Source organism: Abramis brama (assembly GCF_963993115.1).
Source record: "Abramis brama genome assembly, chromosome: 10".
In the NCBI taxonomy this organism is placed as follows: domain Eukaryota; kingdom Metazoa; phylum Chordata; class Actinopteri; order Cypriniformes; family Leuciscidae; genus Abramis; species Abramis brama.
In genome coordinates, this window is record NC_139972.1 from 20,217,336 (window position 1) to 20,742,119 (window position 524,784).

Sequence of the window (524,784 nt, forward strand, 5' to 3'; positions counted from 1 at the left end):
AGAGGTAAACAGAGCACACTCCAACACAGAGAAACTCTGCTGACCCTCTGGAGTCATCCGACACTTGGTCATGAGATATTTGAACTTTCATGACCTTTGAGAGTGTGCTGCATACATCTAAGAGATTTCTGCATTTCTAAACATCTTACCGTCCGTCACACTGTGTGAAAGTCAGGTCCATGTTATGGCGTGTGAGGAAAGTGCTGCTGTCCAGTGGGAATTCAACGCTGGAAGGGTGAGGAATGGGCTCGCACAGCAATGTCAGGAAGCTGCCAGCAGGGAACAAGTTCTTTTCATCACCGCTGAACGTCTGAATGTGTCCTGTGCAATGAAGGACCTGGAGAAGACATGAATAAAAATAATTTGAAATGATAAACTTAGTCCAATCTGCACTTTGGATTAATAAAGCAAGAATGCATCAAATTGATAAAAAGTGACAGTAAAGGCATTTAAAATATTAAAAAGAATCCATATCAATCAGTATAACATCTGACATGAACATTCCTTGCCGCTAAAGCCTTTCATGCTGCCATTATCCTCTGAGGTTCAGAGGAATTTCCATCACAGCAATAAATTACATTTTAAAATAGATCATATAAAAAATTTTTTTAAATTGTAATTTTATTTTACGATATTCATGTATTTTTGTTCAAATAAATGCAGCCTTGGTGAGCATTCAAAAACGTATATATTCTGAGTTCAGAAAGTTTACAACTGTTTGTTCATTTCTCAACAAAATACAGATGCCAAATATGAAAAACACAATATTGTGTAACATGATGTGCGAAACAAGCTGGACTAGTGCCTTCTGTCTTGGCACTGAATGTAGTTGGACCTCTGCCTTCTGTGTATTCGTGTCCTGTTTTATGCACTCATGGGACCTCAACAAAGAGCCAAGCTGATGTGAAGCTGTAATTCTGATACAGCCCTGCATACCACTCAGAGCAATCTACACGCGCTAAAGATAAGCTAACAGGTGCTGCGTATGAAAATAGCAAAAGGAAGTCCAACACCAATATTGATTAAACCATGTCACTCCATCAAATTTTCTATAAAAACAAAACTGGTGCACATGGACACACACTGTACATTTGCTATTCTGTGAGTATGGATGAAGCTTGGGTCATTTACAGACCCCTTCTTCCTACAGTTTCCTGTCTTAACACATTAAAAAGTGTGTCCATGGATAAAAAACACACCCTTTTTTAACAATATTTACAGTTTGTGTACCTTCCAGTTTGCAGACTTGATATTAACTGTTCTTCCCGTGTGGGTGAGTGTGCTCTTCATCCGAAGGAAAAAATTATGTTCAACCGACTTCTCTGTCTTTTTCTTTGAAATACCTGAGGATGAAAAATTCTCCTGGTCAGTCCCAAACATGTTCAGTAACACATAAGTCTTCATAAAATAATTCAATAAACAGTAGGTCACTGCATAGCAGCTAAAATCCAGCCCAAAAATATCCTTTGGGCAAGAAATCTTTTATTACCTGGTCTTGTGGTGAGGATCTCTCGCAATTCTTCTTGGTCACAGGGATGAACAAACTCATACACACTCTGTCCAAGCAGCTCCAGCTGTACAACACCACATCAAAATAATCAGGAATTTAAAATGTCTTCAAAACAATACCATGACACTAGAGACATGATTTAAAACAAAAAGAGAAAACATTTACATTTATGTATTTTGCAGATTAATTTATCCAAAATAATGTCAACTTTTTTTCACTTTAATTTTATTCCATTTACTATTTTTTTTTCTTCATTTTTTCCATTTACTTTAATTATTGTTTGGAATATGCATTTGACTGACTCCCAGAAATTAATCACCTGAACTTAGATGAACTCTATAATTGCATTTCAAAGAGTGAATATAGGTCATCTGTATAAGATTTCATGACCTTTCCATCAAGTCACCCAATACTATCATACTTTAAATGCCTTCACTGTAACAAAATTATTTAGACAACTAAAAATACAATTAAGAGATAATATTTTACTATATCTTATAATAATATAACATTACATTACATTATAAACTCGTTCAGTGTCATGTCTGTTGGATTTCAGCACTAATCAATCTCTTTTATCATTGCATCAATACTAACCTAGATAAAAACAAAAACTCAAGAGCTCAAAAGCACACTAGACTGCATGTGTTCCCTCAGGAATGGATCTATTCTAAGGGGTCTGGTCACACACGTAACCAGAACATTATGCCTCGAACCACAGGGGAGGAATCCAAAGTGACAATATTCTTGAGCCATGTGTTACTCCACTACATGTTTGAATGCTTCACATTGTGAAATTCACACTGAGGTTTTTATGCAGTACTTCAATATGTAGGGACGACACTCACCTGTGTTATGCCGATGTATTTGCTGACACTCTCCGAGAGGAAGATCATGTCTCCTTCCTCGGTCATCACCAGAATAAAGCCAGCCAGTGCCTGCTGATAAAAGCCATCAGTGGGATTCTCCGTTTCCTCCGTCTTTTTTTCTGTCGGCCCTGCTGGATGCGACAAGAACCAAATATTAGCACTAGCATATATTTGCCAAAGGAAAAGTATTTGAACATGCTCCAACACAAACTAAATACACTCAAGTTTTAGTATTTTAAATACTAAAAACTTAAATACTACCCCCCCCCCACCTCAACCTTTTCTACCATCAACAACCCCCAGCATTATTATATTTATGCACTTATTACTGACATTTAACATTGTTTTCCCCCGCTGTCAAACTATTAAAACAGAACCGAGACCCATTTTTGGGTTTTGAGCAACCAATTGAGGATCACAGATACACATCATACAATTTCCTGGTTGATATCAGCAGAACCCACCGGATTGGATCAAGCGGTTCATGCGCAGATAGCTGAGCGCCACCCTCATGATGGCAGCTTTGTCCAGGTGGGAGGCGATACGTCGTGGAAGGGGTAGTGAGTGTGCCAGCTCGTAAAACACCTCAGTCTCCTGGCTCCTCCTACAGCGCGCCGCGTCACGAGAACGCACCTTCCGCTGCTCCAAACTGGGCCTAAATAAGGAAAAACAAGAAAAACAAACTTATTTAACATCCAAATTCAGAATATCCAATCCTTGTCAACAAGCAAAAGTTTAGAAAATAACGTTTTTGCAATGACATATCTTTGCATAAAGCTTTTTTAATTTGTGGGAGGTTTTTCTTCCCAGAGTTTTTCTTCATCTAAAATTAGGACATCAACAGAAAAAAACAACAACATTGCGTCCATCTTACATCTTTGCTCTCTGTTCCTCCTAAAATATGTCCCAGCTGTAATTGGTGTGTTCTGGTGCTCCGTATATCCTAGTCTTACCAAAAGAGAGTCCAAGATAAACTTTTTAAAATGAAGGGGGGAAAAGCCCTCACTCTGTGCCTTTCACTCCCGTTCCCCTCCTCCACATGCTTTAAGTATGTAGAAGAACTCGCTCAGAAGGTCGTTTATGACATTAAAGCCTGTCCCACAGCCCTCCCCCTGGCTTCCTATCTGACAGAGGCCCTCCCAGCCCCCCTCAGTCTGTGACCTCCTTTGTGCTCTGAACAGGACTGAACTCTGCCATTACAAAATGACAGTTGCCAAACTCTCAGCACAGACTTTATGAACAAAGAACATAATTAAAGCACAACTATCAGCACCGATTTATTGTGTTATTGTAATTCATGTAATTTTTTAGGTAAAACTGAGTTAAAAAAAATTCTGGATTCTTTGATGACTATCAATTTAATGCATCCTTGCTGATTAAGTTAATTTCTTCCAAAACTGACTCCAAACTTTGATAATGACTTTTTTGGGGGGGCATAGTCCAGCACTGTATTCCTTTATATATAAGTTACAGCGCTGGATTAACCTTTCTGCTGCCAGAACATAATTAGCAAGCCTACCGGCATTGATTTATTGCGTTATTGTATTTCATGGTGCAGTAAACAGGACAGAAATGTGCACAGCATGTCTGCCCAATCTGGGCTTCAGCCACACGGTTTCATTTGGCACGTAGTCTGTGGTCAGTCAAGTCAGACTCTGTGCACTTTGGTAAAGAAAAACATTCCTCTCCCAAAACATACTCGAAAGACGTGTAGAGTACTAAAATACATCAACACACAGGAATAAGTCTGTATAATGACTCAATCAGGATTAGGGTTGTAAAATTCCAGGAATTGTCAAAGCTGCAAACTTTCCATAGGAATATATGGGAATAACGGGAATAAACTGGAACTTTGCAAAATTGCAGGTTAACCAATAACCGGGAACTTAAAAAAAACATCTTGCGGCATATTCTTGGTTAACACAACCAGATTTAATGCAAATTCAGTTGAATTTCTATGCTGCACATTTCTCAATCACATGCACACAACATACAGCAGGGCTAATGCGGCCACACCCCCTGCATGCACTGTGCATTCCTCGATCACATGCACAGATCATTTCTAATATCCTGGGGCATCATTTATACAATGTGCATATACATAGATTTGAACAGAGTGTGTGTATGCTAAAATCCACGGCAACGTTATAGTATTTATAAAAAAAAAGTCTTTGATGTGGGAAAAGTGCTTAGCGCCACATCAGGGTCAGAGGGTTTAAGCAGACGTACACACTTTTCCTAATGGCAGAGAGTCGGAGTATGGTAGGTATTTGGAAATGTAAGCAATTCTTACTGCTCGCCATTCTCAAGTAAAGGATTTAGACGTTGACTGGTGCTCTGTTATATATTCAGATGCACACAATTTCAATATAATTTGTGATTTATACATTTCACATATGAAAGAGCGACAATTATTTGTGTGCGTACATTTGTTCTCTGAATCACGTGCGCACATTGGAGAAATTATCGTAAGATCAAATGTAGGATGGTTTCTACATAAAATTTTATAAATGAAGTCCCTGGTCCCTTTGGAATCACAGGACATTTGACTTTTTTGAATATTTCCAAAATTCCCCAGCTTAGCCTAACTTCCCTGAAGCTTAAGTTTCCAGAAATGTACAGGCCCTTTGCAACTTGCACCGATATGAAAATTTTGGTCGATACCGATAACCGATAATTCTTTATATTTGAAAGCCAATAACAGATATATTGGCCGATAAATCTAAATCCAAATTTTTTAATCCTGATTACAAAAACAAGTCTCACCATTAAAAGCCATGTCCCAAGCACACAATTATAATGTAATCATAATTTTATGTAGCCTATATGACACTTGCGGTGCACATGTTGCACTTAAGTGTATTTTCCCATTTGAAGTGATTTAAATCATATTTAAAACCATCATGGCAACCAGTGAGCATCTGAAGTGTCTCAACTGAAGGAAATAATCCATTATTTATCGGCTTTTAATATATCGGGTAAATTTTTTAATCGGGACAATTAAAAATGAACATATATCAGCGGATACTGATATGGTGGCCTATCTGGCATCCCTATTTGCAACCCTAGTCAGGATAAACATAAACTGTCATGTATCACCGTCCAGGATCAAAACGACTATTTGTAACCATATGACTAATAAAACAACGGGGCATAAAACCAACCAAATAAAAAAATATATTATTGCAATCTCAATTCAAAGACCCACACAATCTTATTCCTAAATGTCAACAATTCGGCTACATCTATCTTTAAGAGAGCAATTATCATTTATAGGTATGGAACAGTTTCACAAACCTTATTTTCAAACACACACACATTATTTCTGTTACAATAATTAAAATTATCACAGAAGAGAGATAATTAGAAGTAAATTATCAAAATAGAGTAAATCACCTTTTGAATTGGGATCTCTATTTTAAACAAACAAAAAAATGTGTTATTCTCAATTTATTCAGAATCATGCAGCTCTATAACCATATAAACACAGCGATCGCGGTTTATGAAAAAGGAGCACTGAAGAACAGATCTGGTGATAATCATCTCACAGAAATGTTATTCTAACTTCAAAACATAAAACATTCAAATATAGAGTATATAGAGTTAAGCAGAACAAGCAATGGAAAACTGCCAATGCTAGCATGTTGTTTTATGCATCTACACACACATTTAACAAGCTTTAAACAAACATTTTGCAAGTCTTTATTTCACCAATAAAACAGGATTTTATTGTAACCAGCAATAATCTGAACATAAAACACTGAAAGTCAAATATTACGCAATAAAACACCTTTTTGTTCTTTGTGTGATAAAAAAACAACTGATTACTATGATGATCCTTGTATAAAACATAAATCTTGTCAAGATGAAACTCAGTCAACATACATTAGGTAAGAACAAAAAGCGAAATATCTGAGACAAGCTGAAGCAAGGCCCAGCATCAAATTTCAAGCCCCAGGCGAGCACATCTGATTCCACAAGAATCCGCTCTCAGCCGGTGGTCACTGTGGGAGAAACTCGTACAGAATGACCATTCCAAACACCTTCAGCAACCCCTTCTAAAAATAACTCACAGAAAGAGCTCACCCATCACATTCATGACAACACTGGAGATTATTTGTTCTGTGGGACAGTTTAAAAAAAAAAGAAAGAAAGAAAACGGTTTTAATTTAATTACCCTTTTGGGCTTTGCATATTCTGGGAATGTATTAGTAGGATAAACTGGTTGTACTGCACATTGCTAATCCAATCTGTGAGTAATAAGATCTAGAGAGGGAATTATATTTAAAGTCCTCAAATCCATCCGAGATAAACCTAATCATAACGACGAACAGTTTTAAGTCGACTATCTGAATGCTAAACAAATCTACTTCATATTGTACATTATAGGCTATTGTTGAGAATGTGATGTCTAATCTTTTTTTAAACAAGTGTTTTATGCTCACCAAGGCTACATTCAGTTGATCAAAAACAGTAAAAACAGTAATATTGTTAAATATGCTGATTTGGTGCTAGAGACAATTCTTATTAATTATCAATGTTGAAACTGTTTTTTAAAAAAAAAAAGAATTTTGATTAATAGAAAGTTTAAAAGAACCGCATTTAGTTGAAATAGAAATCTTTCGTGACATTATAAATGTCTTCACTGATACTTTTGATCAATTTAATGCATCCTTGCTTAAAGGATTAGCATTCATTTCTTTCAAAACTGACCCCCAAACTTTGATAATGATTTTAAAAGCAGTGCACGCAGTCTTGTGCCAAAGCTTCAATAAACAAATGCAGGAACACTGTGTCCTTCGGCCACGTCACAACAGTCAAGCCCATCCCTTCTGGTGTTTGGATGGCTAGGGATTTACAGCGAGTGTTATTATGTATTCTGGTAAAATATCAACACCACATATCAGCGTAGGCGGGACTGGAAGTGCAACCCATCCCAGCCCGTTCAAATGAACTCCTCTGAACCTCACAGGATAACGGCTGCCATTAGTCGGGAGGAATGTTCACATCAGATGTTATACTGATTGATATGAAACTGGTGGTACATCAGGGTATGAATATGAAGCTGTATGACCTGTGACATTTACACTAGATAACATTCCCTATAACTATTTCTACACTGACCTACACTACAGGTCAACCTTCCTGATCCTTGCAAAGCATCAAAATCAACGTGCCCATATCATCCATAAGAGAAAATGTTTTGAGAGGAACACTTTTTTCTTTGTAAACTTAATGCAGTAGATTTACTTAATTGTAAACAGAAATCTAGATGAACATCTCTTTTTACACTAACGTTCAAATGTTTGAGGCCTGTAAGATTTTTAATGTTATTAAACTTTCTTATGTTCACCAGGACTGCATCAATTTGATCAAAACGTATGGTAAAACAGTAATAATGTGTAATATTATTACAATTAAAAACAACTTTTCTATTCAAATATTATTAATAATGTAATTTATTTTTGTGATTTACAACAGTCTTCAGTGTCACATGATCCTTCAGAAATCATTCTAATATGCTGATTTGGTAATCAGGAAACATTTGTTGTAACAACAGTTGTGCTACCTAATATTTCTGAGGAAACCATGATTTAAAAAAAAAAAAAAAAAAAGATTCTTTGATGAATAGGAAGTTTATCATAACAGCATTTATTTAAAAGTTTATTTAAAATAAAATAAAAATCCTTGCAAAGCAACAATATCAATGTTTCCATATGAGAAATGTTCTTGAGAGTCTGTTTTCTCATATTGGTTGCTTCAGGAACACAGTGTTCTCTTTGCAAACTCTTAGAGGATATGCAGTCAATTTGCAGCAGATATTCTTTATTGTCACTTGTCAACGCCGTGGTTCAAGTCAGTTTGTCAGACAAGAGCCATGGGATGTTTGTTTTCTAATAAGATTGCTTCTGTAAGACTCTTTGGACTCGTTCCAACTGCAGTTCCCTGTACTGACTGAGCGAGAGGTTCAGCGAAGTTCGTTTGAACGGTGATGGGAGGGGGTGACTATGGGAGCCATGCCAAGAGTAAGGTTGAACACAGGCTGTAAGACAACGGAGAACAAAATGTACTCAGGACTATTTACTTCATTCTGAAAGTGTTTGCATCATTTCCTTCAGATATGTAGGTTGCTGACAGAAATAAGTTTGGGAAGTCTTGCGGTGTTATGTGCAGTACTCCTTTTTAAAGAGCATTTTGATCATACCTTTTTGAAATATTATGTAGCTTTAAGCTTCATAACTTACTTTACATTAAGTGTCTTTTTACTACTATGTACTAACATTTAAATTGATACAATGCCTGAATGTAATTACATCTGTAATTAACATCTGAACACGATAAGTACATTGTACCAAACAATAAATGTATTTTTGATTCAAGTACATAACACATAATTAAACACATATCCTATTAGCCTAATTAAAATTGTTTAGAGAAGACATTATGCTCAGCTAATGAAAGATTAAAGTTAGTTATGTTAGTTTTAATCAAATATATTAAGCTACAATGTCAAATACTTTTACTAAGGAACTTACAGTCTTTTGCATAAAAGGGGACAACAGAAGTTGATGTTTTGGCACAGACAAAACTTCCATTTTTAGCCCATCTGATGAGAGATACATTTACTTTTGATGGATTTCTAAGCATTATTTCAATAACCTTATATATATATATATATATATATATATATATATATATATATATATATATATATATATATAAGGTAAATTCATGCAATTTGGTCACTCTTTGACAGTCATATTAATGTCAATAATTGACACAATTTACCTGAAGTCACCCTTTATGTATCCTTACACCACTAAAAGAGCTCAGTGTTGGCCAGATTTCTTAATGAAACATCAACCATTATAAACAAACAGCTTATGATGATGATATGGATTGTGCATGATTGTAGTATCCTAGAACAAAGTAGTAGCACCATTAAAGGTCCTATATTGTACACCTTTCTGAAGTTTTATTTTAGGTTTTGATGTCCTTAAGAATATATATTTGCGGTAAGTTACTATAAGTACCAAAAACCATCTCAATATATTTTTTTGATAAAAGCCAGGAAATTTCATTCTTGACAATATGGGACCTTTAAATGACTTTATCATTCTTATGACTGAGTAAACAAACCCCAAGAACATTGCCTTCACTTCAAGCAGTTTTATTGACCATGTGGTCCTAAAGACCACTAAGGTCCTGTTTTTATTGTCTACAGACATTACTAAAACACTGCTGGAACAAAAAAATATAAATTTAAGAGTTCAATGCCTCTAGTTGATTATTATAAATGGTATATTTGGTATCTGTATACAATAAAATCGATAGCCTATTGTCTTTACAAATATGATAAAAACAAACCAAATCAAGCGCAAAACCCACTCAAAAGCTCACATCAAGATAGATATGAAAATTATAAAACGGATCTATTTCTATGAACTAACACCAGAACCAATAAATATCTATGACCGACTGCACGCTGATGAGGCCATGCATGCATCCATCGACTGGAGGAACCCATTTCCCCTTTTATCCCTTATTATTAAATCCATACGCCATACCTTCTATGAAGGCTTTTGGAAGATAAACGCCTTAACTTACCCTTTCATCGCAGAGTTCACCATCTCTCAAATGAAATCACTGCAAATCCGAGTTTTGAGTTCTGTATCTGTAAAGCTTGAATGGACGGCAGACGTCGTCTCGTCTGCTGCTTGTTGTTTATCTCTGTTCTTCTGATCTGAAGAGGCTCGACTACTAACCTTTGAAAAAGAGCTGCGTGTCAAAATAAAAGTCACGGCGGGCACGAGCAATCATAACAAACAAAATGATCGTCGAATGGGTCTGATATGAACATTGGTAAAATAGGTCTGGTTTCACAGACCGGGCATAGATTAAACCAGGATTAAGCCTTTAATTAGGACATTTAAGTAGCTTTTATAAAAAGTGCCTTAGAAAGCTCAACATGCATTTTAGTCTGGGACTAGGCTTGTCTTTGAAACCGGGGGAGTTTTAACTCATTTTTACTGCAGAGGTATTTTTGACATTTGTGGACAATAATACACACAAACCCCTATTTACTATCTTCATTAATCCATATCTATCATATATTATAGAATAATGTATACTATACCGGTCAAATGTTTGGAAACATTACAATTTTAAATGCTTTTTAAAGTAGTCTCTTACACTCATCAAGCCTACATTTATTTGATAATATTTTGTGAAATATTATTACAATTTAAAATAATGTTTTTTCTATTTTAATATACTTTAAAATATAATTTATTTCTGTGATGAATTTTCATCAGCACCATTACTCCAATCTTCATTGTCACATGATCCTTCAGAATTCATTCTAATATGCTGATTTATTATCAATATATATATATTTTATATATATATATATATATATATATATATATATATATATATATATATATATATATATATATATATATATATATATATAATACTATACTCACACACATCAGTTACAGTAGCAGAATGCAGAAAAGAGATATATATTTTTAAATATATATTTACTTATATATATACTTAAAATATTAGAGAGTTCTGCTAAATGTCAGCTCAAAAAGTGAAAAAGCTGAAAAACTACTTTCCCCTTTATTTCCTTTCGAATTTTACACAAACAATATCCGGGTCACAGGAGGCGAATTTCCGCGCCTTTTCGCAGTGGAGATGGATGAGAGAGCAAAACAACCTGCAATATTTCAACTACATTATCACATTATGGACTAATTTAATCTCTAATACTCATACTTTAAATGCAGACTGTTTGCTGACACAAGGTAACATTGAAGAATGTTGCTCCCGTCTGACGTCGCCAGACTTGTGCTGGGTAAGTTCACACTGTTTTGTTGTGTCCCTCTCAAGGAGAAGCTAGCGAGCTAATACCCTGTTTCTAATTATAGTGTATATAATTATGTGGTTTGTCTCCAATGCTGCGGTGTTGTTGTAAATATTTAGACCATTATGAAATAGAGACACTTGTGTCATATCACTGTGCCGTTCTTTGTGATGTGTCAAATTGCAGAGATGATCGATAACCGTAATGGCTAATTCAGTCTTACCATTCGCAAATGAAGATATTTATTTATCTGTTAAATTATTTATCATTCTTTTTCAACTTTAGGCTACCTGCAGCAAGAAGGGCTCACTGCCACAAGTCGAGCCTTCATCTATGAAAGTCCAAACCTGAAGGAATATGCCGAGCACAGCTCGGAGGATGGGATCATCCCTGCCTGTGTGTTTGTATGTGTCAAGTTCATGATTAATAACAGGGTCCTAAAATCACTGCATTACTGGAGTCTGTTAAGAAGACATGTTTACTAGATGACGATAAATTATATGTTTGTTTATTACTCTTTTTCAGTCTCTATTTGGAAAAAACCTGATCACGATTTTAAATGAATATGTTGCCGTTAAAGCAAAAGGTGAGTTCCCACGAAAGAAAATGAAACATTTTGGGATACACAGTGAATCTGTTTCCATTATAACATGCTTGTATCATTTCTTCTGTAGAAACAATTCAAGAAAATGAAATCCCCGTAGTGATGACATCATTATGGAAAAAGCTTGACTTCACACTCAACCAAATCAAGTGAATGAATATTTGTTTACGCTGTTACATTGGGTGTTTTCATTTTTTAAGCACGGGTCAGAATAAAGCGTCTTTATTAAAATCTTTCTGTGTTGTCCACAGGTCTCTGCAAAATTCTCCTGCCGTGCAACTGAATCAGCGACGTGAGTTTTGCTCTTTGTTTAAAAGAGAAATTGTATTTGTGATGACTTGGAGTTTTTGAAATTAGCCAAATACAATGCACATATAATACAAGTATAATGCATAGATACGGCATGATATAACATGTCCAGTGAAATAACACAAAATACAAGAAGTTTGGGGTCAGTAAGATCTTGTTTTTAAAAAAAGTATCTTATATTCACTAAGGCTGCATTTATTTGATCAAAGATAAAGTATGAACTTTAAATGTACAGTTTAATGAAATATACAATTTAAAATAAAACATTTCTGTTTTAATTTGTTTAAAAAAAATTATGTGATGGCAAAGCTGACTTTTTTATGATTTTTTTTTTTAGTCTAAAGTTCAAAAGAATTTAAGCATTTATTGAAATATATGTCATTACTGTCACTTGCTCATTTTAATGTATTCTTGCTTAATAAAAGTATTAGTTACTTTTACAAACCCCAAATTTTTGAAAGGTAGTGTACATCAGTGTTATTTTAGTATCATCGATAATAAAGTATTATAGTTAAGGTTTTAGTAATTTTGTAGTTATTTCAGTTAATGTTTCTTATATTTCAAGTAATCTTTTTTATGGTTTTAGTTTGAGTTAACAATAATAACCCCTTTTCTTTCTGTCATTAAGTGCGCACTCGGAATAGCATTCAAAACATGAGACGTCAACAGAGACCCTTATTGGTATCACAGTCTCCCATCTCTGGGCACCCCCCAGTGACTCCAGCCGGCCAATATGTCCCCGGCTCTGTGTCCACCCCTCAAGGCTTGCTGGGACATTCTACCCCAATGTCTTACACTTCTCAGCATACCAGACTCTCTACTCTCTGCCTTAGTCAGCCAGGTGAGTCCTGAAAAACATGTTTAAACACATTGATATTTGTAAGTACCCTCTTTCCATTTTGCTATCTTACATGTTTATAGGGGAGTCACCGTTGCAGATCCTGGTCCCTGATAATAGACTGAATCCTGGACCTTTGTCTCCGGCCCGCAGAAAATGGTACGGTTAAAATGATGGCAACACCAGCAGTATGTTACAGCTTAGCTCTTTCTATCTTTTCCAGATCAGTCTGTAACAACAATAATTGATTTTAAAGTGTAATTCTGTTTTCTGCTGCAGTGACTCTCCGAGGCGGCGAGGAGGTGGTCAGTTGGGTGGCAGCGGGGCCAGCAGGGCCACAGTAGTGTCCAGTACTCTCATCATGGAAACTCAGAGTGAAGAGACTGTGACGGAGAACTTATCTGTGAGTTAGGCCGATTCATCCCTCTGTTTGTTTTAAATGCTTTCAATGAGTTTCTATATACTCCTGCATAACTGAAGATGATATTTTTATTTTTTTAACAGCAAATAGTTATAGAAAATGCCAGAGATAAAATTCTCAATGATAGATCCTTACAAGAAAAACTTGCTGAAAACATCAACAAGATCTTGGCAAGGTAAATTCTGAATAACTGGGCAAAAAACTAGTTAAAATAATAAAGAAAAACTTTGAGATCTTATATGTTGTAATATCACTCTTACAGCGATAATAGCCCTCAGACATCAAAAACTGCCTGCAGTGCTATGGAACAAGAGCAGTCGATCGATGAAATCCTGGGCCTCCAGGTGTGTGAATGCACATCTTTTACTCTTCCGTTGTTGTTTGTGAGAATGTAATCTTGACAGCCATATCAAGACTTAACCTGCAAAATTATTTAAGGGGGAAATTCATATGACGGATGTTGCCATCCAAGACATACTGGCACAGACGGAGTCAGACCCGGCATTTCAGGCGCTCTTTGATCTCTTTGACTATGGTAGGTTTGAGCAATTGATCAAGCAGAACAACTAATTGTTATACAAGCTGAACTGATTTTTTATTTAAATAGGTTCCTTCTAATTATAACCTTTCATCTCTTTTATAGGGAAAAGTAATACGACTGAAGGCAGTGAACAGGCTGATGGGAGTTTCAGTACCAGTACAAGTGCACAGGAGAGTGATAAGACTGGGTTTGTAGACAGCGCCTCTGAAACAGGTAAGATGGGTCAGCTTTACATCATAAAGCAGCATTGACCATTTTAAAATACAGTAATATTGTGAAATATTATTACAATTTAAAATAACTGTTTTCTATTTTAATATATTTTGAAATGCAATTTATTCATGTGATGCAAAGCTGAATTTTTAGCATCATTACTCCAGTCCTCAGTCTCACATGATCCTTCAGAAATCATCCTGAATCATTGATATGCTGATTTGGTGCTCAAAAAATGTCTAAATGTTATCAATGAGGGAAATTGTTGTGCTGCTGAATATTTTTGTGGAAACCATGATACATATTTGAAAAATTCTTTGAATACTAGAAAGTTTAAAAGAACAGCATTTCTTTGAAATAGAAATGTTGTAACATTACAAATGTATTTACTGTCACAGTTGATCAATTGAATGTATCCTTGCTGAATAAAAGTTATTCTTAAAAAAAGAAAAGAAATTACTGGCTCCAAGATTTTGAACGGTAGTGTGTAAAATGTTAATTGTATTGTTCTTTTTTAATACAAGGTACTGGACAGGAGGATACCACATCAGGAGGAGAAAGTAGTGCACAAAACTTAAGCATCCAAAATACGTCAAAAAGTCAAAAGAAATCTTCCGGCCTTCGTAATGTGGCAAAGTCTTCTTCCACAGCTCCGCAGCCACGTATTATAACCAAACAAACAGCAGAAGGATCCACAAACTCCAAGACAGGGGTAGTCAGGGCTAGAGTTTTATCTGGCAATAAACAATCCAGAGGTGCCCCTTCAACTTCTCCAAAGTTGAACGATAAAGCGGATTCACGTCCACCTGACCAAATCGTATCAAGCTCCTCTTTCGCTGAAGAAGGAGTTGGCATGGATATAGATGAACCAGAAAGTGAAACCTCTGATAGAGTAAATGTTCAGAATCAACAGCTAGTTCATCTGGAGAGCTCTCACACAACTGAAACAATCAATGAAAACGCAAGCAGTCAAATTCTTTTGTCAAATAAGACGCCACAAACCACACTCATTACTGAAATCTCAGATAATACATCTGTAAATGAGTCTGGGAGAGTAACAGGAATGACCATCGGACAGAATGTGGATATGGGAACCTCTTTATCCATTCAAAGTGAGGCTGTGACCTCACTTAACCCACCCCAACCTGACATGGACACATCCGCCAAAACAGCTTCTCTGTCCTCCTCAAATAAAACGCCTTTAACTCCTTCCTGCACACAAACTCAGCCCAGCACTATCAGGAACAATCTCCCTACAGCAGCTTCTTCATCTTCTGCCACTACGCCGATTACCTCCACGTGCGTTTCTGACGCCCAGGCCAAGGAGCCTGACCCCAGTAAGATTGTGTCTCTGAAAATCATCATCAGTGATGAGCAGGACGAACTCACTACTGATGCAGCACTGAACCAGGCTGTTTCCAGCATCACCAGTGACCACATTCCCACCATCTTCCTGTCCTCCCCTGCCAAGACTTTGCCTGCAAGCTCTACGGTCATAACACAAGATGAAACGGCTCAGGCTGTGAGCTGCTTGCAGGGGGCGGAGGGTGTTGGATCGTTTGGAACACCTACGAGGAGCATGCAGAATAATGGGCAGGCTCCACTGGCACGTCCCGCAGGCCAGGAAACCGGTTTCATTCAGCTTTTACAAGCCAACACAGCCTTTGGGTCTCCAGGTAGCTATTTTGTCGTAACAGATCCGGCTGCTGCCGAGCAGCGGGCAAATGTCATGCTGCTTTCAAGTAATGTGCCTCAAGGGACTCTGTCTTCGTTGCAACATGTGGTAACGACTCCACCTCGCCAGAGGACTGTGGTGTCCATGGGATCAAATGTCTCTCAGACTTTTTCGCCTGGTGAGTGAAGAGTTAGTTTGATTGTATAAGACACTTTATACCTTTATTTGGGTTATATGTTTCGTGTTTACGTTGAAGCACTCATTTGCAGACTTTTAGTCTTCCTCAGGATTAAGACTGCATCTTTAAAATTCCAACTGTATTTTTTAGGCTCCACAATCATTATATCCTCGCCAGTTTCGCCCATGTTACAAAATGTAATGCTTCCAGTGTCTGTAATGGGGCAGAATACTGGAAAACTCACAGTTCTTCCCAATCAGGTTAGTAACTTTGACGCTTACAAGCATTGTCAGATTTCCAACACAATTATAGTTTTGTTCTATTTATAACCACTACCTTTTTATATACAGATAACTTTGCCATGTTCAGCCACTGTAAGGCAACCTGCAAACATTATTTCTCAACCTAAATTGGCACCCAAGGGAAACCCTGACATGGGTAGGACATCTTTAATTTACAAATGTATTTTATTTTTAATTATATTAATTATATTTTTATTACACAAATATGAACTGTTTTGTTTTAATCTTGAGGTTACAGTTTCTGTAATGCATTTTTGTGGTTATGCATCACTGTAATTCAGTGACATGATTTGATTTGCTGATTTTCAGGCAAAACTGGCACATCTGGGTCCGGACAAGTTTCAAAAGTACTTCCCCAGACGTCTGAGCAACAAAAGTGTGTGAGTGGAACAAGTCCCAGCCATCGGCGAATACTTTGCTTTGACGTCACACCTGAAAACTGCGCAGTTGGGCAAAATTCCTTACAGACAAACACACCTGCGTCCTCTGCTGTTACATCCTCCCCAACTCAGCAGATTCAGAAAGAAATCACACCCACTGAACCGAAACAGCCTTTAGTTTCTGACAATTGTAAAAGAAGAATAGAAACGATTAGATTGCCAGAAGTACATCCCAATGCAGTTATAAAGAACTCTGAAAAAATCACTATATTTCATCAACAAAAAGAACGGCCAAAAAGTAGAGTAACTGAAAAGGGATTAAATCAAATCATTGTAAATACCAAGTCTTCCAACAAAGCTGCAACTGAGCCAGAGTCTCACATTAGATCAGAATCACAGAAAAAATCACAAGCATCACAGGAGGAGGATGGCGGAGTGGTTTCACAGAGTTCAAAATCATCTGCTCCCGGGCCAAAGCAGAAACCAATAGGCAACACAAAGGACAGCACACAAGAAGAATCTCGTGGAAGTAAGCTTTTAAAACCAGCAGAGAGTTCCTCAGAGAAAGCTTCCTTACAGAACTCTCCTGGCATCACTGCAAATAAAGAAAATGAGCTGGAGAGCTGCCATCATCAGACATCTGCACGCCCCGCTGAGGATCTCGTATCTTCTACAGCAAAATCGCCGGCACCCGTATCGAGCTCTTCCAATAAAACTTTATGCAAGACGAGTCCGCTGACTAAACAAGCCGCCGAGATGCTGCAGGACATACAGGGCCAGGCTCCTGCGGACACTCCGCCGAAGAGGCCGGCAGCGAGAGGTCCAGATCTCCCTCTCCCAAGAACACCTGGACCAGGACGTGCACAGGAGGAGCAGACGGAGGGATTGAGAACCCCGTCACGGCAAAGACTTAGGAGGGAGGGTGAAAGCACGCCGAGGCATCTCCCCCCTCCCGCCACACCTGATATCCCCTCCTGCAGTCCCGCCAGCGAGGCGGGGAGTGAGAACAGCATCAATATGGCCGCCCACACTCTCATGATCCTGTCACGCGCCGCCAGGACAGGAGGTCCTCTGAAAGACAGCTTGCGTCAAGAGGAGGCCAGTGCTGGGAAATCCGCCATCCCTAAAGCAAAGAAACGAAAGCAACTTGAAACAAGCCCTCTGGCAAAGAAAGAGCTACAGCTTTCCTCAAGCAGTAAAAAGAAATCTAAGGTGAGTTGATATTGAATTGGCTGTTTGTGAAAAACCATCAAGATTGACCATGTCTCAACCTACCCAGCTGCCTAGATAGCTTTTTTTAATATCATAGCCATGCAGCAATAGTAGCGAAATTATGCTTTTGAAATAGCTTATTTATGCCAAATCTGAAGCAACATCACATATCCTACATTTTAAGGCAATTTCAAAATATGATGTGAGAAACTTTGTGGCTACGTCCACTACCTTGGATCAAATCTTTTTTTTATTTTTTATTATATACTTATTATTATTATTATTATTATTACTATACAATTATATACAAGTACTTTTATTTTACAAAATACTGATAGGGAACGTTTCTTATGTTATATTACAAATTAAATACAATTTTACTAACTTAAATTTAGTTTTTTTTAAACAATGGTAAATTATATGTGTGTGTGTGTGTGTGTGTGTGTGTGTGTGTGTGTGTAATTTCAAAGAGCATCTCAGACCAGTTGTTTAATTTGTATACCTATACCATTGAGTATGCATTCTGTGTAGACAATAATAGGCAGTAGACAGTGTGTCAGCTTACTGTAGCCCACCCAATCAGAGAAGTCTGACTCATTTCTGTCTAATTCTGTACCTCAGCATGCATTGTCTGTTATGTTGACATTGTCCGGCTGAATTCGAATTCCTTTTTCTTTTTCAGAAACAGAAGAAGCTGCTGGACTCATTTCCCGATGACTTAGATGTGGACAAATTCCTGTCATCCCTGCACTATGATGAGTAACAACGCTGAGGACAAGCCATGCTGCTCGCCAGCATTTCAGGGACATAACAAGCCATGTGTGCTACTGAGAGTGATCTATTCAGCAGAGTTGCCGATTCTAAATAGCTGCTTTCTGTTTTACATCCAGAATGTGAGATATTGTACATAATACACCATTGTAGCCTAGTAATCATTTGAATACTTTAAAGATGTTTATATGCTGGCCCCGACTAATTCGGCACTCTTCAAAACAAAAAAGGAAATAATTTAAGACTAAACTGTAATTATTGACTATGTATGTGAAAGAGTGTCAGTTCATTTGTTTCACTGCACCAGCTGTTATTAAGTTCATTGCCTTTTTTTTCTCTTTTTTTTTACTTAACTGGACCTTTTCCATCAGCTGCACTATGTGACTACATTTCTGTGAACATGATTTCCTCTGTACATCCTCTAGGTGGTATTCTTCCTTTACAGTACTGAGAGGGAAGTTAAATGTTATTGTTTTCTGTCATTTAGATGGTTTATTATTTTATGTATTTTAATAAATCACTATTTTATTGAATATGTCATGTCTAATAATTGATTCTATGTGTTACTCTGTCCAACTATAGCATGTTTATTTGGAGCAGTTCTGCAGCAGTTGCATGACCATATATACATTATATATACAGTGAGGAAAATAAGTATTTGAACACCCTGCTATTTTGCAAGTTCTCCCACTTAGAAATCATGGAGGGGTCTGAAATTGTCATCGTAGGTGCATGTCCACTGTGAGAGACATAATCTAAAAAAATAAATCCAGAAATCACAATGTATGATTTTTTAACTATTTATTTGTATGATACAGCTGCAAATAAGTATTTGAACACCTGAGAAAATCAATGTTAATATTTGGTACAGTAGCCTTTGTTTGCAATTACAGAGGTCAAACGTTTCCTGTAGTTTTTCACCAGGTTTGCACACACTGCAGGAGGGATTTTGGCCCACTCCTCCACACAGATCTTCTCTAGATCAGTCAGGTTTCTGGGCTGTCGCTGAGAAACACGGAGTTTGAGCTCCCTCCAAAGATTCTCTATTGGGTTTAGGTCTGGAGACTGGCTAGGCCACGCCAGAACCTTGATATGCTTCTTACAGAGCCACTCCTTGGTTATCCTGGCTGTGTGCTTCGGGTCATTGTCATGTTGGAAGACCCAGCCTCGACCCATCTTCAATGCTCTAACTGAGGGAAGGAGGTTGTTCCCCAAAATCTCACAATACATGGCCCCGGTCATCCTCTCCTTAATACAGTGCAGTCGCCCTGTCCCATGTGCAGAAAAACACCCCCAAAGCATGATGCTACCACCCCCATGCTTCACAGTAGGGATGGTGTTCTTGGGATGGTACTCATCATTCTTCTTCCTCCAAACAGTTTAGTGGAATTATGACCAAAAAGTTCTATTTTGGTCTCATCTGACCACATGACTTTCTCCCATGACTCCTCTGGATCATCCAAATGGTCATTGGCAAACTTAAGATGGGCCTTGACATGTGCTGGTTTAAGCAGGGGAACCTTCCGTGCCATGCATGATTTCAAACCATGACGTCTTAGTGTATTACCAACAGTAACCTTGGAAACGGTGGTCCCAGCTCTTTTCAGGTCATTGACCAGCTCCTCCCGTGTAGTTCAGGGCTGATTTCTCACCTTTCTTAGGATCATTGAGACCCCACGAGGTGAGATCTTGCATGGAGCCCCAGTCCGAGGGAGATTGACAGTCATGTTTAGCTTCTTCCATTTTCTAATGATTGCTCCAACAGTGGACCTTTTTTCACCAAGCTGCTTGGCAATTTCCCCGTAGCCCTTTCCAGCCTTGTGGAGGTGTACAATTTTGTCTCTAGTGTCTTTGGACAGCTCTTTGGTCTTGGCCATGTTAGTAGTTGGATTCTTACTGATTGTATGGGGTGGACAGGTGTCTTTATGCAGCTAATGACCTCAAACAGGTGCATCTAATTTAGGATAATAAATGGAGTGGAGGTGGACATTTTAAAGGCAGACTAACAGGTCTTTGAGGGTCAGAATTCTAGCTGATAGACAGGTGTTCAAATACTTATTTGCAGCTGTATCATACAAATAAATAGTTAAAAAATCATATATTGTGATTTCTGGATTTTTTTTTTTAGATTATGTCTCTCACAGTGGACATGCACCTACGATGACAATTTCAGACCCCTCCATGATTTCCAAGTGGGAGAACTTGCAAAATAGCAGGGTGTTCAAATACTTATTTTCCTCACTGTATATATATATATATATGTGTATTTATATATATATACAGTATATGTATTTATATGTATATGTATTTATATATATATTTTATATATATATATATGTATTTATACATATATATATATGTATATATATATATATATGTATTTATATATATATATATATATATATATATATATGTGTGTGTATTTATTTATATATATATATATATATATATGTATTTATATATATATATACACACATATACACACCATTAATAATAAGAAGAAATGTTAGCAAAAAGCAAATCAGCATATTAAAATTTCTGAAGGATCATGTGACACTGAAGGCTGAAGTAATGATGCTGAATATTCAGCTTTACCATCACAGGAATGAATTACATTTTAAAATATATTCAAGTAGAAAAAGGTTATTATAAATTGTAATATTTAACAGTATTGCTGTTTTTACTGTATTTTTGGTCATGAATACATCATTGGTGAGCATAAATTATCTAAAATGTTACACAACATGTTTTGGTAAGCTAACATAATGCATTTAAATGTGATATGTATTGTGGCTTGTATGTAAAATGTAGTCACTGAGAAAGTCAGGGCAAGCAAGGTCCTGTTAGCTGCAGGCTACAATAAATCATTTTCCCAGCTCTTTAACATTCTTTATACTCGTATATGGTCTGAACCCATTTATTTTGATTACTAATCCAAACTATTTAGGTTAAGAAGCCATATCAGTTTAAATCAGAGACGCCATGTCTTGCTTTTAGTTCAGTTACGTCAGTCTTTTTTGCCTATTTTCTCATGACTTCCAGGCCAGGACTGCATCATCTTGTTTTTTTTTTAAGTGTCAAATGTAAAATTGAAATATAAACCAAAACTGAAATAGCAACATAATACCTTATTAGGCACACCCATGAACTAAAAGTCAAGTGAAAATTAAAATGGTTTTACTTATTTTCTCACATAATGTTGTTCACTAAACTGGAGTTTACTACCGTAATGATGATGCTTTATGTTCAAAGTTATTTAAAAAGCACTGCATGTGTGCATTTAATTTTAAGTAGTCAATCAGAGATATGCAGATATGTTTTCAAAGATACTGAATATATATAATTCTAGAAAATGTATAAATTCACTGATAATTCTGACCACATGGCATTTCATAACTCTTGATACTGTACAACTAAACTTATTTAACAATTTGATGTATGAGGCACAATAGTCAGTCATACATTTCCTTCCTGTACTTGTGATCTGTTGTTTTCTTCTCATTTTTCAATTCTTAGCAGCCAAGCCAAGCATTAGTGTTTATAACACGCAGCAAACGTCTTTTCTGCTGGCTGAAGATAAATGACTTTGATCTGCAGAAGAGGTGAATGTGGCCTGTTGAGAAAAACATGCATATAAATCCAAGGGAAAATGTTTTACAGAGAAAACTGATACTATGTTAAACTGTCCATTACCACTGAGTTCAAAAGCTGCATCCACCTTCCCAAAAATGCTAGGCCAATCCGGATGAATTTTCCTTGGAAATCCAGGATCCATCACACTTCTTTTCTCATCATAACTACAAAATATGGAATTTTAGTTCTCTAGTTTAATTACACTGCATTATTTCCTAATAATTCAACAGACAGGAGTCAATTATTCCACAATTATACTACATTTACCACACCTTAAAGACAAGGTATAATGCGTCGTAGCGGGTGTGCATTATTTTCTAACAATTCAATGGCCTGTCGTCAGTTATTGTTTACATATAGGTGGGTTTTGTCTAAAATGAGAGATATCTTGGATATCTATATTCTAATGGTTGAATTTAGCTATTTTCTCCTTGTATGATCGTTAGTTCATGACATTTTGGGAAAAAAATAAAAAATTCTACCTGTAATAGTAGTCTCCTGTGAAAAAGTAGGTCTTTTCGCGGTCACTGACATGAACAGCAGCATCTATTTTTTTTACCGTTTCTGGAAATCCAAACTCATAGATGGAGCCATAATAGCACTTTGACTCCAGTTTGTGAACCACACAATATTTAGGACCTAATAAACAGAAGAATAAAGGAAAATCATCATTTTTTTAATGATTTTGAAAGAGGTCTCTTATGCTCACTGCATTTGGATAAACATAAATACAGTAAAACAAAAAATTTTGTCAAATATTATTACAATTTTAAATAACTGTTTTCTATTTTACCATATTTTAAAATGTAATTTATTCCTGTGATGACATTATATTCATAACATCATCACATAATTTATATTCATAACATCATCACATAATCCTTTAGAAATCATTAATATGCTGATTTGGCGCTCAATATTTCTTATTTTTATTATTAAAATAGTTGTGCTGCTTAATATTTTTTATATAATAACTACTTATTTGAAATAGAAATCTTTCGTAATATTATATATTTCGTAACATTATGTCTTTACATTCACTTTTGATCACTTTTAATGCATCTTTAAAAGTATTAATTTCCTTAAAGAAATCTTACTGAACCTAAACTTTTGAATGTAGAAAAGAACAATGACTGAATCGATCAAGAACACAACTATATTATAATAAAACAATGTATAAAGCTGCAGTCCGTAGTTTTTCCTCTTTGTCGCCATCTCTGTTCGAAATCTGCAATTGCAGTTATTCGCGGAATTATCAACTTTACGTGGGTTGTGCCTCGGCACGGCACAGCGCGGATGAATCCACTGTTTTGAGGAGAATGTTCGGCTGTCAGTCGCCGCGCCGGTGTGGATACTATCATTCGGAATCACAGATTCTACTTTGTGGAAGTTTGACCAACATAAGAATTTCCACCGGACAATGTCGTCTAACAAGTAAGTAACATCCACTTTTGTTCTGACCAAAGCTAAGGGAAAAAACATTGCAGTAAATCGCGCTGCTTATCATATCACGTCAAACCGTGCAAATTATACGTTGTTCTCAAATTGTTAATGTTAACAACATCAGCATTGCATGACTACATTTAATGCCCTTCCGATATTTATCCTTGTTTTAGCATGGGCCCGGTTGCAGCCTCTTTTTTTCTGTAGCCATTCCATAGTCTTTTGCGTTTTACAACGGGCGAATCTCCAGGGGCACGTTCAAGTTCAAAACGGTGCGCAACGTTTTGCTACGGTTTCCGGGTTGAACGTCATGTTTCCTGGAAACGGCGTGCAACGGTGTGCAACGGGGTTTGAGATACGTTTTCTCTTGTTTGGTGGGTGTGTCAGAACTGCAGTCCAATCAGCAGCAACATGTATATAAAGCATGCAGTATTAAAGTGAACTCGCACAATGGGTTCAAGGAAAGTAATTTACAAATGTGTTCGATGCAGCTCGGTATACGCAACAACTGAGGATATTAGAAGACATGTTTGTCGTAAGTTTTATTGTAAAAATATAGGATATCAACATAATGATGTAATTGTTTATATTTTTAGCTTCATTGCAAGTGTATGACATTTGGTATAGAAATAAACTGGTAATTAAGTGCTTTTACTAAAAATGAGAAAGAAAATACAGGGTATTAAAACAGTATGAACTACAAATAAAGTCAGTATGTGAGGCTAAATAGATGCGTTTTAGTCTGAATTAGGTAAGACGTGCTTCCATTTCAGTTTCAGCAATCCCTTCACTCGATTGGGATGTTCTCTTTTGTTCTGGGCGGCAAGTGCAGTAACTGTAACATCGGGCATATTTTGTAGTATTAAACACATATTTATACCGACTTCATCAGGCTCCAAAAATTCTTCACAAAGAACACAAAGAATGGCCTTCTCAGCTGCCATAGTTGCAACTCTTGCGTCATCAGAACAGTGTGTTCAACGCATCATCGTTTCTGTTTAAAAAACGTTGTGCAACGTTTTGTCGGGGCTGAACGCAGCCCAGTTGTCACTGGTGATTGTCGTTTGAATCTTTCTGGGTCCGCCATAAAATTCAAGTTAAATTGTATCAAGTGCTGTGAGAAAAGGCTATAAATCTCCACCTCCAACATCCTCACACGCAACATAGCCTACTAGCCGAGACGCCTTCTTTATGTGTACGGATGTGACGTAATGACGCAATGACATGCTCGAATTTCCCGCGGAAATCCACCAGTACCACTGGAATTAAAAACATTATTACAAGCTTATCGCTTTGGAATCGAGCTAAGGCAAGCAGATAGTTTTGAACACTGGCTGATTATGTACTTGCTCAAAAATTTATTTTGGATCATTTTTAACCCAAAAAAGTTACGCACTGCTGCCCAATCAAGGTTCAAAATAACATTCAATACATCAGAATTATCAAATTCAGCAAAGCCTTCAATTTATGAAAATTCTTTCTTTAATGATAATGTTGATTTGGCAGCATGCTATTATTTATTTATGTATTTATTTTTACCTGTGAACACATATACCACTCGTTTTGAAGGAATGTCATAGGCTGCATCTACTGGCGAGGTGATGCTCGGTAGAAGAACACTCTGAGGACCTTCTCTTAGTCTGTTCCAGTATGTCTTCCAGTTTGTTCTCATCCACATGTAACTAGAGACATGTAAAATACTTTATACCTTGAACATTTATCATCTACATGTTTAATTTGTCAGTAGAGATGATTAAATGCTTCACCTGTTTTTAAAGAAAATGATTTCTTTTCCGAATATCGTCGCTGCATCAACAGAAAAATTGGGATCACACTTATTGGGGATTTCAGGTGTCTTCTGTTGTTTTGTTTTCTTTCCTTTCAAAAAAAGAGAAAAAGGGAAACAAATGACCATTTCGTTCAGTATAACAACAAAAAAATGTTTCTTTGGTAAAGTGACTCACCATACAGAGCCTGAATCCCCAGTGTGTCGTCTCTTGGCAGTTTGTATGTTGCAGCGTTGATGAACTTGTACTTTGGATACATAAGAGCAGTGGGGTCCCTTGAGTGAGACAGACCCAAAGAGTGGCCGACCTCGTGCGCTGCCACCGTGAACAGATTGTATCCTGGAGTGCCATCCACATCAACACAATTAATGATTATTAAATATTATTTACATAAATGTATTACAAATACATTTATTTATTTAAATAATAATATTTTTTTTAAAAAGAAAGATTTGTTTTAGTTCAATACAATAATACAAATATTATTATCATTGTTATTATTAGTTAAATAAAAAAATATTTATTTATTTATAAAAATACATTAACAATAATACTTATTAATATTATTTAATTAAATAAACTCAGTCTATTTTTTATTTATCTATAACAACACATTAATAATAATAATAATTTATTATTATTGGCATTATTATTTAATTAAATAAAAAGTATGTTTTATTTATTTATAACAATACATTACTACTACTACAACTAATAATACTTCATGAATACTTCATTATTATTATTATTATTATTATTATTAAATAAAAATCAGCCTGTATGTTTGAATTATTTATAACAATAATAATAATAATAATTAATAATAATAAAAATAATATTTTTATGTTTTTCTTAAATAAAAATTAGTCTGTATTTATTTATAACAGTACATTAAGAATATTTATATTCTAAATACAATAAGAATACTTATTATTATTTAATAAAAATCAGTCTGTATTTATTTATTTATTTATTTATTTATTAATTAATTAATTTATAACAACACATTAATAAGAATAATACTTTATTATTGTTATCATTATTATTTAATTAAATGAAAATCAGTCTGTATTTTTATTTTTATTTATGTTGTAAATAAAAATTTACAACAACAACAACAATAATAATAATAATAATAATTATTATTATTATTATTTTAAAATCTGGACCATCATTCTTAAATCATGCTCACCCACCCATGGTGCTGCATTGCTATTGCAACTCTTTACGAATACCCCTTAGCTAATTGAACAGTTGCATTATGTGAATGATTCAATGTTTACCGTGCTGTACCTGATCTGCTGTGTCTCGCTGTCCATGTTTCATCCTCGTCAAAGTGAACATCTCCTCCAGTGCCCTCTCCAGGCTCAAAAGCGTGAGCTAGCACCCCTCCAGGCCCATCAAAAGAGAAAAAGTCTCCATGTGCTGTAGGTGAACAAAATTTCAGGTTTTCACATGTGTTTCCAAAGTATAAAAGTGAAGAAAATACATTACATTAGTTTAAAATGTACCTTTGGAGAGAAAAGAGAAGGTAATGTCTGCATTGCCGTGGTTTACTTGGACAAACTTCAGAGGAGCAGCATCACTCCATATATTCAGAGCCAAACGCAAGGAGTTCTCCACCTCTCCTCGCCTGAGATCAGGGGTATATCTCGCAATCCTGCAGGATTCATATGAGCCACATTTTACAAAAGACATGCTGCAACCTGAGAGACTCCATGGGAGGAATAACAAACAAACAAAATCCATAGGCTTTAACACTAGTTGACTATTCTCAGTCAATAACACTAGAACCTATTAAAAACCAAGACACTTTTCAAGACACAATTTTTGAAGGAATACTCATACAAATTTGGATGATAACACTCTAAATTTATAAAACAAGTAAGAGGCAACTCTGCCGGACCTGTAAGTGATGGTGTTGCTCTTCCATTTGGACCGTCCATGATAAACGCTGAAGTTCTCCACATCAGGTACTCCACATCTGGCCTCTTTCATCACATGCACAGTTTTCTGATCCAGAAGACCACTTTCCTTCAGGTCAAAGAAATGCTGCATTACTCTGATCTTCTCCTTCATGAGTTCTGCATGCCTTTTACTGCGACTGCGCATCTTCAGGTGATAGAACTGCCGCAGATATTCCTGTGGGAATTATTCCAGTCAGATATTCCAGTCAGAAAATCAGCTTTAGTCTATATTTTCAACATTTACATTTCAAATGAACATAGATCATTATTATTAACTTTAAATAAATACTAAATATTAAATTAGGCTTAATTAAGGATATTTAAGTTTAATTCACTGTAAAATCATAATAATAATTCAATCATTATAATCACTGATATTATTAAGTATTCACCAATGGAATTTTTTACATGATGTTGCACCATCTACACCAAATGTATCTTTGAAAAGTTAGTTATATGACTCAAACACTATGCAATCTGTCTAATACAAATCAAAGATGATCAGTGAAGTAAAAGATGTTGGATATGTAGCTTAGAGATACACATAATGCCATACAAACCTCGGCATGTTGGATGTCCTGTGGGCTGGGGCTCTGAAGAGTCACGCGTGAAGTCCTCACAGTGTCTGTATTCACCATCCAACACAGCAAGATCCAAGGCCACAACCAGCTCATTTTGACCATGGCACGCTCATGTTCTCGCTTTTATGTCTGTGTCTTATGCAACTCAAGCATACCTTAAGGTATAAGCGATCACGTGGGACCCGGGCCCTCAAACAAGAATTTACTGTCAGGCATTTAGTGGCTTTTGTCATCCACAAAATGAGGTCACGTCTAGCTTTTCATCAGAAGTCTTAGTGGGGTTTATAGAGGAGTGAAGAGGATTATGATTGTGTCATGATTTGTAGTAAATGATTTTATATACATATTCTTAAATGTTAATTTTGCATGAAAAGCAAGTACAAGTACTTTTCTTTATTGCAATCATAAATACACACCGATTAGTGCATATTCAGGCTAAATACTTTGGTTTACCTCAAGTATGCAAGTGCAGAACTGAATGCAAACAAGTTCTTTTCTTTAGAAGTTAATGATACAGTCATAAATTTTGATTATCATTTTGTCAGATGAAAAATACATTTTAATTTATACCACATTCTGACTATTTTGATACATTTGCATGATATTACAGATATTCCAAAGACAAACAGTTGATGCATTTATCACATGAAATTCAATGCTATACAATTCAATACAACATAATTAATATCATCTTTACAGGTGAAGTGTGTCATTTCTAAACCACTTTAGCGGCACTAAACACAGAATCGCAAAAATAATGATTAAAATTAGATTTAGGAACTATAGACCTTATGTAGCCCCGCCCCTTTTCAGCGCTGCGCTCGTTGTCTTTTGACTTCCGGTCTGTATTTTCACAGCTATTTTGCGTGTTTATTAATGAACGGCTCGTTTTAAAATCTTCCCGGTCGACTGACATTTGTTAAGTCATCTGCTTTAAACATCACAGTCTTCATGATAACTTTCGTTAACTTTACATTAAGTAAATCCACTTCAAAAGCTAATTACTCCTGAACAGCAATGCCATAGAAATATACAGAGCAAAAACCGAAGTTAAAAGACAATATTCTAAAGATGGCGGCGCCCTCGTTTCTCTGGCGCATAAGGTCTATAATAAATATCCATTAACATCCAAGCCAGGAAGTTGTTTTATCTGCTCCAATAATTTCCTTATGTTTGACGTCATATTTGTACACATCTGAGCCAACAAAGAAATGAAGAGAACCTGAAAAAAGTACAGAGATGGATAAAAGTTATGTGACAGAAAATACAGATAAATTATAGACCAAGTGTAATCAATCTAATACGCACCATCTTTATAAATTGCTGCACTTATGGGTCCATTTATTTCTGAGAAATCATGAGAAATGTTCCGCGGGCTTGAGTCATGCATTGTCTTGTTGTGTTCGTTATACCTATGAAAAAAAACATTTTCAATGTCATTCACGTTAAAGCTGATTTTAGTGATACATTGCTGTTGTATCTCTATAGTTCACCTCCAGTACTGATGTTGGGTGAAGAACAGGGTGTGTACAGTTTTGTGAATGTGGACCGCAGCATCTATCTTCTCTACCCATGACGGGAACCCCAGACTGCTGATGTTTTTCGCTCTGCCTTTTACTTGAGATCCTTTCACGGTCCAGAAAATCGTACCTGTGTTGAAGGTAGCACTGAGAATTTATGTTGTTTAACATCTTGGATGCAATACAGAGATGCACAATGTCTGTACCGTTGAACAGATATGCTGTTGACCGCTGTGGGACCCAATAAGCAGCGTCGATATGACAATCAATTTTTGGCATGAAATTGCTGATGGGGCCTTCCTTTATATCATTTTGATTGTTGTGCTTGATCCACAAGTACCTAAAATGATACAAAGAGTTATATTAAATAACCCTATTTAATAAAAACTGTACACCTGATAGCCTATAAGCAAGAAAATATTCCAAAGAATGTATTCAAGAGCATGATAACCTTTATATATATATATATATATATTATTATTATTATTATATATATATATTTTTTTAAATGCATTATGCCATCCAGGAGTCTTAAGAAGTTAGGTGGAGATATTTGACACACTGTAATATTATGGCACCATGGACTTGTTTCTATTACAATTTTTTGTTTAATTGTGAGCAGTTTAAAATTGTGAAATATAAAGTTACAATGGTAAATACTTGCAACTGTGAGAAATATAGACACAATTATGAGATATAAAGACACAATTGCGAGAAACAAAGTCGCAATTGTGAAATAAAGTCAAAGTTGTTAGAAACACTCGCAGTTGTGAGAAAAAGTCGCAATAGGAAAGAGATGCAATTACAAGAAAAACTGTGAGATAAAGTTGTAATTATAAGAAATAAATTTGCAACTGTGAGAAATAAAGTCATAATTGTGAGATAGAATTGTAAAGAAGACTTGATCTTCACAATCAGTCACAATTATGAGAAATTATAGTAAAAATTATGAGATAAAGTTGCAACTGTGAGAAATAAAGATGCAATTGTGAAATATAAAGTCGCAATTATAAAAAATAAAGTCCCAATTACAAGAAAACTTGTGATACAAACTGTGAGATATAAAGTTGCTAATGTTAAAGATAAAGTTGCAATTATGAGAACAAAAGTCAAACAAACAGAAGATTAATACTTCATACTTCACAAGCTCATATTCATTCTCTCTCTCTCTCTCTCTCTCTCTCTCTTTTTTAACAAATGGATTTTTTTTCAAATGGAAGTGGCAGCCAACACTATGTGATCAACATACTTGTCCCTGAAGAAGAAAATAGCCTCTCCTACAGTAGTCACAGCATCAAAAGTCAGATCGGGATTACATGTGTCCTTGAATGACACAGGGAAATATGAACCGCTGAACCAGGGGTTGCTGGGATAGCCCCAGCTAAACCTTGAAGAAGGAAAGGGCCTTTTGTCCCTTGGCCCTGTTGGAGAGAAAAAAAAAAACATAGACATGTGATCTCTCATAAATGTGGAAACTGAACGCTGCCTCTGTTCCCACAATATTACAATTTCACAGTCATAGACTTTGAAACATGATTTATTTTTACCATAGAGTGTGTTGATGTTTATGATATCTTCACTGGAGAGCAGATTGTGTGCTTTACTCTGTTTATATGTCGGATACATCACCGATTCTGGGTTTTGCGAATGTTTCAAACCAAGCGCATGACCAAACTCGTGTGCAGCTACCACATAGAGGTTAAATCCTGAACGAAAAAAAGAGAAAACAAGTTAACTGTTTTCTTATTAATACCAAGCCCTATATTATTTGAGTATGTACATTACCTTTGAACCCTGCTGTCCATGTTTCAGCTTCATCAAAATGAACGTCCCCACCGATGCCTTCCCCTGGGCCAAAAGCATGGGCCAGTGTGCCGTCTGGACCATCAAATGGGAAGGAGTCGCCATGTTCTAGATATTTAATGCAGAATAAATGACATGGCGGATGAGAAACGTTGTCTTCAAAAGTAAATGTGCATATAAGTGGATGCTAACTTACCGTTTCCAACAAACTCCACCATGATGTCCGCCTGGTGAGAATATGACCGCAGGAAAGTGAGAGGGCTGGCCTTTTCCCATGCATCCAGAGCCGACGCGATCAGAGCGTCCACTGTATTCACTGGTAAGTCACTGGTGTACCTCCCAACACTGTAAGATTGTACCGCTTGCATTACCATACATGGTGGGCGATCAAAATGAAGATTCATTTTATGTAACATATACAAGTTAAATATGGTATTTACCCATAAGTGATGAGGTTTTTCTTCCACCTGTTTCCACGTCTGTGACTGTAATCCTCCACATCTGAGACACCACATCGAGGAGTCCTCATGACAGCGAGGGTTTCTGGGTTCAGGGTTCCTGTCCTATTCAGCTCAAAAAAGCTCTGCATATCCTTCAGTTTGGAAGAGAAAGAGGGACGACTCCTCCTCCTGCGGCCTGCAGGATCCTCTTGGAAACTGTAGAAGTGCTGCAGGTATTTCTGCAAGGAAACGTGCGGGAACCACCACAGGAAGTATCAGCTATTGTCTTTTCCCCCTCCGTTACTGTGTTTAACCCACTTCATAAGCTTCGTTTTAACTCATATATGCTTTTAGGTTTAGGGAAAAATCTGTTGCGCTTGTATATTTTCATTGTATCAAACATTCACATTAGACAAAAACAAATAAACATGATAAATGTGAGGTTATTTGTATTTTAGATCATATATGCATCAATAGAATGGATGAATAAAACACACCAGTTACTAATGAAATACTTGATATTGAGAATGGAAGATGACACAAAATCACTTATAGAATTGTGGATTGTTCCTCCCAAGTTCATGAAGAACAAATAAACACACACACACACACACACACATATATATATATATATATATATATATATATGAGCTGGGTTACAGTTCTAACCCAGTTGCATTAAAAAGGTGCAAATGCAGGACTTACTGTTGCCAGGGACAGGTCATTCTGAGCAGGAACCGATCCATCATCTTCAAGTGGTAAAGGTGCAGAATGATACTGACCAAAAATGCCAAAGGCACAAACTAGACCGAGTAAAACATGCATCTCCCCTCTTCAGACCACAGAAGCTTCTGAATATGACCAGTCCAAGGAGACATTGAAAGTCTTAGCTGATGCGAACCCTTTTTAACATATTATTATGACTCAGACAGTGCCAAAACCAGGAAAACCTCAAGCTTAGGGAGTGGTTTGCTCTGGTCACAAGAAAAGAGGGATCCTGTGTAAGATGTGTCAAATTATAGGCATCAAAGGAGGCATTTACCTAAAAAAAAACAATTCCTAGATTTCACATGGGATTGTCTGAGTGATATCCATAGTTCCTGCAGTATTTCATGGCCAGTGACATGTATCTTCCATTATGTGCTGTTTGTTGGCGAGAATAGAATAAATAAATATAAAAACATCTGGAAATGTTTTTTCCTCCCCATAAATAACTTTAATATCAACAATGTTTTGTACAGTGGAGTGTTACTTGCAGTATATCTGGTGATCTGGACCATTTATGAATGCAGTTTTTTCCTTTCCTTGAGAATCTGGCAGAAGTCTAATTGTGTAAATATTTTCTTGTTTTTTTTTTTCTTTACTTAAAAAAAAAAAAAAAGCTGATACAACAGTTTATGCATAAATACTTTTTGGTACATTCTGTACATTATTTACAAAAGACGAAAGTTTTAGCTTTTTACAGCAACATTTGCTCATAAACTTTGCTTCATTATTAAACTGTTCATTGCAAAAATGTTATTTGGAATACATCCTCACTGGAATTTTAATACTTTCATAGTTTTGAGACCAATCAGAGAGTCATAGTATTCAGTATTCAATTCATAGTAGTCCTGTCTTTGAAGGCTTATAAGTCATAGTTAAAAAAAAAAAAATTTCCATATGGAGAAAATGAATGGGATCCTGACTATTGCACTCTATCAAACCGCTCATCCCTAAAACAGGTGACACTACTTTCATTGTATTTCACCATGAATTCACTCATTTATTTCATAAAAACACAACTGTCACACATTTTTGGGTCTCTGTTATCAACTAGTGAAAATGACTGCATTGTTATAACGTTAATATTATTGTAATATAACTGTTCGTATATACATTTTTTCTGGCAAGTATGCATAACAAGCAGAATAATGTACAGCCAGATATTAAACCAGCTTACCTCACATTATTTCTTACATGCAGTTAGTATTAGTAATGCTTCCATAGTTTTGAGGCCTTTAGTTTTCCATTTTCCATTCAATTTCTATATACTTCGTTTTAGGAGAATGAAGAGATGTGTCTCGACACATTCTTCAGTGTTGGATTCAGTAAAGCAGACCCTCTATAAATGCTTTTGTGCTAAAATGGGTAACCTGAATGAGTAGGAGGACAGTATTTAAAGAAACGTGTAATTTTAAGTTACCGTCTAAGAAATGCCAGCAAAAGAATGTTTGCAGCAGATGTAATTGTGGTCTTACTGCCTTTCTGCCATAAAATGCTAAAGTGGCTAATTGTAAAATTGTTTGTGGTGAGAAGAATACATAAAATAAAATTCCTTCCATGTACAACTGGGCTCAATTTGTAGCATGTAGAGTACAATGCAAGCGGACTCCAGACAACCCAGGGACTGTCTAAAAGGGTAGAAAACATTGTTCTTTCTCACGTTTATCAAACATACAGGCAAAAAAGGGACAAAGAAAAATACATCCTGAAACATGCAAGAGCATTTCACCCTTCAATCACCCTTCTTGGACACACTGAGCCTCACATGCCTGCCAAGAGCCCTGCCAGGGTGACTTAAAGCAGCTAAACATAAAGTACCATCAACAGCTCGTCTCATATGTCTCTGTGGCGTCTCATTTTCTGCAATGGTTTCACAATACATAGCCGTGAGCCAGTAATCCAGATTGAGTTGCATTCCTTATTTTGCTTTCAAAGGACTTCCATTGCACAACTCAAAACCACTCAAACTTGCAAAAGACGATCCTGGTTATCATTGAGGCAATCATTCGGTTAATTCATTTGAACAGTCTGTTCAACAGTTGCTTTAGGCCTCATAAGAACTGCTAGAAGATCTAACATACGAGGGGTGAGAAGGACATACGATGAGTACAAATGCTAAAAATGATGAGTATTTTCAAATGAATGTCACTCAGGATATCTCTTTCACATAGGATCAATATTAGGCAACAACATTTGTCATTATAGGATAATGTATTGGCAATGTTATTTTGGAGCTTGTTTTGCTGTTTTTAATAGATCTGTCTCGTCCTCATAGCGACTGGATAAGCAAGGTTTTGCAAGACTATATCCACATGATGGCCTGGACAATGCCCTTATCCTTCAGTGAGAAATCATTGGAATATGGAATAATGTGATTCACTGTGATCTTTAAATGCACAAAAATGAATGAATTTTTGGACCTGCTGTCCAATCCTTGTACTTCCTGCAGAACTTCAGTCTGTCCTTGATGCTTTTCTTGGATAGAAGTGCCTTCATTGCTGACCTTCTTGACACCAGGCCATTGTCCAAAGGTCTTCACCTCACTGTGCATGCAGATTCACCATCTGTAGCCAATATTGAGTAGTCCTGGACTGGTGGTGACATGATTCCATAGCCGACTCCTCAGGAGATGGTCCTCCTGACGCTTGCTGGACGTCCTGAATCCTTCTTCACTGCAACTGAACCTCTCTCCTTGAAGTTCTTGATGATCTGGTAAATGGTTATTTCATGTGCAATATTCTTTTCAGCAATTTCCTTGCACGTGAGGTCATTTTAATGCAAAGCAATGATGGTCAGCTGGTTCTTAGCAATCATCATGTTAGCTGGTCATTTTGTGCCAGGGCCAAAAAACTGTGAAATTTGTCTGTTTTTTGTTTTTGTTTTGGCCAGTGAAGCTTTTTGCAATTATTTAAAATGCATCTGCACAATAATCTAGAAACAATGTTAATGAACACCACAACAAATGAAGCAGCAAACTTTGCAAACACAAAATTAGGTCACTGACAAAACTGCTATGACTGTTCTCCTTCACTAGTTTGCTTTCTGTCCTATACAATTAGTATGCTAAACACTCCTGGATGACAAAGCATCTGCTCAACTTTAGTGCCAGTGGAACCGGAGAGGTCTCTACTGCCACCTCCTTGTGTCAAGTCATGTCATACAAAAACCACAGGCATTCTCACCAACAGACGGGGCTATAGAGTAAAAAACGCATCATGTTTTCATCCAAACTTATCAGAAGAAGCTTTTAACCCATTTAAAGGGATAGAATTTCACTTTTTGTCATTGTTTATTCACCCTCTTGTTGTAAAGCTGTATCAATTTCTTTCTTCTGTGGAACATAAAAAACTAGGTTATCAACGTTCTTTAAAATATCTTTCTTTGTGTTCCACAGAAGAAAGAAAGTCTTACAGTTTTGACTGATGACAGCATTTTAGAAACCTCCCATTAGGAAAAAAGTGCAATATTCAAGCTGGAAAAAAATGCTTTAATGTACCTAAAACATTCCATATTATTTATAAGTTGGCATGAAATGAAACATTTCTCAATGCATGTTAAAGATTGCATTGTGAACAGTTCATCCTTGTACGCGTTTCTTATTTTTCATAATGTTTAATCAGAATGTCATAACTAGACCTTCGGGGCAAAATGTCATACTTCTCTCTGGAGACGTATGCAGGACTTCTCCAATCCTTTAGTCTGCTTGAACCTAGTCTTGCATAGCCAGATCTTCAGACTGATGGCAGAAAGTCTGGACTCCATAGCAGCTTTCATTGGCCAAAGACCGCCCAGAGGCCGTCTGACTGACATGTAAAGCAACTGATCACAGTTTGTTTTGTTCTGCGTCATGTTTAGGGGTGTGAAAATGTAACTTTGATGTCCCTACAATAACAGACCACTGTGCAAAACTCTTGGATGTATTTTAAAGAGTCTATGCCACAAACTTTACATACTTAAAGGGATACTCCACTTTAAAATGAAAATTCTGTCATCATATACTCACCCTCATGTTGTTTCAAACCTGTATGAATTTCTTTCTTCTGCTGAACAGAAAAGAAGATATTTAGAAGAATGTCAGTAACCAGACAGTTTCTGGTCTCACTGACTTCCATAGTAGGGAAAAAACATACTATGGAAGTCAATGAGACCAGAAACTGTCTGGTTACTGATATTCTTCTAAATATCTTCCTTTCTGTTCAGCAGAAGAAAGAAATTCATACAGGTTTGAAACAACATGAGGGTGAGTATATGATGACAGAATTTTCATTTTAAAGTGGAGTATCCCTTTAAAATGCTTTTAAAAATCCAGCATTTAGTTGATCCTGATAAGTGCTGATTGTGACAGTTGTTTTCACAAAAAAGTATTTTCCTTGAGGGGGCTCAGCGTCATGTCATCTTTTTTTCCAAGCGGACTGTTAAAGAACTCGACATGCGTCTCCCGGATGTCCTGTAGAATTCAACCAATCAGATGACGACTCTGAAAAATCCCTGAAGTGTTTCCAGTTGTGGGCCAAATGCATCAGACGTTCTATATTGTAAAAGGTATTTCTATATTGAATGGTAGTAAAATTACTGTAGAGATTAAGTGATAAACTTTTATCACTTAATTGTGTCACTATATGAAATACCATGTCATACCACATGATTGGGCAGATATTCCAATAGAGTTCAAATAGTGTGTGAGATTACAAGTGTTCACCAATCGCCTCAGCTAGTCAGAGTTCTCCTCATTGCTGGAGTGCAACAGTGCACATTCCTGTCTCCTGCTCTGGCTGCTTCTCCTCTTCCTCCGGCCAACCATCCTAAGCCTTCGGCGGATGATGTCTGGAACACAAACGACACCTCTGTTGAGCCAACATCCATGGTAAAAATGTGACTGAATAAATGGTTTACGCAACATGAAGAACTCGAGAGTGTGTACTCACCACCCACGTTCTCATAGTCTTGCTGGTTGTCGTGCCAGTAGAGACTGGAGGAAGATCGGCAGTGGCGATAGAGACGTGTATGGAGCACAGACAGGGTGAGAAGCACTAAGAGGAAGCCCAGAGCGCCTGCTGCCCACACGGCCTCATCAGTTCGTGGGATGGGTATCTTCTCCCCCCTCAGCGGCCCTCCTATATGAGGAGACACTGAGTCTGGGACTCCACACTGTCCAAGCTCCCCGCACTCAGATCCAGATCTCTGCGCCGTTGTGTCAGTCTTGATGCGATGCCTCTTTTCTTCCGCTATAGTTTTCTTGTGCGTTTTTCTGTCTATCTGATATTTGATATTCTTTGTCTTCTCAGAGTCCTTTGCTGAACTGAGAGATTGTGTAACAGTTAGCAGTGAGAGGGAGGCCATTTCCTTTGTGTTGTTTTGTGGCAGTGTGTCTGTACGATTCAGTTTTGCACTCTCTGTGCGGTTAAGTTTGTCTGGTTTGACGTCATATTTCAGTTCCACTTTCTCTGGTGGTTGTTTGAGGACATTTCTGATTTTTCTGGTTTTCCTTCTAGTCCTCTGTACCTCAGTGAGACTGAGAGCCTCCATGCAGCAGCGTTTAAGAGACTAGCGATTAAAGGAGAAGACGAGCATAGAAGGTTAACATTAGCATTTCTATTTACATAAATGACTGCATTATCATACAAATCTTGACCGATATATATTGATCAATGTAAGGCAATTTCTTCACCTTTAATCTTTCCACTTTGGACATCTCTTGACTGGTGTTCACTGGTTTGTGGACAGGTGCTGGTTTTGTCAAATACAGATTGTACTTTGCTCTTTGGCTTGTACTAGCTTGACTAATATTGGAGGAAATGGAAAGCAGCCAATCACAAACCCCAATTGTGATGCGGGACATCTCTAGTGAGCGACCCCACGAGACCACAGCTAAAGGCTTTGAGAAAGATAACAGACATGAGATATTTGTCAGAAATGGTGCTTTTTAAATGCATAAAAAATAACTGGTAACATTTTATAGTAAGGTTCAATTTGTTACCAGTTAATGCATTAGCTATTGTGAACTAATGGATCTTGACAAACAACAATTCAAATGTTTGGGGTCAGTAAGATTTTTTAAAAGAAATAAATACTTTTGTTCAGCAAGGATTCATTAAATTGATCAAGTGACAGTTCTAGTAAAATTATATTTAAAATAACCAGTTCTTTTGAGCTTTCTATTCATCAAAGATGTTTCCACAAAAATATTAAGCAGCAAATATTAAGCAGAACTTCTTATTAATAATAATAAAAATGTTTCTTGAGCACCAAATCAGCATTTTAAAATGATTTCTGAAGGATCATGTGACACTGAAGACTGGAGTAATGATGCTGAAAATTCAGCTTTGCCACCACAAGAATAAATTACATTTTAAAATATATTATAATAGAAAAATGTTATTTTAAATTTGAATAATATTTCACAATGTTACTGTTTTTACTGTATTTTTGATTAAATAAATGCAGCCTTGGTGAGCAGAAGATACTTCTTTCATTAACATTTAAAAAATCTTACTGACCCCAAACTTTTGAACAGTAGTAAATAGTAATACATATCAAAATGAACCTAAAATGCATATTTGAGCTGTTTTAACTGCTGTTTTAATCTTAAAATATGTCAGTGCCATTGTTTTGTCTCAAGATGCACACAAATAATGTTTTTTCCTAAGGCACGTTTATAAAAGATACTTAAATGTCCTAATTAAACTGAGGCTTAATCCTGGCTTAATCTAAGCCCTGTCTGTGAAACCAGCCATAAAGTTGTATAAATTAACATTATTTAATGTATTATGAATTATAATGTATTAACAATGAACAATAATTTAAAAATTAGCCTAGATTAATGAAAGCGAATTATTAGTAAATTACACACAATGCATTAATGTTGAGTGAAATTGATTGTAAAATGTTACAAAATAATTCTGATACTAAATGTAATTTACATTTGTTTGACGTCAGTCACAAACAACCATCCAGTGCTCACACCTGTGTCTACTGTGAGCTACTGTTGTGAATGGTGACTCACTGTGTGTTGGCTGAGCCACGGGTGAGGTGTGATGATGTAATGAGGCAGACACGAATGAGCCAACACCGCCAGACTCCTGTGAGCTTCCGCTGAGACACACGGGTGATACAGAAACACCAGCGCTCCATTCTGTCAGAAACAACACGTTCAGAGCTCATTTATAAAAATAGCTTTAGCTTTAGATTTACAGTTTGAATACTGTGATTGTTTGGCAATAGTACGAATACTGGGATTACTTTGAGGTTGTTTAGCCAGCGCTGAGGGGGGCAGTAGAGGTACTCTCCACTTGCGGCCTCAACAGGCCGGTAAGGTCCACTGAAAAAACAAAACAAAAACAACTTATTTAAAAAAAAATAATTTTAAAGTGTCCTTGTTACACATGTAGTTACTGTAGTAATAACTATAAATTATAATTCATAATTTTATATAGCGCTTTTCTGGGTACTCAAAGCGCTTTCCATCGAGGGGGTGGGGTGGGGGGGTGGGTGGGTGTTTAAACTCAACAATTTAAACTGATAATGCACAACTACACATCTGAATAGGGTTGGGAATTCTAATCAAATGACATTCTGATCTGTTAACGGCTTACCATAGTGAATCAGGGTAAGACAAAAACACGTTTTGAAAGAAGGATTGATGATGTATTGACTCATTATTTCAATTTTGTTCATTTTGAGCAAAAAAAAAGTTGATGGGCCCCATTGACTTCCATAGTATGGGGAAAAATATACTATGGAACAACTGTTTGGTTACCCATATTCTTCAAAACATCTTTTGTGTTCAGCAGAAGAAAGAAATGCATACAGGTTTAGAGCAACTTGAGGGTGAGTAAATGATGAAAGAAAACTATACCCCTTTAAGAAGAATCTGAACCAGAACCGGATTATATTCTTTACAACCCTTTTATTAGAAGTAAAAACAGATAAGAAATGACAGGTACAGGATCTGAGAGTGTGTCATAGCTTACTGGGTGGGAATACGGTCATTGTATGTAATGGGTGTGTCCATACAGATGGAATCAGCAGCCTGCACGGGACAAAAGTCAAAGTTACAAGATACGCACTTTTATTAAAAGGCCTACTTTATTAGATAAGATGCACAAATATAGCATCCTGCTATTTTAAATGTATAATACAGAGTTGAATTGGTCATAACATTACAGTGCACAATGCCATGCTTGAGAGTGAACAAAGTTTTCAACATGTCCCATTTGAGATTCATTTACCTTTATAATATGTTTTGTATCAATATCAGGGATAATCTGAAATAACAAAAAGGAACATCCGTCAGTCATGTTTTTATTAGGGATGCACGATATATAGCCTAGGCCACCATATCGGTATCGGACGATATATGTTCATTTTTAATATTGTTGTTATTGGCTCGATAAGAAAATTTGGCCGATATATTAAAGCCGATAAATAATGCATTATTTCCTTCAGCTGAGACACTTCAGATGCACACTGTTCGCCATGATGGTTTTGAATTGCTTGAAATATGATTGAAATCACTTCAAAAAGAAAATATACAGTAAAGTGCAATATACAATATGAAGTCGGACATATAGGCTACATAAAATTAGAATGAGAACATTATAATTGTGTGCTTTTAATAGTGAGACTTTTATTTTTGTAACTAATCAGGCCCTCAAAAATTATATAAAAATTTGGATTTAGAGTTTTCGTCCAATATATCGGTTATTGGCTTTCAAAAGAATTATCGGTATCGGCCAAAACGTTCATATCGGTGCATCCCTAGTTTTTATCATCACTGTGCATTTGGTACTGAGTAGTTTAGTTTTGCACTGTATAGTAAACGCATATTTTACCGTCTGTGACTGTGGCCAGAGCTCTTGACACACAAGCTCTTCAGGTCCTGGTAGGTCTGTGACTAGATTTGTCTGAAATAATTGTAATAAGAAAATTTGATCTTTTAGTTACCACAGATCGTGCCAAACATAGTTGTAGAAGTCATCTAGCAGGACTGCGGCTTAAATTGTTTACTATGGTTGGTTACCATTTAATAATTTCTAACGTGGTGTAGAGTGAATTGAGCAAATACCTTGCCATTGTCGCAGTGTGTCAGTCTGGAGGGGCAACACTGTGTCACACAGAGACAAATTAATCCAGACAGGAGAATCACTCGACGGCTCATGACTTCATCGGAGTCCAGTTAAATACATTCAATACGGTAAGGTTTACGGTATCTCTGCCACATAACTACAACACCCTGTAGGACTTTGTTAAATGAGAAGACCGTGTTTAAAAGCGTCTGATGATCCATGCTGAGCTCGAGGATAAAACACAAGTTCACTGTTGAAAAGTTATTACTTAAAGAAACACGAAACCAACAAGCTATGGACTCGTTCGACGACTGAGAAAGCCATCGCGATTCGTAATAAAGTCAGAGATGTTTTGAAACCAAGTGTTTAGTCTTGGGTTTCTATAAACATTTGAAGTTTCTCTTTTGACAAGTTAAAAGTTGACAATACGGATCGGATTATCGCGAGCTGTAAACACATCTACACCTTCCACGCACGTACATGTCTTCTGTTTATAATTGTTTGTCAGTACAGCCTAAGATCACGTAACTTTTATACACATAACATCATGAGTCTTCAGGGATACACACACATATTTTGTCTACGGTGGCTCACATGGTTCAAAATTCGTTTCCGTCCTTTCGGATTCCTCGGCGTCATACCAACAAGGAAGTCTATTATCAGTAAAAAATGTTGCAACTTGCAAGATATGTTGTTTATCAATAATAATGAAAAATCAATAAGAGAAAAACGCAATGCTAAATTTCCCGTAAAGCGAGCACATGTCATTTAAGTGAAAGTATGTGAAACTAAAATTGCGTGGTTGGTCAATAAAACCCAATGGTAAGTTGCAAATAGTAAAGTTACAGTTTTATTTATTTATTCATTCATTTACCTATTGGTAGTTGCTCTGGAAAAGTGAATGAAAATTGAAAATAATGAATATAATGTGACTAAATCAGCTTTAAATTCAAAATAGGCCTCTGCGTTTCCCTCTGGACACAATATGTCTTTGACACGTTTATTACATGTATTGTCATCATAATTTCTAGAGCTTTATAATACATGAATAGTTGAACCTTTAAACATTATAAGCATATATGTTCTGCATGCTAAACTGTATCTAAAATGGCATTAAACAGCTATATACACAACTATGTAAAATGTTCCCATGAATTTAAGTATTTTTAGTTTTAGTTTAAAATGTTTTAAGTTTTGTTTTTAGACTTCAAACTCAATTAGTAAATTTTGTCTGTTTTACCGGTGGGATTAAACTGTCTTCTGCTGTGGAACAAAATTGAAAATCAAGCATACTGTTTTTCAGAACAACATTATACCTAAATAAAGGACACTGGGAAAATGATTACACTGAAAAAGATTATTTAGGTTCAGGGAAAAAAAAAAATTTTTTTTTTACCACATTAAATAAAATGTTCTGGTGGCCAAGAATAACGATTGTTGCCATTTCATCTAACAAGAAGACAAAAGTGAACAGACATTAGAAATGTAGTGTGTGCAAGCAACTTAAGGAAAACATCAAGCTGTCAATATAATAATCAATATTGTAAAGAAAATCTCCATTTGAAATGAGATCTCTGCCCCAGCTGACACATATAAAGCTTCAATGCAACCATCCAACTGCTAGTAATCATAATTCCATGAATAAAAAGTCAGACATAATGTACTAAATTTATATTTATTACACTGACCAGTGTTCCTCCATCAACACAACAGTAATTACAGAACAGAAAAAAATAGTTCATTTATCCCTAGACTTTTGTCTTCTCTGATTCATGAATACTTTAATACAATTTCAAGCCATTTATTCTGTATTTTTAAACTTTTGTATAATCTTTTTAGACATTCAATAACATGATACACGATCTATACATTTTGATACAGGTTACATATGAGTTATAGTGGTGATGCTGAGCCAGAGGACAATGGGTGCGTGTGAAAACGGCATACTAACATACTACTTTTAAAAAGGATTTCAGTATGGAGTACGTTAGTATGCCATTTCGACCACAGCAATCGAATACTGATGTTCTTTACAAGAAATGTAGCCCTTCCCCGTAGACCAGCCCCTCTCTATCGCTCCCTGTTTCATTTCTTTGTAGTGTTGGCGATAGGAGTGTTCAGGTCCATCAAAACTGAAATAACCATCACTCTTTCATAGCCTGTCAACAGGAGAATGCAGTAGTGACCGGGCTTGGCAGCTGTGGGATGGCACAGTGTTTGACCAGAGGTTTGAACCTCCATTATTTAGAAAATAAGATTGCATTCCATTCTAGTATTTCTCATATATCAGTATTACTTACATATCCCCTAAATTCAGTCAGTAGGACAAGTTTAAAACTAGGATAGAATAAAAAATAAAATGTGTAATCTATATCGATGGCAGGTATGTCAAATAAAACCACAATTATAAGTAATGGCAACCAAATTCAAACAGCCCTCACCCAAAAGGTACTAAAAAACAAAACTGATCATTTGTTGGGAAGAATAAAACTAGAAACATTTGCCTGTATCCTTTTAGAACTATTTTCTGTGCCTTGTATAGTTCTTATGCTGCACCTTCTGACATTCACATGAATGGAGGGTTCAGAATAAAGGTGGCGAGAATACAGAGGACCCGAAACGTTCCTATGAATTTCAAATACTAATGGAAACACAAAGTGTGCAGAGGTGACATGTAAACACACACTACTCCCTGAAGTTCAACTCCCCGAGGCTCCTAGTACACGGGCCAATAACCCCTTTAAAAGCGTAAGGTACATAGTTTACAATTCTTAATATTTCTCTTTTAAAACCTTTTGTCTATACGCACAGAATCTTGATGGGGGGGGGGGGGGACGCATGTCGCCATCAATTTAGTTAATTTCTATTTTAAATCTTTATTTTAAATCAAATATACAATATGAACACTCTCCCCAGACAACGACCCTGGAGTTTGTTAGGTACACTTTATACTTGCTCTTTCACATTAGAGCCGGATCCATTTGGTAATAAGTGGATTTGGACAGTGGGATATTAAGGAAAGGACACGTCCTGCCGGGAGAGTTTTGTCTTCACCAATGATTGCACAATGGATTTAGAAGGGTGGGGAGGTAACAATGTCCTCCATCAGAAGTGTTAAAACGTGAGTAAAAAATTCACAAGGATGAGTCAGTCAACGTGATTCCTGCAGTCAAAGTGATGTAACGCAAACCAACTAGACAAACTCGCTTATGGGGGGGGGGTTAGCTTGAAAAATTCCCCGAAAAAGTGCATTCAGGCATCCGTGCGTTCAAACGCTGGATCCAGGCGGAGCTTGGCTTGGGGTGATGGCATGTAAAGCAGAGGGGGAGAGCAAGGGCAGGCAGGGGCATCGGCAGCACAGCTCAAATCCTCACAATACTAGGCACTGACACCTGTGGTACGGGCGGCACAGAGGACAGAAAGAGAGCAGGGGGAAAGGGTTAAAAGATCCCTGCCTATATGGGATGAAATTCTACTCACCGACTTGGTCATCTCAGTCACTTATAACAGCCAACAAATGAGGGAGGAAATGAAAATATATATATTTTTTGCCTGGTAAATCTTTGGGGCAGCTATTGATTTAATAAAATACATGTAATTACTGGTACCGACACTACCAGTCAAACGTTTGTTTGGATAGATCTGACTGAATGCAAGTGTTAACTTTTCTTAATACTATTTAAAAAGAATCCCAGGATGAAAATCTGGCCATTAACTTTCCTAAAGACCATGTAAATCGAAAAGATATGATTTATTCTACCAAAAATTTGATTCATTTCTGTGAATCATTTTCAGTGTACCGATTATAAACTCAAAATCAAGCGAGTCATCACAAAAAAAGTCTCTGCATGGCATTTCTCCTATGCCTTTGTACACATAAATGTAGGTAAAAGATAAAAGATAGGACACAAATATTTTGTGTGACTATTTTACTAAAACTTTACAACATAAAACATTCTGAATCTACTTGGCAACAGCTGTTTGGTTGAAATAATGCTACTCTCCTCTGATATACACTACCATTCAATAGTTTGAGGTCAGTGAATTTTTTCCCCATAGAAATAAAGAGCCAGAGGACACATTTAATTGATAAAAAGTGGCAGTAAATACATGTATAATGTTAAATATATGTATATTTCAAATAAATGCTGTTACTTTTATCAAAAAATCCTGAATAAAAAGAAAATTATCATGGTTTTCACAAAAAGCAGCACAACTGTGTTCAACATTGAAAATAATAAATGTTTCTTGAGCACCAAATCAGCATATTAGAATGATTTTTGAAGGATCATGTGACACTGAGGACTGGAGTAATGATTCAGAAAATTCAGCTTTTATGTAAAATACATAAAAATAGAAAACAGTTCTTTTAAATTGAATAACATTTCCCAATATTACTACTTTCACTGTAAATGCAGCTTTGATGAGACTTCTTTCAAAAACTCTTTCTGACCCCAAACTTTTGAATGGTAGTGTATACTCAATATACTATTATTTTAAATATGGAAAATAGTAATAATAAATAAACAGTAGATGTGTCCAAATGTATGACTGGTAGTGAATGAGTGTGAAACAGTGCTATTTAGTGTGGAGGTCATGAGACCATCAAGAGTGTTTGCCTGCTCCCATTAAGTGTCACAAAACTAAGCCTGCTGTCACGACCTTCCGAGAAAAATAAAAATAAAAATCAAGTCATTCACACTCATTACATTCCTAGAGTGCCAAAAACACAACATAAACCTGTCGAAGGTCAGGATACATTCAAACAGGTTCTACATTGTTTTTCTTATGCATTGACAAATCATGACAACACAAAGAATTCATATCTACCACTTTCTTAAAATTACCACACAGACCTTTTGAAAAGAGTAACAGTAAACATACTGGACATCCGCCATCACACACACTACAGTTTACGCCTGCATTAATCATTGCCACAACTGAGAACGCTTGTAAAAATATTCCTCGAAACATGACACACTACATAAAGTGCTTCTGCTTGGCAGCTATTAAAAGGCACCTCAAAAGTTTAACACAAGTATTTAGCGTTACATTAAGCACATTTTTATAAGTACAACCAAATTTATTCATAACAACCCACACTCATGATCCAGACCTTAAATGGACCTTCATTACATTGGTGGAATATGTTTAGACTCTAAATTTGGGAGTGTTTTTTTTCAGCTACATGAGAACATTCATCTTGGCATGTCTCTACTTAATATTTCAATTATTAACGCATTCAAGGCACTGAACATATATCAGATATCTTAAAGCTGGCATTGTACGCATTAAACATCACATATAATGAATAATCAAGAAAGCACCACATCTTAATGTGTCTGGACACCCAATCCAGATGAAAGCTGGCTGACCTAATAAAATTACGAAGACTGAAGAAGCCATAACTAAGTTTCTTAATGCAAATACAGCCCAAAAAAAATATGCAGGAGATATGAAAAGATTTGTGCTTGCTTGCACGATTTAAAATCCTAAACTCAGCAAAAACACACTGCTTGGGCAACACGGCCCCATTGACCTTTACCTGCACACTAAACATGACAAAAAGGTCTGTAAGGTATTGTCAAAATAAAACTAACGAAATGTGTATTTATATTCACATTATTCTCTGCAAAAATACAGTACTTGATGTAGGCAAACTCCTAAATCTTCTCTGCAAATGAATCGTCAAACTTAAAAAAAAATCTAAGAACGAAAACGCTTTCCCTCAAATCAACAGATTGGCCAACTCTCTTCCTAACAGACATTACATATACTGCGCACACTCAATCCATCTTGATTTCATTATTTGTTTTTCCTAAGAGCATGACAGCAGGCTGACAGCTTAGATTCTATTCTTACATAATTATGGATTTATATGCAAATGTTAAGAATTATGGCCAACATCTCCTTTCAACATCCTTTTGGTTTATGAATCCACACATTAAGTGGGTAAAGCTAAACCAATAAAATATTTATGTTAGATTTTATATATATTTCTTTATAATATAAGCATGAAATGAATCTCATCAAGTGTTTTTGACTCAAGCTCTGCATGGCTGTCAAACAAGCTTCATGCAAAGTTAGAATACCTATTGACCTGAGTGATATTTACTATAGTTTACCTGCACATCTGCATGTAGGAAAGTGAAATGAGAGAGAAAGAGAAGGAGAAGAGAGGGAGGTGAGTAGACGAGTGCAGTTAGCTCTGCTCTCTGTGCCAGTCTTTAGTGTGGGCCAGTGCGTTCCCCTACCCTGTGTGTGTTTGTGTGTGCAGGGTTGGCACAAACGCACTGGTGTCTATGTAAAGGACAGGTGTGAACCGTTGGATATCTGAGATGTGATGCTGGTGCTCCTACTCATGCCTGGCTCAGTGCGCCCCGCTGAGGTGGTCCTCCTAAGCGCCTGGGGGCTGTTACGCATCCCCACACTGCTTTTTGGCATGGCCCCTGGAGGGCCCGAGGAAGAGTGGCCCCACGGAGGAAGCCCACCTCCTGGGATGGCTTGGCCCCAGCCCTGCTGGGCCTGTGGTCCTCCCTGACTGGAGTGGTAGTGGTGGCTGGGCCCTGAACCAGTGCTGCTGCCCCACTGTGTCCCCTGAGAGCCATCTGAGTGATGCTGATGGGGGATCCAACTGGCCGGGGCCCCAGGAAAGCTGTGGCTGAGGCCCTCAGGTGAGATGTTAGCCAACACCATGTTGCTAAAGCCTAAGCGCATGCTTTCTGAGTCGAAAGCCTCAATCTCTCGGGCCTGGCGCTCCAGCAGGCTACGGATACGCTCCGTGCGCTCGTTCTGCAAGGTAAACATCTCCTCTTCGATCTGTGAGACACAGCAGAGGACAGACATATGAATATTTAATATTTATCTCAGACATATTCAACTTTTTTTTAACAATGTCTGTCTAAACAGATCATACAGCACTTGTGGAGTGGAGAAATTAAACAAAACCAAAATATGAAGCTGGAATGTTTTTTTTCTCCATGATTCATATATTATTTTTTCATTTCTCCACTCCACAAGTACAGCTGGTTTTGTATTTGTGTTGTATTTTTGTCTTTTCCACGCACCTTGTTGGTTTTGTGAAGTTGTACCAGAATAGCCCCATAAGACTTATTATAGAATATATCCTACTCAGCTGCATGACCACAATATGACAATACTAAATTGGACATATTTTACAAGAACATATAGGAATTAAAACAAAGCTTTTTCGTTGTGTGTTGAGGTGTAGGACCTTGGTCTCCAGCAGGGCTCTCCGCAGAGACACTCTCTGCTCCAGCTCCTTCCTCTCTCGCTCCTGCTGGGCGTCCGTCTGCATCTTGATCTTGCTCTGATACGCATTCAATAGCTCCAACTCTTGCTGCAGCTGCATCCTCAGCACCTGACACTCCGCCTCCTGCGCCTCGTCCAGGCGCAACTGAGAGAGAGCGAGAGCATCGTGTCATTAGATCAGGCATTGATGGTCAAACAGTTTTAGTGTATTGTTTTCTGTCTTGTACTCACTGCCTGTGTGGAGAGCATGTTGTTGATGGTGTGGTCGTACTGCTCGGCGAGGATGGCTAGTTTCCTGGTTTGCTCCTCCTTCAGTCTCTTCAGCATGGTCTTGTGTTCGGGTTTTGGCGTGCTCTCCAGCAGGTGGTTTCGCAGGGCTTTGTACTGCCGGGTCTGGATCTTACATGTATCCTGAAACTGTTTCTTGATCTGGAGCTCTTTGGACTGTCAGAGGAACAACACAATGGCAGAAACATCAGTAAACAGAATTAGTTAGAAAATAAATTAAGTAATTAGAGATGTGTAAAAGGTTTCTTCAAGGACATTCAAATAGGACGCTTTAATGTGTTCAAAAACAGCTGGATTGAACACAAAAGAATGAAATTGAATGCAGCGGTCCTCACTAATTAACTAGTTGGTTGATGGATGGTTAGCTAATCTAATTAATGAATGCATAATTACAAGTTACTAGCCCTAAACCAAACTCTAACCCTAACCTTAACTCTATAGTAAGTACATGTAGTTCATCAATATTACTCAGAACTTATTTGAGTAAGTACAATGTAACTATGTTACTATAAAATAAAGTGTTATTCAAAAAATTCTAAAACTAGTCGACCATTGTGACCCGTTCATATAGAAGCAATCAGCTGGGTCAAATTTTTCATGACCAAACTAATCTTATTTTTATTTATTTAATCAGTTTGGTTGCCAGCCCAGTTCAAGCACTATGCAATACACCCACCAAACTTCTTCTTCCTAAAGGACTTTGCAACTTACAACCTTGACTGGAAAACTAGAGTGATTTTACCTTGAGGCTCTTAGGCTGCTGTCGGACCTCCATGACGTGTTTGCGTCTGAGCTCCCTCTCCCTGCGCTTGTTGTACTCCAGCTGGTTGGTGAGCTCGGTTTGGTGCTGCAGGCGGATCTGCTCCGCCCGCATCTTCTGGATATTGCTCAGGTGCCTGAACTCCAGCTCCTGCATGGACTCATGGTGTCGGAGCAGCATGGCGTGCTCCAGATCCTTCTGCGTCTGACGCTTGTTCAACTCCTGAGAACAGACACATGTCAGACTGATTAATGTCACTTATTTCTGGCTTAGATTTGTGAGTTTAATATGTACATGCAAGCTCTCTGCGTGCTGACCTCTCTCATGAGATCTTGCTCCACGTTGTGACGTGCAATAAGAATGCGCCGTTTGAACCTGCGGCACTCGAGCTCTAGATACTGCCGCTGTCGGCGGAGTAGGTTGGCCTCCTCCTCTGCCTGGAAGTGCTGGAAGTTCTCCTTCTTCTTGGACAGCCACTCCTGCTTCTCCTTCTTTGGTGTGGACTGGTTCTCATTCAGCTCCTGCAATGAAAAATTGCAATAAATGGGAATGTGTAATGGAATATAACGAGGATGAGAGTGAGGCTGTCCTGTCCTGGCTTCCTGACCTCTTTGAGCTGTTCCTTGCGCAGTTTGTACTCGCGTTTCTGAGACTCCAGGAAGCTGTTGAGCTCCTTCTTCTGCTGGCTCTGAATATGCTGCATAAATTTCTTTTCATCGTTGGTAAAAGTCTTGGCCTGATAGGCAGAATAATGCATTATAAACAGATCATTAATTCTGTCAGTTCAATTTTTTTAAACTATAAACATCAATCATTTATGATGTTTAAATACACATTCAGCTCTTTTATGGTTTGGTTTTGTATGATAATGTTTCATTACATCTTTCTCCATGGTGCCTTGGTGCTTCTTGATGAGTTTGTCCATCTCGGCAGCAAAGCTGTTCCTCTGATTCTCCAGTTCTTTGTCTAGCTTGAGTCTGTGCTCGTCCATCTCACCCTTCAGCTTGTTCTCGAGGGCCAGGAGGTGTTTCTGGTGCTGCCTGCGCATACGTTTGTAGCCAGACATCTGCTCGCGCACCTCAGAGTCCTGCTCGTGTTCTTGAATCTGACGCGTCACCTAAGACACACAATGACAAGCGCTTGACCAGCAGAACAGAAAGTAGCTTTGTGTTGTAGAAACAGTGAACCGTTAAACTTGAAGTGATCAGAGAGCAAACAGACTCCCTGACTCTGTTCTTGGGTGGTAATCTGGCTCTCACCAGGGAGGCTGTGCGGATGGTGGCAAAGTGCTCTCGATTCCGGTACTGACGTCGTGGTGTCTGTGCTGGGGGAGACTGGGGCTCTGTGGGCTGTTTCTGAGCCTCAGTTTCTTCCTGGTAGCTTTCTTCCTCCTTCAGACACATTAAGCATATTATTACCAAATAGGCCATGCATATGTTCAATGTACTTTAGAATTCAAAGACAGTCAATCAGCGGTTGCAAAGGTCTCACTTCTTAAACTTAAAGTTTAGTGTCCTGCATTAATACTTCAAGCATTTTAGTACTCAACTTTGACTACTAAAACTTTCATTTAACTTTTAGCGGTTTTGGCTTTAATAATTTAGTTAAGCCATTGACCAAACTGCAAAATCTGGGCCACAATGCAGTTTATTCTGTCCAAAAACGACTGATTGAAATGTAATTGTTTTTTGTGATGTTTAGCGGTCTGTAACTACAATACGGTGCTAAAATAATGGGGAAAATTGATTTAAATAACAATATGAAAGGTTGTACAGAAAACACTGAAAAATGCACGTAGGTGATCAGAATTTCTGTCCATCCATAAGTAACAAGTACTGTTTTTTTTATTATATTTTCACATAAGTGAAAAAGGCAGTACCTTGTAGGCTTGGGCGGTATCCAAATTTTGATACCGTCAAACCTCCTCCCTATTTTACCGGGGTATACGGTATTATCGTGACTAATTAAAAATTATGACATAAGGCTCAGCGTCACCAAACTGTTGGCTTGTGCCTACACCGTTCAGAAACTGAATACCAGATTGGGCAAAAAAATAAATAAAAATAAATAAATAAATCAAGCCCAACCGTGCACGTTGTGTCCAAGCCCGGCTGACGGCATTAAATGCAATTATGAGCCGGAGCCCAATTTAGACTTGACTATTTTTAATATGTGGGCCGTTATAATATGGCGGCGCCAAATATTTTTTAACGCAGGTGCTGAGGGGGTGCTAGATAATATAAATACTATTAATAAATTATCAAAAATGGGACACTTAATATATAATATTTAATTATTTTAATTATCACAATTAAAGTATTAATTTTATTAAATTAAACAAGCACAACATTCAACATTCAAACAAATATTATTAAAGATTTATTATTATTAATACATTTTTTCAACATAATATCTCAGTATTTTGAAATGTGTGCGTGCAACAAGCAAGAAGTGCATTTGTTAATCTGGTGACACGCGTCCATTGATTTTTATTAATACAACTTTTCTGTCATGTGTCTGCTGCAAAGATTAAGTTGACAATCGCCATCTCCTAGTGAACGCGCATAGAGAGAAATGCAAATCATGGATTACATAATCAGAAGGTATAGGCTAGCCTTTTTCTTTTCGTTTTGAATTGTTTCGTTTAAAGAAATTGACGATCGGCATCTCCGTAGTGAACGCGCGCGCGCCTATAGAGAGAAATGCACATCATGAGAGTATGCTGCCTATATTTCTTTTTCGTTTTGAATTGTTTCGTTTAAAGAAATTGACGATCGCCATCTCCATAGTGAACGATAGAGAGAAATGCACATCATGGATTAATCAGAGAGTAGGCTAGCCTATTTCTTTTCGTTTTGAATAGTTTCGTTTAGTGAATTTGATGATCGCCATCTCCGTATGAACGCGCATAGAGAGAAATGCACATCATGGATTAAATAATCAGCGAGTGGCCTATTTCTTTTCGTTTTGAATTGTTTCGTTTAATGAAATTTCAAGCTTTATTTAGATATGCATCCCATCTTACTCGTGCTGTTCACTTTTCATTATCAACATAGATGAAAAAAATAACATTATAATATTTTAACAAATGAACTAATGCATTTATTTAATGAACTCGGGGCAAAATGCATCCTCGCAGCAGTGAGTGGGTGGTTGTTTCGGAGATGCGACATTAGGTTAGAGGTGTTTCCATCTCTCGCGGTCACCTTTTTATTGCACAATTTACAAATTGCCTCGTCAGTATTTACTGCCTCTCCCTTCTCTCTCTCTCTCTTTCTCCTCCACACTGTCACTTGATGACAACCACACATAAGCATTTTTAGGCATTAAATAAATTATATTTATATATTATATATAAGTGCCGGTAATGACAGTATTGAAACTAATACCGTTGCTATTTTAAGACCCCGCGGTATACGATATTACCGTAATACCGCCCAACCCTAGTACCTTGTAAACAACTTTTTTTACTGTAAAAACACGAATGGTGTCAGCCAATCAGATTAGAGCTGGCCAGATCGAGAAAGTGGTAAACAGTCTGTAGGAGTATCCTCTGTGACTGATCAACCTACGTCTTACGTGCTGAAGTAATGGTGACTGAGTGATGCATGCACTTTGCATATAATACAAGCAAGAGAATAAATGTGAATGTAAATATAGTGGACGTGCACGAACCGGTTTGACGTGGATCATGGAGCTGTTGGGTATGATGGTTTGGTCTTTTTCCATCAGGTCCACCTCGCTCTTGTTGTCATCGGTGGCGTCTGTGGCGTCAGGCAGGCTGTTAACCGAGCTGCTCTGTGAACTCGCACTGATGGACATGCTAGGGATGGACTGGTTACTGCCCACACTGTTCACTGTGCCCGTGCGGCCAGCACTGTGCTCCACTTCCTACAACACAATAAATAAATAGAAACATCTCTTCAGTAAAAACAGTGTTAAGGCAATGCATGTCTAAAGGCCAAGGACAAAAAACTTCCCCCCTCAGCAGGAAGACTGTAAAACACATTTGAGAGAGCACCAATGGTTGAAGGAGGACCTCCTCCAACGACTGACCTCCTCGTCATCTGGGACTTCTGCCGCAGGGCCATTGTGGGCCTCCTGGAAGAGGATCTTTTTCATCTTGCGGTACTGCAGGTTGTCCAGCTCTCTCACAGCATCTTTGGTGCGCTGGATCAGGTCCATAAGCACCGACTCTGGCCGCTCGCGCTGGACAAATGCATGCTGCACACAACAAGACAAAGTTATGATGATCAAGATAAGGAGGATCAAATGCTTTAAAAGAAACTGAGTGAGAATTTTTACTTTAAAATATGATCAGCTTGAATTGAACAGGTAGATTAAACACCCACGCTGTAAATTCTCCTAATTTTGTTAATTATGTACACTACCGTTCAAAGGTTTATGGTCAATAAGATCTTTTTTTAAAGAAATTAATAATTTTACAAACAACTGTTTCCAACATTTATAATAATAAGAAATGTTTCTTGAGTAGCAAATCAGCATATTAGAATGATTTCTGAAGTATCATGTGACACTGAAGACTGAAAGAAAATTTATTTCAAATAAAAAATAATAGTATTTTACACTGTAATAATATTTCATATTATTGCTTGTTTTTTTATTTTTATGCAAACGCATTTTTGTCTCAGTGCATGCATTGTTTTAGTTTGGCAGCGCCGCCGATAGCTTAGCTTAGCATAATGAATGGAATCCTTTGTTGCCAGCTAGCATGTCGTGAGTAAAAGTGATAAAAAATGAAAAATAAAAAAAACGAATTACTTCTTGTGGCCTGCGTATTCACAACGAGTACAAATGGCAATGCAGATTAAGACTAGGCGATCTCCTAGGCAGATATTGACATGGGACTATATTGGGGTGAAGCACAGGCGAAGCACTGCTACACTGCGAAGCACTGCTAAAGACGGTGAATAAGCCCTATTTCAAAAAACTTCTAAAAAAAAACTTTCTAAAAATTCCTTTAAGAATAACACGCATCAGAGCGCAGCGAAGATAAAAAAAGATCACATTAAAATAAATGAATTCTCACAGCGTCCCTGAGCAAGTATCCTCAGGAAGAACTCACTGAACTCCATACTTCTGTTTGAACAGACTTTCTTTAACTTACTTTCAGGAGTTCTTCAGAGTTGGGTCTGTCCTGGGGCAACTTCTGTAAGCAGGAGTCCACAAAGTTTCTGAAGTAGTCCGTCCTGGGAAAAGAAAGAGCAGGATATTTTTAAATAACACTGCATTTCTCTAGTGTTCATTAACCTTCCTCAACTCGAAGCTATCAACTCACCATTCACTGGACTGTAGGGATGGACTCTCATTCTGCGCGATATGGTATAAGGCACTCATTGCATTCATGTTGAAGAGCGGAGGTTTCCTTTCAGCTAGAGGAGAAAAAGACTATTAGAAACTATTAGAAAAAAAATTAAGTCTATATGAATCATATTATTTAATCTCACCTAATTCAATACAGGTTATTCCTAGAGACCAGATGTCAACCTTTCCATCATACTGACCCTCATCCATGGCCAGGATCACCTCTGGGGCCATCCTAAAATAGAAGAAAAAGCAAATATTGGTGAAAAACAGAAGATTTCAGTGTTATGTAATGCAAGCATAAACTATTAATATTTCATTTTAGTAGTTGGCAGGCCTAGGCAGAATCTAATAACAACTTTTAATGCTTAAAATCTGATTAACCAACATTTAGGCTCTCCAGGCACGACATGCAGACTTGCCTATGATTGATTAATTTATATAGTTTGATGAGGTCTATGAAATTTATAACTGTTGAAATTCTCAGTGTTAAATAGGAAAAAATGTGCGACTCACCAATAAGGAGTCCCAACAAATGAATTAGCAGGAGAAGCGATAGAAGCAGAACCGAAATCTGCCAGCTTCACCTGTCCAGGCTCTGTGAGCAGGATGTTCCCAGCCTTGATATCCCTGTCAAACAGCGGGGTAAAGGGTGAACTTACAAAACTGAACTGAACCCCTGTGATGGCATCATTACTCCAGTCTTCAGTGTCACATGATCCTTCAGAAATCATTCTAATATGATGATTTGGTGCTCAAGAAAAATGTCTTATTATTATCAATGTTGAAAAAGTTTTTCCTGATTAATCTTTGTGGAAACCATGATACATCTCCATTCAGAAGTTTGGGGTAAGAAAGATAAGAAAAAAAAAAATATATATTTTTTTTAAAAGAGCACCAACAATAATTGATAGAAAAATATCTATATGTTATTATTATTCAGGTTTGATACTAAGAAACTAACTATTATATGTTTATGTATATATATATATGTATATGTATATATATACACATAAACCATAACCATATATATAGCCAGATTTGGTACAAATAAACTCTTCACTAACATGAGAACTCACCTGTGAATCATGTTGTGAGAGTGGAGGTATGCCAACCCCTGCAAAGCACCATGAGTAATCGCCGCTATCTCCATCTCTTGTAAAGGTTTTTTGTGTACTGCGAGTAAAAAAAACAACTGGTTTATAGTATTCTCTCTGGAGATAAACAAATACTTCCATAAATAAATGCTTCTTTTTGCTTGTAACTGGAGGATGTATATAGAGACCACATATCTTTGCAGCTAATCATCACATTAAGCAAGCATCAAAACATCCAAGCATACCCTCGAGAAGATCTGAGGCGGACCCCAGACAGTACTCCATAGCCAGCTAGAGAGACAGAGACACATGTGAGCATGTAATCCAACAAATATAATTACATCATATGCAGAACTGCCACCGATATAGATGTTCACAGGTCAGGTTTCTTACCCATGCTGTGTGCTCTCGCAGGTAGCATCCTTTATATTCTATGCTGTTTGGATGCTTTATCCTCTGAAGGAATTTCACCTCCTTTATTATATCTTGCCATTTCTGGAAAAAAAAGATGAGAGAAGATTAGAAAGTAATCAGTTTTGTCAATTAATCAATTCATATGAAACAACACATAATGCGATTAGACCTGCATATACAGTAGTTATGCAAGGAAAACGCCTTTCTGGGCGACAGGAGCAATATATTTTTTTTTTACCCTGATTAGAAGTGCAGGTTAAAAAGACATGACATGATTTGTCATCAATTCAAAAAGAGTTTATTCCTGTCTTTTTATGAAAAGATAGGATTCATATGAACAGTGAATGGATCATTTTCTTTTTGTTTTCTGTCTATAAGAACTGTCCTCTTTGAGCCATAAGTTACAGTCCTCCAGTGTTACTTTAGTTTTATTTATATATTATTATTGTATTATTCATGTTTTGAATTAGATTTAATTTGAGTATAAACTGAGTATACATTTTAGTCATTTTGTTATGTGCTTTTGTCATTTTATCCATTCTATTTATCATTATTTTTATTTATTTATGTCAGTTTTAGTAATTTTAGTTCTTCAACTTGAACTTATTTTATTTTAATTATTTGCCAAGGCAACACTTCTAATTTTTGTTGAAGTTCTTTTAAGTGTAAGTTTTTTTATTATATATATAAAAAAATAAATAAATTCAAATTCCATTTATAATTAAAAAACACACTTTTTAGTTAATAACATTTTTTATATATTTTAGTTAACAATAACAACATTACTGCACATTCACCTCATTAAACCTTTAACGTGTCTACTCGTGAATAAAAAAATACAGTGTGCATCAGAGCTCTGATTAAATAATGAATCATGGGATATATGCATAGGCTACAGTCTGGAGGGAGACACAGTCATGTGTAATCTCTCTTAACTCAGCATAGCATAATAGCATTATAAATAGCATTTATTTTCACCTCATTAGACTGTTTTCCACTATATGACATTTTCTTGATGGCCACCACCTCTGAGGTCCGCACATCCCGTGCCTGTAAAAATAAATAAACACATCAATTCAGTAGAAGTACGATTGACTTCAGTGTTTCCTCACAACCTAAAATAAGCTAACAGAGTTTTTAAAGCCATTTTCTGGGAGATGCAAAAGTACTCACAAAGTATACAGCACCGAAGCTGCCATGACCGATCTCCCTCAGGTCTGAGAATAGTTTTTCGGGGTCTTCTTTAAAAAAGAGATCTGAGATCTCGGGGTCTTTCAGACTCCCCGCGCGAACAGCGTTGGGCATGCTGGGAGGGGGCGGGGCCTGGGCCGCAGCCGCCAGTCACTATCTGGGTCTGCGACACGACAGCCCCCACTGATGGCTCATCTGCAAGACAGTGGCCTCATATGGACCAAAACCTGACAGAAAGAGAGAGAGAGACACAATCATTAGCATTTCATTGATAAAAATAGGGATTCAAAATATGCAGTGGGATTTATATAAGAATCTAAGTGATAACTCTGTTTTTTAAAATTCTGAATCCCAAATTTTCAATGGGGACTCAGACGTTAGGACTTCACAGTATGTGTCAACACTCCTGTGCTAAGAATTATGAAAACAGAAAGGGGGAATCATAAAAGTTCTGTTCACTAGACAACTCTAAGAGAAACTGCTGTTTGCAGCAAAAGACCCCAGGTCGATGCACCGGGTTTGCGCATTACAGCAGATGTGGTCACTGAGCTTGACAGTGAGTTCCTCTTGTGAGCTAAGAGAGAGGGAGAGAGGAAGTGTGCGGGAGACAACCAAGAGCTGCAGTCATAACACCAGTGGCCCTCCCATTCTTACAAACACACCGCTCCCACGACACAGTTTTCAACTGAAAACAGAAAACGTTTTATGCATTTTGGCTGTTCATTTACACGACAACAGCATTTTGGGGGCCTGAAAATGCAAACTTTTGAAAACTTTTTTGAAAACATTACCGTTATCGTCTTGTAAAAACGGAGATGCTATGAGCGTTACGTGTTCAGTCTACATGTGCGTAGTTTCTTTACAAAGTGACATCGCCAACTGGACTGGCATGCATAACCCAGCGTTTGTAGTCGTTTGGCGGATCGGTGTGAACGGTTATCGTTTTGACAGTGCTTTTGTCTCTACGTGAAAAACCCAAAGGAAAAACTTTTAAGTACTTTGTTGTCGGGTAAACGTACCCAGAATGTCAAACTCCTGAATGACACCACAGCCCTCAGCTTCCTCACCCAGCCTTCTGCTCCATTTTAAACCATTCTGACCGCAGAATATGCCAAGCCATCCCTTACACAGCTGACCAAGTCAATCATTTTCATTTTCAGTTCAAAATGTGTTTCAACTATTCAAATCTGATTTAACAGTTCGTTTGTCACCACTCAAAACCCCACTTCACAAGTCTCCACAAGGCACTTTTTATACATCATATTATAATTAAAGCAACACTATGTATCTTTTCAACCTTCATAATATATTTCCAAGACCCTTGTGATGGTACATCGACTTACAATAGGTTGAATGACACGTCTGCCATAGCCTGACGGGGTCTGTATCGCTTTTACTGGCACTGCGTAACTTCGGGGTTCGGGTAGTAACCAGAGCACAAAAAGAACAACAAAATTCGACTGCTTTACGGCATACGTCACTTCCCCCACCACTTCCTCAAATTTGGATGTGAGAGGCCAACCAGCATTTGTTTTCAGCTTTCGTGCGTATGTTTTTGTCATGGGGGCTGTTTACACCTGGCCACTTCATGCGTTTTCTCAGATGGGATAGCTATCCGATTGTGAAAAGACCAGGTGTAAATGCCCTCCGAAACGCATTCGAGATGGATTTGAATCCGATCGCTCAAACCACTTCAGGAGGAGGTCTGAGACGCATTCCAGACGAAACTGGACAAGTGTAAATGCATCTGGTTGTTGAAACCACATATGTGAATTGTACTCATCCCAAAAAAAAAGAAAAAAAAAGAAAAAAAAGAAAAAGAAAACCGTATGAGAGCGTGTTATAGGCTATATGTTATTGCCAGATATGACGACGCTACTGGAACACGCATCACCGCAGATGAGCAACTAAGCATATTCATCAAGACAACGTGCAAACTATCGCAAATCAAAGTGAAAGTAAGTCGCAGACGCTTATCACACAATCATCATCATTAAAAGTAAAGAAATGAAGTGATCTTACCAGGGCTGTTGCTGCTGCTCTCTCTTATTGCGGTCTTTGATTTTGAAATTTTAGCTGATGATCAATAAAATGCAGCTCATATCTGTTGCTTTTGGTGACGTGCACTCCATTAAATCTGCATATAGCGCGAGAATTGAAGATCGGATATAAATCCGTTTCGCAAAAACACATTTATGTGACCAGGTGTAAATAGAATAGTTATGATAAATCAGAAATCCGATCTGAGAAAACGCATGAAGTGGCCAGTAAATAAATCTCTTATTTGTAAACTTGTTTGCAGTCTATGTTGTAACTTGTATGTTGTTGCGCTTGCTTGTAGTATGTCATTTTTTTACATGCTGTTCATTCATCCATTGCTGATAATTAGACCAGTCCAATAATTTCCACATATGTCTAGCTAGCTTTCGATTATCAGAGCTGTTAACAGACTTGCTAACAAACACTCGTTTCTCTTTCGTGTTTTTTGCGTTATGTTTTATTGCCTAGCTTGCCAGCTGAACTCGGGTGTTGTGAGGTGTATTTATCACGTAGTCCTGAGGGATATCAGACGATGCTGTTGGGGGGTTGGGGGTGGGGGGGTGGAGGGGTATTTACGACAGTGCAAGTATTCCAAAGCGACTCTAGGGGTCGCTGTTTGACAAAAACACAATTTCTCCACAGTGTGCCTTTAATATATAATATGAACATGCTATAACGCAACTGTTTTCAACAATAAGAAATGTTTCTTAGGCACTAAATCGCCATTGATTTCTGAGGGATCATGTGACACTGAAGACTGGAGTAATGATGCTGAAAATTCAGCTTTGCTATCAAATGAATAAATTAAAATATAGATTAAAATAGAAAACAGTTAAATTGTATTTACTGTATTTGTGAATTGTACATCAATTAAAAAATATAAGTATATAAAAAATATATAGGCACAAACATAGAAGGTTTTGGGATTCACATGGGAACAAACTTGATTACTATTTATAGAGTACTATAATTCACTTTGTATACAATCACTAATTAATTAAAAATAAAAATGTCTGATAGAGATCATCACGATGTATATAAAAGAGACAGAAATATCCAATTTCCTCTGATGGGGCCAGGTGGAGTGGTTTATTGGCGAGAGGCTGATGTTAATAAGCGGAGTGTCAGAGCAGTCAAGCACACTCCGGCCAAAACTCAGGAGAGGGATCGCTTCCAGCACCGGCTCCCATCTGAAGCCCAGCAACAACTAGCACACCAGTTTCCATGGCAACATCATCTCTTAGCCAATGGCCAAGAAGCTGCAAACTACCCTCTCGAACGATGTTTATCTGCTTACGTGCATGACTGACTAACTGACAGAGCGATATAATAAGAGACATCATGACACCTGGTTCACAGCTGTACGCGTCTGAACTGAATCATTCCAGATATATGCACCTTATAATCTTTCTGTTGAGAAATTCTTCAGCTCCGCTGCGTCACAGTGACTAACATCCGTCACTATTCAAAATGCAAACCCTGGGAGTTTGCATAACTATGTCACCTTGTCCATAATTAGCCAGACTTCTGGACTTCTGGACAGGACTGAGTGAACAGCTAAAATCTACACATAAAAGAAAATATGCCATCATCATAAAACACAATTATTATTACATCAGTTGGTTTTGGACTAGAAGTTACTGGCTCATACATAAGACTGAGTAGTGATGAACGAAATTGACTTGATACACTAAGGCTATGTTCACACTGTCAGTCCAAATCCGACTGGAATCTGCTCTAAATTTTGACTGTCCACACTGTGAATCGCAATTTGTGTGTCCCATGCCGCTCTTTCATTTTCTGGAATATCTGCATTGGTTTATGGCAATGACGCTGCATTGGTAGGTATGTGCCAAAAACAACAACAACAACAACCACAACATGGAGGGGTTTGCAATACAGATGTTGTCTTAGTTTACAACATGACAATGTGAAGCCGCCGCACTGGACTACTGTGTCTTATCAGCAGAGGCGGACAGAGTACACAGCTTCATTACTCGAGTAAAAGTACAGATACCCCTTGCTAAATTTTACTCAAGTACAAGTAAAAGTACTACAGTCAGATGTCTACTTAAGTAAAAGTACTAAAGTACTTGTTTTTAAAAGTACTTGAGTATCAAGAGTACAAGAGTACATTTTCTAAATATTGCATTACTACTGCCACAGTGCTTACATTGGTAAACACAGCAAACGCTTGAAGCGAAAACTATCATTAACTTGTTCAGAAAATTGAAATAGTCTGGCGAGGTGGGGCCACGGGTTTTCCCAGGCTGGTAGGGGAAGACTCATGAATATTCATTAGGGAAGTCATCCCTGATTGGTCTGATGACCTACCCCTAACCACACCCCTAAACCTACCCGTCACTGGGGGTCTTATGACCTCCCTAACCCCGCCCCTAAACCTACCCCTCACTGGGGTTAAGACCAATCAGGGATGACTTCCCTAATGAATATTCATGAGTCTTCCCCTACCATCCTGGGAAAAAAAATACTCCCGGGATGGACCTGCTGCGTCTTCATCCATTGTTTCGTCCATGGTTTCGTCTCTTATCTAAATCTGACCATGGAGTTGACTTTGGCGGAAAGCTGAAGGTGATTGCTGATAGGCTGTCCCAATCAGTGGCGCCTGCACAATCCAATCACATTTGAGAGGGAAACAACAAATTGAGGGTTTCCGAGATGTTTCTTTTTTCCTTTTTTTTATTTATTTTTTTTTTTAGAAGAAGTAATGGGTACTCACAGTTATGGATAGAAATGTAGTGGAGTAAAGAGTACAATATTTGCCTCTCAAATGTACTTGAGTAAAGTCATGAGTACTCCCCAAGAATGATACTCGAGTAAAGTACAGATCCCTCAAAATTGTACTTAAGTACTGTACTCAAGTAAATGTACTCCGTTACTGTCCGGCTCTGCTTATCAGGCAACAGCAGAAACATAGAAGGCTGGTGTGCGTAGCTTTAATTTGTGCTGTCATTTCCGCCGATTTCAAAACATATCTCTTTATATTGTCATTTTCTGCACATCCGGTGCACAAGTCAGTGGGGTCCAAAAAAACATTAGCTGTTTCCATCCACCTATTTTTATGCGCATTTTAGGATATTGCATAAAAAATAAAAACACTGAATGGATACACCAAGATGTGCATAAATTCTAAAAATTACACAAAAAACGTATATGCTCAATCGAGGTGGATACTTTTTTTTTTTTTTTTTTACAGATAAGAAGAAATGAGTATAAACCAAGATGGAAACCCACACTATTACTGAAAAAAATAAAAAAACTCACGTGACAGTGTTGGTCTGATCATTGGTCTGATCATTCTGTTGGTCTGATCATTCTGAAATGCCTGAGCCATCAGAATGTCATCATAATGATTTGGCATAATGACCTCCCAGAAGTGTCTCACATGATTGCATTCCTAAACACCACGCATCCGAATGCAAGATATCATGATAGCATTTATTGCATTTCGTCTGTGCGCTCTGAGACGCAAATCATTTATGATGTAGGAAAAAAGAGCCACACACAATGGCTTCCCCCATTGCAGCAACTTCCATTTTTACTACAGATATTTTGCACCAATTTCTCAGGAAATTATGACTTTGTTCTCTTAAACACATGGGAAGGAAACACTGCGTTATTCACAAATGTTTTATGCAATATTCCAATTTTTTTGCACAAACAGCTACTGAGACACAAAAAACATTGTGACATCTTAAAATAACTTCTCTTTTGTCTTCTTTTCAGTGTCAAGCATTTTGAAAGGTTGTTAGAACCTGAATTTATATATATTTTGACAGCAGTTACCCATAAGGCACTTTGTATTAAGTGAAGCGTAATTATAAAGTAAAAAGCTCTCCACATGGCATGAAGGTAAATGTGACGGTCACATTAGGAATTATATCATTTATGATCACATGACCCTGGGTGGCACATCCTTGGGATTCATTTTGAAAACAGAACATGAGGATGAGTAAATGATGACACAATTGACATTTTTGGACAAACTGTCCCTTTAAGATAGTTATGTCGATAACATCAAACACTGTTATAATTCATCTAAACTTTAACGCTCTCATTAATAACCATGTGGTCATAGTTATGCAAACAGCCTGCATCCCCACTGTGTGCTTTATTAGTAAACACCATCATAGCCACATAGGAATGACCTCATTCTAAAATAGCGCTTTGTTTGTTGCTGGAGCTCGTTGGGTTCTGGACGCCTCTCCCCCCTCAGAGAGACGCTCAGATGATCGGCTGCACAGACACAATGCTGAGAGCTCAGGGCTGATGTCTCAGTCACAAGACCGGCCCGAGTGCCGTCCTCCCACCACACCAGCTGCCTCACACTCTCTCTGCCCACACACACACCAATCAACCCACTCAAATCACACCATCCCGTTCACCTTTACACAAGCGTGAGCACTATAGATGCAGAGCTGACAGATACACTAACTATATCTGAAAGTGCTCACTGTCAGTGGGCCACATCATGCACTATTTAGGGTGTCGGGCATTTAAAAAAGGCTGTTTGAACTTGAATTTATACATTTGTTTATATATTTTGACACCAATTAACCATAAGGCACTGATGAATGAGTTAAGTGTAATGATAAATGTCCACATAGCATGAAGGTAAATGCGATCACGGTCACGGAGCATTAAAGGTGCTCTAAGCGATGTTGGGTGACGTCACTTCTTGTTGACATTCGAAGTATCGTCAAACAAAACGGAGGCTAGCTCGACCCTCCCTCCTCCTCATCCCGTCTCATGATCCTGGGTGGCGCATCCTCGGGATTCATTTTAAAAAATGACATCCTTTATTTGAGATGTTACTTTTTTTAAATAAAGCCATTTAAGCCCAATATTTTTTATATTTAAATATTCTTTAAATTATTATAGTTTAAAATAAGTGTTTTCTATTTTTTATTTTTTTTTATTAAAGAATTGTTTTTATAGTTTTACAATATCAAAACCGTGGTTTCTCATGGCGGCATATACAATCATCCATCGACTGGTAGTTCAAGGATCGGGTGAAGGGTAATAGCAAAAAAAACGTGTCAAGGAATAAAGACATTCAACATACATTCTCAAGAAAATTCCAAAGAGGGGACCAAACACACCAGAAATCATTAAACCTCCGGCGTAAGTTTCAAGTTAGTTTTTCTAAAGGAAGGAAAATAGCAATTTGATTCATCCACATATTAACAGAAGGGACATGAGGAGTGGACCACAACAGAAGTATACATTTTCTCGCTATACACAGATGTAAAACACATTCTAGATCATGGTTGAGGAGAAATTCATTTTTACAATTAAAGAGATAGATACTCAGGGATAGTGCAAAATATTTACCAATGATCCTCTGAACAATTTTAGGTATTTCTTTCCAGTAGACCTTGATCATGCATGTCACAGCTCCAGAACATATGCATCACAGTGCCAATATTAGACTTACACTTGAAACACAATTGGGAAACATTTGGAAAAATCTTATGTTAAATAAGTCCTGTAAATGGACTTAAGTTTTGCTCATGATTCGATATTGAAGAAGTGTTTTCTATTTTAATATATATTAAAATTAAATTAATTCCTGTGATGGCAAAGCTGAATTTCATTTTCAGTTTTGGAAAAGCATCATTACTCCAGTCTTCAGTGTCACATGATCCTTCAGAAATCATTCTAATATGCTGATTTGGTGCTCAAGAAACATTTTTTATTATTATCGATTTTTCAACTTCGAATAGAAAGTTAAAAAGGACAGTATTTATTAGAAATGGAAATCTTTTGTAACACTATAAAAGTATTTACTGTCACTTTTTATCAATTGAATGCATCCTTGGTGAATATTGTTTTTTAAACTCCGATCCAAATCTTTTGAATGGTAGGGTGTATATAATATTTTTAACATGTAAATGTTCTTTTAAATAAATGCTTGTTCATTCCTACCTCCTTAAATTAACATTCAAATGACAGTTCTGTGATGCATCCTATTTGATACCTCAATTCATATTCATGACATGGAATTTAAGAAATCAAATCAGAGATGCAAAGCAATCACGCTAGCTGCCAGATGCTTAGCATGTGACACAGGCTGTGAGGGCAGGACTTTGAAAGACAGAAAGAGATGACACCCCATCATGCCATTCAACAGACACACACAGAAGGAATGTGGCAGGACAGGACGACACAACAGGAGGGCAGGAACTGCCTACATGATGTCGTTTTCTTTCACTCACGGTTTCTCTGCTTCCTGTTCACTCAGCTCATGTGCTAATGGCACTTCAAATCTCCCATCAACCGTTTCAGTGCTAATCAGCTCTTTAAGTCAACATCGACATTCTTCACTCCTTCACTCATTTCCTTCGGACTTTATCTCATTTTCCAATGAACTGACAAGTTTCAACAAAACTCAAAGTCAACACAAAGCCGAGCCACACAAATGGAGAAATGCTGAGTTGCTATTCAGGAATGTGTGAAAAGCTGAAAAACAGAACTGCAACTTGGGTCTGCTACCGCAAAGATGTGAAATACAAGGAAATAGCTCTATCGGTCCAAAAACCCAGCTTACACTTTAGATATTACTATTACTGTACTACACCTATATATCCCCGTCCATAGACACCGTCCGGTTAGGACTAGCCTGAAAGAATTCGTTAGGATATCAAATAACTTACCCCTCTCCTTAATCGAGTTTCACAACATCCTTTAAATTGAGATGAGGAGGAATGTCTAGGAAACTCCTCTGTCCGAGAAGGGAGTTCCCCTCATTTGCCAGACAAACAGCAGCACAACTCTGAGTCTGACCCAGTCCTTCTCCACAGGGAGAGCTTTAGAGATGCCGTCCCGTGCCGGCGGTGCACCGCTGCGTATTTATAAACACTGAGTATGACCTTGCGAGTGATTAGGCCCTGCGTCCTAGCTGCACCTGTGGAGATCATTTCATTTGGAAATAGTACCATGGCCATTATTTTGTAGACCATTCTAGCTGCTAAGTATTTATATTATTGTTCTTTCCAAGCAAAACATTATCTAAACAAAAATGTCTTTATGTTATACTTCCATAAAACAGGCCAAATAATAACAAAGCTGTACACATGACGATAGTACTCACTGCTGTAAATATTACTACTAATAATTTAATTTATATAGTATTTCATTATTATAATAATAATAAAAAAAATTATCCTTTGTGACAAATATAAAGATATAAGTTTATAATTTTGCGATGGTCCCAGTGAAAATATTGGGCTAGCAATAATAATATATTTTTTAATAATAATAAACAAACATAAATAAAAGAATATGTAAATATTACGACTAACAATTTAATTAGTTATAATAAATAATATAATATATGTAAAATGTATACATTTATTATACTATAATATGTACAATTCTGAACTACTGGGCTAGCAATAATAATAAAAATAATAATAATAATAGTAGTAGTAGTAATATTAATGATAATACACATACATAAAAGCATTTTATGCAAATATTAAGACTAACCATTTATTTATACATTTTAACATTAGTTATAATAAATAATATAATAAATGTATAATTATATATAAATGGATACTATAAGATCAACGCAAGTAAAATTCTGAACTAATGGGACTGAACTAATAATACTACTAATAATAATAAATAAACTATTTTTGAGCACTGAAATAATAACCATAATTAATTGACAAAACTCAAATCTGGTCAGTGCAACACCAAAGCTCTCACTGTGCGAGAACAGCTATACATTTCGGATATTTGAGACAATTACCATCCTGCATGGAAAGAATCAAAATTGATAGCCCAAACTTGTGCTAGTCACTTGATGACATCAATGATAATCAGAGGTCTGATATCAGATGGATGTGGGAGTGGAGACCCCGAGGGCTCAGTGTAACGGATGCTGGACAGAGGCAGCAATGAGGTCAGAGAAAGACAATCACGGTGGAGAAAGCAGCCAGTGTCTCTCAACAACAGAGGCACTATTCAGCCTCTCAATCACATACCACCAGTTTGCATGTTTATGAGCAATGCAAAGCCATAAACAAATGCAGCAGAGCTTCACTGCATTACAATCAGAGATGCCATTTCCACTGTGGCAGGGCAAACTCAGCATATGGGCATCAATATACAAGTAGCAGAAGCAATGATAATGTCTAAGAGCCATTTATGTATCATCAGATCTATAACAATAAAGGCAGCATCCCGCTGACAGATAGTCATCATGGAAACTTCAAAATGTAAACAGTAGGTCCATCCATCATTATAATTCAGTCTGTAGTACATCTCAACTGTACAAATACATCTAATTGAACGGCTGTTTACACACACACACATATACATCAGCCTGGAGATGATAAACTGCACGTTCACTTAACATGAACAGCATGTTTTAAGTATTTCAGATAACAATAAATCTATACATCTTAATAGATATGACACATGTGATCATAATGGACAGAAATAGACAAGCTCTCCTGGTGACATCCCTATTAACTTACACACATATTAACGTTACACACCCCAGAGCTACAATCCTAACATACACATGCATTTCTACATGGTGAATATGAAGATGATTTGTTAAATGCTTCATCACCTGCAGCCAAACTTCTAACTTACAGTCAAATCCATGACTTGGGTGGAAACTAATAAACTTAGATCAAAACAGTTGCGTTTTAATGTTAATTTACTGGAATCGGTTACAGTAAACTGATAAAGGTTTATCTAAACCCTTCTGTTGTGTTGAAAAACAGGAAGTGTTTATTTTGACATGAACTTAAGTTAGCAGAAGAGCTAACAGCTCACTTACCCTCCCAATAGGCCAGGATGAGCAGCCAGCCCGAGAAAACTCCTCCGACCACAACAACAACAAACCCAAGGGACAGAAACACGCCTACCGACCCAAAATCAGACCCCAAAAACGTATCGATCGCTGTCAAGCATGAGAGTCCGCTGAAGAAACTCCTCCAGCCCGGTGCTGGTTAACGGTGGCCCAGCAGCTCTTCACTCTCCCGGGCTACTGCTGCTAAAGATGGCGTCCGAGACAGATCCACTCCCTAACGGCTTAAAAACAGAGATAAACACGGTCCTTTTTCAGACCGACGGCGGGACCACTTCACAGATTCGGTCCGAAATGCTCGAGACTGTTGTTTTTTGAACCAGTGTGTTTGGGCTGCGGGGTGATGATCATGTTGTGATGGTGGCTGTGATTTTTCTCTCTCTGCCCTCCTCTAGTGATGTCCGATTCGCCAACGAATCATTATTTTTGAACTGAATCATTTTTGACTCACTCGAGCCGATTCGTAATGCGCTTAAGAATCTTACCAGGGTGCGAACGCGAATTATTGTTCTTTTAAAAAAATAAAATAATTATCCCCCAAAAAAACAGATTTAAAATAGGTTACATATTATCTATATACAGTACTACGCGTTTATATCCGCACAGGTTTTTCTGTACAGAAGTCGTTTGTCTGTGGAGGTAATAAATTGTAGCCCACGTAGCTCTATATTTTGGCTAATTAAACAAAACTTAATACAAAACAAAAAACAGTGATAAACAGTGGTGTTTTTCCAAAACGTATTTACTATAATCGTAATGTCGCGCGAGTATTTCTAGAGCGCCTTGGAGTGGCGACTTAAATGATTCTATGATTCGGGTATTTTGAACCTGTTCACTAAGCGAGCTGATTCGCTTTCGCCTTGGTTCCTGGAACGCCAGTTCCGCCCTCCCAATGTGGAAAACTCCCACCGGCCCCAAGAGACAGAGCATTAAAACCTCTATAATAAACAGCTAGTCTATGCACATAAATATGTCCCATATCAATATTTAAGACATTGTTTGCTGAGGCTGCCAAAATCTTTGAGGAATAAGTTCTGTCATGGACTGACATTCTTTATTTTCCTATAGAGTATTAAGATGTCCCACCCTGATCCATTATGATGTTAATTGCAGCATGGCAGTTCTGGAGAGGTAAACAGATGAAATCAGAGGAAAATGAAATGAAACGTGGTTCCTGTAAAATAAGCAGCTGAGTAAAGTTCAGCATTATGATTATATTTGTTGGAATTTTTTGAGTAACACATTTAAAAAAGTGTATCGCATAAAGTTATCAGTTAAACATATGGGAGTATCTTGGAAACATTTGGAAATTTAGAGATTATAATTATGATACTATATGCTAGTGTGCGTATGATGATGACGATGATGTCTTTTCAAAGAAATGTAAATGATTATGATGGTTTTTTCTTGTGTGTCTGAAGTTTGAAACCCCACCACCACTCACACAGATGGATTTGAAGATAACTAGGACAAGCAGAGAACAACTCATACAAATCAAATGTAAAGGATTACAGCTTGCCTCTGTTGTAATCCCAACTACACTCTATGATGGCAATACATTTCACCACAGTTTAAGCCTAAAATGCACAGAGCTGTAAGTTTTCTTGGTATTGTTCAATATTGGTAATCATTGCTTTTATGGATCAGTAAGAGGTTAAAGTTGATCCCTGGGCAAAATTATTACAGTGATGTCAACAAGCCTGCAAGCAACCAATTGGTAAACAGAGCAAAGAACTAGCGCTCTGGGTTGGTTCTGAAGCAGCCTTCTCTCTCAGCCAATGAGAGCGCAGGATGCTGTCACTGTATCCAGGCGAACAGAGGGGTTTGAGATGTATGGAGCCTGTTTTATGAATGGGATTTAAAGAGCCATGCTTCATCCTGTTGATGAGTTAGAGAGACACTGGTGTGTTATAATAATTGAACACAAAACAACAAAGAAATTCTCTAGGGACTAAATGACCCAGTTGACATCCCATATGGCTAAATGAACTCTTGGTGTTTATCAAATGTTTGGATAAGATCTAAAATAGCTTTTTGTGTGTGTGTGTGCTGGGAATGATTTATCATTTCCTCTTTATAATCTATTTTTAAAATGGACTATGACTATGGAGGACACATTGGTTTGTTTTCTTATTTTATGGCATTTTTATGACAATACAACATACAAAAATGACATGTATCAGAAAGCTTGTTGAAATTAAATGGCTCAAGAAAATGTAAGCTCTGTCCAGCATAGATGGTAATGAGAAATTAATATGTGCTTTGTCTCTACCTCCCAGGATTTCCTGAGAAAAACAGAGAATGAACCCACCTACGCTATAAACCCAGCTCACAGTCTTTAAAAAAAATAAAAAAATAAATAAAATAAAATAAATATATATATATATATATACAGGATTTTGTGCCTTTTATTTATAGGGCAATGGAATGAGGAAGAAAAAAATGCATGGGATCAAGATATGATGCTGGATTAGAACCAGCATGTAAAAGCTCAGTATATCTTGCAGATATATTTAATGGTGTAAATAACTGCGTGCATTTATGTTTGTTTATTAAGAAACAAAAAAGCTAGAGATATCCTGTAGAAAAGTTTTTTATTTATTTATTTAATATCAAAAACAATAATTAAAATTAAAGCATAAATTAAATTCAGTATGACAAATACTACCATGATGTATATACTAACAATTGTGCTTTAAAAATGTACTTAATTTGTAAAGTATAGCCTACATTAACAGACAAAAAAAAGTGATTTAAAAAATATATATATATTATCACATTGCCATAACAGTTAAAAAAATCTTACTGGTCCTAAAAATCCTTTAAGATACATTTTTGGGAGTAAAGATGTCCATTGACAGTTCACCAAATTGTTTAGTGAATCTCATGAAACGGGTCCTTGTCTCCATGGCACGATAGTTCAGCTGAACAACACTAGGTGGCACTCGGGCACTTTATCACTCAGTGGCGAATGCGATTCTGCAGAAGGAAAGCCAGGCGCGTGGATATGACGTCAATAAAGTTTACATGTGCGGCATGACAGAAAATGGCTGCTGCAGATGAACAGCAGCAGGTTCACAGACCTGGAGCTTATAAGCAGAAAAACAAGCAGCACAAGCATGGAAAACACCGAACTAAAGGCGAGATCGGGCGGGAGAATAAGGGTATGTCTGATGGGTTTATTCACAACTATATATGCGCGAACCGTCACGTGGGCAATGCCTGTCTGACTGAACACGTGTTTAAAGGTCCCAGCAGTAATCAGTGAGACTAATGAAAAAATGTATGTCTGTGTGTGAATAAAGGTAGCAGACAATATATATACATATATAGGGAGAGAGAGAGAGTATACGTTTAACTTTTACGTTTATGTTTATAATAACTTAAGCCAGCCTAAGATGTCTGCTAGTTTTAGCTGGTTTAAGCTGGTCTCAGCCTGAACGTATCAAAAGCACCAAAGCCCCTCTAAAACCAGTCTGAGAGACCAGCATTGATACTATTCTTACTTTTTTTATGATCATTATGCAGTGTATTTGTATATTCATTCTTAATGTAACACTGTAAACTTGACCCTGTACACATCAATCAAATTAGGTAGAGTTGCTGTCATGGCTCTCACCAAGAAACAGAGAAGAGTGATAAGGAAATTGGACCGCAGAAACAAAGCCAACCAGCTGCGTCGCAACAAAAAAGACTCGGTAAAGTGACATTATTAGACTTCTGCTTGGTTTACAGATTGGCCATTAGTTGAAGAACTAAACTCCTTTGGGTTGTTGATGATGACAGGTGCTGACAGAGAAAAGGAAGCTGGGCAGCAGGGATGGACCCCCTCATCTGGTGGCAGTCATAGCCCTTCACGCACGAGTGGATCCTGGAGCTGTCACCAAAATATTGAGAGGTGAAGGACTTGATGGCGTGGTGCACGAGGATCAAGGAGTCACTGGGGCTAAGAACAGTTTTGGTCTCGTTCTACCCCGCTTTAAACAGAGATTCACTTTCTACACTCCAGACACAGGTAACACTTTTAGCAAAGGAACAAATGATGGTTAAGCACAATTAAATTTCATTTCTAACTTCTGACAGTATACAGTGGTCACAAAAATATTTAAACTACCTTTCAAATGTTTGGGGTTGGTAAGATAAAAAAAAAAATGTTTTTGCACATTTAATTGATAAAAAATACAGTAAGAATATAAATATATTGTAACATTATAAATGTTTTTACTATAACATTTGATCAATGTTATGCCTCCCAGTTGAATAAAATCTTACTGACCCCAACCTTTTGAACATTAGTGTCGATTTAAGCCATGCTCTCAAATGTTTGAATTTAATTGCATTCGATAAGACATTGAACCAAGTGAAAAAATTATGCTAATTAAAATTATTTTCATTTTTCAGTTGCTTTTAATTAGCTCGTTTAATTTTTAGTGTATGTATGAAGTCAGTAACCTGTTTTTGTAAAATGTTTTACCTGAAAAGTATGTTTGTGTTTATGGGATGCACAATATAAAGATTATACTATATATTGGCTCTAAATCAGTTATCAGCTGATATTGGAGTTTTTTATTATTTACATTTAACACTTAACAATATCAGTTGATATTGGATACCTAATTGTGCATGCTTATATTTTTATATTACAGTTGTTGTCATCTAATGGTAATGAAATAACAAAAAATGTAATAACATTGTTAAATGTGATCTTTTAGCAAATTTCAAAATAAATATCTATTTTTCCTACTGTCTTTTTTAATGTTGTAGTGTTTGATAGTAATGGCCTAATGTTTTAGGCAATTTGAACTCTTTCAAGTGTGGTTTAAGCCCTTTTTTGTCTTAAAGGGCTGTAAAAGGGGCTGAAAAAAATCTTCTTTTGTCTCACTTCAGCTGATATGCATTCACTCCTGGATGTGGCGAAGATTGCAGACAGTTTGGTGTTTGTGTTAGAGTCCACTGAAGGTTGGGACAGCTATGGAGACTACTGCCTGTCCAGTCTCTTTGCCCAGGGGTTACCGAGTCATGGTGAGAACAATCAGTTTACCACTCGTTCTGCACAAATATTTGAGTGTCACGATTGACAAATCGTAATCAATTCTTCTTCCTCTTTGCCCTGCAGCTCTGGTGTGTCAGGGAGTGGCTGATCTAGCGGTGAAGAAACGCACTGAGTCTCGAAGGGCGCTCTCTCGTTTGGTAGAGTCTCGTTTCCCAGAATCGCGTCTCTTCCCAGCGGACAGCGAGCAGGATGCCACGCTATTGCTGAGGCACCTGTCGGCACAGAAACAGAGACGGCTGGGTTTCCGCTCTCGCCGCTCATACCTGCTGGCTCAGAGAGCCACATATATACCAAACTCCAGCCAGAATGGGACAGGGGGCCCAGCCACAGGGTTAGGAACCCTCTGCGTGTCAGGATATGTTCGAGGCTGTCCTCTACAAGTCAACAGGCTGGTGCATATCACAGGTCATGGAGACTTCCAGCTCAGCCAGATCGATGCTCCTGTAGACCCTCTACCCATAGTGACCGCAGCCCCTCGCCCAGCAAAGACAGGACGAGACGTAGAGATGACGGTTAGGAGGCTACGTTACTGTTCACTTTTGAAGACTGCATTTTTTGTTGTAATGGTGAATTTATAGTGCAATTTATTATTAATTAATTAATTAATTAATTAATTAATTCCAAGTTCAACACCAAATCCTAACTAGGAGCAACAAGCATTAAAAGCAGTTGTTCTCAACTTTTTTGACTCCAAGACCCCCTATTGTCCACAACAATATTAGAAGCCCCCTCCTCACATAATTTGAAGACTTAATGATGCCCATAATATTAATGATCCTGTTAATTCATGGAATAATAATGTTCCCCTGAAGGAATTATGGTTACTCTTTACAATAAGGTCCCATTTGGAATGCATTGACTATCAGTAACACAAAGCAATACATTTGTTACAGTATTTTGTTAATCTTTGTAGTGTTTTCATTGTTAGTTCATTAGCCGAAGTCCATTAAATATTAAAATAAACAACTTTTCAATTAAACCAAACTTAGATTAATAAACCAAATTGTGTTCTTATTGGCTGTTATGTGGCATCATCTTTTCACTTTCATTTTGGATGGACTAATTAATTGATGCTGGAGTGTTGTCTCACCTGATATATTTATTATTTGTGATGTTTATTGGTTTATTTATTAAGATCGTTATATCTTTGTCTCTCTGTATGTCGTGTAGGATGGTGGGGATGGAGATATGAACGGGGAAGTTCGGGTGTTGATGAAAGCAGACCCTGAGAAGAGAGAGAGCCTGCAGGCGGAGGCAGAGGTTGATCCCATGGATGGGGAGCAGACGTGGCCCACAGAAGCAGAGCTGGAGGAGGCAGAAGGTACTGTATTACCATGAGCTCTTGAGCCATGTTCACACCAGTGTCTACTGACTATGCAAATGAGCAACAATGTAATGTGGCGGCTGTCAAGTGTTGGCAAGACAGAGAAGTTAATATTAGTGAGTGGTTTCATTGTTCTATATGATTTTCTAGATTGATTCATGGCATGCATTTATAACTTTTCATCTTGTTAATGATATGAGGCATTATGCACTGTTGCAACTCCCATGCAAACTCTTTCTCTTCCAGAATATTTGTATTTAGCTCAAGAAAATTAAGATTGTCAAAACAGAATGAGATCTTTTTTTGTTTGTGGCAATACATCTCATTAATGATTAGAGTTTTAAAAGTTATGGTTAATGTACTGTCTGTATGTATGTATGTATGTATGTTATAGTGATTGATATGTATTTATTTTTGTTCAGGTGGCATAAAGAACAGGAGAGTGATGAAGGTACCAAAGGGGACATCTGACTATCAGGCCATATGGATCAAAGATGATGCAGAGGAGGAAGAGGATGATGATGATGTTGACAGCTGTGATGATGATGAAGATGGGATGATGGATGATGAAATGGATGGTGATAATGAATCTCAGGTGAGTTTTTATTATTTTGACACAAGCTGTCACAAGTTTTTGATGAAGCATTTCCTTTAGAGAAAAATCAAACTACAGCCTCCTCTGCCGTAACCAAATACCTACAAATAGGAAGCTATTAAAGATAGTCCACCAAAATAAATCCCACGGGTACTGTGAACAAGCATGAATATAGATGAGGGATTTTACAGATTTCCTATTTTTTTTCCGCCATGAGATGTATGACACAGGTGAATTGCATTAATCACACAGAGAACCTAATGTACATGTCAAATATAATTTTTTTCCATACATGTTTTCAGTGTCTTGTATTGGCTCCGTTCACAATAAATGCAGCTCCATCTCTGCAAGCATTGTGAGTTTGGGTAGAGTACATTTGAAAACGCAACGTGCGCCTCCCGTAATGAGAATATAAATAAATCTGCAAAATGTATGCAAAAGAGAAGTTTTAAGGTCTACTTGCAGCCAAAATAAAAGCTCTGTTGTTTAACGTTTAAAAGCAAAGAAATTGACACAGTCTTGAATATTAATATTTAAATGTTATTGTTGTTCTGTAAAAAAAAAAGATTTATTATTATTATTAATAAAAAAACTAAAAAATTAGCATGAATAAATACTGTATTTATTTTACAGTAGTATTATTGTAATAGTGATATAATCTATCTATAAATTACAGAAACGTCTGTCTGTGTGACTGTCTGTCTGTTATTCGCATATCTCTCGAACCGTTAGTTACGTGGATTTCAAACTTGACAGGTGTCTTGCTACGTGCACGAGTAAGTGCAGTGCCAAGTTTGACGTTGTTTGGATTATAAATACAAAAGATATCGTTAAATATATCGGTAAAAGAAGCACTTAGAAGGTTGTGGTTTAAAAATAAACATTCTGACATAAACACTGTCAGCTAAACACTCTGTCAGCTACACTGTTTACTTCTGAATATTATATTTTATTCACGGCAATCATTTGTAGTAGCCTATTCACAAACTGTTTGCTCAAGCGTAGCGTTTTATCGGAGTTCACTGTGTAGCCTGCTCCCTGAATTGTCGCGCTTATTCATTTGTGGATGTTAACTGAATCCGTAAGTCAGCTGCACTGTTTATCTCTGAATATTATATTGTATTCTGGTGCGCTTAACGTTATCACTACTGTGTAATAGTAGTCTATGCTATTCACCAACTAAACATATCCTATTCAATGCGTTCACAATCTCTTTCACGGCCATCATTTGTAGTAGCCTATTCACAAACTGTTTGCTCAAGCGTAGCGTTTTCTCGGAGTTCACTGTGTAGCCTGCTCCCTCAATCGTGTAGTTCAATTTTCCATATTTATTTTATGTCAGTATCAGTATTTGCTTTCTACCATGCACAAATAAAAATGTCACTGAACTTTTGCTGTGTAATTGTAACAGTGAGCACTCAAACACACCAAACCAACAATTACTAAAAACACACACAAAAACTGATTTTGCACGGGCACTTTGCACTAGTAATAATAAAATACAATTTAATTAATAAAATAATTTTAATAATGATAATTATTGTTATTTTATAGTTGTAATGGGGGTGATGGAGTAAGCATATTTTCCTTTTTTTATGTTCTTAGATGATCACATTCCTGATTCTAGGTTTGTTTTTTATAAATGTATATACAATTGACCATTCGCAAAGACCCACCCCCTTTAGTTACTGCTGCTATGTCCGACAAGGGACGCCGCTCTCACGCCACACACCATGTTCTCACACAGTGAAAAATACATCGCGGAGCAAAGAGGACACTGACAACACGCTGACAGACAGGACAGACCAGCTTACTTTTGATATGAAACAAAGTCTCAACTTTCAAATTTGGTCATTTAAAAAAAAAGAATTTTAAACAACAAATACCGTTTTGTGGCCCTTTAATGTGTCTGACAGATTGCTGTAGAGCCTCAGTTAAAGCTGCTCGTGAACCGATCATCTCTTCCTTCTAGTTCATTTATAGCATCAAATAAACATGAATGAACATAAGAAGGAATGTTGTTTTAACTGCGGAAAGACGTCAGTACACTCAGTTTTTCAAGTTCAAATCCTCCAACGTTAATCTACTAACTCTCCTGACTGCTTTGTCGGACAAAAATGGCAGATTCGGCGGATGGCGGATTATGATTGTTCTGATCGCCTGTCAATCAAACTCCCTGCGAAGGGTCAATTGCATCTCAAACCCTAGGAAGCAAACATGGTTTGTTTTTGTATATCTGTTATGGCAACCTGCGAGGTGGCAGCAGAACTTGACAAAAGCGTGTTAAACCCAAGTACATCTGACTGCCTGATAATGATTGAAGGTCTAAATAAAGTCAGAAGGATGAGATGGAGGGTGGGCACGGCGCGGGCGGAACACTGCATACGTGACTATGCGCTGTGTGGCGGAGAGGCACTGTTTGTTTTCTCAACGTCTGCTGCTTGGCCTTAGTGCCAGGCATCTCGACGCAACAATAGTGTTTGGAGAGGGTGTCCCGAGAGAAGCCTTCTGTCTTCCTGCTCTTTAGACAGAACTTCCTGTCGAGACTTGTGGGGGGGGCGGACATTTATTTATACCAGCTGGGCTTGAAAGAACAAGGGGAAGCTTGACACATATGGAAGCTCTGGTCCATTTATTTTCTTTAATCATAATTAGCATGTGTTTGATGTCTTGGGGCGCACCAAAGGAGACTTTTCAATGCGAGATGTTAACAATAGGGAAGTGGTACTACAGATGATTACGGAGATTATTTTTATTACTGCACCTGCGATTGTTCTACAGGTTGACCCCACAGGGGGGTGAATGCACCCCAGCGGTATGTCTTGTCTTTTTCCCTATCTCAGCCACTATGCTGTCTGTTTAGTGGACTTCAAAGAAATGGCCTGTTTTGTTTGGGTTTGCTAGACTCTATGTGGATGTATGTTTAGAGAAATGTTTTTACGTTTTACATGCTTCTCTTCCTCTCTAAGGATGCTGAATCTGAATGCGCATCTGAAGGAGATGATGACGATGTGGAAGAAGAAGAAGAAGAGGAGGAGATCAGTTCCTCTGGACACACCGGAGGCGATCAGAAGTATGACAAAGAAATTGACGAGGCTGAAGAGGGAGAGGGGTTGAGGAGGTACAGAGAGGCGCGTGCCAATGAGATGTTCCCCGATGAAGTCGACACTCCCCTAGACGTCCCAGCCAAGACACGGTAAGAACCACAACAGTTCCAACAATGTATCTGTCAATATTCGATTTTAAAGGCATAGTTCACCTAAATTTTTTAATTTGTATCTAATTTTACTTGCCATCATGTTGTTCCAACCTATGTGTTTTTTTTTCGCCCCATGAAACACAAAAATTACTAAAATAAGCTATTTTCATTATTGAAAATGATGGTTAGTGATGGTTCATTATTGGCATTAGGGATGAGCATATATTAAAATTGGCTGTTACAGATAAACCGATAATTATTTTTATGTAATGGCCATTATTAAAATTCAGCAAATGTAAAAATAAAACACTAAATACTAAAATCCATCCTTTTGAATGCTACAATTGAATTTAGGCATCACAACATTATAATAATATTATAGTATGGAAATATGGGTATTCAATGGGATTACATTTAACAGTGTTAAGTTTTATAGTAAGTGTTAAGGTAATATAAATGTTGCAAACAGTTCAAATAAACATGGTTGATATGATAAATAAAAAAAAAACTCTAATATATGCTGATAACCGATATGGTACCGATATATTGAATTGTATTTATGTATGTGTGCGTATTATGTATATGTGTATGTATGTATTTATGTATGATGTATATGAACTGGCTGTTTTACCAGTAGTTGACTGTGCTGTCAAACTCCAAAAAAGACAAAAAACACCATAAAGGTCTTTTAAATATAGCTTTACATTGCTGTTTAAAAAAAAAAAAAAAATCGTACTGATGCCAGACTTTTGAACAGTCATGTACACAAGGTTTCTACCCAGCTTACTGGTCTGTTCTGCATGCTCAGGTTCCAGAGGTACAGAGGTCTGAAGAGTTTCCGTTCCTCCCCATGGGACCCCCTGGAGAACTTGCCCCCCAACTACTCGCGCATCTACCAATTCCAGAATTTTGAGCGCATGCGTCGCCGAATATTAGCAGATGCTGCTAGAGAGGAGGAAGGAGCGATGGTTTGTATGGGGGACTGGGTGTGGGCTAGAGAGTTCTCACAAATAAACCTTGGTTTTGTTCCAAAAACGTTGGTGTTTCACGGTTTACCCAAGGAATTTGTTTGGAAATGTCCGTCTTTTATTCCTGCAGGTAGGCTGGTATGTGACTCTTCATATTGTGGACGTTCCTCCCTCAGTAATGGAGAGCTTTCTGTCCGGAAAACCATTAGTGATGGTGTCCCTGCTACCACATGAACAGAAGGTACTTACAGCTTCTCAAACATTTTAAGTGATTAACATAAAATTCCCAAAGGGTAGAATGTAATTGAGATGTTTCAAAATACAGTGCTACTGCTCAGTTTAAATGTGCTTTCACAAATAATTATAGTCAGTTTTGAAATGGCCATCTCTTTGCAGATGTCAGTGATGCAAATGTTGGTGCGGCAGCACCCGAGCAACACAGAACCCATCAAGTCTAAAGAAGAGCTGGTGTTTCAGTGCGGTTTCAGGCGCTTCAGAGCTTCAGCCATCTTTTCACAGCACACTTCTGGTAATAAAAGCCTATAGAGAGCATCATGTTTTTCAGAGGACTTCTTTTATAGCAGGGCCTTTCAAACATTTTGATGCCACGGACCCCTAAATAGGATGTTCCCTTTGCGAGGGACCCCTTTCTTAACCAATAAAATAAAAATACACACACAGAAATGTTGAAAATGTGTACATTATTATCTGGAAAATATTTACATAGCTGTATCCTTTTTTCTACCCACCATTAGTGTACTGTGTTTAGTGTTTATAAGTGTAATGAAGATAAAATATAAAAGAGTGGTAACACTTTAGTTTAGGGTCCAATTCTCATTATTAACTAGTTGCTTATTAGCATGCATATTACTATGATATTGGCTGTTTATTAGTACTTATAATGCACATATTAATGCCTTATTCTGCATGACCATATTCTATAACCCTTAATCCTAGCCAATACCTAAACCTAACAACTACCTTACTAACTATTAATAAAGCAGTAATTAGGAGTTTGAGGCAGAAGGAATAGTTGATAGTTATTTAATAGTAATAATTGGAGCCTAGTCTAAAGTGTGACCAAAACAGTTACTGTCATTAATCTCATGAACACAGACTAATCTTTGAAAAACAGAATAAAACAGTAATGTAATTATTTATTTAATGATATCTTTTTATTTTTTGTTTATAAATATTATAATAATTTGGTTTAATTAATTTATTTGTGTTTTTAAATTTTAAATTATCAGTCTCTGGGTCTCCACACCCCTGCTTTAAAGGACTGCCAAGTCTAGCACTATGGTTGATTTGTATCTGAAAAAAATGATGGGTCATTTAGGTCAACGATCCCTTCAAACGAAGCCTTTTTGTCTGTCCACATGATGAATCTGACAGGGTTAAATCCATTTTTCTGTGTCCTCAGCTGATAAACACAAGTTGGAGCGGTTCCTGCGTCCTGATGCTCCTACAGTGATGTCTGTCTATGCTCCCATTACTTTCCCCACAGCTGGTGTCTTGGTCTTCAAACAGAGAGACAATGGTGGGGAGAATCAGACACAACATTTGATTCAAAAAGAGAACTGCCTTCACCAGTACAGCATGTGGTTCAGCTTTTTGGTTTTGCCTTAACCACAGGTATGCAGGACCTGGTGGCCACAGGCACTCTTTTGAGCTGCGACCCTCGGCGTGTGGTTTTGAAGAGAATCGTGCTGAGTGGACACCCTTTCAAAATCAACCGGCGCTCTGCTGTGGTCCGTTACATGTTCTTCAACAGAGGTGAGAACGGAGGCGTTAGTCATTTCCTCTGTTTACCTTCAGATGTGTGTGTGGTGTTAAATGAATCATTCTGTTGAGATATAACATTTGAGTCCAACATTAAAGCATTTCTTTTTTTGCAGATGATATTCTGTGGTTTAAGCCAGTAGAACTACGTACAAAATGGGGACGAAGAGGACACATCAAGGAAGCTTTAGGTATGAAAAACAACAAAAAAACTCCGCTGTGGAGAGAAACGTTTAGTACTGGTTTCACAGACAGGGCTTAGATTAAGCCAGGATTAGGCCTTAGTTCAATTAGACATTTAAGTAGCCTTTTTAAAATGTTCCTTAGGAAAAAAACATTACTGATGTGCATCTTGAGACAAAAACAATGACACTGGCATATTTTAAGATATGTCACTGAAGTTGCTTTCAGTTAAAACGGCTCAAAAATGCATTTTAGTCTGGGATTATCTTAAGCCTTGTCTGTGAAACCAGGGGATAATGAACTTAATATTTACTAAAGAATTTACTAGCATTTTAAACTTGACAATACAAACATGGCTCAAAATATACATTTTCGACCAATTAGATCACAAAATATTTTTTCATGATGATAATTTTACTATTATTATTATTATTAAGAATAATTCAAATTGATTTTATCAATAAAATAATAAGCTTACAATAATAAACAATATTATCATCATTAGTAATAGTATTTTTTATTAAATAAAATTATTTCATAATAAATATTTTAAATATTAAGCATTTAATTAAACTTAATATTAATGATGATAAACACAATCTAATAATCATAATAACTATTATTAGTTATTATTATAGTTATAATTATAATAGTTATAATTTGTGTATTTAAGATTAATAATAATAAATATTCATAATGCTTATTTTATTGTCTATGATTCTTTAGATATTCATCAAGACCAGTAATAAAACTGATTTAAAAAAGTCTCAGTTCTGAATATATTTACACAAAGTAATGAGTTTTGTTCGTATATAATATTGGTTGAAATAATATTTATAGATTAATACTTTACTGGGCTGAAAATATACATAGGAATGATTGTAACAAAATGGCTAACAAAACTGCATTTTAATTGGGGAGACAAAGAGGGAAAAAGTACATTCTTAAAAAATGGGTGTTTGGTACTCTTGAGTATTTTATGACACTTCTATTTGTGCTTTTGCAGGTACTCACGGCCACATGAAGTGTGTATTTGACAGTCAGATGCCCTCGCAGGACACTGTGCTGATGAATCTGTATAAGAGGGTGTATCCTCGCTGGACCTACGACCCCTATGTTCCCGCCCCTCTACCCTGGGTCAAGAGAGAGGAGCCACCGGCGTTCTGTGACATTGACATGGACTAGAGGCAGGAAGTTATGAACTGAAAGCAATGGAAGCATAACATGACACTGACTGCTTGTGTCACAGCTACTCGGATATTGATTCTCTGTACTTTAATTGACAAATAAATGTCTATATATAATTTCTGTGCTTGTTTGAGTGTTCTTCAAGCATTTCCCATAGTTTCATTTGATCAAGTCCCTCAGTGACCACTAGATGGCAAACATGTATTAAAGTGAAAATGGTTTCTTTCCACAGAGTAAGAGTTTGACATTCCTTTTTGAGTCTGGGATGTTTTTAACCAATATCAGTACAGACATAATGGCGTTTGTTATTTATAGCCTCAGGTTGACAAATTAACCCATGAAATAATTTCTTAAACACAAAAAATGTTTGTTAACCAGCAAAACGCATCCTTAGCAGTGTTGTGGAGGAGCATAGGAAAAAAAAAAAAGTGTGAACTGAACTAAATTCCTGTCAAAACCCAAAGTGAGAGTGTCTTGTGTTTTTATGAGGGAGGCAGTGGCGCAAACCCGCATCTAAACTCATTGTAAATACTGTCATTGCAATCTTTTATTTCTCATCATTTAGCTCAAACCAAACCTCACGCTGGAATATTATCTCCCTCAAGTATGTCCTCAACAACAACTGCAGCCCTTACTGTCCTCTGGCTGCCATCGTTCAGAATCGCTGGCAACGGTGAGGGATGATTATCGCTGGTGAACGAATGCATAGCGACTATAATTTATGCTGCGATGCTGCCATATGCAGATGACAGTGAGGTTCAATGGGCCTTTATGGCGCAGATGGAGTGTGTATGTGCGCCGTCTGCACTGTTATTCTCCTTCATTCCTACAGACTCTTCCACCACTCCCTCTCCCTGGTGGTTCCCTGACCTGAAGCCCCCTTTCACCACCATCTACACTCTCTCACACAGGGAGCGTGACCCTCCGTTGTTTTCTCGCCGGATCCCCAAATGTTTTACAGTTCTCTCTCTCTCTCTCTCTCTCTCTCTCTCTCTCTCTCTCTCTACCCCCTCCCCTCGCTCTTTTGCTCTTCGGAGAAACAATGATTTATGAATTGTAATATTTATCATAAAACAGTGCTCTTGCATGCTTGCAGCTACATGATTCATCCCCAGGTTCTGTTGGGACCACACCACAGACGCATGCCAATATGTCTGGGAAAAGAGAAGGTAAAGCTTTGGGCTCAAAAAACACAATGTGATCCAAGAAACGGGGTATCAAAAGTTCAATATGTACATTTTTATCCTGCGCTGTGAATTTGATTATGGTGGAAAAAGTCAAATAATGATAAAACAATCGCACTAGGGTAATACTTCTTTATTGCCTAGGGGTGCACTCGAAGCTCTGGACGGTTTAAGTTGAGGCACTCCATTTATTTTCTCGTTCATTTTTTAAGCCATAGTGCACCGGGGGCATTGAGCGGGGATGTGTTAAACACATCTTGTTTAAAGCTGAATGGGGTGTGGTATGCCTGGCCAAATGTTCATGATCTAGAGAGGAAATCTAATCCTCCCACACTGGAGATTGTCCTTAAAGGAATATTCTGGGTTCAACACAAGTTAAGCTCAATCGACAGCATTTGTGGCGTAATGTTGATTAGCAGTAAAAATTAACTTTGTTTCAAAAAAAAAAAAAAAAAGAAGCAAAAATCTGTTACAGTAAGGCACTTTCATTGGAAGTCAATGGGGCCAATCTGTAATACACAGATTAATACACTTACCCCTGGTTTCACAGACAGGGCTTAAGACTAGTCCTAGACTAAAATGTAAGTCTGAGCTGTTTCCACTGAAATAAACTTGCACTGACTGATCTTAAAAATATATCAGTGCCTTTTTAGTTTTAAGATGCACATCGGTAATGTTTTTTTCTAAGCATGTTTATAAAAATTACTTAAATGTCCTAATTGATCTATGGTCTAATCCTGGCTTAGTCTAAGCCCTGTCTGTGAAACCGGGCCATAGTGTTTCAGTAGTATAGCCACAAAACATTATATGCGTGATAACATGATATTGTGTGTGAGAATTCAGTTAACTTTTTCTGTGTGAAGTTATATCTTATTTTACACTTACACAAGGAAAACCCTAAAACGACCATAAAAATCAGTTTCTGCATTTAAATCTGCCAAAAATTGCCTCAATGTAACCTTGAACGCAGAAATGTGATGCTTGAAATTTCATAAAAGCACTAATTCTTCTGTTAAAACTTGAGCTGTAAAATTGTTCTTGTTATTTTTAAGATCGTTTTAGGGATTTTGTCATGCCAACAAAGTTGTAAAATTGAAGTTAAGTTTATGCAGAAATGATTTTTTTTACACTAAAATCATAATGTTTATATTTTGTGGCTTTACTTTTGAAACTGAGTATTTTAATCTTTACGAATTGGCCCCATTCACTTCCATTGAAAGGGCCTTATTGTAACCTTGTTTTTTTTTGTTTTTTTAAAGAAAACAAGGGACATGTCAAAATAATTATGTGGTAATCATCTTTATGCCACAAAAACTGTGAACTGAGCTTCACTTGTATTGACCCCTGAATATTCCTCTAAAAACATGCGTGGAATGTGATTGTCGAGTTTTTCCTCCACTTGAGCTCCACCGCTTACCAGAAGCATCCGCTTGAGATTAACGTGGAAATGTTGAATTGTGTTTTGGCTGATCGAAAGCAAAATGTTTGGGACAGTGAGGGACAAACTACATGGAGGTATATTGGACAGCGCTCATATGAGCATGTGATTGGTTTCGACCACAGTCAGAAGGAGTTAATGCTGGTGGCTTGGGGCCTCTTGGACCAGGAATGTCCTGTGGTTCCCAGTTCACTGCCACCACACACAGCTGGATCCCACTAAAGACATAACGGGTGAAAGATTTTTCCAGTGGAAGAGGAGATGGAGTAAAAAAAGGAGAGAGAGAGAGATGGATTGCAGGGAGGAAGAGATAAGAGGAGAACCACTGAGTGTTTAAATTGAATGTAAAACAGAGATTGTGCAGGAGTATAATTTAAGTGCCGCTCAGTTGGGAAAACAAGAATAAGCAAATATGTTTGGGAGGAGGAGGAGGAGGAGGGGGAGGAGGGGGAAGGGGATGGAGGGGTGTGAGAAGGAGATGGAGAGCAAGAGTGGCTGGCGTTTATGGATAGCAGATGTGGCGCTGTGGGATTTTGGCAGGGGCCAATGGTGCCTGAGTCCTGCACTGGCTGGGTGGCACCAGGGTGAGAGCGAGGTCAGAGCACCGCAGCACACAGCCCATAAAACACCGCAAGAGAGACGCACACACAGAGGGCCGCAAGCTTGGGACGGCAATACGCCGCAGAACCCTTCAATAGGGCAACAGCATAAGATGCAACTCATCTGCTAGCTAGCAGAAGAAAGAAAACTATGAAATCATGATCTATCCACTCACATGTAAGGTTTTAAATCAGTACATGTCATTTCTGTGTCACTAGCCAAACAGTATTGGAAAAAAATAAGTTGCATCCTAATGCTGCATTCAAACAACTTTGAGCACTAAATTATAGTATAAATTCTATAAATATGCAGGTCTAGCATTAATACAATCTGATGTTTTGAAAGCATTCCCTTTGCTGAAATATCAATTTATTGGCCTAGATAGGGTAGTGCATGATTAGAAGTGTTATAAAATAGCTTTATGGTCTGTTTATTCTTAATCATGAAAAATATGTTACTTAATGTCTTTTAAATATCACATTAAGTTACCAAAGCTAAAACATTTCACTTTCTGTTTTTAGTTAGCCTTGGTTAGCATGCTAACAGTTTAGCTTAGTCTAGTCTTTTAAAATGACATATTATGTCAACAAAGCTTAGCTATTTTAATTAGCTAGAACAAGATATCACGATAACACGCCATGTTTCCAATCGTTGAGGAAGGAGGGGATGTTGCATAATTCCAACATTTTCGAATATAACGACTTTTTCCTGTGATGTCAAAGCTGATTTTTTAACAGCCATTACTCCAGACCTCAGTGTCACATGATCCTTCAGAAATCATTCTAATATGCTGATTTGCTGCTCAAGAAACATTTCTTATTATTATCAATGTTAAAAACAGTGCTGCTTTATATTTTTTTGCGGGAACACTTTTACATTGTTTCAGGATTCTTTGATGAATAGAAAGTTCAAAAGAACAGCATTTTATTTGAAATAGAAAACTTTTGTAGCATTACAAATGTCTTTACTGTCGCGGGAGGAGGAAAAGCGCTACTATTACACTTCATACTCTTCTGTTATTTCTTAGGCACCCTTTTCTTGCCACATCTAGTTGTCTCAACCATAACCTCTCAAAATTCCTCAGTAAAATCAAACATCCTGTCATTTTCTGTACACTCGCTCTCCCTTTATCTCTTTCTGTCTCTCTCGCTGTCTTGTTCCCCCTTCCTCTCCCCTTACCCTGGCCCTGACTCCCTGGTTCCTGGGGCCTGGCCAAGGCGTGTGTCCCCGAAGGAGCCAGTGAGGAGATGGAGAGAGGGGGCAGAGCAGGGGCTGAGAGACAGGCTCCAAAACCACAGCTGCGGCAGCCCTGCCTCGCCTTCCTCTCTCCTGTCCTCTCTCTCTCTCTCTCACTTCACTTGAGTTTGTGAGGAGCTGGCCTGGCACACGCCCCAGCTCTGCCATTAATCAGAGGAGAGGGGTAGTGTGTGTGTTTGTGCTGATAGAGAGCTGGCTGGAACGGGGGTGGTATGGAGACCAGGACCTCCCAACAAAGCAGTGGAGTTCACCCAGCGAGCGAACAGGGGAGGGAGTCTGACAGACAAAAAGCCTGGTGCGCAGATCGTGACTCTTCGGCGAGAGAGACGGAGATGAGATAGACGAGGAGAAGTTGGATGCGTTTAGGTGAGGCATGAGGGAGTGCGAGGCAATAGGCTAGCGGAAATGGACCTGGGGTCCGTCGAGGAGGAAGAGAGGAGATCCAAGATTCTGTCTATCATTGCATATAAACATGGAAAATCTCATGGTTCAATGCAAACAGCTGTAGAATGTGCACTTTTGTCTCATTAAGGCAACTCAGTGAAAAGAGTTGGCCACAGTGCATTACGCTCATGGTTAATGCATATCCCAGATACCAGGCCTGAACCGCTGCCCAAGGTCTCGGTGCATTACTGTACCACACAAATCAAAGCTGCTATACAGAATGAAATTAAATACAGTTCTAGTCAAACGTTTGGACGCACCTGACCGGATTTATGTTCCTCATGAAACTTTTCCTCTAAAGGCTTATGCTTATTTTTTAATTATGCTTTTGCACAAATTTCTTTTCCTTAAAATCTTTAAAAAATTGTTTTAATATATGAGTTGGAATGGATAGTGTGGGAAAAAGCAGCCAACCAGTGCTCAGCATATACGGAAGCTACTGTTTAAAACGCGATGCACCTCATCAAGTTAGTGAAAAGAATGAATGGAATGTGCCGAGTCTGGGGACCACAAAAAAATTATTGAAAAAATTGTGTAAAAATGTATTTTCATTATTACGATTGACTGCACATTCCATTCATTCTCTTAACTTAATTTCATGAGGTGCATTGCGTTTAAAACATTAGTTTCCATGTATGCTGAGCACTTTTCAGTGCAAAAAGGCTGCTTTTTCTGCACTAACTCAAAAACAAAAAAAAGTACAATTCATGCATAAGATAAATAGTGTTAGTGTTGGATAAAAGTGTTAAATAATATGTATATGTATTTTTTTTATTTATATATTTTTCGTTTTTCATTGTATAAATGGATCTTTATACATATAAATGTATCTATTTTAGGAAGAGTAGCTACTTTGAAGAAGCTAAAATATAAGAGTTTTGATTTCGTGAGCTTAGAATTATAAGGTTCTATCTCCACATTTGGTCGAAATTGAGTTTTCTGAATCTGATCCATTAGGTGTTTATTAATGCCTGTGTGGTGTTATTTTTGTAAAAAATATATTTTTTATTAGTAGTTATTAAAAAAATAGATTATACTACATAACAGTTTTGCCAGCTGGGATGTAAAAACTTTGATGCTCAATATCTCCCTATACCCTAAACGGAGATAGAACCTTATAATTCTAAGCTGTCGATTTGTTTATTATCATTATTAATTATTCGGTTTGGTGACTGTACTGTTATTCTAAGATGTGGAATAGCAGCTATAGTCATAATAAAGAATCTGCAGGTGTGTCCAAACTTTTGATTAGTAGTTTACATGTTGAAACTACCCTGTACCCTATGGGTCTATCCAGCAGGAGAAATGCTAGAGGCAGATTCACCCCAACTAAGAGTGCAGCATTAGGAATGGATTTCCTTTATAATGCCTTTTTGATTGGACATGATAGGTGCCCTAGTTGTTATAGCTGTCCTAGACTGATTGTACCTCAGAGTGTATTTTGTGCATATTAGATTGGACAATGTTAAAATGTGACTGGTAAATGAGGGCAGACATTCTCTATTACAGCACGGGGACAGGTCCCTAAAGGAAAACGGTTCACACAAAGTCCACAAGATCTTCCCCCCCACCCGCGTCCATTTTCCCCTTGATTATCCAGGTGGGAGTGAAATATAAAAAAAAAACCCAAAGCACTTCCAACCTGCTCCCCCCACTGGGCCTCCCTGCATGCCTGTCTGCTGACATCACCAGTCCGATCTCTCTCCTCTGCTCTATCCTTCCCTTTAGCTCGGCTTCCTGCCCCCATGATGTCACATGCCATATGGTTTTCAGCGAGAATCAAGCCGGAAAAGAGATTTAGTTGGAAGAGAGGAGAGAAAAGGAGGAGGTTCGGCGTAGAGTGTGCGTAGGCCACAGAAAACAAAAGGCCGCTCTTCCCTTGTGTGTGTGTGTGTGTCTGGAGTGGCTCTGAGGGGCTAATGAGCAGAGACCACGAGCGGACAGCCATGTGCTCCACAGATGGATCATTTGCTCAAACACCAAGACGACCAGTGACCGCTGGTGCCAACATGTTGCTTGCAGCCCTCGGGCCAGGGTGGCACAGTGACCCTGGTCTCACTGACTCACTGAGTCGGGTTCCACTGTGTCTACAACAGATGCGAGCGATGTGATGCGACGAGACAAAAGCCAATAGAACCTTTTATAAAAGGTGATGCTGTCTACACTAGATGCGACAAGTCCCAGACATGAAACTGTTCTGTTTCTGATGTACTCCGTGCACTTGAACTATTTCTGACACGAAAGACAAATGGATATACAATGGTTGCTTTAATGCATCCAGTTAGACATCCTTAAGGCCCATTCACACCAATAACGATAACTATAGCGATATCTATATTAGCGTCCACATCAACGCTCGATGACATTCTGATTATAAACATGCGCTGCAATTTTGTTATCTGCCGCTTTTAAAGGGGTGGTATAATGCCCTTTTCACAAGATGTAAAATAAGTCTCTGATGTCCCCAGAGTGTGTATGTGAAGTTTTAGCTCAAAATACCTTAAAAAGTTGTAATAGTTAAAGTTGTCACTTTTTGAGGGTGAGCAAAAACGCACCGTTTTTGTGTCTGTCCCTTTAAATGCAAATGAGCTGCTGCTTCCGGTACAGAGGGGGCAGAGCTTCAAGAGCTTGTGTCCTTTTACCTCACACACACATGCACTGAAAATTTCAGTAACTTTTAGCCTTTTATGTTCAAATCGAATTCAGACAATGATGGAGAGACTCAAGAAGAAGTGACAACATGTAGAAGCAACAGGACATTTCTGAATGGTTATTGATGAATTTATGTAGCTGATGTGTAGTTATCTTTTAGTCATTGATTAGCATATTCTGTCATGATAATCTATAAATCGTGTTCCCGGGGGCGGGGTTTAAATTTTAGGGTTGGTGATGTCACTAACCCGGGAGGAATGTCGTGTAGTCCCTACCAGCCATTTGTTGTAGTCCTTAAAAAGCGATTTCTTTAAAAGCAAATATCTCCCTTTGCTTTGAACTTTGAGCATTGTAACTTTGCAGATGTTGTTTATAATCAAAAAGCAACATTACACACTAACTAAAGTTAGAAAAGTAAAATCATAATCAACCACCCCTTTAAAGTTTTTCACGCGAACTATGACTATAACTACTACGATAAAGATATAGTTTAAAAATGGGTCTAAATTTAAAACAATAGCAGAGTCCACACCACAACTGTAACGATAACAGAGGAACGACATTGTTTCATAGCAGGGATTGAATAACTTTTTCCAGCTGATGAACGATGAAAACATTGACAGCCAATCAGAATCCATCTTGCTTTAACGAGGTCAAGCATTTAAAGAAGCAGATGACAAGAGTAAACAGAACGTAATTTTGTGTTGGTGTGGACGCTATATTTATCCTTGGTCGCTGTGATTTTTCCAAGTAAGACATGTTCCAGGATCAACATCTTTTGTTGATCCTGGAACAACATTCCTGTCTAAAAACCTATCCCTATCCCTATCCCTAAACCTAACCCTACACATAACTTCTCCCCAAAATCAGAGGGAAATGATAGATGAATAACACTAATGTGTAAGAACCTAACCCTAGTTGTAAGCATAAACTTGACATCAATTAAACTTGTCCCTCAAATCTGATTGGTTGATTGGAATGTTGTTCTAGGAACATGTTGCACTTGGTGAAATCACGTTCACCATTTATCCTTATAGTTATCGTTTTATAGTTATGGTTCTTGGTGTGAACGGGCCTTTACTCTCAAATGCTGTAGGCCTACATTAGTGTGTGCTGGAAAGTTAGAATGACATCTGGTAACAATAGACACGCTCTGCGAAGGTATTTTGAGGAAGTCGCACCATCACAGGCTCTAAAAAGAGTGGTTGTTTTGCGCAAGTGGTGCACATGCCTTTCCCTCCAACGCAAGTGTTTGAATCACAACATGCCCAGTTCAAACCCACACTTACATTCTCCCAATCAATCATGACAGCTTCTCATTTAGCTTTCATCTCCAGAAAACGGCAACACTGCCAGCGGAGGACGCTTCCGCGTGTCGGCCAGGACGCGCACAAAAGGCAGAGGATGCAAATGACCTGTCTTTGCGTGCCTATCTACTAAAGCTGTCTCGCAGCATCTCATTAGAGTGAATTAGGAGAGGGTGTGCGTAAATGTTGGGCCTACCGCTCAATTTCTGGTGAGATGTTGGTTCTCAGGGGTGTGTCTGGCATAAGGGCCCGGTGATCTTGCATGTGGTAAATTGAGCGGTTGTACCCACAAAGATAGAAACAGTGCTCATCACGCTGCCATAGAGAGAACACTCTGGTTGGGTGTCTGGCCAAGGGCGCAAGGCAACAAACAGCTCAACCGCTAAATAGCTGTTCCCATGGTGCATTATTCTGACACAAGGACGCATTATGGAGCGGGGATATATAGCCCAGTGCCACGGGGCGTCTGACGATCAGGGGTCTCAAACTGAGAGAAACCTATAGAAACATGCCACAACAAATGTAAAATTGAACACATTATTGCAGCTTATATCGTATATAATGTCCATTTTGCACGGTGTTATACAAATAAAGTATTTGCTACTTTTTATTTTGCCATGATGAGAAAAATTACTCTTACAAAATGATTTATTTATTTATTTATTTATTTATCGATTTAATTGTGTTTTATTATTTATCAATTAATTGATATTGATATGTTTATTTTTTTTTAGGGCTGTCAAAAGATTAATCGCGATTAATCACATCCAAAATAAAAGTTTGTTTAAATAATATATGTGAGTGTACTGTGTATAATTAAATTTGTATCTAGAAATACACACACATGCATGTATATATTTAAGAAAAATGTGTTAATTATATATAAAAACATTATATTTATATATAATATAAATTATATATAAATATATACAGTATATGTATGCAAATATTTCTTAAATATATACATGCATGTGTGTGTATTTATATATACAAAATAATTATACACAGTACACTCACATATATTATTTAAACACAAACTTTTATTTTGGATGCGATTAATCGCGATTAATCGTTTGACAGCCCTAATTTTTTTGTCTTTTTTGTTAATTCTGTTGGCTATTTTTTATTTATGCTTTATTATTACTGGTATTTATGTATTTTTCAATTGTTATAATTTTTTATGATCAATTATTATTTACATTTATTTATTAATTCATTTGTTTATATTGATATATTTATAATTTATAATAATGTTTTTTCTATTTATTAATAGGTTATAAATCTCTATTATGGTTCATTATTTTCTAATTAGGATATTCATTTATTGATTTATTTTTATTTATATTATTGTTATTCTTATCTATGTTATTATTATTTATTATTTATTTTTTACAATTATTATAATTCTATATTATGGTTTATAATTGTCTGTTGATTTATTTAAATTGTATATTATTATTTATTATTAAATGATTATAATTTATTTATTTATATAAGGATTTTTCTCATAATTGCAACAACAGGGGGCCTCCAGCGACACTGGTGCACCTGAGATTTGCAGGACCGTAATTCGCCCTTGCTTTAACTGTAGGCCTTATGCTGGGAAACAACAATGTTATAGTAAATTGAGTGGAATGCTATTAGTCATTCCCTATGCATACTTAAACTTGATGCGTTGGTCCCAAGTCAGGCATTCCTCAGATTATTCTCAACTTTGACAGAAAAGTGCAGTCTCACAGACCCACTTACAGACCAATATCACTCATGCACACGGCCAATAAAGTTTAACATGCAGCACATAAACATCCCACTTGTTAAAACAAAATTTGTTCAGCTCTCTTGCACTCTCTCCATCTCTTACACACACACAATCCTGTCACACTTTTTCACACATACAAATGTTTCTGACACACACGTGTGCACATTCAAATAAACAATACTAGGTGTGTTGTTTAGTAGGTGACGGCTGATTGTTAAGTGTCAGTGGTTGTGCAAGTGTGCTCTGTGATCCAGTGGCAGGCCTGGTTAACGTTTTAACACAGCTTTCATTCACTTAATTACTGTTAACACCAGTGAGTAGGAGGCATTGTCCTGTTGTTGACTCATTAGGAATTCAGATCAGTTTCTAATAGATGTTAAAGTGCGTATTCACTAGCTAGCTGGCTGCGGGGAGGTAACTGTGATTGCTGAGTAGTTCACTTCCTCTCTGTCGATCAGAGAGACTAGCTATGTGATGTCCAGTGTTTCCAAATCCCTCACTTTAACGTATATCCAAATCAACTAAATTTAAATTTTGCTTGTGCGCGTACTGGGCCTCATTCATGAAACACAAGCAGAACAAATTTGTGTGTACATTTTTTATGTTAATTGAATGTGACTATTATGTAAGTGGTTAAAAATTCGTTCTGCTCATGTTGCATGAATGAGGCCCAATGTGTCCTCAAGAAAGCGAAAGAGTTGACTTTGGCAAATATAACAAGCCAGTAAACAAACAATAAACATAACAGAGCCAAATGACTTTGGTGTCACATGAGTCAAGGTCAGTGAGTCACAGGGGTCAAATTCGGCAATTATATTTAACAACTTAGCTATTTCGAGCAACTGATTCCCATTGTTTCTCTCCGACATATGGGCAGTGAATTTTATACCACACCGTAACATTAAAAGTGAACTGAAAAACATCCAGGTGCTGTTTGGACCATGATCTGTCCTTTGTCTAGCTCTGCCTATCTCTGTTTTTGAGGTTATCATAAGTTCATCAAGAGAAACTGGAAGTTAAAGACAATACATTCACCTCAGTAAAGCCAGACTGCTATGAGTTTGACAATTCTAATTAAAAAGCAGCATCTAGAACTGCAGTAATTTCAGGAGAGAGACGAGGAAACAGATGTCAGTCAGCTGTTAGAGTAATTCAAGGTCCTGTGGGGCAGGTTGCGACATGAAAAGGCTTCTGCCAGCTGAGTGCCCGACGAAAAACCACTTTCATCTCAGCGATCAACAACAAACGAGAGACGCCACAAAGCGATAGCAAAAATAATGACAAAACATGACACCATGGGAATCTCTGTCTTAAATTCATAGGCAGTCAGACTGAAGGTGTATATAGTTGTCATGTTTCTTACAATACGAAATACTCGTAAAACTGTGTGCAGCAAGATTATGCATGAATGAAGGCCTTATAAAACATAAATTACTCCAAAGTCTCAAAAGAAAAAAAGTCCTTAAAGACACCTGGCATCTATTTTCTACCACAACAGAAGGCTATTTAATAAAAATAAAACTAATAAAAAATTAATTGGATATTCGATAAATAAAGGGGAATAGGATAAATAAATAAAAAAACAGAAAGAAAGAAAGTTATTAAGAACTTTCTTATTAAAGAATTTAACACCCTTCAAAAAACAAGAACAGGTGAAATTTTTCATGTGGTTACAATAATCTGTAACAAAAACTTAAATTTTGCTGCAGAGCAAAATTAAACATTTATAAAACTAATCAGAAAATTAAAGGAAATTAATCCTAACTTTACAATATCAACCTGGAGGGTGAACGTGATTTCACCACGGGCAAGAAGTTCCTGGATCAACATTTTTGTTGGTCCTGGAACAACATTCCAATCAACCAATCAGATTTGAGGGACAAGATTACAGTTTATGTCAAGTTTAGGCTTACAACCAGTTATGTGCTTATTAACCTATCATTTCCCTCTGATTTTAGGGATAACTTATGGGTAGGGTTAGGTTTAGGGGTAGAGATAGGGTTAGGAGGACAACATTTTTGGGCAGGAATGTTGTTCCAGGATCGACAAAATATGTTGATCCAGGAACATTGGCAAATGCAATTTTACTTGCCATATGCAATTTTAATACAACTTGGTATAATGACACTATTTTCTTTTTTATATATTTTTTACAGCAGAACTGAATTCTGTTTGTATTATTGATCATTATTTTCCTGTTTATCACTGCAAAGCTGAAACAGTGCTATAAAGCTGACTTGACACGAGAATTTCACAATAGTTTTGCTTCGTTACAGACACCGTAGATATTTTATTTTGAATTATACCACTATTAATTACATTCATCTAACAAAAAAAATCGAATTTGCTTATGTTAGTTTAGAAATGCATGCCACATTATTTCCATTTTATGAAGAACGTATGTATTTGATATAATATAAGCCATTAGGTGTCGCTGCGCGCGCAGCCTGCAGTGATTCTGAAGACGAACGCCAATCAGAGTCCATCCAGATTCTCAAGTGTCCGATCCATTCTAACACGAGGAGAGGGAGAGAGAAGGGGAGAAGGGTAAAGGACAAGGGACAACACGGAAGAAGCTGGAAACACCGGGAAAGGTTTACGTTTTAAAGAGGAATTTGGACGATTGGGGATCTTTGGACAGGGGAAATCCCGTAAAGGGAAAGTCAAGATCGGCAAGAGCATCAGACATGAATCCGAGGTGAGTTTATGTTAATGCATGTATCGTGTGAGTTACCTGCGGCGCGTTCAGGTGTGCTAAGTGAGCGCGTGCCAACAAACTTACCTGATAGATTACGATAACTGGCGCTCGTGCGTGCAGGCGTGTCTGGACAGCAGGAAAACTTATTGTACTTTTTGGTCGGATTTTCTTTTTTAAATACTACTTAGTATGCATCTTAAAATACATATATACAAAATATCTTAAAATGTTTTCATCCCAAAATTTGACAACAAATAAAACAAAACAATATACAACTTGCCAACCAGAGTGACTACTATCACATAGCCTACTATCACTATTAGGCTACATACTACAACATATTTCATTCCGTCTAGCTGTTAGAACAAAACTGATCCATATACATGCTTAAAAATAAAGGTTCTTCAAGAGTTCTTAAGTTCAGCAAGGAGTTCAAGTAGGAACTCTATCCTGATGAAGAACCGTTTTAAAAAAAAAACTGTGTATGGTTTTGTATGAGTTACATTGTTTTTTTGAAGATTAAAAAAAATTATTGTTATTGATGTCACATTATGGGTTCTTAAGAGTGGTTTCTGGGTTCTTTAAAGCACCAGTACATGGATGGTTGTCTAAACAACTAATTTAATTCAAAACTTTTTTTGTTAAGAGTGTGTGCAAGAAACTGCGATCTGTCAATAGGCCATGGCATCTATTACACTGACATTAGACCTGCTAATAAAAAGAATAATCTTACTTGAGCCTTAATTTTCAGAATAAATAATTAGCTAAATAAATGAAAATGACACATATCTATTATTGAAGCTCACAAAATTTCCAGTGGTGTATAGTTACATCATAGGACTACATTTTTTTGTCAGTGTGTTGGGTGATGAAGTCTATGCATAATTTCTGCAGCTTTTCTGTCTAAATATCGGGATCAAATAAATGTGTAAAAGTGTGTGAGTTAAGACTTATGAATTGTGTCACTATAGATAGTATAGTACTGATGCTACAGATACACCAATAAATTAGCTTACAAATAATTAAACTAATCTTAAATTTGTCCAGATAATAATTATAGATTGAATTTTTCAACTTCAGTGTCAAGGGCATCTAATTGTTTGAGATCAAAACATTGCTTACCATCTAAGTTCCCGTACAAAAAACTACTGTAGCACTTTATTTTAAGGGGACGTATTTACACTTTACTGCATTGTAATAACAGTAAATTATGCATAATTACAAGTAACTAACCCTAAAGCAAACCAAACCTTAACTGTCACTGTTTAGTAGCCTAAGTACATGTTAAATTAATATGACTCAGCCTACTTATTTGAGTAAGTAACTACGTCACCTTAAAATAAAGTGTAGCCAAAAGTATTAAGGCAGTACCAAGGTGCTTTGATATATAGGCTATATACCATGGTACATATTCCTCAAGGCTCTTCCAAAAATACCATGGTACAGCCATACAATATTAATGACATGATGTTAGGCTACTTTTTTGTTGTGCAACTGTATTAAATTAATCAAATTTAAATAAGAAATACATTTTTATGCAAAAGTTAATCAGTGTATTTGTGAGTAAACATACAGACAGGGGTGTGCCGTTTCACTATTTATTTTCCTGAATAACATTATCACGAACTCAATACAGAAGTTATGGCCACCAGGCTATCTGTATTTAAGTAGTTCACAGTCATAATAACAGCTACTCTATAACGTAAAAATATGTTGTGATACGATAAAACGCCTGTCTCTTTAAGACGAAGCCTCGATGTGTTGAGAAGTTCAAGTTGGGGTCACTGTAAGTTCCTGCCCTCGATTTTACCTTTTAGTTTTATTGTAGACTGACATCACACGAGGCGCTAAAACACTCACACAGCCCAGAAGCCCATTATCATCTCCAGTCGCGTTATTACATCCATGCAAAAATAGCCAAGGAAATTACAAAACATACAAAAAAACCGAGGAAAACTGATGGAGGAGTACGCACGTATTTTTATAGGAGGAGTGAGTGAGAGAGAAAGAGAGAGAGAGCGAGAGAGAGAGAGATAGGAGGAGGAGGGACAGAGAGCAAGAGGGAGGGTGAGCAACACGAAATTCATTGCAATTAATAATAAAAAAGAGTTGGCAGTCGTGCTCGGAAAACTGGCATGGTTTTTGGGAGGCTGGCAGTTCAAAGTTGAAACGTCAGAAATGACTCCAAAAGACTGTTGAGATGATCATTAAGGGAGACTTAGATCGGATGGCAGAAGAGATCGGGCATCCAGGTAACGTTCAATGCTCTTAACATTTTAACCATAGCCTCTTCATCAACACTTTATTCATAGTTATACACAATATTATTCCGAGATTAAACTGTTTAAATTGTCAGCACTTTTAGAGTTGGATGTAAATGTTTAAAAAAAAAATTAAGACCCGATTGTTTGCCTTTCGGTATTTTGTATTGCACATTTTAGTAGGCTATTATTAACCCCACGATTATTTTCAGCATGCAAATACTTACTTTTTTGGAGAGATCAAAAGTTTTCAAATATTTAGAAACGTTAAAGTTTTCATTTATTGCCTTGAGAAAGCGAACAAGGGACTTTACAAAGTACAAGTTTAATCGCATTATGAATCCAGAAGTGTTGTGATCGGTGATTGGCGGTGTGATCATCACAATGTTGACGGGGCTCTCAGCTCATCCTTAATTGAGAATTCATGGTGTTTCACATGCGAGTGATTTGACTTTAAAGAGAATGATTCGATTTTAAAGACAGCTACACGATGTCTTGCTTAAAGTTCAGTCTGAACGTAAATGAACAATTTAAATTCTGCATGTTTTGAGAGTCTTAGATTGTTGATGTCACTTAGGCTATTTTAGATTAGATTCTCTGTTTAGACTGAACAACATTTCGCACGTTTATTGACTAGCTCTCAATAATGCATTTTGTTTAATGAAAACTAAAGGATTTAATGGAGTGATATAATTTAGTTTTACACGGAGTCAAACAAATATTTTTTAAAAGACCTACCCTAATCATAGATGTAAAACTAAGAAATAATTGTATGGCATAATAGATTTTTTTTAATTAACATTTAAAAGTGTAACATGCTCATAGAGAGAATGAGAATATTCACATGCTTGCCTAGATTTTTTATTTTTATTTTGAACTTCTCTAATGCACTCCATCCAAGAGAGTATTATGGTAGGTAGCCTACTCTACCGAACATAAAACCGATATAGGCCTAGATTATGTGATATGTGGTTAGAATATTTCCATCTCATCCCTGACCATAGAGGCCACATATAGGGGATGGTGAGCAAATCCTCCCAGTAGTATTTATGAATGAATATCCAGAGCTGCGTGTGCTGATGGAGCGCGCGAGAGAATATGATCGCAATAAGACAAGCTGTGGAAGAGGAATCTGTAACACATGATATGCACTTTTCCAAGCTCCTACCTTCAAAATATATGCAAAATGGTCGATAAATCTCAGTTGTTTTGCTGTTTGACTTTAAACCACTTTAAACAGGCACGATCCAAGACAAACGCTCACTTCTTGGTGCCAAGAGGTTTTGCGCAGGTTTTACCTTCCATTCACAAAACGAGCATGTCTTAGGAAACAGTAAAACTTGAAAAATAAGTTATGGCAAACTCTTTTAAAACACTTAAAACTGACATTAATTAAAAACTAATTTAAAACATTTTTATTCTCTTTTTATTTCTTGAACAAGTGTTGGCTACCTGAACTTTAATTAGGCTATTTCAAATTATAGGGCCAACATTCTTTAAATTATGCTTGCCATTTTAATGTATATGTTTTTCTGTTTTATGTGCCATTCCTTTTCCTGAAACAACAACAACAACAACAACAAACAAACAAAATACAGCTAGGCCTATAAATATTTATTGTGTTTCTCATGTTTACAACGTCTATACGCCACTTCAGGAATTTTGAAAGATATGCTTTATGACTGATTGACTGTATGTTCCTTAAAGGCACATTAGACTAATTCTACGGGATAAATCTCTAAGGGAGGACGCTTTTGCGGTAAAAAAAAAAAGAAAGAAAAAAAGAAAGAAAGATGACAGACCGAGGGCGGAGAGAGAGAGAGAGAGAGTGAGTGAGAGAGAGGAAGTCTTAAGAACACGAGCAGACCCCTGCCTCGCCCCTAAACCAGCAAAATGACAACAGAGACAAAACACAGGGCTAATGAATACCAAAGCACCTAAAATATGACCCATGCACTGTCTTTAATCCAGTCCATACCATACCAAATATAGCAAATAGACCAAGCTGTCGCATGATGCGCTGCACACCCAAACAAGTGACATTTTATTGAGCGTCGATAGCGTTTGTATTTATATTCAAATTAGTTATTCAAATTAACTTTATTTATTCAGTAAAATGTTTTTGAGATTGACGACCCATTTAGGCTAATGTTTTCTAAAGTCAAAACCACTTTTGTTGAGACGTTTTAGAAAAAGGCTTATTCATTTAAATGATTCGATTCTCATATGGAATCATATTCACTCAAATTATCGGATGCATAAAAGTGTGTTTTAAAGATGCGTAATGTAAATCCGCAAGGTCATAGGCTATGATTGAGAGGAAGTATAGGCTGAGTGTTTACGCGTTAAGTTCAAACAGTCGTTTTAAAACACGTCTTTCATCACTTCCCTTTTAATCTTAACACGTTGAAGGTCTGAAAGGATTTTTATTATGTTTGTTGACAACGCTTGCTGTCTGACTGATTTTCGTTCTTTGTATTTCTAATAAAAACTTTCAGGTGTAGGTTTAACCACAGCCCTCTTTCCATTTCCCCCCCCCCCCCGTTTCTTTCTTTATTGTTTACATTTTTACATCCTTCTATTTTGTCATCTTCTTGTGCTTAATAGAAGTTGTTATAAGCAGCACGTGCAGGACAGTGCGGCACGAATCGTTGTAAATCATGCGCTCATATCTGCTGTTTTGTCAAACTCTCACAGCTAATGGAAAGACCATGAGCCAAAAATGGCTATTCACCTTAAAATACACCTGTCAGTGATGAGACGTGTCCGTGGGCAGCAGGGGAGGAGAGGAGTTACACAACGTTAGTGCTTTATTAAGACAGATGCGGCCTGAGAGGAAATTTTGCGGGTAATGTTTGTTTGGTTGAGGCGCTTCATTGTGGTAACTTTGCCTGCAACAGGCAATTGATATTATTTCGTCTCTTTGTTTCTGTGCGTTCGTGAAAGTGTATCCTCTTTTATATTGGCCTAATTGCAAATTATGCAATTATATAATCGTTTAAAAAACTATAAATGACGCGCAGTTAGAAATTAAACGGAATAGGCCTACATGATTTATGAATTAGGAAAATTGTATTGAATAACCTGTAACTCGAGTGTTCAGGCTGACATAAAGGAGGAAGGTAGCCTACAGGTGCACTGCAGACCGAAAATAACCAGCTCCGGCATTATTTCCACAAGACGGAAATGTTCAAAAATAATTTAAAACCATGACTTCTGATTTTAAGCGTTGTTGTTTTTCCCTGATGTGCAAATGTTTTTTGGCACCGGGCTAAATTAATTATTTTGACACAAAAAATGTACACAGATAGGCTAATTGTTTTATAAATGTATGTTGTCAGTAATTTTTTATTTTATTTTATTATTTTATTTTATTTTAATAGACGAACTTTAATTCTGTCCATGTATGGTTTCTCTGCCTCACTTTGTTTATTTCTATAGTGGAGATACCAGAATGACAAGCGCGTCCTCGTGCGTCTCTACAGTGCGCAGTTGCTCTTTACTTTAAAGAGAGACAGAGATGCAGCTTTTTTGTGCATCACATTTTACTGTTTTAATTTTAATAAATAGGAATAGTGGAAACCAGAACCCCTCCCCCCCTCCCCTCCCCCTCCCCCTCCCCTTTGTTGTAGTTTTACACACATGCACACACACAGGAAGCATCCTCATAAACCATATTTACGTTGTAATACCCATGTTATTATACAAATTTGTGTCCTCATAAACCATATACAAGAACACACACAAATATATATATATATATATATATATATATATATATTAGTAAATTCCTGAATGTTGTTTAAATGGGTTGTAGGAGATGAATAACCAGAAAATTAATGACAGGAATTTCTTTAAAAAGGCAAACCACTAAAAGTCATTGAATAATTCACACATTGTGTATAACACTGATTTTCTGGCATTGTGGTTGTGGTTGAATTTATAGGGTAGATTGCGTTGCTGGATTTAAGGGCTAATTAAATGGAAGCTTATGACTACAAACTACAGTATTCATCTAAGAGGATTATTTTATACAATGAAATAAACAATGAGAGGAGGAACTGATGTTGTGATGACTGTATTTATTTATCTTCTTGTTTCCCATCAGTGAAACCAGCCCCTGAGGGACCCTAAATATCCATTTTATCTACAGACTATCCTTACGTAGCAGGGTTTAAACAATAAACATTACACATTTACCAGAAAATATTATGTTTGCGAATTGTTGCATTCAGCTTAGAATTTAAACTTGCCATTGTTGGTTGAATGTTTATGCAGTAACTTGTAGGAACCCTCTGACAAGTGATCTTTTGAAAATGGTTTGATTTGTAAGTCACACTTCTATACAGTATACTACAGCAGAGTGTCCTGTCATGAATTTGCTGCATTTTTTGTCCCTGCTGGTTTATGCCTGCTGTTCATCACACTTGCAAAACCTTCAGTCTGACTTTGTTTAAAACTCCACACACCACCTCTGGAATTCTTTATCAGGAAGACAGCAATATGAAAACATGTTTATACTGGCATTTGTCCTCTGTCTTTTTTCTTTCTTTTTTTGTTAACTACTTCACTGTAAGTTTTAAACATGTGGGTTTGTATCTTGATAATGACAAAACCATTGCAGTTTCACTCGGTCAGCTATAGCTCACTTTTATGGAGTTCTTCTGATGCTTGTTGTATTAAAGGAAAAGCTGAATTGTTTGCCCTCAATTCTCTACCTGAAAGTCTACAAAGATATCAAAGAGTAAATGAAGAACCATATTCAGGCTCAAGAAAATGCACACAAGCTTAAGTGTTCTTTTTCATATCTTTAAGGGCTGCCAGTCAAGTTTTACAAGGTAGTCTAACACGAACAGATGTGTCAGTAATGTGTGTTATATTTCAAAAGACAGCTATTTAAAAAAAACGGGAATAGGCATGGCCTTTTATACCACTGTATTCAAATAAGTAAGCAAAATTCAGCTGCATTTGATAAGCATCTAAATCTGGTAGTTTATATTTGTCTGCAACACATTTCTGGCTTCTAATTGTTGCATTTCTCTTCTGTTTCAGGTATTGGTCTGAAGTCGATGCTGGATGCCATGGAAGTCCCAAGTCATGCTAGGCACCTCCTCTTGCAATTGAACACACAACGAACCAAAGGCTTCTTATGTGATGTTATCATTGTGGTGCAGAATGCACTGTTCCGTGCTCACAAGAACATCCTGGCAGCCAGTAGCCTCTACCTTAAGTCTCTTGTTGTTCATGACAACCTCATCAATCTGGACCATGAAATGGTCAGTCCGGGTGTGTTTCGAGTCATTCTTGACTATATTTACACAGGACGCTTAAGTGAAGGTGACCCCACCTCACCAACTGAGCCAAATATAGGTGCAGTGCTGGCGGCTGCAAGTTACCTGCAACTGCTGGATCTGGTGACTCTATGCAAGAAGAAGCTGAAGAGGAATGGGAAGTACCATTTACGTCCTAACCCTGGGTTTTTACCTTACAAGATAGACCCCAGTGGCATGGGGGGAAGGCGGTTTCGAATATCTCCCCCTGTCATCCACTCAGTAATGAGCACCCCTCGACCTACACCATTAGAGGACCTGCCCTCCCTCCCACTGCCCCCCCATGGCGGAGAGATTTATGCACCAGCTCACACCCAGGGTCCACCACCATACCCCCCAGCAAAGGCATCCCTGTCGCCACAGTCAGGCCTGCGCTTGGCCCCTACTGACAGGAACTGCTCATCTGTCTATGGCCTTGACTTGTCCAAGAAAAGCCCCCAATCTCAGCATCCTTCTGGTCATCCCCACTTGATCTCCTCACTTCACCCAGAGGAGGAGCCTGAGGGGGAGCTAGACCCAAGCACCAGCCCCCTGATCAGTCCTAACGATGGCTCCAGAAAAATGGAGGCAGCCCATCATGCGGGGTCTCTCACCCCACACCCCTTCCCCCTACCCAATCATCCACTTGCACCCCATCTTCCCCACCTGCACCGTCCTCATGGCCAAGAACCTTACCCCTGCCCTCCCAGCCCAGAACCCATGGAGGACTCCAGAGAACAAGGTCGAGATGGGTCCAGCATCTATCGGTGGGTGAAGAATGAGCCTTCCAACCCAGAGGATGAAGATGAGGAGGATGAAGAGGATGACAGTGGAGGAATGGGTGAGCAGGATAAAGAGAGACACCACCAGCACATGAACCACCATAAGAATAGCGAGGAAAAGCTGAACATGAGCGAACGGGGCTATGACAGGGGGACTTGCGATGATGCAGAGGATGAGAATGGGACCGGCAGCGAGGAGACGGGGAGCAGTGAAGGTCGTCCATCTCCATCTGTCCCAGGTGGAAGATATCACATGCCGTACGAGCCAGAGAGTTTCGGGGATAACTTGTACGTGTGCATCCCTTGCGACAAAGGCTTTCCCAGCTCAGAGCAGCTTAATGCCCATGTGGAAACGCATAATGAGGAAGAGCTAAACAATGGGAGTGAGGTGGACAACAACGGCAGCAAACCCATCAATGCCCATGGACCTACAAGCTTGAACAGCACTAGTGGCCTCCACAGCCCTTTCCTAGACAACAAATCGGCACAAAACCTCCATTCCATTGGACTTGGGGAGATCATACGACCATATCGCTGTTCTTCCTGTGACAAGTCTTATAAAGATCCCGCCACCCTGAGGCAGCATGAAAAAACCCACTGGCTTACACGCCCATACCCCTGTAGCATCTGTGGCAAGAAGTTCACCCAACGTGGTACCATGACACGCCACATGCGCAGCCATTTGGGCTTAAAACCCTTTGCCTGTGACGCCTGCGGCATGCGCTTTACTCGGCAGTACCGTCTGACGGAGCACATGCGCATCCACTCCGGAGAGAAGCCCTACGAGTGCCAGGTGTGCGGTGGCAAGTTTGCACAGCAGCGCAACCTCATCAGTCACATGAAGATGCACAGCAGTGGAGCAGCTGGTGGAGGACTGACTCCTGATGGCAAGCTGAAGATGGACTTCTCCGAGGGGATTTATCCCCTGAGCAAGTACGCAGCTGAGCATTTGGGTCTGAAGCAGGAGAAAACCTCAGACCTTTTTGCAGCTTCTCAGCACCTGCTGGCTGACGCCAAGGTCATGGAGAGCCTCTACCCGCTGTCAAAGCTGGCTGTGGAACACCTCGGCCTCACTCACAACAAGATGGACATCCTGAACCCGTCTTTGCCGCCCACTTCCCAGCAGCTCTCGGCAGAGTCCCGCACCATTGACCGCTACTCTCCCAGCTAGAGGGGGGAACCACTAACTATACTTTCTAAAGAGACATCACTGTATACCATTCACAGTATTCAACTCTCACCTCATCTTCATTTGAACCTGCACCTCAAAGTGTGGAGGCCGGAATGTGTTGGCCATAAAAATGCACAAAGCTGTTTAATTCTGAACGTGCCTTTCTTTGCAGATTTTGCAGTACGTGCATTTCTTAAAATTACTTTTCTAAAAGGAGGAAACTGCTTTATTTATAATCTGTTTTGACCGTTGGACACTCAGACAATGCAGTATTTATAAAAAAAAAACAACTTCTTTTTTGTTCAATCACCGAGCCAAACAACCAATTGAAAACCAAAAAGAGATTGTTTTTATTTATTTTTATTTTCCTTTTTTTTTTGTATGATGAAAAGCCAAAGAAAAAATGTCAAATGTTACAAAAGAGAGTTGCAATCGTACCCTAAACCTGTGTACTAAGTATTATTGGTGTATATAGAATGAAAAAGCACATATGAACAATATTCAGGGCTTCTGTCCAGAATGGAGAGAGTAATCTGGACAAAAGAAAAAGCCAAATCTTTGGGATTTTATAGTAATTGGAGGACTTTTTATAGACTATTTTTCGGAGTACTGGATCACCTGTATCTGATTTTCCAGCTTTGTGAATGGCCCAGTTTTTTTCCATACTAAAGGGAGCAACTAACTGAAGAGTGTTTGTTCCAGGACTTAGGTAAAGTGATCTAAGCTTTTCTCTGCATTGATGTAGTTATCCCCTTCAGCGTGGAATGATAGTTCACAGAGAGTGCCATTTTTTATTTTTTTTTACCTTCAGGTGTATGGTCCCGAGCTATTTAGTGTCTTTGTTCCATTTCCTTTCCTCAAATGCCAAGTGCCTTAAGCTTATTGAAAAAGTAGCAAGTACTGCCCTGTGATCTCACAACTGGAATATCTTTGTGCATATTCCGATCATGATATAACAATCTGTGTCCACGTGTTTCGGTCCATCTGGTGCAACAGACTAAGCATGGGTGGTGCCTTTGAAAAGTCCATATGCTTCAGTTGCATTGCAGTCGACCCCTTTGAAAGATTCTCTGCATGACTAGATGTTTAACGGTCACAGCGAAGGCACTTTTGTGTATATAAACAGTGACATTTTGTAAGTGATTGATTCAGCAACACCTTTAAGACCTTTCCTTATGTGAAATGTTTGAGAGGGCCTCCTCACCCCTATTACAGTGCAGTTAATTTCAGGCTAATGTGACGGCTTTGACCCCGTGGTGCCTCACACACACACACACACACACGTACGTAGAGCTGTTAATGTGACAACCATCTGAACATGAGGAGCAGGGCTCTCTCTCTCTCTATCTGATACTGTGAGCGCAGATAGCAGCAGCTGGTCCACTCAGGGTAAGCCCTGTGAAATCTCAGATTTTCGAAGACTATCCGCGCTTGTCTTTCCCACTAATGTTAGATTTTATGCCAGTTGACCAGGCCCTGTGATCTGATCATACACCCTAATCCCCCAGCTACCGCACTAACATATCATAAGCTACACTTACAACAATCAATCCTTCATTTCTTTCAAGCAACATGAAACACAGTAGCCTTTTAGGGTTGCTTCCTGTATGTCTTACAATTCATCTGCTTTGACTCTAAATAAATCGTTTTACCGTAGATGTAAATGCTCTAATAAGATACGGCACCTGCTGTTTTTTATTCCAAAGACCATGTTGACATTTTTGTCTTTTCCTCTGCCAGACCTTAAGTGAAAATTTTTCGTTAACCACTAGTTACAATTACAACCTCAGTTGGTGAATGTGAAAACTTAAACCACAAATGCACTGTGAAAGAACTAGTGAATCTTAAAGCTTTAGAGCTTAGTGAATATTGAACATGTAATTTGGGACAAATTACCTGGGCTTTACTCTGTAGAATGTCAGCTATACAAAGTGTTTCTGTTTTCTTTTTTTGTATTTTGGTCAGATTGAACTCTCTTAATCAAAGCGAAATGACATTGGTGCTTACCTCAGGACTGAGCCTTTCAAAGGGTGGGTGACACAATGCTTTAGCAATAGTTTAACATAAAAACACAAACATATTTGCTGTCTGTGGCTTATACATTATAATTCAAGCACACTTTCTGAAGGGATCTTATTGTTTTTTAAACATGTGGTTATTTCACAATGCAAAAAAATGTATTTTTTCCCCCTTGAAATTATTATTTGATTTGTTTTTTTTCTGATTAGCCTATGCAACTGTCTACTATTTTTACATTACAGAATACTGTAGTTACACAATGAAACGGTAAATGACTTAATTACCATAAAAGGCAAATTTGTAAATTAAAAATGATTTCTTGATAAGAATTCTGTATGTTTCTCTGTACACTTGAAGGTACTTAGAGTTATAAAGCACAGTTTGAAACTCACACATGCACTAAAAGAAATTGCCAGACAGCAAGTCCGATTACTGTTAACGTTATGCTGTATAAGAAATGTTGTGTGTTTATCAATAATTCGCCGCAATGATAAACACTTGGCCGGGTTGGTAAGGAGGGAAGCATAGTTTCTGAAGTTGATTGACCAATTTGTTCTGGGCGGGCCTGCAGAAACTTTAGCTGACCTTTTTGCCGAGAGGCAGGATTAGACTCCCAGTGAGGTTTTGTATACATGTACTATTAAACCACACGCATGAAACCAGCTTGTTTGGGGCGAGACAGATGCTGAAATTTCCCAACACTCTTAAGTGGACAGCCGAGATCCAGAAATTCCTCTCAACTTAATTTTGCAAAACACATGAAAACAGTCTGGGCACAGAGGTTTGTTTGTATCCAAATGAAACCCGGAGCGTAAACGGAATACAAATCTTCTGACTCGAGGCATAGAACAATATTACAGCTATCATAACAGTTAAAACTTTGACCGCAGACATATTAATACTCGCTGAGGAGATGTGGCAGTCCGTTTGAAGTGGATTTCAGTGGTGGGAAAATAAATCTCACACTCCCCTTCTCCACCATTCATTAGCTCGCTCTCATCGAAAATCTATCGCTCTCTCTTTCCTGCTCCCCGACAGACAAAACAAGAGAAAAAAAGAAAGAAATTTTCCACTTCGGTTCCAAAAGCATAGAGAAAAGAAAGCGAAATATTAAGTGCCTCTGCATTCACTGACGGCTCTGGGAACGTAGAGGTGTGTGAGTCGGGGTCAGGGGGCAGGTGAGATGTTTGGTTGTGTTTTTTACGCTCCAGCAATCCGAACCTACGAAAAGTGCTTCTGTTAATGGAACGGTTACAAAGGAGTAAAGTTGAGCTGGGGAAGTGAACTTTTGACTCTGTAGTAGCAGTGAGCAGGATGTTTGGTGTGGTTCTGCTCAAAAGCAGATAGGCAGATGATGATAGAGAGGGACAGAGAAAGCAAAGGACGGTGAGAGAGAACAGAGCAGGACTACAGACATTGTCTATCTGTGGATAAGCAGATTGAAAACCTCCATCCTTGATTTGTGCTCCTCAAAGATGTTTCTTAAAGGGATTCGATACCAGTTTACCCAAATTTACAGCATTTGTGGCATAGTGCTGATTACAAAAATGGTATCGAATCCCTTTCAGGGTCAGGTTCAGGTTCAGGTTCAGCACTTATGATGCAACCGAATGGGGCCAATCCGTAAACATTAAAATTACTCACTGTTTCAAAAGTATAGCCCAAACGACAATGGGTGTTTTAACATGATTTTAATGTGAAAGTAGAATGTTATATCTAGTATTAAAACTTTGTGGCCATGACAGCATAACACACCCTAGGGCTATAAAAAATGATCAGATAATACACAAGTTTTAACAGAAGAAGTGCTTTTATAAAATCAAGTTTAAAAACATTTCAGAAAGTTTCCCATTTACTTCTACTGCAAGTGCCGTATTGAATCACCATAATCTTATTTTTTAAAAGAAAGGGGGCCAATTAAGATGGTTAATCAAAAAATGCTGTCGATTTAGCTTGACTTGTATTGAACCTCGAATAATCATTTGATAATCTTCTCTTCCTTTGGGTTTTTGGCGGTGTTTGGCATCTCTGAGTCATTAACCCTCTGCTTGTCCTCATCACGGGCTCTGCGAAGAGAAACAAAACTTGAGATATGGAGTAAAAAATGTGGAACAATATACTCTGAGTCTGACCATGCTTCATAAATGTGTCCAAAGGAAATATTCCTCTCAGTTTCAGGAAACCCCACTCAGTGAGAGCTGAAAACCAAAGCTGCTCATAAAGTGTAGAAGGAACCAATATACTCTTTGAATGTTTAAATAGCAATTTTTAGTTAGTTAGAAGTTTCTATTGTAGGTTCATCACAAGTATGATTAAATGCATCATTTTCAGTTTTGTGCATATCCTCTCAGAGAGATAATCTTCACAGGTTCAAAGCATTGAGATTCTTAGAAATTCTTATCAATAAAATAGCCTTGCTCACTTCCTTCATACAGCTGGTACTTTTTTTTTTACCCATCTAGATTTAACATAAATTGTTGATCTTGACTCATGTACAGCAGTTTGCAGTGAGTCATGTGGAATCTTCCATGATTGTGGGATGTCTTGGTGTCAGTGGTGTGGCCCACAATGCACCTGTCCATCTGTCTGTTTCATTGTCTCATTGTTTAGAAGAAGGATAATAGTTCAATAGGGAGTGAGGGTGCTTTGACACATTCATCTGTTTTACATCATCATTTTTGTGGTTTCATATTTGAATCATGACTTCGATCACTCGTCTTTCTCAGTGGTCTTCTCGTTCGCGCCACTCCTTCTTCTTCCTCCCACTCAATCTCCTCCCTTCATTCTCTATACACGTTTCCCAAAATGACCTCGAGCCGTTGTTCTCCCTCTCCTGTAGCCTGACCCACGATGCTCAGCTCTTGCCCACACCTCTGATGAAGAGGCACCCAACTGTTTTTCATGCTGAAGAAGACAGTTGTCTAAATGTTTATGTGAATGACTTCTCTTTAAGCCCCGATCGAGTTCCCAAGTGAACTTAAAGGCATGTGTTAATATCCTCCACTAGGCAACGTAAACTATGTAAACCTTACACGGAGGCTATTGTCTCTGACTAAATAACTATAAATATATCCCAGAGATGCAGATTAAAGAGGAAGTTTGTGATTAAGGAAACTTGACCATATAAAAGGGAAATGAACATACTAATGCCGCCCGCACTTGCCAGTAAGGCCAACATGTTTATGGTTGCACAATTTTTGCCGGGTCACACAGATGTTTTTGCCTCCCACTGAATCTGTGGAAATATTAAAATGACATGCTTTTTAAAAAAAGAAAGGTTCTTCATTTATTTTTATAGTTCAATATAGTTCACGTCAATGACGTGATTTTTTTTGGGGGGGATTGGGGGATTGGGGGGTCTGGAATCTATTGATATTGAAGAATATATTAAAAAACAATGACAGACACATTTCTGACAAGGACTTGAATGCTGTTCAATTAATATGTATTCTAAGTGTAAGGGAAATATTTGATTACTTTTTACTTGATAGATACACCATTTTAGATTTTTAGATTTGTAAAATATTTTTTCTTTTCATTATCCAAGTCGTCATTATTTGTCATTGACCCATATACCTAAAGAACCCATTTTTGCTGAAATGTTGGTTCTTTCAGGCATTTTTCATAAGGCAAGAGCAAAGTTCATTGCGAGTCATTTTCTGTCAGTCCTTTGGGACTGATTTTACAAAACAAATCTGTCTTGTGTTCTTGACCTTGTAATGGGTCACTAAACAGCAAGCAGAGAAACATTTTTGAGAGTGTCAAGTTACGTTTTAGTTGTTTTCTCAGAGTGGCACTGAGGCATAATTGTGATGGCGGATCACATTTCTATTGCAAAGCTTATGCGCGGACTATCACGATACTTTCACCAGGCCCTAAAATGATCACCTCATCTCAGTGTGACAGGAACAGGCTGTCTTTGTGCTGGCAGTGAGGTACCGCAGCTACCAGTGTCTCCTTCTGCATGTTTAGATTGGAACGCAGGCACAGCCGAAACTCTGGAAGCGGACACCCGAATCAGTGAAAGTCCAGGACACACAATCCCGAGCTCTGTTTGTATTTATCATCCTTGATTAGACATGCTTAAAAATTCTGTACAGCCTAACCAAACAAGTAAACAACAGAAAGCGTCAGCAAAACGACTGCCTGATAGGACCGTGCCGCTGTAATCATGCATGACCACACACACTTGCAGCTGGATGGCAGACAGCCCTGTCACTGCTCTCTGTTCCAGATTAGGTCAGATTTAATTAGGCTGCCCTGCTCCTTTTGGAGTGTCGCTTTGAGTTGAAAAAGCCATAAGTAAAACACAGCCAGTGTAACTGACGAGACACAGCAAGAAAGAGACCATCCAGAACTCTGAATCTCTGAGATGGCTACAAGGTTTACACACACACATACAGAGGCTTGTAAGTAGTGTGATGAGGGAAAATAAGTGGGGTGAAGTTGTGATAAAGGGCAGAAAAAAGGGCTAGTACATTAACCAGACACCAACCAAAGACCAAAACAATTGTAGGCATTTAGAAGTAAAAAAAAAAAAAAAAGTGTGAACAGTGAAAAAGAGGAAAAGGCACAAACTCAACTCAACCACCCAGCTCACTGTGAATGTTCCCATTACTCTCCAGCCAAGTAATACACCAGCATGCCTGTTTTGATATCACTGATCACCATTACTTCTTGTTCTGAACTTGTTTCAAATATAACACAATTTAATATGCCACTTTCAAGTGCTTTTTTTGCGAGATTTACTTGACCAAAAAAAGGCAATAAAAACACATTTGAGCAGTATTTTTTTATATTGCGTTGTCGATAGTTTTCTTTTTTCCCTTTCCTTTTTTTTCCCCCCTCCAACAAAATGCTTTTACTGAAATGAATGTATTTATTGCATGTCAAATGTTTTATAAGATTTTTTGTATAAAATTAATTTGTGGGGTATTAAAATTGTGTTATTTAGTTCCAAAATCTTAATGAATGACTTTGATTGGGCTTTTAATTGCTTTAAAAGCCATTGTGAAAATGTCATTTTTTTTTCCATTTATTATCTGAATCAACTTGGCAATAAAATAACTTTCACTGAATGTTCAAAGATTTGTTTGTTTTTAATTTCTATCTATCTATCTATCCATCTATCCATCTATCCATCTATCCGGTTCACATTTCGGCACTCCTCACACTATAAGTAATGTTTATTTTACAAGGAAAATTGTAACTGAGACATGAATTTACATTTGATTTTGCATCCTCATTTCAGAACACCACTGCACAGCACTGATATAGATTGATATATACTGTTTAATTTAATAATATATTATTAACCAAACTACAGTTCTCTTAATGTTCATTTGGGTCATCAGGCTGTGCTTGTATTGGAGATGAATGATTAAAGCTGAGCGTGAAGGCGGGTCAGATACTCCCATCTGGACTTGAGTTCAGCTAACCAGCTGAGTTTAGTTCAGAAGAAAGACAGGAAAAATTCTGAATGAATCTCATAACTTACAAAAGATCCACATTCTTCATAGCAATTACTATGTCAGCTGGAGTTCATGCAGAAACCCTCCCAGAGCACATCTGAAAACACCTTGAAACCAACAACCTCTTAATCGCACAGACAAACACTTGATCATCTCTCGATTAACATTTCGACAGCGCTGGAGAAAATATTTCCTGGAAATATCAGCAACATAATCACATCCAGCACTCTGCCACGTGTGGCTTATTGAGATGCGGGGGAAAAAAAAAATAACAGAGTCCAATTTTGAGATCTGTAATGAAGTCACAAAAAGTTTATAAAAACAAGTAGGGGCAGACAGGAGGAGAGGTTCCAGGAGTTTCAACGGAATAAATGTAACTCTTCAGAACTGTGAACTGGGACTCCATCTGTTACAAGTCTGCAGCCAAGACCCTGAACTTTAAGGGCTTCGACGTGTTAAGGCAAATTACAGCAAGCCCTGCGTTTTACTCCGTACACTGATGAGATTCAATCTGCATATTTTGAAGACCTCGTCACCTTTGAAACAGGCTGATATCATTTATGTGACTGGCAAAATGGTGACGCTTACATTTACATTAAACACAGATGCGTTTCTGATTTTAGTCAGCAGTTTATCATTTAATTTTTTTTTATATTATATTACTCAAACACACAGTTTCCATTTTTATGGGGACTTTACATAGACATAATGGTTTTTATACTGTACAAACTGTATATTCTATTCCCCTACACTAACCCTACTGCTAAACTTACTTTATGCGTTTTTACATTTTCAAAAGCATCACTTACTATGATTTATAAGCTGTTTTCCTCATGGGGACCAAAAAATGTCCCCACAATGATTTCAGATATTGGATGAGAGGATCTTGGTTTCCCACATTCTCTACTCATTTTTAACAAGGAGTGACGAGAGTGTGTGGCTCTGATAAAATGCTGATAGTGCCACTCCGCAGATCCGAGTGCCCATGCAGGCTGGATTCTTTGGCATAATGCCCTTGCCTCCTGCCGCTGGGTGTCATCGCAGCTCAAATGCCAGAGGTCTGAAGTATCTGGTGTCGTGTAATGAGTGGTGCCCCATGCCCATGTCAGATAATGTCATAGGGCGCAGAGTTCTGGCATGGTTACATCAACATACAAAGTCTGAACATAGCAGTGCACCAACACACAGTAAACAAACCCTAACGGCAGATTCACACGCCTGCAAAAAAAGAGAATCATAGATGAGCTCTACATTCATAATGCATGTCAACAATGGTTTCATCTAAAACTGTCCATTTTGGAAGAAAACAAACATCATTTATATTTTCAATTAAAAACACATCTGCAGGCTTTGTTTTCTCTCTTATTCCATTGGAGGAAATGTCCAGGGACTTGTGTGGCGGATGAGGGTAAAGGGCACAGGGGCGGATTGTGCTGATGGAATCACATCTCACACAGCAAGAACCTGGGCTGAATAAACTCTGCCAACACAGCATGCTTCACAAAACAGCTGAAAGATGCTGGCAGACAGAGACAGGGTGTGTACATCGCACAAACACGCTCTGAAACTCTCCTTCAGAAAATGTTGACTGTCAGCCTCAGGAGCTCAAAATTACTTGATCTCTTATATTTTAATGATTTTATTTTTATATGATATTTGCTTTTTTTTGTAACCACGATCCATTAAAGATTAAACTTTGAGACTAAATAAAGTTTATCAATTTAATACAATAAAATAAAATAGAGGGCAGTTTAGCAGAAAATCTAATGTGGGGCAAAAAAACTAAACCTGCCCAATCTGACCCTGCATTGCCTGACTTTCAAAGTAGACTTAAAGTGTTTCTTGTTATGCATTATATATGTGTATGCACTCTGCCCTTACTTGCTCTGAATTAAAATGGAAAAAAAGTGAATTTGAAGGTGAAATATGGCATTTAACCTCACTCTCATTGGTCCATCCAGCACACACATTAATATACAAATGTAAAACGAGAAAAATCTTGATCTGTAGACGTATTATTTTCAGCTTCAAAAATTCTCTCTGCCCAATCCTTTTCTCACTATTTCCCCCCCATGAGGTGGGAAATTCAGCTCTCTATGTTCGGAAAAAAAGGCAACTCTCTGATTGTAATGAATAAGAAGTGCTTTCTACCACAGACGTGCTCTTAGCCAAGCTGTCATGATGAGGAAGGCCGAGGGATCGAGGATGAGAATGAGAGGTAATATAAAGTAGGTAGCGGTGTGAAGTGTGAACACATCCTTAAATGGTCATCATCAGGTCATCATTAAGGGTGTGTTCACACTTCAAACAGACAGAGACTGCTACCTACTCCCTTAATGATGACCTAATTATGACATTTTAGGGTGAACTATCCCTTTAAGGGTGTGTTCACACTTGGCATGTTTGGGTTTTTTAAACGAACCCTGGTGTGATTGCTCCGTTAGTGCGGTTCATTTGAATAAGTGTGAACGCTGCCATCTGAACCCTGGTGCGCAACAAACAAGCAGACAGAGACCGCTGAAAAGATAGGTCTCGGTCCGCTTCCAAATATACAATATCATACAATATAATATCATATATCAATATCAGTCATACAATATGAACGCAACACAGACCAAAGACATGTAACAAAAACAGGACAAAATGCGACCCTAAAAAGGACAGAATGCAGTACAATTATTTTACAATATTTGTAAATGTGTGCTTTTTTCATATTTCATTTGACATTTGAGTAAACACCACCGATTATTCTATAGATTAGCCTATACTTCTTTTCCACACAGAATGCACTTTTGCTTTTAAAAACGCGAGATGCAGGGTAGTGGAATAAAAAAAACAAAAGGCATGCAAAAATGCATTCTGTATTAACGGCCCCTTATGTTGTTGACTGCATAAAAGCCGTTGGCTTTCTTAAGTAATCATAGCATCTTTAGCAGGCATGTACAACAAAACGGCAGTATGCTTGCAACTTTTATGGCCTATTGTAAATTGGGAGACTACATTGAATATTTGAATTTAAAAAACTTAGGACCATTTTTAACTAAAGAAGGTAAAAAGGTGATTATACAATGTTTATAACTTACAAATACAGACTCATACACTTTCCCGTTAGGCTAGACATTATGTAGATTTGAACCTGAAATCTTGATGTTGATCAACATAAATGCATAAACTACCCAAATAAAAAGTCTAGGTTCTAAATAAGCATAACAGGTTTGCAGCTACAGTAGGCTAAATACATGTGCCACACACAGCAACATGTGTGCAATCTATGCTTTTTATTAGAGTAAAGGGTGTGTGGGTGGGTGTGTGTGTGTGAACGTGAGAGGGTGTAAGCTTTCAGTGCCACTTCCTGTCTTATGATTGACACACATCTGTGGGTACCTACCCAAACAGAACCACCCATCCTGTGACATTACCAGAGGAGTTGTGTCAAAACAAGTGAGAGAGATCAGAGTTTTTTAACACTCACACAAAAACTTACGAAAACACCTTCACGCTGATATGCAAACACATTTACCTGTATTTGTTTTTACACAGAATTAAAGTTTCAAAAAGAGACTGTAGAAGAGAGAGAATAGTGAATAGATAATGCTGTAGCACTGAGATGGTGAAAAAGAGAATTATGATGAAGCGCCTGAGGTCTAAGCTCAATGTAGATTGTACAAGTCCAGACTGTGGAGTACTAAGGGGCCTGAGGCCAGTAAACACAGGGGAGCCCCTGCTTCGGAGTACAGAGTGCACGCACACACACACACACACACACACACACACACACACACACACACACACACACACACACACACACACACACACACACACACACACCATTATGACACCACCTTCAGATCTCCTCTGCCATACTGCTCATGCCCGGAGGTGAGTGAGACTACCAATGCACTACTGAACAGAGTGAGTGAGTGTGTTTCAGAATGTACGATAATTTACATCTTAAATATTAAGAATATATAGGTATACTGGGGTGAAGATAGCCTTTGGTACTGTCAGGTCAGGTGAGTTTGTGTCCAAACGGGGCTCTGACAGTCAGTGAAGCGCAGTGATCTCAGAGCGTATAGAGTTACTGATGGGCTATCAGCTCCACTATCACTTTCACTGCCTGTATCTGTGCTGGAAGAAGGGTGTTGGTGTATCTACAAATGTGTGAAAGCTCTCGACTTGGGTGTTACATCTTTAGTAACACACTTTTAACAAACACACGCACATCCGTTCGCCACATTACAAGGGCATGGAATAAGGTAGAATGATGACTTTTTTGGTAATCATACCAAGTTAAGAAGAAGAAAGTACGTTTTCAAGTGTCATGTCCAGAAGATCTGATCATGACCTTGAACTTGAACTTTCAGATAAATTTTGGTATAATGTGTATGTATGTATTTAATTAATTGATTTATTTATTTATACTTACTAACCCAACAAGTTAGCTTTGCAGGCAATTAACTTTGAATGTATCAAAATAAACTGAAAGTGATTGTTTTTTTGAATAAAAAAATCTACTGATTGTTAAAAGATAATATTAATAATATATGTATACATATATATGTATATATAATATATGTATATATACAGTGAGGAAAATAAGTATTTGAACACCCTGCTATTTTGCAAGTTCTCCCACTTGGAAATCATGGAGGGGTCTGTAATTGTCATCGTAGGTGCATGTCCACTGTGAGAGACATAATCTAAAAAAATAATAATCCAGAAATCACAATATATGATTTTTTAACTATTTATTTGTATGATACAGCTGCAAATAAGTATTTGAACACCTGTCTATCAGCTAGAATTCTGACCCTCAAAGACCTGTTAGTCTGCCTTTAAAATGTCCACCTCCACTCCATTTATTATCCTAAATTAGATGCACCTGTTTGAGGTCGTTAGCTGCATAAAGACACCTGTCCACCCCATACAATCAGTAAGAATCCAACTACTAACATGGCCAAGACCAAAGAGCTGTCCAAAGACACTAGAGACAAAATTGTACACCTCCACAAGGCTGGAAAGGGCTACGGGGAAATTGCCAAGCAGCTTGGTGAAAAAAGGTCCACTGTTGGAGCAATCATTAGATGGAAGAAGCTAAACATGACTGTCAATCTCCCTCGGACTGGGGCTCCATGCAAGATCTCACCTCGTGGGGTCTCAATGATCCTAAGAAAGGTGAGAAATCAGCCCAGAACTACACGGATCTCATCACGGCTGGTCAATGACCTGAAAAGAGCTGGGACCACCGTTTCCAAGGTTACTGTTGGTAATACACTAAGACGTCATGGTTTGAAATCATGCATGGCACGGAAGGTTCCCCTGCTTAAACCAGCACATGTCAAGGCCCGTCTTAAGTTTGCCAATGACCATTTGGATGATCCAGAGGAGTCATGGGAGAAAGTCATGTGGTCAGATGAGACCAAAATAGAACTTTTTGGTCATAATTCCACTAAATGTGTTTGGAGGAAGAAGAATGATGAGTACCATCCCAAGAACACCATCCCTACTGTGAAGCATGGGGGTGGTAGCATCATGCTTTGGGGGTGTTTTTCTGCACATGGGACAGGGCGACTGCACTGTATTAAGGAGAGGATGACCGGGGCCATGTACTGCGAGATTTTGGGGAACAACCTCCTTCCCTCAGTTAGAGCATTGAAGATGGGTCGAGGCTGGGTCTTCCAACATGACAATGACCTGAAGCACACAGCCAGGATAACCAAGGAGTGGCTCTGTAAGAAGCATATCAAGGTTCTGGCGTGGCCTAGCCAGTCTCCAGACCTAAACCCAATAGAGAATCTTTGGAGGGAGCTCAAACTCCGTGTTTCTCACCGACAGCCGAGAAACATGACTGATCTAGAGAAGATCTGTGTGGAGGAGTGGGCCAAAATCCCTCCTGCAGTGTGTGCAAACCTGGTGAAAAACTACAGGAAACGTTTGACCTCTGTAATTGCAAACAAAGGCTACTGTACCAAATATTAACATTGATTTTCTCAGGTGTTCAAATACTTATTTGCAGCTGTATCATACAAATAAATAGTTAAAAAATCATACATTGTGATTTCTGGATTTTTTTTTTAGATTATGTCTCTCACAGTGGACATGCACCTACGATGACAATTTCAGACCCCTCCATGATTTCTAAGTGGGAGAACTTGCAAAATAGCAGGGTGTTCAAATACTTATTTTCCTCACTGTATATATATATATATATATATATATATATATATATATATATATATATATATTTTTTTTTTTTTTTTTAAGTTTAAAGTTCTTGGGAAAAAGTGCAACACTCCAAATGTAACATTTCAAAAAACTCGTGCAAGAAGAAAAAAATATTTAAAAGTCTAATAAATAAGTTTATATCTGTGATAATTTATTTTTTAAGCATCCCAGGGGATTGAAAAGTTGAAAAATCACATGTGTATGATATATTGAACTCCATGTATGAGATCATGAGATTTATGCTATCTCACCAAGATCTGACAAAGACGGGTGCGGCGCTGAAATCTCATGGAGGAGTGCAATGTTCGCATATTTTTGCTGTAAATTTCTATTATATTAGTAATTCTGAGACGTGTTGAATGTATTCAGGATGATGTGGTGTAGTGTCAGTACAACCGTGGGTAAAATGATCACAGACTTCAAGAACATGTGTCTCTGGGAATATGTATCAAAAAAGGAGGACAGGGAGTGGAGGAGAGATGTGTGTGGTGGAAATGGAGATTAGCACTCACATTAGTAATACTAACTGCCCTGTGTTTTGGTAAATGGTAAACACAGATGACTGAGTTCCACTGTGGGTTCATCCTCAGCATATTAACAAAGAGGATGACTGCACAGACACTACAGGGAAGACCTGAACTAGTCTTTCTTTCTTTTGCTTACTGTTGTTGATAAGGACAGTAAAGAAAGGACGAGATATTAAATAAGGAAAAAAGGGGGAATGGGACACAAGGCCAAAATTTAACATGTGTTTTCTGCATGAGCACTATGAGTCATGGGTCTAGAATACACTGTAAAAAATTATCGTGATTTTAACGGTAAAAGAGAAAGTAAAAATGCTACAGTGAAAAACTGTTAATTGGTTAACAGAAAGTTTCCGTACTATATACGGTAAATAACTGTGATAGATCTAATGGTACATTTTACAGATAAATTTACAGTTTTTGAAAGTGAAAAAGAACAACTCATTGTATAATTTACAGTGAAAAACCGTAAATTGACATTCCCACAATTCCCTGTGTGACACTTCACATTTGATCTATTTTTGTTGAAATAACTATGTTTCTTCATAGTTTTCTTCGTTTTTTTCTAATCAGTTATGTACATTAGGGTTTTATGTTACATTTAATGTTGTTAAATTAATGTTCATTGCATTTCATGTGTGTTACCATGATGGTGTTTAATGTTTGTGTGAATGACACTGTGCAGCTTCTATTATATTAGTATTACATTTCTTGTGGAAGAGCTGCTTGTGATAAGCTTTGATTGATCATGTGACTCTCATCACTGCTGTGATTGTTGGTTATCAGTGTATTACAATGGTACAAAACAGATATTAATACTTCAATAGGACGTTAAATTCACATTATATCAGATAATGAATTACGGTTTATTACTGTGCATTTTAAGTTAAGTCTGTAAAACCAATAACGTTGCTACCGTATTTTTGATGGTAAAGTAATGGCAACCACAGCTGCAGTTTTTTTACCGTAAAAATCACGGTTTAATTTTTTACAGTGTATATGTATTAAACACTGAGTATTTTCCTGATTTCATGAAATAAAAATTGCACATTTGAACCCAAACATAATGAAAATAGTTAAAATGCCCTCATGCATGTATGTTTATGTGTTCATTATTTTACTCACAACTACATAAAATTGTGTTGTTGACTGGCAGGTTGGCAAGGTTGAGCTGAAGGTGACATTTGTTCTCTCAGGCCATGAAGATATCTGAAAGAAAAGCAGAGATATGAGATCAGATACAGGTAGAGCTGTGAACCTATATAGTGAGGTTTTGTATAGCATGGAAATGACTTTTCTGTAATTTCTTCATACATACATTCTGGTATACACAACTTATCTGCACATTTGTACATTATTGTAGACATACTCTTGTAGACATACTCTATGTTTATATTCTATTTGCAGGAATAGGTTAATACTTAGGCTATAGAGGGCTATAATTAGTATGAAGGTGTACAGAAAGTATCTAATGATATATGATGACCTGGGATTTAGTCAATGATATACATTTCTCCAAAAAAGATTCATATTATAAATTCCATACTATGTACTTCAGCTATCGACTACCTGTAGGAGTAAAAATATGTTTATTTAGACTATCATTTAATTCAAATACATTTTTAAAAGAAATCAGATCGTTTACACTAATACACTGGGATTGATACACATTCACTTTTTCTCTTGAACCCAAAAGAGACGCTGTAATCTCATGCATTCTTCTGTGTGAATGACTTTGCCAGCTATGGCTTGATCCCTTCTTTCTCTTTCATTCTCACAAATGTTCTCTCTCACTTCTCTGTTCCCAAGATCACATGTCTGTCTTTTGATCCATGCAACTCAGGAAAAACATCACAACAAAGTAATTCTAGATTCAGCGCTTCAGAAGCCTGATAAGTGACATAACTTAAAGTCCCTATCTCTCTCTCTCATTAAATCTGAGCGCATGGCTCATTGACATTAAGTGTCTGTGTGTCAGAGAATGACTGAGAGATGGATAGAAAGCATGAGAGTGTGAGGCAGAGATAAGAATAGAGATACGATTCTTCACTCGGTAAGGATGAGAAATGTGATTTGGAGTGTGGAATGCTAGTTGCATTATTAAAATGTCTTTAAATTGGAAAGGCCATTGTAACATGGTGAAGTTTAAAGAATTAACTAGTGTTTCTGTAGCTCAAAGAAATAGCGAAAAACATAGCACATGCAACGGCAAGGACATTTGATTCCCAGAGAAAATATGAACGGATAAAATGGATATTTGTTTATTTGTTTTATAAATATATATATGCTAACTGTATATTCTTTACATACATTTGAATAAAATACATTTGTTATAAATGTATTATATACAATGTATAAACACATTAAAAAAGGTATGTTACAGTATACAAAAAGTATACAGAATATGAATATAAATGGATTTTCAGGGGTAAATCTGTAGTCTGTTGTCAATTACCATAGAAAATAAAGATGACTCATCCCTCAGTTTGTAAAACATGTCTACAATAATACTTACAATGGCCATGGTTGCTTCAAATGCATAACCATAACACTTGTTTTCACTGAGTGTAATGGTTACCATAACTTTCAGTAGCAATCAACATTAGGCCAAAGACTCGGTGGAGTCTAATCTAGAATATTTCTTTAAGACTAAATCCTAGTATTCTTGTTAGTTGATGTGAAATAGCTAACCAGTGTTTAGGGAAGAGACAGTACATTAGTGTGTGCCCTATTACATCTACATGTGTCCGTGTGTGTGTGCGCTCATCTCTCGCCTCTCTGCCCCAGATTATTGGCAACAGCCCCAATGTCTGTGCTAAAAGTCACGTCGCGAAGAGAGAGAGAGATGTGGAGAAAGAGGGGGAGGTTGAAAGAGGGGGCGTGAGAGGGCACGGGGTGCAAGACACAGGAAGTGGAGAAAGATGAAGAGACCAGAGACAATGAGATGTACAAGGGTGCTGAGGCAGAGGAAAGGAGAGAAGGAAACGCAAGCAGAGAAGAGAGAAGAACAGAGGAGAGAGGGAGAGGAGGAACGTGGGAAGAGCAGGAGGGTCCAGGGCATGTGTGTATGTGTGTGCGTCTGGCACTCGCAGGCGGAGAGATAGCTTGGGTCAGGCTGGCCGGACGTGTGTGTTTGTGTTTGGCTGAAGAGGGATGTGAAACCAAGAAAGCCCTACTGGCTAAGCTGAGAGTTGGAACGCAGCCATCGGTGAGATGGACATGAATGCACAAATTATAACGGTCAAGAGCGTCTCCCTCAGAAGCAAACAGATGCGGTGTAAAGTATCAGAGCGACCGGCTAACATCGTTGTGTGGGGTACAAACATGACGCGGGAATGATAACAGCTGACTGTTTTCGAGCGAGATGCAGGAAAGTCAAAACGCTCAAGGTTACAGCAGAATCCCAAAACAGGATGAGCCCTGCTTAAGTTTAGCCCGCTATCTAGGGGGCTCTTGAGCAGAGATGCCCTCTGTTTGGCACCAGGAAGTAAACAGACGTCTGTCCTGAAATACTGAGGGGGCTCGGTGTGAGTGACTCATCCATGACCTATTTATAAAAATCTAACTTATATTTAATGTGTAATTATATATATATATATATATATATATATATATATATATATATATATATATATATATATATATATATATATATGTGTACAGTATATACTTTATTAAATATAATGTATAATGTAACATATACATATGTTTTATATCGTCACCTTCTTAAAATAATTGCCTAAGTCAGTTTTTGAGTCATTAAGTCATTTCCTCATGATGCTGGCCACCTCTGGTAAAATCGCCCACATCCTCAGTTGAAAAGATCATGCAGTTCTACCCCTGTAGTATAGAGTGTGACTTAGGCCGTTTTATTTTGCCTAAGTCAAAAGACAATGAAACTTATGCAATTTTACAAGCTTTTCAAGATGGCAGCAGCATCAAGAAGAACGAAAATCTACTCAACCTCTGAAGTTAGGTTCAGTTTTTTGTGTTTTCTGAGAAACGTGAAAAAATTACTTGGGCAATTATTTTAGGAATGTGAAGATATATATATATTCACTCACTGGCCACTTTATTAGGAACACCTGTTCAACTGCTCGTTAACGCAAACATCTAATCAGCCAATCAAATGGCACCAATATAAAAATGTATTTAGGCATGTATACATGTTCAAGACGATCTGCTGAAGTTCAAACTGAGCATCAGAATGGGGAAGAAAGCTGATTTAAGTGACTTTGAACGTGGCGTGGTTGTTGGTGCCAGACGTACTTGTCTGAGTATTTCAGAAACAACCGATCTACTGGGATTTTCAACATGAACCATCTCCAGGGTTTACAGAGAATGATCCGGAAAAAAGAAAATATCCAGTGAGTGGCAGTTCTGTGGGTGAAAATGCCTTGTTGATGCCAGAGATCAGAGGTGAATGGCTAGACTGGTTCGAGTTCGAGCAAGAGTAACTTAAATGACCACTCTTTACAACCGAGGTCTGCAGAAGAGCATCTCTGAACGCATAACATGTTGAACCTTGAAGCAGATGAGCCACAGCAGCAGAAGACACACCGGTGCCAGTCCTGTAACCTAAGAACAGGAAAATAAGGCTACAATTCACACTGACTCACCAAATTAGAACAATAGAAGATTGGAAAAATGTTGCTGGGTCTGATGGGTTTCGATTTCTGCTGCGACATTCAGATGGTAGGGTTAGAATTTGCCATAAACAACATGAAAGAATGGATCCATCCTGCCTTGTATCAGCGGTTCAGGCTGCTGCTGTAATGCAGGCTGGTGGTGTAATGGTGTGAGGGATATTTTCTTTGCACACTTTAGGCACCTCTTAGTCCCAATTGAGCATTGTTTAAATGCCACAGACTACATGAGTGGTGTTGCTGACCATGTTTATCCCTTTATGACCACAGTTTACCATCTTCTGATGGCTACTTCCAGCAAGAAAACGCGTCAAGTCACAAAGCTCAAATCATCTTAAACTGGTTTCTTGAACATGACATTGAGTTCATTAAACTCAAATGGCCACCACAGTCACCAGTTGCATAAACTTAGCCACTATGTTAAGACTGTGTCTTAAGAACTAATTTGGCCAACTAGAAATTAGTCAAGAGGTAATCAGTCTTACTTTTCTGATAGACCGATCTACCCTTTTATGTAACTGACTTTTATGTAACTGATAAAAAATTAGCACCAGTCTTGAAGAAAAAAATTAGATGACTAACTTTTAAGACTAGTCTAAGCAGTTTATGCAACCGGCCCCAGATCTTAGTCCAATAAAGCACCGTTGAGATGTGGTAGCCGACAAATTTGCAGCAACTGCGTGATGCTATCATGTCAATATGGACCAAAATCTCTGAGGAATGTTTCCAGCACCTTGTTGAATCTATGCCACAAAGTATTAAGGCAATTCTGAAGGCAAAAGGGGGTCCAACCCGGTACTAGCAAGATGCACCTAATAAAGTGGCCGGTAAGTTTATATAACGTTTTTTATGGGGCTTGATGTGAGTGGTTCATCAATGACATATTTATATAAATCCATTACGCTGAACAACATAAACATGGCCCTGTACAGACCACCACTTCCTGCAGGCTGTTGATGGCACATCACAACATCATTTGCTTTCCAAAAACGTCAACCTTTCCTCATGGACCCCTGCCGTCTGAGAATTCCTTCACTCTGAGAGTCACTTCCTGTCCACTTATTCCAGTGCGCAGTGTCCTCGTGGCCAGAGGAGCGCTGAAGTCCCCCTTCCTTACTGCACTCTAGAGAGGCCATCGGTCGAGGAACTGGGAGAAGGAGCCATTATGGCAGGGAACACAGGGGTGCTGCGTTACATGATGAAGGTGTTGCTTCACATTGTTTCCAGTCTGAAAGGCTGGACTGTCACACCCAGGGCGAGGAGGAGCACTAGAAGAGACTAAAATTAGAAAGCAAATACCAAACATTCTTATGAGGACTTGTGTTACTTCCTGTGATTATGGATAGATGAATGATATAATATGATATTGCATAATACACTACTGTTCAAAAGTTTGGGGTCAGTAGGTTTTTTGTTTAAATACTTTTATTCAGAAAGGGGGAAAAAAAGTCAGTTAAGACATTTATAATGTTACAAAAGATCTCTATTTCAAATAAATGCTGAACTTTTGAACTTTCTATATATCAAAGAATCCAGAAAAAAATTATCACGGTTTCCACAGAAATATTAAAGGGTTAGTTCACCCCGAAATGAAAGAACTGTCATCAATTACTCACCCTCATGTCATTCCAAACCCGGAAGCCTTAGAATGATTTCTGAAGGATCATGTGACACTGAAGACTGGAGTAATGATGCTGACAATTCAGCTTTGAATTTTGTCATTACATTTTAAAATACAATGTTTAAAATGTAATCAAGGTTATTATCATTACCTAAAACTAAACCTAACCGTTGCTTAAAATAAATATTAACTGAAATAAAATATATAATAAACAAATAACATTAGGCTATTTCAGCAGGTTGCCAAGGCAAATTTTAATTTAGTTTAAGTAGGCTACTAAAATAAGTAATTCATATAAATACAAATTAATACCATTTAGACATATAAAAAAAAAAAAACGAATAAAAATGTCAAAAACTCACTACAAACTTACTAAAACTTTAAAGCTGCAGTCCGTAACTTTTTTCGCTCTAGCGGTAAATAAACAGAACTGCATGCGTCTTGCGGAAGAACATTGTAGCCGGAGTTACTTCTCTCTGTTTATGTCTATGACGAGTCATGCTGGTACTGGGCTACTCGGCTGTGGTACTACCCGTACCAGTCTAAAACATAAAGTCCGAATATAAACACTTAGGTGTACCGTACTGACTCAGGATAAGACAAAAACATGGTATGGAAAATGGATTCATGATGTACTCGCTTATAATATAAATTCTTTACATTTTGAACACAACAAAAGGTACGGACTGCAGCTAAAATTACAGTGAAAAAAAAATCGAATTCTAAATATTAACATTAACTATACGACTAATGATACTAAAATAACACTGAATGTAAATATTTCACATTATTACTATTTGCAGCTTTGCATAAGAGACTTCTTTCAAAAAACATTTGAACAAAATCATACGATTCCAAACTTTTGAACGATACATAGTCATACAGATTTGGAAAAGCATGAGGGTGGGTAAATGATGACAGAATTTCCATTTTTGGTTGAACTATCCCTTTAACAAAGCATATGTCAGTAACAAAATGTAGCATATGCACTGTAAGTTCAGTTGGAAAGAGTTGTATTCGGGAGTCTCAGTTCCGGCAACAGTGTGAGCCCGACCAGGCTGGCAGTGCAAGGGTTAAGTCCTCCAGCACTGGGCCAGAATGTCTTGGCCGTTTCCTGTGGGCTGCCCAACCCTGACCTGCTGGCCCAGGCCCGGCTGCACTCACACGTAGACAGTTGACCCAAGCATCCTGTCAGACAGTGACACCCCCGCGACTCCTCACAAACTTACATAAAAACACACGCATTAAATGTCTCCATGAGTTTCCCTGATATAGACAGCTCTCTGCATGGGATAGCATGGGACTCATCTGATCCGAGGCTAGGGGCAGTATTACACAAATAGCATCAACCATCCACCCACACACCAAGTCAACAAAAAGTCCTTTACCTCTCCTTGGCTACATACGATTGTCTATGCCTCTCTATTTGGGTCTGGACAGGCAGAGTGGGCGCACTTGCTCCTGCACATCCATGGCCATCTGTGTGCGAGCCCAAACGGAAGGTGTCAGGAAGCGAGGCCAGAGTCCAGAGGCCAGAACAATGAAGGTGCACCATTCTATTTTACTGCACAGGACTGACTGTTACCATTTTCCTCTTGAAAGAATGTACATGTGTGTCTATGTGTGTGCGGTGGTCTGGTTTGTCCATCAAGCCTGTGGTGCTGTGTCCCTGTTTCCCGGCGGCATGGTGTGCATTGTACGTGTCGAAGGGTGCATCTCGCATGTTGCGTGTGGCGGGACCTGTCGCATTTCCGGCCTGGGCTTGTACTCTGATGTCATGCTTTGTGGGAGGTTTGGGCAAAATGCCGTAAGTGGCGGACAATATATAATACAATCAAGCTCATTACAACAGGATTAGACTGTAAGAGGGGGTTTATTTAAACACAAAGTGCATGGAGAACTCTAACTTTCACCCCATAAAATAGCTTTAGAGTACTTCATAGTCTGTCTGTCTGTCTGTCTGTCTATCTATCTATCTATCTAGCAACCCTAACGTAAACACGCTTACTGTATCTCTTCCCAGTTTCACAATTCTGTGCATTAGGCCTTCAGTGCATCATGTGCAGGGCAGCATGTTTAAGTCTCTGAATCCACTGGCGTGTTTACTAGCTTCACATATTAACACTCCTGTTAAAGCAGCAAGGGGTAGCCTTTGGCTAACAACCATAACAAAGGGGATACCCTCATCTGATGTGCCACATTTTGGCTTTTAGACAACTAAAATATGACTTAATATACTGCCACCAAACTATGGCTGACCAAATATTGTTCTGCAATAACAGAGGCCACTTCCAAGTATTCCTCCAAAAAGGCATAAACATTTCACAAACACCTCTTTTACCAAAGCATTTGGACTGGACTTGTTGGTTCAGTCTTTTTTTGTGCTAATAAAACCCTCCACTTTTCACGTCTGCGACCCATATGAGTCGTTCATTTAAGAGTTTACTGTAGCAGGCTGTTCCCTTTGATGAATCGGCCCAGATAATATGTTGCAATTACCAGGCCAGGACCAACCTGTGTGAATAAAACATGTCAAGTGTAAATCTAGCTCCGTGTTCTAGATGACACCCGGCCCTGGAGTCGCCCCGTGTGTAATTAGAACCAAATGCTGGGGTGTGCGAGTGGATGCGTGAGTGTTTGCACTCGCCCTCTCTTCTCCATCTCTAATCAGAGAGCCCCTCCAGGATGGAGAGAGAGCTCAGGGGGTGTTCATAAATCAGGACCGGCCTGGAAGGACCTGCACAGGCAAGCAGGAACAACTATGCCAAGTCTGCATTCTCTGGGATAGGACATGTTCCAGTCCACTGAGATCATGAGATCAGACTTGATTGTAATGACTATTCAGATCTAGTGTCATTGATCCTCTTATTTGGAACCATCCAGAGATGAATTGGAAGCCACAGTTACACCTTTCCATTCCATGTGCGAATTTCACTTAAAGACCCTGGGAACAAATTCAGACATCCCCTTGACATCTCTCCATCTTCCTCTCTCTGAATGTCTTGATTTTCTTTTATGCTCCATTCTCTGTGGAGCCCCTTTTCTGTTTCAGGCCCTCATCCCCTGTTGGACCTTGCCTCTCCTTCTCTCCCACATCTGGACAGGCAGCTGGGGCTGGCCCGGTTTCAGCGCTGGGGGTGGGGGTGGCCGATTGGAGCAGGAGGGTGGGGGAAAGCTATCCATTGCAAAGCCCAGGGCACTGTAAAAAAGGGGATAGCTTACAAAAAATAAAGGATTTCACACATACACACACGCAGTGTACAGCCAAAAGTGTGAGTTAAAAAAAAAAGTTAAACCAAATCTCTTATGTCTTTCTCAGTCTATTTATCAAAGTGCCTCCCCACACACTATTAAAGTGCATTAAAGAGGGCAGAAAGGAAGTTAGGGAAGGAGAAAAAAAGCGAGTGAGAGAGTGAGTGAGAAGCAAGCAAAGCTGGAGAAGGTTTGGTCAAGGCAATGATGATTATAATGTCATAGAAAGTTTCTATCTATCTATCTATCTATCTATCTATCTATCTATCTATCTATCTATCTGTCTGTCTGTCTGTCTGTCTGTCTGTCTGACTGACCTATAAACTAGACCTATATAAAAAAAACAGACCTATATAAAAAAAATGAATTTCAATTGATTTTAAATCTAGTTCCTTAAAATAAAAAGGGAAATATTTTTTAATTACATATATGTACATAGCTTATAAGTTACCATATGTTTAGTGTTCTCAAATAATTAAGAAATTCTTCTTCATATAAACTAATAAAAACATAAAAATAAGTAAAAACCTGATTTGAAATTACAATTTGCCATGATGTTTGCTACCCCAATTCAAATTCAGGAATTCAATTAGAATTTAAAAGGCATTATTAATCAGTTCTGACTGGCGCACAACCCTAATTTCCACATCTTAAAAGCATATATTTAACTCGAGCGCTTCTTTAGAGCTCAGCAGAGGAAGATATAGACCGACAGCGTGGGGAAGAAAAATACGAACGTGGAGTAGGTTGGAATAACATACTAGTCTCACGGTCATTGTTTTACATAAGAGGTCTGCTTTATCACCCTTCCGTCTATATGTGTGCTGCATTAATGATGCATGCCCTCTTCTTTACTTTGGAACTATTATTTTGATATAGATGGTTGCCTTGACGTCACAGTTCTAAGCGAGTCCAAGTCATTGTGTGGGAAAGTGCAGGATGTGTGCACCGCACTGGCTATAAGTTGCACCTCCCTGTTGTGCCAGGATGACCGTAAAGAGGTCTTTTGTTTCAATTAGCGCTCTGTGGTCCACTTTCTCCATTCTGACTAAAGGTCACGACCTCTGCTGTAGTTCACGCAGGGACAACCCGATCAGACCTCGTCTTGGCCAGCAGACTTGGAGCGGGGTGGGGAGCTTGCATGAATATGGAAAAGATTTCTCTCACAATTTTGCATTTTCCAACTCATTTTGTGGAACACGGAGACGAGAATCCTGCACAGTGAGGTCACCGCACTGTCGAACAGGCCCAGGAAGTCAGAGAGGGAAGTGAGGCAGTCAGAAAAAGGTATGGAATGGCATACTAGATACAGCACAGCCTCTCGTACCTTATTGCTCACGTATACTGCATACGCACTATACTTTGGTTATGGTTATGTGTACGCTAGGCTACACTCAACGTAAATTTGACCATCAGCACAGTACGCATGCACTGCTATACGTACTTTGAAGAACTGTTCTGTATGTACGACATTTTTATCTCTTAGAACTTCTGGAGAAAAATAGCACAGAAACTGGACAAGGATGAATCTTTCTAGTGCACATGTGTCGACCGCCTGTGTTTGCGCATGCTATCAATATATTTTGAAAGGCTATGTGTTCGACTGTATGCAAACGCTAAGCATTTGCGTCACAACTGAAGTATACTTTGGGCTTAACTGATGAAATGTCCCATTCCCACAGCAACTTACGGTAGCGTCTCGATTACTGTCTGCATGAATATGCAATGGGAGTCAAGCCCGTATTCTCTTATCAGTGACAAGTGATATCAAAGATGGCGACGTCCATACAACTGAAAAGTCACTTTTGACACGACAAGAGTCCAATCGAGCCATGAGTTCATCCATCAAATTTTCATTATCTGACAACAGTGTTTGTATCTGGGTTGAGAGCGGAGCATTTGATTCGCCTGTTGAAAAATGCGGTCACATGACCTCATTGCACTGCATGTGAGGAGCATGTAATTATCTTTAAATGGTTATTTAGCCTTTTTAAATTAAATTTTATGTAAAGATGTGTTAGCATTTAGTAATATGATCAATAATTTAAAAAGAGACTAAAACTTTATTTTAATTTCTATCTATCTTATTTTCATTTTATGTGCAATGCATTGTGTGATATATTATTCAATTTAATGTGAGCTGTTTTACACTGCAAATTTTGGCAAATGTAGTTGGTAATTCACTGCAAACAGATTTTCTGCATGCTCAGTATACACTACACTGCATGAATAGTAAGACTAGTATGCTAGCATGTTATTCTGAACATAGCATATGTTTTTGTGTAACCCGGGGAGAGCGAGAGTGGGTGTGTGCGTGTTTGTGTATAAAGGAGAGGCAGAGAGTGTGCTGCTTGCAGGGCTTGGGAAGGTGAACCCAGGCTTCTTTCAGTACAGGAAGCCCTTGATTAGTGCTAACGAGAACTGCAGGCCGTATTAATGCAACCACACACCTCTCCTTACCTCCTGCCATCTGCAGCACCACCACTCTCTGCCAGACACCATAAGCCCACGCAACAGTCACACACTGCACACACACACACTTCACATTCACCCTACACATGCATATCGCACATTCCCACTGTCCGTCCCACAACAAACCGAAACAAATGACAACACACACTCAGGTATAACACAGACACTTTCATGCACATGATCCATATCTTTCAGAACAAAAGATTCGGGGTCAAACCCACAAAATCCTTTGCATTATGGGCCATATATGATGTCAACCCCCATAGATGAGGTGCCTAACATCATTTGCATCGAGAATAGCCGGATGGGGATCAAAGTATGTGAGAAGATGGAAAAGATGTAGATGGAGAAAAGGTCTGTGACACACACTCACACCCTCTCTCTCTCTCACACACACACGTTATTAACTATTCCTGCAGATGGTAGAGAGGGGTGTTCTCACACACTGAGACATGGATACCCTCACATATTCTCCTCACTCTCCCACCCACACATCAACATGTGTTTCACATTCAGATAGGCCATGTGGAAATCTCCAGCCACCACTCTCACACACACACACACACACACACACACACACACACACGTTAATAAAGGATGTTGTGTCAGCTCAGAATTGATGTTTTTACACTGGATGACCACTGCTCTGCCACACACAACTGTACGGCCACAGACTGTAATTATTGTAATGACAGAAACACAGAAGTGTATATAAGCAGTCTAAGTCTGAAGGGACTAATCAGGTGAGATTGAAGAGAGTCAGTGTAATCTTACAGGCTGCATTTGAACTAGTTTATCAGTTTCTTGTCACTCATACCTTATTTCAGTTTATGGCCTTTTTGCCATTTTAACAGAAAGTACATGAAGATTAGATTGCACTAATATATCTATTATTTAATTTTATGAAATATTTCATATTATATGATGTATATAATATACATTATTATATATTAATAATAATGTATAAGAATATAATACTTTTGTCAAAAGAAAAGAAAAATAAAACACAAAAAAGTAATCAATTCTACAATTTATTGATATTTCATATCATGTATAGTATGGAATTTAATATTTATTTTAAGATTTGTTGAAGATTACACGAGTCATGTATATGTTTTTAAAGATAAACCCAATGAGTGTTAGATGCATATCTAATATTGGCCAATACCTTTAATAAAACAATAAAATAAACTAAACTCTAATATTAGTTGAAAACTGATGTAGTACTGATATATTGTGCAGCCCTAAAACTATTTATTTGCATTAATTTAATCAATGGATTACCCTCTAAACTGATATGAAAGCTTTAGCGTAAGTTCTGCCAGGAAGACACATCTAACCAATCGTATTGGTTGCAGTATTAAAGACCGGTACTTACACACGTCTGAGTTCGCAGATGCTGACGCCATCAATTAACCTCCATCCTCCCACCAGGATGGTCCCTGTCCATACCTCCCAGGGGTTGGCTGCGCCCCTGCCTTCGTCTTCAGGCAGGAAATGCAGAATCCGTTAGTTACCCTTGGAATGCGAGTTACGGACGGGGCCTACGCCAAAGAACTTTATAAATGCTTGCTGGGCTGTTAATAAATGTATGCTTTGTTACGCTGTTTTGCCTCCCGAGTCTTTCTGATAGAAATGTTTGTAAAGTCAATATGAAATACAAATTGACCAAATTGAATTTGTTCCTGGTCTGCCACTGTTATTCAGAAGAAAATGAACGTTTTTTTAATACCTTGTATGTAATGTAATAACTTTGTCACAGTCTCTTTTCGACTGACAAGACCTCTTATTTTCCTCTTATAGAGACCACTTTTCACAATGCAAGTCAATTCCGACTAATAAAATCTAGTTTGACCGTATATTTTCCTCATTGAATATATGACATTACATAAGTGAAAGGGTTGTGAAATCTGTTTCATGTTGACTTTAGGGCCTCGTGGTGGAACTGACTTAGTAACTGATGTAGCTTTTTTGTCCTTGTCGTGCTGTCTAACATCAACAAACATCTTCGTCCAAAAGTCTTCAGTTCAGCATCAGCCGACAACTCCCTGCATCTTGAACAGCTCTGGCATACATTTCTCTATCAATGACAGACTGGACGTGCAAATGTGCTAATGCTATGGGAAATATAGAGTGTAAACGTGTGTGTACTTATCTGTCTCTATGTGTGGTCAGTGCTGCAAACATGTGTCTGATTTAGAATGAGGTCACACGTCTGAGTAAATGAGCGGCTGTTTTCCTATGCGTGCTGTACATAATGCATGACAGGCAGTGTGAAGGCCATAGTATGTGTGTGTGGGCAGTGTGGGTGGACGGTGGGCAGATAGCGGTGTGTGTGTGTGTGTGTGTGTGAGAGAGAGCCCCTGAGGCGGGCAGACTGAAAGAATGAGCTGTGAGTAATCTGACAGGAGATGAGATGAGGAAACACATGGCATGGAGAGCATTATATCTCTAATTACATAAGAAGAGAAAAAACAGACTGAGTGGAGAGTGAGAGACAATAATAGAGGGGGTCTCACTCTGGTTTATCCAGATGGATAGCTATGAGACCCAGACAGAGTTCTGATGTCACCCCATGTTTTCCCGGCCTGCCCAATAACTCCTGCACTTCCTGTCCCCAGTGCAGTGATGTCACAGGACAGCTGGGGATGTCATGTCCCCCCCCCCACCTTCTCTCTCGCTCTCTCTCTGTCTTTCTTCCATTCTTCAATCAGTTCAATTCCTCTGAGACCAGCGACTGTTGCAGAAGCACGTACACACACACACACACACACACACACACACTTTGCTTCATTCAAAATTTGATCAAGAATGCCAAGTCGATTGGATTACAATTCCTGAATTGAGTAGTAAAGTAAAAAACAGGATGCACAATTTGAATTTGAATTTAGGATGTCGAATATGTGTGTACAATGAATAGTTAAATAAACAATAATTAACAATAACATTATTTTTTGCATGAAATGCCCATGAACATCATATTTCCAGAAACACAACATAATACTAATTAATGAAATAGCACTGAATTGAAACTAAAAAAGAATGTAATCAAATAGAAATATAAACATTCATATATGTTAATTCAATTTCATGTTAGAAATTAATTAAAAGGAATGTAATATTAAAACAAATTTTATGGACCATATAGAACAAGAGAGTTGATTTCCCAGAGTGCTTTAATTTACATTCTAAACGGAGCCAAAACACCATGATTTAGATGATGAAAACAGAACACCTAAGTAGTGATCGGTTCTGACACATTGTTGGACAAATGAAAATTCCCTGCTGTGTGACTGTTATTCTTTTTATTTTTTTATTTAATCAGTAAATTTTTTTTCTTGTGCTTCCAGTTTAAATTTCAAGTCAATTTAATTTAAATCCAATTTGTGATTTGAAAGGGGGGCAATTGGGCTTCCATGTTTTATAGGGACTTTCCATACACATCATGATTTGTATACTTTACAAACTATATTCTATCCCCTGACTTTAACCCTACCCATCAGAATAATCAGATGTCATCAATCTGGACATTTCTCTGATGTTCAGTCCATTCTGTCAATGGCAGCCTGACCAAACATCTTTGGTGGGCTTGAGGACACAATTGCTGCAGTGTTTGCCCTTACTGTACATACTGTCTCGGCCACACGTTATGAGGCTCATTTTAATGGCTTTCAAATGCTCCCTCAGTTCTAGCATAGAACATGACAAGAGAATTTGAGCCTGTTTCTCTCTGAGTTTGATCAGAAGTGGCATGTTTGCTTTGCTCATTAGAGCTGAGTGACAGTGAACTCCTCGCCGCTGGGACAGAGACAAGACTATGAGGGGAAGAATGAGACAAAGAAGAGACTGAAATTAGAAGTTTAGACAAAGATGAGTTTTGGACTGAGATAGAGAATGGGCTGGCACTGAGACAAAAATGAGGCTTATTCCAGTACATGTGTATTTCTCTTCCTGACTTTGGTCTATACAATTATCTTTCTCCACTGAGACTAAAACGAGACTAGCACTGAGATAAAGATGGTGCTGCACGGCATTGAGATTGTGTGAAACGATTAACTGGCACTAAGGCAGAAACGATACTAACAATGAGATGATGGTGCTAGCATTGAGACCGAAATGAAAGTAACACTTTGACAGGCATGAGACCTGTCCTGACGCAGAAATGAGTCAAGATGAAACTGGCATCAAGGAGTGACTCACCGACATAAATGGCACTGGACTGGCACTGAGACAGAAATAAGACAGAGATGAGAGTCCAACAGAAATGGGGCAGAGATAGAGATAAAACTGAGGAAGAGATGAAACTGGGCCCGAGACAGTGAGATTGACACTGAGACAGGAGTTGAAAAAGAACGATCACCCCCCTGTATCTTACCTCACTGTCATAGAGTCTAAATACTTACTGACTTGCCAACTTGTTTATTTATAAACAAATTACTCTCATAAACCTACAGCCAGAGAAAATACAAACCAATGCCCACACTCCTGTTCCTGTCCCGCCTTCCTCACCTCATAATTGTTCAGCAGACCGTGACAAAATAACTAGGAGAGACTCATTAGAAACAGCTGTCCCCTGATCTGATGTTAAACTCCGATATGATTTCCAGCTCCTCGCTCAACTCTCACACTCCCACAACTCCATTCATTCACCATCATCTCTTAGCCACACATAATTCACTCTAAAAACCATTCATTCTCCTGCTGAAAGAATGAGAGAGGTGGGAGGAGAGAGAGCGCTGAGGAGAAAAGGGGTGTGTTTGTCCATGTATGTGTGTGTGTGTGTATTCAAAAGGGAATGAAGAAAAGAAAGTGCAAAGGAGAAGGGTACGGGGTCTGTGCCCCCCACCTACACACACTGTACGTGCAGGGAAGGAGGACACCCCTCGTGGAAAATGAATACGCTGATCTCTGTCTTCTCGCTCTTCCCCTGCCCTGAACCCACCCTGTCCCCTGCTGGCCACTGTCCTTACCCAAACACACGCTCAGCGACACTTTCTCACACACACACACACACGCTGTACAAACACATGCTGATGCAGGATTGGGTTTCATTAACCACTCCACATCAACACATCATACACGCATACGAAACATACCACAGACTTCTATTGTTTTAATAAATCTCATTAAAATATAAATAAAGCACATACAATTATAAATGAATGATTAATAAAGCATATCAAATGATTAATCTTAAATAATAACTCAAATTTCCCTGTACCCTCAAAACTTTTTTGAATATATATATATAGAATACAGGTCAAATGTTTGAGGTCATATGACTTAAAAAAAAGATTATTAGTTTTATTCAGCAAGGATACATTAAATTGATCAAAAGTGACATTTATAATTTTACAAAATATATATTTTTTAACTTTCTATTGATCAAAGATAATAAGCTGCACAATTGTTTTCAACGTTGATAATAATAAGAAATGTTTCTTGAGCACCAAATCAGCATATCAGAATGATTTTTGAAGGATCAAAAAACTAAAAATCAATGCAGTACTTCGCAACTTTTCATCGCCCAATCAATTCCTCTTGCATAAAATAGATTCCAATTAATTTTTTTTTTTCTAGTTGAATACCCAGTTTCACTTAGAAATATGTCAGAAGCAAAACCGATTACGAATGTCAATTTATGTTGATGACGCACAGCGACTTCCAATACATATATAAATGCGTATTTCTCTTCCTGACTTCCTGTCTATAAAATTCTCTTCCTCCATCTCTTTAAAGGTCCCGTTCTTCGTGATCCCATGTTTCAAACTTTAGCTGTTAGAGCATAAATAATATCTGTAAAATTATAAAGCTCAAAGTTCAATGCTAAGCGAGATATTTTATTTAACAGAAGTCGCCTACATCGAACGGCCCGTTTGGACTACATCCCTCTACTTCCTTCTTTAATGACGTCACTAGAACCGTTTTTTGACTAACCTCCGCCCACAGGAATGCTCCCTCAACCGAAATTCGTTTATGTACTTGCGCACTTCTTATAACTTACTGTGTTTACTCAGCTCTTACAGTGATTTTCTGAAGTAAAACTGACGCTTCATCTTTTGTGTGATGTACAATAAACTTTATTAAACTCATCAGTATATGTTTGATCATCATTCAGACAGCAGACTTGTAGGCTATTAATATATAATGGATACATACAAGCAGATGACAAATACGTTATAATAACCGTCTGTTGGGTATTTTGAGCTGAAACTTCACATACACACTCTGGGGACATCAGAGACTTATTTTACATCTTGTGAAAAGGGGCATAATACGGGACCTTTAAGAGTGGAAGTCAACCAGGTTTTACAGGTGTAGCTGTGGTTGTGAAACAGGTATAGGAAATAAATAAAACAATAAAATAAAAGTACAATAAACAGAATATGACAACTATTTGTCTCTCTATTTTTCTTTCTCTCCTCTACCTGATTGTCTGCTTGTTTTCCCTTGCGACTCCCTGCTTCCGTTCCCAGGCTGAGAGGTGGGACTGTGGCCACAGAGCGCATACTTTCCAGTCCTGAAGGCCAGCAGCGGCTCCTCCTGTCCACACAGGCCTGCAAGAAACCAGCTCAGTTCACCAGCAACCTGCAGCAGGCACAGGGAACCTGGAGACATCTACGCACACAAACACATGCTCACTTAGGTATCAATAAGGACAATATATAGACATCTATAATTTTTATATAAAGCAAATTATGATTGAGTAACTCAGAGTAAACTTTTTTTTTATATATGTGACCATGGACCACAAAACCAGTCACATGGGTCAATTTTGTGAAATTGAGATTTATACATCATATGGAGGCTGAATAAATAAGCTTTCCATTGATGTATGGTTTGTTAGGATAGGACAGTATTTGGCCGAGATACAACTATTTGAAAATCTGGAATCTGAGGGTGCAAAAAAAAAAAATCTAAACATTGAGAAAATCGCCTTTAAAGTTGTCCATTTATGTTCGCGATTGTGCTGCATTCACTCACAAAAATAAATATTTTATATATTTATGGTAGGAACTTTACAAAATATCTTCATGGAACATGATCTTTACTTAATATCCTAATGATTTTTGGCATAAAAGAAAAATCAATAATTTTGACCCATACAATGTATTGTTGGCTATTGCAACAAATATACCCGTGCGACTTATGACTGGTTTTGTGGTCCAGGGTCACATATTTGTTTTACTTATGTAATTATTTGTTCAAACAATTTTTTAAATAAGATCGATTTTGATTGATCCTATTATAGCTAGGTTCTGGAGCTCAAATCGTCTACCTTTGTAATACGTTTTTGCCTTCGTATGTTTGATTTATGAATTTAATGCGTAACTGCCCTCTGTATAAACCCTGTAAAAAACCTGAGAGCCTTGGTCCTCCAGAAAGCACTGCTAATGAGACAGGAGAAGCCAGAGATGACTAAGTTTGTGTGTTTGCGCAGCCTCTGGCCTTCTATTATACGGCTCTGCCAGCTTCCCTGTATTCTGCCAGTGGATTACCACACTGATTATCACCACGGGTCAAACTAAACAATGGCTGGCTGACCGTGTTTCTTCTGTTTTATGTGATGCAAATGTAACAGTAAACCACTCTGATCTCATAATGTTACCCAGGATCCCAATTATCTGCAAAGAGCCAGACCTGTGTGCCACTCCACCAAAGCTCTAAAGCAGCTGTGCGGATCGGGGGAAAAGAGAGAGATGTGTTATCAGCTGCCCTGTGCCGGTGTTGACTGTGGTTATATATTCCTTCAGACCAGAGCTTTGAAATAAACACACAAGGAAACCAGTGCAGTGTCTGTCTGGAGAACAAAGATTCTATTTACAGCTGAGATTTTTTTTTAAAACAGATGAGACTGGCACTGGGGCTGAAATAGAGATGAGTTTGAGATACATGGGACTGAGAAAGAAATGAGACCAAGACAGAGTTAAGGCTGGGATTGAGATAGAGATGATACAGGCAGAAATGAGACAAAGATGGGACTGAGTATATATATATATATATATATATATATATATATACTGTATATATATTATACATTTAAATATGTTCATTAATATATTTTAACGGCAACAAACATTTAAATTACATGAATTAGCTAATTAACTCTGGTATGACTAAAATACTAAAACTAAAATAAAAGACAAATGAACTGAAATGATAAACTAACAATGATACAGTGGAAACTAGAGTAAAAATAACTAAATTGAAAACAAAACAAAAATAAAACAAGATAACAAGATAAAATAAAAATGGCCACAATTTCATTTTAGTTTTTAAATTATGGTATATTATACAACTTTTACAAAACACCTGCATTAAAATGCCATAGTATTTAATGCTATCAAACATTTTTCAATTACACGAATTACTGGATTCATTTTGGCAGCACTAAAACTTAGGTGCCACTTTACAATAAGGTCTCATTTATTAACATTATGCATTAACTAACATGAACTAACCATGAGCAATACATTTGTTACAGTGTTTATTAATCTTTGTTAATGTTAGTTAATAAAAATCCAGCTGTTCATTGTTTGTTCATGTTAGTTCACAGTGCATTAACTAATGTTAACAAATACAACATTCGATTTTATTAATGTATTAGTAAATGTTGAAATGAACTAACTAAGATTAATAAATGCTGTAGAAGTATTGTTCATTCTTAGTTCATGTTAACTAAAGTAGTTAACTAATGTTAACTAATGAAACCTTATTGTAAAAGCTAGTGTTACCAAAATACTATAGAAAAATAGAAAAAAAATATTCAAATTAAAAATGTTAAACTATAATAAGACAGTGAAGTACTTGTACTTAATAAGTGGCCCTAGTGTTACGAATGTCTGTGATGTAAAGACTGAGACCTCAAACCTCTTTAGCTCATCTTAGTGTTCCTCCACAGCCATGCAGATTTGATCAGGCATCAGTGGTTCTGTTGCAAGCAGGCCTGATGAGAAGGTGCGAGTCAGTGTTATTGTGCTGGTGCTTCATGGGCTGGTGGGTGCAGTTGGAGTTTGACTCATGGAGGTCAGAGGAAGATGTCAGGTTCTTATTGAATTACGCTGGGAGCGCAGGCAGGGAGAGTATGGGGCCGTCAGACGGGACAGAGGGCTCTCTGTGCCATGCTCTCCAGACAGGAAACTGCCAGTCTCTTTCAGATTAAGCCTGCTTCCTCTCTCCGCTCTCACCTCTCCACGACCCGCAGACCTTGTGACCTTCACTCTGAAGAAGAATGGCACGGGTCCAGCGGGCATAAAAAAAACACACCGACACAAACACATTAAAAACAGTTACATTCTTCCCTTTCGAAGCGATACCTTATTCTGATTCAAAAACAGTATGGGCACAGCTCTGGAATGCATGGCTAAAGCATTCAACAGACAGAGAGAGAGAGAGAGAGAGAGAGAGAGAGAAAGAGAGAGAGAGAGAGAGAGAGAGAGAGAGAGAGAGAGAGAGAGAGATAGAGAGAGAGAGATAGAGAGAGAGAGAGAGAGAGAGAGAGAGAGAGAGAGAGAGAGAGATTGTGAATTAAAATGTCAATACCCCATCCATATACCGAGAACTCCCCAGATCCCTGCTCACTCTTTCCCTCCCAAACAAATAGTGGCAGTAATTTTTCCCTCTCACTGAGTTTTACGAGCAGTAATGTGAAGCACCTGTAACCACACTGAAGCCAGACCAGTACTGCAGGAGGCTGTCTGTGACCTGAACCCCACATCGCCCTACACACGCATAAACATGCACATACGTACACAAACACAAAAGACAAACACCAACAAACACAGATATACATGCGCTGCAGGCCATACAGTAGGAAAACTAAGTGGTATAATAACTCTATGTCAGCAGGCCGCTGAAAAAAATGATTAGTTGAATTTAATAAAAAAAAATTATGGTAATGGTTGCACACAATTGATTTTAGCTACATTTAAACAAATGCATTAAGTTGAACTTAATCAATTTTAGTTCAACTTAATGCATTTGTTTAAATGTAGCTAAAATCAATTGTGTGCAACCACTTACCATAAACAAATTGATTAAATTCAACGAATCAGAGTATAGTCGTACGGTATGTGAGTATGACTTGAGTTTGTCCCTTCATCACTAAATTTAAGCTCAATTTGACCATATTTCGATGATTTACAATCACTGGACTGATTCTTCATCTTTAGTTTATCTTTCTTAATTGCTAGTTCAATTAATCTTAGCTCTTTTAATTCATTCCTTTTTTTTGTTTAAATTTGTTACAGCTTTCTTAGTGTACTCCAAACTGTTATTTCACTCAGTAATATTCACTATTTATTATTATTATTATTATTAAAATCAATAAAATGAAATATTTGCATATTTGTAAATAATAATAATGATAATAATAATAATTTTAATTGACTTGTTAATATTGCCTAATTATTTGCAATACTGTTTATTATTTTAAGTTTTTGTCATGGCAGTAAAGAATACTAAAACTGAAAATTGTAATTGTAAGGAGACATGTGCCACTTTTGTGTCTTATTCAATTAAATAATTATGTAAAAATAATTAAATGATAATGATAAATAGCAATAATGTATTATTATTTGAATATATAAAAAATATTGTATTATGAATTACTGATATTTCAATGTATTACTGGTACTTAATATTGATTCATTGTAATTTCACTAATTTAAATAAAAAGTAATTGTCATTCTTTTTTTGTATTTTTATGTAAACTACTGTAGGTCTGGTAGGCCTTCTTTTGCAAAAGTGCTATTTCAATGGACAGCAGATGGTAAACAGAATTTTGCTTTATTGTTTGCACCGTTCATTTGCGTTATTTATTTATTTTTTAATGCAAAACGTGAGCTAAAACAGTGCATTTTGGGCAAACAATCACCACTATCGATGGGTGCAGTTCATTCTTAGTGAATTTCCCCGAGAGTGAGTAAAAGCAGAATAATAACCAGCTGGTGTGTGGGGACATGACCTAACCTCATGACTTAATAGTGAGAGCACTGGGAGTGCCGTGCTGCCGGTCACAAGGGAGTTGAACTGAGAGGAGGTCCGAGAAGACACCGTCACAGTCATCACCCTTCACAGCCTCCACCACAGAAGAAACAGTCCTCCTCAGATCCTCCTATCACCTTCATCTGCTATTAGATAGAGAAAATGCACTTCAGCAAATATCCAATAAGATAACGGCAGAGAATCAGGAAGTTATGGCCGATAACCATCTCCATATGAGTCCAGCATTTCTATGCAGGCTCGTGTGCACATTTGCAATGTTACCTATGATAACCTGTGTTTGATTTCCCGCTGCGTTTATGAGATCCTGCAATGAAACCTGCTGACCTGGTGTAATGCCAAAAACACAGACATAATAATTATTTACAGGGCCGTGTTTGGTGTAATTGTTTTAGTCAGGGCTATTTCTCTCCATAAATCTGTTGGCCAATATGTTATTTCCTGTGCATTTTTGGACTTTTGTTACAACAGGAAACGGCAATTGAAATATTTCACAATCCTGCTTTAATGCACACGCAGATGAGTAAATAAAAGCATGTGAAATATCACAGCCCTTGTTTGACGAATCGTATATCACCCGTGTTAAATGGAGGGTTGGTTTCCTTTCATCTCGCGGTGTGGGTGGACCACTGTTCTATATTAAGACCATATGTAATGCCCAGCACTCTGCCTACAATAAAAACAGTGATCTATTAAGCACCGTGAGAGCTCTTTTAGATTAGGTTTCAGGGTCATGAGTCTTCCATTAGCCATAAGGTTAACTGGGTGTTTGTGTTAGTACCAGTACATAGGTTTAAGCCCACCTTGATCACTCACACACACACACATACATACATGAGAATATGGAAACATAGGCAGACACGATTTTTTTCTGTTATAGGAACTTACCTTGATTTCAACTGACTTTATTGGTTGATTTCATACTGAGCTAATGATATTTATTTCTATACACAACATCCAAACATAACCCTCACAAAAACCTTTCTTCATTTAAAATTTATTACGCCATTTTGTAGTTTTATTTCATAGTACTACATTTGGTAGAATATGATTTATTTCTACTAAACTAGAACTTAAATACTTAAAAAAACTTAAACATCCATATGCACTATCTTTCAAAAGTGTACGGTCTGTAAGATTTTCGTAATGTTTTGAAAGAAGTTTCTTATGTTCACACAGGTTGTGTTTATTTGTACTAAAATTGAGTAAAAAAAAGTAATATTGTGAAATATTATTTCAATTTAAAATAAATGTTTTCTATTTTAATTTTTTTTTTTTTAATGTAATTTAATTCCTGTGATGAATTTTCAGCAGTCATTATTCCAGTCTTCGGTGTTGTATGAAGCTTCAGAAAAATGCTGATTTGGTGCTCAAGAAATATTTTTGTTATTATTATTATCAATATTGAAAACAATTGTGCTGCTTAATATTTTTGAGGGAAACGTGATTCATATATTTTTTTTCAGGAGTCTTTCAAAAGAACAGTCACTTTTGGTAACTGTAATATCCTTGCTGAATAAAATCATTAATTTCTTTCAAAAAGGATTTTTTGAAGTTAATGTTAACGGTGCTTGCCCTAGAACATTTAGTTACTGACAAGGTGATCTGTGTGATTTCTAGGCCATTGCTAAGGTCTTCTGAATGGTTGCTACTTACTAGGTGGTTGGCTACTATTACAAGTCAAAAGAATCTGTGTGGCTTCTTTATGGGATGTGTTTTCCATCCGGCAGAATGTAGCACACCTCTCTTCAACAAGATGCATGATTTGAGGCATCATCAAAGTCCTTTAAGACAAGTTACTTCACTCAACGGCCATATTTCGAAACCCATGGGCAGCTACTTTCAGTCAAGTACACAGCTGCGTCTACTTGAATGGGGAAAGGCACGAAATTTCAAATCCATATTTACATGCTTTTGAAAAAAGCCCCAAGCTTAGCAATGATCAATCCTAATCCTGAAGCTTGCCTCAACAATTGCATGAAGAAATATTCACTGCTACAAACAATGAAAAACGACACTTTGGATTGAAAATGAGGCACTATAAAAAATTATGACATGAGGTTTTTTGAATTTTTGACATATTTAACAAAAATTACAAGCCGTCAGCGCTACTATGTGCAATCATGGCTTAATTTATTTTATTTGTGAAACATAACATTTCTCAGAATCTTATCGCAAGATGACCCCAATCCATTTCATGCAAAACTCTTTCTCACAACTAATCTAATGATTTTCCAAGTAATTCCCGCTAATTACCCAAAAGACTTGTGAGTGCACAGACTCACAGACATTTTTGCTCTCTTAATTAAAGCATGCCTGTCGATTGACTTGCCATCTCAGCGAACACACAATTATCATAAAAAACCACTGACCACAGTTATGCTGCTATATTATAACCCAAAACAGACAGGGACCATTAAAGCATAGAATGACAGTAATGGAGCAGGATGGGACGAATACTGTCAGAGAAGCCACTCACTACCAGAACACAGTAGTGTGGGAACCGCAAGATCCGTTGAGGCAGAAATGAAAATGATGGTACGAAAGGGGAGAGGCACTAATGAAAAAAGCGTTTCACACTTTCATGCATGGTGGAAATCTAGAGTAATAACTGAAGGAGGATTCTTAGAGTCACACGAGGAGGTGGAGTTCTAATATATGCAACCAGTTAACCCACATTTTCTCTGATCGTTTGATTCTGAGTCATCTGCCTCTCACCTGAAAGAAATCTTTCGTCTGTATGTGACCCACCTGAGCCAGGCCCTGGGGTTAGTGAGGGGATATGGCTGTGTCTCCCTCTCCAGGTCACAAAAACTCCTGTCTGATCCATCTCCAGAAAGGAACAAGTTTAGTCAGCCGAGGAAATGCTTGGAGCAGCAGACTTCCTTTGAAATACAAATGAGCAGGTATATTCAAGGTACATTTGCAAGAAACACAAGCATTCTTTCACCGGGTGGAAAGCGAGCAGAAGAAATTGACAGAAAAAAAAAGGAAGAAAAACAAATTAGTCATATTAGTGGAAATGCTAATAAATGGAGTCAGTAATTACTATAACATGCTTCGCTCTTATAAAATTTCAAATGGATCCCAGGCCTCCTGTAAAGTGTTTAATATTCGCCGTGAAGCCAGCGATCGGTGTGGGAGGCGCACAAATGCAAATGTGTAGCTGATAATGTCTGAAAGTGATACCTGCACACACCTGTATGCTGTTCAAAAACACTTAAATCACTTTAAAAGGATCTGGATGCTGCTTTGAGGTGAACTGATATGATCTAAATGGGGGAAAAAAGCCAAAGGCTGCAGGGTGTGGGGATGTCCCCACTTTACCCCTCTCTCTGTTCATGAAGCCAGAGTCGTTTAATCAGAGTAGCTGACAGTAATGTATGCCCACCCATGTAGCTGCACACAGTTACACACATGCACTACCAGCCTGGCTGAGGATCACAGTTAACTGTGGTCTGATTTATTACGACCTCCTCTGGTTTATAGTGATTCCTCTTTATGAATAAACAGTGGGCGGGGCTTGGACCAGAGGGAGAAGAGTGACAGCTCACCCAGGGCAAATGACACGCTCGTCGCTCGCTGCCAACAGGCAAACTCATCCTCCCGCTAAGCTCGCTGTTCCTCTCTCTAATATACACACAGATAAATATCTGCGACTGGCACAATTTGCAGTTACAGTAGCCCAAAAAAGTATTCAGCTACACTTACAAGGCATTAATGTAATTGCTTTAAATTACGCCAAATTATCAGTTTTAAATTTATGTTTACAATTTATCAGTTCCTGATTTTCCTGGTAATGGAACCCATGAGCTTGGCTTTGCTAGCACCATGCTCTACCATTTGGGCAACAGAAAAACTCAGGTCAGAATACTTTTTTGGTAACAATGAAAACAAAAAGTAGGTTACACTTTATATTGATGGTCCCATTAAGACATTCGGTTGACTACAGTAACGTTGCACCTACATGTCATTTAACTCTCATTACAGTTTTAGTTGAGTATTAGTAGATGGTAAGGGTTAGTAGAATACAGGGTTTGGGTTAGGACTCTATAGAATAAGTTGACATGCAGTTACAAAGTTAGGGGAAAAAGTCTGTTGGGGGACCATCACAATAAAGTGTAGATATGAAGCAGACAGTCTACTAATACGCTTATTAATACTAATAATCGTACTTAGAGTCAACAGAAAGTATAAATGGCGACCATCAAAATTAAATGTTATCAAAAAGTATCCAGACCTACTATTTCCGGCGAGATTCTCAAGTGTACATCCAATGGACACCAATGAGGCCACAGGAGAGGATTTGTGAATGGCAGTGAAGTGACGCTGTAGGTGGTCACATGACAACGACAACATGACAAATATAGAACGTCCAGACTAAATTCATCCAATACACATTCATACTATATAGAACAGAAGTTTTTAGTGGTCATGAAGTACCAGACATTTTTTTTTGAGAAAATGTTGGCAGGTTGGTTGTCAATGAGTTGTTATGGAGTTGCTAAGGGATTCCTAGTGGTTTTTAGTGTGTTGATAAACTCTCAAGTCTCTATGATAATCAGGTGCCTACATATGAAAAAAGCTTTCCCTTATGAAAAAGAAGTATACTTCAAGTTAATTTTATGAAGTATACTTAAGTAATGTTCAAGTATATTTTTAAGTATACTTTATGTAGTAAGTATACTAATGTCAATGTTCTAGTATAAACTTGTAAGTGCCCTATTTCAGTACTGCTTGGGACTAAATTGGCCCACTTTTAGGATATAAAAAGTAAATGTTTAAGTGTACTATAAGTGTAACAGTAGTAAACTTTAAGTGCACAACTACTTTTTTTTTGTTTATTAAAGTACACTTTGAAGTCGGCTAAACTCTCAGTAAACAACTAGTTTAGTAGTTTTATACTGCAAGTATACTTGTAAGTTTTCTTTAAGTGAACATAACATCATATTTATAGTTAACTAATATTTATATGCTATTTTTGAACTTTAAGTATACTACTATGTTCCTATTTAGGTATACATTTTTTTATACTTAAAATATACTTTAACTGCACTTTAACTAATTTTAAAAACATTTTAATCAATCTTCATGTATCCTTTTTTATCAACACTTGAATGTGGGTAAGTTTAATAAAAAAAGTCAACACTTTAAACAAAAAGCGGAGAAATTAGCATTTTTGTCAAAGACAAATGTAAGTTTATAAGACAGTATGTAAAACTATGTGAAAAAAGTGTTTAATAGGCAACTCAATCTAAAGATTAAACACAACTACAAGCCAAGTATACTTAGAATACTTAATTGTACTTTGAAGTATGTCTCGATCAAAAGGTACAGGTCGGCCAAATAGATCTTTCTGTCAGCATAAGTCAAGTATGCTTAAGTGCATTTTAAGTATATTTCTGAAAAGTACATAAAGTATATTTCTGAGAAGTATATAAAAAGTAGACTGAAAGTATACTAATAGCACACTTGAATAAACTTCTTTTCATAAGGGTTGGGATCTTTTCCCCACCTTTTTGTCATTCATCAAACAAAAATAAATAAACGTAAATCTGACCACACTATTAAGCAGTAAGAAGTAAGTACTCATTCAAAAGAAGTACCTACTCAGAGAATATACGATTTCAGGTGCAGCCATATCTTCGGATTGGCTGTTATTTTAGTTGACGTAACATATTCGCTTTCAGTGTAAACTGACAAACTACTTCCAGATGCTAGCTTGTTGTGTTGCACCTGGATGTGGTTTAAGTGTGGTAAATGTAAGTACAGTATGTCAGAGCTGTGGTGCAGTAGTTAGTACAGGTCATAGGTCTGAGTCTTGCCTGCAACATGTCCTGATACACACTCCTCTTTCCTTTCCATTTCCTATCTCTCGCCACTGTATACAGAAAGTCTACAAAACAGAAAAAGTAGGTAATTATGTTGAAAACACAAATGGATCTTATGTCCTAAATTATGTACTATGTAAATGTGTATGTGCTTAGGGTTGAAAAGGACCAGAGCAGAGCGATAGAGAGACGGGGGACGGATGGAAAGAGATCCGCAGGCCACTTTATGACTTTTTCTTATGCCCTTTCAGCAGAGAGAGAAAAAAGGTCTCTCTCCCTCTTCTCTCTTTCACCCTTTTTCAGATTCACATAAAGTCTGAGATATTTGATGATTTATGGGGAGAGGAAGAGAGGAAAAGAAAGAAATGGAGAAAGGGAGGGGGCGCGGTGGCAAGGGGGTTCAAACATGATGCAAACCATTTGGAGGAGAGAGAGGAGGCTGCCAGCACAGCCTGCTCTGTTTAAACTGGGGAGGAAGTGACCGTATATACAGCATGCCAGCAACCTCGCTCTCCCCCCAAACGCGCACACACACACACTATCAGTGCTGAGGTCAGTCACTGGCCATTGGCTGAGGAGTGTGTTTGTTATTGTTATATTGTGTTTCTTTACATCACCACTGAGGCCACCGCCGCCGCTATTATCGTTGTTCTTTTTATTACAATCTATGAGGCTTGGGGGCAAACATGAGGGCAGGGATAAAGGAGCACAAGGGGATCAGGGAAACGTCGCAGAAGAAGATGAGACCGAAAACTACAAGACGGAGCACAAGGGAGGATGAGAGGTCAGCGTTTTCCCTCAACATCCGTCCATGACTTAATCTTATAGAGCTCTGAGACAGAGACCTTCCCAGGGACACGACCGCGCTACGACAGGGGAGGATGAGAGAGAGGAAGAAAAAGGATGTGCAGATTATGGTCCTGTGAGGCCCCGGGGCACCAGCCTCTTTGGAGGTCCCCTTTTGTTACAATGAGATGTAATGAGAAATGATCTGGCAAATATGAGAAATTAAGTGGCAATTGCAAGAATGAATACACTATGCAAAAGACCATGACTACAACTTCAAGACTAATAAAAGGTGTTCAGAAAGCATTTTTAGTTTTTAGATGACCTGGGTTCAAATCATGTAATTTTTTTAATGAAATAAATATCTGAATGAATACATATATATATTTATATTTATGTATCAGATATTAATATGTAATATCATTGTCTTTTATACATAACATTATTAAACACTTCATGATCATCCCTTGTCTTTATATCTAAACCTAACTCTTGATTGCGCTTAATTGTCGTGGCTAAGCAGTAAGTGCACATGCACCAACATGCATCAACATATTGAGCCATAGTGCTCATACAAAAGATGCAAGTTCAAATCTGACCTGGCCCCGAATCCCGAACCCTTTCCCTCACTCTCTCCCCTAATTTCCTGTGCTTTCTCAGTAAAGTGGCAAAAAGCCCAGAAAATAATAGATTGCTTGCATTATACTGTATATTCACACATACTGTACCTCAATACAGCAGAATAACACATTAAACCATTTTTTTTGAAGAAAATGTTGTCAGGTTGGTTATCAGGGCTATGTGGTTGCTAAGGTGTTGCTATGTGGTTGCCAATACATTCTTAGTAGTTATTACTGCATTGCTAAGCAGTTTCTGAATGGTTGCTATTGCCAAGCAGTTACTCGCAGTCAAAAGAGCAAACTTTCAAGTCTCAATGATATTCTGGTGCCTATATATGACTTAGATCCCTACTTTAATGGAAAATTATGTGATTCCCACCCCCCACCTTTTTATCATCCATTAAACAAATTTTTTTTTTTTTAAATATGTAAATGTGATTACTTAAAGAGGGAAAACCTTTTTTGTCAGCCAAACCCCACTGACTGAATTTTTTTCTTGAAGTATCTCTTAAAAGTTAAAATTGTAATAATTGAACAAACATTTGCATATTCACAGTTCTCTGATGTTGGTTAATGATCATATGACGTGCAGGCAAACAAATAAAATATTAAATGTTTAGTGTGCTTTATTTTAATTGTTTTTATTTTAAAATTAATTTAAACATAAATAAATAAATAAATATTAGAATTTTGTCAACAGTTGTGGACACACTGTCATGAAGTAATAGCACACCTCTCCTCAACAAGCTGAATGATTTGACGTTGGTGCAGGATGAGTTATGCATCAAAGTTTAATATTAGAGTTCAAATCCAAATGAGCCTTAGCAAGCACCACTAACTCAGCTGAATAAGCCGTTAGCACTTTTGAGCACCTAATAGTAATAGGTGTCGCAGCACATCGGCAGGTGAGCCAGCCCTCAGGCTCCTGCTGTGGATATCAACAGAATTAATTGGCATCACTTTTCCGGAAACAGAATAAGATGGGAACAAATCTATGTCTCAGGGTGCTGATAGCTGGCTCTGGCAGTGGGTCTTGTATAATATGGTGAGACTGGAGTTGGTATGCCTCTCCCATCATACCCCTGGGTGCCCACTCCTTTGCAGAGTCAGCTGGTTTCACTCCACAGCTGGTGGGAACGGGGAGGCTGAGCGAGTGAAGACACGCAGGGCACTTTTCTGGGAGAAAGAGCCTGGCAGAAAAGCACGTAAAGCTCCAGAAAAACAGCTCAAGAATGTTTTATGATATGTAGAGAGTCCCAACAGGCTGGTTGGATGTTGGGCAGAGCCAGATTACAGAGAGGACGTGTGATTGATGGATTGCTCTCCTAGTGAGCTGGCACTCAGGAGAGGGTTAGCCAACCACTCGCACTGCCACATGTACAGAGACTCACTGCCAGATGCACACACACAATCCCAGGTCATATCTCACCACCCACACACACTCTCACCCTCCTGCCTCCCAGGTTTCTGGCAGAGGGAGTCACACTCACATGCTAGAAGGGATGCAGAGGCTTGTATGATTTCACAAGAGCAGCAATCAGAGGAGGTCAGGGTGGCACTGGGGATCCGACATTTGTTCGTGAATCTAGCTGTACTGGTCGTGCTGTATATTTTTGATTCACTAAAAAGAACCAGTTCATAAGATTCATTTGTTAGTGAATCAAGCTACACTGATTGCTCTGTGCATTTTTGATTTACTAAATAAAAGAAGCGCCTCATAACATTAATTTGTTTGTGAATCAAGAATCAAAATATCCGGGTCATAAGAGACATTTATTAGTGAACAACTGAGCTACACTGATCGCAATGTAAGTTTTTGATTTGTTTGTGAATCAAGCTACACTGGTCACACTGTATTTGTTCGTGAATAAAACTACTCGCACTGTAGAGGAGCGATCGGAGGAGGCCAGGGTGGCACTGGGGATCAGTAACAACACGGCAGGATCCATCTGAGCCTGTTTAACCACTCTAACACGCACACATGCATCCGAAATACTCATATTTCCAATTTGGAAGTAAGCATCTGGCATGTACGTACAAAAAGTACTTGAAGAAATATTAACATCCACACACCTATATGTGTGTGCGACAGAGCGGAGCATCAAGATACATCTGTGCGAGAGCATCTGTTCGAGTACGCGTGCATTGCCGCCTGCATGTGCGTGTGCGAAAACGGCTGTGCGCGATGGATCCCGTGCATGCACGTGTGTGTGTTTGTGTGTGGCTGGGCTTCAAGATTGTGTCGAGGGCGTGTGTAATAAATGTGCCCTAGCGCGAGGGCCCGAAAGATATATCACAGGCGGAGGGAGAGCAGAGAAAGTGCAGCGGGGAGGGAAGGGGGGCAGAGAGAAGGATAGATTGGTGAGGAAAAAAAGTGGGGTTGGGGGGTGGGGGATTGACTGGTTTCTCCTGGGTCCTGCTATGTTTCCCATTATGTAAGCCATGGTCACCGGCAGCATGCCAGCAGGCAAAATAAAAGAGTCTCTCTGGCTTGGCACGGCTCGTATTTTCCTATCCTCGGCGCGGGGTCAGAGAGGGGTCAGGCAGCTGGATGGGGCGCTGGGGGGATTGTGGGGTCTGGGCTGGCCTCCAAAACCCAAAAGGCCCAGGGTTCAAGTACCAGCTGAAAGCAATCAGGGGGAAATCTGGGAGTGCCACAGCTGCTCCGCGCGGTGCTGCTCTGTGGCTCAACTCTCTCTTCTTCCCTCTTTCCTTTTCTCTCTCTCTCTCTATCACTCTCTATTGTTTTTCCCCTTGTCTTGCTCTCCCTCAGCCAACACAAAAGGCAAAAACAGCATACTTTTAACATGAAGCTAGCCGTGTGCATACGTATATGCTAGAATTTGTGTTTGTGTATATGTGTGTGTGCGAGGTCAGGAGGAAGACAAAATGGAAAAGAAAAATAGCACTACAATCTGCATAAACCACAGTGAATGGTACACTGTGTATGTCTGACCACCTATTATGTTTGAGGGGTCTGTGCGCTCGCTGTCAGACACCGTAATAACGTTAATGTCTTCTTATGGGTTTCTGGTGGACAGCAGAAAACATCCACTACTGTGAATTTAATTATAAAAGTGTCTGGTTGCTTGTAATGACCGAACCTCACTACACTGAAATCAGTAAGATTTCCCAATCTGGTTTGATTCCAGTTCATAAGCTCTCAATGTAAATTCTCATTCATTCTGGTATGTTTTCTGTTATAAGACTGATGTCAGTAATATTCATCCTTTTGAACTATTCATTAAGAGAACCAGCTCAAAAAGAGTAATTTGCTACAGGAATTGGGCTACATTGGTTATGCACAAGATTTTCCCCCAAAACCAGTTCAGTGCAAACCCCACCACTCAGCCGATCTCATTAGTCATGTCAATCACAGTGCTGATTGCCTACATACTGTACTGCTGACACAAATACTAACCCCCTAACCCTAACCTGTCACAATCAGAAAATGTCAAATGTTTGTTTTTGCATGCAAGCAGTGAGGACAGAAAAACGATTCTTGCCATTGATGTCTGTTTCAAGCCGGGCGGGGCCGAGAGCGGTGGGACGCTAACGCGATTACTAATGAGCATCACCTGCACACCACACTGGTCTCGAGTCTCACAGAGGAGCAACGGAAGGATAAAAGGAGACAAGTGAAAGATGAGAGAGGACCAGGCCTGGACTTTATGTTGATGTTTTGCTGCTGCCAACGTTTGCGGAAGGCCAGAGCCTGATGCAGTCCACCATGATGGGGAGGAGCAGGGAATGGGGGACTCTCTCGTCGACTGTCTGACGCCGGAGGAGCCGTCGCCGTTAGAGGGCCGTCCACTGAGGGCCCTTTCCAGCACCACCGCCAGGCATCGCGGAAGTGTTCACCCAGCTGGTGGAGGACTGGATGGCAGTGCATTTGTGGAACCGGATCAAGAGGTTTTTTCCCCTCTCTTCTCGGGCTCTCCTCATCCTTCCGTCTCCTTTTCTCTCGCCTCGTCTCTCCTTACCCCCAGGTGCTGCGGCTGCTGTGACCGGGTTGGGGGTTTGTAGAGCGTAGTCTCGAGGGTACCCTCGGCCTGTGAGGGGGGAGTAAAGAGCACCACTAGCGCGCCACACCGGTCTCGAGTCTCACCGAGGAGCTCTGGAAGGATATAAAGAGGAGTGACGACAGTGAAAGACAAGAGAGGACCAAGTCTGGACTTTATGTTGTTGTTTTGTTTTAATGCAGCAGTTGTCTGTAAGGGGCTGCCGCTTTACTTTAATTTTGTTGTGTGTTCATTTTGTGATTAAATTTAAATTTACATTTATCGTTTGCCAGTTCCTGCCTCCTTATTCCCTGAGCCTTTAAACCTCATTACAATGTCTTATCACATTCCATACACACTGCAAACTCACAATCACAACTCAAGTCATAATTCATTTTTAACAAAATTTAGAAAACCTACAGTTATTTGAAAACCTACAGCAATACAATCCCTGTCAGTGTGAATGCACCTTTAGAAGCCCTCTACTTAGTCTAAGCATTTACCCATACGTGACCTCTCTGCTAGCCAACTGGGGTCAATTACATGAGCACCTTCTCACAAACACCTCTCACTCATCATTAACTCACACTCTCAGCATTGAGGGTTGACAGTGAGCAATGTTTAAACCTCAGGGTTGCCATGACCTCTAAAAGAGCGCAGCATGTTAACCCCACTGTAGGGCAGAAGAGCCTGTGACCTGACACGGAAAGTGACCACAGCATCGCTGAGTGGAGTGAAAGTGAGTGGGCCATGACAGAGTGCACATGCAATGAATCCCGAAGCGTATCCACATAGTAATTTAGCGGAGACAGACGCAAGGTCGAGCAAGCAGCCAGGCAGACGGCATCTCCCCACACACATTAAGAGAGAACGAGAGAGAGAGAGAGAGAGAGGGTAACCACTGTTATCAAGAATTATTAACAAAATACTCAATACTAATAATAAAGTTTGGTGGAATAACAATAACTCATAGTTGTGCACTTTTTAGTCTGACAGGACAGTACGCATAAAATAGTGCAAATTGGAATGCAATCAGCACCATTGTATACACAAACTAAACTATACAGAAATACCTGTGATAAAAAATCTCATATAAACAATTCAGAGTTTAGTTATTTAGTAACATTTATTAAACGCATGTACAAAACCGGATCAAAATCAGATTTGATCTTAAATTTCAAAGATCCTATGCTAATTTAATGGTTGAGCTGTATAGATAATCCAGCAGACGATGTGTGATGCAGAATAAACGATCAGGAATAACTTTAATAAACACAGAAGAGAACATAACCACCATAATGTTAACGCGAGACAGAAGGAACAGAGGGCTTAAATACACAGAGGAAGACCATGAACGGAACAGGGAACGGGTGAGAACTAATTAGAAACCCAACTCAAACAACTCACAGGCAAAACAGTGACAAGGAAAACCAGGACTAAAAACTAAAGAGTTCCCAAAAGCATCGTTAGCCAACAATAGTTTTCTGTCCATTTCTGTCGTTATCAACATAGCTCAATGAGTCAGTGTTTCTTGAAACCACAGTTCCAATGAACAGTCGCAAACAGCATCGCAAAGTTGTGTGGTTGGAACGACAGCTATGCTTTAGAAGCATAGTTTTTTGTTTACAATCCCTGAGCAAAAAAATGCTAGATTTTTTTTTTTTTTTTAGCAAAATAGGCAAGTTAACAATCAGTATAATCTATATATTTTATTTCAAATATATACGTTTTGTCTTTTAGTTTGTCAAGAGATTTAAAGCACCGTTTTTGAAGAGTGCGCATGTGCGTAAGACGTACGTGCTCTACGTAAGAAAGAGAATACGACTGAATTTGGAAATAAAGCAAAATAACTAAGAAAAATGAGAATTAGTCCTCAGATGCCATGTCGGTAATTTATAGCAAAAAATCTGCCATTAATTTGATCTCAAACGGATTCATTAAAAGAAGTTATTACTTCAACATCTGCGTGACATCCTTCCATCCTGCGTGACATCCTTTGTTGAACGACAAATTTGCGAAAATACGGTTTTGGGAAACAGTTGTGACTAGCTAGTTGATTTCTTATATAACACAACGTAAGCAGAGGTATATTGCTGTACGGGAAATGCAACCCAGAACAAGACAATGAAAATAAACATGACTGTGACAGCTAAAAGCAAGAAACAAAACTGGGTTGCCTGAATTACTAATTAAATATTCAATGTAAGCAAGCCTTGTATAATTAGATTGGTTTCGGGTTAACTGATAAGACGTGTTTCTTATAGGTTGTTTATATAAGACACATTCTTGCTTTCAAAAACAGCTGGATGGAGTGCAATGGAACAAAACAGAATGCAGAGGTTCTGGCTGAACTGTTTTTAATTTCTTATGCAGTCTTAAAAACTTAATTTCTTGAGCAGCAAATCAGCATATTAGAATGATTACTAACACTGAAGACTCTGAAGACTGGAGAAATGGCTGCTGAAAATGTAGCTTTGCCATCACAGGAATAAATTAAAATATTTTTAAATATAAAACAGTTATCTTAAATCGATAATATTCCACAACATTATCTCTCTCCCAATAACAAGGGGAAGGGAAGATGCGCGTGAGAGGAAGATGGGAACGAGACAGTGAAAGAGAGGGAGCGATATGCTAGTAATCAAGGGGATGAGAGAGTGGGGTAGAAAAAACAAAGGAAGTCATATAGACAGAGCCAGAGAGAAGCAGACACAAAGGGGCTGAGGTGACACACACACACACACACACACACACACACACACACACACACACACACACACACACACACACACACACACACACACACACACACACACACACACACACACACACACACACACACACACAGACAGTCTGTATTCTCAGTATATATCTGCATTGTGTGTGTGAACGTGTCAGGCTGGCAACAATGCGGGCCAGGCTGAAGCAGGAAGTGTGTTGGGGATAAGGCAGCCATGTGGCAGGATGTTATGGACTTCTAATTAGAGCAATTCATCTGTCAGCGATGTTAAGCTTTCACTGGCTGCCCTAGCAGACCCTCGACACTCCTGCACTGACCACACGCTCCACAGCTGCTGTTACACCTATCACAGCCTGTGACTAATACACTCAATCAGTGTGCAAATTACACAACGGCTTTCAGGGGGGTCTGTAATTTTGGGGTGCAACCTGTTGAGGTTGTCTTTGACGCTTTTAGTGCAGTTAGCCAAACGTCAACTATCTGTAGTTTTTAAAGAAAACACCAAGGGGTGAATTAGCTAAACAGCTTTTCTACTTTTCGTGCAAAACGTGTCTTATTTATTTGCTACTCACAATCTAGTTTAAACAGGTGCTAATTGCACTGAAATTAAATGCATGACTATTAAACAGGCCCCTTTTTACCACAAGGTGAAAATACACACTCTGACTAACTTGTAATGAAACTTTAGTGGTTACTGAAGTATTATCTTATCTATACATTTTATCTACCGTTCAAATTGGGGTCAGTAAGAGTAAAAAAATAAATAAAAGAAGAAGTTTCTACTTTGATTCAGCAAGGACACATTAAAACATCAAAAGTGACAGTAAAGACATGTTAGAATGTTACAAAAGATTTCAAATAGATGCTGTTCTTTTGAAGTTTCTATTAATCAAAGAATATCAAATAATCAAATATGAACTGTTTTCAACATGTATTAGGCCTATTAAGAAATGTTTATTGAGCTCCAAATTAGTGTTTTAAAATGATTTCTGAAGGATCACGTGACACTGTGAAGACTGGAGTAATGGGTTATTTTGAATTGTAATGATCTCACACAATATTGCTGTATAATGTATTTTCTTATCAAAGCAGTCTTGTCTCAAACTTTTGAACGGTAGTGTATAAAAAAAGAGCAATTTTAAAACCACTATACATTTTGATTTGACTTCCTTAGGGGGGTTCAAGTCTTAATTAGAGGGACGAGACCCCAAAACCCCTCCATAATTCTCTGCCTACACTGTGATCATTACATATGCTCACGTAAGAACATAAAGCACTGTGTGTAAAGCTTTGTATTTCTCATGTTCCAGCACACTTTGCTTGAGTTAAAAAGGCTCTGACAGGTATTGTTCCTTACACACACATTGTATTCACATTCATCCAAATGCTTGAATTGCATTTTAATCAAACGCCATGTTGTTGGAACTCAAAGCAGTAAATGTGTTTGTTGTAATCATTCACTTATCGATCAATGTCATGTACTGATTTCAAGACTCTTTCTCTCTCTCTCTCTGGAGTTGACCGAGGAGCTTCCATTACTAAACACTCTCTTTTCCCTCCAAACAGCATGCCAAGCAATTGCTTTACACACATGATACTGCATCACTCTGATCTATAAAACCAGACAATCATATCAAACACATAAACATATGATCTGGGATGTGTGTGATTGTGTACAATGATATATGCTGGCATGTGTGTATTGGTTTCTCTGAGTACTACCAGAGACAATTTGGTACTACGTATGTGGGTTTAAATAGCCAAACTTAAATAAATTTTATATAGAAAAAAAGGTTACATTGTACTTACTCTAAATCCTGAGTAATATTAATTAACTACATGTACTTACCGTTAGGGTTAGTTACTTGGAAGTATGCATAAATTACTGTTATTAATATAGTAAGAACATGTAGTAATGTGTAATAACTTCATCTTAAAATAAAATGTGACCAAAAAATAAATAAAAAATTCTAAGCTAAAAAAGACAAATAAATAATTTTAAAAAAGTACTTGCAATGTTGTTTCTCAAGTAAATTTATCTTTTTTTAAAGGAAATTTAGATGCAGATTTTTGGATTGCATGCTGAATCTGAGTGTGGCTGAACTAAAATTGTCTGTTACAGAACTGTCTAGAGGCCCAATTTCACTTATGTGTAGTTACTGCATCTTGCTTTCACAGGACAGTACGCTATGTCCCCATTTACATAACAAGCTAAACGTGTGTGCAACAAGATTCTGCTGAAGTCAGAGTTCTGAGAATTTTAGGAACCCTCCATTCAGAAACAGAGGGATGCAACATGTAATACAAAAAAAGAGTGGAATGTCCGCATGTGAAAACTCTCCCTCTTTTTCCATCTATTTCTCTTCAGTCATCTTCTCCGATGCATTCCAGCCCAAAGCAGAGCATGGCGCAAGGAGAAGGAGAGAGGGAGGCCGTGCGAGGCCGGGAACACAGAGCAGCGGCCGGAGGGATGTTTAGATAGGTGCAGGCTGCCACTAGGAAGTCCGGGCTCCAATATAAACATGCAGCCACACAGCCCAGCGCTCACGACTGTGGGAGAAACCTGCCCCCAGCCGCCTGAAAGAGAGAGAGATAGAGGGAGGATGGGTACACGGTCACTTTCAAATCATTGCGGAGTATATACACAGCTGACTAGCCGCTCTGTAGCAATTTCCTCCCTCTCCCTCTCTCTCTCTCTCTCTCTCTCCCCAAGCTGGGCTCTAGAGGCCAAAAGTAATAAGCGTATCTAGATGTGATCTCACTAACAAACAAACACACTTATGCACACACACTCTCACTCGCTCCCACACGCACACCCACCCACATGGGTCACAGTTCATTTCTTCAAACTTGTCATCTTGATGAGAGATATAGGAAGTGGAACGGGGGTATAATTCCAGTGAATTTACACATCAGTGCATCAGCAGGGTTGGCAACACACCATGATGCCTTAAAAGAGAAAAGAACTGCCCAACATACAGATGAGAAATGATTAAACAACTCTTCTCATATTTCATTTTCTTATATTTCTTAAATTGTCTTATTCTGAAGAAAAATGCTTAAAACATTTTTTTAAGATGCCTGGTGAAAAAGAAAACAAAACCAAAAAGGACATTTAGGCAAACGTGATAATGATAACTATTATTAGCCTTTTTTTTTTCAATACATACCTTTTTTTACTTCCCAAATAAATAAATTAATAAATAAGGATTTTACCCACAAAGGCAAAAAAACAACACCAACACTACAACTACAAAAGTTTTTTCTGATTTAACTTGACTGATACGAAATAATTTCCCACACTTTCCTTTAAATCTGAGTGTATGACCCATACCCGCCTGTCACAGGAGACCCCATTTCACTTAGAACTCAATTTTAAATTCTGTTTTTTTTTTTTTTATGTTTATGGATTATCTCATGCTGAGGAATAGCATTGTACATCACATACAGTGACCCCCAAACGTACTTTGGGCAGTTAATCCACACTTAAAATTTAGGAATGTCACTACATTAAATATCAAACCAAGCTGCATTTATTTAAAGAAAGACAGCACAGGTGCACTTTTCAAGAAAAACATTTCACAAAAAGACGTTTGTTAGGCTTTAAGGATAAAACAAAAGATTTACCGTTCAAACTTAGTGCTTGCATACTTTCTTGTTGTCAAACTTAGAGGAACATTTCCATAGTTAATGTCTCTGCTAGAACACCTGTGTGAACCTGAGGGCCTATAGTTGGTTTCCAATCAAACCGGTTCACTCATATTGCATCACTAGACGCGATGGGGAAAAACTCCTTTTCAGCGATTTTAGAGCTGGGCTCCCTACTCGAACCGCCTACGCACTACTATCGACGGCACTGTGGAAAAAGGGTACGAGAAGCTCCTTCCTCTCGACGAAACTGTGGCCGTGCACTTCTGTCCACCCACCGCAATCGGATGGAAGGCAAAGATCGCTCACCCATCCAAACCCTGCATGACCACTTCAGCTCTAGCTGGCCGAACCTACACCTCTGCTGGTCAAGCTGGCTCCGCCTTTCACACCATGTTTCAGGTCAAACTCTTCCGGTCTATGGACGAGTCTGGTCCAGACCCAGCCGCATTCAGGGACCTGCTCAGTGCTACAGACCTGGCCCTGTGAGCCACTAAAACCACCAGGCCATCAGCAGAACCATGGCCAGCCTAGCGGTACTGGAGCGCCATTTATGGCTCAACTTAAAGGTATTGCGGAGGATTTTCTTTTTCCGAGTGGATCATCAATACTATTGGTCCTCCTAGTTGTCAATCATTCTGGTGATATGTTTACGTAAGGCCGTCGTATGTGCTTGTCCCTAGGTAGTTTTCGCTTTCTGCGCATGCGCACTTTCGGGTGTATGTGTGTGGTTAGCTACGGTTTCAGCCATTCATTGAAGCTCGCCCGTTCTAGCCCTGGCACAAGTCACGCACCGCGCAGACACGGTAAACATCTCAATTTGTCTAAAGTAGCCTTATGACCAAATGGTAAAAGGTATCACACTGAAATGTTCTAAAACCTTGTGTGTTCATTTTTGATAATTCCAATGTGTTCACATAGTATTTATTACACAAATGCAACAAGCTACTTCTCCATTGCAGATCATGTCTTGAGTCCTCACTCAATCGATCAGTATAATAAGTAAATAAAACACGGAAGGGCATTTGACATTTTGTCTTGCATGAATGTTTTTGAGTGTTTTTGGGAGAATTTTTCACACTGATGCCTCAGTCACGAAGTTTCTACTCGACAGGTAAAGGAAAGTAGGCTTGTATGAGCCATGCCAACAGCAACTTGTAAACAGAGCGTGCACGAGGAGAACTAGGCTTGTGCATGCTCTCTCGTGCACACGTTTAATAGGCGTTCCCTCTCGGGAGCAGGTAGAGTGTTGCGCATGTGCATTTTTTCAAAAAGTGGAGAGGGCGGTTCTTTTCTAAAATTCGGGAAAATCCTCCGCTATACCTTTAAAAGAAATCAAGGACGCAGACCAGGCTGCCTTCCTTGACTCCCCAGTCTCCACCACTGGTCTTTTCGCCCCCGCAGTAAATAGCACAGAAGTCCTCGCAGTATACTGTACTTCCATTGGGACTGTCTCTTTCACCAAGTGCATAGATGCAGCCCTCTCCCCTCTGAGACAGAAGGGAGTGCACATCATGAATTACCTCAGCGACTGGCTCGTCTTAGCCCAGTCGGAAGCCGAGTTAAATACTCACAGATCTGTGCTCCTCATCCATTTGGAATGCCTGGAATCAAGAGCTTTCTGTTTCCCAGCCAGCGGATCGCTTTCCAGGGGGCAGTCTTCGACTCGACTCGGAAGCGGGCCTGGCTTACACCAGAGCGCACTGTAGCGATTCCTAGGGTCTGAGCCCCTTCTCTGTCAGGCGAATACTCTGCCCTTGTTGAGCCCTACTGCACTCTGGTCAAATGCCTTAGAACGATTGATGTTCTGCAATCATAGCATGGCGTAATTGGATAGGTTCCCCATCGCGTCTAGTGTCACAATAAGAGTGAACCGTATCCATAGGGAACGTACTAGGTTACTTACGTAACCTCGGTTCCCTGAGATAATGGGAACATGTATTGCGTAGCTTACTGTGCTACTATGCTACACGACTAGGCATTCGTCGCTTCAGTCGTGTTAATCTGAATCCTATGGCGAGACGAGACAGATGCTCCGCCCATTCTAGTGGGCTGCTGAGCCCGCTCGGCAGACTACCCACCAATTGGTTCGTGCGCATACGCTGCGTCGCCATAGGTTCGTGCAGTTGTCACTGCTCAGCCAATATACTCGCGCAGATTCCTGCACTGCTATGGCTTGTGCAGAATCACTGCGTTATTTTATATAAAAAGGCTTCAACATTCGAGGAAAAAGGAGTTTTTCCCCATTGTGTCTAGCGACACAATACTTGTTTCCGTTATCTTAGGGAACCGAGGTTACATTAGTAACCGAGTACGTTATGTAATTGCAAAAATGGCGTAATTTATTTATATGCCGTTTTGTTTGATACTTTGTTATTTAATGCAATGGCATGCATACATTTTAAGTGTGGCTTAAAAAAAATTATATTGCCATTATTTTACTCACCCAGGGTGAAAATATTGTTTTTTTTTCATATTTGAACGTCAATGGGGTCCAAAACAACAATGAACTGACTGACTTTTTAAAGTAATGACAAAAAACAAACGAAATTGTTCAAAATATCTTCTTTTGCATTCCGCAGAAAATAAAGAAAGTCATAAAGGTGTGGAACGACACAAGAAATGATCATTTTTGGGAGAACTATTCCTTTAAATGTTCAAAATATGTTTTGGGACCACTATATGGTGGCAACCATATTTTCTAGGTCTAGGTTTGCAATTACTAACCAAAGAAGCATATGTTTATGAAGGTACAATATGGCAGGTTATCGTGCAGTTGTCACATCGAGTGTAACGCCATGATATATGTAGTTCGCCGACCGTGACGGGTTCTGTAGAGGAGGCCTGCAGAGACTCAGACCATTTGTCTCTTAGACAAGTGTGTGCAGACACCTCTAATTCGGGTAAAGATGGAAAAAGACCAGTCTTTGCATGTTTAGTCTGTCTGGTGGTGATAAGTCCCATGAGCAGTGAGTGTGTGAAGAGCGAGACTGTCACCGCGCATCTCTTTTCAGAGAGGATCCATTACACGGCACTCAGAGAGAGACAGAGAGATTTTTTTAGCACTGTCCTGCGAGTCATTTTAGTGAAAAGCAGTATTAAGAATATAAACATTGGTGTTGTGGTACAATGAGGCTCATTCCCCCTTACTTTTCTTCACAAATTCTTGTTTGTTAAATTAATTAAATTGTATTTATATATACTTTTTTTTTTTTTAAATAAAATGTTTATACAAAAATGTATATAAAAATAGACATATAATTTTGTTTCTATACAAATTTATACAAATTCTATTCGATTCTATTATTCCATTTCCACGTGACAAGGTCGATTTGGCTAAAAAAAAGAGAAAGAGAAAGAGAATTTTTTTTGATAAAAAACTTGATTTAAAAATATTTATAAATAAATGTAATTTTGGATAAAAGCATCTGCTAAATGATTAAATGTAAATATCATTTTATTTCTATAAAATACAACTAAATTAAATAAAAAAATTCCTAATCTCTTTATCCTATGTGACAAGGGTGACTTGGCTTTAAAAAATAGCAATTGTCCATTTTGGTAGGATAAAAAATTATAGTCTTTATGCTTTTTGATGCAATCTTATGAAAATTCTAATAGCATTCAAAAAAAGTTTGAACTCAGAAAGGATCAAACATATGAGATGTAGAGCTACACAAATGTGTAAAAGTAACAGAATGGGCCTTATTACATGGCAAAGAAAAAAGCCAGTGTTTGACCAGAACAGTTTCCTTATTCATACCCTGGTGTTTGGGCTTTCCTCACCCTGAGGCTGTGGAGGCCTGAGGCCCTGGGGAACTGGTCAGGTCCATAATGCAGCACTGGTTCTGTCATATAGAGGAATAAAAAGGAATAAAATATAAAATACAGGAATAAAAATACAAATGGGAGTGTGAATGACTCTTAGACGGTGGCATTCCTGCTGCCCAACACACAATGCAGTTCAGCCTAGAATGACACACTGGCCATATGCAGAAGGAATGGACCCACCCGAGCACATGGACACACAAACAGGCCTTGACACACAACTCCCTGCCAGTAAACACACGCACATCAAGCTCTTCCTGGAACAGCACCATGATACAGCTGCAAGGCCCGTGACCAGCATCAACACCAAAGACACGCTCTGTGATAAACAAAAGATTGCATTATTACTGTCATCAACCAGACGTCCTTAATCATCATCATTTCACATGAAGTGAGAAGGTGACACAAAAGCAAACATATACTCACAAAATATCTATTATTGTTACTCACATACACATAAAAAAATGTCACTGTCAAAACGGGGACACAGGCTGAATATGAGAGTCTACAACGTCTCTGCTATATGGCGTGGAGATCGCTTGTACATATTTCCCCTTAAAAACTCGCCATCGAGTTCCCAGACACACCAACAGGTTTTTCCTCTGACACACTTTTTCTGCTGTATAGTTTTGCAAAAATGCTCTGTGCGGTTTCATGGTGTGTGACTGTGGGAGCAGCTCAGTTCCCGAGCTCAAGCACCGATCAGCTGATTGCCTTATCAGAACGTCAGACAGTCACACCTTTAAAAAATCCACATTTCACATTCATTCAAGATGTGGTTTTGAGGGACTGTCAGCCATTGCTGATGCATTGTGCTGGTTAATAATGGTCACACTAAAAGCAGGCCGCTTTCAGGATTTTTGTTTTTTGAGATTCCAAATCAAGGTTAGAGATTGTAGTCTGTTAGAATGTAGTCTGTACATTATGTCTTTCCACTGAAAGTCATTGGCTGCTCATAAAAAAAAAAAAACATACGGTAGCCTACAACGTGACCAGGAAACCAATTGTTTTATTTTTACCTGAGTATAAGGCGCAGCATTTGGGTCATGTACCGACCACAAAACTGATGTTCATATCTCCATCTCTGTTAGTTACTGGAACCCTACATGAAAAAAATCTCAACACACAAGATATGCATGAGCAGTATCTCACATTGTACGGTGTGAAATATTCACACAGCAGATGTTTACTGAAAATGCAGTTTGAGTCCTGAAAATGTAAGGGACTTCGTTATAGAATATGATGGTCAGCTTTGTTGGTAACCAAACTGTGTGGAAACATAACCATATTTATGACATCTGTATTGTATTTTATGCTGAGTGAACATATTTTGCTCTACTAACGAACAGCAAAGCAAATCTCTCGCTGTGATTTCGCACGTTCCTGGATCAAAACATGTGTTGGCTTGGAACAATGTTCATGTCAACCAACCAAATTTTAAGGTAAACCTTGCGACAAGATAAGAATTCATGATATATCGGTATCATATTGTCATTTCCCCTATTTTTCCCCTATCCCCTATTGAATATCCATTTGTCATAATGTTGTGATGTCTAGAACTATATCTAATTGACAGGAATTGAAGTTCACGTTGAACAAAAGAACATATGCTACTTCGCACAATCATATATCTGCTCAATCGATTTGTGTTATTTTATTTTCTGCATCTTAACAAACAAAAATGGGAAAAAAATGGGAAATGTAGTGCCATTGAGGTGTGTGACAACCAGCTAGACCAGCATGTCTAAGCTATAGTCTTTTCAACAGGCTTTAGTGAAGTCGAGTTGCTCCATTGCTGATATTGTGAGGCATCCCTCTCTGGAGTCTGTGGACAAAGACCCAAAATCCTCCTGCATTGTATCATTGTCGCTGTCAGAATACAAGAGTCGTCCATGTACACACACGTCTGCCACGTCATACAACAAATGACCAACTAGTCAAGAACACTTAACATTTTAAAAATATGTGTATTCACGTAACACTTACAGACATACATACACACTAAACGCTTTCACACAAAAGTCACTCACATAAAAACACACCTTGCATAAATCCATGTAAATGCAATAAATGTGTTCCCCTGCACTATAAACACATCGCTCAGCCTGGAGGAGCTTCAGACGGAGCAGTCGCGTAGTGACATATGAGCATGTCCTGCGACACAGAGAGAATCCATTGTCCATCAACACACATTAACGCGCTGCCTACGCACGCTTCTGCACTGAGTACGCCATGCTGAAATTAGCCAGGTCCTTCTGGTTTACAATCCTTCAAACTCCACAGACTGGTCATGGGTCTCATGATCTACTACTTTATAAGAATAGCACGCACACACAGAGACAAGCTTTAGGTGTGTGAAGGTGACGGGCTGAGGTCTCTCTCATTAACAACAATCTTGAGGACGTTTTCTGTCCTGTGTTGATGTATTTCCCATTAGAAGTTTGTCGAAGAGATTGTGCCATGGTGACGCTACTTACTAGTCATTTGTAGGCAGTAGGCATATACTTGTTCCAGAGATTATTTGAATGTAGGGTTGGTGTTGAATATTGTTGGTTACATTAACAGTTCTCAGATATCTACATTCTGCCACTGAAGTGAACAGAACACTGCAGTAAATAACAGTATCACAACTGAATCTATAATGAGAAACATTGAGCACAACCAGTAGTGACTGATTCCTTAACAAATGACTTAGAAGTTGGTTCTTTTTAGAATCAAAACATATTGTGTAATGTGATTCCTTAACAATATACTCTTGTGAGTCTTCAGTGTTCAGTAGTATATGTATATATTTAAATTATTTTATGGAGGTTTTTTTATTTACATTTTTAAATGTTGAAATATTAAATATTATTGGTTCTGTTTTACTGAAAATGCATTTTTCTAAATATTTTAAGGTGTCATTGTTACAATGTAATTATACATTTAAGTACTGAGTAATATTTATTAACTACATACTTACTATAGGGTTAGGGTAGGATTAGGATTTGGTTGAGGGTTAGTTGCATGTAATTATGCATAATTTACTGTTATTACTATGGTAAGTACATGTAACGTAACAAAGACACTGTAAAATAAAGTGTTACCATATTTCTTCTTCAAAGGTACTAAAATAATCATTAGTAGAATAATTTAATGGGATAGTTCAGCCAAAAATAAAGATTCTGTCATAATTTACGACCCATGATGATAATGATGACATTGTTCAGTTTTGGTGGACTATTGTTTACCTTTAAGGAACTAGAATAGTTAGGAGGAATCAATAGTTAGTAAACAAAATATTAAGAAAAACAATGTAAAATTGTAAACAAGAAGAGTAGGTGTACACTAGCAAACAAAAGGCCTCAAAGTTAACAAATATATGTACTGTACTAAAAGCTATTTGGAGATGTTCTGCAGTCTGAGATTTATTGTGGCACCTCACTTTATGTTGTTCACAGTCCTAAATAAACAAGATTACATAATAGAGAAATGCAGTCATGTGGAGATTTTAAACACAGTGGCATCTTGAGAGCAAGTACACAATAAAGCTAGACAGGGTGAAGAGGAGGTAGAGTGGGACAGAAAGAAGGGAGTGGAAGTTCAGTAGAATGAGGAGGCTCTTCAGGAGATATTCAGAATGGAAAATCCCTTTCTTTTCTCCGATTTAGGCTGAGGAGTGCCATGGGACTTTCTGTCCTGTTGGAAGGGTGAGAGACAGAGAAAGAGGTTGCAGCCACATCTGAAACTCACACCCTCTCTGCGGACGTATCGTTACGAGTGTTTGGGCAGCCTGAGAGTGTGTGTCCACGCATGTGGAGCCCAGCTAGCGTCTGAAAGCCATTGCTTGCTGCGAAGAAGTGCAGAAGGGGGGGCGGCGGTGGGCTGCAGGTGGCTTATTCCTGAGTGCTGCCAAGAAAACAGAATACCCCGGGGTGGGAGAAAATAATGAGAGAGGGAGGACGGGATGGAGGTTGATTTAGGCAGTGTTGTTTTTTTCAGTATTGATTTGGAAGGGGCTCTGAGTTACATTGCAGCACGCTTTGCCTTCTACTTGAACCGGGGTGTGACTCGTAGTGAAGCCCAAATGACTTAATTCATTCTTCTAATCCTCCACACGATGCACTTTCAGACCTCAGAGGCACAGGGCTGTGCCCATTCCCCAAGCTAGAGAAGAATCGGGGCCAAGATCCATCGTTTTTAATAACAACACATGCCCTTTCTCTCGATCGCACAAACATGTTCCCAAGTTCACTCTCCCACCTTAGACCACAGTCTGTGAGCTGTTTAAAGAAGAATGCTCACTAACACAATCTGCACCGAGAGCGCCTGGAGCTGCATTTGTCAAACACTGACACGTCGAAACTGTGCTATTTGCATTCATGTGAGTCGGCCGATAAGCAACATTGTGAAAATATTTGTAAATATTTCCCCCCGGCGGATTTCAAACGGACAAATGAAAGATAACCCAACAAATTGTGAATTGCATATACAGATGTGGATGCGCCTAAGCTATTAAAGCCCAAAAATCTCACAGTCCAGCAAATGGACAGTCTCATTAGCGGTCCAGATCTCACGCGGTGCGGCTGTGGCTAAAGCTGAGGTCTTTTGGAAGACCCCGTCCAATTACCGTTCAGAAGACCTCAGCTCAGCAAGGTGGCTGTCAGCCTACACCTGAACTCAAATGACACGCGAAGATGCACAGGGAGACTTTAAACTTGGCCCTGCGTAGTAGGAAGGAATCTAGAGAAGCACAAAGAGGAGGAGGAGCAGAGGAGGGGAGGGGTGGGGTAATCTTTCCTATGGGTGCTGTGCGATCCAGCCTGTATGACAGCTGAAAATGTGGAACACATTACGGAAGTGACAGAGTAGGGACATAGATACAAACAAACACATAAATCCCCATAGACTGACATACAGACGCTCCGCCAGACAAACAGGCACCCCTGTGCCCTAACTCCAATGTTTCTCTCTCTCTTCGCTCCATGTATACAACGCAGCTCTGTTCCAAAACCAAGCAAGATGCCTACATAGGCAGAATTTAAAGGCGTTGTAGATGTGTAGTGGATGTTTACAAAATCCATGCTATTATACTAGCTCGTTTTTGGTCAAATTGTGTAACAAGTGTAACAGCTTTGCAGAGGCAAAGGCAATCCAATAATGCATTACGTAGATTTAAAAAAAAAAAAAGTATATACTACCACTCAAAAATCTAGTAATTTTTTTTTGTTTGTTTTTGAAAGAAATTACTTTATTTAGCAAGGATGCAATAAATTGATCAAAAGTGACAGTAAAGACTTTGTTACAGGAAATGTATACTTCCAATAAATGCTGATCTTTTGCTCTTTCTATTCCTCAAAGAATCTTGAACAAAATGTATCACAGCTTTTATAAAAAATAATAAACAGCACAACTGTTTTCAACATTGATAATAATAAGAAACGTTTCTTAAACAGCAAATCAGCATATTAGAATGATTTCTGGAGGATCATGTGACACTGAAGACTGGAGTAATGATGACAAATAGAAAATATTTATTTTAAGTTGTAATAATATTTAACAATATTGTTTACCATTAAATAGAGCCTTGCTGAGCATAAGATACTTATTTCAAAAACATTTGACAAATCTTAACGATCCCAAACTTTTGAACAGTAGTGTAATTTAATTTAAAAGAAAATTTTAACTAAATATTATAATAATTATATATAATACAGCAAATAATTAAAAATTATAAGGAAAATTATATATATATATATATATATATATATATATATATATATATAGGCTATATATATTTATATACATTTAAAATAATTTAAACATAAGCTCAGATAAGGCAAGTATAATGGCCGACAATGCGTGAGAAATGTTGATTATAACTATAGTGACTTATTTAAGTTTAAAACAAATCATATTTTTTTACTTTTGCCAAAAATGCACTGGTTAAGAGGTCCTGCACATGTGGAATGTTCAAAACAATTCACTTATAAAGACCCCGATATACTCACGGCGAAGTTAATTTTCGTTCTTCGCTATGGGGTAAAAAGAAGTTTGAAATGCGTGAAAAGCGATATAAGTGATATATGTGCTGCGTGCTTTCCTTTCAATAACAAAATAATCTGGCTGCTAAACGCAAAAAATTTACCTTTTCTGGAAAGTTCTGTTTCGAACTCCCGAAACGAACACAAAACGAACTTCATTTTAGCTTGATTTTGTTCTAAATGACATCACCAGTTGCTTTGTTGGCCATGGGTGGCTTTATCAGTCTGTGAGATGATCTCTCTGTTGTGAGATCTTTCGATCTCTCTCACCCTCTTGGAGGGGGCCTCTTGGCCTTGCTCTTGGTCAGGGGCCCGAAGAGACACAGAGAAAGTATTTGCCCCATCACCAGTTCCCTGCCCCTCTCCTCCTCTCGCTGTGCCTTGGCCGAGCTATAAAGGTTAGCGAGGGCTTGGTGTGGGTGTTGTGTCCTATAGTGAATTATGGGTACTGCAGCCAGGGGACCCCAGAAAGACTGAGATGGGTGTGCAGCTGGAAGCAGGATGAAAGGGAAGGAGAGAGCGAGGAGAGGAGAGAGAGGGCATTCCAAGGTTCATAATGCCAAGTGCTGATGTGTTTGTTTTCCATCACTGCTGTTCCGGCAATGAGGAGGGGAAAAAAATAACATGAAAAACAAATAACGGATGTGATTTATGACATACTGTATGTTCATGTGCAAAAGAAGGGCAATAACTTCACTATGAAAATGGGTGAATTATCACCTAACAACCCACTGGGAGGATTTCTATTTTGATTGACTATTTATCATAAAGGATAATGCAGACTTCTGGGCTGTTGTTCAGTTTATTACATTTTTTCTCATTCACATTTGTTTTTGATTGTAAAAACATATTATGACAAGTGGGTATATATAACAGTGTTTGAGGAGGTGATAGATTGATTGATAGATTAACCACAGTAACTATTGTAAGTGTAGCGATTTACAGTTGTGGTCAGAATTTTTGGCACCCCTGGTCAATATGATCAAAGATGGCTGTAAAAATAATCTGCATTGTTTATCCTTCTGATCTTTCATTCAAAAATTGTGCAAAAATCAAACCTTTCATTGAAGTAAACGAATTGAAAGTGGGGGGAAAGTAACATTATGAAATAAATGTTTTCTCCCAAACACGGTGGCCACGATTTTTGGCACCTCTAGAATCATTTTTTTTTTTTTGAGTAAAATATCTCTGAAGTAGGCTATATTTCTATTAACATGAAATTGTCTAGCTATGAATTCTTGTTTCACAGGAATATATGAAATGTGTATAAACACAAAGGCCAAATACCCTTAATCGTCCATCACAATGAGTAAAACCAAAGAATATAGTTCTGATGTGCAGCAAAAGATTGTTGAGCTTCACAAAATAGAAAGTGGCTTAGAGAAAATAGCTAAAGCATTGAAAATTCCAATTTCCACCATCAGGGCAATAATTAAGAAGTTCCAATCAACTAAAGATGTTATGAATCTGCCAGGAAGAGGATGTGTCTATAGTGTCTTAATGCACGGCGAGTAAGATAGTTCAAGTGGCCAAAGACTCTCCAAGGATCACAGATGGAGAATTGCAGAGATTAGTTGAGTCTCGGGATCGGAAAGCCTAAAAAAAAAAAAGCCTAAAAAAAAAAAACGAATAACCCCTACATCACCACATGTTGTTAGGGAAGGGTTTCAATAAAAAACTTCCTCACTCATCCAAAAACAAACTCCAGCATATTCAGTTGTCACTCAGACACGATTCTATGGTCAGATGAAACTAAAAAAAGAGCTTTTTGGCAGCAGCGATCCAAAACAAACATCAAAATCAACACAAGAATGTGTCACTGAGCACAAAAGGAAGCTTCAGCCATGACCACCCCAGTTTTCTGACCTGAACCCCATAGAAAATGAGTGAGCTGAACTGAAGAGAAGAAGCGCCAACATGGATCAGGGAATCTGAAGGATCTGGAAAGATTCTGTATGGAGGAATGGTCTCTGATCTCTTGTAATGTGTTCTGCAAACTCATCAGGCATTATAGGAGAAGCTGACTTAGAGCTGTTAATTTAGGAAAATGAGGTTGCAAAAAGTATTTAATTAAAGGGTGCCAATCTTTCACTTCAATGAAAGGTTAGATTTTAGCGATTTTTTAATGAAAGATCAAAAGGATAAACAATGCAGATTTATTTTTACAGCCATCTTTGATCATATTTACCAGTGGTGCCAATAATTCTGACCACAACTGTACAATAACAAAATCTTTTTTCTTTTTTTTTCTGCACGTAATTGTGCTTAATTATGTATAAGTATATTATATAATATATATTTAACATATATTTATAATATATAGATATAATAAAAAAATACATATTATAAATGATCAAAGAGGATTAGGTCAAAATAAAAACAGACAAAAAAGTATTAACACCGACAGATGAAAGTCCATGGTTGCAGACAGATTTTATGTGGTCAGGATCAGACATGTGTGGAACACCTGTTAAGCTTTATCATTTTTTAAAACTTCTATTAATATTCATGTTTAATGCTGGGTAGTAACTGATTACATGTAATATGGATCATAATCAGATTCCCAAAAATAGGTACTAATTAGATTGCATTACATTGTAAAATACTCATAATCAGACTACAATTAGTTTGTTTTTCTCACAATGGCATAAACTATTCATAATTCATTGATTCTCCCTTTTACTTCTTTCTATCTTTTAAATGTACCTTTCCAAAAAAAAAAAAAAAAAAAAAAAAAAAAAAAAAAAAAGTCCACTACTTAAATACATTCAGAAGGTCTTCCAGGTTTGTGTAATCGCACACACCAGCCACTAGCATGTGACTATCACTGAAAACTGAAACCCACATAGAATTTGATTACCTGATTTACAGAAATCGTTTCTCTTTTAAGAAGTATTTTCTCAACATTACATAGCTAATCAGCTCCTGATGAACACATTAATTATTATTTGAACTAGCACTCAGTTCATGCATTACTGTCATTGAAAGGCTTTTGTCTTTCAAACACATTAAAATGTACAAATTCACATCATTTCATATTTTCATGCAATGCAGGGATTCCCCTTTTTTGTCAGCTGAACCTCTTTGACCTAATATATTTACTTGAAGTACCCCCATAGATTTTAAATTAATAAGTTAGTTCAATAATAATAATAATAATAATAATAATAATAAAATATATAGTTCTCTTTCATTAAGTGTTAAATTTTTATGATTGAATTATAAGCTTTTCATTAAACTCACAAACGCACTGCAGTTCCATCAAACCCCAGTCTGGGAAACCCTGACGTAATGTAATTTTATTTCTCTTTGTATTTTTATATCAATATGGTACAAAATTATACTATTCAAATCACTGTGATAAACAAGTTAGTTCAAAAGTAATCTAAAAGTAATCAAAAAGTTTTATTACCTTAAATGTGTAATGTGTTCCATGTTTTGTCATGGAATCAGTAACCAACTACAATTTGTAAGTAATCTACACAGCACTGTTAATTTTATAATTATTATAAATGTCATGAAGTACACAGATTTAAATTTTAAATACTCTACAAAAAAAAAAAAAAAAAAAAAATCTGTATGAACACCAGTAAATTGAAAATGGTTTGTCATTATTTTTCAGCTCCAACTTTTAGAACGAGTCTTGTATCTCATTCAAAGAATAAAATTAGTGTCTTCACACTGTATTTTCAATAAATACTTGTACTGTAGCTGTTCTATGAAAATGTAAAATGTCTTTATAAGGTAAAAAATACTAGTCCTCTGTGCATAAGCATCGTGTGACTCATTGCCACAGTCCAACATTAATGTGTAATGTTCGATGCAGAAAGACGCAGCAGAGTCAGGCACTTTCGCTGCACTGTGTCAGTCTGAGAATGCAACAGAGTGCTATTGCGAGGGATGGAAAGAAGAGGGAAGAGATGACCGAAGAGAGGGGAAGAGAAGTGAGATATAGACAGGCCCTCACTCAGACACATACAAACTCACCCTAGGCCTGACCTACAGCTGATCTTATGAATGGAAGGAAATTGTTTCCTAAAAAAGAAGCTTTTTGAAAGCATGAGTAACTCCAATAATACAATCACTCCGCCTTCCAGACCTACTACAAGAGGAAGGGACAAGGTAACAAATGAAAGAAAAGGGACAAGAGAAAGAGAGAGAACAAGAGAGGTTTATTTTATTAGCCCTTAATAAATATCTGACAGATTTCCTCAGGAAATATTGCAGATCACATGTAAAATAGTTTAAGACTGATGTCAACTTCAGCAACATATGAAATCTATTACTGCGAAGCCGCAGCAGGCACAGAGTGAGAGAGAAAGAGCTGTGCTGAAAGTCATGGCGAAAAAAAAAATCTCATGGCCTTTCCAAATTCTTCGAGAGGTAAAAAAGTCAGCCAAGACACAAAATCAGAGAAAAAAAAAAAATGAGAAGGGGAAAAAAAAGAACAGAAATCCACACACACATGCATACACACACAAATGCTGAGCTCCACATCCTGTTGGGGTTGAGGCCAATGCTGTGGAGAGTGCCCAGACTCTGCTGCCAGCTCCGGGGAAGGATGGAAGATGGAGAGCCGACTGGGACTGGAGAAGCGGGGGGTTAAAGTGCCCGGAGAACAATACCAGCTGCAGGGAGGCAGGGGGAGGAAGTGAACCCTCCTCCTCATCCTGAAGAACCAGAAACTTGACAAAGTTTCCTCCTCATAGCCAGCTCATCCTGCTGGCATCCTCCTCACATCTGGGCCAGAGGGCAGCATGGCGGACTATTTTCTATCAGGCCCTAATGAATTTCCATGCTGGTTCAGACTAGTCTAGGTTGTGGACCAAAAAATGCAGGTGCAAAAACCTTTGGTGAAACTGGTTGACCATGTCCTGCTGGTTAAAGAAGATAGTTGGGGACACCATCTTACCAGCCGGCTACATATGTTGGTTAGACTAGTCTTAGCCTGAGATGTCATGCCCACTTTTGATATCTTAAAATGTAAAAAAATAAATAATACTGTATATATAATATTAATTTGTATATATATATATATATATATATATATATATATATATATATATATATATATATATATATATATATATATATATATATATGTATATATATATATATATATATAAACAATATATGCATTACACACACTTATTCTTAATTTATGTGCATAAAATAAATCAATAAAATAACCATCCTAAATGTATGAAAAGAATGACCAGTGATTGCTTGACGTGAGTCAGTTGGCTATTTCTGTCTAAGAGGGCATTTCTTGACCAGAACAATTCGCATTATTGACCAGAACTTTTGCAGTCTAGTTAAAGGTCTTGTTGCATTAGATTATATGCAAAGAGTCTTGAATTTATTACACATTTCCTATTCATCACAATCAGAATCACAAAAGCCAATAGGCTGCAGAAATCCAAACGTTCTAGATTTAATCTGGTTAATGAACAGCTCGGCTCTCGACTGTAGCAAATGTTCAGGCAGTGGTCAAAAGGACAAAAGTAAGTTAACCCACACTGACACATACACATACACACACACACACACACACACACACACACACACACACACACACACACACACACACACAAAGTCTTGGTTCCTTGTTTTGCATGGCAAGAGCAATCAACTCTGCCCTGCTGGTGCCAGTATGTCTCAGTGTGGCAGCTAAGAAGTCTACAGCCATCTTTACACACTGTCTCTGCTCAGAACGAAACCACAGGCCAGTACCCACAAACCAACCAGCCCTGGACTAATAACCATTGAACAACACACACACACACACACACACACACACACACACACACACACACACACACACACACACACACAACATCGAACAACCACACATACCAAAGAGGGAGGTAGCGCCATGGAAAATGAGAAGTAGTGAGGTTTCTGCTTTTTCTGCAGTATTTCCTTCTTTTTATCATCACCTCATAAGAGGGCATGCAGAGTTCAGCTAGGGGCACTGTAGGGTAGTGGGCAGGGAACTACAGATATAAGCCAGCCACACACACCGCAGTAAGAGGTGATGATTTTAACTAAATGATCTGAGTGTCAGCAGGTCTGCTTTGAAACCAATAAGCCTCTGGTGGTTGCGTGTGCCAATTATGTTTGTTTGTGTGTGTGTGTCATGATCAACAGTGATATGGTACAGCAAGTGTGAGATCTGTTTAGTTGCACTACAGACGGGTGTAAAGCATGTTGTAGGTCCCGATTAAAAGGGGACTGACCTAGCACAAAAAACTGACAGGGAGAATGGTGCCAGAGCCCAAACAGGACCTTATATGGAGTCCTTGGGTTGTTTTCTCTCCTCCTTCAATCCCTTGTGCTAGTAAGCATTGCATGTTTCGAGGAGAAAAGATGATCCTTCCAAGACCTCCTATTTACAGGACTATTTGCTGGCAAGATTGTTGTCAGTATAACCACCAGACAGGGTCGCATACATTCTTCATTCGGGTCTACCAATTTGCTTCATCTTCCCTGAATAAATTCTACCCTTAGTGGAAAAACAATAATAGATGAGATCCAGATCCCTTTGAAATGTTGTATGTCAAAACAATTAGGGATGTGCAAAACTATATATTTCCATAGTACGCCTGAATAATTGGACAACTAATACCTGAATGCCCTGCAATATTACGCAATTTGGGACAGGAACACAGTCAGGAAAAAAAAAACTGTGCAATGATTATAACTTTGGGGGTACAACGGCTTGTTTCTGGGGCAGCACCCTTAAAAGAACAACTTTGTATAATAACTATCTCTAAAAGGTGCATATTAGTACATTTTAGTAGTACTGCATACCCTTAAGGTAATACAATGAACCTTTTATGGGTTCCTTTAATGATACTACCCCATTGACAAGCAGTTGTACCTAAAGGTACCATTTTTGAACACTTTTTTCTGAGAGTGTAGATAGAGCACAATGGGATGGAACGAACTACAGTGGTCTCAAGAAGAATGAAAAGTTGGAAGCCATCTGCCAAAGACATCCGTCTGAATGTGTATGGATATAGGTACTACAGGGCTCCTACAGGGGGTCATTTAAGCATGCAACTTTTTGTGAGGGTTTTACCGTGCCGACTGTTTAATACTGTCTAGGACAGGGGTGTCCATTCCTGCTGCTGTAGGGCCACTATCCTGCAGATTTTAGCTCCAATCCTCATTAAACACACCTGAACCAGCAAATCAAGGTCTTCGGGATTACTAGAAACTTAGTGTTGGAGCTAAACTCTGCAGGATATTGGCCCTCTAGGATCAGGATGGGACACCCCTTGTCTAAAAAACAAAACTACCAAATATAAACATCTAGATAAACTAAATAAACCTCAATAATCAATTGCCGATTGTTGGATGACTAGTCACTTATCGTGAGGCAACTCCACACAAGATTGTCGATCATCTCCATTTTCCAAACAAGCCCACACACAATAAACAGTCATGTGGATTTTGTGGGTTGTGCTGTGAGTGTTTGAGGAATGATCTCTTCCTGACTTTAACTGAATTGCACTGTATGGGAAAGAGTTCTTCCACACCCCATTTATCTCTGGGCAAGGGCCTAAGGTAGAGCCCTGAGGAACCCCGGCGAGCCCTGCAGCCCAGCCTCCCTTCATCCCCTCAAGTTCCATGAGCACAGCGCCATGTTGCTTTTGGCAGAACTCTGTAGGCTGTCCCTGCGTGCCTGAAAACCAGCACTCCCCCCACAGTCCCCTCGGCCAAGGCGCACATTTCTCACATTTTCTCGTGCTCTCAGCGAACAGCACACTGGGAGTGCGCTAGCCGGCTTCGAACTGACAAACCGGGGGTTGGGACGAATGTGTCCAGTTCCACTCGTCTCCTTTCCCTCTGTGGCGGTTTACAAACCTTTAGCCCTGACAGACACGCGGCCGCAGCCAACAGGTGTGCCTCTCGATGTCTCAATCAGGGAGCGATCAGAGAGCTGGAGCAGATGGAAAGGAAATGGTAAAGTTGTCTCGTAGCCAACCTGCTGCTCACGGTCTGGTAAAGATACTAAAGATACAAGTTTACACAAAATCATACTGACGCACAACAGCACCATTCTTCTAACAGCAATATAAGTATCCATGTCAAAGTTTATGTGAAGTAAAAAAAAGAAAAAAGTTGAGTCTGTTTGTGTGTTTATTAAACGGCACTCAGGGCGAACAGAAATCAGACCCCTATTTGTTTCCAACAAAAGAGGATGGACGTTTAACCCTTATCCCACACACCGGTATCTTTGGCAGGAAAAGAAGATTTATATTTATTATTTAATCTCTTTTTTCCTCCTAAACCTTAATTTAAACTTTAGTCCCTCAGTGAGTTTTGGGTTTGGGCATTTATACATAAATGAAGCTTCTCTGAAAAAAAAGGATGAGGAGAGACAGAGAAAATGAGGAGAGGAGAGAAAAAAAACCAGAGAAAAAGCACAGTTTGTCTCCTGGGTGCCCTTCTTGCCATCCCATTTCCTATGCATCTGGTCTGTGTTTGTGCGCAAGAGAAGAGGGGGGAAAGAGGGAGGTAGGGCCGTCTGGGGCCGATTAATAACCAGTGATTTATAGGAACTTTTATAGAATAATACAATAAAAATGTGTGTGTACGTGGTGTGTGTGTATGTGAGTTCAACTGTGCATGTGTGTGTGTGTGTGTGTGTGTGTGTGCGCGTGCGCACGTGAGAAAGAGGCAGCAAGCACACAATGGTTTTCTAATTCTGGGGAATCAAAAACAAATTATCGAGAAAAAAACAGACCCAGATCAGGGTAAATTGGGCACAGATGGACAAAGGGAGGCAGGAAATCAAGAGAGGGAGAGAGAACACAAGACTGAGTGAGGGAAAGAGAAAGACGTGTTTAAGAGGAGGACAGTGGAGTACCACAGAGCAGGGATGTGATGGAGAGGATAAAGAGGAGGTGGGAGAGGATAAGGAGGAGGTGAGAGAAAGGACAAGGGCACAGTGGGGAGAAGAGGAAGAAGAGAGAGGGACTGTGGGAGGAGAGAGATCAGGGTTCCCATGCCCTGTGAAGAGGAAATGGGCTTCAGAGGGGCCAGACTGCATGTGTGAATGAAGGAGGGTGTAAGGGTGACTTGACAGTACAACTTTAAAAATATATATATAATAGAGTTGTGAAGGAAATAACTGGGTCCGATAATATTTCACAGCACTTGATGAACAATGTCTCAACCATTTTTAAAGTATGTTATAAGCATGCATTGTGTAGAATGAAACAGGATATAGGCTACTATACCTGCCATGTTGACATTGATGTGACCATTGTGAGTGGTTGCCAGGATGTTGCTATTTGGATGCAAAAGTCTTTTGTTGTAGAGTGTTATAGAGGTTAAGTGCTGTTAAGCTTGTTAAGGTGTTCTGGGTGGTTGTAAGGGCAATGCTATGTGATTGTTAGGGTATTCTGGGTAGTAATAGGGAATTGCTATGCATCTTCAAGGAGTTTTTAAGCATGTTGCTATGTTTTTTCTAAGGGAAAGACCCTTGTAATTGTGCAGCAACATGCTAAAAAACACTGGGTGGTTGCTAATGCGATGCTATGGATTTGCCTAGGTCTTCTTAGTGTTTTTCAGCATATTTTTCAGCCGCTAGTGAGCTGCTATGCAGTTGCTACGGTTTTCTACAACTTCAAAGTATTTTTCAGCATGTTCTGAGCGGTTGCAAGGGTGTTGCACGTTAGCTGCTTACTGGCCCAAGCAACAACAAAAAGTGTCACTGATATTCTGGTTCTTAAGCTTGGTTTTATGTTCCACCAGACAAAAATCGTAACTATGGCTGGCTAGAAAACAATAGCACACTTCAAGTCGCATGATTTGGGGTATCATTAATATCCACTGTACAAAAAAGTGGGATAAATGACACACAAAAGTTCAAAACTTATAGTTAGGGATTGTGAAATGCTCAGTAACAAGAACCTATACAATATCAAATGTTTTTTACATTCATTGTATTACGTTTAATGTGGCATGATCTGATCAACTGTCATTCTCTCATCTTTTACAACATATGACACTCAAAGTCTGTTAGAGCCCATTAAACTTGAGTGGTGTTCATGAGGGGTGGGTTTGGTTAAGGGAAAACACTGACAACCAATTAGAGCGGCTGAGTTATGAGAGGTTTAGGGCTCTGGATTCTGGGAAAGGAGAGGCAGGTACAGCTGCAACACGAGAGGAAGTGCTGCTTGTGTCCTGTCAAGCAGGAGGTTAACTCCAGCCCATATGAGCCCACAGAGTGCCTGTGATAAGCAAATAGCAATATGAATGACTTCCTGTGATGAGGGCCTGGACTGTGGCATCTGTCAGAGAGGATCTGCCGCCTTTGTATATGGAGCGCAGACCACCACAGCCCCCTCAGCGCACATTCACACGCACACTCACGGCCCTACCCCGAAACTCCCTGATGACACTGATCTGAATAACATGCATTAGATCTCACAGAGCTGGCCCCTGGGCACTGCCACCCACATAAACAGTCCTGCTGTCTCCCAGCATGCTTCACTCCCACAGTCAGGAGGAGGGGGGGAGGAGGGGAGGGGGGGAGGAGGGGAGGGGGGGCCGTTGATATTGGCAGCAGCTCTGTAATGGCCCCACACTGGAAACTTCATCAGTGAATCATACTCAGCTCCACTGTGCACAAAGAGAAAGGACAGCAATGAACTTCCTCCCTATCTCTCTTTCACACACACTCACAATCTGGTGTCCTTTGCATCAAAGTTCGCACTTAAAAAAAAAAAAAAAAAACTTACGGGGGAAAAAGTTCTGCCACAACAAGAAAAAATGCCCCTGCTTACTCACTCTAGTACTCTCAAGTTCTCTCTTTCTCACACTCTGATATTCTCAACTGTAAGAAGAGGCCCAGTGAAAGCTGAATGCTGACACAATGAAAACGATCACGTCTGAAGATGGGAACCAATGCAGCATATATGAACGGAAAGCACCCCCCCCCCCCCCCCCCCCCCCCCCCCCCGAAAAAAAACACTCCTAAATGTCACTTGCTGATGTGAAAGTTAAAGGGATTATTCACCCAAAAATGGACATTCTGTCATCATTTACTCATCCTCATGTTGTTTCAAATCTGTGTAATGTAATGAAAGTGAATGGAGACTTGAGGTATAAAACTTTCATTAAAAAAAAAAAACAAACAAAAAAAAAACACCCAAAAAGAATCATAAAAGTGTTTCACCTGATCCATGCACTTTTTTTCCCAAGTCTTTTGAATCTGAAGTCATAAAATAGGTTTGTGTTAGAACAAATTAACTTGACATCCACTCAAGCTATCCTTGTCAAATTCATGAACAATCGTTCTTTTCAATTGGACATTTCCAAAGTATCAGTTTATGCGGTTCACAAAACCTGAATGATTCATTTATGATTTTGACTGACCTGGTTCTTGAGTTCAACTCATCGATATAAGGATTCAGTCACGTAGGTTAACTGTTCACTGGAATAATGCAGTTAAATTTCAGTCTTGTAATTTTTTTTTTTGGTAGCTCGGAAAGTGTAAAAAGACATGAGTAAAAAAAGACGACATATATATTTTTAATTCCTCTAAGACAATCAGCATTAACAAAAAAATAGTGTTAATGAATAACAAAATAGTGACAAGTATTTCAGAGAAGAGCTTGGAGATAAAAGTTAAACCGTGCCCAAATGTTGCACAGGGCACAACATCGCGAACACACTTCCTGCTACGCTATAAATACAAATGTGAGCTGAGCAGTTTTCTCACGGTTGTATTCTGAGCTGAGTGTTTACAGTACAAGCTAAGCTGCAAGCGTGTGTGTATATGTGTGAGTGGCTGGAGACAGGTAGCTGGGTGCTGTGTGGTACGTGTTTAAAGACGGGCGCGTACGTGCCGACCTGCCCGTGTTAAAGTGTGTGAGCCTGCTGGTGCGGTTGGCCCGATACGTGTGTGACCGCAGTACATCATACGACTCTGAGAGAGAGAGAGAGAGAGAGAAAAAAAGAAAAAGAAAGAGAGAAAGAGCGAAAACAGCATCACAGGATTTGGCGTGTGGCGCACAATTCAGCGTGGGTACAAGAGGCAGCCCAGAAACCCACACACAGGTTTCACTTCTGCCTGCTGTGGCAGCAAGTTCACACTCCAAACACCGGGTGAAAAGTTCACAAGGAGGTCATGGCACAGCCACGTAAAAACACAGACAACTAGAAAGTGTCACACTCAGATAGAAACCTTATTTGACACATAACAAATGTAAGAAATGCACATATACACACATTAATTTCACATTAATTGAAGTTCTGGCATTGCCTTAAAATGAACTTGACTGGCTGGCCTGCTTAGTCATAGGGAAAAGGGACTTCCAGTGTAAATGAGCAGTAACAGAAGCCATCGGTTAAAAGAGAGCGATAAGACGTGGCATTTTCTGTATTTAATGTGTATGCGTAGGATTTAAGGAGAATTTCAAAAAGAAAAAAAACAAAAAACAACCACTTTGGTGGGCCAGAAAGGAAAAGGTCCATATCAAGAATCTACCATTTAAATGTTATTGCTGTGTGTGTCAGAGCGGCGCTCAGAGCGAGAGCAGCAGAAGGCAGCTGGGTTTGAGGGTGAGGGGGGTTGAGTCTTTCTCATGGCCTCTCGGCCCGTGCTGGCCTTTAATTCAGTCATGCTATTGGTCGGAGGAGCTCTGTGACACAGTCACCACCACACACCCGAGACAGCAGCCACACAGGCGTTCAGGCACGCTGGAGGAGAGAGAGAGAGAGAGAGAGAGAGAGAGAGAGAGAGAAAGAGAGAGCGAGATGTTGAGTGTCAGTGTACGGTGTTAAATGAAAGTGTCAGAAACTCATGCACCAGTGACTTAGCCAACCAGTAGAGCGCTGAAGCATGGAGGTCCGTGGTGAAGACAGACACAGTGCCAGGCTGTTCTGCTAAAGGAAGAGTCTGCCCTCTGCTGGAGGAGACCAAACCTGCAGCACTAATACAAGGATGAACCAAAAAAACTAAAAAACAAAAAACAAAACAGTTTTGAGCTCATTCACACAACATCAAATGTTTTTTTTTTAAACGTAATCTCACATGACTTGACCTCAGCATCACAATAAAAAAGTTGCATATTATATACTGAGTTGTAATGACCTGAAAGCTTGAATTTGAAAGGCTGTGGTTCTGCAAGGGCCAAATTAATCAACTGATATTTGGCCATTATGAAAATATTGCATCGGTTGATATCAGTGCCAGCTTGACCTGTTAACAAAAATGCCAGCTTCAAAATCTACCATCTACTATCTTCTAAAGATTATAATCATTTTCTGTTTTACAAAAAAGTAAAATGACAATTCATAATAAACACAGCAATAGGGTCCTCGCACCGTCTGCACTTGGGCCCTAATTTCAGACATAAATTCATAAAATTTTGTGTACATTTCATTTAATATCACTCAAAGCACACTTATGCTATATTACACATGGAGTTATTAGGGCAATTTTATAATGTACACAGGTATGCTCTTATTTTTACGATGCTTTTTATGACATTTTTATTCCTGATTTATTGGCTTCATTTAAAGGACAGTATACAGAGTAAACAGGAAAGAAGGTGTGGCTATCCTCATAGGATAACAAGCATTTTCTGCTTTTTTAAAATAGTAATATTCATTTAATTAATTAAATAAATCGGCTATTCATAACTTTTCATTTAAATTCATAAAATTTTGTGTACATTTAATTTGATATCACTAATTATTACTGTACTGTACTAAATTAGTTGGTCAATATCACAAAATTAACCCCACAAGGTATTGTATCACCTTACAGGGTTTATTTTATTTGAATGACCGTCTGACTGTACATTATCCCGCTTACCAAATACAGCAATAAATGGACTTGAATCATTGATTTGAGTTTGCTAAGAACCAATAAACTGTAAGAACCAAAACCAAACAAACAAAATAAATGGTTAATACAGTATACAAAATATTTGACCAAAGAATGGGATGATCATAATCAAATGCATGTATAGTAAATATCTCAGCATTATATTAGCCATTGGCTAATATAATTGGCTACTCTGGCATCAATCCTTAAAAAAAAACTGACTACTCATTTTGAAATGTAAATAAAACAATACCACAACAAGTATCTGTTAAAATCACTACATTTGTCCATTAAAAAACAAAAAATTCAACCAAAAAACAAACAAGACCAACAAGACCAAATATAGAACCGTAATAGCAAAAGGTGAAAAAAGAGTCCCAGTTCATTTCTCAATCCTATTCTCCCTCTATCTACTCGCAACTGTCACGTAAATAAAGCCAAAACAAATACATAAAAATGTAAAGCGTCATAAAAATAAAAATATGGTACGTTAATAAATCGCCCTAATAGCTGAAATGAAGCATAAGTATGCTTCTCAGTAGTATATCGTGAGTCTGATGAAAGGAAGCAGAGTCTCTGGGTGCTGTTTGAGCTCCGTTTAACGATCGGACCACCCTCACGATCCTCATCAGTGTCATGCTTGCTTTATATAAACCAGAGAGAAGAAGTAGGCACTGAACCCTTGCCAAAAACTTTGAAGCTTTACAAGACAGTAGTCAGGTACCCCGGCGATCCTGAAATGACTAATAGCAGCCACAGCGAATGTGGTCCTCACATATAAATACAGGTTTTTAATGGCTGTGACCCAGAACAGATGATTACAGTGCGGTAAGTGTTCTGGCTGGGTACAGTAGCACCTACTCATCAGTCATAAATCACCTCAAGTACTAACAAAGAGATAAGAGTGTTTCTCCATATTATACACACATAAGTAGGCTGTATACATAAGCCCTTTGTTAATAACGAACTCCAGGTTGTTTATCAAACGAATCACCTGCTAATTCCTGTAATGGGATTCCTGCAGCCCGACAAAACTATATGTAGGCCTACCTTTAAATATATGTTGTCACATGAACAACCAGTAAAAAGTATGATGTCAGTCTCATAAACTAAAGTTACACAACATTACAGTCAATAACGGTTCCCGGTTCATTTCAACTTCGAAACTGAAAATGACTCCCAGTTCAGTGTGGGAGTCAGTAGTAAGCTGTGTGAATTGAGCCCGATCTCATGAAAGTATGCATCAAAAGCACAAATTTATGTTTGGCGTGCAATTTATACGCAGAAATTACTTTTTATGTGCATATGAAACGCAGAGTTCGCGTACATATAATACACACTTTATGATGTGTAATACACACTTAACCCACACCTCTAATCCTACCCAAGGGGTTAACAGTACATATCATATGCACGCAAAAAGTAATTTCTGCATATAAATAGCACGATAACTACTATAGATACGCAGTACTAGGAGATCGTGCTGCCCAGTTCAGAGGCTGCATCCTTCAAAGGCCGCGATGGTCGGACGGAAAGTTGTTAAATGGGACGGTCTAGCCTACGGAGGATTGTTCTTGTCGCCTAGCAACTGTGACAGCTGCCGTTGATGAGCCAGTACTGGTTTGTACTGGACTTTTTTTGAAAGTTATATTAAACTGTCTGAAAACAAAACAGGGTTCACAACCCGTCTAAACGTTTACTATGGTCCATTTCTGTATATAATATTTACAATATTTAATAATATAAAATTAAGTATAAACTACATATAATCGCATCTTAGATGTAGGTCAACTAAAATGTAGGTCAACATTTGAACCGCTTTTTTTTATTTGTACATAGATGTTTGAGAAAGCTGAAACCTAATACTTAGGTTTAAAAGTATAACGGCCGTTTCACACAGTAAGCTTGAGCGGCGCGTGAGTAGCACATATTTTTTTCGCTGTGCATGCTAACAAATGAGTGCACTAGCACTAGCCAAATCAAACCAGAGTCGTAAAGCTCAAGCTGTCGCCAATTTCTGTCAAAAAATCCTGTCGTCACTGCCGCGAAATGAATTCTGGGGTAGGCAAGGCCACGAAGGATCCGTTGTATCTTTCATTGCACGGGAAACGAAGGACGCATTTGGAGGCTGCATTTGAAGGAGTCTTTGAATTGGGACAGCCTTCGCTTCGCCGCCATGACACAATCGGCCTTCGAATGCGCCCTTCGAAGGATGCAGTCTCTGAATTGGGACGCAGCTGTTAGACAATAACCGACCGAGCAAGCCGACTCAAACGGCAAACTCGACCAAATTCGAAGAGGTGTCCTAAATTCTTTTTACTGACTAGTAAAAAGAAACGATTCATAGGAATCATCTGCTTATTATTTGGACATGACGGAGCGCGAGATGATTTTTTTTTTAATGCATTTACGACCATTTTAGTAGCAATCTTTTTTTTCTGAGAAGCGTCTGATAACCAAAAGCATACAAGTAATTTTATCCCCCCCAGCAGAGCTCAGAGCCTATTACAACGGTGAGAAAAGGACGGCCGCTACACAACACACTGGTTCCGTCTAAATGGTCTGAATGAAGCACATACGAACGCAAGCACGTCATCCCACAGCCCTTTCTAAGAAAATGTACTCAACATAGCTGAGGACACCACACACCTCAAAACGCATACCGGCTTTGTTCTACCAGAACCTTTCCCACACGGGGGCTGCGTGTGTGTAAGTGCGTGCGCTCGTGTGTGCGCATGTTGCGAGCACTGACGAGCAGCGGTAACCACGGCAACAGAGTGATGATAACTCCCTGCCCACCGATACCCATCTCTCTTGCTTTCATCTCATCTCGCAGTTGGAGTGAGTCATGATGATGCATTCACAGTTTCCTGTGCAGAAACTCTCACTGACCTCCACTCAGACTTTCTTTACCTGTGTCTGTTAAATATGGTATCTTATTTTTGTCTTTTTGAGCACTGGGTAAAAAACAAAAACAAAAAAAGCAACAACCTAAAAACCAAAACTATTTGATCTAGATATAAATTCTTTGAAATTCCAAGATTGATCTGTAACTATGCTTATTTTCTGTGGCTGTATGATTTGTATTTGCCTATTTAGAATTTCCTGTCCTATGTAATTTAATTCTAATGAACTACATAGTTTGGGCCATGTTGTTAATTTTTATAAAATTAATCTTTTCATAATGTAGGCTGCCTAGTAGGTGTTTATGCACAGAATCTACAGCACCACAGCATTCATGGAGTTGTGAATGTAAGAGCAGAGTCTGTAATGAATGTGATGCAATAAAAAATGCGCCACAAAATAATGGCAAACATCTTTCTATTGAGTTGTCCTTGTGGGTTGCACGTGAACAAAATCCCTTTAAGGCAAGTCAGTGACCATTTTTGAAACGGTTCTCGGGCAAATATTTCAGGCATTCAAGCTCCTATCTCTCTGAATGGAAAAACATCAAATTCTCCAAAGCTGTTCACCAAGCTTACGAATAAATTTCGTATTTGAAATCACCAAATAAATCTGACAACAACTGTCTTATAAATTTAGATTCTAAATTCAAATCATGACAAAAAAGGACTTTCAGGCTGGATCAGCCAATGCGCATGTGCAGTCCTAAGTGCCCATTTCAGAACACAGAGCTTCTAACGGCAGCCGAAGTGACGTGATGACTTTACCAATTGGCGAATGGCTATTTTATTTCAAAGACGGGACTTATTCTACCATTTTGCACGTTGCGCTTTTTCTCGATTGCGCCATCTTTCAACATATAAAGTCTTTGACACAAAAACATACAGCATGACCAGCAGCCATATCACCCTGTAGCCCAAGACTGGTTGCCCACTAAAGCTAAGCAGGGCTGAGTCTGGTTAGTACCTGGATGGGAGACCTCCTGAGAAAACCAGGTTGCTGCTGGAAGAGGTGTTAGTGAGGCCAGCAGGGGGCGCTCACCCTGTGGTCTGTGTGGGTCCTAACGCCCCAGTGTAGTGACGGGGACACTATACTGTCAAAGAGCACCGTCCTTCGGATGAGACGTAAAACCAAGGTCCTGACTCTCTGTGGTCATTAAAAATCCCATGGCATTTCTCGTAAAGAGTAGGGGTGTAACCCTGGTGTCCTGGCCACATTCCACCCATTGGCTCTTACCAATCATGGCCTCCTAATAATCCCCTTACATTGAATTGGCTCTATCACTCTCTCTCTCCTCTCTCCACCTATAGCTGGTGTGTGGTGAGCGCACTGGCGCCGTTGTTCTGTGGCTGCCGTCGCATCATCCAAGTGGTGCTGCACACTGATGGTGGTTGAGGAGAGATACCCTGATATGATTGTAAAGCGCTTTGGGTGTACAGTAGTACATATGAAAGCGCTATATAAATGCCTCATTCTATTCTATTCTATATTCAGTATAGTTCGATTCACAAACAAATGATTTTATGAACTGGTTCTTTTTAGTGAATACCGATTTGAACCCCTACACTGTATAGTTTACAGCATTAACAGAAAGATAGGCCTACATTAACAGACATTTCTTACATATGTAAGCAAAATGGATATTATGAAATATACTGTTGCTACCAAAATAAATCACATTCGAAATCGAATTGAGAGATTGTAAACGTAATAAAATCGGGGCTACCCAAATGAATCAGAATCAAATTGAAAGCCTGTGAACCGTATTAGAATGGGGAAATCTGTAACAATACCAGCCCTAATGACCTTAAAGACTGAAAAAATTGTTTAATTGAAGTTGGCATACTGTAATGCTACAGTTATCATGGTTACAAACAGCAATGTGACATTGTACATGAAAACATCCACATGATTTTGTGAAAGTCATTTTTTTTCAGGATGAAATATCTACATGATTTGAGGGGTGAGAACATCTCTATTTGCACCGGTGTGTGTATTTTCAGGTCCTTATTCTGTGGGAAGACTGTGGTGGAAAATAACATTGGGGAGGCCCCAGCAGACAGTGTGACAGGAAGACAAAGACAAGGTCAGACAAACAAAGTCACACTGGAGGAGATGTGAGACAAAGCTACAATATTTTATTTAGATTACTCATTAGGGTTGGGAATCGTGAACCAGTTTTATTTTAGAACCTGTTCCAAATTTCCACAAACAGTGGATCTGGATTGGATAAGTCGCATATTCCGATTCTGCTCCAAAGCACTCACACAAAAAGTCTCTCATATAGTATAGTGCGCCAATACTCAATTTTCTCTTTCGAGTCTTCTTGTGCTAAAACAGGCAAATCACACAATATTATGTCAAAATATCCTTGTAAACAGTCGGCTTTGTCTTAAGTGAATGTAAACAGTTGAGAAAAACCCCCACATGTGTAACAGTATATTGGATCTGTGCATTAGGTCTTAATAAACCTGCTGCCGTCTCTGTCATTAATGTTTATCAAACAACAAACAAAGAAAATCACTCACTGATCTTGACTGAATAACTTTTGTAGTTTTAATAAGGAATAATTGTTTTTATAAAAAGAAATGCTAATTTGATTTAAATTTCGGTATCTGAACTTTGTTCAGTTTTTATGTATTTATTTGTGCTATTGCCAGTTTGTTTATTTGTTCTTATTGTATTACTAACTGTTTACTTGAAATTTGTGGTAGTTAATCTAGTTGTTTTTGCAGTGGTATTTTTTGTTAAAACCAGGCAAAAGTTCCTCAAAAGTGTTCTTTAGGTGATTTTTGTTCATGGTATTCATGTTTTGCAAAAAGACAGAATAAATATGTTGGATATCTAAATGTTTTTGGAATCAAAACGGAATCAATAAGTTTTTATTGGAAATCAATAAGAATCGGAATTGCTATAATTCAAACAATACCCAACCCTATTACTCGTGTTCTATTCTGTACAGTGGCCTCAGAATGAAGGATCCAGGCCTCATCCACATAACAGGGCTCTTCAAACTCTCTCCAAACCCTGTTCTAATGTATAATAACCTGCATGTGTGGCCATATTAGTGTATTCAACACCTATTAAAATAATCATTATTGATGTAGAGTCATACAGTTTACTTTTAAATGAACATTAGCCTTTTTAGCTTTGTTTGAAGTTACCTCAAAAGTGTATTTTTGGTTCATTCAATATTATTATTGTTATTATCTTTTTAAACCAATGATTTTAGTTAAACAAAAAAGTGAATCATTTGGAATTTCTTAAAAAAAAAATTATGTAGATTATTTCACAAAAAATAGTCCAAGAACAATAATTGGCAGACCTATTTAACACATTTCTTCATCATTTAACATAACTCATTTTGTGAATGAAAAAATGTGCTTAAAAACACTCCCACCGTGGTGAGTTTTTCACAGACAAATACCACATCCATTTTCATGGGAAAATGTAAAAATGTATTTGTGAAAATGTATTTAATCTACTATTCTAGTATACATTCAAAGCATTGTTCTCGTCTCATTAAAGCTGTTGCTTTAATAATGGAAATTTGGCAATTTATATAACTGATCAACATCGAGAAAGGTCACTGGATTTACACTAATGCATATTCAAAGACATGTACTGCTGGAATACTGTTTATAATAAAAATATAAAATATGCTTAGATAAATGCTTAGAAAAGATAACACTTTGAACAAACTCAACCACTCAGAGACTCCACTGCCGAATGCCTGTATGACACTTTCAAGTAAACATGAGTTATCATGGGTTATCACAAGATAAGATCACACACTCTGATTTGAGCAAAACAACCAGCCACACTCTTCAGTTGCTCCAATAAAGGGACAGATAGTGGACCGTGACGTACATTAGTGGTGACTGAGATAACGGTTCATTTTTGCTTATAATACAAGAGCTTTGCAGCGGAGACAAACGTCACACATATAAACGAAGCTTTATACAGAATAAGCGATGTGCAAGTGCAACTGCACTTTGAACCATTCTATAACATCATGAACTTCAGAACATCAGATCAAAGACTAACTATTTTAACGTTTTGGTTCAAAGTTTCATAAGAATCTGTACAATTTCAGTCGTACATTTTTGTACAATTAAATTGCGCCCCACTGACGGTTAGGTTTAGGGCTGGACCTTCATGCTTATATTTTCCCCCTAAAAATCATGTTTCCGTATTAATGAATTCCATACAAATGCATACAAAACCACCACCTCAAAAAATAGTTGCATTTTCTCATGAGATCGGGTTGTACACAGACATAGAAGAGGAACTGATATTCATAAGCATTATGAAGAATGTTTCTTCATATCACTGAGTGTCTGTGATCCTGCTATGTTGTTTAGCTCTGAGAGTCAGTCAAGGTGTCGTCAGTAATATTGCATCATAGTGGCAAACACAGATGTGCCAATCTGCCATTTACATGCACACACACACACACACACACACACACACGCACGCAATAATTTGCATGCTCTCTCTCTCACACCCAGACACTTGTAAATAAATCAAATCAAATCAAATAAGGTATATTTGTATAGCGCTTTTCACAATACAGATTGTATCAAAGCAGCTTCACAGTATTAAAATAAAATAATACAACAAAGTTTGTTTCTAGTGGAATTTATTGATTGATAGAATAAAATTAAATATCCCCAAAATATCCCTCTCAATTAAGTGAGAATGCAGCTTAAAATAATTCAATTATAATTATTAAGTCTGGATTCAGTAAACATTACAATTATAAAACATGGCCACATAAAGCAAGAAAAATTTCCTGAACTGTTCAAAACTACAAATTGTGAGTTACAATGGCTCTGTAAACAAATCTTTTTGTAGGCCTACATGAAAATTTTATTTAAAGACCCATTAATTGCTTTAATAATATTTTGCATTATCAATTCGATATAACAAAGTATGTTATATAATGTGAAAGTTCATTTTTAGAATATTATTGTGAAAATGTAACTGGAAATTTTAAAACATGATTAATGGAAATCTTTCATCAGGGCTAAGTATTTTATTTAAACTCAGACTAGATTAAATCAATAATTAAATCCTTATTGTTATTGTTATTATAATTTATTTTTAATAGTAAATAATTTCATATTCTCATATAACTGTACATTTCAGCTGCAGCTGCTCTTCCTGTTTTTAAAAAAATATATTTTTTAAGAAATAGATACACTATAGCGGAAAGTCACAAGGAATCTAAAAATACATTGAAATAATAAATATAAAACATTTTCCTGACTCAAACCATCAACAATCTGATGAGTGATTTATTTTTCTGTGAACATATCATAAAAGTCTATGTGCTTGAATAAAGCTGATTTAATCATTTGATATGCATTGAAAATCATATTTTAGAAAACTATTTTAAACACTAAAATGGCCTGCTATTTTGTTTCTTGTAAACTGCAACCATATCTCTTCAACCAAGTCATAATTTCAATCATTCAGATGTGGAAACAAAGAGGCAGAGCGAGTTAATTATATACAAATGACACTTATTTTCTTGAAAGATATGATTAGCACTGTGCCTGCTCCAAAACGTTCCTCTCCAGAGCCTAGATAGGACACATGAAAAGAGCGGCACTGCCTCTTTTAGATCATATCATTTGGCTCTATGCGTAATATATTTTCTTAAAGAGTGCCGTGACATTTACTGCAGGAAGGAGGCCTTCCAAAGGTTTGAGGGCATGGCAGAGAGTGTGAGTGGGAATTGGTATACGCCGCCCTGGGACCATGAACGTTTTTTCGCTTTCACAAGACGTAAAGGGTTACACAGAGAAAAACATTCTGTTTGAAGACTATGGCCAAGTTATTAATACATTAATCACCCTTTCAAAGCAAAGAAAACATTTCACTTTATTACATGTGATGACTAAGGAAATGGAGTTTGGTTTCATAGGTAACGTGTCATTAAAACGGTCATCTTAACGTTTCTTAAACTGATAAAACAGACAGCATTCAAGCATAGAAAATGTCTTTAGTGCGAGACTAGTCTGTGTGCGTGCTACATGGCTAATTCAGGTGATCACAACAGACCATCTAAAGAAACTGTTTATTGTTGTTGGTACAGCGACTGTTAAAACTCTGATAATGACAAATGCCTTCCTCTGCCTACAGCTGAAAGGACAAGGATATTTCGACATACAATACAGCAAACCGCAGATCTCACACAACAAGCTTCTACATCCCCTAAACCAGAGGTTTTAGTTCAATGTGGCGAGAAGAACTAGAGACAAATAGGAACAATCAACGGGGTAGATGTCTGAAATAAGGCGATACGTGCATAAAATATGCTTCCCTGTATATTTTTAGCCCAGTGCATTTTGCATGAGAAATATCTTTTGTAACCAAAACCAGGTTAATTCTGTCCAGCAGCAACTGGTAAGCGGAAGCAGGAGGAACAGAGAGAGTTAGTGAAATCTGTGTGGCCTTTTTTGTAATTACGGTCTGTGCTCACCAGTTTCATCAGCTGGCAGCTGGAGCATTTTCAGTTCACTTTTGTCACAAAATTATATTGGCAAACTGGCATTTAAATGCACTCAAAAGAAAAGGGTACGTGGGTTTGCTGTGCAAATTCTTCAGAATTCACATTTGAAGTGCCCCTCTTTGTAAAGGAGAAATGGTTTCTCAAAAAACACAAGTACATATATGAGTCAAAATAAGGGGTGTGACATCACTTCGTAGGCCAGTCGGTAGTTCGCATGACACTGGTTTCCTCAACAAAATCCAATAGGATTTTTCCATAGGCTTTTGGATTATCGCAAAAAAAATAAAAAAATAAAAAAATAAAAAAGCTCTGTAAAGCTCACAGCCTAAATGCAGTCACCAGAAGTAATAAGCAAAAGGTTAGGCTATAAATGAACTACTCTATGGTCCGACGACTTCAGCGTCACCATCACTAAGCTTCCGACAACTTTCAGTTTTTTCATTGTTTAGTCTCTTCAAATTTTTTGGACTAAACCGCTCAATTCATATGGATTAGTTTTATGACCTCTTTATGAACTTTTTGAAGTGTCAAAGTGGTAGTTGCATAGACTGTCAATGGAAGGACAGAAAGCTCTCAGATTTCATCAAAAAGATCTTAATTTGTGTTCCGAAGATGAATGAAAGTTTTACGGGTTTGGAACAATATATTGAGGGTGAGTAATTGATGACATAATTTTCATTTTTAGGTGAACTATCCCTTTAAATGAGCGATCTTGACATGAGTCCCTGTAATCGTCCAATTTGACTCTCATATACTGATGTCATATATTAATATAAACTTGACGGGATTTTTTAAAAATGTAGTTTGATCATCTGATCTTCTGGTATTTGATCTTCTCTGTTTTTTAAAAGATTAAGGTAATTATCAAAGTTTGATAAAATGTTGTTTCATTTTCCAATAAATTACACATTTTTACGTGATTTGTTACATTTAATAACCCCTTAGAAAATTTTGACTCAAATATCTATATCTATATTATATTACAAATACAGCGACCCAACCCCCAAAAATGACTTATGTCACAATTGAAAATGTAAGAATCTCTTTGTACTAGATAACAAAAACAAGTAGCTTTTGTTATAAAGATATACAGTACAAAGACAAAGTTTGTCTGAACGGGGCTCCAGACTACAACTAAAATGGCTGTAAATGTGACAAAAATCTGCAATATAAATTTAAATATTTGAAAACTGTGTGTCCATTCATAATGCAGTTTCGTGTTTCTGCGTACTGTAACAATGAACACAGCACAAACAAATGACTCTTTATTTTTACACTTGGCCCAAATCAGCTAGACAAAGTGAAGCAGAAAAACAATTTGCTAATTGCTTAGCTACTTTGAACATGTGAGATGAATATGTGTTCAAATACATTTTGGAGTCAATATATGTGCGTTTACGGTCTTGCTTAGAGGACATTTCACAATCAGTAAACATGAGTGATCGCATCAGCTGAGAAAGGTCGAGGGGTTAAGTGAAGGCACAGAGTCTAAACATGCCGTGGATGAACTGAAACTTGTTAAGGCGATCAAACCACAGAAGGAAGCTGCGATAGGTCACAACCTCAGGGTCAGCTGAGCCGCACTGTGTGTATGACTGAAAAAATGTATCAGAAACCCCCACCCTACATGATGTGCTTGTGTGGCTTCCCTCTTACTTTTGGTTCCTTGTCTACAGGGGAAGCGGGAAAGTGCCAGGGTGCAAAGTTTTACGAGCTGGTCTCGACCGAACTCACCACATTCCCACCGTCCTTCAGCCGAGGGACGTGACTCTAGCCATGCCAGAGCTGCAGCCAAACCACAGCTCACTTAAAGTCACATACAAAAACTCACATGCTTTTTTTTTTCACTCGTGCATTTATCTGGTATTTTGATCGACGTGTGTTGCGAGTGTCTACTTTCATTATCAGCTTTCTGATGCTTAACAATGACTCAACAAATCGAGTGAATAGCTTAGTTTATCAGACAATACAAAAACAATTAACATGCGGATGGAACCACTTTTGCAATAATTGGTCAACTTTGAAATAAACTAATATTTACACAATAATGTCACTACATTTAACTTTGTCGGGTGGTGGTGCCAATCTGGCAAATGTGGTCTGGTTCATAACCACATCTGTCAAACTTCCAAAAAATTCAAAGAAACACCATAAAAGTATCATAAAGGTAGTCCATAAAAATTGTGAGCTATATTCCAAGTCTTCTGAAGTCATGTAATACTTTTGTGTGAGGAAAAATAAATAAATCAAATTTAAGATGCTATTCACATTTAATCTAGTGCACTATCCTTGTATGGAAAGGAGCAGTGTAAATATTCTTAAATTTCTCTTTATATGTTAAGTAACAGCATATGGTTTTAGAACAGCATGAGGGTGTGTAAATGATGACAGAACTTTCATTTTGGGTGAACTACCCCTTTAAACCGAGCAGCATTCTCTCAGGGGTCTATCAGAAGGTGGGCATCTGCTGAATCATAAACACTCAAGCATGAATGCTGACCCCTGCTGCATCATTAATGTACCCCCACAGTATGACTCAGATGATGCTGTTAATAAGCTGTTGGGTCTCAACAGCCAAGACTGTTCACTTCTTTCACAGGACCAATCCCACGCTTGGATCTCTCACCTTACTACGCCTGCAGAACTGCGACCCAGTGGCTCAGACTCAACGAAACCAACCTGAGCCTGCTCAACTTCCGGAACTGCCAACGTCAGTCCACCTACTCCAGCCAAAAGAAAATGACAATAATGTTGGAAAAATGTGACCCTCAAATAGCTGGAATCACATTAGTATGACCAAGGCCAAGCTATGATTTTCTCAGCCAACTCCAGACTCCAGATTTATGATAGTGGACATGAGGAATGTTTGCGGCTGTGCATGCATGATCTACACACAATTAGTGGTGACTAATATAAGCTTGCAAATTATTATACATGTAGATCAATATCAGCTTTGCTGAGGCCAATATCTAAAACAGATCATCTGGATCTGATCAGTATGAGATTGGCCATGGATTGGACATGCTCCATGTTGGCATATGCTCCCAGAGTTTTAACAATGAGTTCTTTGAGGTGTGACTGTCAGCCAATGGAAGTTTAGACCATTATATTATTATAATATCTCTGCAATGTAATTCCTATTTCAATTAATATTCCCCCTGTACTACCCCGTGATTTAGGCTACAGGGTTTCCAAGGGCAGACATATTCATTTTCATCAAATTTATTAACAAACATTTATCCCACTTGCCTCTGTGGTAGCCAAGTGTGCAGTTGGCACTCTTCGTGTCCACTTTTTTCCACAGGTGTAAAAATGATGATAGATTTAGAAAGCTGTGTTGATGCTGTAGGACACTTGGCCCACGAGTTGAAGTAAAACTCCATTGTCGCAGACAATATCTCGAATAACTAAGGAACAAAAAAATTAAAACAGAGAAAAGAAACTCTCTTAGACCCGTTAATGTCTCAAAAAGGACTTCCTTTTCGTTTTCCCGCGCTTACAGTGCCATCTTGTGGCGCAGAACGTCATTACTAGTGTAACACTTGCACCAAGAACTGCTACGCAACAAAATAAAAACATAATTTGACTAAAAGGCTTTGTGTTATGACTAGTTTAGTCAACATTATTAAATACTAGTGGACCGATAAAAAAGTTATTCTTGTTTAGTAATAACCTAATGTATTGGTAACACTTACAATACGGTTCATTAGTTAACATTAGTTAATGTAACTAACATGAACTAACCACGAGCAATCCATTTGTTACTGTATTTGTTCATCTTTGTTAACGTTAGTTAATAAAAATAAAGCTGTTCATTGTTAGTTCACAGTGCATTAACTAATGTTAATCATTTTTAAATAAAGTAGCCTATTAGTAAATGTTGATTAACAAAGATTAATAAATGCTGTACACGTGCAGTTCATTATTAGTTCATGTTAACTAATGTAATTAACTAATGTTAACTAACGAACCTTATTGTAAAGTGTTACCAATGCATTTTTTATTTAAAACGCAACAGGTCAGTGAAAATAGGCCAACGTTATAGCCTACCCTACTACACACATAATTATTAATTGCCCATCTTTCAGTAGACGACTGACTTTGGGCACACTGCAGTTAAAATAAATATAATTGACATTAGTATAAAAAATACACGGATGGAAAGATGATAAAATGCTTTGAACGTCACATTTCAGCATCTAATGCTCAGAAATAGAAACGTTCTGTCATTATGTCACGTTTTGTTGTAAAGCATAAATGACTCACAGTCAGTCATATACCTCAAATATGTATTATAATATGGAGTTATAATATGGAGACAAAACATTTTGCTCCCCATGAGGATATCGGCTAAATCATGCTAAGTGATGTTTTTTGAAAATGTACGTTTTCTAGATGGGTAGCCTATAGTTTAGGGGTAGAGTTGTGGTTTGCAATATAGTTTGTACAGTAGGCCTATAAAAATCATTATGTCTATGGAAAGTCCCCATGAAATATGGAAAACCAAACGTGTGTGTGTGTGTATGTGTGTGTGTGCCCACTTTTCGGGACAAATTTGTAGGTAAAATAGGTTATATATTTACTAGCTATAAAGAAAAACAATAGAAGTCTATGGAATGTCTTTTTTTTTTTTTTTTTTTAAATAAAGGTGTATAAAAATGGACTAGGTCTTCAAGACAAGTCAATTTTCAAATTTGTCAAGCGTGTAAACACATACTTTAGCAATCTGGTATACATTTTGAACAAAACAGTGGCTTCAAAATTCATTTTTAAGATATGACTGTGTAATTTATATGAACAATTTTTTTTCAAGTAGGCTAATGTAAACCATAGGCCTTGTTTTACAGGCCAACATTTTGCATAAAAGGTATATAAATTGAAATGATAAGGAAATAGGAAATTTGCAGAGGAACCCCAAAATACCAGTTCTCTTCCAGGTTAGGACTACAAAGCGGATAGGTTTATTCCAGTAAAGTTTTGACAGGTCAGCAATTATCTCATTTCAGTGAAACAAAATAGGTCTAAATCCATTATTTCAGGGACTGCAGGGTAGCCTATTGTAAATAAGCCTATTTGTATCTGATTGCGGCATAGATCTTACCTGGACATCCAAGTCTTCATATCACTGTCCTTGGTTTTTCCTCTGGATTTCTTGACAATCACTGCTGGCGAGAGAGTGTGAGCACTTGTCAACATAACAGCATGGACAATTCATTCCAGATGCCTGTGTGTGTGTTTTTTTAGAGCTCCTAAAATTTCTTGCAACACCCAAACAAGAGTCTACTAATGCCCCTGGGACACTGCCAAGCCACCCTCGATTGTCCCTTAGGACACATTTTCTTAAAAAAATAAAAAATAAAAATGGACAGGAATGATTCTTTACTGAATTACTTTTGCCATAGTAATTGGGTTTTACGATAATTCAAAAAAGTATTTAAAAGCATTAAAAAACACATTAATCCTTAGTATTGATCAAAAATCAGTTGTTCTTATTCCTACATGTCAAAACACATTTCGCCTTATTTCATCAACACAACAGCACAGAGAAAGAGATCATTTTTGAAAACAAATACGCGACAAAAGGAAATTTTTCTCCATCTTTGCTCAGGTTAAACATGGAGATAATACAACGATGTGTAGAGTGTTTGTGATGGAGGAAGGAAAGGGGATGAGTCACTCCTGTGAGTCATTAGTTCTGTGGGGACAGCAGCAGCAGCAGCACAATCAGTGTGTGTTTGTGTGTGTGTGTGTGTGTGTGTGTGTGTGTTTTAGAGGGGGAGAGAGAAATTTAAGATGCAGGGATGCACAGCTGATCAGGGACCTAAATAGACTTCCTGATTTTAGACAGCAAAAAGTGTTTGGGGCAAACATTATGTGATTTCCATATGCTATATGTCAAATTCATTTATGATTTGGAACAAGCAATTAGTAAATCAGGATGGTTTAATTAAAACTGTGATTATAAATCAGGATGAGAAATCCGGACCCATACAAAATAACCTACAGTGTGGCAATAAAAATGAATTCTGGAGAAAGATGAAAGATGTAAAGCTCTCATCCATAATTCAGTCACGACTGTGAATTAGATATGAAATCGAGGGAAGATGCAGATTTAGAGCAACATTAATCATTTGTGGAATGACAAAAAGTCAACAAGTGGAGGGTAGACAAAGACCCTAACACACCAGCCCATGTGGTGGGTGTTTTTTTCATGCTATGGCTACGGACTTCTTATTTGGAGAATTGATATGCCATAAAATGGCAGAAGTAGGAATCAGACAAGCACTGGTCTTATCTTCCCTGCCTACGTAAGAAAACGTTTGTTCCAGCACATTCATGACTCACAACTGCATTCAGAGACTTCAGCATACGTAAACCCACAACGCACCAGCATTTCTAACCAATAGAAATATCGCACAATTAAGTGACGCAACTGACAACTGCTTAAAAATCAGTTAAAATAAATCTATTCAATATTATTTGTGTGAAATCAGTTGTCTTGTGAATTTTACGCTAGCTATCTATCTATCTGAAGAATGTAATCTTAAATTTGATTTATGAATGAGAGCTTTACATTTTTAAAGTTTATTCAGAACACACACACGCACACACACACACACACACACACTATGTGGTGTACAGTGTCTCTTCATAAGAGTAATGGCTTTTATACTGTACAAACTGTATATTCTACCCCCCTAGACAAACCCTACCCCTAAATAACAGAAAACTTTCTATATATATACTTTTAAAAAAACAATGCTTTTATAGCTTTTATAAGCTGTTTTCCTCATGGAGCCTGGCAAAATGGCCCCACAACGTCAAAATGTTCACATTTTACAATCTTTGTGGGGACATTTGTTCCTTTCAATGTAGGTTAAACAAGAAAACACACACAGACACAAATACCTAATTTATTAAATCTGATATTCATGAACCTCATATAAACATGATATACATATAATATTTTATTCCTAAACTCACTGATAAACCTATATACAGTAACCATGCATGACTTCAGTTCATATGGTACAGTATGACATAAAACATTGAATATGGTATCTAACAGTAGAGTTTAATGAATATTTATGGCTTGCTGCTTTAAAACGGAGCACTTGTGAATTGTTTACTGGAGCTGTATTCACAGCAGATCTGAGTGAATTGAGATGATAAAAGTGGTTTTCATGGTGGAGTAAGTCTCGGATTCCCGGGCCTGTTTCTCTGTGTGCTGGCCCCTGGAGAACAGGTTAAGATGAAAGACTGACGCATTTCCCTGAAGCCTGAGATGTGGCTTTGCATCTGCCTCTGTTTTATGCTCCTTAACTTTTTTTTTTCTGGATAGAGAACATCGCCAGTGACGCATTCTGCTTTTTTAATTTCTTATATATTTAACCAGAGTAGCATTTAGACTGATGTATATAGTGATAAAACACTATCGAGTCAATGTGCTTTAATGCATGCTACCATTTCAGCACTCACTAAATGAGTGAGTCAGTCCGTTTTTGTAGTCAAGCTAGTGAGTCATTAGAAAATGTTTTTTTTTTTAATAGTTTTTTGGAAAGCGCTGAGTGTTTCATGAGACAGGCCAATAACACCTACACCAGCCCAGGATGACATCCTTTCCAGAATTTCTTTACACAGAAAACATGATGACTGATGAAAAATCTAAGTCTGAAATAAGGGCCATAAGTTACAGGAAGATGTATGTCACTTCTGGAGACACGTGTAATGTGTTTTCATATATAAATGGGGACACATGGTTGGTCATCTCCTCCAGTTCCTTGCAGTGAATGAGAATATCCACTGGCTTTCCAATGGTAAGTGCAGCTAAGAGATCTATTTTGTTTTGTTATCAATAGATAAGAAAGCTTCTAATATCAACATTTAATATCACTTGGTTCTGCAAACTTTTGAACTTCAGAAATCTCAAAATGTGCTTATGATTTAATTAAATATACAAAAGTCAATTCGTAAATGTTAAAATACTTTGTTTCAATAGTACAACAAGATGTAAACAACATGCATTAAAAAGATTTTAGATGTAAAAATCACTTACTAACCTTTTCTGTGTTATATCTGATTTTACGACTTTATCGCCATAAAGTGTCATAAAGCCTAATAATATTCAGCTCAAATAATACACAAGTTTTAAAAGAAAAATTGATTCACTTACAAGCTTCACATTTCTGCTTTTAATTCCGTCAAACTGGCTCCATTTACTTTCACTGTAAGTGCTTTAATTTACCTCAAATGTTGGTGTAAAAAAAGAAAACAAGGGATGATTACAATATTTTGCCATTGAACCATTGGAATATTCCTTTAAAGGACACTAAAAGCAAGTACAGAACAGATAAGGCACAAGAATAGACTGATTACAGCTATCAACTCATTGTGCCCACACAATATTAAGATACAGTTATCCATTATTTCTGAATATGATAACTGATATTTGCTTTGAATAACATAATTATTTAGCAGGTTTCCCAGCACAAATCAAATAGTGTCAGTGTGTAATTTTCAGTCTTGTAAGTTTAACAAAGCATCACCATTGAACAATATCAAATGATTCAACAGTTGTCGCGCATGTTGTCAACACATTTCAGATAGAGAGGGAATGTTCTGCACCAGAAGGCAGATTGCACCATATCTGTCAGAGGGATGCCTCAGTGCGGCTCAATGTATGCCACGGCTGAGCAGAAGTGAAAGAGGGGGAATGACAGAGCGTGAGAGGAAGAGATGGAGAGAGAATACTGATGACTGACTGTAAGGGGAGGATGAGGCAGAACTCTGCAGGTAGATGCTGAACCCCGTGGAGCCTTTCTGACAGATGCATGGAGGGGAACCGGGCAAGTCTGCTCGGGGTGCTTTTGGAGATAGCAACCCAAAAAAGACATAAAGAGAGAGGGTACAGAGACCAAGGCAAAGGAACATGCTGTTTAAGTAGGGCAGATACTGGGGCAAAGTGAGGGAGATCAGGAGGGATGGAGGTAAGGCTCAGAGGAGCGCTCAATGACGTACTACTATTTCATATTTAATTCACAAGACTAATTATGCCCCACTTGTGATGCCGGGAATCAATGGCTGCCTCTGGATCAGCATGACCATGATTGCTTCAGAGTGCACATCTTTTATTAATGACTCTCTCATAAGTTTGCACAGCTCATGCTGCGTTTCTGCCTTGTTTTCCAACACGATCAGTTCGCGGCTACGGGAGACTAATCTTTGAAGAACTCTGTGAAGACTGAAGAGAATGAGGACTGAAGATCACTGGGTTTTTTCGAGCAAACTAGAATGATATAAACTATATAAGTAGTGTCCTCTTTGACATTGAAAAAAACAGGTCTGGTGTGTATACATATTATGACTATAAATAATGTTGAAAGAGCCTTTAAATTCTGGATTGCCACTGGCTGAACATGTAGTTCATGTAGCCAAAGCTGAAGCTGATTATAACCATTCTAAATGAACCTTATAAGAGGCTAATTAAAAAGTAATATATAATAGGTCAATAAAAAATATAGTTCTTTTGTTTTGTATCAGCTACACCTATTGCCACAATGAATTAAGCAGAAGTTGAATCTAACTTTGTATCTATATATACCTGAATGTGAACTTTAAAGTAAGCCTAATGTCAGGATTAGGTGGAGTAATCAGTGCAAATCACAGGTGATTCATCAGGGACACATGCAGAATGTGAACGTAAAACTCCGATCTAAGGTACATGGACACAAATGAGAGCAAATAAATCCAAGTGTCAGGGAAGAGGTGAATGAGGTGGTTGTATGTGTGGGTGATCATGTTTAGCAGAGAGTGGGATCAGGAGAGTGTGGGTGGAAGTGACAAGAGAGGAGAGAAAGTGACAGGGGAAGTACGAGGGATTGGCAATGCCAGCGAGAGCTGAAAGCCAATCGGTGTGAGGTGAATCATAGTGAGCAAAACTACACGACGACAGGCTGCATGTTGGGCAAACATGCACACGCCAGTCCCAATTCCTATTCTCTGAATGCCTAGTTGCTGTTAAACTCTATTGAAAATGAGACATAAATGTTCACAGCTGAACGAGAAGGATTACTCAGTTTGACTTCTGGCTGCTGATATAGGACAATTCAATGACAAAGCAGAATGTCCAGGATGATAAAAATCTGGCTAATAACGCATTTGGTTTGAAAAGCTCCTAATTGGTAAAAACCCATTGGTGACGTGTGTGTATGTGCCAAGTACAGCATATATGTCAAGTGTGTAACCACGAAATAAAACGTACTAAAATACTTTCCTGAATAAACTATGTTGTTATCTAAAAGGGTTCTCTAAGTTTACTTGGCACATGAGGAGAAAATGGTTTCCAACAGGTTGCACCACACACTGACTTTCATTTGGTGGACAAAAGTTCTTCAATTTTTCCCTCCTTTTTAAAAAAATGTTTCAAATGTCATATTCCAGAACTGCTTCACTGTTTTTTTTGTTTTTGTTTTTTTTAAGAAATAATAATACATTATCCCAACATGGTAAAAATTCAACAGCCTTTTTCAATTAACTTTATCTTTTTTCTTTTACAATCTCTGGACAGTTACGCAGTTACTTTAAGACCTGCACAATATAACAATTAATTTTAATTCAAGAATATGACTGCCGAACAACCTCCTGCATTAGACAACTGCTCAGAAATCGAACTTATTAAAGAAATAGTTCATTTGAAAAATTCTCAATTTTCACCCTAATGTCATTCTGAACCTGTATGACTTTCTTTCTTCAGTGGAATATATTTTATAGGCTAAGAAGAATTTTTAAGAAATGCCTCTTTTGTTTTGTCCATACATTGGAAGACAATGGTCACCTAATGGTTTAGTTACCAACATTCTTCAAAATATATTCTTGTGTTTCAAAGAAGAAAGTAATTCATAAAGGTTTGGAACGACATGAAGGGTTTTTTTTTGTCTAAAACAATTCCAGATGCCCTAATCCCACACGGTTAGCACCAAGAATAATAGACATAAAAAGAATATTCCCCGTATCATCTCTGGACTCGAGTCGTGAAGGTCTTTACGCATGTTCTGCGTGACCCTGTCTATCCAGCGCGCGCAGCACGTTGACTGCATGTCCTCGGTGACGTCATACAGCACGTCCGAGGCGCGATGCTGCTGATGTTTTTCAATGAATGAGATCCCCCTCCCATCCGCATTACTATCACTACAGGCTGTCTATAAATTGCGAACGATGGGAGAACCCGTTAAATTTCACAAGTGTGATCGACGGCAGAGGAGTGAGTGGATACATGCAGCGGAACACATTACACATGCCATTCAGCATCATTTCTCATCAGCAGAGGTAACCAACAATGCACTGAAGTTGATAGTTACTTTGGTGATGCCAGCTGAGAAGTTTCTTGAATTTAATTTGGACTGCTTTAATACGAGGTAAGTGAATTTATGGTAATAAATGCTGGACAAAATAGGGATAAAATTAAACAAAACGTTACAATTATTATTGCTCCCTTATTAAATAAACTAAATCCGGATATAGTAGAAAATGGAATACATTTGTGATTTGTGGTGTCAATGGCCTTCCCGGATATATTTCGTAGATGTGAGCGACTTAAAGTTACTGCAGTGTGACTCACTTTTGCGCACATGTGCAGTGACATATCAGAAACCAGGGTGCCTCTTGGAAAGTCAGACACATATGTGATCAACCTTAACATTTTATTTGCAAAATTACTATGCATGCATTTTTTTTTTATTCTTTAAAAAAGGGGATAGAAGTCTCTTCGGCCCTTACAAGACAATTAAAACTGCAAAGACTTGCAATTTGTTTCATATTATGTTTTATTGCCCCACTAGCACAGATATATTTTGTTACATTCAAAGCTTGATATGTTAAATGTAGCATATTTGAGTCGCTATGCAAAAAGTAGATCTTCAAGGTTGAGCGCCTTGTATGCTGTGCTAGAAATGAATGTGGCCGCTATGTTTAATAAATGTCACATTTCTAGTAGCCTATTTTATTTTGCTAGCGCTCTAGAAGCATCTCTCAAGCTTATATTTGTCCGGTATACAGACAGACCTATTTTGAGAAATAGCTTAGACGTTAAATAAGCGCAACTGATCGGCGAAGCGCTTAGATTTAATATGAAATGCACTCAAATGAAGCGCTTAAACCTCAAACGCGTTCATATTACGCATATGAATGTGTCCAGCTGTTCTTTTTTCGCTGTCCGCGAGACATTATTCATGTTATCTAACAATTGTCACTTGCCATTTCCGATTCCCACCGGGGAAAAAGACGAACATACAATGTCGCTCAATGCCTCTCTCTCGAGCTTCTAAATTTTGAAGTAACAATCGTGACGTACATTCAGATGAAGTCAATCCTGCGTCATTCCTGCGCACACGCCGACGATTTCCAACAGCCCGTCGGGATCATTTAAAGAGACAGCGCGCGTGTGGCGCGTGCGCAGCCGTCCACCTTGCGCCCCACGAGGGTTCGCAATGCGGGAGGTGGGGGTTTTCTGAGGGGGTGGAAACAACGTGGAGAACATCCAAAACTCCCGACACGAGTTTTGCAGAATAATTCGGCATGGAATTCACACTATTGTCGTTATATCCTCATTGACATAATCGAAGGATTACCCCTCTTATTCTAGACGAACAGAAGATTGTGTGAGGGAAAGGGAAAGGTTAAGATGAAAACTTAGGATGGGTTTTAGTAGGCTAATGCACATAAGCACGAATAAATCGTTTAAACTCACTTTGCCTACAGATAATAAAATAAACGAGTGGGGGTACAAAACATTTAAACGATTTATTCTGTAAGATATCCCTCTGCTCATACATCACAATTATGACTATGATGACATACTTAAAGTGATAGTTCAACCAAAAATGAAATTGTCATTACTTACCCTCAAGTTGTTCCAAACCCGTACGAGTTTCTTTCTTCCGTTGAACACAAAAGAAGACATTTTAAAGAACGTTGATAACCAAACAGTTGACGGTAGGCTAGCTATTGACTTCTAGGAAAAACATACTTTGAGTGAACTATTCCTTTAAAACGTAAATCATGACTGAATTATTTGTTTTCAATACATAACTATTTTTGAAGTTGTAAAAATCAATCAATGGGAAAAAAATGAATCCTTGTCAGCACCATGGATAGCGCACATGGTTTCAAGCAGAAAACCAACCATAACTTAAAGGGACAGTTCACCCAAAAAATAACCATTTACACTCATGTTGTTTTAAACCTGTATGACTTTCTTCTGTAAAGAAATAAACCAAGTTATTTTTCATACAAAGAAAGTGAATGGAAACTGAACATCTAAGGGTATCTACCAAACATTTCCTTTTGTGTTTCACAAAAGAAAGGAAACCAAACGAGTTTGATTTGAAGAAACCCGAGGGATGAGTAAATGATGACAAAAATGTTAATTACTGGGTGACTATTCCTTTAAAAACAGATTTAGACAGCATATCTAAAAGGTCCGTTATTTTCATCTCATCACTGCAACGAAAAAGTGTTTTGCGATTTGACTGCACCTTAAATCAGTCAATGCGGATGAAAAGCTCACAGAGTTAGTCATCGTTTGAGGACTGAAATAAACTGCACAAACAGAGGCAACACATCAGCAGCAGGAAAAAAATATACTGCATAATGACTACAGGGTCACAACAAGTGATACTTTAGTTTAGCCTCTCGGCTACAGGGGCATCAGTTTATGATGTCACTCACTACACATAACATCAACAGCATGGACGTCAGAGCATGTTACTGAATTAGGCTTGCATAACCCCCCTTCCATCACAACCACCATCAGCTAATATCCTGGAGTGAGTCAGTCCGATAATCTCCACCGCAATCAATACAGAGTTGTGGAAGCGGGCCATGCCATTATGGACTCTTGATGGTGTCATTCTAGGCCAGGAAAACAGCTTTCCTATTTATAGCAGCCATCTGAGATGCTCGCTTATTGTTTAGACAGATTTCTAGATGGTTTAAATGTGCAAAATAAGGTCTTTTGTGTATCAAAATACTATTATTTAGAGCATTTTACATTTAAAATAGACTTAAATGCTTCTTAAAACATTAACATTAATATTTTAAATAATGTTTTTTTTTCAAGGCTAAGAAAAACAAGATGCATAACAGTAAATGCACTTGAAAAAGGTCAGTGCATCAATACCTTGGCTCTAGACTGCTTACTGCTAAATGTGCTTGAAAGTACAGTAACAGTCTACAGTCATGGCTACTGACGTCTGGCAACCATCCACAGAGAATTCAACCACCGACAGAATCTTGTCAAGTCCACGTGGGCCTGGTTAGTACAGCTTTAAGAACGGCGAGCAGGAATCTGTGTCATCTGCCCTGGAAACCTCTGTGCTGAATATGTGGGCCGTGTCGTAGCCGACCAGCCAATCAGGTTAGCTTGTCTACAGTTTTCATTGAAAACCCTTCTCTTGCTGTCTCCATGGCAACCGTGGCATTAGATTGTTACTGTAGCAACAACACTTCTGGTAACAGTCTACAGCCATGGTCGCTAGGGGGCAGAAACTTCTGCATCTGAAACATCATCCTCTCTCTAAATCTGGTACCCACAATTTGTTTGAGTCATGATACAGATGTTATTTTTTTGTATTTAGTACATTAGTTTGAAATGCCTCTTTTGATGAACTTGGACACTGTGTTCCAATTTGCATACATCCTAAAAGTGCATACACCCTAAAAGTGTACTGAAACTTCTAGTGATAAGTACGTACGTACTTCTGGGTACATATGAAAACAGTGCCCTGTTATTTGGCCACACTACCACATAATCTAATTGGGTTACACTTTATTTTAAGGTGACTTAGTTACATTGTACTTAGTTAAGTACTTACTATAGAGTTACGGTTAGGGTTAGTTGTAATTATGCATTATTTACTGCTATTACTATAGTCACCTTAAAATAAAGTGCTACCCCTTGAAATTCATTATGCAATAAGTTTTAGGTTCATGCATGAAAAAAACAACAAAAAAAAAAACAAAAAAAAAAACCTTCTGTGGAATTAGTACATTTCCCAGACTTCTGGCATCCTATGTTGCCCTAAATTTAATCTTGCATATTTATTAGCATATAGTGTGAGAATTGGGGCACAGTCAGAGTCATCTGTTTAAGTCATCTTCTATCTGTAAAAAGGTGGTATATTGTGCTGTAAAAATCAGACAAAGATTTAGTACTTTATTTTACAGTCCTGTTCCACATGTACATGCTATGTACTTATTAGTTACAATAACTGGGTAATAACTAGGTTCTAACCCTGAACCTACCCTTAAACCTATCCCATGCAGTTACCTTATATTACCCACGACTTTCTTATGTAAGTAGTAAGTACACCGCTCTGTTATTTTTTTTATTTTTTATGATTTGTTATCACAACATTGTTTCTTTTGTCAAATCAACTTAGATACTGTATGTGGTTCAGATAACAATATTTTAAGTTTCTGTTGATTAAACCAATCTCCACTGTATTAACTAATTTTTATTTTATTTCAATGAACTTAAAATTAAGGGAACCAGGTTGGTTACTTTTAAAAAAAAATGTTTTTTTTAAGTTAAATCAACAGTAATTGTTTACAGTGTGTAAGTACACGCAAGTGCACGTATTTTAAAATAAAGTGCAACCGAGATTTTGGACAGACTTTATTTTAATGTGCCATTGTTACAGTGCAATTACACAATTGAAATAAAAAATATATTAATTAAAAATTTACTTACTAGAGGTTTAGGGTTAAAATAAAGCAATATTTTGGTCAGAAAGTTTGGTTACAGTAAAATGTATGTTAACCCAAATGCCTTAACTTAACAGATTCGGTCACCATATTTTTTATGTTAAGAACTGGAAACCATAGAGCTCACAGTATCACTATTTTTAGTGCATCATAAAATGCTATTTGTTTGTCAGCTGTTAAATGTAAAAGTGCAAGTGTAAAATGTGTGTCTGAATTTTAAGAATGTTTTTGAATTAAATGGCCAAATGTGATCAAATCTGATCACATCAGTTAGGTATAGTACTTTGTTAGTTAAAGGTGTATCTTACCACCTAACTTACTTTTCATGACACCGAATCATATTCATACTAAGGGCCACCATCTTGCATCAAACACACTTTGAAAAAAGTATTTCATGCAGGTGTATTTGATTAAGGTTATCCCTGCTGTAAGCTGCGTTGTTGTTAACTGAACTTATAACTGTCTGATTTATCTCAAATCAGACAAGTTATCACCTCTATTTAAAAAATAAATAAATACAATTACAATTACTGTATACAATATTTGGACATTAATATTGCCCATAACTGCACAATTTACAATTGTTGTTTTCAAACTATGTATATATTTATAATGTTTGTAACACAATACAATGTAATATGTTACATCTGTAAGACATTTATGTAAAACTTAAAATAAAGTATCTTCATTTCATTCAACAACAATCTTTTCTGTTAAAGCATAATTAAGTGATCAATTTGAACAGGTAAGTGCACGATTTGTAAGTAGCCTAATAATGATGTGGAGCAAATGTCGACATGATGCTGCAGAACACACACACACACACGGTTTACAGGGACTCTCAATCAACGTAATGATTTTTATAGCATACTGTCAATCATCAGACAGAGTTTATGTGTCTGTGAATCTGCATAAAAGTGCAGAGAGGTCATATAGTCTCCTTCATCCACATATTTAATTAAGTAGTTTTACTTAAATTTTACTAATTTAATTAAAATGTATTTTAGTTAATTGAAATTAAAAATGGTTTGTGATTAGCCTACTATTATTACTGAAAGTTAAGGCCCGTTTACAAGAACGCTAACTATAAAGACAACTGTTGTTAAGTAATTTCGAGCAATTGATTGATTTATGTTGTTAAAGTAAGGTGAATTTACCTTGTTGTATATATCGAATCAAATGCTTCTTTATTGCCCTTGTTATGTCACTATTGCTCGAAATAAAATTTCATTTCATTTAATAACCATGACAATAATAGGCCTATTAGCATCCACACCAACGGACTATAATGCTGTTTTGTCGTCTGCCAATTTAAATGCTGGAGCTCTTTCAAGCGGAATGGATTCTGATTGGATGTCAATGTTTTTTTCATCAGCTGAAAAAAAAAATCTGTAAGTGATTCCAACGATGTTGTTTCTCTGTGCCGTTGTCGTTATAGTTGCTGTGTCTAGCAATTATTATGCCTCCTATTATCCTTTACAATTAGAACGATTTTTAGAACTATATCTTCTACCCTCAGAGGAACATTTCACTTAAGTAGAATAAACATGATTAGATGTGGTTAGGCTACTCTTTCTACTCAGATGAGTTGATATAATTAAAATGTAATGTAAATCAGTCACATCAACTTTCACATGTAATGTCAATCAAATCATTATATAAAACATTTACAAATTGCCTTTGTTATTGTCTTGCAGGTTTTCTAATCAAGTGAGTTAAAACAAGGACATAATTCTGTCTGTATGGAATAGATTTTGCTTGTTCAGGCACAGCCATCATCACACATCAATGGCCAGATTTTCAGAAAACAGCCAAATCACAACTTCCTGTCTTTCCAAACAGGGCCGCTCTTAATCGGACTGTCCATCAAAACCAAAGAGCTTTGAGAAGAACTGTTTTTAGAAATGTACACGATTCATCTCCAAACAACCACTCGGTAACAGCCGTTAATAAAATAAAGTAAGATGCCGTGGAGGAAAGAAAAAGCCACCGGTGGTAAAATTCATTTGTAGTAGGCCTAGTGTATGTTGAATTTTTGTAGAGGTGTTTTTGGCTGTATCATACAGGACAGACTGACCTCCCACACATTACTCATCTCCTTTTAACACTTGATATTTCTCCTCACTTTCACAGACAATCTTCTTTTCTGTAAATCTCCAACTTCCCTCTGGTTTCAGCTCTGCATGGTTCACTTTAGCAATTACAGTTTCTCCGATATCAGTGGTTATAGTCTTCACCCGAGGCTTCAGATCCGAAAATCCAATCTCACATTTCATTTCAACACTCTTAAATGGACTGTGTCATTTTGGTCGCTTTTTTGGTCCTCTTACAATATTGGGTATATATATTTTTTTCTCTTTAAGCACTGTAAAAAAATAAGGTGACTATTTCAGGTATTACAGTATCATATAATTTGTAGTTCATTATAAGCCTATCATTAACTGATATACTGTTAGCCTAGTTTTAATATATCACATTTTACTGAATCTTGGCAAATAAACATGTATTGACTGCAGTGTTACTCACACATAGATAAAATGTACCAGGGTAATATACAATATAATGTAGTAAAATGAAAAAATAAAAAACATACAAAATAAAACACCATAATGTACAACTTATCTATCTATCTATCTATCTATCTATCTATCTATCTATCTATCTATCTATCTATCTATCTATCTATCTATCTATCTATCTATCTATCTATCTATCTATCTATCTATCCACACACACGCTGTATCGCAGATATTCAAGCTTTCAGACATTCAATCATTCAGATATTCAGTTTCATCTTTCACTATTTAAGCATATACTTTTGCTTTACATGCAAGAGGCAAATCAAGTCTTGCTTCTGATTAAATAACACTGCAAATAATGATTCCCATGGGAATCCTTTTTTGCCAAGGACACGGTTTCATCTGATTCCAGAGTGGTTTTAATGGTTTAACTGATAATCTAATGAGTCTGGAGTGCAGATGAAACGAGATGAAGTGGGCTAATCTTCAGTGCAGTAACTGCTGTTGAATATAAGAGTCCTGATGTTCAGCGGGTCTGCGGTCAGGTGGCCAGCAGGTAAGAGATGTTGCCTATCTTGGGGTACATGTGGAGAATTCTAGGCAGTAACACACTAAAATAAACCCAAATGCTTCTGTTCAACATGGCCACTGGTATAGAACCATCTGTGATGTAGATGGTTAGAGGTCATTAATACATCCATTTTGTTCTTGTTTGAGGTAATGCGTAAAGTGTGTGAAGGTGAAAACAATTAGGACTGAGAGCTAACAGTACAGATAATAAGAAAAGCAAAAAAAACAACAACAAAAAAACGAAAAATATAATTCTCAGAAACATGATAGCGACAGATGTGACTCAGCGTTTCCTAGCAGGAAGATAAACACTTTACCATCAGGCACTTCACAAACGCTGCTTGAGTCTGATCCAAGGAGAGACAAAAGCTCAAATACAGATGCGCACAAACACACGACACAATAAAAAACACTGCCAAAATATATGGCTTATCATAGACTGAGCAAGGCTCACAGCTTTTATAAAATCTTCTTGATTGTTACACTTGCTGTCACATTGTTGCCAAACTAAAATTGACCGTGTGACATCTTCCTATAGCCACAGCAGATTTAGATATAGGACTCTATTTCTAGAGATCGTCTTTAAAAAAGTATACTAGAATGCACAATATATTGGTGGTCATAATGGTATTGAATGGTAAATTTGACTTTTTAATGTTATCAGTCTGTTCAGTAAAATGCAGCAATGAACTTAAAGTAGTAATTAATCAAATTAATTCCTTAAAAGTTAACCATTTAAAATGAGTAAAATTTACAACAAATTTTATAGTGCTGCTATAATTAATAAAGTAAACCTAACTCAGAAATTGGGCTCTATATGAGTTCAGTGATTCAGGTCAAATGATTGTGAAATAATGATTATGTTAAAACATCATCAGATCACCTTTTCTATTTGTTCATCTGGCTGTTATAACTCAGGTACAGCAGCCAAACAAAATCTAAAGTTAATGATTTAAGAGTCAAGAGCCCAACTAAAACAAACACTGATCACCATAATGGTGACTTATAATTATGTTTTTCTCCTTCAGTGATTCTGCTTGTTAACATCAGGTGTCTTCAATGTTGCCAATAAAAAATAAAGAGTTCTTAATTCATCTTTGACATCTGTCATTCAGATATTTTTGTTTACAATTTTTTTTGTGTAAATTTTACTCATTTTAAATGGTTAACTTTTAAGGAATTAATGTGATTAATTATTACTCAATTCTAATTTGTTTAACTTATTCAACTCCCATATACTAAGTGAAAAAAATATATTTAGATTTTTTTTTTGGAAACTGACAATTAAATATTGACTCAACAAATTGCTTCCAACTAATTATCCCCCAAACAAAAAGATGCATTGTGGTAATTTTAGCTTAAGGTCTGAAGGTAAAAATAAATAAATAAAATATTCACTGACCATATTAAATTGTGTTCTGCCAATCCATCAAGTAGAAGTGAAAAATCTGTGTTCAAGGGGGGAACTCCTAGTACTAGCTTGTTGAGGACACAACGTGGCCATGATATCATTTTAGGTAACCGGACATCCTCAGTTGGTTCTGTCTGTCTTAGTGCCCTAGGCAAGATTAGATATGGAGCCTCTAAATTACGATTATTATTTTTTTAAACTATTATTGTTATTAATACAGAACTATAAACCGAAATTTTCAAAACATTTTTAATTTATTGAATAAATGTTGTTATTTCAGGCCAAATACAATAATAATATCAATAAAAATAAAAGTGGTGTTTGGGTTTGGCTTAGTATCATATTTGATGATATTACATTGACATTATTAATTAATTGACTAATTTAATGAATTTAATGAACGAGGACAAAAATTTGTTTGCTGTAATCCACTAATGTATCCACCTTATTATCAATGCAGAAGTAAGCTATTTTACGTGAATATGCCAGACTTCCAATTCATTTGCTGTGTTACTGCCAGGATCCGCCACTAGACATCCTCATGAATTTAAAATTCATTAAGATGTTTTAAGGTTAAAAATATTGCTGCGTGTGATTTAAAGACATAAATTAATCAAATTTGGCAGTGTTATGTAAAAAACTTCTGTTCTGTCGCTTGTCGTAAGCTATTTGATGCAAGGAGGCTTTGTCATTATTTATTTTGCAGGTTTTCAGCATAAGTCGTCATTGCAGTGCCGCTTCAGTTTTCATCACATCACCAAGACATCCTTTTCAAGCACTACAGAACTTGCCATCGGTCAGTTAATGCAGCTTCCTTTCCCTGTTTACACCCAGAATGTGTTTGTATTTTCAAAAGAATTGGGGCTTTAAAAACACATCTGTGGAGAGGGTACATCCAAAGACTGGCATTAAGGAGAATGCCACATTTTCTTGTGACAACTGTGATTTTAAGGACATCTGCTCTCATTTCTTCACCATTTAAGAGGACATCATGAGCTCAAAGTACCTCTTGTGAGAATACTAGGAAAATAAGTATTTGAACACCCTGCTATTTTGCAAGTTCTCCCACTTAGAAATCATGGAGGGGTCTGAAATTGTCATCATAGGTGCATGTCCACTGTGAGAGACATAATAAAATTAAAAAAAATCCAGAAATCACAATATATGATTTTTTAATAATTTATTTGTATGATACAGCTGCAAATAAGTATTTGAACACCTGTCTATCAGCTAGAATTCTGACCCTCAAAGACCTGTTAGTCTGCCTTTAAAATGTCCACCTCCACTCCATTTATTATCCTAAATTAGATGCACCTGTTTGAGGTCGTTAGCTGCATAAAGACACCTGTCCACCCCATACAATCAGTAAGAATCCAACTACTAACTTGGCCAAGACCAAAGAGCTGTCCAAAGACACTAGAGACAAAATTGTACACCTCCACAAGGCTGGAAAGGGCTACGGGGAAATTGCCAAGCAGCTTGGTGAAAAAAGGTCCACTGTTGGAGCAATCATTAGAAAATGGAAGAAGCTAAACATGACTGTCAATGGGGCCATGTATTGCGAGATTTTGGGGAACAACCTCCTTCCCTCAGTTAGAGCATTGAAGATGGGTCGAGGCTGGGTCTTCCAACATGACAATGACCCGAAGCACACAGCCAGAATAACCATGGAGTGGCTCTGTAAGAAGCATATCAAGGTTCTGGCGTGGCCTAGCCAGTCTCCAGACCTAAACCCAATAGAGAATCTTTGGAGGGAGCTCAAACTCCGTGTTTCTCAGCGACAGCCCAGAAACCTGACTGATCTAGAGAAGATCTGTGTGGAGGAGTGGGCCAAAATCCCTCCTGCAGTGTGTGCAAACCTGGTGAAAAACTACAGGAAACGTTTGACCTCTGTAATTGCAAACAAAGGCTACTGTACCAAATATTAACATTGATTTTCTCAGGTGTTCAAATACTTATTTGCAGCTGTATCATACAAATAAATAGTTAAAAAATCATACATTGTGATTTCTGGATTTTTTTTTTTTAGATTATGTCTCTCACAGTGGACATGCACCTACGATGACAATTTCAGACCCCTCCATGATTTCTAAGTGGGAGAACTTGCAAAATAGCAGGGTGTTCAAATACTTATTTTCCTCACTGTATTTGTAAATGTTTTAGATGTCTAATGTTTATAAATTGCTCAAAGTACCTCTTGTGAGAATACATAATTTCAAGTGAAGTTACACTGAACATTTGAAATAATCCTCTCCAGTTACTTGCATTTTATGATGTTTTTGACGTTTTTGCACTTTAGCAAATATTTGTAGATGTTTAATGTTTAAACTGTTAGGCTGCAGTTTTATGAACTCAAAGTACCTAAATACTAAAATGTAAGTGAAATGTCTCTAAACACTGGGTGAGTACACTCCCCAATTACTTGCATTTTATGGTATTTTTTTATTTTTTTGCAGATAATTGATGTTTTTCAAATAATTGTGTTTTGTTAATGTAAGGTGCAATTCATCAGCTTTGTGTATCTTATCAGAATCCTGAATTTAAATGCATGATTTTTAAGGTCTACTGTGCAGAAAATTTCAATGTATTTACCATTTTAAGGTATTTTCACAATACTGTTGTAGATTTAATAAAATGTATTTAATAAACTATTATATTATTCAATAAACTGGCAGAATGGCTTGAGTGTTTAATATAGGCTATAATGATGTAATACATTTTTTCTTTTCTTTTTCGGGCAACGGGGAATAAACAATACAGTAAAGTTGCTTTACTAATATAAATGTACCAATATACATTTTTTAGCTTAGGTAAAACAAAAAAAAGAATGCTACTACAATTTAAAATATATAATTGGGCCAATAACATGGTTTGGTAAACTTAATTTTTTTTCAGTTGGTCCAACATATTATGCCTCATTGAGCCAATGTTAACAGACTATTGCAACAATTGATCAAATTAAATTTACAGATTTTGGGCCAATTCTAGGAGAAAATGTCATGCTTACGTGTCATTGGACCTTCCAACAAGACAAGGATACCAAGCATACTAAAGTACTAAAGATGCTTGCCACGTATAGGGTTGAATCATTTTGAGAAGTAATTAAAAGTTGCATTTTCAGTTGAATTGAAAAAGTGGGAAACCACTTGTGTTGAGCTATTTCAATTACTTCTGTTTGATTTGTTCATTACAAACAGCTTAAAGTCATTTACATTTAATCATTTAGCAGACGCTTTTATCCAAAGCGACTTACAAATGAGGTCTGTAGATTTTCCAATAAACCTGATTTGCAATGGGGGCTGAATAATTTCAATTACAACTGTAACATTTAAAGACACTAAGGTAATAATAAAGATACTACTATTAATAAAGATGTATTATCAGTATGAAACTCATATGAGTTTCCTCATGTTTTTAGGGCAGCAAGTACATTTTCATTTCCTAGTTTAACTACCTGGAAATGTTTTCCATTTCATGGATTATATCAAAGTATAATGGTATGATCACCTGAAGCTTTCATCGGATACCAATACTTTTGTATGGGAGTCATCCTACAAAAAAATAAAAAAATTACACCTTAGGGTAAACCATGATGAAAAATACATGTGAAATAATCAAAGAAGAAAAAACCTAAAAGAATTCAACATTTTAACAATGCTCAAATGACAAAAGTAGACAATCGGTGCAAATTTACTCAAGAAGTCTCGTCTTCTGAGGAACAGATTCACATATGGTAAACATCATGAGGTTCGTGATGAACTTTGCTACTCCTCATGAGCTCAGCATGCATGCATTGGCAGAGACAGAGAGAAATTCGAGCATCTCTCGGCTCTTCCTGTCAATTTTCGTGCCCTTCCCATGAAAAAGGAAATGAATGCCTAGTACAGCCACAGAAATGTGTGTGTGTGTGTGGAGGAGAGACAGAGGCAAACACCGACATCCTCATCACATCTGGAAGTAATTGCCACACCAATAACTAAAGCATGCGTTCTCATATACTGCCATCCAAAATAAAGCAGTAAATCAATCACCAACAGCAAACAGCAACGGCTGAACTCTCAGGTAAGACTTTGCTGCATGATCAGGCAGACAGCATCACCTAGTGGACATTGATACATAGGCATACCTAACCTGATGAAATAAGATCACCTCTATTTAATACACAGGCAATCAATTAAAATGCAGTAACATCAATAAACGGATACAGAAGTTATATAAGAGAGAGTGGCAATAATGTACGACCAGGTCCACCTGCAAACTCAGCACAAACTCCATAGATCACTGCAGACTATTGAACATCATCCCATTCACAATGGTCTATGCAATTCTCTGCCCTTGCATGCTCATTTATTAATGATATTGGCCAATTTAATAATAATAATAATTATTATTTTCAAAATAATAAATAGTAAAATAAAGATCAATTAGTTTATAATTAATAATATAGTTTATATTACTACTACTAATACTTATTATTATTATTATAAAATAGTAACCAATAAACAGTAAAAATTATTATTCCTAATTATATTAATAATTATCATACAGTAAATGTTGAAATAACTTACTAAATTATTTTTATTGTATACATACACATACTCCAAATAACATAACTCTTATTTTAAAATGTTGGACTAATTAATAATAATACTAATAATTTATTTTCAAAATAATAAAATAACGAAAATAACAATTACTCCTAATTATATTACTAATAACAATAACTACTATTATTGTTGTTATAAAATAGTAACCAATAAAAAGAAAAAAATATAATTATCTTTTATTAATTATTTAACACACACACAAATTTAGCATTAACTATTATTATTGTTATCATAAAATAGTAACCAATAAAAAGAAAAAATAATTATTTTTTATTAATTATTTAACACACACACAAATTTAACATTTTGCAGTAATATATATATATAAATGTATATATATTTTGGAAAATGTTGGAAATGTTTAACAGACACAACAAAAACATCACATATAGTGTTTATTGCTCCTTTTTATTTAAAAATAATCTAGTAGATCAATAAACAATTATGGGCACAAAATATATTAAATCCCAAGAGAAGACAACTAAAGGAGTTAAACTAGTTTGACAGAGGCCTGATATGATAGTCTTAGAGTCAGCATCTTCAGAGGAACATGACTGCTTTCCTGGACGCTGATCAGGTTTGGTCTCAGACTATAAAAGATTTCACCAAGAATAATCACTACTGACAGCGAAAGTTTGTCCAAGACTTTGCCTAATCCGCTTTAGGGAAATTGGCTCCGTGTGTTTGAGCTGACCGCTGATCCATCCTGGGTTTCACTGTTCAGTGATTACAAAAGACAAAATATATACTGGCATCCATGATGTAACAGCAGTTAATCAAAGTCTGACAGCAAATTGTAAACATTTAATTTTATTTTGTGTGCTAGAACTAGAACGCATCCTGTAAAAATCATTCAAAGAGCTCCTTTATGTTGGAGAACCACTCATCCTAATATAATAGGAAATAAAAAAGCCAGAGTCAGAATTTAGAATGAGTATTATCTTTCTTTGCAGAGGAATAATTCTGAACGCGCTCTCGCTTCCCGCTGTAATTTTGAAAGGATGAAGGTCACCAATGCAAAGTGGCTGGCTGCTCCTTTCAAAGTGAGAGACAAGATGATTATGTGTAACTAAAGCCACCCACGCGCCGTAAGACGAAACACTGTGCATTGAGGGTCAGCGCTTTTTTCACCGGATTATCTCTCTCTCACACACCAGCGACATGTCAGACAGACACATACAGCCTTTCTTATTTTTTGTGTGTTCCTCTCACACAGACTCATTCATTCTCCCTCTCACTTGTGTTTTTGTGTCTTTCACTCAGAGTGCAGATTTGATGAAGTGTGTTGTGGATACAGAGCTTTGATGTCCATAGTGAGATCTGATTGGCTTGCTTGTCTCGCTCGTCTCCTCCTGTGGTTGGCCGTGTTTATTCGGCCTGGCAGCCACAGGAGGCGCTCTGCTCACGGCCACAGCTCCTCGCCTGCTGACCGGCATCTGAACCCGCCTTCTGTGGGAAGAGGACGGGAGATTATGAAACTCAAGCAAACTACAACAAGACAGAAGGTCGATTCGTGTTTCTGTTGTATTGGTGCACTTTACACATTTAACCACACGCTAAGTGCAGCAATTACAAGATATTGCTCCTTTCTGACTAAAGTTGATTCTGCGTAACGGAAAGAAACAAGATGAAGGATGAGTCTTAACTACTTATGTCAGTTTGAAAAACACACACACGATGATATAACAGTTTTATGATAAAAAAATCCTAAACCTATCCATTACAGAAACATGTGCAAAACACAAGTTTTAAATAATGAAGGACCTCAATAGCAACCTGTGTGTTACATCAAGAGTGCAGCCATACATCTGTCGTGTTTTATAATTTAATTTCATAATCATTAGTCTTTTATGTAGTTGTCATTTGATTGATAATTTATCATCCAAGTGGATGCTGCACACTGGTGGTGGTTGAGGGGAGATCCCCTGATATGATTGTAAAGCGCTTTGGGTGTACAGTAGTACATATGAAAGCGCTATATAAATGCCTTATTCTATTCATTCTATATGATTATTTGATTTATATCTTAATCACTTAATCATCATTTTATTATTGTTCATTTTTGTCATTTTATGTTTTTATATTACTTATTATTCCAACTATTTCTTTGCTCTTGCAATGCTTGCTATTGTCGTTTAATCTTATGATTGTATTTCAAGGGATAGTTTGTCTTCATGATTAAGAGATAAGAGAATGTCTCCATTTCAGAGTCGATGTTGTGATTCAGTAATTTTGAAATGCTTATGCTTCAGTATAATATCACTTGCTGGATTTGTACTGGTAAGACAAAGTCTGTTCATTGAACATTCAGATTAAGTTTGAGCATTAAATCATCCAGAAAAAGTCTGAGCATTAAAACATATGCAACTATGATTATTCAATAAACTGATATTTTTATTATTATCACTTCGTCTCCTGCTTCTGCTCTTCCCTGGCTTTCTAAGTCAAACTCTCAGGCTGACAGAAGACTGGTAATAGAGTTTAGGTATCAGACAAGACAGGCTTTTTGGAAAAAAAATATGGCTTAAGGACTGTATCAGATTGTCTGACAAAGAAAATAATAACACTGACATAAGCTTTTCCTGACATGAAGCATATTAACAAACCAGCAGAACGCTAAACTGTCCAATTAACACTGACCCTTCAATATTGTAAGACAGGAAACATTTTTTTAACACATGCTGCTGCTTTTCAACGATGAGCCATACAAAGCTTGATAAACATAACACAGAACACTCCCATAAGACTCTTCTGATGGTGTGTTTTAGTGCAGAAACCGATGCCTGGATACTCTGTTAGTGCTTCATCACTAGGTGGCACTGTTATATAATACCGTATTTATTATAGCATACATCAATGTCAGAGACTGTGGTTCTCAAACTCTGTTTCTTACATATGTAGATTAAACTCTGAATATTGTATACCGTTTATTAAAATCTGTCAGTGGTGACCAAACTACCAGTCAGAAGTAATTCTTTATTATTAATATTTTAGAATAATAGTTGAAGGGGGTGTATACTGGAATGCACTGCTGCTTCAATGTATATGTAATGAGTAATTATAATCAAGGTATTAATCAATATGTTTCCTTCTAAATATCAAACGAGTTGAATGACTTCTCTGGAGATTTTACTTTGTTATAGAAGTTACCAGCGTGATTACTGGGTAATCACACTGAGTAGCTTTTCAGGCATAATCTTATTAAATATGTTCTTAAGTGAAGCAACTTCATAAAAGAGCATTCTGCTTCTATTAAGTCCAGGACAATCCAATAAAATATGTTTGACAGATAAGGGAATTTTACAAAACATACATAAAGTTGGGTCTTCACCTTTAAGCAAAAAAGCATGAGGAGTCAAACTTGTATGACTCCTTGAGAGAAAGAACGCATTATCTTGATGTTTTGAGACGACTCTCCTGTTTATAGTTAGAGCCTGGCCAAATCCAACCTTGGAAAAGCTGTGTGTCAGTGTGTGTGTTAATCTTCTTGGTAAGGAACAGGCGGCCTATGAACTCCCGTGTGAGTCTTGAAGCTGACTTCTGCTGATGAAACTGCAAACTATCTTCAGTAAAACTTTTCTTCAATTTATTATAATTCTGACTCCGGGTCTTTCAAACATCTGGTCCTTGGGTGGTCCTAAACTGTTACCCCCTAACATAGTTAAAGCCATCAAACTAGTAAATAACACAAACTGAAGTAAAGGAATTATGTACAGAACAAAAAGTAAAAAATACAAATAAAATGAACACATAGGCACAATATTTATATTAATTTGTTTACAAAATGAACTGAATTTAATTACTTTTAACTATAATTGTAATCAGATTAAATATTTTAAATATATTAAAGGACTACATAACTTTAATATAATATATAATGTAACTATGTAACTTTTGGCCCACTAACGGTTAAAAAAACAAAACTGCATTTTGCGGAAAAACATTGTTTTGGTTGTGTTTTGTCTCTGCGTGACTGTACGGATGAATATGACCCTTCACAATAGATAACGCTTTACACTGAACTGTTAGAGAGCTTTATCTGTTCAATAAAATACCTTGCTCACCTGTTGTCACTTTTACAACATTTCAAATCCCTCAGTTCTTGCCATCTCTGAAAAGCCAAGCCAATGTTGATTCTCGTTTTATTACAAGCTCTGTTGCATTCTCTTTTTGCCAGCAGACTCTCCTCTGTTTGCTGTTTTTTTACAAAAGGGTGATTCCACAAGGTCGGTATTGAGCTTGTCTGAGTTTATTATGAAATGTTAGACAAAAATAATGTTTTCGGATCATGAAAGCATAGATGTTAACTTTTGTTTTGCTGTAAATTAATCACGAACACTAAACTGCCTATAATGTAAGCCACTGGGAGACCACAGACGGCTGTCATTCACTGAATTGCATTAACAGAAAGCCAGTTAATATAAAGATTTGTAATAAAAGTATTTTTCTAAAATTAGGTTTTAATAGTATTTTCGTACCGTGGGGGCGGGAGCGTGAGTGACGTAGCCATGCGCTCTTTCTAGACCTGAGGCTGAGGGTTGTGAGAGAACGGCGTGAGGCCAGTAGCGTGATTACTAATGAGCGACACCTGCGCGACGCACCGGTCTCACATCTCTCACAGAGGAGCTTTGAAAGCATAAAAGGAGGAGCGACGACAGTGAAGGATGAGAGAGGACCAGGCCTGGATTTTACGTTGTGTTTTGTTTATCTTTTATTATGTGTGTGTCGTCCGTGAGGGGCTGCCACCTTTACTTTCATTTTGTGTTTGTTTTATTATTAAAAGTTTGTGAACGTTCGCCGGTTCCCGCCTCCTCCCTCCCATAACAACAAACCTCGTTACAGTCTCATTCTACCTTTTAATTGAAGAGGAGGACTAGAAAGGACGCAGTCTCGGTAGAATGCAGCCTTCCATTTGAGAAACACAATATATGGATATGATAAGACACACATGGGTGAATGACGCAAGTACGCAATTTCCTGCAAAAACCATCCCGCCCTGTTTTGGAAGTAGGATTGATGATGTATTGGCTTGTTTAAATGTTGTAAATTTTGACCAAAAAAAGTTACAGAGAGTAACTTTAATACAAATAAATTAATAATAAAATAGAAATATATAATAATAATAATTAATGCCATTAAACAAGGATATAAATGCAACTTAAAATATATAGGGATCAAAAAGTCAAGAGATGTATACATAAGCATTATTTCACTATTTATATTTATTTATAAAATGAACATTTTTTATCATTTTAAATTGAATTTTACAAAATCATATATTATTTTATATTAATAAAATAGAAAAATTATATAATAAAATAGAAAAAACATTAATAAAAATGTTTTACATAAAAAACATTAATAAAGATGCAACTCTAAAAATAAATAGTTTTTAATATTTTATTTCTAATACTACTGTAAATAACAGTGATTTCTGACACACACACACACACACACACGGTCACTGTGATTTTACCAAGACATACATGTTCCTGGATCAAAATATTTTGTCTATCCTGGAACAACATTCCTGTCCCAAAATTTTGTCCTAACCCTATCCCTAACCCTAACCCTTCCCCTGATTTTAGGGATAACTTGTGGGTAGGGTTAGGTTTAGGCCCTAAACCTAACCCTACCCACAAGTTATCCATAAAATCAGGAGGAATTGATAAGCCTAAACTGTAAACTTGTCCCTCAAATCCGATTGGTTGCTTGGGTTGTTGTTCCAGGATCAACAAAGATGTTGATCCAGGAACATGTTGTACTTGGTGAAATCACGTTCACCACACACACACACACACACACACACACACACACACACACACACACACACACACACACACACACACACACACACACACACACACACACACACACACACACACACACACACACACACCTGGGTGGGTTTGCGTGAAGGTCTTTTTGGTTGGTTGTCTGGGTGATTAGGAGTCCAAGCCCCCAGGCTCTGATTGGAATAGAAGTCCATAGGATACACTTCCTGCCATCCCACCTGCTGCAGCGCTACTGCTGCCTGAAACAGAGAGAGATCTTTAATTAAAGACAGCTGACTGCAGCATCAAACACTGTAGCTACAAGCCAGAGGAACGGAGAGAATCTTGAGAAAACAACATGGCAGTGCTGCCAACAGCTGACGGGTCGATACATGCATACGATATGAGCGCAGTCGAATATCAAGGGAGATCTAGTCAAACACGACGCTTCTCATCTAAGAGGCAAAGTCACGTGACTCTCATATCGCAAAAAAAAAAAAAAATCTCCCGGATGGCTTCTTGTATTACTGATGCGCAAAGATCTCCCCCACTGGCGATATGCACAGAGCAGAGACTCTGAGTCGAGGTGAGATCCATGCTGTTCCATGTGACCTACAAATGCAGACGAATACATTAGAGGGCCTCTAGAGGAATGCAGGACTTCCTTGTGCATGTGGCTACATTACATAAACTCCAGCAGGATTTCACCAGTCAGACTGAGCTGCTTATATGAATAATCAATGCGCCAATGTGTTCGTCTCCGCCCGTGGGCACGTATACCCACTTCACAAGCGAGGCACGCTGTAACGTACGGCTCTAATACCGTGGGAGAAATGACAAACGCCCCTGCCTCTGGTGAAGGACTGTCTCTCTCCACTGACAGTACAACAATACCTCACAAACAAATGAATCTTCATGAATCTCTCTTAAATAGCCTTCAAAACCTAATACTACAGTCACTCGCTTTTATTGCGTGGAAAAGAGACAGTCGAGAAGTTCTGGCCTGAATGTTTTTCTGTGAAAATTGAGGCTTCTGAAATATAGAATGCATTTTATAATATAGACTCTTAACCCTACATAGAATTATTATTATTATTTTTTTTATTAAATTTATTTTATTTATTTATAAAATAAAAATATTCTAGAAAGAGATTGCAGAACTGTCAGAGCTTTGATCAAACTACAAGTCAGAAGTTTGGACCTACTCACACTTTATTTTTTATTAATATTTTAGAATAATAGTTAAAGCCATCAAACAAGGAAATAACACAAATGGAAGTAAGGGAATTATGTAGAGACCCAAACAAACAAACAATAAACGTTTTTTTAAATAATTTTAACCATTATCTTTATTTTAACTATTATTAAAATTATATAAAACATTTTAAATGTTGTATTGATAACAAATAAATGAATAATAAAATATAAAAATAAACATATTAAAAATTATATAATATTAGATTAATAGTTAAAGCCATCAAACTACAAAACAAATGGAAGTAAAGGAATTATGAAGGGACCAAAAAGTCAAGAAGACTTAAACACTATTTCACGATTTATATTTGTTTATAAAACTAACTAAACTTCAATCATTTTAAATATAAATGGAAAATTTATTTTAAATAGAAATAATATAATAATTTATTAATAAAATATATTAAATAAAATTAATTAAAAAGTAATACAATAAAATATTAATAAAAATAAACATTATTATTATACATATAATAAACAAATAATTATATTAATATAATGCATTAATTATATTCTTATTTAAAAAACAACAACATAATAATATTAAATACAAATATATAAATTTTTGTGTGAATATAGTCAATTAGTCGTCTGGAAATTTAAAACGGTGAAAAAAAAGTATGTTTATGAGATAAAAAAAGATCTAGGATGAGCATTTTACTTACTATGGATGTGCTGCTAACATCAGTCTTTCGTTCTCTCTTCCTCCATCCATCATGTCCTTATTAACCCTGGCACATCCATCCCTCTTTCACTGGCTTTTCATCAGTGCTGTGCATAAGCTACCTTCTAATCCCTACACTGACATGAGAGGCAAGTGTGTCATTGACTATAAATATAACATGACACACACTAAAAGTCACTGCCTTCTCTCTCTTTCTTCATACTTCACTTTTACACTCCCTGAAGTCCTCTCATTTCTTTCTGACTCCACAGAAAGAGCAAACACAAGTCTGAGATGCATTAAGGTGGCAGTGTCTGAGAAAACCTTTACTATGAACTTCATGTTCAGATATTTAAGCAACCAGGCTGGGCAGAAACGCTGTTACACTACAAAACATCAGCATGTTATTGCTGCATTCTAATGTATTCTCATAATGCCATATTATACGTTTTTACACCAAAATGCACTGAGCTCCAGCGTGGGCCAAATGGCAATGAAAATAGATTATGCAGTGCTACAATATGGCTCTACTGAGCATTGTCATTTTTCACTAAGAGATATGATGCCATAAACTCAACATAAATGATCTTCTACTGGAACAGTGGGTACATTGTCGCTATAGACCGATATATTGGCCGGGATGATTAATAGGCTGATATTTAGTCATTTTGAGAGGCAATGGGAGATAACGTCTCAGTTACATATGGTAACCCTCGTTCCATGAAGGAGGGAACGGAGACGTACGTCGGACTGACTAATAGGAATCTTGCTAGAGAGCCCAATCTACTTTGAGTGAAACTAAACGAGCCAATGCACATTGGCGTGCAATCATTTGCATCAGTTGTTCAGCCACGCAGCACGGGTATATAATGAGCAGAAGGTGCAATTGCACTTCAGTTTTTTGCTGAGGAGCCGTTTTTTGCTGCCCCGGCGGGTCGCAGCAGATGTGGTGATGGGATGTACGTCTCCGTTCCCTCCTTCAGGGAAAGAGGGTTACCATATGTAACTGAGACGTTCCTTATCAGTCGATCACTCTCGATGTACATCGGACTGACTAATAGGAATACCTACCAAAGCGCCACAGCTGCTGCACCCCATCCAGCGCCCTGTGCAAGCCTCTACCCCTTCTTGCCTGGAAGGACGATAGGAAAACCACAGCATGCCTGGACACCTGTTCTAAGGGCACTCCTGCCCGCAGGAACGAGGGGTCTGACCACGGGCTGAAGGTCTGGCGGCACGCCGGTGTGATTGTCACCCGGTGAGTGCCGTGATGCCATGCCCATCTCGGGACTCGGCCGTGAAGCCAGTGCCGAAGCGGTCTCATATGGAGCAGCCCGAGCGGAGTTACCGCTGCCATATGCCCCAGGAGCCTCTGAGAGAATTTCAGTGGGACCGCCGTCCTGCCTTTGAACGTGTTCAAGCAGTTCAGCACCGACTGTAGACTGAGGAGTGGCCCACGAGGCACTCAGGAGGTACGTCGGGGGAGGCGCTTCAGTCTGCTGCTTACTGCAGAGAACTGTTGTTCTTAACAGTGTCGCCGAAAAGGCCACCTTGTGAGATGGGAGGATCGAGAAAGCGTACTTTGACGACCTCACGCACCTCTGCAAGGACAGCCAGGTGCGCTTCTGGACCACCAAGGTGGACATCGTCTGACCGAGGGCCTGCGCTGTGACTTGAGCACGGTCAGTCGACAAGCGCAACTCAATCCCGGCTCAGAACTACCCTTGTGCAATAAGAGTGCCTTGGCCTCACATGCAGGGCAGAGGTGGTCTGCCAGAGGCACAGCCACCCCACCATCGAGGGTATTGAGAGAGGTAAAAACTTATGAAGAATTTGGCACTTTTGGTGTTCCATATTTTGGCACCAATATAGCTCCATACTGCTAAGTTTTCAATGCACATCCGAGAAAGACCCGGGAAAACATGGCTGTGAGCTCTGAATCTGATTCAGCATAAGCACTAGACATGTGCCGGTTTTCGGTAATGCGATAAATCGCGGTAATGAATATGCACGATATTGTTATCGCGGGCACTTCAAAATACCGTGAAAAATAATAGATCAGAATTTATATTTATAGAACGCGCATTAGCTTATTTTCCATCAACCGCTTAAACAAACACTGCATATATGCTGCGCGAAACACGTGCGCACTCTGATGTAAACAATCCCCACATGAAGCACTGTGTGCATGCGGCGCAGCGCGCACTCTAGTCTAATGTAATGAATCATCACATGGAGAAGAAGCACGGCAGGAGGAACGCTGTCGACGATTTATCCCCCTTCTAAAAGCAGGGCTGTCAACTCTATGCATTCAGCGTGAGACTCACGCAATTTACACTTTTCACACGCTCTCGCGCCACACATCCATTTTCTCACGCAGAGAAAAATCACGGAGCAAAGAGGACACTGACACCGACAGACTAGACAGAGCAGGTTACTTTTGATATGAAAAAAATTCTCAGCTCTCAGGTTCTGTCCATTTTATTACGAAATTCAGACAATAAATACCGTTTTGGTGCTTGTAAATGTGACGTGACCGATCGCTGTAGCGCCTCAGTTCAAGTAAACCGATCATCTGTTACTTTTTATTTAAAGATACAGTACAACTTACTGAAAGGTATTTATGCCTCATACATAATATCGATCAATCAGTGTTTTTCAACCACGGAAAGAGGTCAATAAAACTGCAGGTGAACAATTTTGTCACAGAACGTTACATTTACCTCAGGAAAGCCATTTTTTGACCAACATGTTAGTTGACTAGAAAAAATTGCTATAGAGAGGAGTATTTTGCTAAATATGTGCACTATATTACATTTGTATTATATTTTTACTTGTGTCATAATTGTTATTATAATGAAAACCAAATTATATTTAATTTAATTTTGAACCTTTAATAATACCAGCTGACAGGGCTCTCTGTATGTTTACAGCATTATGTGAGATATATTTTTTCTTGAGAAAAATTAACATGTAGGCTATCTACTGTAGCCTACCTTTAGAATATTTATCCAAAGAGTCAATATTGAACCAAGATTGAAATCTAATCCCAAGAATTGAATTGAAATCGTGTAAATTGTGTAAAATTCTGTTTAGTTACCAAATGTTTTGACAATCACAATTACACCTATTGTGATGCAAGTTGTTGTTTTTTTCTACATCCGTGGCTGAACAGCTGATGCAAATGATTGTATGCCAATGTGCATTGGCTCGTTTAGTTTCACTCGAAGTAGATTGGGCTCTCTAGCGAGATTCCTATTAGTCGGTCCGACGTACATCGAGAGTGACCGACTGATAGGGAACCATTTCTGCTTGGCCGATTAACAGAAGTGGAAGATTCTTCTTGTGGCAGAATGAAGTCAACAGCATTGTCAATGGATAGTAAAATAAATATAATGTATAGGTGTAATATGTCATGTGTTGCTGTTCATCTCATTTTAAGACCTGCCTAGGACCAGATGGTTTTTATTATGTCCTGATATGTAAAACCATAGAATTCAATTGGGTGTCCTTTCTTTTTCACATGACAATTTTTAGTTGTCAACTTCCGTCTGCTAAGTAAACCTTGTATTAAATAATCCTTCTAATGTGCTGATTGTCACTCAAGGAACCTTTTTATAGGCAGAGCTGCAAATGGTTAAGTGTGGAAACAGCCAAACATCGTCTCATTTCTTTCAAAGTCACATTTTATAATTTCACATTTTAGTTTTAAAACTGACCAAAACCAACACATTTCAAGAAACTCATCAGTATGTTTCTTTTAAGAGATGAAGGCTATTTCATGCACTACTGTCTTGAACAAAGACAGCAAACTGGTTCTAACCAGGACAGAGAGAGAGAAATGAATGGCCCAGATGCACAACAAGAGGACAAGCACACCAGAGCCTCAAGTAGAGTCTCAGCTGGCAGCTTCATTGAACAGTTCACACTAAACACTAGCTTCTGACCTTTAGGCAGAGTTTCAAAGAAAGAGTCACATCTGATCTGGCAAATGAGCAGAAAAGGGCTTTAGAACAGGATAAAGAACATAGAGATAACACATGGCAAACAATTATTAAGGCTGGCTGAATCTAAGATTGAGATGTTGAGGTGTTGTGGAAATTGTTTGATTGAAATTCAATCAAACTCATGGGAAGTGCTACAGTGGCTATAGTGATATAGCCTACAGTTTGGAAACATTACTATTTTTAATGTTTTTGGAAGTCTCTTATGCTTATCAGGCCTGCATTTATTTGATAAAAAACAACAACAACAATATTGTAAAATATGATTACAATTTAAAATAATGGTTTTCTATTTTAATATACTTTAAAATATAATTTATTTCTGTGATTAAAAGCTGAATTTTCATCAGCCATTACTCCTTATGGACTTCTTACTTGGAAACAGTTGTGCTGCTTAATATTTGTTTTGGAACCCTATTGATAAATATAAAGCAAAACAAAAGTTAATCCAATTTATTATTATTTTTATTTATTTATATTTACTTAATGTATAATTCATTTTAGAAATTATAATACATATTTTAGTTATGACTTACAATTTTACATGTGTTATTTGCATTAATAAAAAGTAAGTAAAGTAATTTGTAACATTACTTTTATGTTACATGTAAATTATATTATCAAAAATCACAGTAAACAAAGAATCCTTGGTGAATACAAATATCACGCATATTAGCATTAAAACGGCTATCGGACACCTCGATCTCAAGATATCAGTAAAGATTTTGGTATCAGCCACAGAAAATCCCATATCAGTCGACCACCACTACATTATGCTTGTGATATTCCTGGTGGACTAAGCGAAAAGAGAAACAGGAATCCTAATGAGGTCTATCTGCAGATAAAACCCGCCAGATGTTCTTGTTTTGCATCTGGGAATGGGGAATAGGGATTTAACCGAGACACCTATCCCAGGAAAAACGCTTGGTGTGTGATTCTGGCTAAGTCCTGTTTTGGCATGACATGAATCAAGATGAGCACAAGCTTCTGGTGATGTGAGAGAGAAAGACATGTTTGGAGAGGCGCTGTAGCCAGTCGGCCAGTGGGAGGAGCTACTGTTCCACCCTTAGCTGGCCAGCTCATCCCGCCTGTCTCTGAGGAGTAGAGATGGTGAGTAAACAAACCCTGTTCCTTCACATAGCACGACGGTGTGTGCATAGATGTTTGTTTGCAAGCGCAAACACATACACACGTTGTACAAAAAAATGCATTCAGAGCCTTTATGTCCCAAAGGCACTCAGAAATGTCCAGAAACACGCATCACAAACATGGCTGGCAGCATTTCGACTGACGGGCAGAAGTGAACACCTGCAGTGGATGTGCAGCTATGTGTGCCTTGTGTTAAGGGAGATTAAGTTTCTTATGGTCAGTATAGGTCTTTGTCTTTTCTTTCATAGTAAAGTATAGTAGATGGAGGACTGTGCTGTGTGCATGCATGTAAGTCTCGAGTACCTCATATGGAGACAGCAGGGGTTTGGAGAAAGCCGTTCCCCAGTCAATGGAGAGGCGAGGGCAAGCGATCTGCACCCACCTATATATATATATGAGAGAGAGAGAGAGAGAGAGAGAGAGGTAGTTAAACAAAGTAGTTCAAATTAAAATGTTTGCAAACCATTTTACTTATGCGATTATTTCAGAGTGCGTACAAAATGCAGGGCTTTTCATTCAACAACTAAAACTTGTCTTGGCAGGGTGAGTAAACACAGAGTGACACAGTTGGTTTTGTTATAAAGAATGATATATAAAGTGTCCTTGGGGAATTTTGTTATAACTGAAAGGGGGTGTGGTCTCCTCACTGTGATTGGTCGAAGACAGTGTTCAAAAATGACATCAGAATGCAAGTCATTTTGGAGATGAAAACATAAGTGTAAATATATATATGCACTGATGAATTGATCACAATAAGACCAGGAACGTGTTTAAGAAAGCAAATACATTTATGATTTCATGTTCACTGTAATTTGCATATTGTAACCATTAATTATGAATATGCAAAAAAAAACTAGTTTATAAACAAAACATATAGATAATCTAGATTATGAATCACTGAGACCCATCGACAACAATTAAATAATGAATATTATTATAGTATTATTTTTGTATTATTTATTATAGTATCTTTTATTTTTATAGTAATTTATTATCTTTTTATTTTATTTTTATTTCTACAGACTTAATTTATCTGTATTAAAGTTTTAGTATACTAAATTAGTAGTTGGAGAACTAAATATATTCAAAAGTTCCACTTTTATTTTAATCACTGAAAACAAATGTTACGTTTTTTTTTTTTTAAACAACATCAAATTGCCTTCTACTATTTAAGATACATGTGAAGGAAAAGCAAGAAACACACACACTTGGGGAAGCAGAGCACAGTTCAGCTCGCAGGGAGAATGTGAATGTGAATATGAACTGCATTGATGTGCAGTGCTGATGCTCTCTTCTGTAAATATGAGAGTAAATCTGCACTCCCCTAAAGCTTCCCTGCAAAGCATTATTATTTAGACAAGCATGGAGTCAAATAAAATAAAGAAAGAGTGGGGAGAGGAGAAAAAAAAAGTAAAGAGGGTTGAGGTGAGAAAGAGGCAGCGATAAGAAAGGTTAGGTGAGCAAAAACAACGGCACTGCAATGCCCTAGTCTCCACGGAGCTACCCTACATAGCAGCCAGACTGGGCGGCAGAGAGAGAGAAGACAGAGAGAGAGAGAGAGAGAGAGAGAGAGAGAGAGAGAGAGAGAGAGAGAGAGAGAGAGAGAGACAGAAGGACAGAAAAGAATAACAGTGACATTAGAGGTGAGGGAGGGCTCAGAGAGTCACATGAGGAACAGTATGAGTGATCGTTGGCAGTGTGTCTAAAGAAAGTGCATTTGTCTTTAGAATGTGTGTTATGAATACAGAAGCACTGGAGCAGGAATTGTGGGTATTCGGATGCCTAATGTAAGAGAACATTCACTCCGCACACCTGCAGCTAAACTCCACACTTGGGAAACTGACAAGAACACATAAATGTACTATAAGTAGGCTTTAACAAAGGATGCACTCTTGCATTAAAAAATAGAAGGAAATCTCATACAGGTATATACATTTATGCATTTCTATATCATATATACATATTTTATAATTATATTTATATGTGTGTGTTCGTTACTGTATTTAACAAATTATTTCATTAGCAGCAGGTTTGCTGTTGAGTCATATAAAGAGGTTGTGACATTATGAAATATGACTGATGCATGTGCACAGACAAACAATTAAACAAATAAAATACACCAGGAAGCGCAGAAGGAATCAAGGAAGAGCCGTGAGTGAACTACCTCTAAGGTGTAATTACTTGTGGTTGGATCGACCAAAACATCTTAATACCAGATGTAAACACAGCTAAACAAATGGCAGGACTGACTGTAGCTTCACTTCGAACACTCTATAATTGGGTTAAAAATGTTTTAGTGAGTAATAGATCCATAATGCAAATCATAGTGTTGCTGGTTTGAATCTTGTTAGTGAATCCACAGATGTTTGCCACTGCCACTGGTTCTTATGACCCCTCTAATCTCAGCCTTGAGCGTTACTCTCAATCCTTAGTTGCTCCAGGGGTTGCATCATGGTATGCCTGTTGCCAAATGATCCACACCCCCCCAAAGGTAAATGAATGAATGACAGTACATTACTGAAACCCTTTCCTTGAAGATTAAGATTAAGCGATAGGCACAAGTTAGTTTTAGTTAAACAGACTCAAGCAACAGCTGCCTTATTTGACTACTGTGTGTGGGAATTTGGTTAGTCTCACAGTGTGAGACATTTGATCGGTATAAAGTCTACCCCACATTGTTAACTCTGGCCAAGAATCACCCACAGGAAGGGGCTGTACAAGACCAACCACAGTTTTTGATGTCATGTTTGGCAGTTGACAGTAGCAAGCATAAGAAGGGCCATCTGACACTAGACACTAATCATAGACTCTGTCCACACTAGTGAGTTTTCGTTTTAACATGGCATTTTAAAATGAAAACGATCCTCGTCCTTATTGGCATTTTCACTGTTTCAGAAAAGATCTCCGTCCACACTACATGACCGAAAACACGTCACATGACCATTCATGCAGGGCTTGCACCGCTTGATGAGATTTGTTGCAGATTGCTCTAATAATAGCTTGCCTCTTGCATATGTAGGCAGCTGCAGTATTATAAAATGCAGAGTTTAATTCCACAATGGTTGCTAAAAAAAGACAACAATGTCAGCAAAGCTTGCAGTTCCGTCTCCATATTACTGTTTACACGCTCGTCGAGACTGATCTGTTATTGCCGTAATGGTCATATGACAGGGGCTTGACAATTCAGGGAAGGATATGCAATGATCCAGAAGAACCAATCAGGGAGCGAATGAGGGCAGCCACGCCTTCATTTTCAAAAATCTCCGTTTTGGTCCGTATATATACACTGAAATGCAAGTTTTCAGGTCTGCAGCGTTTCCAAAACTCTCTGTTTTCAAGGGTTGCAAACTCCGGAGTAGTGTTGATGCCAGGCGTAACCATAGCAAAAGTTATGCGTTTTAAAACGAAAATGCACTAGTGCACATGCATTTGTGTGGCAACACCAAGAGGTCAAAGTTTGTCTGGTAGATGCTATAATTACTATCTTGACAAAAAAAAAAAAAAAAAAAACTTTTTTCATTGACAGCAAATCAAAACATGCTATGGATTCTGACAGAACACAATTTACTTCATAGTTCATTATAATAGCTGGAAAGTTTGTCTTCCTTAGAAGTCTAGTTCAAGACAGACAGAGAGAAATAGAGACAGAAATAAAGATTGGGTGGTAAAGGGATACATCAACTTAGTATCTGCATCAGAATCAGATTTCAAATATGCAGGAGGGTTGAGGCTGCATCGGAAACCTCAGCACGCCACCAAATTCAATTTACAGGCTTTTCAGAGCCAGCATCTGTCCCCTCGCCTGAGACAGCCCTCGCTGCAGGGAGCCATACGGGCAGAGACACACTCCTCCGTCTGGCCGCATCAAGCCCATTCTCCCAATCCACTTCAGCTCCGCGGATGAGAGGAGAGGTCAAAGACTTGTAATGATGCCTGTTTTGCTTCCTCTGAAATGGCCCTATCAGCATGTGAAGGCAGACCTGATGAGGGCACATTCCTGCTGATCCCCTAACTGTCGCCTGAAGGTGGGGGGGGTGAGACTTTACATCAAAGAGTCTAATTGGAGGAGGAAGAGGAACGGGAGGTCTGCGATGACTGCAGGGGGGTTTTCCTGATGCTGGGAGAAGAAGCCCCAGCCACCTCTCCTCGCTCGGAGTGGAAATAATGGATTTTAATTAGCCACTCGACCTGCAGCATACAACAGCACAATTAACCTTTCCGATCCACAGGGAAATAGGCACCGGTGCCTTCAAACATCACTTAAAGCCGACAGAGATGTGTAATTACATTAGGCTTACAATAAAGGGCACATATATATGCCGGTGAACTCTGCAAGGAAACGTTTTCTGAAGTTTTTTTAAAGACAACCTCTGGCTTTGGTTTAGATGTGTGAGCAATTAGACACAGGTTAGCTAATTGCCTTGTAAAGCCTGGCATTTGAAATAACATAAAAAAAAAAAAGTTTTTACGTTTTCAAATGTTTTTTTTGTTGAGTATTATATTTGATACACTTTTAGTCTTTTAGGCACTTTTAGGCCCAAACTGAGAAAAAAAATGCAATTTGGTGCAGATGCTGATAATTAGCCATTGCAGCTTTTAATGTAATCAATGAGATCAGTTGACATGCATCAGTTGTCACTCTAAATCTCCCAATAATTTGTCAGTAAGATGATATTTAAATACTTTTCTAATTTATGATCAAAGATCTGTATTTTTTATTGTGTTGGCAAATCATATAATGAAATGCAATGTTTCAATGACTACGTTTACATGCAGCCAATAACCCGTTCAAAACCGGGATATTAGCAATAACCCGGTCGCGCACGGCCATGTAAACACCGGCAAAAACCCGGATATGCTCATATCCCGGTTTTTAAAAACCCGGATATGATCCCTGGGGTACCCCTTTTCTAACCCGAATATTTGGTCATGTAAACGCGTATCGGCATATCCCCATCAAAAGGAACATTGATTTGTGTTCTGCGCATGTTCTATTCGCAAGGAATCTTGGTCTTTTGAGTAGAGACGGCGCATACAAAAACCCGCGTGCAGTATACCGGAAGTAAACAAGAAGTAGAGGTAAACATGACGAGACGCAGCACAACACCACACTTTTGGAGCGAGGAGGAAAGCGCAAACAAAGGCGATCGCTATCTGCCCCGAACTATTCATTATCCGCGTACTGCTGCTGTTGTTGTTGTCTTTGGATACAGGAAGAAGAATCGGAAATGACGCATATTGCGTCTTAAGGTTGCCCGTACGTCCAGAAGCTAACCGTGCGTCGCCGTTTACATCGGGATATTGCCAATTGATTACAAATTCCATGTAGTAACTCTCTCTGCTCACGCATGTAAACGGGTTATTCCGAATGTTTCAGAAACCCAAATAGTGACCTTAACCCGACCATAACCCGATATTTGACAGCTTGTAAACGTAGTCAATGTTTGCCTGTTGCATCATATTTGATACATTTAAACAGTATTTTTCTAAAAATAATGTAATAATCAAATAAACCTAAAAAAGTTTCAGTCCAGTAAATGTTCATCATAAAATATTACTAACAAAACAAAAATATTCTCAATTTTACTTTAAAAAAATCATTAAGGATTGCACAGCAAAAAAACAAAAACAAATAAACACTAGTACCAATTTTAGAATTATACTTAAAAAGGCCTTTTACTTGCTTAAAAAGTATAAACTATTAATCTGACGACAGAAGGCATTTAGTAGATTGTGTACAACATGTTTTTCAGCAAAGTTTTGATCATGTTGATAACTTACAGGCCATAGAAATTCAAAATACATTATGATTCAGTAGGCTTCAAAGGGTTATACTTTCAATCAGTCGCTGTTAACTGTTAAACCTTGTCCTAACTAGGCATGGTAAAGTGCGATAAATCAAATCTCTTCTATTGTAATCAAAGGTTTTTGCCCTAATCCTCAACAGCTAACAGCAACAACAACAATTAGCGTAAAAATTGTGTGAAAGCTAATCCGTTAAAGTGTGCCGTGCAAAATACTACTCCCTTGGATCCTAAAAAGTAGCTGTTTGTAAAATCTGAACCTGTCACACTACAACATTATTATTGTATTTAGCTAATCAAAATATTTTTCTTGTTAGCATTTTGCTAAGCTATCAGGCTACTTTGTCAGCTAACTGCAAGCTGAAAAGGCAAACAAAGTTTAGAAATGTTTAGGTTGAACATTTATAGCTTCAGTTACATAATGTGATATGTAATATAGTATAATTTTGATGTGGTATCGTGTCTGTGCTTGTGTGGAAACACGATTCTTTAGTGTGGGCTGGCTCACACAAGCTCTCACAGTTTCTGAGTTTAGCTTAAATCCATGCTCACAGAAAGTGTATACACGGTTTTGCACCACTGGTAAGATCACAGATTTTATGTAGGTACAGTATCTTGTCCTGTCTGGAACGACCTCCCTGGATGTAAATCTCTGCCCAGAGGTTGTCTGCTCTCAAACAAAATGATGGATGCAAGATGCTGATCTGAATTGTGAGAGAGATAGAACAAACAGGTCACTCTCTCAACATTTCTTTCTAGCATTTCCTTACAAAATGTAACCATGGTTTTATTACAGTAAAAGTGTAGCAACCATGTTTTTTTTGGCGGATTGATTATCGTTTTTATAACAAAGGTTTTACTACAAATACCATGGTTAAAAACTATGGTTAATGTAGTAAAACCATGGTTTATTTTCGTAAGGGTTTCTATTGAGATACACCTTCAGGCCTTTGGGCCAATCCTGTTATGCAGAACATTTTCTGCTTTTCTGATACACACTGATGCCGCCTCTTAAGTGTATGCTGTGCCGCATCATTCCTTTCAGCTAATAAAAGAAAAATATAGCAATTTTCTGGTGTTATTTTTTGATTGGTTGGGGCGTTCTACAGCCCTTCATCAAACTTCTCAACACAGCCCGCCTCAGACGGTTAGTTTTTAATCAAAGGACAAATCATTAAAAAAAAAAAAACTATCCGTGACAAAATTCTGATTGGGTGGGCAAGGCAGACGATTGGGTGTTTGAAAATGTTTGAAAAACATCTTAAAAATCTTCCTGACCCCAAACTTTTGAATGGTAGTGTATGTCTTGTAAGTCATGTCAAAAATATGAAATATCTTTTTTTTTTTTTATTAAAAAGGAATATCTATTTTTTAATCACTATCACTTCACAAGTACAATATGTTATCTGTCAAAATGTAAATATAATAAATATAATAAAATGTAGGTTTTTCCTGAATTATCAGTCTGTCTTAACATCCTATCCTGTAAAAAATTCAGTATTCAAAGTATACCATCAAAATCTCATAAGACAATCCTTATGTAATATCTTTATTAACAAGCTCTTTATTTCCATCCTGTCAGGCATCCTGCTAAATTTCTTGACAATGTGTAACTAACTACTTATTACATTTTAAGTGTATCAACGTGTCAACACTATGTTTCTGAATATCTGGTCTACCATTTAATATACTTCCACATATTACAAAACATTCATATTCATTTTTCAAAAGTTAAATATTTCAAAAGGCACTGTATAACAGAAATGACCCTCCTAGCAGACGTCAAACACTTCACACCAGCCAAAACATCCACAAACACCTCAGAGTATTAAAGTTGAATTCTATTTTCAAGTGCTGTGGTCTGCTGGTTTAGCCTCCACATTTCCAGGCTCAACGGCACCACAAACGGCCTCCTCCACGCTATAAAACACCCGACTGCCTTGAATTAGGTATTACTGCTGCACAGTTTGACAACAATCATAGCTGTTGATTATTTCCCTTGATATTCTAATTGATGAATGGAATTGACATTAAAATTACTTTGTTTCCCATCTCATTGTAATCAACAAAGCTATCTAGACACAGTCAACGCTTTGCTGACTATAATGGGTGCCTTCTAGTTTTGTTGCATTCACTTTTCGTGTATATTGGGCTGTAAGCAAGCAGACTGAATGTAGTGAATCAGTTACAACATTTTTTGATGACGATTACCGATTTGCTTCATAGCTTTTTGACTGTCTAGCGTTTCTTTTCGCGTGCCACCACAAACAGAAGTGAAAACCTCGTTCATTTTTAACTTCTTGTCATTGCGCACAGTGGACGTGTGTGATTCATTAATTTGTCAATTAATTGTGCAGCCCTACCAGGCATCATATTTAGGTCCACTTCTGTCTGGTCTGGTAATTCAATGCTGGAGATTTCGATTAACCTTCTCATTACAGTGATGGCTGCTGGCAGACTGGAGCTTCATTCCTTATCTTCTTCAGGACATCATATACATTCAGTGCAGCATTAATCAACACTCACGTTACGCACTGAAATGTCTTCCTCTGCTCAGATCCTCATATTTCTGCCAAGATGACACCAATCCGCAGCAGTCATGGCACAAGCGACTGACATTAATGGAGGAAATGAGAGGAGGAGAGATAGAGGTGTAACTTTCCTCTGGTCATGGTTATGCTTCGATTACATATGGGGTGTCAATCATGTGGCGTGAGAGCGGCACGATTGATGGGGGCGGTTGATCTTTTCTCTCTCTAGGAGTTGTTTCACTCTCGTTTCATTTTTAACAGCCTCAACACCTTCCTCCACCACCTCCTCATTCTCTCTCAGACCTTTCTGTCCCTCGTTCACCCACTCCTTCATTTTAGGGAGGCTATCTTGTAGGGCTGTAGTACTCGAGTCCAGTCTTGGACTCGAGTCCGGACTCGAGACCGCTTTTTCTATGGTCTCGGACTTGTCTCGGACTCGCTGGTATTCGGACTCGGACTTGTCTCGGTCTCGGCCACTGGTCTTGCCAAATATGGCTTTTGGTCTCGACCGAGTCCAGGTGTCTTTATTATGTTCCCAGTAATCACACATACGTCGCCGCGATATTATAAATATTATTGGAGGGAAAGTGAAACACTGGCCACCTAATAACTATGGGCATTTCGGCTCTTTTTCGTGAGCCGGTTCGTTTCACTCAGCTCAATGAAAAGAGCCGGCTCTTTTGACTCATAAACGGCTCTATAAAAAATAAATGTTTAAATAAACTCGCTGAAAGTCCATCGCTAGTGCAACGTGAATATTCACATTTTTAATTGTCCATAACACCCCGAAAACTAGCCTGCTTGCCTTGCACATCTAATTAATGGGCAAAGTTTTCAGACTTTTTTTCTTACCTTTCTTTCTTTGCCTATTCCACGAGTGGCTAAAATATTATTTTTCGTCACGTCATCCGCCCGATCCGCGGTTTATCCGCATCTCTTGTGTGTGTGTGTGTGTGTGTCTGTGAGTTGGCTCGGCCCTCCCTCATGCAGTTTAATTGGTTGACATTGCGTGTATGATTGACAGGAACAGAATGTAAGGTTGATCAGACAGTCGAAACGAATGTGTGTGCTCCTTTAGGCCTATATAATTTTTTTTTTTTTTTTGTTCTTTGAATTAGTCAATTATTTTAAATAAAATTAAAATTATTCATTATTTCATTATTACATGATTTAATTTATATAGGCTAGCCTATATTTTTTTTAGCAGACTGCTTTTTTTTTCCTGTCCTGGACTCGGTCTTGACTCGGACTCGAACCTTTTTGGACTCGGTCTTGACTCGGACTCGACTAGTCCTGGTCTTGGACTCGACAAAGGTGGTCTTGACTACAGCCCTACTATCTTGCCCCTCTCCCAATCCCCAGAGGCAGAGGGCAGGCAGTGGGGGCTGGGGGGTACAATGCAGGGCTTCCTCGAAAAAAGAGTCAATATGGGCACGTTCCATGTTCAAACTATTCAAAACTATAACAAATAAAAGCTAATAATTAATTTTGGGAAACATTTATGGAGTCTTTATAATATCATGCCAACTATTTCTCACACACAAAATAAATGCTCCTTTATACATAAAAATGTATACTGTGGTATACTATTATACTGATTTTATATTTTAAGAAATGGATCCATTGCAAGGTGATCAGCATATTTCTTGGGATTAGTTTTATAAACAACATTTTTATTAATTTAAAAGATTTCTTTCTTCTGTGCAACACCAAAGAAGATATTCTGAAAAAGGTTTTTTATTTATTTATGTCTATTTAATGAAAATCAATGGTGTCCAATTCTGTTTTGGACCCCATTGACTTTCATTATACAGACAAAAACAGTTCCACAGAAGAAAAAAATTAAGGAATATTTTAATTAATTTTGTTATTTTATATTAACAGTGTTAGATTATTATAATTTAATCAATTAAATGTATATATTTTATATGTATATATATATGATTAAGACTGTATTCATTCGCATTACTTTTTAAAGCCTGCAAATGATAACTTTAAAATTCTCTGATATTTCCAGATTTCCCATGACCATGGGAAACCTCTATCCCACTGGCCTGTGAAACATCTACAAAAATGACTTACAGCATTTTGTACATATACTGAAACAGAAGGCCCATACAAAACTCCTTTGTTCCACAGAACTTCAATAATCTCAAAGCCCACCACACACAGCAATAAGACATATGCCACAGAGGAGCTCCTCACTAACAAAACCTTTGACCCTGTCTGACATATTTGTCAGTGATATTTCTCCTGGCCCTTGCCTTGTCCTCAAGGTATGCTGAAACTCGAATGTGCACCTTATGGAGGAGCTTCTTCATCTGATGCACAGGAGCTAATGTTTAATTGTGTGAAATGGAGAGCATGAGTGTGCATGTAGATGGGGGAGAGACTCACGCGTCCACGTCTGCCAGGAGCTCCAGCTTGCCGGGGAAGATCTCGGACAGGAGCACACGCGTGAACGAACGGCCTAAAGACTCCAAATGAGACTCTAAGTGCTAAAGAGAGAGAGAGAGAGAGAGAGAGAGGAAGGGGGGGGGGGGGGGGGGGGGGGGTTGAATACTGATTGTTACACATATTTACATAAAAACAACACAATTTCATGCACAGAGCTCAAGGTCAGCGAGAACAGCCCACATCAAGCATTGAAGGAGGAAAGAGAACAGAAAATCATTACAACCAAGTATTCCCAAATTTACTGAAAAACAAGAAAACCACTTCCTATCGCCTAATGAGAAATCTTCACAGGACCGCTGATGCTGAACGTGTGTAAACAGTTTGTGTAAACCCTTTAGTAACCACCATCAGTTCTGTGTTGCTAACATCAATGGCCAGTTTAGCTTGAATGTTTTCCATTAATAATGTGGGGCCTTGTTTTGCTGCCTTGATTTATTAGTGATTGATTTATACTTATTTATTTGGTCTGCGCAAAAGACCTGAATCGGATTTAGGGTTGCACAATATACTGGTACCATAATAGTCATCGACCATTTTTATTTATTTGCATATGATTGTATATTTAACATTTCATGCTCACTTCTATTTTTACATTTAAACGATCTAACACTTGCTTAAAGTTTATCTTTAAAAACACTAATAATTAACACCGTTAAATGTAATCTCAAAATTAATATTCATTTTTAATACTGTACTGAATTACAACTTTGTGATATCTAAAATCACTTGTAGAGTTAATGTTTTAAATTTATTTAGACAAAATAGAAATAGAATTTTATCAAGTAAGAATTTTCTATTTTAATTATCAAGCATAGCATCAGTTCTGGCAGGTAATATTAGTCAAGCTCGCATCAGCTGACTCTCAGCTGATCCACGTCTACCTATAGGAATACGACGCCTATCACTGTATACATTCAGCTCCTTCAGTATTATCAGCAGCTATCGTGTTTCTCAGGAGCTAATTACCCTCCTCCCTCCCCAGCTCCTCCTCTCGTCAGTCAGTATGGCATTCTGATTCCCCTTGAATCAGAATAAATTCTCGAATTATGTTGTACTTTAAAATCTTGAATTAATGATATCTGCAATACATTAATGTTGGTTCTGTTCTGTTTACCCTAAGGGGGGTTATTGCTGCTAGTTCTCGCCCAGAACGGAACCGTACCGCCAATCCTAACTATGCTAAATGTCAATCGTATTTGACGATAGTGGTCCTGACAGAAATCAATAAATTATCAGTATCAGACAGAATTCTAATAGTGATGCATCTCGAAATTGAGTGTATTATGAGAGTTTTCTGGCTCTCCTAGTCATTACAAAATAAACATTTATGACATTTCATAGACAGTAGGACACTTTGAGGTGATTTATCACTGAACATTTCTCATAGCCCATATCATCTGATCATGATCCAGCTTAATTTTAGCCTAAGCCTGCACAGGGCACTGCTGTCCTGTTTAAAAGACCTGTCTTATCGGACTCTCTGCTAAAAATGATATCGAGATGATTCACTGTCTTGCAGTTTGTCACGCAAAGACATTTTCCCATGTCCATTCAATTTCTACTTTGGCGTCACTAAGATAATGTCACAGCTGAACTAAAGACTGGGGCGAGATGGAGCACTCATAAGAAAAAGAGATAAATGGGATAAAATGTTTATGCTTAATTTGGCATATATAGGAAGCCAATGAATGATATTCGTTGGCTGATATATATAATGGCTGATAACTGAAAATATACAGTATGAAATATGACTGTTCATTCATGATAAATCCAATATCAAAAGATCATAAAAAAACTAGTATCAAAATAACCAAAGTGGTCCCAATATATTGTGATTTTCTATATAATATTCTAATTTTTCTCAGCTACAAATAATTAAGGTAAAATAGAATGCATCATGTTAGTGTTTTTCATATGCAAAATCCTGCATATATCCTTGCATTGCCAGTTTGCAGCCACATTTAAGTGAAAAAAGTGTCAAAAGTCAAAGCATGAAAAAAGTCGGAAGAATATAATCAAATTTATTCTGTGTGAATAATTTACACTTTCACAGATCTCTTGTGGTATCATTTTAAATACATAGGAAGTCTATGACTTCATAGGAAAACTTGTTTCTAAATTGAGTAAATTACTGACAAGTACAAAGAGTGGCAAAAAAATAAACACCTCACCTCTAATTTAAGAACAACCGAAGTCATAGGAGGTCCCAACTACAATATTTAACAAATCTGAGTGTATATATAAAGACATGCTAATACACCTTTCATTTGTTCATTAACCATCAATGCTAATTCATTCCCTAGAGATTGGCAGCAGGAACGTGAATAATAACACAATTCTTGCTCACTTCAGGATAAAGTGATGCATTACCAGACTCTCCCCACACACTTTGAAGTGTGAAACCCAGTGGACCACAAATATTACCAGCAAAAACCTCCAGACATCAGTGAGGAGGCATTCAGGTGAACGGGCGGCTTCAAAGCACAACCATGAAAAAATAAATAAATAAAAGAAAAAAAGGAAAGGAAAGGGAAGGGAAGAGAGGGAGGGAGGGGAAGTAGACTTCGCTCCTCTTCTCTTCTCCAAACACATTTTATAATTACTTCACTGTTAATCTAGTATGTTTTATATGAAAAACACAGGATATGCAGGGATGTGTTATATAAAACCAGAGACATTTCTTGATTTAATCCTCTTTTCACCAGAATCAGATTTTCAAATTCAGATGTGCTTTTCTGTAGTACTTTCTGAAACAGTGGTTCTCAAAGGACCTAGATTTGACAAAATCTGATGACCAAATATAGTACTATAAATGTCTTTAAATAAATAAATAATTGTATTAAATGTATTTTGTATTTATTATTATTTATATATTACCATGAAAAAAATCTGGTTTGCTTTTATTAAATTACAAATGAATTTGCATCATAATAGATTTTGACTTCAACAACAACAAAAGATATGGGATGAGTTTTCTCCTCCCCAAAATTATAAAGCTATTGACTAAGCACAATTATATGTTTACTTGCATTTAATTATTTCAATTTAGCTTTGTTTAAGCAGTGTGTACAACCCTGTCAGAACAGACCTACGGCTTATTTTAGGTTGCGACCCACCAGTTGAGAACCACTGATCTAAAAGGCACTCCGACAGTAATAAGGCATGAGGGTCAGGATTGAAAAAAAACAAAAACATTTGATGATGACTACAGACATCGCCGCCAGAATCACCATCCACTGTTTGTCTAGGTGCGGAATTCATCTCACTCGTCTTCTCTATGCATACCAATTAAAAAAGGAAGAGACAAGAAAGGGAGAAAAAACTGCCAAAACAAAGCCAAATCCAAATACATACAAATGAACAGATGACAAGAGGCAGAGAACAAAGAGAGGAGGATTTGAAGGAGAAGAAGAAGAGGAAGAAGAGAGGGAGGCGACCCGCCCCTTCCAAAACAATCGATTAATGCCCCTGGTGAACTCTCCTCTCGGCCAAATGCCGCAGGCTATGTGTGTGTTTCATTCAGCGCAGGTGCAAGACTGAACTGAGCAAGGAAGATAAGACATTTTTACACTAACAGAAAACATATTGCATGACAAAGGGTAGCAGATGGTCTTACCTCCAAAATTTTGGGGTTTCCCTGTCTGCCAAGGGTGCCTAGGATGAGGCCCCATCTCTGGGCCGAGCGAGCTCTCTCTATGGCCTGCAGTCTGGTCGCCCGCATTGCCTCATGGTCATAATACTCTCGAGAAAACACTTTATTGTATGGGTCATACCTGCAGATATGGAGGACAAGACATTATTTACAAACAATAAAATACAAAAAAAAAAGAAAAAAGAAAAGAAAGAATAACTAGATTCTTACATTTTCTGAAGAATGTTGCAAAACTCTCCACCATGACAGTTGTATGTTGCTAGGTAGTTGCATGTTGCTAGGTAATTGCTATGACATTTTGGCCTTGAATCCTTAATTCAATGCAAGTCTATGGGATTTATTTCCCATTTTATCGTCCACCAGGTGAACGTGCAATAAAATAAATAAATAAAATAAATACAATATTAAGTTACCTGTAACTAAAGCTAAATGTAAAGTTCAGCTAAATGTTCCATTGTCCTTCCACATTCAAAAATATTCATTCAAATTAAACTTTAACATAAAACAATTTGAGTCAAATCAACCAAATTTCGGAAACTTCCCAGGCTCAAATTGCTTATTTTGGAAAGACAAAGAAAATAGTGATGAAACTATTAATACACTATTTTTTAGAGGGGTGTCAAAATGACAACTTACAGGGGGTAAAAACGACTTTAGAAAGATGGCAGCATCATGATTTTATTTCCACACAGAGATTGGTAGGTCTGTTAGTTAAATATGTTGACTTTAGCAATCGTTGTTTCATTATATGCCAACGGTGAAAGTTCAAAAATGGGAAAAAATACTTCTCGTGTTTTTTGCCCCAAGTTTGCATGTCTGTAACTCAAGAATCATTAAAGATACCTTAACATCCTTTTAGATTGATAGGTATGTTATATGCAATTGTTTTGATGGAGGAGGGAAACGAGATACATTTCTAGTTTCAATATTATTTATTCTTCAGACATTCCTCTTTAAATGCAATAAGTATCGGCTGTGTGCAAAGTGAACCACATTTGGTTTTTGACCATTGAAAATGGGTAAAATACATCAAATTGAACATGGAGACGCATTGAGATCCCCATTTCTATGGGATTGAACCATACAGGGCCTTGACAATGAAGCTTCCAAAAGAAAAGTTTATTAAGAATTAGAATCAATTATTTATTAAGGATATTAATATATATTTCCTGGCTTTACTGTAGCTCTAGCTCAAACAGTAGAGCGTTGGCACTTGTAACGCCAAGGTCATGGGTTTGATTCCCAGGGAAAGCAAGAACTGATAAGAATGTAAATGTGTACCTTGAAATGCAATGTAAGTCGCTTTGGATAAAAGCGTCTGCCAAATGCATAAATGTAAATGTAAATATATATTTAATACTTTTAGAGTTGCAGGCATGACAACTTTGGAAAAATAATATTTATGTCACTCAGACAGGTATGTTCAATGCAATTGTGCTGATAGAAAAAAACAAGATACATTTCTAGTTTCAAAATTATTTGTTGTTCAAATATTCCTCATAAAAAGTAAAAAAAACAACAACAACAACAACTGTATGCAAAGCATTTGGTTTTTGACCACTGAAAATGTGAACAATTGACCAATTTACTCATGGAGCTGCATTAAGATCTCCATATCTCTGGGAATGAACCATACAGGGCCTTTAAAATGAAGATACCAAAATAAAAGTTTATTAAGAACCAGAATCGAAAAGGATATTACGGTATGTTTAATAATTCTTGAGTGACAGACATGTGACCTTGGGGCAAAAAAACACAAGAAGTGCTTTTTCCCCCATTTCCCACTAAAAGACCTATCAATCTCTGTGTAAAAATAACAATGATGCTGCCATCTTTTTAAAGTCATTTTTACCCCTTGTAAGTTGGCTCCAAATCTCAGGTGAAAATTGTAATTTTGACACAAAATAGTGTATTACTCAGTAAATATACATCCATGACATTTAATATTTTGGCTTTCTTCTTCATTTATGTATTTCTTTCACCAGACCAAAAATGATCTGAATACATTTTTTTTTTTGCTGGGGACCTCTGGTTGAGTTGACTCGGAATGACTCTTGTGCATTTTTGTATGGCTGGAACACTGTATTGGTCAGTCAGTCCTTCTCAAATGAAAAGTATTAAATATTTATACAGGTATATAGAGAAAATAAATAATAATTAATTATTAGAAATTATCATAATAATAAATAAATAAATGAAAATGGCCAAAGGAGGGAGCTGTCCTCTGCAACCAAGGAGTTATCAAAATGGCTGAATTTGGTCAATTAACTTTGGATATTTCTAAAGACAATGCTATAAAGCTTAAAGACAATGAGCTGTAGTAATGACGCTTGCTTTAGCAAAAATAAATACAATAAAAAATATTATACAATTGCACATTGGTTTACCTGTAGGCAGGTATCTCTGGGTTGGAAATCATGATGGATTCCAAATGAAACCTTCCATCCCCAAGATAGCTATAGACAGAAACACAACTCTATCAGAGAGAAAGTCTGAGTGGGCAGAAAGAATAAAACTCTGCTAACTCCATTCTCCCTCTGCGATTTGTCTAGGAAAATATAAAGGCCAATGGGTCTCGGCCTAGAGGTCTCCAGAGCAGCACCCTTCTAACATTCAGCAAGCATTCAGGGCAAGACCTACTCACTTCGAAGTCACGGCAACATTAACCAGCCGGAGAGCGAGTCATAGCCACGGAGGATGATGGGCTACAATCCAGAAACTCCACAAATAAACCTGTGTGATATGATTAGGTCATGACGTGGACAGCACGCAAACAAAACTCAACACACTAATTATACTCGGCTGTGCTGACTGGAGAGGACCTGCCACATAGGTAATGGGAGTATAGATTAACCTGGCAAACTTGATGGATGCCCTGGGGAACGCAGTCACAATTAGAAAGGCTAATTAAGACACGTTTATAAAACTCCATGGAACATACTGTGGGTGGGATCCCCCTGGGCCCACCGGAGCAAAGGCTAAACCTGCCATACTTCACTCTCGCACACACACAGTGACAGAAAAACACTCTATAGCGTTCATTCTTCTTGTCCCTCAAACATAAAAATCCTGTTTTACTGCCACACTGTCTTGAACCTGGAGGAAACTGGATTCAGACAGAAAGCAGTGATGCAAGATATAAGTTATTGGCCGTTATTGAATTTTCTTTATTTACTTATTGTTAGAGATGGTATATCTAAAAGTTTTTCCATTTTTCCATTTAGATGATCTTTTCTATTATCTAACACTCAAAAAAGTTATTCTACAAAAACACGAATTATTTATCGACACTGTTAAATGCAATCTTTAGCAAATCACAAAATGAAATGCCAAAAATGTTTATTACTCAAAAAGATTGACCTTTTTTATTTTTTTTTAGACAAACCAGAACAGCATTTAAGTTTTTTATTGGTTAACAGCATTAAAATCAAAATAAATATTGTCTTATCTGTATCGACCTGAATTTGAATATGTATGCATCCCTATTTTCATAATATCATAGCATTAGACAACAAATAATCAGAAACAGTGGTTTCCAACCTTTTTGAACCCTAAGACAATATTTGAAAGCTATAATATATTTCTGCTGTACTGACAAAGCTGCTTTTTTCCAAACTTATTTACAGAAATTAGGAGTGGCAATATATTGAAATAATTAAATAAATAACTAAATTCCATAATTCCAGGCGCTTCAAGAACTGAATGTAGCATCGCGCCGCAACAGCTAGAAGCTGTCTACACTGGACGTGACAAAGTGACCATTGCAAATCCATTTGTTCTTTGTATCAGAAGTAGCGCAAGCACTTTAAGCACGTCAGAAATAGAACGGGGCATCGGTTTACTGTCGGGAATTTGACGTCAGTTTACTGTTGGGAATTTGTCTTGCCGCATCCAGTGTAGACATAGCATTACTGATCATAACGCGTCTGGTGCAGACACGGTGGAAGGTCTCAATTTTGATATTTTTAGATTTTAGTTTTAAAACTTGATTTGTCTTATTTAAAAAAAAAATTGTAACCCATTTTGCAGCTCATTTGGAAGTGTGCTGAGGCCCCCTGAGGCTTGTGGCTGAGAACCTTAAGTAAGCTTATTATATCGAATATTTCATGACTACAAAGCTCATTTCTAGGTAGCATTGGAATTATACATTGATTCCTTCTATTAGTTGCCATTTTAATTCTTTCCACCAACCATGGAAACAAATATGTGAAATCACAGTGAAATATATATCCATGTCACCTTCAAAAACTGATGTCTTCCTATGTCCTTATACTGTACTACTTGCAAAGGCAGCATTTTTTAGCTGTTGGACACAGTCATTCACCAAAAAATTACCCCTCCACATATTTTTCGCTTTATATGTTGCTGTAATTAAACACACCAGTTTTGCCTGATTACCACACTCTCTCTTTCAAGGGCCTCTATTACAAATATTGCATTTATGGCGGAGGCATTAAACTCTAAGAGGTTTCCCGGCTCAGCTTTTAATGGTATAACTTAAACGGCCACAAATTGATGCATTTCACAGAGATGGCACTACTGAGAATACAAGATTAGAAATGGCCCAATTTACAGTTCTAAAAACTGCTTTTCACAGCACCAACCCATTCACCCACAGTTCAGTTCATTATGCCTTTAACAATGAGATGGTGTTGCCTCTTGTTTCAGAAAAAAAATCCCAAGTGGAAACCAGAGGTCTGCGTGAAGAACTGTAGCATACGTCAAATTTTATTAAATTTGGCCGCTTTATGATCCACCCAACTCAACGGAGTCTTTATGAAGGTGCCAATCGGCCACAGACCTGTGTAATTTTCCAACACAAAGCTGTAATCTACTTCTTGTGAGAAAGTCAGGCTCTGTATAAGCTTAATAAGCTGTTAATTATATGGTGGCGATTCGGCTTTGCAATTTAACATCACATTACTACACCATGGGTGTCAGGGAAAGTTTTTAATTTGTAGAGGGTGAGGGCAAAAAGTAAATGGTCTATAAAAGGCTATTTGCATAATAGCCGTGTCATTTTGGGGGTCAGTGACAGGGCCACTTTTGCCTGTCTAAAGTTGACAGGATGAAGAGGTGATGGGTGAAAATGAAAGAGAACACACATCAATTCTCTTCCTCTCTCTTCAAACACACACCAACATTCATCAAAGACTGCATGCTGAATTAAGAGGCAGAAAACACAAACACACACAGACACGAGGTTTCCCTCTATCTCACAAGAGCAGAGCTTGCTGCTCATGGCCGCTGTGTGATACAGAGAATAATAGATCACACACACATACACATATATATCTGCTGCTTAATGTCTCGTCTCTGTGTTACAACAGCACTTGACACGCTCCTCATTAATGACAGCATGAAACTGCATTCGAAACGCATTTAACTTGCGCACTGTGACATTTCAAAGAAAAACAATATGCAGCAGGTAAAAATGTAGGGAGGGTCTTGATGTTATCCATCAAGATTTTTTTGAATTTTGACAAGTAGAAAATAATATTATTGGTTAGTATTATTTTTCCTACTCGTGAGCTCTTGGTCACATCAGCTGAAAAGGGTTTTTCAAAGGAAGTGAAGGTTATTTTGATGCCTATGAAAAAAAAATCTCCCCCTTAGAATGACATGCACTTATTGCACTATAAGTGACATGTGAAGGCCAAGTATGGTGACCCATACTTGGAATTTGTCCTCTGTATTTAACCCATCCAAGTTAGTGCACGCACATTAGGAATAGTGAGTAGTACACACACACACACACACACACACACACACACACACACACACACACACACACGTTGGGTTTCCATATTTTATGGGGACTTTCCATAGAAATAATGATTTTTATACTGTACAAACTATATATTCTATCCCTTAACCCTACCCATCACAGAAAACTTTCTGCATTTTCACATTTTCAAAAAACACCACTTTGTATGATTTATAAGCTGTTTTCCTCAAGGGAACCACCACCAAAGTATTTTTCTTGTATTAATACCCTTGTTGGGACATTTAGTCCCCACAACATAGGGTATAGCAGGTCCACACACACTCAAACATATTGTTACTAGTACTACACATACTCAAGATGGGCTAGAGTTTTTTTCCTTACATGACAGCATTGACATGCTTGTCCAGACGAGGTGAGGTGCACCCGAGGATCTCCCCTGGAGAGAGTGGTCGACACTGAGGTACCAACACCTCGTAATCTGGCTTTAGCTCTGCACTGGCTGCCTGAGAAGAGAAAAGAAAAGGGATGCTGAGACCAAGGAAGCAACTTTTCCACCAACAAGATGTGTCCAATCTGGAAAAGCTCTACATGTTTTTACCTTTCCTGATAAGGCAGTTCTGTGCTGAAAAAAAAAAAGGCTCCACGTCAACCCCCTAATACCTGTGGGTATTGAACCAGGAACCACTAATGTCAGAGGCCCGAAGGCAGGAAGATATTTGCACCAAATTAAGTTAATGAATGAAATGAAGTCTTATCTTTTCTGGTGAATGAACTGGACAGATTTTGGAAACCTAAGGAACTCAGTATTTAACTTCTTTCTTTTTTTTAACGGTTGTATAACAGCAATATCATAATCATGCTGAATGTACTGCATATTAGTGAATGTCAGAGCTGCCGTAAAATATTACATGCACTACCATTCAAAAGTTTAGGGTAGGTAAGATTTGTTTAAATGTTCGAAATGTATATGTACTCACTTTTGTTGCCAGCTATTTTGACAATAATGGCTGTGTGTTGAGTTATTTTCAGAGGACAATAAATATATACTGCTATACAAGCAGCACATTGACTACTTTAAAATCTAGCCAAGTTTCATTTCTATAGTATTGTCCCTTGAGTAGATATACTGAAATGCTTGCTAAAATGTAAAGGGTGTACTCACTTTTGTGAGATACTGCATAAACATAAGCTCCTAAAACTTGCATCAAAAGCTCTGGACAGGTTTTATTGTAATATAGTTAAGTTGGAACATGGTCTGGTTCTGAGAGAAGTTTGCAGATCTAGCTGAGCTCTGGCTCCAGAACGTGCAATGACACCTTTTTCGATGGAAACGTGGTAGGAGAGACAGATACAATCAGAGACATAGTCATCCAGCACATCTCCCAACACCTACAGGCTTTTCTTTCCAACAAAAAGCAAGCAAAGGAATTGTGCCAAAAAAAATTAAGGCAAGAAGACTGCAGTAATGCAACGGGGTGGAGACATTATGGTTAAGATTTTGTTTTTGATGAGCAAAGAGAATAACAAAAACACCCCTCTGACCCCAAGCACCCACCCAGAGCACGGGAACGGGCCTACACACACACACGACACCCAGGCCGTGCTATTTCCAGAAATAACAGGTCATTTTTAGGCAGGAGGGTGAAACCGACAGCGAGGAGGAGAGCAAAACAGGAAAAAAAAAAAAAGAGGAAGGGAAAATCTCACACTTATGTAAGGTGCAGTGCTGAGTGCAACATGCCTTCTGATAATTCCTCTTGCGCAGTTCAAAATAACTTTAACTGCATTTCACACCCACATACACAAACACACACTGTTATAGGAGCAAAAACACACACAAGGGCAGCCGTATGTACTGTCAGAGACCTTGAAGCAGGAAGGTAAGTGATAGAGAGAAAGAGACAGTAAACGAATCAGAGAACATTTTTAACCGCAGGGAATGGTTATCATTGAGTAAGAATCGGGGGGTTCAAAGGTCACCTGCAAAGCAGCCACAAACTGGATGGTGCTGACGAGGGCGAGCGAATGGCCAGGAGGGAAGTTAAACCTGAGCGTCTCCAGGAAGTGGGCAGTGTCAATCTGGATGTCCACAAACACGTACAGCATCTTGATGCCCTCAGTCGAGTCTATAGGGACTGAGGACACAAACAACATTAGCATATGGGGTGGGCGAAATAACCAAAATCTTGTTTCATGGTTTGAGAAACTTTATTTCAAGATAACGATATATCTCAATATAGCCATTTTTATTTTATTTTATTTTTCTTATAAAAAGGAAAAAAGAACAAAGAAGCAAATTACAAAAAGTAGGACAAATAAAATAGTACAAAGCTACAGTAGGTTTATTTAACATGGAAATACTAGAGAAATTGAGTAATCAAGAGTATAAATAAAACACTGAATTGTTGTAAATGTCTTGAAAACCAGAGGTGGACAGTAACAAAGTACATTTACTTGAGTACTGTACTTAAGTACACTTTTTGAGTATCTGTACTTTACTTGAGTATTATTTTTTCTGGAAACTTTTTACTTTAACTTCACTACATTTGAAAGACAAATATCGTACTTTTTACTCCACTACAATTCTGTCAAGGTCCTTGAGTAGAAAGTAACATCAGTCAGTGGATGATTTTGGTTGCAGGGGTTGCATTTTGATTGGAAATGAAAGTCGGGTTGACGTCAGAACCCTGCATCTGATTGACATCAGAACCAACGTCAGATTGATGTTGGATATTGATTGAAAATAAAAGTCGGGTTGACGCCAGAACCCGACTGATGTTGGTTTCTGACGTCAACCCGATTTTCATTTTCAACCACAATACAACGTCTTTCCATCGTTGGAGATCAACGTCAATCTGACATTGGATTCTGACATAAACCTGATTTTCATTTTCAACATTGGGTTTGGTCTTCTAAATGCGACTTTTGTCATTGTTTTGGAGCACAATAGCTTATAGATAACAGTAAGGCTGACATATTCATACTAAAAGCCAAAAAACTTTAAATAGGGCAATATTTGAGGGAACAGATTTGGGTGTCCGAAACCATTGTGGACGTTATTGAGTGCACTTATTCAATCTCACATTCAATCTCACATTCAGTCCCACTACTGGAACTGTGTTCTATAAATAAATTTGAAATTATTGATATGAGGGTAGGAAGGCAGGCGTAGATTCAGAGGCATACGGTACTTTAAGTATTACATACAACAATGCAACAATAATAAAACAATGCATTGACATTTACTTTTTACTTTTGATACTTAAGTATTTTTAAAAACGAGTACTTCTGTACTTTTACTTAAGTAAAAATAGGTCTTTACAACTTTTACTTGTAACGGAGTAATATTTGACCAGTAGTATCTATACTTTCACTCAAGTAAGGAAGTTGTGTACTTCGTCCACCTCTGTTGAAAACTCAGAAAAGTTTGTGTTACTCAGCATACCTCAGATCTACAGATGACAGTAACTGAAGAAAAGAGAAAATCGCACAATTGCTATTAATGTCATTCATTTCACACCCCATTTAAAGCAGAGCTGAAAGAGGGAGGCGGGCTTCAGTCTTCTTCCATCTACATTATTTACTGCTGATGGTCATAATTGCTGCTCTTCTTGTAGCATTCTCTTTAAAGCCACTGCTCTAATGGCCATTTCACTGCTATTAGGCAAATGCCACCTTTAGGGAGTGTTTTAAACATGGAACCCATTTAACTATGTAAGAACAGACGACAAGACAGTAAAGAAAGTGGGAAGAGAGGAAGAAAAATTATATCGCTCAAAGCAAGATCAACAGAGGCTTCTCAGTAAGCACACTTTGATAAGATGTCTATGAAAGAGCACATACTCTGGAAAGCATTGCATTTTTTTAACGGGATAGTTCACTCAAAAAGGAACATTCTGTCTGTGTGTGGGTTTTTGTGTCCATACAATAACAGTCAATGGTAACCAAAACAGTTAGGTTTTGCAGTAGAAATGAAGTCATAATCAGGGTAAGAAATGATAACAGGATTTTCATATCTTTAAGTGTCATACCTGTATACAAACATTTAAAAAAGGACAACTGGCGAACATTTAAAATCACAAACGTAACAAAACATTTGCTGAGTGTTGTTCTAACATCAGACAGGGAACATGTTAGAAACAATGGTAACACTTTACAATAAGGTTCATTGGTTGACTACTTTAGTTAACATGAACAAATAAAGAACAATAACTTCTTCAGTATTTATTAATCTTAGTTAATATTAATTTCAACATTTACTAATACGTCATTAAAATCAAAGGTTGTATTTGTTAACATTAGTTAATGCACTGTGAAATAACATGAACAAAGATTAATAAATACAGTAACAAATGTATTGCTCATAGTTAGTTAATGTTAGCAAATACATGAACTAATGTTAACTAATGAACCTTATTGTAAAGTGTTACCGAAACAATTATACCGTCTCTTCTTATTCTTATCTAAGCTTATTCTTATTCTAAGACAGTATCACATGTATGTTTATGGGGAGGGCAACCCCAGAATGCACTGCGAAATGCTCAGGAAAAGAGGTGAGAGAAATGTTGATTATAAACTTATTTCAAAAAATGTTTTGTTATGCTTTTAGCCTACATTCACACTTGTCAGTCCAAAGCCGATTATTTGTGTATCTGATTGGAATCCACTCTGAACTACGTCTTCTGAGGCAGCGGCAGGCTGGTATGACATTATTCCGTGTTGCCGTCTCCGCCAGTCTCAAAACATGATTTTTACAAATCAATTTCATGTGATTCTTTTGCTGTTCACACGGCAAAATCTAAATCTGATCGGATTTCAATCGGATATGCACAAAAATCGGATTTGTACTGACAGTCTGAACGAGGCTTTAGAGTACTGCGCTGTTAGCTTAGCAACATGCTAACATCAAACTCTACTGAATTGGATGTCAAGCTTCTTGCTTGCAGCTTGTAAGCTTGTTACCCGTGTAGAGCGTCCAAATCTGACAATCATGAGTTTCAAAGGTGGTTAGGATGATCCCTTAGAAGGCAGCTGCCTATATATATGCCTAGCTAAAAAGGTTTTTAAAACAGAGCTACAAAACAAATGTCATGAACCAAGTTCATGGTTAGTAACTAGAGGAAGTGATGTACTGAGAGAGAGAAAGAAAGAGAGACAGAGAAGTGGAAGAGAGATTTTACTGACTGTGGCAATAAAGTTTATTTTTGCAAAGTTTTGCATTTAAGTGGGGCACTGTCAAAATGCACATATATCCAGGGCTATTTTCATACACACATGAAACACACAAGTGACAATAACCTCTTCCCGCAGGTGCTAGAAAACAAAGTAAAAAGATGTGAGGGGCCGGAGGGTTGAAGTTAAGTGGAATCGATCCATTTCTCTTATCCAATTAGCACGGCAGACTGAGAGCACTTACTCACTGCAATTACAGCTTTTGTCAATAAGAGTCATGGATTCAGAGACGCTCCATGCCTTTGTCTACTTCCCTTATCTATGTTTTTGTTTAAGGGCTAACATATAAGCAAATATAATTGAGGAGCTTCATAAAGTTGGAAAAAATTAAAGAATGCACAGTAGAGCCCGACCGATATATCGGCGGGCCGATATTATCGGCCGATATTAGGCATTTTCCAAACTATCGGTATCGGCATTTATAATGGCCGATAAATGAATATTTAAAAATAAATAAAAGTGGACGAAACACCCTGCAACCATGTTATGAAAAAGTGTTGGCGCTGCATAGTTTGTCCACCAGAGGGCACTCTACAAGGAAGACTGCTAACATCAATGAGCTTGGAAATCACAACAAACTTATTCTGCCTAAATAAAGTAATGATTACTGTATTTATAACTAGCATATCTGTAGTTCCAGTCCCTGCATTGTAAAACGTAAGTTAGGCATGCGAGGAGTGAACATTTAGACATAGAGAAAAAGTATCAAACATAGCCTGTGCATAAAAGTTAGCTTTTCTTTTACACGTGTGTGAAATCCAAGTGTGCGTTGCTGACTTCGTTTAGCCGCAGCATTAACGAGTCACATAATGTATTTAGTGCATCACTAAGTAGTAGATTTTAGAAGGCAGGCAGCAAATGATGATTGAAAATGGTTTGTTGTAGCTTGATGGAATAGATGGATAGAATTAGGAGTGACCTTTGTCTTGTTTAATAATAATACAAATGATGATAATAATAATATCATCATCATTGATTTTTTAAAAATTATTACTGTCAATATTAATAATAATAGTTGATTTTTTTTTGTTCAAAGGACTTTAAGTTTCATATCTTAAGTTTGTATTTTTAATATACATTATATTTATCAGAACTTTAATATATTCTGTTCTGTTGTGACAAAGTTAATTTAAAAAAAAAAAAGTTTATTTTTAAACTGCATTATCATATTATTTTAGTAAGGCTGAGGACTCTTAAATAACTACAAATAACTAATGTTAGGGAAATCTGTTCATGTTTTGTTACGCGTTTCTAGATTTAAAAAAAAATATATATATCGGCCGATATATCGGAATATCGGATTTTTAAATCACCAAATATTTGTATCGGTATCGGCCTTAAAAATCCTTTATCGGTCGGGCTCTAATGCACAGGCATGCACGTGCCCAGTGGCATAGAGAAATACGCTCAATAATGTTCAAAATGCCAGAGGTCTGTGGGTTTGTGCGTTTATAAAATAAACAGCAATTGCTTTCAATATACACTATAAAAAGTGTATAAATATATGTATATATACAATTAACATCACTCTGTGAATATCCATTAAAAGAGACTAGGAGCAACTTATTCTATCATTAAAGAATATAGATGCTATCGAATCAACCTACAGGTAAACTGTAATCATTGACAACATCTTCAGTGACAGAATGAACAATCACTTTTTTCCTGCTTCGTAAGCTTTTTTTTGCTGGTCAAAAAAGTCACCACAGAAAAATATAAGCTTTCTGCACCTGCTTTCAAAACTGTCAAAGTCACTCCAGTTAACCTTTGATATTAGAATACTGTTGGTCTCAAGGATATCACTGAAAAGAAGCATAAAAAAGCCAAACAAACAGAGCAAAGCAAAAATAAGTGTTATGGCAAGCATATATATATATATATATATATATATATATATATATATATATATATATATATATATATATATATATATATATATATATATTCTTTTTTTTGCTGGAGGCTTTGGCCCTCAGATGCAGGATTAATATTCCCTCGGTCGGGTCTGGTATTTGGAAGAGGTGTGATTGTTCTGCTGGAGATATATTGGCCCTATTGATTTAGCATTTCCTCTACTGTATGTTGTACTGCTGACGGGCAGCGTGGGGTGAAGGAGCGGCCTCCTCTAAGCTGGCACATCCAGGACTTTCAAAGGACACCCTTAATGCATGTTCACTATTGATCTGCTGAGTACACGTGCAGGCAGGCCCATTCAAAAGATCTGCTATCCCTTACACATCACGACTCAGACCGACTACCACACTGAGCTATTGAGAGCAGCTTTGCAAAGCACTTCAAGAGTAAAATCCATACATCTCAACTTCTCCAACCTTTGCTCTTAGAGACTGCCCTGGAGCTTTCTTGGTATCTTTCTCAATTTTTTTAAACAAGCAGTTAACCGTCAATGAAAGACCTTGAAACATGCTCACGAGAAACCATAGGAAGGGGAACATGAGACGTATTCCTTTATGAAAATTAATTTGAGGGCGTGTAGTCTATACATATGTTAAAGGAACATACCCAACTTATAATACCCAACTATGAAGAATCCAAAGCGGATTCATTTTCTTTCTTTTGTGGAACACAAAAGGAGTTCACACTGCACTTTTCCATCCATACGAATGATATTTAAGTATTCTACATGTATTATTATATTATTTCTTAATATTTTGAATTAGCTTTTATTTTTTATATTTTTAGTTTTCATTTTAGTTTAAACTTGAATAATTTTGTTATGTGCTTTTGTCATTTTTTTCTATATAGCTTCAGTTCATATTTGTTTCAGTTATAGTAATTTTAGAGCTTGAAAATTAGAAATATTGCCTTGACAACTAACTGACATAAAGTCACTTACTGAAAACTATTTCAGTAGTTTTAGTTAACAATAGCAATAGTTTTATACAATGAAAGTGAATGTTGACCAGGGCCTGTCAAGAATAACAAAAATGCACCAAAATAAATATCATAAAAGTTTGCATTCCACAGAAGAAAGCAAGTCAGAGTCAGAGTTTGGCAAGAGGGTGAGAAAATTATGAGAGAATGTTACATTTTAGGTTAAGTACCCCTTTAATTCGCACATGAATAATGATTGTGTGTGTGTGTCTGTGTGCGCATACTCACTGAGACAACTGTGCCCATAATGCACCATGAAGTCGGCTCCCAGAGCGCGTGCAGTGAAGTCGTCCACGCAGCAGGCCCCATATGTCACATCTCCCATCACCAGAGTGTCCGCCTCTGTGAATCTGACAAACAACAATCAACCAATCAATGACCTTGATCACCACCCTATTGCAATTCAAATCTTTCAGGCCTCAAGTAAAATGACGGGTCCACACAGCTGGCAGATCAATCACTCTCAAGCGGAAATGTCACTCAGACATCCATGTCTCCAGTTAAGTGGGGTCCCGCTAGCTGTAAACTGATGCACTCTGTGCAGTCTGGGAAAAAAAACAAAAAAAACATCTAGAATAACCTTCAGAGACAACAAAGCGCTGGACAATGATTAACATAAAAACTTTACTGATGGTCGAGGGTCAAGTTCCACGCTAAAGTTAATAGCTATGGTTTGCTGTAAGTAGTAAGCTGGTGACCAAGAGATTGCAAGTGGTGCTATGCATGAGCTATCACCATTGAGAAAGTCACTAAACTTGTGCCTGGTTAATTAACACTGTGCCATAACCAATGATGTCTAAAAAAAATCTGGAAAAAGCTGTCTGTTAGCATTCCCAATTATCCAAATTCCACTTGCTCGGTGCAAAACCCCTCAGAAATGTGTCCGTTTACATTGGAAGCAAAAATGCTAACACAAGACAAAATGTATGTTTTTATGTGGAGCAGAATTATGGACCAATTAGATTTTATATTTTCTAATTACCCTGCACACATTTTCAGTAGTATATGTATGTATATGAAACACAATATATGTTTCACAGAATTCACAACCAAGTGTCATAGAAAATGTTTAAATCAGCAAAGCATAAAAATAAAATGCATGTATATGATCAGAAAATGTGAGATATAGCACTGCCACTGACCCAATAAGGCCAGTAACCCAAAACTCTCACACTGGCCCGCATTCTTAAAAATACACGTTAATAGTTGAATAAGTATATTATGAAAGTACAGATATTCAGACGCAGCTTGAGAGGAGACTTGCATAATGCAAGTGACGCAATAACTTGTGCTGTTTGTTACCGATATGCAAAAAACAACAGCTAAGTACAAAAACTATGTACTATTTATATCTAAATATTTAATTTAATATCATACAAAACAGTTTCATAGCCAGCATTAATTCACCGGTCACTGGCTGATGTGTAAAACATTAGACTCTGAATGCAAGAATTTAAGTGTCTGCTAAATGACTTTTTACTATGTAACTTCCTAAAAAAGTGAATGAAGGACATTACTGAGCCTCCATGTCCAGTAAAGCCCACTCTTAAGAAATGCTGCAACAAATTGTCCTTGGCTTCCTTCTTTCACTTTGTAGGACAATGACAAGCATCCCAGAAAGGTTGATCTCTGAGGAGCTGTTTGAATAGCCAACGATCTGTTTTTGTTTGCTTCGGCAGGGGTTGTGTTAAGTGTTAGCACATCTATTGACTGGCTCACTGCTGCTGCCTCTCCTCTGTGTGAAATTTAAATGCAGGATAAACATGAGACCGGAGCACATAAATTATGAGTGAGAAAAACGAGAGAGAATGAATATGCGAGGAGAAGAAAGGAGGGAAAAAGAGAGAGTAGAGGCTGTTGTATGGGAAGCTGGCTGTCTGGAAGCAGACACATTTAGGACAGGAATTATTAATAGAACACAGGCACATTTTCTATCTTTTTGAGCACGCGCACACACACACGCATGCACACACACGCATGCACACACACACACACACACACACACACACACACACACACACTCTTCTAAACCCCTCCACCTGATTCACCTTCTAAACTGAGACTGAGCTCTCTTAAAGTGGCCAGTACAACACCATGGCACATTGTACAGTCTGTACTGATTGCTCTGTCTGGACTGTTCACTGGACGTTTTCCTCAGTTTATCAGTTTATTATGTAGTCATTTACCTCTATTGCGAGCCAAGCACACCATCTGAAGTCGACTTTTTTTCCCCATTGCTAAGATTTGTTTTGCCCAACATGTCCTGGTTATATTTCACCAAAAAGGGTCAATTGCAAATTTATTTCTAGATAGAGTAGCATCTGAATATATTAGACCTGCATTTATTCTATGCGATCTTCCGGTATTTGAGCGCCTATGCTTGCGCCACTGTAGTCAAGCACATGATCGACCGAGAAAAAACGTTTATGTGGATTTATTGGCTAATAAATATCTAATAAACTGCACAAATAACATAAGTGACATTTTTTTTTGCAATCAAAACTGTGAACTTTGCCAAAAGGCAATGGGTTTGCAGAACTGATTGCACACATTTTTTACTGCAATAGATTTAACAAATACATGAATATAATGAGAATCACCACTGAGAATAATGGGACTTACAAACAACTAAAAACAAAAAAATGCATTATGGTAATGAAAACTAATTTCTAGGTGCTTAAGTGTTTTATTGTCATGAAAAGAAAATCAATGTTTTATAGTATACACATTATACATTTTTATTTTCCTTCATCATATATATATATGTGTGTGTGTGTGTGTGTGTGTGTGTGTGTGTGTAAAAATGAAGGAAAATAAAAATGTATAATGTGTATACTATAAAACAAACTGTGCCTGCATGCCACACAAACACACACCTATCGTCTCTTCATAACACATTGCCTGCGTTTGTGTCTCATGCATGGCTTACTTCGGTAACCCAGTGCCCCAAACACACCCTCTCTCTTCACACACAGTTATTCTCATGTGAAGGACGCAGGCAAGTAGCCGTTGCTTGTAAAGCTGAGAGAGATGGATGAGGAGAGCTCATCTGGTAAATAAATATTTGCTGTGGTAGATTTGATTCGCTCATCCTTTCTCTCATCAAGGTCCCCCTCTCTTTCTGCCCATCTGCTGCACGTTTGCGCATACACATTCATGAGTGGGTGGAATCATCACCAGCCCAAAACGATAAGATGCACACGAATTAAATGGTTCAGAACAGTACATATACAGTGGCACCAAAAGTATTTGGAAACTTAAGTCACACTTAAAAATGTAAACAAAATATCAAACTGTAGCACTGCACAGAGAAGCCACGCTGAAAACTCACAGTATCAAAATCCCATTCCTCATGTTGAACATAAGACATGGATGAGGAGAGGTTGACTGTGGATGTTCAGAAGCAGAGAGTATATAAAAATCTCTAAAGTTCCATGAAATTCACCATTTAAAGGGACAGTTTACTGAAAAAAAAGTTGATACTTTGAAGCAGGGCTGTAACAACCACTGACAAAATTTTATATTCTTGACGTTGTTCTGTTGCACTCCATTACGTGCCTGTTTGTTGTAAACATGACAAAAAGTTTTAAAAGAGCCTCAGCACTCTAACTGCGCTCGTCAATGTCAAAATGACTGAAATGGCCAATCAAATCAAAGGAGGCGGACCTTACCGTTCACAGACGACGAGTGCGAATTCCAACGCGACACTTTCATTTAACAGCGAAAGAGGCCGTGGTAAGACATAAGTAGCTAAACATTTAATATCTGACAACTGTTTTATGATAGAAAAGTTCAACAACCAACAGAAATATGTAGTGATCTACTCAACTCTTCTATGAAATTTCGTCACTTTGAATTGAAAATATGCTATAATTTTAATCATGTAATTCATGACTGAATGTGACAAGACAAGAAATGTTTTGTGTTTCTGACGAGTGAATGTGTGCATATTTTTAAATACAATTTTATTTGCAAATAGTTTAAATCAATTACTTCACAATTAGGCCTAGAAATTATTTTATGTATCATTAATATTTCTATTTCCTTAAATCCTTTTTAATCCTATAATTATTTAATTCCTTTACAATAAAAAGACCAATACCCCCCTAACTATGATTCATTTTAGATTTGTTTAAATATAATGAAATATATACTGAACAGAATTATAATCGAAACACTTTTGTTTTTGCCCCCATTTCTTATGAGCTGAACTCAAAGATCTAAGACTTTTTCTATGTACACAAAAGGCCTATTTCTCTCAAATATTGTTCACAAATCTGTCTAAAATCTGTGTTAGTGAGCACTACTCGTTTGCTGAGATAATCCATCCACCTCACAGGTGTGGCATATCAAGATGCTGATTAGACAGCATGATTATTGCACAGGTGTGCCTTAGGCTGGCCACAATAAAAGGCCACTCTAAAATGTGCAGTTTTATCACACAGCACAATGCCACAGATGTCGCAAGTTTTGAGGGAGCGTGCAATTGGCATGCTGACTGCAGGAATGTCCACCAGAGCTGTTGCCCGTGAATTGAATGTTAATTTCTCTACCATAAGTCTCTCCAAAGGCGTTTCAGAGAATTTGGCAGTACATCTAACCGGCCAAACAACTGCAGACCACGTTTAACCACACCAGCCCAGGACCTCCACATCCAGCATCTTCACCTCCAAGATCATCTGAGACCAGCCACCGAGAGAGCTGCTGCAACAATCGGTTTGCATCACCAAAGAATTTCTGCAAAAACTGTCAGAAACCGTCTCAGGGAAGCTCATCTGCATGCTCGTCATCCTCATCGTGGTCTCGACCTGACTGCAGTTTGTCACCGTAACAGACTTGAGTGGGCAAATGCTCACATTTGATGGCTCCTGGCACTTTGGAGAGGTGTTCTCTTCATGGATGAATCCCGGTTTTCATTGTACAGGGCAGATGGCAGACAGCGTGTATGGCGTCATGTGGGTGAGCGGTTTGCTGATGTCAACGTTGTGGATCGAGTGGCCCATGGTGGCGGTGGGGTTATGGTATGGGCAGGCGTATGTTACGGACAACGAACACAGGTGCATTTTATTGATGGTATTTTGAATGCACAGAGATACCGTGACAAGATCCTGAGGCCTATTGTTGTGCCATTCATCCGCGACCATCAACTCATGTTGCAGCATGATAATGCGAGGATCTGTACACAATTCCTGGAATCTGAAAACATCCCAGTTCTTGCATGGCCAGCATACTCACCGGAAATGTCACCCATTGAGCATGTTTGGGATGCTCTGGATCGGCGTATACGACAGTGTGTTCCAGGTCCTGCCAATATCCAGCAACTTCACACAGCCATTGAAGAGGAGTGGACCAACATTCCACAGGCCACAATCAACAACCTGATCAACTCTATTCGAAGGAGATGTGTTGCACTGCGTGAGGCAAATGGTGGTCACACCAGATACTGACTGGTTTCCCCCCTGGACCCCCCCAATACAGTAAAACTGCACATTTTAGAGTGGCCTTTTATTGTGGCCAGCCTAAGGCACACCTGTGCAACAATCATGCTGTCTAATCAGCATCTTAATATGCCACACCTGTGAGGTGGATGGATTATCTCGGCAAAGGAAAAGTGCTCACTAACACAGATTTAGACAGATTTGTGAACAATATTTGAGAGAAATAGGCCTTTTGTGTACATAGAAAAAGTCTTAGATCTTTGAGTTCAGCTCATGAAAAATGGAGGCAAAAACAAAAGTGTTTCGATTATAATTCTGTTCAGTGTACATAAATGCTATGTTTATCCATTCGTTCATCCTTCAGACTACTTCAGATTTTTTGTTTATCTTTTAGAGTTAGACGGTCAAGGCAATAGTCTTTGCCTTGACAAACTTTACGTTTCTAGTTAAAAATGACACTTACCGTAGTTATATTTCTTCAAATTTAAATAGATTTTAATCTACTTAATTAAATGCAAATTGTAATCACAACTTTGAATTCCGTTTGCCACTTCAATTCAAATTCAATGCCTTACACACAGCACACATAAGCAGGATCCAAATATAAATTCTGGCAAATCTGTCGCTGGTAACGATGACTACCCCAGCCTGCGGCAACAAAACACGTGCAAAACCTCATTGTCAGGTTTCCTTATTTGCGCAGTGTATCCGATTAAAAGACTAAGGGGGCTTGCGGATGAAAAACGGAAATACATTAATATAAACTCCGAGTGTCAGATTACCGGAGCTTGTGCAAGAGCGAGATATACTGCTTTCTACCTGGGAATGACGCTGTAATTATTGGAGCAGGAGTGTGGATCAAGTTCGTGCTCCCGCTGGGACTGAGGCTCAGAGCGAGTAAGATGAGGGGTTTTAGTCATGATTAGTGCTTCGCACGCCCCTCCAAATGCTGACCGCAGGATAGAAGAGTCACTGTCAGATATGGGCACCGGTCTGCTTGTTACTGAAGCTCTGCTATTCTTCCATCGAAATCAAATCCACTCTCTCCCTCTTTCAATCATGTTATCTGGCTCCAGCTACATCTGAGCTGAAATGTCATTAAGATGCAATTAAGATGTAGAAATGTCTGTGATCTCAATAACAGGGCTTGTTAATTAGTGTCTCTGTAGCAGCCAGTTTGCACACAAAACAGTCAGCCAGCGACACACTCACACAGAGCGGATCATAATAAAACAAAGTGAATAATAAAATGTATAACAAAGGTAATAAATTATATATTGAAAAAATGCATACCATAATCATAAAAGTGTTTAATTTGTGCTTTAAATCCTAGATTTTCAGACATTTGGACTCAGCTAATGCCTGGGACTCCCTGTCAATGTGATTGTTGTTGGATGGTCTAGTTTCTCTCTGACACATTCTCATAAACTCTACAAACAGTTCATGTGTCTGTCTCTCTGTCATGTCTCCCTTCCTCCTGTCTCAGAGTCATGCTCCTGCAGGACCGGTCAGCGTCTCTGTGTGTCTCTCACTCTCTCAGTTAATGAACATTAGGGTGTGCTGTGTCTAGAAGCGGATCCATCCGTTTCAAGCTTTTCCTCCTGTCTCTCAGAGGTGAAATCTTTACTTGGCTTTGACAGGACTTTCATCAAAGCTCAGCGTGAGCAAGGGGCTGCTGGCTCAAAGCTCTCCTGTTTGTGAACGCTGGAAGAAAACAGATATTTCTCTTTGGCTACTTAATCAAAGCCTTCCAAAGCAAATGATTTCAAATAAAATGTGCCTTTTTATGACCGGTAACTGTCTAGAGTATAGCAGCCAAACAGAGCTAGAGAAGTGATAATTATAATTATAAAAGGATATTTTCGTTAGACATGAGAAATAGAGCCAAGTTATGACTTTAAGATCTTTAATCTTTAATGTTTGAATCATAATCCCTTAACATGAAACATGCAAAGCTCAAATTTTGATTATTGAATAGTGTGAACAAACAGGCCGCACACGACGCATCAGTGGTATAAAGACACAGTAGAGGCATTTGCCAGTCCAGCTGCTTTTCTATGCTGTGAAAGAACGCTTTTGGAAGAGAGCTCCATTCTAGAACCGTGGAATTACTTCCCTCTTATTTATATCACTGTCAAACATATTAAAATTTTACATTTCCAACACAGACTCACTATATTTACACAAAACAGATACAAATCTAGATATCCAAATCCATCCCAATTATGAGACATTGGACCCATAAAGTATTTGGATACTTAAATCAAACTTAAAAACATATGTACTCACAATAGCAATTTTTTTTTTTTTAAACAAAGTGGCATTTGTTTTATGAAAAGATAGCACAAGTACACTCTTCGATGAAAACAATGAAATAGCTTTTAAAACACAATAAAACATAACAAAACCAAAACAGCCTAATAAAAGCAGAGGGAAAAAACTACCCTGCGTGAACTTGAGGGGAAGTAACTAAATACATCTAAAAAAGCACTTTGACACCAGTTGGTTATAAATCAAAAATGGCTCAGAAAAGGGAAGTTAATTCTAAGAATAGATCTATCATCATTGTTTGTAAATGCCTCGTTAACTAATGCAATGATATTCGTTGATTTTTAAAGTCCCCCTGCAGTCAGTAATTGTATCCCTTAAAACTAATCTTTGATAGTCAAAATGGCATATTTAAACATTTTCTTCCTGTGAAAATAATTTCTTCATGTCTTAAAATAGCTTGAATGTAACTCTACACCCTTGCTTAATTTAGTACACATGATTCATAAATATGCAAATTAATCCCACCTCCACTCACTCGCACCAGCTCAGACTACCACTTGCTGAACTGTAGTAAATGCTACACAATGGTAAGTGGAAAAATTGGTTTATTCAGCCATATACGTTTAAACCAGAAACTGATTCAGAAGAAGAGGAATAGCGAATTATACAGGGTCGTCTACAAGTAGGTGTATCAGAATGGTTGTTTTGTGTATCGTTCTCTAAAACGTCGGACACATAACGGTAATTGATATGATTAGCCCTTGGCTTGACTATGTTAATAAACAGCTAAAAATGTATTGTAATCATGTTCCCGTTCCCCATCTGAGAGTCAGACACACATCCTTAGAAACGCTTTCATAGAAAGTCAGTGGAGAAAAGCATTGCCCCAAACGTTGAAGGGATTGGTTACATGTTTGTGACGGTATGAAAAAAGGGGCGGTTTCAAACTACGTTTTTGAGACTGTCTTTGGTACACTGCAATTCTAAAGAGAAATACTCAGCAATGGTGTCGACTGATGAACTTGGTTTGTCTTAAAGCATATTAAAAACGCTCCATAGACATGTGTTTATGTCCAAGAATTTTATTTTCTTTAAGTGTGACTGAAGTATCCAAAAAGTTTTTAGGCCAATGTGCACATCTTTAAAAACACATACAATATGAAAGCCCTTGTGTTGTGTCAGGTTGTGGATGAAAGCCCAGAACACAAGCCCCTGAGTGATTCAACACTGCACCCTCTGCCCTGTTTCAATAACTCAGATTGTGTGTGCTTGTGTGTTTAGCCTCTCACATCACTGAGCTCAGTTAACATAAAGACTAATATTAGATCAGCGACGAGGGGTTGTCACAGAAAACCGTCCCTTTGGACTTTCCATATCCCATCCCTGTTCCCCCAGTCTACAAACTACTCCTGAACCACTTAGCAGAGCACAATACACACCAGCCCACACAAATCACATTACCTATACCTTCTCAACCTACACAACAGAAAGAAACTGCCCTAAATCTGCTCTGTAAAGCCATAAAAGTCCTTATTAGCAAAGCTACTGTGCTTATTTCTCCTTTTCGACATGATACGAACCGACCAGTGTCAGCGTGATTTATGAAAGCAAAAATATTCTAATTGTCCAGCTGTGTGCCTCTGCGGACTGAGGTTTTCTCAGACTAACTCAGGGGCTGAGATAATGTGCGAGGGTGTACAAGATGAGCGGGTATGTGTTTTGCTCATTTGATGAAAAGCCTGAAAAGCTGGCCTCAAAACCGCTTAGTGGTTTTCTTCCTGTGTGAGCAGGTCTCGGTGTCTGGAGGGGATGCATCATTGGCTGTGTGACACCGTCTATGAAATCCTGTTAGTGCCACTTCAGGGCAGAAATCAGCCCAGGAGAGAGAGACGCTCTGTTGAGGATGCCAGGATGCCCGTCCCACAACACCCTCAGGCCTCCCACACACACTCCCGATATGGAGGCATGACCTGAATTGAACTGTCTCCGAGCTAGTATTTCAGAGTGCCTTTTTTAAGAGTACAAGAACTGATTTGTTAAATTATTATTTTTATTTTTTTAGAATTGATTAATTAACGATTAAGTATTAAATACATTTATTTAAGGAACCCCAGGTGAAACAAATCGGACAAATGCATATCACCCTTCTTCTGAAATCTGAACATCTGATAAAGCCAGGTTCAAAATTCATGTTGAATGTTCAAAATGTTTTTATAAATAAAATGTTGTTGTGCAACACCAAATGATATATGAACAAAAACCTTCAGAATATACAAAGGAATATGTGTATGCACGTGCTACTGAAATGGAGATAAACTACTAAAGAGAGGAAAAACTCATTTTGAGAAAACAGCCTTAAAGGGTTAGCTCACCCAAAAATGAAAATTCTGTCACTCGCCCTCATGTCGTTCCAAACCAATAAGGTGAGTAATTAAAGACAGAAATTAAATTTTTGGGTGAACTAACCCTTTAAAGGTATGTATTATAATTTAAGTCTACAGATAGAGAAAGTGCAATAAAATAAACACTTAAAAAAAAAAAAAAAGTGTATTTTGGATGTTGTCAGTCCACTAGTCTGAAACAACACATTGTGATGATAATGTGAGACATACTGTAAGCCAAATATCCCAAAATGGACCAGTGCATGAAAAAACAATGTTTTTGCCTTTAGTGTCTTGCCTTAAATTTATTTTAATTTGTACACATATTTTTGTTGTTGCCATTTTTAGTGGAGCTTTCTGATTGAAACATTATTATTACTATCGCTCATAGCATTTGTCTGTTCAATACAACAATGAACCTAACTAACTCATCTCACACCACATAAATAATACCTCAAATCACATAGTGAGCTATTCATTTTCTAAGCAATCTGACAACTTTCGTCTTGTGGATAACAAAATGAGTGAAAAAAAAACAAAAAAAAAAACTTGACGGAGAGACCAGATTCATGTAAGACTCAAAATAAAGACACTCTTTTGACTTGCGTCAGTAGGTAACCACCTAGCAACCATCCAGAGATCCTTAGTAACCACCTAGTTTGACATGGTAAAGCATGCAGAAATCTAGTTATTTTGAAAACTTACTGCAGGTTAGATTCAAACTCATGATGGCACCCATGAGTACAAGAGTTCATGCATTTGCGGCATGAATCTGACTATTTTTCTAATTTAATAAGACATGAACACAGCCTTTTTACCTGACCTAATTCAGTCAAGCCAGTGTGCAGTTATATAAACTGGGGGCAGCAAAGCGATATGCCGATGCGGTGTCATTTTTATTTTAGTCCTGTTTTTTTTCGTCACCCCAAACCTGTCGATAGAGCAAGCACAGTGTTCACCCGTTACCACTGCAGGATTCCAGCCAGGTCTATGACACGCATCAAATATTTGAGCACTCAGTCTCTCTCGCTTTCTCAGAGACAGTAAAAGTGATGCATCATCTCATGAGAGCAGTAAGAGAGAGGCAGGTGAGCATAGTAGAACAGAAGTGCGCTGGTGCATCAGTACATGAAGAGCTGTCACTACATTTTGTATAGACACACACATACAATTGCAAACAAACAGACGTGATGGATGCATGAACATATATGAACAGCCATTATACAATAAATCTCATACAGAGAAATAAAAATTCAGTCATCATTTACTCAGCCTCAATGTGGTATCAAATCTGTATCTATTTAATTAAAGTTAAAATTTGGAACAACATCAGAGTGAGTAAATGAAGATAGAACTGAATATGTAACCCAGTTAGTCATCATACAGCATATGGTGTGTCATATCTGCTTTGGTGGTAAAATAATTTTATTTTACACTATTCAAAATTTGTATTTAAAACGGCAAAAGTTTAAATCTTCATCAAACAGGAGCTCCGATAAGTCTTTTCTTCCGTATTGTCTATTCTATCCCTATTGTCTGAGTGAAACAGCTTCTCGAACAAGAAAAAAAAAAGTAGGATGGGACATGATTTTGTCCATCAGGAATTTATTGAATTATTGGATTGTCATGGTTTGCTATTGCTGTGATCTCATGTGAGTGACAGATTGTTCTGCCCTCGCACCAATAAACACGTCTTCAGAGAAGGGATGTTGTTGCAAGAGGGACGGAAGGTATTTTGATTAAAGATTATCAGGGCACAATTTAAAAAATCATTATAATAAATACTGCAAAATTCCATAAAAAAAGACTTCACTGTGATTTTAAACCACTACATCTATACTAAAATGCAAACTACCATGTCATTGTTCAATAAAATATTGTAACTATTTTTAATGTGATACTGATATTACAACTTCAGTAACAAGAGCTCTTTTAAGTATTACCAGCTCTTGGCTCATTTTCTATTCTGCTTTTAAAGTATAAGAAAGACAAGAGACACTGCGATCTGGTCACCCAGTATAATGAAAAATATTCCAAATGAATTATTCTACTGAGATACACTAAAAATCTTAAATTTCTCTGCCATCTCTCCCAACCCTGTTTGTTTCGAAGGCTTTATTTTATCCTCTTCAACTCTTTTTTTTTTAAAGTTATATTTTTGGCCATTTTTGCCGTTAATAGATAAAGGGCTGTGTATCACCAATAATCTGGCGACACTACATCTACACTTATCACGATACAGGGGTTACAATACAATATATTGCAATATATTGCAATTCTGTAAGAAAGGCGAAATATTGCGACATTTCTTGTTTTTTTAGGAAGAAGATCTCATTTAAAAATTGTATTTAATTTAATCAAAACAGCATCTGCATTTATATCACATTTTTTTGTGCAATCCAAGTAAAGGAAAAATAGTAAAGTGTTTGCAGGATTCTTTAGGTGTATAAATAAATTAAAGCTGCTTGCTTTAAAGCATTATATTGTATAAAGTGCTATATAAATGTGACGTGACTGGGATGCTGAATTGCAGAGTTGATTAACCGCAATCCTTTCTGTTGTTATTGAGAGGAAAGCGTGCAGGACAAATTTACATATTCTATCTAAACGCTCAGCTGCCCGGATGGCATCGGGATGTTAAATGAGCTCTTATTGTATTTTAGCATGGCTTGCAAACAACATGACTCTTGTCGATCTCCTTAGTGGTTTCTTTATAGTGAAAGCCAAAATGAAACCACACTTCAGCCGAACATCGCGGCGGGAGCTGGTATAATTCTATCGTCTTGTGAGCTGGGTTTGCTAATGCTAACGCTAGCGATGCAGCCTTGAGCTTTTCCCCATACCAGTTCACGTTCTGAGATAACACAGCCATCTAGGGGTCGATAGTGTTTTAAGAATCGATACAATATCGCCAAACATATAGCAATATTTACGTGTATCGATATTTTCTTACACCCCTATTGGATCGGACAGTCAAGGAGAGAAAGGAATCGATAGGGGAGCAGAGAGAGGCACAGGATCTGGAAAGGATCACGAGCCAGACTCAAACTTGGGTTGCTCGAAGCGCTCTTGCGCTATATGACAGAGCGCTGCCCACAAGGCTATGGCTCCATCTTCCTCTTCACTTCTAATCCCTATTAGCATCCTCTACCATGGGAATGTTTCCAAAGTAAGGAGACAGATCTTTTATTTGTCAAAATGACACTAAGCATTTTAAATCATCACAATTTTTCTAAAGTTTTACTAAATGTTCTGTAAATACAGGCTCTGCTTTAAAGCTACACAAACACAAATGTATGCATCCATAAACAAAAACACTTTCAGTAATCCCTGAATACACACTCACACAGGTCTGGCCCAGTGCACAACAAATCAGGTTAGGGATGTGAAATATTTATATGCCGCACCTGCTGATGCCTCATATTTCATTTGGTTCTGTTGCGCGTGGGCTCATCCCTTCTCTCGCTGGCAGACGCGCCTGGCGCGAGGACATGAGGAGAGGAGAGGAGAGATTACCTCCAAGATGGAGAGGCTCTTCCCTTGATATCCCAGCAACTCTACAGACGGTCTGCCTCATTATTTCCTCTTTAAACCGATTGAGAGAGGAAGACAGGAAAGATCGAGAGAGAGCAAGAATAAAAAAATGAAAGAAGCAGTGGGAAAATAGAGAAAGACAGAGTTAAGGAGATGAGCTTTATGTTGTAAGGTTTGCTATATTAACAAAGCAAACGGTACATCATTTTGCAGATTTCGGTACCAGATTCGGATGACAACGTGCTGCTATACAGCACAGTTTGGTAATTCAGGTTATTTAACCGTGGTTTTACCTTACTCAATTTACTGACTTTGACATTATAACTCATAATGTCTCATTCTGTAATTTATCTATAAATGAAATCCAGAAGGGATGACTAACAAATGTCACATGCGCTTTGCATGACAGAATAAAATATTAAAGACCAACAGAGAAAAACATACATGTTCCAGGCATTTTTATATAAAAAGAAAATGTTTCTTTATCTGCACATACATTTGCTGAATAAAAGTACCCTATTAATTTCTTTAAAAAAAGAAATCTTACTGACACCAAACTTTTGACTGGTACATATATTCCACAACATGTGCCATGTTAATTATGGAACTATAAATTACATAAAAATGTCAAAAGCCTGCTTGAGTACATAGATTAAAAAAGGATTGCTGTGGACGATAAAGCCACTTTATAGGTCTTGTCCTCATTTAGAGGCCTTTCTTAAAAAAATAAAGATTTGATTAATAATCAAAATTGTTATTATAAATCTGATTTCATACACAACCAAAATTTGTATATTAGTTCAACCATACTTTGCACACAGAGAGCACAAATAGTACCTTATAAAAAATAGGGGGAAAAAACACTTCTACAAGAGCACAATGAGAACCAGCAGGGGAGCATGACACTGCGAAGATCAAACGTACTCCACTTCAGCCTCTGAGGGTTTTAAAAAAAAAGGAAAAGCAGTCTTCCTATCCTGCCAGACCAAAAAGTCTCCATACCCACACACCTTACACAAACCAAGATCGAAAGAGGATTCGAGGCACGACCTAGCACCTCCACTAAGGATTGGTTGAGCACGCAATAAATAAAGTAAACGGAACCCGTTTCCAGAACATGCAGACAGATGTTTTTTCTAACGCTGCTGGATAATCCCTTAACCCTCTGAAAAACAAGATCATTACAGCTATTCCACACGCTGGATCTCAGCCATTGGACCTGACATGCTTTTAGCCTCCAATGGGTTTGCCATTATGCAAATTGATGGTTCTCACACACACCCACACCCACACAAGCACACATGCTAAGACAACTCAATTTGGTCATATATGTCTACTGTATATTATGCACCTATAAATATCTTTAATGAATGTTAAAATGAACTGCAAGTGAGGTAAACTAAAGTTCTGGGCTTATCTGAGGGGCTTATCATGAATGGACATGGCATAAAGGCAGGAAAGGGATAACGTACGTCCAATGGTGCGTGTAGGGTTTGAAAGGTCGGCCGTGAGATTTGAGAGAAAATTTGGGTCAGTTGGGTCCAAATAGCATTAGACCCCGTTGACATTCATTGTACGTAAAAAAAAAAAATTTTGGACAGGTTTTTTTTTTTTTTGAAAGTTTATTACAAAAAAAGAATGTTGAATATGGATATGCTGATTTAAATTGAGATTTAAAGGGGTGGTATAATGCCCTTTTCACAAGATGTAAAATAAGTTTTTGATGTCCCCAGAGTGTGTATGTGAAGTTTCAGCTCAAAACACCCCACAGATATTTTTATATAGCGTGTTAAAATTGTCACTTTTTGAGGGTGAGCAAAAACGCACCGTTTTGTGTCTATTCCTTTAAATGCAAATGAGCTGCTGCTCCCAGCACAGAGGGCGGAGCTTCAACAACTTGCACTCACACAGACATGCACTGAACATTTCAAATTTTTTTTTGCCTTTTATGTTCAAACCGCTTTCAGACAATGAAGGAGAGACTCAAGAAGTGACAACATGGAAAGCAACAGGACGTTTCTGAATGGTTGTTGAATTTATGTAGCTTGTGTAGTTATCTTCTAGTCATTGATTAGCATATTCTGTCCTCATAATCTATAAATCGTGTTCAGGGGGCGGGGTTTATGTAAATTTTAGGGTTTGTGATGTCACTAACTCGGGAGGGAAGCTTGTGTAGTCCCTACCAGCCGTTTGTTGTAGTCTTTAAAAAAGTGATTTCTTTAAAAGCAAATATCTCCCTTTGCTTTGAACTTTGAGCATTGTAACTTTGCAGATGTTGTTTATGCTCAAACAGCAACATTACACACTAACTAAAGTTAAAAAAGTGAAATCATAATCAACCACCCCTTTAACACCCTACAGAGAAGCCTTGCACTCAGACATATCACAGAAATAATGAGGTTCAAGTTCATTCATTAAGCCGCCTGATTTCAAAGCCCTATCACAGTGGAAGTAAATGACCATCATTATCTACATTTTGGTTCGTACAATATGTCAGTTGTGTCATTCTGATCACAGAAATCTATTTATTTTTCTATTCTCAGTTGCTCCTCTGCTCTGTAAAGTCATTTTGCTCCTTTCCTTCTTTTTTTTTTTTACCACATCTTTCACAAATTTCTCTAAATGTGTCACTTCTTCTTGTTCTGCACTCCCCCAAGCATCATTAAGAGCATCTTTTTCCCCCTTTTTACACTTTAAAGGCTTTTTTTTTTCATACAGAGTTCAACTCAACACAACTACAAAAGTATATTTGGAGAAGCCACAAAACGTTTGAACCAAATCACTGTTTCCGCAGCAAAACTAATAACATGCGCTGCAGAAATTGTAATTCTCTGAAAAAAACAACTATTAAACAATAATAAAAAACAAAAGGTCAGAAAATAACTTTCAATAAATCAAACCATAAATAATGTCATAACACAATAACTGTTTAAATAAATAAATAAATAAAAAGTCAGGACAATAAGTAAAAAAAAAAAGAGAGAGAGACAACTTTTTCAATAAAGGAAAAGTCACACTATACTTTTCATTCCATTGTCTTCCATTCATTTCACATGCAAATCCAGAAGCCATAAAAAAATGCAATTTTGTGTTAATTTTGCTGCCTTCCAAAGTTAAATAAGGCAGAGTTCACCAAATATGTGGCTAACAGAAGACTGATACTTTGACTGATCTGAATCCAGATTCCAACTAGCAATGAGGATTCCAATGCTAGGAATGTGGTTATTTTATTTATTTTCAACAATGTGAATGTCTCAGTTAAGCATTATTTATTTGTATGCAGTAAATTTCACTGTGGATTCTTTGGTAAATCAGTCTCAATTTCGGGGCAGGCTTTGCAAACAGACTTTTACGATATGGATTCGACAGCAATGCAACAACATGAAAGTAACCGTGTTAATTCTAATGCCTGATCTGTGACTTCAGTGATTTCTGATATGTATGATTCATGTACAGTCAGATGTTCTTTGTCTATGTGTCAGTAAATCAAACCAGTGACTAAACTTCAACTTCACAATGTTTCTCTTAGTAAGATGAAAAACTATTATAAGTTATAGAAGTTATTTAAACTGTAATTAAATTATATATAGAAAGCGATCCAAGAACGCTCCATTTGCAATTGCTGGAGCTGTCAATCAAACAGCGCGAGTTTATCAGTGACTAAGTTCTGGACTCGCGCCAAACTCCCATAGTAATTAACAAATCTATTATTTACAGTGAGGAAAATAAGTATTTGAACACCCTGCTATTTTGCAAGTTCTCCCACTTGGAAATCATGGAGGGGTCTGAAATTGTCATCGTAGGTGCATGTCCACTGTGAGAGACATAATCAAAAAAAAAAAAAATCCAGAAATCACAATATATGATTTTTTAACTATTTATTTGTATGATACAGCTGCAAATAAGTATTTGAACACCTGTCTATCAGCTAGAATTCTGACCCTCAAAGACCTGTTAGTCTGCCTTTAAAATGTCCACCTCCACTCCATTTATTATCCTAAATTAGATGCACCTGTTTGAGGTCGTTAGCTGCATAAAGACACCTGTCCACCCCATACAGTCAGTAAGAATCCAACTACTAACATGGCCAAGACCAAAGAGCTGTCCAAAGACACTAGAGACAAAATTGTACACCTCCACAAGGCTGGAAAGGGCTACGGGGAAATTGCCAAGCAGCTTGGTGAAAAAAGGTCCACTGTTGGAGCAATCATTAGAAAATGGAAGAAGCTAAACATGACTGTCAATCTCCCTCGGACTGGGGCTCCATGCAAGATCTCACCTCGTGGGGTCTCAATGATCCTAAGAAAGGTGAGAAATCAGCCCAGAACTACACGGGAGGAGCTGGTCAATGACCTGAAAAGAGCTGGGACCACCGTTTCCAAGGTTACTGTTGGTAATACACTAAGACGTCATGGTTTGAAATCACGCATGGCACGGAAGGTTCCCCTGCTTAAACCAGCACATGTCAAGGCCCATCTTAAGTTTGCCAATGACCATTTGGATGATCCAGAGGAGTCATGGGAGAAAGTCATGTGGTCAGATGAGACCAAAATAGAACTTTTTGGTCATAATTCCACTAAACGTGTTTGGAGGAAGAAGAATGATGAGTACCATCCCAAGAACACCATCCCTACTGTGAAGCATGGGGGTGGTAGCATCATGCTTTGGGGGTGTTTTTCTGCACATGGGACAGGGCGACTGCACTGTATTAAGGAGAGGATGACCGGGGCCATGTATTGCGAGATTTTGGGGAACAACCTCCTTCCCTCAGTTAGAGCATTGAAGATGGGTCGAGGCTGGGTCTTCCAACATGACAATGACCCGAAGCACACAGCCAGGATAACCAAGGAGTGGCTCTGTAAGAAGCATATCAAGGTTCTGGCGTGGCCTAGCCAGTCTCCAGACCTAAACCCAATAGAGAATCTTTGGAGGGAGCTCAAACTCCGTGTTTCTCAGCGACAGCCCAGAAACCTGACTGATCTAGAGAAGATCTGTGTGGAGGAGTGGGCCAAAATCCCTCCTGCAGTGTGTGCAAACCTGGTGAAAAACTACAGGAAACGTTTGACCTCTGTAATTGCAAACAAAGGCTACTGTACCAAATATTAACATTGATTTTCTCAGGTGTTCAAATACTTATTTGCAGCTGTATCATACAAATAAATAGTTAAAAAATCATATATTGTGATTTCTGGATTTTTTTTTTTTAGATTATGTCTCTCACAGTGGACATGCACCTACGATGACAATTTCAGACCCTCCATGATTTCTAAGTGGGAGAACTTGCAAAATAGCAGGGTGTTCAAATACTTATTTTCCTCACTGTACATCATGTTTGCACTGTTAGTTATGATGAAAGCATTCGTTAGTGTGCAGAAATCGAGTTGCAATGAGGAAATCGCTGCATTCATGTGCTTAACATGTCTGTGATCGGCTACAATGCTCATCACTGCAACCTTTCATCTCACGATCTTAATATACTGCCATAGATCTACATATAATGTTATAATCGACACTTTTCACGATTAGTCCCCCTGTGGGAAATTCATAAGTCAATACCATTGCTGAGTGTTTTCTCCTTAAAACTGCAGTGAACCAAAGACAGTCTCAAAAACCCGGTTTGAAATCGCTGGTGTTTCTGACATCAAAAACTACCTTGTAAACCAATGTGTGATCGTCAACGAGTGGATCTCTGAGCTGGTACGAGTGAGTGGAGACGGGACTGCTTTGCATAATTAAGGAAAAACAAACAAATTAAGGAAAAACGTTTAAATATGTAATTTTGGTGATCAAAAATTTGTTTTAAGAGATAAAATGATTGATTTCAATCATGAGAGCTGTAATAGTAAAAATGTGCAAAAAGTTTTCGAGAGAAAACATGTAATACTAGCTATTTCATGTCCAAAGATGTCAGTCAATCACAGCAGTGGGCATTTACACTGAAGTCTCACAGCAGACACGCACCTTTAAACAGAGCGTTCAAATCAAAGGGCTAAAAATCAGGGTAGGAAAAATGCCTTTTATTTCTAAATTAAGGCACTTTTTGATGTAAAAATCATATTAATATTTTAAGTGCACATAAAACAATGCAGTTAATGACCCCTTTAAGATACAGTGTTAACTTAGTGGCTATATTTATGCAAATGACCACTGTGGTATAATGTTAGAAGATGCTAAAAATTTCTATCTTTCACAGGAAGAGAGTGACTGACTGATGTGCTAGAGGAAATAGAAGCGACTGGCCCACACATCCTACTCCAATCCGGAGGCACCTTCTCACCCCCTTCAGTCTCAGAGGTTCCTCGCGGTTCTTTGATTTGAGGTTCCTCGTGTGCTCTGCACCTCCATTACCGTCAGCAAGTCTGTGAGGGTAATCCCTTAACAGAGAACAAGGTTCTCTGAGGACAGCACAAGGAAAGAAGGCAGTGCGGTGTAAAACCAAGTTTGGCTGCTTTCTATAATAAATTAAATCAACACTCAACTTTGCTTTTAAAGCCCTGCTATATAATTTCACATCATTAGCACGAAAATGAATCTGAAGACATTTGTTGTCAAGCACCACAGGCACAGATATCATGGTGGTAAGAGGATGAGGAAAATATGCTAATTGAATTCGCAAAGTCACAAACAGTAGAGAAAATTATGGTTAGATACTTGTCATATGGACATTTATTCCTCAATTAAACCAAATAAGTTTAGCAGGAAAGTGTAAGTGTGTGAAACCTTGAGGAGAGAAGGTGAGCTAAGAGCCCATGTTGTTGATTTGTACTCACAACCAGCAAATATCCCATAATATATTAAAAAAATGTCCATAATAAATTCAGATCTATCCACATACAGGGGAGGATGGCTGTAACACTTCTTGCTTTAATGTCTGTAACTCAGTTTTTTTTGTTTGTTATTTCAACCTTTGATATAATTTGTCCACATATATTAGCTACAAATTAAAGTACAAATTAAAATCTACAAATTTCCCATTAATTGTTTAAAGCGACGCTATGCAGTTTGGGCAATTTCTTCGCTGTTTTCTAGCTTTTTGCTCATGGGTTTCTCTATAGAGCTCCCCCTACAGCTTCGGAATAGATATTTGACAACACTGTCGTAAAAACTCGTTGGTGACTCTCCCCCCTCACATCTTCTACCTCTGGTCATGTGCATTTGTTTTCAAAGAAGCCGGCGAACGCACGAAGCCATGTCCACTGAGGTATGTATGATACACAGAAGGCTAGCATATAAATGTATGTGTGCAGCGCCGTAAAGCAATTCGTTACATCGCGAGACCTGATATCACGTGATACTTCCTGACACTAAAGTTGCAAGGGTGGTTTTTCCGCTCACAGGCGCTAGAGGGAAGCGAGACGGGTCCACCATTCAACCCAAAAAAAGTCATATAACCATTCCAATGACTCCAAAGCTGTTCAGTTAAGGTAAATTAAGCTAAAAAAAACGGCATAGTTCCCCTTTAAATGACAAAAGCACTGTTGTTACAAATGACCCCACTACTGTTAGGGTCCTGTTACAATAACAGTTTAAATTTTGTACACATATTTATGTGTTAATCGCTTTTGCTATAGCACCATCAAAATAATGAAAATTGAACCACCTCTAACTTCTGATCTAAATTTCTAATATCTTTATAGTAAATTGTTCAATGTTTCTTATATTTGGAGAACTGATTCTAAAAGAACAACAAATTCAATCTGAACTATTTTAAAGTTGTACTACTGTTCAAAAGTTTGCAGCCAGTAAGATTTAAAAAAAGAAGAAAACAATACTTTTATTCAGCAAGAATGCATTAAATTGATCAAAAGTCACCCCGATTTTTTGAACAGTAGGGTATGTTTTCTACTCCTAAATTATGCATAGAAGATTTGTTAAGCGAATAATTAAGCAGTGAGAATCAAAGTTGCAATGTGATTTGGACTGAATTTGCAACCATACCTTGCAACACTGCTATGCAGAGGCACATAATGTTTATTTTATATAGTTTCATAAATAATAAAAAACCAACACAGAGGACCATGCCGGTGAGGTGTTCTCTGTGTTTAATTAGCCAAGTCTGACTACTACTTGGCACCTTTACATTTCATAACCAAGTATGCTCTCACACACACTAAATAACATATCCAAATATGTTGACAAACTTTGACAAGGGACGGCCTGTCTCTATAACGACAGTGATGTCAAGCAGATTGGGAACCAATTCCCAATGTAACGTCTGCTTTTGCAGCCTGTGTGATGGCTCTGGGGCCCAACAAGTTTCTCAACCTGCAATTTGCTCTACTGACAAGACCGATCGAATCCAACTTTTGCTGTTTTCCTCCAGGTTTCTGTCTTCATTATTTCAGTGTTTTTTCTTCAACCTATATTGATTCTTGTGACTTCTATACATGTTTGCTACCAAACTTAGTCCAGTCTTTTGTCTTTATCACAAGAGATGTGGAGTTTCCTTTGATAGACCTGTGATCAGAGTCAGGTGCATTCTCACTTGAGTCTTTATTTAGTAGATAGAGGTTCCCTGGGACTCTCTGGAAGTAAGGTGATGTTCAGGTGCAACCGGCAGGTGCGGCTTCTCCTTTTTGCACCTCAGTGTGATGTTCACAGCATGGATTTAAAAAAAGAAAAAAAAGAATATAAAAATTTGCCCACCTGCTAACGCCTCCTGTGACAGACCCAACAGAGTGGCCGGCAAAAGGAATTGAGCAAAGTTTACAGAGAGAATCTTTCAGGCGAAAATGACGTGACAGCTTCCCCGCTAACATCTGTAAGCGCTGTTATGGCCATCTGTAAAAGTGACTGGGACTGCAGAGGATCTCAGGCGAAAGGTCTTTGAGAAATCACAAATGCTTCAAATCAAAACTAAGAGCAGATGACTGCTGGCCATCTGGTTTAAATCATCTCAAAATGGCTGGAAAAAATTCTACGTATGGATTTTACAATATTAAAGACAACAAGAAGAGCTGGCAGACTTTGTTCCATAGCATCTACTTCCTTATTAAATACAAAATTACATAAAGTAGCCATAGAATGCCCCTGGACACATTTGGTCACAAAAAATATCTAAAAGTCATTGCATTCAATACAAAATATCAAGCCAAAGTGACATTTGCAAACAAATTATGCTAGAGCTTTTGTCTAAATGCACTTTTCTAAGTTATTTTTGCAAATACTTTTAACTAAAGTCTGACAAGCTAGAAAATCCAAATCCTTAAGCTTAAATTTTAATAATTTATTGGTATCACTTTACAGCAAGGCTCAATGCATCAATAGCATTTATTAATAAAGGTTAGATTCTATACACTACCGCTCAATGGTTTGTGGTCAGATATTTTAATGTTTTTGAAAGAAGTCTATTATGCTCACCAAGGCTGCATTTATTTGATCAAAAACATAGAAAAACAGAAGTATTACAGGAGTGAAACCAGAACAACACTGTGAAGACTGCCGGGAACAAATTGCACACGGACTTGCACCGCAGAAAACGTGCCCTGTGTGAAAGCCCCGAGTCATAATGGTGACAACTTGTATTGTTACTGGGTGCATGAATTCAAAGAGTAAATGTTTAGTGGGACTGAGTTATTTTCTCCACATGAATTTGCAAATCAGCCCCGCCTCCACTCCATCTCAGTCTGCCCTCCATAGAAACACTTTGAACATCTCCATATGTAACATCGAATATGCATCATATATATAACTCACCTGCTAGCCTATATTGCTAAATGTACCCGATTTTTCATTTCAACCTGGCTTCTCTTGAGACTCCCCTGCTTTACAGCACAGTTAATGCTATGCTAAAGCCCGCCCCGCACGTTGATGTGATTGGTTACAAGCAGTGGCGGCTCCAGACAATTTTGATTGGGGGGGCAATGGGGGGTCCTGGTCATTTCAAGAGGGGGTCTCATGAAAACCAACAAAAAATACAGTCGACACGGCTAATAACTGCATATTACTGCTACTAAACAACAAAAACAACAGAGCATATAAACTACTTTGTTTTTAATTAATTAATCAATTGCAGTTTGCAAACAATATGCTTGAACTTTAATTGCCATAGCCACACCCATGACAGAAAACATATTTACAAAATAGTATGCCTATCTATTCTCTATGGAAGCTTGCTTCCGCCACTGAATAATAAATAAATAATAATAATTGCGACTTTTTCTCTCACAATTCTGACTTTTTTTCTCGCAATTGCGATATATCAAGTCAGAATTGTGACTTTTTTTCTAAGAATTGCGAAATATGAAGTCAGAATTGTGAGATATAAAGTCGTAATTCTGAGAAATAAAGTCGCAATTGGGAGATATAAAGTCAGAATTGCATGATATAAAGTCGCAATTGCGTGTTATAAAGTCAGAATTGTGAGATATTTACTATTCTGAGGTAAAAAAAAAAAAAAAAAAGTCCGTCTTTTTTTCCCTTAGAATTGGACTTTATATCTCACAATTGTGAGTTTATATCTCACAGTTCTGAGAAAAGATGTCAGAATTGCGAGATATAAATTCGCAATTATGGGTTATAAAGTCAGAATTGCGTGATATAAAGTCGCAATTGCGGAAAAAAAAAATCAGAATTCTGACTTTAAGACACAATTGCAACTTTATTTCACGCAATTCTGATTTTTCAACACGCAACTGCGACTTTATTTCAAGCAATTCTGACTTTATATGTAAACTCGCAATTGTGAGATAAAAAGTCGCAATTATCTTTTAAAATGTTTTATTCTGTGGCGGAAACAAGCTTCCATAATTCTCATACTCTCACCACCTTTTGATTGCCCTACTTCTGTCCAGTTTCTGTACAGGTTCTGTACTTCTGCTCCTCTTTTGTCCAGCAAAGCGATCCATTTTTAGCTTCAAGCTATAGCTGTAGCAGCTCTTGCGGGCTCACGGCAGCGCCTTGAACGCAATGACGCAAGGCGCAACGACGTTCATGTGGCGTCGCAGTGATTCTTATGTTTATATTTTTTTATATGTCGAATAAATTATTAATTATTATTGTTCTGCGTAGTTTGAAGAGAAACATTTTTAAATCTTTATCCCGGGTATATATATTTTTTAATCAGGAAGAGGGTGGGGGGGTCAAATGGGGGGGGCAAGGCGTTTTTTGGGAGGGTCTTGAGACCCCCCAAGACCCCCCCTGGCGCCGCCGGTGGTTACAAGTTACAGTAGTTTGTGAGCGTTTTTGAGACTGTCTTTGGTTCACTGCCGTTTTAAGGAGAAAACAATCAGCAATGGTTTTGACTTATGAATTTGCACATGGTTTGTCTTAAAGCATATTAAAAACACCACATAAATAACATTAAAAACTTTTTTCACCACAGGGGGTCTTTAATAGCCCTCTGTCATTTCGACTGTCCTTGGGCAGGTATATAACACATGTTTTCACACAAACCCTGGAGTTGTCAAAAGTCCACTGGATGATACATTTTGCGTCATCCCATAGACTTTTGCTGACAAATAAACAGGAATTTCTTGTTCCAGGAAGCATGGATAAAGAGAAAACATTGTTAATTTACATATACTACAGACACTGTAACAATACAAAGTGAGTTTGTATAGTTTAACTGACAGACATTCAACAAACGAATGCTTTCAGACTGAGTATAACATAGCACACAGAAGAGGCAGACATTCTTGAAGACAGCCTGTCTTTTGATGGCTAAAACACAAACAGCACGCTAAAACCCTCTCTAAGAAGTTTAAAATATCAAGCCTAAAAAACATCTAAGTGAATTAGAGGGCCTGAAACACTCTTAACATCAACTACTCAACTAGTCGTCCATCCACTCCACATACCTGTCTATTTATTTCACCCTTTCCCCCGCAGTACTTCATGCCAGCGAGACAAGGCAACACACTGGGCGTGTAGGCAGGTAACTCATTGCATGGAAAGGCACAGCAGCTCATTAGTCATCAACACAGACAGAGTAAGAAAGACACAGATTGAAAGTGAGAAAGGGGAGAGAGAGAGTTGGCTTGTTCTTCCAGTGGCTGTGGGCTTGGTGATCTCTCCTCAAAGTACGAGCTCCTTATGTAAGAACTGAGGAAGACAGACAGCTGGGAATCACAAATACACACACACACAATCATAGCCCTGCTCTTGCCACCTACAGCTCAGCTGTGCAGTGTGAGTCGGGAATGGGGATTGTCGGCCCCATGCCAGGATCTTTCCACCACACTAACTCTGACATTTCCCCTACAGAGGCCGTGGGCCACAGCCTGGAGATATGAATCAAAGAAAGCAAAAATGGGGCCAGGCGTCAGATAGGAGGCTCTAACGGCAGAGCAAAACAACATTGTTGGAAAAAGAGCACGAGGAGGCATCTTTGCCCATCCACGTCGACTGGCTGTGTTGATGGGAAAGATTCACAGCCTTTTAAAAGGGACAGTTCAATGCAATGTGAGAATTCTGTCATCATCTCTTTAGCCACATATTTACATTTAATCATTTGACGTTTTTGTCCAAAAAGAATTACAATGAGGAGAACAATAGAAGCAGTTGAAACAACAAAAGAGCAACAATATGTACTGTATATGGCTGTGACATGTGACATACATAGGGGTGCAGAGTTGTTGTTCTTTAGGCATAGGCATATGTAAGTGCCTTGAATTTGATGCTCTTGGTAGCCAGTGCAGGTTTATGAAGAGAGGTGTGACATGCTCTCTTCGGTTTGTTAAAGACCACTCCTGCTGCCGCATTCTGGATCAGTAATGAACATGCATATTTTTATCGTGGTCATGTCAAAATACTGTAAATAATTCTATTCTACCCAAAGCAGAGAAAATGCCATACATTTTTTTCTAAAGACAGTCAACTACCCTTCAGAGATACATTCATATAAAACCAATTTATCTTATAAATCGTATCCCTTACAGCCTTGTTTTCATTCACGTACAACTAAATATGTTGTCTATCCTGACTATTACAGGTTCTCTAAAGCCATAAAAAAAGATGTGAGGAACAGAGCAAAATGTATGCCATTATTCACTAAAAAAAAGTCTTCAACTGGTTCAAATCAATGTTAGGTCTACCTGACTACAATGCTAATATTTAATAATGATGGGGTCTTTCTAATATAATTATCATAGGCCTTTTTAATGCACATTATTAAGGACCTCAATACTTTTTCACAAATTTAGGTGCCAATGATAAAAATATTTGTACTATCTGTACCCCGAGGAGACTCTGAACCATTTGGACTTGAAGAGAACAAGCATTTATTTTCTATATATCTCCCAATTCATAGGAGGCCAGCAATCACAAGTTTACAAATATAAAACCCTAAACCTGGCTTCCCAGACCTATTTTGGACTGGAAAAGATTTCTGGGGGGCTGAAGAAAAAAAAAAAAAAACACATGACATTATTTAAGTTTTAGCAAATACTACATAAGCAAACTTGGAACAAAATCACCACAGCAAAACACTTCTTTAAATCTGTCTGATTTGACATGGACTGACCCAATTGGTTCCTCTCTGTATTGTTAATGGTTGAACTTTCAGAAGTGTGAATGAAATATGACAGGAGCAGCTTAGATATTCTGCTAAATAAATCCCTATATATCCCTATATATATATATATATATATATATATATATATATATATATATATATATATATATATATATATATATATATATATATATATATTCAACTCCATTATGCTGATGCACTCCGATGAACTTGGCAAAAGACATTATCTTAAGCTTGTAGTCATGCATCGCCCTGTATAGAAAAACATCAGGCATATTATTTTAATACTAAGAGTAGCGCAAACATTTGCATAAATGTTGTGGGCTAGATGGATGAAAATCACCTTGTTCAATAGGACTGCGCTGAAAGGCTACAGTTGCGACTTTATGCCAACATTTTTATGAAACATTATGAGCAACGATCGATACAATAAAAAGCCTAGACCTTTAAGCAGGAAACTCGATGAAAAGCCTGTTGCTATTCTGAGATGTCTTAGCTGTGAAGGCGGTATTATGACGAACATAACATTTAGTGACAGACAGCACAGGAGGAGGTTTCTCCGCGCTTCTTAAGGGCCTCAAACATGACGAAAACGGCAGGAGTCTTGGCCCAGTGTTGCGTATATGTTTAATGGGGTTCACATGAGATCCTTTCATGCTTTCTGAATTAGCTGTCGGTGTATCAAAGTCAGACTGACGTATGCTCGGCTCTCGTGGTTCGTCGCAGTGTCTCTTAACAAGCCAAAATTCAAAGCAGAACACCAGATGAAGATGTTCTTCTAAACGAGTTAAACAGCAACTCGGTACCACAGAGCTCAGTGATTTTTTATTTAACATCCTGGTAGCATGACTATATTTAGCTCTGTGTATCACATCTTTTGTTTGGAGCTAGTTTGCCCTGTTTAGTGTCAACCTGGAAATCTCAGAGAATTCAAAAACCTATCAAACTAATAAGTGACAGAATTCAGTTGTTTCATTTCCTCTATTTAAAAATAAATAAATTTAGATTACATAAGATAATCTAAATTAAAAGGTAAAGTTCATATTTAAAACACTAATAATTTAATAACTCTGTTAAATGTAAAATTGAGCAAATCTTTAATATTTAGAAAAAATTATAGAATTTTAATTGTTTATTTAGGGGTTTTTGCGCTGGCTATTATTTGAAAATAATCATTTACTGAATCCCAATTCGTCTACTTATACTATGCCCTAAAAGTATGCACTTTTTTGTGAAGAAAAAGTACATGAGTGTGAAGCAGAAGAGTATGCAAATTTTGGGACATAATACCACGTGATAATTGCTGCTGCAATAAATTGGCCTGTCAATCATAGTGTTACAGTTAACGTCCTTAAATACACACTCCAGCTTTTATTTAATTTAATTTACCATACTCATCGATTCTTCCTGTCGTATTGTAGAGAAAATAAGTATTGCGTTGATCTGCCAGGTGCAGCAATTTACTTATCACATCTGCAAGAATTTTAATATCGGTGCATCCCTATTATTCAGTGCATTGATTCTCAACCAGGGGGCCTCAGCAAACTTCAAAAATGGTCTCAAAATACCATAAGATTATTTAACTGAAACAAAACGAGCGTTAAAGGGTTAGTTCACCCAAAAATGAAAATGAGCCCATGATTTACTCACCCTCAAGCCATCCTAGGTGTATATGACATTCTTCTTTCAGACGAACACAATCGGAGTTATATTAAAATAATGTCCTGGCTCTTCCAAGCTTTATAATGGCAGTGAATGGCCGTTTCTGTTTTGAAGTCCTGCCGGAAGCTAGTTATTTTAGTCGATAAAGTTTTAAATATGGATATTTTTCTTACACAAACACATCACTTCTCTTCAGAAGGCCTTTATTAAACCCCCAGAGCTGTGTGGAGCACTTTTATCATGGATGGATGCACTTTGATGGACTTCAAAACAGAAAAAGCCATTCACTGCTATTAAGAGCCAGGACATTTTTTTAATATCACTCCGATTGTGTTCGTCTAAAAGAAGAATGTCATATACACCTAGGGTGACTTGGGTAAATTTCATTTTTGGGTGAACTATCCCTTTAAAATAAGCTAAACCAACTAAAATCAATGATTCTAATTCTGATTCACTCTGTTTTTTTCTTCTTTGAAGAATCACTGCCTACGGTCTAGAAAAAAAATGGATTTTTAGACCTGGGAAAGTCATAAATTAATAAAACATGAACGCACCACAGGCATTTTTTATAAAGAAGATACATTTTTGTAGCCAAGCTCTAAAATATTTTATCAGGTAGAAATTAGAGTAAAAGAAAAAAATCCAAGGCCCCCATTTGTCCACAAATAATATTCAAAGGCCCAAAATAACATTTGGGGTTTCCAGAAGTTTTAAAAGCTGAATGAACTTCAAGGATCAAAAAATTATCTTTAACCAGTGAATTAACATGAACTGTTCGAGATTTACAGGATGGGATATACAGTATATAAAAAATACTAACAGAACCACTGATTTATCAATACCCAGCCAACCTGTATTTCCATTCCACAAGTAGTAGTTTGTAGGTGCGAGTGAACGAAAGACATACATTAACAAATTAAAGCCATGAAGTGTGTGGGAATCTACCTCTAAGAAGGTATATGCACCTTTAGCCTGTGTAGGTGTTTTCAGCAGCGTTCAAGGAAATGTAAAGACACCGTGTGAGAAGACCTACAAGTTTGGGTGTCTCAGATGTGGAAATATAACATTTTCTCATGTGGAAGTGGGGCTGATTGTGAGTGTGTGTGTGAGAATCAACTGCTGCTTTTGCTGTAATACATAGCAACTTGCTCTCATTAGAGCTTAAAACCTCATCTTGTTTAATCAGCTTATACTTTGACTAGATTTACACAACCTCTTTTCCGCACACTGACATGGAGCTCATAGTCTATCACAGAACACATGACAAGAGGAGTCTCCAATCTCTAGCATTCTTCTCAGTCCCATTAAGATCATTCTAGCTGATGCAACGTTGTTTCTTATCCATTCTGGTTCTGTTTCTCATTCTCTGTCTAATATGATTTTTATTATATCTCATGTTTGGGAGCTGTGCCTATTGATGTTTTTAGTGTCATGTAACAAATAATCCTTTCCAATGGCCCTGGGGCAGACCAGTATGACCCTGAAAAAATTGTAATCTGGGGTCACAACATACACATAAAACATCTGGCACTGTTTACCTGGTATTAACATGTTAATACCAGGTAAACAGTGCCAGATGATTTGTATGTATGTTGTGGCCCCAGATTACAATTTTTTCAGTGTCATACTGGTCTTACATATTTAGACCAACATGTTCAAGAGAACAGCTAAGCAAAAATGTAAATGATGACCAAAACTTTTGCGATCGGATCATTTGAAACTACATTCTGAGGTAAACCAGTCCGGTAGTTTGATCAGTAGGGTATATTTCTGGCAGATATTAAAACAATATATTGTTTTGTCTAAAATAAAATTCAAAATAAAACAATAAAAACTTAGATAAATAATTGTAAATGCCACGTTACAACCAGGTATAAACAGTGATGCGTCTAAGATGGCTTACCACTTGTGATCGAATCACCAGAGACAGATTAATATTAGATGCACCAGTCGGTTCCGGACTTGCACACAAACTGCATTGCAATAATTTTGTATTTGTGTGGAAATATTGTGAAATCTGTAAACAAGAAATTAACAAAGGCCAGAGACAGAGCATGCAGAAGACGGACGCAAATAGAAGAGAATAGATAAAATACTGTACCAGGCACAGCAAGCTTATGGTTTGCGATGCTCGAAATATTGGAAGAAAAATATAAATACTGAATTGGGGGTGGGGGTTCATATGAATGTATCTCTGAAGGGAACTAGCGGTCTTTGGAAAAGTTTCGATGACATTTTCTTTTCCTCTTACCTCTGTATAATGCCTAATAAAGTAGTGTTCATGAGCACAGCACTGCTTTGTGTACAGTGGTAAACCAGAAAACACTGTTCCATAAGTGCCATCTTCTGTCAGAAAGTAAACACGCATTTTCATTCAGTACGTCTGCTGTTTTTGTTTTGTGCGGGTATGTTTTATGTTGCATACACTGTAAAAAATGATCTTAATTTTAACGGTAAAAGACTGTAAAAATGCTACAGTGAAAAACTGTTAATTGGTTAACAGAAAGTTTCCGTACTATATACGGTAAATAACTGTGATAGATCTAATGGTACATTTAATGTAATTTTACTGTAAAATACCGTTACATTTTTGAAAGTGAAAAAGAATAACTCATTGTATAATTTACAGTGAAAAACCGTAAATTGACATTCCCACAATTCCCTGCGTGACACTTCACATTTGATCTATTTTTGTTAAAATAACTATGTTTCTTTATAGTTTTCTTAGTTTGTTCTAATCAGCTATGTACATTAGGGTTTTATGTTACATTTAATGTTGTTAAATTAATGTTTATTGCATTTTTAAAATTTCATGTGTGTTACCATGATGGTGTTTAATGTTTGTGTGAATGACACTGTGCAGCTTCTATTATATTAGTATTACATTTCTTGTGGAAGAGCTGCTTGTGATGAGCTTTGATTGATCATGTGACTCTCATCACTGCTGTGATTGGTGGTTATCAGTGTATTACAATGGTACAAAACAGATATTAATACTTCAATAGGACGTTAAATTCACATTATATCAGATAATGAATTACGGTTTATTACTGTAAATTTTAAGTTAAGTCTGTAAAAACAATAACGTTGCTACCGTATTTTTGGCGGTAATGTACTGACAACCACAGCTGCCGTTTTTTAACCGTAAAAATAACGGTTTAATTTTTTACAGTGTAATATCACAAAGCTAAAGTCAGACCATGATGTTTTTGCTTTAAATCTTGAAATTATACTATCTAATTTAAATCAAAATCAATTGCTCATGCTACATGTGCTGTGCTCATAAACCGATATTTCGTATGGTACTCCAGTTGCACTACAGCAGACAAGAGAGCCCTTCAAAGGGTAATCAATATAGCCCAAAATCACTGGCTGCATACCCTCCCTGGAAGACATTGCCTGCTCCCGCTATCTCTCTAGGGCCAAAAATATCATCAAGGACACATCATACCCAGGACACCACCTGTTTGAGCTCCTGCCCTCAGGCAGGCGGTACAGATCCTTAAGAACAAGGACCAATCGCTTAAAGGACAGTTTTTTCCCAAAAGCTATCAGGACTATAAACTCACATATGCACTAAACGGGGAATTTCAAAGTACAACACTATCTCTGGTCACTTTATTCAACTTCAATGACTTTCATTCAATCTCTACTTTTGCCCATATTGCTCTCTATATCTTATGTAGAATGTCAATGTGCAATACTACCACTTGGTCACTTTACTTATCAGGACTTTAAACTCTAAATTGCACTAAATGTGAAATGTAAATGCTTTTGCAATTACTATCACTGCTCACTTACTCAACTGCGACCACTTATTCCATTTATATCTGGACTTTTTTTCCCAATGTGCAAAATTATGACTTAGTCACTTGCGGTACATACTTTAGTCTTATTTATTGTCTGATGTTATTTGTTTGTTTTTCTAACACCAGTCAGGAGCAATTTCATTGTATACAGAGATATACAATGACAATAAAGGCTTTCAATTCAATGTGTGTAGCATCTTTGTTTGGATAGTGATTCAAATCCAGTGGTTGCCTTTAGTATGGCCTGTAATATAACAAATACATTTGCTTAAAAAAAAAAGAAAATCAGCAACCGGTATCAGAACTGGCCCATTTGCTTGCCGTCAAACGGAATCAGCTATAAAAAAACATAATGATCGGTGCATCCCTGTTTAATACCAGTTGTAAAAAGGGTTTCTGTGGTCTGTGGGCACCTGCTCAGGTTTGTATGTCGAACAGCAGCAAAGGCTAATGATGAGCATTTTTCCCCAACAAGTGCTTCACGCCTAAACAGCCGGAGCCCTAAATATCAACGAGGAATAAATGTCCTATGCAAGCCAAGCTAAAGGCCCTCAGAGAAACAGCAGATCAAAGAAATCCTGCTGGCTGAGATCCAAAGATGTGGATGCGAGAAAGAGGGGAAGAGCATGCAGAAGAGGGATGGAAAGCTGTGGCTGATGTCAGGAGGAGATGGGGGCTTTCGCAAAGTTAATTAACGGACATTAATTGCTCTCATTAAACACTGACTGGTTTTAACAGGTTTCCGAGTGCCTGGACATTTGCGGTGCTAAGCCCTGCTACGATGAGAAAGAGGTAGCTCTTTAGCTGAGAGCACTACGGCCGTCTGATACAAATTACACACTCAAAGCACTTTTCACACATTTAAGTGGACATGGAGACAGCGAGAGAGAGGTCAAAACCCTCATACCATGATATTACTGCAGTTTATGGAACACTATATTGATGATAATACCATGGTACTGATTAACGTATGTCGGAATACCATTTTAATACAACATGTAGAAGAATATTTAAAGAATAACCTGAAAAGATATAGAAAAAAAGGAGATATGGCCAGTGTTTATTTCTACAGTTTTTTTTAGTCAGTTTAATGAAAATGTCTTTTAAATGTAGTCAGTATTTCATCATGTTATATTCATTCATATAAATCAAATGTACAATTTTAGTTATACTAAATAATTAAAATATTTTATATATTAATTTAAACGTACATTTGCGTTAAAAAAAATTGGGGTCAGTCAGACTTTAAAAAAAATATATAATACTTTTATTCTCCATGGAAACTTTAAATTGAACAAGAGCGATAGTAAAGACATATTATAATGTCACAAAACGTATAATAAACGAACAATAAAACGAACAATAAAAGCTGTTCTTTTGAGCTCTTTTTAATATTTCAGAATATTCCTATTTTACTGTATTTTTAATTAGATAATTGCAGCCTATATATATATACACACACACAGTGAGGAAAATAAGTATTTGAACACCCTGCTATTTTGCAAGTTCTCCCACTTGGAAATCATGGAGGGGTCTGAAATTGTCATCGTAGGTGCATGTCCACTGTGAGAGACATAATCTAAAAAAAAAATAATCCAGAAATCACAATATATGATTTTTTAACTATTTATTTGTATGATACAGCTGCAAATACGTATTTGAACACCTGTCTATCAGCTAGAATTCTGACCCTCAAAGACCTGTTAGTCTGGCTTTAAAATGTCCACCTCCACTCCATTTATTATCCTAAATTAGATGCACCTGTTTGAGGTCGTTAGCTGCATAAAGACACCTGTCCACCCCATACAATCAGTAAGAATCCAACTACTAACATGGCCAAGACCAAAGAGCTGTCCAAAGACACTAGAGACAAAATTGTACACCTCAACAAGGCTGGAAAGGGCTACGGGGAAATTGCCAAGCAGCTTGGTGAAAAAAGGTCCACTGTTGGAGCAATCATTAGAAAATGGAAGAAGCTAAACATGACTGTCAATCTTCCTTTGGACTGGGGCTCCATGCAAGATCTCACCTCGTGGGGTCTCAATGATCCTAAGAAAGGTGAGAAATCAGCCCAGAACTACACGGGAGGAGCTGGTCAATGACCTGAAAAGAGCTGGGACCACCGTTTCCAAGGCTACTGTTGGTAATACACTAAGACGTCATGGTTTGAAATCATGCATGGCACGGAAGGTTCCCCTGCTTAAACCAGCACGTCAAGGCCCGTCTTAAGTTTGCCAATGACCATTTGGATGATCCAGAGGAGTCATGGGAGAAAGTCATGTGGTCAGATGAGACCAAAATAGAACTTTTTGATCATAATTCCACTAAACGTGTTTGGAGGAAGAAGAATGATGAGTACCATCCCAAGAACACCATCCCTACTGTGAAGCATGGGGGTGGTAGCATCATGTTTTGGGGGTGTTTTTCTGCACATGGGACAGGGCGACTGCACTGTATTAAGGAGAGGATGACCGGGGCCATGTATTGCGAGATTTTGGGGAACAACCTCCTTCCCTCAGTTAGAGCATTGAAGATGGGTCGAGGCTGGGTCTTCCAACATGACAATGACCCGAAGCACACAGCCAGGATAACCAAGGAGTGGCTCTGTAAGAAGCATATCAAGGTTCTGGCGTGGCCTAGCCAGTCTCCAGACCTAAACCCAATAGAGAATCTTTGGAGGGAGCTCAAACTCCGTGTTTCTCAGCGACAGCCCAGAAACCTGACTGATCTAGAGAAGATCTGTGTGGAGGAGTGGGCCAAAATCCCTCCTGCAGTGTGTGCAAGCCTGGTGAAAAACTACAGGAAACGTTTGACCTCTGTAATTGCAAACAAAGGCTACTGTACCAAATATTAACATTGATTTTCTCAGGTGTTCAAATACTTATTTGCAGCTGTATCATACAAATAAATAGTTAAAAAATCATACATTGTGATTTCTGTTTTTTTTTTTTTTTTTAGATTATGTCTCTCACAGTGGACATGCACCTACGATGACAATTTCAGACCCCTCCATGATTTCTAAGTGGGAGAACTTGCAAAATAGCAGGGTGTTCAAATACTTATTTTCCTCACTGTATATATATATATATATATATATATATATATATATATATATATATATATATATATATATATATATATATATACACACACAGACATTTGTGTTAACCAGGAGAGTCATCAGGCAGCGAGACTCTCACACGATCCAATCAAAACATCCAAAGCCATGAGCTTCAACTCACTGACTCTATGCTCACCTCCAAATCGAACCAGCAGCCCTGAGTGAGATGGAAACATTTTAGTCCCATAATGTTTTCGTAATACAGATGAATCCTCTGGGAAAGTGACACTTTGAGTGTGGTTCCCGGGGCTAAACATATCGCTCAATGGAAATGCTCACCCATCTCTCCACAGCTGAAAATGTCCCTCATTATTATTGAGCAGACATTTGGAATAGGACTCTGCTATAGTGGGAACATACTTTAAAGAAGCAGGTGGAACATTCATCCCAGGAGATGGTTGGAGAGAAATGACATGTTTTGTACAAAATGAGGCAAGGCTCTTAAAGAAATAGCTGAGCCAAGAATTAAATTTCTGTCATTATTTACTCATCCTCATATTGTTCTAAACCTGTATAACATTCTTTCTCTAGCTAAGAAAAGTCTTCATGCTCTGTTCCATGCAATGACAATGAATGTGCTTTCAGGCTTCAATAAAGATGCAAAAGCACAATAAAAGTATCACAGAATTTGCTATTATGACTTGTACGCAAACGTCTGTTCATTCAATGTTCTATCTATGTAGCTTTGTGTGAGAAAAGGACTGAATCTACATCATTCACTTAAAATATTTATATTAATCTTTGCTTGAGAGAAGTAGCAATGTCCAATTCATGAACAAATCATTCTTTTGAGTCAAAATGTTCAAGGAATAAACTGATTCACAAGACCCCTCTGATCTCATGAATCAGGTTATTACAGTTAGGGCTGTAATAATCTTTCTCATTCACATTTTGATGAACCAATATCAAGTGGCACGTGAACTGATCATCTCTTCCACTTTACTATTAGTTACAGCATGAAATAAAGGTGAATGATCATCAGAAGGCATGTCTGTTGAAAGATACAGTACAACTTGCCAAAATCCATATCATGTCTCATGCAATTGCTCAATCAGTGTTTCAACAGCGGAACATTTACCTCAGAAAAGCTATTCTTATATCATGTCCATATACTCATTAGTCAGCTAGAAAAATTTAATCTAGAAACTCTAGAGAGGAGAATTTTGATAAATATATGCACTATATTGCATATTCATTGTTATTTTACTCAACCTGTACTTCAATATTTGATGTTTGAATAAATTTGTCATGTTTTATGATAGCCACCATTTAAATATTTATATTTAAAAAAAAACATGTAGAAAGTCATAAAAAATGTATAATCATGACGTTATTATAAAAACATCCTTATGTGTAATTTAAATGCAAGTAGCCTACAAATCCGTTAATTTAAAAATTTCTATCAATTTTAATATTATAGTAATGTAGAAATTGTATTGCGTTGCAAGCTTTTGAATAGAAATCAAATCAAATCAAATCGAAGCATGATGTTTGCTTCAATGCCCAGCCCTAGCTACAGTTACTGACTCAATCCAGATGATTCAGACTCCAATAAATATAATTATATTGAAATTAATTGTTGGGGGGAAAAAAGGAAATTGAAAATTTTGTTTCAAAGAAGAAAAAAAAAGTAATTTTTTTTTAATGCACTTTTCCTTCAACACCTGTGAGTGCCACATACCCTGTGACTATACTATGAACATAAATATTTCCCTGGTGGAAAAACAAACAAACAGCTGAAACCAGTCTAAGCTTGTTGACTGGTCTTAGCTTGTTTAACATGGATGTAGCTGGTTTAAGCAGGTCAAGCTGGTCGCCCAGCCTGGCCTAGCTAGTGTTCAGCTGGTGGGTCAGCTAGTCTCCCAGCCTGACCAGCTAAGACCAGCCTGACCATATTAAACAACCTCGAAAACCGGCCTGCTAAACGAGACATGACCAGGCTGGAAGACCAGCTAACACCAGCCAACTGCTTAGGCTGGTTTTTAGCAGTTTTTTTGTTTTGTTTTGTTTTTTGCAGGGCTTTTTGTTGTCACAGCACATTGTTTGTCATTAAATCGAGCTGCTAGCGTTCATTAGCATTAACATTATAACCGATCGAAGTGGGAGGTGTGGTCAGACTCATTCTTAACCTACACTGGACCACGATTTGTACTTTTGTATGCTGCATGGTCTGCACAGACAGTAACAAGATGTAATTGAGAAGAATAATGGTTTTCCACTTCATGTCATTAACTAGCGAGACTGTAATAGCTAGCTTGTGTCTGCAATTGTGTCTAATTTTCTGCTGAGCCCCAGATACGGGCTATGGAGGGGAATAATGATAAGTTTTTTAATGAGCGCAGAGGTCTTTTGCAGATTCAAACACACTGTCTTTTTAACCAATGACGTCTACCCAGGCCGGTCCACAGTCCTGATGTGCGTAAGAGTGTGAGTGTATGTGGTACCCACCTCTCAATGATGTCAGCGATCACACAGGCAAACATCTGGAGACCCTCGGGCAACTGCAAGGCCACTGCATGTCAAAGACAGAGAGTCCAGTCAGTGCAATATAATACAATATAGGGCTGCACAATTTGAATAAAATATATAGAAAAAAAATCTAATTGCGAAAAATAAATAAAATAAATATAAATAAAGTAAAAAAATAAATAAGTGTGTGTGTGTGTGTACTGCACAAACGTCTTAGGCACACAAGTATTTTCACCCCAAAAAAAGTTAAACCAGTTATTTATATATTTTGCTGTAGTGTGTCAGTTGGAGATATTACATTTCCAAACATTCTTTTTGCCATTAATTGCAATAATCCAGTGAGATTTTTTGTATGCACAAGAAATATCTGACAAAAGCCGATATGCTCCACACGGAGATCTGATCTCACCATCGAGTCCATCTGGGATTACATGAAAAAAAAAAAAAAAGAAAAAAAGAATCCAGAAGAAATGTGGCAACATCTTCAAGACGCTTGAAGAAACTTCCTGCAGGCAGCCTATGACTATAACTATAAATATGACTATAAATCAATAGAAAGGTCTAAGGATTTATTATAAAATATAAAATATATTATAAAATATTATACTATTATGATACAAATCTGAGATTTTTTTTTTGTTTTGTCAAAAGGTATGCAAAATAAAAAAGTCCATGTTTTTAATATGAAACATGAGCCTCTTAATTCACATCCACTGTGGAAAAAACAAACATACTCCTGTACACTGGAGAAAAACATATGGATTATCATATACATTTCTTTAGACAGAAGTATATTTTTTTCCTATTTTTTTACCCAAAATAGGATGGACTGAGCCAGAGCCATAGAGAGAAGTTTCTATGGCTCTGGAGTGAGCATTACTGAGCGCTAAACACACGTCTGTTTCATTCATACTGGAAGCCAGAGGGCACCCTCATGCAGAAACTCCACATCTGCCTCACAGAAGTAATATAACTTATGACGTTCTAGGTCGGAAACTAGTGTTGGGCGATACTGCAAATTTCGGTATCGATCCGATACCAAGTAAATACAGGGCCAGTATCGCCGATATCGATACCGATACCAATACTTTTTAATTTTAAAAGCATGCACTTGAACTTGTATGCACTTCCCTGTGCTAGAGCAGTGTGTCATGATTTATGAGGTGAATGCATCATTAATATGCTAAATCTGAATACGTTTTCATGACTACTAAATATTTTGTGATTTGTGCTCTCAACTCGCCTTAGTCAGTGACTTTTACAAAACTACCCTAATTATAGTACTAGCCTACTAGTACTAGCCTACTGTTCAAAAGTTTGGGGTCTGTAAGATTTTTAATTCTCTTCTGCATTTATTTGATCAAAAATACAGTAAAAACTGTAATATTACAATTTAAAACAGGCTATCTGTTTTCTATGTCATAGTAAACTGTAATTTATTCATGTGATCAAAACTGAATTTTTGGCATCATTACTCCAGTCATGATGATAATTCATTTTAATATGCTGATTTGCTGCTCAGGAAACATTTCTTATTATTATCAATGTTGAAAACAGTTTCATATTATTGTGGAAACCATGATACATTTTATGCAGAATTATTTGATGAACAAAGTTGAAAGAACAGCATTTATATGAAGTAGATTTTTTTTTTTAACAGTGTAAAACCCTTGACTGTCACTTTTAATCAATTTAATGCATCGATCCTTGTTGAATAAAAATATTAATTTCATTAAAAAAAACCTTACTGACGTCAACATTTTGAACTGTTATGTACACTTTTGGTTTGTTTATTGCGAAATAACTCCCGATTGTTTCTCTGTCATCTAAGCAAGGCTTTGTTTCCCAAACGCACTGGGCCTGTGAGCTCAGCGAAGCACCAGCATCGAACGCTCTCTGTGATTGATTGGTTTCGTCTTGTATCCAGATGACTAGGAGAAAAAGTTATATCCTACACAATTATCCGCTAACATTCGCTTATTTTACGCACTGAATTGCATGCTAAATTAATAAAAAATTACCTTTTAAAAAAACACACATTTGGATCAATATTTTTATGTGAGGATCGATCCTTTTCGATACCACGTCAGTATTGAAAGTATCGATACTTCAGGATCGATCCGCCCACCCCTATCGGAAACCCATAATGTGGACAAAGGCATCAAGCTATCGCTGTAGCTGAATAAAAATAAGATAGAAATGCTTTGATTAAACAGGCAATAAACACACGACGGCCGCAATATATGGTGTATTTGAGTTCTTCAAGCCTTCTCGGGTATTTTCATAATACTAAAGTATATTTATATGCAATGTTCATCGACATATCCTTTATCACTGTATACTGTAAAATAATATAATATACTACTATCTGCCTCATTCTATGATAAGAAGCCACACCAGCTCACAAAAGGAAGTTATCGAACTGATACAAGAACAAACATTTACCAATACAGCCACCAATACAACAAGTATCCCTATTATAATCTGCATTCTGTCAAATTTAATCTAAAAAAGGGTGTCTGTGAAGTGTGAACTTTAAGTTCGACAGATGTCACTCACTCAACAAGTGAGAATGAGACATTAAAACAAATAAAATATTTGTAGAGATAAAAACGAGATAAAAAACCTTCTGTTCAGCAGTTAATAATGGTTTTATGTGAACTGAGCTATATCACAAGAAACATCTGAGCAGAGCACTACAGCAACTAATTATTTAAGGAAACAAAAGTAAAATACTTTAGACAGGGTTGCCAACTCTCACGCATGTGGTGCGAGACATGCAGTTGGCCTCGGTCTCACACTTTCACAATGCCAAAACACAAAAGTCATGCCTCATTATAAGCAACCAGTTTCAATCATGAAATGCAGCCAATAAATTGTACAGATAAATTCATTGGTTCAAAGAAACAGAGCACTGGCTATTTCTGTCTGGCACATTGCTAAGATTGAACACAAACCTAAAAATTAGCATGGTCTCTGTGGAAAAACATTGTTCTGCTTATTGCTGCACTGGTACATAATGAAATTCTGGAACATTTGTAATATTACTGTGTTGTTTTCTTCACTGATTTTTTTGTATTATTATTTTAATTATTTCATACAAGTAGTACTATCTAAAATATAATATAATTAATAATGTAATATTAATTATATAATAAACAATACAATATAATATAAAATAATTAGGTGCATGTTCTGAGATAAGAGGTGGTCAGGTAAATGCATAAGCACACATTCAAGATACACTGCATATAAATCACTCTAAGCAGCTGGCAAAGTTGGCATGAAGCATAAATGCAAAGTTGGCACCGTTTCAGACAAGCTAACCATTTTAACAGTTGCAATAACTTGCTTGTCACACTAAATTTACACCATACCTAAAAACAGTGACAAAGATACACTTTATATTTATCAAGAGAACTCAACAGTGCAAAAAAAAAAAAGCTGTCACTTAGGGTGGAAATACATGTAAATATAAAAGCTGAGTGGTATACCATTGTTGGACCCATTACAATGTCTTAAAGGGATAGTTCACCCAAAAATTTAAATGAGCCCATGATTTACTCACCCTCAAGCCACCCTAGGTGTATATGACACTCTTCTTTCAGACGAATACAATCGGAGTTATATTAAAAATGTCCTGGCTCTTCCAAGATTTATAATGGCAGTGAATGGCCGTTTCTGTTTTGAAGTCCATCAAAGCTCATCTATCCATCATAAAAGTGCTCCACACATCTCCGGGGGGTTAATGAAGGCCTTCTGAAGAGAAGCCATGGGTTTGTATAAGGAAAATACCAATATTTGCCTCCGTTCAGAAGAGGGCAGATCCTTTACATGAGCTTCGGATACAATAAAAAAACACGTGAATCTCACTCATTCAAAATCTCAGAAATAACCAGAAGAGGCTGCAACTTTAAGACTGCACCTGGATGTTTCTGAATGGTTAGTGGATACATTTATGTAGTTGTGGTGGAGTTATATTGATTCATCTGTTTCTGACGGATTTCCGTTGAAAATAAAATTAATAAACTGCTCTCTTGTACAGATAAATTCATTGGTTCAAAGAAACAGAGCACTGGCTATTTCTGTCTGGCACATTGCTAAGATTGAACCTGAGACTATGTTCTGTGCTTGTCTGTGCAGCCAACGAAAGAACAGTTTACATGCTTTTTCGTGCAGATTAAGGAGCGGTAATATTATAAAAAGATCCCCTTCCTACGTCAGAACTAAGGGGAGCGCCTTAGTTTTTCGACGGCTTATTTTTCGACCTGCTTGCAGAGAAAGGCTTACCAAAACAAAGTTACCGAGTTGTCACTTTTCACATGTTCTGGGTTGGTAGATGCACCGGGGACCTGATTATAGCACTTAAACACGGAAATAGTCATGATATGATTTTCATGATATGTCCCCTTTAATATAACTGAAAGAAGAATGTCATATACACCTAAGATGGCTTCAGGGTGAGTAAATCATGGGCTAATTTTAATTTTTGGGTGAACTATCTCTTTAAACTAAGAAAATCATCCCTTATTGAGGGCACTGACCTGTAGACACTGTCATACAAAGCATATCTGCACTGTTAATTAAATGATCAATTAAATGATAATAATTCAGTAAGTGACTACACATTACTAAAACATGCAAAGCTGTTAACGTCAACATATTAATAGTGATGGAAATCTAAACATATTACTTTACAAAATTAAAACACATGACCACGTAATACTCTATATGCCCAATTTTGAAGATATCTATCTTATCTTGCATAAAATCACTTTTCTAAGAAGGTGACGAATTAACTTGGATAATTAATATAGAAAAATACCTAAAACAACAGTTAAAGTGAGATCAGCCTATTCTAGCACCAGTCTAAGGAGATCATATTCTCGTTCTGAGCTTTTTTCCTGAAATCATTGTATCATCGACTCTTACAATTATGTGGTTGATGAACTTCATAACATTAGATGTGTATTTTTTTTTTCTTCCTCATTGGACGCCAGCATCATGCGTAGATATGCTGCCCTGTTGTCCTGGAAACAGACTCATGCCCTAAAATTGGATCTGTTACATGTACTATGCAGACTAACAAATGAACAGTGAAATAAAGGAAGAGTGAAATTCAATTATCACCATTGTTCATGTCTATCAGTTCATATTGATGTCATACAAGTGTGACCTATCCAGCTAGGAGCCTTTCCTGTCAGTCAATAAATGAGAATGAAACATACCACAATTTCTACTCCATCTCACCTCATCTAATTCTTCAACTTCTGACTCTGCTACACTAAATATATGTTATTTTAAATCAAGTCAATATTGATTTATTGATGAATATTTTCATAATTTTACAATTACAAATGCCATATTTCTGGCCTCTATACTGAAATACATAGTGGCCTACTGTCAGCAGAGTAGTCTGCTGTATGAATTATTAAAATATTCTGCATCACTGCAGTAAAATCAATTACAACCATAATCATTGCATCAAAACATGACATTCCGTCCAGTGTGAGAGAGTTTCTGGCCAGTTTGACATCTGATTATGTACAGTTGTAATCAAAATTATTCAACCCCCATTGCAAATCAGGATTATTGGCAACATTTACAGACCTTCAGCTGTTTGCAATGAACAAATCAAACGAAAGTAATTGAAATTGCACAACACAACAAATGCTTAAAGTGGTTTCGCCAAATTCAAGTGAAAATAGACATGCATTTTCTGTAAAGCTGCTTTGAAACAATATGTATTGTGAAAAGCACTATACAAATAACAGTGAATTGAATTCTTTTCCTGTCATGATCTTCTGCAAACGAGATGTATAACCAGACAACAGCTTCTGGCAGCATTTCTGAGGAATCTTAGCCCATTCCTCATGAGCAATGGCCTCCAGTTTAGTAATATTCTTGGGTTTGCGTGCTGCAACCACCTTTCCTCAAATTCCACCAGATTTCCTATGGGCTTCAAGTCAGGTGACTGTGATGGCCACTGTAGAATCTTCCAGGACTTCTTCTGCAACCAATCCTTTGTGGAATTTGACATATGGCTTGGGATCATTAGTCGCGTTTCCACTGTCGGGCCAAAAGCGGGCGTGCTAGTGCATGCCAGGGCCAGTCGCGTTTCCACTGTCACTTCCGGGGCTTGATCGGGCCTCATCAGGGCTTCCTCGGGGCCAACGGCCAGGGTTTTCTGGCCTGCCGAATACCTTGGTCCAAAGCATGCCAGCTCGGGCTAGAAGAGTGGTTACGAACAGAGGATGAGTTTACCTGAGTCAGGAGACGGCAGCACCGGATGACTTCGTATACCAGCTAACATCAGCATTGGAGACTTTTAAAATAATTTACCTCAAAACTCACTTTCATGTTTGAATGCCTTCTGTTTGTGATCCGATGTGGATTCTGATCACCGTATAAGGTAGAAATATTTATATGCGATGCAAAAGACTATGCACGCTAACCATTACCATAGTACACTTGCGCATAGTTTTTCAGGTAGCTTTGCAGCAAGATTTCTTCAAGCATCTTGCAGACATTCCCACAGTTCTTCTGGATTTAGTTTGTCTCAGTTTTTTCTGTTTCTTCATGTAATCACAGACGGACTCGATGATGGTGAGATCAGATCATCCTGGCTGTTGTCAGATTCCTTGTGCATACATAAATCTCACTGGATTATTACAATGATGTTGTAATGAAAAGAATGTTTGGAAATGTAAACTGATATTTCCTACTGACACACCACAGCAAAAGATATAAATAACTGACTTAAAACCATTTGGGGTATTAACATGCCTAAGACTTTTGCACAGTACTGTATATAAACAAAGATAGTGCTGTGCAAATTGCGCAAATGACTATGAAAGCCATGGAAGCATCAGTAAAATGGTTTTAACTGAAGTCGTTTTTTGTGGGATAATGAGTAGTGTTTTGCACCATATGTCATCATTTTCCAGCAAAACGGTGCTAAGGAATTTATAGCGGACATGGAGTTAGCTATTAGCTATTATTATAGTGGTGCTTGTGAAGCAAAGCATCACTATCTCTCATACTACTACTAAATCTTTTTTTTGGTTAAAACTTCAGCGCTTCACTTGTCCTGCACAATTTGTCGTAGACCCATGAATGAGGAGTCAAATAGTGTGGCTTACTGAAGAGAGGTGGGCTCTGACTTTTAGAAGCAATCGGGCGTACAGTGTTCGCCCAGCAGGTGGAAAACTGGGTGAAAAATGTCCAATAGACTTAACATTGGCACAAACCAATGCTACACCTGCTATTGAAGACATGCATCAGTGTGAGCTCGGGAGCATGTGTCCTACTTAGAATCTACACCCTCTTTTAAGAAATGGTGAAATTACATGAATATGGCTCAGCTGGGAAGAAACAAGCAATAGTAAATGATAGTGGAGAAAAGTAAAAAAAAAAAATGAAGAAGAATATAAGCAATTTGTTTTGAGTGCAGACAAGCTAAAGAGCAGCCAGAAAGAGTGATGGATGAAAGGAGGAAGGGGGAATACAGCTGGGCTGAGCAAATCTCTGATGAAAGGTTAAAAGACTGGCCCCCTTCAGTCCGGACAGACACAGACAGGTCATTACCTGAGAAAGGGCGAATTTATTGACAGTAAAAGGTTATTCAGCTCAGTACAGCCTTGCCTGACAAATCTCTACACTCATCCATCCTCGGCCGGCCGTTGACGAGCTCCATCTTGCTAAGAAGGCCGGGTGCTGGCCCAGGGCTAAGTGAGCACACATTTGTACACTGCATATCCAGAAATGTCATAGAAGCTCAAGGAAATGCCAAAATGCCAGAACCCGTGGACTGCACAAACACACAGAGAGAAAATGTGCTTAGTGTGTTAAGCTACACCTGTTACCACACCACAAGGACTGACAAACAAAATGTTAGCCCTCATCAAACCCTCTGAATGACTGAAAGAGCACACCTGCTAAAATAAAAACTAATCAGATATAGGATGAGGTACGTTATAATTAGGTAAATTATTGTAAATTATGATTGGTTAACACTGCATTCCAGCCATTCTAAAACAGACCACAGAGTAAAAGCTATCATGCAAAACTGAAAAGTTGGGGGTGGGACTACCTGTTTGGCCAGCCAATAACAGATAGGGGGAGTTCTGGAAAACCCATTCGAAAACAGCCATTATTGGCACAGAAAACACACTTCAGATTAAAAAAAAACAAACAGTATATTTGCAATACAGTGCGGCCCCTTGCCTAAATATAATATTTCTAGGCGGTTCTTGAGAGAGGTTTAGCTCTGAATGAACATCACATCTTCATTCCTTCCTGTACTTCCAATCGGTGTGTTGGCAAAAATACAAACAGACAGCCCAGCAGATAGAGTTTGCATTATGATTACATTTATTTCAAGATACCGTGGACTAATTATTCAAACACAAGAATGAATTAATCTGGGAGGTAAGTCATCTCTACAATCGTCTGCATTCATCATCGCCAACCTTAGGCCAGAAAAACTCACAAATAATCAGTCAGGCAACCATTGCATTCTCATTATGTGAAATGAACATACAAACGGATGTTTGTGCAGCTCTGATGAAGCCTACTGAGCCAGATAAGAACAACAGAGACAAAGGAGTGACAAGAAAAGACACAGAAGTGATGCTAGACCTGGGCAGAAGGGGCTGTAGCTCAGAATCTTCAGAAGGCTGCATTTATTCAATCAAAAATATAGTATTTTTAAATAAAATAAAAAAGAAGTAATTTATTCATGTGATGACACAGCAGATTTTTCAGCAGATTTAATCCAGTCTTTAGTGTCACATGATCCTTCAGAAATCATTATAATATGCTGATTTGGTACTCAAGAAAAAAATGATTAGGGGCCAAGCACTGAAAGTGTGGAGGCACCTCTTGAAATCATGGCGTTCTCATTAGTCTTCCGCTTCTTCTTCCGTATGGAAGTCTTTGGCAGCCCATAGAACCGCTTGCGGGAAAGTTATTAAATTTGGCACACTTTGATTAGATCGCATTATATGACGTTATTTTCCGTCATGTAAATCCTTCCGCCATTTTGACTTTTTTTAAAAACCTACTTTTTCGAACTCGTCTTAGACGGTTGCTCCGATTTTCACAAAAATTTAACCAGATCATCTTCAGACCATGGCGACAAAAATTATGGAATTCAAGTTTATTCGTCAAACCGTTTTTGAATACCACGCAAACTAATTTTACGTAGCGCTTGCAAAAACAGACGTGAGGCTATATCTCCGCAAAGCTTTATCGTATTCAGACCAAACTTGGTACATGTCATCACAAGCATGACCTGAGGTGACATGCTGCATTTCGGCACAGCGCCAACTACTGGTCCGGAGATACGAAAAATTGCTATTTTTGGTTATAACTTCTGAACGGTTTGTCCAAAAATCATAAAAGTGGTCTTGTTAGATTTAGGGCGTCATGCCGAGTTGACTGATATCCAATTTTTCTATATCATATTTGGGCGTCGGCCATTTTGAATTTTGTACTAAAATGCTGTATTTTATGAACGCATGAACGTATATTTACAAAACTTGTTATGGGTCATCAGCACGATGTTCTGAAAGAGACTGAGAAGTTTCGGACCAGCTCCACCTAGTGGTAAAAAAAAAATATTTACATGCTTATAAATTTGAATTTGATTGACTTATATTCACGGGAGTCATCTCCTTACATTCCTGAATCCTTGCCGAGTCTAACGATAACAAACATTCTAGGTTTTGCCTTATGGTTTACACAATGTTGTAAATTAGCGCTTAAAAAACATTTGCCAATATCTTCGAAACCGTTCGAGACCAATCGAGACGAAACCACCGTAGGAAGTTTGGAAACATAGGTCGTTGGTTAAACAAAATTTTGATAGTAAGTGGCAAAAAAAATCCAATCAAAGTCACAATTTTTTATGCTCTCATACCTATAAATGTCTATAACGAATAACGTCGATAACGAATGATTTTTCACCAAATTTGACACACATGTATGGGCTCACTCTGAGAACACACAAAAAAAGCAGTGGAACTGTGCCACTTTTTTCTAATTTCAAAATTCTACTCTTTGTTTTTAAATCTCTTCATAACTTAGCTCCTGCCTATCTCTCTGAATTTGTTCATCCCTACACTCCTTCCAACGATCCAACGACCAGGCTCTGCTGGTAGTCTCTCGCATTAGACTCAAGTGTAGAGGGGAGCATGGATTTGCGGTGGCATAGTCACGACTCTGGAACACCCTGCCCCTGAGATTAGAACGGCCCCTACTCTGTCTGTTTTCAAGTCTCTGTTAAAAACCTACCTGTTTTCTTTAGTATATTGATCTTTTCTCTAATGGTTGGTTCTGCTATTTTATATTTGAGTTTGATACTGTTTTGCCATTCCTGTATTTTCATTCTATATTTGAGTCTGATACTACTTTGCTACTCCTGTTTAACTACTTTATATTTTAATCTGATGCTGTTTTGCCACTCCTGTTTTTACATTCTATATTTGAGTCTGACACTGCTTTACTACTCCTGTTTAACTACTTTATATTTGAATCTGATACTGTTTTGCCACTCCTGTTTTTACATTCTATATTTGAGTCTGTTACTGCTTTGCTACTGCTGTTTTCTTTGTTTTTTGTTTTTTCCATTCTATATTTGAGTCTGACACTGCTTTTCTACTCCTGTTTTACTATTTTATATTTGAGTCTGATACTGTTTTGTCACTCCGGTTTTAAGGTTTTGCTTAGGTTTGCCCCTTATTTGTGTTTTATGTGTTGTTATGCAGGTATACTTACTATATTTAAATCTGGTTGTTCTGTAAAGCACTTTGGTCAGCCTAGTGGATGTTGTAATAAAGATTTTAAATGCAACACTTTACGAATGCATTGGTGTACCATTACAAAACTCGGTATGTGTCTTGATAATCCATTAAATCATTTTTCAGCCATTTTGCCTAAAATCATCTTTAAATTTCTTTAATTTCTCATTGTTGCAGTTGGTCTGACACTCCCAGCCATGTTGGCATGTCTTGGCCCCAATAATTGCTGCTTGCAGCTATATTTATTATTATTATTATTATTATAAATGTTGAAAACAGTTGCTGCTTTTTATTTATTTACTGCTTTTTATTTTATTTTTATTTTATTTATCCTCTGAAATAAAAGTGCAATTTTACGTGGTCTGTAAAAAAAAATAAAAAAAAGTGCATATTTGAACTCGAAACCTTTACCAAAATAATGAGCTGTGCGACATCACATATTTTTCTTTATAGTATAGTTTAATTTAATTGCATCTTTTCTCTGGAACTCTGATCCTTTGATTCAGTAGACCATTTACTTAAATATGTTTTCTAGTGTTAATAGACAATTTATGATATTTGCAAAGATTTGCATTATGATAAAGCACTAATGGATGTCATCTATGTATAGTGATGCCCCCTGAATGAATCATGTTGATTCATTCTCAATTTATGCAAAACCAGTTTAGTTTTCACTGTTAGTGCTATGCAAGTCAAAACATTCAGAAGAACCTCTCATTTCAGACAGGAAATGTATCTCTGAAAAGTACTGTTACTCTGAACTCTGGGGCTATGACTACATCATGTGCAACAAAACAATGCTATATATACACTGTGCATGTACATAAGTGTGGAAAAGGTGTGTGGAAAGCATATCAGGCACACTGGTTTCATGCTGTACACTAGTGTCATGAGAACATTACAACAAAACACATTACAGTACATTTAAAAGACGTATTTGATACAAATCTAATTTGACAAAGAATGCACAGTGACCAGGCAGGCGCAGGTAATAAATACAAACAAAATTTAGTCTCAATAAATACATCAACTTGACTACAGACAAGTGAAAAAGACAAGGCCCTGCAGCTCTCAACAATAAACAATAAAACGTAGAGCAAATCATTACTTTATAATTTGGTCAATACATCAAACTAAACCAAATGCAGACACGTACGATCAATGGAATGTCTGGCTGGCTAACATAGATGTGGTTTGGTTAAATTAAAAAAAAATGTGTCTGTTTAGTGTTTAAATATAGTAGTGGTGCAACAGATCACAAAACACGGCTTGGATCATACCGTTTTTGAGTCACGGATTGGATAATTTTTCAGATCAGCAAAATTATAAAAATAAAAATGGGCAAATGTACCTTGGCTTTACATTACTTAAAGCATACTTTAAGTACTTCAATACCAGAGGAAAAACTACTAGCATGACAAATAAAGTTTAAAGTCAGTAATAAAATAAGAACAAATACAAAAAAATAATTTTATGATTAATATAATAGAACAAAGTTACAAATAAAGTAAGGACTTATTCAGGTACAGACACGTAATTATTCAAATGTAAAATGGATGAATGGATGAATACCAGTTGTTTGAAACAGCTTTGGCTGCTACAATGAACGAGTTAGACTTAGCTTTTTATCTAAAACAGGAACAGAAGACGCCGCTCGAATCGTTCCTTTGCAAGAAGGACGTTTTTGCTGTTTTGCCGACCGGATACGGTAAGAGTATAATCTACCAGTTAGCTCTGCTGGTAGCTAAGCGTATGGGGTTTATTGTTGTGATTGGTCGTAGTGTTATGTTATCCAATTGCGTGCAGTGAGATTTTCAAATGCATGCTTGGTGCCGCCCCTCGAGCGGGCCGATTTTCATTAGTCGACGCCAGACCATTAATCTTTTAGATTTAGGTCTGGATTTCCAGGCTAATAGTGTTGACTATATAAATTAAATACAAATTAATCATTGTTAAAGCTGTGTTTTGTTAATTAATTAATTAATGACATAGACAGCAACAGGTATTTATTGGTTGCTGTCACTTTAAAGGGGCATTCCACCCATAGGAACATTGTTTTTTATTGAAAGTGGGTCATATATGTAGTCGAAATGTAAAATAAATTTTGAATTTGGTGCCTTCGTGACCGAGGAAAGACAAAAAATAACTTCAGGACGCATTTGTATGAAAGACAACAACTCCCACAATGCACCACATTGCACAGCTCCGCAAGCCACTCCCACTAATCCAGAACAGCGCATATCTGCATATAAGAGAAATCACTCTTCCGTCTACAAGGCTAGCTACCACCAGAGCTTGAAATTCATTTCACACAAAATGTCTAGTTAGTTGGCGAACTCATTAGTGCATTACTCCTCGTTTGTATTTCTTTCGAAAAGGTGAATTATTGCATGGTACCGGGATGTTCAGTCAGAACATATGCGGTGCGAAACTAGGATAGTTCACAACACAAACGTCCGTGTCCTCGTCTGATTCAGAGATTTCGTCCAGGAGAAATTGTCATCGTTGAAATTCTTTGCCGCAGACGGACTCTATCTCTGTGTTCGTAGTTGCATAGTGAGATCACCGGCGCCACCAGTCCGCCCTAACTCGAGCCAGTCCGGGCTCCTCGTCCGCGGCAGGCAGGTCTTCTGCCTCGGCTGCTCTTCGCTATAATGCGGCTTGTAAAGGTAGCCACAAACACCTGATTCAAGCATCAGACTTCCGAAATACTCTTCTTCTATATCATATTGAGTACTCTCCTCCGCTATTGTCATAACTTTACATCTGTCTCCACAGCACCTGTTAGCTTAGCTTCAAACAAGATGGAGGATATTGCTTTCAGTTTCAGAGAGTAAAGTCCCACCCACTGATCTGTAATAGGTCTGTAGCGTGAGCGGGTCCCGCCCCTGGGAAAGATTGGAGAGATGAGGAACTAGTGCTTGTAGTCTCAACAGAAATCCCCCCCTCTTACACTTCCTCCGACAATGACGCAAAATGACGATTTTTGCGTCATTGTGGGAGGAAGTGTAAGAGGTAAATAACGGATTTCTCCCGTCTCAGGGGAAAATGAGAGAGTGTTGCACGACCATTCAATAGTATGACTGGGTTTCTAACAATGCAAAGCTTAGTGCAAATGGGTGGAGTGTCCCTTTAAGACTAAATGCACCGATCCAATATATCGTCACACATCCGCTTTCTTTCTCAACTGTTACCGTTCACTTAAGACATTAACCGACTGTGTTTACAAGAATGCTTGCTGGGACAGGTATATTTTACATAATTTTGTGCATATGTGTCCGTTCAAGTGAAAGGAGACGCAATAGAGGAATCAATTCGGGGTTTGCACACTATCTGAAACGCGGGTCTCTGTATGCTCGCTTCAGGTGTGTGCGGCCGTGCACACAGATAACAGCGCACGAGTACCGAACTGAGCTCTCTTTCGCCTCTTCTTGCGCTTGAATGTGTAAATTGGCAAGGCAAAACATGTTCAAATGATAAACTTCCACTTTATCGATGGTTAAAATTTGCAATTAATCCGCAAATCACATGCATGACGAACCGTGGGGCCTGGTCCTAACCATCAACTATGATTTGTTACACCCCTAGAAAACTATATACAAATTAGAGATGCACCGATCGACCGGCCAGGGACCAGAATCGGACTATAAAAAATTATGATTGAAATAATTTGTCATTTTGGGAATTTTTACATATTTTGAAATATTTAAATATTTCTCAGAATACTATTTGAGAAAAAAAATGGCGAAAACTGCAGAAGATAGAGGAAACTGTAAAAAGAGAGAGACAATATGGTCAAAAATGATCTTTGCCCACTGAGTCCAGAAATAGAGGGGGCTTTTAAAAATGAAAACCTCCACAACAAAGAGCCCAGCAGACTGTAGCATTCTCTCCAATCCCCAAGAAAGTACTCAGCACAAGCCACCTGCTAACACATTCAGCACATCAAACACTTGTCTGTTGTCATTCACATCAATAGAGGCTTGAAATTGGGCATTTCTGCGGCTATGGTGCATTATTAGGACTTTTTGTGATTAAAGATTGGTCATCGATATAGGTCTTAACTCTACAGACAAGAGTTCTTTATGGTGAACATGCATCCAAATATAATGAAATCAACTAAAGCCTTGTTCTGCGTCATCTTTTTCCCTCGTCTTACTGTGTAAAGGCCCATCCTGAAGTCTCTGTGACACCTGGACTAGAATGACGGAGGACATGCTACAACAGGGCCTTGGGACGAATTTCTGTCAGACAGTGATGCATAACCAAAGGGAGGGGATAGGAGGTCGGTCGGGTGAAAGTGACAAAAATCCCAATTAGAAGACCAAAAAACATGGATGGTCACATAGCAATGACAATTCTTGAAACAAAACTGTTTGTTAGTACAACTGCACTACTGGCCTATTTTGACTCAGCTGTTCTGACATGTTAGGGACAGTGTCATTTGGTATAACACATTTGGCTTGCAGTGCTTGGGCATCACAACGGTCATGACAGATTAAGAACGCAGGCTAAACAAGCAAAGCCAAGTAAGAGCCAATGGGTTGCTGGATCAAGACTCACAAGTCTAAGACGCGGCACCCACGAAAAGGCCTTCAAGCTGAGTCAATTCATCATCAACACAGAGATAAACAGCTCTTGATTGGACGCATCAAAATAAACAAGGATTAAATTTGCATAACGATAAATGATACGGCACAAATAATAGGATTAGCGTGCTGCTAGCCATGATTTCACCATCTTTTTTATGCGATGATGAAATTCTCTGAGGTTAGCTTAAGGAAATAAAGCACGTACATTAGAATACGATGTAATTACTTCCAATAAAAGGAATAATCTACAGTAAAATGCTATAGTGAGACAGCTTGGGCCGACCCTGGAAAACAACTTGACCACTTATAATTGCTGAAATCTCACTAACAAACTGTAAGACATCTCATTAGAGCGGTTTCAAACAAGCCATAAGTGTTGCTTTCCGAGGGGAATAATTTCACACCAATCTGCCAAGATCTTAAAAAAAAAAAAAAAAAAAAAAAAACACTTATGGAAGTCACTACCAAGGATATCATATTTTGATGCAAAACAGCCCAAAGACCTTCAGTTTTTGACCGTATGAGACTAAACACTGGCCGCTGTAGACACAGATTAAAACACAACAACAAAACAAAAAGAAATGTTCATTTTGCCACATATTCTTCCAAAAAATAATACATTATTGAGACTTTAAGACTTACTGAGATTCTTAAACTATGGTAGAAATCTAGGTAACACTTTACAATAAGTCTAAATTATACAAACTTTTTTTAGGCATCATAAACTAATTACAAACACTTTTGTTAAACAAACATCATTTATTAATGTTTATTTATTTATTATGTTTATAAACACTATTATTCATTGTTGATTCATGTTCAACTATTTATACAGCTTAGAATATGTAGATACAATGACTATTGAATATAGTTCAAATAGAATATTAACTATTTATACAGCTTATTAGAATGTAGAATTTAACATGAGCCAAGATAAATTCTGTAAAATATAAAGTTAATTACTTAAAGCCACTAGGGTATCATGAATTTAACCTTATTGTAAAGTGTTACAGAAATCTGAAGAAAAATCATATACAAAGATAATATTTCAAGCTGCTGTGCACAGAAGAATAAAAGTCATTCTGACTGTTGAAAAAGCACCCTTGGTATTCAGCAGAATCGGTTGATGGTTAATAAGATAATGACCATATTTTGCTTCACATTTTGCTGAAGCAAAGTTCTGACAAAATTAGGTAATTATGCCTCTAAATGTCACGAATTTCACCAATTTTCCCAGCTGGCTTAAAGCAACCCTCTGCAGTAATTTGAAGCTTGCACTTTGTTCCAGAGAACCACAAAAAGACCACATCTTAATTTATGCCTGTGGAAACCTCCAAGGCAATTATACTTTTCAGTTTGCTTGACTCATTCCATATAACTAAAAACACAATAGTGAAGAACATTAATCTATATAATGCAGCATGTATGCTCTCATAAAAGCAATAAGCTTGAGACATACCATATGTAATGCTGCTGCATTATCCTGCAAACAGAGATGAACTTTAGGGCAACTTAATTCTCTATAGACAGAAAAACTGAATAACTGATGTTCTGGAACTGAAACTGTAAGCCTAATTACATAAAATACAACACATGACAACATGCTCAAACTACTTACAATATATTGCCTCTTTTGTTGAAGTAGACAGCAAAACAAAAGTTTATTTGCACACTTAGAGGAAACATTTTACTTAAAGTAAATTCAATATAACATTAAACACATTACCTTTACCTAATAGCTCAATGTAACCTTAAACGCATAACCTTTAGGGCAATTCCACGCAAAACTGTCACATCCATAACGCCAACTAAATACAATGGCATTGTGCTGGCGTTATGGATGTGACAGTTTTGCGTGGAATTGCCCTTTAACCTTTTTGAACAAAACGATTTTAAATGTACTCACCCCTCTTGGCTTTGACTTGTCGTACCCTCCATATTGTTTTGTGGATCTCAAAATTGTAGTTAGCTGGCAAAGCCTTAATGGCCTCGTTGAGCTCTGGATCTTTGAGGATCTCATCAGGAATCTGATTTGCCACTCTCCTCGGTCCTCGCACTACATTAAAAAGACAATATGAGAGTTAATTCACCTAATTTGCTTTAGAGAAACAGGCTGAATTTGTTGTAAGCATCACTGAACTCAAGTGTGCCTTAAGACACTGTTGTGTAATTGCAAAGTACAACTAAAAATCTCATTTCATTTTTATGAGAAATTGATTGGGCTCTAGCCTATAATAAGACAAGGAAAGCCCACACAATCATTTCTCAGATCCAAAATTAATCTTCACAAATCAATCAGCACACTGTCAGGACAGCAGCTGAACTGAGAGGTCAGCCATTAGCAGAATGAGTCTGTCAGTGACATTCATTTATTTTTGAAGTCTACAACAGACAGACCATCTGTAACGTAAGCTCTGGCTAGTTTAAGTGGGCATATTCCTATATACAATACAGTATAAATATAAATACTAGAGCTGTAGCGGTGCGTCGATGACGTCGACGCGTCGACGCCAAAATTACGTCGACGTCATATTTTTTGCGTCGACGCTTCTTTATTTATTATCTATTTATTTTTTTGCACCATTCCCGGAGGTACAGCTCGCCACACACACACCGCCCGCCGTGTTATTCTGCCATGTTTTCTCCCTTTCTTTCCAAACCGCGACAAACGCCAGTCTCCTTTCTCTGCAGAATGCCACAAATCCGCTCAACCAATCACAGCGCACCATTCCACGCATTGTAAACAGTAACGGTGGCGCTCTGACACCCGGCATCCTAGTTTTCCTTATCTACTTTGCACTTTTTGATCAACAAACAAACAAAAAAAATTATACATTGATGAACCTGTGGTGGATTCTGCCGTAGGGAAGAAAGGTAAGCCATCGAAATCTAATCATTTACGTGAGGAGATTAAGAAGATGAGGCACGCGGGAGGAAGAGAAATGCCGACTGATGCTTGTTCTCACACGACAGCGTCAAACTTCTGTCGAATGCTGACACGTTAACCCCAGGGGATCTTTTAAAAAACTTTCAATTCTTGTACTCAAAGTCAACGAAAACCGAGCAGGACCTAAGCCATTTTACAGCTGATCGCCGTCAAAAAAGAAGGTCGCCGTCGTTTAGAAGGTATTTCTAGCGATGGCTGATTGAATGTAGCCTATGTTTAGTCCAGATTAGTATTGACCGAGTTCAGAGGCTGTCATATGTGGATCAACTTACTTTGTTGTGTATTTTCAACAGTTTCAATGTGAAAAATAACTTTTATATTGATTCAATGGATTAATTGCATGAAAAAAAAAGGATTTATCACATTTATACTATATTATTCAGAAGTAAACATTGTAGCTGACAGTGTGTTTATGTCAGAATGTTTATTTTTAAACCACAACCTTCTAAGTGCTTCTTTTACCAATATATTTAACATATCTTTTGCATTTCTCATCCAAACAACGTCAAACTTGGCACTGCACTTACTCGTGCCCAGACAGCTGTCGAGTTTGAAATCCATCGGAGTAACGGCTCGACAGAGATATGCGAATAACAGACAGGATAAATAATTCCAATTAGTCGTTAGATTAGTCGACTAATCGATAAAATAATCGCCCGACTAATCGTTTAATTAATAATCGTTTACCCCAGCCCTAATAAATACACATATAAATGTGATGTCAGAACTACTCAGTCACCGCCTTCAGTCACCACCCCGAGCACTGCCCACTGTCAGGAAACTACGTCATTGCACAGGCTTCCGAACCAAGGGGGTAATCTTTCAGCCGGAAACCTGCTGTTAGCATTCCACTGACTCCCATTCATTTTGACGTCACTTTGACAGCGAATAACTTTACATCTGAGGCGTTTAAAGACTCCATTTGTCCATTATTTATTTCTAAAGAAACACGAAAATGTATAAAAGGCTCCATTACCTTGTATCTTACGTTATGGCCCCGTAGAAGCAGTTTTGTAAAAATAGGCTAACGATTGCGTTATAACCACGCGACTCTCTGTCGCTCAGTAGAGAAATTACCATATGGACAGGAGGAGAAGCTTGCGGGCAATCGGGGGGACGTGGAGGCAAAATGACAAAATAATGAATCAGAATACTTAGCAAAAGTTGCTCCTGCTCCTAGCTCATGGACACCTCCTACTCACACTCTTCTTCTCTGCAAGATTCGGAAGGGAATGATTCAGATTGGCACAGCTACTAGAAGACAGATAGGTTGCTCACGTCACATCTACGTCGTCAAGCTCAGTTTGAGTCTGCGCAGTACGCTTAGCCATCAGGAAGTGAGTGCTTCAAATTGACTTCACTTTTCTCCGTTGAATCCAATGGGGTCGCTGTGTCCATTTCTTTTACTGTCTATGTTCCGAACATCATTAATATAAGAGAACAGTGGCTAATGTTTATTTATTCAGAAATGCCACAGCAATTAGTTCGACCTTAACCGTCTGTTCTGCACAATTCACAAGTGACCGCTTCGTCAGTTCAATGCCGGTTTTTCAAAGAAGCAAATCCTCAAAGATGCTGCAGTCCCTACAGTTCATAGTTTTACAAGTTTACCTTGGGCGTCAATTGCAGCATGTTCTCGCGTTCTGTGGGACATCCTTGCATTTACCACAAGTACACCTTTTACAGAAAAAAGTAACATTGTAAAAGAAATTGTAGCACATCAAATTACTGTATCAGTAGTAAAGCAATAGTTACATAGCTTACTGCATTCGGTGTCTGTCTGCTAACGTTACATATTATAAAGCAGTTAAGTGTTTCAAAATCAGTATAACTAGCTATTAACATACATATTTTGGAGATTGAAATCGAATTTGACAAAAAAAAGTCTGTTTGTTTACGGACAGTTTAAATCTGTGTGCAGCATTGATGTAATGGTAATTATAATTACCGGTATAATTAATGGTTATTATAAAAACTCTTACAATAACGCAGAAAGTAAGGAGGTGGTTATTTGTCTCCTGTCGTCGCCAATTCGGGGTCTGAGTCCATCTCGAACATATAAGGCCGGATAACATTTCCCTCAGCAATGTCCATCATTACAGGTGATTTATTTACCTTGCTTGTGAGCATCACCAAGCCACAGCAGGCTACAGCATACATGACCCTAGTTACCTGTGGTTGGCCTGGCCGTGCGTCACTCAGAAAACAACAGGCCAATCAGAAGAGAGGCTCATTAATATGAATTAGACAGGCCAAAATCGACCTGTTCTTAGCAGTGCTCCTGAGAAAGGAGCTGTAAAAATATATTGGGATTGTTTTTGGTACTTAAACTGCAAATATATATTCGTAATAAAACTTCAGAAAGGTGTACAATATGGGACCTTTAAGGGAACGTTTCTCAGTTAAAGCCTTACTTTCCAGTTAGACTACAGTGTAGCTCTGCTTGAGAGAAAGAACATATTATCATGATGTTTTGAGTCGACTCTCCTTTGTTTATAGTTAGAGCCTGGCTAAATCCAACCTTGGAAAAGCTGTGTGTCGGTGTGTGTGTTAGTCTTTTTGGTTACAGTGTAAAATGAATAAGTGGCATTATTGGAGATTGACTGAGTTGTTGTTCTGGACATGCTGGTGCCCAGCAACCCAAATCTGCGACTTGGAAGGTCACGACTTGCCTAACTTCAGGAGTGTCAGCTGCATAATTGATGGGAGATATGCTTCAGTCTATCTGTATATGTGTGGAAAATTACTATGTTTATCTACTTTTTAGCCATGAGAATCATTCAACCTGAAGCAAGGACGTATCTTTGACCTTGGTGAAGGGGATAATTGCTGTGATCTGTGTAACTGTAAGAGGGGCGGCCTACAAACTCCATTGAGTCTTGAAGCTGACTTCTAAGAACTATGAAACTGCAAACTATCTTCAGTAAAACTTTTCTTTAATTTATTATAATTCTGACTCTTGTCTTAATTAATCATTTCTGGTCCTGGGTCTTTGACTGTAAATCCCCTTACACCATGCAAGGAAGTGATGGTTAGGGACCAATGGTGGTTCAGTTTATGGGAGACTGGTAAAGAGAAAGTCCATATTTGAAAAAAAATTTTGCAAAAAAACAGATTGCCAAAATTGACCTTCAGACTAAACATCATGTTCATCATAAACCAAACACTATGCAGAAACACAATGTTGGTCATGCTGTGTGGATATTTCTCCACAGCAGGTCCTCAGGTCCTTAATACAATATTAATAAATATAAAATATAAATTTCAAACTCTATTAAAAGATAAGTAAACAGTCTGTAATAAAATAAGAACAAATAATCAAACTACAAGCAATAGCACTTATAAATACAATACTACAAAGATACATATTAAACTGTGTTTTTCAGATAGATTTAACAGTAGTTAGATACAGATTAGGTAGATCAGGTACATTGGCTAGTAAAAAAGTAGTAAAAAAATGTAAAAAGATTTTTTTTAGTTGCCTAGCGTATTATGCAATATGTATTATACTTAGTATTATAAGTATTATGCCACATATTATGCAAGTGATTTACTCGCATTCTAGAGAGCATGTCACACTGACATGCAACCTGACAGCAAAACAATGTTCTGGAGTTAAAAAGTCAGAATCCAGACCTAAATTTTGCCCGCAAAAAAGTATTCTCGTCACTTAATAAACTTATGGTTGAGCCACTGTAGTCACTAGGACTATTTTAAACAACTTGCCAGCAGATGAAATGACCTAGCAGCCTATGAAGGAGTGAGACAGCTCTCAGATTTAATCAAAAATATCTTATCTTAATTTGTGTTCCGAAGATGAACGAAAGTCTTACGGGGTTGGAACAACATGAGGGTGAGTAATTACTGACAAAATTTTCATTTGTGGGTGAACTAACCCTTTAAGTGTAATAAATTATGACAAATGTATTTATATATTAACATTAAAGAATATTGTTGTGCTATTTAGAGCCAGAGGTTAAAACAAAGTTTCAATGCTTTCTATAGGCACACCACAACAATTACAATCATTCCAATATTTCTTCCAAAAACACAGCAATGTTTGGCCAAGAAACCTGACAAAGTGTTTAGAGGTTTTTTTTGTTGTTGTTTTTTTACAGTGAATATTTCTTTATATAGGCCTATCCACAGTGATTTTGAAAACAGTGAGGATGGGAAGAGTGGTTGCAATAAGAGGACATGTGATCTATCTGAGAGCATCATGACTGATGGTAATACGTGAAAACATGATCATTTCTCACAAGCACACAGCAGTGATAATAGTCAGGAGTGAAACGGTAGCTAAAGAAACAATGAAGTTCTCTTATAATTAACAGACAAAAGCAGTACTGATGCCCAAAGAAAACGCCTTCCAAAACGTATTTAATGTCCCATGCCTTATTTCATGTAAACAGTACAACTATCATAAAAAAGAAATCAATTCATGAAACAGGATACGGAAGCATGAAAAAAAACATTCTTTTTGACCAATATAAACAACAATTTATACAATTACTGCTAGTTGTCCGAGGTGATACCAAAATAAAAACTACTGCTAAAAGAACAGTCATTTCTCCTATTTGACTAAAAGACATAGCCTTTGTGACAACTAGCCTCGGTAACACATACTATACTATAGATCACATAAGAACATTAAAGACAGAATATGCCGCATAATGACAGTAATATATCCCATAAGACACTAACGTTATATTTCACATTAGACAGAATAAGCGACTACAAGCGACGTTACTTTAAAAGACATGTCTGGATTTTTACAGCTGACAGACATCGCAATCGCAACCGCAACACGAAGAACTATTAATAAATTAAACTAATAATACTCACCATTAGGTTTTTTCGTAGTGAGCACTTCAATCTCGCTAGTGGGAGCCGCCATCTTTCCCCAAACAAGTGCACGTGTGGAGTGAAACAGGCATTACTCATCGAACACAGAACAGAACTGATGTGAACAAATCAAGTGTCGATACCATAGATAGCCTAAAAGTTTTTAGAAGGAACCCCTTTCCTCTCATAAAAATGCGGCTATATATTCACATTTATATAAATCAAAAGAAAGTAAATTGCTTTTATATTGTCAATGTACAAAAGTTTAAAGAAATGATCTCTGGAAAAGTATGACATTGAGTCTTCATGGTAGATGTAAAAACTTACAGAAGAGACACGTTTTCAGTTCAATTACTTTGTAAGACTGAATGTTTATAGGATTAGGAAAGCAAAATAAACATGTTTTTGGGCCATTCCACCAAATGTGTGACATTTGCTTGTTGTAACTCTTCAAAATTAAACTTTATTTTTATCTTTTTTCAACACTGAATCTGACTACTTTTTACAAGGTTTCTAAGCAGAAGATGAAAATTTTCAAGGTTTCTAAGCAGAAGACGCATGTTTTCTCAGTCCTGTTACCGAAACTCATGTGCCATTTAAAAAGCATGTTTAAAAGCATGTCAATTAATTGAGTCAATTAATTAAGTGTTTATTTTAAATAAATGGTTGGTTATGTGTTCAAATAATTGATATTTGTGACAAAAAATCACTATATATTAAGGCAAGGTGTATTTGAATAAAAAACACAAAGCCATTTTTTTCATTTTAAAGAAGACCGAAACCTCAAGTTTAATATATATATATATATATATATATATATATATATATATATATATATATATATATATTATAATTTAATTTATTAAACAATTGTATAAATGATGGACCAAACAAAACTGATAAAAACAGTGGTTTAACTTTATTTTTGTAGAAAAAAAATAGTAAGAGGAACGAACACTGGGTAACAGGAATGAGTGTCCATATGTGTGTGTGTATGAGAGAGAGTGTACATGACTGTGTGTGCATAAGATTTCTGTGTTGAAGTGATGTACTATGTGCCAGTACTTCACAGCGAAGGAGGTGGAAAGAGAAAGAAGGAGAGAGAGAGAGAAGAAGAGAGATGGAGAGATGGAATATTCCATTGCAATATGCCATTGGTGGGTGTTTCTGGCACCTGCATAGTATGGGTTTTCTCCATCTTCTACAAAATATAAGAAAGACAAAGACAAAACTTTTAAGTCACTTTGTGGTGGACTGGCTTCCTGGAAGTATGGTGTTCACATTGTAAAACTAATGCTAATGTCTACGATATAAGTAATTGCAACCTTAAAACTCATAATTCAGGTGAATAGTATTATATAAACTACAATAAAAAATCAACAAAACAGAGGACTCTACTCACTCCTGTTACTTTAACTCACTCCTGTTTTCATATAAGTAACAGGACTGAAAGTAACAGGATTGAGTTTTTAAGCAAACAGTTATCAGATACATGGCATATGGCCACATCGCACATGCTAATAGCATGAGGACACTGAGCAAATTCTAGTGACTTACAAAAAGTTAATATTTTTAAAATAAACAAATAAAATCTAAGAAATAATTTAGGTAACAGGACAGTATGTTGAGATTGACCTTCTCAGTTACAATTTCATCAAATATACAGAAATTAAAACGAGAGGACTTACCATTGCCTTCAGATGATCCAGATGATGCAACTTCCTGTTGAAAATGTGTCTTGTAGAATATTCCAAGTTATTGAGAGGGGGGAGAGGACTGAGTGGAAACCCGAGGACACAACAAAAATGTGTATTTTATCTAAAATATTAGATTATTAAATATTAGACATTTTAAAGCATAGATTGGATATAAAGTCACACAACAATGCCCATAAATTAAGATTTCGGAAGGATTTTAATCATTATATTTCATGGTAAAGTTTAGAGATAGAGAGTGGGGACATGCAGAAAATGCTATTTTTTAGTGTTCTATGTAGTTTTTATTAATGGTTTTAATTATAGTTAGCTTAATGTGCATGACATTTTGCTTAATAATAAAATGTATTTTAGAGTTCATTTTCATGCAATTTTATACATAATGTGACCCTGGATCACAAAACCAGTCACATGGGTAATTTTTTTTTAAATTGAGATTTATAAATCACCTGAAAGCTGAATGAATAGGCTTTCCATTGATGTATGGTTTGTTAGGGTAGGACAATGTTTGGCCGATATACAACTATTTGAAAATCTGGAATCTAAGGTTGCAAAAAAATCTAAACATTGAGAAAATCGCCTTTAAAGTTGTCCATTTATGTTTGCGATTCACTCACTTATGTTCGCATTCACTCACAAAAATAAATGTTTTATATATTTATGGTAGGAAATTTACAAAATATCTTCATGGACCATGATCTTTACTTAATATCCTAATGATTTTTGGCATAAAAGAAAAATCGATAATTTTGACCCATACAATGTATTGTTGGCTATTGCCACAAATATACCCGTGTGACTTATGACTGGTTTTGTGATCCAGGGTCACAAATAATGTCCTGGGGACAGAAATGTCACCCTTTCGGTGGAATGGCTCTTTTATAATATATTTTGTAATTTTATCATAATAGTACAGTAGCCGGTTGGGAATCCCTGCATTATCCTCCAGAATAAATGTCAGCATTTAACAAAATCAAGCTTTCTAAACACAAACTGGGTCGGTGCTTATAGGTGTTGACATTCTCACAGCCTGCAGTCTCCTCATTAATCAAATTTATAAAGAGTCTTTCATGACTTCTCATCTCCATCTGTGCTCTCTCGCCTGGTGTGCCTGCCTGTGAATGAAGACAGAAGTGCTATAGCTTGAGTCACCAGTCTCCTTCACAATGAATGAATCAGTGGTTTCAAGTGTTCCTGTGTCTCAGATGCATACAAACTACACACTGAGGTGCAAGGGCAAAATAAATAAAAATAGCACTTGCATTTTTCATCTCAGATAAAGGTGACGGTTATTATGCACATTTACATACAATTTATTCTAATAGGTTATAAAAAACACTTTTTCAAAAGACATCTGGCCCAAATGGCAGTCATTTAGCATGTAATGTAGCCTTTTTTTGTAGTAGGCTATTTTAACCGAATTGAATTAATTAACACATTATAATATGAAATGCATTTTGTTTAGGCCTATACAGTACTGGTCTAAAGGTTGAAAAACGTTTTTGAAAGAAATCTCTTATGCTCATCAAGCCAAAATACAGAAAAAAGTAATATTGTGAAATATTATTACAATTTAAAACAATAGTTTTCTATTTGAATATAGGCTATTAAAATACAATTTATTTCTGTGATGCAAAGCTGAATTTTCATCTGCCATTACTTCAGTCTTCAGTGTCACATGATCCTTCAGAAATCATTTTAATATGCTGATTTATTATCAATGTTGGAAACAAATATTTTTTTAAATATTTTTTTATAACCTGTGATACTTTTTTCAGGATTCTTTGATGAATAAAAAGCTGAAAAAAGAACAGCATTTATTTAAAATAAAAATATTTTGTAACAATATACACTAAAATTCAAAAGTTTGGGGTCAGTATTTTTTTTCTTTCTTTTTTTTTGAAAGAAATTAATACTTTTATTCAGCAAGGATGTGTTAAATGTATAAAAGTTATAATGAAGATTTATATTGTTAAAAAAGATTTCTATCTTAAATAAATGCTGTTCTTTTTTTAACTTTTTATTCATCAATGAATAAAAGAATGAAAAAAGTATCACAGGTTCCAAAAATTAAGCATCACAACTGTTTCCAACATTGATAATAAATCAGCATATTCAAATGATTTCTGAAGGATTGTGTGACACTGAAGACTGGAGTAATAACTGCGGAAAGTTCAGCTTTACCATCACAAATAAATTACATTTGAATCTATAATTGTAATAATATTTCACAATCTTCTTTTACTGTATTTTTTTATCAAATAAATGCATGCAGCCTTGTTAAGCATAAGAGACTTCTTTCAAAAACTTTAAAAAGAGTAATGTTTCCTATATGCAAGATTCCCCTATATTCAAGGTGTGCCAGCCTATACTAGGGATAGAATAAAAAGAGCAAGACCAAGAGAGAGAGAGAGAGAGAGAGAGAGAGAAATAATCAAGCTCAAAACAAGAATATATCAACCACTAAACCAACACATGGTAATGTCAGATTATTTTGGGGAGAGGGAGAGAGGAAGAACAGCCCATAAGTGTTTTGAGAGCCCCATCAGCTCTGAGGTATCAGGCACGCGCATCTCTCAGCAGGAGCGCATCATCTGTCCATTCCGCCACTCTCTCACCGCGCGCTCGACATGTGAAGGTGGAACGCTCATATAGGCTATGTGATTTGTCCATGTCCCGAGACCCGAAATATCTGGACGAAATGCTTTCAAAAAGGTGGATTGTTGGAGATTTTGTATGGAGGCAGCGGGACACCTCCCCATAGTTCGGCGTAGAGTGTCTCCGAAGAGTGCACGAGAGTTGCCGCGGCTCGGATTGAGGACCATCTGCTAAATTTACTCAACAATCTGTGTTTTAGAGGGATACACAAATTTCCAACGGCGTCAGTATCTTGCAATAAGAGCTTTTAGAGTATTTTGGATGACATACTACAATAGGCTACTTATTGTTTCGTGAGGGTCGCTGAGAGCCGAACACCACCAGGTGCCCCTGCTTAATCTATTCACTGGATAACAACAATTAATACTGCAGAATGTGTTCCTCTCCTTTTGGACTGCTCTCAGTTGCATCTTGTGAAATATTTGCTCGGGACCACACAGGATGAAACGGACATCAGCATTGCAATAAATTAGCCTAATTGAAATTCAGCGAGAAGTCTCCTATGAGCTATAGGAGTACATACATTTATGTATTCTGATTAAACCAGACAGCGTTTGATAGATCGCTTGGCATCTTACTGACAGTGTGAAGTCTGGAATACAAGAATAAATGAACCTGAGTGGACAGACAGAGAATTAACAATATCCAACATGTTTAAACGTGGTAAGTGCAATTTACAACTTTCATCCCCATGCTGTTTTTAATAGACAGAAGTTAAATTTCGATTTTCAGAATATGTATACTTGAATATTGTTTTTTGTTTTTGTTTTTCTAAATAAAAATGATGAGTAGGTTGTGTGGAATAACTCCCATAACCCCCCTACATGCTAGGGGGACATTTTTAATTTATATATATATTTATAAATAATACATATATTTTTTATGTTTCTATTTGAGTTGTTCTTCGTGGCATAAAGGGTTTTTATTAAAGATAAAGATGCTTGTTGCAGTATTTGCAAAAACTATTAAGTCTTATTTTTTTTATATAAATTTAATGATAGATTTTTTTATACATAAAAATAAGGATGTCTGTTACAGAATATAAGGTTCTGAAAGTTTATGTAAAAGGCTGTTAAGTTCTACAGCTCTCATCCATGTTCATCTTTCCAGAATCATGTGTGTCTGCCCCCGGGTAAGCTCAGCGTAAAGCAGATGTGTTTAAAATATTCATCATCATATCATGAAATATTTTCTTAAGATGCTAGTGGTGGGTGCCGCACTGCAGTTTATGGCCAGTTTTTCATCAGAAAGCATTGTGCTGTCTGCCTGTCTCCAATATATTTCTCTTGGTGGGTTAAACAGGTTTGGCTCAGATAGTCTGTCACAATTATTTATGGACTTTGTTTATGATCAAATGATGAAGTGTAAGGAGTCAATCGTAAGTTGATAGATTAACTGGTTAGTGATGAAGCTGTCGGGGGGAGACAAATGAATGACCTGCAGATCATTGCAAAGACTTGTCAGCTTGTTTTCACTAGATCGGTGATTGTCAGTCCTGGTCCTGGAGTATCCCAGCATTGATCCTTATTTAACACACATGATGTATATCGTCGGCTCTTTAGTAGAGGCTCCAAGACCTGAACAGGGTGTGTCAGGTAAAGGGGACATCCAAAATGTGCAGTGCCAGGATCAGTTGTAAGAATTGACAACCCCTGCACTACATCAAATATATGTGATTTAACAGATCCTAAATCTTACTGTTTAAAGTTTACTAGGACATTCCACTTGCCCCATTTCACTTGTCCCCACTTTTATTCATCTAGATATTTTGCATGGCACTATCACATATGCTCAAGCTCTGAAGTTGCTGACTGCTATAAATGTGTAGCGAGTCAGTCTGAAAAAACGAATTTCCTTGGAGGAGGCCCAAAGCTTAACACAGAGACAATTGTTATTTCAATAGACTTGGCGTAGGAACAAAACACACCGATCAAGCCTCTCACCGGCACACTAAAGACCCCTTATGAATGCCTGTGGTGCAGATATGAGAACAGTGGGTTGGTTTTGAACTGATTTGGATCTGATTTTCATTTACCTCAAAGTAAACCGCTACCTCTAGTGTAGGTTTGCAGTATCTTTTTGGAGACATTTGGTCCCACATATTGTTGGACACACTGTAATCATTCGTTTTACCATCTCAGTTGAGAAGTCAGCAGAGTTTTTGTTTAGATGTCTGTGTGTTAATGAAAAGTTGTGAATATTATCAGCCTGAAACTTTCAAACACACACTCATGTTGGGTTTCCATGTTTAATGGGGACGTTCCATAGACATAATGATTTTTATACTGTACAAACTGTATATTCTGTCCCATAACCCTACCCCTAAACACAACCCTCACCGAAAACATAGCTGTTTTCCTTATGTGGACCAAAAAAAAAAGACTGGTATTACTATCTTTGTCTCACAAATGGGTTTTACATCTCACCCATGTGTTACAACAGTCCTCAGGCTCCCCAATAAATAAGACTTGTAAATTGGTTTCAACAAAATGGATACCACTGGCAACAATTGTCAACAGCAGCACAAATGATAAGGGCCAACCAATGGAGTAATAATTATGAAGAAAATATGTTTTTAAAAGTCAAAAGAGTTGCTTTTCTTTGCTCTGTTGGGTATTAATTGGTCTTTCACTTCAGAGTGCATTCGAAATTATGGAAAAAGTCTGCTGCAGTTTTCTGTTGTGCCTATGACGTCAGACCCAACTGGTTGTTTGGCAGTGTCCTGTGTGCCAGTCTCAGCAGGGCTGTGCCTTTGCTGTTTCTGCTAGCAAGAGGTCCAATTTCTTGAAATTGTTCCCTCAATTTCCTCCCAAACTAACTCAAACACACACAGGCATGTTTTGGTCTTGGTTGGTTTAATATAAAAGTGCAGCCATATCCTACCCATCTCTTAGCATGTCTCCTGTTTTCTCTCTCTCTGTTTCTCGCCATATTCTGCTTGCACTTCACAATGTCTGACAGTTATTTAAATTGAAACATGTATATATGATGCTACATGGTCTATTCAGATTTCTGATGCTTATCTGAAGGCAGTGCTTCAGACCATAATTGGTTTGTTGTGCTGAGTTGTCAGTATAGAGAATGGCCTCGTTTTAAAATTCAGCCTTGAAACGTTGTCAGGCTCAGAAATCCAGCCTGATCTACATCCGGTGACAAATATATTCTATGCTTGAGTTGATCCGGTTAGTTTCTAATCGAGAAAAAAAAATATATCAGGCATAACCCACACCTGCAAACAAACCAAGGAGATTTTCCCTGCAAATCCTCTGCAATGAAATGAGAGAAATAACTATTTTCTGGATTAGCTATGATTATGCAGCTGGGAGTGGAGAAAGTCGGTGTTCAGACGTGATCCTAGACAATGTTGTTATGGGCAGATGGATGGGAGAGTGGGGTTGGTAAGCAAAAGAGGGAACACCTGTGGCCTGACACCACTCTCCTACACAGCTGCTCATATTCCCCATTTCTGAGACCTTCACTCATCACCACAAACACCCCAGACTGAAATACAAAGTAACTAGAGACAACTTTTACAGCCTGCACCTGCTCAGCTGTTATTTGGGCTTCCTCTTATTATTTGTAATTTTCCAGCTCCAACCAAACCGCAAACATAATGACTGTTTTCAAACAGGTTTCTGAAAGACTCACGTTTATTTGGCCATAAAGGTAGTCCTGTCCAAAAACACACTCCACTGGTTGAGCAAGAAGTTGATGTGTCGGACCACTCAAAGAGCCACAGAGCCAAAGTGTTTACTTATAGTAACTGTACTATAGATTAGCATTAAAAATGACACACTTCACATTTAACGCTTAAATGTTTGCCACAATCAATTTTCAGCATAATTTTCTCATATAGTATTTTCACAACAGCATCATTCAATATTAAGAGAGAGATAGCAGTAGTTTCTTTGCCATAATCGATGATATAGAGTGCAACAGTTGGGTTAAAATCCCATTCATTTTAATACCAAAGCCATTAGTCTGCATTTTTTCAACTTATTTATTAAATAATTGTGTTTAACGGTGGAATTCCTAGTGCTCTTTCCTAATTCCTCACTCTTGCACTCTATTACGTGATGCTCTGGAATACTTGATTCTGATTGGTCAATCGTGGAATTTAATAATTTCATATTTCCTCTATCCATCATCCACAGGTCAATATTATCTCCCTTAAGCATTGTCTTAATATTATCTCCCTTAAACCTTAAGTCCCCAATTTATGTCAAATATGCACATTATTCTTTACTAAGAAACACATAAAATGTTAGCAACTTTCTTTTAATTGGCTAAAGATCAAACTAAACCATCTGAAGTCAAATAAAAGTGTAATATATAATATGTAACTCGGTGTAATTCTGTTGTGTAGTAATACATATGCTCTGATCACATCAGTGGACTTCAATTACCACACAGCTATGAAACATGCCTCAGACCTCTCTGCATGCCAAACAGCTCATTTCCTGAAGGACACTCACTGAATGACAAAAGGATGAACGCAGAGGCAAGCAAGCGCCATCGCCTGTCATCTTACCTCCTCCCATGGGACATAAATTCTTATCATTCCAGCTATCGGTAATTATAAGTAATTAGTAGCACAGGAAGTGGTATTTTAATGAGTGTCATTTTCTTCTTATGTCCTCATCTTCATGCACCTTTTGACCAGTTCAAACCCAGCACAGGACACACTTGGCTAGGATGGATGTTTTATGCATATTTTATCTGCTCGTTTTGCTTCCACATGGACAAATGATCCTAGTGTTTAGTTTTTACTCTCCATAAGGCTGACTTCCACTGGCATTAAACTGATGACTGTACATTATTATTTATAAGAATGAGTTTGCAATCCGGATGCCTGTACCTGACATTTTGTCTTGTTCTCATTAACTCATAATGCATACACAAACTATAATTTAATACAAATTTCCTGGCTGCTGTGGTGTCCAGAAGGGAGGAAGTCTCCAGCGTAGCATGTGGCATCTCTAAGTGCCCTTTACCAACACCTGAAATCTCAGCACAAATATCTCTCCTCTGCCTTTGGAGTGGAAATGAGATGCTGGCTTGGTCATTAGTGGATGATAATGAGGTAAGAGAGACAAACAACCCTAAGCCCTGTTGGTTTTGTTAATATTAATAATTAATTTCTGATTAAGTGACTAATTGCGGTGGAAAGGTCAATGTCAATGTAAGGTCCGTTGATGTTAGGAGATGAGTATAGAGTAGAAAGGAAGGGAGGTGGAAAAAAGACACCATCCCTTTTCAACTAGGGATCGAAGGATTTTTTCAGCATGAAAAATACATAATATATACACTTGTATAATATAATGTATATATTAGGAGTGTAACAATATATCGAACTACAAAAATGCAACAATATGTATCGTGGATAGTGAAAATATTATTGTGTATAGTTCACCCCAAATAAAAATTACTGTGTGAGATGAAAATCAAGTTTTAGTGTCAGTACTACATATATATAATGTTGCATAATAATGCAATGGGGGAATATTTGGTCCTGATAATGCCAAATGTCTTATGTTACCAGTAAAATTGGCCTACATTATTTTAAATATATCTAGTCAGTGGCAGAGTGCAAGCATATTAGTCTAAAATACTTCAGTTTTCAGCTTCAGAATCATGAATATTTTTATTCTGGTGTGAGTCCTGTGCATTGGGCTACCAGCACCAAGTCCAAACCCATTCATTTACACCCACAATGTAATATCAAATTATCATTTTAATCAACAGTAAATTTTTTGTTAATCTTTTATCACGTCTTGGAGTATCGCAATAATATCGTATCGTGAGATCAGTATTGTGATATGTATCGAATCGTGACATGAGGGTATTGTTACACCCCTAATATATATATATATATATATATATATATATATATATATATATATATATATATATATATATAACAGGTAAGTTGTTGGTTTTTTCTTTGGTCATATCTTATCTGGCCTACAGCTCTAAGTAAGCCAGAATTACTACTGGTTTGCCCCTTCAAAAAAGGTGCATGATGCCCTGAAAGGATATGACAGTGCAAGAGTGTTGACAGTCGTCCCAAGCGTTCTAACGCTCCGCTGACAGACATGCCCGAGAGATTCTTTCAGTCCCATAGTGCCATGACCAGTGAGTACTGAGACAGGGATGCTGTCCTCTCTGCAGGCTTTGGCTGGCATCTGTCACACTGCACTACTAACACATGACATGTGGATGGCGCTGGCTGAGGAACTGGATAATCATCGGCGAGACACGTAAATTCCAGAGAGAGCATGTGCGAATTGAAGCAGCCATCCAAAGATATACTGTACGGTACAGTGCATAAATCAATGTATATGCAAGGATGAACTCACACATACATATAGGACCAAGTCATGCTCTCTTTTCTTATTATAACTGTGTTCTCAAAGTGACCTTCGGAATCTGTTCATTTCTCATGATCCATAATGCCGGTTTTATGTTCCTGCTGTGCCGACCTCATTGCAGATTATGGAAACAGTATCAGCATGGAGGTCAGTGCATTTTGGTAAAATCTTTGCTTCTGATGGAAGTCTCCTTTATGGGTTTGTTTAATTATAAAACTCTCAGCATGGAGCTTATAATAGCCAGAAACTCTATAAACTGACCGTAATCTTCTGGAGTCATTTTTAGGCACCCTCTTGTTCGCCTCGCTTCTCTCCTGGGTCTCTACTTCTATCTGTGCTTTCTTCTAGGAGATGAGACATAATATAGAAACTGGAGATGTGAATTGGATAATAGTCACTTTCTTTATGTTCAGACAAACCTGATCATCATCTTGGATCGAGGCCATAGAAGGAATCTCAGTCATCATCGCTGGGCATTGTTTCACATTTTGCTCGCTTCTCAGATTGAATGAGTGAGTGATTGAGGCCCTGAGAAAAAGCACCAAATAAGAGGCAATTCCTCTGTGTTATAAGGCCTTCTCTTGCCTGAAGGATCTTCATTGTATGATTGAAGCCAATTCAAAGATCAGCACTCCCTCCAAGATATTCTATCAATAACTCTACAGTGGGATGCCGGGTACGCAGTCCTCCTGGGGGCAGAATGAGCCTGTTTATCTCCTGTTGAAAGCTAATATGGCCATATCCATGTTCAACCTTATACACGGAGGAAAATATCTGTATGAAAGAAAAATAAAGCGAGATAAATTTAAACTCTCAATTGTTTCTTCGAGAACGCATTGAGATGCGAATGGAGAATTTTCATTCAAGTAATCTCAGTTTGGAATAGTGGTTCTCAACTAGTGGGCCACTGGATGACTTAAAAGCATTTAAATTAATAAATGATTATTAATACATTAAAAAAAAAATCAAATATAAATTAAAATGCTAAACACGTACACACACGAAAGCAAGACATATCAATAACTTTTTTAGTGATGAACAAATACAATTCTTGAAACCTAGTCTGGAATCACAATAAAATAAATGAACAGTTCAATGAACAGTTCTTAAAATAACCCTTTTTTTAAGTGTGAAGAACACTTTAATAATCTAAAGAACCTTTTTCTGTTAAAGGTTCTAGAACAATAAAAAAAAAAAAAAAACACTGCTCTAGAAGTTCAGAAGAGATTTCAACAATATCTCAAATTGTGTTCAAATACTCCCTAGATTAAAAATATGTAAAACAACCCAACAACATGTATTTGAATATTAAATAATTGTTTAAAACCAAATTCTTTCAAATTATTTGAGCTATGTAATCCATATTCCATTTTATAGCTATTTACTGTATGTCAACAATTGTGTCAAAGGGAATTGGGAATTTGAGAAACATCTAAGACTGAAGTTTTCTGGAGTTATGAGAGAACAATCTTTGAGCAATAAAATTTCCTTTGAGTATCTATAAGACGTTATCACAGGATTTTACAAGGCCTCGATACACTTTGCAACTGAAAAGGCAGAAAACACTAATACATTTACAAAGGTACAGTACTGCTGCAAACATCCACTCATTGATTGTCTTCACAAGCCACTGTATGCTTGCGCGTCTCATATGTTACCATTTTGACATTATGGCAGGTCATAAAATGTTAAACTGCTTCCTGTCCAAATAAACCGTAGATTAACTCTCCCGACACATACTGAGTTTGGCAAATATTGTCACTCAAAACTAAACCCCTGGAAACCTCTGTGCCCTTTACACACACAGTTGCAGCGCACACACTTGTGTTCTGTTTCAAACTTCTTTTATGTTCTACTTTTTTTTTGTATTCATTTCTGTACCCTGTTTGGTGCTTTTGGTAATTTAAAAGACATTCTCAATTATATTCTGAATGCACAACCCTGCCGTGAATCAGTGTGCATGATGTCAAGGTCTGAATGAAGCTCACAACAGCAGTGTGAAGGCCACATCAAGAGATATTCCTGCATGCAATACAAAACATTCAATACAGCAGATTCAAAATACAACTAACCATACAATTACTTTCCCAGCCATGTTCTTGACTCCTAAAACACACATTGCAGTATATCTCTTGAATTCTTCCATATTTATAGACACCTGAAATTCATATTACAACTGGACTTTGACTGGTTTTCAGGGTATTGCAATTTGATCAGTCTGTGTGCCTTGATCTGCATATCTCACATCTTGTATCCCATTCTCTTAATCTCTATATCTCTATCTTTGTACGCTCTCTAAACACCTGTTACCTTTTAATAAAAGATGATAGAGAAAAGCAATGTTAGCTTGCAGCAATAATGAAAATCCTCAGAAAAATCATGCATCTCTTATCTTTTCATCCCAAACTGCATTGTTCTCGTAACAAAAGGGCATTCAAATGAAAGCATACATGTGCAATGTTTCTTTCCCTGGATATGGAGTAGGTTGAAAATGATATACAGACATGTAATCAGCTTTTTCATTAATACTGGAGCCCACTTGAGCTTGAGATTGGAATGAGACTGCAGTAGTTTCTGGAACAGTGTGAGACATTCACTGCATACATTGCTATGGGAGTGCAATTCTCCCTGTGCTATATGTGACTAACCTTAATTGCAATCCATATCTGCTGACCACAAAAATCCTAGAAACCTGGATGGGCTCTTTTGACATGGGCCAGTAAGAAACCACCAAGCAACCACATAGCAATGCAGAAAAATCCCTCACAACACCCTGGCAACCACACATTGGGGCAGAATGGAATATTTACTTGTATTAATTAATAAATGCTATAATCTAGAATTACATAATTAATTTATTATTATTATCATTATTATTATTAGTAGTAGTAGTAATAGCAGCAGCAGTGACCGTAGGAGGATTTTTTTTTTTTTAATTAAGATGTGTACATTTTATTACTACTACCATTACTTCTACTACTACTACTACTACTACTACTACTACTACTACTACTACTACTACTACTTTTATCACCACCACCACTACTACAACAACTACTACTACTACTACTACTACTACTACTACTGCTACTACTACTACCACCACCACCACCACCACCACTAGTACTACTACTACTACCACTACTACTTTTACCACCACCACCACCACCACCACTACTACTACTTCATCTACTCCTATTTCTACTTTTACTACTACTATTACTATTACCACCACAACTGCTACTACTACTACTACTACTACTACTACTTTTACCACCACCACCACCACCACTACTACTACTACTACTACTACTACTACTACTACTACTACTACCACCACCACCACCACCACTACTACTACTACTTCTTCTACTACTACTACTACTACTACTACCATCACCACCATCACCACTACTACTACTACTACTACTACTACTACTACTACTACTACTTTTACCACCACCACCACCACCACCACCACTACTACTACTACTACTACTACTACTACTACTTCTACTACTACTACTACTACTACTACTACTACTACTACCATCTACCATCACCACCACCACCACCACCACTACTACTACTACTACTACTACTACTTCTACTACTACTACTACTACTACTACTACTACTACTACTACTACTACTACCATCTACCATCACCACCACCACCACCACTACTACTACTACTACTTCATCTACTCCTATTTCTACTTTTACTACTACTATTACTATTACCACCACAACTGCTACTACTACTACTACTACTACTACTACTACTACTACTGTCACTACTACTACTACTACTTTTACTACTACTACTACTACTACTACTACTACTACCACCACCACCACCACCACCACCACCACCACCACCACCACTGATACTACTACTACTACTACTACTACTACTACTACTTTTACCACCACCACCACTACTACTACTACTACTACTACTACTACTACTACTACTACTACCACCATAAATGCCTCATTAATTAATTAATTAATTAACTCATACTACTACTAGTTTTACCACAACCACCACCACCACCCCCACCACCACTACTACTACTACTACTACTACTACTACTACTACTACTTCTTCTTCTACTACTGCTACTTCTACTACTACTACTACACCTACAGTACTACTACTTCTTCTTCTACTACTGCTACTTCTACTACTACTACTACTACTACTACTACTACTACTACTACTATAAATAATAACAATAAGGAATTCGTTTCGTATTGATATAATTTATTATTAATAATATTGTAAAATAGTTTTAAACAAGATTCATACATTTTATTTTTTTTAAATAATTTTATCTTATGTACAGTAATAGTAATATTAATTTGAATTAATTGATAAGAGGCTATATTCTGAGACTATTCGATTTAAATACTATAAAAATACATGACCTAGATTGCAGCAGTAATTGATTTGTCCTGTAGTGAGGCTTTTTATTTACTTTCATTACTCTTTAAACTATTTCAGTCCAAGTGTGATTGAAGCTTTTAGTGTCAAGACAACCTCTGGGAGAGCCATTGGTTTAGCAGATTTGCCCTTGTCTCTTGTAGCACAGACATATCAGTAATTCATCTAGTACAAACAACAGAAGAGCAAGTGAATGCTTTGTGCCAACCAGCTCATTTACACTTCCATACTCCCATATGAATGTCGTGCTTTTAGGCCACAATAAACCCTGTTTTATCCCCCCATCTGTGTCTCTTCATTTAAACCGCAGAAAAAAAAAAAAATACCACAGAGCTAGAGAAATAGCAGTGTAATGCAATGAAAGAAAAACATTGCAACAAAAGAAAGATGCCACAGAGATGCATATTTTGTAGTGGATTAACATATTTTTAGAGGAGACAAGGAGAATGTATATAACATGTAAATTGAATGGAGAGAGAAATGAAAATGAGGCAAAGGCTGCAGCTGCAAGGACAGACATTAGCTTATTTCGGGATATTAATGGAGGGAACTGGTTTTCTTTGTCACGGTTGCTCTCTCCCATGATAGATCGGGAGGTTAGCAGCCTCTCACAATTTGCCAGCACCGCAAAGCCCAGCAACCAACCTCAGCTGGCCAATCAGAAGGCCGTATTCCCCGAAGCCTTTGCGCCCATCTTTGGGCTTGACATCAAGACCTCACGTTACCAAGGGAGCTGAGAACTTCTTTTCAATCTCTTTGATTGTATTTGCATTTTACTTTGCTTAATTCATGTTTTCGAGAGCCTTCTTTAAAAGTATGCGGCACAAAGAAATGATGAGATTCACTGGGAGGCTCTTCCATCAATGAAGATTTAAAGGCAAACTGCTAAAAAAAATCAGACTAGTGGAAAGAAGTGGAGAGGAAGTTCTGATTGCAGAATGCAGAGGCTGATTAAGCAAGGACAGAGGGTCAGTTAAGGCTGTTTATGCCAATGTGGTCAAAATTATTCTAATACTCTGCTAAAGTTGATAAATTGACAGTTAAGACATTTGTATGTTACAAAGATTTATTTTTCAAATGAATGCTGTGCAAAAAGTATCATATTTAGCAGCACAACTGTTTTTTAACATTGATAATAATAAGAAATGTTTCACCAAATCAGCATATTAAAATGATTTCTTGTATTGTCTCTTGTATGTATTGTTCATCGAATAAATGCACTTATAGCATGTATGTGTAAAGCACTCCTTTTGAAAACCAGCATAGAAAACAGCTTTCAAGATGGCTGCCGTCTTGTCAACTGTGAGCACACGACATATAGCAGGGCTTGTGCTGCACGTCAATGAATTGAGCAGATTGTTTTGCTTCAGAAAGGTACAGCTGTGTTTTCTATCCTCCAGTTCTTTCCAGGTCACATTTTTCTCTGTAACAGTTTCATTATTTAAGCTTCTCTTCTATTGCTCTCTGCCTTTGGGGTTCAAGAAAAATGTGCAACGCTTTAGTGAAAGAGGAACTACCTTGTGCTTACTCTGAAACTATACTATACATTATTCACAGCAGGTTAGAGTCATCGAAAGGGGCTTTTTAAGCTTTTACACACAAATGGAACCAAGATGCGACAAGGCCAGTTCTTTTCCTTTATTTTCCAACATTAGCTTCAGTTTACAGATAGCATGGTACTGACAGTCAAATGAAGTAGTGACAAAGACATCTGATTGCTATGACTCTATTTAGAGGATATTTTGAACCCCATTGCCATGCTACTAAAAAAGCTAGCAGAAAACATTTTACAATGCTAGCTGGTTTCACAGATAAACTGGTTTAGGTGGTTGATCAGCTAGCCAAATATCTTATGAGTTGAAGTCAACCTGACCATAGACCATTTTGGTTAAACGGTTTGGGATCTGGCTTACCATGTTCGAAAACATAATCGAGCTTCCCATCAGGGCATCGTATTGCTGTACACTCTTAAAAATAATGGTTCTTTATTTGCATTGAGGAACCTTTAACATCAATGGAACCTTTTCATTCCACAAAAGGTTCTTTATGGTGGAAAATGGCTTTTTAAATTATTAAAATGTTCTTCATATGGGGGGAAAATGATTAGTTCTAAAGTGATTAGGGAACTAAAAGATTAGTTATTTAAGAGCTAATCACTGAAAGATTTTTTGGGGAACCAATTTTTTTAATTTATTTGTAATGCTGTGAAAATGCGCTTTTGGACCATTGGAGTGAATGTTTATCATCCTTCAAGTGAATTTACATTTCTAATGCTTAATTTCCTAAGATATTGTTCAAACCCTGCTAATATTGTTATGCTAATAAACCCCATGTCCCCATGTCCCATATCACTCTTGTCAAACGGCACATGGATAAATACTGGCACAAACAAACAGCAAACACAATAACAACCAAGACAAAAACCCAGCAGACGGCTGTGGTCCACACATGAAGTCTCTCAATGCTGCTGCAATTATCTTGCTGATTGGCAAGGCCAGTGGCTTCATGCAGACGCAGCTGTGATCTAGCTGCATGTATGTGGCTGCGTTGGTATGAGTCCATCCACAGGCCCCATCTTCTGCAGAATATAACAGCATCACAAAGCAGACGCCGCAGACTGCTGCTGTTCTGGGAAGAGGCCAGTTGGACAGGTGGTAGCGTTTAACGTAAACAAATGCTTTAACCTACCCCATCATATGCGGCTCACCCTCATTCGGTATTTATGGCTGTTTTTGGCAGTTGAAATTGCATTGAAATTTAAATTGTTTTGGAATGTCACACTGTGACAGTGAGCTTTGGAAAGCCTTCTTTGTTAAAATCTCCCTTTAGACTCATTGGCCTGTTTTTAATTTTAAATAATAGAATAGGTTAACATCATTTAATGTTCAAAAACATAATTTTTCATTGAACTGTACATATTTGCAGCTGCTCTGTTCCCAGTCTGTCTGAAACGCGCTGATTTCTACAATGCCCCTCCTTCCGAAAAGCTCAGAGTGCTCTGATTGGCCAGGTGACCCAGTGCATTTTGATTGGCCAAACACCTCAAACACCTTCTAAAGCACTTGTAAACACGTAGTTATTAAAAATAGTCATCGGTTTTAAGTGGTTTTGCTTTCGCATCCAAACACACAACAACATGATGTCAACACTTCAATTCACTAAAACTGTACCTTCCTTTTTTGGACATTATGCTAATATTTCACATTGCAACGTGGACATTTGATGAAGAAATATCTGGACTTCGATCGAGGCATTATAGGAAGCTCTGGATCACTGTTAGATAGAATCAATCACTTTGTAAACATGATCATCACTATAGATGTCATCGTAGGTCACATGTTCTCACCACTTAACAAAATACCTCACAGCATGGATGTATCTAATACAGAAGGAGCATCTTTTCATTAGTGTGTGTTATAAGAAGTGACGCTTCTGGAACTTATTTTTAATATTCATGGTTTTAATGTGATGGTTACGGTTGTCATTACTGTCTGTTATTTAGAACACACTCCACTTTTTTTTCCATGGCTCTCTATTTGTTCTGCTGATCTATCTATCTATCTATCTATCTATCTATCTATCTATCTATCTATCTATCTATCTATCTATCTATCTATCTATCTATCTATCTATCTATCTATCTATCTATCTATCTATCTATTGAACAATATAAAACATAATATAAAAATATAAAACATTATACATTGTTCACATTTTAGTTTTTAACTTGGAAATGTGCAAAATAATTTCCTTGATATCTGTTCTTCTGATAACTACATTACATAGATTATTTGTTTATCAAAGCCATAAAAGTTTGTTAATTATTTGAGCATAACCTAATTAATATCCATGCTAAGTCTTCTCTATTTTGTGACATCACAACCAGCACATAAGCACTTACTCTCCCAACAACTGTTCCCTCCACGTTTTAAAACAAATTGCCCATGAAGATCTATCACACTAGTAAGAAAGATCAACTTCTCCTTTGAGTACAATAATGTGTGCTAAGCAAAGTTACACACACTTAAGTGTCACTGAGGTTTATGTCAAACTGTCCAAAAACGCATACTGGCGGAAAACATCTGTCACTGCGGATAGCTAATTAGTGTCGGAACGTGCCTGAAGGTGTGTCAGAAACTCTGTGTTATCTTCATAAAAGATTGCCAGCACGTCTCCATCAAGAAAAACAAGACAATCGCCAAGTAAACACATTGCAATTCAAAATGATAAATGGCCTGAAATAGAATAAAAAGAGAGCGGAGAGATGCGATTGATGCATTAATCAGCACAGTACAGACACATCAATCTAATGGAAGAACTCCACATTAATCCTAAACTTGATGCCTTTATACCCAGCTGAGGATCGGAATAATAGCAGATGGACAGTACGGCCCATCAGGCCTAAAGTCTTTATGATAGTGTCAATACTACTGGAGTCCCTTATGTCTTCAGAAGTAATGAGACAAAAGCCCCAACCCTGAAAGAGTAATATCATTCATTATCCATGGCTAACAGGCTCTCTCTGGCTCCAGTGAGGGGTTGTTCCTGCATCCTGCAGTCTGCTGTCATTAGCCGGATGTCTTCATGGACCCCTGATGCAGAGACAGTGCTGAGAGGGTGGAGGACCATGTCTCTGGTGGGCTGGGCTGGACAAATGGGTCCTGACCTTCGCACATGGTGTCAATGACTGCAACTGCTGCCTTAAAAACAAAACTAGTGCTGGAAAACGATTAATTTCGATTAATTGCATCCAAAATAAAAGTTGGTACATAAGTTACATAATATATGTGTGTGTGTAGTGTGTATAATTATTTTGTGTATATAGATACACACATGTATATATATGCATGTATATACTGTTATACACATGCATATATATTTATACATAAATTTATGTTATACATAAATATTTTTTTTTATATAAAAACACATTATGTAAAAATCTATCTATCTATCTATCTATCTATCTATCTATCTATCTATCTATCTATCTATCTATCTGCTTGTCTTTCACTGCCCCCCCCCCTCCCCCACAACTCATTCTGCTTTGCTGGAATGCACAAGCTAAATGTTTTTATCCTGGTGTTTATGGACCGTATTCCAAATCCAGTTATATCAGCCAGGATGTAGTGCCATTATGTGTTTCCTAACATGAAAGGAAACAACTGCTCATTTTCAGTATTTACAGCAAAAACACAAACATAAAAACACAAATTATGATACTACAGAAGCACCCCCACAAAACATGCGACCCACGTGCTTGTAAACCTTCGGGGAAGACCTCCTACACGCATACCCATGCGCACACACTCTAAAGCGTGGTAGGTGAACGCTAACCTCTATGAACATGCAGAGGTGCTATAAACATTTGCACCCACTCATGCAAGCAAACACAAGGCAGTCACACGCAAGAGGACGCCAGCTGCACAACACAACGCTGGGGATGCGGAAAATGAAATGAAAACTTTTGTCCCTTGACCCGTGTATTTACATGTGTCCTTCACTCCAGTGAGATGTGAGATGCTCTCATAATGAACAGGCGTGAAAAGTGAGATACTATAAAAACACAGACAGCGCCATTTTCAGCTTCCTCCGTTTCAAGGCCTCCGGCAGGGATATAGCATGCATGCGTGAGATTGGGTGAGTGCGCGTGTGTGCGTGCACGGCCTCGAAATAAATAATTGATAGAAAAGGGAATTGTTAGCAAGTGCAGAATAATCACAGAGGCTCGGACTAATTGGAGAGTGTTTTTCACCTTGTTGCAAGAGCATTTAAAAAAAAAAACTAAAAAAAAAAACTAAACTGAACTGGAGGGGATGTGAAATATGGACCTGAGACAAGGGAATGGGAACAGGAACGCAAGACAGATTGTTCCATTTATGATAAAATTCAATTAACATTAGACTTCCTTCAGAATCGGAGGAAAAATTACAATTACAGATGAAAAGCTAAACTGAGCACTCTAAGGCCCAAAAGACTTTAAGGAGGGAGTTTACTAAAAATCACATGCGCCATTTATTTGCATGTAATTTTTGTTTTTGTTTTTAGCAGCCGATTCACTAAAGGAATTATGCAAATCAATTAAAGTGCAACAGTGCCCACAAAATGTCATTTACAGTGCTTAATGCAATTTGCATGCTGCAGACAATCACAATCTGGTATAATTCACATCGCTACACCTCTGCAATACAGACACAGGAATCGTCTCTTTAAAATGCAACATGTAATGCGACTATAAAAACATATTAAAATAAAAGAGTGCTACACACCAAACATCAAACGTGTCATAAAATATAATGTGGACTCGTGCATTTTCTGTAAAGCTGCTTTGAAACGATGTGTATTGTGAAAAGCGCTATACAAATAAATGTGAATTTAATTGATTTGAATATATATTTCACCATATATAGACAGTAAACACACACACACACGCACACACGCGCGCACACACACACACACACACACACACACACACACACACACACACACACACACACACACACACACACACACACACACACACACACACACACACACACACACACACCCACCTACACCTATCCCTAAACCTAACCCTAACCCTGACCATAAATTATCCCTAAAATCAAAGGCAAATGATATAACGTAGAAGCACCTAACCCTGGTTGTATGCCTAAAAAAAAAGCATAAATTTGTCCCTCGAATCTGATCGGTTGATTAGAATCCAGGAACATGTTGTGCTTGGTAAAATCGTGTTCACCTTTAGGGTCAATTTAGTGCTGATTTGGGGATTAAACTTCTCTGCTTTGTATATTGTACTTTGATAATATTAGTTCAGGCAGATATTGCCTTTATGAAGACATAAAGTAATGACTGCTTGAGCTTTTTTGACGTATTTGACGAACATCTGGCCTCCATAGCATAGCTTTCAGTGTACATTTGATAATAAAGGAACTCAGTAGCTGGGCAGGAAAGAGTGTGGTAGTGTTATGAGTAAACTATGTTCCACCGGAGAGTTCAGGTGAACAGTTATTGTGTCCTGTGCATTTAAGACAGCTTCATGATACAGAACGTTCGATGGTTTTCCATTGCTGTGTTTTCAATCTGTGCCTTTGCCACTGCCTGTTGACTTGCTGCAGGATTCGCTCTCTTCTCTCCTCTCTTCATGTTGAATTATTAAAAAGTGTTTTGATTCACTGAATGATTGTGAATCTGGGGCTGCGTATCTCAGCAGCGCAGTCATATCGCTTGTTTTTCATTCTTCGTTTTTCTTTAAGCACCCCTGTTTTCCACACCATGCTCAGTCACGAATCAGCCCTTTTTTTCAGGGAATTGCTACCTGTCATGTGAGGTGGGCGTTTTCCCTCCACAGATCTTCCCTGATGTCAACCCCCTGCCTGTGTGCTGTGCTGAACTCAACATCTACATTCAGGTCATCCTATAGTGAGAAATAAATAAATAAAACAAACAAATAAGTAAATAAATAAATGCAGGGAGTGAAAGGGAGAGAGATCTTTTCATTCCCAGAATGCACAAACTGCTTCCAAAATGGCACAGGATGCTTAAGGACTGTCCCTGGGGATTTAAAACTCCTTCCCTGTCTTTCGGTAAAAAAGGAATGGAAAACAGCGTCAAATATTCCTTGCTTTCCTTCTCTGATATCTATCTATCTATCTATCTATCTATCTGTCTGTCTGTCTGTCTGTCTGTCTGTCTGTCTGTCTGTCTGTCTGTCCGTCCGTCCGTCCGTCCGTCCGTCCGTCCGTCCATCCATCCATACTTGTTCACTTAAGTCTAACTAAAGGCCAGAAAATTAATTCCGGTAAAGATGTGTTTTATTGAATTTAATGGCAACATATTTATGTCAGTAGTCATAGAGACCACATTTTTTTTGAGGGTGTCAAAAAAGAAAACAATATTATAGGACAATATTTGGCCGAGATTCAACTATTTGAAAATCTGGAATCTGAGGGTGCAAAAAAATCTAAACATTGAGAAAATCGCCTTTAAAGTTGTCCATTTACAGTATATTCGCGATTGTGCTGCATTCACTCACAAAAATAAATGTTTTATATATTTACGGTAGGAAATTTACAAAATATCTTTAATTAGTATCCTAATGATTAGAAAAATTGATAATTTTGACCCATTCAATGTATTGTTAGCTATTGCCAAAAATATACCCGTGCTACTTGTGACTGGTTTTGTGATCCAGGGTCACATATTAACAAGTCTTAATGGCTACTATTGTGCACTTTTAATAACATATTGTATTTTTATAGTGTATTTCAAGTGCAGCTAGACAACAACAAACAAGCTTGCATCCATCAAAAAATAATAATAATAATAATAATAATAATAATAATGTTTGCTAACTGTACAACTGCAAATATCTGAACCTAGATAAAATGTTATATATATACCATATATACCATATATATGGTGTTTTTTTTTTAACATTTGAATTTGTTGCAATTGGCCCCTATAGACATCACCACCTGGCTGGTGGCTCCAGGTAATTTGAGTTTGAGACCCCTGTCCTGTGATCTTTCCTGAACTAATGCAGAATGCTGCCTTGAGCCTGATCAAAGCTGTGAGCTCAGTGATATTATTTTGTGTTGTGTATGCTGCTCTCCATGCTTATGCTGTATTCACGTCAGCACAGGGAATAAAACAAGATCCCTGCAGACACTACAATGGCTAGAGAAAAACATAGATAACAGAATGTTGTTACTCACAGCTGCTTGTTCAATACATCATGAACTCAAAGCAACTCGTTTGACAGAAAACAGTGAATAGCATTTACTGGCCAAATTAAACGCATCTGTCATGTAATAGGGAAGGAAAAAAGACATGATTTGAGCAGCAGTGTTGTTTATGAGAAGGTGGCAGTAGCTTTTCCTGATATTTCTCAAACATGGCCTGAGGCCCGTGCTATTGCATGAACATGAGGCAGTGATATGTCACGTATACTGTAGGGGTTCTCAAGGGGACAGAGACTGCGTGGTGTATTCACAGTCCAACCTTCACATGACTTCACGTGACAGTGACACAGGTTGTCCTGAAGAAAGAAGTATTTTAAAATGTCAGTAAAGAGTTCATGTGTTGATTTTATGAATAATGACCAGAGATCACTAAGGCTGTATTTATTTTAATATGGTAAAAACTGTAATATTGTGAAATATTATTACAACTTAATATCACTGTTTTCTATTTGACTATATTTTAAAATGTAATTTATTCCTGTGAATGTAAAGCTGAATTTTAAGCCGTCAGTGTCACGTGATCCTTCGGAAATCATTCTAATATGCTGTTTTGGTGCTCAGGTTATTATTATTATCATCAGTGTTATAAACTGTTGTGCTGCTTAATAGTTTTGATCAATTTAATACAACCTTGCTGAATAAAAATATTAATTTATTTAAATATATATCTTACTGACCCCAAACCTTTGAACAGTAGTGTATATAGTGTATTTTCAACAAAATATATGAAATATTTATTTTATTTTGGTCTCACACTGGCACTTGGCCATTAGGTTGCACCTATATATATTTTTGTATGTTGTTGTACTAGAAATACTACTTAAAAGTGGGCCAACAAAAATACTTGGACACTTAAAGGGCTAGTTCACAAAAAAAAATTTTTTTTTTTTTTTTTTTGTTGAACACTAAAAAGATCATTTGAAAAAATATCTCTGTGTTTGTTTGTAATTGGTGCCTAATGTTGTATTAGACCCCACTGACTTTCACTGTACAGGCTTTTCTTATGTGTTGAGCCGTGTATAGCCTCTAATTTGCAAAGAAAACACTGAGCTCTATCGAAGGCATTAAGGTCAACGATCCTGGTTTGCTCTGTCAATATAAATCCCCTCTCCTGGGCCAGCCTTCACTTTCTTTGGACTTATTTGACCCATCACTGTCGCCATTTACTAATCAAGCCTATCCATTCAGAACCCACCTGCACTTGATAAAAAGCTCCATTTAAGAAAACAAGGCTTTACTCTTCTTTTCGCCAAAAAAACCCACTCCTGTGTACTTCTATTCACCATTCATTCAGTGCTGCTCAGTGATTCTAGTGTTTTTGGACAGCGGTGGATCTTATTCATCCCTGCAAATGGGGATTCTTTGAGAGCTGGGTAGTCCAAACTGTGTCACATAGTGTCAAGATGGTCAAGTGGTGAGACAACTGTAAGAATGGAAGACTTGTCTTTCTTTAAAAGAGCCAATTGACTTATTGGTAAAGGCATCATTTGATCTTTTGCTCTAGAATGCGCATTAGCTTGACCAAACTGAAAAACAAAGAAGACACTTTTATGATAGCATTGCTGTCAGATTGTAATAGTGATTTGACATGTTATTTTGAAGGTTTTGATCTTTCCCCAAGCTGTCAAGGTTTGGCAGGTTAGCATGGTCATGTTAGCACCTGCTGGTAGGTGATGTAACTACAGCATTTGGTTGTTTCTCTTGTTCCATTTACATTTATTCATTTAGCAAGCACTTTTATCTAAAGCGACATCCAAATGAGGAACATTAAAAACAGTTTGTTATTGAAGATTTATTGGGTAGCAGTTAACAATAAAGTCTCATTTGTTGACATTAGTATATTCATTAGCTAACATGAACTAACAATTAGTAATATGCTTTTAAATCATTTATTAATTATTGCTAACCCTTAAACGCATACCTCAGGTCTTTAGTGACCCGGGACGTCATTCACTACCCTCCTCCTCATTAATTTTTTAAAGTGAGACATCAGCCTTCTTAGTTTTCCTCAATCAATTCATTATAAACAATATAACAAGAAAAAAATTATAAAAGAGTACCTGTTTTCCCATTCATTTTTTGTAAAAATTGTATAGGGTCGCTAACAACCTGAGGTGTGTAACATATATTTTTTCTTCCAAACAATAATTAAATCTTTGATGACTGAATAAGTGCAATTCACCTTTATTCCACAAGGTGCCAATGTCATACACAATGATGAAGTGACGTTTCACTCATAGTTACCACCATAGATATCATATATAAACGCTAGATGTCTCGTGCGCGCTGCTGGCCAATGGAGGTCGACGTCCGCACGTGGCGGCCATCTTGCCACAGACAGCTCGCTCACTCGTTTAATGGTGCATGTACTTTTAAATAACCATAACTTGCTCAATTTTCCACCGATTTTCGGTTTGGTTTGTTCAGAGATGTAGTTATGATGTCAGAGATGTAGTTATGACACTGCATACATACACTGCATACATATGAATAATTATAACATACATGTTCAAGCATTCGGAATTATAGCCACGTTAATAACGTTTGTAAGAAACCAAACCATTTGTAAATCCGTCAAGATTTCAGCGAGATAAGAAGATTTGTGTGCGTGCTGATCACTCACCTCACATTAAGCCTGCCTGTGACAAGATGGCCGAACGGTGATGCCGGAAGTGACTGCGCCATAAGACATCTAGCGTTTATATGTGATATCTATGGTTACCGCAGACAGAGAACAAAAGAAGAGGAAGTATCATCAGCAAAACTTGAAATGGCTCAGCGATTTACTGCAGAGCAAGTACTGCACACAATCAGATATTAGTGTCACTGTCACTTTAAGGTGGATCTGGTGAAGAAGCTGTCAGCAATCAAAATATTGATTTTAATGTTGAAAATGATAGTTGTGAGAATTTGTTTGAGATGGAGAATATGAGCCAGATGCTGAATGTACTGTGAAATAACCTCTGACGAGGAAAGTGATGATGGTATAAAACATCTGCTCAATCTGAACCCTTACAAGCTCCAAAAGCTATCCATTTATGTGTACTGTATGCATTTATGCTCCAAAATATGCTTTATTTTATTCTTCTGTAATTGTTACTCTAATATCAGAAGAGTTTTATATTATCGCGACAGGTAGAGATCCATCCGTGTTAGATATAGATCCAGGTCGCTAAAGACCCGAATATGTAATAATGATTGTCGAAACATTCATGCATTTAAGGGTTAATGTTAGTAAAAATATAATTGTTCACTGTTTATTCATGTTAGTTCACAGGGCATTAATTAATGTTAACAAATGCAACTTTCGATTTTTAAAAAATATTAGTACATTTTGAAATTTTTCATTGACCTGTAAATTCTGTTCATTATTAGCTCATGTTAATTAATGTAGCTAACTTATGATAATAAATGAAACCTTATTGTGAAGTCTTACCATTTATTGAAATCTCCATTGATGGTCTTTCAAAAGTTGCCATGCATTGTGACAAAATAACACTTTTTTGCTTGCAAATGTTACATTATATGGACTATATGTTATTCTGTCTGCTGTCATAAACATTATGAGCAAAGCTGGTGGATTTAAAATTGTGTATGTACAGGGGTTAGCGACCAGCCGAGCATCTGCCATTGAAATAAATGGGAACGGATAGCTTTCTGCAGGCATTATAGACCTCCTTGTACATTTCCCATTAAAGTAAATAGGTGCTGAATGACTAGACAATAACTGCCCTGAGGTGTTTCCAAGATGTCTGCCAAGTAAACTGACTTATTTAATGGGCTTTGACTGAGTTAGTGTGAGAAATATCAAAATACATAATCAAATATTGACCTGTTGTTGACAGGATGTGCATGCAGGGGTTGCTATGACCACCTGTTGAAAACTTTAAAGCTCTCTGATCAGCGGTCTGCCTGATGGAGAGAAGGAGATAGAGCAAGAGAGAATGTCCTGCTGTAAAATACACTGCATTTTTTCCTCCTCACGGTCACACACATTACAATCCAAACATTTGTTTTGACATCTGACAACAACTGAAAAAATTCAAGATGTCAAAAGACCCAGGAAGACCGTTATTTATTTTGAGTGCATGAGCAAGAGAGTCAGAGAGGGAGAGAAAGAGGCGGTAGAATAGTTTATCTTGGGGCAGTATGGCAATAGCATAGAAATAAATCACAAGCCTGCAATGATTTTACTGTCTTCACAGTCATGTATATACAATAGTGAAATATCACAGAACAAAAACTCTTTCTTCTGATCCTCTTTTGACAAAGATCTTACATGAACTGAATAGCCTCTTTGATGTTTCCTGTGAGAAAAGATTAATAAGATGGGATGTGAAATACATTATTCAGTTCCCCCAAAATGCCTTACATGATACATTAGCATGCTAGGTAGCACCTCTATATGACTTGTATGTCTATATTGGAAATAGTTCAACCAAAAATGAAAATTCTGCCATTATTTAACTCATGTCATTCCAATCCTGTATGATATTTTGAAAATGTCTTTTGTTTATTTGCATGTTTTTGTCTATAGAATGAAAGACATGTTCCCTCAAACAGTGACAGTCAAATGGGATCCAATGTTGTTTTGAGCCCATTGACTCTTGTTGAAAAAATTCTGAAATTGCCTTAGAATTTAGCCACAATTAGGAATATTAGGATACAGATTGGGAGCGCACCTATAACACCTAAAGAGCAGCTCACTAGGGTTTTTGGAACAGTGCTAGTGTTTCCACGGTCCTGCTTGTTTACCCAACTTGGCCCCATTTCAAATTCACCTAACGCTGCTTTTCTGCTGCTTCTTCTAACCACTGCCTCTATCCCTGCGAAGACACACGTTTAAAAATAGCAGCTGTCACAGAGAAAGAAAGAAAAGAGGGATATAGCGGGAGACAAAAAAGAAAGGGGAGCGAACAAACACTTTTCAGATTCAAAGCAGCGCACAGGGTCTTTCTTCAACAATGGAAGCGCGCTTCACAAAACCGAAGGTTATACAAAGACGGCCAAACCTCTAGGGACAATGCAGGTATTGTAAACAGCGACCTGCACATGTGAACATGTCCAGGACTCTGTAGTGCTGATTAATAGTGAAATGGCAGTGAGAAAGAGACACACAGATGCCATGATGAAGTGTCGGCGTGTGTGGAAAGGGGCTGATGCCCTCATGCATGCCGTGCCCGTGTGTGTGGTGATATCCTTGAAGCAGTGGGGGAACCGTGTCGACACTACACTACCATTAATCTGTTGATGACCTGACTCAGCCCATATAATGAATCAAAACACCTCACTATGTGTATTCTGACCCATAGTCATAGAATTCTTTTTTTTTGGACACTGAAGTCACATTAAAAAAATATCATTACATTAGATAATATTAAACCAAATGGCATCTACAAACAATTAATAAAGGAGTTTACATTTCCACCCACTTAATAAATACAACTTCTTTTACTTACCCTCATGTCATTCCAAGTGTCACGTTATGGGTCTGAAGAAGAAGGTTGATGAAGGAGTTCAAAATAATAGTTTAGTTTAAACAAAAACAACTAATTAGATAACTAAGGCAGGCAAAACAGGAACTGGATCACAATTAAAATGAAACCAAAACTGAGCCACCAAGCCTGTACAATTTTCTCCCCCAAACAGTGACAGTCAACTGGGATCCAATGTTGTTTTGATCCCCTTGACTCTCATTGAAAAATGAAAAACAAATTGTGTTTCCTATAGTAGGCTATCCCTTTAAATGTGACTTAAAATTCATTAAAAACTGAAAAGTATCAATAAAAAGTGCATACATTTAGGATTAAACCAGTGTTATTTTAGTATTATTTACTTATTATTATATTATTTAATTGTAATATTATTTAAATATTTTCAGTTCTGCCATTTAAAAAAAAAAAAATTTACATTTTCATTTAGCTATAATTAGCTTAAACTTATTTCACTTAGCTACCAAGGCAACATTTCTAATTTCATTTAAAGGAGCTGTATGTAAGAAATGTATTTCAATTAATCATAAAATGGCCCTGATATGTCTTCCATAATCTTACATAAAATTTCCTTTAAGGTTTTTACATTTTTCCATCTAATATTTATTTTTATTTCAGCTTTATTTCAGTTACTGAAAACATTTTAATAGTTTTAATTTAACAGTTACAACACTGTTTTAAAGTATTGCGTTGTTCATCTCCAGTGACTTCTATGACTGATCCGAGGTTCCATTACAGTATAGGATGCTGCCTTAGAAGACAGCTGCCTGTGTACTCAACGACGCCTCTTAGATTTTGGAACAGAGCTTTTGTTAGCTGAATAATGTTTGCAGAAGATGTATGTGTGTAATGGCTGGTTCGTCATGGTACATGTTGTTGTTTGACTGTAGAACCACCTAACACTGTTTTTTTGACAACAATACACGTTGCCATCTGTTTCTAAATACAACCCCTGGCAATGTGTTGTGCAGATACAGGATGTTGTGACAATAAACAATTGAACGCTCGTTATAACCAGTGACAAACAGGACAATGCACTGTAAATGAGCTTTCAAGGGCTTTTAAAAAAGGTGTTCTTGTGCTTCCAAGCTAATTTGAATGCAACTACAAATGACCGTAGGGGGAGCGATAACTCAGACGGGGTCACTGCGTGTGGCCCACTCTCTCTTGGGTCGTGACTGTGAGTGGGATGGACCACTAGCCAACTTTCTATCCATAATTCAGTCTCAGACAGAAGCCAAAAAGATGTGAAAGCAAGAATTTTTCTGTTAAAGAGGTCAGACTCTAGATGACAAGAAGCGTCTCCTTGTTGCAGACAGTGCTTGCGCCCGTGTGGGTACCTGGCTGACCCTGGAGGAACAAATACATAATGAGAGAGGGAGAGAGGTGGAGAGAGGATATAAATACAGAGAGAGGAGAACCTTAGTGAAGGAGCAGATGGTGCAATTGGTCTGCCAAGTCTGTGTCCTCCCTGCCTCAGTGTGAGGGAAAACAAGAGGACATCCACTGCGTGTGTGTTTGTGTGTGAAGGTGTGTCAACAAGAACCATTTTGAAGCCCTCGACCCCTAATCTCATGAGCAAGGAGGAAACCCACCAATATTTCGGTTTTTAAGGGCATTTTACCACTCAAATGACAATGAAAGTCTCAGAGGTTACAGGAAATGACTGATAGAAGAGTGAAAGGTGGGGCTGCAGACAATTTGAACCCAAGGTCAGTCTTTTACTGGGTGCATAACAAAACACTTCCTGCTCTACAAATATCACGGTTTTCTGTTGAACTTCATAGTGTGGCCCCTGTTGTTAACTTTTAAAATCAAAATTTACATAAAGTACCAATGTTCCCTGTATCAGTGTTTGCAGACTGTATTGAATTTAATTAAATAAAAAGACAATGTACCAAAAAAACAGCTGAATGCATAAACAAACACACAGAGAGGCCGATGTAGTGCAGTTTACGATCAAATGACTAAGCAGTTTCTTTTTACATTTTTTCTCGATTGCTTAAACACATTTCTTGAAACTATGCCTCGTATTCTCAAAATTGTAGACACAAATCTATAATGTCTCACCCAATTCCCCAAACATCCTATTTTCAGGTCAAAATGAAGCTCTTCACTCAAAACCATCCACTCATGCTGAAAAACCAAACTTTGCCCTCAGACAGGACACACAAGCCCTCAAAATCACACACACTACTACATAGTCTACCACACTGGTGCAATAAATTCAAAACAACATTTCCAAAACTGGTCAGTTATGTCGCTTGTGGTTCCCCCCCCTCACAAACCTTTTCACATGATGAACACAAAATACACAACCAATGGATACATTGGCACATTTTTATTCATTCATGTACTACACAGTACAACACACACACACCAAAATTTATTTTCCTGTTTTACTTTTTTTTTTTACTCTCTCCTCTAATTTTTTTTTATATTTACTTACAGTAAGATGTGTGTGACTATCATATGACAGTAAAAGAGCACACACAAACCTTATTCTGATATGGAATTGTATTGGAATGGTAAAGAATGTTGGTACGTGACAGGAGGGCCTCCACTCAAGGAGACAATATGATGAACAAGTCTAAGAATGTTCCACGTATAGCTGAAAATACCATTATTAGCCTAGAAAGATAACATTCTGGGAGTCAAGACTATAAAGGAGAAAGGATGCCCTCCCTTCACTGTAACACTCTGTAGCCACTCTGTGTGACTGTACGACTGCTGGCCTTTTCTTGCAAGAAAATAAACCTCATCAAAGACTATTGGAAATGTTTGTCTCTTATTCAGTGATAGAATTTTGTTTGCCACCACAACTCCCTGAAGGTTCTTGAGGCGACGGTAAAGCGACTCAAATTTGGCCTTACTCGTAGCCGAGCCTCCCTCATAGTCATACCATAGACGAAGACATGGGCAACTAGAGTGGCTTTAATTTCATCTGAGACTGCTTGTCTTCTTGCCCTTGCCCTTCCTCCTCCTCCTTCTTATCCCTCCTTGATTGATTCACAAGCAAACAATGGTTATGAACCAGTTCTTTTTAGTGAATCAAAAAAAAATTGTATGACCAGTGTAGTTTGATTTATAATTACTCTTTTGAAACATTTATTTTTAGTGAATCAAAAACATTGTAGCTTCGTTTCGGAGAACAATGACTCTTATGAGCCAGCTCTTGTAATGAATAGCCTATCTCCAAAAGCCAAGTTACTGATTTGAATCATTCTGAAACACTGCCCTGTATAATTTACAGCATACATATGTTTTAAGCAAAATGGACCTTATACTGTAACTGAACAAAAAAATAAAAAAATAAATAAACAAATGAATCAGAATCAAATTGAAAATTAGAGCTTGATTTATCTGAAAGAGTCCGATTGATTTATCAATCAGTGAATGGTGCAGACAGACTGTGCATTGCCTCTGCTGAGTATTTTTAAGGAAAAAAACAGAGGATGGATGTTACATATTCCAAGAGTGAGACATGCAGCTTGAGTGTGCAGTTATGTTGTCTAATCAGGTCTATGTGGAACACTTCAAACATTCCCTCTCTCTCTCTTTGTAATCCACTCGCTTCCTTGATCATCTGCAACGTGACAGTACTAAAAAGAGGATGGGGGTGAAAAGTCTCGAACACACATTTTGCCAGCTCCCCATTGCGTGTAACATCACATACACTGCAACTGAACAAAAAAGCGACTCATCCCGATGAACTTCACATGTGAGGCTGTAGTCATCCAATGCTCAGCAAAATCACCAGGGTTACAGTATGCATAGAAATCCCATTCCCTCCCCACTGTAAGAGCACGGACCTCTGCTTCCTGATCCGGCGTAATGGATTTTTTGAAGCGTGCAGCGGCAAGAGGATGTGCAGCTGCCCACAGTGGTGATAAAAACAGGCAATATGGAGCCACAGAGATGATGAAAAAAGTCCATGCGAAGAACATGCACACACCAACAATCACACAAACACGCACGCATGAACACCGGTGGGAGATTTTTGCGGAAAAAGTGAGTATGTGGGCGGAATGTGAAAGGCAGGACAAAACCGAGAGAGAAATAAAGTGAGGGAGAGGTACAGGAGCAAAAAAAGAATACAATCACAGGTAATCAAAGCATGCACTTCGAACAAGCCAAGACATTTTTTTATTATTTGCAGGTTCTTTTCATCTGTTTGTTTGATACTTGCAGGATATTCAAAAATGATTTGCCTCAATCACCAAAGGCAATTTTCCCAACATACTTTTTTATTTCTGAAACCGCTCCAGTCACACCAGTGAGCTGCCAGGGGTGAATCTTAATGTGTAGGGTAAGACCCTCTCCGAACCCTTTGATTGGTCACAGCTATTCATACAGTAATCAGCTGCAATCAACACACAAAATAGCAATGATTGCACAGCTTGACCCCCGAAAATCTCATTTCTAATGACTATTAGTAAATGGGCAGATTATAAATCATCAGTGGCACTCTCCATGCCATTTGTTTTAAATCATTTCTTATGTTTACCTCATATTGTCAAAACAATGGAGAGATACGCGTGGGCAGGTAACTCAAAGATCTGCGTTTGACAGTTGCAGGATATTGTGAATCACAGGGATGGAGAGAAAATGTGTGTGTGTGAGAAAGACTGAAACAGACAGATAGAGGTAGAAGGAGGTGCTGCTGGCATTTAATCAAGCAAGTGTTCTTGTGCTAATCTGCCAGCACCTGATCAATGACTGAACGCTCTGTGTCTTGTACCAGATGACCCACAGGCTGAGACACACATTAAGTCCCTTGCAATAACGTACCACCTTAAGCACACACACATTATCATTGAATTCTATATGAATTCTGATACTTTTTGATTGGCTTGTCACGGCATTCTGTGCTAAAATGTTGTATAATTGACACAATATAAAAACTCACCGGCCACTTTATTAGGTACACCTTGCTAGTACCGGGTTGGACCCCCTTTTGCCTTCAGAACTGCCTTAATTCTTTGTGAGATTTAACAAGGTGCTGGAAACATTCCTCAGAGATTTTGGTCCATATTGACATAATAGCATCACGCAGTTGCTTGTCAGTTGCACATCCATGCCTAATAACTGTCTGACAGTATATTATCCTTAACATATTTCACCAAAAACAGATGTACAGATGTAAAAACAGATGTCTTGCCTGTGTTTACATATAATATGCCAAAAGATAGCTACTATTTTCTGCTCTCTCTCTCCCTCACTCATTTATACATTTATATCACTGTGCAGAACTCTATAACCCCAGATGCATTTCTGTAATAAAACACTGCGAGAAATTATCCTCTGCATTTTCACTCAGCCCATTGGGCATCATTATTCTACCCAGCATTCCCCTCGTCACCTGTGACACTAAGTGGAAGAAAAATTACACCCTTGAACCTCTCCTGTTTCTCTCCCTTTCTCTGTCTCTACAGCAATATTCTAAAGAGATTTGGGGGGAAATAGACAAGAAAAAAACAATTAATTTTAAGCTGCAACATTCAGGCAGAGTTCTTGATCCTTTTCCCCAAATTACCGAATCACAAACGCAAGCTGAGTCACCACATGCTGCAGACAGTGGGCTGATCCCAGGGCATCTGCAAGCTCTAATCAGAATGCCTCTCTTTTTTGGCCTCAGCATGTACTTTAAGTAAACCCCTTCATTATTTGTACAAGAGTATTCTACACAATGCCTGCTCTGACATGATAACCTCTTAACACAGGTAATAACGAACTAATTGCTTGCCGAATGCAATTGCTCAGCCATTATGGATATCTGGGTTTTTTTTTCTCGTAGTGAATTACATCCCTTTGCTTCAAATAGAGATGAGGTTTCATCTGGAATGTATCAAATGAGCCAGTAACTTTGTTTATTGCAATGCACTGACAATGCAGATTTGTGTGCATATTTGATCTGTTTACAGGTTTAAACAGTGATACAGTGCCAGTTCAGATGTCAAAGTGGCCAAGGTCGATTTGGACTGGCACACTGCTACATTCACACCCACCGCCAAATGCAGCTCTATTGGGGCGGCCTGTATGGCCCTGAGGAATGCAAGACACTTGAACTGTATAGGACAGCACTGCAATAAGCTTCACAGTGTCTGCTTCAGAGGCAGAGCCATTCTCAGCTGGGCCAAGTTTCCCTGCATTGGCCTGCTAATAATAACCCACCAACCCTCTAGAGGAACCACACTAGGGAACACAGAGAGAGATAAATAAAGAGAGATACAAATGGAAAAAAGATGGGAAGATTTTTATGGAAAACTGAAAGCAAGATGTTTAAAAGTGTAGAGTAAGATTCAGAAACAGTTGTGCTGCTGCCTATATATATATATATATATAGGTTAACAAACTGTTTGCTGTGATTACAAATACAGTAGGTGAATTCAGGTTGATTTAGACCCTTTTTACCCAGTCATATCAATGGCAAAAAGTGTCCCAAACAACCTGAATTCACCCCTAACTAATGTTATAGGCTACCTAAAAAAAGAGCAAGGAACTTAAAATGTTTAATTTGGCAATTTAGTTTCATGATATTAAGTATGATATGTGACCTCACATGTTCACATAGTTAAGACAACATATCATTTGTAGGATTTTACCCATTAGGTTCCTCATTACGTTTTACTCATTAAGTTCTTTTAGCCAACAGTATCACTTTGCATTTCAATGGGGACTGGATTGTGCAGCACTGGCCTCCACCCAGGCCCACACACTCTCCTCTGAGAACCCAGCAGGACCAGCTTAGATCCTGCCAGAGTCCAAGGTCATCTTCTCTCTTCAACCAGCACAACCATTTACCTCTTTGTGTGTGCTCCCAGCATCCCCCAGAAGAATAGCATTTATAGTGGCTGAGCATGCCTGCAACAGATACATTATCATAGCGAAGCAAACCGCCACCAGATTTATTTTAACATTTTATTACAACACATTTAATAATTGAGGACCACATGGCTGGTTTTCATTCACATAATGCTCAATGAATCGAGGCTCCTCGTGCAACGCGCCTTTAATGTGATCATCTCCCCCCCGCGATGCTAAATAATGTCACTTTCGCAGCGTTATCTACTGCCATAAACTCAGCACTTCAGAACAGCATCATGCAGTTGTATTTTCCACTCCCTCTCTGTCGGGAACTGCTGTTGTGGAATAATTACTACCCTTCTTCTAGTGCACACTACAAACAGGACATCAGAAAAATGTCACGCTCACATCGCTAAAACACGGGGCCGTGGCATCAAAGATTAATTTTGTATTAATTGAAAATAGCCTGTTGTTTGACAAGCTGTAATGCGGCCCTAAATTAATCCTCAGAAGAGATCAAAACTTGCTTCCAATTAAGTTGCTGATAAGGTCACCTGCGCTGTGAGCAGTGTGGGGTAAGACACAGGTTTAACTGTTAAGCCTGCGCAACCTGACCTCTGCAGCTGCCCCCTCCATCAGCCAGGGCGTGTTTAATTAAAGCGAGACCGCTCCATTCTGCCGTAATTATCTGATTTCACACGCAGATACGTCTACCTTATTACAGAAGCGAGCGGCTTGTAGAAGGTACATTTGTGCACACTGAGTTTGGAAATTGATTTAATAGTCTTTGACCGTATTTAATAGTTAATTTAAATGTGAATTAGTGTTTGAGCACCTCAGAGGAGCTGTATCCTATTTTATAGCTGGGGCTTTTAGAGGAATTTGCAAACCGCCGTCATGTGTTCAATCGAAACCGTCTAGGACAAAGATGCATCTTGTAGAATTAATGGGAAGTCGGGAAGAAAGTTTTTTTTTTTTTTCAAAGATACATTTTTGCCACAGAAATACTTGCTTTTCCTTATTGTATTGGAAGCGGTTCAAAAGGTAACACACTGAAAATGTATTGCCAGCTCACAAACCTCTAATGTATTTCTGACATGGTCTCTGTAAAAATGTGCTTTGGAGTCCAATTCAACATTGACAAAATATCAAGAAAGATATGTATTTTTCCCCAGACTCCATGGCTGGATCCATTTCAAAACAAACCTGAGATCTGAAATACAAGATCAGCCATCTTCTAATAGCTCCTCTCCCCATCACACCTGCTGAGCAACAGCTATGTGAGTTCCCTCTCAATTAACACAGTGTTTGCTGCTCACACCATAGGGCCTCCAGGGAAAGGACTGCCGTTCCATAAAACCATAGTAGCTGGTGCAGCATCCGCTCACAGAGCTCCCCGCTAGGCCTGCTAAACCACAACAACACACTTTTCTTTGCTATACCACCAGGCCCTAAGAGAGCTAGCTGTGAATCCGTGATCCCATGACAGGTGAGATGCTGAATAATACAGCCATGGTACGTCGCTGTCAGCTTTCGGCCCTCTCCTGCAGGTTTGTGCGCCGTTCAGACCTGAACTAACAATGCTGTTTAATCCTGAACTTGTATCCTGAAATGGAATTAGAAATTCATTCAATTAAAATGAAACTGAACATTCATATAACTTTAATTTTAACTTGAAAGCAAAGTTTGTTGAGGTAAACTATTGAATGTTTACTTGATAAGCCTTGTTTGAAGGTTTTGAGATAGATAGACAGACAGATAGACAGACAGACTCATTCCTCATTCCTTACTTGATAAGCCTTGTTTGAAGGTTTTACAGACAGATAGACAGACAAACTCATTCCTTTCCTGTTGGAAAATCCATCTTAAGCTTTCAGCAGTGTTTAATAATGTAGTAGCTGGTTTCCAGCTGGTCAAAGCTACTTATTAGATGGTCACCCATCTCCAAAAACCAGTTTGACCTCCTTGAATGACCAGATTGTAGTCGTTTTGATGTTGGTCCAAATTACCATGTTCAAAAACAAAGCTGCCAGCGTGAGCTGTATTGTCCAGCAGGGTTATCTATAGCTGTTTTGTATCCAGCACCTGATTTCCCTGGGCATCTCTTTCTACTCATTGGTCTGGGAATGGGGGCAGAAATGCCTGAAAAGCAATATGATGATTAATGCTAACTAGCTCTCCTCTGCTACGAAGCCTCTTGGTTTTAACTGACCTTGGAAGAGTCTTCCTGTTGGATCTGCATTTTGAACCCTGCAGTGGAACACCAGGTTGTTTCAAATGCAGAGAGTAGCAGTATTCTGTAGGTTGAAGAATAAATTATTTAAGCACCAGGTAGGGTCTAGAGAACAAGCAGAGCCTCTGAAAACCAGCCAGCCAGAAATTAGAAGAAGCCATTTTAGCAGCTGGAGCCCATTATGGCATTATATGCACTTCCTCCTTGTCATCCGTTCACCCGGTATAGCCATTAAATGACCCTGGGAGGCCCGAGGCGGTCCCCTTTGGTTCTTCTCTAAGTATTGTGTTGCAGTACAGCTCCGTGCAGGGTTTCATCAGCAGAGCTTATTAAAAGACAAAACGAACATGACCACTGCTACTGTGTCTCTCATCACAGCGTCTGTAGTCACCAGATCCTCATTGGAGCGTGGTGAGCGAGACAGGGGCGTTAATGATCGTATTTTTGACTTGACAAAAGGCAGACAGATTAGTGAATTAAGCTCTGTTTTGATGGACTTAGACACAACACACTGTCCTTCTTGATAACTTGAGGACATACACAGATGAGAGCAGAGAGACTGTTAGCCTGCACCTAGTAGCTACAGTATTGTTGCAGCTAATGTTGTTACATGATATTCATTTTTCCATTATGTGAGATAAATAAAGGGAGCAAGTGAGAAATGGAGGAACTGATACCAGCGTATTGACCAGCACGACTGCAAAAAGAGAATTATGCACTCTCCAATAAGCGTAGGCTCTGTCTGTGGGATGCGTCAAGTCTGCATCTCCTTAAAGTAACTCGCTAATGAGAATCCGCATTACCTGAGCAGGCCAATTGTACTCTGCCAGTCCAGAATGCCGTATGGTCCGGCAGTTTGTTGGGCGAGTGGATGCGAGGCTTAAATCTGATTCCATCTATTGCTCTCCATTGCACCATTCTGACTGGCACTGCTTCTGAATTCAAATGTCTGGCCCAGCATTAGTGCAAGGCAGCATGCCAAAACCGTCTTTTTCTCCCCATTAAGATTTGGCCCCCGAGAGAGATTGTGCAGGAGAGAAAGTGACAAAGCACACACAACCGGCGGCACTCAAGACACAGTTTGAAGCGAAGAACAGGCCTATTCAAATTTTTTCCTTTGTTTATGTGCTGAGAAGTGGGCTTGAATCCAAAGTGGCAAGGGTGAACATGCTAATTGTGCTAATACAACACGAGAATGGTGTTTGTGTGTTGCCTACTTAGAAAACAAAGTGTGGGCTGTTTTTTGCAAAGCCTGTGGACTCTATTGGCAGTTTTAAGGAGAGAAGTTTCTCTAAAAAATATCTTAAAGGGTTAGTTCACCCAAAAATTCAAATTCAATTCTGTCATTAATTACTCACCCTCATGTCGTTCCAAATCCCTAAGACCATTAAGATATTTGTGATGAAATCCGAGTTTTCTGACCCCCTAGACAGCAACGTCGTAACCAGTTTCAAGGCCCAGAAAGGTAGTAAAGACATCGTTAAAATAGTCCATGTGACTTCAGTGGTTCAACCTTAAATGACGACAATTTCTTCTCTTCCTGACGTAGTGAACAGCATCAGAAAAAAGCTTTAAAAAATCTTCTTATGTGTTCCACTGAAGAAAGAAAGTCATTCAGATTTGGAACAACTTGAGGGTGAGAACATGATGACAGAATTTTCATTTTTGGGTGAACTGTATCTTTAAGATAGCATGTCAACATAAAATTAGTTTAACTTTGTCTTGCACTCAGTGTTAAAGGTGGGGTAAGTCGTTTTTGAAATATGCTGTTTGGAAGTTAGCCAACACAACAACAAACGTGAGGCCAATCAGCAGGGGGCGTATGACGGTGGAGGAGAGAGAACGAGCAAGAGGGAGATTTGAACTGAAGAAAGACTGCAGAAATGAAGATGAGACACAATACAAAAGAGAAAAGTTCAGAAGAAATCACTGGAAAATAAAGGGTTATGTCTGGGCAAGAGCGTTAGGACCTGTGTTAAAGGGACAATGTGTAGGAATTTCTCCCATCTAGTGGTGAAATTGTATTTTGCATTCAAGCGAATATTGCTCTCCAGCGCCTCGCTTTTTCAAATGCGTGTTGCATCTATGGTAGCCGTTACGTTCCATAAAGCTATGACAGGATGTCTTTTAATAGCACTTCATCGAGTTCTACTGTCTGTCTATATAATAAAGTACACAACCAAGCAATGAAAAAAAGCTTGTAATTAAGACCGTAACATTGACTTACCTGTCGAGAAGAAAGCAGGCAACTTCAGCGACTCTTTTGAAAGCTTTCTCCTGCATTAGCTCTTTCCACCTGGAAAAAGCTATCCCGAAATTAACCCTTGTTTTTTGTAATCTCCGGTCACGTTTCGTTTTTACGGTCTACTTTGGACTTTTTCGACGACGAGGACTCCTTATCCTGTGACTAACCATACAGTGCAGCCTTTTAAACTTGCCGTGGCAGTGACAAGCACCTCTCACTGCTCTGCTCCTCCGTTTCTGCTGGTTTCAGTCACGTGACGCTGGCTCTGAACGAAAACGCGTTGTGGAAACGCGTTGGCCTAGTACTTTTTGTCCCTCTCTGCTATTATAGATTTTCAAGATGGCGGAACGACATGGAAGCCTCTGTGGACCTACCCGTCCCATGTATATAAAGATAATAAATTCTTTGTTTACGAGGATAAGTCAGATCATTGGCAGAGGTATTTGTATACCATTGAGGACATATTTAAGAATAAAAATATTGATTTTAGATAATAAAATACCTAAAAAACTACACATTGTCCCTTTAAACTTGCGCTGTCCAGCGCTGGAAAGAGCTAAGTGGGAAGGACTGGAAACAGACGCGGCTGTTACTTCGAGTCGGGTCCACACATGAGTAACACTGGGTTTGAGTGTCATTGTTAGTCTGGAGCTGCTGTGCTGTTGGCAATTAACAACCAACTCTTGTTTGTAATTACTATTGTGTACCTACGTTCATTCATTGTGCTTCCTTGTCATCCGTTCATCATCTGTGCTTTATTTTTCGTGAAGCATTATTCTGTTGCGCTTCTGCTATGATAAACAAATATCCTCTCTTGGATTGTGTGCGTAACGGAGGCCAGTTAAAGCCCAATTTATACTTCTGCGTCAAACTCACGCCGTAGCTACGGCGTAGGCTGTGTGTAGCGCGCGTACCCTTCGGCGTACCCTGATGTGCAGGGTGCTCATAACGTGCTCGGCTCGTATGCGAGCATCACCGATTCCACTCGATTTCTCCTGAGTGAAAAAAATCATCTGCGAGCTTGTAAAAACAGCAAAAATCGCACCGTGTACGCCCGCCTTTAGTCAGAGTCGCCTTGGTGACTGCTACTGAATGCGATGGAGTTCACTCGACTCGAGACCGACTCGGAGCAGGGCTGTAGGATTGGAGTGAGTTTTGGAGGCGGAGCAATGAAGAAGCGGTGTGATTGTTTGGGTTGATTTCAAACATCAACAACAGCCAACAGCATATTTCAAAAACGATTTACCCCACCTTTAATCTCGAAAAAAAGTTTTTTTTTGTTTTTTTTTATCAACAAGAAACATTTTAGCATACTGTTAGCAAACTGCGATTTTGCTAACAGTATGCAACTATGACTAAACATACGGTGTAAAAATTAACACCACGTGCACACACATTTATGAAGAAACCTCCTAAGAAATGCATCTGATTAGGGTCAAGTGAATTGAAAACAAAACAAAAAAAGATTTGGAAATATTTTTCTTTTTGTGCTTCCCACACCTGGCCAAAGTGAGTTCAGGCAGTCCCTTATGCAAAACCCTTGATAAAGAACACAGTGCTGCAGCCAGCACATCAGTGTTGGGATATGTGCAAATAGAAAGAGAGCGAGTGAGCATGAGAGATCTCTTTCATCTCCTCCTGACATCTTCAAAGACAATGAGAATCACTTTACTTTGGAGTGAATTAACATGCAACACACACACACAAACCTTGTTCAAACACGAACGCAACGGCAACTGACACCAGCCTGTCTCTATATCCACTCCATCAGCAGTCTATTCTCCACGTGCCCTTTGTTTGGCTGAATGTCAGCTTGGAGACTATTAATAACAGTGGCAGTGCTGGGATGGCTTGAACTGATCTCCTCTCCATCAACACCCTGACTGCTCTGCACACACATCAAAGGGGCGACGGGGCTGTCGTGCTCATGAAAGCGGACGGAAGATTCGTGAATGTAAGCTGGCAGGCGGAACAAATTCGGCTAATGGTCTTTTTTATCTTTATTGTGGGTTTAGCTTCTGTCAGAAAACAAAAGCTACATTGAGCATTTGGCCCTTGTGTTGACATGAAAATCTTACCCCCCGTGTGTCTCGTCCAATGTGAGGAAAAGCTGCTGTATTCTGAACTCCTGTCATGCTACTGAAAAATATAGTCAGGTTAGTAGCATCGCCTTGAGAGTTAGATTACGTCTGCCTTGGGAATTACTGGATGCTGAGTCTGTAATGGCTATAACGTGAACTAGACAGTCCAGTTTGACTATGGACTTCTAATAGAGCCTATTGCTTAATAGGTTCGACCCACACTGTGATAATTGCATAGGATGGAGTCAGAGTGCTCTGCTGGACTGTCTTCTCGGTCCTGCATGGTTTCACATTTCTTCTTTTTTTTCTATTTCTATTGAAGTCAAGTTATTTATATGTCATTGTCTCAGTTTCAGAGAGAGGCTTACAGTTGTGTGGCATTAGCCGCAGCTCAAGGGCCTGTACACTTGGCAGCTGAGTGTGCTCATCTGAAAACTTGTTTTTCTTTGAGCGCTGTCTCAGTGTATGCTGCTGTGATAGACGGTAAACGCTGTCGGGCAGACCGCGCGCGTGTGTGTGGGGGGGGGGGGGGAGGGGGAGGGTGGATTTCAGTAGGGGGCGAATGTGTGTTTATCACACACAATTTGAAATGCATCAAGTCAACACAACAGCGTTGTTTAAAATGAACTCTCTTTCGTTTCTTATTCTAGCAAAGATATTACGAAAACGATGCAATTACGATCGATGCATTCGAAAAAATGAACTGTGCATGATTTCACGTTTTGGAATGTGATTATTGACATCAATTTTAGAAATGAAAGAGCTCCACAATGAAATAGTGCCTTGCCCTTACATACTGCACAAGTGTGTTTGTATTCATTCGAGTGTGTGGTCTATGTAATTACAGAGTAATCATCTGTAGCCATTATCTAATAAAGCGAAGAGGCTGTTTTGACTGTATCTCTCTAAATTGGGCTTTCTGATTGGTGAACAACACTTGTATTTAAAGGAATATTTCGGGTTCAGTACAAGTTAATCTGAATCGATAGCATTTATGGCATAATGTTGATTACCACAAAAAAAGAAAAAGAAAAAAAAAGAAGATCAAGGTTACGATGAGTCATTTCAAATGAAAGTGAATAGAGCCAGTTTTTGAAAGATTAAAAAGCAAAAATATACAATTTGAAGCCAGAATATTCCTTTAAAGGGATCAATCACCCAAAATGAAATCATTTAAAATCATTGTGATCATTCATGTCGTACCAAACTCGAATGGATTTCTTTTTTTCTGAGCTATTGAGTCAGCTATTTTTGCCCATATTATTAACTCAATGAGACCCAAAACTAACAGTCATGTGAAATTAATCCATACGCCTAAACTGAAATATTGTATGTTTTCTGAAGCAACACAACCACTTTGCATGATAAACAGATTGAAACAAACCTTTATTCACTCTAAAATCAAATCAAAACTTTGATCAATGCAACACACGCATACATAGACAAACCGCTCATTTTGGGAGAATCATTTTTTATTTATTTTTTGTCTAACATCCTACATAGGGCTCTTTTGGTCATCTAAAGCCTAAGTAGTTGAGGCACAGACACAGATACAAAGTAAAGTAAGCAGATACAATTTCAGATAGCCAGTATCTCAGAGCGTCTAAAAGCTCTTTTTTGCCCTTGGGATTGGCACAGAGTGTATTTTTCCATGCAGAAAGATATATTTCAGGGATGTATTTGTTATGGATGGGTGTGTAGCAGTTTGTCATGCTGGCAATGGTGGCATCAGTGTTATCTCTGCCTTTCAAAAGTGTGTGTGTGCTGTACCTGCCTGAACCGTAGGCATTGGGGCAAACACGGCCCATCTGTACCTTTGGTTACAGCAGCAAGGTTATTTCAAAACACACACATGGGTTTGCGTGCACATGAACACATGGGCTAATTCACTAATCAACAACTTTTGCACAAATTTGTATCACAAACCTCCAAATAAGTTACTTATTTGCATGATTTCATATGCTAAAACATCTGACACTATAGGTGGGCATCTGGGGGCTTGATTCGTTCAGCAAATTGTATCTAACCTTTAAGAACAACTTTCTGTCATTAGCACTTGATCAAAGTCCTTCGTCCCAACGAGATTTAAGTCCACAGTACCTGTTAGTGTAGGTTGAACTGAAAGCCCCCCCACACAATACAGAGCCCCTGGGGTCCGATAGTCATCATAAGCATGTGGTCTCTCTCTTTCTCTATCCCTCTCTGGTGGTAAAGCTGATCAGAGAGCCAGCCATTCTCAGTGTGATCAGCCTGAAGGCTTTGTCTGACCTTTAGCAGATTAACAGCGCTGGCACTGCAGACTGGCTGCTGTTGATATTCCACCACTGGCTCTGATCTCCTATCATCTCCATTCATTGTGAAGATAAGCCCGGGCAGACACAGGTGACTGTCTGTCGGCACAGCAGCGGAGACAGAACTGTCAGAGCGCTGCCAATTTGTAGCCGGTAATTTTACCTCTCAACCCTTTCACAGGATCTCTGTTATTGTCTTCCAGTTGGAGTCAGAGGTGTTTGGCTTGTGGTGCTGATAGAAGAGGAGAATAAAATGCTGAATGTGAGTGTGATTCTGGCTTTGGCTGAAAATGTGGCTATTAAGCCATAAAAGTGCCTCTCCTAAAATTGTAATCTTGAGAGAATCAGATTTGTTTTAATAGATGTTCACATACAATTTGGCCTTGCAGATACAGTTCACTATATACAGTACTATTAAATAGCATTTTTTAGAGTCATTCATTCAGAGTTTGGTTGAACTACACTGGTTGTATTTATGGCCTTGATTTACTAAATTAATAAATTAATAAATTGACTCCAGTCGTTCCTTCACTGGCTGCACCATATTTTTGTTATTCACTTTAAAAATGGCTCATTATAGTCATTAATCCGGCCATTGGGCTACAATGGTTACCCTTCTGGTATAGATTCACTAAAATAATTGACTCATAACATCAAATTTCCACCAAGCGGTGCGGTACAGTACATTTCAGTACGGTATGCAATTTTTGTCATTTCCATTGTCAGAAGTTGTGAATGGCACCCTAATTCCGAACCGTACCACTTTTTTGGGACCCTTCCGTTGGGGTACCTAGCAATACCGTTTCTTCTTGTGACAAACAGCCACATGCCGAGAAGCAAGAACAAGATCTGTCCTGTACCGCTCTGTGGAAATGAGGCATTATTTTGTAAAAAGAAAAAAGAAAATGTCTGCACCATAATCATCCACCTCCAAAATTCCTAACTTTACATGACTAACCCCAATCTTACAACCCAATGTCTACAGCAGGATTATATGCTAATTGTTGTATTAATGTTGCCACCCATCAGGTTACAGCTCCAAGTAAACGACTTTGAGTGGTTTTGAGAGTTCAGCATCCATGCTCTTGAAATCACTTATGGTAATTGGCCAGAGATCCGGTACTCGGCAGGTTAAGGATGTAGTACTGACATTTTATGACTAATTAGACATAAAACAAACACAAAACAAGAACTGTTAGCAAGGCAACCACGGTGAAGTCCCAAGAATCTGTGTTATCTGCATTCACAGACAGAATAGACAAATCTTTCTACACATACAGGCGTGCATGATGCAACAAGTCCAAGGCTTAGTCAATTTGTTTTGCAGCCTAAGCACGTTGGCCATGCCAAACAGGAAGCATTTCAAACAGGAGAAAAAATTTAAAACTTGCACACAGTTTTCCCTAGTACTTTGAAGCCCACTACAGAGCTTGTGCTTGTCACTCTGGCGCATACAAGGGGAACTGGGAGAATGTGATTGGATGGTGGCACAATCTGCTCACCGAGGGAATAAAACGAGGCAAACGGTGCTAAGAACCAGAACATTGCTGTTTTTAAGGACACTGCTGTTAACCAACATCCATATCACAGGTGCACAGCAGGCCCCACTGAAGTGCGGAGCGTACGTAATGGCAAATCCAAACTGATTACGGTTTCCCGATTGCAGCCGAGCGATTCAGTGCATGCGAGTTTATGTGCAGAGCGTGTGCGCGTGACACAGATTTTCCATTACCACTTAGACAACAGTAATTACTCTCCTCGCGTTCAGAGGTCCAGGCACAGGGGGTCAGCAAAGTCGACTCGAGCGATTTAAGGTGCAAGGGGTGAATGCATTTAAACTGTGATGGTCAATGTGCTGCGACAGTGTAGGCGCGACTTAAAGGAGACTGCTTCTCTCCTGCCTGCCACAACTCTGCCCAGACAATCTCAGTCAGCCACCGATGTGAAAGATTCATCAGAGGGACAGATTAACAGTGCCAACCGCGGTGGTGGGGGATATGGTGTAATGACCAGTAAATGACCAATCAGTGTGCAATGGCAACAAATGCTAGATCTTCAGTCCACACAGCTTCCTCCATCTCATTAAAACAACCCAGCACCTGTGGCCCTGCTGCAGCCCACATCTGTCAAGCTTAACACTTCTGTGTTTTCACTATAGGAACACAGAAAATATGACCTCTATATAAAATTAAGATTTCTGCTTTTTCCCCCCATTTTAATCCATATATAAAATGATTAAAATGAAAAAAAGCAGAAATCTTAATTTTTGATAGAGCAGATGACTTAGGTTTAGGGGGTGAGTGTAACGGAGGCCACTAGTAAGAGCTGTGCAAGTAAACCTCACTCCCCTGGTCTCAATATATATATATATTTATTGACTTATAAAACTGTATATAACTTATAAATTGTATATGTATATAACTTATACAAATGTAAACTTAACAAATGCTCTAAATTACATTAAGTAACTCTCGGATGATTTAATTTGAATCATTTAAAAAGAAATGTAATCTATTCATTTAAATTAAATTACATTCAATTCAATTTGAATTTGTAATTTAAGTTAATTCAATATATGCTTTATCATGTTAAATGTGTAGGCCTATGACCTATGTCTTGGGGAGCGAAGTGCTTGCTGTCTTAAACTATTGACAATCACATGAATACTCATCACATGAACACTTATAAGACATTAAAAAAAACAGATTAAAATGGCACTTACAAAACTCAACACTTGGTAACATGTCAAAGGTAAAAAGCAATCTGATCATTTAACTACAGAAAAAAATGCATCCTGACATCTCATCCGACAAGATAACTGACTAAATCTCACAACAAAATCAACTGTTTAAAAAAACAAAACAAAAAACAAAAAAACAGTGCATACTGGGAAGAGGGTAAATGGAACTTAAATGCTGCATAGTATTTTGTGATAGAAAATCCGTATAAAAATGCATTACATCTTGAAAGTTGTAAGTTGTCAAAAACTATAATAATCAGATAAATCTGATGATGAATAATTTTTATAGCATACACAGCCTCTGTTTGCATCTGCTTTAGGAATCTTTTCTCTGAAATCCCCATCTGAAGAGGTCTATCATTATTCCTCATGCATCTCTGGAGTAATGAAGGCTCTCACCCACGAGAAAAAAGCTAGGCTTTATTAAGTGCATGTCCAGTGTGTTATGAAAGCAAGATGCATGGCTCAGCAGCATGAGAAAGAGAGGGATGGAGAGTGAGAGAGAGAAGCGGAGAAAACGGGAGGTGAGAACGTCTTAGATTAACCTTTGCTTTCCTGGCATCAAAGAGAGTGCTGTCCACAGCAATCATGTCCGGGCCAGCATGTATTTTCAGTCCCTTCCCCGCTTTTTCCCCATAAAGTGCCTCTGCAGCCTAGTTGTGTGATCTTGCAGTGAGTCCAACTCAAAATAAGTAAGACCAGCTGCTTTAACCAGAGCCATTCATACAGGAGGTCAGTTCATACTGTAGATATGGAAGCCTGTTTAAAATAAGAAACAGTCACATTGTCAGATGTAAAGTCACAATGTGTACTGTATATTTATATAATGTAAGATTTAAAGTCACATTGCAAGATTTCAATCCATAATTATGAGAAATAAAGTTGCAACAGTGAGTGATAGTGAAAGTATGAAATAGTCACATTGTAAGATATAGTCATTTTGTGAGATATGAACACATAATGAAAAATTAAGTTGTAACTGGATCAATAAAGTTGCAAATGTGAGAAATACATGACATTGTCAGATTTAATGTCATATTGTATGAAGTAAAGTCACATTACAAGATATAAAGTCACAATTACAGTATGAGAAATTCTCCATTTTTCTTTTACTCTAAGGAAGAAACAGGCTTCCATAAATGAATTGGTTTTTTTTGTTGTATTGTTATATTATTAATGAGTTAATGAGAATACACATATTTTAATATTTTCTTACCTCATTGGTAAACCATTTTTGTATTTCTAGTTTAAAGCATTTTTTTTTTATTTTTTTTTTGCATTTTAGCATTAGCATTTTAGATTGTTTTATGTCTCGTAACAAAAATAAAATAAAATAAAATAATTTGTCCTCATCTCATAGTATACTTCTATAAATGGCCGTGTCTTTGTTTTCGTGGGTGCCTTTCCTTGTGCTTGTGTATTTATGTTGGTAAGAGAACTTTGGATCAGCTTTGTGACGACTGCACTTTCGCAGTCTCTTTGTGAGAGTGCAGAATGTGGTGTGTGTGTGTGTGTGTGTGTGTCTTTATGCACCTGTCACCTGTCCACCACTGCCGGCTACAGGGGAGAGACCGGTCTGCTCTGAGGCAGAGTATGGCAGGCAATGAGAGCCTGTCACTACTATCTCAGTACTCACCTCAAACACACTCCAGTCTCTTTATATACCTGATCTATTCTCTGTGCTGCCCACTCTCTTTGCTCTGTCAATCCCGCTGATCTTTCAACTGATTTAACCTGTGATAGATAGATCTTTACCATTCAGCTCAGTATGTGTCAAATCTTATAATCTTATATCTGCTTCTGTCTTCTAACACTAACTACTAATATGCATCTCACGCCGGTTTAACCACTAACTGCAGTTTGTGCATGCTATGGGATTAGATTTGTATCAGAGATATTTTCATGGTACCAATATTTCAGTAGGCCATTCTAAATATCGCAGCAAGAACTAATATGCTGTTGAACACACTCCTTTATTTAAAAAGTTAAATATTAATAGAATTATTAACAAATTACATTAAAGTGATGACATGTTGCTTTCAAGCATATCAATAATTAAACATTGTTTCAAATAATTATGCAACTAAACTGTCAGTAATAAAGTGTTTTTAATATTAATAATATGATTTATGAATATTAATACGTAATAGACAGCAACAGGTCTATGAAACATTCAGATCTGATATTTCACACATATGTGACAATTGACACCATTTATATTATACTTAACTGAACCATTCTTTTTTTTTATCTTACTTTTGACTTGGTACAGAAGAACTTATGCATTTCACATCCTAGTATTGACTGAAGTGTTATAATATACATATAATTTCAAAGAGAAAGAAGAAACAATTTAAAGGGGGAAAAACAAACTTCAAAGTCAAATCTAAAAACCTTCATTTGTTAACAGGTTTACTGATTTTAGAGTTTTCATTTATACTTCCAAAGTTGTCATTTAAATTAAGCAGTTTCATTCTCTCTCAAGTCTCAGTATATCTATATAATATATTTTTAAAAACGCTTTAGTTACGTTCAGTACTTCTGGTACAAATCTAATCCCTTTCGATGCTGTTTCCTCTTTAATGCTTGAACATCAAAGTGCTTGCTAGTTTCTTGATAACATGCAATATTTAATGGAAACTACTAACTGAATGCTCTGCACTGAATAGATTACAAGTTTTTTGGTGTCTCTAACCACTAACAACCAAACTTCTACTAACAACTAAACTACTACTGTGAACATCTCCAGAGAATGTCTAATAGGAAGAGAATTGGCACTCTCTGCTTACTTCCGGTTTCTGGACTGGCTGCAGTAACACGTCTCTGTCCATGCGGGGGCGCTCGCAGGCGAGTGCAGAATAAATGGAGGTCTATGGCGAAATACCCCTCAAAATCCACTTTTCTCAGGATATAATTTTTTGTCTAGTAATTTGAATGTTGTATTCGAAAGGAGAAGCAAAGAAATTACACATTGCTGGGTGTTAGATTTTTTAGAGTCACTTATTTGCTTTAAAAAGTCTTTTAAAATGTCAATGACGTCATACACATCGTACGACCAGACATACAGCTTTACGGCACTATGGTGCTTTCGCACTCTGCACTTTCTTTTCACTCGAGGCATCGACAACACAGCTGACACAGGTAAATACACGTGCTAGAAGAGTTTTTGTTTTGTTTGTTTCTGGTCCTGCTTCGGATGCCACGATGCCATCAAGCGGTATCTCTGGTCGTAATCAGTCCTTCACTGACCAATCAGCGTCCATTAGCAGAATGCTAGCGTGTTATAGGCAACAACAACTCAACCTGTAAGAAATCGAAAGGACATAAGTACTCGTTCATTCAACTTTCGACCTATAACCCATGTTGAACTTGCAAAACCTACAATAAAATCTGAGATTTCTCAACGGCAATCGGGTGAAAGATACACATTTAGCCGTATAGCCCCATAGACTCCCATTCAGTCTGCACTCGCCCGCGATCACCTCCAGTGGAATTCTAATGGAACTGCAACCAAGATCTATACAATGGGGCTAATAGGGAGTGCCAAGGCTCTCCGTAGACGGGCTCTGACATCTCTGAATATGTTACTGTGCACTGTCACGATTTGGTTATGTTTCATGCTCCGGTTTCATGTCTGTCATGTGATCCTGCCATGTGTTCCCTTGTCTCATGTGTCATGTTGTCATTGGTTTATTGTTTCATTGTTCACAGCCAGGTGTCCCTTGTCTTGTCATTAGTCTTGTGTGTATTTAAGCCCTCATGTTTGCCATGTGTCTTCGTCAAGTTTTATTTGTGTAACCACTGTCTGGTAAGCTCCATGTTTAAGTCTTGTTCCAAGTTCACACCACGCTTTTGTTTTATGTTTGTTCACATTATCCAAAATAAACTGCACTTGGGTTCTCTGCAACTTGCCTCCAGTGGATGTTATTACACCCACTAACATTAACAACTATATTTGGCTTTATGGAGCTCTACACTGAAGTTCAGGAGAAACATGTTCATCTAATCCTAACAATCACAATACGAGGGAATATAAGTGGCTTCTTACCTCACTATTGTGACAGTTAATTTGGTATCTTCTCCAACTTCACCTCTAATTCTATTCATTTCTATTACACAGTTGGTTCCACAAGACCACTAGTGCAATGCTTTTTCTACTGTAGTTTCATACGATGTTTCTTCGTTGTACATTTTTCATTATTATCACTAATACTAAAACCTTGTTTACTTCCAGGTTTAAATCAGATTTTGATTCACAGATTTCAAATGTAGTCTCAGAATTTTGGAGCCCACTTCATATTTGATATGATATTAACTTAATTAAATAGTCTGGAGGAGATTTAGATCTTGACTCAAGCCAAGCCTTCCATCACAGACGGCAAGCCAAATGTTTACCATCTATCTTCATCTATCTCAAGGATTATATGAACGTGTAAACTCGTGAATTGCATGTTAACAGCCGGCCTCACCTGAAACTAACAAAAAGCAATGTGATTTGCATTCTGATGGTCTGATGTGCTTTTCTTTCTTTTAGCCCTAAATGATCATACTTGATTAATCCACAGCACTAATCAAGATGCTTGTTGATGAATCAGCTGTGACCATTAAGGGATAAAACAGTCTCCCTGCAGACCATTAAGGGATAAAACAGTCTCCCTGCAGATCATTTGCAAAACACCAGATTAACACACTGTCGGGTCATCTGTCACAATATCACCCTTGCTCTGTTCCAAAACCTAGTGATCTGCCTACGGAAGCAGCATTGTAAGGCATCATTTCGCCCTTAATGAGAAAAATGTTCCAAAAGATTGGCATCTTAATTTGTGCTGCCTCGTTAAGGACAAATTTTAAAGCAGCCTTCCGCAGTTCAATGAAAAAAAAAACCAAGATGCAAGATTCAAGAGAAAATTTATAAAAAAAAAATAAAAAAAAAAAAATATATATATATATATATTAGTATAAATATTACAATATCAGTATTACATAAATGTTTTTTATAATATATTTCAACGCATTCTCATCCTAGGACGTCATATACTGACGCTTTTGAAATTTCTTCAATATCCGACGCAAAGGGCACCCTTTAGCGTCAATATGAGACGCCGGTTATGGGTAGGTTTAGGGTTAGACCGCTAGGAGGCGCCTCCTAGACTCATATTTATCTGCGTCTCATATTGACGCCTAAGGGTGCCCTGTGAGTCGGATATTGAAGAAATTTCAAAAGCGTCAGTATATGACGCCTTGGGATGAGAACGGGCTGTATATTTCATTAAATACTGAAAATAATATATACAAATGTAACTAAAAATGTATTATTTACACAATATTTGTGTATACTTATGCATATTTTATACTTTTAAGAATCTTGCACGATTAGCTTAGCGACATGCTAACCCTAACTCTATTGAAATTATGAGTAATATCTACAGTACCATGTGAGGCTCATTTGTGTGGTATGCAGAGTTGTTTCACATGTAGACTGTTCTGATCACTCATGAGGTTGCGTTGCAGTTTGAAGGCTGCCTATGAAGGAAGTAGACAAGAAAACAACACGCTTGGTTTTTGAATAGAGCTCCTATGACTTCCCTGAAGCATTTTTAGCAACTTTACGGTCCTTTTTTAATACATCTGCATGAATGCGCTGCTGCTCTCTGATCAACTGCTACATCTTCACTTTGGCATTTCCTGCGCTCCTGTTGTTTCTCTGTATGCTAACACACATTTTTATCTTTGATCATACAAACTAAAATAAGAGCTTGTATCAGCCGCTGGTCTCTCGCACATTCAGATTGGCAGAGAAACTTTGCTCTTACTGAGCAACTGCGTGCAGTTGACATCACCAGTGTGATAATTGCACAACTGCTATTCATGTAAAAGACTTCTTAACACCTGCATGAACACCAAGAGAACATAAGTCCCGCCCCATCTCAATGTAACATGTTGTTCACTGCAGGATGTTGAGGGCAATGAGTGTCCTCACAGTTGTTGTTTTTTTTATGTCAATGCAATCTGGCCAATTAAATGAACCTACCTGTTCCCTCTCACCTCACATCAAGAGTTCTGTGGAGCTCATTATGGTACCAAAGATTTATAATGATGAAACTGAGATAATAGCTATTTTGAACCCATTGCAAGTAATTTTTTTTTTTTTATGCATCACCGGCAGAATAGTGTCTTATGTGTATAGGAAGAAAAGATACAGACTGTAAAGTACAGCAGCTGTCACGGTGCCATCAACGGTGTGAAGTAAAACCATTAAAGGAAAATATATATTTCTGAGACAGCAATAAAATGTCTCTCAGAGCTGCTCTATAGGGAGCAGGGGGTTGGAGCCACTGACTCCAGAATGGAGATAATATAACTGGAAATGTGACAGGATGGGTTAGGAGCAAAGCATACAGCATTATACACATAAATGGCTATGCGTCATGGTGCAGCCATATTTGGTTGTTTTGCTTCGCCTGACATTTGTAATGGCTTCGAGACTGTTTGTTTAGACTACAGAGGGATCAGAGAGGGAAAAACAGCAGCCTTAACGCATTTCCTTCCCATCAGCCTGTGGATTACCCGACCGCCATTAGAGTCGATTGCAATGGCATAAACACAACTTCATAAGATGGAGATCAAATGCATGCTGCTATTGAGTTGATTTTGCCGGTTTCTGTGCATCAGCTGACACGAAAGCTCTTGACAGTCACGCTTCTGCCTGAACTATTCAGGGAACTGTCCGTGGAGCTGACACAAATGAAAGCTGAGCTTTGGCTGTTAAGGGGCTTCAACCAAGCTGAAGCACTAGCCTGTTGTACCGTGATGGCATCTATTGCGAGCACCGCTGATGGGGACGTTGATAGCCGGGCTCTCACTCACTTTCAGTTGCTCCAACAGTACCTGTCACTGTCAGTGGCAATAAAACTAGGCTTTGGGGTAACACACTCAGACAGAATGTGATCAATTTGGTGGGCAAACAAAGTTGCTTGCCTTATCGAAATGGCTGCCAACTCGACAGCTGTCTACATGTAATTTACGCAGGAGTCACAAGGATGTGATTCACAAAGGCTGACAGCTTGCACATATGTGCACGCTCACTCGCACCTGCAGACATATATATAGCACATGTGTCACCTCCGAATGAAAGTCTTGAAGATTCACATTATTAAATGGACACACTGCAATCTAAGTAAAAAAACATGCAGACTCACAAGCAAAAATTGCATTGCATATTTAATCTAACTAAAGGGCAGCGGTTTTGAATAATATATGAGCTATGTCTCTATAATGGCGAGGGGACAAAACAATACATTTTCTTTAAGAAAGAAGGATGAAAATGAGTTAGATTTATCCTTGTTATTATTGCAGATCAAATTAGGAGAAGGCACACAAACTGGCAAGGGTAATTATGGAGTGAAAAGAGGAAGAAGGAAGAGGATTTTGGGGGGAGTAACTTAAAGTTTATTAAAATGAAGATTTTGTCTCCATTATCGCTTTAAACAAGTGGGAAATAAGGGGGGTTGTGCTCACAGAGGCGAAGGCACTGTGGATTTTTTTGGGCTGGAATGAGAGAGACAAATGAACAGAGGAGAGGAAAAAAATAGGAGAAATATCTGCAGGGCCCTCAAGGGAGAAGAGAGAGATGAAAAAATGACAGATGGACAAGCTCTTTCTTTAAAGCTATTAGAGTGGGCCACAGCCATGCAGTGAGCAAATGTCAGAGAGGAGTTTGATGAAGATAAGCTGAGGGAAGATTTACACAGCCAGTTGAATAGGGAAGGAACCAATGTCCACTTCTCATCACTGAACCCTCTCGCTATATATCTTGGCTTTCTGTATCTATATGGGAACCAAATTACGTATCTCACAATCTAGCCTCTACCTCCTTGACTGGCTACATACAAGGACACCAAAGAAAGTGATGAGATAAAAAATAGATCCAGACATAAAATGTTATGCTAATGTTTCCTGGTATAGTACAGTAAAACCGGTATTGTACTGTCAGCGTAGCAGCAGGGAAGGGAAACGATTTTCCAAGCAGTTGGAAGTGACAACAATGATTTAGCAATCAAAACACACTAATTATGTGATTTTATCACTTCAAAACACTTCACTTTTAATTTAATAATGAGTTACAGGTACGATTTGCATTTGATACAAACGGAACCTGTCCTGAATCTCAGAAGTAAACTGCTATTGCTGCTATTGGTGATGGTGAAGACTCAAATTTCACCATTTAATGTTGTTTTTAGTATTATTATTACTTTTTATTAATATTCATAATCAGTAGTACTATGTATCTCTTTTATACTTTTTATATACATTTATAATCATTTGTACTCATTGTATTTTGTGAAGATGTGGGGGAAGAGAGACTTTGGTGGACTTTGAGTGTGTGCTGGAGAGACTGTAATGTATATTCAGTGTTTATACAAGCATAGCATAAGGCTATACATTCCAACATTAATGGAAACCATATGTTCCTCTGCTGAATGTATGTGTTGCTATAGTGATGTAGTTTTTTTCCTGGTCACCATATAAGAACTGAGCTCTTTGTCCGAAAGGCAGAGAAGATGATGAGAAACTAGCATGAGGACTTTTGTATTGGTCCACTGCCTCTTCTCCCCTATGTCTTATATAATTAAAAAAATAAGAGATCTCTTGGCAAAATCACTGGTGTCTGTTTCCATGAAATTAAACAACAGGGGAAAGCAAGATTTTTAAATCAACAATTGTGACACTCATTATTTGATGCATTTCTCATACCTGTTTGTCTCAGAATAAATAGCCATTGGAGAGCATCTTGCATTCTTTGTATCTCTTGCAATACATTCACAGCAGGAACAGCAATCAATCAAACCAAATGTAAAAGCTTTAAACTATTATCTGTCCTGCAATGCACAGGTTTGGCTGAGCTATAGATTTAGAGAAAATTTGGTGTGAACACTGTTGAAAACTTAATCAAAATACTCAGTGTTGGTATTTTTGTAGGGCACAAACAGTTGTACTCAGGGACTTTCAGTCTGGGGCAGCAACAGCACTCAACACTCTCTTTGAAAACACAGAAGATGCATTTTTAGAAAAAAAAAAAAAACATCTAGATGGAGCACAACTGATGGAGTGGAGTGCAACAGAATGCAGGGGTCTTTAAAAGTTTAACTATTTTTAACTTGACAGGCACTCCTAAAACATGGTGTGGTGAAAAATGCTACACTGAAAAAGGGAACAACAACTTGTCACTGGAGCAGTACCCTTAAAGGGACAACTTTGTACATTATATACCCCAATTTGTGCAAATTCTTTAGTACATGATTAGATAAGAGTAGTATATACACTTAAGGTAATCCTATGAACCTTGTAGAGGTAAATAAGGTAAACAGTAGCAGATAGAACTCGATCCAATCACCCACCGTCTCGCCCAAGGACTCAAGCACCCGAGCAATCAAATTGGCCAGAATTCACAGTGGCAGCTGCAGTGAAAGTATCAGTTAGATGCTCATATAACACTAAATAGTATTTGTTGGGTGCAGCAGGTTTAAAACTATAATTTACGGACTGTATGGTAGTTATTGTACAGTGTGAGTTTAGTATCTGTCTTCAAACACACTTAAAGGTCACTATTCGGACAGTGGAGAGAGCTAGATGACTACTGGCATTTAGGAACAAAACAAGGGTGTTGGGAGAGTGTTGTGGGGCAGGGCTAGAAAGTAGAGAGCTGATGGGCTGACCCTGCGCGTGCCTGGCTCTCCATGCGCTCCCTGGCCTCCTGCTGCAAGGAGGATTGATGAGAATGGTCTGGCCACCAGACACTGGGCCAGATTACAAACACGCCGCTTTGTCTTTGTACACCACAGCTTCTCAGAGCATGGAGGCCCCACATTAATTGGTAGCAGTCCCCCGTAGAGAGAGTCCCCAGCTGTGCGGTTCACTTTCACTTCTCTCGTTCACTGACTCCTACTACAACGGAGTGTGTGAGTAACAGAGGGAGGCAGTGTAATTGTGTGAGTGTACAAGTATGTGTGTAGAGATGCAGTGACAACATCTCTGCATGCAATTTTGTGAATTCTACAATGTTATCAAGATGTAATGAATTACACTGAGCATATCTGAATCTCACAAATGACTAAAGGACTCTTAAATGATTGGTTTAACCAAAAATGAAAATTCTATCATCATTTACTCACCCTCATGTCACTCCTAACCTGTATTATTTTCTGCATAGATGGAATGGTTTTTATATTACACAAACTGTACAGTCTATACACTTACACTAACCCTACCCCTGACATAATGGTTTTTTGTGTGTGTGTGTGTGTGAGAGAGAACTATCCCTTAATTAGTTTGGAGAGTTAGAGGTTTGGTCCTAACCTCTTTGGAAGTTAGAGGCACTTTCTGCCTGTCAATCAATTTTCGTGTTCATGTTTCTTACGATTTGCTGAAATACCTTTTGAGGGTGGAGTTTTAAGCTAAAGGAAGTCTGAAATTGTTTTACTTCAGTAACTATATTTTAACATCGCTATTTTTGTAGTAAAACAATGGTAATTAAAATGCTAATCAAACACAAAAACATTCTTACTATATTAGCATCATAGTTCATTTGCATATTTTTTTAGCATATTCTTTGTCTTTTTCTAGAAGAAGTTATAGCAAAACAGCAAACATTGCTTACAGTAGTTTATATTCAAAGCTGGGATTTTGGACTGAGGATTATTTTAGCAGAAGTTAGCAGAATGGCTAACTTTGCTAAGCCTTTTCTTTCTTTTTTCCATACAATGCAAATTTAATGGACTTTCATTTCAAGGACAAAAACAGCTGAAACATTCAAAATCGTATTTTGTGTTGTACAGAATAAAAAAAGTCATAAAGTTTTGGAACAGCATAAGGGTGAGTAAATTATGACTGAAATTTCATTTATTTCTGAACTATCCCTTTAAAAGTATTAGCACATGATTTTAACATGATTTTAGTGTGAAAAAAATAACCTACTAACCTTTCCTGTGCACATTTCTGCTTTTAAATACTTGAAAAATGGGCCCCATTCGCTTCCATTATAAATAACCCTAACCCATATCTTTGATTTTTGCCTTTTTTAAAAAGCAAATAAGGTCCATTGGGTGTGTGTGTGTGTGTGTGATAATCAACATTATGCCACAAATGCTTTCAGTTGAATTTAATTTGTATTAAATCTAGAATATTTCTAATGCACTTATAGGGCGGCAGAGAGGGCGAAAAGGGTCCATATGACTGTGATTAGAGTCAGAGGTTTGAGAAGGATTGTGCTGCCTCATTCAGAGTCAGAGCTGGACTCAGCACAGACTGTAGTCAGCTGTGGAAATCATAGATGTGCCAGAGCAGCAAGTGCTCTCTGAGGTTTAGGGACAAAACACACCTTGATGCTTTCTATCCGCATTGGTTCTCGTGTCGCATTCTTCTCTCACGAGCTCTAGCTTTCAGCGCCATCCAGGGAGCCTAGAGAAAGAAAAACGCCTTTGAGCGAGAGTTCTCAGCAGGAACCCGTCTGTTAGCGCGAGTGGATGTGGACTCTAGAGAGGCCCGCCATGTTTATTATGCTAAATGTGATTCTTGAATCACAGCGAATGGCTACTAATGAAGCACATGGGGTGCCTGGGCTAGTGCGACCTGCTGATTATTAGTGGAGTTGCAACTTCTCTTTCTGTCGCTCTGGCTACATGTATATTAATTATTTTGTACTTCATAAAGATAAAGAGAAAGAGATGGGCGGATCAATTGGCAGGATCCATGTTTTCATACAGAGGCTTGTGCAGATGCTTGCTCTCAGGCAGATTAGTACTAGGCCAAGAAAAAGCATAAATTAAACATAAACATATTGATTATCAACAACAGGCAAAGAACTAGGATATAAACAGAGGCGGTATGCAAAACGAAACTAAATGTGAAGACGAGAGAGAGAAAGAAGCGAGGCAGAGAAGGAAAGAGAGAGGTTGACCCAGTTTGCAGACACCATGCTGAGCTCCCAGCCAACCCTGCAATAAATAATCGGCTGCAGGCTGGCAGAGTCTAACAGCTGCTTGGTGGTTGTCTGTTCCTCCAGTGTCTCCTTTCGTCCCCTACTGCACCTGCCCTCACCTGCAGAGTGTGTGTGTGTGTGTAGTCATGTGGTGGTCTGTGCGTCGACAGTGATGCTAAGTACTTTTTCACCCAGCCTTAGACTGATTAGGATGTAACCTGGAAACAGAGATGTTCATGGGACATGCACAACGACCACACACATCAACATGACCTACAGAGAAATACAGAGTCTTTCTCACCCTAACCCTAACATGCACAAACAAGAACTGAGCAAAGCTTTGAAGACACTGATAAATAGTATGAATGTGATAAAGAGTCATCATTGTAAAAAACAAACAAATATTTTAATAACGTCAGGCTGTCTGCACATTATTTTACTTAAAAGACAGCTACTTACTAAATAAGTAAAAAGAAATAATGATTTATGTTGAAATATGTGAGAATAAGCGCTAGTACAAAACGTAATAATATGCATATATATATACAGTCATGCTCAAAAGTTTGCATACACCTTGCAGAAAAAGTTTAACAAAATTAGAGGGATCATACAAAATGCATGTTATTTTTTATTTAGTCCTGTACTGAAGAAGATATTTTACATAAAATATGCTTACATAAAGTGATACAGGAAACTTTTTGAATTTGAAGATCAAGGTAAATTGTACTTAATTTGTCTTCCGGGAAGCACGTAATGTATCTTCTGTTGCTTCCAAAAGACAGTACTAAATGGAAAAAATTTGACATTTAAACAAAATAAGAAACTTTGACATCTTCATCCTGTTCAAAAGTTAGGTATAAGTTCAAAAACATAGGTATATGTAGAGAGAGTCGTATTCCAAAGAGTCGTGTCATAAACGTAGAAATAACAGACATTAAGAAAACACAGGGGACATGCGTGCAGTGAAAGTATGATTTTTTTATGCAAAGCTGACAGATAAATATTCATAAAAGCTCAAGGACAGCTCGCTCATATAATTCCATGTTGCATGTTGTCACTAGACCTACACAGATTCTCCCTCCTTTTCAGGCCTTGTTTCTCCTGCTCAGATGAGCAAGATGTGATTGTATTTTCAAAGTCAAAGCCACTATTCATCAGGGATTCGCAAACGGCTTGACAGGATTCTGTATGCTACTTGTGCCTATGCATTCAGAAAATCCTGTTCTGTGTATACACGTGTGCTGGAAGGTCCTCTTGCCTTTGTTGAGGGTCATGCCCCACCACAAACAATCAATCAATGAGCCCTTGAGGGGTTATGCAGCCCACATTCCCTGTGTCCTTCAGGGAAATAAGGACGCATTGTTCCCAGAACAGAGGTACACAAACACAGCAGGCCCAGCTATCGCATTTAGTAACACCCAGTGGTCAGTGCTTCTAAAGTGGCTGCATGCATTACAACTCACTAGGGCTTGATGTTGCAGTACACACTAGTGGATTAATGTTTTAGTGCTTGCTAGAGGTCTAATGTTTTAGAGTTCATTAGAGCTCTAATATTTTAGTACCTACTAGAGGTCTGATGTTTTATTGCTCAGCAGTAGTCTAATGTTCTGCCGTTTTAGTACTCATCACAGGTCTAGAGTTTTAGTGGTCACTAGTGGGCTTGCGCTTTAGCACTCGCTAATGGTGTGATGTTTTAGCATTCAGCAGAGGTCTAATGTTCAAATCAACTTAAAAACACTGTCGGCATAGTCTCCGGCATCCTGTTTTTAGAAGTGCAAAAGAAATTTAGCATAATAAATTGTAATTACTTTAATGTTTTGCATAATTTCCATTATGGCAAAATGATTATGGCAAGATAAGAGCAGAGAAATTTGAAAAAAGGAGAGTAAAAAACAATATGTCATTGAGTATTTTATGTTGCCATTCATCATGAATTACATCGTGGTGGAGGGCTGCAATTTCTGAAATGTCAAGCATGGCAAAAGCAGGTGGGAACTGACTGTGATTAATCAGTTTTAACCAAAGCAGTATTCGTCATTGACCCTAAAGCAGAGAGAATCACAGGCTTTTAGGCTGTTTTCACACTCAATTTGATTGCTTGATCCGAACTTGAATTCAATTCCACCTCCGCAGGTCACTTATCACAATGTGTTATTTGGATTCAATCCATGACATTTGCATCAACAGTAAGTACCACCATGAGTTCTCACAGCTGCTTCCTACAACTGTGGCTAAATCTGAATCTGTTGCTAACTATGGCTGGGCAATATACAGTACATCTTAAATATTGCATTGATTTTAATGTGGCCAGGAATAAAAAACAGCACAAGTTCAATTAATTTCCTCAAATCAGTTTAACATATATATACACACACACACTACGCAAATAAGTCAAGACATTATGACCACCCGCCTAATATTCTTTTGGTCATCCGTGTTCTGCTAAACATTTCAGACCATTTCTTCTGAAAAGAATGCACAAAACAACAGCGCGTGCATCCATCTGCAGTGGTTGCATTGCAAATGATGCAAAAAAAAAAAAAAAAAAAAATACAAGCTGCCAGTCCGAAGCAATTTCTGCAGAGACAAGCAGCAATTAATATTATCATAAATTAGTCATCAGTAGTGGTTCACTTTTACAAATTATATCTGATTGCTTTCACACCGATTACAAACTAGATTGGAGCACCAACACTGCACCAACAACTGTGAAAATCCCCTGGAGAATGTACAAATAAACAGTGCCACACAGTCCCATTGAATGAAGATAATACACACACTTGTGTTGCTTAAGCTTGTGCGATGTAGTACACTCCTAATGAGGAGAGAATGTAATATGGATCCAGATGTGCTCATTATCAACCTTGCGCATGCCAAATATACTTATTGGAGAGCCGACAGACAAAATATTGTAAGCAAATGAGGACATTGATAGCATGCATCAGAAGAATTCTTCACGTGAACAGTCCGTTCCAGAAGTGCAAACTGTAAACAGTCTGTTCAGATGTGAACGTGTATCTTTGCTGTGTGTTTATGTTTCAGCTAGAAACATGACCCTTCTCTCAAAGGGCAGGCTGGCACTGCTCCAGTCTGGCTACGTTCCACCGGCAACATAATCAACATACTTTTATCTTCTAGCCACTCATCTTGATGGAGGACTCTCTAAATGAACCCTTTCAAATCTATTTGTTGACTACTTTATTATGTTGATTTTTGCCTCTAAAAATTAGCAGTATTTTTAAGGAATAGGAATTTTATTTTGAAAAATCTGTCATCATTCATTCTAAACCTGTATGATGTTACTTCCTTTGTGAAAAACAAAACACATACAATGAAAATCAATGGGGTGCACTGCTTTCTGGACCCATATTTTGTGTTCAACAGTAGAAAGAAAGTCATACAGGTTTGGAACAACTTGAAAATAAATAATTGTGACAGAATATACATTTATGGCTTTATATCCCTTTAAAAGTACTAGCACAGAGATCGTAAATAAATGTAGCATAAACTTACAGCTGACAAACATACAGTCATGTAGATAATTTGCAGTCTGCATCCTCATATGCTCAAACTCATCGATGTATATGCTAGCCAGTATATGCACACCTGAGATAGTGAGATAGTGGGTAGAAAGAACCATATGTGTTGTGACACCCTGTCGCATCTGCCTGCCTGAAAGCAGGAGATAAGTGCAGAAAAATGATGGCGGGAGCTAGCAGAGAGGCTGGCGGAATAGAGAGAGAGAAAGTGAGAGAGACAACAGTGGCTAAAGCCATGAAGACACAGACAGATCAACAGATAGAGTGTAGCGTGCCACCTGTGTAATGCTTGGCAGCTGAAAGCTGTATTGTGCTCCTCTCTTTATTTGTTTCCTGAGTTATCTGGAGAGCGGATTTTGGAAGTTCAATCTTTCTGATAATAAAGGGAGGTAATGAGGACTCCAGCAGCAGACAGCTGCAGAGCCAGCAGTATAGAGCACATGGGAGCACCCTCCTTAATGCTGTCAGACACACACTGAGAATAGTAGCATGCATAGTCCTCTCTTAGTCACTAGTGTTCAACTGACTACTGGACTATTGGTGAGTTGTGGTTTACATTCATTTACTGCATTCTGAAACATAGTGAGCTGCTTCATGGCCCACATAGGAACTTTTATTCAGCAAGGATGCATTAAATTGATCATAAGGGCCAGTTGAGACATTTATGTTACGTGTTTATTACAAATAAATGCTGTTCTTTGAAACTTTCCAGTCATCAAAGAATCCTGGAAAAAAGTATCAAAGTTTCCACAAAAATATTAAGCAGCACAACTGTTTTCAACATTGATAATAATAAGAAATGTTTCTGAAGGAATTCATTTCTTTATATCAAATGTTTTAATAAAATTTATAATTTGCAATTTTCACTGAAGACCAGTCCAGATAGTGTCCAAAACCTCATTTTGCCTAGGGTTTCCAGTCTTTTAGATGGCATTGTATATTGAATTTGTCTCATAATGGAAGAAGCGATCGATAAAGAAATGAGTTAAATGTATTTAATTGGGCTATAAAACATAGAGGACTTCATGGGTTGACTCTGAAACCCATATAAACACAATGGATCTTAAATACTGTACTATGTTGTGTCCGACATGACTCATTGGCTCCTTTGGATGCTGGATGCATCACTTGGTCATATTCACCCTAAAGCACCGTCTTAATGCTGAGTGCAAATGTCTTCAGGCTAATTGTAGGCAGTATTATGTCTGTACAGACTTTCTAAAGGGAGCAGGCATTAGTGAGGCTAAGAGTCTCCCATCGCTTTAACGCTGGACCCGGTCCAGCCCTCCTACCCCTCTGACCGGAGGCTTTGCTCCACTTCCACTTCTATATTTAGAGCCTGCTTAAACAGCAAGACGGTGTAGCCTGGCCTCAGTGAAACGGGCTAATATGCCCAGCAAAAGCCCAGAGTATGTTGTAATGATGTTAGCAGGCAACCTTTGCAGATTGTGTGTGGTCCTGTGCATGGTTTTGACAGTGTTGTCGGATGAGCGTAGACGCCACAGCTGGACTCGCATCACATGTCCCGGCTAAGTGAGATAAATGGCACGGTATTCTCTACTAACTGCGAGCTCCGCTAAAAGGCCTCCCACATGCAATACACTATGTAATGATCATAAACTCGCGCCCCCGCACAAGTACACTCACTCGGCGCGCTCACTGATGTGTGAAGGCTCTTGGAGTGTAAAGTTCTTTTAAGAAAGCCTTAGGGAGACAGGTTCATCTAAAGAAGAGATCGCATCTCCCATCATCCCTAGCCTCTAATGGACTTGTTGTGTGATGGGTTGAGAGAGGCCCTTGGAAGTTTCCTTGAAGCATCTTTTCCAAGAGCTGAGCACTTCAAAGGTACCCAGAGCTGTATGGTCTTTCTGTGAAAAGGTTAATGCTGTTGATAGGTATAGATGAAGGAGGAGACAGATTAGTGGATGGGGAATAGGAATGCTTGGAGGACTGTATAAGGTACAGTATAGGTATTTTAATGAGGTTAGATGTTGTGGGGAGAAGGAAGCGGGAACCGGCGAACATTCAACAACAATAAAATAAACAAACAACAAAACGAAAGTAAAAGACAGCAGCCCCTCACGGACGACTGCCGTCACATATAATAAAACAAACAAAACACAAGTCCAGGCCTGTCCTCTCTCGATCTTCACTGTCGTCGCTCCTCCTTTATGCTTCCGCTCCTCCGTGAGAGATACGAGACCGGTGCGTCACACAGGTATCAATCACGCCACCGGCCAAATCATGACATGATAAGGTCATGTCCACTTTAATTCAAAGTGAAATTTCCAGTCAGTGGCGCGTTCAGCTTTATCTAAAACACATAAATGTGAATGAGCCTGCAGTGTTGCCTGTTGTACTGTATGTTTCACAGCAGGGCAGAAATTAAATGTCTGGTGAGTGGCACTAAAAAGTTAATGCACTATTGCATTTGAAACAACATTCACCTACACTTAACCCTACTCTAAACCTAACCGATAGTGTTAACAAAAGCAAATGTGAGATAAAAACACATTTGCTAAAGCAACATGCCATTTTAGCTTGCTTCTACAAGTCTTTGAGTTCTTTAATTGTGACTTGTGTTTCACGGTACAAACAAAAGTGTAAAGCCGGGTGCACACTGTGCGATTTTGGCCGCGATTTGGCTGTCTGACACAAATTTTGCAAATCCTAAAGGAATCCTCTGATCCAGCCCGATCTCATCCCAAGGCGTCATATACTGACGCTTTTGACATTTCGTCTACATTCAACGCACATGGCACCCTTTAGCGTCAATATGAGACGCAGATAGATATGGGCCAGAAGGCGCCTCCTAGCGGTCTAACCCTAACCCTACCCCAGACCTACACCTACCCATAACCGAACAAACCTCTGTGCGTGTCATATTGATGCTAAAGGGTGCCATGTGCGTTGGATGTAGACAAAATGTCAAAAGCGTAAGTATATGACGCCCTAGGATGAGAATGCGTTGTCTGATCCTAGGCTAAAATCTTAAGTCTTTGAACGTTAGTTTGACATGTTCACCGACATCCGATTTATGACAGTTGCGATCAAATTTTAACGAAATTCTGGCAGTGTCAGAAGATTTGACTCACAGTCCTGCAGTGTGGCTTCTCCTAAGACGGCCATCAAATTGTCTTCGTTTTACAAGACAAGCCGTGACCAAAATTAACATTAGAGATTTCTTTGTAGCCACCATTTCAATCCCGCGTGTAATACAGCTCACTGTCACTGAACGTGTCATTGATTGATGATGTAAAACTCCGGACAAGTTTTCTTACGTGCGTCCGTTTTTAACGCGCCTTGACTGTCGTCAGTGGTGGAAAGTAACTAATTACAAATACTTTCGTTACAGTACTTGAGTAGATTTTTTGATTTTTTCTACTTTCTTGAGTATAATTAAATTGTGGTACTTTTACTTTTACTTGAGTAGAATTAAAATAAAGTATTCAACTTCGCTACATTTATTTTTCACCAAAAGTACAGAGTACCGACCTATTTTTTTACAGTCTATGGTGCCGACGGAGCAACAGAGCGAGCTTACATTTCACAAACACTTTTCAAACGACTGTGGAGGCTGAGCCCTCAGCCCTGCGCTTCAGCCAATAACAGACAGTTCTGAAGCGTTTCAGCCAATAACAGACAGGTCTGATCGGGTGCAAAACCAATCAAAACTTCCAGTTCAGCTGGGGGGCGGGGCGTTCAAACCGCGCTTTGACATTCAATCACTGGCGCTCGTGTTTAAAATCCGTATTGCTAACGTTTCAATATTTTATTGAATATAAGTGAGCTATGCTCATATTCTGATTTTAAAATGAAATTGTGGCAACTCCTGAAATGGGTCATCCCATTGATATTACCAGAGCATTGAGCAGTTGAAGTAAATAAAAAAAACTCGTCTCATAACATGGACACCGTTATTGCTTGGACGGAGCAAGAACAATGTAAAGTGTCTTGAAAACATTAACACAGTTCAACTGAAAGGTAAAGCTCGCCCTCTTTAACAATACAGTTAAAATAAATGTACGAAGCAAACTTTGTACAAAGCTGAAAAACCCTCAACAACAGTGAAATAAGATCGCATGATTTGTCTGTCAATCAGATGCAGCAATAGTAGGCTCCCAGCAGCACATTTTCGGTAGAACGAAAAAAAAGAGCATTTAATTTAACGTTAACCATACCTCACTTATTTTTTTTATTTTTTTACTGGCACTTTTTTATTCATACTACATCTCTCTTTTTTATCGGACCTTTTACTTAACCTTCTTTGCTTTCAAATATGAAATTATTCAAATAAAAACATTCAAATGATCTTACCTGGACTTACTTTTAAAGATTAGTAATAAAACATTTTCTCTTGACAACAGGGAAAGCTAGTATGTTTGCTTAGCATACCGTCAAAAACTACAATTTATGAGTTTAATATCATGTTTTAATATTTAATATCAAATTACTTGAAATTACTTCTGTGGTTTCATGTGTGAGAATATATTATTTTATTAAATTCTATAATACAGGCTATGTTGATTAGCATTGCATTAATGGGTTAGTTCACCCAAAAATGAAAATTAGCCCATGATTTACTCACACATAATTAAATGTCCTGGCTCCTCCAAGTTGAATGGCTGGAAAAAATTTAAAACCCAAAAAAGTGCATCCATTCATGATAAAATAAAAATAAAAATACTCCACATTGCTCCAGTGGGTTAATAAAGGCCTTCAGAAGCGAAGCCATGGGTTTTTAAAAAATACCCATATTTATAACTTTATAATCTAAAATAACTAGCTTCCACCAGATGATTGTACACATACTAAGCAAATTGACTTGCGCCACAAGAGTAACCTGTGACACATGTATGATGTAGAATGTAGGAGTATCGTAAGCTTAGACGCCTCTTGTGGTTTAAACAAATAGGGCTGTGCAACAAACTGAAGCTCTTCTATAATATATATACGTTGTGCGTCGAGTCAGGGGTTAGTCTTCCACCGTAAATCGATGCATATGGTCGGTCGTCTCGCTGAAGCTAGTTATTTTAGATTATAAAGTTATAAATATGGGTATTTTCCTTACACAAACACATGGCTTCACTTCAGAAGGCCTTTATTAACCCCCTGGAGTAAAAGTGGAGCACTTTTTTCATGGATGGGTGCACTTTTTTGGGCTTCAAATTTTCTCTAGCCATTCACTGCCATTATAAAGCTTGGAAGAGCCAGGACATTTTTTAATATAACTCTGATTGTATTCATCTGAAAGAAGAATGTCATATATACCTAGGATGGCTTGAGGGTGAATAAATCAGGGGCTAATTTTCCTTTTTTGGTGAACTATCCCTTTAAAGACGTACATCATTCTTATGAAAATACCTAAGATATTGCTATCATGTGTTTGTCTTCATGTTTCTTCAGTCAAATGTCTCTATTTGCATGTTATTATATCCATATTGGCATTTCCTGAAACGTCATAAGTGAATCTATGAATTTCACTTGTGGACTTTCTGCGCGAGGTATGAATCAGTGTGTACTGGGCTTCCAGTATGAATGAAACAGAATTGACATGAGAGTGTTTAGCGCTCCATATCGCTATCATCTCCCCATTTTGGGTAAAAATAGAAAAATAATACTAAAGTACTTTGTAACGTAGTTACTTGAGTAGTTTTTAAGCAAACTACTTATTTACTCTTACTTGAGTCATATTATTTTTCAGTACTTCTACTTGTACTCAAGTAAATTATTACTTAAGTAGCAATACTTTTACTTAAGTACAATTATTTAGTACTCTTTCCACCACTGACTGTCGTACAGTCTGACATTTATGACAACTGAGATCTTGCAGTGTGTCATGGCTTACAACGAGGATCATGTTCGTATAGTCTGACAAGCAACAATGTAAAGGACGATAATAAATCTCACAGTGTGTACCCGGCTTAAGACCGGACTTCTACTAAGTCTGAACTCGAGAATCCTAACCTGTAATAACTGTAATAAAGCAATAAAACATCTGAAGAGGAGATCTCAAAGAAAGAGCACAGAACTCCATCTGGCCCAATATTATCTCTGCCTCCCAAGCTGAGTCCCCGTCACCCCATTCCCTCTCCTTTTCCTCAGGCAATCAGTCATGCATATCTACTGTCTCAACTTGTTGATGTGTGGTCAATATAAATATTTTTGGTGCGACTGGTAAAGTGGTCTCACTCCCCCATCAATAGAACAGGCCAGAATAAAGAAAAAAACTTGTTCTTCTGATGTGGGTGATGATCAAATAAAGATCTTTGATAACCATTCCTTTTCATCCCCCCCAAAAATGTTGATAACATGGGGATTTCATGCCCCAAAACCGTTTGGGGCCCAAAATATTTGGGTTCTAAATGTTTATTTTTATTTATTTATTTTTGCTCCATTTGGGCATTTAAATGGATTTGGTTTGGAAAACCACTCAAGGAAGCATCTGTAAGCAGATCTTCTTGCTGTTTGTCTCTCTATTGCCAGGTGTGGGACCTTTTGATTGCTGTCTATTACTGACTTAGCAAGTTGTATGAACATAACTATATGAAAATGACACTTTTTGCTATAACCAAGTTTGTAGCAGCAGGCAGAATTTGTATGAAAAGGAATACAAATTGTTGGTGTATTATTTAAATGGAAACCGCAGTGAATTGTACATATAGGTATGTTTTTGGAGCTTTGCAAAAATGTAGGTAGAGACACTCAATGAGCATTTATTGCTTTAATTGTGCTTACAAGACACTAAAAAGACCAGCAGGATATTCAGACAGAAATAACCCATCTGTTTTTCCATTAGATACAGTGTTTAGAGTGGAAAAACTGGAGAACGGGAGCAACAGAGAGAGGCAGACACGTTGACAGAGACCTGGATTGAAAAAGAAGCGTGTCGGAGAGGCAATCAAAGACGGACAGTGAGCGTTTGAATTGTCTATTTGAAATTTCATTCGGTGGAAATGGGATGACAGAGCAAAAATAGTTGGAGAAAAAGAAAGACAATCACAGATGGACAATGATGCAGCAGTTTATGTTCTTGAATTTCAGATTTCATTAGGCATCCAGCAGCCTGGCTATTTAGCATTAGCATCTAAATCAGCCCTGCAACACTATGCAAACTCGCATAACCCCTTGAACCAGCTCCTTGTAGTCGCATAGCGCACCCCTATAATTAAGGGATAAGTTTGCATAAAAAGCCATGCAGCAGCATCCCTTCAAGGAAACGCGATGACTAAATGTAAATGTGCAGATTTAAAACATGGTTAAAAATATTTATGAATTCTTCTCATGTCAATTAAGACAAACAAACACACACACACACGCGCACACGCACTTGCACTTGCACTCACACACACACTTGCACTCACACAGAGGTGCTGAGCAAAAGGGTTTCTGAGTGCAGTATTTTTGCAGCTTTAAGCAATTCCCAGTCCTCTGTCATGCTTAAATACTTTTTCCATGTACCTACTCCCTCATCCTCCAGGCACTTCTAGGAGAAGGACAAAAAAAATGACAGAACATTCAGATCCAGTGTGCTATTTTAGACTGCTAATCCAAAGTGTTAGTGTGGTGTAATCACGACCAATTCGTACGAATTCGTACGAATGATAAAAAGATGGCTAATTCGTACGAATTCGTACGACCTCACTCGTACGAATTTGTACGATTTGTCTAAACCCACGTGATGGGTAGGTTTAGGGGCGGGGTCAGGGGTAGGTAATTCGTATGAATTCATACGAATTGGGCAATTCGTTAAATATGTAAGATTTTGCAAAAATCGTACTAATTCGTACGAGTGAGGTCGTATGAATTCGTACGAATTAGCCACCTCGTAGAATTTGTACGTTTTCCCGTGAGATAGTGTTGGGTGTAATACACCGTCCTCTGCCCAATGGACCTGTATGCACATTTATGTTTGGCATTTAGCTTACAGGTGAATTTTTATGTGTCTTATTTAGTTTTCCATTTACTTATAATAGATATAATAAGTATTCGGGGTCCAGGGTCGTCTAGCAACTCTCTGTTGGCTTGCAAGCTGGAAAAAAACAAACTCTAGTCTGGCCAATCACATCGTGTATAGAGGCGGTGGGCGGGCTTAACATAATGACGGCAGAGTTGCGACGGTCCCTGCTACTTGAAAACAAAGAAGATGGGTCTTTCGAATCGGCTTTGGTCGCGACTCTGGAAGACTTGGATTTAAGCTTTTCTTTGAGAAAAGAACAAAGAATGGCACTGAAGTCATTCTTAAAAAAGGAAAATTTGTTTGCCTACCGGATACGGCAAAAGTTTAATCTATCAACTAGCTCCGCTGGTGGGAAAACGTTCTGGTTGGTTGTAGCGCTATCCCTATTGAGTGCAGAGGGAATTTGAAAGACAACCGTTTATCCCGCCCCTCGGATTGAGCCCTGCCAATGGTGCGTTTCCAGACCCAACATCTTGATGTGGGTCTGGCTTGTCAGGCTAGTGTTTTTCATCTCTTTTTTGTTGTTGTTGTTTTGTTTTTTTGTATTTATTTTTTATATAAGAGAATAAAATTATGGCAAGCAAACTGGTTGATCATCACTAAGGAAGGAAGGAAGGAAGGAAGGAAGGAAGGAAATAAATGCATTTCTCTGTTGTCGTTCCTGTGCCTGCATGGTCAATAGATTATGGTGGTAGTGGAGTGGCAGTGATGATACAGTCTCGTCTTTACAGATGTTATATGGAAATTTCCCAGTGGGGTCAAAGAGTGGGGTTTATCTCTTCAGGGAATCCGTCTGTTATAGATGTCAAGGTCAGTGTGCTAAGCACAGGTCATTGGCCCACTATACTGTAGCATTCCGAGCAGGCATTGTCAATGGTGGCGTAACGCAGTTCGTTGTTATGGGAAGAAGGAGGTGTGGACCGGCGAACATTTAAAGACTTTAATGACATAAAATAAAACAAATACAAAACGAAAGTAAAAGACAGCAGCCCCTCACGGATGACTGCGGTCACATCAAATAAAACATTATCATCAAATAAAATCCAGGCCTGGCCTCTCTCGATCTCCACTGTCGTCGCTCCTCCTTTTATGCTTCCGCTCCTCCGTGAGAGATACGAGACCAGTGCGTCGCGAGGGTGTCGCTCATCAGTAATCACGCCACCATTCCTTGCGCCACTCTCCCACGGCCCTCAACCTCATCCTGCTCGCCACAGGTGGCATTTCTTCTGCCTCGTTTGCCTGATGTAGTCATACAAGGACACAGCATTGCACGAAAGGTCACGAGAGCGTACTCATGTTATCCTGGGGTCCCTAGAAATTACCACACTTGTGAGTCTATGACAAATAAGAACATCCAAGAATATGTAAAGGAAAAGTCCTTTAAAAATCTAGTTAAAAGTACAAGTTAAGTTTTGATTTAGGAAAAAATATCAAACATTATATAGCAATCAAGTAAAAAATAACATTTTCCTCACACCAGAAATGTTTCAGCAGCTCTAAGTTTCTGACGAAAGGTTTCTGAATCTAGAAACCAAGCCTTTGGTTAATTCTCAAGTTAATTGCCTACGAGTCTAAAGGGTTTTGTGTCAGTTTTTTTTTTTTTAAATGCTCCAAGAAATTCCATCTCTGCCTTAAACCTTGAATATTCTAGAAATCAGTCGAGAAATCTTTATTTCGAAACATTTTAATTTATGTCCCGTAAAAACATCAACATTTATTTTAATTCAGAAACTGCCATTTTCATCAATGCACAAATAATGCAATGTTGTTTTTAAGGAAAATACACTACTCAAAAGTTTGTTGTTAAAAAAAGTTACAAATATATATTAATACCTTTATTCAGCAAAGATGCATTAAATTGATCAAACTTGACAGTCAAGACATTTATGTTACAAAAGATTTCTATCTCAATTAAATGCTGTTCTTTTGAACTTTCTATTAATCGAATAATCCTGAAAAAAATAGCATGGTTTCCAAAGAAATACTAAGCAGCACAAGTATTTTCAACATTGATAATATTAAGCAAAAAAATAAAATAAAATAAAAAATACATTCAAAAACATAAAATAAAATTTACCAACCCCAAACTTTTAAACTTTATTATTTTATTTTAAAATAAAGTTTTAAAAGTCTGCAAAATGATTTTAAATTAAAATCATTTTTAATGTAAACATTTTTGAGCACAGCACAATTAGTTAATTAGTTAAATAATTACATTTTATCACATGCAAACACATACTGAACTTTCTTCAAAGTACTGGATTTTTGGATTTTCTGAGTGTCTTTGGCTTCAATGACAGTAGAATCTTTCTATACATCCAACATGAACTGAGTGCATCAAGTCTGTTTTCTGGCTGTCTGTAAAAATCTCTGGTATAGTGTCTAGAGCAAGGTACTGCCTATCTCATCAAAGTCCATGCTATTTAAATCAGCCCTGCTCTCAAGTACCCGGCTCATTTCGCCCGTGTTGTGCTTTTCTTCTCTGTCATTTCGCTCTGCTCCCTCTCATTCCCTCCTGGCTTCAATGTCTGGCGTATGACTCACAGGCAGTTGGCACAGAGCATGTTAGTCGTTATTGCCCTCCTATCGGCCCCCGGTGACCCTCGGAGTTCTGTTCTCTTTATTGGTGGGTGGTAAGCATACCACTAGTGTTTTCTAAGTACAGATGATTTTCATCCCAATACCACTGCCCGCTTGGTATACAGACACACACAGGAGTCAAAGACACTTGAGCAGGTCTGCCTTCTTGTCAGGATGCACAGTAAACCCCAATGCTCAAAATAAGTATTTGGTTTGAGTAGGGTAAACTTAAATTAAACAAATTAGTTCAATCAAATGAACCTTTATGAGTATTTAGAACTTTCTTTTTCTTTTGAGTTCACAAAACTGACACATTTTGAGTAATCTGAATTATTTCATCGTTTTGAGTGGCATTAACTTGTTTCCTTTAATTTAGACAAACTTAAATTTAACTGAAACTGAGCTGGGACTTCTATTTTCCTGCATGCTTTGCCATGACACTCGAAAGGGAGAGTAAATTCTACAATTAAGAGGTTTAGTACCATTTAATGTTTTGCTATGCTAATTTAGAAGTGTTTCTGTTATGTTGGTTTTTTGGGGGGGGTTTCCATCATGGTGAGGAGTGGAGCATGAGCTTATAGTTTGAGAACAGATTATGTTTAATGTTCTATATTGTCATACTCATTCAGCAATTGCTATGCTAATGCTATCAAAACATTGTCACCAATTAGCAAGTTAGCATTTACTGAATTATCTGGTTTCTCTACTAAAAATATTTGAGCTGATATTACATGATCATTTTAAGTTAAGTGAATGAATTAGCTTACTCAAGTTTAGAGCAATTAAAATGTACAAAATACAAATCTACCACTTCTGCTTACTTAAACTTTGAATTTCTTAATTTAATCATTTTGATGTAACTGATTACCTAAATTTTTTTGGGGTTTTCCAACTTATTCGGGTTTACAGTGCATTTGATTCTTCTCAAACAGCCAGTATGTACACACTATTTCATTAATTTTATTCCTCTCAAACCGCCTGACTGCGGCGTTCCCCAGAGCTCGCTCTCTCTCTCTCTCTCCGCCATAGCCTGATCTCATTTTCTCTCTGTCCTTAAGCAAAATGGATGATAATTAATTGATAACAGATGGATGAGTTAAAACAATGGTGGGTTACAATAAAGCACCTCTGCGTCGATTGCTGTCGCAGGCAACACAGAAAAGTGGAGTGGAGCCAGAGCTCCAGGGGAATATGATCTTATCACGTCCTGGACAAATGACTGCATACCTCCTTTGCATTGCCATCCAAAAACACACATGTCCTCGTTTTTCACATACAGTCACTCAACGTGGCATTCTTCTCTAAGGCCACTTTATTTGTCTTTGTTTTACTCAGTGATTGTGTTTGCTTGCTCATTTAACATTGTCAACTTGCGTTCCCCAGTCCTCGTTATTTTCGATGTGGGCCGAGTGTCTGCACTTATCAAGCTCGAGAGCTCATTAGATACATTTGGCCTTTTTCACAGATGCTTCTCTCATGGTCCGAACACCGTAGATAAACAGTGGGCCATGCCAGATCTCGGTAGGCATTGTTATTTATAACAAAGGTCACTCGAATCAACACAAATGCTACTGCAAAGACAAAGTGCCCTCCAGTGCCAAAGGTTGTAGCTACAACAGATTTCACCAGATACACATAATACCCATCATGCCCTCTGCTCCCTCTGAGTTATTAATTTCTTTGTAAAAAAAACCCAAAAAACCTGATACATTTTATTTTGCACACTGGGAGTTTTGATTCACAGATATTAGTAAATGCAAATTACTTTGAATCTACTTTAAAAAAAAAAATGTTAGACCAAAAATATTCCTTAAATGCTAATCTAATGAAATCTGTTCTAAAAAATGCATATTGCTTATTTGTTTGAGTTTGAGATTACACAGAATGCATTGCATTATTGTGCTGTTTACTGACTTTGTTTAGCTGCTGTTTTTGTTTTTGTCATCCCAGTTAATTATTAGCAGTGTGGTGATAATAATGGGAAAAAATTCATTTACTCACCCTCATGTCATTCTAAACCTGTATGTCTTTCTTTCTTCTGTGGAACACAAACGGAGAAATGTTGTGCAGTCCAATGTTGTCTGGACCCCAACTATCTTCTTTTTTCCCCCAAAATTTATTTTGGTGCTTTTGCTTCTCACAAAACAAAAACAAAACAAAAAACAAAGAATGACTGTGATACAACAAAACAACAACAACAAAACTTACAACAGTTGAGGGACAAAATCATACAAAGACAAATTATCATTGAATAGTCATTAATTCATGCAATGATATAAACATTTTTAAATATCTACAGTCTTTAAATATAAATATTTTTAATATAAATATAATATATAATAAAGTATATAAAATAATATAATAAGTATATAATATAATATAATATAATATAAAGTAAATAATAATAGTATTTGTACTACTATTATAACTCATAAAATAACAATGGTAATAATAATAATAATAATAATAATAATAATAGACAGTACAAAAAATGAGAGTGCATTATTCTGAGTATTGGCAGCCCTTATTTAGCTAATTATAAAAGAACGTACTGTTTTTACAGTTGTGTTAATACAATGAATACAGTTGTGTTAATACAATAAATAACAAAAATAAAATGATGATAATTAGTAAACTTTTATTGCAATGGAAAATTTGCTGAACAAGAAATATACTAAAGTTTAAGGTCAGTTAGAACACACCGTATACTCTAGATACAATAATAAAATTGCGATCACTTGCTGTAAATGGATGAGATCCATTATTGAGGTCTCGCTCCTCTGATCTCCAATTCCATCCAGGGCCAACCCACCCTGCTGTGGCGGCCAGTCGCGAGGAAATTTAATCACGAGAATCAGTAGCTGTTGGATTTTTTTTTTTGCGAGCATAGTTACAGTATCATGCCAGTATGATGAGTTTTCTAAGAGGTCCATAATGTGGAAAATGTGGAGCATTTATATTGTTTAAGTGTCATTATAGATTGCAATATATATGCATAGACGCAGACTGTTGTCACCCTAATATTTCATAATATTATCTAATGAGGGTGCTTAATGATAAATAGAGCCTATTATATTGAGCTATGGCTACAGAACATAGTTTCATCCAGCAATAAATATCTTCCCTTGTGAGTAAACGCTAATGGCACAATATATAAGTCACGTCACATTTTTTATATAGCGCTTTATACAATGCAGACTGTTTCAAAGCAGCTTCACAGTATTAAACAGGAAAATAATGATTACTGCAAACTTCATCAAATATGAGACACATTTAAATTCTGTAATAAATCAGCTCTAAAAAGACAATAGTGTTATTATTCAGCTCAAGTCAGTTCAGTGTTGATTCAGTATAATAACTGTGTAAATTTCATCAATTATGAAATGAGTTCAATTTAGCTATGAGCAGATCTGCAGAAGACAGTATAATATATACCATGTTTTTTATCCTCAAGCAAAGTCTATAGTTCTTATTGAATCACAAATTTTATTTTTTTATTTTTTTGTTGGCACTGAAACAACAAAGTACGGTAAGGGAAAGTATATGTTACCACGGAATCTCGGGTTATAAAGCAATGTAGCCATTTATAGCATTTACAGTCAAGCATCTATAATACTGTACTGCATGAACACATATTATGTAATATAACTCACATCATATAGATATATTACCAGAAGTTCAACATTGCATCCCTAACATCTATAATTATAAGACAAACTACTTCCAAATGATTCTACAATTCAGAGTAATTAAAAATTACTTTCTAAATTCTCTAATGAGAAGAGCTGATTGAATTCAGATTTGTGATCTATTAAAAGACAAGACAGCACAGACATTTCTGCCAGATTGGGCTTGGAATAATGTAATGGCTTTTCTAAGTGAAACATGATCATGAAATGAATTTGAACATAGTTTAGCAGAAAAAATAAAGCCATTGAACATTAATAAGGCACATTGTTAAATGTTTGTGCTGCACCAGCAATGGATTGGAGGACTGGTTCTAACGGTTAAGGTTCTTTACCTTGTTTGGTCCGGATTTTCGTACTTTTCAGTTTGATCCGAATCAAAATTACAGGTGTGAAACCTCCCTCGGACCACGGTCCGGACCAAACAGGCGAAATTTGGTCAGACGAAAATAGGTAGTCTCGGTCCAGATCAAACTGAACAAAGGTTTGGTTAATTTCTAGTGTGAAAGCATTTTCTGTATGGTTTGGACTTTCAGACCATTTACAGGAAGTTCCGGTGGTTCTCGCAGGATTGCTTGCAGTCTTCTCCTCCTTTCCTGCTGGCGACGATAAAATGTTCGCACATTTTTGGCGAATTTGAACTAGCCTTGAGTATAGTTGGTGCTGCAGGTAGTAATGCCGTAATAATCACAGTATTGGCAACGATATGCGTCTGTTCGTTTATTCTTGTCGAAGTTACCCGCCGAATTGACAACATGCTGACGTCAGACGCACGTCCGTTTACAAACCAATCATTGTCAAGTTGCAGCCCACATAGATGATGACGACAGGACGCAAGTATGTCACGTAAAGTTCTTTAGCAATGTGAAATCAAACCAAAACTTACCAAATGTATCAAAACATGATCTTTAACGCTGCAGAGAGATTAGCATCTGGTAGTTTTAGATGAAAAATACAATCACAGTAATTATGACTCATTTGAAACCCCTTTCCACTTTCCCTTTCTGTTCTGACAGTGCTGAATAATTGATCACTTTTCTCACTGAAGTGGTGCCATTGAACAGGTACACTGAGGGAAATGGGTCACTGCTACATTCATAAGAAATAAACGTAAACTCTGCCTCTGACTTTCATGTGTGGCGCTCGGGCACAGAGAGAGAGAGAAAGGAAAAATCATTCACCTTAATTCTGATTTCAATAAATGATGAAATTTCTTTCTTTTTTTCTTCTTCCATCTGTGTCTGATGAATCTTTCATCTCTGGCTACAAAAGACTGCCACTTGTATTGCTAACATTGAGCCTGCGAGACATGGGGATTCTTCTTTTCAAAACAGAGCGCAGTCTGAATCTCAAAGTTGCGACAAACCTCCCAAGGTAAGGTCAGGCAAAGAATATAGTGAGACTGTCTGCAAATCGTGCTTTTTAAAGCCATTTCATATTCCTTATCTATACAGCACACTTTCATCATTATTATTCTTAATAGTACATTTGTATTTTTATTATATTTTTACTTGCACCCTCCTTTTTGATCACAAAAAGGACGAATGACATAGAAAACACATTGCGGTTCAAGCTACAAATTTGACCAAATTTTTAGTTTTAGCTCAAATCAGAGGATGATAACTTTAAAACTCTGAGAGGGAGTTCACTAACAAATTAATAAATCTAATTTTAAATGTATTAAAAGTATTTTCAATTTAAACAGAAAGAGACATGTTGCAATGAAAACGACATTTTATTGTTTACGGTTCCTATGCAACTTGTAAACTTTTGGCACATATATTAATCAAAATATGTGCTGTCACGCTTGCTCTTTATTTGGCTATTGTACAAGGGCAACAAATGGCTTATTTACAATTTATTATAGCTTTGAATATTGTGTAAAAAATAAAAAATGTATACAGTATATGAAGTGCTGTTCATCGTCTTAAATGAAGTAAATATGACCGTTTTGACTGTAATTGAATGAATCAGTGTTTTGGATGAATCGGTTGAATGGAATGGATTATGAGTGGAATAAAGTCATAGAATCAGTCACTTGTTTCATTCCTGAATCGGTATTTGGAATGGTTGAATTGTTGATTCAATGACTCACTCATAGATACGTTTCACTTGTTTTGTTCCTGAATGAGTTTTTAATGATTAATTTGAATGAATAATTTAAAGACTTACTCAAAGACAATCACTTGTCACTTGTATAATGGCTATCTTCAGGTAGACTTATTTTCCTCTATTCGCTACCTGTGATCATGTTGGTTATTGCATATTAACATACTACGACTACTAGCATCATGCTAGGTATTGCATACTACCATATTACATACTAGTACCAGTATGCTATAAAGTATGCATACTGTGCAAAGTTTTTGGTATGCATGCAATATCCGACTTTTTACATTTAGCAAAAATATGCAGTATACATGCAGAGCAGATTGTGTGGATCTGGTTGTGGTCTGATTTTCCTTTCATTTCTAGGGTGACGAATTAACGCTATCAAGTATCTTTTTTTTACTCATTTTATTGTACTGCCAAAAGTTACTTAATAAATTGTACTTGTATACATTTTTATTAGCAAGACATACATGGCTAGATTGCCTAGACACTAGCTACATACACTCACCTAAAGGATTATTAGGAACACCATACTAATACTGTGTTTGACCCCCTTTCGCCTTCAGAACTGCCTTAATTCTACGTGGCATTGATTCAACAAGGTGCTGAAAGCATTCTTTAGAAATGTTGGCCCATATTGATAGGATAGCATCTTGCAGTTGATGGAGATTTGTGGGATGCACATCCAGGGCACGAAGCTCCCGTTCCACCACATCCCAAAGATGCTCTATTGGGTTGAGATCTGGTGACTGTGGGGGCCATTTTAGTACAGTGAACTCATTGTCATGTTCAAGAAACCAATTTGAAATGATTCGAGCTTTGTGACATGGTGCATTATCCTGCTGGAAGTAGCCATCAGAGGATGGGTACATGGTGGTCATAAAGGGATGGACATGGTCAGAAACAATGCTCAGGTAGGCCGTGGCATTTAAACAATGCCCAATTGGCACTAAGGGGCCTAAAGTGTGCCAAGAAAACATCCCCCACACCATTACACCACCACCACCAGCCTGCACAGTGGTAACAAGGCATGATGGATCCATGTTCTCATTCTGTTTACGCCAAATTCTGACTCTACCATCTGAATGTCTCAACAGAAATCGAGACTCATCAGACCAGGCAACATTTTTCCAGTCTTCAACTGTCCAATTTTGGTGAGCTCGTGCAAATTGTAGCCTCTTTTTCCTATTTGTAGTGGAGATGAGTGGTACCCGGTGGGGTCTTCTGCTGTTGTAGCCCATCCGCCTCAAGGTTGTGTGTGTTGTGGCTTCACAAATGCTTTGCTGCATACCTCGGTTGTAACGAGTGGTTATTTCAGTCAAAGTTGCTCTTCTATCAGCTTGAATCAGTCGGCCCATTCTCCTCTGACCTCTAGCATCAACAAGGCATTTTCGCCCACAGGACTGCCGCATACTGGATGTTTTTCCCTTTTCACACCATTCTTTGTAAACCCTAGAAATGGTTGTGCGTGAAAATCCCAGTAACTGAGCAGATTGTGAAATACTCAGACCGGCCCGTCTGGCACCAACAACCATGCCACACTCAAAATTGCTTAAATCACCTTTCTTTCCCATTCTGACATTCAGTTTGGAGTTCAGGAGATTGTCTTGACCAGGACCACACCCCTAAATGCATTGAAGCAACTGCCATGTGATTGGTTGATTAGATAATTGCATTAATGAGAAATTGAACAGTAATGTGCTCCTAATAATCCTTTAGGTGAGTGTACATATTACTAGCTAGAATGCAGACAGTTTTTAACATACTATTTTTGTCCATAATAGTAAGCAGTATTTGCCAGTGATGTGATACAAATCTGTGGGGCCCCAACACAAAATATGAGATGTAAATAGGCACACATATATTCAGTCTTGCCTTTTATTTATTTATTTATTTATTTTTGACTTGGCACTCTATCAAGATGGCATCTTTCATTTTTGTGGATTTTGTCATTAAAATAAATGAATAAATTTGGCTCTTTACAAACTTTGCCATTGTCAGTCAGTGCATGTCTTGATTTCTGCCAGCAAGATTTAGGTTTTGCACACGGGATACATGGTTGCCCTTAAAAGTTATTCTGTTGTTGCCTTTCAAAGTATTTATCCTTCAAAAATCAGAGTAATGTACCTCTTCATAATATATGCTGCTTATTAAGATTCATCGTCCTTTGTAATATAAAGATGTCTCTGTATCTTCCTGCATGTTGTAGTGTGGTTCAGGTAGAGTGAAACCCCTCCTCTCCATCTATGTTTCTCTATATCTGCTTTCTTTCTTTCTCCAGTAAGTATTCAGATCACACTTGCCTGTCTAATTAGAGTGAGGCAATGAGAAAGAAAACGAGAGGCAGCTCTCCCTTATCACCATTCCTACCCTCGGTCTTCTCCTCCTCTTTTCTTTCTCTCTCTCCCACTCATTTCATTCTATCAGCTATATCACAGGCAGATTTTGCTAATTGATTCGTTAAGAGCCCTTTAATTTCAAATGGCTTTCTGCATCCATTGTTCTGGGAATGTGTCAAGAAGGCTATATATAAATATATGTTCACTAAATGTATACTGAGAAAACATCAGCTCATAATGTCACTCTCTCATCAAGGATACATAAAATGAGAGATGCCCTTGATATCAAGAGGAATATTTATGAGGAGTATACAAAGCCATAATCTCTGCTCCATTCATGCATCTACACTCATGATGACTCATGTACTGTATAATGATTCAAAAACTATTTATACCAATGTCAATTTTAGTTCATATTTGAAAGAAAAAACACAAATCATACAAATATTTCTCCTATAGACATCAATTAAATAAATGCAGAGCACATGAAGAAAATGAAAATTCTGTCATTTACTCCAGTGGTCCTCGGGACCCCTTGCTCTGCACATTTTGTATGTCTCTCTTATCTGACACACTCAGTTCAGTTCATGTCTCTCCTAATGAGGTGATGATCTGGTTCAGGTGTGTTAAATAAGGGAGACATACAAAATGTGCAGAGCAGCGGGTCCCGAGGACTGGAATTGAGAACCACCCTCACGTCGTTCCAATCCAGAATGATTTTCTTTCTTCGGTTGAACACAAAATTAGATGTTTAGAATCATGTCCATGCCACTATTTTCAATAAAGTGAGGTAATGTGACTATTACAAGATTTTCACTGAACAATCATTAATATTTTAGACAATTCATCATCGAAAGCTAACATGTCTTTATATTTTGAAGAATGTTGTTAACCAAATAGTTTTGGTTCCTATCTACTTCCATTCATTTTTGACCTTACAATATTGGAAACCGAAACTGTTTAGCCAGCAACATTCTTCACAATATATTTTTTTGTCTTCCACAGAAGAAGGTCATTCATGTGGGTTTGGATGAGGGTGAATAAATGAGAACATCATTTTCATTTTAGGGTGAGCTATCCCTTTAAGTCTCCAGCTTTTCTCCTGAGAACTAGACCCTAGTAATTTCACTTTCTCTAGAGTATCATAACATATCAACAATGTCACAGGTTTGAGATTTCACTATGAACACTCAAACATTTCTCATCAAAATCACTCAAGACCAAATTATCTAAACTTTGCTATCCACATGAATGTTATAGCTCTATACCCTCACTGTATGCAAACGATTGCCTAATTTTTATAAAATAATTTTAGCAGAAACACGTGAGGCAATTTTAATGAAAAATAACTAAGAAACTTGATTAAAGGATTAGTTCACCTCAAAATGAAAATTTCCTGATAATTTACTCACCCCAATGCCATCCAAGATGTCCATGTCTTTCTTTCTTCAGTGGAAAATAAATTCAGGATTTTTCTCCACACAATGGACTTCAATGGCAACCAGCATGTTGAAGTTCAAATCAATGCAGTTTCAAAGGGCTCTGAAGTGCTTCAAAGGGCTCTGCACGATCTCAGCTGAGGAATGGGGTCTTATCTAGTGAAACGATCGGTCATTTTCAATTTTTTTTAAAAATGTATATACTTTTTAACCACAATTGTTCGTCTTGTGCTGGTCTGCGACGCGCCACGCATTGCGTCATCACATTGGAAAGGGCGAAAAATTCCATCTCATTTTCTCTTCCAACTTCAAAATCGTCCGACATCTTTGTTTTCATTTATTATTATTATTTTCTTCTTTTGTTTTCGTGACCTTTCCAACGTAATGACGTAATACGTGGCGCGTTGCAGACGCAAATTGAGGTGAACTAATCCTTTAAGAACGATGATTCCAAGATATTCTATCGATCACAGAACCAGGAATTCTGACACAGAGATCAGACCTTATTGGCTGCTGTGAAACAGAGACTTTCCTACACACTCGCAGCAACAGCACTCTTGCTATCTCCTGTTTTAATATCCATCTCTCTCTCGCTCGCTATTGTGCAGGTTGATCAATAATTGAGCAAAGTTTCATCAAATCCAGGTCTGTTTTTCATAGGGCTTGTCTGTTTGAGTACACACTGAGAGGCGAGAGGAGTGCAAGCTTGTGGACAGAGTCTCCCGGAAGTCTCTTTGATCTACCACATACTGCTACAGGGGATTTTACAGCGAAACTCACCGCACACTTTCGATCACACAACCCCTACATACAACATGTTACACTCTTTGGACAGTTCCACATCCACCGACTGACACTGCACATTCACCCTTCCTTATAAACCCTACCCCATAATGCACATCCTTCAGGGCATGGATCATCATACAACAAACTCTATTTAATAGAAGTAGCTTACACTCCATTCAGAACAAGTTCCCAAAAGGGTTTCCGTATGCTGCTGATCTTAGGCACACACTTTCTCCCGCCCTTTCTTTAAAATCTCCGTAAGCAGGCTCCCCAGGCCTCTTGGCTCATTCATAATGGAGTCTGGTGTATGACGAGGCCAGATGAAAGCCGCGGTCAGGACCGCGCAAGCGCTACAGTCTGTTTCTCCTCTTTGTCTCCGTCTTGTGAAGACCAAAGATGTGACTCGCTGAGATCAGTCAGGCTTAATATGAAAAATTCAATCATCCCTTCGCAGGATGCTCGACTTGGCCATGCCACCTACTGACAGCCATGCATGCAGAGAGACGAAAGAGAATGGAGGTACAAAGAAAGACGACATTAATTAATCCATTATTATATTAGGCTTTGAAATTTGGCAGACATGTTAATCCAAAACGACTTACGGTGCATTCAAGGTATATTTTAGCAACAAATGAGTCAAGAATCAAACCCACGACATGTAGAGCTACATGAATGGCTACATGAAACATTCATGAGCTGATGCAATATTTGAAGCTAGTTTGTGCATGCCAACATGCATTAGCACTTAAAACAAAACAACAATAACAACAAAAGACCAATTCAGATCTAATACAGCAAGTTTCTTTTGCAGGTTAAGCTTGTTATGTGTCGTATAATGTGGATAAATGATTCAGGTTGTTGATATGTTAAACTGACCTCCTTAGGCAAGCAGAAGTGAGTAAACACATGTTTTATTTCATAAGTTGCTCTATCTATGAAATCAGTAAAATCAATTTGGTTGCCCTATCACATATTGATCTCCTCCCTTTCTTGCTTCACACATTTCCTTCCCATCCTCCCTTTCTTTCTCCTGGCCCCCTCCCTCTCATATTAATTGATGTTGTCTCACTTCATTAGAGGTATTTTGTGCTGCTGGAGAATTTCGAGCTCATTTTCTCGGCTTGTTGCATAGCTGTTAATTTCAACCTCCACTGTCACCCATAAAAAGCAATTCAATTCTAAAGCACGAATCAGATTTTTCCCCAATACTCCGGCCAACATCCTTGGCAAAAAACAAGAGACCATTAACACTGCCTACTATTATGTGCACCACTAATGCAAACCGCTAATTACAGGGCTACTTCTGCCCATAACTTTAACCTTAATTGCAGTTTCTCATCCAAAACGTCAACTCTGACCACTGTGGAATTATATATTGGGTTGATGAGGTCTCATTCACTGCGATTATCACTGAAAATTACATCTGGGTAGCGCTTTGTTGCATAAATATGTGGAAGGCACTCAGTCAAAGGTCTGTTATTTAGATGCGTTTGTTTGAAATAACCGTTTCAACGAAATTGGACATTGTATGAAATGATCAAAAATGTTGAATGCCAGCTTTTGATGTTACCCTGCTGCGTTCTGGGGCTCTGCCATGTTTCCACTCTGTGATTCAACTTTGGGAAGTGCATAATAAAGGTAATGGGTGCGTTTGAATTTCATGCAGTGCACGTCAAGGGCTTCTCCTCACTGAGAACGTTCTTGGACGAATTAGGATCCAGTGACTCCATGTCAGGAAGATAGTTATTGATAAATTGATTTTTAACAGCAGATTGGTCTCACAGCAAAATAATAAGGAAATATTGGAGGGAAGGGAAGGAGAAGAGTGAAACAATTGAGGATGCCACATGCTGTGAGAAATATCACAGCATGTGGTATGTGGTATATTTGACATATACGAGGTCTTTGTACCATTAAAACATCCTGCAAGTTTCATAGCTTAAAAAATCCTCCTCATAAACAAAGCATTTATTTAATCAAGCTTGTTTTGATATTTATTTGTGATAGCCTACTGCCTCCAGAGCCAGACATTGACAAATAGTTATACATCATCGCACCATAGGCCCCGTCCACTGGCATTCAGTCATTTAATGGCTAACAGATAGATAGATAGATAGATAGATAGATAGATAGATAGATAGATAGATAGATAGATAGATAGATAGATAGATAGATAGATAGATTGATTGGGAGGTTTGGAGGAAATAATTGAGTTCCCTGATCTTTGTTTATCTTTTATGTCAGATTTACGCCAACTGATAGATGCCAAATGGCTCACATTTAATTTGTTTTCAAACCCCTGTTCTGAACCCAAGCCTCTGCTGGAGGAGCGATAAGAGAGGAAAGCTGCGTGTTGAACAAGATGGTTGGAGAGAGCACAGGGTGGAGCGGCTGGGGAGGTGTCCTGACGGCCAGCTTGAGCTGGTTAAGTGATGGAGTGGAAGAGAAGGATCAAAGTACTGAGAGCTTTCACTGGCAGGGAGAAGCAGCCCTTTCCCAGCGTGTGGCATGTGTTTGGAAAAAAGGAACACGGCTCACTGATGATGTTGTTGTTGTTGTTGTTGTGGAGCGATCCCACACAAGCTATCCCCCCTGTTTTGATATAGCATCTTAAGGAGAAACTACCATCCACCCTCATACTGTGAAAGAGCGTTGTGGACGCGGGGAGGTGGCACCGCCGTGCCAGCTGTGCCAGCTTTATCCTCAGATTTATTTATTTCAGATAGCTGGGGCAAAGAATCTCTAATGCAATTTTTTTAATGCAATTTTTTAATGTCACACACTGACTGCAGAGTCATACTAACTTTGTTATGACTAGAATTCATCTAGTCTGAAGACCAACATCTTAGTTCACTTACTACAGTCTTCCATGGATGACAGGATGTGGCACAGTGGTTAGTAAATGTGCTTGAAAATCATTGCATCTGTGGAGCTCATTTCTCAACTGCAAACTGTTGTATCTGCATGTTAACATTAGTTGATGCAATGTGAACTACAGTAGTCAACATTTGAAGTGGATCAAAACCTTTCATCAAAGTTATGCATTTTGAACAATACCTGTTCTTGTCTTAGGACAACTTTGATTAACTTTTTTGATCCACTTCAAATGTTGACTACTGTAATATGAACAAACAGTGAACAACTGTATTTTTATTAAGTAACATTAACAAAGATTAATGATTACTTTAACAAATCATTTATTGCTCATTGTTAGTTCATGTTTTAAATAATGTTGACAAATCAGACCTTATTGTAAAGTGATTAATATTTTTAGAAATGTATGCATAAATTGGTTATACATACACGCCTACAGAATTTTAGTGTCTTACAATGATGACTGTTATACAACCTCATAATTTGCAGTCATAAATAATTATTTAATAAAAGCTCAGCTGATTAAAACATTACTGTTTTACATTGCCCAATGTTTCAGTTTGTGCGTGAACTTTATGTTTGTATCTTTGATCAGTTCCTGTATTCTTTTGTTCTGTTTCCCGCCACTCCTTTGTTTCTATGGTTACTGTCATTATGAGTTCATATGTCTCAGCTGTGTCTGATTAATTATCTTGTTTCTGTTTGCTATTTAAGATGCACCATTGGTTTCAGTCTTTGTCTGGTCTCTGTTGTGTTTTCCCCTGCTTGTCAGCTTTTTCCAGAGAGTGATCATTAAAGTTTGAGTTTGCATCTTTAGTCTTAATCTTGAGTCTTCAGTCTGTTCCTGAGATAACCACAGTGTGACAACACTGCTGTAAAAAAGGGCTGCATTAGTTGATTACAAATACAGTGAAATTGTGAAATATTAGTACAAATTAAAATACCTTTTTTTGTTGTTGAAAATTTAAAAATGTTGATTATTCCTGTGATGGCAAAGCTGAATTTTCAGCACCATTACTCCAGTCTTCATTGTCACATGATCCTTCAGAAATCATTCTATTATGCTAAAATCCAATAAGCATCTTATAATAACATTTATTATGAGTTTCCCCCAAACTTTTGAATGGTAGTCTAAATACAGAATAAGTTCTTTCTGTTCATTTTTCTTATTTTCTTACTCACAACCACTAAATTCACATCATCAGGCTGTCAGCTTGATCATGCTGTGAATTCTTATGGGAAAAGGAGTCATTCTAATCATAACTTTCTTGGAATAAGCATGCAACCTAAGACTGGCTGTCATTTATTTATTCTTTTTTTTTCTTTTCCTTTTTTGATCATGAGTACATTATTTTGAAAAAGGTGAGGTTTGATTTCATGCAGGCCTGGGGGTATGTTGCTTAGCCTTATGGCCCTGTGAGCTGTAATAGACTGGAAATGTAAAAGAAATGGCCATGCTTTTACTAAGATGCGTTCATATTTCAGCAATAATGGCATCATGCTAAAACCAGCATTCTATTACATTCCAATGCAATAGAGACACCCATGCAGGTAATTGTTTCATAACTTGAAACATTTGCCAGAGCAAAAACAATATCAGAGTTCTGAAACACGACACCACTAAAACAAAGAAATGCACCCTGTCTTCCTCACTTATTAATGCCATTTGTCAAGTCAACCATGCAGGGCCCTAAAATATGCAGCATAAGCAAACAAGTGCTTCATGTGTAAGGATCAACTAGAATAAAGTTTGTAAGATAAAGATATCCTGAATAAGATTTTGCTGAACAGAAGAAAAAAAAACATTTAGACTGATCTAGACAGTTAGATAGACATGAAAGATCTTGATTGAGAAGCAACTAGCCAACGATGTGCCAGTATGTACACAACACTAAGTGTAATTTTAATGATCTCCTCATTTAAAAGGCATCTAGAATTGACGGTCTGTATTGAAAAAAAGAGTGAGAAAGAGAGAGAGAAAATAGGTACTGCAAAAAGAAACTGTCAGACACGGTAACGGTTTTGATGAATTTCCTCATCAGAGGTTCGTCACGCAGTGTGGCGGATCTCTATTTTACACCTGACCTTCCCCTGTTAAATACCTTGTTTCACAGCCGCAAGGTAAGCCGGTAAGTGCCTACAGTTGCTGTGCTAAAACAGTGAGAGCTTCACACACACACACATAAAAAAAAATAAAAAAAACACTGCTGACTGTTTTCAGGAATTTCCAGGGACTTTCATTCAAGACCAAAAAAATGCAAACGCACTTAAATAAGCCTCAGTAGTTTGCAGAGAGTGAGTGAAAAATGTCCTTCAAAAGAAGTCCTCCACAGATTGCTGCCTAATAAACCCAGACTTAGATATCCTTGAATTTGACTGACTGGGCAGCATTCCTTATACACTTTAGCAGCTCTGATACTTTTTACTGTTATATCACTCAACTTGTCTGTTGCACATTTGACTGTCAGTCTGTGTAGTAGTGGGGATTTTTCAGCGACTCTTTCTGCATGTGACTCTTTGATTAGCCAGTAGGTGACGACAATTGACAGTCTTAAGTGATTCATTGACCGATTCACTCAACAGATTCATATATATATATATATATATATATATATATATATATATATATATATATATATATATATATAGATATATATGGTAACACTTTATTTTGATGGTCCCTTTTGAACATTCTTTTGACTATAAGTAGCTTTGCAACTACATGTCAACTAACTCTCATTAGAGTATTATGTATAGGAATTTATAGGAATGAAGCAAGTGACTGGATAAATTTTAATTAGCATATACCTTTACTATTTCTGTCATATAAAGATATAACAGAAATAGTAAGCCTAGTGTAACAGAGGCTAGCTAGTAAGAGCTGTGCGAGTAAACCAAACCCCCTTGGCCTCAAGAGGTGCACTAGTTACTAGTCTTGTTAGTGCACCGCCTCCCATGTCAGAGATGCTTTTTTAAATATTTTTTAAAAAGTAATAAAAATGACAAAACCATTTAACAAAATTACTAACATTTTGAACTAAAATGAAAACTGAAAAAAAGGTAGGCTAATTTAAAATATGAATAAATGCTATAATAGTATAGAAATAATACTAAAATAACAATGTGAAGCTGCTGTGGTTATGTTTAGAATTATTTTTGTTGGCAGAGCAAACAATAGACAAAGTAACAGGTCTTAAATTTCATGTACTCAGTATTAGAGAGGCACTTCAAGAGAGTCCGCACACTCCATCAAAGAAGAAACGTCAAAAAGCGAGATAAAATCAAATGCTTTTACTGAAAAAAAAAAAAAAAGGCAAACGTTTCGGTCACACATGACCTTTCTCAATGCCAAGCTTACAATGCTAAGTGCAGGAGCCATCTAAGTCACATGGTTACATATATCACATGATCAACCAAGCCAAGACCAATAAATGATCCAAACATAGTGTTGCTACAAGAGAGAATAATTACAAAATAAATAAATAAATGAAAGAGGGAAAAAAAAAGTAAATTATAAAAAAAAATGATGTACTCAGTATTACCTTCTTTGTTTATTGAACTGTTGCTTAAAAGCAATACACACTTGCACTAATTGTAATTATATTTGTAGTAGAAGTAAGAATGAGCGTCCATGTGCAAATGTTAAAAATCATGAGTTGTGAATGTTAAAAACCGTGGTTTGAAATCTTCTCCTTTTTTGAAACACTGGCCAAGGATGAGCGGTTTTTAATTCAAGATGTAATCTTTTTCCATTAGAATAAACCGCAGTGCTGAGATATCAGGCCAAGAGGGGATCATTTTCTAAGTTGGTTAAAAAAAAAAAAAAAAAGTGGAGGGAAATTAAATCCCTGGGCTCCAAATGAAAAACTATTAAGAGAATAATTTTTGCAGAGAGGGTGGCTGTTTTTTCCCCCGGTTCCCCAGTGCTGTTTCACCCCGGTGTGCGTAATGAGAGTGTGAATTTGAATCATGCAAGCAGATGGGCGCGTCTGATGGATGGAGAGATGCGAGCAGTTGGATGTGACTGTACAGTCTGTGAGCTGTTTAAAGGCCTGAAAAGTGCTGATGAACGCCGTGTGTGGAAATCTGTCTGCCTTAATTCAGCGCGGAGTCACCATGCTGATGGTTTTGATTAGAGGGGCGGCTCTGAATGCCATGTGGCAGGAGCTCGAGCGCATGAGAGAGTGACAGAGAGCAAGAGCAGTGTTCATATTGTCAACAAAATTACTGACGAAAATATTTGTTAAGAGACAAGAAATGCACATCCATAATCCTAACTACTTTAATTAAACATTGTTGACTTAAAACTAATTTTAAAAAAGTATTCTTTTTTTTTTTTAAACAAAAAAATCTTACTGACCTCAAACTTTTAAACAATAGTGTGTGTGAGTGTGTGTGTGTGTGTGTGTGTGTGTGTGTGTGTGTGTGTGTGTGTGTGTGTGTGTGTGTGTGTGTGTGTGTGTGTGTGTGTGTGTGTGTGTGTGTGTGTGTGTGTGTGTGTGTGTGTACACAAGTATAGTAAATACCAGTAAACCAGGACATTTTTTTTTTGTTGGTCCCCATGAGAAAACAAGCTTATAAATCATCCAGAATTATCTTTTTTGAAAATCTAAAGTTTTCAGAAAGTTTTCTGTGGTGGTAAGTTTAGGAGTAGGGTTAGTGTAGGGGTATAGAATATACAGTACAGTTTGTGCAGTATAAAAAACATTACATCTATTGAATGTCCCCATGAAACATGGAAACGTGTGTGTGTGTTGTGTGTGTGTATGTATACAGATGAGCCTAATATGCCTTATATGCCTAATATGCTGTTGGTCCTCTGTGGCCTGCCAAATCAGTGCCAAACCACCGAGGTATGGACTCTAAAAGACCCCTGAAGGTGTCTTGTGTTACAGTATCTGGCACCAAGACGTAAATTGCAAGGGGAAGCTGGTGTGGCTTGAACTCAATTTGATTGAGATCTGGGAAATTTGGAGGCAAGGGTAACACCTTTAACTCTTCATCATGTTCCTCAAACCATTCCTGAACAACGTGTGCGATGTGGCAGGGTGCATTATCCTGCTGAAAAAGGCCACTTCCACCAGAGAACACCATTGTCATGAAGGGGTGTACCTGGTTTGCAACAATGTGCAATTTTTTACTAATTCCTGGAGGTAGGTGGCACATTCCAAATTTACATCCAAGGTTTCCCAGCAGAAAGTTGCCCAGAGCATCACACTCCCTCCACCGGTTTGTCATCATCCCACAGTGCGTCCTGGTGCCATCACTTCCCCAGGTTAACAGTGCACACATACTGTACACAGCCGTCTATGTAAAAGATGTAAAAGAAAATGGGACTCATCGGATGAGATGGCCTTCATCCACTGCTCCATCTTCAAAATTTGGTGTGACGTGTGCCACAGTAGACCTTCTGTTGGCTCAGACCAGACAGGATAGCCTTCATTGCCCTCATGCATTGATAAACCTTGGGCTCCCAACACCCTGTTGCCCATTTTGTGGTGTGTCCCTCCTCGGACCACTGTTGGTAAATTCTCACCACTGCAGACCAGGCACAACCCTTTCAGAGATGCTCTGACCCAGTTGCCTTGCCATAACAATTTGGCCCTTGTCAAAGTCACTCAGGTCTTTTATTCCTGCCCATTTCTCCTGCATCCAACACATTGGTTACGAGAACTGATTGTTTGCTTGCTTACCATGTAATCTACCCAGACCTTAATATGTGGCCTTGTTAGGAGATGATATTCGCTTACCCTGTGACTGGTTTAAATTTTTTGTCTCATCAGTGCCACACACACATATGTTCTCTCCGTAACAAAGAACACAAACAATAAACAACTTAAGCATAAACAAACCCCTTTATTGCAGTACAAGTGTGCTCATTATAATTATCTCAGGAGCTCAGGTTCACAAAAGGTACAGTTTTTACAAATTTTTCAAAATATTTAAGTTAATATAGAAATATTTTGAATATTTAGTTAAATTTTGCATGTTCTTGTCAAAAAAAAATTTATCATCTGAAATTAGGCACTGCATGACTAAAATCAAACTAAAATGAAAGAATATGACATGGAATACTGTAGTAATTGTATTTAAAGGATATTTTCACCAAAAGGCAAAAACTATGAATAAAACATTTTCTGAGAAAGAATTGAAGAGGTGGAGAAAGGACCAGGTCACCAGAAAACTAGTTACAGGGGGCTCGGCTCTGCATGGATGCATTTAATGTAGCAGATGTAAGACGGCGAGAGGGGAAAAAGATTAATCTCACCTTTCCTGGGCAGTTGGTACCATCTCAGTTCAGCTGTTGACCAAACCTGTTCTCTCTTGCCTAGATAAGGGAACATAAAATATTGCTTTGCAACCAAAATGTTCTCCTCTAGCACATGCAGGGTCACATTTACATTTACATTTACATTTAGTCATTTAGCAGACGCCTTTGTCCAAAGCGACTTACAAATGAGGACTAAATTAAGCGAGTCATCGTGAAGAGGCAAAAACAACGCAAGAAGTGCTCAAAATACAAAGTTCAGGCATTGCTCAGAGTAGCATAAGCCAGACAAGGGAGGATTAAAGGAAAAGGAAATATATATATCATTTTTTATGAGGTTAAGTGCTCACGGAAGAGATGAGTTTTCAGTTGTCTTTTGAATGTTGTCAGGGATTCTGCACTCCGGATGAGGGTGGGGAGATCATTCCACAAGCATGGAACCGTGAATGAGAATGTTCTGGAGAGTGATTTTGTGGCTCTCTGTGATGGTACCACGAGCCGTCGCTCATTGACCAATCGTAGGCTTCTGGTAGGGATGTAGACTCGTAGGAGTGAGTGAAAGAAGGAGGGAGCTGAGCCAGTGGTAGATCTGTAAGCAAGCGTCAATGCCTTGAACTTGATGCGAGCGGCAGCCAGTGCAGAGAGATGAACAGAGGAGTGACGTGGGCCCTTTTGGGCTTTTCGTTGAAGACAAGACGGGCTACAGCATTATGAATCATTTGTAGAGGTTTAGTTGCACATGATGAAAGTCCAGCCAGAAGAGCATTGCAGTAATCAAGCCTAGAAATGACCAGGGCCTGGACGAGAAGTTGTGTTGCATGCTCAGTTAGGAAAGGCCTGATCTTCCTGATGTTGTGCAGTGCAAACCTGGGTCTTTGCTGGGCCAGAAGTTACAATCTTACACCTTAATACATGCAACTGATTTTGGTCTCCATTTATACCTCAAATGTTTCTTGTTCTTGGGAGATTTAGTATTTTCTGCAGATCAGACATGTTTAATTATTTGGTTTTGTTTCGTCTCTTGGCTTAAATATATAGTTTTTCATTTGCATGGATAATTAAATACAGTGACATCAGGAAATTCCTTTTGGGGATCATAATCATCTAAGCCCATATAAGTAGAGAGTGCTGATAATAAAAAGACTAAGCCTTTGATAAGAACAGGTGTGGAATGAGGATGAAGAAGCCAAGAAAAAAAGCAAAAAATAATAAAAGGAGGGCTTGGAGGAAGATAAACTCCAGAAGATGACAAACCTCAGAGAATCTATTGATCACATGCATAGAGGGAATAGAATCTGCTGAACATCAAGGTGCAAAACTCAAGATACACTGCAGTTATACCAAAAGGTACCATGGCTCCCTCTTTTCTCCTGGTCTTTATCCCTCTCCCTGTCATTCACAATACATCGGAGGGGTTGATGTGAAGGATGGAGTTCCATAAAGGTTGAAAAGAGTGGGACAAAGCCTCAGGGTCAGGGAGAGCAAGATTTACAGCCCTTTTGCCCATTGTAACTATTTACTTCATGGGCTCAGGTGTTTCATGGTATCATTTAATGTGCCCAATGCCATTGACAAAGTTTTTAAAGGCTTTGGATGAAGTATAGATCCACAGGTGGAGAAACATAAAACCTAACAGGTTGTACAGCGATCACATGGTACAAGTTGGAACTCTCAGAAAATTCATAGTTTACTGGTTCTACAAGCACGTGAATGCATTTTACAGAAATTTCTTAATTACGGTAATTCTGAAATGGTGTGAACGCACCCTATTATGCTGATTTGGTTCTCAAGAAACATTAATATTTTAAATGTTGAAGTTGTACAGTTGTGCTGCTTTGGAAACCACAAAGATTCTTCAAAGAATCTAAGGATTCTTCAGGATTTTTTAATGAATAGAAAGTTCAAAAGATCAGTATGTATTTTAAATAAAAATCTTTTGTTCATTTACATTGGCAATGGAGGGCTGAAATATTTTCAGTGACTATAGGCTAACATTTTGGTCTGTTCTTCACACAGAGCTATAATGTGACTTGTGGTGCTTTTATTGTCATTTTGGAGCACACAAATCCCTATTTGTAATGGCACATTCTTTAACGTTAATTTTGTGAAGAAGTAAATCAAACTGTTTTGGACATAAGTAAAACAGGAAATTATTTAAAATTTAGTTATTATTAGTATTATCCAACTTTAACTGGGTGCAACCCCAAAACACCACAGTAAATAACAATGCAGTTTTTCATAGGGAAATGAAAGGATGTCACAGATGATAGAAAATGACAGAATCCATGCAAAATGCAGCAGGTATGAGATGCCCCCAATGCCGGAAATGGGATTAAACCATCGGTTAAGGGTTAAGAGAACATGTCAGATTAACATGACAGGATTAAATGCTAAAAGTGAGTTTGTTTATATGGACTATTGCTGCTCGTTTTTTTTTTTAAATCCGAGATTTGTATGCCGGAACGAAGCTCAAGCTTTTTGTTAAATACGCGGGTTCCATCAGAAGTTAATTTAGCAAGTGTTATTAGGCCAGAGGGTACGAACAGATATAAAATGTTAACAAAGAAATTGAAGTGCTCGTTGAGAAAATAGAGTGTAATTGACCCCAAAGAAGGCTGGAGACTGAGTAAATTGAGCAGCCATTGCTGAGATGACGAGATTCTAATGTTTCCCCCTCCTGGATTCAGTTCACTGAGACGAGCAAGGGGAAAAAAGTTTCTCTCCCATCATTTCACTCACTGTGTTTGCTTTAAACCTTTATCAGAAGCAATTATGGAAAGTTCCATAAACTCCCTTCATCTCCTCATCGCAACACAAAATATATTGCACGCATCTGGAGAGAGAGGACGCAGGCTGCTCCTCCAGGCTCTTCATTACTGCTCCACACATGATTGGCTTATTTGATCAGATTTCTCTTCTCATTCTCTTCCTCTGTGCTCTCTCTCTCTCTCTCTCTCTCTCTCTCTCTCGTCCCTCCATTAATGCATCACTTGGTCTGGCTCTCTCTTGTGTAGAGTGGGCTGAACAGGTGAGCTCTGGGATGTCTGGCAGAAAAGAGTCATCAGAAATAATGACAGGAACACTTCATAATGTGGAGATTGAACAGGGTGAAAGAAAGATGGGGAGAAGTAGAAGAAAAATGTTTCACATACTGTATGCCACGGGGTTAAAACTGTATGCTACAGTGGTTAATAAGTCTGTAGTGGCTGCATCTGAGACACTTGATGTCGAAAAATGCTGAGGCAAACATGTAATGAGATGTTTCCTATTCCCAAACAGTGTTGGCGTGATGTATTTTAAGTAACAAGTGTTGCGGTTTTTAATAATAATGTTTAATAATGTCTTGAAACTTTTTGAGTACCTTCAGGGCATTGTACCGATGACAATTACAGAGGCTGTCACAATACGTCAATGTAAAATATCCGTAAAATATAGCATTTTACATCAAAATTTAAAATGGCCGATATGGGAAAATGGAGAATTGTTCAACTCAGCATGCTGACCAGTTTTGTGATTTTTGGCCAAAAATAGCCATATCTCCTGACACTAGGTGGTACTGCGCCGAAACTGTGCAGGTATCCTCAGGTCATGGTTGTCATACTAACACAGTAACACAGTAAGCTTGGTCTGAATATGCTAAACCGTTGCAGAGATATAGCCTCACATTCATTTTAGCGAGGTCTTTGTTGAATTTGTTGGCAAGTTATTCAAGAACGGTTTGACGAATCAACTTGAATTCCATGTTTCTGTGTTGGCATGGTCTGAAGATGATCTGTTTAAATGTTCATGAAAATCGAAGCAACAACCTTGGAGTAGTTTGAAAAAGTAGGTTTTTCAGAAAATTCAATATGGCAGAAAACTTTTCATGACGGACTGACAGACTGTCCTCTATCTGTGTGCCAAATTTCACAACTTTTTACCATATGGTTCTATGGGCTGCCACGAAGAAGAAGAAGAAGAAGAAGAAGAATATGGATACAATGGGTGCCTCAAACCTTTGTTGCTTGGCCCCTGCAAGCCATGACGTAACATCATTAGTAACTTACAGTATTTTCATGAGTAAAGAAAGTATATAATTATGGCAACGTGACAGGTTTGTGGGAGATGGTGTAGGTGTTTTTGGCACCAATCCTTTCCATTACTCACCACACAGCACTTCTTGCACACATTTTTTCACACTATTTCACTTCCATTCGTGACAATCGTGTTTGTGTCGGTTGGCCTGAAGTTTTCCCTGACCTTTTCTCCAGCCCTTCTCCTCCTCTTTCCACTCCATACCTTTCATCTCTGTGAATCTACCAAAACAAAGCTTTTTCATTCATCTGTGGCACTAAATATGTCAGCTCTGCTCTGCCGGACGGATGCTGGCTGCCTGGACTTGGCTTTGAACTGCTGAGATGACAAATCCACCTCGGCTATAAGCTTCTGCAAGAGGTTGACAGACAGAGATAGAGACAGAGAGAGACGGAGAGAGATCAACCTGCCTTTAATATTTCATCACAAATGCGAGTATGGCAGATGACCTGAAGAAGTTTCAGTCACGGAGCCCCCTGCTGTGGCAGCATCGCTGAGCTCAGTCAACTTCGTCCACTAGCACGCACTACAGACTATAAAAGACTGCCATTTTGTTTCCACCAGCCCTAAAATGGGAGCCAAACTTATAAACAAGGGGTATGTTCAAATCACCTTATTAGAAGTGAAGTTGACTTCACAGGGTATTCATCTCATCTCATAACAAACAACATAAAGAACAAGAGTACATCAGAAGATTTACAGGATTTAGATAAAATCATAAAATCAACCAAATCACATTATATTCATTATTATCATTTTAATCTGAGCACTGTATTTAGGATTTATATAAAATAACTTGATAAATCAAGTTGTGTTGCTTAATATTTTTGTGAAAAACCATGCTACAATCTTTCTCAGGATTCTTTTATGAATAGAAAGTTCAAAAGAACAGCATTTATTTGAAACAGAAACCTTTTGTAGCATTATAAATGTCTTTACTGATACTTTTGATCAATTTAATGCATCCTTGATTAATAGAATTAATTTATTAAAAAAAAAAGTTTAATAGTAGGCCTAGTATATATAGTAATTTAAATGTTATATATTTGTTATTAATTATATATTTATCAATGATTTATTGTAACAAATAATAATTACTTAAAAACTTTAAATACTTTGACAAAATATATTTTGTCAAGGTAATTGAATTTCTACAGAAATCCCCTCTTCAGTGTTTAGGAAGCAGGGAATGCTGCGTAGGAATAGTGTGAATCAGATCACGGCTACAGTCTTATTAGCATAATGAACCACCAATATATCACTAAAGTCATATGTCACTGTCTGCAGATGCTATACCCCCCAACAAGACTCCAAATAATTTGCAAGAACTCATGTAAAGGGTCTACCATGAACACCGCAGGTGGTCTTCATTAAAAATTCATTATTCTGAAAGTCTCAACCAGCCTAAAACTATGGGGTTCCACTGATGCTTCCATGCAAGTGTTACAAATCAGCACTGATTGACCAAAGAAAAGCTTTTCAGTTCCAGCTTTTTTAGCACAATGTCTTTGGGGATCTGTGGAGTTCCACAGGCCTTTCAGCTTTAATTCAGTTTGGATAAGGTGAGCTATTAGTGTGTGGAAGCTGCTGTGTCAGGCTAAACAATGCCTAGATTTTGTCCTCATGTGGAATGTTGAGAAAACACTAGGCACAAAATGTATCTGTTCATATGTATATGTGTGCACACCTGGTGCATTCTTGTGCCTACGCTATTCTACTCTGATCCACAAAACAGATCGCGGCAGTACACCACTGAAATTAAAAAGGCCATATTATGCCCTTTTGCAAAGTCTTTATTTTGTTTATGGGCTCTACTAGAATATTTTTACATGCTTGAATGATCAAAACATTATTTTTCACATATTTTCCATATCTGCAGCACCTTTCTTTTCTGTCTGTCAGTAACGCTGTGTTTAGTTCCTGTCTCTATGAAGCCCCTCCTTCCGAAAAGCAAAATGTGCTCTGATTGGTCTGACCAATGTGTTGTGATTGGTCAACTGCTTCGGAAATGCCACACCTCTTACCATAACTGTCAGTTCCTAACTCAACTCAACCAGGCCTTGCCCCTTTATTTTGCATATGCCTTGGGTTGGAAGTATTTAAAAGAGGAATATTGTGTCCTACGTTCCTGGAAGAAAACTCAAGACTATAATCAAGGTTCAGAAACAGTGCTTACTATGTAGTAGAGAACAAATTCCTATTTGTGTGAGCTTTGTAACTTTGCGGACCTTTTTCATGCTCAAACAGCAACATTACACACTAAAAGTTGAAAATGAAAAAAGAAAGTCCTCTTTAACACTACTTCTGATTACCTTTAACAGGGGCAGATATAAATACCACAGCAAAGAACCGTAGAGCAGTTAGTTCAACTGGAGGAGGTGAGAGGAACAGACCCAGCTGTTTAGTGCTAATGGAACAATGAGTTGCTACAGTGTTTACCACTGGCCGCATTAAGCGAACATCAATGTTTCACTCAATAAGAAGACAGAGACCAAACCCAAAGCAGACAAAAGTAATTGTATTAGACAGAATCCTCCCCATGGACCACAGATAAAGTAAACATTTGAAAAGTGTCAATACTCTTTGTAAACAGAGAATGGAGACAACACAATACTCCAAGCTAAATAGCTCCACAAACAGGACTAAAACATGTCTGGGAACTATGGCTCTCCCAAAGGGTGGTATCTGAATATTTGCAATATCATTTTTTTTCTTTTAAACTATTCAATACAAACATTTTTACAGTTAGTGCAGTTACATTTGACACCAAATGGGAATTGAACACATGACCTTGGCATTGCTAGTAGTACTGTTTTTGTTAGGGATGTGCAAATCTACATTCAAAATGGATTAGTCAGTGAGATGCCTGAACAATTATTCAAGTAAATCAGTTTAATTCAGTGGTTCTCAACCAGGGGGCCAAGGCCTACTAGGGGTTCTCAGGAGATATCCAGGGGGAAGCCAGGATGGCTTATAAGAATTTAAAGAGGACCTATTTGTCACGAGTATTGGCTGTAGTAATCGCACAACGCAGTAGAATACAAACAAACACGTCTTTATTGATCCACAAAGAACAGAGAGGAGATGACAGGAGCAAACTAACACACAACCACATAAAACAAAGACAATCCTGGACAATGAAACTAAGGAAACTGAGGGCTTAAATACACAGGGGAGTAATCAAGGTAAAATAATAATAATAATGATCAGGAAAACAGCCAAAAATGGGAACAGGGAAAACAAAAACAAAACACAATTATACTAAACAGAAATAGAACTACACATTACAGTATTATGCTTTTTTACATTTTCAACTTTATTTAGTATGGAAATTTGCTGTTTGTAAAGTTACAAAGCACAAAGTTCACTCCAAAGGGAATTATTTTCTATATCAGGAAGCACTGTTTCTGAACTCTCTGATACGTCTCGACTGTATTCACGAGTTCGCACTTACATATATTCAGGGTATGGAATATGTGTATTGGCATGCCGTCCGAGGAGAGGGCTTCGAGTTCGGAATTTGGCCCGCATATATATATATAGGCCTCCTCTCGTGCCGATTGGGTAGATTATCTGAACGTGCTCCTCCCAAACTAATAATAAAGTCTTAAGTTTTTCCAGAAACATTTTATTCCTCATTTAAATAGTTTCCACCGAAGGGAATTTGGACTATTTGGACTAATTTGGATTATTTCCGGACTATCTTGGACTATCTTTAAATGTTGGATTATATAGTATAAACTGATTTGGGTTCCACCATAAGATTTAAGAAAGTTTAAAGAGCCCCATTCAAGTGTCCAGTAGCTGCATGGCTCTCTTGTGACTTTTTCTTGTCCAATACACAGATCTTCCCTGGCCTGGTTTAATCCCAGTTCTGCCAGGACTGTGGAATCTTTAAAACATTCATTGGCTCTTTCTCACTGGCAGTCAGCTCACACTCTCTGACTTGAGGATTTGACAAGTTTTTCAAGGACACGAGGCTCTTTGGAGAAGGTGTCAGGGTTGTGTGCTTTGAGATGGTTGGCAGGGTGGCAAAAGTGTTTCCTGGCTTTTTCACCCACAAGGTCATCTAGCACTCTTCCTTTCTTCTCACCCAGGAAGCCCAACTGGCTGAAACAATAAGTCAGCTGTGACCACAAGTGAATCTGTCCATTAGAATCAGAGTGAACATGTTGACATGAAATTAATGAGAATGTCGGAATTGGGAAAATCACAGCTCGCTTGCAAGTTAGCTATTCTTTCTCAGCCCTCATGTTGCTGGCAACGGCAACAGGAAGAGTGTCATCAACAAATAAAGCCTTTCTCGCTTCCTTCCTCCTACCTGAGGTTATTTGGAATTAAATTACTGATGTTTTGAGGCCTGACAGCAGTGTGGGATATAGGCTGGGCTCCTTACTGCCTCCTGCTGTATGATGCCAGATCAGATCGATAAACAGATTCATCCTGATATAAAAAGACGATCAGTGATACTCACTGATGTTTATGCTTTTGTGTTTATAGACGATTTGGTTATGTTTACCAAAGAAAGATTATTCTGCCAAGAAGGGATTTTTTTATGTATCATTATATTGATTCTTTTCAATGCTGAATGGGATGTATTGTCCTCTCAGCATATTTACTATCTTGCGTTTATCATACAGATGGCAAATCAATCGCTGGGCCTGTCTCATGAAGACCGGAGACTGTATATTTCACTTAAACTCTATGCTAACGACTTAATATAACTTCTAGGAGACATCCTTCTCAACATGAAAATAATTATCCATACACACTCACACATACTTCTCATATTAGGAACCCACTGAGGTGAAAGAAACGTTCTACTTGAAATGAGCAAAGGGAGTCAACCTGTGACTCTGATTCTGAGGAGATACAGTAATGACATTTTGAACATGCACACTCAGGCCTGTTCAGCTCAGCATGATGCTAACAACACCAAGAACATTGGGTTGATTCCCAGGGAATGCAGGAACCCGTAAAATGCATGTACATTTTGCTAGCAGAATTGTAAAGTCAGCACTACAACTTAAAACTCAATTTTCTTCTATTATTCCGATATGCATTTCAAAGCACATTTTGAGGACATATGGATTTTATAGCCTGAACTGGAAGCCTATGGGATAAATTAGTTTCAGGTTCACCTGACCATAACATGTTTTTAAGGAGGAAACATGTTAAATTTCTTACTATTAACTAACTATTAACTATGACTTTTGCGTCAAAAATATACTGTATACTACCGGTAAGTATACTGCTTTTTAATAGTTAGTAAGGTAGTTAAGTTTAGGTAGGCTATTGGGTAGGATTAAGGGATGTAGAATATGGTCATGCAGAATAAGGCATTAATATGTGTTTTATAAGTACTAATAAACAGGCAATATCCTAGTACACGAACCCTAACACTTAAGGTTAACCCTAGAGTTAGTTGACAAGTTACTTAAGTCCCTTTCATACAGAGATTGATAATGTGTTTTGGGATCATTTGATTTTGGTTCATTCACACTGCCAGTGATTTTCTGGAATCTGTGCACGCGTTCACACACATCCCGTAAAGATCCCGTAAAGACACGTGACATCAATGTGACGTGTTATGACTCCGCAACGTTTGCTTATGATCTTTTTCTGCGAGAAACCACGCTCCTGCATTTTTTTCTGATTTGATCATAAACTAAAGCATCGCGCTAAAATAATTGCCTAATATAGTATTAACACTACTTTTGAGATGACCAATAAAATATAGGCAGGCTTTATGTTCACAGAAGCTGCTGAGCGCGAATTCCAGTGCAGCGCGACGCTTCAGTTAACGGTCATAAATATCATTTGACTCTATGTTTACTTTCTTCACTGACACAGATGAAAATGAAAAGACTATTAGTCAAAGCTCAGCTTTAGAAGGGGAAGAAACAGAGCAAGATAATGAGACTGAGAGAAAGAAAGAGTAATGGAGATGATGAGAGAGCAGGTATTGACAAATAATCTTCTGCCCACTGACATGGTTTTAAAGCTATTGTTATCCAATTTGTTTGGCCTTCAAACGTCTTGAAGTGCACATATGTAAATCAGAGTAATAAAAATTTTCAGGGGGAGCATGCCCCTGAACCCCCCTAACAAGCTCAAATGTGGGACCTTGGTAAATATAAACTCTGCCTACGGCACTGGCTAGACAGTGTGCAACACAATGGTGTTGGTGTTTAGCCAAAAAATTAAAACTGTCCATTTTAAGGATATATAGATCCACAAAACGCCATTTTCCCCCATGAAATGCACATGCCCTCTATACTAACTGGGGTTTGCAAACTCCTGGTGGTTCGTGAAGCTAATAATGACTTAAATCATATAAATTATGAAATATTTGAAAATAAAAACAAATAAATATAAAACACTTACTGGACAATATAAAATAGGCTATTGGATTTATTTACTTGCATTTCATGTCACCGTTAAAGGAACCGTATGTAAGAAATGTATTTCAATTAATCATAAAATGGCCCTGATATGTCACTAGACATTAAGAAATCATGTTCATTTCAAATACTTATATCACTGACAACAGTAGTCCGGCCAGGATATTGTCATTTAAAAAGTGAAGGTGCAGCCCTCAACTGATGTTGATGTTGTCATGTTGTGTTTTGGCCTGAAGCGCCACCCTCCACCTATCTACCAATCACGAAGTCAGTAGTGTTTCAGCATCCGGGTTGCCAGCTCTGCTCTAGTTACCACAGCTACGTAGCAGCCTACGTTCCTGCTGGATCCTGCAGCCTATCTGGCAACCTCGAGTCAGGGGGGAGGGGGAGGGGATACACCGCTCTACAGTAATTTGAAAGTGATTGCAGTACCAGTTTTGGCCACAATCTTACATACGGCTCCTTTAACTGACATTAGAGAACAATGAACATGCAAGTATGGGGCCCTGTCTTTCACCCAGCGCATCTGACTTTGTACACCGACGCATGTTTCATTCCTATTTTGCACCCGACGCACAGCGGACTTTTCCCTCGGCAGACGCACGTCGGTAAAGCTATTTTGCATTCCAGAAAACAATTCCGCCACAGACCAGGAAAAATCTAGTCTAAAGTCAGTGGCGCGTTTTCAGTGACGCGTTCAGATGCTATTTTAAGGGCGCATGCTTGGCCATAATGTAGCGTGTGCAAAACGCGCATACACTTTGCTTCTCTCATCTACACAGATGCAGGAGTTGACATTTTTGCAAGCCATACATAATTACAAGGAAAAATATTCCACACGAGGGAAATCATTGTGGTGTCCATGAAGATGTGAAAAAATAGGCATAAATCTAGCTTACAAATTTACCCAAATTATTATACACCTGTTTATCCGAAGCTAATTTGGGCGGGTTAATCCACCGTTATAATAGCATCCGCCATGGAGCAAGCACGCCTGCTTTTAAAGGTAATGTGAGATGACGCTGTGATTGGTTTATTGCACGTTACGCCGAAACCACACCTATGAGTAATGTAGCTACTTCAGACCAACCCATTTTGAGATCCGCCCACAAAGTTACTTGCGTTTCACATTTGATACTTGCGTTTCATATCGTTAAAATAGGGCCCATGTTGTTATATTATTTAAATATAACTTAGGCTATCTATTGGCTTAAATTTAAAATCTCAAGGGGTACTTAAAGTAAATATTTTAGGTCAAAAGGGTTTAGCTGATATTTTATTTTAACATTTTAGGAATTGATGCTCTAAACTATGACACATAATGCACTGCTGCAACAGACAAACAAAGATTTTCTCCTTTCATTTTCCTTTTATGGCAGCAGCTTACCAAAACAGAATGACATCGTATTTTTTAATGGACAAATAATCTCATTTGTAGATGGCAACCTACTAGCAACCAACAGTATTGTGACCTCCAGTGCTAAAATCACTGTCAGTGCAAACTCTCCACTGACTGAGCTAGCTTTTCTTCTCGTCAAAGCTAAAAACTTCTTACTTCTTGCTTCAATTAAAGACAATGCTATAACTATCATGTACCCATCCTTGTTCCTCAAGGACATTTTTGTAACACTGCTCAGCTAAGACAGTGAACTCACAGGGAGGGCATACCACTGAAATGTAGATAAAGTCTGTATTGACACTTTTGTACAAACAGATGCCCCCCTCATCTCCCTGTAAATGTTCTGCTTCTAACTGTCTCCACTTTTATACACATGAAAAAATTTGTTCTTTACCTCTCGCACATAAACATACACCCTGGAGAGAGCAGAAAAGAGATGGCCAATGGGGAAAAAAGTGAACGAGAAAAAGAAAAAGCGCATGAGAGAATCTGCAGCTCAGAGAAATGTGCATACTAAAATAGACACCTTCCTCTTTCCCAGAACTTTATTATTTCATGAATGATTAAATATTAAACCTACATTTCTGCTCCAGTTAATTGCATGTCAACACACAGGCAGGAGAGGCCAGAACTGGAAGCGAGTGTGTCAAGGGGTGGATGGAGGGCAGCGCATGATCCACATCTACACGGAATATCCTGGCAGGGTCTGGAGAAAGACGGGTTAAGCATCAACGACAGTGAGTTTGAGAGCAAGAGTGTGTGCGTGTGTGTTCTGGAGAGTACAACTGTCAGGAAGAGCAACACCATCACTAATTCATGGGTAGATTCTGCTCTTCCAGGCTGGTGTTGCTCTTCAAATGACCCTTCTTCTCCCACAAACACACTTCTCTGCAGTACGTTGTCATGGATGTTGCTGCGCACCACTCTGATAAATGATAAAAGCGCATACAAGTTAATGGCGCATGCAGGGCTAATATTACGCTAAGTTTAATGTTGAAGAGTTCAGAGAGCTGGCTGACTCAGGGTCTGTATGATAGTGGTTGGCACTCAATAACCTCCTGGCATACTAGGAATAGAGGTGTCTACCTCTGTGTGAGTGGAGCCTTGGGTGAGTCATCGATTTGTAATGTTACAATTGTAGGCCGTCTAGACAGGCCGACGTTGGGAGGGTGGGAGCAACGAGAGGGCCATATTGTGTTCATTCATCTCAGAATGCTCAGTTTGCTCACTTTAGAAATCATTCAGGCTGACACAGGATGACTGAACACTACAGTCCTGCTAAAGACTTTATTCTTTTCTATTTCTATCCCTTACTATCATGCAAATGCCTGCCAATAAGTCATGTTAAGGATGGCATCCACACACCTACGTGCCACATGTCCTTGAAAAATCTTTTAAAAAGGAAAACTCCCCTCTCTATTATATAATTTCATGGTTTATGTTTTTTTTTGTCCCACCACATGTTATTTTAGCATTATTTATATACTAATATAGTATTTATAGTACAGTATTTATTAATATTTTGTCATTTTTAATTAGAAATGTGGCCTTGGTGACATCTAATATTGCTATTTAATTTTAGCATTATTTCAAGGAAAATTATTTTTAATAGTTCTAGTCAATAACAACTCTGCCTTGATTTTGATGATAGTTTTTTCATGTAATTAATAAGTAAAAATTACATCACAACTGTTATGGGTTGGAGCCTTACAACAGCCACCTGTCCATCACTACTGGTGGTGACCTCATAACGAATCACAGACATGCTGGGAGAGAATGTACCATGCCCTTCATTATCACGGAAGGTCGGCTCCATCCGCTTCCTTCCTTACTTCCTCCAGATTTCCATTTGATTTGATGTAAGCTTTTTCTTTCATTTTTTTTTTTTTTTTTTGAGCAGGGACCCCTCTTTCCAGGCAGCAATTCAGAGGGCCAAAGCAAGAGCAATCAATTCTTAAACCAGAGACTGCAAACTGAAAAAGAGCAGTGAGAAAGGCTGCAGACGTATCCATATCAAAAGCTTTAAGGGCTACGGCTAAGAGTGGCGAGACGCTGAATGGGACTGAGGGTGTGCGGATGATTAAAGCTAACCTGCTCAGAGCAGCGACGGCTGTGCACGGTTTGAGAGTACGCCACTCTCTCTTACGGCTGACATAATTGATTTCCACCGCTTCCAGCTTCTTCTGTGTTTGTCTGTCTGTCTCTCACCGAAATCAAGAGCAATATTGGACATTTTCTCTGGGCCGAAGAAGGATGCGATGGGAATTAGCTAGCAGCTGGGTCAGTACAGCAAGATTCTGCGACATTCAGAGTTGAATTGAGAATACCCTTTTAATTCAGTTCTTGAATTTGAATTAGGATGCAATTGCAATTTACAGTTTTTTTTTGTTTTTTTTTACAATCGCTTATTATTATTATTATTACACACACACACACACGCACGCACACACACACACACACACACACACACACACACACACACACACACACACACACATATTTATACAGTTGTAATCCAAATTGTTCAACCTCCATTGCAAATCAGGTTTATTGGCAAAATGTACAGACTTTCAACTGTTTGCAATAAACTAATCAAACAGAAGTAATTGAAATAGCTCAACACAACAAGGGCCAGATTTACTAACAGCTTGCACCAGCGCAATCCCTTAAAAAACTACGGTAATACTTTATTTCGATAGTCCACTTTAGACATTCTACTAACTATAAGTAACTTTGCAACTACAGTACATGTCAACTAACTCTCATTTGAGTATTAGTATACTGTCTGCTTAATATCTACTAACACTTTATTCTGATGTTCCCCAAACAGACATTCTACTGACTATAAGTAATTTGGCAACTACAAGTCAACTTATTCTCCTAACCCGAACCCTAACACCTAACCATAACCTAACAGTCTACTGACAGTTTACTACAGTCTACTAAATTAGTAGTACTAATACTCTTATGAGAGTTAGTTGACATGTTGTTGCAAAGTTACTTATAGTTAGTAGAATGTCTAAAGTGGATTATCAAAATAAAGAGGAACCAAAACTAATGTTATATATATATATATATATATATATATATATATATATATAACAGTTACAGCTTACAGTTATATATATAACTGTAAGCAATTAGAATTAAAATTAATTGAAATTCAAAGAAATTCATATAACTTTTTATCTCATTTTTTATCTCATTTTTTTTACACCTTTCTTGCCATTCCTGCTTTAAAGTGGTCGGCTGATGTAAATCATTCATATTCATATAACTATGCTCCACATAAATCTCCATTATCAGGCGGAATAAGAGAATAGACCCGCTCTCAAGTTCTTCATTGCAACTTAATTATGTAAAGACTATCTGAAGTCACGCCAAGGGAGCGCTCATCTACACCTTGAAATTGAACAAGATATATTATTGATGCCTTGTCTTCCTTTGATTCATAATAGGAAAACTACCCCTATCCTCCCACCCTTTCATCCATTCAGTCCCCTCATTCGCTCACTCTTACTCACATTAACTACCAAATGTGCTCTTTTACACCTTCTCAATCACTCCTTGGGAGATCCTCCCTGTCCATTAGCATTCAGATTAGGAAAGAGAGGGTTACAAATGACTTCTCTGATTTCCTGACTCCATGAGCTTTTAAGCAGCATCTAAAAAGCCAAGGCTCTTGAGCTATTTGCTTACCTCTTGTTGTTTAGATAGCATGCTTTTTCAAGTGCTCCTCAATGATTTGATTAAGATCTGCCGCGGCATAAAAACACCACGTCTCTCTAATGTACTTTTCCTCGTCTTTTCTGAAACATAGCAGAGTGATTAGAGAGAGGCATTCATCACCCCTCATTATGCTAGCAGCTGCACTCTAAGAAACGTGATCTCTCTCTCTCTCTCTCCTCGCTATCTTTGACACATTACCTCATATGCTCTGTCATCCACAGATACTGCATCTGAAAGCTAGTTGCAGTGTATCTCCTCCTTCATCTCTGTTGCCATTCTCCTGTGTGTCTATCTCTCCTTTACAAACTTCAGAAAAAAACTGCAGTTGTTATGAGCACTTGAGCGATGTCAAGCATATTAGTGCAGTGGCATGTCAAGCAGAAGACTGAGTTAGCAAATTTGCCACATACTGTAATACTTGACAGAGCCTCATTTCCAGCCACCTCAGCTGAAATGCTTCAGAAACCACACACTGCAGAAACATGCAAACTATGATAGCGTTACACATCTCTAGAGGCTTAAAAACCAAAGCAGACGTTGGAAATGAGCTTTCTGATGTGTGGAGGACTGCCAGTGTGTCTCATATTATTTGTCCCTATCGGTCTTGTATTTCTTGGAAGCTAAAGATAGGCCTACCTGTTGTTGCTGGGCGTCAGTTCAGTGGGCATTGGTAGTTCAAATATTAAAGTTATTTTTTAGTACTTACGGGAATAGTTTAAATAAATTCAGAATTTAACAAAACTATAATAACCTTAGTTTGAACTACTACTAAATTTTCAGAGCTTGACAACACTTGGTCATATTGAAAAGAGCACTGTTCCACAACAAAGAGAAACATATTCGGGTTTGGAACAACATGAGGGAGTGCAAATGATGACAGAATGTTAATTTGTGTGTGAACTATTCCTTTAATAGTAGTACTACTACTACATTCTAGTAGTAGAGAGTTATTAAAGCACAGAAGCCTGCAGTGGAATATTCAAGGCCATGCCTCACTCCAGCCTCAATCCGATTACCAATGACACTTTCACATCTACTTGAGGGAAGAGCTCTTTTGAAGCTTCCTCCTTTTCTTACTAACCCAGAGCCTGATTGTACATTAATGACATGGCACATATCACAAGAGCTCAGAAGCTAACCTTAAAGCCCATCGCTCAGCAATCCAAACTAGCCTAATTAGAGATGTGACACAGGGAAGGTCAGTGACTGCCTTTGGTGGGATTACAACAAATGGACTCCAGAGCAGCCTAATGGATCATCAGAGAAAGCCCCTGTGACTGCGGTCTGCTCTCCAGCCACAGGCGTAATATTCCCACCTTGCTTTTTTGGGAATCAAGCCACAAAGTTGCATGTGTACTTTTTAAGTTTGGATCAAATCAGGTTTGTGTTGCATCTGAAGGACTTCTGCACTACCCCGGTGGTGTAGCTGCATACTTGGCATTTGAGCATTCAGCCATGCTGCTCCATTAGCAGTTAGCTAAAGCATACCCTTTCCATCCATGGATTAAAGCATATCAGTGAGACCATCAGAGCTACAAAACATCATGTCAGATCAGTCGTCATCAGGATTGAATAATTTATGGACACTGTGATGAAAACAACATTGGACCCCATTGACAGGTTTTGGACAACATGAGGGCTAGTAAATTATGGCAATTTTCATTTTTAGATGAATAATTATGGGGCCAGGGCCTACAATGGAGCTTCAGCAAATATGTAAGATTTAACTTGATTTTAAATAAATAAATAAAAATTAGGCTAAAGCAGCTAAAATAAGATTTTTTCGTATTTTAATTCACCCCCTCAACCACTGTATATATGTATAATACAACAAGGATATATAAGCCTAATTTTAAAAGTTTGATTTCTGGAAAAGTCATGTAAATTAATACAATCTTTAATTCATAAAATTCATAAAAAAATAAATGGGCCTTTTTATAACATTTTATCATTTGATTTAAGATCTACAATATTTTATTGGGTAGACAATGTGAGTTAAAAAGGAAAAGTGATGTAAATGTATTGGTTAAACCCTGAAGAAAATTCTTCTCTTAAAATTTCTGGAATTCTGAAATGTAATTATTTTAATTATAATTATTTATATTACTTCTTAATTATTTTATTTAGTTTAGAATATTCAAATATTATTGTGTGTGTGTGTGTGGGGGGGGGGGTTCTTCTCGTGTGAATTAAGCATTCAATATATTATAATGATAACTGATATCGATATCTCAGCTAATAGAAAGAGGTGTTTTTTTGTGTGTTTTCCCCTATTACAATCATGGTTACAGTTAGGTTTGGGTCATACATTTTTGTACAACCCAACCATTTGTAGAAAATATTGTGAATGTCGAATGCTTCATCCTAGTTAAGCTTCTCACCTGATACCAGTCTTGACCAAGCTTGTACAAAAACCAAAGCTTAACCTAGAAATGGTTGGAAGCATGCATTACATGATTTAAAGGGGTTACATTTTTACTGTCATGGTGACAACTATATTTGCCATGCCAGATTGTTACACGCAAATCACACAATACAATCCTGCCTCTTATGGGGAACATATTTGATTTGACATTAAAAGTGCTCGAGGTGAACAAAAATTATTTCTGACTTCTCACCTCTGATCTTACATGGTAAAAATCCAATATAGCAAAGCTGTAGCCTGGCAGGAGGTGTTAAACGGGCATCTTTTAATTTCGGTCTCTCTTCATTCGCCACCCGTTCTCCTCTACTCTTCCTCTCGTTCCCGCTCATTATGCTTGCCAGTCTAGAAGGAGGGAGGAATGACCTCCAGGGCTGAGATTAAAGAGGGCTGAGCAGAGAGCTGCAGTGTGTGTCCGACAGACTGGGGTAGAGCAGCAGAATGCAAGCCAGTAGTCCAAGATTCATAATTCATATTCCATTCCTCATGTTTGCTTCAGCATAGATCATTTCTCGCTCTCTCCACAAACACGAATCCTTTCACTATTCCCTGCCGCCCATTTGCCCCCTTCCCTGTCACAAGCATCCCTTTCCAGATGGCTGCCACTACGTTTCAGTGTTAACTATGGTCAGCACATCCTCTCTCAGGGGTACTGGCACTAACCCACTTTTCCTCCCTACTATTGATCCCTCATGAAGCCTCAACTACTTTACTATCTCTCCTCCTCACACCTCCATTCCCATTCTCCCAGGGAGTTGGGTGTGAATGTATTCTTGGATTAACATGATCTGTTTTCCATTGAGAGATACAAGTGTCTTGTTGGCAATCCTTTATAGAGATACTGTCCAAGCAGCTTGGTATTAATAGTGAACCACATATGTGGATTAAACTATGAGTAATCTTCCTTTGCCTTTTGATAAGCAGGGGTCTTGTTTTGAAGACCTCTGACTTTAAAATTATGGCAAAGCAGCTAAAGTAAAAAAAAAAAAAAAAAGTTATATAATCATAAAACTCAGAGAGCACAATTCACTTCAACTGGACAAGAATGCATGTTAAATTGCATGCACAGTCTGCTTTAATGTGTCTGATTCAGAAATTATGCAAATCAGGTAAAACAAAAGTGTTTCACTTTATTCGTTTACTTTATTGATCATGCAAATTAGGTAACATGAAATTTAACATTTTCTTCAGCCAGTATTTTTCTCTTGTTTTCTACTAAAAACAATTTGCTATGCAGTACGAAGAACAGATTTAATTCAAGATATATTCTATTAAAGTCTTAACTTGCACAATTTTGCTTCTCAGGTAAATGTGTCGTTTATACGATGTGTAAATATCTTTACAGAAAAAAACAAGACAAAACAATGATTAAGAAAATGATTTGTTTTTTGCAATAAACACACTTTATGATGCTTGCAAATGGATTTTAAATTAACCTACTAGAAGAGGTTAAATCAATATCTGTTTGGCATGTATAATACCTGACCTCCAACAGAGAGGAACACATTGACCTGAGATGACACCATTACATCTCCAATGTAATGCAATGCGATCTCATTTGTCTACTTTAGAATGTGAACTCTGTATTTTCTGTACTGTCTGCCAGCTAATATTACAGTGGAGCGAGGCTGGCTATTACAGATTCACTGTTTTTTGACATTATGCTGCATTTGTTTACAATGCTGCATGCTGAGACTTCATGTCTAATTGTCAGCAGTAAAATGCCAGACGGTTGCAGGGACACGTCAGGGCCAGAGGACTCTGTAAATATCAGCCTAAGTGGCATTCCCCTCCTAAAATATCAGCGGGGTGCGTTGAGTATACTACAGTTATAAAAGCTAGTCAAACCGCCACTTTGGAGCCCAGAGTAAATCTACAACCAGAATTCATCAGTTAACAAGGTGGTTCTTTGTGAGACCCGGCGCTTGTGACAGAAATGCTACCTTATGACTAATACATCCTGAGAGAGGCCGAGGCAACCATTTGGATTGTGATTTTAAAATTTACTCAATCATTCTGCTGAGAACTCACCACTAGGGGGAATGTTACTGTTCTAAGCATTTACAAGGAACCAGCTATTGCTTTCAATAAAGGCTCAGCAATCCATTTGCCATAGAAGGCGCATCCTGGAGTGAGCAGCTGTATAATACTCACAGCAACACTGATCTCAATAAAGAAAAGCTTTTTTATCTCATTTTGTGTGGAAGCTGTTTGTTTAGCTACATATAGGGTTTTGTTAGCATGTGTATGTAATCTTCACAGTGTGAAATGGTCTGATCATCACATACTACTTTAAAACAGCTATTGAAAGCTTCTATTACAGTTCCAACAGGAATATTTTTCTACCCTGGCATGATGATTTTATGCTTTAGGTACATTCAAGAGCATGTGCATTTTAACTCTGCTGCTTAAATAGACATCAATTTAAATAATCACAGACGTGTCCCTGACGTGAAGGCCGTTCCAAACAGCAGGTCGCAAAATGCTACCTTCTAGAATACCTACTTTAAGTCAAATTGCATGTACTGCGAAAAGCTCAGGGGAAATGTTCATCCAAGAAGGCAGGCATGAGAAATGTTATTATAAATTTGATTATATTTTTTATTCAATACTGGAAAATATTGATTGAAAATGCTCTGCTCCATAATTTTGATTCACTGAGAGCCAGAAACACATTTTGAGATTCATGCACTGAAGTAAAATGGAAAGCCTCTTCTAATGATAGTATCATGTTTCTACTCCAAACCGACTGTCACCCAAACATTTAAAATTTTGCAATTGAGAAAATGTAGGATTTTAGGATTTAGAACAGAATTAGAAAGTATGATACATTAAATAAATGAATGCATGTATATAATAATACATTTATATTAGTGCAGTGACTAAAATATATGCATTAGTCACATCACATTAAAAAGCTTCAAAACAACAAGTATTGTTTGAACGCTTAGAATTGTTATTCGTCCAAACAGCATGTCTTTTTACACCAAGTCCAAATAGCCCGTCTTGTTGGCAGAGGCTATTTACACTAACTCCGCCCACCAATTTTCTAAATGAGCCTGAAAAAAATTACAAAACAAATCCTGTTGATAACAGGATCAGTGGTGTGGAAAGTAAGGCTTTAAAAGCGTTAGCTTTTGACGCAACCGGCTCGAGTTCGAATGCCTTTTTTCTGAACCCATTCTTCTCCATTCTTCAGAAAGGAGTTTATTTTAAATTAAAATTAAGAAAATATTCGAAAAGTAGAAATAAAGTGCCTAACAGGTAGAAGAGGCATAGAGAATAGTGTGAGTTTGTGGAGATGCTGTATACACATTTAGATAGACACTAGACAATTAGGCAGCTTCACTAGGGTTTAGAACAGACTTCTTTATGATATTTAAGTGTTGTTGTTGTTGTTGTTGTTGTTGTTGTTGTTGATAAAAGCCAATGTAATTTAGGGCCCTTTCACATCTACCTTGTTTGGTCTGGATTTTCGGACTTTTCAGTTTGATCCGAATCAAAATTGCAGGTGTGAAACCTCCCTCGGACCACAGTCCGGACCAAACAGACGAAATTTGGTCAGACGAAAATAGGTAGTCTCGGTCCGGATCAAACTGAACAAAGGTTTGGTTCGTTTCTAGTGTGAAAGCATTTTCTGTATGGTTTGGACTTTCAGACCATTTACAGGAACTTCCTGTGGTTCTCGCAGGATTGCTTGCAGTCTTCTCCTTTCTTGCCAGCGACGATAAAATGTTCTCACTACGAGTACGTTCATTTGGCGAATTTGAACTAGCCTTGAGTATAGTTGGTGCTGCAGGTAGTAATGCCGTAATAATAACAGTATAGTGGCAATGATATGCGTCTGTTCGTTCATTCTTGTCGAAGTTACCCGCCGAATTGACAACACATTGATGTCAGACGCACGTCCGTTTACAAACCAATCAATGTCAAGATGCAGCCCACATAGATGATGACGACAGGATGCAAGTATGTCATGTAAAATTCTTCAGTGCGCTCGCGTAATTGCAATGTGAAACCAAACCAAAACTTACCGAATATATAAAATGTATCAAAACATGAACTTTGGTTCGGACCTTGGTGCGGACTTTCAGGTGTGAAAACGTCGTGTAATCATAAGCATCATTTCTGGCTTACAACACCCACAAGCACATTATACTATGTAGGGATGTCAAATTTTCGTACTCAAATACTGAAAATTGGCTGCGGCGTTATGCTGTGTCTGCCCTCCTGATTTAATTTGGAGAATATTAGCTGATATTCATGTTTTGGACACAACAGCTGTGTCTCTGCCCCCGATTATTATTTCAGCATCCATTTCAGCTTTTTAAGAGCTCTGTCACATAATTCCCTACAGTTAAGCTGATGGACAGTATGGGACAAAAAGACAGCTGTATCAAGCCTTTGCTTTTAACAAATGGATGGTTTTCAGAGCATAAATATCCACAGGCAGGCAATTGGCTGGCCAAAAACAATGGCAATAGCTCTTTTTATGCCCGTATGTGATCAAGCTGTGTTGTACTGATGATAATGGGCTGGTGGAGTAAATGCCATCTGTAAAGTAGCCATTAACAGGGCTGTCAGCGTGCGCACATGCAGGCAGCTACTGTATAAATGTCATCCTGTAGGCTAACTACACAAGAGAAAGGCCTGTCGATGAGAGTTCAATGAGGGGAAGGTGTAATATGGCCCCTGGGGAGATACAGTGCTCCTCTGCCGCCACAGATTGGATCAGGCTCTGTAATGGAAGCCTGGCCAGGGTGAGTCAGATCTTGCTGGCCTGTGTCTCAAATGTTCCCATCAAAGCCAGCAACCACTCCAGTTTCCATCAGCCTTCCTTCTGTTCCCACTCTACCAACTGTTAGCACAAGGAACCGCCAGAGGAGAAAGACAAACACCCTTCCAAAGAGTAGGCATGATGATGGGGAAATGAATGAGCAGACTGCCAGCAGCTTCTGTTCAGACTCCCCTCATCTGGGCGGCCCTCACACTGGGGATCCAGGGACAGATAAAGGGGAACGGAGAGAGATGAAAGAGACAGACATGGTATAATGATGGACAAACCTGAAAGACAAGAGAAAGTGAGAGAGTCATAGGTTACTGGATTAATAGACTCTGCTGTGCCACTAGAATGAGAGGTTAGGTCTGGGAAATAAAAAGAAATGGAGAGAAATAGAGTGAAGAACTCATGCTTTTTCCTCTGAATTAATCTTTCCTGTCAGAAAGGGTAAATGGATGTAGAATGCACATCTTTTTTGTTGTTATTTTTTAAATAGAATAGAAAGGGGAAAAATGGCATTTGACCTTTAAAGAGAAACACAAGTACTGTATGTCGAGCTCACTCTTTTGATGTGAGAGCATTTCTGCTAAATGGGCCATGGGTAAAAGCTGTGTATTCTTTGTGTGTATGTTAGATAACATGGAGCATCCTTAACCAATGTGACTGTGTTTTTGAAAACAGACCCTTGAAGCAGCTAATGATAACTGAAACCTGATGACCTCTGAGTATCCCAGAGTCACCTGACGCAAAAATACAGTAAAATTGAAAATGGTAATATTGTGCAATATTACTATTTTAAATAATATGTAAAATATAAAATAAATAATGTTTTCTATTTTAATATATTTTAAAATGTCATTTATTCCTGTGATGCAAAGCAGAACTTTCAGCATCATTACTCCAATCTTTGGTGTCACATGATCCTTCAGAAATCATTCTGATATGCTGATTTGCTGCTCAAAAATTATTATTTTTCTTATTATTATTATTCACTAAAGAGTGAATGTGTCGAATAAATGGTAGGAACAGTTCTGGTCACTTGCGCAAATATGATCACCTCTTATTCAAATAAGGCTTTCAACTTTTCATTCGACAATTCACATTCTCAGCATTTTTTAAATCAAGTTGCAGAGTAATTTAACAATTTCTTTAAAGAAAAATGATAGATAAAAATGCTTTGCAATATAACAATTCATTTTAGCCCATGTAAGAAAAAGAAATGAATTACTTTATGAGCACAGACATCTCCTATTCATGGGCTGTCCTGCGAAGCTTGTGAAACTTGTGTGCAAGTTGATGCATGCAGCATTTGAATCCCAAACCACAATTCTACACCTCGACTCTCCACCATCAGGGCTGTCACAGTGCAGAGGAACACAGCACATGGTCCATAGCATGTGCCATCTGAGCTTTGCAGAACACAGTCCCTACCCACGATGGCAGAGCTCGGTCTAGACAGCTCTGCTCCTCCAGCATACGGACGAGGGAAAGGAAACAGCTTGTACAAATCACTACTTCTCCCATATCAACACAACAATAGAACAGGACAGCAGAATTACTGTAGCGCTTAAAAAAAGAGGAATACTTCGAAAACAGACTCGCATGAGGAGAATAAAGTAAACACTGGCTGTAAATTTTATTGTTCCATTAATCAATATGACAGCCGGCTGGCTCCCGTAGCCATCAGTAGGGGGAATACAGAGCAATGACATACAAAAGGTAGAATATATCCCTGAGTGAGCGGCCGTCATCAATCCAGATGACAAAACTACCTCTGACCCCGATGGGATTGTTTTTAGGCACCACCACATGCATCTGTAGGCGCAATTGAAAGCGCTAATAGAGCTAATCCTTCTGCGCTAATATTGCTTGCCTGTCTTAGTGATGACTAAAAATGTGTACAATTTTAATATGCAGACGAGAGTCCAAGTCATGTTTGTTAGCTGTAGCACCTGAGATACAGTCTGTGAATTATATAAACGCTGCATTATTATTGCTTTCACTGTAAATGAACTGTTATGTCTAAGAGACAAGATATTTTGCAAATATTTAGCATGTTTTCGTGGTGAATGTTTAATAAACCATGAGAGAGAGTGAAGGGGGGTGCAGTTTTTTTTTTCATCTCTCACTATACTCTAAATGTCAATTTATAGCAAAAACAAGGGTAATGTGCAACATATGTATTACATATTTATCACGAGAGATAAATACGTCTCTCGGGTAGCAAGCGTGCACGGTTATCACACATGTGGATAATGGATTTTATCGGTTATGGGGTTTCCCGTTGATGATAGCAGTGACATGAATGACAGTCAGTCAATTAACTGCAACCTATTGCTTTGAGGGTTACACAGTGAAACTGACAGCAAATTCCCTGTCCATTATCCCCACCAGGAATCATAAAGGTCCAACAAATATATGGCTTGCGGAATTTATTCCAGTCATGTAAACCCTTACGAAAAAGAAGTTTATTCAAGTGTGCTATTAGTATACTTCTTTTAAACAAAAAATAAGGAAAGTATATCTTTACTCTTTCCCCACCATTGACTGAATTTTTGTTTTCACTGTTATACGGTACAGGGCGCTATTACTCATCTTCTGAAAGACTACAGAATCTCTGGATCAAAAGCAGAAACAAGTGATAGAAGATTGCTTACGCAAATTAAATAATGCGATCTGGCGATCATCAAACATCAAATAGCATATAAGTTCAAAACTGCCTAACGTTACCGAATTAAATGTTATACCCATGAAGAGGAAACGACTGTGAAGCTTTGGAGGTGTTGATGGACTCGATCTACTCCATCTGTGTTTTGATTATCGTTCTGAATCCCATCCGGATGTAGTCTTTGACAAAAATGTGATTTTCTCAGCTTTTTGTTTAAAATGTTACTTTTTTATGAAAATTACTCACATTGACAAGTGTTGATAAAAAAGATTAAATGGACAGAGTTAAAGTACGGTTAAAGGTATATTTCAAGTATATATATATATATATAGCCTATACATAAAAATAAAAATAGGAACTTAGTAATAGTAGGCTATAAAGTGCAAAAAAAAGTATGATGTTATGTTCACTTAAAGAAAACTTACAAGTATACTTGCAGTATAAACTTCTAAACTAGTAGTTTACTGTGACTGTACTTCATAGTGTACTTTCATAAACTAAAAAATGTGCTATAAGTATTTGACTAGTAAACAATCAGTATCCCTATAAGTTCACTTGTAGTATAGTTGCAGTACAAACGAAAAACTTGTGTACTCAAAGTTTACTTTTACACTTAAAGTACACTTAAACGTATACATTTATATGCTAAAAGTGGGCCAATTTACTCCCAAGTAGTATTGAAACAGTACACTTACAAGTATACTTCAGGTGCATTGATATTAGTATACTTACTACATAAAGAACACTTAAAAATATACTTTACTTAAGTATACTTAATAAAACGATCATGAAGCATTCTTATTTTTGTAAGAGAAAGCATATGGTGAAAAAGACATCGCAACAAAAGCTCTTTTTAAAGCTTTCAAAAAGAGGATAACTTTCACACACCTAATCAAACTATCACAAAACATTTGTTCATCACAGCCAAACTTTCCCTCTTCTTTAATTTCCTTTCTAGCACATTTTATTTTCCCCTCCCTCGTTATCCCTTGCCTCTGAATCTGGCGGGCACAAAGAGTGTCCATTGTGGTGCCCGGGGAGATGTTTATATGCCTTTTCTCTGTGCTTATATGAAATGCTTGCCAGCCCTGCCATTGTGCTCGGTAACCGACCACCTAAAAATACATATCGATCAGATGCAGTCAAAAACCAGAAGCCTGCAGTGAAAAAGCAGTGAATAGCACCCCCTTTCTCCACTCCCTCAAAACAACACAGAAAACTTACACCGAGGGGCAACTCTCCAGACATCCTCAGATGCAAACCTATGCTTGTCTAGACAGCAGGAGAGTGTGGAATTGGATTTAGATGATGCTGCTTTCCAGACCAAACTTCTTATTGCCACACTTCCCTCCTTGATACAGTGATTCCTGAAAGCCCAAGCAAGACTTGATGAACATATTGGGCTCCCTCTGCTTGTCTAATTTGCTCTCGACTTGGTCAGCTCTTTTTACAGTCTGAATTCATTTATCAGTCAAAACAAGTTAGAGTCTCTGAGTGTAAGAACTGGGATGTGAGACTGTAAAGTAGGACAGCACACTAGAGGAGAATGATGATACAAATGCATTTTTACAGCTTCTAAAGAAAATGTGTGTGGTGCCACAATATTGGCAAACACCCAAGGTGTCGCTCTGTGTTTGCTAAAGAGTTGCTGCTAGGTTTGTATAAACTGACCCATGATAAAAGAGCCCACCCAAAAGGGCGTGTTCACACTTGGCATGTTTGGTTCAACTAAAATGAACCCTTGTGTGATTGCTCTGTTAGTGCGGTTTATTTGAATATAGTAAGTGTGAACGCTGCCATCTGAACCCTGGTGCGCACCAAACAAGAGGACAGAGACCGCTGAAAAGATGGGTCTCGGTCCACTCCCAAACGAACTCTGGTGTGTGGTTGCCAGGGTGTTGCTATGCAGTTGCTAGGGTGTTCTTCAGCTTGTTGCTACTGTATATGGTTTTTGGATGTTCAGGGGTGTTGCTAGAATGTTGCTAGGTGATTGCTAAGCTGCATCCAATTTAGATGAAGACATTCTATTATACAATTTGAGATGTCATTCATATCCATAGCTGAAACATTGAAGTATGAATTGTAGAAGCTGTGTAACTAGCTGTGTTTCCACTGTTTGGCCAGTGCAAGCCAGGGCTTTAAACGGGCCGTGCCGCGCTAAAAGCCTAGGGCCTGTAGCACCAAGCCCAAAACCATGCTGCGTTTTTCAACCGTCGGGCCAGAAGTTCAATAGCGCTTCACTAAAACCGGGCCGTAAAACGCCTGTCTGGAACAACGCCACACAAACCCATAATTTCACCAACAAATGGAATTTTTTTCAGAAAACTAATCAGAAAGAAATCACTGGAAACAGCGAGATCACAAAACGATGGTGCTGCCATCTCCTGACTCCGCTTCTGTTCGTAACCACTCCTCAAGCCCGAGTTGGACATTTCACGTTTGTTCTTTAGTTAAATAAATCTTATTATTGTTTAAAGAGATAGTTCACCCAAAAATGAAAATTCTGTCATCATTTACTCACCCTCAAGTTGTTCCAAACCTGAATTAATTTCTTTCCTCTGCTGAACACAAAAGACGATATTTACGAATAACGGTAACCAAACAGTTGATTTACCCCATTGACTTCCATGGTATTTTTTATTTTTTCATATTATGGAAGTCAGTGGGGTCCATCAACTGTTTGGTTACTGACATTCTTCAAAATATCTTCTTTTGTGTGAAAGAATGATAACAGAATTTTAATTTTTGAGTGAACTATCCCTTTAAACAGGGGTTAGGTCTTAAGTCTCCCTTATTTTTGTTGCAATCTATGCATATAATAATGTTTTTATCAAACCGATAACTATAAGCAGTAGAAATAGTGATGTTTGCATAATAAAAGATAACATGAGGGAGAGAACAAGAAGCAACCTCTGAATGCCCATGCATCTCTAAGCCAATCAGAAGCAGAGCTCTTTTTCTTTTCTTTGTGGTTTCTCTCCATGACCTTGATCGCAAGCAGAAGCTATACAGTAATTAGTGCAACTTGTGGAGATGTTCATCCAAGAGGCATTAATGCATATCAGCCTTCAGGTCCTCATCTGTATTTCTCCTCCTCTTCTTTCTCGTTTGTCTGCCGCTCCCTCCCTCTCTCTAGCTTCCGGAGTCACTCAACCTTGTGATCCTGCGCACACTGCATTGCCAAACAGGCCCTGGTCCCAACAAACAAGCGCACAGCATTTTATCATTCCATTTACAAATATCTGCATTCATAGCAAATGCACATGGAATAAATAAAGAAAGATGCAGGGGACAGAGATGTTCTTTTCTCCCTGGTGATTTCAATGACACAGTGGTCAGATGCACAGATGCTGGAGGCCCCACAATGAGATACACTCCATGAAAACAACAAGAGAGAGACCTTAATTGCTCAGTCAAGCAAAATGCGAACAGAATGGGGATTTTTTCATAGAGATATGCAGTTTTTGAACTGGAATAAAATGCTCGAAAAACAATGAAGTAAGAAAATCAAGTAGAAGAAAGAAGTAATGATTTTTTTATAAGCCTTCATTACACAATCAAGCAGTAACCAGTACTTTAAAGTGGAGATGGGTACAAGTACTTGGACATGACCACAATGATTGATCATGAAAATAAAGGTGTGAATAATTTCAAAACTTTTTACACTGATCAAAATTCAGTAACAACTACACTCAGAAATCTAATTTAATTTGGTTCATTTTGCATTGGTTAACTATACAGTAGTGTAGTTACCTATACCAGTGTAACTATACCAGCGGTCAGCAGAAGACGCACGGCAAGAGCGCGCAAGTGGTTTTTTAGAATACTCAGTTCTCCTGTTATTTCAGTGTTGTATTTAAGTCAAGGTAAGCCTATCTTCGATTCTCTGCTTATTTTGTATTTTTAACTTCACATAATTCTGTATTTTATTTAGACGCGTTGCTACATTAAGAAACAGCCGTGTGTGAAAATTATTATTGCAGTTTAATTGCACTTAAGTATTTGCTCCTAGCCGTTTCGATTTGCCCCATTTTCGCTTTATTGTTAATTGCCGGACCGAGACAGCTGTCCTCACTCAAGCGGTGATAGCATTATATCTATATCTATGTAATTTGCGTGCTGTCGCGGAAGCGTCAGCGGAAGCGTTCAGCTCTCGTGTTCAGCCTCCTCGTGTGAAGACCGACTCGGGTAAAGACCAGCGACTCTACCTGCGCGACTCCACCGAACAAGGACACCAGAAAGGCACTTAAGTATCTCCTTTTCCCTTTTCCTTCCCACTTTTTATCTTATTGTTCACCTTAATCAACATGTGTTTTCAATACATTCCTGTTTTCTCTCGGCAACGCCCTTTCATCACGCGCAAAAGGCAGCGCAATACTGCTAATCTGCGTCCACTCTCTTTCCGTGGGTCTATGGAATTGTCAGTCAGCAGTCAATAAAGCTGACTTCATTCCAGCCTTTGCATCTCATTCTACTCTTAGTATCCTGGGCTTGACTGAGACCTGGATTCGTCCAGAAGACTCAGCAACCCCCGCTGCTCTCTCCAGCAATTTCTCCTTCTCTCACTCCCCTCGCCAGTCTGGGAGGGGTGGGGGTACAGGGCTTCTCGTTTCTAACAATTGGAAATACTCAGCGCTCTCTTCTCTATGCAACAACAACTCATTTGAATATCATGCTATCACACTTACAACTCCCAATAAGATCCATATTGTAGTCATTTATCACCCCCCAGGTCAGCTGGGTAACTTCGTAGAGGAGCTGGATGTGCTGCTGTCCTCTTTCCCTGAGGACGGCACCCCACTTCTAGTCTTCGGTGACTTCAACATTCATCTCGAAAAGCCACATGCAACAGACTTCACCTCTCTCCTAGCCTCTTTCGATCTCAAACGACTCATCACCACAGGTACTCACAAATCAGGCAACCAACTGGACCTGGTTTACACACGCAACTGCATCACAGACAACATTTTGGTGAGACCTCTCCATGTTTCAGATCATTTCCTCATTACTTTCAGTCTACAACTCTCTACCCCTGCACCACCAACCCCACCACCAGTCACCTTCAGGCGAAACCTGCGGTCACTTTCCCCCTCCCATCTTTCCTCTGCCGTGTCATCTTCTCTTCCCCCACCCTCACAATTCTCATCTCTGGATGTGAATACCGCAACGGATACCTTATGCTCCACTCTAACCTCTTCTCTAGACAATATCTGCCCTCTCTCCTCCAGGCCTGCACGCGCTACTCCCTCTAACCCCTGGTCATCTGAGGTTCTTCGTGAACACCGGACCGAACTCAGGGCAGCAGAGAGGAAATGGCGCAAATCAAAAGACGCATCTGACCTGAGTATGTATAAATCTCTCCTCTCTTCCTTTTCTGTTGATGTTCATGCTGCAAAATCTTCATACTTCCACAACAAGATCAACAGCTCCTCCAACACACGATTACTCTTCAAGACATTCAACTCTCTCCTCTGTCCACCTCCACCACCACCCACCTCCTCTTTAACTGCTGACGATTTTGCGAACTTCTTCACCAACAAAACAACAACTATCAGCAGTCAGTTCTCAGCTCCACACACACAGGAACCCAGACTGACCCCTTCCACAGCCAATAACCCTCTGTCCTCCTTTTCTCCGCTAACCGAGGAAGAAGTATCTACACTTCTCCTCTCCAGTCACCCTACCACCTGCCCTCTAGACCCCATCCCCTCACACCTTCTACAAGCCATCTCTCCCACACTTCTACCAGCACTCACACACATCATCAACTCATCCCTCCATACTGGCACTTTCCCTACAGCATTCAAGCAGGCTCGGGTTACTCCACTGCTTAAAAAAACAACACTAAACACATCATTTGTAGAGAATTACAGACCTATCTCTCTCCTACCGTTCATTGCGAAAACACTTGAAAGAGCTGTTTTCAACCAAGTAACATCCTTCTTGTCTCTAAACAACCAGCTGGATGTCAACCAATCTGGCTTCAAGAAAGGGCATTCAACTGAGACTGCATTACTGTCGGTCACAGAAGCCCTACGGATTGCAAAAGCTGCTTCCAAATCTTCAGTCCTCATTCTCCTGGATCTGTCTGCTGCCTTCGACACTGTGAATCATCAGATCCTTATGTCCAGCCTCTCATCACTGGGCATCACAGGAACTTCACTCCACTGGTTTGAGTCCTATCTCACAGGTAGGTCCTTCAAGGTCGCATGGAGAGGCGAGGTATCCAGAGCACATCAACTGACCACAGGGGTTCCCCAGGGTTCAGTTCTTGGTCCCCTCCTCTTCTCCATCTACACTACATCACTGGGACACATCATACAGGCACACGGTTTTTCCTACCACTGCTATGCTGATGACACACAGCTCTTCCTCTCATTTCAACCAGATGATCCCACAGTAGCTGCACGGGTCTCAAGCTGTCTGGCGGACATCTCCACATGGATGAAGGAACATCACCTGCAGCTCAACCTGGCAAAGACTGAGCTTCGCGTCCTCCCTGCCAATCCGTCTCTACAGCACGACTTCACCATCCAGCTAGATTCATCATCAATCACCCCATCAAGGTAGGTCAGAAATCTTGGAGTAACGTTTGATGACCAGCTGACCTTCACAGATCACATTTCAAAAACAGCTCGATCATGCAGGTTTGCACTGCACAACATCAGGAAGATCAGGCCTTTCCTAACTGAGCATGCAACACAACTTCTCGTCCAGGCCCTGGTCATTTCTAGGCTTGACTACTGCAATGCTCTTCTGGCCGGACTTCCAGCATGTGCAACCAAACCTCTACAGATGATCCAGAATGCTGCAGCTCGTCTTATCTTCAACGAGCCCAAGAGGGCCCACGTCACTCCTCTGTTCATCTCTCTGCACTGGCTACCACTCGCTGCTCGCATCAAGTTCAAGGCATTAACGCTTGCTTACAGATCTATCACAGGCTCAGCTCCCTCCTACTTTCACTCACTCCTACGAGCCTACATCCCTACCAGACGCCTACGATCGGTCAACGAGCGACGTCTCGTGGTTCCATCACAGAAAGCCACAAAATCACTTTCCAGAACATTCTCATTCACAGTTCCATGCTGGTGGAACACTCTCCCCACCCTCATCCGGAATGCAGAATCCCTGACAACATTCAAAAAACAGCTGAAAACCCATCTCTTCCGTGAGCACTTAACCTCATAAAAAAAAAATATAATTTTTTTTTTTTAAAACCCTTTCCCTTTAAAACCTCACTTATCGGGCTTATGCTACTCTGAATAATGCTTGAACTTCGTATTTTGAGCACTTCTTGCGTTGTTGTTGTTTTTGCCTCTTCATGATGACTCGCTTAATTTAGTCCTAATTTGTAAGTCGCTTTGGATAAAAGCGTCTGCTAAATGACTAAATGTAAAAATGTAGTGACCAAAAGTGATGTCCAGAGGGGATATTTTACACAATATTTGCTTTTAATGACATGCACTCCAGGTTCAATTAAACAATCAAAATATGAGGAGTATGTTATATTGGGAATAAAAATACACTAAACTTGGTTAAGGTCTTAAAACTACAAAACTAATTGGCAAGAAAGACAAACTCCAGCATATAATTAAATGTTTTTTTTTTTCTTCTATTTAGCAAAAAAGGCATAGAAAAACAAAAAGCTCACAGGAAATAAAGCATACATTGTCTACAATAGAATTATTACTGTATATCTGCAGGATTTCTGAAATCAATAGTTATTATTATTTTGTTGCCTCTACCTTGTTTTTGATTTACAGCAGCCATTCTCCTGAGCATCGTCTCACTAAACCTTGTGCAATTGTCATGCCTAACTCCTCCTTAAGTTCTTTCCAAAGTTGAGCTTCATTGGAAGACCTGTATGACTTATCAAAATTCAGTTTTATAATTTCACAAAGGTTTTAGGTCAGGGGACTGAGGAGGCCACTTAAAGACTTTCATTGTGCGCCACTTTGTTGCATGCACGTTGTTTTTGGGATCATAACATATTGGAAAATACACATGTGATCTCCAAACAGATCCTCCATACTTGGCTTTATTGTGTTCAGCAGGATTCCCAAGTAGCCTATTGGTCCATTTTCAAAGTGCCAGCAACTTTGTAGATCCATCCAACACCTGCTGCAAGACATGCATCCCCAATACCATAATGTTTCCCCTACCATGCTTAATGGTGCCACTATTGTATATAGTATTAAACCACTCCAATCATCTCTTATGAACATACCATACACCAGGGATAGGCAACTCCGGTCCTGGAGGGCCACTGTCCTGCAGAGTTTAGCTCCAACCCTAATTAAACACACCTGAACTAGGTAATCAGTGTTTTCAGGATTACTAGATTGATACAGGCAGGTGAGTTTTTATCAGGGCTGAAGCTAAACTCTGCAGGACAGTGGCCCTCCAGGACCGGAGTTGCCTATCCCTGCCATACACCATCCAATGCTAGATTGTTAAATTTGGACTTGTTGGACTGTTCCACACTCCAGTACTTGTTTTCTTTGGCAATGCAAGTTGTTTTTTTTACATTTGATAAAACTAATAAATGGTTTCTTTACTGGTACACAACCTCTTAATCCAGCCTCTTATAGCTGTTGGCTTACAGTTCAAGGTGAAATTGGAGGTTGGAGGTCTCATCCAGGTCTTTAGAAGCTGATTTGAGGTGGTCTTATTCAGGTGATATATTTATCCAAATTTTGTCAAAACGCTCACTGGTCTTCCTTGAAAAGTACAGCACTTTACATTCTGCATGGTAGTGGTCTCACTGTGCTTTGAAATAATTGTGTGGAAATTGTAACCATTCACATCCTGCACATAAGCAATATCCAAAATCTATTGTCCAGATTTAGCCATTTTATCAATATCCTCCTTGGTTGCCCACAAAATAACATCTATTAATATAGCTAATACTTGCCAGATAGTGATTGATTGAATTATAGACTGGGAATAATGAGTGCAAGCTTGGTATGACCATTAGAAAAAATGACATCCACACAATTCGGTATGTTTCATTGCATCAGGCACATTGAATGAATTGTACAACATCCATAACTTGCATACAAAATATTTAAGAAAAAGTTTGAAAAGTGCAAAGATGACAATTTTCCTAAAGGTCGGACATCCCTTTTGGGAACTATTGTACATTTAATGAGTTAATTTGCCCATATAATCTCTAAGATATTAGGTTGAACTTATTTGGCTCGCTGTCCACTGAGCCATACAAAAAAGTATTCAAGTTTGAGGATCCAGAGAAAGCGAGAGAAGCAGTGCTGAACTGAACAAAGCAAATCCCACAATGGGTTCGATGGACACCGATGGACAGTGTTGGTTTTTCTGAGATGCTCTGAAAAGGTTTGTTTTTTTCCCCAGAACATAAAGAGCAGAGATTTACAGCCTGAGGCAGAGCTTGTCAAACCACACTCCTCTCCTCTCCTCTGCTGTGTGAGACAGAGTCTAATGCTGCAGACATCCAGACCACTGCACTGCTGCAGTTCCTCAGCCTTCACAGTCTGCAAACCCAAACAGAAGCATCAAGCAGCCATTCGCTGATACATGATTCACCACTTTCAAGTACAGGAAGCTTTATCAGGGAAGCTCTGAGCACATTATGACTTAAGAGTATTTCCATTGAAATTCAAATTTAAACTCTCCGGGCCCTATCTTGCACCCAGCTCAATCGACTTTGTACACCGACGCATGTATCATTCCTATTTTGCACCCGCGAACAGCAGACTTTTCCCTCCACAGACGCACGTCGGTAAATTAGGAAATTAACTTGCGCTCCCGGGGAGCAAAGAGCGCAAAAGAGGAGGTGTGTTCCGGCGCAAACGTTCCCTGGTGCTATTTTGCAGGTTTAGAAAACAATTCCGCCACTGACCATGAAAAACCTAGTCTAAAGTCAGTGGCGCGTTGCGCATGTTATTCATATGCTAGGCTATTTTAAGGGCGCATGCTTGGCCATAATCAATGTAGCGTGTGCACAACGCACATGCACTTTTCTCATCTACACACAGACGCAGCAGTTCTCATTTTTAGAAAACCATACATTACTACAAGGAAAAATATTAACACACGAGGGAAATCATTGTTGTGTCCATGAAGATGTGAAAAAATAGGCATAAATCTAGCTTACACATTTACCCAAATTTTTATACGCCTGTTTAACCGAAGTTAATTTGGGTGTGTTTCTCCCATCCCCATACAATGTCACTTCTCTGTGTTTTACGGCCCTGACGAGAACATCAGTCTCCTCGGCTTTGAACCGCTCCTGGCGCGCGCCTGGCAAATCCGCCGTTATAATAGCAATCCGCCATGGAACAAGTGCGCCTGCTCTTAAAGGGAATGTGAGATGTCGCTCTGATTGGTTTATTTCACGTTACACACAAACCACACCTATGAATAATGAAGCTACTTCAGACCAACCCATTTTAGATTTGCGTTGGGCACAAGAGTCATTTATCCCGCCGGTATAATAGCAACAGCGCCCAAGACCCGCCCACAAAGTTACTTGCGTTTCGCACTTGATACTTGCGTTTCAGATCGTTAAAATAGGGCCCTCCATCTCATACAATAAAAGAGGAGGCTTTCTGGTATATCTTCCTAATCGATCTGCAAATTAATAACAAGTTTTTCCCAAATTTAAGCAAACTCCAGGTGGTTTTTGCTCTGAAAATGGGTGGGAAGGGAGAATGACTTGGAACAGTGGAAAGAAAAAGCAGCCCCCTTCTGGCTCACCATTGAATAGGAACAAAACTGTTTTCTCTTCGCTTTTGTTCTCTACTGTTTTCATTTGCTGTCTTGTTGAAGTGGTTGCAACTGAGAATTGAGGGATGGGAGACAGAAGAATGGCAAGATAGGGAGAGAAGAAAGGAAAAAGTGAGAGAGAGAGAGTGAGAAAGAGAGAGAAATAAAACGGCAGAGCCATCAAAAAGCAATCATAGCTTGATGGAGTGAGGCTGTGGGCCACAGTCAAATGGGAGGGAAGCCAATGACAGCCTGGTAGGTGTAAAAATGTAGCAGAAACATTAAATCTGCATAAAAACGCTCAGTTGACTAGCACAACCGAGACTTTTTATGCCACAACAAAACCATAGACCTGAACATTACACGTCCTCACAAATACTTACACAGCAGCATATTAAGACAACAATTTACAACCATTTCCATTATAAGAAGATCGTTAGAACGACAGATAGAGAGACGGACGGACAAACAGAATGATAGATAGAACGAAAGACAGACATTTGCGGTTAGTCTAGGATGTTGCTAGTGTTCTAGCTGGTTGTGATTCTAGTTAGCTGCTAAGATGTTTTGGGCGGTTGCTTGGGGGTTCCGGGTGGTCAAGGATATTACTAGATGCTTGCTAAAGTGTTTTGTTGGTTGCTAAGATGTTTCTAGGTGGCTGCTAATGCATTCTGGTCAGTTGTCATGATTTTTATAGATGATTGCTAAGGTGTTTTGGTCGGTTTCTTCTCAACCAGTCGTGATATATTGATGCCACAATGACATTGATTATTTTATTGGCTTGCCACTCAAGAGAGACATCTCTAACCCAAACACAAAGACCATACGTCCCGTCTGCATGTTTTTATCTTGCTATGCAGGTCAACTGCTTGATGTTTGCTGGCTCACACAACCAGATGTGTTTTATAGTTTATTTGGATCTGGATCAGTGGCAGTAGGACGGCTTAGATGTGCTCTGTGTTTGGAGTCCCCACCGGGAGGTGTGAGTTCTGTCTTGGTCTACTGCAAACACCTCACAACATGAAACGGTTGGACAATCATTAGGAGGAGGATGGAGTATTGAAGTAGGACGAAGAGGATGTCTCCTGGAAGTGTGTCAAAAAAAAAGGAGAAAACTAATTAGCGAGGTTGGCTTTCATTTCTTTTTCTGGATATGCCACATGACTATAGGGTGAGGACAGTTGCAGGATTGAATGAGATCACAGGATTCTAACTATATTGATTTTTGGCATGTGGGATATGTTTGTGACACCTATCTGCTCACAGACAGTGGCCAGGGGAGCAAAACACAGCACAAGTGTGGAAAATTTTGAAATATAACAATGCAAGCAGGCCTCAACAATGGATGTTTTCTGCTTCAGTAGTTCAGATTTTTACTGGCCCTGTCAATATTTCGACTGGTCCTAAGATGAAAATAAAATAAAAATCAACATATTTTATATGCAACAGAAAAAGCCATATTGTACAATATATCTATTTATCTTTTAGCATTGCTCACTTGCAAAACAGTTATTTGTAAGTTATTTATATATTTTTTTCTTTTTTAATTGTTTAAATAACATAATATCGAAATCAAAATCATGATTATCACAATATCTGTCATGACATCCTTCTAAGTGTTTGGCATGGTAATGGATGTGACAATGTTGATATGTTTGTTTGGTCTTGGCGGAATAGGTCTGCTGCTGCAGAGCAAGGTAGACATGCTGCTGATGCTGTACAATATAGTGTACATGAATTACCTGTAGCAGATCTATACAGGTGGAGCTTGGGAAGGTGGAGGGTTTCTGAAAGCGCGCTGCAACTGCTATAGCAAATGCTGACCAAGTTGAGCAGCGAGCTAATTGGCTATTGATACAGCAGGAACCAATCAGCGGTGCCCTAAAGAGAATGATGTGATAGTAAGCAGGTGATTATGATTGAGTTAAGGACATATTAGCCTGCGCCATCTAGAGTTTCATGACAGAACTTAGTATTTTAATCATTTGTTATTTTGATGGTACATTTATGCTAGCAGAATACATAGCAATACTCAATATATCACACAAAACCAAATGTTTGCCAGGCATAAAAATGCATGCACATAATGAATGAGCGTAAGATGTAATGTTACGTTTGGACAAGCTAGCAAGAAACACTCTTAAACATCCTAAATCCAATGCTAACATGACCCCTATTCAGTTATTCTGGTTCAGTTAGCAACAAATATTAGGATCAACCATCTGCTAAAGGAAACCCAAAGTTAATGGTTAAACATTTTTGTTAATGGCAGTGTTTTATAATATAATTGTGCTATATGTGCCAATGAAGTAACTAAAAAAGCACAGATTCTCTCAGGTTCAGGTGTGTGTGCGCACATTACAGCGAGCTGCGATTTGATTATGTATTCAGAGTTAGTAAGTGTTTGTTTCATAGTTGTAGGTGTGAATGGCAGACATATGCTCTTAAACACGGCAACACGGACCGCAGGGAATTCCTTGCCTCAAACCTCCCCAAATGTTCCTATATTAAACATGAAAACATGTAGCTATTTGCACTTTATGTTTGTCAGAAAAAAACATTATGCTTATACACTAATAACAATGTTTAAAGGCCCACTGAAGTGCATTGAAACGCGTAGCATTATTCAATGTGTTGACATAATTTCCACTGAAACAGTAAGACAGGGCGGGACATATCGAACAGCTCCTCCCCTTTTTTTAAATAGCCAATATAGTCTTTAGATTATATCACAGTTCGGCCAGAGCCCTTGTGCTCGGTAAAGCCGCAGTTTCCTCCTAATCTCTAACCATTTTTTTCCTCCTAATATCCTCCATTATTTCTTTAAAATACAGCATTGATGAATTGTGCAGAATTCAAATGGATCTGTTTCTCGACACTAACGTGAAACCACACTTCATTTGCCCCAATTGAAAACATATTTACACTGTCTGAATCATTCACCATGTAGAAAATATTAAATGTGTGAACAAGTGTCCGATTTCAGCCACAGCTTCAGCATCTATTTATAGTGTAGGGAGCAGGACACTTTAGATTCTAGAGAGCATTTGATTGGTCAGAAAGTCTGATAAGAAGCTGAAGTGCAGCGTGATGTCATCAAAATCATTGATCCATATTGGTGGAAGTGAGAGAAGTTTTGAATGCTTGTATCTTCTAAATACGAATTTTGTAATTGTTTTGGAGTACACTAGCTTATTGATAACAGTAAGGCAAACATGTTCATACTAAAAGCCAAAAAAACTTAAATTTTGATTTCATGGTAACTAAATTTTTTTGTTTGTTTGTTTGTTTTTAGCATATTGCTATGAGGTTGCTTGGGTTTTCTGAAAAAAAATTCCAAGATATTCTAGCCCCTAGTTATGGTTCAGGTCCCTCCCGTAACATGCAAGACGTAAATAAATACACACATTTGTAAGGTGCAAAACATATGTAGATACACGCATCATGACACTGATCCCATTATTTCAGATCCAAACCACCACCTTCCAATCATTCGGATCAAGCTCAATCAGATTGAGCCGTCAATCCTATTACTAATAGATTATTTGGTTAAACATATCATATTTTTGTTTCCCATTGTATACTCTGCCTGGCAAAATTAATAAGTCTGTTAACTAAAAAAAGTAATATCACACTTCTTCTCAACAAGCTGCACAATTTGATGTATGATTAATTTCTGTAGCTCAAAGAGTGCAGAATGAGTTGTCCTCCGATGTCATTTAGGGTTAGAGGTTTGTTCAAATTCATAACCCTAAGAACACTATTGCCATAATAATAGTGATGCTCCTCTTAGCAAGCACCTCTAATTACAAGAAGCTATACATACTAATTACATTTGAAAGTACATCACTGCATACTTATGTAATTAAACTGTAAAATGAACCCTAATGTAAAATGTGTCCTGATTGCATATTTTACAGTGGGAGTGAATTACAATAGATTAATAGGTGGCAAATGTACACCTTTGAGACATAAAGGAAAGCGAGGAAAGGAGAGCTAAGAGAGGGAGGAGTGCAATAAAGACCAAATTAGGACATGGAAAGATGTGCAATTTATGAGCTTAGTATTTCAGTCGGTGGATGGCAAAGAAGGCTCGATTGGACAAGCTCACTTACATCACAGCCCCATCTAATATGTGGCAGTTTTTCAGAAACCCAGTTTAGACATTATAGCCAGCAGCAGAATCTATAGTGTGAAATGGGATGTGAAAGCTATTGTGAAGTTACACAAGTCACATTACTCATCAGCGTTGAGCATCGTGTCAACTCTGCAGCTCTTTTTGAAGGGTTTCCCATCATGCTGTGTGCCAGAGCCATTCTGAAGGATTTACTTACACTAACAGTATTGCAGTTTAGTTATATAAATCTAAACAGCAACTACTAACATTCTGTGTGAACATGTAATATATAAAGGTTAAGCAGGGATCTTGTCTCACACTCAGCCTAAGGTGTTTTACTGATCTGCATAACATATGGAAGTTGTAAGTAGTCATAGCACAAAGTAATTAAGCACCTTTATAAATATAAAATAATGGGGGCCCAAGGGGAACATTACTGGGACATATGACTAAAATAAATAAATAAACAAATATGTATTATGTAATACATAATAACTAAACTAAATTAAATTAAATTAAATTAAAATTAAAGAAAAAAAATACTGGGACTTATGACTCGAAAATAGAAAACTAAAACAATTCAAAACTATAATAGCCCTTCCATTAACATACCTACTTAAATAGATTGCATATGAGTTAAAATATATGTACATCACAGGAATCGAGTGTACACTTAAATCCCCAAGAGATAAATAGTCTGTGTTTTAAAGTGAGTGCTTGAATTGTCTATTAGTATGAATGTGTAAAATAAAGAGATGGAGTGTGCATTTTAAGCATTTTGTTTTGCTATTCCCTCTGTGTTTGTGTGTGTGTGAGAGAGAGGTTTAAGGTGGCTGGCTGTCAAAAGCGGCGCCGGCTGCAGTCAGTCAGGGGGAACATGGTGCTTTCTGCTGCCACTCAACCCCCATGGTAATGATGATGGGCCTGCGAAATGCCGCGCTCCAGGATCTCGTTACACTCAAATAATTGGAGTTTGTTAGAAGCGGCCAGCTTCAATCTGGGGGCCGGGACAGTCAGGTGTGTGTCTGGGATTAGCTAGAGTGCATAACTGACAGCACAGCCCATTTGTATGACCTTATCACCTCTGACTCCCTGGGATTGGTGAGGGAGCTCAGCTCTGGGCCACCGCGCATACATTGGCATAGGAAAGAAGCTAAGGGAGCATTCAGTATTATCATACCTTATCTGTCAGCACAAATAAATAAGCATTTGTGCATGGCGTACTAACTGCACTATGCCCCCTCAAACTCTAGTACGACAAGATATTGTCTTCTTATACAAGGCCGAGAAAGTTTTTAGAGTTGGTCTGCATTGAAGAGGCTGCATCTTATTTGCTTTGAGATGCAATTTTCACCCCACTGCACACAAACAGACACAAACGCATATTGACTGCAGTGTGCTGGTGTTAATGAGTTACTAATACATTCACAGTCGAATGGAGGAACATCTCATCTTGTGCACACAGGCTTCTCTATCAGAAATTTTGCCTTCCGCACACACACAGACACACTGCTGCAAGCCATTAAAACATTATTCAAGAGACGCTCGTTGGTTTTCCGCTCTCTTGTCAGTGGCACATTGGCGTTATTAGAAATATATGCTCTCACACATGCGCTATTAAACTTCACCTCGCATTTCACCGCATTTAAGCAGCAGCGAAAATCACCATAATTACTACAGCTTTCACGCAGCGGATGAGTGCCACAGCCAAGGGAAGGCTCTGGGAATCATTTGACACAGCAATCCAAAATTAAACACAACACACATAAACAAGGGAATAATAGACGAAAACATGCAATTACTCGTAATTAAAAAGTGAGAGATCTTCTTCAGTGGGGTCAATCAATCTCTTGCATGAGAGATGATGAGTCATTATCATAAACGGCAAATATACCCTCACCAAATACACAACACGGCCAGTAGATTTTGTATTTGGTCTGCAAGCCCTCATAACCTTCATTTTTCATTCATGTGTTCAAACAAAAATGAAAATCATGACTAATCAATGTCATTGTTAACTCACCCTCATGTCGTCAAAAACTGTATAATTTTTTTTTATAGGATCATGTGACACTGGAATAGAAGATCTGAAGAATAATGGCTGCTGAAAATTCAGCTTTAACTTAAAATCATAATTATTCCAAACTTTTCACCAGTAGTATAAAGCTAGCGTATGGCGTACAGCTTCAGGAACATGACATATAGTTAATATAGTGCACGTGTAGTCCATGGACTACTTTTATCATGTTTTTATGATGCTTTATTGCCATTTTACTGAAATATGGAGCTTGACAGCACCTGGTTATCAAACTCTTTCACTGTAGTAAATAATAGCAGAGTATCTTGTTTAATGGCTCCTTTTGTGGTCTAAGGCAGAAAGAACATCATAGGGGTTTGGAATGATATGAGGGTGAGTAAATGATGACAAATGTTCATTTTTTGGGTGAACTATTCCTTAAAGCTGTAAATCTGTTCTTGTTTCAGAGCACTCTGACATGAATACTCATGCTGCTCAAATAGAATCAAAGTCTTAAAACTGGAAAAGTGCAAGAAAAGGGTCCGTTGTGTCTTCTGATCACTGGCGTGTAATACATTCTCAGTTTCATAACATAAGAACTGCAATGTTTCATCTTTGGAGGTTTCATCTTTCATTTTTTTTTATTATTATTATTTGATCCCAATTTCATCTTAAGAAGCCTAACAATACTTCCCTAATCAGTGTGCCAACTGCTATTTAATCAACTGCTATTGAGTCAACATAAAATAGCATTGACAAACCATGTTGTTGTGGGGCAAATCATTTTTTCATTTTATTTTTTTATTTGCACTGATGAATTGTGGATAATAAAGACTAGAATTGTTTATTAAGAAGCTACAGAGTCAATTTTAATTTCATGCTAACTTTAAGTACTAAGAATTGGCTGACTGGTTTTGACTTGGCTACTGACCACAGCAACATGGCCAGAGTTCAGTAGCCAAGCACATTCTTAAAGAACAATCCAGAAAATTCAGTGTGTGGAGCCTATGTGGTTTGTTCCTGGATTTTGTTACTTTCTGATGGCAAGAGCCTGTGCAGCTTGTAGAAAGAAAGATTGTGAGAATTGGCTGTGTTTTATTTGGATGAGCATGCCAAGTGAACAAAGCACTGAAAAAATGAATTTATGCCGAACATAATATGTTTGTGCGTGCAATTCATTTACACTTCATAGCAGTTGTTCCATTTTTTGTTCCTCGCTTACTGCAGCCCTGTGAAAGTCTCATTTTGAACATATTACATAATTGAATTTATAGTGAAAGCAAACTTCTTTTATTTCCCTTACAGAAATGTACCATGATGTACCACAATGATGGTTTCAGATGGAAAAGCTGTAAAATTTTACTATACTGTATACCATGATACTGAATGATTATTTACCACAGTATTTAGATACTCCATGGTACTTCTAAACAGATTAATTCAGCAAATATGCATTAAATTGATTGAAAGTGACAGTAACAATCTTTTAAAAATATTTCAATATCAAATAAATGCTGTTCTTTTGAACATTCTACTCATCAAAGAATCCTTAAAAAGCATCACTGTTTCCACAAAAATATTAAGCAGCTCAACTGTTACCAACATTAATAATAAGAAATGTTTATTGAGCAGCAAATCAACATATTAGAATGATTTCTGAAAAATTATGTGACACTGATGATGTGTAATGATGCTGAAAATTCAGCTCTGCCATCACAGGAGTAAATTACATTTTAAAATAATTTAAATAAATGTATTTTAAATTGTAATAATATTTAACAATATTACTGTTTTAACTGTATTTTTGATCAAATAAAATGCAGCCTTGGTAAGCATAAGATACTTCCTTTAGAAGCATTTTACAGACCCCAAACTTTTTACATATCTGTCTTAAAGTTTTTTTGATATTCCCATTTCCTACTACTAGATTTCACTTCTTTGTGCTTATCAGCACTGTCATTTTTGCAATTTTACATGCAGTCGGTATATTGTAGTTCCAGACAGCCAATAGTAAATGCTTACAGATATCAGCATAGAGACATAATGAGCACTCCAGAGATTGTGTGGGTGTGAGGGTAGTCATACGACCCAGCTTTGTCAGGCGCTTCAAAAAAGAAAACAAACAGCGCTGAGATCTGCACAATATTTCACCAGCTCCTCAATATGGAGTTGTTATCATTCCGGTTCCAAAAAGTGAGTCTGGCAGAGTAGGACAGCCCTCAGTCTCTGCTGTTCTTATGAGGTTTGAGCAATCCCACATCCTGCGACATTTCTTTAATGGGAATGTGAACATAATGGGCTCAAAATTCACAGCAGACAGATGCAATTATCGTCTTCAGAAACATCAGTCTACAGTATACACATCCTAAGCAAAATTTGTTACCTCAAGCAATACCTCAGAGTAGCTTGCAGGCACCTGGTCTTATCCATCAAATAGTAATAAGTAACAAGTTCAATCACTATACCTCTCAGATTTCCCTCATCAACTGTATTACGTTGACAGCGGGCCCACGGCTTACTTGTTTCTGTGTGAAAGATATGCTTCTAATTTTTGTTTTGTCATTTCTAACTGAAGCAATCCACCAAGCCAATTCCCACCAGACAGCTAAAAAGTTTGTGTCAAAGAAAAACAGAGGGGGAGATGAAAAAAGAAGAAGCTTGTCTCACTTAACGGGAGATTCTTCACCTAAAATGAAAAGCATTTACAGGGATTTTTCATCCACCATCTCAATGTCCTATCCTCCCTGGAATCATTAGTCCCGTACTGGGGAACACAGACAGGGATTGTGAAAAAAAAAAAAATCATATTCTTTTTGCCTCAAGCACAGGGTGTGTGAGAGCCGCTATGTATTTTCTCGCCCGGCATTTACACATTGAAAACAGCTGAAGGCACAGTCAGGGACGTGGAGCAAAGCCACCTGCAGCTGGAGGCGCTGGGTAGGCATAGCTGATTTACAACAAGCATTTTTTTTCATTTAAAGGCGATTGTGTAACTGTCTGGACTCAGTGCACCAATAACAGTGAGTCAGCCCTACCCTTGAAAAGAGAAAAGAAGATGCTTCAAACACAACTCTGTTTCATCTGGGCTAATTTGATCTCTGAATAGCTTATTTAAGTTATTCAAAGGAACAGGCTAAAAACAACAAGCCAAAGCAATTATATGCAAAGGCCAATTTCTTCTCTGATACCTGTTTCATAAGTGTAGCTCATACTCTCATAGCTCTGAATTTTTAAAGGGTGTATCGAACGGCAATGAGATGAACAATTGATCGAGAACAGTATAGGAGACATGCTTCTCCTTCTTATTTTTCTGGAGGATGGCATCTAATGGCTCGTTTCCACTGAGCAGTACAGTACGGTACGGTACAGTACGGTACGGTTCGGGTCTGTTAACCATGATCTGGCTAGCGTTTCCACTGCCAACAGTACCCTTACTTGATAGGCGTGGTGTTTCGATCGACGTAATTTTCGCGCGAAGAAGAACATAGTAAACTACAATGGATGACATACAGCAGATCTTGTTCTTGCTCCTCGACATGTTTGTCACAAGAAGACAAGCGCCGACATTAGGCTTTTCTCAATATTAAGTACGCAAAGTTTGTACTTGCCATGTGCGACTCACTCCTACATGCACATGGTACAGCGCGTTCTTAAAAGCGTCACTCAGCTCGCTCTGCTACTCCGGTTATCTCTGTTACTCTGTATGTACAAATTTAAGCAACAATAAAACGAAATATGTTATAAAACACTACTCTGCCTCTTTTCGTTTTCATTTAAATAAATTAAACATTATAGGGACACAAATGTGGTTCATGCGCAACGCATATTGATTATTCACTGCACGTTATACGTTATTCTATTTATAACAAAACGATTTAAAACACAACCCTAACGTTACCTCTTTTCGTTTAAATAATAAAAAAAATTACACATTACAGGCAATATATGCATTTGTACAAATGTTGCAATAAACATCAGTGATAATCTTGTAATAAGAAAATGACAAGAAACCATATTTCTTTTTGTAAAATTTCAGTTTTATCAATAATAGCCAATATAAAAGTTTAAGTAAAAGGTACAAGAAGCTATACAATAAGAAATAAAGCAAACAATTCAGTCAAATGTCCAAATGCTGCGCTAGTCTAACATTACAACAGTAAAGTTAAATACAAATAGCCTATAATATGAAACTAAACTTAGCCCTCAGTCAAAACGATTGACAGGGAACGAATTATATATTCACGAGACCAAAGATCGCCCGTTAGGTCTGCACAAGACGAATTATATCTCATGTTTAACCACTACCGTCGGAGTCATCGGCGAACGTCAGAAGAACTAACTTAGCCGAGGAAAGGCTCATCCAGCCGGGAAACATGAGCGCCGAGCGCCCGCTGATCGCATGGATCTCACAACCGGGGAAAAACAAATCATCTTTATAAATAAACCACAGATTAGAGCTTTAAACAACTACATTCTCGCCTGAAAAACTCTTAAAATTACATTTCGTGACACAGTAACAGTATATTATATTAAACTGTATATAAAAAAATGGCGCTTCTTATGTTGTCATTCCCCTCGTAGCACGCGCAAGTGACGATTCTCTGTCAACCAATCAACGTCCTGCAGTGAGTCTAGCTCCACCTTTTAGTACCGTACCACTGTGCTAGGTACCCCAACGGAAGGGTACCCAAAAAGTGGTACGGTACGGTTCGGCTTTTTGGTACCATTCTCAACTTTTGGCAGTGGAAACGCAAATAAAAGGGTACCGACCCGTACCGTACCGTACCGTACCGCTCGGTGGAAACGCGCCATAACTGTCTATTTGGACCATTTTTGCCCTATCGCCCTTTAATGAAAAGAGAATGAAGGAGCACACAGGGTGTGTGCTGTTGAAGTGACAGGCATTTAAGGGTCTCATTAAAAGTAGAGTGTGTTGGGCTGGCACTGGATGCTCAGATATGAGACTTGAAATCTGAAATCTTTCTTCATGCAACCACAGAACCTGAGCTGTAAATGTTATTTTAAATGGAGAGAATAATAATAATAATAATAATAAATATGTTTTTAATAATAATACAATACAAATATGAACAAAAAATATTAAATTAAAATGTTATTGTTATTTATTATGGCATTATGAAATGATAAATGAGTTGTATACTTATTTTAAATGATAAAATGTCAAAAAAATCTAATATTTTAAATATGCATTTCAAAATATTTTTCACCTGAAGACACAGCTAATAATAATAATAATTATTGTCATATGGTATTGTCAAATATCTACTATAATGTATGGATATAAAATATAAAATAAATTATATAAAATAAATCACAATGTAATTGAATATAAAATAAATTACATTTTGAAATAATACGACAACTATTTTTAAATGACAAAATGTTAAAATAAATCATATCTGTGCAAAATATTTAATTTTGTCTGAATACACAGATACTTTTGAATGGGTTTCAATGAAGAATGATGCTTTTTGGTAGTAGAAGGTCGCAGTTAAAGCATCTACTGTGAAGAGCTAACATGCTAACCAGCCAAACCTTGAAGTGTATACCAGTGCAAAAGCTCATTTTCATTTCTTCTTAGTAAGCACAAAACAAAAATCAGTCAGAAAATAGAAGTTGTCTGGATGGATCATTTAAAAATTGAACTGGAAAAATGCTTAGTGTAGCACTTTGGTACTACTTGTAAAACCGAATAAGCTATTCTTTGAGTTGTGACTCAAGTATGAGGATCCGATGAAAAAAAAAAAGTACAGCTCTCCTTGTTACATTACATTCAGAAATGCTATTAAAAGTCATGTCTTCCCCTTCAAACATGCATTGAGGGTTTGTAATATGGAAACATGACAGGCAAATGCATTCAGTTATTTCAAATGTTGGTGCAAGAACGCTTTATCTGTCCCCCCAGACCCTGGGTCCCCTCTGAACTCTCTGCTGGTGAGAGATTTGCTCTCTCTCAGCTCTCCTGCTTTAATTTTCCTGTCTTCCTCTTCACTCCTTTGCTCCCATGAGTGTTTCCTTTGCCACTTCTCTCTCTCCCCCTCTTATTTCGGCCTTTCTCTCTTCATATATCTGCTGACGGGCCATGTCTGAGACAGCTGAGCCCACAGTTGTCACCGGTGCCACTCAGAGTCCCTTCACAAAGCATGATGTGGAGCTGCCTGCAGTGTTTCATTAAGGCCTTACACACCAAGTCCCAGAGGCAAAAAGCCTAAACCAATCATTTCCCCTCCACAACCTTTCCTAAAATGGAAGCCCAGCTGAGTGGCCAATAGAGGCCAGCGTTAGTGGAACAAGGCAGGAATATGTGTTGATAATAACCCCAATGGGGAGATACGCAGGGCAAATGTAATTTTACAAGACTAAGCCGGCCTGTTGTGAAAAGAGTGAAGACTAGCATAGTACATGTACTCTCTCTCTCCTTCTCGTTTTTTATATGTTTCATACTTAAATGTTCCTTTACGCTCATGGTCATTCTTCAAGGATAGTGAATTGTTAAGATTCTTTTGGAAATATGCTATAAAATGGGAATATGGATTTCCCCTCAGCAAAAGGACAGCCATCCACAACAGATGGTCTTAAGATGGTTCATTTTTGTTGACATTCAGGTACCCCTTTTGGCTCTGAAAGGACAGCAGATGCAGTCTGGGAGTGATGTGAAGTACCGAATCTCATTCCCTCTGCGATCAAACCACATGACAAACAGGAGGTTCAAATGAGGCATAATGGCACAGTTAAGAGTTTGTTTTCACAGATGTTTATGGTTATATTTCTACTTTTTATAGTAATTTGTGTTCTACTGGTAGAAATCAAGGGGTCAAGAACGGGTTAATATGGCACAGTTAGCCCGTACAGTAACCATATTGTATTTATAGTGTTGCTTGCTATATTGTGATTATAGTATTCATAGCGTTGTCTAGCACATATATCAGTGCCGCAGTGACTCAGGCACACATCTGAGCATTTAAAGGCAATTAAGAGGAATAAATATAGGTCAGTATAGGTCTTATGTCAGGTCTGGTTTGGATGTTGGTTCATGTTCATGTTTTCATGTGTTTTATTTTGAAGATTTCTCATTGTTATGTCACATGATTCCCTTGCCTGTAGCATCTGGACCAATCAGACACACATTTTTTCAACTCCCCAAAATGGCCTGATTACCATGGTAACAAAGGCACACCTGAAAGATAAGACGTTTGAAAAAAATGTGGAAGGCACAGGCCATATGAAAGACACATAAGTCCCATAAAAAGGACCCATTAATTCATAGACAAACCTTCTACCTCCAGGACATTGCGTGTATGATTATTACTGTCTTGTATAATGTATTTTGTACTGTATACTGTTATATGCATGTTTTATGATAGAACCACTAGTTTGTTACTTCACCTATACCATGTTTGATATCTATGAATTTCTTTTCATTTTCATTCTTTTCTTTTCAGATCATTTGATATATGTTGATACCCATGCAACATATTAATATTACAAGAATATTTTAACAATTTCAACATCAACACCCAATCCAGTTACATATGCAGTGCATATGCTCAAAGACAAAGGGTCGTAAACTTTCCCTTGGCTCACTGACCCCCTGAAGGTGTGACCTCCACAGAAGTTAAAGGGCGCCGTCGGAGTGACCTCCCCTGTTCCTTCTTTTCCTGGTTGTGGTTCGTGTGAAAAGACTGGAGACATCCGCGACCTTTCCCCCGGTGCGAAGGGAAAAGGGGTCATAAAAAGACTGAAAGACACTCATGTTGCTCCTCATGTTACCTATGGTCTTGTTCATGAGAGCAACCCACAATGTTCTTTCATAATCCATAAAGCCCTTTTCATGTACACAAAAAGTTAGTTCTAAATTTAAGTATTTAAGTAAATTAGCATGATGGAAGACTTTTTTAAAGCCTGATGAATAAACTTTGAAGTCGGTGTTCAGCATGATGTGGCTTCCGTATGACTCAGTGAATCCCGTAAGCTGCTGTACTATCTCTAACGTCCAGATTGGCTTTGCCGTAATCAGGGCCGTACACTGAATGTGTTTTATCCAGCTGAGCCTCCCGTGTCGCTTCTCACGCTGAAACAACCAAACAAAAACAGAGCGGAAAGAGTAAACAACCCTGGGATAGTGACACTTGCCGAGTAGGAGGAATACAGAAGATAGGACACAAGGGGAAGTGTGTGAGAGAGACAGCGAGAGATGGAGAAAAAGGGTGGGTGTTGATTTGCTTTGCTAAAAGGAAGATTAGGAGCAAGTATGTTTTGTCTAATGCTTGATGACGGATGTCATTAGCAAATAAGAGAAGGAATATATCACCTTACAAAAATAACTGAAACTCATTTTCAGAGCTGGTGGTAAACAGGGGAGACAAGGGCTAGTTGTCACTTTTTGCTCATGTGAATATTTCCCAATTTAAAAAAAAAAAAAAAAAAGTCAAGCAAACGAGAATTCCCACCTTTATTCATTGGGGTGGAAAAAGAAGATACAGTTCACTGAACATACATTGACCAACAGCATTTTACCTATCCTATATGAAGAGACTGATGTGGCAAAGGTATGGCCAGAGTTAGAGATAAAAAAAGAAGAGGGGGAGTAAAAGAAAGAGAGACAGCGGTAAAGGTGGTACATAATAATACAACAATGGCCATTCTTCTCTCCTGGCATCAGTGATGTGATGCACACAGAAGGCAAAAGAGTAGAAAGAAAGATTATAAATTACAATAATAAGTGCCCGAGTGTGGAATGGATTAGACTTTTTCTTTCTTTTTGCTTTCCAAGGTGGTAGCAAAAATGTTCAACAGCGTCATAAGCGCAAGTGTTTGTGTGAATAGGAAGCGTTTTAACAGCAGTCAGTGGGGAGGTCAGAGCAGCAGGTCTGGGGTCTCCTTGCTGTACGCCTGCTGTCAGGACTAATCTGTTGTGCTCCTGCAAGTGAGGGTCCCACAAGCTGCTACAGATCTCTTTTTCACACTTGACTTGAGCTAATGAGCTGATATTGCATCTTGTTTTTATTAGCAATTTGCTGCTTGACTTCTCTTAAGAAGAGTTCCTTAACCCTCTGGGGTCTGAGGTGTTTTCTGGACTTTATTTGCCACACCCAAGACTTTTAAATCAAATAAATGTTTCACAGTTGGCAAATGTTTTAACTATGTAATGAGATAAACACCTTTCTGTAGCGTCTTTGTTTCAACACTAATATAATGTAATAAAATACGGTTACACTTTATTTTAAGGTGTATGTGTTACAGTGTAATTATATATTTAACTACTGAGTAATATTAATTAACTACATGTATTTACTATAGGATTAGGGTTTGGTTTGCTTGGTTTAGTTGCATGTAAGTATGCATAATTTACTGTTTATTACTATGGTATGTATATGTAACATGTAACAAGGGCACTGTATAATAAAGTGTTACCTAAAATACAATACTCCCTCACAAATACATAAGGAAAAAATATAAATAAAGACGATTAATTACCATGCTGTCGCAGACAGCGGGGTATCCTTGGTATTTGAGGTGTAGGTTCATTGTCTTCTGATTATTGTTGAAAATTATTTCGATGTGCAAAACCTTGGTTAAAAAACATAGATGTGCAAAACTCAATCACAGCAGTGGGTGTTTAGTTCCAAGTCTTGAATGCGGCACCCCTATCAAAATTTCAAAGTGAGGGTCAAAAACAGTCTAAATTAGAATATTTTTTGATGTAAAACTCTTGCTAGCATTAAAATTGGACTTTAAAGAACATTATAATAATAATAAGTTCATGACCCCTTTAAAATGATAGTTTTATTTATTTATTCATTCTTTCATTCATTTTTCGAATAATATTATTTTATGTTCCACAGTAGAAATAATCTCATACAGGTTTGGGGTGATGACAAAAAATATCCCTTTTATGTCGTTAGCGCTAATGTAATAAAAGTTATGGCAATAATAGCTAATTATGATAGATTTGAAAAAGAGAGGCTGCGATTGCAAATGTCAATTCGTGTTGACTTCAACACTTTTAATTCTGCCTGTATGACATGGATTATACACCGCAAACAAACATACGCACACACGTATCCAGACAGAGAGAGGGAGGGGTAAGAAAAAGAAGGAAAGAGAAAACCCGCTCTGGTGGTGACAGCAGCAGTTTTTAAGTTGAGGAGCTAAAAATAATTGGTCTAAACAAACAGCCACCATATGGGGCATGTAAATAATAAAGAGAGGGATTTGAGCGGCGCGTGCAGATGAATATACTCTGTTGTCAGACTAGGATTTAGGAGGTTACAGAAATGCAGAGGCGGATAGCTGAGGAATCCGCAGATGTTTAATACCTGGATTTTAATTATGGGAATTTAATAGATGTCATGGTGATGTTAATTCTATTTACTTCTGTTGAAAGAAGAGGGAGGGTTATTGTTTTATGCTTTGTTTAGTACGCGGGACCTTCGAGTCATTAGAAAGAATTGACGGGGGCTTCAAACGTCCCGTTGGTCTTGCACAGCAATCAACCCCTGGAACCCCACTCCTTTATCAGAGAGATACAAATGTGAATGATGATTCTGCGGTTTGAGAAGCTGTCTATCACTGCATCCCCAGTTCGGCCATGTATAAATCAGACCGTCAGCCGCCCAATGTTGTCTGCATGAGCTTGTGCCACTGTATAACATAATTAATAGGGCAGTCGTATTGAGACCTTTATGCTCAGCTATAACTCATGGAGCTCAATGTATGGGATGCTGCGCAGAGGAGGCGTCTGAAGGCTAAAAGAGTTTTACATCCAACACTTGGCCTTGTTCAGAATGACAGGCTGTCTTGCACATTCTTTTGTCCTTTAAGACACACTCGCAGTAAAACATCCTTAAAAAGGACATGTTTTGCAGGTTATGAAGCTTTGTTGGCTACGTAGTTTGTTAATGGCTCATGTCAGGGCTAAATACAATTCACTTTGACATCAATTTATCTTACCTCCTTTAATGTTCAGCCTTATTCAATGGCTGGCTAATACAATGCCTAAGGACATGTATAGAGCAGTTTTCAAAGAGCTAATTTTCCAGTCGTCTCTAATTTAAATTTAAAGCTTGATGTTAGCCATTGATCAGCCAGACAGAATCGTCTGTTACTGGCCCGCTCAAGAGTGCCATGTTTCCTCCACTGTATTCTTACTGGTTGAGCGCCGGCGGACACACGACGTGCTTACCGAATGAACTGTCGGTAAAAGGTTTTTTGTGATGAATGATTTACAGCTTGAACACACCTTGCTCAAGGCAGGCCTGCACACCCCAGTCCTGCTGCAACCAAAGGGGCCAATTTTCCAGCTCACTTCGTTTTAGTATTGGCATCCTTTAACACATTTCTGAGACTGCCTTCAAAGAAAACAGCGCTCCTTCACATGTGCGTGCCTATGCTGCATGCCATGCAAGCTAGCTAGTCGCATGGCCCAGATTTGGAGGCAATAAATTATGAAACAGTAGTGGATTTTTACTTTTTTTTGGCAACTCGTATCTGTAAAAAGTAGTAAAGGCACACACACACACTTACAGGGATAGTTCACAGAAAAATTAAAGTCCTGTTATTTAATTATTCTTAAGTATATACAGTCACTATACAGTACAGTTCAAAGGTTTGGGGAAGGCAATCCAAAGGCTGTGTTTTTCCATAACTTGGCACTGCAAATTGTCTTGTAATCCTTAGAGGCATCTCTATGGTTTTGTTGCTGAGTAATCCTGTGTTTGTGTCTCTCCCATATTTGACATGTGTGAATCAGTGGGCGGGGCTAAAGAGGCAATGATGTAGAACAGGGGTGCCCAATCCTGCTCCTGCCGATCGACTGTCCTGCACAGTTCATCTCCAACCCTAATCAAACACACCTGCCTTTAATTTTCAAGTGATCCTGTATAGTTGGTTGCTTCAGGTGTGTTTGATTAGGGTTGGAGATGAACTGTGCAGGACAGTCGATCGGCAGGAGCAGGATTGGGCACCCCTGATGTAGAAGTAGGTGTTGATCTTCCGCAGAGGCGGTCTTTCATCGCACCATGAGGTCATACTGAGGCAAAATCTGAAATCGTTTTGGGGGCTTGGTTTTTAATAAAAGCTTTTTTTGGCCTCACTAGGAAGTTTTGAGTTCTGAAACTTACAGGATATTTTTTATAGTACAATGTCATCTTGTATGTCAAAAGACAAAGTTTTGACTGCTGTAAGCGCCACTAGCTCATGAAAATTTGTACAATGGTTTTCCAGTCTTAGGACTTTATATTTGGCATCAGGGAGGCTAAGTCGTTGAAAATCAGCCTATGCTGGTCCATCCTAACATTGTTATTTTATCAATAACAGTATGAAGAGCTATTTTCTATTCTGTCCTGCTGCATCGAGTTTAAGGATCTGGAAGGAAACACTCTCAAGGCTGAAGTTCTCCAAATGGCCACTTTGTAATCACTCTGCAAATTATAAAACAATCACAGAAAATAAGTAGGCCTACTGTTTTTACTGAAGAGAGGGCCAAGACAGTATAATTGCTGTTTTATTTTCCTAAGAGGAAAAGTGTGGAGTGATTGATTGAGGAAAAATATTAGGAAAGTGACCCTTAACAGGAATGAAAAAAGAAAAGCACTTGCATTGCAACAGCCTGCTATCAGTGAATGAAACAAACAGAACATACACACCTAACCTAGCTCTATTCTAAATATTTAAAAGGGTTTAGGTAAATATTTAGCAAAAGGGTTAGGCTTACTGAAGTAACGCGTGAATTAAAATATTATTTAGTGTATTAATTTAGCCATTTTTGTTGGCCCATGCAGGTGTGTATATACTGTAAATCACTCAATTTATTTTAATTCAATGAATGGCCTTTATACTTTTTAATCTTGTTTATTTTAAAACTGACTCGATGTCTGTTTAATCATTATATGCAATGCACTAAATTACCACTGTGTATTATGTGCTACATTCATAAACAAACTTGCCTTGCCTAAGTGATGTCAGTTTTTTCTTGGGGACACATGCACTCACTTGCAAAGCTTATATAATCTAAATTGTGATTTCTCATTGACATAATTGCTATAATTACCTAATTGCTAATACTTACAACAGACTAAATATGATCCTAAAATACAAAAATTGAACAAAGCCATTATTCTGGAAAATATTTAGAATAGAGGTAGGTTAGAAATACACACATGAATTCAACTATACTTGGGTGGACTTCTCAACTTCTATTTTTCTTAAAAGAAGTAATTTGAAGGTATAAGTTAACCAGAATGAAGTTATCAAATATATGAAGTTGTAGAACAATATATTTTCAGGTCAAGACTAATCACAGCAAAAAAACAAGCAACTTTCAAAAGGCTTGTCGCTTTTAATGATTGTGGTTGATGGAGGACAAAGGTTTTAATTGATTTATTTTAGCAAGAAATCAATTATTTTATTCAGCAAGGAGGAATTAAATTAAGTGACAGTAAATATGTTTACATTGTGACAAAATATACATTTCAAATTTTATTTATTTTAAACTTTCTATTTATAAAAAAAAAATCCTGAAAAAAGACTATGGTTTCCACAAAAATAATAGGCACCACAACTGTTTTCAACTAAAGTTTATTAGAATATTAGCATATTAGAATGATTTCTGAAGGATCATGTGACATTGAAGACTAACGACGGTGAAAATTTCAATCATATGAATAAATTCCATTTTAAATATATTAAAATAGAAAACAGTTATTTAGATAATAATATTCACAATATTATTGTTTTTTGATCAAATAATTGCATCCTTGGCGGGCAATAGAGCAACTTAAACCTTTAAAAACTAAAAATATAATCAAAAACGTTTGAATAATGTTTATTTACGTGTTTGTGTGAGTGTGTGTACGTGATATTTTCCCATATATTGCATCATTCCTGAATGGTTAGGACACGCGTAAGCTGGTTTTGAGGGGTTTACTCTATTTATAAAGAAATACAGCCATGTGTTAATGTATTAATACATTTTTTTGGAACTGACACACATAGCAAAGCACACACACAGTGAAACACACAGTCATTAATTATGAGACATCTCAGCCTTTCATTATTGTTGTAATTAATTAAGCACAACAGAATGTTGCCACTGCAATATCTTATTTAATAAATAATAACCATCTCTCTCTCTCTCTCTCTCTCTCTCTCTCTCTCTCTCTCTCTCTCTCAAATGAAGGGATTTAACTTAGTCTAGCATGCTGCTGTGATGAAAAGCAAATAAACAGCTTGTCATTTCATATTAAGATAGATAGTTATTACATTAGCTAGCATAAGCTCGTCACTAACTAGCAAGCTCAGGGCGGGCTGTTTTTGGGAAACAGAACCACCATGTCATATTAAGGCACTGGATCACACCAATATAATAAAGTCAAATTGCTGCCATTAATCATTGCACTAAACTAATAGCCACTTCAAACAAATGTCACGTAAATTAATGTAGATCATAATAAAATCTGATTATTCAATGTACAGTGGTTAGTTGTTCACAGACTAAAGCCTCAATCACTTCTTCGATAAAGGTCTGCCGTGCTGTAGAGATCAGCCTCGCTTTCCAGATAATTGGTTTTCACACCACCAAAGCGACCTTGCGACATGATGACATTGTGGTACTTTTCTTTTCCCTAAAACAGCTCATCCCGACCTTTATATCTTTAACAAATTACCTGACACATAAAGACCAGTGGCCTTCAACCTTTTCCAGGCCAAGAACCTCTCTGTGGATTTTGCATTTTAAGCTTGGCCTATAAAAACACGCATATAGTACAATATTAATGTATTTACACACTGTACTTTGTGCATAAAAAATGTAGGCTTTGCAATAAACATCATAAATGAATCATACTTGTACATTGCAAATTCATTTTTAAAACTGAACTTTAGCTTCCAAAATTTAGCTTTGGTTGAGGTGTTTTTGTTCGTTATATTTTCACAAGAATAATTGACGGAACCCCTGTGGTATCGTCATGGACCCCCTGTTGAAGACCCCTAGTTAGGTCAAAACGTGTCGAGAGGACAAATATGAAGTTGCCTATTATGTCAGCAGTACATTAATCTTGCTTTTGTGTGTGACACAGCGAATACTGTTCATGAACACCATGGGATCATGTTTTTAACCTCTCAGTCTATGATTAATCCATCTAATGTCTGTCTACCTATAACCACAGTTTAACTTAGAAAATAATGTCTGCAATGACTAAAAACTCACTTGATTTCCCTTTGGCTATGCAAACAAGGCTCAAACCAATCAATGCAGAGCTTTATTGCTTTGCCATTAGCTTGATTGTCAAACACTGTGAGTATGTGCGAACATCAGCATGAACACCTATTATGTGGAAGCATGTCATTTGCGGACTTGTGCGAGCAAGGCAACAAACAGCCAAGTGCTTATCAGGGTCCTTAGAGAGAAATAGGAAATTGAGTTTATCCAGTGTAATGGTGGGCAGAGTCACGGAGGGAAACAGACGGACCATTTCTCTCCTATTAGCAACCATGTGTTATTCATGAGGGCGAATTTAGTGTGAACTATGTTTCATTGATATTCCGTGCACTTACTTTGCGCTGACTGTCTGGGGACCAAAGCCATTCTGTTTTATGCCTTAATTTATTCATTTATTTATTTATTTATTTTCCTGATTTCCTTATTTAGACTTAAAATCTGCATGGCATGAAAAGCCATGGTGACCGTGGGGTCACGGGGTCAAACATCGAGCCCAGTTGCAGGCTGCTTAATCAACCTCAGCTTAACAAGCCTTCAAAATGATAGAAAGGTTGAGAAAAGAAAGACAGACAATGAAAGGGAAAATAAAAGAATGAACTGAGGAAGTGTTCTGGGTGAGATTGGTGGCTTACAATAGCATGAGACCATGGAAAATGCCACACACAACAACATGACTTCCATTGTTCCACAACCATAATCCCTCTCCGAGCTTTGGGAGCTGGGATTGGTGTTATTGACCGAAGCGCTGTGGAGAGTGGTCAAAACAATCGTATTAATTTGATTTGGTGATGTCACCATTATGTTTAGTTTATTATGTTTGTTGTTTGGTTCATCAGCACTGTGTATTGAAGTTCCTCATTGGTTCTCAGTCTTTGTCTGGTATTGTTGTGTTTTACATGCAGACCATTCTCTTCTGTGGATTACTTGTTTCTGTTTTATTTAATATTGTTATTGAACTTATTCGGATCGGTCATCGTCATCATTGGACCAGATTGTGACAGGTGACAGGCTCATTGAGAGCAAAAAAAAAAAAAACATGACAATATTCATCCTTATGCAATATATTCAGTAAATGACAAACCCTTGTCCCATCACTCCTTCTCATTATTACTTCTCATCTCGCTATTGCCCTTTATCATTCTTCACAGCACTAAAAATATCCAGCCTCCCCTGTTCTTGCTCTCAACTTGTCTCTGGATGAGGAGGGTGTAAATTGCTGTGTGTAAGGGATCCAAGAGGGCTGAAAGAGGACCAGGATCAGGGAGGTGACAAGTGTGAGGCAGCAGATCTCTCTGGACTTAGTTTAGTACTGCAAGGTGGAAAAAAAGAGAAGAAAAAAATCCTCACCAAAATAACATTGAGCTAATGCATGCCTGACAACTCAGGGATGGTGTGATATGGAGGCAGATATACTTGAATATATAGTGAGCAGGCAACTACCATGAAACCACCCAAAACACCATAGTAACTGCATGCTAGCATGCTAAAAACACACAGAACATCCGGGTTTAACCACACAGTTGCACAGTAAAGACATTCAGAAAACCTAGCAACTGCATAGTTTCATGCTAGGTTGTTCTGAGTGCTTTTTAGCAACTGCATAGCAACACAACATCCTTGCTACTGCATGGCAACATGCAACAATGGTAAAAACAAACAAGAACACACTAACCAACCACACAGCTGTACATTAAAGATATTCAGGAAAAACTAGCAACTGTAAAGTAACATGCTAAAAACCACTAAGAACAACCTAGCAACTGCATAGTAACACGATAAAACTCCCAGAACACCCTAGTAACCACATTAAGAACACTAAAGACAATCAGAAAACCTAGCAAATGCATTGTAATGCAAAATATGTTGTAATGCAAAAGATGGTCATGATTAGCTTGTGGGCCACAGATAACTAGTCTCTTTATCTAAGGATGATAAAAAAAAATAAAAAAAACTTTATCTCACCTCATGCTGTTATCTACAAGGTGATGCCCAGTTCTGTTGAAGTTTTATATAAAAATGGAAGGAAAAGCAGGAATTTGAGGAAAATAATTACACCTGCAGTGTGACAAAAGCTGAGACAAACAGAGTGAAGCACAGTATGTGCGATTAGGTGATACGCCTCCACAAAAGCCAGTGCTACACCAAAGGAATAAGTCTATTATGTAAAGTGCTGAGGAAGAATTTCATTATATGTGATATGCAAAGTTTAATGCAAAGGGGTTTGAAAACAGACGTAAACAGCCAACAAGTAAGAAAAATAAGGGGAAGAGGCTCAGCAGCTCCGCGAGCCAAAGCTGAGTTGTTTGCCTTGTCTTTTCTGATTTATTTGGCTGAAATCCCCAGAAGCTTAACTTTCCATAAGCAACACAGCACACACACCTTCGCTCATTCACTCAAAGGACAGGTGTCACTCTAACAAAACACATGGGGAAAGAATGAAAAAAATAAAATAATCCAGTAGCATACTGAATGGATAACAGCTAAAGTAATATTGGATTACTACAGATCTCATTATTTTGAGGAGGAAACATTGAGGAGTTTATTATGATCTATCCTTTGAGCTGTTCCTCTCAGCTAGGTAGTTCTCAAACCCACAGCTGTACATGCAGTCTATCTGAACACACAGCACTGAGGTTATTTGAGGCTTGTGAACCAGACATCATCAGATTGTTGTCCAATTTAAAAGGGAGATAGTGTATGGAAAAATAGGCGGCTATAATCCCTCATGCTCAATACCCTGAAAAAAAACAAAAAACAAACCTACCCCATCCTCACGGGGCGGTTTGAGTAAAGCATCTCATATTCTGAAATGTTTGCTATCAGTGCTAAAATCCAGTTTTGTACCATATCCAGGCTTATATCCTTCAAGTTTTTGTTAAGAAACAGATAAGCACATGTGCAACAATAGAATAATATCTAATTCTTCTCCAGGTCACTGTTTAGTATAGCTGATCGACATTACAAGAACAACAACAATTTTTCTGTTAATCCCACACGTAAGGCCCAAGGGGGGAGCTTGCGAGGGGTTCCGGTTGCTTATTTAGTCAGTTGGTGAGGACATATTTCATTTGGGCATGCTGTTTGGACAAATGGGATTACACGGCCACTCTGGGAGCGAGACTCACTCGCAGGTGAGGCAAGCTGCTCTGGCGCTGTCATCAGACGCCCAGGGAATCATTGGTAAAGGTCAGCAGAGTCTGCATCTGAATGCCATAGCTTAGACACATTTGGAGTCGAAAGCTATTCCAATAAATATCCGCTCATCTCCTGTAAAAGAGTAATTCCTGCCTCTGTATTTTGAAGGCAGAAACCTGGAGGATTATGGTGATGTTAAGAGGCAGCGGGAGCGAATCAATTTTGAGTGAATAACAGGAATGATGCTTTGAATAATGCATCTTTTAAAAGAAGGGCGGGGGGAAAGCCAGCGCTCATGAGCAAATGGGACTCTCATAATAGTGGAAAAATTTCTCCTTCTCTGCCATTCTGTGTGTAGATGAATTGGTGGATAAGTTACACAAAATGGCTCCAAGGAAGCATGTCAGAAAGCAGCAGGGGTATTGTATGCCTCTCATAGGCTTAACACAGGTTTAACTAAGCACTCGAGAGGTTGTTGGTAGGCTCTGGGATCAGTCTCAGCTGAAGCAGGGTGAGCCAGATTTATACACACATGGACAAAATAAATACTTGTAAAATACCAGATTTTGCAGCTTCCCCGAAGGGCTCAGAATCTCAAAAACGACTCTATTTTCTTGTCATTGTTTATTTCCTTTTCAAAATGGGCTTAGTTTCATAGGGCAGACCTTATTTCATCGAGTCACAACCATTGTTGCTGAATAGACCATCTTAGACCAAACCAACCTCAACAAACCTTGGAATAGTCTTTCTGAAGAAGCTGGTTGACCAAGTCTTGGTAGTTAACTTGGTACCACCATGAGTATGAGGCACTTGGCACCATAGACTGTAAAGCTTGGCACCTACAGATATATAGTAAAGTTGAAATTACGAGTATGGTACTTTGTTTCAGGAACTTTGTTTTGGTCAGTCGTCATCACAAAATTTACTGTTTATTAAATTAAATGTTTTCTTCTGTGTATTCTTGCATCATGATCTAGCTCTATCACAGCGTTTCCACAACCTCTTTTTATACCTGGTATCCCTACAGACTAGGGTTGGGTACCGTTCACATTTTAACTGGTACCGATACCTGCGGCACAACTGAGCTTTATACTGTTAAAATTGCAACATAGAAGAAAAAGTGTGATTATTCCTTAAAAAAAAAAAATTGATAATAATTTTGTATTATTAGTGTTAGTATTATTATTAAATTGAGATATCTGGTAATACCAAACTCTGCTACTTCGCTTTGCTTCGTAGAAAGAGTCTGGCATGGCATAATTGAAAAGTGTTTTCTTTCTCGCGGGGGGGCGCTTGTCTGAAGTTTAAAATCATTGGTTACCCGTAAGCCAATCACATAACGTTTGGTTATGGCGTGTGTTATGCGCATGCTCAGCCGCATCTAACTTCCACTGTAAACACATGTATGATGCGAAAACAAAACCATCGAGCGGAAATACCGGAGTGAACATGGCTGTGAACGACTTTTGCAGATTATGTGAAGTAAATCTACGCATCCACGGTACAATCAGTGTCTACGTCGTCACGGCTCTCAGCCCGCCCTCTGTTCGTTGATTGGCCGGCTGTTTTCAGGCCGGAGGAAAACGGAAAGCTATTACGCTGTCTCAGACTGAGTACAGAAGCGAAATGAAATTGAGTGGAAGTACGAAGTCTGACGTAGTCAGGCTAGTAATATATTATCAAGTTAAACCGAACTTTTATTTTGACGGGTTGTGGTGAAGACCTTTGAGTTTCCGTGTGTTAATGATATAACGATAGTTTTTCATCAAGTCTCAAATACCCCTTTGTCAACAACAAACCAGGAATATGCTGCTCTTAACTTACTCATACTTGATATCATTCAACATTATCAATCATTTTAAGTAAATTCAAACAGTGAATTTATTCATAAACTAATTTAAATTTGTATCATAAATTCTGTATTGTAGGTTTAACATAGCAAACACTAAGTCTCTCTGTTTTTCTCTCCTTTTCTTTTTAGGCTGTGGGCTGGAGTTCCTGCTGGTACTCTGTGGGCTGGAGCTCTCCTGGTCTTGCCCACGTCACTGCATTTGCTATATGGCCCCCAGCACTGTCAGCTGCCAAGCCCACAACTTCCTGTCCGTCCCGGAAGGCATTCCTCCACACAGTGAGCGCATCTTCCTCCAAAACAACAAGATCCATCGACTACTGCGGGGCCACTTTAGCCCTACCACGGTCACTCTGTGGATTTACTCCAACAATATCACATATATCGAGCCATCAACTTTCCAAGGATTCACCTTGCTGGAGGAATTGGACCTGGGAGACAATCGCCACCTACGTTCACTGTCTGCAGAAACCTTTCATGGGCTGGGCCGGCTCCATGCCCTCCATCTATACCGCTGTGGCCTCAGTGCACTGCCGAATAACATCTTCCAGGGTCTCCGCAACCTCCAGTATCTGTACCTGCAGGTGAGACACACACATAGAGTAATTAGAAAAATTAAATAGCAATGTAGGTTCTCTTGTATTATTGTAGTAAAAATATAACCACTGTTTTGTTTCTGTATCTGAAGGACAACCATTTGGAGTATCTGCAGGATGATCTTTTCGTGGACTTGCACAACCTGAGCCACCTGTTTCTTCACGGGAACCGTCTGTGGAGCCTGCACCAAAACACATTTAGAGGACTGGGGGCTTTGGACAGGCTACTCCTGCACCACAACCAACTGCAGTGGGTGGATCGTCTGGCATTCCACGACCTGCGGCGACTTACTACTCTCTATTTGTTCAACAACTCCTTAACGGAGTTAGCTGGAGAGTGTCTGACCCAGCTGCCTGCCCTGGAGTACCTTCGCCTCAACGACAATCCTTGGGAGTGTGACTGTAAGGCTTTATCACTGTGGGACTGGCTCAAAAAGTTCCGGGGGTCCACGTCATCAGTGGGTTGCTTGGCACCGGCAGAAATGGCAGGCAAAGATTTGAAACAACTGAGAAAAGAGGACTTCCCGAACTGTTCCGGATCTGAGTCTCTGCACCAGAGTAAGACCAAGACTTGGGCAGGAACAGATAAGGTCTCACTGAAGCAGGAGCCCCATCCTGCCCAGCCTCCACAAACACACCCACACCACCCCCAACTGAATGAACAATACCCTTCTCCTCCCTCTCCCCTGCCCCAGCCACCACCTGCCATAAATGGTGTACAAGCAGGACCAGGAGGGTCTCCGGGTGCAGACCCTGCTCAAAGGCCCAGCCGCTCTCGGAACTGCACACGCCAACGTGTCCGGGGCAGTAAGGGAAAAGGACCCAACGAGGTCCACATCTTAAAGGAGATGGCGGATAAGGAGTATTCCTCTCCCGATTTCACGGGGAAATATGATGAAACATCTTCCGATGGTTCAAACACCCGCAGAAAGCACAAATGTACCCCCCGGACCTCTGTGCGTCCCCCTAGTGGGGTCAAGCAAGCAAACTGTGGACACTCTCATCATACACATCTCTTTCTCTCTAGTATTCTGGGACTGCTTGTGCTCATTCTGCGCTGAACTCAATTCTGGACTATCATGGATACGCCGCAGTCCTCAGATCAGTTCTAGCTCCAGCATTACCAGGCCTACTAATGTGTGTATGTTTGTGTGTGTATGTGTGAGTGATAAAGTGTAATACATTGTATAAGGAGCTTTGCCATTTAGACTGAAATAGATGAAAACTTAACACTGGATGTTATAAACTCAAATTTGGGTTGGGGAACAAGAAGAATAGTAAAGCAAACCGAACATGCTTGCACTGCCACCGTTGTTTTTTCCCCCCATTTCCTATTGGTCTGGTCTCTCCTTCTAAATGGAAAACAATTAAAATAAAAAAGAACAGATAACCAAATAAATAGGGCTTTTCACACTTTAAATAGTTAACCCTGGGTCATTCTAAACTCCGGGTAAACTGAATCCTGGGTTATCTTGCTTCACGTTTCACACTGCTCATTGAAGAAGAAGAAGAAGAAGTTTTATTTATATAGCATCTTTCCATAGCTCAAGGTTGCTACGGAATATATAGTCACATTACATTAACAAAATACATGTTAAATAGATATGTTTTTAGCTGAGTCTTGAAAGTAGCCACATATGAGATATTATGAAGTGTAAAGGGTAGTGAATTCCATAATTTAGGAGCATTAACACTAATTGACCTTCCATCTACAGTAGACAACCGGAAACGAGGGATGGACTATAAACCAAGTTCAGCTGATCTAAGGGACCAGGCAGAGCGATAAGAGTAATGTAGATCAGACAGATATGGAGGTGCAAGACCATTTAATGCCTTAAACGTTAGAAGTAATACCTTAAAGTGAATACGTAATGCCATGGGTAGCCAGTGAAGGTCATGAAGCAGAGGAGTAATGTGAGCAGAACACCTGGTGGAGGTGAGAACTCTTGCTGCTGAGTTTTGAACATACTGTAATCTTGCAATAAGTTTTTTGGGCAGACCAAGAAATAGAGCATTGCAATAATCCAGACGTGATGTGATTAATGCATGAATTAAGGTTTCAGCATCAGCTAAAGTGAGAGAAGATTGAAGTCGTGCAATATTACGAAGATGGAAAAAAGAGTTTTTAACAAGAGAAGAAATATGAGAGCCAAAAGATAGAGTTGAATCGATTAAGACACCAAGGTTACGAATAGATGACGAAGGCTTTACATGAACTCTATCAGTATCAAAGGACAGGTCCATCCTTTTGACTGAGGCAGCAGAGCCAATCACCAATATCTCAGTTTTTTTATTATTTAATTTGAGGAAATTCAAGGACATCCGATGCTTGATGTCCCTGATACATGCAGTGAGTGAGTCAGGGAGGGATGGCCTATCAGAGCTGGTGGTAAGATAAATTTGAATGTCATCAGCATAGCAATGAAACTGAAGACCATGCCTGCGTATGATGCCACCAAGTGGATATATATAGATGATGAACAATAGTGGGCCAAGAACTGAACCTTGAGGAACACCCTGTGTAAGCGAAGCAGTGGCAGATCTATACCCTTGAAAGGTGATATAGTACTTTCTGTCGCTAATGTAAGAAATGAGACAGGAAAGAGCGTAACCAGTGATGCATGGCAGATCAGTATTTCATGGCAGACTGTGTCAAATACAGCGCTTAGATCGAGAAGCATCAAGATGTTTATTAACCCTGAATCCACGGACAAAAGAATGTCGTTAACCAGCCGAAGAAGAGCAGTTTCAGTGCTATGAGATGGGTGAAATCCTGACTGAAAAGGTTCAAAAAGACCATTAACATCTAAATATGATCGCAATTGCGAAGCCACAACCTTTTCAAGAATTTTACTGAAGAATGTTAAATTAGATATTGGCCTGTAATTGTCCATGTTTAGATGGTCACAGCCTGTTTTTTTAAGAATGGGGGTCACCACAGCCATTTTTAATTCTGCTGGGACAATGGCGGAAGCCAAACTACAGTTTATCATATGCGTTATGAAGGGTGCAACCTCGAGGACACACATCTTAAGCAGAACAGTAGGTGTAGGATCAAGCTGGCAGGATGTGGAATTAGACTTCACAATTATATCACTTATGGCAACAGGAGTAGTCAGAGTAAAAGCAGAGAAAGAGTTTGTTGAGTGAGCTGAACCAGATAACATTAAATGAACATTTGAGTCACTTGTAGGAGGGGTGTCTTTGGTGATGGATTCAGTGATTGACTTCAATTTGTCTGAAAATAATTGGGAAAAGCTATTCACAAGCACCCCAGAGCCCGAAATAACATGTTGTGGTGGATTAGTGAGTTTGTTAACCATAGCAAAGAGGGATTTGGGCCTGCACGTGGAATTCCTAATGGTAGAGGAGAAATAAGAGGATCTTGCATTGTTGAGGGCTGTACGGTAGTTGAGCAAATGTTCTTTAAAAGCCAGAGAGTGCCAATGAGTCCAGTTTTCCTGTATAGTCTTTCTAGGCGGCGACCCTCAGTTTTCATCGTTCGAAGTTCAGGAGTAAACCAGGGTGAGGCACGAGTAGTTGGAACCAGTCTAGTTTTAACAGGAGCATGCCTCTCAAGTATTTGAGAAAAAGCATTATTGTAAATACAGCAGATTTCTGACGGACAGTTAGATAGTAAACATTCTGACAAGGTTGAAGCCTTTTCAGTAATTGATTTTACGATAGGTGAGCATTTTCTGGTGGTGATATAGATATTGGAAAACTAAAACTGAAGTTTATGAGTTTGTGATCTGAGAAAGCAAAATCAGAGCCATTAACAAGAATATTATATAAGCCAGATGTACATATGAGATCCAGTATATGACCCCTGGAGTGAGTAGCAAAAGTTACATGTTGAGTTAAGTTGAAACAGTCCAGCACAGACATCAATTCTTTGCATTGTGCAGTGTTTTCATGTATATTAAAATCACCAAGCAAAATAACAGATGAATGACTACCACAGACAAGAGTAAGTAACTCACTAATCTCAGAGAAAAAGTCAGAGGAAAAATTTGGAGGTTGGTAAATTAAGATTACAGCTAGTGACGTTTGGCCAGTCATTTTCAGCGCTAGGTATTCAAATGCTGCAACATCATGAAACTCGATCTTGGATATTTTAATAGTCTCACGGTAAACAACAGCCAGCCCTCCACCTCTACGACGAAGACGTGGTTGAGAGAAATAGATGTACCTAGGTGGTGTTAAAAGGTTCAAGTTGAAAAGGTCATTAGGCACCTGCCAGATTTCCGTCAAAAGTAGCATGTCCAGGTTTGTGTCAATGATTATGTCATTCAACACTGATGCTTTATCAGTTAAAGAGCGAGTGTTCAACAGCGCACATCGCAAGTCTGAAGATGCGCGTCTGAAGGTTCTGAGGTCGGGATCAAAACGCAATGATCTTAGATTTCCAAAGTTGATAAGTTGATTTTCCTGCTGTGTTTTACCCGAAGCACGGGTGTTGATACGGAATATTATTTGAAGACGAGCAGTGATAAATCGGAAGTTTCTTCTGCGAACGGTGTATGTAGCGAGGTCGGCGTAAAACTCCAAGTCGTTCACGCCATTTATAAGTGTCCGGAGCCAAGCGGAAAGATAATTTTTATGTTTAATGTTTAATGAGTTGAGCAGCAGAAAATTGTAAAGCCATCTTGGGAAAAGTTATTTGATTAACGTCATCCAAAAACAGCACAAAAAGACCAAAAAACAAAACCTGTTTTCATACTTTACCCTGGGTTAACAATTAAGTATTCATAAACTGATGTTTCATATTGTACATTCCTAAACCCTTGGTTAACGTTCTTATTTGCATATTTGCAGGGTCAGTATCATTAGCCCCTTTCACACAGCAATCCCGGTAAATTACGGTAAAATTACCAGAATGACTTTACCGGTAAATACACAAATATGCTGTTCACACAAGTAACAAACTTCTGGCTTTTTACCGGTAAAAGACCATTCACACATCAGCACCAAAATACCAGTAAATTCGGTGATGTCAGTCATCGGAAATGATCTTTAAATGCTGCACCGTTGTCTTCATTCGACCGCATGAGGAGAAGCACTTTAGTTTCACTATCTGCTCAATTTGACAACATATTTTGACGTCTGAGTGACAGGCATAAGGGATGATCAAATAGAAAGCATTTTTGCTCTTAAAGCATGAGACTTGCATAATAGTATCCAACTGCAGAGCCGCAACGCTGATGAATGGAAAAGAAGGCTGGGCCTCGAGCGCAACGCGTTGAAAAAGCTGCGAGACCAGGCGTAACAGTCAAAGATGATCATCTAGCCTAGCGCATATTTAAATAGAAAAACGATTAAAAAAACTTACTGTAAACAGTGTGGAGTAATCATCTCCATAAGAACTTTGATTGGAAGCGGTGCTAACTCCGCATCTAAATTACAAGTGTGAAACGTTTCTTTACTCGGGGTTAAAAGCAGTGTTTAGAACTATGATAACCCAGGGTTAAGCGCAGTGTGAAAAGCCCTAATGTGTAGAAAGAATGTGTGATATGAAACACAAGCAAGCAACGTAGATATGTGAAGATGGAGATTGTGTTTAGAAATTGTTGCCTACTTCTTTTCTTTAACATTACAAACACCAAACAAGCATATAGGATACCATCAAATGAAAAGTATATAGTAAACATAGTAAAAGTACATTGCCCTTTGTTTAATTTATCACATTATTGCCAAATATATTCACAAATATATTGGTGTAAGGTCTCCTAAGATCAGGAGTTTTAACCATTAGTAGGACTTGCTTTCTTTGTGAAATATTATCTAATTCCACTGAATGATGTGAAACAAAACAAAGGTATTATATGAAATGAAACACAGTGTTATAAACGGAATAGCCAGTAAAAAGCACATACATTATCTTTACCTCAGAAAAGGTAAGGCCCAAAAACAACTTCTTTTTTTTCACTTTAGATGGCTTTTTGTTTCCTTTCAATACCTTCCTGCATTTATTTTTCATATTTCCTTTACTTTTGCTCTAAAAAGTGACTTCAGGTGAATCATTCTTTTTTGGACTGTATTGTTTTATAACAGCACATAAAAGCCAATGGTTATACTAGCTGCTATATTGTTTATAGAAGCAAATGAGACCCATTTTACCTCATCTGCTTCCAAAAAAACTCAGTGTGTGTGTGTGTGCGTGTCCAGTATAAAAAGCTATGAAAAAATTAGAGTTGTGTTTGTTTCTTGTCCTCTGTGTTGTTTGTTTTGTTTGGCTGTGACTCAGAGGACTTAGAAATGGACTGCTGATGGGGATGTGGACTCTGGAGGGGACACAGGTCTAATTGAAGTGAACTCTATTTTGAAAAGCGCCTTCAGCCTAAGCCCGCCATCGAAAACATAGACACCTCTCTTTCTTAAAGCGGTGTGAAATCATCTGTTTTAACAAGACAGAGAAGAAAAAAAGAAAACAACAACTAAAAAACACACACAAAAACTAAATGTATCTTTAAGAGACTTGATGACAAAAACACATTTCAAATTTAGCATGGCCACAAAAAAAGACCTTTTGGAGCCATAGGCCTGCTTGATTGCCTCTACAGTGTCTGCTGTGAATGCAAATACGAGTCCAGGAGAGGGACAATCGCGTGAACACTCGGGACATTATGGATGACAGACTGTCAGGTTGCCCGTCACAGATGCTGTGGAATACAGGAGAACTACGACTCCTGTTCTAAGACACACTTTGTAAAAATAAGGAGAACTGTATCATCACAATCTGCAATGGAAATATTAATCAGTACTATGACACTGACATCATTAATGACATTTTTGATTACAACAGGGTTCCTGAATCTCTGAAGAACTTCTCTTCAGAATGCAATTATTATTTTTAATATTACTTTCATTTGATTTTTCTGTTTTTGTTTAAACATTTATTTGGTCTGTCCATTAGGGCACCATTTTCTGACTAAACTGCACAATCCAGTCTCCTCTCATCCTTCCCTTTCTCTCTCTTCTGTGTCTCTCCATCCTAGTGATTTGATGGTTTAACGAGTCATTCTCAAAAAAACAGGAAAAAAAACTTTATAAAGATATTAAAATCTATATCTTCTTATGTTAAATGTGTTTGCTTGCATTTACTCTGTGTGTGTGTTTACAGATGTTGATGAGCCCTGACATAAGATGCATTTTTACATATTATCGCCTCTCCTTGCCTTAATTATTTATCGAAAGCTAGGGTGTGCACAGTGGCGGATTAAGACTCTTTGGTGCCCCTGAGCACTGACACCTAGAGTGCCCCCCCAAAATAATACATTCAGTTGTTATTATTATTATTACTATTACTATTATTATTATTATTATTACTATTATTATTATTACATCTTTCCTTTCCAACCAAAATCCAACGTCTGTACGACGTTGGATGTTGACGTCAATATGACGTTAGGTTCTGACGTCACGTCAGACTGACGTTTGGTTCTGAGTCAACCCAACTTTCATTTCCAACCAAAATCCAACGTCTGTCCAACGTCGGATGTTGACGTCAGTCTGACTTTGGGTTCTTGCAAGTATGTAACATTAAACATATAAATTTAAAGAAAGCATGCTGAAAAATATTATTTAATAAAAACTGAACTAAATCTAGACAATTGAAAAATGAAATGCAAACATGCCAAGGTTTTAGACTGGTCTTGCAATAGCATCTCTATAGCTACATGGTTTTGTGAGGTTTTGAACTAAAAATAAAATGTAAAAACTCACTCGTTTACACTCTGGCTCTTTCTGCAACTTTTTTGCAAAGTCCAACGTGAAAGTGCAAGGCTGATGCTCTGTAGTGGATTCACACATACATGAGCGTCGCGAGGCAGTTTCATTTCGATTGAAAGGGCGCAAAAAACACAAAACCGCAAAGCGCACTCCCAGAATGTGTATGGTGACGTTTCCACTAGCCTAGCGCAGAGCAGAGCGAGCGTTTTCAGTTCATATAGAAGTTTAGCTTCATGCTCACGCGCAAGCTTAAAGCTCCACTTCCATTGGAATTAATTGAAAACACTCGCTCTGCTACGTGCCAGTGGACACGCTAAGTGTAATATATGGCCGTTCAAATGAAACGCGCGTAATCTGGCGGTAGATCGCACGTCCACAAGAAAAGAAAAAAAAAACGTATAAAATAATGAAAACAATAAACTTTCAACAAAACATTCAGGGAATTTAGAACGTTCTGATGAAAGGGTATATATAGGCCTAGGCTAGAAATACGTTTGAGAAATGATTGCTTGTTTTAAAAGAGAAAAAAAATATTTGCGTGGTGCCCAAAAGCCTATGGGAATTTTATTTTTATTTTTTCAAAAAAGGTTTTGTGGGGGTAGTTGAGAATGAATGGGAGAAAGTCACATGAGAGGAGGCAATGCCTCCATTGCATTATGATTGGATATGATTGGTCATGATTGGATATGACTGGTTTGTGCGATAAATCTCGCGATAAAAAGTTGTGAATCAGTCTGAATGAACAAATTAATGGCTTTAATGGGGAAGACCAATTAAAAAGTAAGTAAACAACTCACCCCCTTTAGATATCATTGCTTTATGTCATGTCAAAATCAAACTTGAAATGGCCTGAAAACAACCTGACTGTGGGTATTTTTTTTGTGAATAATTTTTTTAATTAATATAAAACTGCCTAAAAACGCTAACTTGATGAGATTTATACTTTGTTTTAATAAATAGAACATTATTCAATTCAATTCACATTTATTTGTATAGTGCTTTTCACAATACAAATCGTTTCAATGCAGCTTTACAGAAAAAAATGCATATGTCTACATTACAATTTAGAGTGATCTGTTATCAGAGGTGACTGTCAAAGTAATGTCCACACTGTATATAATACATTTATAGTTCTAACAAAAATGCTCTCCCTCCTTTAGTGGATTTTGATATCCTAGGTACTACTAAAAGTCCAGAGTTTTGTGACCTTAAAGAGCGTGATGGATTGTGAGGCGATATAGAAGATCAGTTAAATACACAGGAGCCATTTAGGGCCTTATAGGTCAGTAGGAATACTTAATCGATGTAATCGATACGGAACTTAATATGAAACCAGTAGAGATGATAAAATCGGGGTTATATGATCATATTTTCTTGACCTGGTAAGAACTCTATCAGCTGCATTTTGGACTAACTGTAGTTTGTTTATTGAGCTAGTAATGCATTACAGTAATCCAGTCTAGAGATCATGAATGCATGAACTACAGTGCTGGTCAGAATTATTTGCCCCCTTGGTAAATATGATCAAAGATGGCTGTAAAAAATAAATCTGCATTGTTTATCCTTTTGATATTTTATTTAAAAAAATGCAAAAATCTAACCTTTCATTGAAGTAAAAGAACTGAAAGTGGGGGGAAAATCACATTATGAAATAAATATTTTTCTCCAAAATGTGTTGGGAACAATTATTTGCCCCCTTTTATTAAATACTTTTTGCAACCTCCTTTTTCCAAGATAACAGCTCTGAGTCTTCTCCTATAATGCCTGATGAGTTTGGAGAACAACTGACAAGAGATCAGAGACCATTCCTCCATACAGAATCTCTCCAGATCCTTCAGATTGCCAGATCCATGTTGGCGCTTCTTCTCTTCAGTTCGGCCCACTCATTTTCTATGGGGTTCAGGTCAGGGACTGGGATGGCCATTGCAGATGTTTGGTTTTGTGCTCAGTGACACATTTTTGTTTTGATTTTGATGTTTGTTTTTGGATCACTGTTCTGTTGGAATATCCAAACATGGCCCGTTACAAGATTTCTAGCAGAGGTTGTCAGGTTTTGATTTTTTATCTGTTGGTATTTGATCGAATCCACGATGCCATGTATCTGAACAAGATGTCCAGGACCTCTGGCAGAAAATTAGGCCCACATCATTAAAGATACAGCAGAGTATTTCATTTTACACATGGGCTACTTTTTTTATCCCTGTATGAAGCAAACCCATGTTAAGTGTTTGCTGCCAAAAAGCTCTTTTTTTGTTTCATCTGGCCAAGATGAAATAATAATAATAATAATAATAATAATAATTCTGACCAGCACTGTAACTTTTCTGCATCAGAAACAGATTACATGTTCCATAGCTTAGCAATGTTTCTGAGGTGGAAGAAGGCTGTTTTTGTAACATAAAATATGACTTTCAAAAGACAAGTTGATGTCAAATATAACACCAAGTTATTTAACTGTAGGGGATGAATAACAGTACATCCTTCTAGATGCAAATTGCATTCTAAGAGATTCTGTGTACAGGTTTTTGGTCCAAAAAGTAATACCGCAGTCTTATCCAAAATTATTAGAAGAAAATGTTTAACTTTAACACACTCTGTCAACTTGGATAATTTAGATATTTCATCTGGTCGTGATGAAATATATAACTGAGTGTCATCGGCAGAGGGCCTAAAACAGACCCTTGCGGCATTTACTTAAGATATCTAACACCCCAATGCCTGTCCCTGAATACCGGTTTAATTTTGTAATCAATCTAAATGTATGCCATAATCTATAATGTCAAACGCAGCACTAAAATCAAGTAAAACTAGTATTGAGATGCAGCCTTGGTCAGAAGCTAGAAGTAAGTCATTTGTAATTTTAACAAGCGCTGTTCCTGTGCTATATACACTGTTAATGTAAAAATATTAAATAATTTTTTTTTGTTTTTTTTGTGTGTGTTTTTCTTTTCTTTTTTTATCTGGAAAAAAAGACAAAAATACTGATTAAGTTAAATTACTATTTTGCAGAGTGATTCAACTAGATTTGTCCTCTACATGTTTGCTTAAGCATTGAATCTGTCTCTCTGGATCCTACTCTGACTACACACCACAGCTCCTCTGGATCTGAAATAAATCCACCACTATATATTTGTGTGTAGATCTGCATAGACACACACATACAACCAGGATCTATCATGAGTCATCATATATGTGCTTGATTACATGGAGAGATCAGGAACATCGCCACCCACAAACACTATTGTGTGTGTGTGTGTGTGTGTGTGTGTGTGTGTGTGTGTGTGTGTGTGTTCAATCACTGAAACATGCAAAACTCATACAACTAACCCTCTATAAATCATCTCTCTGAAGCATTGCGTATTTATGAATGTGTCACTGCAAATCTGGAGATATTCAAGGTTACCATTATGATTTTTAATCGGACTTTACAGCATAAATCCCATTTCCTCTCCCTCTATCCTATCCCCACCATGATGGAAATCGATTCCCGCGTTAGAGTGTAAATTACTTCTTTTTTTTTTTTTTTATTCTGTTCAATGAAAAGAGGGGAAAAGTTAGTTTTCTGCATGGCAGAAGACGGAAGCAGAAATACATTTGAATTGATGAGCATCTCTAAAGTGATAACATGGTGGGTCTCGGCTCATTCTCTCTGACGTGCAATCACTTGCTTCACCTCTCCATCTCTCTTCTTTCTCGCTCTCGCTCTATTTCACCATCCTCACCTCCACATTCTGTAGATTTACAACATCCAGTGGATAAAGTAGGATTTCACGAGAGCCTCAGTCATATTCAATAATATTGGCACTACAGGAAGTGAACACAATATTTAAAGGGGGAAAACACAAGGAATCAAACTATCCTTGAGCTTCCGAGATAAACAAAAATAACTTGATGTACATAACTCAAAACTTCCTTCTCAGTTAGAAAAAGACTATTGATTAAAAGTAAAATGCAGAATTTCGGTAACTTTGATGTCACACAGATAACTGCAACAATGCATGATGATCAGAGACCCTGGCTAGTCATGGTCAGGTAGTACGGAAAAAGTCAAATAGATACTATTATTCCTAAACAACAGAATAACTTGGGAACATCAGGGAAAATCTATCAAATGTTATGGAATTCCTGACTGTGTGTGCATGGCACTACATATCATATCTCAATGTTAGAAACAAGCCGATGAAGTATGTTTTTTACAAGAACCTTATCATTCCAGTTTGATCTATCCAGTCTTATCGTACATTTGAGTGCAGCAGTTTGGTGATCACAGTAGCTATGTTTATATGCACCCAAAAATCTGCAATCTAGTAAAAATAACCACTTGTATGTGTATCACAAGACTAATTTTTCAAACCATCTGTATTTTTTTAGTGCTATGACAAATATGCGCACTAAAATAATATGCATGTTAAATATAATTTGCATGGCAATTATTCTTCTATTTAACACATAATTTTTAAGATCCGCACCACCACTTTCAGTCGGAAAGAAGCTCAATCTGATAATTATTTTCCTAATTATATATTTAATTTATTTTTTTTCTTCTTTTTTTCTGATTGAGCTATCTGTTACTAATAGGTTATAATGATGCATATAAACATACAGCTACTAATGCAGGCTTTGCAACAAGGTTGTCATGTTTTGACACAAAAAAAACTTTAACGTTTGAAGTATTATAAGTAATAAGATATGACACTTTAAAAGTGTGTGAAGCAGATTACATTTTGTCTTGATGATCATCCCTACTATAATTCAAAACATTTAATATTTTAAACACTTGCTAAGGGAATAAAAGCAGCACATTAGTGGTTCAGCTAAACCCTGCGAGCTAAACTGTGATTGTGCCAAGCAGTCGTGAGGGCCAGACACAAAAAAATATGCAGTATTTCTATTCCCAGCTCTCTGTTTTACTTGCATTTATTTGCAAGGCAGGAGCTGCTTCAAAGCTGCTAAAAATAGCCAGAGCTCAGTCCCCTCACAACTTCAAAAAACGTCTGAATGAAGGAGGAGAGGATGTGAGAGGAAGAGAGGGCAGAGAGGGGAACAGGGTTAAAGGGAAAGAGAAGAGCAGTGGGCTGGGGAACGAGGTGAGGAGGGACCGATGGGAGAAGAGGCGATAAAAGAGACAGATGCAGAACAGATGGTGGGCTGGGGGGAAGAGTGGAAGAGGCTCACCAGGCCACGGACAGAACCGGAGTATGAGAACTACAGCAGTCAAGGGAAATGAGAGCTGATGAGGACCACCGGAGCTGAGGGAGAGGGATAATGAGAGAGTGAACGAAGGGTGAATGATACTACAGTACTGAACACAGTATGGCTCTCAATGTACAAATTCCCTAAGAGAGATTTGGACACTTAAGCCACACTTGAAATCAAAATTAAATCAAAATCTTTTTACCTTTTTCATACGTAGTGTTTAGACATACACATTTTTTTTTTACATATTATATGGACAGATTTTACAGTACAATTTTAGACAGCATCTAAAATGTAAAACTACTGTATTTATATATAATGTACATAACTTTAGGAGCAAAAATATGAATTTATTCGTATCTTTACGAATGATCTATTTTATATGTACAGTACTTGTATATTTACTGTAAAATATATGTATATATATAATATATTAGTAATATATATTAGTAATATAGTAATATATTTTACATATAGATTTTTATATATGTAAAATATATAAAAATGTTTAATTATATATTAAAAACATAGGTACAGTCACAATAATTTTAGTTACAATATCTTATTATATAGATATTTTAAAAGTGTAGGCTTAAATGAACAGAATGAAAGCATTAATATGTCAAATTAAATTAAATGGATAGTTAACCTAAAAATTAAAATTCTGTCATTAATTACCCTCATGTCGTTCCAAACCAGTAAGACTTTCTTTCATCTTCGGTACACAAATGAAGATATTTTGATGAAATCTGAGAGCTTTGTGTCCTTCCAAAGACAGCTACGGAACTGAAACTTTGATGCTTCAAAAAGTTCATAGAGATCGTAAAATTAATCCATATGAATTAAGCAGTATTTTATTCACATGTAAACATTCATTCTTGTGTGTTACGCAGCACGTTTGAGCTTCAGCAAAAAACAATGAGTTTCATTCTTGTGTAACGCAGCACGTTTGAGCTTCAGCAAGCACCAATGAGGTTCATTCTCGTGTTACGCAGCACGTTTGAGCTTCAGCGAGAACCAATGAGGTTCATTCTCGTGTTACGCAGCACATTTGAGCTTCAGCGAGAACCAATGAGGTTCATTCTCGTGTTATGCAGCACGTTTGAGCTTCAGCAAGAACCAATGAGGTTCATTTTTGTGTTGAAGCAGGTTTGGTTGAGCTTCTGTTTATATTTTCTGATCAGTGTTTATATGTGAATAAAAGGCCAAATAAAATCTGTTCATCATATAAAGTGATCAAGTATCTTCAGAAACTTTGGACTACAGCGCTCAATTCATATGGATTCGTTTTACAATGTCACGGATAAACCTCTCAGATTTAATAAAAAATATGCGTTCCGAAGATGAACAAAAGTCTTACAGGTTTGGAACGACTTGAGGGTGAGTAATTAATGACAGAATTTTTGGGTGAACTGTTCCTTTAAAAACTGAACTCCACCATAGCCAGTCCAAAGCTAGGATGAGAAAGGAAGTAAGTTTGGAGCAACCCCTCCCCTGTAAAAAACCTTCTGCTACAGAAACACCAAGAGGCAAAATAACAGACACCATGGCCCTAGGAGAGAATGGACCTCCAACTGGAAGTTGTATGATGTCGGGGACATCCCTTTAAATAAATGCAATTGCATTTACTATACTAAGGGGCTATGGAAAGACCGCTTTTCACGACCCATTTGATTGATGTTATTTTACTGAATATTATATAACTGAATAGATGCAACATGGTTTTATTTTTATAATTTATACTGTATCTAAAGCTATGACATTGACTCTTTGGTTCAAGTGTAAATCTATAGATTTGTGTGTGTTAATCTGCCACTGAGAGACTGTATATGAAACCAAAAGAGGCAAAAGATTGTGGTGAGGAATCCAGTATGCAAGTGAGATGCACAGGTTTAATTGACTTCCTTTCAATGGTGTCTGAGTTTAATTAAAAGCAAGCCTTTAGAAAATTAAAAAGTAAAAGAGAAAGGGAGCGAGGAAGAGTGAGTGAGGAAGAGTGGCAAGAAATGCAGAGAGAGAGAGAGACATGATAATTAACAGAATAAACGAAATTACACAAACGTCATAGCACCTGCCTCTCTTCCTCCCCATGCAAGTCCCTCTTTCCCCAATCAATCACAAACCTAATATCATCTTCCTCTATTGTAAGGCCTTCCTCTCTCCACTTCACTGTTTATTTATTTAGCCTGAAAGTCCCATTAGGCCCTGCTGAACCTCACTTGCCTCCGCTGCATATAAAACAGCAGCCGCTTTATGGCTAACATGGTGCTACTTGACTCTGGAAGTCGAACTTTACCTGAAGAAAGTGCAAGAATAAAATACAACATGCATGAATCATCCTTGATGATTTTGTTTGATCTCGTTTTTTAGCAGTTCGGTTTTAACCTGTCACGAAAGAGTTATTGCCACAAACTCCTCCGCTTAAGCAAGTGCCGCCCGCCGGTCAAATGCAGTCTGGTGTATCCACGGGCCTTACTGTGATTTACTGTAGCTGTTTATTACCATTTGGTAAAAGACAACTGTACTCACTCAGGGAGCAGTGGCGTGCTGAAACCGTCTCTGTCAAGCTAACAGCTGATCAATGGCTGTAATTAAAAGGCCGGATCAATTTCAGCTGGGGCAACCCAATAAAAGTTGGGCTCAAACCGGATGGCCTGTAGCCCCATCAGTCCTGAACAAATTCCAAGCTGAGATGAGGCCCTGAGCAGCAAGGCTAATGACATACACAGCACTTTCTGCCTTTCAATTAATCACACACACACACACCGGCCTGACACACGGTACACTCCCAAACACAAAACCATCCACTTCCCAAGGTTTTATTATCCTCTGCAGAGAACTTGTGGCCATGTGCAGTTTTTTCTTCGTTTTCAATACTTCACTTTTTGTAACACACATCCTGAAGTGTCTGGTTACCAGAACCCAATGGTCAAAATGAATCTCAAAGGGATTTTGGAAATTTCCTGGTATTATTTACTCCCCCTGATTCCATACCAAACTGATATGTGCATAAGCTGCAGCCCTCAAATATCTAAATAAATAGGGAAGGTATGGGGGAGGGGAATACAGAAAATAATTTGTTTTCACAGAAAAAAAAACAGCACATGGGTTTGGAACGACATGAGAGTAAATAAACAATCCCTTGAAGTAAAATTGTGGCTATAATCCTTCAGTTTAAATTATCACATCATGATATAAAAGTCTCATCAGGTTCACATTTTCTTCAGGTCATTTATTTAGTTATATTAGCCCATAGTCTCGGTTTCAATTTGCATTGAGTATTGTTATACATAAATGACACTGAAGAACATCATAATCCTCCAATAACATCTGCTTAATCACTTTGTTGCAACCATACCGAGTCACTGAATCCTCGGTCCCCTGTGTCCCCGGCATCAAATAAACATTCTCAATAATGAACCGCCAATTAATCACAGGCTGGAGGACATCCCACACAAAAGCAGGTTCACACTGAGGGCGATGCACATGTGCACTGGACTGAGGACTCTTACGCTAATGACTTTTGAAGATCTGTGACAGACGGAAGCTTTCGTAAACAAGTGTTTCTCAACACGCTGCAGTCCAGAGGCCATGAGAAACAGACTCACAGGAAAGAGAATCACAAATGAGATTGTGAGGTTATTGCTCCTACAGAGCAATGGGATTAAAAGAAGTCATCTGCATGTTTTTCTCCTGAAAAAGAGATTCTGGTATTCACAAATGTCTACAAAGTGGAGAAGGACAAGAATACATGCAAAGATAAATCAGTTCACCAAAGCACAGCTAAAAAATACTGCTACAGCAAAAATAAGTAAATTAAAATAATGAATTACATAAAAAAAAAAAAGAAGCCAAATTTGGTACGAATTTGACCCTATTTGAGTAATATATACCATCTGTTGGCTAGAGATTTTTTAACAAATACCACATATATGTTTAACACTGGCCATAACAGAATCATAATATCAGTGCATCCTAGAAAAAAACAATTACACAATAGGTTCATTTGGCAGTCCCCAAAAATGGACTGGGGGCTTTTCACACCCTCCCCAGTTGGTGGGCTGCATGCTGTAGACTTCCAGTCAGAAGAAGAAAACTAATATAACAAGTGCCACCGCAGTTTGGCCCCTAATTAAAAGGTTTAAGATTAAGTCAGTGTACACGAGGATGCTCGTCTAGTCTGTCATCACATATCTTGCCTATCTGTTGTGAACCACTACAAACTCTCCAGTTTCTGTCAGACGACAATCAAAGACACTGAGATCCATTGCCAAGTTCAAGGCTGACACTTTAGACACAGTTCCTCACCCCAAAAACGCACTATAGAACATCATCTCTTGATTTGCTCTCTCACTCACTTATGTCTCATCTGGGGGATGGATGTCAGCTGCGGAGCCCCTTCTGCCTCTCACCCCTGCAGCTCTTCCTCGACTACAGCGGCGCATCAACTTTTAAAACAAAGGAGAGATGGGTGAGCCTTTCTCTCCACCTCCTTGCTCTTCTGCGCCGTGGGAGGCTGCGCTGCTTGCGAGACGGAGTTCAAACTTCTGCTGTCTTTTAATTTTTACTCGGTTTCGCCTTCTCTTTTTTTGCCAGGAGCAACATGCTCTCTCCGAGCTCACACTGACAGAAGCTACTGTGTGCATTTCTCTCAGACAGACACAAACCCGTACTATTCTCAAGGCATAAGATGACGCATATGCCAACACACACATACCTAAACACAAGTGTCGTGTTTGACAGAAGGCTACCCAAGTAATGGGCTGAGAGCAATTTCAAGTCACTTGAAGGAAGAAAAAAAGACAGATGTGTAAGGCTCGCCCTCGATCGGCCCAAAGCCGGCATCCGACCAGCGCGGAAAGTCTTAACGTGTTACTGTCTTTTCTCGAGGCAAAGTATTTTTTGATTAAATGCAATATATTTGAATATGTATTCTCTCGTTATTTCATCTGACTCCATAAATGAAAAGGTTTTTAATGATATCTGTGCATCATTAAATCTGAGCGAATGTTTGACTATTCTTTTTAACTCTTCAAAGTCAAAGTCAGTTAGAATAATCAAATGTAACAATTTATTATGTCAGGTAAATGTATCATGCCAATTTCATAATCAATTCAAAGATAATCGATACAAAACATCAAATGCTCTGGAATAGAGAGAAGATGCAAACCCAACATTAAGATATACATGAGGCTGAGAGGTCTCACTCTCAGCCTCACGGGCTAATCTGAGGTACAGAAAGGCCCCGAATTCCCTGCTGCATTTCATTATATAGTCAGGACCTCTTTCACTTGGAAACATCTTTTAACAATGGAAATTTGCATTCAGAAGTTACACCTTTTAGGGGGGTAGGAGACCATTTGTCTAGAGACCACCTTCCTTTGTGTGTCAGTTATCCCTAAACTCCTTATTACCTTTTGTTTTACTTATTTGGAAATGAGACATTTGTACCAGTCGCACTGAGACATTTTAAATGATAGCAAACATGAAAAATACTCTGTGATAATCATTCACATTAAACTATACATTTTCTTGGGTGAATTCAGGTGATCTGAGCATGAGAGAGAGGGGGTGAGGGAAGAGGGAATGAAATGTAGATTAGGATGACTCGGAGGTGAGACTTTCGTCTCGATAGTGCACGAGGGCTAGTTCAAATGTTAATTTCCAGAGAGGTCCTTTGTCTCAGGGTCTGGTCGCTTTTCAACCAGACTGTCCGGCATCTCCTAATTTCTCAATTCTTACAGATGAGTAAACTAAAATGAATGATAATAACAGAATTGTAATGCATCAGAAAAAGAAAAAATATATATGGGGCTTCTGGCAGCCCCAAATAATGGACTTGGGTTTTTTTCAAATACAACTTTGCTCATCAAGTCAATATATTTTCTTCTAAAGATGGTTTACTAGAAAACAACAAAAAATGGTGATTAAGAAAATGATTTTTGAAGTGTAGGCGATACGTCTGCTTGGCCTCTACTCATTCTCAAGCTCTCAAGCAGTCTGACAGTTTTGCTCTGGCAATCATGTATCATTCAGTAAAATTATAGTCTTTAAAGCAGGTGCTGAATAAATTAGTCCAGATAGCAGAATTCAATCTGGAAGAATGGGAAAAAAGCAGCTCATTATGATTCATGTTGGAGTTGTGAGTCTTTATTTCCTGCAGACAACCAGGCACTCACAGGAAATAAATGTCCTCAATACACAAAATTACAACATGTCATGAGACATCCGAATAATGCAAAAGAGAGACAGACCCATTTGCACAATGCAGGAATACACCTTTCTCTCCAATTGTTTATCTGTGATTGAACAGAGCACAGATCTACTTCTAAAACAGCCATGAAACCCATGACAGAACGTGTCATTTGGATCATTTTGTTCCACTTTGTGAATCAGCCTATACTGAGAGACACTGCAAGTGGAAAACGATGTGTAAAATCTCCCAGTGAGAAGGGATATAATATGCGACAACTCTATACATCATAACTGTCACATATAAATGCATGCTAATGATATTTGAGCTTTTAATTCCTCTCGGTTTGTACCTACATGACAGTGACCAAGTAACTGCAGTCAATCATTTAGGCCCATTTTACACCTGGCACTCTACCTAACATCTTTTGTGGAAGAAAAACGCAATGCAGGTTTGAGAGTGGATATTTGAGACAGGAATTTCCATTCATTATTCATTTAACACACATTTCTGCATCAGATCACAATCAGATAGCACTTGATCACATTAAAAGCCAGGTGTAAATGCATGCAAGATGCACATATTACTCAAACCACATGAGGTTTTGAGTAACAAATTAAAACATTGACTTGTACATCACATCACATTTATAATGTAAACACCAAACCATCCTGATAGGTCCCAGACAACAGCAATGGGCCGTGTGTTCATGTCAATCAACAATGGGGCTAAAACTAGGATTTTTAACGACGGCTGGCAACCAACATAGGTGCATTACCGCCACCTTCTGCTCCGGAGTGTGGACCAGAGTTTTATATTCTATTTATCAGCCCTGTCTCCCTAATAAAATCTAAGAAAGCTTTACTATTTATTTCACTTCACCAAAACCTTAATTGAATTCTTGAATTCCATTTTTCTTAATTTCTTCTATCGTATTGTTCCTTTCTTGTTCATTCTTGATACATTCAAGAATTGGATTAGGTATTGTTTCTTCAACTTAACATTGTTCACATAACCCATTTGGGAGTTTCCCTATTATTTTAAGTATAATTTAAATTGGAATACCCTAACAATATTCTATTATAAATAACCTCTTCTTTCCTTGATTTACCTATCTTTTGATTTACGTTATTAATTAAGCTGTAAAGAAATCTACCCCTCTTTCCATTGTTCCACTTTACTTGCCGTTCTTCTATGACTTCATGATTCCTGTTCTTTCCAAAAACAAAGCACTTGACCCTGTGTTTCAGTTACTCCTTTTGAGTTCTTATTCACTTTAAGTGTGGTTTGCATTGCTAACACTGGCTCCTGTGATCTCCTGTGTGTTATATTTGGTTTAATAAAGACTTTATTTATTTTTTGAATACTCCTTGCATCTTCCTTGTTTGTGTGTGTTAGCAGCCACACGTTACAACATGTAAAAGTAAATGTAATGTAATATGGATTCATCAAAGCCCATTGAAGGCTGTCCAAACTGACTTCTTATTACCCATTACCACTATGACCCAGATGAAATCAACATAACTACTCTAGATCAAAAAATTAACATAAAACATAATGCCACAAATAACAGAATTTTGTTAAGAATCCCGGAGAACTTTCTATATATATATATATATATATATATATATTTTTTTTTTTTTTTTTTTTTTTATATCAGTTAATAAAATGCAGTTACCGTTTTAATCATTCCAGGTAGCATGCATTGGCCTGGAGATTATTGTATAATCCTTTTTGGCTGGTGCAGTAAAATTATCCAGTCAGCCATTGTTGTCGTTGTTTTTATACTCTCAGTGGAAAACACAATCAATTGACCCGTCGCTAAACCTTGCCCTGAAAACTTCGATTATGCAGCAATCCTTTCCTCCAAAAAAATGCACTATTAATCCAGGCTTTTTAAATACTCCTGTGGTAACTCACATAATGGCTTCCTTCTTCATTGTGGCTATAAGATTAGCCTACCTCTAAATGATTACATTGACTGAAATCATTTTTTAGGAATTCTATTAGTGCCTGATTAAAAATCCTAAACTATAGCTTCTTTTAAATTTCACATCACGTCACATTATATAACCAAAGCAAATATTCAAGAAAATCATTTTAAAAGGTCTTTCAGGTATTTTGTGGTTAGAAAGCAAACCAATTAGAATGCTAAGCTGAAGGCTAACATACTTTACATTTGCTAAACAAACTGATTAGTATAAGATAGCATGCCCTGGGTTCTTCTTATTTCTTATTTGTGCCTCCTCTTTTCCTTTCCTCCCTTACTTTCCTCACGTCCCAGCTCCATCCCTGTAGGATGTGAGGGAAGGATGCAAAAAAAGAAAATGAGAACAGAGGAATCTAAAGAAATTTCACAGTGTCATTTCACAGCATAATCAGCTGTGCTCAAAGGGATCTGCCCTTATGTTGTTAAAGTTTTGTTATTTTAGAAATTCATAATAAAAAAGATTTAAAGCAAGATGCCCTGTTGAAATATATTGCCAAAAGTATTGTGACCCTTCCAAATCATTTAATTCAGGTGTTCCAATCACTTCCATGGCCACAGTTGTATAAAATCAAGCACCTACAGTAGTTATGCAGACTGCTTCTACAAACATTTGTGAAAGAATGAGTTGCTCTCAGGAGCTCAGTGAATTCAAGCGTGGTACCATGATAGGTTGCCACCTGTGCAATAAGTTCATTCGTGAAATTTCCTCACTACAAAATATTCCATGGTCAACTGTTAGTGGAAAGCAATTGGGAACAACAGCAACACAGCCACGAAGTGGTAGGCCACGTAAAATCACAGAGTGTGGTCAGCGCATGTTGAGGCGCACAGTGCGCAGAAGTGCCCATCTTTCTGCAGAGTCAATAGCTACAGACCTCCAAACTTTGTGTGGCCTTCAGATTAGCTCAAGAACAGTGCATAGAGAGCTTCATGGAATGGGTTTCCATGGCCGAGCAGCTGCATCCAAGCCTTACATCACCAAGTGCAATGTAAAACGTTGCATGCATTGGTGTAAAGCACGCCGCCACTGGACTCTAGAGCAGTGGAGACGTGTTCTCTGGAGTGATGAATCACGCTTCTCTATCTGGCAATCCGATAGACTAATCTGAGTTTGGCGGTTGCCAGGAGAATGGTACTTGCCTGACAGCATTGTGCAAAGTGTAAAGTTTGGTGGAGGGGGGACTATGGTGTGGGGTTGTTTTTCAGGGGTTGGGCTTGGCCCCTTAGTTCTAGACAGTGAAAACAACTCTTAATGCTTTAGTATACCAAGACATTTTAAACAATTTCATGCTCCCAACTTTGTGGGAACAGTTTGGGGATTGTCACTTCCTGTTCCAACATGACTGTGCGCCAGTGCACAAAGCAAGGTCGATAAAGACATGGATGAGCGAGTTTGGTGTGGAGGAACTTGACTGGCCTGCACAGTCCTGACCTCACAAATGTGCTTCTAGAAGAATGGTCAAAATTCCCATAAACACACTCCTAAACCTTGTGGAAAGCCTTTCCAGAAGAGTTGAAGCTGTTATAGCTGCAAAAGGTGGGCCAACTCCATATTAAACCCTACAGATTAAGAATGGGATGTCATTAAAGTTCATGTGCATGTAAAGTCCCAAAACTTTTGGCAATGTAGTGTATGTATGGTTTGTTTAAACTGCAAAGGTAAAGTATAAATTCAAATTATTGTGACATATGTGAAGGGGGAGGAGAATTTATATGTGCATCAGGTTTTTCGACGAGGAAGATTTCTGCATAGGATACATCTGTGTATCCTCGCTCATAGCTCCTCTGGAAGCCTCCTCACAGTGCAATTAGAGAACTGAGATGTCCTTTAAGATGTCTTTCTTTGATCAGTTTTAGGGTCACAAGCTGGAGGATAGAGGAGCGAGGAAATGAGGAAGCAACAATTTGAGTATTGAGAAGCAGTTTTGCAATGTAACAATTAGCATGCTAAACTAATATGTTTAACATGCTATCTAAAAGTGCTGCATCCGAAAGCTGAAAAATGTTGCCTCCGCAGGAAGCACATGGAAGTAGGAGGGTAACAAGGCACATACAAATTCAAAGATCGTGTCACATTTACTGAGATACTCTCATCTGAACGCAGCCCAGGTAAACGATTAGTATGCTAAGCTAGCATACCCTATGTTTAGCAAGCTAACCAATAAGTCTGCTTAGCTTGCATACCTTTTGCAAAACTTTGTAGGATTTTATGCTTTCCTTATTTTTTTATATAAAATGCTTTTAGTTGTAAATGTTCAGTTGTCCATAAGCCTACTGGTTGACTAATAATTATGATTTTCAAACGGCCTTTAAATATAGACTTTTTGATCAGGCATTAGAAAACAGCTAACTCATATAATGTAAATATTTCCTTGTTTGCTGTTACCATCAGCTGATTTTTAGAGGACTCTTAAAAACAATTATCTGGAGCAATTCTGTTTGAACATTTTGAAATATGATATGATAATTCTGGCAATTCTGTTATAGATTAATGTTATGTTGTGGGATCTTTCGGATATGATGTTTGTTAAAGAGATAGTTCATCCAAAAACTTAAAATTCTGTCATCATTTAATCACCCTCTAATTGTTTCAAACCTGTATACATTTCTTTGTTCTGCTGAACATAACGGAAGAATGTTTGTAACCAACAGTTGATGGGCACCATTGACTTCATATGGGGGAAAAAAATATTATGGAAGTCAATGGTGCCCCACAACTGTTTGGTTACAAACATTCTTCAAAATATCTTGCAGTTCGTGACACATAGAGAACATGGTCATGTGAAATGTCTATGGTCTCAGCTGTCCATTTTCAGACATGTTATCATAAAGCCAGATGTACAGTACACAAACACGCAAACTCACACACAAACCAGCAGGACAGAATTATTGCACCAAAACTGCTCAGCTTGAAAAGAATAAACCACCCACATGGCACCACAAGACACAATACCACAACATATCATTAATCATATAGCTTCTCCCTGACCCAAGAACACGGCACATTTCACCCACTTTACTCTAATGTAATGTATTTACGTAATCATTGAATATCTATAGAGCACATCGGCCTAAAAATGCTAACTTTTTTTGATCAGAGGCTACTATATCCAAGACTTTTAAAGAACAGAGATCTATTAAATTAAGAAAGGATTGCAATACAAGTGGCAATAAAACCAATGACAAATTCTTTTAAAGATGGTGTCAATTTTGTTCAATCTTTCACATTAATATTGACCAATCAGTTACATAAATAAACCCCATGAAAAGAATATCAATTGAAATCTAAATGTATAATTCTTTCAATATGGTGTTAAAACTCTGAACTTTGACCTTGGAAATACAGCTTTTTTACACCAATAGGGACAAGCATTTTTCTTAGTTATTTTAATTATGAATTACTTATTTTGACTTGCTTTGCACAGTTGTTAGACCTTGCACTAAAAAAATACTGTAAATGTCGGATGAAGGAAACAAAAGGTTTTCAGGCACTTGACAAATTCAAATATTTAAAAAAATATGCATAACAATATAGATTGAAACCATTTCATATTATGTAATATACTTGACGTTTTAAAATATTTTTACTAGTGAGAATTCACAAGGTTTATCACCATATCTAAGCGCAGTGTAAAATATTGTCAGGAAATCCTCTGAAACTGGCATTTTTCTGTCTGAAACTGGCAGCCTTCTCCATTTGCTTTCAATTTAATCTGTTTACTGTCTAGGAGAGACGTTAAAGAGATTTAATTTGTGATTTTTACTTTATATGTGAATGGAAAAACATAAGGAACTCGAGAACTGGGAGGTCTGACAGATGAAAGGTATGTCTGGAATACCTTTATTTTAATCTGGGAATAAAACTGCTTGAGCGTTTGGTGAAATGGCGTGAAGAGAAAGCTCCAATAGACATGTAAAAAATAAGTCGGGAGGCATCTCACTCTGACGGTCTGCCCGGGGGACACAGAGCCCCACATCACTGACAGCACCGAGGAACACAGACCTGTGAGTGGCACTCTATCACTGGGGAGCACACAGCAGTGTTCTTCACACACACAGCCCAAATACAGGTGGAAAAACTATTGGCGAAGAGACTTTTTGCTTTGACAGCTCATACGGAATAGGAGCTCCGTTCCTCTAAGGACATTTCTCAGCATTGTTTTCTATGTATGTAAGAGAGGAGAGAGAGAGAGAGAGAGAGAGAGAGAGAGAGAGAGAGAGAGAGAGAGAGAGAGAGAGAGAGAGATACAAGACCCCATAGAGTGGCAATTTCCAATTCTGTGTCAACTGAGATCATGTTAGTTCATGCAATAGTTGAAACTAGCATGTTGTGCTTTCTAATTTTAAATGCAGACACTCTGCTTCCAAACTAGTATTGTGTTAACAAAGAGTATAGCTGTTGCTCAAGAGAATAAAGCAAATAAAGAAAGTCTGTGGTGGCAGTAACTATATTCTACTTCAGATGTATTATTATTTAAACATACTCATTCAGTTTAGTTTCAGCTCAATTTTTAGCTTCATCAAGAAAACCTGTACAAACAAAATACATAAATAACACTAAACAGAGCTGTAAATACAATTTCAGCCCATTTAAATTACCAAACAACTATATGAGGTCCTTAGAGTGGACGCCGTATTTTTGTAGGCCAAAACCCGGGAACGAGTTCGCATTTTAGCACTGCCGGTTCCATTGTCCTGAAGTCAATGGGTTTTATGAATGGGTTTTTGGTTAAATGCTTTAAAGAAGGTCTGTGGTGAACACAAGCTGAAGATATTTTCACGTTTTATTCTATGATATAAAATACATCAGTAATACCCTCTTTTTAAATTTTTTCTAAAGCTTTTACTTGTAGCTAAAAGTGGCTAAATGGGACTACAGAGTTTGTCTGGGACATTAAACGTCATCATCCGAACAGGTAAACTCATCTACTCACCAGTTCACTTTCACAGCCTCGTTGCGTTTATAATCGTGCTCTTGCAAACTATTATAACTCTAACTTTCATGGGAAATGTTTATAGACTGAAAGAGTTGTCAGAAGTTAAGTGATGGTGGCGTTTAAGTCATGCAACCGTGGTGTACTTCATTTATAGTCTACAATTAGCTTTTGACTTCTGAAGATTGTATTTGCTTCAAAATTCACAAACGTTGTGTTCATTTGTGAAGATTATCTCGATGAACAAAGCGCGTTAGAAACATAATAACATAAATAATACAAAAGCCAATGGAAAGGTTGTCGAGGGAACCATGTGCAATTTTATGACCACACCCCCAAACACAATGACCTCAGCTGAATGAACTGCATTTTTGGATTGACTTTAAAAGATTTATCGAAACATAGGTTCGACATAAAAAATCATATTATATATAAAAACGAACCACAGCAAATGTCATAATTTACCAAGGGGCTCATACATTTTGGAGAAATCAAAGCAAACAAAGTTTCTATTCCTCTGACGTGTTCCTGTGTGGCTCACAGCATAATCGCATTCACCTGACTGTGGATCCTCCATTCAAAGCATGGTTGAGAAGGTGAAAGAAGGGACAATTATTAAAACAGCTCAGCTCTCCAGTGCCTCACTGTGTCCTTCTCCTCCATCTGCCCTCCTTAGTCTAAACCCAGTCAATTAAAATCAGACTTGTCAGATCAAACAGACTTCCATTTACTTTTGCACACATAACAACCCCCTGAAGAATGCAGAGAGGCTGAAGAGCGCTGCCTTTTATTCACGACTAGAGACGGATCAGGAGAAGAAAGTTGACGTTCGAGGACAGGCGAGCGCTCTGCCCGGAGATCCCATGATGCATTCGCTGCTCGATACGTCCCTCACAGCTGCTCCAGTTCAATTAGGAAAGTGGTCTGTGAGGCCGTTTGATCTGCTTGAGGAGCCAAAGAATAAGCTACGATCTCCACATGAATGCAGTATAATTCACATACACATAAAGGAGGGTCCTTCTCACCTTCTATTTGCATACATTTCATAATTTAAATAGTTACATAGTTACATAAATAGTTGAATAGTTACAATTATTTTAAAAATACTATTATTTAATTTTTGTGGCTAGATGATATGCTAATTAAGCAACATCACACAAATATTGCATAACTAACCGAAAGTCATACCTAACATAGTCATACAACAACAACAACAGCAAGAGGACAAGGTCTTGTTTTATTAGACCGCTGACACTGGAATGAAAGACAGGGCTTTCGCTGAACATCAGACAGCACTAAGATTAGAAATGCTTCAATGAACATCTAGCATACCACTATTAGGTAATGAAATTGTGCTACAATGCAATTCAATAATGCTAAAACACTCAGTTTCCAGTAGAATGAAAACAATGAAATGACATGTGTACAAATATGGCTCTAGTGCAAACTGCTGACAAAGGCCTTTGGTCTAACTCCCAGTTTACTGAGGCAAAAATATTTATTTTTTTAGGATTTAGATTTGTAATATTTCTATATAGATTTTCCCTCTGCCAAAAAAAAGTTTAAAAGGGAGTGAACTTTTCCGCTACCGTTGCTTTTTTTTACCGCAACTTTTCTCTTACAGCGAAATATTTCCCCACTGGATTTGATTTTCAGGGGCATATTTATATTTCTGATAGCAATTTTCTTTCTAACCCTAAAATACATGTGTCACCCTCTTGTCAAATACTTCAATTAAATCAGTTCCTTAAAATAAATTCTCAGTCTTGAGAATTATAAACTCTTATCCATAAATTAAATCAATTTAAACTTATATAGAGTATAACCAGGCACAGAACTGAATATTAATGCCTATATAAAATGTTATGAATAAAAAAACTTATGAATTCATTAAAGTTTTTCACTGCCAGCCTTCCACAATTTCTGGGGCTTTTTTTTCACCAATTTTTGAGGCATTTCTGATCCCACAATGTACATACTACCTCAATGCACTTCCAGACTTGTCTGATATTGTTCTTCGATTTCTAGAGCAGCAAAGAGACAAATTCTCTATGAATCCAGATCTCATGTTACAAATGCTTTTAACTTGTTTAACAGAGCTCCACTGCAAAATCTCATTAGGAATTTTATAACTTTAATATTTGAAGTTCTCCTAATGCTGTCACAACATTTTTTCCACAATAGCCTAATTTGCATCATAAGTGATAAAGGCGTGCATAATGACTCTCATTATACTGATATGACAGGAGAATTCAGGTTCCTTTCAGCGCCTCCTTTATTACGAGACTCGAGCAGCCATGATTACAATGATTACATGATGATGATGCTGACCTGTACAGTTACCTCTGAATCACACAAAGGAACACACAGAGGAATATACAGCATCAACAGTGACTGAATTTACTTTCAAAAATTCACAGAAATACTTTGAATAAGTGAGTGATATCTTCATGTTGTTGGGACTGTGAGAGTTTTCTATTTGCTGAGATGTTGTCTTGTCTGACCTTATCCCCCAGGACAAGAGAGCCTTGACGCAATGACACATACAAGACACCTCATTTTGGAGAAATAATCACCAGTGCTTTGGCAGAGATCAGGTCAAACGTCTGCCGGTCTCCCCACTTTTTACTTAGCTTAGCATTTTGTCAGGTTGCCAACAAGGCGCACTTTGGACATGACAGAAGGTCGACATTTACAAGACACCCTGATGACCCCGCTGAGCCCCGAGAAGAGAGGCCACGACGACGTCACTCACTAAACCAATGATTCTCTAACGGACCCATCAGCGCAGACGCAAGAAGGTCGCACAGACCTTGTAACGGGATAGAGACTAAACGTAATCTGATGAACTGCCATATCCCATAACTGCCATCCAGCCTGAACGAGAGCAGCGTTGAGCTCAGAAAGGTGTCAGAGGGGAGCAGATTCTGACATTAAACAGTAAGAGCATTATCATCTTCACCCTGACAGAGCCAAAGACTAGTTTAAGATGATACGTGTGAGAGGGTTTAATGTCACTCGGTGGGAGAGCTTAACAATACCACCAGCTGTCAGACAGGATGTGCAAAGAGCCTGTGAGGGCAGTCAGATGTCCTACATCAGAATCTAGAGGATGTTTCTCATTTGACCTCCTGAAAGGTGGGGGGGTGGGTTCATGCACTTCACAAGAAGAAGGATTAACCTGCCATGCAGCAGCAGGGGAGAGAATTAACAACGGTGAGGAAGAAATTCACTATTCTGCTTCACACTGGCTATATTATTAGATCGGTGAGCAATTCTACGAAAATGGGGACCATGAACTTGAATTAAGCTAGTCAACATATTGCAGAATTGTAATTCAAATTTGATTTTATTCTGAACAAAAGTAGCCTATTAATTTCTTTTAAAAAGTTAAGCTTAACTTTTTAAACTTTCACCCCATTGAACGTTTTACTGAATTTTACTGATTTTTACATCGTTACAAGCAAAGTCTATTTCAAATAAATGCTGTTCTTTTTAACTCTTTATTCATCAAAGAATCCTGGGGAAAATATTATGGTTTACACACAAAAAAATCAAGCAGCACAATTGTTCTCAACATTGATCATAATAAATGTTTTTTTTTAGCAGCAAAACAGCATATTAGAATGATTTCTGAAGGATCTTGTACTCGAGGACTGGAGTAATGGCCGCAGAAAATTCAGCTTTGCCATCACAAGAATAAATTACATTTTAAAATACATTAAAATAGAAAAGAGTTAATACTGTTTTAATGTATTTTTGATCAAATAAATGCAGCATTGGTGAGCATAAGAGACTTTTTTTTTAAAAAGCTACTTGTAGCATTTTGCCAATATATTCTCTCAAATATACTGCAGTTGTTTCGCCATGGTATGTCCCCAAGCTTATTATCATCATATTTTTTCTCTTGTAAAGAAATGATTTATTCAATAACTGACAAAACATGTAAACTAGTTTTCTATTTAAGGACCAGTTCAAGTCTCCCCTCTTTTTGTTTACTTTATCTTATTTTATGTCAAGAAGATCACCAAGATTTTGTACAGTAAACAACTAAAGCACTTTGTGGCACTGAGTTTAATGCCTAACCTAAAATTTGTTAGAAAGAAACCATTGGCTTCCATAGTTTGGACAAAAAAAAACACTGAGGAATTTCTCAAAATATATATTTTTTTATGTTCCACAGATACATACTGGTTTGGTACGATATTAGGGTGAGTAAATGATCATAGAATTTTCATTTTTGGGTGAACTATCCCTTTAATACTCAAGAAAAGCCCAGAAAACACACACTCATATTTCTGATAGCGTCCACACTAAAAAGCAAATCAACCGATCGATATTTGCACTAAACATAAATACACAGGCTCTTGTAAGCTGTTTCTTCTGCAGGCCATAAATACTGTGCTTAATGAGGGGGCATTTATATTGCTAGTCTAGACACCGCACATCACTAAAGCCCCATTTACACTGCAGGTCTTGATGCCCAATTCCAATTTGTTGACTAGGCCTATATCCTTTTTTTTTTTTGACAGCCAGTTTACATCTTCTTTTAAAAGTGACCCATATCAGATATCTGCATTTACTCTATATATTTGGCGAAACAACCCAAGGTAGACTTACTGACACGGAAAAGCTTAAGCTGAAAAGAAAGTAAAAACAGTGCAATTTGCAATGGACACAGACAAAATGATAACACAATCTTTTGCTTTCTGCACCAAGACTTTCTTTAAAGGTCAACAAAACATTGGTTTAAGCCTTCATCCTCCATTGCAGCATTGAAAAGAGTCATGTGATCTCTGTTTGTGTCCACCAGAGTTGACATCATTCGCCACCGTTGCTAGTTTTGACAGCGGAATATCCAATCTGTCCGCTTGCATGGAAGATGCAACTGCACATATCTGATTCATATCAGATTTATTTCCACATATGAATGATGGTTAAAACCGATTTGAGAATATCGAAATCCATGTGCTTTTTTCCTGCGTTTGTGGGACATATCCGATCTGTTCAACATGGGGAAAAAAAAACAGAATTGGGTCACTTGAACATGTAATTTAAATGCGGCCTAAGTGACAGAGTCTGAGGCCAATAAACAGCCAGCGCCACATCAACACTAATCAGCTGAACCGCCGCACATCATTCACTTCACGATGACCACCAGACACCGGGTTAAATATACAAAGAGCGCCGCGGAATGAATGACCGTAATTGCAGCGTAACCTGGCCTTGTCTTACTCACTGCTGAGGGAATTTTAACCGTGTTTTTTCCTAGGCGCCCATGAGGTCATTTAGAAAAACGATTTCACCGACAACAAGGGTTGCGGTGTCCGGGGAATCATTTGATTCCGTGTCAGACTCTGTGTGTGAATTCTTTGATCACGGGGCAGAATCTCTAAGCTACCACGGGCCATGTGATTATCCACGAACAACCTGTTACTCTCAGTTTCTGACCTAATCCTATCTTCCCCTCACAGTCCTTTTATCTGGCTCCCATCTCCCATCTCTGCTTCATCTAGAAGCACTTTCATTCCACACCACCTCCCAGTCTTACTGTCTTACTTAGGCCACAGTCCATTGAAAAGCCATCTGAAGCCATAATCAATTCCAGCTGAATCACTTAACACTTGGCTAGGAGGAGCAGGAGGTGACAGAGTGCTCATTGAGCTGTCAATCAAATACCTACTCCAATCTCAAAGTCCACAGCATCCACAGCCCTGGGCAGAGTGGATGCCGAATGAAGAAAAGACTGCAGAGCTTCTTAGCGCAATGTTTGAAATTCCAGGCGAGTAACGAAAACACTTCAATTCATGCCATCAAATGCAGAGTAATCGAAAACCGTTCTGTTGGAGTGTAATCTTTATTACTCCTTGTATATGTTTATCAACGTGGGATTTGAAGCGATTTGATGGAAAGCGTTGTGATTTATAACTTGGAAGAGTGTTTTTGTGAAACATGCCTGTTGTCAGTAAGATAATTGCTTGGTGTTTTTAAGGTTACTACACTGTAAAAAAAATCTGTAAAAATTACAGTATTACTTGCAGCTGCTTGCCAGTAACTTACTGTAGATTTAAATTGATGTTATTTACTGGCAACAGTTTGTTCAAAGTTAAATGAACATTAAACATTAACAAGTCTTTATCTTTACAGAATAAAACTAAAATAACAGCCTCATGCAAAGCATTCTGGGAACCAAAATCTGAATGAAAAAAACAGAAAAAGGTTGATGAAGATTTCTGGTTCCCAGAATGCTTTGCATTGGGTTGTTATTTTATAGTTTTATTCTGTAAAGACAAAGACTTGTTAATGTTTAATGTTCATTTAACTTTGAACAAACTGTTGCCAGTAAATAACATCAATTTAAATCTACAGTAAGTTACTGGCAAATAGCTGCATAATTACAGCAAATTTTTTTACAGTGTAGCCAGTGCAAAGTTTCTGGTACTAAGCCTTTCTGGAAGAAAATAAATCTTAAAACAGGGAGAACAGAACAAAGAGTGCCAACAATGCATTTGTTCACCTGAATTGTGAACCTTTTTTTCTTCACTAGACAGAACAATGTGTCTGGTGGGAATATAAAGCTAACTTTTTCTAAGGTACACACACACACACTGATGACTAAATTATGTTGCTCTTAACAGACTGCTAGCCTTGGTTCTTTTTCCAAAAAAGGCTGCTAAAGGACCAACCACAGAGTCAGAAAATCGGTTATAAATCTTTTTATTCAGTGAAATCTGAAGCCTGTGGATACTCACATCTAATGTTTATGTCACTTGAGATGAGGCAGTCTCTTCATATGAAATCTGACACAAAAACATAAAAACACCATGCTTTGGTGAGGAATATTTTCCACATAGAGTTCTGTGGGTAAAGGAAGTGATGTTTTTATGATTACCACAGTAATGAATCTGATCTGAACTACACTATTAAAACATAAGGGTTCAAAAGGGTGTCATAGAAGAACTGCTCACCTGTTTTTGGCTGTGCTTCGTCTCTGCATGATTGTGCAGGTGAATATGGTGTCCCTATACTGCTCATAAAACATACACTACTAGGATTAAGGGATATAACCAGTTTAGATGGAAAGGATCTCAAGATGATTAGCAGAAGACATTACTGTTGCTACACCTTGACTATGTACTTCCTTGAAAATAATTCCAGCACAGCGCTACAACACCCATAATAAAATGATCCTTCATTTTCAAAAAATTCTTTAATGGCATCTGTGGTTCCTTGAAGAACCTTAAACCTCTATAGAACCTCTTTAAATTATTAAAAATGTTCTTCACACAAAGAAAATTGTTACTTTCAGAACTGTTAACTGAAAGGTTCTTTAGGAAACCAAAACTGCTTCATCTGTTCATGGCATCTCCACGTTGCTTTTACAAATCCTTCAGTTCTCGCCTCTGAAAAGCCAAGCCAATGTTGATTCTTGTTTTATTACGAGGTCTGTCGCATTATCTTTTTGCCAGCAGATTCTCCTGTTCGGCGTTTTTTTAAAAACAGGTGATTCCCCGGAGATTGGAGATTTAGTGTGCTCCATGTCAACCTTTCTCGCTCGTTGTAATATCTAACCTATGCTAATCCCACACCACACACTTGTCAAAGCAGCCGGAGCAACTTTTCTCTATTTGTGGATATGATGAGAGTCTGAGACACACATGGGCAAGTGACATGGCGAAATCCATCCCGCTCCATCTAAAATATAAAAACTTATTATAGGCTTACCACAGTGGATCAAGGTAAGACAAAAACAAGTTTTGGAAGAAGGAGTGATGAAGTATTAACTTTTTTTATTTTTTTATTAACAAATTTATCAAAAAAAACTACTTAGTACTTTAACTTTAATCTAAACCACTACAAAAAAAACTGTTTGTGTACTGGAAATGTTCCATGGGTGTAAAAGGTTCTTCATATTTTTGTTTATAAATATTATTTTTAGATTTTTAGATTTTGTTTGTAAATATAATTTATAATTAATATAATTTTTAAAAAAAAGAAAAAAGATTGATATAAGTCTTTAGATAATTTAGGAAAGGCCTTTGTGTGGGGACTATGCTGCTTAAAAATGCTGCTGTTTTGGAGCAAAGCAAATGTGTTAGACATGATTATTTCCACTCACCATAATAGTAGCTTAAGATGAAAGTGAATGACTGTAAGGTATATATTATTTTAGAACAATCTGCATTTTTTTTATTATAACCATTCTTAATAACTTAAATGCTCTTTTGATTCTCAAGCCTGTTGCATTTAACTAGAAACTTTATTATAGGCAATCTACAATTGTATATATTTATGTACAGGGAGAAAAATAAATGATGCTAATTCAGGTTTCAGTGATAGCTGCTGTTTGTTTTTCACATATGTTCTGCCAGACCTCCCACCCGGAGCCACAAGAGAATCTGGGGACAAGACCTGGAAAGAAAACCAACACAGTGGGCTTGAAAGGCTGGATTTAGTTCAGGGTTCGCCTGCTGCTCAGAACAGCTTTGAAGCCTCGAGTCGGCCCTTCGTCACACTGCCCACAGCGTTACTTTCCGTGGCAGAGCTCACAGTAAACCTTTGCTAACAAGACGTTGTCGCGGCTTCCAAACAGACATATCTCTTTCTTGACAGGTCTGTGCAGTCCTATCACGTTCCAGAGCAGACTGCAGGACAGGCTGTGCTTATGATCTTACAGCGGTCTTCCAACAACATCAATTGCCCACTAGGAAACAGAGGGTCACCAGTGGGCCAGTTTAGGACACAGTGTTTCAGCATAGGATGGGAGAGTATTACTACAGATGTGGCGCCTTTGGCTGTGATGGTTAGACCTTGCCTACTCACTGTCTTATCTTTCATTTTACAGGCCTCTATTTCTGGTATTGGTTGCTTTCCAGTGATTATATCTACTCAAAGTTATGCAGTGGCATAACCTTGGTTTTTCTTCATTGATGCTTGTCGCACAATAAACACACCATTGCTCTCAACACCACAGCTTTGGTCTGTTAGCTCATTTGGCAGTGAGCTTACTTAGCCAAGCGGGTCTGTAAATAATGCTCCACAACAAACAAAGTATCTGCCAAACCAAAACTAATTTGCCCAACTGCATTTACATTGATAATTAAAAAGATTTCTGGATTTGTTGGGCCACTGCCTTTTGTCTCTGTGCAGAGAAAGCAATGAAATGGCATTTACAACCAATTGAACCTTATGAACTTGGCACACTTCTGAGTGTTAAATGAAATGCAGTAGCAAATAAATATATATATGAATTAGGTGGTGCCCAGTAGTCCTAAATGTGGGAAAATGGAGCACTCGCCATGGCAAAAAACATCTTGAAAACATCTTGGCATTTACAACCAATTTAACATTAATTCAGAATTATGTCAAACTCATAAAGTCGGCATGAATGTTACAATAGTTTTTCTTCCATGTTGTGACACATATCTGAGTGAAACGGCTTCTCGGAGAGAGAAATCAGGGCAGGACTTGATTTTGTCCATTGGGAATAGAGTGGTGCAGGTATGATGTCAGAACCTGGAAGACTAATTCGCCACTGGTTCCTTCAAGATTTTCCTATGGGGTTTTATAATGAGGTTTTAAAATGTTTGCGTAAAATAAAGCCTGTGGTAAACTTATCTTGACTATACTTTGACGTTTTGTTCTACGCCGTAAATTACACACACCTATAGCGAAAATGAGAATTTCGTTATGTTCATTTTTGAAAATGTATGTTTTTAATAAGTAATTAGAAAAGGCAGCTTGGAGTGTGAGTGTGTGCAGTTTACATTGTAGAACAAAATGTCAAAGTATAGTCAAGTTATGTTCACCACAGGGCAGGCTTTATTTTACACATAAATCCCCCCCAAAAACATTATAAAACCCCAAGGAAAATCTCGAAGTAACCAGCAGCGAATTAGACTTCTGGGTTCTGACATCATACCTGCACCACTCTATTGATTGGATGGTAGGATCATTGTGGTGATCTCATGTGAGTGACAGGTTGTCCTGTGGCTGCTGGTCTGAAACTACTGGTGCTGCGTTTCTGGTCCAAGGTGGGTACAGCGTAATATCATACAGGTGTAAATTCAAACTTTATAAAAGTGATAATTAAATTTTTAATTAAGGTTTATATATAGTTTCCATGACAGAATTCGCGATAAATCTTTTTATTACTACTGGAGTTCCCAGTTAGCTAAGTTTCAAATGATTTTTAAACAGCAAGTAAACTATGCAAAAGCTAGACAGAAAAAGGGATTTTACTGTGTGTGTTCTTTAGCAGAGCAAAAGTATAGGCTATCTGGCAATACTGTCTAAAATGTAATGATTATCTTGATTATCTGTTAAAAAGGAATATCATACTCACAATTGTGCTGTTCGTCTTAAATATGTCAATATAAAACCAACTTGGTTACGTTAGCTAAAATAGCAGTAGAGTGATTGTTGATTAAAGGTAATTAAATCAAACTTTTTCGTTAGAAAAGCATGCACTTATATCACAATAAAACAATTGACATTTATTTATTTAGAAAGTGCATTTTGATGTCATGTTTTCTTTTCCACATATGTTTGGTGGGACCCAAGGAGGATTGTGAATTGTGTCATATATTCACTGACAGATGGAGTGGAAACATAAAGGAGATAAGAGTAATGTCTGACAGCACTGCAGAGGATTCTGTCATTGTAGTACTCCACGTTTCAACTCAGTCATCATCTGTCTGTCTTCTCCCCGGCCCACTCTCAACCATACTCATGAGTGACTGGAGGGATCCTCTCAAATCTGCCTTTGCTTTTAAAATCTAAAATCAAATGTCAGATTCTCTCCCACTGACCTGGAGTAAAGATATCTGAGTGTGCTTTAAGTGAGATACAACATTCAAATAGACAGAGACAGATTTTCCCACTCATCTTGAGAAGGTTTAACTGACAGTGAGTAAATGAGCCCACTTCTTTCAAGTGTATGAAGTGGTCTGAACTAATGGCGGGGGGATAGAGTGCAGAGAAATTGCACTGATCAAACAAAATATATCATACTAAGATTAGACAAAAGTACAGAAAGTGAGAATTAATTTCACTTCAGACATGTTCTTTTGTGACTGTACCTGAGAGATGCATCTTTATGATTTTTTGAAGGGGGGAAAACGATCATGGAGCCAGAGGAATTAATACAGAACTATATGACTCCAGGCGAATAACGCAGAAATCATCAGTATCAAACGAATGCGAAAGAAAACTGCAACCTCAAACCAAAGTGCCCAGCAAGTGCTCTTCTTTTTTTGCTTGAACTCTCTCTCTCCTCTCTCTCTCTTTCAAGTCCTCAAGACTAGCCAAACCAATGTGACTGCATTGATCTGCACAGACTGAGGCGTCTCTGCTTGTCACTGTCCAGCACACTCGCAGATGACTAGTCCCCCACTCGGACACAAGTTAAAGGAATAGTTCCGGTTCAAACAATCTTCAACCATTTTTGGGTGAACTTTAGGCCTTAGTTCTGATTAAACTGTATGAATGCAGGGGATTGTTACATAATCATATGTCTGTAGAGAAGCCTGCAGAGCTGTTTTAAAGCAGTGTTTACTGAAGTCCATTGATGTTAAGAGCTTTTCTGGATGGTGTAACCACTGCAGCAAGCAGTCATGAAAATGGAGCAAAGAAAAAACAAGAAGAGAGAAATTAAATGAAGTGAAAACTTTTCTTCCATTGAGCCATTCTGCCAGTTATTGTCAATATGAAAAGGCCACCATGTATTTTCTTGTAAAAAATAAATAAATAAATATAAATATTGTATATATTATATTTCAATAACACTTTTAATATTTTTTATATATATTATCAATTTTATTATTTTTAAAGCTTTAAACGGACAGTATGGAATTTTTCGCCACTAGGGGTCGCTAACCTCTTTACAATAACAAAGGCGTAGTTTGATGATGCAACATTTGCTAAGAATTATGGATCTTGTCGTCAACGTCAAGCCGACCTATCTAATAATGTTTATGATGACTGAATACATCGATGTTTTTATCATGACTGTGATATAAAGTAGTTCGGGATTGCTAAGAGACAGCTATCAGCTCCACACGCGACGCGAGTCCCACGGATATAAAAGGAATATGGACATTTCATTCTACCGAACTACACGCAAGTGCAGAATTACAACTCACAGGTCAGTTTATTAGACAAATTAAACTTGTGAGGTAACGCAACGCTGTTTCACTTGGTCTAACATTACACTAGCACACTAAACTGCATTTAAATGTGTTGAAATTTATGTTATTCTATGTGTTAGTTTGTCTGTATGAGACGTCTAGCAGTAAGCTAGATCAACATTAGAATAACATACAGATCATATTCTGACATTTTATCATTGTTGAACTATATAACATTGATTCGTTTTATGTAAATGTGCTCACCTGTTTAATAAAGTACATGTAGAAGCGGTCGAAGTCTCGGACATGGAGCTCTCGTTTATATACTGTCTATGGGAGCTCTATAGGCATCTCGAAAACACCGCGCTGATATTGATTCTCGTTTTAGTTCTCCTTTTTTATCCAAAGTCTGCTTGCCATGGTCCATAATGTTTGAACGAAACAACAACAGCGTGCAAATAGACATTGCGAACTACACATTTGTCCACGTCTGTTGCTTTGGTTACTATCAGACGGCTCTGTTTCATAGCTCTGGTTGCTATGGCAGCACGAGCGGAAACCAGGGACAACGCGGATATGAAGCCATTGACGGCGACAAAACGGAAATAAAGAAACGGGACGTGTCTTCGAATTAAATTACAAATTTCTCCTGGTTTGAAAGTTGTTGGAAACAGTCGGGATAATGTAAGTACACAACTAAAAAAATATATATAACATATAGTGATTTTTGCTATTATTAAAGCAAAAAAGTTACATATTGTGCCTTTAATCTTGTCATTGTTTCATTATATGTTAGTTGTGTTAACCTTTTTATTTCTTAGATAAAATTTTATAAATATGTTAAAATTTATTGTTAAAAATACATTTAAAACCTTTGTTTTACTCTCAAATATTCCAGCTTCCCCTTGCGTCCTAGTTTGAAAACCCTTGTCTTTTGATAATATTGTTTCTTCTTATTCCACCAGCAAGATTATGTCTGAACAAAAGTCTTATATTTTTTTTATTTCAAAAGTATACTGTTGATCTTGTACAATGATATTACCTTTCATTCAACATTCATGAAAAAAAAAGCTCAGGTAAACTCAAATAAAAGTTAAACACACATCATCTACAACATCTGCATACATCTAAAAATATCAAAATATGTTTTGAGATTATCAAAAGTTGGACTATACGACTTCAAAGTTAGGTTTTAATGAGAATGTAGACGCGCCGGTGATGTGACACAACTTTGATGTTCTGCCTTTGTATTATGTTTCTTTTATGATTTATCTCACTTTCCAAACCCTTCACCTGCTCAGTGCCAAGAAACAAAACCTCTAGACAAACACATTTTTGACAAGCACAAATCAGTCTACATTCTCCAGACACAATAAATAACAACAGAATTTGGTGTTTTATCATAATGTCTCTATTAGTCTCCATCTCATAAACTGCACCCTGTGTCAATTTATCTCTGTTCAGGACAAGGCAGTTTAGCTCGGCTAACTGAATTGCAATTTGAGTCACATGGTCTAGTGCTGGAGGACCAGAACAAAAATGATAAGTCTTGGACTGATCTCATAACTCATACTGTGGCCTGTCAGATAATTTTGTAACCATTTAGCGGATATTAAATATTCATTCATTACAGCGGCACACTTTAAATTGCTCACTGCAGTCTCCTCATCCATACATTACAGTGATATATGCATGCTAATAGTCCTGCAAGGGTTTAAGACAGCTGAACATATGTTAAGTCCTCAAAGCCTTTTTGTTTGAATTGCATGAGCCTATTGTATGATAATGCATACAGACTTTTACAACATTTTGTGACAAAATATAAACAGCTAAATTGAAATAGTAATTTTAGCATCCCATATTTGTATTACAGTTTAAAGCAATGCACAGCATTGCATCTATCTTGCCTGTGTGTTTAGGGGCAATTGTAGCACTATTTAAATTCAATTGTATGACTGAATTAAAAATTGAGTAGAATAAAATATGTAAAATATGTAATGAACATTATTTAAAGCTGAAAAATCATGAATAAATTACATTTTCAAAGTCTTCAAATACACGGTTTTGAAAATTTTGTGTCTCTGTTGCTACAAAATTCCATCCACGTTCAAATCATTGTCACAAGGGTTGTGGGGATGGGAAGGATGCTCTGCGAAATTGTATTTATTTTCACAGACTGACACTTACACAAGGATTTACAGACTAAAGCTGAATAAAAAGGAATGATCCACATTTGGAGTAAAAAAGCTCCTGTGTGGCAGATATAGATGCTGCACAGGGAAATAACAACGCTCACCCCTATTGCTGCCAAAATGTATTATTTATTGGCATGAAAGAAGACGTCTGAGTAATCCGGTGTCTGACAATAGAAAACAAAAACACTATCTAGAGCCTAATCCAATTACAGAAGAGAACAGGAGAGGAGTCACAATGTCATTTGTATCTACAAATTCAATCTCAGCCTCTTTTCCGCAGGATACGCAGCCGGTTTTCTTTTTATCTCAACAATTATAAAAAGTATCTGCCTTGCACCTGCCAACCACGTAACTGTCTGTGGAATTTTCAAAATCTAATTGAAAGGACAGGACAATATAACTAACTTACTCTAACAACAGAATGTTTTGTCTGGCAATGTTGATGTGTGCATCTCAAACCCTGCTCAGACTATAAGGCCTTGGTTAAGGCTTACTGACACCCGCTTTCTCTCTCTCTGATTCCTCTTCTCCAAGCCTCCGCATCTGCAGCGGGCCCATGAATCTTAAGTGAGACGCCCACATACTGTGTGTTCTCCCCTCACCATTCATTACAATTATGGTCTCCCATCTGAAGGCTATCTCTGCATTTGTCTCGGGCATGCTGCCATCATCAGTACTGCTGCTTTACAGTCTGTTTAAGAGTCAAATCACATGAACGCACAAACAGAGACAATCACTTCCAAAACACCTGCGTGATGCTATTTGCATCATTTTTATGCCACTAGTGACACCAAACTATGGAAGCCAGTTTCCACCTCAGGGTAAAAAAAAAGAAGAGGAAAGTTAATAAATAACTTTTTAAAAATAAAATAAAATAAAATAAAATAAAATAAAATAAATAAAATAAAATAAAATAAAATAAAATAAAATAAAATAAAATAAAATAAAATAAAATAAAATAAAATAAAATAAAATAAAATAAAATAAAATAAAATAAAATAAAATAAAATAAAATAAAATAAAATAAAATAAAATAAAATAAAATAAAATAAAATAAAATAAAATAAAATAAAATAAAATAAAAATTAAATTTCAGTTTTGCCTTTAAAAATAAAAGAGTAAGGTTAAATAAAATAATAAATAAATTAAAACAACAACAACAAAACAAAGTAATAATAAAATGAAAATGCCGCTAGTGGCACCAAACTATGGAAGCCAGTTTCAACTCAAGAATAAAAAATAGTAAAATAAATAAATAAATAAAATAAAACAAAAACAAAAATAATGAAAAAGTAAATAAATAAATGAAAAGTAAATAAAAAAATTACTACAAGTAAATAAATTATAACATTAATTAATAAAAATAAATACAAGAAACAGTCACTCGGTGAGATGTAAATTCATTTTCAAGAAATAGCCACATTGTGAAAAGTAATTATGAGAAATAAATTTGTAATTTGTGAGAAAAAAAGTTGCAGTTATGATATACAAAGTTGCAATTACCTTTATTATCTTTTTTAATCTTATAAACCTGGTTTATAGGATTACTTTCTGGTCCGCACATTAAACTGGGATGGGAGAACATATTTTAACAGTACAAAAACACAAAATTCACCTTTAAGGGAAGGCAAGTGGAAAAGATGCCATTAGCTGAATTCCCACAACGCCCTTCACTGTTAAAGAACCTCAAATTTTTCCAAACCTGTATGAATTTCTTTCTTGAACTATCCCTTTAAAGTCAAAGTTTGGTGCAGAAGGTGTGTGCATCAACTTCATTTGATAGAATGAAAATACTTGCCGCACTATCTGTGCTTCTCAGCCTTGTCACAATAAGCAGGGCTAGACCAGTGCAAGCCTAAAAGATAATCTTCATCGCTCCCCTGAGCCAAATCACTGTTTACGGTCTTAATCAGGGCGGAAGGCCTCAGCGCAATGCAAAAACACAACTCCAAGCAACCAGGCAACGGGCATCTTCATTACCACACTCATCTTCCTTTATCTGCCGTTCTGAGACCTGCCAAGAGCACTTTCGTAGTCTGGGTAATAGCAGAGCGCATCTCCCTCCAAGGAGTCTACGATAATCCTCCTGCAGAAACTTCTTCACTACTCTCTTCTCAGCTGTTATCACTTCAGTGGATTTATAAGACTTTTCATGGTGTTTAGATTTTGTTAAGTGCAGCTGACAAACCGTTTATCTGTTGGCTTCATCAGGAGATGTCACCGAAGAATACGAACATGAAATAACAATATAATGACACAATATAGAGTGCAAAATGGTTAGAGATTCTGCCAAAAATGTTCAAATATAATGTAAAGAAATGCAGACTGAAATAGAAGAATAAAAATGTTTTTATTTCAGTTTATTATTTAATTTTATTTATTAATTATATCAAGTAATGAATAATTATTTTTACGTTTTATTTGTTTATATTGAAGTAATGTGCCTTTCTTTACTGTTTTTCCCCTTTGCAATTGAATTGTCATTATATATGAACTACTGTACACAAACAGAAATTTTCAAATATAAATGTAGAGAAAGGTAGATTAATGTAGAAGAATAAAAAATATGTTTATTTATTTTGTTGTTTTATTTATTGTTTTATATTTTCAATTGTCATTATATTTGAACTTAATTTATTGTGCACAATTAAATTTTTTTATCTTTTATCTACACCAAGCTTGAATACAAATTAGACCCAGAGAAATACAAACAATGCCAATTTTCCATTTTAAATTATTGTTTGATGTTCATACTAATGTTTATGCATGTTAAGTTCATAGCCTAATGAGTCAATTAAATAAAATATTCCGAAAGCATAATGGTCTTAAGGCAAGACACTACAGGGAAAAACACTGTTTTGTTTTCAAGCATCTGTATATTATGAGATTTTGGGCTTTTCATAAAGTTTTTTTTTTTTTTTTTTTTTTTTGACTAGTGGAAAGAAAACATCCAAAATACACTTTTAAGTATATCTTTTATAGCACTTTATCTATTTGCTTCTGCAGATTTCATTTACAGTACATATCTTTAAAGGCTGTTTTCTCAAAATGAGTTTTTTCTCCTGCACTGAGTCAGAAATCTCCACTCCAGTAGCATTTACATACACCAAACTTTACAGTTGTATGCATATCTATATTCTGAAGGTTTTTACAGAGGGGTTTGTTCATATATTTGCCTGGTTTTATACATTTTATTCCTAAAAGAAAATGTGAAAATGTCCAAAAATCCCCTCAGTAAAATCTTTCACTCTAATGTCAACACAATGAAATAAGAATTTTTAACATGGCTTTATCCAATGTTCAAATATTTGTTCAAGAAATGTATGCAAATTAGTGTATATTTAATTAGATAATGCCTAATTTGCATATTTAAACAGAACATTTCAGAAAACTTGTAATGCAATTTTTTTTTGCAATTATTAATGTAATCAATCAACTGGGGAAGTATGGTAATATCTATTAGTTTATTTATTTGTTTTACCCTATTCACCTGGGGTGTCTTGCCTTAATTGTTTTCACAATTGCACTATCTAGTGATTAACAGTAGCCTAGATCACTAAGGCAATTAATTATTTTGACAATAACCCTTAAATGCATGAATGTTTCGCCAATTATTATTACATATTCTGGTCTTAAGCGAACCGGATCTATATCTAACACGGATGGATGAATCTCTACCTGTCGCAATAATATAAGTCTTCTGATATTAGAGTAACAATTACAGAAGAATAAAATACAGCATATTTTGTTACCTTTTGGAGCTTGGAAGGGTTTAGATTGAGCAGATGTTTTCATCACTTTCCTCATCAGAGTTTATTTCACAGTTCATTCAGCATTTGGCTCATATTCTCCATCTCAAACATTTTCTTAACTTATTTTCAACATCTTCACCAGATCCACCGTCAAGTGACAGTGACACTAATATTTGATTGCGTTCAGTATTTGCTCTGCAGTAAATCGCTGAGCCATTTCAAGTTTTGCTGATGATACTTCCTCTTCTTTTGTTTTCTGCCTTCGGTAACTATGAGTGAAACATCACTTCATCATTGTGTATGACATTGCCACCTTGTGGAATAAAGGTGAATTGCACTTATTCAGTCATTGTGCAAAAAAAAATATCTTTACACCAGAGATGTGTCTGTCTGCGGACTGCAAGAGAGGGGCAGGAAGTGGGCGTAACTTGAAGTTGTCCAAATAACGAGATGTTGTCGGCAAGATGCCAGCTTGTATAGAGACAACAGTAAGAATATTTTCCCGAGATTACCGTGTAAATCGAAGTGTATAAGTCATATTGCCGCTTTTTACATTGCAGCGAGGGCAGAGCAAAGCGTTTGGAACTTTGAGCTGGTCAATCTGTCTCGCTGAGTGTCCCATAGATGCCAGCAGCACAACATAGCAGATCGCCCTGGAGTGGTCACTTTCCATTATTAAAATGTAAATGCATGGGTAAGATGTCACCTAATAGATGTAAATGCATAGATGTTGCCAAATATATTGTTTTCTATACCAGTTTACAACTGTTTCCTCTTTATTTATTTTGTGCAGCTGTGGTGCTTTTGAGTTACAATTCCTCATTTGTCCTTTAACCCTCATTGTGTTGCCTTTCAATTAAAAGATTTTGTTATGGGTGTGCTTGTTGTTCATAAGATTTGTTTGTCATTGGTGCATTTAGCTGTTCATTAGTGCTGTTGATATCAGTCAAAATGTTTAATCATCAGCAAATCAGGCATACAATAAGACATCAAGTTATTATTAATTTATTTGTTATATTATTTATTTAACAAAACAATATATTAATAAAAAAAAAGAAAGAAATAAAGCCTAATTCCAAAAGGATATATTAGTGCTTGCTCCACACTTTAGTTGAGGTGGGACGAATAATTGATAAAACAATACATTGCAATATGGTTTCTTGCAATACATTATCAGTATCCTGGCACTAATGCAGATTGCAGCTTGCTTTACTGTATACTAAAACAAGCAATTCAGTTCTTGAACAGCTAAGAATCAGTTTAATCAACTCTAATATGTTCAGTTTACAATTTTTACAAAAAATGAATGGGAAAATGGGCATTTAGAATTGTATCTTTTTTTTTTCTTGTTATATTGTTTATAATTAATTGATTACTAATGGGGAATACTAATAAGGTTGATGTCAAACTTAAAAAAATAATAATAATGAGGGGGGGGTAGTGAATGACATCCAGGGTCACAAAAGACCTGAGGGTAAGTGTTAAAGCAGTTTGTGTGAACCATAGGAATATAAACGCAACTGGGAATTGAATCCTTAAATTGTAATGTGAAGAAACACAAGCTCAGTACCACTTTACCAGTACAAAGTTATTGGATTTGAATGGAATATACAGACTTCAGATGGAAATATTCATAATATTGACTAAAATGAGTTCAATGTCACATAAAAAAAAGAGAAATTAAGCCATATTTTAATGCTGTTCTTAATAGCCAGGGGCAAACTTAGAGGCGCAGACTTGCACCGTGTGCGTCCGCCTCCATCCCAAGCCTGGACTTTCCCTGAGGCTTAAACAAAATACATATCACTCATTATGTCTCTTTGCCTCACGAAAACTAAGTTGCATTAATATGAAGCATTAAGTGATGCTATGGATGCAGTTTTCACTCAAATGTCTTTAAATAGTGCGCAAGTCGCCGTGACACTTGCTACTCTCCTTGCGCATTGTTACACGTGAATAACAGGAATGAATATGAGCGGGCCTTAGTATTTACAAACACATTTGTCAACTAGACCTTAAGAACAGGAATAATACCACTAAAAACCACAAATCACAGCAGGCTGGTGAAGGATGTGCCAAGGTGAGGTGACGAAGAAAAAAAAAAAGGATAAAAGGAAAACAGGCTGTTTGGCCTTAACGTAGGATACAACACAGTACCTCTGATGTTAACAGTGTGCCAGAACGATGTTTATGTTGTGTTGTTTGCTGCTGGGGGATTTCACCAGAGCAGGTTATCATCAGACAGCTATAGACAGAAACAGTTTTAAGAGGCCTTTTTAGAGATGTCTTGTCACCAAGTAAGAGATTTTGTATTCATCAGATGTAATAGGAGGAAAAAAACAAGTACAGAGAACCAGACTTTAAGAGATACACCATGACACACGATCTTTAAACATTAAACTTCCAACAATACAGGTGAATGGCGGCCAAATTTAGAAGGCAACACTTTATAAAGCGGTGTAGAGGAAGCATTATAGCTTAGAAGGTCTGCATCTTAAACCATAAACTTGAAATGTAACAGTGATTTATCTCATCACCATGATGCCAGGGCGTTGCAATCCAGTAATGATTCTAACTAAGTTAAACTTTTTGGTTCTTATATATGGCTGTCTCTTCTTTAATCAATAAGTATCACAAGTGCGACTACTCAAGGTGCATATAATACGGT

The 524,784-nt window shown here is 37.9% G+C and overlaps 10 protein-coding genes and 3 long non-coding RNA genes across 20 annotated transcripts in view; 4 read left to right on the top strand and 9 right to left on the bottom strand.

The window, feature by feature from the left end:
- The window catches only part of hif1al (hypoxia inducible factor 1 subunit alpha, like), a 16,157-nt gene extending 6,020 nt beyond the window's left edge, over positions 1-10,137 (bottom strand). The window contains exons 1-6 of one of the 4 annotated variants that reach the window (XM_084125352.1): positions 9,988-10,137; positions 2,844-3,034; positions 2,359-2,507; positions 1,490-1,574; positions 1,231-1,343; positions 150-337 (exon numbers count right to left, since the gene is read on the bottom strand). In XM_084125352.1, the coding sequence (XP_083981478.1) occupies positions 150-337; positions 1,231-1,343; positions 1,490-1,574; positions 2,359-2,507; positions 2,844-3,034; positions 9,988-10,010 (749 nt within the window). In that variant the 5' untranslated portion in view covers positions 10,011-10,137. Of the gene's footprint in view, positions 1-149; positions 338-1,230; positions 1,344-1,489; positions 1,575-2,358; positions 2,511-2,843; positions 3,035-3,253; positions 3,434-9,987 lie in introns of those variants that run through there. The other 3 variants (XM_084125351.1, XM_084125354.1, XM_084125353.1) reach the window with 3 other exon arrangements.
- A 912-nt stretch (positions 10,138-11,049) lies between these two features.
- npat (nuclear protein, ataxia-telangiectasia locus) lies at positions 11,050-19,231 on the top strand. The gene is made up of 17 exons (XM_084125549.1): positions 11,050-11,245; positions 11,540-11,658; positions 11,780-11,840; positions 11,929-12,007; positions 12,110-12,150; positions 12,796-13,008; positions 13,089-13,164; positions 13,285-13,408; positions 13,510-13,601; positions 13,689-13,770; positions 13,865-13,961; positions 14,070-14,180; positions 14,705-16,033; positions 16,184-16,293; positions 16,384-16,471; positions 16,645-17,927; positions 18,610-19,231. The coding sequence occupies exons 1-17, from the start codon at positions 11,209-11,211 to the stop codon at positions 18,688-18,690; spliced, it is 4,023 nt and encodes a 1,340-aa protein (XP_083981675.1). The 5' UTR covers positions 11,050-11,208; the 3' UTR covers positions 18,691-19,231.
- Positions 19,232-22,229: 2,998 nt separating this feature from the next.
- Positions 22,230-28,166, bottom strand: mmp20a (matrix metallopeptidase 20a (enamelysin); the record flags this gene model as incomplete). The annotated part of the gene is made up of 10 exons (XM_084125602.1): positions 22,230-22,289; positions 22,372-22,495; positions 22,814-22,970; positions 25,314-25,456; positions 25,541-25,652; positions 25,739-25,900; positions 26,855-26,986; positions 27,073-27,221; positions 27,468-27,703; positions 28,089-28,166. 10 exons carry the CDS (start codon positions 28,164-28,166, stop codon positions 22,230-22,232), a joined length of 1,353 nt encoding a protein of 450 aa, XP_083981728.1.
- Positions 28,167-28,473: 307 nt separating this feature from the next.
- Positions 28,474-32,725, bottom strand: mmp20b (matrix metallopeptidase 20b (enamelysin)). Its single transcript, XM_084127381.1, has 10 exons — positions 32,578-32,725; positions 31,873-32,111; positions 31,629-31,777; positions 31,415-31,540; positions 31,177-31,335; positions 30,879-31,050; positions 29,836-29,969; positions 29,603-29,759; positions 29,418-29,521; positions 28,474-29,331 (listed from the first exon to the last, which is right to left on the bottom strand). The coding sequence occupies exons 1-10, from the start codon at positions 32,695-32,697 to the stop codon at positions 29,231-29,233; spliced, it is 1,461 nt and encodes a 486-aa protein (XP_083983507.1). The 5' UTR covers positions 32,698-32,725; the 3' UTR covers positions 28,474-29,230.
- A 3,380-nt stretch (positions 32,726-36,105) lies between these two features.
- tp53i13 (tumor protein p53 inducible protein 13) lies at positions 36,106-43,069 on the bottom strand. The gene is made up of 9 exons (XM_084126503.1): positions 41,702-43,069; positions 41,469-41,540; positions 40,866-40,901; positions 40,608-40,666; positions 39,877-39,955; positions 39,641-39,769; positions 38,306-38,512; positions 37,563-38,181; positions 36,106-37,461 (listed from the first exon to the last, which is right to left on the bottom strand). The coding sequence occupies exons 1-9, from the start codon at positions 41,792-41,794 to the stop codon at positions 37,349-37,351; spliced, it is 1,407 nt and encodes a 468-aa protein (XP_083982629.1). The 5' UTR covers positions 41,795-43,069; the 3' UTR covers positions 36,106-37,348.
- Positions 43,070-47,519: 4,450 nt separating this feature from the next.
- On the bottom strand, positions 47,520-69,354 carry taok1a (TAO kinase 1a). The gene is made up of 20 exons (XM_084126502.1): positions 68,911-69,354; positions 58,032-58,276; positions 57,837-57,908; positions 56,838-56,939; positions 56,690-56,735; positions 56,427-56,523; positions 55,864-55,977; positions 55,491-55,582; positions 55,322-55,415; positions 55,151-55,232; positions 54,079-54,246; positions 53,698-53,913; positions 51,282-51,413; positions 50,903-51,139; positions 50,630-50,758; positions 50,340-50,543; positions 50,005-50,244; positions 49,206-49,418; positions 48,937-49,119; positions 47,520-48,521 (listed from the first exon to the last, which is right to left on the bottom strand). The coding sequence occupies exons 2-20, from the start codon at positions 58,161-58,163 to the stop codon at positions 48,003-48,005; spliced, it is 3,072 nt and encodes a 1,023-aa protein (XP_083982628.1). The 5' UTR covers positions 58,164-58,276; positions 68,911-69,354; the 3' UTR covers positions 47,520-48,002.
- A 2,597-nt stretch (positions 69,355-71,951) lies between these two features.
- On the top strand, positions 71,952-83,348 carry tsr1 (TSR1 ribosome maturation factor). The gene is made up of 15 exons (XM_084126720.1): positions 71,952-72,104; positions 72,535-72,638; positions 72,727-72,955; positions 73,828-73,962; positions 74,057-74,505; positions 75,164-75,314; positions 75,740-75,912; positions 78,882-79,108; positions 79,920-80,079; positions 80,210-80,320; positions 80,476-80,608; positions 81,503-81,619; positions 81,715-81,855; positions 81,978-82,052; positions 83,051-83,348. Exons 1-15 carry the CDS (start codon positions 71,987-71,989, stop codon positions 83,227-83,229), a joined length of 2,502 nt encoding a protein of 833 aa, XP_083982846.1. The 5' UTR covers positions 71,952-71,986; the 3' UTR covers positions 83,230-83,348.
- A 13,032-nt stretch (positions 83,349-96,380) lies between these two features.
- On the top strand, positions 96,381-108,504 carry hic1 (hypermethylated in cancer 1). Of its 2 annotated transcripts, none has more exons than XM_084127133.1 (2): positions 96,381-96,571; positions 103,885-108,504. In XM_084127133.1, exon 2 carries the CDS (start codon positions 103,902-103,904, stop codon positions 106,092-106,094), a length of 2,193 nt encoding a protein of 730 aa, XP_083983259.1. In that variant the 5' UTR covers positions 96,381-96,571; positions 103,885-103,901; the 3' UTR covers positions 106,095-108,504. The 2 variants fall into 2 exon arrangements, with proteins under 2 accessions (XP_083983259.1, XP_083983258.1); XM_084127132.1 differs by lacking the exon at positions 96,381-96,571 and adding an exon at positions 98,584-98,823.
- Positions 108,505-126,817: 18,313 nt separating this feature from the next.
- LOC311091011 lies at positions 126,818-197,531 on the bottom strand. The gene is made up of 6 exons (XR_014607982.1): positions 197,331-197,531; positions 196,708-196,801; positions 143,296-143,456; positions 141,196-141,546; positions 138,753-138,942; positions 126,818-129,799 (listed from the first exon to the last, which is right to left on the bottom strand). It is a non-coding gene; the product is annotated as an uncharacterized lncRNA (long non-coding RNA).
- On the bottom strand, positions 164,719-165,879 carry LOC311091633. The gene is made up of 3 exons (XR_014608132.1): positions 165,802-165,879; positions 165,028-165,101; positions 164,719-164,802 (listed from the first exon to the last, which is right to left on the bottom strand). It is a non-coding gene; the product is annotated as an uncharacterized lncRNA (long non-coding RNA).
- A 21,808-nt stretch (positions 197,532-219,339) lies between the features above and the next one.
- dph1 (diphthamide biosynthesis 1) lies at positions 219,340-321,553 on the bottom strand. Of its 2 annotated transcripts, none has more exons than XM_084126849.1 (12): positions 321,437-321,553; positions 315,551-315,700; positions 298,230-298,293; positions 260,320-260,441; positions 253,948-254,102; positions 252,349-252,470; positions 248,627-248,695; positions 246,204-246,360; positions 242,528-242,628; positions 232,099-232,177; positions 224,850-224,984; positions 219,340-220,399 (listed from the first exon to the last, which is right to left on the bottom strand). In XM_084126849.1, exons 1-12 carry the CDS (start codon positions 321,486-321,488, stop codon positions 220,319-220,321), a joined length of 1,287 nt encoding a protein of 428 aa, XP_083982975.1. In that variant the 5' UTR covers positions 321,489-321,553; the 3' UTR covers positions 219,340-220,318. The 2 variants fall into 2 exon arrangements, with proteins under 2 accessions (XP_083982975.1, XP_083982976.1); XM_084126850.1 differs by having other exon boundaries at positions 219,340-220,396; positions 321,437-321,521.
- Positions 321,554-325,673: 4,120 nt separating this feature from the next.
- Positions 325,674-485,082, top strand: rtn4rl1b (reticulon 4 receptor-like 1b). Of its 2 annotated transcripts, XM_084126955.1 has the most exons (3): positions 325,674-326,472; positions 477,534-477,985; positions 478,090-485,082. In XM_084126955.1, exons 1-3 carry the CDS (start codon positions 326,460-326,462, stop codon positions 479,056-479,058), a joined length of 1,434 nt encoding a protein of 477 aa, XP_083983081.1. In that variant the 5' UTR covers positions 325,674-326,459; the 3' UTR covers positions 479,059-485,082. The 2 variants fall into 2 exon arrangements, with proteins under 2 accessions (XP_083983081.1, XP_083983080.1); XM_084126954.1 differs by lacking the exons at positions 477,534-477,985; positions 478,090-485,082 and adding an exon at positions 445,032-447,478 and having other exon boundaries at positions 325,704-326,472.
- On the bottom strand, positions 393,317-430,543 carry LOC311091163. 2 transcript variants are annotated; one of them, XR_014608011.1, is made up of 4 exons: positions 430,400-430,543; positions 427,281-427,406; positions 397,321-397,452; positions 393,317-393,978 (listed from the first exon to the last, which is right to left on the bottom strand). It is a non-coding gene; the product is annotated as an uncharacterized lncRNA (long non-coding RNA). The 2 variants fall into 2 exon arrangements; XR_014608012.1 differs by having other exon boundaries at positions 393,317-394,050.
- Positions 485,083-524,784: the final 39,702 nt, after the last annotated feature.

Excerpts from the sequence above, each read along its gene's own strand:
- npat (XM_084125549.1), top strand. The coding sequence starts at position 11,209 with ATGTTGCTCCCGTCTGACGTCGCCAGACTTGTGCTGG. Across the intron at positions 13,009-13,088 it reads TCTCTGCCTTAGTCAGCCAG|GGGAGTCACCGTTGCAGATC; the intron begins GTGAGTCCTGAA and ends ACATGTTTATAG. Across the intron at positions 13,409-13,509 it reads CTGTGACGGAGAACTTATCT|CAAATAGTTATAGAAAATGC; the intron begins GTGAGTTAGGCC and ends TTTTTTTAACAG.
- mmp20b (XM_084127381.1), bottom strand. The coding sequence starts at position 32,697 with ATGCATGTTTTACTCGGTCTAGTTTGTGCCTTTGGCATTTTTGGTCAG. Across the intron at positions 31,541-31,628 it reads GGTGGAGTTTGTTGGAAACG|AACATGGCGACTCCTTCCCA; the intron begins GTAAGTTAGCAT and ends TTAAATATCTAG. Across the intron at positions 29,332-29,417 it reads TGCAGCAATTTATAAAGATG|GTTCTCTTCATTTCTTTGTT; the intron begins GTGCGTATTAGA and ends TACTTTTTTCAG.
- tp53i13 (XM_084126503.1), bottom strand. The coding sequence starts at position 41,794 with ATGAGCCGTCGAGTGATTCTCCTGTCTGGATTAATTTGTCTCTGTGTG. Across the intron at positions 39,770-39,876 it reads GCTGGCTAAACAACCTCAAA|AATGGAGCGCTGGTGTTTCT; the intron begins GTAATCCCAGTA and ends TGTTTCTGACAG. Across the intron at positions 37,462-37,562 it reads AGACTATGAGAACGTGGGTG|ACATCATCCGCCGAAGGCTT; the intron begins GTGAGTACACAC and ends TTTGTGTTCCAG.
- taok1a (XM_084126502.1), bottom strand. The coding sequence starts at position 58,163 with ATGCCCAACGCTGTTCGCGCGGGGAGTCTGAAAGACCCCGAGATCTCA. Across the intron at positions 56,940-57,836 it reads GTGGAAAACAGTCTAATGAG|AAATGGCAAGATATAATAAA; the intron begins GTGAAAATAAAT and ends TTTTTTTTCCAG. Across the intron at positions 55,978-56,426 it reads TCTCACAACATGATTCACAG|GGATATCAAGGCTGGGAACA; the intron begins GTGAGTTCTCAT and ends GCTGTTTGACAG.
- tsr1 (XM_084126720.1), top strand. The coding sequence starts at position 71,987 with ATGGCTGCTGCAGATGAACAGCAGCAGGTTCACAGACCTGGAGCTTAT. Across the intron at positions 72,105-72,534 it reads GATCGGGCGGGAGAATAAGG|GTAGAGTTGCTGTCATGGCT; the intron begins GTATGTCTGATG and ends CAATCAAATTAG. Across the intron at positions 79,109-79,919 it reads GACGTCCCAGCCAAGACACG|GTTCCAGAGGTACAGAGGTC; the intron begins GTAAGAACCACA and ends CTGCATGCTCAG.
- hic1 (XM_084127132.1), top strand. The coding sequence starts at position 98,772 with ATGATCATTAAGGGAGACTTAGATCGGATGGCAGAAGAGATCGGGCAT. Across the intron at positions 98,824-103,884 it reads AGAAGAGATCGGGCATCCAG|GTATTGGTCTGAAGTCGATG; the intron begins GTAACGTTCAAT and ends CTTCTGTTTCAG.
- dph1 (XM_084126849.1), bottom strand. The coding sequence starts at position 321,488 with ATGGCGGCTCCCACTAGCGAGATTGAAGTGCTCACTACGAAAAAACCT. Across the intron at positions 252,471-253,947 it reads AGTTTGTGGCTGCTTTGCAG|GCAGCCAGTGCAGAGCTAAA; the intron begins GTGACCTTTGAA and ends TTCTCTTCTCAG. Across the intron at positions 224,985-232,098 it reads CCCTGCTGTCTCCATATGAG|GCAGCAGTAGCGCTGCAGCA; the intron begins GTACTCGAGACT and ends TCTCTGTTTCAG.